The sequence below is a fragment of the Morchella importuna genome, assembly GCF_003444635.1.
Source record: "Morchella importuna strain M04M26 chromosome Unknown Morimp01GS008, whole genome shotgun sequence".
Taxonomy (NCBI): domain Eukaryota; kingdom Fungi; phylum Ascomycota; class Pezizomycetes; order Pezizales; family Morchellaceae; genus Morchella; species Morchella importuna.
In genome coordinates this window covers 102689-663637 of record NW_025763405.1, presented here as the reverse complement: position 1 = coordinate 663637, position 560949 = coordinate 102689, and the positions used below count along the sequence as shown (strand labels likewise).

The 560949-nt window shown below is 47.2% G+C and overlaps 133 protein-coding genes across 133 annotated transcripts; 69 read left to right on the top strand and 64 right to left on the bottom strand.

The window, feature by feature from the left end:
- Nucleotides 1-6038: 6038 nt before the first annotated feature.
- Nucleotides 6039-7726, bottom strand: LAJ45_03688 (uncharacterized protein; the record flags this gene model as incomplete). The annotated part of the gene is made up of 3 exons (XM_046113273.1): nucleotides 6039-7060; nucleotides 7119-7306; nucleotides 7380-7726. 3 exons carry the CDS (start codon nucleotides 7724-7726, stop codon nucleotides 6039-6041), a joined length of 1557 nt encoding a protein of 518 aa, XP_045973566.1.
- A 2877-nt stretch (nucleotides 7727-10603) lies between these two features.
- LAJ45_03687 (uncharacterized protein) lies at nucleotides 10604-10918 on the bottom strand (the record flags this gene model as incomplete). The annotated part of the gene is made up of 1 exon (XM_046113272.1): nucleotides 10604-10918. The coding sequence occupies one exon, from the start codon at nucleotides 10916-10918 to the stop codon at nucleotides 10604-10606; it is 315 nt and encodes a 104-aa protein (XP_045973565.1).
- A 1103-nt stretch (nucleotides 10919-12021) lies between these two features.
- Nucleotides 12022-13213, top strand: LAJ45_03686 (uncharacterized protein; the record flags this gene model as incomplete). Its single annotated transcript, XM_046113271.1, has 3 exons — nucleotides 12022-12076; nucleotides 12126-13035; nucleotides 13090-13213. The coding sequence occupies 3 exons, from the start codon at nucleotides 12022-12024 to the stop codon at nucleotides 13211-13213; spliced, it is 1089 nt and encodes a 362-aa protein (XP_045973564.1).
- A 3065-nt stretch (nucleotides 13214-16278) lies between these two features.
- Nucleotides 16279-17600, top strand: LAJ45_03685 (uncharacterized protein; the record flags this gene model as incomplete). Its single annotated transcript, XM_046113270.1, has 4 exons — nucleotides 16279-16500; nucleotides 16548-16788; nucleotides 16855-17485; nucleotides 17540-17600. The coding sequence occupies 4 exons, from the start codon at nucleotides 16279-16281 to the stop codon at nucleotides 17598-17600; spliced, it is 1155 nt and encodes a 384-aa protein (XP_045973563.1).
- A 2623-nt stretch (nucleotides 17601-20223) lies between these two features.
- LAJ45_03684 (uncharacterized protein) lies at nucleotides 20224-21105 on the bottom strand (the record flags this gene model as incomplete). The annotated part of the gene is made up of 1 exon (XM_046113269.1): nucleotides 20224-21105. The coding sequence occupies one exon, from the start codon at nucleotides 21103-21105 to the stop codon at nucleotides 20224-20226; it is 882 nt and encodes a 293-aa protein (XP_045973562.1).
- A 380-nt stretch (nucleotides 21106-21485) lies between these two features.
- LAJ45_03683 (uncharacterized protein) lies at nucleotides 21486-21899 on the bottom strand (the record flags this gene model as incomplete). Its single annotated transcript, XM_046113268.1, has 1 exon — nucleotides 21486-21899. One exon carries the CDS (start codon nucleotides 21897-21899, stop codon nucleotides 21486-21488), a length of 414 nt encoding a protein of 137 aa, XP_045973561.1.
- Nucleotides 21900-25378: 3479 nt separating this feature from the next.
- LAJ45_03682 (uncharacterized protein) lies at nucleotides 25379-25744 on the top strand (the record flags this gene model as incomplete). Its single annotated transcript, XM_046113267.1, has 1 exon — nucleotides 25379-25744. One exon carries the CDS (start codon nucleotides 25379-25381, stop codon nucleotides 25742-25744), a length of 366 nt encoding a protein of 121 aa, XP_045973560.1.
- Nucleotides 25745-27755: 2011 nt separating this feature from the next.
- Nucleotides 27756-28321, top strand: LAJ45_03681 (uncharacterized protein; the record flags this gene model as incomplete). Its single annotated transcript, XM_046113266.1, has 2 exons — nucleotides 27756-27785; nucleotides 27860-28321. 2 exons carry the CDS (start codon nucleotides 27756-27758, stop codon nucleotides 28319-28321), a joined length of 492 nt encoding a protein of 163 aa, XP_045973559.1.
- Nucleotides 28322-29145: 824 nt separating this feature from the next.
- Nucleotides 29146-29529, top strand: LAJ45_03680 (uncharacterized protein; the record flags this gene model as incomplete). Its single annotated transcript, XM_046113265.1, has 1 exon — nucleotides 29146-29529. The coding sequence occupies one exon, from the start codon at nucleotides 29146-29148 to the stop codon at nucleotides 29527-29529; it is 384 nt and encodes a 127-aa protein (XP_045973558.1).
- A 1498-nt stretch (nucleotides 29530-31027) lies between these two features.
- Nucleotides 31028-31345, top strand: LAJ45_03679 (uncharacterized protein; the record flags this gene model as incomplete). The annotated part of the gene is made up of 1 exon (XM_046113264.1): nucleotides 31028-31345. One exon carries the CDS (start codon nucleotides 31028-31030, stop codon nucleotides 31343-31345), a length of 318 nt encoding a protein of 105 aa, XP_045973557.1.
- A 1898-nt stretch (nucleotides 31346-33243) lies between these two features.
- LAJ45_03678 (uncharacterized protein) lies at nucleotides 33244-33549 on the top strand (the record flags this gene model as incomplete). The annotated part of the gene is made up of 1 exon (XM_046113263.1): nucleotides 33244-33549. The coding sequence occupies one exon, from the start codon at nucleotides 33244-33246 to the stop codon at nucleotides 33547-33549; it is 306 nt and encodes a 101-aa protein (XP_045973556.1).
- Nucleotides 33550-34736: 1187 nt separating this feature from the next.
- On the top strand, nucleotides 34737-35045 carry LAJ45_03677 (uncharacterized protein; the record flags this gene model as incomplete). The annotated part of the gene is made up of 1 exon (XM_046113262.1): nucleotides 34737-35045. One exon carries the CDS (start codon nucleotides 34737-34739, stop codon nucleotides 35043-35045), a length of 309 nt encoding a protein of 102 aa, XP_045973555.1.
- Nucleotides 35046-36160: 1115 nt separating this feature from the next.
- Nucleotides 36161-36493, top strand: LAJ45_03676 (uncharacterized protein; the record flags this gene model as incomplete). Its single annotated transcript, XM_046113261.1, has 1 exon — nucleotides 36161-36493. One exon carries the CDS (start codon nucleotides 36161-36163, stop codon nucleotides 36491-36493), a length of 333 nt encoding a protein of 110 aa, XP_045973554.1.
- Nucleotides 36494-37690: 1197 nt separating this feature from the next.
- Nucleotides 37691-38290, top strand: LAJ45_03675 (uncharacterized protein; the record flags this gene model as incomplete). The annotated part of the gene is made up of 1 exon (XM_046113260.1): nucleotides 37691-38290. One exon carries the CDS (start codon nucleotides 37691-37693, stop codon nucleotides 38288-38290), a length of 600 nt encoding a protein of 199 aa, XP_045973553.1.
- A 1226-nt stretch (nucleotides 38291-39516) lies between these two features.
- Nucleotides 39517-39951, bottom strand: LAJ45_03674 (uncharacterized protein; the record flags this gene model as incomplete). Its single annotated transcript, XM_046113259.1, has 1 exon — nucleotides 39517-39951. One exon carries the CDS (start codon nucleotides 39949-39951, stop codon nucleotides 39517-39519), a length of 435 nt encoding a protein of 144 aa, XP_045973552.1.
- A 2955-nt stretch (nucleotides 39952-42906) lies between these two features.
- Nucleotides 42907-43242, top strand: LAJ45_03673 (uncharacterized protein; the record flags this gene model as incomplete). The annotated part of the gene is made up of 1 exon (XM_046113258.1): nucleotides 42907-43242. One exon carries the CDS (start codon nucleotides 42907-42909, stop codon nucleotides 43240-43242), a length of 336 nt encoding a protein of 111 aa, XP_045973551.1.
- Nucleotides 43243-44089: 847 nt separating this feature from the next.
- On the top strand, nucleotides 44090-45968 carry LAJ45_03672 (uncharacterized protein; the record flags this gene model as incomplete). The annotated part of the gene is made up of 3 exons (XM_046113257.1): nucleotides 44090-45212; nucleotides 45277-45760; nucleotides 45863-45968. The coding sequence occupies 3 exons, from the start codon at nucleotides 44090-44092 to the stop codon at nucleotides 45966-45968; spliced, it is 1713 nt and encodes a 570-aa protein (XP_045973550.1).
- A 9885-nt stretch (nucleotides 45969-55853) lies between these two features.
- Nucleotides 55854-57061, top strand: LAJ45_03671 (uncharacterized protein; the record flags this gene model as incomplete). The annotated part of the gene is made up of 3 exons (XM_046113256.1): nucleotides 55854-55887; nucleotides 55964-56413; nucleotides 56493-57061. The coding sequence occupies 3 exons, from the start codon at nucleotides 55854-55856 to the stop codon at nucleotides 57059-57061; spliced, it is 1053 nt and encodes a 350-aa protein (XP_045973549.1).
- Nucleotides 57062-59880: 2819 nt separating this feature from the next.
- On the top strand, nucleotides 59881-60933 carry LAJ45_03670 (uncharacterized protein; the record flags this gene model as incomplete). Its single annotated transcript, XM_046113255.1, has 1 exon — nucleotides 59881-60933. The coding sequence occupies one exon, from the start codon at nucleotides 59881-59883 to the stop codon at nucleotides 60931-60933; it is 1053 nt and encodes a 350-aa protein (XP_045973548.1).
- A 1572-nt stretch (nucleotides 60934-62505) lies between these two features.
- On the bottom strand, nucleotides 62506-65373 carry LAJ45_03669 (uncharacterized protein; the record flags this gene model as incomplete). Its single annotated transcript, XM_046113254.1, has 10 exons — nucleotides 62506-62539; nucleotides 62611-62724; nucleotides 62791-63003; nucleotides 63069-63507; nucleotides 63569-63883; nucleotides 63949-64119; nucleotides 64185-64691; nucleotides 64760-64981; nucleotides 65046-65258; nucleotides 65316-65373. The coding sequence occupies 10 exons, from the start codon at nucleotides 65371-65373 to the stop codon at nucleotides 62506-62508; spliced, it is 2286 nt and encodes a 761-aa protein (XP_045973547.1).
- A 3017-nt stretch (nucleotides 65374-68390) lies between these two features.
- Nucleotides 68391-68921, top strand: LAJ45_03668 (uncharacterized protein; the record flags this gene model as incomplete). The annotated part of the gene is made up of 1 exon (XM_046113253.1): nucleotides 68391-68921. One exon carries the CDS (start codon nucleotides 68391-68393, stop codon nucleotides 68919-68921), a length of 531 nt encoding a protein of 176 aa, XP_045973546.1.
- Nucleotides 68922-79776: 10855 nt separating this feature from the next.
- Nucleotides 79777-80730, top strand: LAJ45_03667 (uncharacterized protein; the record flags this gene model as incomplete). The annotated part of the gene is made up of 1 exon (XM_046113252.1): nucleotides 79777-80730. The coding sequence occupies one exon, from the start codon at nucleotides 79777-79779 to the stop codon at nucleotides 80728-80730; it is 954 nt and encodes a 317-aa protein (XP_045973545.1).
- Nucleotides 80731-84185: 3455 nt separating this feature from the next.
- Nucleotides 84186-85724, top strand: LAJ45_03666 (uncharacterized protein; the record flags this gene model as incomplete). The annotated part of the gene is made up of 1 exon (XM_046113251.1): nucleotides 84186-85724. The coding sequence occupies one exon, from the start codon at nucleotides 84186-84188 to the stop codon at nucleotides 85722-85724; it is 1539 nt and encodes a 512-aa protein (XP_045973544.1).
- Nucleotides 85725-90756: 5032 nt separating this feature from the next.
- Nucleotides 90757-92286, bottom strand: LAJ45_03665 (uncharacterized protein; the record flags this gene model as incomplete). Its single annotated transcript, XM_046113250.1, has 6 exons — nucleotides 90757-91175; nucleotides 91248-91328; nucleotides 91399-91464; nucleotides 91525-91587; nucleotides 91649-91816; nucleotides 91869-92286. 6 exons carry the CDS (start codon nucleotides 92284-92286, stop codon nucleotides 90757-90759), a joined length of 1215 nt encoding a protein of 404 aa, XP_045973543.1.
- Nucleotides 92287-111420: 19134 nt separating this feature from the next.
- LAJ45_03664 (uncharacterized protein) lies at nucleotides 111421-112338 on the bottom strand (the record flags this gene model as incomplete). The annotated part of the gene is made up of 1 exon (XM_046113249.1): nucleotides 111421-112338. One exon carries the CDS (start codon nucleotides 112336-112338, stop codon nucleotides 111421-111423), a length of 918 nt encoding a protein of 305 aa, XP_045973542.1.
- Nucleotides 112339-113534: 1196 nt separating this feature from the next.
- LAJ45_03663 (uncharacterized protein) lies at nucleotides 113535-114118 on the bottom strand (the record flags this gene model as incomplete). Its single annotated transcript, XM_046113248.1, has 2 exons — nucleotides 113535-113718; nucleotides 113967-114118. 2 exons carry the CDS (start codon nucleotides 114116-114118, stop codon nucleotides 113535-113537), a joined length of 336 nt encoding a protein of 111 aa, XP_045973541.1.
- A 2468-nt stretch (nucleotides 114119-116586) lies between these two features.
- LAJ45_03662 (uncharacterized protein) lies at nucleotides 116587-117096 on the bottom strand (the record flags this gene model as incomplete). The annotated part of the gene is made up of 1 exon (XM_046113247.1): nucleotides 116587-117096. One exon carries the CDS (start codon nucleotides 117094-117096, stop codon nucleotides 116587-116589), a length of 510 nt encoding a protein of 169 aa, XP_045973540.1.
- Nucleotides 117097-121379: 4283 nt separating this feature from the next.
- Nucleotides 121380-121940, bottom strand: LAJ45_03661 (uncharacterized protein; the record flags this gene model as incomplete). Its single annotated transcript, XM_046113246.1, has 1 exon — nucleotides 121380-121940. The coding sequence occupies one exon, from the start codon at nucleotides 121938-121940 to the stop codon at nucleotides 121380-121382; it is 561 nt and encodes a 186-aa protein (XP_045973539.1).
- A 2161-nt stretch (nucleotides 121941-124101) lies between these two features.
- Nucleotides 124102-124416, top strand: LAJ45_03660 (uncharacterized protein; the record flags this gene model as incomplete). The annotated part of the gene is made up of 1 exon (XM_046113245.1): nucleotides 124102-124416. The coding sequence occupies one exon, from the start codon at nucleotides 124102-124104 to the stop codon at nucleotides 124414-124416; it is 315 nt and encodes a 104-aa protein (XP_045973538.1).
- Nucleotides 124417-127501: 3085 nt separating this feature from the next.
- LAJ45_03659 (uncharacterized protein) lies at nucleotides 127502-127973 on the top strand (the record flags this gene model as incomplete). The annotated part of the gene is made up of 3 exons (XM_046113244.1): nucleotides 127502-127597; nucleotides 127800-127902; nucleotides 127957-127973. 3 exons carry the CDS (start codon nucleotides 127502-127504, stop codon nucleotides 127971-127973), a joined length of 216 nt encoding a protein of 71 aa, XP_045973537.1.
- A 672-nt stretch (nucleotides 127974-128645) lies between these two features.
- LAJ45_03658 (uncharacterized protein) lies at nucleotides 128646-129540 on the bottom strand (the record flags this gene model as incomplete). Its single annotated transcript, XM_046113243.1, has 4 exons — nucleotides 128646-128714; nucleotides 128775-129263; nucleotides 129323-129390; nucleotides 129447-129540. The coding sequence occupies 4 exons, from the start codon at nucleotides 129538-129540 to the stop codon at nucleotides 128646-128648; spliced, it is 720 nt and encodes a 239-aa protein (XP_045973536.1).
- Nucleotides 129541-132128: 2588 nt separating this feature from the next.
- Nucleotides 132129-133772, bottom strand: LAJ45_03657 (uncharacterized protein; the record flags this gene model as incomplete). Its single annotated transcript, XM_046113242.1, has 2 exons — nucleotides 132129-132280; nucleotides 132335-133772. The coding sequence occupies 2 exons, from the start codon at nucleotides 133770-133772 to the stop codon at nucleotides 132129-132131; spliced, it is 1590 nt and encodes a 529-aa protein (XP_045973535.1).
- Nucleotides 133773-135631: 1859 nt separating this feature from the next.
- On the bottom strand, nucleotides 135632-136531 carry LAJ45_03656 (uncharacterized protein; the record flags this gene model as incomplete). Its single annotated transcript, XM_046113241.1, has 2 exons — nucleotides 135632-136291; nucleotides 136352-136531. The coding sequence occupies 2 exons, from the start codon at nucleotides 136529-136531 to the stop codon at nucleotides 135632-135634; spliced, it is 840 nt and encodes a 279-aa protein (XP_045973534.1).
- A 5813-nt stretch (nucleotides 136532-142344) lies between these two features.
- Nucleotides 142345-142587, top strand: LAJ45_03655 (uncharacterized protein; the record flags this gene model as incomplete). Its single annotated transcript, XM_046113240.1, has 1 exon — nucleotides 142345-142587. One exon carries the CDS (start codon nucleotides 142345-142347, stop codon nucleotides 142585-142587), a length of 243 nt encoding a protein of 80 aa, XP_045973533.1.
- A 3712-nt stretch (nucleotides 142588-146299) lies between these two features.
- On the top strand, nucleotides 146300-146932 carry LAJ45_03654 (uncharacterized protein; the record flags this gene model as incomplete). The annotated part of the gene is made up of 1 exon (XM_046113239.1): nucleotides 146300-146932. The coding sequence occupies one exon, from the start codon at nucleotides 146300-146302 to the stop codon at nucleotides 146930-146932; it is 633 nt and encodes a 210-aa protein (XP_045973532.1).
- A 9959-nt stretch (nucleotides 146933-156891) lies between these two features.
- LAJ45_03653 (uncharacterized protein) lies at nucleotides 156892-158533 on the bottom strand (the record flags this gene model as incomplete). The annotated part of the gene is made up of 5 exons (XM_046113238.1): nucleotides 156892-157211; nucleotides 157293-157423; nucleotides 157731-158207; nucleotides 158274-158323; nucleotides 158486-158533. The coding sequence occupies 5 exons, from the start codon at nucleotides 158531-158533 to the stop codon at nucleotides 156892-156894; spliced, it is 1026 nt and encodes a 341-aa protein (XP_045973531.1).
- A 4768-nt stretch (nucleotides 158534-163301) lies between these two features.
- Nucleotides 163302-163604, bottom strand: LAJ45_03652 (uncharacterized protein; the record flags this gene model as incomplete). The annotated part of the gene is made up of 1 exon (XM_046113237.1): nucleotides 163302-163604. One exon carries the CDS (start codon nucleotides 163602-163604, stop codon nucleotides 163302-163304), a length of 303 nt encoding a protein of 100 aa, XP_045973530.1.
- Nucleotides 163605-165297: 1693 nt separating this feature from the next.
- Nucleotides 165298-165894, top strand: LAJ45_03651 (uncharacterized protein; the record flags this gene model as incomplete). Its single annotated transcript, XM_046113236.1, has 4 exons — nucleotides 165298-165419; nucleotides 165499-165506; nucleotides 165735-165746; nucleotides 165806-165894. The coding sequence occupies 4 exons, from the start codon at nucleotides 165298-165300 to the stop codon at nucleotides 165892-165894; spliced, it is 231 nt and encodes a 76-aa protein (XP_045973529.1).
- A 2027-nt stretch (nucleotides 165895-167921) lies between these two features.
- On the top strand, nucleotides 167922-168345 carry LAJ45_03650 (uncharacterized protein; the record flags this gene model as incomplete). Its single annotated transcript, XM_046113235.1, has 4 exons — nucleotides 167922-167945; nucleotides 168012-168081; nucleotides 168153-168184; nucleotides 168244-168345. 4 exons carry the CDS (start codon nucleotides 167922-167924, stop codon nucleotides 168343-168345), a joined length of 228 nt encoding a protein of 75 aa, XP_045973528.1.
- A 3758-nt stretch (nucleotides 168346-172103) lies between these two features.
- LAJ45_03649 (uncharacterized protein) lies at nucleotides 172104-172697 on the bottom strand (the record flags this gene model as incomplete). Its single annotated transcript, XM_046113234.1, has 1 exon — nucleotides 172104-172697. The coding sequence occupies one exon, from the start codon at nucleotides 172695-172697 to the stop codon at nucleotides 172104-172106; it is 594 nt and encodes a 197-aa protein (XP_045973527.1).
- Nucleotides 172698-174728: 2031 nt separating this feature from the next.
- LAJ45_03648 (uncharacterized protein) lies at nucleotides 174729-175247 on the bottom strand (the record flags this gene model as incomplete). Its single annotated transcript, XM_046113233.1, has 1 exon — nucleotides 174729-175247. One exon carries the CDS (start codon nucleotides 175245-175247, stop codon nucleotides 174729-174731), a length of 519 nt encoding a protein of 172 aa, XP_045973526.1.
- A 2244-nt stretch (nucleotides 175248-177491) lies between these two features.
- Nucleotides 177492-177926, bottom strand: LAJ45_03647 (uncharacterized protein; the record flags this gene model as incomplete). Its single annotated transcript, XM_046113232.1, has 1 exon — nucleotides 177492-177926. The coding sequence occupies one exon, from the start codon at nucleotides 177924-177926 to the stop codon at nucleotides 177492-177494; it is 435 nt and encodes a 144-aa protein (XP_045973525.1).
- Nucleotides 177927-179070: 1144 nt separating this feature from the next.
- Nucleotides 179071-179538, bottom strand: LAJ45_03646 (uncharacterized protein; the record flags this gene model as incomplete). Its single annotated transcript, XM_046113231.1, has 1 exon — nucleotides 179071-179538. The coding sequence occupies one exon, from the start codon at nucleotides 179536-179538 to the stop codon at nucleotides 179071-179073; it is 468 nt and encodes a 155-aa protein (XP_045973524.1).
- Nucleotides 179539-181110: 1572 nt separating this feature from the next.
- On the bottom strand, nucleotides 181111-181425 carry LAJ45_03645 (uncharacterized protein; the record flags this gene model as incomplete). Its single annotated transcript, XM_046113230.1, has 1 exon — nucleotides 181111-181425. The coding sequence occupies one exon, from the start codon at nucleotides 181423-181425 to the stop codon at nucleotides 181111-181113; it is 315 nt and encodes a 104-aa protein (XP_045973523.1).
- Nucleotides 181426-185838: 4413 nt separating this feature from the next.
- LAJ45_03644 (uncharacterized protein) lies at nucleotides 185839-187222 on the bottom strand (the record flags this gene model as incomplete). The annotated part of the gene is made up of 3 exons (XM_046113229.1): nucleotides 185839-185860; nucleotides 185921-186938; nucleotides 187015-187222. 3 exons carry the CDS (start codon nucleotides 187220-187222, stop codon nucleotides 185839-185841), a joined length of 1248 nt encoding a protein of 415 aa, XP_045973522.1.
- A 1148-nt stretch (nucleotides 187223-188370) lies between these two features.
- Nucleotides 188371-188895, top strand: LAJ45_03643 (uncharacterized protein; the record flags this gene model as incomplete). Its single annotated transcript, XM_046113228.1, has 1 exon — nucleotides 188371-188895. The coding sequence occupies one exon, from the start codon at nucleotides 188371-188373 to the stop codon at nucleotides 188893-188895; it is 525 nt and encodes a 174-aa protein (XP_045973521.1).
- Nucleotides 188896-189883: 988 nt separating this feature from the next.
- LAJ45_03642 (uncharacterized protein) lies at nucleotides 189884-190132 on the top strand (the record flags this gene model as incomplete). Its single annotated transcript, XM_046113227.1, has 1 exon — nucleotides 189884-190132. The coding sequence occupies one exon, from the start codon at nucleotides 189884-189886 to the stop codon at nucleotides 190130-190132; it is 249 nt and encodes an 82-aa protein (XP_045973520.1).
- Nucleotides 190133-191437: 1305 nt separating this feature from the next.
- Nucleotides 191438-192574, bottom strand: LAJ45_03641 (uncharacterized protein; the record flags this gene model as incomplete). The annotated part of the gene is made up of 1 exon (XM_046113226.1): nucleotides 191438-192574. The coding sequence occupies one exon, from the start codon at nucleotides 192572-192574 to the stop codon at nucleotides 191438-191440; it is 1137 nt and encodes a 378-aa protein (XP_045973519.1).
- A 1035-nt stretch (nucleotides 192575-193609) lies between these two features.
- Nucleotides 193610-194755, bottom strand: LAJ45_03640 (uncharacterized protein; the record flags this gene model as incomplete). The annotated part of the gene is made up of 1 exon (XM_046113225.1): nucleotides 193610-194755. One exon carries the CDS (start codon nucleotides 194753-194755, stop codon nucleotides 193610-193612), a length of 1146 nt encoding a protein of 381 aa, XP_045973518.1.
- Nucleotides 194756-196067: 1312 nt separating this feature from the next.
- On the bottom strand, nucleotides 196068-196726 carry LAJ45_03639 (uncharacterized protein; the record flags this gene model as incomplete). The annotated part of the gene is made up of 2 exons (XM_046113224.1): nucleotides 196068-196622; nucleotides 196700-196726. 2 exons carry the CDS (start codon nucleotides 196724-196726, stop codon nucleotides 196068-196070), a joined length of 582 nt encoding a protein of 193 aa, XP_045973517.1.
- Nucleotides 196727-198596: 1870 nt separating this feature from the next.
- On the bottom strand, nucleotides 198597-199565 carry LAJ45_03638 (uncharacterized protein; the record flags this gene model as incomplete). The annotated part of the gene is made up of 1 exon (XM_046113223.1): nucleotides 198597-199565. One exon carries the CDS (start codon nucleotides 199563-199565, stop codon nucleotides 198597-198599), a length of 969 nt encoding a protein of 322 aa, XP_045973516.1.
- Nucleotides 199566-201064: 1499 nt separating this feature from the next.
- LAJ45_03637 (uncharacterized protein) lies at nucleotides 201065-202125 on the top strand (the record flags this gene model as incomplete). Its single annotated transcript, XM_046113222.1, has 2 exons — nucleotides 201065-201886; nucleotides 201961-202125. 2 exons carry the CDS (start codon nucleotides 201065-201067, stop codon nucleotides 202123-202125), a joined length of 987 nt encoding a protein of 328 aa, XP_045973515.1.
- A 3078-nt stretch (nucleotides 202126-205203) lies between these two features.
- On the top strand, nucleotides 205204-205929 carry LAJ45_03636 (uncharacterized protein; the record flags this gene model as incomplete). Its single annotated transcript, XM_046113221.1, has 1 exon — nucleotides 205204-205929. The coding sequence occupies one exon, from the start codon at nucleotides 205204-205206 to the stop codon at nucleotides 205927-205929; it is 726 nt and encodes a 241-aa protein (XP_045973514.1).
- Nucleotides 205930-208052: 2123 nt separating this feature from the next.
- Nucleotides 208053-209441, top strand: LAJ45_03635 (uncharacterized protein; the record flags this gene model as incomplete). The annotated part of the gene is made up of 1 exon (XM_046113220.1): nucleotides 208053-209441. The coding sequence occupies one exon, from the start codon at nucleotides 208053-208055 to the stop codon at nucleotides 209439-209441; it is 1389 nt and encodes a 462-aa protein (XP_045973513.1).
- Nucleotides 209442-211374: 1933 nt separating this feature from the next.
- On the top strand, nucleotides 211375-212308 carry LAJ45_03634 (uncharacterized protein; the record flags this gene model as incomplete). The annotated part of the gene is made up of 2 exons (XM_046113219.1): nucleotides 211375-211690; nucleotides 211794-212308. 2 exons carry the CDS (start codon nucleotides 211375-211377, stop codon nucleotides 212306-212308), a joined length of 831 nt encoding a protein of 276 aa, XP_045973512.1.
- A 1662-nt stretch (nucleotides 212309-213970) lies between these two features.
- Nucleotides 213971-215086, top strand: LAJ45_03633 (uncharacterized protein; the record flags this gene model as incomplete). Its single annotated transcript, XM_046113218.1, has 1 exon — nucleotides 213971-215086. One exon carries the CDS (start codon nucleotides 213971-213973, stop codon nucleotides 215084-215086), a length of 1116 nt encoding a protein of 371 aa, XP_045973511.1.
- Nucleotides 215087-220852: 5766 nt separating this feature from the next.
- Nucleotides 220853-221989, top strand: LAJ45_03632 (uncharacterized protein; the record flags this gene model as incomplete). Its single annotated transcript, XM_046113217.1, has 1 exon — nucleotides 220853-221989. One exon carries the CDS (start codon nucleotides 220853-220855, stop codon nucleotides 221987-221989), a length of 1137 nt encoding a protein of 378 aa, XP_045973510.1.
- Nucleotides 221990-222654: 665 nt separating this feature from the next.
- LAJ45_03631 (uncharacterized protein) lies at nucleotides 222655-224706 on the top strand (the record flags this gene model as incomplete). The annotated part of the gene is made up of 1 exon (XM_046113216.1): nucleotides 222655-224706. One exon carries the CDS (start codon nucleotides 222655-222657, stop codon nucleotides 224704-224706), a length of 2052 nt encoding a protein of 683 aa, XP_045973509.1.
- A 5581-nt stretch (nucleotides 224707-230287) lies between these two features.
- LAJ45_03630 (uncharacterized protein) lies at nucleotides 230288-231451 on the bottom strand (the record flags this gene model as incomplete). Its single annotated transcript, XM_046113215.1, has 3 exons — nucleotides 230288-230712; nucleotides 230799-230954; nucleotides 231025-231451. 3 exons carry the CDS (start codon nucleotides 231449-231451, stop codon nucleotides 230288-230290), a joined length of 1008 nt encoding a protein of 335 aa, XP_045973508.1.
- A 1433-nt stretch (nucleotides 231452-232884) lies between these two features.
- Nucleotides 232885-234127, top strand: LAJ45_03629 (uncharacterized protein; the record flags this gene model as incomplete). Its single annotated transcript, XM_046113214.1, has 2 exons — nucleotides 232885-233253; nucleotides 233324-234127. The coding sequence occupies 2 exons, from the start codon at nucleotides 232885-232887 to the stop codon at nucleotides 234125-234127; spliced, it is 1173 nt and encodes a 390-aa protein (XP_045973507.1).
- A 791-nt stretch (nucleotides 234128-234918) lies between these two features.
- On the top strand, nucleotides 234919-236022 carry LAJ45_03628 (uncharacterized protein; the record flags this gene model as incomplete). The annotated part of the gene is made up of 1 exon (XM_046113213.1): nucleotides 234919-236022. One exon carries the CDS (start codon nucleotides 234919-234921, stop codon nucleotides 236020-236022), a length of 1104 nt encoding a protein of 367 aa, XP_045973506.1.
- Nucleotides 236023-236593: 571 nt separating this feature from the next.
- Nucleotides 236594-237463, top strand: LAJ45_03627 (uncharacterized protein; the record flags this gene model as incomplete). The annotated part of the gene is made up of 2 exons (XM_046113212.1): nucleotides 236594-236788; nucleotides 236840-237463. The coding sequence occupies 2 exons, from the start codon at nucleotides 236594-236596 to the stop codon at nucleotides 237461-237463; spliced, it is 819 nt and encodes a 272-aa protein (XP_045973505.1).
- A 2087-nt stretch (nucleotides 237464-239550) lies between these two features.
- On the bottom strand, nucleotides 239551-240272 carry LAJ45_03626 (uncharacterized protein; the record flags this gene model as incomplete). Its single annotated transcript, XM_046113211.1, has 2 exons — nucleotides 239551-239930; nucleotides 240008-240272. The coding sequence occupies 2 exons, from the start codon at nucleotides 240270-240272 to the stop codon at nucleotides 239551-239553; spliced, it is 645 nt and encodes a 214-aa protein (XP_045973504.1).
- Nucleotides 240273-240886: 614 nt separating this feature from the next.
- Nucleotides 240887-242156, bottom strand: LAJ45_03625 (uncharacterized protein; the record flags this gene model as incomplete). The annotated part of the gene is made up of 3 exons (XM_046113210.1): nucleotides 240887-241156; nucleotides 241219-241534; nucleotides 241600-242156. 3 exons carry the CDS (start codon nucleotides 242154-242156, stop codon nucleotides 240887-240889), a joined length of 1143 nt encoding a protein of 380 aa, XP_045973503.1.
- Nucleotides 242157-244369: 2213 nt separating this feature from the next.
- On the top strand, nucleotides 244370-245083 carry LAJ45_03624 (uncharacterized protein; the record flags this gene model as incomplete). The annotated part of the gene is made up of 1 exon (XM_046113209.1): nucleotides 244370-245083. The coding sequence occupies one exon, from the start codon at nucleotides 244370-244372 to the stop codon at nucleotides 245081-245083; it is 714 nt and encodes a 237-aa protein (XP_045973502.1).
- Nucleotides 245084-246157: 1074 nt separating this feature from the next.
- On the bottom strand, nucleotides 246158-246499 carry LAJ45_03623 (uncharacterized protein; the record flags this gene model as incomplete). Its single annotated transcript, XM_046113208.1, has 1 exon — nucleotides 246158-246499. The coding sequence occupies one exon, from the start codon at nucleotides 246497-246499 to the stop codon at nucleotides 246158-246160; it is 342 nt and encodes a 113-aa protein (XP_045973501.1).
- Nucleotides 246500-247552: 1053 nt separating this feature from the next.
- Nucleotides 247553-247966, top strand: LAJ45_03622 (uncharacterized protein; the record flags this gene model as incomplete). Its single annotated transcript, XM_046113207.1, has 1 exon — nucleotides 247553-247966. One exon carries the CDS (start codon nucleotides 247553-247555, stop codon nucleotides 247964-247966), a length of 414 nt encoding a protein of 137 aa, XP_045973500.1.
- A 1771-nt stretch (nucleotides 247967-249737) lies between these two features.
- On the bottom strand, nucleotides 249738-250061 carry LAJ45_03621 (uncharacterized protein; the record flags this gene model as incomplete). Its single annotated transcript, XM_046113206.1, has 2 exons — nucleotides 249738-249902; nucleotides 249993-250061. 2 exons carry the CDS (start codon nucleotides 250059-250061, stop codon nucleotides 249738-249740), a joined length of 234 nt encoding a protein of 77 aa, XP_045973499.1.
- A 1950-nt stretch (nucleotides 250062-252011) lies between these two features.
- LAJ45_03620 (uncharacterized protein) lies at nucleotides 252012-252904 on the top strand (the record flags this gene model as incomplete). The annotated part of the gene is made up of 2 exons (XM_046113205.1): nucleotides 252012-252499; nucleotides 252562-252904. The coding sequence occupies 2 exons, from the start codon at nucleotides 252012-252014 to the stop codon at nucleotides 252902-252904; spliced, it is 831 nt and encodes a 276-aa protein (XP_045973498.1).
- A 4867-nt stretch (nucleotides 252905-257771) lies between these two features.
- LAJ45_03619 (uncharacterized protein) lies at nucleotides 257772-260040 on the bottom strand (the record flags this gene model as incomplete). The annotated part of the gene is made up of 12 exons (XM_046113204.1): nucleotides 257772-258007; nucleotides 258116-258193; nucleotides 258284-258367; nucleotides 258421-258546; nucleotides 258602-258652; nucleotides 258722-258820; nucleotides 258877-258927; nucleotides 258991-259077; nucleotides 259140-259358; nucleotides 259421-259591; nucleotides 259647-259784; nucleotides 259845-260040. The coding sequence occupies 12 exons, from the start codon at nucleotides 260038-260040 to the stop codon at nucleotides 257772-257774; spliced, it is 1536 nt and encodes a 511-aa protein (XP_045973497.1).
- A 2033-nt stretch (nucleotides 260041-262073) lies between these two features.
- On the bottom strand, nucleotides 262074-262472 carry LAJ45_03618 (uncharacterized protein; the record flags this gene model as incomplete). Its single annotated transcript, XM_046113203.1, has 1 exon — nucleotides 262074-262472. The coding sequence occupies one exon, from the start codon at nucleotides 262470-262472 to the stop codon at nucleotides 262074-262076; it is 399 nt and encodes a 132-aa protein (XP_045973496.1).
- Nucleotides 262473-264858: 2386 nt separating this feature from the next.
- Nucleotides 264859-265263, bottom strand: LAJ45_03617 (uncharacterized protein; the record flags this gene model as incomplete). Its single annotated transcript, XM_046113202.1, has 1 exon — nucleotides 264859-265263. One exon carries the CDS (start codon nucleotides 265261-265263, stop codon nucleotides 264859-264861), a length of 405 nt encoding a protein of 134 aa, XP_045973495.1.
- A 2044-nt stretch (nucleotides 265264-267307) lies between these two features.
- Nucleotides 267308-267841, top strand: LAJ45_03616 (uncharacterized protein; the record flags this gene model as incomplete). The annotated part of the gene is made up of 1 exon (XM_046113201.1): nucleotides 267308-267841. One exon carries the CDS (start codon nucleotides 267308-267310, stop codon nucleotides 267839-267841), a length of 534 nt encoding a protein of 177 aa, XP_045973494.1.
- A 290-nt stretch (nucleotides 267842-268131) lies between these two features.
- LAJ45_03615 (uncharacterized protein) lies at nucleotides 268132-268668 on the top strand (the record flags this gene model as incomplete). The annotated part of the gene is made up of 1 exon (XM_046113200.1): nucleotides 268132-268668. The coding sequence occupies one exon, from the start codon at nucleotides 268132-268134 to the stop codon at nucleotides 268666-268668; it is 537 nt and encodes a 178-aa protein (XP_045973493.1).
- Nucleotides 268669-269534: 866 nt separating this feature from the next.
- LAJ45_03614 (uncharacterized protein) lies at nucleotides 269535-269852 on the top strand (the record flags this gene model as incomplete). The annotated part of the gene is made up of 1 exon (XM_046113199.1): nucleotides 269535-269852. The coding sequence occupies one exon, from the start codon at nucleotides 269535-269537 to the stop codon at nucleotides 269850-269852; it is 318 nt and encodes a 105-aa protein (XP_045973492.1).
- Nucleotides 269853-270722: 870 nt separating this feature from the next.
- On the bottom strand, nucleotides 270723-271034 carry LAJ45_03613 (uncharacterized protein; the record flags this gene model as incomplete). The annotated part of the gene is made up of 1 exon (XM_046113198.1): nucleotides 270723-271034. The coding sequence occupies one exon, from the start codon at nucleotides 271032-271034 to the stop codon at nucleotides 270723-270725; it is 312 nt and encodes a 103-aa protein (XP_045973491.1).
- A 1807-nt stretch (nucleotides 271035-272841) lies between these two features.
- LAJ45_03612 (uncharacterized protein) lies at nucleotides 272842-273418 on the bottom strand (the record flags this gene model as incomplete). Its single annotated transcript, XM_046113197.1, has 2 exons — nucleotides 272842-273341; nucleotides 273400-273418. 2 exons carry the CDS (start codon nucleotides 273416-273418, stop codon nucleotides 272842-272844), a joined length of 519 nt encoding a protein of 172 aa, XP_045973490.1.
- A 1851-nt stretch (nucleotides 273419-275269) lies between these two features.
- LAJ45_03611 (uncharacterized protein) lies at nucleotides 275270-277127 on the top strand (the record flags this gene model as incomplete). The annotated part of the gene is made up of 5 exons (XM_046113196.1): nucleotides 275270-275374; nucleotides 275426-275719; nucleotides 275767-275874; nucleotides 275934-276182; nucleotides 276408-277127. The coding sequence occupies 5 exons, from the start codon at nucleotides 275270-275272 to the stop codon at nucleotides 277125-277127; spliced, it is 1476 nt and encodes a 491-aa protein (XP_045973489.1).
- Nucleotides 277128-292159: 15032 nt separating this feature from the next.
- On the bottom strand, nucleotides 292160-292570 carry LAJ45_03610 (uncharacterized protein; the record flags this gene model as incomplete). The annotated part of the gene is made up of 1 exon (XM_046113195.1): nucleotides 292160-292570. The coding sequence occupies one exon, from the start codon at nucleotides 292568-292570 to the stop codon at nucleotides 292160-292162; it is 411 nt and encodes a 136-aa protein (XP_045973488.1).
- A 5796-nt stretch (nucleotides 292571-298366) lies between these two features.
- Nucleotides 298367-298918, bottom strand: LAJ45_03609 (uncharacterized protein; the record flags this gene model as incomplete). The annotated part of the gene is made up of 3 exons (XM_046113194.1): nucleotides 298367-298621; nucleotides 298679-298788; nucleotides 298849-298918. The coding sequence occupies 3 exons, from the start codon at nucleotides 298916-298918 to the stop codon at nucleotides 298367-298369; spliced, it is 435 nt and encodes a 144-aa protein (XP_045973487.1).
- Nucleotides 298919-301363: 2445 nt separating this feature from the next.
- Nucleotides 301364-303641, bottom strand: LAJ45_03608 (uncharacterized protein; the record flags this gene model as incomplete). Its single annotated transcript, XM_046113193.1, has 4 exons — nucleotides 301364-301744; nucleotides 301814-301879; nucleotides 301929-303439; nucleotides 303497-303641. 4 exons carry the CDS (start codon nucleotides 303639-303641, stop codon nucleotides 301364-301366), a joined length of 2103 nt encoding a protein of 700 aa, XP_045973486.1.
- Nucleotides 303642-303863: 222 nt separating this feature from the next.
- On the bottom strand, nucleotides 303864-305495 carry LAJ45_03607 (uncharacterized protein; the record flags this gene model as incomplete). Its single annotated transcript, XM_046113192.1, has 1 exon — nucleotides 303864-305495. The coding sequence occupies one exon, from the start codon at nucleotides 305493-305495 to the stop codon at nucleotides 303864-303866; it is 1632 nt and encodes a 543-aa protein (XP_045973485.1).
- Nucleotides 305496-306015: 520 nt separating this feature from the next.
- On the bottom strand, nucleotides 306016-307515 carry LAJ45_03606 (uncharacterized protein; the record flags this gene model as incomplete). The annotated part of the gene is made up of 1 exon (XM_046113191.1): nucleotides 306016-307515. The coding sequence occupies one exon, from the start codon at nucleotides 307513-307515 to the stop codon at nucleotides 306016-306018; it is 1500 nt and encodes a 499-aa protein (XP_045973484.1).
- A 336-nt stretch (nucleotides 307516-307851) lies between these two features.
- Nucleotides 307852-308386, top strand: LAJ45_03605 (uncharacterized protein; the record flags this gene model as incomplete). Its single annotated transcript, XM_046113190.1, has 2 exons — nucleotides 307852-307933; nucleotides 308031-308386. 2 exons carry the CDS (start codon nucleotides 307852-307854, stop codon nucleotides 308384-308386), a joined length of 438 nt encoding a protein of 145 aa, XP_045973483.1.
- A 1895-nt stretch (nucleotides 308387-310281) lies between these two features.
- On the top strand, nucleotides 310282-310627 carry LAJ45_03604 (uncharacterized protein; the record flags this gene model as incomplete). The annotated part of the gene is made up of 2 exons (XM_046113189.1): nucleotides 310282-310398; nucleotides 310490-310627. 2 exons carry the CDS (start codon nucleotides 310282-310284, stop codon nucleotides 310625-310627), a joined length of 255 nt encoding a protein of 84 aa, XP_045973482.1.
- A 628-nt stretch (nucleotides 310628-311255) lies between these two features.
- On the top strand, nucleotides 311256-311800 carry LAJ45_03603 (uncharacterized protein; the record flags this gene model as incomplete). The annotated part of the gene is made up of 2 exons (XM_046113188.1): nucleotides 311256-311724; nucleotides 311790-311800. The coding sequence occupies 2 exons, from the start codon at nucleotides 311256-311258 to the stop codon at nucleotides 311798-311800; spliced, it is 480 nt and encodes a 159-aa protein (XP_045973481.1).
- Nucleotides 311801-312690: 890 nt separating this feature from the next.
- LAJ45_03602 (uncharacterized protein) lies at nucleotides 312691-313023 on the top strand (the record flags this gene model as incomplete). Its single annotated transcript, XM_046113187.1, has 1 exon — nucleotides 312691-313023. The coding sequence occupies one exon, from the start codon at nucleotides 312691-312693 to the stop codon at nucleotides 313021-313023; it is 333 nt and encodes a 110-aa protein (XP_045973480.1).
- Nucleotides 313024-316701: 3678 nt separating this feature from the next.
- On the top strand, nucleotides 316702-322207 carry LAJ45_03601 (uncharacterized protein; the record flags this gene model as incomplete). The annotated part of the gene is made up of 3 exons (XM_046113186.1): nucleotides 316702-317319; nucleotides 317372-322093; nucleotides 322169-322207. 3 exons carry the CDS (start codon nucleotides 316702-316704, stop codon nucleotides 322205-322207), a joined length of 5379 nt encoding a protein of 1792 aa, XP_045973479.1.
- A 7682-nt stretch (nucleotides 322208-329889) lies between these two features.
- Nucleotides 329890-330468, bottom strand: LAJ45_03600 (uncharacterized protein; the record flags this gene model as incomplete). Its single annotated transcript, XM_046113185.1, has 1 exon — nucleotides 329890-330468. One exon carries the CDS (start codon nucleotides 330466-330468, stop codon nucleotides 329890-329892), a length of 579 nt encoding a protein of 192 aa, XP_045973478.1.
- A 1353-nt stretch (nucleotides 330469-331821) lies between these two features.
- Nucleotides 331822-332325, bottom strand: LAJ45_03599 (uncharacterized protein; the record flags this gene model as incomplete). The annotated part of the gene is made up of 1 exon (XM_046113184.1): nucleotides 331822-332325. The coding sequence occupies one exon, from the start codon at nucleotides 332323-332325 to the stop codon at nucleotides 331822-331824; it is 504 nt and encodes a 167-aa protein (XP_045973477.1).
- A 1516-nt stretch (nucleotides 332326-333841) lies between these two features.
- Nucleotides 333842-335262, top strand: LAJ45_03598 (uncharacterized protein; the record flags this gene model as incomplete). The annotated part of the gene is made up of 3 exons (XM_046113183.1): nucleotides 333842-333872; nucleotides 334098-334184; nucleotides 334367-335262. The coding sequence occupies 3 exons, from the start codon at nucleotides 333842-333844 to the stop codon at nucleotides 335260-335262; spliced, it is 1014 nt and encodes a 337-aa protein (XP_045973476.1).
- Nucleotides 335263-343037: 7775 nt separating this feature from the next.
- Nucleotides 343038-344270, top strand: LAJ45_03597 (uncharacterized protein; the record flags this gene model as incomplete). Its single annotated transcript, XM_046113182.1, has 1 exon — nucleotides 343038-344270. One exon carries the CDS (start codon nucleotides 343038-343040, stop codon nucleotides 344268-344270), a length of 1233 nt encoding a protein of 410 aa, XP_045973475.1.
- Nucleotides 344271-347196: 2926 nt separating this feature from the next.
- Nucleotides 347197-347598, bottom strand: LAJ45_03596 (uncharacterized protein; the record flags this gene model as incomplete). Its single annotated transcript, XM_046113181.1, has 1 exon — nucleotides 347197-347598. The coding sequence occupies one exon, from the start codon at nucleotides 347596-347598 to the stop codon at nucleotides 347197-347199; it is 402 nt and encodes a 133-aa protein (XP_045973474.1).
- Nucleotides 347599-348085: 487 nt separating this feature from the next.
- On the bottom strand, nucleotides 348086-348448 carry LAJ45_03595 (uncharacterized protein; the record flags this gene model as incomplete). Its single annotated transcript, XM_046113180.1, has 1 exon — nucleotides 348086-348448. One exon carries the CDS (start codon nucleotides 348446-348448, stop codon nucleotides 348086-348088), a length of 363 nt encoding a protein of 120 aa, XP_045973473.1.
- A 1012-nt stretch (nucleotides 348449-349460) lies between these two features.
- Nucleotides 349461-349889, top strand: LAJ45_03594 (uncharacterized protein; the record flags this gene model as incomplete). The annotated part of the gene is made up of 1 exon (XM_046113179.1): nucleotides 349461-349889. The coding sequence occupies one exon, from the start codon at nucleotides 349461-349463 to the stop codon at nucleotides 349887-349889; it is 429 nt and encodes a 142-aa protein (XP_045973472.1).
- Nucleotides 349890-351002: 1113 nt separating this feature from the next.
- LAJ45_03593 (uncharacterized protein) lies at nucleotides 351003-352172 on the top strand (the record flags this gene model as incomplete). Its single annotated transcript, XM_046113178.1, has 2 exons — nucleotides 351003-351021; nucleotides 351115-352172. 2 exons carry the CDS (start codon nucleotides 351003-351005, stop codon nucleotides 352170-352172), a joined length of 1077 nt encoding a protein of 358 aa, XP_045973471.1.
- Nucleotides 352173-362843: 10671 nt separating this feature from the next.
- LAJ45_03592 (uncharacterized protein) lies at nucleotides 362844-364226 on the top strand (the record flags this gene model as incomplete). Its single annotated transcript, XM_046113177.1, has 4 exons — nucleotides 362844-362875; nucleotides 362941-363035; nucleotides 363103-363629; nucleotides 363813-364226. 4 exons carry the CDS (start codon nucleotides 362844-362846, stop codon nucleotides 364224-364226), a joined length of 1068 nt encoding a protein of 355 aa, XP_045973470.1.
- A 3326-nt stretch (nucleotides 364227-367552) lies between these two features.
- Nucleotides 367553-367978, top strand: LAJ45_03591 (uncharacterized protein; the record flags this gene model as incomplete). The annotated part of the gene is made up of 1 exon (XM_046113176.1): nucleotides 367553-367978. One exon carries the CDS (start codon nucleotides 367553-367555, stop codon nucleotides 367976-367978), a length of 426 nt encoding a protein of 141 aa, XP_045973469.1.
- A 1731-nt stretch (nucleotides 367979-369709) lies between these two features.
- LAJ45_03590 (uncharacterized protein) lies at nucleotides 369710-372485 on the top strand (the record flags this gene model as incomplete). The annotated part of the gene is made up of 4 exons (XM_046113175.1): nucleotides 369710-370016; nucleotides 370091-370355; nucleotides 370415-370491; nucleotides 371320-372485. The coding sequence occupies 4 exons, from the start codon at nucleotides 369710-369712 to the stop codon at nucleotides 372483-372485; spliced, it is 1815 nt and encodes a 604-aa protein (XP_045973468.1).
- Nucleotides 372486-378194: 5709 nt separating this feature from the next.
- Nucleotides 378195-378925, top strand: LAJ45_03589 (uncharacterized protein; the record flags this gene model as incomplete). The annotated part of the gene is made up of 3 exons (XM_046113174.1): nucleotides 378195-378242; nucleotides 378345-378630; nucleotides 378714-378925. 3 exons carry the CDS (start codon nucleotides 378195-378197, stop codon nucleotides 378923-378925), a joined length of 546 nt encoding a protein of 181 aa, XP_045973467.1.
- A 75-nt stretch (nucleotides 378926-379000) lies between these two features.
- LAJ45_03588 (uncharacterized protein) lies at nucleotides 379001-379504 on the top strand (the record flags this gene model as incomplete). Its single annotated transcript, XM_046113173.1, has 1 exon — nucleotides 379001-379504. One exon carries the CDS (start codon nucleotides 379001-379003, stop codon nucleotides 379502-379504), a length of 504 nt encoding a protein of 167 aa, XP_045973466.1.
- Nucleotides 379505-381796: 2292 nt separating this feature from the next.
- On the top strand, nucleotides 381797-383130 carry LAJ45_03587 (uncharacterized protein; the record flags this gene model as incomplete). The annotated part of the gene is made up of 2 exons (XM_046113172.1): nucleotides 381797-381848; nucleotides 381932-383130. The coding sequence occupies 2 exons, from the start codon at nucleotides 381797-381799 to the stop codon at nucleotides 383128-383130; spliced, it is 1251 nt and encodes a 416-aa protein (XP_045973465.1).
- A 1631-nt stretch (nucleotides 383131-384761) lies between these two features.
- Nucleotides 384762-385130, top strand: LAJ45_03586 (uncharacterized protein; the record flags this gene model as incomplete). Its single annotated transcript, XM_046113171.1, has 1 exon — nucleotides 384762-385130. The coding sequence occupies one exon, from the start codon at nucleotides 384762-384764 to the stop codon at nucleotides 385128-385130; it is 369 nt and encodes a 122-aa protein (XP_045973464.1).
- A 10-nt stretch (nucleotides 385131-385140) lies between these two features.
- LAJ45_03585 (uncharacterized protein) lies at nucleotides 385141-385878 on the top strand (the record flags this gene model as incomplete). The annotated part of the gene is made up of 1 exon (XM_046113170.1): nucleotides 385141-385878. The coding sequence occupies one exon, from the start codon at nucleotides 385141-385143 to the stop codon at nucleotides 385876-385878; it is 738 nt and encodes a 245-aa protein (XP_045973463.1).
- Nucleotides 385879-389033: 3155 nt separating this feature from the next.
- Nucleotides 389034-390155, top strand: LAJ45_03584 (uncharacterized protein; the record flags this gene model as incomplete). The annotated part of the gene is made up of 1 exon (XM_046113169.1): nucleotides 389034-390155. One exon carries the CDS (start codon nucleotides 389034-389036, stop codon nucleotides 390153-390155), a length of 1122 nt encoding a protein of 373 aa, XP_045973462.1.
- Nucleotides 390156-392440: 2285 nt separating this feature from the next.
- On the bottom strand, nucleotides 392441-392797 carry LAJ45_03583 (uncharacterized protein; the record flags this gene model as incomplete). The annotated part of the gene is made up of 1 exon (XM_046113168.1): nucleotides 392441-392797. The coding sequence occupies one exon, from the start codon at nucleotides 392795-392797 to the stop codon at nucleotides 392441-392443; it is 357 nt and encodes a 118-aa protein (XP_045973461.1).
- Nucleotides 392798-393711: 914 nt separating this feature from the next.
- LAJ45_03582 (uncharacterized protein) lies at nucleotides 393712-395427 on the bottom strand (the record flags this gene model as incomplete). Its single annotated transcript, XM_046113167.1, has 1 exon — nucleotides 393712-395427. One exon carries the CDS (start codon nucleotides 395425-395427, stop codon nucleotides 393712-393714), a length of 1716 nt encoding a protein of 571 aa, XP_045973460.1.
- Nucleotides 395428-405430: 10003 nt separating this feature from the next.
- Nucleotides 405431-406159, bottom strand: LAJ45_03581 (uncharacterized protein; the record flags this gene model as incomplete). The annotated part of the gene is made up of 1 exon (XM_046113166.1): nucleotides 405431-406159. One exon carries the CDS (start codon nucleotides 406157-406159, stop codon nucleotides 405431-405433), a length of 729 nt encoding a protein of 242 aa, XP_045973459.1.
- Nucleotides 406160-411327: 5168 nt separating this feature from the next.
- LAJ45_03580 (uncharacterized protein) lies at nucleotides 411328-411884 on the bottom strand (the record flags this gene model as incomplete). Its single annotated transcript, XM_046113165.1, has 2 exons — nucleotides 411328-411413; nucleotides 411476-411884. 2 exons carry the CDS (start codon nucleotides 411882-411884, stop codon nucleotides 411328-411330), a joined length of 495 nt encoding a protein of 164 aa, XP_045973458.1.
- Nucleotides 411885-414038: 2154 nt separating this feature from the next.
- Nucleotides 414039-415052, top strand: LAJ45_03579 (uncharacterized protein; the record flags this gene model as incomplete). The annotated part of the gene is made up of 1 exon (XM_046113164.1): nucleotides 414039-415052. One exon carries the CDS (start codon nucleotides 414039-414041, stop codon nucleotides 415050-415052), a length of 1014 nt encoding a protein of 337 aa, XP_045973457.1.
- Nucleotides 415053-419540: 4488 nt separating this feature from the next.
- On the bottom strand, nucleotides 419541-420259 carry LAJ45_03578 (uncharacterized protein; the record flags this gene model as incomplete). Its single annotated transcript, XM_046113163.1, has 2 exons — nucleotides 419541-419740; nucleotides 419797-420259. The coding sequence occupies 2 exons, from the start codon at nucleotides 420257-420259 to the stop codon at nucleotides 419541-419543; spliced, it is 663 nt and encodes a 220-aa protein (XP_045973456.1).
- Nucleotides 420260-428818: 8559 nt separating this feature from the next.
- Nucleotides 428819-429571, bottom strand: LAJ45_03577 (uncharacterized protein; the record flags this gene model as incomplete). Its single annotated transcript, XM_046113162.1, has 3 exons — nucleotides 428819-428910; nucleotides 429032-429441; nucleotides 429507-429571. The coding sequence occupies 3 exons, from the start codon at nucleotides 429569-429571 to the stop codon at nucleotides 428819-428821; spliced, it is 567 nt and encodes a 188-aa protein (XP_045973455.1).
- Nucleotides 429572-431162: 1591 nt separating this feature from the next.
- Nucleotides 431163-431717, bottom strand: LAJ45_03576 (uncharacterized protein; the record flags this gene model as incomplete). Its single annotated transcript, XM_046113161.1, has 2 exons — nucleotides 431163-431246; nucleotides 431298-431717. The coding sequence occupies 2 exons, from the start codon at nucleotides 431715-431717 to the stop codon at nucleotides 431163-431165; spliced, it is 504 nt and encodes a 167-aa protein (XP_045973454.1).
- Nucleotides 431718-434578: 2861 nt separating this feature from the next.
- LAJ45_03575 (uncharacterized protein) lies at nucleotides 434579-435287 on the bottom strand (the record flags this gene model as incomplete). Its single annotated transcript, XM_046113160.1, has 3 exons — nucleotides 434579-434703; nucleotides 434765-434806; nucleotides 434873-435287. The coding sequence occupies 3 exons, from the start codon at nucleotides 435285-435287 to the stop codon at nucleotides 434579-434581; spliced, it is 582 nt and encodes a 193-aa protein (XP_045973453.1).
- An 11119-nt stretch (nucleotides 435288-446406) lies between these two features.
- LAJ45_03574 (uncharacterized protein) lies at nucleotides 446407-446895 on the bottom strand (the record flags this gene model as incomplete). Its single annotated transcript, XM_046113159.1, has 3 exons — nucleotides 446407-446551; nucleotides 446645-446809; nucleotides 446873-446895. The coding sequence occupies 3 exons, from the start codon at nucleotides 446893-446895 to the stop codon at nucleotides 446407-446409; spliced, it is 333 nt and encodes a 110-aa protein (XP_045973452.1).
- A 3335-nt stretch (nucleotides 446896-450230) lies between these two features.
- Nucleotides 450231-450773, bottom strand: LAJ45_03573 (uncharacterized protein; the record flags this gene model as incomplete). Its single annotated transcript, XM_046113158.1, has 2 exons — nucleotides 450231-450295; nucleotides 450350-450773. 2 exons carry the CDS (start codon nucleotides 450771-450773, stop codon nucleotides 450231-450233), a joined length of 489 nt encoding a protein of 162 aa, XP_045973451.1.
- Nucleotides 450774-454342: 3569 nt separating this feature from the next.
- On the bottom strand, nucleotides 454343-454792 carry LAJ45_03572 (uncharacterized protein; the record flags this gene model as incomplete). The annotated part of the gene is made up of 1 exon (XM_046113157.1): nucleotides 454343-454792. One exon carries the CDS (start codon nucleotides 454790-454792, stop codon nucleotides 454343-454345), a length of 450 nt encoding a protein of 149 aa, XP_045973450.1.
- An 8929-nt stretch (nucleotides 454793-463721) lies between these two features.
- LAJ45_03571 (uncharacterized protein) lies at nucleotides 463722-464182 on the bottom strand (the record flags this gene model as incomplete). Its single annotated transcript, XM_046113156.1, has 2 exons — nucleotides 463722-463756; nucleotides 463813-464182. 2 exons carry the CDS (start codon nucleotides 464180-464182, stop codon nucleotides 463722-463724), a joined length of 405 nt encoding a protein of 134 aa, XP_045973449.1.
- Nucleotides 464183-465839: 1657 nt separating this feature from the next.
- LAJ45_03570 (uncharacterized protein) lies at nucleotides 465840-466226 on the bottom strand (the record flags this gene model as incomplete). The annotated part of the gene is made up of 1 exon (XM_046113155.1): nucleotides 465840-466226. One exon carries the CDS (start codon nucleotides 466224-466226, stop codon nucleotides 465840-465842), a length of 387 nt encoding a protein of 128 aa, XP_045973448.1.
- An 817-nt stretch (nucleotides 466227-467043) lies between these two features.
- Nucleotides 467044-467565, bottom strand: LAJ45_03569 (uncharacterized protein; the record flags this gene model as incomplete). The annotated part of the gene is made up of 1 exon (XM_046113154.1): nucleotides 467044-467565. One exon carries the CDS (start codon nucleotides 467563-467565, stop codon nucleotides 467044-467046), a length of 522 nt encoding a protein of 173 aa, XP_045973447.1.
- A 2013-nt stretch (nucleotides 467566-469578) lies between these two features.
- Nucleotides 469579-470145, bottom strand: LAJ45_03568 (uncharacterized protein; the record flags this gene model as incomplete). The annotated part of the gene is made up of 1 exon (XM_046113153.1): nucleotides 469579-470145. The coding sequence occupies one exon, from the start codon at nucleotides 470143-470145 to the stop codon at nucleotides 469579-469581; it is 567 nt and encodes a 188-aa protein (XP_045973446.1).
- A 4798-nt stretch (nucleotides 470146-474943) lies between these two features.
- LAJ45_03567 (uncharacterized protein) lies at nucleotides 474944-475306 on the top strand (the record flags this gene model as incomplete). Its single annotated transcript, XM_046113152.1, has 1 exon — nucleotides 474944-475306. The coding sequence occupies one exon, from the start codon at nucleotides 474944-474946 to the stop codon at nucleotides 475304-475306; it is 363 nt and encodes a 120-aa protein (XP_045973445.1).
- Nucleotides 475307-478584: 3278 nt separating this feature from the next.
- Nucleotides 478585-479538, top strand: LAJ45_03566 (uncharacterized protein; the record flags this gene model as incomplete). Its single annotated transcript, XM_046113151.1, has 1 exon — nucleotides 478585-479538. The coding sequence occupies one exon, from the start codon at nucleotides 478585-478587 to the stop codon at nucleotides 479536-479538; it is 954 nt and encodes a 317-aa protein (XP_045973444.1).
- Nucleotides 479539-482203: 2665 nt separating this feature from the next.
- Nucleotides 482204-483427, top strand: LAJ45_03565 (uncharacterized protein; the record flags this gene model as incomplete). The annotated part of the gene is made up of 1 exon (XM_046113150.1): nucleotides 482204-483427. One exon carries the CDS (start codon nucleotides 482204-482206, stop codon nucleotides 483425-483427), a length of 1224 nt encoding a protein of 407 aa, XP_045973443.1.
- Nucleotides 483428-491321: 7894 nt separating this feature from the next.
- Nucleotides 491322-491729, top strand: LAJ45_03564 (uncharacterized protein; the record flags this gene model as incomplete). Its single annotated transcript, XM_046113149.1, has 1 exon — nucleotides 491322-491729. The coding sequence occupies one exon, from the start codon at nucleotides 491322-491324 to the stop codon at nucleotides 491727-491729; it is 408 nt and encodes a 135-aa protein (XP_045973442.1).
- A 3430-nt stretch (nucleotides 491730-495159) lies between these two features.
- Nucleotides 495160-496512, top strand: LAJ45_03563 (uncharacterized protein; the record flags this gene model as incomplete). The annotated part of the gene is made up of 2 exons (XM_046113148.1): nucleotides 495160-495866; nucleotides 495960-496512. 2 exons carry the CDS (start codon nucleotides 495160-495162, stop codon nucleotides 496510-496512), a joined length of 1260 nt encoding a protein of 419 aa, XP_045973441.1.
- A 16426-nt stretch (nucleotides 496513-512938) lies between these two features.
- On the bottom strand, nucleotides 512939-514255 carry LAJ45_03562 (uncharacterized protein; the record flags this gene model as incomplete). Its single annotated transcript, XM_046113147.1, has 3 exons — nucleotides 512939-513684; nucleotides 513748-513819; nucleotides 513880-514255. The coding sequence occupies 3 exons, from the start codon at nucleotides 514253-514255 to the stop codon at nucleotides 512939-512941; spliced, it is 1194 nt and encodes a 397-aa protein (XP_045973440.1).
- Nucleotides 514256-517944: 3689 nt separating this feature from the next.
- Nucleotides 517945-518500, bottom strand: LAJ45_03561 (uncharacterized protein; the record flags this gene model as incomplete). Its single annotated transcript, XM_046113146.1, has 2 exons — nucleotides 517945-518113; nucleotides 518172-518500. 2 exons carry the CDS (start codon nucleotides 518498-518500, stop codon nucleotides 517945-517947), a joined length of 498 nt encoding a protein of 165 aa, XP_045973439.1.
- A 15681-nt stretch (nucleotides 518501-534181) lies between these two features.
- Nucleotides 534182-534583, bottom strand: LAJ45_03560 (uncharacterized protein; the record flags this gene model as incomplete). The annotated part of the gene is made up of 1 exon (XM_046113145.1): nucleotides 534182-534583. One exon carries the CDS (start codon nucleotides 534581-534583, stop codon nucleotides 534182-534184), a length of 402 nt encoding a protein of 133 aa, XP_045973438.1.
- A 415-nt stretch (nucleotides 534584-534998) lies between these two features.
- Nucleotides 534999-535520, top strand: LAJ45_03559 (uncharacterized protein; the record flags this gene model as incomplete). The annotated part of the gene is made up of 1 exon (XM_046113144.1): nucleotides 534999-535520. One exon carries the CDS (start codon nucleotides 534999-535001, stop codon nucleotides 535518-535520), a length of 522 nt encoding a protein of 173 aa, XP_045973437.1.
- Nucleotides 535521-539742: 4222 nt separating this feature from the next.
- Nucleotides 539743-540334, top strand: LAJ45_03558 (uncharacterized protein; the record flags this gene model as incomplete). Its single annotated transcript, XM_046113143.1, has 2 exons — nucleotides 539743-539987; nucleotides 540097-540334. 2 exons carry the CDS (start codon nucleotides 539743-539745, stop codon nucleotides 540332-540334), a joined length of 483 nt encoding a protein of 160 aa, XP_045973436.1.
- A 4639-nt stretch (nucleotides 540335-544973) lies between these two features.
- On the bottom strand, nucleotides 544974-546144 carry LAJ45_03557 (uncharacterized protein; the record flags this gene model as incomplete). The annotated part of the gene is made up of 3 exons (XM_046113142.1): nucleotides 544974-545014; nucleotides 545086-545388; nucleotides 545457-546144. The coding sequence occupies 3 exons, from the start codon at nucleotides 546142-546144 to the stop codon at nucleotides 544974-544976; spliced, it is 1032 nt and encodes a 343-aa protein (XP_045973435.1).
- Nucleotides 546145-549393: 3249 nt separating this feature from the next.
- LAJ45_03556 (uncharacterized protein) lies at nucleotides 549394-552411 on the top strand (the record flags this gene model as incomplete). Its single annotated transcript, XM_046113141.1, has 6 exons — nucleotides 549394-549715; nucleotides 549803-549898; nucleotides 549992-550039; nucleotides 550177-550599; nucleotides 550677-551021; nucleotides 551165-552411. 6 exons carry the CDS (start codon nucleotides 549394-549396, stop codon nucleotides 552409-552411), a joined length of 2481 nt encoding a protein of 826 aa, XP_045973434.1.
- Nucleotides 552412-560949: the final 8538 nt, after the last annotated feature.

Here is a 560949-nt window from a genome sequence, read left to right as displayed (position 1 = left end):
GCTGTTGTACCACGGGGGCTCCTTGTCGCTGGACTTCTTGCCCAATAAGGTCGCCAAAAGGGTTCTCTACCCGCCGTTCCTCCACGTCCATGTTGGTATCCTCGTCGTCGTCCATTACCCGAGGCACCGAGGGCCTCTGAGTAGAGGATCTCTCTCTGATGGGGGTGACGTATGGGGAGAACTCCCTGTGGTCTGCCTGCCGCCTCCTCGCCCGCCCATATGATTCTTCCTGCCTCGTCGATGCGAAGAGGGAGCCTATCGGCACATCTCTCTCTTTCCTGTGGCGCCTCTTCGCCTGGGTTTCTAATATACCTCGATCTCTCAAGGCGATTGAGCTCTCCATGTTGTAGTCTTCCTCCGACCGTTGCTGATGAGCCCTTGACATTGCTAAGTTGCTCGAGCTTGAGCTGTGGTTGCCTTCTGCACCAGGGTTGAGCGATGAACCAGGGGGCTGGGTGAGCAAGTCCGAAAGACCGTTGGGAGAGAGTGATCTTGATTGGGAAGAGTTCTGGGTAGTCGAGGATTTCGGGATCGTATTCCTCGAAGGTAGCGGTGGTTCCTGCTTCTGCGAAGAAACCTGAGTAGTGAAGGTATCCGCAGTATAGATGTTCGGCGCTTCCTCTTCGAACGATGAAGGATGTAGCGCAAAGATAGTCGTTGATGGCTGCTGTTGCCACTCGGGGGTGCATATAGTACCTTGGTCTTTTCTAATAGACTAAGCGCTTATTCTTCTACTGAGAGCACGGTGACTATCCGCCACTAAGCAAAATACTCAGAGTATTGGTTTAAGCGAGTAGTTGTCTTATCGAGACTTTGGTAGTGTATGCGATAGGTAAAGAGTAAAGTTAGGGATAAGGTACAATATAGTGTTAAGGAAAATGGCTAGTGCTAAGCGATAATTCTGTAGCGTTTAAACTGATGATATTGTAAACCGGATTCCCTTGACTTGATGGTTGATGATACCCTCAAGTCTTCGCAGAATCCTGCCCTATTTATACATGTGGGAACCTATGCCAAGGCCCGCTTTCTAATACTAACTGATACAACGATAAATAGAATAAGGTCAAGCTCCCGAAGATAACCCAGATAGAAAAGCGCCCCCGCATAGTTCCGTCCTCCATTCTAATTCCGACACGTAACCATGAACCTTGCAATTGCCAGTCATCGGGTCGCACCATACTATTGTCCTAGACCTACTTCCCTAAGTAGAACAGCCTGCAGCCGTAAGCCCCGCTTCCCATTCTATTCCGGGTGAGACACCCAATAGTAAACGTGCCGTCACAATAGTATGGTACTAGTGTGGTAACACCGCGTGCCCCCACACCACCCGATACCTTTCTATGCTTGTCCTTCCGTTACCCGACCGTCTTCGCATCACAACCCGTCACTCGTATTCCTCACTGTCCTTCGCCTCTAGGACAGTGCTCCGTAGTTCCTGTAACATTTATATAGAGAGTTCGAGTGTTTTGATGAAGATCATGGTACAACACTTACGCACCAGGCGTTTCGGGGTGTAACCCCATCCTCAGAGTGTGTAAAGAGAATTAAATTTCGCGCGTATAACGAGACAAATATAGAAAAGCCCATAGCCAACCGCTATAAAATAACCGTAATACATAAAAACCTTATTCCCATGACCCAAAATAGAAAGAAACCGTAACGCAACATGAGATACCGAAAAATAGGAATACCCAATCAATTTTGATCCTCCAAAGTTGTAATCCTTGCCCTAAATGCCTCATTCTGGGGGGCCAATTTCCGCTTCCTTTCACCCTCCCTTCCGTGGTCCTTTCCTCCGGAAGGATTTCGTTTTCTCTTCAGGTCGGTTAACCTGACCTTACTCGTCGCCACGCAATCTTTCGCAAAATGGTTATCCCTACCACAGCGGAAACATTTTCCTTCTTTTTGCCACTTCTCCTTCTCGTCCTTGGTGAGACCTAAGTCATCCGAGGGCTTGGAGTTGTGCGCTGGCGCGGAGAAAGTTTTCCGAGGTGCGGGGTTGCGCGATTTTCGCCGTTCCGATTTCTCCTCCCGAGGTTTCACGACATCCTTGCCACGTAAAATTTCTTTTCGTGCTTTTACCTCGTGATCCTCGCGTCCGACCTTCCTAACCCATGCTAGCCATTCCGCGAAGTCTTCTGGTTCCTCGATTGCATTCGAGAGGCGTTGTTCCAGCGAGGAGTTTATTCCTGTTAGGATCATGGATTTCATTACGATGGGTCCGACCTTCGCGTCCCATTCCAGATTCTGCATCTCGTTGATGTAGTCATCGATCATGCCAGTTTGACGGAGCTTATCCATCTTCTGCTTGGCTTGTTCTTGACTGGTCCGATTGCCATATTGAATCCGTAGTTCGTTTTTAAAATTCTCCCATGTCCCGATGCTGGGGTCCACCGATAGTCGTTCCACGAAGTTTCGCCAGAATTTTGCCGCACTTCCGGTAAGTTCCAAGGATGCCCACAGGATCTTGGTCTGGTCGTCCCACCGGACTTTCCTCTGAAGTTCAATTAAGACTTCCATTTGGTCTATCCAGTGTCGCACATCTTCATCGGCTTTTCCGGAGAAGGAGATCTTTGCCTGTTTTGGCGTGTCTCCTAGGGTGGCGTGAGGGGGGTGCACGAGGTCTACCTCTTGCTGCCTGTTACGGCGCCTTCGCTCTTCCCGTCTTCTCTGCCTTCGTTCACGTGCTCGACGATCGTCCTCTGAATCGGAGGAGCTGGATGAGTCGGAGGGGGGTGGGTCTCGAGGTCTTGCGCGGTTTCCGCCGTTGCCATTATTGCCGTTGCCTCCCCTGCCTCCCTGCTCACTTTGCTGGCTTCCCCTTGTCTCGGAGCGAGGGGGCACGGGGGGTTGGCTCCCAGATCCTTCCGGTCTCTCTCCGGAGTTACTAGGGGGGTTCTGTGGAGGTTGGGGGGGTATTACGCCTCCGCCTCCTGAGCCTTCGGGGGCTGCGGCCGTTCTATTGGCTGCTACCCGCATTTGCTCGATTATCTCCTCCAGGTTTTTCTTCGTACCTGCGAACTGGTATTCCATCGCGGCCTGTCTGTCCCGCTCCATTCTTTCCAGGGCAGCCGTGACTTCCGCGGGTAGCTGGACTGGGCCATCTTTTGGGAGTTGCTGGACAAAGTTGGTCAGCGCGTTTATGTGCTGGTCTTGCCGCTCCTGCCTCTCCTGATGTGCCCTAGTTGCTTTGACGATCTGCCCAAGGACTTGACCAAGATTGCTGGTAGCGGCGGTGGATTCCGCTCGTAGCTGAGCCATGACCTGGTTGAGCTGATTGTCTCGCTCGGCTCTGTCCCCAGCGAATTTGGCGTGGAGGTCCTCGACAATCTTGTTGGTGTACTCCTGCTGCTGACGGGTGAGTTCCCTGAGTATGGGAATGTCTCGCACGTGCATGCTGAGTTCCTCGATCCCGCGGCTGAGTTGCTGCACTACTGGAGCCCCTTGTCGCTGGACTTCTTGCCCGATGAGGTCGCCAAAAGGATTCTCCACTCGTCGCTCCTCTATGTCCATATTGGTATCCTCGTCGTCGTCCATTACCCGAGGTACCGAGGGCCTCTGAGTAGAGGATCTCTCTCTGATGGGGGTGACGTAGGGGGAGAACTCCCTGTGGTCTACCTGCCGCCTCCTCGCCTGCCCATACGATTCTTCCTGCCTCGTCGATGCGAAGAGGGAGCCTATCGGCACATCTCTCTCTTTCCTGTGGCGCCTCTTCGCCTGGGTTTCCAATATACCTCGATCTCTCAAGGCGATTGAACTCTCCATGTTGTAGTCTTCCTCCGACCGTTGCTGATGAGCCCTTGACATTGCTAAGCTGCTCGAGCTTGAGCTGTGGTTGCCTTCTGCACCAGGGTTGAGCAATGAACCAGGGGACTGGGTGTGCGAGTCCGAAAGACCATTGCGAGAGAGTGATCTTGATTGGGAAGAGTTCTGGGTAGTTGAGGATTTCGGGGTCGTGTTCCTCGAAGGTAGCTGTGGTTCCTGCTTCTGCGAAGAAACCTGTGTAGTGAAGGTATCCGCAGTATAGGTGTTCGGCGCTTCCTCTTCGTACGATGAAGGATGTAGCGCAAAGGTAGTTGTTGATGGCTGCTGTTGCCACTCGGGGGTGCATATAGTACCTTGGTCTTTCTAATAGACTAAGCGCTTATTCCTCTACTGAGAGCACGGTGACTATCCACCACTAAGCAAAATACTCAGAGTATTGGTTTAAGCGAGTAGTTGTCTTATTGAGACTTTGGTAGTTTATGCGATAAATAAAGAGTAAAAGTTAGGGATAAGGTACAATATAGTGTTTGGGGAAATAGCCAGTGCTAAGCAATAATTCTGTAGCGTTTATACTGATGATATTGTAAACCGGATTCCCTTGACTTGATGGTTTGATGATGCCCTCAAGTCTTCGGAGAATCCTGCCCTATTTATACATGTTGGAACCTATGCCAAGGCCCGCTTTCTAATACTAACTGATACAACGATAATAGAATAAGATGATGCTCCCGAAGATAACCCAGATAGAAAAGCGCCCCCGCATAGTTCCGTCCCCCATTCTAATTCCGACACGTAACCATGAACCTTGCAGTTGCCAGTCATCGGGCTGTACCATACTATTATCCTAGACCTACTTCCCTAAGTAGAACAGCCTACAGCCGTAAGCCCCGCTTCCTATTCTATTTCGGGTGAGACACCCAATAATAAGCGTGCCGTCATAATAGTATAATACTAGTGTGGTGACACCGCGTGCCCCCACACTACCCGATACCTTTCTATGCTTGTCCTTTCGTTACCCGACCGTCCTCGCATCACAGCCCGTCACTCGTATTCCAGCGCTGTCCTAAGTCTCTGGGACAGCGCTCCGTAGTTCCTGTAACAGGTACCGTTCTGTCCGATTCCACCCCCGAAAAGCTCTTGAAGTTAACTATTACTGCTGAGTTTCCTTCGCAGTTCCTCTTTCCGGTCCGAGGTCCTGCAGCATGGAGCACTAGGAGCGTAGTCAGACTCGTACCGCATCTTTTTTTCGTACACTCAAGAAGAATAAAAGCAGTAAAGGGTCAAAAGCGAAGGCTAAAAGCACCGTAGAGTAGCCTTTGGAGCGCAATCAGTTATGGATTATTATATTCGATAGGATAACCACCCCGCTTGACTCCGATAAAGTCCCGCTATTTCTGAAGAGATTTTGATAATTATATCGAGCGCACACTGTGTAATTGCCCTGGGGTACTATGGGTAGTAGTCATGTGGTATTATCGTTAAATAGGAAATGGGAACACCATGTCGGCACCTCGATCGCGAGAGATAGGTGTCTTTATAGACGTGTCCATTGAACTGAGTGGAAGAGGAGGACGATTTCTCTTGCCTTTCAGTTATGATGATTGAGAAACGTTTTCTCGCTAGATTTCTCGAGGTCGTCTTTGATTAGAAGTCTAAGATAGTCCCCAAATCTCTACCTTATCGTTATCGATATATCCTTCGCTCTGCTCGTAACCATCTAAAAACCTTTCGAAACCTCGGGACACAAGAAATGTCGTTCTTTTCTGCGTAGGAATAACAAACCTCCGACCATGATTGTTCTGTCTCTCTTCCTGGTGGTGTCTTTGAACGCTTCTCGAAGGGTAATCGTATTTCCGGACCTCTGAAGCTCCCTTGCTCTATATGCCACAATTACTGCTAGAAGAGGCAGCGTAAATGTCCCCCTAGGACCCTACCTATTGCCTTGTGAGTCATCCGATCGGCCATTTCACCGTTTTTACTTACCAATAGGTATCCAGACGGTACTACATTCAGAAAGAACTACTACTTTTATAAGGAAGACATGGCGAAGGGCCGGTTCGACCTTTGTTGTGCAGCGCCAAGTAACGCAAGCTACGTATCTTGGAATGAGCATGAAAAGAAAAAGAGGAGAATTTATTTGGTACAAAAGACACGAAGAGGGGTAGAAAGCCTATGCCGCGGGGATATCCTCCACAAATGTACAAATTTCCAACACCCAGACACCTCTGATGATTCCTGTCCCATCATCGCCCCCTTCTAGGATTCCTGGCGGCTTATTTACCTGGCTGGGAGTGTGGAATTTGCATGGACTCTATCCGGGCCCGATGCTGCTCACACTCGGTCTCATGGTTCTCCAAATAAATCAGCTTGAAGAACCTCCTTCCGCAGATGCAATGAAGAGCCCTTCTATCCTGATGAGACACGAGATGATTGGTGAGATGACTCTCCATGTGGTAAGATTTTGCACACATAGAGCACTGATATTGTTTTCTCCGATGCACCTGGGCATGACCGGTGAGCCCCTGTCTGGTGATAAAGACCTTGTCACAGGTAGTGCACTTCCACTCTGTTGGAGTGGGTGTTGGGATTGGTTTGAGGGTTTTAATCGAGTGCGATCTAAGATGATTGGCTAGCGCCGCCTTACGGGTGAAGGAGTGAGAACAATGCGAGCAGTGGTGGAGGTTTGGTGTCGACGGGGGAAAAGGATCCCCGCGAGGGTCTATTCGGATGGTGTCGCCACCACTTCCACGTGCTAGCACTATCGCCGCATCATCGTGTCTTGGAGTGTGATCCATGGAACACTCTTCTTCGGTGGTGTCGTGAGCTTCCCCGGCGTCAGGTTCCGTATCCTGTACTGCCGTGGGACTAGAACCACTCAGATCATGACCCACCCTAGAAACAAGGGCATTAACCGCTCCTTCATGATTCATTTGCTCATCCGACTCCACAACCGGTTCTCCGAGATCGAATTCCGAAGAAGTTTCCGAGTGGAGCGCGTCGTTATCAGCAAGAATTTCTGTGTCAGGAGTGTATTCCTGGACAGACAAAGATGGAACTGTACGAGATCGATTAGCGCCCTTCCAGACCACTTCCGAGTGCCTTCCCAGCCGGCTGGAGGGTACAGCGTGGTTTGCTATGTGCTTCGTTAATTTCGGCGCATTTGAAAATCTCTGGCCGCAGCTGGTACAGGGGAACCATCTGGTTTTGCCCATGGTATTTGTTTGAGTTTCTCTCAAAACACTAGGCCCATGCATCGCCGTAAGAGGATTACCATTGTGGTGATGGGCTTGGGTATCTGGAGTTCATATCAGCTTCCCGCATATGAAGAGTAAGAGATCATGTCCCAGACATACCTCCACTGGAGGGCGTATCCCGCAAGTTTGGATGTATTGTGTTTTCGAAGGAGGGGTTGAGGCGAGCTCCGAAAAACTCAGCAGACTCGAGCATTGATTGAAAGATAATGGTGAGTCTCATGTTTTGAATGACGGGAGAATGTGCGGTACTCGGAGTTAGTACATTAGGCCGGAGGTGTGGATCGCGGCTGCCAGAGGTGTTTAGGTTAGTACCCGTTCACCCGTGCAAAAACGAATTTTGAAGAACGATTGGACGCTTACACGTTGCCCTGACGAAGAACTACTTGTATCCGAGTGGCCAACCGATGTGACACGAGAGGTGGGGCATAGAGGTCGGAGTCTTGCCCCGTTATGTCTGTATAGTCCGGTGCCTGCGCAGGCTGACCAACTAAAACATCGAGAGGAGCGTAGCCCTTTTGATCCAGGCTGGATCTGCAAATCCCTGAGCGATATTCCTCTCTATTGGGCGGTGCAATGGACGGCGACACTGAGACAACCTCACTCTCTACCATGGGGTTGGAGGGGGCTATGGAGGGGGATTGAGTAGGTACGTCGAGGCCCGCACGGTCGAAGATGAAATCAAAGTTGCCTAGAAATGTAGACTCCATGGCTTCTTGGGGGTGAAACATACCGGCGGAGGCCGCGGGATTGTGGAATGAACCGTGTTTTTTGGAGGGAGAGCTATGGGTTCTGTGTGAAGACCTTTCGGTGGTGGATCAGGAATCGGCCAAAGGTTTTGCACTTTGGTGGCTGTGCGGTTTTCAATGTTGGGTTTAGCCATGAGAATGCTAACCGGCTTAGTCTAAAATTTAGCCAGCACTATGAGTAATTTCGAAGACTACGCGAGGCAACTCATAATCTGACTGGAGTGATCGAGAAAAGGAATTCAGCAGTGCCTTGAAGATATGTTACGTTTGTAGGTTTCCATCTCCTGCCTCGTAATTTGGGAGGTTATTTCTGGTGGGATGTCGTTTTCTTGTTTTTTTATTGACTATAACTAACTTATACACTTGTAAAGCAGAGTTGGAGTTTGCTATATGAAATCTCATATGGCGAGGCTTTCGAGTATTTAAGCTAGGTGTACGGAAAAAAACGCTGTTTTATACTCTCACAGTTCCGGCAATGACAAATTCACCAGGAACCTCGTCTTCCGCGTAGGACAGAGATATCGAAGAAGGAATGTTGGTTAGTTCTGCAGTTATATACATCCCTTCTCTATTTCTTTATAATTTCTCGCTGCTCTGGGGCTGTTAGGGGTTAATCTATGGGTTTCTACAGTCCTTATGTCTTTTCTTCCTGGTTCTGGTGGCTTACTTGATATCTGGTAAGATGGAGCAGATGCTATTCTTAGCTATCCCCAGATATCTTCCGTTACCACCCACAATACCTAACTACGACCAGGTATCTTTACCTCTCACCAGGCACATATTTATGTACGGTTGCCTTTTAACTGCAATTAGAACTAGCAGCTTCGCCGCTGCGCTACCGCTATCGCTAGCCTTGCGGCCGTCTTTTTTTCACTGCCCGTTCCGGAATCACTTTATATACTACTTTTGCTCTTTCTAAGTTAAAGTCTTTCCGCGGGACGTCGAATCTTGAAGTCATATGTCACGTGGGATGGTGTCTAGCTCTAATACCACACCAATAAAAATCTTTTGATCAACATCCAGAATGTACATGAGATATTTGCAAGACAATAATGAACCCCGCCACTACCGGGGAAAAGTCGGATCACTTGAATTGTAGGCGGAGGGGTCGTTGGGCATGATAGGGAATAATTCTCCCAATTTCCAGAACACCCCAGGCATAACTCGATCAAGTCTTGACAGCACAGGTCTTTGGAAGAAGAAAACTCTCAGCCGGTGTTCTTGGTTCGGAGGAGTGTACTGGAAAGTGCTAAGCAGCGGCTTGATTGGCGAGTTATTATCAAATACTGAACTGTTTGCATCATCGGGGGTTGTGCACGATTCTGTCGGCGAATATCTCCGGCTAGGGGTGAGTAGGCGCTTTGTAATTGTGCCGGGGAGCTCACCGGGGGAGACGGATGTTTTGAAGCTGGATTTTCTTAGAGGCATAAGAAGTGTATAGAGGGTTCAAAAGAAGCTACATTCCTCCTACAACCAAGCTGAATCAAAAATTCTGTGGGCAAGGAAATGAGGAGCCTAGTATATCAAGTCGGAAGGTGGGGGGAGGGGTTCGGCCGCGGTCCACCTACCGTAGTTTCTTACTTTCTGCCTCATTTATACGACTCATTCAATAGCTATCGTGTATGTTATTTGTGTATAGAGGATTTATATTATTGAAATAAAGGTTACACTTTGTATCTGTCGTTTGCCCTGTTCGAGGTGCCGAGGTTGCTCTCTCGGTGACGCTTCCAGGTTTTATAATAGTACTGTGCTCCCTCGACTAGTACAACGCTAGAAGTTCACACCTATAACTATTGAACTAACTACTCCAATGTGTTGAAACTAGTATTACTATAGTATATGTATTGATCGGTATGGCACGTGGGCTAGGGTTCTTGGCATTTGTTTCAGTTTGGAATGGTAAGGATCGACTGATGGAGTCGGAAAGATAATATTCCGGTGTCTGGTTGGAGCGGGGCGGGGGGTGAACCGCGGGTCCCCTACAGGGTCACTGATGGTTTGCTAGGGAATCTTTATGACGCGGGAGTTACATCTACATATTGTTATGTACTTTGTGGAGGCTATGCTGAACTTACGAAGCTAGATGTAAACCTTTACCCCCGGATGAAGCAGGAAAGCGATATGTTCATGTCAGCCTGGGGAATTTAGGGTCAAATTCATTATGCCAGCTGATGACCATAAACAGTGAGGTTTTTTTTTTTCAGTATGAAAGAAGATGTAGCGGTAGAATGTAACTGGAATGTACGGATATCACATTCAGAGACGATGAACGCGTACGTGCAGACCACTGGATGGTAGGGTCCAGATCATGAGAACTATGCGAGATGCGAGAGATGGTTTCAAGACATGATGGTCACTGAATTGAAATATCAAAAGTGATTTGACACATTTCGGTAGGCTAAGATGGATGGAAGTAGAGCTGTACGCAATAAAACGTTTGTTAATTACGGTATACTAGATACTTAGTGCTGCGGATGTCAAGAAAAGTTGGATTTATATCACACTGAGAAATGTTGATTTGAGCATTGGTGCTTCGAATGACATTTTAAGAGACAGAAGACAGAGACTGGGCAATAGGCACCTCCGGTAACTTATAGGAGTCCATATAGATCTAGAAATGAGCTTACTCATATTCAGAAGTGAGCTTTAATCCAATTGCAAGTAACGCATTTTATTTCATTTCAACTCATCTAACCTATTCGAACTCGACTCAACATGACTTCCCCGGATTTCTTCTCTTCCTAACCACTGCTACCGTTACCACCGCGTGCAGAGTCATCTGCAGATATTCTAGTAGTTCTCTTCCGGTATTGATAATCTCCTTAGGGGACCACCCACTCACCTTGAAGACCCACCGTGAGCCTCCAATTCCCTGATCTCTCGCTCGATAAGTGCCATATTCATCTCCGTATAACGTATCTGGGCCCTCACCCTGCCCATACATTCGAGGATCTGCTGCCAGACCCTACGGTCATTCCTGATTTCGCCGGGGAACATGTTTTGGGCGCAATCTCGTAAGTCGTTTTCAGAGAGGTGGATGGCGGAGACAAGGGCGCTATCGATGGCATTGTAAGCAGTATTATGTAGAGTGAGAATGTCACGGAGATAAGCGAGGTCAGTGCGAAGAGCGATGAGAATAGCGGAGGTAGACATGCTTGTGTACGTTGAGGGGTGTGGGTGTTTTAGTTGCTGGTTGTGTTCTTTTGTGTTTAGCTTTTTGATCCGGATGCGGGTGGAGGTGCTTTCCTGTTGTATGTTTGTGTGTGCGAGTCTGAGTGTGTGGTCTTCGCTTGGAAGGGCAACGGCACCATATATAGGCATTGAAAGAGATTCATGTGTGCCTGTATATGTATTTTGTCTTTCGAGTTCGGTCGAATTTCAGGTTCCAAGTGGTGAGGTGTTTCAAATCTTCCTAAAAATAATCATGAAAGTACGTCAAGGGAACCTATCGTTTTATTCTCATATATGTTCCGAGCTACGTATCACATCGGCTACTAACGGAGTGGAAGAGAATTGCATAGGTGCGTCGTCCAGGATGTGGGGGCTTTACTCCCAGATTCTTCCCGTGCTGTATTGCCGCCTTCCTATAAAACCCAAACCCAACTCTTTTCTCTCATCCATCCCCACTCTCTTCCTCTCATCAACACCATCTCTCTTCTAGTCATCAGCCCATTCAGCATCTTCTCATACTTCACGATCTCTCATTTCTCATCCACAAAAATCTTCGTCGACCAGGACCGTCCCGAAACTCATCCCAAAAGCATCAATTCGTCCAAATAAAACGCCTTATACATACTAAGTCCTCAAACGTTCAGTCAAGTCGTTCTGATTGTGCTATAGACGACAGAGAGTATTACTTCTCATTGTGATCGCCCTCAGTACCATCGTTCTATCTTGTACCCCGCGAACTTGTGGTAAGACCTCCTTTCTTTCCGATCCTCTGAAGACATCCATCTCTCTTGCCCAATATTTCCCCCTGGAGGCATTGTTGTCATCGAGAGAGTGTGCCATCTTGCTAAAACGTCTCTAGCTGTGGTCTCTGAGAGTCTTTGACAATCTCGTCACACCATCTGTTTTCTGACTTTCTCCTTACCCCTATCACATCCCTCCAATACTCATTTTCTACTTTCACCTATTTTAGTCTTCTTATCTCCGTACCCCCCTACTTCGTAATTTCGACTGTTTTATCCATCTCTTAACGTAGGGAAATCTAATGCCTCTTGTTTATAAAGCCTGTGTACGTTCACCGGAAAGCGATGACGAAGGGGTCGCCCTCGTTTTCACCGAGAATAGACATGTTCACCCTTGGAAGTATCTTCTTTCTCTCTAGACTTGTCAATAAACTAACATTACTCTACAGACTTCGCCGCTGCTCGTGCTGAGGCCAGCAACATCGAAACAGAACAGTCTGAAGGGGATGGTGCTCCAGGCCATGTGATCCAAACTACTCAGGGCCGTGGGTCCCGGGGCGAAGACATCAGTAGTGAAAGCAGTCGCTCTGACTCCAGCAGCGAGGACGAAGGAGAACAGGATGAAACAGATCAGGTATACGTCGGTTCGACCTCTGAGACCTTGATGGGACGCATCCTTCGTTGGGAGACCGACACCCAGGAATTGCAGGGTGCGGAACGGCTGATCACCCCCTTCCCGGAGGAGGGCGAGCAACTAAGGATGCCGCCAATCAACAGAGGGCTCAGTGATGCGCACATAGCAATCTATGGTTCACGTCCTCCAACCCCACACCCATTCTTTGAGGATCAATCCTACCCCACACACTCTTCCTCAAGCACAGCTCCTCGTACTGCTGAACTACAGGCAACCCCTCCTGCTGCTCAACTACAGGCAGCCCCTGGTAACGCGCCCCCGAGTCTTCCTAGCCAACACTCCACATGCCCCCATGGTGCCCACCGTACAGGTTCGCCCACTCCGTCCTCTGCACCCTCTGAGTCTGATCCAGATCCTGCATGCGGGGTCTGTTACAGGAGGTCCGTCGATGTGCAACTGGTTGGTTGCAATTACTCACTATGCAGTACATGCACCCGAAGAACTTACTTCGCGTCACCAAAACATTTCAACCATTGGCCATTGGGCATCGACTGCCCGTTTTGCCGTAGGGGTGTTCAATTTGTGAAGTCGGACAATGACTCTGGGAGGATCAGAAGATTACCACTCTGGGTGGTGAGGTGGAGTATCAAAGAAAGGACAAAAGTCATGAAAGCCCATAGAAGGACTGTTGAACCGGAGGAAATGAGGGGCTACGTTCGTTTCATGTGAGTTCTCAATCATCGTCGTAAATGTGCTTTTTCAATGCTCATGACTTTTAGGCAGGATGCGATTACCGTACGACGTTATCCTACGCTTCCAAACACAGAGGCTGCAAATACTGTCGTAGTTGGAGCTCCTGCTCCCCCCCCCCCCCGGTCCGGTCAAAAACGAAACTACGTCTGAAGGCGTAAACTAAAGCTCTCGATGATTGCTGTTAACACAGATGTATAACTGGGAGGAGGTTCATATGTTCTCTGTCTTTGCGGTTTTCCTCCGCTGTGCTTTCTACAGCTGAAATGCACTGAAGGTTTTTCTCCGGTATCCATTGAACATAGCCTTTTTTTCATGCCCTTAGATTCTTATTTCCTTTGGATAGTTGTTCCCTTGAATAGTTTTTTCGCTTGACTGGGTGCCTCTGTTGGATAGTTGTTCTCTTGAAATAGGCTTTTCTCTCCAAATGTTTTTCTTCATGCTGATTTCCCTTGAGTCATTTCGTTTCCCCCTGAGTACCTGTTTCTTTCCATCGTTAGACTCTCAGGTGGTTCCTCCATTTGCCGGCTTTCTTGCATGGATATAGATATTTCCCTTTGACATTTTTTTCCATTGAGTGGTCCAGGAAGAATGGATAGCACGGCTTATGAGAGAGTTATTATGTCGAAGTACTGTTTAGCTAGCTCAGATATCGATTTAACGCTTGTATTATTGATAGTGGTAGCTGATTTAAGATTCGCTGTATCATTCATAATAGAAATTAGCCGTATTATTAGCAAAGGTCACGTAGTACACTGGGGTTCTCACTTGGATTTCTTTGGTCGGCTCTACAATCCACTCTTTTCTGAGGAGCGACTGTCTATGGTCTGTGGCTCCGGATGGGGTGTATCGATAATTGCCGGTATAGTTTGGGAGGGAGTACGCCGACCTTTGCCTCTAGGTTACCACTGCTGAGAGGTTCATGAATGCTAGGCTCCTCGAGTTCCTTCTTCCCGTAGTCCAAAAGCTTCTAACTACTGACACTAGGTAACCGATCGTTTTCCTACTCCGTTCCTACCAATACCTGTTAGCACTACGTCTTCAGGCATTTGCTTGATCGTGCGGAATACCTCTTAGCGAACGGAGCTGCCTATTCCCTTTCCCTACTCACTCAAGGCTTCATCAGGAGATATGGTATCACACCACTGAGGGAATAATCTGGTGCCTTCACTCTGAATACTGCAGGACAGGGACAGAGGGTTGTGAGTTTTATCGAGAAATAAAGATATGCACATGTGGTCTTCCGTCAATAATTAACACGCATCCTTCAGGTAGTTGAACGATTCCCTGGCTTTATCTTCTCTCCACAGCTGATTGAGAGCTTAGGTGTTAAGATGGGAAGAACAGATCTCTGGAAATGCCATGGCCATGCTTTATTGTGGTATTGCCATTTTCTCCACAGATGAGACAGGGTGGTTCGGGGATGCTCGAATATCCAGAAACGAAGCTCACAAATGCGCCGATTAAACAGGGAACATCATCCTCTCACTCCCTCGAGCTTAATCCTGTATCTGAAGCGTTGAGCAGTTATTCCACTACTTCGGTGGACCGATAATACAGAGTGACAGCATCTCCAGAACCAGTAGAAGGATGAGACTCTTATTTCTTATTTCTTTTTCTTTCTGGGGATCTGCTGCTCATTCACAAATGCTATAAATATAGGCAAACATCACCACCAACCGGAAAAAAATCACAGCGATGAACATACCATCACAACCCATGCTAATTCCACAAGCAGCTAGAGCTTGGAACCCCCGAACATGCCAAGCCGGGCGGGATAAATCAAAAGCACGCAGCCTTTAGCATAAGCCATCAAAATTCGTTTGAGTCCGTGGATAGTGGGTAGATAATGCATGGGGAAAAAAACGGCCGATTATCAAGACTAGATTACAAGACTCCGAGTCGGACCAAAGTTCCCAGGATCCTGATTGACGACTGACGTTGGAATTTGAACCGCCGCTAAACATTTCAAGGTAGCGGCGGAAGTAACCGAGGCTTGGCGGACAGGGATAACTGTGAAGGTTCAGCCCGACACGCTAGATTTTTATATTCGGATATGGATTTTCGGAGGTAGTTCTGCATTTTTACAACTACTAAAACTAGAGTGGAGGAGTAATGTTAACAATCTACTGCTTTCTGTTGGGAGTAACGTTTCAGCCAGGTCTTACCATGTCTCAGGCAGTGATCATTTCTCATGTTGACAGTGCAAAGTCGAATACATATCGATTTGACAAATATCTAAAACGATCGGGAAAGACTCGGTCCTTCACAATGGTTCTGATTCCGGTACATATACCCTTCTTTACATACATGGAGGGATGGAAAACATTTGTGGTGAGTGAAGGAAAATAGAGGCCGATACCCAAGGACCTTTTACGTTTTGGATGGGGAAGCGCTGTAGTTTCTTTTCATACCTTCACCGAAACATGTTCCGCCAAAGGGGAAATATCAGGTCAGCTCATTGGCAATGAATAGTAGCCATACATTGACCTCCCCGGAGATAGCTGCAAAATCGGAATGGGTGAGCATATCAACCCCCGCACCCCCGAAACTACTATTTGAGAGCACTAATTGAAACAAGGTTACAGGACGTAGGTTTGTATGGCAACCACATAACTCCCTTTCATTGTGCTCAGAACTCGGTTCTGCTAAACACTTTGTGTCCGGTCAGCGATCTTTGTAACTACATACTTCAGGGCGTTGAAACGAGGTTTTGGGAGTAGGTTCCATCTATGTTTTAGCTCTGTTTCACTGTGGCAGTCCTCACAACCTCAGGCCCTGCCGAAAAAAGAAATCTAGCTCGAAAGCCAAAATTGGAGGTAGTGTTTGGTAGGTAAAAATAAAACCCAAACTCCGTTTCGAAAGAACTTAGTTTATACACCCTTAACTGAGCAGCCCCTAAACGGAGTTTCTATACCTCAACAACAGCCAGACTGGCCCTGAATCATCTGGTGATACCTCCTCCACCCACCCCTAGGCTATAAGAGAGATATATGCTCTCTTCTCGTAGCCACCACCCAGAATAGGACCTACGCAGGTGCTCAGCCATGATACCAAGAGCAAATCTTAGCCATAGCGTACCAAGAGAAAATCTTAGCCATACGCCGAACGGAAATCATTACCCCACCAAAGCACACACTACTTTTTCACCCACTCATCCACGCTCCTATTAACGCTCAATCCTCTTCCGGGGGTAGTCAGGTACCACCGAGAACATAATGGACCACCAACCTAGCATCCAGATTCACTCCTCATCATCCTTCTCTATTAACACCTACCTCCCGCCCCGTGAAACACAGCGGCAGTACCATGAACTCATGTCGTTATTTCACCACCAAGCTGTAGTATCGGCGATACGGAAGCAGCAGGCGAATATCGATCCCTCGCTATTGGGGAAGGGCGTGGGTGTAGAGACTGGGGAGTATTCTAGTGGAAGTGCTGTATGGATGCCGAGGGTGAGGGGTGGCAGAGGTGGGTATGGTGATAGGGTTACGGAGGTGGAGATGGGGGGATTGTTGATCCCCGGCTCTGTGGCCCCTTCACCTTGGAACCGGTGGCCGCGGCGGAGAGGCACTTCCTTCAGGATACCCATACCAATGTGGGGTGTATGGATGGAATCGCGATGGAGGGCAGGCCTGTAGGCGAGATGCGGCATTATCCCCGTCACGGACAAGAGTTCGTTAACCCCATTGAACACCACAAGAAGCCAAATTCGGGTGGTAATGCAGGTATGTGCCGGCCAGATACTAGGTATCTCTGGCGTATGTATGTGCGCAAGGCTAATGACATTTTAGACATCATTGCGGCAGCCGATACCCCATCAGGTGCAGCTGTTGCAACGGAGCCCGGCAGTGACGTTGCTGCCATTACAGACACAGCTCCGGATACCGTCAGCATCATTGGCGGCGCGGAAGAAGTTGCATTGGTAGTCCAGATACGCCGCTCGAAGCGCAAGAAGGCCGTGATTCCCGTCGTAGGGAGTGCAGCAGCGAGACAGACCAATGCAACCGGTTCCAAAACGGAGACTGCGGCGGCGGGGCAAAGTCAGAAAGTAGCTGTTTCCGTCGAGGGAGCTAGTCCCAGCGACAAAAGCGTTCGCCGAGATATTTCCCCGCAGGAACAGAGACCGAAAAGGCCTTATGCTAGACGCACCAAATCTCAGCCTATCTTGCCGTCCATCTCCGCAACCGTTCCCGTCCCCGCTGCTCCAGAGCCCACTCCCACCGTTCCCTTCCCCCATAAACCACGCGGCAAGCGCGACAAGACACCCGCGTGGTACCTCGACAGTCCCAGCTCGGCCAGCGTCGATGAAGCGGTGAGGACGGCAGCGGGAACGTTCCGATGCGAGGTGTGTGGGAAGGAGTGGCCGTGTCGTGCGGCACTGCTGAGGCACTCGTATAAGCATACGAAGCATTTGAAATATAGGTGTGTATGTGGGAAAAGGTTTACTCGTGGTGATACGTTGAGGGTGCATTGTAGGCGGGTGGGGTGTGTGCCTGCTGAGGGCGGTGGTGGGTTGGTGGATGAAGAGGAGGAATGATGGGTGCGGGGGTTAGGGAATGGTGTTCCCTTCTGGGTGGACGGGAGGTTGGGGGAGGCCTGATAAGAACATGTTGAAGTAATAGTAAACTTGCGTGGGAGGATTTGGGCTGTGGGGATTTGTTTTGCATGGCCCTTGAGGTAGTCTTAAAGCCTGCCCAGCGCCGGCTTAGTCGGTCGCGCTTTTCGCGTAAACTAATAATCAGAAGAAATAATACTTAATAGACATGGTCAGGGTTTCCAATGGTAGCTATAGGAGCTGGTTGTGATATAAGACAAAACCACACCGACGACTAAACCAAGTGGTTCAAACCGGTTTACCTTGACAGTTTGAACCAGTTTAACTGCTTTAACCGCGGTTTAATATCTTAGCATACTCAGCATGATAAAATAGCACTTCCCGTTCTCGAACAGGTGTTCGAGCTTTGGAATTGACGTTTTCGACCTCAGGAACTGGGGTGTTCGAGCTCATGAACATGAGATGTTTAAACCATTTAAACCACCGGTATAACTGGCTTTGCAAAATTTCTAAACCATTCAAACCATTTATTGAGGGCGATAAGAACTGCACCAACTGTTAAGTAAAAAGGTACAGTTAAACCAGTTTGAACCATATAACCGGTAAACCAGTGGAGACCCTGGACAGATTCAGTGTCGAGTGAAGCCCAAAACCATGGACGCAAAAAAAAAAAAAAAGGAAAACATGAAAAGGGATGAGCGAAAACCATCCTTAGGAAACTAATTTTAGAAACTAGAAGAAATCCCCAGCATTATAAATAAACATTCAACAATAAGATGTGTGGTTTTACACCGGGATCCTTTGGCCCATACGCCCCTATATCCTGCTAGGGGCCACACAATAAATGAATTATGAATCAATAAACCCCTATATCTCCATTTCCATCCAACTCTTCCGGCTCAGAAAAAATGCCATCATGTAGAGTTCCATCCTCTAAACCTTCCGTATTTAAACCTTTTTCAAACGTATTTAGCTTTTTCAAACGTTCTTCCACGTTACGACCACTTATCTTCCCACACAACTCCTTTGCATCACTTGCATACAGATGCGCCCACATTGCAGCCAGAGAGGTAGGTAGATGCGCTACTCTCCTCTCCCATTGAGGTCCCGGATATAGAAATATTATCACGATCGTACTGTATCCCAAGATCCCGACAATCGTTGCAAACATCGGGGTCGAGACAGCTACATTACCTCTCAGCACTCTTCCCTCCAGCTCAATTGTGTTTGCTGCGTCCTCATATTGTAAGAGGTCCTCTGCATATATCCGAAGCCAAATTGCATAGAGTCGGCTAATAGTGTCCTCAAATGCGTTTGGTAGAATATCGGGCCGTGGGATACGCGTTATATTCTGTCTCTTCTGCACAACATCCGGATGGAGGGATATCATATGCGAACTCTCCCAATGTATTCCGCCGCTCTCACGAGGCGCTTCAATACTCATATTAATAAAAGCGTTTGTAAGCAGATCAAAACCTCCCAGATAGATACAATCCGTATCCCCTGCGCGAGAGGTTCAATGTTGCTCACTTCGAGCACATAGCCCTCGAGGTCAACCGTTGCGGTGAGGCGCACGGTTTCATGATTGAGTGTACAGCCAAGCACGGAGCTATCGACGCGCGGGATATAACGATGAGTTGTGCTGTCGGGGTCCATAGGGGTCTCGCCCCAGGCAGCAAAAAAAATGTTCCTGGGCACTGTGGGCTCGTGACAAAGAAGTCTGAGGCGGGCAACCCGCCCAAGGCCGGCGCATACCCTAACCCCAAGTCTTTTGTGATCCCGTGTACGTCTGTTTGTTCATCTGTCGGCCAACAAGGCTCATGTGTAACGTAGAGACCAAAATTATCAAGAGAGAGGATGCGATCCGGCAGACCTAGCGACAATGTGGGGCACGGGTTTGTCAAGTAACGTTTGCCCTTGAAATCCAGCCTATGGCAGGAGATTATGATTTTCTCAATAGGAACATGCGAGCAGTGGGTGCGGGCTTGAAGCCCAAGGGTCGTGGCGGAGACTGCCTCAATTTCAGAAATATTAGGTAATCAGAAGTGGAGAAGGTAGAGATTGTCTGTAGTCCAGGTTAAGCGCTTGATAGTGCCTGATATCATACCCGCTAGCACATAGTGTACGTCCATAAAGTCTATCTTGCTGCCGAAATCACTCTTTAGTATAGGTTCTCCAAGACTTGTCAACGGGACTATGATGCTTGACGGAGTTGTCATTGGGTAGAAGACTCCGCTGAGGGCAACTGCAAGTACTTGGGACAGTAGTATCGCTAGTGCCAATGCAGCAAGGGTTAGGTCTCCTGACCGCAGAGCGTGAAAGACCTGAAAGTGTGGAGGGGATTTATCGTAGTCCACCGAAAGAGACCTTTCACTCTTTGCATGAGCATGACGAAGGGGCGTATAAGGCCTGAACATGGAGTAATAGCTTCCCAGCGTGGTAAGAAGTGGTCCGACAATAATCCCCAAGAGGGTTGGAAGGTATGAAAAAAGGGCGTTGTAGCCAAATGTGTTTTCTTTGGCAGGAAAGACCATTCCTAATTTCTAGTCAGAAACGCGCTTCAAGATTTAAGATTTGAATGATTCACTTAGCATTATTCACCTTACTACTGCCATACAGTGCCGAAGCCAGAGCTGTCATTGAGACGAAGAAAATCGCAAAAGAAAAGTCCAGAGTAGAAGGTAATAGGCCAGACCTCAGGACATCGAGGCTCGGGCTTGTCCAAAACCGGTAAGCTGACTAGTGGAGCACCCGTCGGGTACGTAACCTCGATTCGTGGTCCGATATTTGGCTCAAGCACCAACCGGTAACGTGCCATGCCGTGCTTGAGAATACTTCTAACTATCCTCATTCTTTGAAACTCCGATCTTTCCAAGTGGCTCGTGAGTTCGGAACCCCTATCCAATATACCTAGTGCGCTGGCAAGACTGTTGGGCTCTCCATCCAGGTAGCACCGGCGGTCCTTCCCTAGTAGTAGCATAAATATAGCTGGGATCGCGGCTGTGAAAAGCCCAGCTTGTGTACCCCTGCACCACCGTCTATTTGTTTTAAAAACCCGTACCGTAGACTGAGAGGTTATAATGCCTGATACATCGTCACTCGGCCTCCTAACCAGTGACGGCTCCAACCTACACATCGCTGCAAAATGGATTTTGAAAGCGGAGCGATAGATAGCTGCAAGTACGCCGGGGTCGAAAAGTGTCTCCAGTGTAGAGTTTGTTTGGGAATGGAGTGCAAAAGGGAGAACTCGCTCTTGTTCATACACAAAATGAGAGGTCTTTACACGCGGCTTATCGCTCGTGCCTCCGAAACGCTTCAAGGCCTTAATATCACTTCGACCGCTGGCGGCGAAGACGTACCCTAGGCCTACTAAATTAGCGATACTGTCTCTAAACCCACCTTTGCGCGCCGCTTCTGCGCTTTCTCTGCTAGATGTACCTGAGTGGTATGCACTGAAAAAGTCCCCCAGGTAGGATACCGTAGTCATGTCAATCGGGGATCGGTCGCATTTCTCGGAAATATTCTGGATCACTCCGGACGGCAGGAGCACTGTGGCATTAACGTGAGACTTATAATAGCGAGGGGAACAAATATTGCTGTCCAAGGGCGCGACATGGAACTTGTGGTTGTGGTATTTCCCTCGGGCCGTACCGATCCCCACACGTAGAGTACTGAGTTGTGCCTGGAGTAATCAAGGACTCGGTTTCCACTGAGTGCGGAGGAGATAGTTGCCTCTAAACTCCTTTCAGATTGGTTGGGTACAACTTGATAGCTATAGTACTCTGCCTGTGACGCGGACTCGGGGGTTTTGTATAGATACGTTGAAGATCGGACATACGCACAGCGCCAACCCCAGTGTCAACTAAGCTAGGTCGCTAGACGACCGAGGGAACCTTTGCTCTTTGGTGTGAGATTATAACGAACGATGCCGCTACCATCATCGGGTATAGGATTAGCATTTGCCTCCTTGCATTCTAGGTCAGCCTCGTATAGAATGGTGGGTCCAGTCCATGGATATTGACCAGAGATGTCATCTACTCTCTCCTCCGTATTGTTGCCGATATCGAGACTTGAATTAACAGGGTAAGGAGATAATTTATCAAGAGCATAATCTTCCGTCATAAATTCAGGCAGAGAGGAGTTAAGCCAGGCATGCGTATAAGGCGGGTGATAAAAGTTGTTGTTGAATATCCCAACATCCTCTAGACCAGGCTCCTCAACAGGGATGTTCCATCGAATAACAGGATACGTTATATTCTGGGACGCGAGCACGGGAATCATTGTACTCTCGGGAATACCGGTAGTCAAAGGTGTAATCATGAGGCAGGTGATAAAAAGTATAGATGATGACGCAAGCACAGTAAAATGACTGGGGAATTTGTTAGTTTAGGATATTATTACTAAGGAGTGATTGGAGGTAAACCGTTTCTTTGCCGCTTTGGGTGGCGGTCACTGGTGCGGGTACTATTAAAGGTATTTGAACTACTGTAGAATGTCCTGTTTCAGTTGCTTCAGTGGGTGCGGGTACTGTTTAGGCTGTAGTGGGTGTGAGTGGTGATCCAGCTGTAATAGAGACTTTTAGCCACCAGCAACAAACAAAATATTACTAATTCCTAAGACTATTCTGCATGCGTTAGTTCCTTGGCCCCCATAGTCTCAAAATTACTCCGATAGGGGAATTTTAGGCATTGGGATTGAAGATATCGCTAGGCGTAGCCTTGAGTCTTGCGGCCGAAAGTATTATATCGTATCCGACTTGCATGTCTTGGAAGTCTTGGGAAAATTTTTCTCTGTTCGCTGCTTTAAGGCGCTGGCTAAAAGTCTCTAATGTCAAAAAATAAAGGTGTGCAAATCTATCGCTTTCGGGCTATCCTTGGAAGGAGGAAAGTTGCCAAGTTTGCAACCTGGACCGTGCACGACTTAGTAATGGAATTATCTTGCTTTTTACGGTTGGCAACAACAGAGCCAATCAAGAATTTTGGAAACACGTACAATTGCCACAGTAGGCTAGTGAGAGCTGAAAGAATGTGGTCGCGAATTTGACAATTTCATCTGTCCAAGGGATAAACCAGGCAGCACTCTCCTCCCCGTCAAGGGAAACGAGTATGGAATGACAGCTTGGTAAGGGCGAGATAAACGACCCGGTATTTACACTCTTGCATCATATTGGTCTATGGGAATAGGTACAGTAAACCGACGGACCCCTTTTTCATTAAGCAGGCGATGGTATGGATTCAACTTACGGACACCTGTAAACGGAGGAAATTTGACTTCAACTTTTAGGGGTGATGACTTTCCAACCACCACATCTAAAATTATTTTTGCTCCGGTAAATGATGCTATCTCATCCGCTCTACATATCATGACAGAGTCCAATTAATTTCATCGATTATGGTTTGGAGTTATTGAAGTCCAAAAAGTTGGGTTTTGGGTAAGGGACCAAATGAATGTCGCCCAAAGTTGCCTATTTAGGAATTGGTTCTAGAGCGTTGCTGGCTGTTTCTGTATTCTCTAGAGTCCTGTTCCAACTAATCACAAAATAACGATCAATCAAAATCAACGCGGAGTAAAGACGTGATCTATGAGTACAAGAAGACTAATCTAGTGTGTGGTTCTCTCTTACGTCGCTTCTCGTCTAGACACATCTTTCTTAGCCACTTGTTTAGCCACGTATTACGCCTCATTATGCGCCACGTACTACAGCGTTAGGCATTCTAATTTCTTGATTAGCCAATTACCGTATCGCCTCTTAATATGATTAATGAATCTTGGCACGAAAGAGCATATATTGGCCAAGTTATCACTTGATTGGGAAAGTGATATCCAATACCTACTCCGGATACAGGTGTCCGAAACCATAAGAACCAAGGCTCGCACGCTATCTCTTACGAACACGGACATTTAAAGTTGGTTTGGTTAGCTGGTTTTCGCTGTTTGGGACACTGTTTGGACACTTTTCAAGACAGTATGCGAGTTAGGGATGCTGACTAAACACGACACATCCTTGGTAGCACAATGTAGGCTGTCCTTTCTGTGTTCTCCTTGGTCCTTCTCAACGGACAAAGTAGAATGATAAGATCCACAACGATGATGACATTCGATGATGACTGACGAACGGGATGACTTATGCTAAGAGAACAAGAAGAAACATGATGGGACTGCCCAGTTCTCGTGCTAAGCTACACTTGTCCTGTCTTCCATTGCCAACCCTTTTGCTAGTGTTGACACGTGACCTGCTCCACAACAACGAAAGGATACATTATTGAGTATATCACGAAAGGGTGAACTTACTGCTGGAAGGTGAATCCCCCGGCAACATGAGTTGAAGGTCTCCCGCTCCTAAACAACTGGGGTAGATTGAAGAACTACTGGAAAATTAAATATGAAGAAAGAGAGTGATTTATTCTACCACGGGGCCCGGGGGTAAATGCATCAGAAAATGCATCCTGCCATAGTAATGTTTTAAGAAAAGCATCACCTTAATGACTTTCCAGCAAGCGCCTCCTGGAAAGGCATCATTTCGATGCCTTTTTTGATGCCTTTTTTGATGCCTTTTGGGGATGCCTTTTGGGGATGCCTTTTTTGATGACTTTCCGATGTCAAAATAACCAAAATTATAGGTTTTCAAGACTTGATAATATGTTATTTATAGCAAAACCAAAACTTAGTGGTTACTAGGTGGTTAGAACCCTTCAAGACCTGAATTAAATCCCAATCCAAGTCGATATTTTCGAAAACTAATTTTTAGCCTAGTTTGCCAGTGGGCCCAGGATCCATTTCCTGATTCATTTCTGATTCATTTCTGATTCATTTCCTGATTCATTTCCTGATCCATTTCCCGACGAGTTAATTTACTTCATTTCCCAACAACCTTATTGATGCCTGTCAAACGACTTTCCCCATAGAAGATCTCGACGAGTTACCACATACTGTCGACTTGATGCATTTTCTTGATTCATCTCTTTGATTCATTTCCATGATGCATTAACTTCGGTGGTAGAGTGGCTGGGAGAAGTTGAATCCCTCCCAACGCTGTGGCAGTCGGAAATGTGTAGGGAAAGTCGTCACCAGATGCATTTAATATATTCGCCAATAAATATGTGTAGAACATAGTACTGTCCCTGAATAAAGATTAAGGCATAAGTGATAATATGTAGGTTGGATATTCTAAACCATAGGGGTATAATCCCGCCCAGTGGCACGGAATCTGTAGGGGTAGTGAAAGGCGACCTGGGAGGTTGTCCGGAACGTCATCTAGAAAGTCGTTTACTGGCAATTGCACTCGGGTTATATTTCCTGATTCATTACATTAAATAACCACTTTCTTGCTAGATTTAGGGGTTCATTTACTTTCATGATCGAGCCATATATGTAGCTGACGCGACCACTGCGACGCCTTATCGATTTATTATCGATTCATTATCGATGTATTATCGACTCACTTCAGAGACTCGTCTGGATACATCTACTGACGATTTTCACTAATAGATTTTCTAGCGTGGTAGAGGGGTTGTTGGGGTTGGAAGTGGACTTCGGCGGTTACAATATATATAGCAGAGCAGGTTGCGGAGCGGGCCTAGGTCAGTGGTTCGGGAATAGAGTACGTCACACAGAGAAGGGCCTGTTGATTTCCCTCTTGGCACTAGCTTCTCTACAGCTACCCTACAAAAACCATATTCCACCTCTCACACCCCACTACATACAACCACATCTCAAGCCCGCATCACCATAAATCCAAAATTATAAAAACAACCGCAACAATGACACCCTTCCCCTCCCCGCTCAAAACCTACCAAACCGACCTCGCCGCCCACATCACCCTCATCAACAACCTGCTCAAAGCGCACTCCTTCATGCACGACAAGGCCGCTGACGACCTCGCGACTATGTGTCGTGAGCACCCGCGCGGGAACTATGCCGCGCCGTCGGTGGCGGGCGGGATGGGGATCCGCTTGGACCAGACGGAGGAGAAGTTTTTGAGGGGCGTGCATGTGGCGTTCTTGAAGGGGTGCATCGACTGGCAGGTGGAGAGTTGTAGGGCGCTGGAGAGGAGGATGGCGGATGTGGGGGTGATGGAGGGGGCGAGGGTGTTGTTTGGGATGGTGGAGGGGGAGGAAGGGGGGTAGGAGGCGGGGGAGGCGGAGGAGGCGGAGGAGAAAGGGGAAGAGGAAGTGGAGGGGGAGGAGGGGCAAGAGGAGGGGGAGGGGTGGATTGAAGTTGGGTCGGGGGAGGATTAGGCGGCGAAGGAGAAGGGGAAGGGGAAGGGGCACCCCGAGGGGAAGGGAAAGGGAAGGAGAGGGCTGTGGAGGGGGATGAGTAGATATTCACTCGTTTGGTAGCAATAGAGAGAATATCGATGGCTTCAAGAAGGTTTAGCTAGGTCATAACCGTTAGAATAAGAGTTGATAACGTACAGTAGAAATCGCTCTTACTACAGAGTAAGATCTTGCTAAACATCGTGCGACCCAACTCGTTAGGTTCCTTATCTCGCACATGACATAAATACATGAACCTCGTTCAGAGGTATAGTCCCTTCTTCGTGCGCCGATCGGTTTCTGTCATCGTTTTTCACCGATGGTTGTATATTCTGCACGCGGAGAGAGGCTCCGGAAAGTGTTCTAGAAGGACATATACAAATATCGGTATCTCGTTTTTTTTTTCAACAGTAAGCTCGCGTGGAGGGGATCACACTCCGGAGCTCTGGCAAATGGGCCCGGCTACCCATCCCGCTGGGCCCGTTCGCCATCTCCGCAGAACGATCTGTGCATTCCTGATTCGTGTGGGATATATCTGCGGGCATAGCACGTTAGTATTAGAAGACAAAGTAGACTAGATACGATATTGCTATTGCAGGGCCGGGCACCGAGTGATATATCATGACGTGAACCCGCCTATGTCCATCCGCGCCTAACGGGTCACACTCTAGGAGCCAGGGACTTGATAATATCGTATGCAAGATGCTGAATGGTATATTGAGTTGCAGGACTTGGTTTAAAACTGTTGTGGCGGTGACGGTCGTAATAAAGACTCCGGACAAAGCTCGAGCGCGCACGCAGAGGCTCGAAAAGGATATGTACGTGGCGTTAATGTAGAATTCTGTTTCGTTAGGCTGAGGCAACTCTTGTAGTCGGGAAATGTGGAATTAGCTATTCAGTTCGTCCATTTGTTGTTTTTTTTATGTTATGAGATTTGTGTTGTGGGGTCCGGGGGTCCGCTGTCTCTCGCGGCCTGCGGTTTTGGGTCTCCCTCTCCCGGAGTTGGGAGTGAATTTGATGCAGTTGAGAGCTTAATAAAGAGAATTAAAGGAGAGGAAAGACACGTATATGGTCGTTGTTCAATAGGACAGCTATGAATGAATGGCCAATTCCCTCCTAAAGCCAGAGATCCAATGATGTTCTTTCCAGGCCACGCCGCCAGACCTACGTCAGGTAGCCCTCAAGGTTTATGGACAGCTAAACATGTATGCCAAATAACGACCAACTTGCCAGCTTGCAAGGCGGCATACTCGGCAACCTGGCCTCATCCAGTCAAAAGAGGTTTTGCACCACCACGCGTAAGCAGATACGCCATGTCCATTAGCGGTGCAAAACCTCGTTTGGCTGGATCGGAACCTTAGTAATTATAAAGTACGAATTCGGTTAGTAAGAAGGGCTCGAATATTGTATTTTGTCTCCGCCGTGGGCTTAGCTGTTGATGTTTAAATAACAAATAATTCACCCACCTCTTCCTGTTTATTCCTAACCAAGCAACCTTCTTCTACTTCTAGATTTCACAACCTAGATAGAAATTTGTAAATTTCTACAAAGTTCAATTACTCCTCAAGCACAAGCACATAATCAACAATCATGCTTCAGAAAACTTTCTTTGGTCCTGCGGACTTTCTCCCTTGCTCTGAGTCTGCTGTAGGTCTCTCCTTAGTTTGCTTCTTATACTTCCTCCACCTCATCCAACATATGCAGTCGCTTCTTATGGTGACTGTTTGAAACGCGCTCCACCGACATTCCTCCCCAATTTTATTTCACTGTTTTTTTCTTTAGCTAACTAGCTGGTTTCATTCATGTTCAGATCAAGCAAAAGCTCATGTCGAACAACCTCATGTCGAACACCCTCCCAAGTGGAGTGGCATTCTGTCACGACATGAACAGTCTCCCAGCTGCAGTCAAAGCCGTAAGTACCCTCCCCTCTCTCAACGACTCTCAATTGACTACCAACATAACTAAAACTAACTCCTCTCTCTAAAGAACACAATTAAACTCGCCAACAACGATGTCAAACTCTACAACGACTGGATCCGCGCACCCATCAAGCGCAACCACCGCCTCAAGAAGCCCCTCAAACCCATCCCCCCAACAGCCTTCCCCACAGTGTCAGAGCACATCAAACAGCTCACCTGCTTCGAAATGCCCATGTCCAACGACCGCCCCATGCGCAGCAGACACTTCTTCATCCGCATGCGCCTCCGGGGCATCATCGACATTGAAGAGGAGCTTCTCAACAGCATCGTACAGCATCTCAACGATCTTCAGGATCTCAAGGACGACAATCGCACTAGTGGTTTCACGATTGCCATGATGGAAGGTGATCTGCTCAGACAGCTGGGGGTGATTAGGGGGGCGAGGTGGATTAAGTTGAAGGTCATCTGTGAGTTGGCGATTATTCAGCAGGAGGTTGATCATTGGAGCTCGGAACAGCCTGATGATTGAGTGTGGAGAGAAGGAGGGGGGGGGGATAGCTGGGTGGTGGGAAATTAAATGGGCAGATCATGGTTTGGAATTAGTTCCTGGAGGGGGCCGTGAGAAGATCCTTGGAGCGTCTTCCCGAGTTGGAAGCTTTTGAACAGAACTGGATTGCATCTGTACTTAGTCTCTTGGAGGAGCTGGATGTCATGCGTGCGAGTTGATAGGTTTTGGGTAGATAAATCTAGTGCACGGTTTTTAAATTAGCTTTTCGTAGAGGCTAGTGACTGTAATCTGTTTCAGTGAATATTTCGCCCACATAATATTTTACAATTCTCATAGTTACTTGACATTGCCACCAATCTATTGCATTCGAACTATTCTAAAGTTCAGGCCGGGGGCGTGCTGGTTGGGTGCGTGCGGGTTAGGGGTGCGTCAGCTCGACGGCACAAGTGATACATTCGTGAGTTGCATACTAAGACTTAGTCGTGCTAAAGCATTTCCTGGTAGCAACGCCTAAGACATTGTCGTCAACATTCGCTGAATAACGCATTGAACTTGGCTTTTACCAAAGACCTCTGTGCATGACTCAACTTGTAATTGAGCACCCGTAGCCCCCCGCACAGAGGTCTAGATGAATAACCTGGTAGTCTTGTCTTACTTGCAACTCCCTCATCTTTCTGTCTGTTGTCCTTCATTTATCCAAACGAACATCCCCTCAAACATCGTCATCCTGATCCCTAAAGTCATCTATAAAACCCCCGACACCACCCCAAGACCCTCCAACCCACCCACCCAAACTAGCAAACCACCCTCAAACCCCCCCCCACACAACCCCCCCCCACCAAGAAATGCTCCAACCCTACTCCGCCCGCGGCCAAATCCGCACCCTCCAGCACCAATACCACACCTTCGGCCAGCAACGCCGCGACACCCTAAAGCGCCTCCGCCAGACACGCACAATGTACATGATCGCCTACGACCACGTCGGCAAGGGCGTCTGGGACAACGGGGCCTGGAAGAAAGACAAGGGCCTCCGCCTGCTGGCCAAGAATTTGAGGAGGCTGGAGGGGCAGGAGAGGGTCCTGAGGGAGAGGCTAGGGGTACTAGAGAGCGAGGCGTGGGAGTGTTTTGGGAGGATTGGGAGGATGGTGCCGGCGTTGGTGCAGAGGGGGGAGGGGACGAGGGAGGAAGTGGAGAGGGGGGGGAGGGAGGGGTTTAGTTTTGAAGTTTAGCACGGGTGGAGGGGAGTGGATCTGAAGGGGTGCAGAGGTTTTTACAACAAGTGGAGGAGGGTTTTGAGATAATCTGGTTGATGGTGGAGCTGTTTGGGTTTAAGTTGGGCAGAATGTGGCTTCTTTTGGGTATCTTTGTAAAGTACCAACATATCATTTTTCTTTACCTCCCTAGCAATATATTCGAACACATTAACTACAATTAGGTATAAGTGTTGCTGTGACTTCTGGACTACGTATAAATTAAAGCCTACTACCTACTAACAGGCCAGATATGCAAATTGAGATGTTACGTGTATGCTCGGAAGAGCCACAAAGCTATAAACGGGTAAAACAGGATTGGCAGCACAGCTCTGCAGCACAATTAGTACTACCTGGAGGAGATTACACCCGCTATCAAGGTAGATCACGCCAGAGATGGTAAATCCCTTCTTCACTCTACTAGCGTGAGAACCACATGAAGGAAACGTGCTTCCACACTGTATGGAGCCCAGGGACGCCGATGGGCCGTGGTTCGAGATGGGCCGCCCGGGCTATTTTTGGGCCAGGCGATGATTTGGATACCATGGGCCGGGCCAGACCAACCCTATTTTCCAGCCCGGGGTAGCCCATTGGCGTCCTTGATGGAGCCTGAGCTGGGTGTCTCGCCGATAGAGGTCCTGCAGTTTAAACTAACGCTGAATGATCTTAACCATCTGGCCCGGTATGCAAATCTCCAACCTTTTTTGGCATAGTGGTCAATGCACCATGTTTTAGGAAACTTATGACGACAGTAAGGATTCTTGGGTTCGAATCCCGAACGAAGCCAATTCAATATCTTTTTTCTTTCTGTGCCGGTTTTATTTTAAGATGGAAACGTGATGGGTAAACAGGAAAAACCGACCTGTGAATATTTTCGTTTTGTTAATCATACTAAGCTAGGGCGAGTTGATCTATTTAGTTGGATTCCGTAAATCCGGACCTTCCACATTTACGAGGAGCTCTATATATGCAGCCCTGTATGGTCCACAAATATTGCAGGGACAGAAACATGGATAAAGCGATACCACAGTCTTTGACATAGCTGTACAACTACCGTAACATCACCGGTACCTTTTCAGTATATATATGGAGATGGGCAGCAAATTCTGACAATACCGTACTGATGCTTTATCAGGGTTCCCCCGTTTTTGACAGTGTAGCTTTACCCTTCACACAAGGTACGTATCCTGATCCGTGCTCGATTGATCCATTAAGAGACGCCACTACTCCTTTTGCACCTAATTCAAGGACGGCACTATTGGCCTTGCACCTCATACAAATTGAGTGCACTTTGTTTAATCTGGGGTACCCTCAGAATCTATAATTAAGCACCTCCAGTCCCAAGTCATGACTCTCCCAGTTCCAACTATCTTCTCAAATCGGTAATTAGTAACAACAATATTCCACAACAACTATTTATATTTACTAATTATAATAACAATTCTTAATCTAGATACATAACAAATAATCTTCGATCATGACATCCACCACAGAATCCCTACGTCTTTCCCAGATCGATCTTCTGACGCAGAGTATCAAGTCTTTCAACCTGACTCTCGTTATCCAAAATCAAATCCGTAACCGTTACGTGAAGCAGCTCGCCGAACTTCATATCCATGATATTGACGACTACGCCACGGTTGTCGGTGATGATATCGATTGTCCGTATGAGGATATTGCGGTTGCTATGGCCAATGTTGGGAGCGAAATGGCTCGCACTGCACAGCTAATTAGGGTTTCGGAGGAGAAGCTGGCGGACATCTTGGAGGGGAATAGGAAGTTGTGGATTGTTTAGACCCTTGGGTTCACAAGAGAGGCTTTTTGTTATTTGATTTTGATATCTTTGCACTTTGGCTATCATGGTGAGAATGTTTAAAGAAAATAGTTCTGCGGAAACGATTCACAGGCTGACGGTTACAAGATTTAAATCATAATCACCCAATATCTTGAATACCACACATATATGCAACTTACTATATCGGCGCAGGCAGGAAACACGAAGGATGAAGCATTGGGAGCCGGGAATGAAGGAACTACCTGTTTACACTACCGTTAGATTCTTGCAGTACTTGTGTCGTTTACTCCAATCTGGAGCTTAAATAGGTTGAATAAATAAAGACAATTTCAAGCTTAAACTTTTCTCTACTCCCCATAGCAAGATCACTATTCTACCCATGAACGTGCCTATTATATAGCAATATATTTATTATAGTCATGAACCAGTCTATCGGATAGCCTTATCATGTTATTGTAGTGAAGGTTTAATTTGTTGAGGGCAGTTTGATACCGTAAATCCGTATACATCTTCTTATCCACCCTAGAATATCGGTGATGTGCATGTAATCTCAAAATATTAATACTCCCTCTACCATAAATTAAATAAAATAAAAATACTCCCTCTACCAAAACTTAAATGTATCGCCATTCCTGCTTTGTCCTTGTATCACATGACTTTGTGGGTGCCACATTCAGTTTTGCACCCTGCGTACCTACTATAAATATGGAACACTCCCGACCAGAATACTTTTCCCACCACTCACTCCTACACATACAAACAAACATTCTGTAATGTCTTCTCTAGAGCCTACCTCCAATACACAAGTGATCAACCTCCTAAGGGACGCGATCGATCTCCTCAGCATTACCCACTCTGTGGCCAGCCGGCTCCGCGAATGTTATGTCAACCAACTTGCGAGTATCCGAACCGCCCATGCGGCCCCAGTGGCCGGGGAAATTATTGATCCGATTCCCGAGAGGACTACTCTTCAAGCTATTACTGAACTCGATGGTATCATTTCCGATGAGACTAGGTTTTTTCAGGCATGTGAAGTGAGGTTGCAGCAGCTACACTGTGGCGCGGTCAGGGCAGTGTGACCTTCCGAGAACTGCGGTCGGCGGTGACAAGGTAGGAGAGTTTGAATACTATGGCGAATAAAGCTAAGATTGTTTCTAGATGAAATGCTCAACCGGGTTATGCAGTGGACAACGAAGGTAACAGGGCCCAGTGAGAAGGATTCGGAGAGATGACGTATCCGGATGCGGTAGTAGAATCTATCAGTTTTCATTATCAGCTTCTTCGATAGTACTCCTAGAACTGTTTTCTCAGATTAAATACCTTGAATAAATCAAATTTTGATATACTCCTAGTCTCCTATATCTGTCTCTTCTCACAAGTGTCGTGGATATTCTTCCGCTAGAAGGTAACTAAATTTCGTAGCGGTCTGTAGGCTGCGTTCAACCAACATTTGTACGGCAAGATAATTTCAAAAATGGCCGTCCTCAACGGCCACAAGTTGAGGAGAGAGGAGAATTGATTCATATGATTTCTATGTCTATTATCTCAGGTTTTAATATAAGCCTGGTTGAAGTGGTTTGAAATTTCGTTATTCTAGCCAATTTGTGTGCTTTCGACGGGAATGCCCGGATAATTTGATAACCTACATTATTAGCTCTCTGTCTTCCTATTAATGTGAAGAAATGTCAATGCTATGCGTATAGCTCCAGATATTAATAGATACCTCTTGTAAACCTTTTATGTATCACTATTTCCATCTTGTCCTTGCACCACGTGAGTTTACGGATGCCACATTCAGTTTTGCACTCACATAACTGACCTATAAATATGCAGCATCCCCCACCGGAACCTTTTTTCTACAACTCACTCCTACACATACCAATATCACACCTGCCACCATGTCTTCTTCTCAGCCTTTTTCTACGGTGGGGGTGATCAACATCCTAAGGGACAAGATCGACCTCTACAAGCTTTCCTTCGCTCACACAATCGGCTACAGCAAAGATTGTCACATTCAGCTTGCTAGGATACGTGCCGCCCAAGCCGCCCCAGTTGTCGGCGAGACTATCGACCCCGCCTCTGAGAGCATTGGACCTCAAGAAATTGCAGAGCTTGACTCCATCATTGCCGAAGACACGAAGAGGATTCGCGTGTGGGAAACGAGGTTGTGGAGGCTGATCGATGAGGCGATCAGATCGGCGTAGCTTCTTAGATTTGCGGGTTTGAGTAGGAGAGTCTGAATACTATGGAGGATTGGAGCTAGAGTGGTATCTAGATGACAGGTACAAGCAGAGCTTGGAATCAACAACTAGAACAACAACACTCGGGCAAGCAGGGAGGTTCTCGGGGGTGACGGATAGGGGTGGGAGTTGCCGGTTGTGACTATCTGTGTCTTTGTACCAATTAAGCTATTTTCTCAAATTAAATACCTTGAATAAATCAAGGGATTAAGTCTTTTTACTGTCTTTTTAGTATCCTGTTCCTGTTTTCTCCTATAATTGTCATGGTATTGTGATTCCAGAAAGCACTTCACTTGTTCGGTAGTGAGATGCAGTGAGCGTGCACGCATTTAGATGTATGATAGTACTGTAGAGGTCACACGGCCGGGTTGTGGCTGGTTGGTGGGTGAAGCAAAACTGAAGGTTGACTGCCAACTCCTTTTACCGCGGATGAGGGAACAAAGATTAGGTCCTCTTCCCTTGAGTAAGTACGAAGTCCTCTTCAATGCCAGTTAAGCTACGATATTCTCAGTACACGTATGACGTGCGATACTCTTCATGTTCTACATAACACTTAGGCTAGTTATGACGTGATTAGCACAGGGTGGCTTGAGGATAGACAAGGACACGCAACAGATGGACACTTGTAGCTAGTGGAGATACGGTGGCAACTACGAGAGGAAAGAAAAATTAGAGTAAGACTTCTTATTAGTATCATTATCAAGATTCATATCTATTTCGTTACTTATTCTAAGATCTTGCTTTATAATCTTGCTTGCAACTGTCGATGACGTGCATCTCATCCCTGCGCTTGGGCATTCTCAGCTGGTAGCTACTTCCGCAGGTTCGAACGGAAATTCTTCCTGTGATTGCGGCTCATGTGCAGGACATTAGGTGAGCAACTTTTAGTTTTGTACTTGACACAAATTACTGAAGTGCCAAGCCCGTGTCCAAGGAGATATAAATATGTAGAATCCCACCCCGGGGTGCGGACTCACTCAGCACATACCAATTATTCTCCACCGCTGGTAATTAGTAACATCTATATCAATCCAAGAATTAAACATCTACTTACTAAATAAGTATTTCGTACAGAACCCTCTCTGTACCCACCACCATCCACCCCACCTAATCAATCAATAAATCAGCCTACCTAGCCATTACTTTCCACCATGTCGCTAACATCCCCCGCCTTCAAGCTCCACGAGATGAACATTCTCGGTGGCCAGATCGAAGTCCTCAAAGCCGAGCTCACTCACTTGAACCTATTCCTTGGACGCTATATCAGACTACTTTCCCGGGTGCACGCCGAGAGCCTGGATGCAGTTGCCGGCGATGCCATCAGTCGCAGGAATGAGGGAATGGCTGCTCGGATTCTGGAACTTACACAGACACTTGTGAACAAAACTCAGTTGCTCTTGTCCTTGGATGACAGGCTAGTGGCGCTGTTGAATGAGAATCGATCGGTTAAACTTCATTAAAATTAACTCTCGGGGGTGTCACGAGTTTTTGATTCGAGGTAAGAAATCTTCAGTTACCTACTACCGGGGAAAAGAAAAGCTAACACCTGCATTCTCTAGATTAAACTACGACCGGATTTTATAGGAATACACGAGAAAAAGAGGCTCAGTTAGGGAAGCTCGAGCGGATGAGGGATGAGGGGGAGGGATCTACCTGTGTTCATTATCTTATTCTGAACGCAATTGAGCCGTTTACACAAATTAAATCTTCTAAAGAACTTCAAACCAGGAACTTGTAGGCTCCAAACTTCAAAACGTTCTCAAACCACATAAAGCTTTTTTCTCATATGCGTCTCGTGACCATTATATCCTCAGGCGTGACAAGAGCCCAACCCCGCAGACACATTCTCACATTGCGTTCAATACTAGTAAGGACCGTCAGTGACGCGCGCCAGATCTTCTGAGATTATTAAATGGTCGGTTCTGAAGGCCTTGTGGATGTGATGAGCCCGAGCCGAGCGGGCTCGAGCGTTGATATCGAGCTTGAGGCTCGAATAGGTCGAGCTCTCTTAGTCACGAGCTTAGGCCAGCTCGAGCCCATTATATCCGAAAAGCTTGAGTCTAGGGAAAAGTTAGTAATGGTTAGAGAAGCCCAGAGCTTGGTGATTTATGTGAGAACATATCCTTCATTATTCATCCTGGATATAAACTCCGCATATATACCGACTTACGGTAGGATCTATTTTTCAGTATGAACATGAGAGCTCGAGCCTGAGCTCGAGTACAGCTCCAGGGCTCGAACACCTCGAGTCTTTGTCTCCACAATCTGAGCCGGCTCGTGACCGTCACTACTTGTGGCTCTTGTGGCGGCTACTCTTAGTTTTGTACTTTACATAAATTACTCAAGTTTTAGGTACTCGCCGTGGATATAAATATGTAGAGCGCCGTACCGGAAGTGATGACTTACTCAGGACATCCCAACCATCCTCCACCACCGGTAATTATTAACAACTATATTAATCCCATCATAAAACAACTACTTACTAAAGAAGTATTTTTAATAGAACCATCCCTATACCCACCGACCATACTCTCGACTAATCCAGCAAGAATAATCAACCTAGCTACCTTCCACCATGTCATTCACCATCACCGCTTCCAGGCCCATCCGGGTCGGCCTCCTCAACAGCCAGATCAGCGTCCTCAAAGCTGATCTCTTTCACTCCCAAGCATTCCTTGAACGTTACGTCAGGCTGCATGCCCTAGTGCAGGTCCAGAGCATTAATGCAGTCAATCCCCCGGTTGCCGGCGATGCCATCAGTATCAGGAATGAGGGGATGGCTGCTCGAATCGTGGAAATTAGACACACAGTCATCTCCAAAACTAGGTCCCTTAACGCCTTGGAGGACAGGTTGGCAATGATATACATGTTGGAGGCGAATAGATGGGCTCCACTTCATATGCATTAAACCTGGCCCTCGGGGGTGTCACGAGTTTGTGATTACAGGTAGGGATATTTAGATACCTATTAAAAAGAAAAAACGTTAACATATTCTCTAGAGAAATTGTGACCCAAATTTATAGTATCTAAAAAAGAACGTGGGAATATGCACAACAACATACCCGGCCAGGGAAACTCGCAAAGATGATGGGAGGGGGGATGGGAGCTGTCACAGTGTGACTCGCCTGTTATTATGATTCTCCTGTACTTGTACTTCTTATACACAAGGGTTCTTTACGCAAATCAAATAGCTTGAATGAAAGAAATTAAATTAAGTTTAAATCTAAAATATTCTCCAATTGTGTGCTATAGCCCTATTTCTTTTGACTCTTCTCTTGATTGCCGTGAGTTACAAGTAAGTGGGACACGTAGCTTAGCTCTTTACCTTCGGCCTGGGCACGTTGGCATCGGAAACGGAAACTGTGGTCTTCGTGCTTGAGACGAATGCAGCACCACTCGACATACCAACGTACCTTATTCCGCGGTGGTAAGGTGGCCTCCTATGTTTCAATCAAGGGTACACAAATGGGACTGACCCGCCGACCCTCCCCCATCCTCTCTCATCATGCGCATGATATACGCTACAAAAATTCTGAAGGCATGGTACGGGGGCGTCTGGACTCCGCTTTGGTGTACGGGCGGGTTTAGTGCGTGACGCAGCTCATGCAATCAATGAATTAAACAAAAAAAAGAAAAGCGTGACGCAGCTCTCCGCATCATGAGATATCACTCGCATATCTCAAAGACCTCCTCCCCACAACCCAACTTGAACTGAACCTTACAGAACAGTTTTAGAGGTTCAGAGTACATACTCATACTCTATCGGTGATTTATGAAGTTCGAATGCCGATATTCTGACACCCCCGGAGTATGTAATTATCCAACTAGTCGGCCATGCTGAACCAGCCGTGAGTATTTAAAGGGGGCTCCTATTCCATTTCGAGCAAATGCGTCTACCCGGGGAAAGTCATACGGGTTTTTATTTCTCCTCTGCATCATCGACAAACTTAAGTCACGAATCATCCATCTCCAACGACCATCATTTTGAGAGTTTCATCGTACTATCTAGTAACTATTACCCAACTTGGTGTTCATGTTGAACATACTAACGTCTAAACCCGCAGCTCAAAAATCATCATCTTCCAAAAACCGACAACCACTCAAAATGCAGCGTCCAGGACCATTACCCCGCCCCTCCAGCACCAACTACCACCCCCATCCCCCATGCCTCATCCCAGGCCTCCGTCCACCTTCCACACCCCCACTCCCCACCGTCCCACCACTCTTCAGCACCCACACACCACCGGACACACCCCTATTCCCCACGGTCCCGCTACTCTTCAGCACCCACACACCACCGGACACACCCCTACATTCCATTCAGCCCCTCTTCACCCCACACCCACCGCAACCACACGCCGCCACCCATCACCCCTCACTCACCCGCGCCCAATACATCGACCACCTCCTCCACCGCCACAGCGCTCTACGCACTGACTACATCGCACTCAAAGCGCACCACCAGCGCCTTGTGCAGCAACATGCGAACGCGCTGAATCCGGGGCGGAACCCGACTGTGAAGGTGTATAAGGCGGCACCAGTGGTGGTGGGGCTGGTTGGGTGGTTGGAGGGCGTGGCAAGTGGATTGGAGAGCCTTCTGGATGAAGTGAATATGGCGGAGCGGAGAGCGGGGGAGGTGTTGGCGGAGCTGATGAAAGTGGATAGGGAGTTGCAGGAAATGGGGGTGCCGGTGGCGGAAGGGTAGGTGGGGGAATAGAGGTGTTGGGATAGGGAGCTGGGTGTGGTCCTAGGATCTTCTGGGGGACCCTGCGGTGGTATATTCTTACTTCTTTTGTCTCTAGTTTCCTTCTTCCTTTTTTTTTTTTTTTTTTTTGCGGGAGAGGTACCTAGCCATGGCATCGGAGAAACTTGGGACACCGAACCAGATCGATCAGCTATTTTGTCTATCAAAATCGAACTTTCATCTACACGAGCCGGAAACAAAGTGAAAAAGCCACTTCTTCTGGTGTTTCTCCCTAGATTATATCACCTACGCACTATAGTACTAGGGGGTGGATCTTGACGGAAAAAGCTATAAAATTCGAATTTCGGTCGTTCCAGCTGACGAAATAGTTTGCGTGGGACAGAATGGCAGCAGTGATATTTAAACTTCTCCACGCATCTTATACATGGTTTAGAGAGATATGCTGACACAGGAAGGATTAGAAAAAATGCTTCTCACCTCTAAAGAAACCCTAACCCACGATTGTGGTTCTTTGTGGGTCGAGTGGGGATCAAATACTGTAGTGCAAATTAGGCGTAACTGTGTTATGATAAGATTTAGCGGTGACGTGGCCTAGCCTCGTTGAGTAAATCTGTCCTGTTTTCAGACCTTTATAAAACCGGACTTCGTAACCTAGACTTCTCCACCATCACCCCACCCATTATCGGACTTTGGGATCGCTCATAGTGAGTGAGGCCTGGTCTCGTACGCAGCCCGTTACTTGCAGCAACCTCTAGAAGCACGGACGTAGACAAGTTGGGGACGAGCCAAAGTGAACCCTAATCATAAATACCCTGGAAAAGTCAATATGTATCGTATCAACCACGAAACCGGACGGCTTCTGGCATCAACCAGGGCAGACTGTTACCCTCTGATTCGCTGCTTAGTGCGAAAGGAGAGGAGAAAAAGCGAGCATATCCTGGTGGCGGCAGGACTGGAGGGGAAGCGCCCAGATCTGGACCATGAAGGTGCATCGAATGTTGGAAAGCCGTAGTGTTTTATATCTCGATCTAACATTAACTAATCGCTAATTAATTAAAAGGTCAGAAGTGACTACAAAGAAATCCCGACTAGGACCTCCGACCGTTTGATTAATGTCTATATTCTCACTACACCCTCAGCAAGTACTTCACCTAATCTCCATCCTGAAGCTATCCTAAATATTGCTCAATTCCCTCCTCTTGCTAACTCTAATACAGCAACCATCTCTACACCGAAAACTCCATGAACTCCCACATCGACGTCCAAAACCCTATGTCCTCGTCCTCCCTATTCGGCACACCCCTCATCATCCCCCACCCCTCCATAATAACCGGATCACTGAGTCTCTGTTGCTCCCTATAAAAATTATCTCCCATGCCCTCACTACCGATAATCGTCACCCCCGGGCTCAGCTTGTAGATCTCGTCAAGAACAGCCATCCGTTTATTTTCGGCGGCATCGAGCCTGGCGCGGACCTCCCGCTTCTCGCGTGTGAGAAAATGCAGGAAATGCCGAGCTTTGGCGGTTTGCTCGGGGTAGTGCGCAGCGAAGAGTTCGTTCAAATCTTCGATGCGTTGTTCGACGTAGAAGATTTCGCTAAGGTGCTCTTGAAGAAGGTCGACGAGTGCTTTGAGCTGTTCGGCGGGGATAAGGGCTTCCATGGTGAGTTGTGTTTTTGGGGTGGGGTTGGATAATATTATTTGAGTTAGTTGTTTGTGTTTGAGAAGGGCGTTGTTGGATAGTGTTGTGTGAGTTGCCTGTGTAATGAGGGATAGAGTAGGATACGCTGCAAGATATTTAAATATGTCGTTGCTAGCTTGGTCAGATTTCATCATATCCTATTTTAAGTGCCTGCGTTCATGTAGCACAGTGGCTCTTTCATGATAGCACTCACCTTGATAAGTTGTTCATTGAAATTTTCAAGATTCAATTTTCATATTAAGAGGCCTTTCATGGCCCATGGCCAATATTCACAGCTGGTGTGCACCTCACACTTGAAATACCATTGAGCCATGTTCGCCCATCCAAGATTAACGAGTCATGATGGTAGAGAAATTGGCTGAGAGAGCACTGAGGGTTCTTCGGCATCGGTATATTCTGCTCTAAAGAAGCGCAAGAGGGAGGGTGTGATAGGATGGCGTCCCTACTACTTTTGGAACCGAATCAATTATTCTTTTGCTACCGAACTGGTTGAATCATTTGGTTCATTTCCACACTCACTTGATGTATTCTCCCACCCATATCTTCTTTCCCGACACCTTTTCTGATAACCTTTTTGCTCTTCTTGCTGGCACCGGTGTTGACGTTCTCCAGAGGCCTTTCCAGACACGTTTCAGGACACGTTTCAGGATACATTTCCGATAGCGCCTTTCCCGACACGTTTTCCGACGCTTTCCCCGACGCCTCTCTTGATGCCATTCCCGATCCCTTTCCCCATCCCTTTCGTGGTGTCATTCAGTACTGAAAGTATTCATATATCAATTGATTTTCTGTGAAAGCATCAGGAAAGGGATTGGGAAAGGCATCGGGAAAGACACAATTGGAAGGTTGGAAAGACATCAAGGGAGATGTCTGGGAAAGACATTAACACCGGTGGAACTAAAGGGGCCAGCAAAGGTGTTGGGAAAGGTGTCGGAAAATGTAGTTTTATGTAAATGTAATTACCTTAATCAACACATTGACACGATTCATTTCCCAGGGTACATCTAAGATGGAATTTGGATGCATTTATTGATGTATTTCTGAAGCTAGTAGAGGAGCGAGGCCCATGTACATCTTTCTCCTGTCGGGAGGCCAATCATGTCAGAAGAGAACGAATATCGAGCCAAACGAGTGACGGTTCATGACGTAACTTTAACGCCAAGTAAAGCGAGTGACATCTCATGATAAGCTAGAATATACCAATTGAACGAGTAAAAGGTAACGATTGGCATTTACCGCTGGGATATTGGGGCTGATGCCTATGTTATCAAGTAGCCTTTTATTTGATATTTTTGCGAGATTTTTAATGAATCTAGCAAAGTTAGTTTGTTATTAATGAAAACGCCGTCTCCAACCAGTTTCGCTGGCGGGTCTCTCAAATTTTGGTCTGGAAAACTGGGATTTTTTCTTCTCTGTGTTACAACTATCTTGACCGCCGCCCCACTTGTGTCGGTTGAAGCCACATGTTATTTGCTCAATCAAGAGCTCAATCACACTGTACTGCAAGGTTGCTTTGGACACCGTTAGGCTTCGTCATTTGAACAACATAGGATATTATGGAGCTTGACACCTGAAAGTTGTCGTTTTAAACCATTTCCTTTTGACTGACATAGCTCCTGCACATCTAAGCAAACAACCTTCTAGCTACTCTTAACGCAGAAAAGCGTTTCCTCTACCTGAATCAACCCCAAAAATCCCCTTCCTCATCGCCAATGTTCTTAACCTCCCCCCCCCCCCCCAAATCAAGTCTCTCACTCCCATTGATCACTCCAACCCCACCCACTCCCCCTATCTACCACCACCAATACCACGGGCATGATCATAAAGTCAGCCTACACTGCTCACACTTCCAATGATCGCACACCTCACACTCGCGCACATACTTCCACGACCACCGACTGCCGCAGTTGCAGCACTCCCACAGCGCATCCGTTCCTGAACCCGCCTTTGGATATAGGTATACGTCTGGCAACTCAATGGGCGGGGCAAGTGCAGGGTATGGGCAAGATGTGGGGTCCATTATTTCCGGGGTGCGTATGGGGTTGGTGTGTCTGTAGATACAGGTTTTGTAGATATTTGGAGTAGAGGTGTAATGATAGATAATGGCCCCAATAATGACTCTAAGTGGTGATAGTGAGCGTGAGGATAGAGTGTGCGTTCGGATGAACTGAATCTGTGTGATGTTCTAAATGGACAGGAGTCCAAACGAGGTTATATAACGGGTGCGCCTGCGGCTGTGATTCTATGCTTGGGTGGGGGATAAAAGAATACGGCGGCCTCTGCTCGATACTAGGCCGTGGATCTGCCGAGATGTAGATGGGTTTCGGACGGCGGCTTGGAGCTGGCACATAGAAAGAGGGGTAGTTGGGTTGGGTTTACATATTTTTGGTTACGGCGGCGTCAGGATCTAGAGATTCCAAGTTGGGTGAGGAGATCATGAATTGTTCCTATCAAATGTCTGTAGGTGTTGTTGGTTGGGCAGTTCTAAGTCTCATCTTGAAAAACAGCCTGATATCATCTCTGTCATAGAAGCTTGGCGGAACCGAGTGAGAGTTCATGACGCGAGTGAGAGCACATGACGGTAAATTTAAATAAGTGTTAGTTTTTCAAGTTTTTTGTGAAGTGACAGTTGATAACCTACGACATGGAACACCCTCCCTGTGGATACTGGACTACTTGAAAATCGAAGCCTTGGTATCAAGATATCTATTCGAACCGGAGGATGATATCATACCATTCTCCCTCACTGATCTAGATCTTGAATCCTCCGACACCCTATAAGAGCCGCCCGCTCCCAGCCAGAGTAAATTCCCATCACCAATCCGATACGATAAACTCAAGCCATCAAATACTTAAGTCATCAAATATTCAAGCCTTCAAACACCCAAAGCAAACCCCCCAAATACACCACAACAATGCCTTCCCCAAACACAAACCTCGACATCAACCACCCAACCTCCTTCCCCATCCAGCACTTCACGCTCCAGACCCGCATCACTGCCATCGCCAAAGCCACCTCCACCCACAAGCTCATCCGCGAGCGCCTCCTAACCTTGAAGAATTATTTCAAAGATTGCCTGACTGACTTGTTTTTAGAGGCTCTGGAGCGGGAGCAGAACCGCGTCAACCGCGTGCTGGGAGATTTTGCTACCGAGCTTAAGAAGGTGGAGGGGGAGCTTGAGGCGTTGGAGAGGGAGGAGGCGACCAGGGTGGGTATGAAGGGGAAGGAGGCGCGGGGAAGATACGCTTAGAGGGTGCATGTTGGTGAGGACCGTTGAGGCATTGACATAGCTTTAGGGCTCTATCAATCAATCAATTCAACAACAAAAAACAAAAAACAGGACCGTTGAGGCTGTTGGGTGAGTTAGGTATTAGAACTTATAGAAGAGAAGAAATTAGACGCTTTAGCAGAAACATAAAGATCAGGACAGCTATGCGTGATGCAGTGGAGATACAGTGTCCATCTTAAGAATGGAATGGTGTGGAGAGAAAGAAATATTTGAAATTGGCTCTGTTTGGGATTCGAGCCAAAGTATCCCTGCTGTCGGCATAAGTTTCCTAACGCAGGGTGCATAGACCACTATGCTAACAGACGTTGAAGGACAGCTTGCCTTGGGAGATGTTCACGGTATATTCGATACCCCGGCCTACTGAATAGCTGCGTGGTGCGAATCACCTCTTCATCACGTTAGAAATGTTGCCCCACATCAGATCGAAATTCTAAACATCAATTGCGGATGAAGATAAAGTTACGAACAATATGCCACCCCAATTGTTCTGAAGAAGGTTCAGGATGAGCGCTGTCAGTCGCCTTTCCACCGTGAGTCACAATTACCACGCCCTTAGCTGCATGTATCTTTGCGCCCATCGCCATCTCACGTGACAGCTCAGCCCAAGTGCAAAACAAAATATGGGAACCCGTTCGTCTACATTTATAAACCCCACCTTTCCCACCAACTCTTCCTCTTCTTTCACACCGCAAACAAACCCCACTATCGCAACAACACGCACAAAAGGACACAAGAAATAACAACGTAAAATAACCACCACACTCCTCCTAAACAACCCCGAACATCCACTAATCTTAAAGCAGATAAAATGCCACACCGTCCTCGCCCCCCACCTGGCACCCCCCACGGCGACATCACCGACGACCTCCCCCACCGCTTCCGTTCGAGCTCCCCACCCCAGCAAACCCCCTTCAACGAGCTCCTCGGCCAATTCCACGCCGACACCACACACACCGCCGACGGCCTCACCGGGCCCATCATGATCCCGAGCGGTCCCAGCACCAGCACACCGAGAATGAACTTAGCGCCACATGCCCCATACGATGGCGAGTCGTGGACCCTAGGGGCAGGACATGGCACGCCCGCTGTTGCGTCGCAGCGCGGAGAGATTAGTAACCTGCTGCATGCAAATCGCGGTGGGGCGTGGATGGTGAGAAGTGGAGGCGCGCAGGGTTGGGGTGGACCTGGGACGATGGGAATGCAGAGACCGTATAGTCTGCCCTATCATCCTGGGTACAACGGCGAGTCTTCAAGCAGCACAGCTAGAGGCTATGCTACTCCAGGTCGGCATGCATACCACGGCATCCCCACGCGCGGCGAGTCCTCCAGAACCGGTGCATCTGCATCTTGCTCTACCAGGCCACCACCAACCACTGCACCGATCACTATCCCAGCGCCCCACGGCGAGTTCGGCATCCTCCACCCAGGGAGACTCATGCACCCCCGCCCTCAGCACGCATTCGCCACACCTCTCCCAGCGGCGGGCGAGTTCGGCATCCTCCTCCCTACCACGTTCCCCCCGCTCAACGAATCCAACCCACGTACCCATATCCGCTCCCTCGCCCGCGCCGACAACCATGCCTCCCCGCCCGTCTCTAGCGTCATCACCGCCAACGGCGACTGGGACGGGCCGAACAACACCCGCAGTCGTATCCGCATGAACGGCGTATCCATTACGCTTGTGCCGCGTGGTGAGGCGGTTGATGGAACCACGCGTATTCTGGCGCCGATGCCACGGTGGAGGGCGGTATTGGAGGAGCTCGATGCGCAGGATCAGTATGTCATTACGCACCGCTGGTGGCGGACTATGCGTGAGAGATTCCCGAGGGGGTGGGAGGTGAAGGGTCGTAGTGGTGAGCGCGGGTGGAGGGTGGAGGATAGAGTGGGGTTTGTGGGTGCTGATGGGGTGGGGAGGGAGATGTTGCTTGCTGGTGAGTGCCATAGAGCAGATATATGTAGTAGGTGTATGCATTAGTAAACTGATATATGTACTAGTGACTCGCGACCCCGACCACCGCATCGTAGCACTCGACTGGCACGCCCCCACTGGCCACGAAGACGCCGTCACTACCGCTATCTGGGGACTCACCTTCCCCGCCTACATTGTCACTGCACCGCCCAGCTATCACTCATTCGGCGACGCCTCGGACGCCACCGATATTGACGCTGCAAACCCTGAGCATGGGCGCGGGCCAGCATGCACGTGCTGCACGCGCCGGGAGGCGAAGCTGCTGTTTAGGTGTAAACACCGCATGTGCCGCTCTTGTGTGCTGGGCATGTGGTGGGGCGCGATCAACAGGCCACATCACTGGCCGACTTTTTTGAGGTGCGCGTTTTGCCGTGGTTGGGTGGGGAAGTTGGAGGGTGTGGGGATGGTGGGGTGGGTGTTGGCGCAGAGTAAGAGGGCGAGGGTAAAGTTGTGGATGGAGACGGTGGAGGAGGTGAGGCCGGAGGGGATGTGGCCGTTGTTGAGGGAGATGTGAGTTGGCCTTTTAGTGTTTTTTTTGTGTTGTTGGCCTTTTTATGTGGTCTTTTGTTTGGTGGTGTGGTGAGTCGTGCTGACTGGTGTGGTGTGGTGTAGGAAACAACGCTACTTGAAGAAGGAAGGCAAGGCAGCGGCGCCGCCGGGTAGTGAGACCGATGCGTTGGGTCGTGTTATTATTCACGACCCGTTCGCTCCGTCCTGAATTGGTGATGGTCTCTCATGCTGTCTGGAAGGATTACAGCCTGTTTCCGTGGTTACTCGGATATCAAGAGGAAATTTGTGAACAGTGGAAGGAAATTATTTCTCATGGTTGCTACGTTTTGTGAAGTTGTATTCTATCTCTAGGACCCATGAATAAGGTACTTAGTTAGCTAAGGTTGAATAAATGAACGCAATTTGCGTGCGGTCTTGTCATGGTTTCGATCTTAATTTAGTGAGGTTTTTTTCTTCGATGTCGTAAAGATCGGGATATCATATCCAAGTTCACTATAGCTAGATAGTGAACAGAGTAGACGTAAATAAAATCCCTACTGCAGTCCGAATACATGAGCCCCCATATCCGCCCTATGTGAAGTCAGAATATGTCCTCGGGCTCCGAATCTGATTATACCCCATGTGCTAAAGCAGACCCATCTGGCTAAGGTATTAATAATAATAAATACAGTGCTCCTCCTTCCACCCCACCGCTTGCCCTCTGTGCCCTCGACCACCCCTCTCCTTCCCACACGGGCTACCCACAACCCCATAAAACCCACTCGGGACCAAGACCCTTGCCCATTGACGTTGAGCACACTTACCCGGAACACTGCATGCTACACCTCCTATCTGGCCACATTGGCACAGCCATTCCTGTTTTGGTAAGGACTGAGTCTTGGCTTCTCACTCGCAGGCGATTAGTGGCGCGGCGAAAGTGGCTGGTGTCACTTCCGTAATTGAGGCAGCGTCTTTGTGGGGAGGTAGGAAGATTTTGTAATACGCCTAGGTCTATGAAGATGGGGTAGTACTATAAGGGGATCCGGTATACTGTGGTAAAGGTGGTAATTAAGTTGGGATTGGGGGGTGGGGGGCGGGGTTGAGTAGTGTGTAGTTTTGCTAGCTTAGTTTTTTCTATGCGGATATCGGTATAGAGACCGATATGTTATAACTCGCTGTGCTTTAAGGTAGGCAGGTTTGGAAGATGTTACGAATGAAAGTATGCCATATATAATGAGAGCACCGAGAAAGAAACTCAGTCGGTCAGACTTACCTATATATCTAGCATGGCAGAGTACATTTAAGAAGAAATAAACAACCTCCCTCAATTCTCTCGTTAGCCTTCTATCCCTACTCAACTCGTGTTAAGTACTCGTCGCCCGGCCCCACAAACAACATGAATGCCGAATAAAACCTTCCGTTGTTCTTCAAGACTGTCGACTGACGTTGAACATACTTACCCGGCACACTTTGCGCCTCGTCACTAGTGGTACGGCCACCAACTTCCCTAGTTAGGAAATCTATCACTGGGAAGGCTGGATCATGAGGTGTCACTCGCGCTTGCATCGTGGCGCAGTGGGACAGTGGTGTAACGTGAATAGGTTGATTACTCATGTTGAGGGCGGGACTTGATTTGATGCTTCGACGCTCACTGGTAGGGATGTGGACGATAAGGCGCTGGGAACCAAGTACACATAGAGCAGAATGAGCAGCAGTAGGGCCTCTATTGACTGCCGTCCTCAAGTCAGTACGACTTGAAGCAGACTAGGAGGTTGAGGTATCAAGGCGGCTTTATTCTGCTGTTCCTCCATAAAGCAATGACTTCCAAACAGCCTATAGGAATATGTGGACGGGTTCATTCAATGGTGGTGTTTCTTCAATGTGCGCTAGCCCAAAGCTGGTTTAGCGCGCTCCCTATGTGAAATTAATTCTCTTGAGTGATGATGGATAGTGTTTGGGGAAATAGCCAGTGCTAAGCGATAATTCTGTAGCGTTTAAACTGATGATATTGTAAACCGGATTCCCTTGACTTGATGGTTGATGATACCCTCAAGTCTTCGAAGAATCAAGCCCTATTTATACATGTTGGAACCTATGCCAAGGCCCGCTTTCTAATACTAACTGACACAACGATAATAGAATAAGATAATGCTCCCGAAGATAACCCAGATAGAAAAGCGCCCCCGCATAGTTCCGTCCTCCATTCTAATTCCGACACGTAACCATGAACCTTGCAATTACCAGTCATCGGGCTGTACCATACTATTATCCTAGACCTACTTCCCTAAGTAGAACAGCCTACAGCCGTAAGCCCCGCTTCCTACTCTATTCCGGGTGAGGCACCCAATAGTAAGCGTGCCGTCATAATAGTATAACACTAGTGTGGTAACACCGCGTGCTCCCACACTACCCGATACCTTTCTATGCTTGTCCTTTCGTTACCCGACCGTCCTTGCATCACAACCCGTCACTCGTATTCCTCATTGTCCTAAGCCTCTTAGAACAGTGCTCCGTAGTTCCTGTAACACTACTCCCCCTTCCTAGACGTCGCCCTCGACCGTTAAAACCCTTCTATGATAAAAACCCTGTGGGAAAAGTCATAGAGTAGGGAAAGGTATCGAGCTTAGTCTCGCCTGTTCCGTTGTCGTTTATGAGCCCGGTCATTATCGATCGCTGGGCCTCGACTTCGCGTATGGGGTCGTATGTTCGAGGTTGGCTGGAAATTCTCGTCTGCCAATGCCTCCTGTGGCTCGGGTGTTGCCAGTCGCTTTCGTGTATTTTGTTTTCTGGTGGGATCCGGGTCCTCACGATAGGGTCGCAGCAGCATCTCGTGAAAGACGTCGTGAACCTTCCATTCTACCGGAAGTTCGAGACGGTAAGCCCGATTGCCCACCACTGCTGAAACTGTAAATGGCCCTGTGAACTTGTCCGACCACTTGGAGTATCCTCCTAGGTTCCGAGTGTCCAGCAAGACTTTCTGATCGATAGTGAACCGCTGTACTGCCGGTCCTGGCTTTGACGCCATCCTGTCGAAGGTCTTCTGTAGCGTGTCTCTCGCTAACTCATGAGCCGTGATGATCTCATCCAAGTAGTTGTTCCCGTTGGCGTCTAATCGTTCGATCTCTGCATCCGTAGGCCAATCCGTTCGAGGGTGGAAGCCATAATTGCAGTAGAACGGCGATTGACCCGTCGACGTATGCTTCGCATTGTTGTAGGCGTATTCACAGATAGGTAACAGGTCCTTCCATTTCTTGCCTGTTCCTGCCGTATATGCCCGAATATAACCTTCCATGTGTTGGTTGGTCCGCTCTGTTTGGCCGTCGGTTTGGGGGTGGAATGAGGTGGAGAGTCTTCTACGAATCCCCAGTCTGTCCGTAATTGCCGCCCAGAATGCTGACACGAACTGCGTTCCTCTGTCTGAGACGATGCTCCTAGGAAGTCCGTGGAAACGCCAGATGTCTTTGACGAATGCGTTGGCGGTTTGTTCCGCGTTGATTCCCGTCATTGGAATGAAGTGAGCCATCTTCGTAAAACGGTCCACGACTACCAATACGTTGCGGAATCCTGATTTCTCCTTAGGCATTTCTACTACGAAATCCATCGAGATATCAGTCCAAGGTGTGGTGGCTAACTCTAGGGGTTGAGGGAGTGACAAGTGTCTCCGACGTTGCTTGGCTCTCTGGCATACATCGCAAGTCTTGACGAAGTTGGCTACATCCGTGGACATTCCTGGCCACCAGTAGTTCCTATCAATCAACTCGAGGGTTTTATCCCTTCCTAGATGCCCCGCTACGGGTCGATCATGATGTTCCTCAATGACCTGCTTGACTGCATAGCCCGGTACTACCCATCGACCATCGTGGGTGGGGTCATTTGAATCGGGACTCCATTCAGCGGCAGGCTCTACCTTTACGATAGCGGCCTCCGGTGGTCCGAAGATCTCAAGGTTTGAGTCAGGGAGGTGTTCATCCGGAACCATCCTCCGAACCCATCGTCTTTCCTGTTCATACCAACCCTGTAGTGGCTGAGGCAGCTCTACGCTCGGTATGTCGTACCACTGATCCAACTGATTCCATTCCTCTTCGGGGTTGCCAATCACTTCGGACCCAGTTTCTACGCTGGTCCGTGATTTTCTGACAAACTGTTCTGCGCTGAGTAGCTGTTTTACGGGCTGCTCACGCATTACTCCCCCTTCCATTGCGAACTCCGGACGCCTTGTAAGTGCATCTGGCTTGCCGTTCTTTTCGCCTGGTCGGTAATGGATCTTGAAGCGAAAAGGTGCTATCTTCTCGGCCCATCTGGCTTGTCTTCTCGACAACTTCTTGGTCGTTGTGAAATACTGCAGGTTTTGGTGATCCGAATGTATCTGGATAGGGATGTCCGTCCCTTCCAGCCAATGTCTCCAAGTCAAGAGAGCAGAAACTATTGCGAGCATCTCCTTGTTGTAGATCTCATAGTTAACCTCTGCCTCGTTGAACTTGCGAGAGTGGTAAGCTACCGGATGTAGGATACCGTCCTCGAACATCTGAGAGAGTACTGCGGCCTCAGCCCAGTCACTCGCATCAGTTTCCACGATTGCTTCGCGGTGTTCGTCATAGTGTCGGAGTATTGGAGCAGACGTAAATCTCCTCTTGAGCTCGTCGAACGCATCTTGCTGTTCCCTGCCCCATTTCCATACGGAGCCTTTCTTCAGGAGATCGGTCATGGGTCTGCAAACCTCAGAGTATCGGTGGATGAACCGTCTTAGGAAATTGGCGAATCCGAGGAAGCACTGAAGTTCCTTGACTTTGGTTGGGGCTAACCAGCCTTCGATCGCCTGAACCTTCTTGGGTGATACTCGGTTCCCTTTTCCTGATAGTATGAATCCCAGGAATTCTACCTCCTGTTGATACCATTCCGTTTTCTCGAGGTTTCCGTATAGATGGTGTCGTCGCAGTCGCTCCAAAACTTCTCGTACAAGAGTCGTATGCTCTTCTCTAGTCTTTGAATACATTAAGATGTCATCCAGGTAGACTACTACGCCTTGATCTAGAAGATCCTTGAATATGGTATTGACCATGACCTGAAACGACGCAGGAGCATTGGTCAAGCCAAAAGGCATTACCCTATATTCGAAAAGGCCGTATTTCGTTCGGAAAGCGGTTTTCCATTCTTCGCCCTTAGCAATCCTAATCAGATTATAGCCATTTTTCAGGTCTATCTTCGTGAAGTATAGTGCTCCTTTCGTTGCGTCGGCCAGCTCGTTCATGAGTGGCAGTGGATAACGGTTCTTGATTGTGATTCCATTCAAACCACGAAAGTCGACACATAACCGAAGCTTACCATTAGCTTTCGGAACGAACAGGACGGGTGCCGCTGCTGGGCTGGTGGAGGGGACTACTTTGCCGGAGGGCAAGTTCTCGTCCAAATACTCCCGGAGTGCCTTGTCTTCAGGTGGGGAGAGCGAATAGATCGGTCCCCACGGCGGCTGCTTTCCTTCCATAAGAGGAATGGTATGATCCCATTCAGAGTGGTCAGGTAGTCGAGCGGCTCCTTCCTTGGAGAACACGTCGGCGTATTCCTGAAACTCCACCGGTATAGCACTAACGAGAGCCTCGTTTACCGATGCTCTTGCCCAAAAGGGGTGTTGCTCGATCGTCATCTGCTTCTTGGGTGACGCCCTCAACAGCCTGATGACCAGCTCTTCTGGGTCTTGATCGTATATGTCCTCGACTGATACGAAGCACCCATTGATTATACAGTTGTTGCTATGGAAGCTAACACTGTTGCGTCCCCAATGGATGGTTGGTTGATGCTCCTTGAGCCATCGATGTGGTATGACGAGGTCCTCTCCTGCAAACGAGCCAACCTGACAGGTGATAGCCCTGTCTAGATGGTTGCCGATGCGGAGGGTGAGAGGTTGAGTGATGTGGGTGCCGGAGTTGGGCATAGGGGTACCATCGGCCTGTCTGATGATGAGGGGCTTTGGTCGAGGTTGAGTGGGTATTTTCGCACGGTGGATACAGTCCCAGGACATGATCCAGTCCTCTGTGCCACTGTCTAAGAGTGCATTGACTGTCGCGACATGTTTGGTGCTAGTTGCGGGGTGGTCCCACGAGATCTCGATCTCGAGACGAGTTTCTTGTGTGTTGGAAGACATGTTTGTTTGTTGGTTTGGTAAAGGTTGCTTATTGGTTTCTTGGATGTCGGTTTCGATGATTTTTTCTTCGTTGAGCGCGGGGTGAGGGGGTTTATATAGAGAGTTCGAGTGTTTGATGAAGATCATGGTACAACACTTACGCACCAGGCGTTTCGGGGTGTAACCCCATCCTCAGAGTGTGTGTAAAGAGAATTGAATTTTCGCGCGTATAACAAAACAAATATGGAAAATCTCGTGGTCAACCCATAAAAATAACCGTAATACATAAACCCTTGTTTCCATAACCCAAAGTAGAAAGAAACCCGTAACGCAACATGAGATACCGAAAAATAGAAATACCCAATCAATTTTGATCCTCCAAAGTTGTAATCCTTGCCCTAAATGCCTCATTCTGGGGGCCCAATTTCCGCTTCTTTTCACCCTCCCTTCCGTGGTCCTTTCCTCCGGAAGGATACCGTTTCCTCTTCAGGTCGGTTAACCTGACCTTACTCGTCGCCACGCAATCTTTCGCGAAGTGGTTATCTCTACCACAACGGAAACACTTTCCTTCCTTTTGCCACTTCTCCTTTTCGTCCTTGGTGACACCTAAGTCATCCGAGGCCTTGGAGTTGTGCGCTGGCGCGGAGAAAGTTTTCCGAGGTGCGGGGTTGCGCGATTTTCGCCGTTCCGACTTCTCCTCACGAGGTTTCACGACATCCTTGCCACGTAAGATCTCCTTCCGGGCCTTCACCTCGTGATCCTTACGTCCGACCTTCCTAACCCAGGCTAGCCATTCCGCGAAATCTTCTGGTTCCTCGATTGCATTCGAGAGGCGTTGTTCCAGCGAGGAGTTTATTCCTGTTAGGATCATGGATTTCATTACGATGGGTCCGACCTTCGCGTCCCATTCCAGATTCTGCATCTCGTTGATGTAGTCATCGATCATGCCAGTTTGACGGAGCTTATCCATCTTTTGCTTGGCCTGTTCCTGACTGGTCCGATTGCCGTATTGAATCCGTAATTCGTTTTTGAAATTCTCCCATGTCCCGATGCTGGGGTCAACTGATAGTCGTTCCACGAAGTTTCGCCAGAATTTGGCCGCACTTCCGGTAAGTTCCAGGGATGCCCACAGGATTTTGGTCTGGTCGTCCCACCGGACTTTCCTCTGAAGTTCAATTAAGACTTCCATTTGGTCGATCCAGTGCCGTACGTCTTCGTCGGCTTTTCCGGAGAAGGGGATTTTTGCCTGTTTTGGCGTATCACCCAGGGTGGCGCGAGAGGGGTGCATGAGGTCTACCTCTTGCTGCCTGTTACGGCGTCTTCGCTCCTCCCGTTTTCTCTGCCTTCGTTCGCGTGCTCGACGATCGTCCTCTGAATCGGAGGAGCTGGATGAGTCTGAGGGGGATGGGTCTCGTGGTCTTGCACGGTTTCCGCCGTTGCCGTTGTTGCCATTGCCTCCTCTGCCTCCCTGTTCACTTCGTTGGCTTTCTCTTGCCTCAGAGCGAGGGGGTATGGGGGGCTGGCTCCCTGGTCCTTCCGGTCTCTCTCCGGAATTGCTGGGGGGTTTGGTGGAGGTGGTGGGGGTACTATGCCTCCGCCTCCTGAGCCTTCGGGGGCTGCTGCCGTTCTATTGGCTGCTACCCGCATCTGCTCGATTATTTCCTCCAGGTTCTTCTTCGTTCCTGCGAACTGGTCTTCCATCGCAGCTTGTCTGTCCCGTTCCATCCTCTCGAGGGCAGCCATAACCTCCGCGGGTATCTGTACAGGGCCATCCTTCGGGAGTTGCTGAACGAAGTTGGTCAGCGCATTTATGTGCTGATCCTATCGCTCCTGCCTTTCCTGATGCGCCCTAGTAGCTTCCACGATCTGCCCAAGGACTTGGCCGAGGTTGCTGGTAGCGGCGGTGGATTCCGCTCGTAGCTGAGCCATGACCTGGGTGAGCTGATTGTCGCGTTCGGCTCTGTCCCCAGCGAACTTGGCGTGGAGGTCTTCGACGATCTTGTTGGTATACTCCTGCTGCTGCCGGGTGAGTTCCCTGAGTATGGGGATATCCCGCACGTGCATGCTGAGTTCCTCGATACCTCGGCTGAGCTGCTGCACCACTGGGGCCCCTTGCCGCTGGACTTCTTGCCCAATGAGGTCGCCGAAAGGATTCTCCACCCGCCGTTCCTCTACGTCCATGTTGGTATCCTCGTCGTCATCCATTACCCGAGGCACCGAGGGCCTCTGAGTAGAGGATCTCTCTCTGATGGGGGTGACGTATGGGGAGAACTCCCTGTGGTCTGCCTGCCGCCTCCTCGCCTGCCCATATGATTCTTCCTGCCTCGTCGATCCGAAGAGGGAGCCTATCGGCACATCTCTCTCTTTCCTGTGGCGCCTCTTGGCCTGGGTTTCCAATATACCTCGATCTCTCAAGGCGATTGAGCTCTCCATGTTGTAGTCTTCCTCCGACCGTTGCTGATGAGCCCTTGACATTGCTAAGCTGCTCGAGTTTGAGCTGTGGTTGTCTTCTGCACCAAGGTTGAGCAATGAACCAGGGGGCTGGGTGGGCAAGTCCGAAAGACCGCTGCGAGAGAGTGATCTTGATTGGGAAGAGTTCTGGATAGTTGAGGATTTCGGGGTCGTGTTCCTCGAAGGTAGCGGTGGTCCCTGCTTCTGCGAAGAAACCTGTGTAGTGGAGGTATCCGCAGTATAGATGTTCGGCGCTTCCTCTTCGAACGATGAAGGATGTAGCGCAAAGGTAGTTATCGATGGCTGCTGTTGCTACTCGGGGGTGCATATAGTACTTTGGTCCTTCTAATAGACTAAGCGCTTATTCTTCTACTGAGAGCACAGTGACTATCCGCCACTAAGCAAAATACTCAGAGTATTGGTTTAAGCGAGTAGCTGTCTTATCGAGACTTCTGGTAGTGTATGCGATAGTTTAAAGAGTAAAAGTTAGGGATAAGGTACAATATAGTGTTTGGGGAAATAGCCAGTGCTAAGCGATAATTCTGTAGCGTTTAAACTGATGATATTGTAAACCGGATTCCCTTGACTTGATGGTTGATGATACCCTCAAGTCTTCGAAGAATCAAGCCCTATTTATACATGTTGGAACCTATGCCAAGGCCCGCTTTCTAATACTAACTGACACAACGATAATAGAATAAGATAATGCTCCCGAAGATAACCCAGATAGAAAAGCGCCCCCGCATAGTTCCGTCCTCCATTCTAATTCCGACACGTAACCATGAACCTTGCAATTACCAGTCATCGGGCTGTACCATACTATTATCCTAGACCTACTTCCCTAAGTAGAACAGCCTACAGCCGTAAGCCCTGCTTCCTACTCTATTCCGGGTGAGGCACCCAATAGTAAGCGTGCCGTCATAATAGTATAACACTAGTGTGGTAACACCGCGTGCTCCCACACTACCCGATACCTTTCTATGCTTGTCCTTTCGTTACCCGACCGTCCTTGCATCACAACCCGTCACTCGTATTCCTCATTGTCCTAAGCCTCTTAGAACAGTGCTCCGTAGTTCCTGTAACAGATAGAATTAGAAAATATTACTGGCGCCACATTTGACATTCATGCTGCTTCTGACGGCGGATAATAGGTGTAATAGAAACCTAGTAGAACGTAAGAGGTGTTGAATTAGGTGTGATATGATGAATGTCCAGTGTCCAGCTACAAAGCTTAATTGAAAACATGACTTCTAGCAGCCATAGTGGACATAGGCAGCCAACCAAGCCCGCGTCCCACCTCCACCGCCAGCCTGCTATGGACAATCTTCAACCCAAGGGGTCTCGCTCGGCCGGGGAACCAATTGCCAGCCATTATTGGTTTTACACCCACCACAACTCACTTACCTTCGCCACAAATCCTCCTCTCCCAGTTCCTTCCTCTCTTCTCCATCACAAGCCTTTCTTCTCTGCTCTCAGAACCAACTTCGTAACAAATATCATCACAACGAAACTTGTTTCATCACCAACTACAAAGTAGAAACAGCTATGCCTTACTCGAACCGTGGACACCACTCTCGTGGTAAATAACTCTCACTCTCACTCTTCCTCTTCTCTTCTTTTATTAAATGTCCGCATACTAACATCCCCCTCCACAGCACACCGCCACCCCGCCCGCTCCATCTTCCGCAGCACCCCCAGCAGGGACACCCCCCCGGTCATCATGCCCGAGTTCCGCCGCATAAGCTCCATCACCCCCGCCCTCACCGCGCAGGGCACTGCCTCAGAGCACCCCCTCACCCGCCGCGCCCTCCACGAGCTACAGCAAGCTCTCACCGGTCCACGCCTCCTCCCGGGCGTGCAGCCGCGGTATATCCTGCCTAGTATGCACCGTGACATTGACTACCCCGACACCGACACGCAGCAGCAGCCATCGGGATCGGGCCTGATCTCTTCACGCACGGTCATCCACCCGTTCGCACCGTTCCAGAATGTTGAGACTGAATTCAATGTCCGCGATTTTGGCCAGGCCACGGTCCGCCACATTGCGCCGGATACGATGGTGCGTACTTATGAGCCTGGCCCAGGTACTAGCGCTGCTATGAACCGTATGTTCACCGCCTCCCTTTCTCCATCCTGCTGGCGTCGAATCGTGGAAAACAGACTGACTGACATGACACGAAACAGGCATCAACCCCAACCGCGCTATGTCTACAACACCAATGGACCCCACCGCCACCGCCAGCAACGAAGACGGCGACGGCGTGGGTAACCACGACGACGACAGAGACTCCCAAGCCGACACCGTCTCCAACCACTCCACCACCTCCACGCTCTCCACCATCCCCGACCCAGACCCCGTCTTCCCCACTCACACCGAAGCCTCCTTCTCCCCATCCGACGCCTCCGACTGCAGCGCCGAGGACCCAGAAGTGTGCCAGGTGTGCACAAGACGTAAGGCGATCGTGCGCTTCGTGGGCTGCACGCATGGGCTCTGTGTCAGCTGCATGAAGGGCACGTGGTGGGGGCGGATTAATCGCGAGAGACACTGGCCGACGATTGTGCCGTGTGGGCTGTGTAGAGCGGAGATTGGACGGGTGTGGGTGAGGGGGGAAGGAAGAGGGGGGCCGTGTCCGGTGTTGACGGTGTTGGAGTTTATGGTTCAGAGGAGTGTGAGTGTGAGGGGGAAGTTGAGGTGGGAGGAGATTGATAGGGTGAGGCCTGTGGAGATACAGCCGTGGTTGATCTACAAGTAAGTCTTTTCTTTGTGTCTTGGATTTGGGTGGTGGGAGTTGTGGGTGGTTGCTGATTGGTGGGGTTGGATAGGCATCGTGAGATCTTCTTGCAGCATCTATTTCCTAGGCAAGCTCCTACTACGTCAGATAGTGACAGTGTGAGAGCCGTTCGTAGGGTAAGATCTAATCCTTCTTTCTTTCCCTGTGATCACATAGAGTACATATATAGATTGAGTTATCCTAACGCATCCACTTCACTCTAGGCCTAAACACACATCACATACCAGCACACACACACATAAACACACGCATGGAACGCAGGCAATAACAACAAATATCATCATATCGAAAGATTTAGCTGGCGGCTTCACATTTGATCTTCTTCTGTTTGGGTTCTGCGATTACTATTGGGTTTTCGAGGCGTTGAGTCTGGTTTACGGTTTTAGAGGTTCAGGGTGTTAAGGGTCCTGTGTCTAGGGTTTTAAGCGTTTTAAGAGATTTCTTTTGTAGTGTTGGGGTTAGGGAATATCAAATACCAGTCTTTTCTTTTTTAAATAGTGAGGTGCTGTCTTACGTGTGAATATGTAAATTTATAAATGTCCTGCGTTTCTTGTAGTCATTCGACGTTTTTTCTTGGAATCTATGGGAGAGAGACCACCGCAGTCGTCGGATGGTGAGTTTGACGTTTAGATATGTGAGTCATAGGGCTACATCATAGAATCGTAGGCCCGAAGCAGATCGTTGATAGTATACATTGGTCTTGTGAGACGATTAAAAAAAAATTAGAAGCAAATGTTCGAGGCGGTAGTGTGTCAATAGAATAATCATCATTATCATCAGTGGTGCCTAGACTATTATATGCCGATTTCTATCACGGTGCCGGTGGTTATGTTGTTTCAATGAAGTCCACATCTGACAACCTTTCGATTTTGTTTCGTCTCACGCGAGATTTCCCACACCTCGGGCAGGACCGAGTCTTCGATTTTACAACCAACATCTGTGTATTCCTGGATAATAGCGAGGGGGTACAACTAAGTAAATAAACCCACCGAATCATCGCTCTTGCACAATGGTGCCCAGTGTCGTTAACACCATAAGGATTTAATATATGCGCATTAACATGGATTATGAAGAAAGAAGTGATAAACTATACAGAGGCACAGCCACATGCAACAATTATTTGGTTAATAATTCACTCTATTCAAGTTATAGGATTGAGGACACATTTCTGGTGGGGTCACGAGAACAAACGGCATCGTGTCTTTTCCAGAAGAACAGATGGGAAAGTTGAAGTTCAACTTGAGGTCAGCCCAACCTTAGTCAAAAGAAAACAAGTTACAACCGTTGGAAAAACTGGGATTATCACTGAGGGTGACAACAAATCCCGGGACAATGGCGAATAGTTACAAGGAGGTACCATATCGTCGTTCTTATATTTATACAACTGTTATCCAATGTCGTCCGTATCGTGAGGATTTATGGGCGTTGACAGGGATCACGAAGGAACGAGTGCTAAGCTGTGCAGAAGGGCGCCAACTTGCAGTGATAGGTCCGTTAATAATTCATTGATTGGACAATTGCATGAATGTCGTAGGGCTGAAGACACGTTTTCATTGTGCTCAAGAGGACAAATGGGATTATATCTTTGCCAAGAAGGATATATCTCTAAGGCTGAGGATGAGGCTGCTGCGGCACCGAGTGCCAAGGCTAAGGACGGGCTTACCGCCGGGTTCTTGGCATGGTCCCTTGGTGGCGGGGTGTCGTTTGCCGTCCGCGCGATTCCAGTGTCCCCCCCGCAGTCACCCGCTGAAAACGGCAGCCAATAGAAGTCGATGGCAATCAACGGAACTTAGCGGCGCTTAACCACGCCGAGCTGCCCAGCGCGAGGGTTCTACAGCCACCCATCAGCCACCCGTGACACGAAAGGACATGGAGCCTTGGCGAAGACCTCGGAGATTAAGGAACGTCCTCCATACACATCTATGTTGTCTACTTATTCCTAGGTGCGGGCATGAATAAACTTTGTAATACCACGTTTCTCTTGAGTGATTAGCCGATCTGAGCTGTATTCAAATTTGTAATTGATGATAGAGGTATATTCGCCTTTGGTTTAATTATACGTGTCATGCAGTAATTGAGAACACATCGCGCGTGGCATGCTGACTGCACAGAACGGACAGGGATTACGAGATACGAGTGAGATGTGGTGAGCGAGTGATAGGCTGTGAAGATTGACCACCGTTGATAATTCTCAACACAGAAAACTAAGTTAGGCGTTAGAGGGGGAGATATCGTGACCTTCCTTACACAGGGGACATGTTGATATACAGGCCACCACATCATCCACCGATCCCCTTTTTGATATATCTAATACTGGAATTACATATCTCTACCACGGATAGCAATAATATCACGTAAAGAGGAACGAGTGAAGGTTCTTCATTTTCCAAGTGAAATCGCGCATCTAGATTACAAAGCTATAATGGTGTGGGTTCGAGAGAGTCGTCTTGTATGTTTCCCCAAACTTCCATATCAAACACGCCCGCATCTAAATTACAAAGGTAGAGGCGAGGGTTTGAGGGAGTCGTCTTGGATGTCTCTGCGAGCTTCCATTAGTAGCCGGCGGCAGAATTAGCTATTGAGGTTTGGGGGGCTCAATAGCTAATTTGCCTTGCCCAGACCGAAACCCTAATTTCGCCGACAATATATATCATAATCGTTTCCACCAACTATGATCCACTCTTCCTTCTACTCATCATCATCATCATCAGTCTTCATCCTCCATACAAACAAAAACCACTTCTTTTTTAAAGAAACGAATAGACTTTATTCTTATCATCATGGATTATCGTTCTACTTCTCACTCCCTGCGTGAGCTTCCACTCGAAGAAAACACCCCCGAACTTGAGGCTCAGACCCTCAGTTCCCTCACCACGCATGGACAGGCCATCCAAGTCACAGTCGGATTGACAACAAATACCCCCACGACTGTCGACCAAGACATTGCGCACGCAACAAATACCCCCTCAGCGGATGCTCTTTATGGCCCCGAAATAACCACTTCCTATGGTCATTACATGACCATCGACGATGGTGCAGGTCACTCAATACCCGTCCCGTTCTCCAACCATTATCATTATGGCGGCGGAGACGATGAGAGTGACGACGACGACTACCTCCCAGATTACGATGACAATAGCGACTCCGCCGAGGACGACTCCGAGGAAGTCACACGTCAAACCCCCTCTTCGCAGCATTCTCACAATACCCAAATGACTGCACATGATGAACTCGAGTTCCAGAACAGAGTCTACGGATACAATCATTCCGAAGGATCAACCAATCTCAACTTGATCCAGATCTGCACCATCTGTGGTCAGATCAACACCAGCGACGGAACTCGAACCAATAACGATCACGCTCCCGGATCGTGTACGGCGCCTACCATGGCCGTCGTACAAGCTGAAGACCAATATGATGATGTCTTGATGGAGGACGCAGAATTCCTTACCCTCATTGACGATGACGACTACAACGAGTCGGGCGACAAATCCGAGAAGTCCGATGACGCAGACGAAGCAGACTTTATGTGCACCATATGCTCTCGCCGCATTGCAAACATCTGCTTCACCCCTTGCAGCCATTTCTTTTGCACCTCCTGTGCACTGGGCATTTGGTGGAGCACAGTTGGAAACCAACACCATTGGCCGACATCGATTCCGTGCCCCCTCTGCCGTGGTGACGTGGAGGACGTCATCGATGAGGGGGGAGTGGTGGTCGACCTTTTGTGGTGGGTTTTGCTCATCAGTCCGAGGGCGCAAGAGAGAGCTTTGGCGGAGGATGTGACTATGATCATCGGAGCGCATGCAGTTGCGTTGGTTACAAACCTGTAGGTTTTTATCCTTCCAAATGAGCTATTTGATATCGATTACGAGCATTGAACTAACTGATTTTTAAGCGTCCAATTCACGGCGCTTATGCAGATGTGATCGCATCCTCCTCCGGCTTGGTTAAGAGAGAGCCAGGTTTTATTATGAGGGGTAATCAACATTCCACTGGTTGTTTCAAAATGGTGAGACATTAATACTAATTGATATTATTATTCTAGGTTTATTGTAAGAGGGGACGAGAGCAGTTTTGTATGCTTTCTAGTTTTTGAAGGAAATTGGTGCTCAACGTGGCTCTTACTGTTCAGAAAGGTAAATATTCATCTAATCATTCCTAATCACAAATAACGATTAATACTAACTCATATATTATAGGCTGTCTTTGCCCGGACAAGAGCTTTTGGGACTTTGGAGTTGTGTGTACGTTTTGATGGAATACTGGATGGGAAGGAGTTTGGAAACAAAAAATCATTTGGGAAATGTATTACTTGCAAATATCATACCTTACGCTCTATGTGGCGGGAAAAACACCAGAGTGGTCAAGGTCTGGAATACTGCATTAAAACAATGAACAAAATGATTTGAGGAATGATTCTGTGCAGGCGCGTTTGCGCTCAACGTGACCAAAACAAAACAATACTAAACGCGAAATTATAACACTTTGCTCTCCACGTGCATGACCACAACAAAAAAAAAGTCCTAAGCTAATAGGGAAATTGTGGTACTTTGCGCTCTAAGTGATTACAAAAAAAACGGAAAACTAACAGGGAAATTGTGGTACCAGGCGCGATTTTCTTTTAGGATATGTCGAGCTGGGTGGTTGTTCGATGAAGGAGTGATGTTGTTGTTGAGTTCGGTAACTTCCATAACGGAGTCGCAAATATTAATGCAGCAAGGATTAGGGATTACATGGATTAGGTATCGGTAACTGAACGGAGGTATGGTGCGAGAAGGCATGGGGGTGGGTGTGTCAACTTCAGAGGAACCTTTTTTGTATGAGAAGTAGAGAAAATTCCACCGTTGGGCTAGGCGCTAGTACCATTATGGGAGCAGATCTCCCAATTTCTATAGATTGATTGGCTGCAAACGCCGAAGTTTACACACCTACCCTCCATAGCTTCTCGAGCCATAGTTGTTTATTAGATCATGTAATCTGACATCATAACAGATCTTTGAATAGAAAGGACATGGGTCAACACTGAGCGACGGCAGGCTAACTAGCAAAAGCACTTTGTTTACTTTTCACTGAGAATAAAGGAGCTCTTCGCCATCGGTTGAGTTTTTGATGAATAGGAGAGTAAAAGTAAAATTTGCGGGGTTTATTTTTATCGGTAATCATGATTTCCAAAGACTCATTCCTATTCTTAATTTGTAGTATTACAGTGATCTATGTCGCAAACTTGTACATGAATAGCTAGAACTCTGATAGAAATGATGAAACACTCCATTGTAAACTCCTACACTGCTCGCCAAAAATACCCACGCCATACCCCTAGACTAGTAGCTGATCCAAAGTAACAGTAACTCCATATCAAGACATGAAAACCAAGACATAGCATAGATATAAAAGTGGTGGCTTTAATGCTTCGCGTCATGGAGATTGTTCTCGTTGCTAATGCCATAATGAATTAAATGTTAGTAATAGATTTGACTTAGGTAAGATAGTTCAAGCGCAATAAATACCGTTCAAGGTCATACTCAAGACGATCTTCATCATCGTCCTCCGGGCTGTCATCAGCTTTCGAAGCACCCGAGGCAGAATGGGCGTTATGACCGGGTCCAGCCACTTGACGACGTCTAGGTATAAGGTAAACCGAATCAGTTTCCGCGCATGTAAATAACTCGTCCGACATTTGGACTTACTTTGTAGGAGATGTGACCATCCAACGACGGGTAGTAATGGCGCACGAGGGCCTCGCAGCTTCAAGGGCTGTTGAATCAAGACGGATAGTATCTACTCTACGGTCCCTTACGCGGTTGAAAGGCCGCGACCTGTTTGCAGTTCCTTTGCTACGACGTGTTCTGGTCGGTGAGGACTCGGTTCTAGAAACAACCGCAGCGCCCCGCTGAATGAGGCTATAGATTATCAATCTGTTAGTATCGATTAAGTAAATAGAGAAACTTAGGAACAAAGGGCATACATGTCGGTGCTAGAAATGTGGCTAAACCAGTGCGGAGTTGGAGTGTAGTCAGCAGGCTGGTGAGCAGTGTGGTGGATTAAGGTTTGAACACGATTCGCTAGAACAGGAGAGCTTCTAGGTTCCTCCTTGATGAATTTCCACGTAGGGCTTCTAGGTTCCCCCTTGATGGCTTTCGCAGCGGAGCTTCTAGCGTCTTTATTGTGTGAACGCATGTCGGCGCCAGTAAGGTGTCCTTGGATTCGTGGTTTAAAGTCCGAAGATCCAGCGCGGGAGTTGCGACGACCTCGAGTGATCGAGGGTGAAAGCTCGGCTGTGTCGACAGAGTCACAGTGATGATGTATGATGGTAGTGTGATTGTTGGTAATGGAACCAGTGGAAACAGCTGAAAGTTGAGCAGGACGAGGTGCCATCCAGGAACCAGGGCCAGGGGCTTCGAAGCCTGCATGCAAGGATTAGCGGTTTGATAGAGTTAGTGGCAGGCTACAGTTCCATCAACTTACGGAACAACTCTTCATCGGTCATACGACTTCGCTTCCGCTCTTCAGGTTCACAAGCGTGTGGAATATCTAAATCCATCCTGGCGCTATCTCTAAATGCTTCCGAAGTGCTTTCTACAGATGGTCCATCCTGAGAGCTTTCAGGTGCTTCCTGCACGTTTTTCTGCTCTTCGAAAGTGCAAGGCTCAACGGAGGTCAGACGATCATCATCACGCATGCTCATAGAATCATCTGTCAGCGTTGGCGACACATAAGCTTCACCCCCAGCAAGTAAGTCAGAGAAACAACCCTCAGGGCAGCACTGCAGAGCTTTCGACTCTTTGGATACGTTAACATTGAAGGGTTAGATCAAAGTGGATCAAGCATCTCGCAATGTGACCTACCGGAACTTTCAGCAACAGTAGTCGGCCCTTGACTTAAGCTTAGGGAGATTGCTCCAGGATGATCATCATCACGTATGCTCACAGGGTCGTCTCTCAGTGTTGGCAATACATCACCCTGAGTCTCCACAAGCCAGTCTGAGAAATAGCGTTGGACGCGCGGAGCCTCGGATACTTGGACACAATCAGTATGAAGCGCTTCCAGGAAAGAGTGATGGGGACGTCGAAATAAGGCTTACGAAGTATCTCTTGATCAGCAGTCAATTCCCGATTGAATCCTGAAGAAGCGGCCCCGGGAAAATGATCTTCAGAGTCATGGAGCGATCTTCCAGATGAAATCTGAACGGGATTATTGTCAGGGAACCATTCTCGCAAGGTCGGCGAGGTATCACCCTCCGCTGGAGTAAGCCAACGAGAGCGAACATGTCTATCAGGGGTACGTGGACCTGGTGCGACATCATCTGAATTTGTATCAATATACATAACTGTCAAGTATGGAAGAACATAAGAGGAAGGGGCCGACTGACTCAAGAAGGATTGCTCATTAGGACACTCGTCCTTTATTCCTTCGGGGGTTCGTGTGGCATTTGAAGTCTGCCTCTGGGGACCAACTGTATGGGTTGTATGCGGAACGAAATCGTTAACCCAGCGCAGTCGCCAAGTAGGCGATGTCTCTCCTTCGACTGAGGTGGACCAGGCCGAGGGGAGGGGCAGCGCTCTGTCGGGAGTACAAGAAACACCCAAATCTTCAACACGATTAGTATGCGAAAGGTTTGAGCTAATAATATTACTCCGAGAGTGTAGGGATTATTACCTAGAGACCAGTTGCCCTCAACAGATTCTGGTGTCCACACAGGGGAGTGCTCTCTGGTAGCTGGGGTCTTGGAATGGCGTAAACCAGGGACATAGGTCGTTCCTGGAGAGATGTAATCTCTAATAAAGCCATCCGACAAAGTGGGCGGAGCATCTACCTCAACCTGGGTGAGCCAGCGGGAGAGCTGCCTTGGGTCTCCGAGGGCACGAGACGCTTCATCTTCTTTTACATTGTTAGTACGACGAATGTTGACAAAACGATTGGCAAAGAAAATACATAAACCCACCATCAATCTGTAAAGCCCTCTGGGCGTGCTCCCTGAAGGTGGGAGAGTTCGTTCCCGAGCTTGGAGTTTGACTACGAGAACGAGGAACATAGACGGTACCAGGAGAAAGATAGTCTCTAATAAAGCCCTCCGACAAAGTGGGTGAGGCATTTGCTCCGACAGGAGTGAGACAGCGGAAAGGACGTCGGTGAGGTGTGAGAGGATTGCTATGACCTTGCGACAAAACCGGTGAGTAATCAAAATAATCTTGGAAATAGAAGAATTATTTACCTGCGACCTTCACCCCCGCAGTCACGTCACAAGCAGCGTCGTGATTGACAGAAAACATTTTGTGTGTACAAGGTATAGTAAAAGCGAATAAGAATCGAAGAGTTATGCTCCAATTACCACGCACCAGAGTGTTGTGAGCAAGATTTTGTTGACGAATTGTTGTTACAATCTTGTGGGGTTGTGTTGGTGGGGATATGTTTTCAACGAATGGTTGACTTTTGACATGAACTATAGGTAATCTTCGCAGGTACAATTTAGTACACTGCAACCGCAAACTGAGATTATACACTGGGCCTTGAAGCAATGTGACACCGGCCATTGACCTCCGTCACGTGTTCAGAAAGACTGACAGGTACTGCACAGGATACCATCTGGCGCGCGGGAAACCCACATAAAGTACCAGAGGTTCTGTCAAATAAGCCAATGTCTTTCACGCTGGGGTCTACGGAAAGCAGACGCTTCTCCACCATGAAGGCAAAAACATGCCGGTTTACGTGCCCGATCACGAAACGAAAACAACAGAACTACAAAACACACTCTGAATTTCAACGCAGCTAATCATCTACAATAATCTTTGTTTTAGCATAAGAAATTACTCGCCGCGAAAGCTACTCCGAGGACCATTTATCGGAGGAGCGCGTTGATGCGATCATCCTACTAACGATGAAGTGGGATACCTTGAGCTGGAATATGGCTCATTGGTTTATGAAGATCGAATACTTAGTCGTACAATAACTAACTTTAGTATCGGAAATGTTTTCCGATAGTCGACTGTCAAGAATGGCAATTTTAAACGTCAAATTCGTATTGCTGCCCACCAGGAAGCAACGCCACGACCGGTTTTCTTGCTCTCTCTTCCTTTTCCTTCTCCGACTACGTTTATACCCTCCCCGTCGATAACCTTAATTCTTTTGCTTTTTGTAAATGTTTGGTATCTACGAGCGAGGCATTCGAACACCCTCCGGTCCCAGGTTCGGTGCACACAACTACCTCAAAGTGCTGATATGTACCATACCTGTGAATCTTTGACCCCGTATGCCGAAACATACGCGGAGTAGCGGAATAAGCGTTCTCGGATACAACTACACTCGACTAGATAACCCAGTCCCAGACTATGCACATACAGGAAACGATATTCAGTACAGGCAATAAATCCACCACGCGATCAGATAGTTAGAGCAGCTTATCATGGCTCCCATGGGTGCAGGTGGCTGAGGAATACATTATCCCATCTCTATCAGGCTCTACAGGAAACGGATATATCGGGAACGGAAAGAAATGAAAATGAAAAGTGGAGGGAAAAATATCAACGCACGGGGGCCCGTTGTTTGTAACGCAGCGGAAGTGGGGTAAATGGACAAACTAAGGTATGATTGATGACATCTCCAGTGCTGGTGTGGGCGAGAAGCCGGCTCAAGACGAGTAAGATAGAGAGGTTGAATAACTCGGGATAACAGCCGTTCGCATTGATTTGATTTTTAATTGCTCGAGTGCAGCTCCAGCCACTCGCACCTTTCAGCGACTTCCGATTTTTTTGTTCATGCTAGATATATTAATCTCCATATTATACTGTTCCCAGGGTTAGGGTTTCCTACCCACACAACCCATAAAATCAATTACAAAGAATATTGTAAGTATTTTGACTATTGAAAACAACACCGAAGAGCTTGAGTTCGGGTGTTGAGCAGAGGAAAGTGATATGGGTGCATCAAAACAAGGGGAGCCTTCGAGAATAATAGGTAGGAGTAGCTTATACCGTACGCTCATTGCACGACACCGGAGTAGCAGAATATATTTCTAACTTGCGTTTCCTGGAAAAACTGCGCAGAAAACGAACCTCCTTCATATGTAAGTTTCTTTGACACGAGTGCTATGTTCAAGAAAGTACAGCCTATCAAACAGCGAGCTTTTGTTGCGAATCCGGAAAAGCAGGGCAAAGCTGATGAAAGCAGAATATTCGCACAAAAGAGAATGGTTATACTTAGAAAGCTAGAATTGATCAAAATAAGAATGAGATGTAAAGGCGGGGGGACGGCGTGAGAGGACAAATATCTAGAGATTGATAAAAGACAGGGTAAACCATAGGGTGGAGACCACGGTGGACGTTTGACCAGTAGACCACGTTACTATTCTAAGGCACTGGTAAAATGAATTAGTGCCACATATACCGGTACCTTCTGTCTCTGCAGCTTTCATTGAAACCCCTATGGCTGGGATTGCCTTGAATATGGTGCTTGGGAAACTGCAGGGGGACTGGGGGATTAAAGGTAGTGGAACTGTCGGCGTTCTCAAATAATGTTGCTCGAGACTCAAATGATAGGGCAAGCGAGACTAAGTACTTGAAACGTGGTGCACCTCATCGATTGACACACACTGCTGTGCCAGAGGGCGATGAAATATATTGTCGTACGGGACAAATTGCCACAACGGCCATCAAGATTCATAAAACCTATATCTCCAAACATTAGATGCATAATCAGAAGACGAGGAGACATACAAAGTATGCCACGAGATATTTTAACCTTGCCTGATCTCCATTTTGCTCCTGGATCATGACATATCACTCCACACAGCTTGGGATCATGCTAGCCTGTGGGGGCTGGGTCGGTAGGGTGTTTCGGGGTAGAGAAAGGAGCATTTCCACAGGTCGATAAGTAACAAATCCCGAATGATTTGAGAGATGTGAATAGACTCTATCATCCATTGAAAATATCATGCTTAGAATCCGCTGGAACGAGGACAATCCACTATGACCACCACCCTCTTAGGCTTATCCATAGATTACTATTTAAACCTTATTTCTCGGAATGAAATCTGTCCTCGGATCTCAAGTTAATAGGGCTAAGTAAATATTTGATTACGTTGTGCCAATATAGCTTAGACATGAACCTTATTTCGCCGCTGCCAGATCATCAGTCTGGGCATAATTCTCGAGCATATAAACTCCCTTTTTTCTCTCTTATTTCTTTTCCTTTTCTCACCACCAAGCTCATCACCACTGCAGCTCCAAAAACCCCAGTTTTCAACGTCTCCAAAACTCATCAGTGTTTCGTACCAACATCTCAATATCTCGGAATGTCTACCACTCCTACCACCCCTTCCTCCACCAGGTCTTTTGCCTCCACTACCACCTCCTTGGGCACGATGTCTCCCGCCACTACGGATACCAGTGTATCCTCATCATCTACAAGTTCTCCTACTTCCGATGGCGCCAAGCCACTCTCTCCAAGCTCTCATGATCTCATTTTGTCACTCCTCCGCTCCGCCCAATCCGCGCAGGCTGTTGGAATCTCCACTGCCCTCGCCACTGCCAATTCTGCCCGCGCACGCCCCCGTGCCCGCGAGACCAGGAGACCCGTCCGCGACGAGATTGCCTACGGCTACCTTGATGACCCAGTAGTCCTCGCTGCCCGCGCGAGGGCAAGGGCCCAGGGAGCGAGAGACAAGATGGAATTCGAAGAGAACTTGTACAGAACGCTGGCAAGGCCAGCGTCAATGGAGACCCTTGGGACCTTGAAGGACGTGTTGAGGAGGAGTGGATTGCATGAAGAAGGAACTGAGGAGAAGGAAGATGAGAAGGTGCTCGGAATGTTGAATGATTTTTAGGAGAGTTAGAGGCTAGGCTCGGTAATTATGGTGGAATAATGAGGCGGAAAAGTTGTTGTTTAGGTGAAATTTAATTCTTTTTCTGGCTGTAAATTGTCATCTCTGTGCTGTGTTCCACCTGATTATGCATGTGAATTTGAGCACCCTATTGTCCTTGGAGTCCTCGCCAGTATGACCCAGTCCAGATATCAGATTGACGTTTGATCATAGCTCTTTTTTGCTCAGCGGCACTCAGAGGAAACTGGGCGATATCTGTGGTGGTTCTTCCAGCCGTATCCGCAGAGCCTCAACCACTGACTCAATCTAACATGTACTGCCCTTAATTCTGCGAACCTACTCGCCCTCTGATTGGCCAAGAGCGGAACCTAACCTGACCTCCGCATGGCAACGGCTCACCCAAAATAAAAAAAGTCCCCAAACGGCATATAACACCAACGGAATATAGAAAGGTAAGTACATGTATATAGAAGTCCTATAAACTAGACGATATATCACAAACTACGGCATATAATGGGAGAAGCATCCGAAAGTGAGGTTGACTCACTGAAGGGGGAGGGGAGGGGGGAGGTACGATTTGGGTGGCACCAAAAAAGAACAAGAAGTACTGTGCATTTCCGGGACGAAAGGGCACTACTCCCACCCCTGGGTCGAACCCTGGCCTTCTGTGATCGAAAGCAGGGCTAAACCTCGCGGTGTTCTTTGGCGAGGGTTAACCGTTAGACCACTCGCCCATGTGTGTTGGGGGCTAGAAATGATATTTGTGCGCCAAGGATGGTTGGCTAGCACTACATGTAGTTACAAGTAGTCTAATATGTACTGCCCTTAGTTTTTCTAACCTACTCGCCCTCTGATTGGTCCAGGGCGGAAACCATGGCCCTCCATCGCAACCAGCCCCACCACCCAAAATGCCCAGGCTTAAAAGGTATATCAAATCGGCGAGGGACTTTCTTTCCTTTACCTGTGTAGACTGAATTATAAAATTTAAAAATATACTGGGTGGTATTGAGAGATACTTCAAATAAGGTATTTGCACCGGAATCTTCAACCGGCGGGGGAGGAGGACCTGGGGGGTGGCGCGGTCGATGTGGAAGGCCCCGAAAGGCACAACTAATTGGAGTAAAAGGAACTCGCGCTCGCGAGATCGGCCACTGCTGGTTCTCATGTACCTAGCACCTGACGTTCTGGACACATCGTCAGGAGTGTACTCCCAACTGTGTCTACCATTTCACTCATCGACCTTCGTTTGCCGCGATCGTCTGGCCGCACCCCCCCCCCCCCCCCGCGGGGCGCCGGCGGCGCCTACTCCCGAGTACCCAAGTCCTGTAGGTCGTCGCTGGTGGCAGACATAATGGGAAATGAGCCGGCGACATTTTCGCACCGGTCACTGCTAACACTAGTTTATTAAAGTCTATCATACGTCTCTCTTAGGCACCTGTTCTGCAATGATTGACCTTTCTTCATCAACTCTCTCAGTTAGTCCTTATCGCCGTCGTAACCCGCCCCTAGAAATGCCCCCAAACAACTTAGCCTCCACTTATCATATCCTATGCTATCTACCATCCTAGCCAACATCTAATTCCAAGGGCGAAACAACTCTCCAGTGGCAACCTTAGTAGTGTCGTTGGCCACCCAGTGGTCACCGCTGTTGAGGAGAAGAGGTTAGGAGCCTCTCCATTGGTATTGGTATCCAAAGCCGGCACTGGCTCTTCCTGCCAATCTGGGAAGGACACCATTGCTCTTGACAGTAGGTCATCTCCATTCGACACCGTGGCCTTGTTAACTTGAAGTACATTTTCTTAAGAAGTTCTAAACGATAACTTCTTTCCATTTCCGGACACCGTTCCTCGTCAGCTCATTCATAGAACCTAACCACCTGGAATCGGGTATAGGATCATAGAATTTGCTCAATGTCGTCCTAGATATCTTAACCTCGGCGAATATCCCCTCTATGAACCTCCCGGGCCTGCCGCATCCAAAATGTCATTCAACATACCCGTCTTAAAACACGTCCTACGCTACGTACTCAATAATCTGCCCACAATACATCTAATGGCGGGACATTGAACACCTCACCCACCGATGATTTCTAGGAACTCTCGCTATAAACGCGGCATCAACCACTTCCCCCTACTGAAAAACCGACATCATCACTCGCAGCTTCAAAGTACATTGCAGTTGATACTTGTCGAGTGTAGTTCTCGGATGATCCTTCGTCCCACTTGACCTAGGTTAGGAGCCGCTCTAGGGCAAAAGGAGCATATCCAAAGGGAGATGCAGAAGGGGAACGGCGGCGGACATGAGATTTGTTTTTTACGGGGAAGTGTTACAGGAACTACGGAGCACTGTCCTAGAGGCGAAGGACAGTGAGGAATACGAGTGACGGGTTGTGATGCGAAGACGGTCGGGTAACGGAAGGACAAGCATAGAAAGGTATCGGGTGGTGTGGGGGCACGCGGTGTTACCACACTAGTACCATACTATTGTGACGGCACGTTTACTATTGGGTGTCTCACCCGGAATAGAATGGGAAGCGGGGCTTACGGCTGCAGGCTGTTCTACTTAGGGAAGTAGGTCTAGGACAATAGTATGGTGCGACCCGATGACTGGCAATTGCAAGGTTCATGGTTACGTGTCGGAATTAGAATGGAGGACGGAACTATGCGGGGGCGCTTTTCTATCTGGGTTATCTTCGGGAGCTTGACCTTATTCTATTTATCGTTGTATCAGTTAGTATTAGAAAGCGGGCCTTGGCATAGGTTCCCACATGTATAAATAGGGCAGGATTCTGCGAAGACTTGAGGGTATCATCAACCATCAAGTCAAGGGAATCCGGTTTACAATATCATCAGTTTAAACGCTACAGAATTATCGCTTAGCACTGGCCATTTCCCCAAACACTATATTGTACCTTATCCCTAACTTTTACTCTTTACCTATCGCATAAACCACCAAAAGTCTCGATAAGACAACTACTCGCTTAAACCAATACTCTGAGTATTTTGCTTAGTGGCGGATAGTCACCGTGCTCTCAGTAGAAGAATAAGCGCTTCGTCTATTAGAAAGACCAAGGTACTATATGCACCCCCGAGTAGCAACAGCAGCCATCAACAACTACCTTTGCGCTACATCCTTCATCGTACGAAGAGGAAGCGCCGAACATCTATACTGCGGATACCTCCATTATACAGGTTTCTTTACAGAAGCAGGGACCACCGCTACCTTCGAGGAACACGACCCCGAAATCCTCAACTATCCAGAACTCTTCCCAATCAAGATCACTCTCTCGCAGCGGTCTTTCGGACTTGCCCACCCAGCCCCCTGGTTCATTGCTCAACCTTGGTGCAGAAGACAACCACAGCTCAAACTCGAGCAGCTTAGCAATGTCAAGGGCTCATCAGCAACGGTCGGAGGAAGACTACAACATGGAGAGCTCAATCGCCTTGAGAGATCGAGGTATATTGGAAACCCAGGCCAAGAGGCGCCACAGGAAAGAGAGAGATGTGCCGATAGGCTCCCTCTTCGGATCGACGAGGCAGGAAGAATCATATGGGCAGGCGAGGAGGCGGCAGGTAGACCACCGGGAGTTCTCTCCATACGTCACCCCAATCAGAGAGAGATCCTCTACTCAGAGGCCCTCGGTACCTCGGGTAATGGACGACGACGAGGATACCAACATGGACGTAGAGGAACGGCGGGTGGAGAACCCCTTTGGCGATCTTATCGGGCAAGAAGTCCAGCGACAAGGGGCTCCAGTAGTGCAACAACTCAGCCGCGGGATCGAGGAACTCAGCATGCACGTACGAGATATTCCCATACTCAGGGAACTCACCCGTCAGCAGCAGGAGTACACCAACAAGATCGTAGAAGATCTCCACGCCAAATTCGCTGGGGACAGGGCCGAGCGAGACAATCAGCTCAACCAGGTCATGGCTCAGCTACGAGCGGAATCCACCGCCGCTACCAGCAATCTCGGTCAAGTGCTTGGGCAGATCGTCGAAGCAACTAGGGCACATCAGGAGAGGCAGGAACGGCAGGATCAGCACATAAACGCGCTGACCAACTTTGTCCAGCAACTCCCAAAAGACGGCCCAGTCCAGCTACCCGCGGAGGTCACGGCTGCCCTGGAACGGATGGAGCAGGACAGACAAGCCGCAATGGAAGACCAGTTCGCAGGTACGAAGAAAAACCTGGAAGAGATTATCGAGCAAATGCGGGTAGCAGCCAGTAGAACGGCAGCAGCCCCTGAAGGCTCAGGAGGCGGGGGTGTAGTACCCCCCCAACCTCCCAGAACCCCCCTAGTAATTCCGGAGAAAGACCGGAAGGATCAGGAAGCCAACCCCCCGTGCCCCCCCGCTCCGAGGCAAGGGGAAGTCAGCAAAGTGAGCAGGGAGGCAGGGGAGGCAATGGTAATAATGGCAATGGGGGAAACCGCGCAAGACCTCGAGACCCTTCCCCCTCCGACTCATCCAGCTCTTCCGATTCAGAGAACGATCGTCGATCACGCGAACGAAGGCAGAGAATACGGGAGGAGCGAAGGCGCCGTAACAGGCAGCAAGAGGTAGACCTCATGCACCCTCCTCGCGCCACCCTGGGTGATACGCCAAAACAGGCAAAAATCCCCTTCTCCGGAAAAGCCGACGAGGATGTGCGGCACTGGATTGACCAAATGGAAGTCTTAATTGAACTTCAGAGGAAGGTCCGGTGGGACGACCAGACCAAAATCCTGTGGGCATCCCTGGAACTTACCGGGAGTGCGGCAAAATTCTGGCGAAACTTCGTGGAACGACTATCGGTGGACCCCAGCATCGGGACATGGGAGAATTTTAAAAACGAACTACGGATTCAATATGGCAATCGGACCAGTCAAGAACAAGCCAAGCAGAAGATGGATAAGCTCCGTCAAACTGGCATGATCGATGACTACATCAACGAGATGCAGAATCTGGAATGGGACGCGAAGGTCGGACCCATCGTGATGAAATCCATGATCCTAACAGGAATAAACTCCTCGCTGGAACAACGCCTCTCGAATGCAATCGAGGAACCAGAAGATTTCGCGGAATGGCTAGCATGGGTTAGGAAGGTCGGACGCAAGGATCACGAGGTAAAAGCACGAAAAGAAATTTTACGTGGCAAGGATGTCGTGAAAGTTCGGGAGGAAAAATCGGAACGGCGAAAATCACGCAACCCCGCACCTCGGAAAACTTTCTCCGCGCCAGCGCACAACTCCAAGCCCTCGGATGACTTAGGTGTCACCAAGGACGAGAAGGAGAAGTGGCAAAAAGAAGGGGAGTGTTTCCGTTGTGGTAGAGATAACCACTTCGCGAAAGATTGCGTGGCGACGAGTAAGGTCAGGTTAACCGACCTGAAGAGGAAACGGTATCCTTCCGGAGGAAAGGACCACGGAAGGGAGGGTGAAAAGAAGCGGAAATTGGGCCCCCAGAATGAGGCATTTAGGGCAAGGATTACAACTTTGGAGGATCAAAATTGATTGGGTATTTCTATTTTTCGGTATCTCATGTTGCGTTATGGTTTCTTTCTATTTTTGGGTCATGGAAAAACAAGGTTTTTATGTATTACGGTTATCGGTTGGCTATGGGATCTTCTATATTTGTTTCGTTATACGCGCGGAAATTCAATTCTCTTTACACACACTCTGAGGATGGGGTTACACCCCGAAACGCCTGGTACGTAAGTGTTGTACCATGATCTTCATCAAACACTCGAACTCTCTATATAAACCCCCTCACCCCGCGCTCAACAGAAAAAACCATCGAACCAACCCACACCTGAAACCAATACCAAAACTTTTTATCAAACCAATACACAAGCATGTCTTCCAACACACAAGAAACTCGTCTTGAGATCGAAATCTCTTGGGACCATCCCGCCACTAGTACCAAACATGTCGCAACAGTCAACGCACTCCTAGACAGTGGCACGGAGGACTGGATCATGTCCTGGGACTGTATCCACCGTGAAAAAATACCTACTCAACCTCGACCAAAGCCTCTCATCATCAGACAGGCCGATGGTACCCCTATGCCCAACTCCGGCACCCACATCACTCAACCTCTCACCCTCCGCATCGGCAACCATCTAGACAGGGCTATCACCTGTGAGGTTGGCTCGTTTGCAGGAGAGGACCTCGTCATACCACATCGATGGCTCAAGGAGCATCAACCAACCATCCATTGGGGACGCAACAGTGTTAGCTTCCATAGCAACAACTGTATAATCAATGGGTGCTTCGTATCAGTCGAGGACATATACGATCAAGACCCAGAAGAGCTGGTCATCAGGCTGTTGAGGGCGTCACCCAAGAAGCAGATGACGATCGAGCAACACCCCTTTTGGGCAAGAGCATCGGTAAACGAGGCTCTCGTTAGTGCTATACCGGTGGAGTTTCAGGAATATGCCGACGTGTTCTCCAAGGAAGGAGCCGCTCGACTACCTGACCACTCTGAATGGGATCATACCATTCCTCTTATGGAAGGAAAGCAGCCTCCATGGGGGCCGATTTATTCGCTCTCCCCACCTGAAGATAAGGCACTCCGGGAGTATTTGGATGAAAATCTGCCCTCCGGCAAAGTAGTCCCCTCCACTAGCCCAGCAGCGGCACCCGTCCTGTTCGTTCCGAAAGCTAATGGCAAGCTTCGGCTATGTGTCGACTTTCGTGGCTTGAATGGGATCACGATCAAGAACCGTTACCCACTGCCGCTCATGAATGAGCTAGCCGACGCAACGAAAGGAGCACTCTACTTCACGAAAAGAGACCTGAAAAATGGCTATAATCTGATTAGGATTGCCAAGGGCGAAGAATGGAAAACCGCTTTCCGAACAAAATACGGCCTCTTCGAATATAGGGTAATGCCTTTCGGCTTGACCAATGCGCCTGCGTCGTTTCAGGTCATGGTCAATACCATATTCAAGGATCTTCTAGATCAAGGCGTAGTAGTCTACCTGGATGACATCTTAATGTATTCAAAGACTAGAGAAGAGCATATGACTCTTGTACGGGAAGTTTTGGAGCGACTGCGACGACACCACCTATACGGAAACCTCGAAAAAACGGAATGGTATCAACAGGAGGTAGAGTTCCTGGGATTCATACTATCAGGAAAAGGGAACCGAGTATCACCAAAGAAAGTCCAGGCGATCGAAGGCTGGTTAGCCCCAACCAAGGTCAAGGAACTCCAGTGCTTCCTCGGATTCGCCAATTTCCTAAGACGGTTTATCCACCGATATTCTGAGGTTTGCAGACCCATGACCGATCTCCTGAAGAAAGGTTCTGTATGGGAATGGGGCAGGGAACAGCAAGACGCGTTCGACGAGCTCAAAAGGAGATTTACGTCTGCTCCAATACTCCGACACTATGACGAACACCGCGAAGCAATCGTGGAGACTGATGCGAGTGATTGGGCCGAGGCCGCAGTACTCTCTCAGGTGTTCGAGGACGGTATCCTACATCCGGTAGCTTACCACTCTCGCAAGTTCAACGAGGCAGAGGTCAACTACGAGATCTATGACAAGGAGATGCTCGCAATAGTCTCTGCTCTCTTGACTTGGAGACACTGGCTGGAAGGGACGGACATCCCTATCCAGATACATTCGGATCACCAAAACCTGCAGTATTTCACAACGACCAAGAAGTTGTCGAGAAGACAAGCCAGATGGGCCGAGAAGATAGCACCTTTTCGCTTCAAAATCCATTACCGACCAGGCGAAAAGAACGGCAAGCCAGATGCACTTACAAGGCGTCCGGAGTTCGCGATGGAAGGGGGAGTAATGCGTGAGCAGCCCGTAAAACAGCTACTCAATGCAGAACAGTTTGTCAGAAAATCACGGACTAGCGTAGAAACTGGGCCTGAAGTGATTGGCAACCCCGAAGAGGAATGGAATCAGTTGGATCAGTGGTACGACATACCGAGCGTAGAGCTGCCTCAGCCACTACAGGGTTGGTATGAACAGGAAAGACGATGGGTTCGGAGGATGGTTCCGGATGAACACCTCCCTGACTCAAACCTTGAGATCTTCGGACCACCGGAGGCTGCTATCGTAAAGGTAGAGCCTGCCGCTGAATGGAGTCCCGATTCGAATGACCCCACCCACGATGGTCGATGGGTAGTACCAGGCTACGCGGTCAAGCAGGTCATCGAAGAACATCATGATCGACCCGTAGCGGGGCATCTAGGAAGGGATAAAACCCTTGAGTTGATTGATAGGAACTACTGGTGGCCAGGAATGTCCACGGATGTAGCCAACTTTGTCAAGACCTGCGATGTATGCCAGAGAGCCAAGCAACGTCGGAGACACTTGTCACTCCCTCAACCCCTAGAGTTAGCCACCACACCTTGGACTGATATCTCGATGGATTTCGTAGTAGAAATGCCAAAGGAGAAATCAGGATTCCGTAACGTATTGGTAGTTGTGGATCGTTTTACGAAAATGGCTCACTTCATTCCAATGACGGGAATCAACGCGGAACAGACCGCTAACGCATTTGTCAAGGACATCTGGCGTTTTCACGGACTTCCTAGGAGCATCGTTTCTGATAGAGGAACCCAGTTCGTGTCAGCATTCTGGGCGGCCATCACGGAAAGATTGGGAATTCGTAGAAGACTCTCCACATCATTCCACCCGCAGACCGATGGCCAGACAGAACGGACCAACCAGCACATGGAAGGTTATATCCGGGCATATACGGCAGGAACAGGCAAGAAGTGGAAGGACCTGTTACCTATCTGCGAATACGCCTATAATAATGCGAAGCACACGTCGACGGGACAATCACCGTTCTACTGCAACTATGGCTTCCACCCTCGGACGGACTGGCCTACAGATGCGGAGATCGAACGTTTAGATGCCAACGGGAACAACTACTTGGACGAGATCATCACGGCTCATGAGTTAGCAAGAGATACGCTACAGAAGACCTTCGACAGGATGGCGTCAAAGCCAGGACCAGCAGTACAGCGGTTCACTATCGGTCAGAAGGTCTTGCTGGATACTCGGAACCTAGGCGGATACTCCAAGTGGTCAGATAAATTTACAGGACCATTCACGATCTCAGCGGTGATAGGCAATCGGGCTTACCGCCTTGAACTCCCGGTAGAATGGAGGGTTCATGACGTATTCCACGAGATGCTGCTACGGCCCTATCGCGAGGACCCGGATCCCACTAGGCAGCAAAACACACGAAAACGACTAGCAACACCCGAGCAACAGGAGGCATTGGCGGATGAGAACTTCCAGCCAACCTCCAACATACGACCCCATACGCGAAGTCGAGGCCCAGCGATCGATGACGAACGGGCTCATAAGCGACAACGGAACAGGCGGGACTAAGCTCGATACCTTTCCCTACTCTATGACTTTTCCCACAGGGTTTTTATCATAGAAGGGTTTTAACGGTCGAGGGCGACGTCTAGGAAGGGGAGTAGTGTTACAGGAACTACGGAGCACTGTCCTAGAGGCGAAGGACAGTGAGGAATACGAGTGACGGGTTGTGATGCGAAGACGGTCGGGTAACGGAAGGACAAGCATAGAAAGGTATCGGGTGGTGTGGGGGCACGCGGTGTTACCACACTAGTACCATACTATTGTGACGGCACGTTTACTATTGGGTGTCTCACCCGGAATAGAATGGGAAGCGGGGCTTACGGCTGCAGGCTGTTCTACTTAGGGAAGTAGGTCTAGGACAATAGTATGGTGCGACCCGATGACTGGCAATTGCAAGGTTCATGGTTACGTGTCGGAATTAGAATGGAGGACGGAACTATGCGGGGGCGCTTTTCTATCTGGGTTATCTTCGGGAGCTTGACCTTATTCTATTTATCGTTGTATCAGTTAGTATTAGAAAGCGGGCCTTGGCATAGGTTCCCACATGTATAAATAGGGCAGGATTCTGCGAAGACTTGAGGGTATCATCAACCATCAAGTCAAGGGAATCCGGTTTACAATATCATCAGTTTAAACGCTACAGAATTATCGCTTAGCACTGGCCATTTCCCCAAACAGGAAGCATTGGGATGTGTTGATGATAATACTTTTAAATAAAGCTTATATAAAAATACCCTTAATTAATTCACCTTAAGACAATACTTATTGAAGATTAGATGTAACTGGATTGATAGAATAGAGGAATCAATAGTCGTTTAACTGTGATCCGTCAGCTTAGTAGATGTAACTGTGCTTCATGAGGTATCACTCGTTCCCGGCTCCAGCAAGTTTACGCAACGACAGATCTTGAAGCGTCATGACCGATGTTTTTTATTGGTTCTGCCCTTCAAAGAAGACGATTGACTCACAGTAATGTATAAACATACACAGATGCAAATTTGTTGATCAGAGCAATTTAAACCATGGGGGAGGGGGTTGGCTAGGCAACATAGAAAGAAGATGGGAGGGACCAACACTTACGTCAGAGCATATTTAAGTTCAAGCTAAGAGTTTTGCTAAGGAATACACTTTGTCACATGACAGACGGCTGAGGTAACGTCCCGTAGCTCTGCATTGCTTCCTCTTAGCACATCCAAGCTACCAATGAGACGCGTAAGTGTTCACCCCAGAATTTAAGTCTGCTGGCCTTGGCCCCGAACAATAGGTTTTGCACTACCTTCCGACTAACCGCAATACAATATAGGTACCCTGTCGCCCGTCTCCAAAACCTTGGCTGTTCGACGCTTAAAAACATAGGTCTCACATCTCAGGTCCTGTCCCCCGACATCTTCTTCTTTCCTCATCACAACATCAACAACTTAATCACACATCTCTCTACATTCAGAACCACAAATTGAAAATGCCTCGTCCTCCTCCCTCTTACACAAACCCCCTCGGGCCACACCAACGCACCATGACCCCCGCCGAGGCCCGTCGTTTCGCCGCCAGGGCCGACGACGCCGTTGCCCTCTTCGACCAAGAAGTCTCTGCGCGTGCCCTCGCTGCCATCCACGACCCTCCGATCCCTGCCATTCCCCTCATGCCATCGCCCCCCGAACTCACCATCGCTCGCCCGGCCTTCACTTCCGCTTCTGAGAGGATCTTTACCTCCCGCCGTGGCCCCCGCGCAATCCGTATCTCTCCCTCTGTCTCTCCAACCTCCCATGCCAATGGCATCCTCAGAGCCCGCTCTACAAACTTCGGAGTAGAAATTGGGAACTACATCGATGACACTACGCTTGCCCGCCCCCGCCGGCGCAATGTCAACCGCGAGACCTCCGATGCTCCTCTCAATCAGTATTCTGACATGCCTAATGATGAGGACGAGGATGTCGATATGGACGAGGACGACGACGATGACAGTGAAGATGAAGACGATCACGAAGGACCACAGTATACCGAGGCTGGAAATAACGACGATAACGATAGCGAAGATAATACCATTGACCCCGCAGCGGGATGGCGTCTTCAGGACCAGGAGGTGGTGCTGGAGCGGATTGGTGCCGGACTGCGGCCCGGAACATTTGAGGAGGAGCTTGTTCGTGATGAGGGACTTAGGGCTATAGAGACGCGCATGGACAGTCGGAGGAGGGAGAGGGAGGCTACAGGGCGAGTGACGAGGTTGGCTCGCAATGTGGGGGTGGGTGGTGGCGGAGTGAGCCTCGGAGGTGCTAGGAGCATCAGTCCGATAATGCGGCAGCCACAGGTGCCAAAGATGGAGTGGCCAGATGCGAGGAAGATGACGAAGGAGGAGCTGGCGGCATATAACAAGAAGGCAATTGCAGAGGATAGGGAGGCAGAGGCGAAGTGGAGAGAGGAGAAGGATAGGAAGGATAAGGAGGAGGAGGGGAAGCAGAAGGCGGTGTGAGAGCAGTATGGTGGAGTAGCTGTGCTTCAATATGGTGAGCGATGATATGGGGTAAGACTGTTGTCGTCTTGAGTACCATTTCTACAAGTTTTTCTGTAAGTTGGTCTACAAATTTCTGGCGTCTTTTTTACTCCGCTATCTTTTATTGTATAAGATATGGCTTTAGGGAGTGTGAAAAGGAGTTAAATAAACAATTTGTTCTTAGATTTACTTTCATGTTTCTAAACCATGAAATATTACTTTGTTGTCCGAATACGTGTCCTTTAGTCCTACCTTTTCCAGTTGTTTGTACTATTAGAGGCAAAGAATGTTCTTCAAAGCATTCTATCACACATACAGCTGACCAATCGGCTCTTTGCATTTTCTCCACTCCGTAATATTAAAGAAGCCAAAGAAATGGCGTCTTCGAACTCCAGTCCAGTGAAAAATCAACTGGCCAGTAATATACTGTGACTCATTGCCTCTCGTAGTAATTCAACTCAACCTCAAATGGTTTCTGTTTTCTTGTGCACAAATCACCCTCCCTCATTCTGGTGTAACGGATAGTTTTGACATAATTACGATCCCTCGATCCTCCCTCATCCCCCGGACAGAAACAAACGGACAGGTAACCCTTCCAACCTAACAGATATATCTAACACACATCAGAGAAGTTTTGACGTTTGTATAGTGCGGTCAGCAACAAAATATCAAAAAAAGACATTCCACCTAAATACATCCGCATCCGCCATTGTCAAAGAAACATGAAGAGCTTCCAAATTCCCTACCATCGGAACGCCCTGTCCGATGCCCATGGACATAGGTCTCACACCATAGAATTTACAAGTCCAATTCATCCCATGGAAATCTCTTCTCACGACCCGGCGTTCCCCCGTACCCTACCCCATAAGTACCACAGCCCCGGCCGAGTTTCAACCCACACTGCAACGCTGTCACAAAAAAGTCAAATGTTACTCAGAAATAAAGAACACGGGCTACAACTACAAACGCGAACTATTCCAACCCCACAGGCGGACATAATGAACCGCCCAATGATTATACTCGGTGTCGGCGATCAGCCCCCCACTGCCACCAGTGGAACCTCCGGTACCCTTGACCTAATGTACCTCCCTCGAGTCCCATTGAGGCCACCGCTACCAGTACTCATCCCACCTCTACCAAAGCTACCATTCCTGTCGCCGAGGCCACATTTCCTGTCACCTGGGCTACCGTGTCCACTAACATCGTTTCCACTAACACCATATCCACTAACACCGAGGCCACCCTAGCCTCAACCACCGACGCAGGACCCACGGATACCTGGACCCTCTCTACATCCCCAAGCCTCTAGCGCGCGTAGTGCATGCATAGCCTTACAAAACCCCCTCAACGCACACTCACGCCTGCGCAAGTCGTATCCAAGCAGAAGTACCTTCGGAAGATGGCCTTTCTCGGAGAATCGCGCTTGCGTTGGCTGCAGGTGCTGGGGAGGCTCCGTATGGGCGGAAGAGGAGGAGGAGGGTGGTAAAGCAGGCGAGAAAGGAGGTGTAGAGGATGGAGATGAAGGAGCAGGGGGAGCAAGAAGTGAGGAAAGAGGTAAAACAGGAGTACATGGAACAGGTAGAGCTGAAGGAGGTGAAGGAGGGGGTGAGGGTGATCGGGATTCAGTGAGTCTAGAGAGCTTCTAGACGTGTCTGATAGGGCTTATAGCAATGGGACATCGAGAAAAGAATCTGGGGGGTTTCATTTGCTTTTTTTCTTTTTTTTTTTTGGCTTTCTGCTTATCCTCCGGGCGTTATCATGGGGTATAGGTGGCTGTTAGATGTTATATAGGGAGATAGAAGAATGAAACACAATCGATAAAGCGCCGGCATGAGGTTCAACTCGAGCTTTGTCGATGGAGCTCTCAAAGAAGAACCACTAACCTACGACAGTCTTCTCACTGCCACTCTCCTAGCTATGTCATTGAATCAGTAAATGAATCAAAAATTTACCATACTTCCTTATCGTAAAATCCATCGGAAATAGTGCTTGGGAAGAAAGAAAATCTATCCATAAAACGAATTATTTTTAACGTCGAAATGAATCTGGAAATGGGACTTAGGTGCAACTTAATACTTTCAAAAATACAATATTTGGTCCAATACCATAAACACTGCCTTGAGTGGGATGGCGACTCTACCACCTATTTAAATAAATCAGGGAATGAATCGATGATTTTCCCCACGTCTCCGGCGTAAAATGCATCAGAAAGGGGCTCTAAGATGAAACACGTTTTCCCGTGTAAATGAATCCTTTTTGTACTGGGAAATGAATCAGGAAATTGGACTCAAGTGAAACTTAATCCCTTAATAAATATATTCTATGTCCCAATACCATATCCGATGCATTGAGTGGGAGGACCTTCCTCGATGAATGTTATACAAAACTCTACCAGTTATGTAAATAGATCAGGAGGCGGGTAGGGGGCTGACCCTCCTTCGCCACTGAAACATTCACCGGAAAAGTGCCCTTAAATTGAACACAATTTCCCCGGTAAATAAACTTTATCTATGTGTGGAGATCAGGAAACGGGAGTGAGGTGCAGGAATCTACCAGCTATGTACATGAATCAGGAAATGAATTAGATATCTTTTCTACTTCGCTCTTGTAAAATGAATCGGAAAAGTGTTCTCAAATGAAACAAAATATCGCTTGTAAATGCGTCTTTTTTATACTGGGAAATGAATCCAGGAATAGGACTTAAGTGCAACTTAATGCTTAAACTAACACATGATTTTACCCTTTACAAAATGCGTTCCCTGCGGTAGGAGGGCCACGGGATACCCCTACAGCTCCCTTGAAATCACACTCATGGAGACTACATGTACCTATATTTGATTCAAGTTTCTAGCGGTGGTGATCGACGCTGCAACACGCCATTCCTTCTGGTTCAGCTAGCTGCTTATTCATCCAATCGGTGTCAATGATAAACTTGATAGTAAACCCAGCCAAGATTGGTAAGAAGGACAACGCCCATAGCGGTTTGAGTGCTGTATCAAAACCAGAAAACCCTCCTATATCACGAGGAGGGCGAAAAGCTCAAATACCAGCAATACCGGTTGTTTAACAAACCATAAACACCCAATATAAAATCTAAAAACAATGTTAGAGAATGATAAACACCAAAATGTACTCGAGATACATCAAGTACTAGAATACTACTACTACTTGGGTGTACACAACATCTGGGAGTAAATCAGCTAATCCAGAGTGACAATTGGGGTGATGATCCTCGGTGCACTCACGTGACAAGCCCAAACATTCACTGAAATCTCCTCGCCCAGCTGGCAGCCCCCACCGGCCTTGTACCCAACTCCAACTGCCCAACCTCCCTCAACGCCTTCACCCCTCCTTTCTCCAACACACAACCACAACAACCAACATTTCTCTCCTCCTCACTTCAATCCCAACTATCAACAAGCACAAAGATTAGGATGTTTCGCGGGAACGCTCCCACCCCTCCTCCAGGAACTCCTCCACCGAGTCTCCCAACTGGAATAAGATTACCAGTGCCAGGAGTAACACCAACAAGATCCACAGCACCCAGTTCCAGCACACCAACACCATCCAGAAGTGGAACCAGTCTGAGCAGACCAGACACCCCCCAACTACCCATTGCCTTCGGTCCCGACCCTTTTTACTTCCATCTCCCAGACCTTGACAATAGTGACACCAATAGGGCAGACTCGGACAACATGGAGTGGGCAGGAGGAACACCTCGCCCCTCTTCTCTCCCCGCCCAAGCCCCCTCAACCCCCCTCCCCCCCTCCGCCGCTTCCAACCAAATTGACTCCATGTCAGCTACCCAATCCAACCCCATCACACCCATCCTCCACCTCATGCCCTCTCGCCCCTGGACACGCAACGAGATCCGCGAGGATCTCATCCACCGCCTAACCAGCCTTATCAACTACCCAACCCCACCCACCTACGCCCTCCTACAGTGCAGAATATCAGAAATCCGAACCGTGGCCATCACTCTCACACTCCTCGCCAATAGAACGCCGCCCGAGGAGCTCACCCCCGATAATACACCACCTACCTCACTTGATAACCTCGTCCTAGAAGAATATCGGACATACCTGGCCAATGAAGCGGCGACCCAGCAACAAGTGCGCGAGTCAACCCCTGACTCTGGGCTCACCGCCAGCAACGACGAGGCCGTGGGCCGTGCCATGGCACACTTTAATACACTCCTGCGCTCCATGCGCAGCGAGGGCGGCGGCATATCCTTCACAGCCTCTGTTCTTGCGGCGCGGGAGGCGGTTTCAAGTATGCTCCCTGGCGGGCCCGCGTGGGCTCGGGATGAAGCCGGATCTACAGTTGGCTGGAACCCGAGCCAGGACGCCGCTGCTGCTGCTAGGTCCAGAGAGAGGCAGGAGGCGGCAAGGGGACGTTTTGAGGAACTCAGGAATGCGGGGCCATCCTACTGGGGTGATGGAGTACCACAGGGCGCACAGTCATCACCTGGGAGTGGATTCATGAGGAGGGAGAGGTTGGATGATTCAGATAGCTCGACAGCCTCAGGCCCGTCGCAGAGAGCAGCTGAGAGCGAGGCGGGCGATGGGCCTGACCTCGGCATCCTCGGCCTCCTGGGCGGCCGGCCGACAGCGGAGTACTATCGTAGCAGGTTCCCGATGGCTACGGATGAGGAAATCGCTGAAGCCTTGATCCGTAGGGAAGTGTTCCGCCCGCGTCGTGTGGCGAGGCAGACTAGGAATCGTGATCCTAGGAGTGCGGGGGTGTCGACTAGGGTGTGGCCGGATGCGAGGAGCATGACCGCGGAGCAGATCGCGGAGTTTAATAGAGTGGCGAGGATGGAGGATAGGGAGGAGGATGAGAGGATAGAGAGACAAAGAGCGGAGGAGAGAAGAAGGGTAGAGGAGGAGGAGGGTAGGATAGCTGCAGTGAGGGAGCAGGTGACAAGAAGGTTGAGGGATGCGATGGAGGAGGAGATGAGAGGTGCCAGTTAGATAGTTTGAAAAGAGTAAAAGAATAGCTGGGCTCTTGCTGTTTGTGGCCAGTGGTAGGCTTGTAAAGGTTTACCTTGTGAGAGTAAAGATGAATGAAAGTTCCTTATTGGTTTGAGCGTTTGTAATGTGCGGTTCTTTTTCTACATTTCTACCATCATGTGCTCGCGACATGTAGATAGCGAGCGATGGTATCCCTGGTCTTTTGGAATATCTGTAGCTAGAGACTATAAGCCTCCCGCCAGATATATCGATCTAACATAGTACAAGCAGAACCTGCTTTTAAACAAGGCGAGTTGTCTGAATGGGCTATATAACCTGCTTGTTAAGTAAGCTCGTGGCTGTTCCCCTGCGTCTTTGTGCAGTCATGTATCAAGATGTCAACGCCGAGAGATTCCAGAACCTTCTGCTTCTATACTGATCTGCTTGATGCATTGGCACGTTTTCTCCCCAAAGAGACGGACTGGGCAGTGATTCCAACGGTTGAACCCGGTTGTATTGAGAGGTCATACCATACCGAACTGAACTGAATTACATGTCCAACTGAACTGAACTAAACTGAACTGGATCGTAGTTCTCTTAACTGGTTTAAGAACTAGAACCGTTCTTTTGTTTGGTTTGCAGGTTCATAAACTAGATCTTTTTTCAGAGTCCGTTTCTTGGTTTATTAGGCGCAATTGAGCCCGCCCAAAACCAGTCAAGGTCAGGAAATACGTCCTCTATGTGACGGGTACCTGCATGATAGAACCGTTTAGTAAACCGGTCTGAACCGGTTTTTGATTGTGATGAACCGTTCAAACCGAATTAGCTCAAAGACAAGAACTGAACCGAAATATTAACTAAACCGGTTTACCAAAACCGGTTTGTTTGGTAGAACGGGTGAACCGTTCGAAACACTGGTACTGGCATCCTATATTACATTACTTGTACCCCCCCAAATGTCTGTTGTGATGGGTTCTCTAAATATCGCTGTCTTCAAATACGCGGAAATGTATTAGACATTTATATGAGATACAACCCTTCCTTCCTCGGGGAAAACAACACTCGACCAGCCACCAACGTTACACAGGCCTTCTTGGCAAGGAGCTCGAGTGATAATCCATGGAGACATAACATTCCTGTGAATTCTTGGCAGGAGGCGAGTGATAGCTCGTGTATACCCGCCCCTCTAAACACCTTGTTTAGGATCATGAAACCGGCTGATGCTAATTCGCTACCTAGCATATTTCGAGATTATTTCATTGCGGAAGGTGTAGTTATATCATAGCATACAGTAAAAGAAAGTGGTTAGGACTTTGTGGGCGACGTGTCATTAACGCCGGGGTAATACAACGTCGGCTCGGGGGGTAGCTCTTGTTCGTTCTTAAGCCTTGTAGAATGTGGGGCTTTGGGCGCCACCGCGGTCTTTCTTTCTCTGAGTCAGATAGCGAAGGAATACAAGAGCATTGCAGGTACCCTTGGTGCTCTCTACTAAAAAGCGGTAAAGTTAGAATATGGCACTCTAACATGACAGGTCACTTCTCAAAACATGTATATGCATAGTTAACCTCCCAAATTTGATGGCAGCTTTTCCCCCATTGATCATACCCTATCCCTCCTGGATAAAATAATTTTTAGTCATATCCCATTAACTGTATAATGAACCCGGTATCCAACGCCAGTCCTGTGTCAATTTTACCTTCTTCGTCATTCTCACCTTCTTCTTGAACCCCCCCATCTTCTCCAAGCTAGCTTAGTTAAAAGCAACTTTGTCACAAATAGAGGCTAGAACTCATCACCACCTCTTATCTCCCCCACGGGACTAGCTTATGTGTGGTGTGCGCTAAGTATAGTCTGCTGACCCATAATAATGATGCTTAGTTGTTATTATTGTTCCGTACTACCGGAAGTCATGTGAGACTGCCATACCCTCGTGAGGCAAAGCGGCTTGGTGTTAAGAGGGAACCCGAGTGATGGGATTTTCTCAGAGGTTGGCGTTTTAAAAATATATGTTAGTAAGAGGAGAGACATGCACCCAGTCCCGTTATTCCTGCGGAAAGGTTAACACAATTTCTGTGAGGTCTGTTTAGCGGCCTGGGCTGGCGGATATAGATGTATTTTGCGTTTGAGAGAGAATATATTTGCTTTGCCAATGTTTCCTGCTGTTGGGTGGTTTCCGTCGTATGAACTGGGGATCGGGATATATGGGTGTCTGTTCCCTAATTCAAATCGTCTCTTGCGCCTGATCAAGCTGAATTAACTGAGCTGAGCTGAACTAGGTGAATATGGTTGTGCCTTGAACCTGAGAACGAAAGATGGTTTATAGCACCTAGCAAGAGCTCTGTACCTAATAATGAGTTTAACCCAAAAAAAAAACCTTTTATATACATACTAATTGTTTTAGGGTTAGGGTTTATACACTGCAGGGTGTTTGTTATTTCTATTGAGAGTTCCACGCGATGGAATACCGGTCGAGCTCAATTTTTAACCTTGACAGACTTGATAGGCAGAATTGAAGCTTAATTGAACTATTTGAGTAATGGTTATGAAAAACCGGCTAAGACCGAGAAATCAGCGAACCGTTGGAAATACTGGACCAAGGTAGTGACTTAGACAGGCAATGAACTCAGCTCCTGAGCCGGAAGGCCTATATTATAAACGCTGGGTGCGTTCACCCTTCCTGTATGTCTTGTCTTAGATATATCTGCGCACCTGGCTATCCCCCGGTGCTCGGTCCAGAGGCTACTGGCCAATTGTAATGCCTTTAAAGTTGCCTGAACTGCAACAAATAGACCTTCAAAAGCGGCGGCACGTTAATATGGGATATCTAATGGCTTTGTATGGACGATGATAGCGTGTGATAACCGGGTAAACCAAGATAGACCGAACTACATCCTATGCATGTTTAGCCTATTTTACCCTCATTGATATGCGGGATGGGGTAGGTAGAATTCTCGATGTCAGACGTCTTCATTCCTAGGTCTAGCTTTAGGAAACGAGCCACGTCCGACAACATATGTCCCATGGCAGTGCCGCAGTAAAGACACCGAGGAAGGAAAACGTACATCAAGCTTTATCTGCAATTACAGACAGCCTAAGAGGCCACATATATCAAAGCGGAAAAAACACGTTGCAATGAAAATCCTGCAGCATACTGCACAGTCCTAGTTGCAGGTTACCATCATCATTGAGCTCTTAGACTAATTAAACTCCCTTTAATATGTAAAGTACGATGCTAGTCGTGAGCGTCAGGCGCGGCGTCGCAACGCCCCCCGAACCATCACGGGTACCAGCACAGCAACCACAATTGATCTTTTGGAGAGCTGAATTTTTGTATAGTTGTGAAATAGCAGATAAATAACAATAATTTGACATTTCATATCTTGTGTATCAACCCGCCGTGAAAAGGTTGTGGAAATCTGGTCGCGCCTGACGCTCACGACTGGCATCGTACTGTACCTATATCCACGGTGATACGGGATGAAGTCATTGGGTTAGGGAATCGCCTGTGGCTCTGTATGAAGGCGAGAACCAAGACGTTGACGTGCAAACAGCCGAATCCGAAGCATCCCAGATACATAGTTCTTAGCACCACCACCTTGGTGGAACAACAACCTTCTTGAGATATGCTGAGATACGTAGGAGGATCGATAAATCTTCTTCATATATGTTTGATTGGGGCTCCAGAGCCTGGCCTATGTTTCATGTGTTTTTCCAGTGATGGCAACGTTTTCGAGCATACTCTGGGGGGAGCTATATGGTTAGGCTAGGCTTGGCAGTGTAACCTGTTAGGTGATGCGTGACATGCTTTTTTTTCGCATTTTTGGCCACATATTTCCACATTCTGTCCATTCTCCCTCCTCTTATGGTGGACTAGAAGTGTGATAAAAATATAGAAGTTTGTTTAACCTTATTAAAAGCCTCAAACAAAGTACCACGCACAAACCTTCACATAGGGTCCATGATACCCGTATAAAATTGACTTTTTCATTATCAGGGAGACCCCATGTGGAGGGGATATCATTCCCTGACCTCTTATGACCCCTGTCAGTGATTGTAGAGGTAGCGTGCAGGCGTGGTACGCGAGCAAGCCCCAGTTTCTTCCTGGTCCTTAGCGGCTAGGGCGATATACATCTTACAATGGCGTTTTTCCACAACCTCTTCCTCCAGATTCCCGAATCTAATAGACATTTGATCGTCCAATTTCATCCTCGTTCTTATCATGACTTCCCAATCTATGATGATTCATGGAATGTAGTCGATGCATCATCGGAGCTTTCTGCGCCCGTAATGTCCATCCCCACACGACTAACCAAGCTGCTCGATCCATAGACTCGTATCGTCAAAATCCATCTTATTTCACCTCAATCTGTCCAGAGACGCCTCGAAAACGTAATATCGATGCCCCACTGATATATCAGCTGTTCCTGCCTAACACTACCTCCGGAGGTCAAAGGCCTACGCCGAAACTGACTCCTCTAGGCTTCTGGGGTCATATACCTGACATTATAGCAGGTGGTAGCTCCTAGAGATCCCCAAGATGCAACACCGCAGATACGACCTGTTCATCCTCACTATCGAAGTCAAACAACCTGAGGAGAACATGCGACGGTAATGTGACTTCGTTTCCTTTTCCTTCTCTGTTGAACACCCAGGATCCTAAACCTTCTCACATCAGCAGATAGATGCGCTGACCACCCCTACTATCCACCTCTTTGTTCTCCCCGAGCTGAGCTGTGAGGTATCGACTCTCCTAGGGGGGGCTTCAGAACAAGTACAGGAGACCTCGTTAATACCCCTGGATATCATGTCAGCATCGTTCCTTGCTAGCCTCAAGCATCAGAACTGTTAGCCAATATAAACAAAACAAGGTGATCCTGAATCACTTCTGCGATCACATAACGCAATGGAACATAATTGAAAAAAACTATGACATTAGAAACAAACAGCTCAACCAGCCTATTAGAAAATCACTTTTATGCTATCGAAATGCCGCAGAGGGAACATAGTGTATCAGATGCTCCTTATGGAGGAACCCTAACCAAACTTGGAAAGCTTACTGATCCCTCAAATCTGGACTTATTAGGCCTTCGCAGCCCTTTTTTGCCCCAAGCTTCCCACCACTGCGTTCAAGCCTCCGTCTCGCAGCCTTAGCCTTAGCAGTCTTACTCATAGAGGCGCCAGTACCAGAGTCGCCGTCAGACCCACGGGGACCACGACGCGGGCCAGGGGCATTGTCGGGAGGCCCCATGCGTGTGTCGTTAGAGCTGCATTTTCTGGAATGGATACGCATAAGGTCCTGGCGGACGAAGCGTTTCCCGCAATGGGGGCAGCTGAACCTGACGTTGTCTGTACGGGTACCGATATGGCGCTGAAGGGCTTGAAGACGTCCGCTAGTATAAACGCAGACCCGGCAACGGAATCTGCCATCTGGGCAGCGAGCCTCTAGGGTCGGGATGTTGTGTCCGTAGTAAGCTACCTCATATGTTAGCGTGGGAAGACAGGAGAGACTGCGGAGGAGGGGCAGTGTTCTATTGGGTATATTACCGGTGTGGGCAGCAGTCGACTCATCACTGTGTTCTTCAAGCATGGCCGCGTTGGGCCCGAGTACAAAGGGCTGATCCAGATCTATATATGTGTGAGCAAGGAACTTTTACAACAATAGAGAGGACCATTCTGGCCCAACTGTGCAGCGTACCGCTCTGACGCCTCGGCACCTGGCTGTCAGGGCCAATAGTACCTGGTCTACTGAATTCAGGGCCAACTGTGGATCACACAGAATCATTAGTAATGGAAGATAATGGAAAAAGAGAGGATAGTATACCAATAAGGCCTGGACGTAGGCTAATCTGGGCAGAATCACGGTACACGCACCCATCATTATGGACTGCAACATATATTAGGAGATAGTCATGAATATTAAGATATCAGCGGGAGGATTGGCTTACCAGAGCTGGATACATGTGCGTGGTCGCTAGCCTGACTCTTCTTTACTTGTCGACCAGCATCTAGTTCTATGTTAATGGTCACATTTAGTGGAATATGAAGATACAAAGATATCCCAAACTGTGCCTGGTCATGGGAGTGCAGCTGCAGAGCGTTCAGGGCAACATTAGCTGTGCGTATGTTAGTTCCAGAACGCCATGAAACGACCAGTGGATCACATACCTGTGGCGAGAGATGGCCTAGCAGAGTCATATTGTCCCTCTTGACCAGGGTTGTGGCTGCCAGCTTCACAGGCTCCACCCTGAGGAGAACATTCCTGCTCGTGGCCATACTCACTGTCGTCTGAGTCCTCGGATGTCAAGTCTCGTAATAGGGAAACGTCGGTGTTTGTTTCAACACCTAGGAACCTGAAGTAGGTCGTATCGAGTTCTGGGATGGTTGGGGGACCGTAGTCCGTGGGCTGATTAAGGACACACGAAACCGGAAAGCCTCGTCCTGAGGCGTCCCATACACGGCTCCTACTACCATTGGCCTGAGATTGGAGATCAGTATAGTCATCGATGATGTGGGGGAAGTACTGTGCTAGTACCTTCTCAAGTGCAGGGCTTGGGCTACGCTTGTTGCCGTTCTGGTCTAGCATTTTGTCGTATTGTGAGGACAACTCCCTTTTATTCGGAAACGACTGGAAGGGGGGTGAACGAGTGTATGAATCCTGGAAGTTACAAGACGTTGGTGAAGAAATAAGCGCGGGGAGAGGATTTTGCGCAGCCCCAACGCCACAGCAATCTGGCCGATGCCCGGGCAGCTTGCTGATCTCTGCCAAGCCTGATACCCACTCTGCATGGCCTGATAACCATAGATTGTGGCGGGAATTGCATGGGAGTGACAGATAACAGCGTGCCATATACGTATAGTGGCTAAGCCTACTGCCAGCGGGGCCTCCTCACGTCGTGGCATACCAAAATGAGCAAGACACGTACATAATACTCTAGGACACTTCAGGCTATTCGAGACCTAGGACAGTATACACCGTGAGTACCCACGTACGCGAAGATGGAAATCATTTTTACCCACAGAACGAGCTAGACCCTTTTTAACGTTAAAACTCTGCATCATTCAACAGACTAGATCTGCGATCAATATTTCAACTCTCTCCTAGCCACCGGGAGACCTTAGAAAATTGCCCATCCATATATGTTTCAGGAGAAGGCGGAAACCATGTCAGCGGCCTACAGTGGGCCAGAATGTTCGAGCTGGCCCCAAATGATCATGAGAATTCGGTGTGAGCGCACTGCTGGACCCCTAGAAAGCCCTCTACACACCCCGTATCCTTACGTAGCACATTTACTTGAAACTTCTACAATCAAAATTCATCCTCTAGCAAGAGTAAGAGTGCGCAGTTTTCATGCGCAGATAGCGATTGACGTCCAAGTCCCATTCACCTGAAGGGCCGCGACAGCGCTTGAATGAAGACAGATAGAGTTTCAACTTAAGGTCCGATTCCCTAGCCTAGGGTAAAGATGATTAAATGTGAACGGAAGAAGGGGTCCCATTCCCGGCACTCACGCATATGCGATCAATTGCGCGAAATTCGAACACGGTGAGGGATGCATTCAATCGCACAGACCGGTATCAACGCGGTGACGAGTATTTACTGCGTGCCTATAACGATTATACGGATGTGTATGTAAACTGGGTTGAGTCGTGGCTAAGTTTTTTTTTCAGTTCTAATTTTCACCTGTCCCGCGGGATGTTGCACTAGTGGTTGGAATGCCATAGTGGCTACTTTGTTACAATATGGGTTCATATTGCTGCTTAGATTAGGTTAAGGGTTCAAATTTGAAACCACAGGTTAACCACAAGTTAAAGTGCTACACGCCTACAGTAGCCAATGTTGACAAGGTGAGTTGAAATAAGTACATAATCGTGTTAAAAAACTTGGTGCCGAGATTTCCCTCGTATACCGTGACACACACCAACAGCGAAGAGGACAGGATTCGAACCCAAGGACACCACGTAAACCTGCGCACGTCTTTGTACCATTAGATCGTTTGAAAACATGGTCTCCGATCGATATTCCTTTACCCTTCTCCTAGTCAACCCAAGAACGAACTTTCTCACCAAAGCTTTACAATTGGTACCGAAAATCGGGTATTCGTGGTTTGAGCAACAAAGAAGGGTCTTTCTAAATTTTGGAAGTTTTTTCTAACACCCACCTATCTGATCTTATGGACCAAAGGCACTACAAATAGGCTAGGAACAGTCGTGGATGGCAGCAAGGTGCCTTCCCGGAGTTCTGTTCTCGGGCGGGGGGGAACGCATAATTCCACAGATGAATATCCTATTTTCAATATTGCTATTCTGCTCGCAGTTGCCCAGACGCTCAACGCTGACAGAACTACAGAATCGTGTGGGGATCAGACCGCTCGTCTGTTCCCCTTAGGGTGCAGCTGTTCGCAGATTCATTTCATCCGCGATTTTTCCACACTCGCCACCCGATTTTGTTCCAAAGCGCATTCTATCCACTGGCCTCTCTCCTCTCTTCTCGGTAATACCCCCCCTCACATATATACCACCGGATTGTAACTCTCGGGGTGCCTCAGCCGGCAGTCCCGACCCCGATGTTGCGCACAGCAGAGGCCGATCGATATATCTACCCATCAGGCACTTCTCTGCTATCAGGCTTTCCGCTTTATTACATCGCGGCGTACTAAGGTTTTTCTCCACATACATCATAGCTAGACGGCAACATAATCCCATCAATAAATACCACTCATTATTTATGTAAGAAGGATGGGTGGCGAACGCTTGCCATACCGGCGGTTATGACGGCACTGTGGGGGGGTGATTAGTGGCTTAATCAAGTGTACGAATGGTAGAAGCTGTAATTCGTCGCACTTACCAAGAGTTAAAGCAAGAAAATAAGAAACAGTGACGAAACCATACCTCCTACTCGGCCTGGTGAGTTGATGCAACCTTAAACGAGAAAAAGATACAAGTAAAAAGTCGCTAATGCTCCGATCTCCATTTCCATTGGCCTTAGTCATCTTCTCCGCGAAAGCAGCCGGGTAAATTGGATAATCTAAACTTAGAACTGCCACAAAAGGGATTTCAATTCACTTGCTTCCTCCTGCTGCTCAAAAACATGAGACTTTATTCGTCTTTGTTGATAGGCTTGCTGATGGACGCCCCGTTCAGGGTTGAAAAAGTCAGAGCCATTGCAGTATTTTCCGGTCCATGTTGTGGTGAGTGGTTTGGCCCATCGATCCGAGGCATACTATCATATCTCCAACATCCCTCACTTGAGTTCGAGCGCAGTCTTCGATCCATAGAACCATGTAATCTCTGTTAGGGATTTGTATATGTCAAGATGAGGCCCTCAAGACTGGTGGTATGCTCCCCTGCGGAGCCGGGGTGAACATATCTGGATTACTAGCTGTTTGTAGCATTGTATTTGAATGCAGATCAACAGAGACGACTAGCATCTCATACCGAGTCTCACAAGACTATATACCGTGGGTGAGAAGTAAAATGGTGACAAATACGATATATCATACTTGATTGAGTTCTGTTCTGTCAGATCCGTAAGTCATCCTATCCAGCAGAACATACGAATTGGGCGCCCTATCGCCAAGGAGACTATTATATCGGATAGAGCCCAAATAGCACCCGACTCATAAGGTGACACTCCACCCATAAGCTAGTGAGTACGCCCTCTCCCAGCTGCGCACACTAAGATTGACAATGCACTAACCTCAGCCCAGGCAAAATCTATGCATGCGGAGAGATTCCAAAAGACATTGTATGAATGTTTGTATGTTTTTTTTTTGTTTAATTCATTATGAATGTTTGTAGAGAATACAGTATTTCTTTATATCTCCATGGCCTTGCCAGCGCTGGCCTAATATGACATCTGCCGTGGACCTGATTAAAAATAATAATAAGATTTAAGTGCTCCCTACGGTCCCGGCCTCTGATTTGGGTTAGGGAATGGAGGACCGGAAATGATGGTTTGGGAACGCGGCATCCTGGAACTGGATAGCTTGGCGCGGTGACTGTCATTGACTGGTCTTGACTGCTGCTGATTGTATGGAACTGCAGCAGACTGCGGTGTACGGTACGGGATGGCCGAGCACGGTAGATAACTACCGGGTTATCTTAGATCTCCATATATGGCTCGGAATTATATTTTCCCAGGTCCTTATCTATGTCTGTATCTGGAACCTGGGCAGAACTCTGCTCCTAAACAGTAATGCCAAAACCACGGCGGTCATGACGGCGGTCTTTGGCCCCTTGTCTCAGTGGCGTACTCCGTCCTGATTCAGGCCTTGAGGACCGTTCACGCCGTCCGTTCAGTCAAGTACTGCTATCGAACAAACTGACTGCCCCGTTCCGAGCACTGGGGCGCTGCCGCCGTTGCCACAGAGACACCCTTGCGTGCGTTGTGGTTCACTGGTGGATGGGATCCGAATCCTCTGATGAACGGGGCGAACTTTTGAGTGCAATCCGATGAAACAGGTACCTGGTGGATAGGGCGCCCGAATCAGACTTGCTGGTGGATAGGACGCTCTTACCACTCGGACAGAATAGTGCTAACTTAAAGGAGCGATGTATTGTCCATGTTCTAAAACGACACTAACAACACCTACTGTGTTCCTGGGTCTACATTCTCCGCCTCTAACATAACTATTAAGTTCATCAGTTCATACGAACTGGCCCTTTTATTGGGATTGTGTTCGGAATCTCTAACCTTCTTTGCAAGTCAATGCGCTGATCGACGATATATGTGTAGGTTTAACACTCCTCCAAATAACACCTATCCATTTGCGCTCGAGCTTCGCCCTGGGATGTGTTCTGATTAAGTACCCAAATCTGACTTGGCAGAGATTCTCTGGTTTCAAGCTTCTCACGATATGGTTGGACTGTTGTATTTCACAAAAACTCCACTCCCTCCATCGCTAACCATCGGCTTTGATTCAGCAGCCACGCGGCACGCACCGCCGAACAAATCACAACGCTTCAGGCTTGAGGTAGCTTGTAGTATCAATCTGTACAACCGTCCGTCCAGAAACGAATCTGTGTTCTCAGCCACTGCTACAAGCGCCTTGGATTGATATCAAAGATATTGTATTTCATTTTCAATTCTCCTCGGATCGGTATGCGGGCTACTCAAACTCGTCAACCAAGGCCAGATAACTATAGAGTTTTTAGGCTTTGCATATGACGCACTCTCTACCACGACAGAAAATGCATCATTTGATGCATTGCCCATAGATAAATAATCCGTTAAATACACTGATTGATGCATAACACGTCGAGGCCTCTATTTAATCATCAGTTGAAAGATTTTACTGACGGAATCCTAGCTAAATAGTCAGTAAAATTGTAGGGAGATTCGTATGGTGCCAGCTAGGCTACCCGTAAAGTCAATATATCAAGAAACTCGTCGTTCAAGGCAATTTAATGTATCAGGTAATGTATCAAGGAATACCTGGGGAAAGTCGTATGCGCTATCTCCTAATAATAATGCATCAGTCAAGGAATCAGGAAATGGATCCCTAGTGCAATCGCAAGCGAACGAGTTCCCAGACAAATTTCCTGTTTTGGGATATCAAAGATGAGGCAATGCTAAGCAATAGTTCTGTAGCTTTGAAACTGAGATAATATTGTAGACTGGATTCCGCTCACTGATGATAAGAGCAGACTCCATCAACTGGTGGGAATCCACCGTTCTATTTATACATGTGAGGAACCCACACCAGGGTCCACTTTCTATCTAATTCCATTCTGGTAGGTAATCCCTTTGACTCACAATTGCCAGCTATTGGGCTGTATCATACAACTATGTTTGACCTACTTCTAAAAGTATAACAGTCTGCAGCTGTAAGCTCCACTTTCACAAAGGTGTCACCTAATAGTCATTTACCGGTGTAGTCAGACATGGACTGCACCACACCACCTCAATACGTTCCTATTCTACATAATGGTTACCTGTCCATCGTAGAATCATACACTCTCACTCATCTTCACTCCTAACTCCAACCCAATAGAGTTCCTCGTTACCTTCCTTAACACTACACCCCCTTCCTATACCTCCCCTTGATCATTAAAAACCTTCCTATAGTGAAAACTGTTACAGGAAGTACGGAACACTGCTCTAAAAGGCTTAGAACAGTAAGGAATACGAGTGACGGGTTGTTGATACGAGGACGGTCGGGTAACGGAAGGACAAGCATAGAAAGGTATTGGGTAGTGTAGGGGCACGCGGTGTTACCACACTAGTCCCATACTATTATGACGGCACACTTACTATGGGGTGTCTCACCCGAAATAGAATAGGAAGCGGGGCTTACAGCTGTAGGCTGTTCTACTTAGGGAAGTAGGTCTGGGATAATAGTATGGCACAGCCCGATGACTGGCAATTGCAAGATTCATGGTTACATGCCGGAATTAGAATGGAGGACGGAACTATGCGGGGCCACTTTTCTATATGGGTTATCTTCGGGAGCATTATCTCATTCTATTATTGTGGTATCAGTTAGTATTAGAAAGCGGGCCTTGGCATAGGTTCGAACATGTATAAATAGGGCTGGGTTCTGTGAAGACTTGAGGGGATCATCATCCATCAAGTTAAGGGAATCCAGTTTACAATATCATCAGTTTAAACGCTGCAGAATTACCGCTTAGCACTAGCCATTTCCCTAAACAAAAACCATGTGGGAAAAAGGCTATAGATAAGGGAAAGGTATCGAGGCTAGTCCCTCTTGATCCACCGTTGTTTGTGAAATAGCTAGGTTGATAATATGGGTGCTTCACTTCGAGTATGGTGATGAGTATTGGGAGTTTGTTTTATATTTTCATCAGATAAGACTTCTTGTGGTTCAAGTATAGCTATCCAACTCCTGTTATTCTGCTGCTTTATTGGGTCTATGTCTTCTCAGTAGGGGCGAAGTAGTATCTCGTGTAATACATCATGTACCTTCCATTCCCCTGGTAGATACAGTCGATATGCTATACTTCCGATGGCTGGTGAGATGGTGAACGGTCCTATGGACTTGTTTGACCATTTTCAATATCCGTACAGGTACTGAGTATCAAGTAATGCCTTCTTCCCACTACTGAAATCCTGTACCGCTGGCTCTTTCCTTCAAGTAATTCTATCGAAAGTCTTCTATAAAGTTTCCCTTGCCAACTAATATGCCAACTGGAAGTCATCAAGGTAAGCATTACCTTGCCCATCGAGATTCTCCAACTCTGTCACTGAGAGCCAATCCATACGAGTGTGGAAACTTTAGTTGCAATAAAATGTTGATTGCCCTATGGATGAATTCTGAGAGTTGCTGTAGGAAAACGCGCAAATCGGTAACATACCCTTCCATTTCTTGCCAGTCCCTGCCATGAAGGCTCATTAGTATGAGTTTAGTTATTGGTTCGTTCATTCAGTTTGCCCACCGGTTTGGGGGTGGAAGGAGGTGGATATACATATCCTGATCGCCAACCTTTCTGTAATTGTAATCCAGAATGCCGAGACAAACTGGGTAGTCCTATCAGAAACTATACTTTAAGGCAGTACATCAAAGTGTCAGATGCCTTTGACGAACGCATTGGCAGTCTGTTAAACTATGATTTCCGTCATTAGTATGAAGTGTGCCATTTTGCTGAAGCAATACACTACTACCAGCACGTTCCTGAATCCTGACTTCTCCTTTGGTAACTCCACTATAAATTCTATCAAGATATTGGTCCAAAGTGTGGCAGCTAACTTGAGAGGACTTGGAAGAGACAGGTGTCATAATCGCTGCTTGAATCTTTAACAAATATTACAAGTCCTGATTTAGCTGGCGTCCTTGGTAATAGCTGGCCACCAGTAGTTCCTATGAATCAATTCCAAGATTTTCTCCCACACTATATACTCTGCGGCTTTTCTATCATGGTAATCTCCAATCACCTGCTTGACCACATGGATTGGAATGACAGAGTGACCTTATGGATTGCCGTATTCGTATCCTGGTACCATATTGTCAAAGGCTCTTCAGTAGATGTGAGTACTTATGGGTCCACCTGTCATCTGGATCTTGATCAGGGAGTCAGTCTTCTGTAACCGGCCTCCAAACCCATTGACCTTCTATGTCATACCAGTCTTGCAACTACAGTGTGTGTCACAACCCTGATATCTCACCCCATCGATCCAATTATGTCCAATGTTCAAAGGGTTCGCCAATTGTCTCAAGCCCTGATTCTGTTCTTGTACTTTATACGAGATTACCGTCCGTGAATAACGGGTTAACTATTTGCTCTCAGATTACTCCCTCTTCCATGTCGAATTCTGTGTAACAGGTAAGTGAGTCAGGGCTCTGATTCATTTTAACAAAACGGCAATTCATTTTAAAGACAAAGGATTCAATCTTTTCAGCTCATTGTACTTGCCTTCTAGATATCTTCTCGGTTGTGGTGAAATATTGTAAGTTTTGATGATCAGAGTGTATCTCTATTGGTATACTAGTGCCTTCGAGCCAATGTCCCAAAGACATGAGCGCGAATAGAATAGCGAGTATATCATTATCGTTGATACCGTAGTACACTTCAGCTTCGTTCAACTTGTGACTGTGATAAGCTACCGGATGCAGTAGACCAGACTCGAATACTGTTGAAAGCATTGCAGCTTCAGCGCAGTCACTGGAATCTGTTTCAAGTTGCGTCTGTCGAAGTTCATCATCATGTCAGAGTATTGTGGCTGTCGTGAATCTCCCCTTAAGCTCACCGAAAGTGTCCTGCTGCTCTTTGACCCATCTCGATTTGGTAACCAACTTCAGCAACTCTTTTATAGTTTTGCAGACCCCTAAGTATTGGTAAACAAATTTTTATAAGAAGCTGGCAAGGCATAGGAAGATCTGAAGCTCCCTGAGCTTTTTTGGTGCTTGCTATTCAAGGATCGCCTTCACCTTCATGGGGAATACTCTAGTCCCTTTACCTGAAAGTAGGAAACTGATGAATTCTACCTCCTTAGTAAATCATATTGTCTTATCTCTGCTGCCACAATTATGATTCTGGTGCAGCCCACCCAATATACTCTGAACTAGACCTATATGCTCTTTCTTTGTTTTTGAATAGAAAAGGATATTAGCTACGTATGATACTACGTCTTGATCTAGTAGATTCTTCAAGATGCTATTTATCATTGCCTAGAATGTAGCCGGGGCATTGGTAAATACAAAAGGCATCACCTTGTATTCGTAGTGACTGTACTTGGTTCGGAAAGCCATTTTCCATGCTTCTTCTTCCTTAATCTTACAAGTTTGTACCTGTTTTCATGTGGATTTTGGTGAAGAAGGCTGTACCTTTGGTCGTATCTACTAGATTATCCATTAGTAGTAAAGGGTAGCTGTTTTCGACAGCTTGAGTGAATAGATTCAGGCCTCGATAGTTTACGCGTATTCTCAATTTCTCATTGACATTTTGAACGAGTAGGGTAAATGCTGCTGTAGGGCTTGAGGAAGGACTAATTTTGAGGGATGCTATCATTTCATTGAGGTATTGTCTCAACACTGTCTCCTCGAGTACGCAGAGGGGATAGATCAGGCCCCAGAGAGGTTGTTTCCTTCCATTGGTGGTCTCGTATAATCCTACTCCGAGAATCCTGGTCGACTTTGTGATACATCTGTTGAGCATATATCATCATAATGCTGATATTCATAGGATATGGCAAGAGACTGAAGCCCAATACTTCTCATCCAAAAAGATTACTTCACAAACAAGAAGGGTAGTGTGGGATTGTAGTGTAGTAGTTTTATTACTAGCTCATCCTCGTCTTCCACTTTTATTCCTTGCTCGAGGATAAGTCACTTTTTTGTCCAGCAATAGATACTGTTGAAGGTGATATTATCCTGCCGGCAATATATTGTAGGTTGATAAATTTGGAGCCATCAATGAGGGATGTGTAGATCCTCTGCTGTGAAGTTGCCAACGCTGCAGGTGATGGAACTGCCTAGATGTGGCCCTATTCGAAGCGATAATGGGATGGCGATATGGGTGCATGAGTTAGACATGGAGGTTCCATCGGCTTTTTGGACATTTAGGGTTGGTAATCGGAGTTGAATTGGAACCTGGTTTTTTTTTACATAGTTCCTGTACATGATACAACCCTGTGTTCCACTGTTAACTAAGGCTTATATCCTGTATGGGCAGTAGGCGAGTGTGTGAGGGTATGTCCAAAAGATAACAATTTCTATTTGTATCTCTCTGGTAGAGTTAATCATTGTTGGTGGGTATATTAGTTCTAATATTAGTTGGGTCTTGATAGTGAGGATCTTGTTGTTGATTTTTCTTAGGTGTGGGAGATGAAGAGTTTATATATTCCAGTACGGGGCAATTCAATACCTGTCTTTCTATAATTTCCATATAGTGTATATGTCTTCAGTAGTACTGTCAGGTACTAGCTACCACTGCGCCTTATTCTCTTCTGGTTCATTTTTGATACATTCTCATTGTCTGAATTACTTATACTTTATTATATCTTTTGGTCTTGATTACTTGTTCCTTTTGCCATTTCATAAATATATTTTATTGTCTGATAACTCCGGTGCTAGTATACACAAATGAAAATGTGATAAACGTAATGAAAATCTATTCTTCCAAATTCGTAATTTTTGACCTAAAAGCCTAACCCTGTGCCCCTGATTTCTTCCTTTTTTCACTACCACCTTCCTGATCTTTCTCCCCAGGGGGATCACTCTCTCTCTTTCTATCTGGCTGTTCCTAATTGATGGCTCAGACGAGGCTTGTAGGAAAGCAGTTTCTCGCAATTGAGTAGTATATATTACAGTGATAAAACTTGCTCTTCTTCTGCCACTTGGCTTTCTGAGCTTGCTTGCTCCCAAATTTGTTTAGGCTTCCCCCCATAAGTATTTTGTTGTTTTACAGATTGTCTATCTTTATTACGTCAAAGGGGTCAGACTGCAGATTTCCGTGGTGTTTGCGAGGTATTTCTTCCATTCAGGATCTCATGCCGTACACTCCCATCCGGCTCCTTCTTCCTTACGCGTTATACATATATCCGATAATACAGTAAGTACCTATTTTATTCGATTGCTGCCGATAGCCTATATTCTGAGGAGGAGTTTATTCCTGTCAGAATCATGGACTTCATGACCATTGGCCCTACTTGAGATTCTCATTTCAAGTTCAGCATTTCGCTCATATAGTCATCAATGGGTCCTGTTTGCCGAATTTGTCCATTTTTTGTTTGGCTTGTTCCTGTTATGTTCAAGCCCGGTTCCTATATTGGATTTGAAGTTCACGCTTTAAGCTCTTCCAGGTTCTCAACTCAGATTCTCCAATGTATTTTTCATTGAAGTTTTTCTAAAAGCTGATGGCACTGCCTGTGAACTCGAGAGATGCCCAAAGGATTTTGACCTTGTCTGTCCACTGGACTTTTGGTTGAAACTCTATTAATTTCTCAATTTGGTTGGTACAATATCGTACATGTTACTTGAGTTTACCAGTGCAAGAGATTTTGGCATGCTTTATACTGTTGTTGTAAGAAAGAATTGAGTGATGAGTGATTTGGGTATTGTTTTGGGGTTCCTTTCTAATATGCTTCATAACTCTGACCTTGTATCCCTTCCATCTTGGTCAGATAATGAGCAATCAGATGGGTTTCGATTACAATGCATATACCCTCTGTTGCTCCCCCCATTTTCCCTATTACCCCTATCTTTTCCTCCTGCGTTGCTGCCAGAACTGATGGTATTGAGAATCATTCTGTTACAGGAACTACGGAACACTGTTCAAGAGACTTAGGACAATGAGGAATACGAGTGACGGGTTGTGATGCGAGGACGGTCAGGTAACAAGGACAAGCATAGAAACGTATCGGGTAGTGTAGGGGCACGCGGTGTTACCACACTAGTCCCATACTATTATGACGGCACGCTTACTATTGGGTGTCTCACCCGGAATAGAATGGGGAGCGGGGCTTACGGCTGCAGGCTGTTCTACTTAGGGAAGTAGGTCTAGGATGATAGTATGGTACAGCCCGATGACTGGCAATTGCAAGGTTCATGGTTACGTGTCGGAATTAGAATGGAGGACGGAACTATGCGGGGGCGCTTTTCTATATGGGTTATCTTCGGGAGCATTATCTTATTCTATTATCGTTGTATCAGTTAGTATTAGAAAGCGGGCCTTGGCATAGGTTCCCACATGTATAAATAGGGCTGGATTCTGCGAAGACTTGAGGGTATCATCAACTACCAAGTCAAGGGAATCCGGTTTACAATATCATCAGTTTAAACGCTACAGAATTATCGCTTAGCACTAGCTATTTCCCTTAACACATTCATTTGGTGCTGCAGAGACGTGGCTACATATGTTTACATGGCTCAGTTCTGATCCCTCCTCTGCCTGTGGCTGCTTTCCCGTGTCTTTCTTTCTCGTGCCTTTCTGTATTCCCATTATTAACTTCTGCATGGTTTCCCTGTACAACTATATTTATCTTCTCACCTCTTCGGTCTCTTCGTACAGTTACCTCCTGTCCTGAATTTGGGTATTTCTGGTTGGATTTATAGCAGTAGTGATTGACTCTGGATTTTCTGTGAGGGCAACAAGGTCTTGCTAAAATTGGGCAATCAGAAAGTCAATTCTACTTAACTGCTGTTCCTACTGAGTGGTATCGATGGTAGTGCGATGACGGAAGAGGTTATAGATTTGGGTTGCCTATCTCTTAGCTTCTTCTGCTACTGTCGCCTCCATTCGAGTAAAGACTTGTATCAGGCCTTCATTTCTGGCAACGTCTTCTTGGAACTTTAGCTGTAGTATAAACAGTAGGGTGGAATTGGAGTTGTTGATATATACCAAGTGATATTCATTCCAGGTGATAGGTTGTTCGATGAGAGATATATGTTGGGTTTGAGTAGCAACCTCGCTCACTCGCTGTTGTAGCCTTGTACCACTTGCCCTCCCTGCTTCAGGATTTCTCTGTTTACTGTTTCGAAGATGAGATTGCTCACTTCTTCGGACCCTCCTCAAGTAGCACCAAAATGATGTTCTAATCCCGCAATTAAATGTCATCTTCCATGTTGGAGTCTTCTTCGTATTGTAGTTGCTACCAGCGAAACATTTTAGAGAGATAATAGTTTGAGGTTGGGAGTTCATTTGAACCAACGTTGTGGGATGAACGAATGTGTCAAGTATGTGAGTTAGTAGCAGTGCCAGTGTTTGGTAAATGTAATCTTGAGCGGAGTTAGTTCTGTAGGTTGGACGACTTGGGGGTTAAATTCCTCAAAGTGACAAGTAGTTTGAGCTTCTTGGAAGCAATGTTGGTAGTCAAAGTATCCTCACTAGAAGTGGAACAGATGTGGTGCAGGAATACCTACATACTCCTAATAGACTCAGCACTTGTTCTTCTACTGAGAGTACGGTAACTATCCGTCACTAAGCAAAATACTCACAGTATTGGTTTAAGCGAATAGTTGTGTTATCGTTATGTTGGTAGCATGCAATGGGTAAATATATAAACCATCAGATAAAAAACAATATAGTGTTTTGGGAGATCAAAAATAAGAGAATGTTAAGCTATACTTCTGTAGTTTTTAAACTGAGGTAATATTGTATACCAAATTCAACTCGCTGATAATAAGAAGAGACTCCATGAACTGCTGGGAATTTGTTCCTCTATTTATACATTTGAGGAATCTACACCAGGACCCATTTTTTATCTAATCCTATTCTGACACATAACCTCTTTGACTCACAATTGCCAGCTATCGGGCTGTGCCATACTATCGCATTCGACTTACTTTTCAAAGTAGAACACCCTGCAACCCTAAGCCCCACTTTCCCATCCATGCCACCTAATTGTATCCTACAGGTGTAGTCGCACACGGACTGCCCCACACCACTACGATACCTTCCTATACCATGCAATGGTGACCAGCCCATTCTAGTATCATACCCTCTCACTCGACTTCACCTGAATTCCAAGCTAATGAAGTACCTCGTGAGCTCCGGTAACACATAGAGCGTAGTATGTACTGTCCTTTAAATATATATTGTAGTGTATGTGGTAGTCTCTAGGTTAAGCGTTCAAATTTAGAGGGGTTTGAACCCGCCCATTAGCACAAGCCCTACTGGAGAGATTTTTTTTTGCTTAGACAATTGCTTAGAAAATCGTTTAGAAGGTCGTCTGGGATTTCATCCGAAAAGTCACCCACCTGCACTCAGGATGACTTTCTAAGCCCATTTACTTTACAAGCAGGGATGACTTCCCCTACAACTTTGCTGATACACTACCTGATACATTACCTGACCGATTATTGGATACATTTTATTTGCTGCTCGAGCCATAGTTGATGGATTACGTAGGACTGGGGATGATTATCGATCCATCATACATGCATTATCGATGAATTTCCCAAACTCAACTCAATGCATTACCCAACAATTTTCAGTGTTGCATCTTCTACTGTGGTAGAGACTGTCAGCTGTTTAGTTCTAAGCGTTTAAAAACCCCGAGTGAATGCTACAGAGACCACAAGGCCAGCCAAACGTTTAAAGTCACAAGGGATCACTTGATTTCACAACTCTTGTCGCAGCTTGTACAACAAATGGTTGCGCGTTGAAATGTTTCATTTTATAAACAATATCATTACTGGTAACAGTTGAGTAGCTAAGTACGAAGCCTATTCATTTATATAGATATATCCAAGGTGGGAGCTTGTTACAAGAACTACGGAGCACTGTTCTAGAGGCTTAGGACAGTGTGGAATACGAGTGACGCATTGTAATGCGAGGATGGTCGGGTAACGAAAGGACAAGCATAGAAAGATATCGGGTAGTGTGGGGGCACGCGGTGTTACCACGCTAGTCCCATACTATTATGACGGCACGCTTACTATTGGGTGTCTTACCCGGAATAGAATAGGAAGCGGGGCTTACGGCCCCAGGTTGTTCTACTTAGGGAAGTAGGTATAGGATAATAGTATGGTACAGCCCGATGACTGGCAATTGGAAGGTTCATGGTTACGTGTCGGAATTAGAATGGAGGACGGAACTATGCGGGGGCGCTTTTCTATCTGGGTTATCTTCGGGAGCATTATCTTATTCTATTATCGTTGTATCCGTTAGTATTAGAAAGCGGGCCTTGGCATAGGTTCCAACATCTATAAATAGGGCAGGATTCTGCGAAGACTTGAGGGTATAAAAGAAAACCATCAAGTCAAGGGAATCCGGTTTACAATATCATCAGTTTAAACGCTACAGAATTATCGCTTAGCACTGGCTATTTCCCCAAACAGAGCTATGAGCAAACCTTAGTTCAATTGCGCGCCCCTGATCACTAAATACGAACTATGGGGCGTCCGCACTTTCCGAAGCTCTCGGAATATCTATGCACATTTATGCACAGGGAAAAACAATATCCATATTTAGATCGCGATGTGAAGTCTGATCTATGTGTTCTTGGGGCTTCATAATCTATCACACTGTTGCTGCACATTCTTCGCCGTTATACAATTCAAATGACTTCACACATTCTTCGCCGTTATCTTTCATGGGAAGTTAGGATACTAATAAGAGAGGCGCTAAGCTCTATACACAGCAGCCACATCGACAACATGTTGCTAAATTGTGATTCGGCCACATAGTACATCCCAATAGTTAATAATCCTATTGCATTGGTGCCGCACAGACCTACTGACCAATAAACATATATATCAGGTGATAAATCCTGCTTGTTCTTAACTTTCTTTACCCCTGAAAGATAAAATTAGTCTCCATGTTCCTAACCATGTCAACAGTTGGTGTTGAACCTAGTCTGGTACCCGCCCGTTATTTGCAGCAACCCTGGAAGCATGGAAATGGACGTGTTCGGGACCAGCCTAGGTTGCACCTATGATGTTGGTGCCTGGATCCGCCGGTGTTCCGATGATAGGCAGCGATCAGTTAATAATTATATAATTTGGCAATCAGGATATAGAATAAAGGCCCCAACCAAATACTATTTGCATCTTCATATATGCCGACGTGTGTGTCCGTCCCATACTTCTACTCGGAATACTATCCCAGGGGGCTCACGCCGCCGCAAATGACAATTCATTCAATCAAATCAGGAGCTGAATCACCGGAAATCATTCAGAAAGTGCCCCAACCGCACTTACCTGAACTATATTGATAAAGGACCAGCGTGGTGTACGTTTCAGGACACGTACCCAATGCTCTAGGTCGAGAACACATCGGCTCGTATCTCATAGCTGAACATGTTCGATCATATCCGCTCACTCAAATCTCACGGTTCATTTCTACTATCAATAAACGTAATATATTCCCAACCCCAATGATCAAGGTGTTCTAGAATATCAGAAATATATATGTGAGAATTAAGCAATTTATTTTCCACCTCGAAATATTGATAGACAGAAAAATCACATAAAAGCATTGGTTTGCGCTCTCACCCTTGCTAAACTGCCTGCTAATGTGTCAAGATATTGTTTGCCTGGAGTTATCGTATGCTTCAACTGTACTATACAGGGTGAGTCTCAGAGAAAGGATCGAGAGCTTTGATCCGAACGTATCTCCAGTCTACAGTAACGAGCTACATATGTCCGTATCTTATGAAAAGCCGTTACCCCCAAAATATAGTGTCCGTGCCGACCGTCTAGTTAATTGTGTAGTGCTATGTTTTCTTGGATCACAATAAAGACAAATCGTAGAACGAAGGGAACGATGATTGAGTAGTGGTCGAGGAGGTCAGGTCTAATTACTTATATAGTCCTAGACTTAGAATTGCAACGTGGTCTATTTGTATTTCATGGCGGAGTGTCCGATGGGCCTAATTCATATCAGCACGTTCACTTAATTAAGCCGCTAGCCCAACGAGGCATACGGTTAGGTGTTCAATATTGGGGGTTAGGTGTTATATTAGCTCAGCTTTTAGCATATTTTAAGAATGCGATAGGAGAAAACGATATATCGATACCCTCCCCCACACCCTTCCAATAGAGTGTATAACTAAAACTACCCTTGCTGAATATGAACGTCTCAGTGAAGGCATTTTACCCCCTCATTAATTCAGTCTTTTAAACACAAACCCGGGAAAGCCTCTTAGCTTGCGAGTGAGCTTCTGTGATTGAAATATTCGTTTCAAGGTCAGGTTCAATAAGGACTTCACGTGGGTCTTGGGGCGATCTAATTGTTACTACTTACTACTGTATCCTGTTGTATACTTCTTTTCTTTTTCATTTTCATTTTCAATTTTCAATTCTTTTTTTTGGGGGGTGGGGCGGGTGGGCGGGGATGAGTCGAGGCTAACCTCTTTTCTTTTCATGAAGTGCTGGGTGAAGCGAGGAGAGTGTTTAACACCTCAATTGCTTGGTGTAAAAGGGACGCTTCTTTCCTACGTCACCTGTCTTCCCCTCGATATCGGCCTTTCTCTTAATCACCGCCGCTGAACACCCGGAGACAGTGCGTCTCATAGCTCTTCGGTTCCTCAGTTCAAACCGCTTTTCTAAAGCAGTTTAAGGAAGCAGTTCATACCTTCTTCCTATTTAGTCAAGTTTCTACCGTCCGCAAAACCGGTTTCTTATGCAGTTGGAACTCTTCATACACAGTACGAACACCCTATGAGAAACCCTAACCTTGGACACCTTTTGTCACGTAGAGTGCCTGGTAGACTCCGCACCAAAACCCTACAATGGTTCCGCAATATAAACCGGTTCTTATTTAGTCGGTTCAGTTGTCGGCCATTTTATTCAGTTCACTTTATTTTTACTGGGAACAACAACCGGTTACAACTGTTGGAAATCCTGCCCGGAGAAGAAACCTATGGTTGCAGGTACGCAGTGCTGGGACGATCCTACTAAGCCTAAAGCACAATTAGCATTGAAATGATAGGTCATCAGACATCTATCCTCTTGTCCCCCGCCGTCGGCTCTCATAGAATGCAGGCCCAATGAGCCAAGTCCTACCTACCAGTAGCGCTTATATATGCCCTCTGCCCCCCCTCCTTCCCTATTTTATGCTTGCTAAATTCTCTTATCCGCGCACCTCTCCCTGAGCTGAGCACCGCACAATACTCTGCACTTTGTATACTCGCCTCCAGTTACTCCTAGAAACACGCAACAATTTTCACAACTCAACAAACAAATCCTCCATCATGTGCGAATACGTTCTCAAATGGTACACCGTGTGCGGCTGCGAGTTTGACATCTTGATCAAGCGCTGCTCCGCCAGCCACCTCTGCACTGTTAAGATTTTCAAGGGCGATACTATTAGGAGGCACAAACGGTGTGCCGACTGCTATGAAATCTATCGGACTGCCTGAGGCAGATATACCGAATTACGTTACCATGTAGGAAACATGGGGTAGGAAACGCTATTTCCGTTATTCTTAGGCGTTCTTTAGTTAGGATTGAGGGTTCAGTTTAGTTGAGCGGTCCGCGGCGTATGGACGGTGGTGTTTGGATGCCTTCTGAAATTATCCTTGTTTTTGCGTCTTAATAATATACAAGATTTATAAAATGGATTTATAAATTCAACTACTTCATCACGTTCTATGACAGATCTTGTTCCAGTGACTAATAGTGCGCGGGTTATTGTGCTTCAATCTGCTGCAAAACACATATGAACTCTGCATTTCGATCGGTGTCCGAGGAAACAAACTTGAAATCACGTTTTGAGAGCTATTTGTCAGACAATTGAGGGTCTCTAACTGTCTCGTACCCAGCCAAACCCCTTGGCACCAATGTTCGTACCTCTCGCAGCTTCTTCTTAGTTAGTCTGGAACTAAACTACCCCCATATGACAATGCCAACAGTAAATTATTGAACCCCTCTCCAGCCTATGTCTTAAAAAATGTAGGCATTTCAGTGATCAGAAAGTGTGTATCAAAATATGTTTCTGGAATACCATGCCCTTTCTCACTTCTCATGTCAGAGTTGAAATTGTCTGCCCGGATGCCTTTTGGTGCCTTTTCTCGAATTCAGATCTCAATCGCATATTTACCAAAAATACAAAATAATTCACCGGGAAAAGACAGAAACTCCATCTAAATACTCTCTTACTACTAATTTCAACCCGGAAAATATTATCTTAGTCCAAACTATGTGTTTTTAAATTGTGGTTTTTAAAGAACCCCCGGAATTACATTTATGTATTCACATGTTGACACAGCGGAACCGCAACAAACAACCCAAATCACCCATATCCCTACCCAAATCTCACCCACATAATTAGTATCCCTTATAAACCAGACTATCTATGATGGAAGTGCATACCCGATGATTGACCAATGAGCACACCTGATTATTGGCCAATCAGAGTCATAGAAAGTCTAGGCACGAGACAGGGTCCCTATAAAACTCACCCAATCCAATAACCATCACCCAAAATAAAATGGCCTTGTTATCCCTGTTGCGTTTCCTTGGGGTTGCCTCATGAGGTAATTAGGTTTTTGTCGTTCAAGTGGTCGGGAGTTCGAATCGCCATAGATGCTCACTTAACGTTATTGGTACTGTGTTACCAGGGTTAGGGTTAGGGCTATGTATTCGCTTCCAAACAACGTCAAATAGGAAAAGCGCCCGTCACTGATACCAGCAAAGCCGAATCCACCGACGATAAACGTAATGTTTTAGTAAGTTTCACTAACAAAATCTAGATACGCAAGGCTACGAACAATGTCTCTCGCCTCCTCCGCCGACCATACATACCACTTCCACCAAACACCATGATCCCCAGACACAAGCTGTCCTAAATCTCTTCGGTAACCGTTCCCCCATACTAGCTAATCTCTCATACTTTTAGTTTTAGATATCTGCTCCCCTCGATATTGCTCGCCTCCACACGCCTGCAGTGCAACGGCCAGCATCAGAATCGCCTCCGCCACAGAGATCTCCTCCGCCGTATGGCGACCATCGACGAGTAGTTCAGCCTCAGCTGCCCGAGCACCAGGTGAGTGCGCGCCTCCCGCACGCTTAATATCGATATCTTCCTTCTTGACTTCGGGTTCCCCCCGCGGCGTACCCCGGGTGCTAGGCGGGGCGGGCGGCATGGACTCTGTCATTTCCGCGTAATTCTCACGTTTTCTTCGGACAGGTTCCTCTTGGACCTTCACACTGTTCTTCGGTGTGGTTGATGGGGCGGGCAACATACCCTGGAGTGATTCCATACTCAACTCTCGTTCAATACTGAGACGTTCCTCCTTTACAGCCCTAGCTTCCACATTCTCGTCCGTTGCGGCTGAATTGGTGGGCGTGGAGAACGGCATCGGTTTCCGCCTCTCTGCAAGCCAGAGGATTGGAGTCGCAGCGCGTGGTGTAGAGTTTGTTCTCATCTGCGGGGAGTCTTGTATACTGGGGGTGGGCCTACCTGCGTTTTCGAGAGCTTGGTCTCCTACTCGGAGGTCACCTATCGCGGTGTTTCTATTAATCCGCGAGCTTGCCCAAAGAGGTCTGCATTCCTGAGTTTCATTCGGTGGTGTACAAGAATTGGCGTCCCTGTATGTTCCTCTCACTCTCTTCCGCGGCGGATGGTAAGTCGCGTCTTTGCTCTCTTCATCTTCTCTACTGCTTGACCGTGTTGGGGATGATTTTGGTGCTGGTACGCCAGTATTGTCCGCATTGTTATCGGTGGACGAACAGAAGCAGGCGCCTTGAGCCCAGTTACAGGCAGGCGGGCGTACCGTGATTGAGTCGTATTCCATTATTCGAGATTTCACTGTTGTCTTCGCAGTGGTTGGGCACAGGGTACAGGTTCCTCTATACTATAGGTTAGCTATGAAAGTCTTAGAATACCAACGAATCGGAATATTTTGCTTGGTAGATCAATGCCTACTGAGTCCTGCAGAGATAAAGTTTTCGGGTGGGTAAGCATCTTTTCTATAGTTAATTCCAGTCACCCACTGACCTTGCTAATTCAAATCAACAGGCATGCAAAACCCCGTTATTTCATAAGCTATGGTTGTTTCAACACCAATGTGGTCGGGCCCATTGCCTCATTTGATGCACCTCTGGCGGTCCCGACTCCCCCAGCTCTTACCTAACGACCTAGATTTTACCGAACCAATCAAACCTTGCTACAGAAATTCCTGTCTCATATCGCCGGAGTTAATGTAAGTAATGATAACTACCGTCCCCAACGAGCCCGCATTAAAATAATTGGCGTCCTATCCTTCACCAAAGACATGGGTGCCGCAGTGTAATTTTATATGCTCTACGGAATTAACACCTATACCGAACCGAATCCCGCCACGTAACTAATACAATGTGTTCTAACACCTATTCAAAAATCTATGCTAGAACATGTGGCTCGACTGATCACACGGAAGTTGTTAATGCCAAGCTGTCAAGTAGTAAACGAGTGATAGATCATGGTCGCGCAGCAGGATTAAGCAGCCAGGTGGTAAGATCAAAAACGCAGTCGCTCTACGATTTTTAGCCTATGTCCCACTGCTAATTACGTCTTGCCCACGAATATGGATCAAATCCTCATTTAGGAAAATACACAACCCAAACACCGGCACCCCCGCATTTGTCCCCTGGCGCGAATAGGAGCATTGATTTACTTCTTTTCAATTCCGTTGTTATTATTAATATTCTAAATTGAGGTAATCATATCACATGTTTATAGTATAGTAGCCACCAAAGTCAATGATCATATATAATAGATTCTAGAGACAAATTTAAGAACACCTATATTTGTTATCATTTTAAGCTCAGCCTTTTGGGTAAAACTATTCTATCAACCTTCTACAACAATTCTTTATGCTCTTCTCCATCTCTATGTATTCCTATCCATCAATATTGTCATTATATATTTTTCATCGGACCCAGAGACCGGTCATCTCACCATGGCACTGATAATTAACCTCACATTCAGCTCCCGCTGTCTTCCAACCAACTATTCGTCAATCGGTGTCATAGGGCGTATCCTACGTGGCACTCCGCGTCCCAGCCGGGAGTAAGGTCTATAGACGACAGGTTGATTCTCCTCCGACTCAGGAACGCTCTGAGGCCACCGCTCAGGCTCCGTGATATCTCCGCTCCCCTCCCAATCAGCTTCATCCTCCTCAGCCTCACTCCCACTATCCCCAGATCAATTATCTTAGGACGTGCATCCATAAGCGGCCTTCCCTCCCTATCCCAATTAATATTATACTGATCCCTCAGCTGACGCCACCTCTTCACTGCATAGTAATGCTCCTCATTCAAATCCCAGGACGTCAGTACATCGATAATGTCGATTGCATCACAATATTATGCTTCTTCGGCGACGATGTAGTACTCCCGGTGGCTGTGGATTTTCTATTTCTCGATATCGAGGAGCTGGCACCAGGGGATTGAGCGGGCCTGCGGGCTTTTGAGGAGGGTTTTGTGCGCTTTGATGGTGGCGCGGACTTGTTTGTTGGAGGTGACGTTTTGGGAGAGGGCGGCGCCGGTGATGGTGTGGGACACCACGGGGTCCGGGGGAGGAGGGGCTGCCATGGCTTATCTTTACAGGGGGTTCTTTAAGGAACAGAGTAGGGATTGATTGGAATATGATAGCACATAGAGGCTAGTTTTGCGGACTTTTATAGGGTGATTTTGGTTTTTTGGTCGAGCACGCTCTCTTCAATAATCATTTCTGTGATTCCTACGAAACAGTTTTGTTATCTTCTTTACCTCTACCAGCTATGGAAATGAATCACAGGGACGTTTATGGAAAAGGGATACCGTGATGCATTTCCATGGATGCATTTCCAAAGACTTGCGTCGCTTATGTCTCCTGTGATGCGCGTTAAGGTATATGTTAACGTGCTGCGCCCGTGAATCTCTTTTTTTGTCACTCTATTTTACACTGTTCCTCACCCATTTGCGCTGAATCCCGTTTCCTAACACATTTCGGTTTAGGTGATGCGACGTCTGATAGGCGTCAATGCATATGTTAAAGGGATCCACCGGTGGATTCCTTTTCCGAACATCTTTTACTACACAATACCTCACGTATTTACTTCGGATTACATTTCCTAGCACATTTCCATTCATGAATCCCTTTTCTTGACATTATATAGTGCACATTTTTTATGTCTTTACTTCGAAGTGCATTTCCTAACACATTTCCGTTTGTGATATGGGGTGTTAGACATGCGTTAACGTGTATGTTAAAGTGCTTCCCAGTGAATCCCTTTGCTTAACACCTTGTGTTACACATTTCTTTACCCGTATACCATCTGCGAACCTGTCCATCGTGCCGTCCAGTTTCTTCACCATTATATTTATTCTTTTGCTCTTTTGCCGTATTTACCCGAGGTGCAACACGACACACATAATTCGGCTCAAACCGCGAATACCAATATTTTACACATTTCCTAACGCGTTTATCTAAACATTTCGACACCAGTTGCTCGCTTAAATCGTGAGTGCCATTAATATATACATACCTTTGTACTAGCGGTTGTCCTCGTTCTGTAATCCATTGTCCTAATACAAAAACATGTACCATACAAATGCACTTTCCCCACCCATACGACAATCTCTATTACCAGACATGTTAACATACTCATAATCCCGCCGCCCGCCCACTGGTTTGTGGTGCAGGTTGCGTCATCCATTACAATACGCAATTCCACATACATTTGCGATGACCTTTCCTGTTATCTTTCACTAACGCATTTAGTGTTCCTTTCATTCATACCTTTCTCTGCACATTCCAGCTCTTGACCCTGAGCATGCATTTCCTGAAACTTTACTCAACGCATTACCATAAGCAGTGGTGTGATGCTTCCCAACACTATGTCCACGCCTCCCGAGTAGCATTTATTAACGGAGTGTGTGTATTACATTTACAAATCCTTTACCTCACGCAATACACAACACATTAATATATCCATTTCCGATATCACCATCACCTAAAATGATAGCAGTCAGTTTTTCACTTAACAGACACTTATTAGTAGTACGTGAGAACAGACATACAGTGTAATTAGAATCCCATAACCGGACACAATTCATTACACATTGCTCTGTCCATTATAATACACTTATACTTACCTATGCACAGAGACGGGGCACACCGCGGAAAGCACAATACCTAACACAAATTTTTTAAACTTTTATACATGATTTATAATTACACTTTAATTTATCCCGGAACCAGCAAATGGGATACCACCGAGAGCACAATACCTAACACAAATCTTTTGAACGTTTATATACAATTTACAACATACTTTAATTTATCCTGGCACCAGAAAATGGGATACCACCGAAAGCACAACCAAACACAAAAGATTATGCTTTGCTATATCACTTAGGATGCACTTTAACTTATCCCCTCACCAGTGATTATCGCCTCCTGATAATCTGTGTAATGAATGATAAGGTATTGCAATATTTAATTCGTGTCGAATCTGGTATTCTGGTCAGCCCTGCACTCATAAGCCACAAGCACAGGCGAGTTCGTAATAGCAGGATAATTGCATATAAAGAGTATGTATCATTAAGTATCTAGAAAAGTGTATTCCATAGTATCCCACGTTTCCAGCTATAAATCTATATACTGACAAGTGCACGAGAAATGGGTTAAATAATGGAAGTCGATAAAAGTGTGAGATAAATGCACTATGTATGTATAAATAAATGTGCTTCATCGCCGGCGAGCACTACACCGGCGCAGATAGATGCTATGTACAAAAGGATTGACTTAATAAAAGTGTATAGAAAAAGGACAATCCGGTGTGTTAGCATTTCCAGTATAGTACGAGAGTAAAGAGGTGAGGTTAAGTGTGTCCCGGCTGTTGCCGGTGTCATGTTCCAAACTCGGTTAGGCCGAAAAGTCATGACAAGACTACTAGTACAACTACACCACCACACTTCTGGAAACTACATAAGAACCCAACGTCGCCTCTTCACTACGTACAACTCACGACCATCATCAAACCATTTCTATTTATCTATCTATCTATCTATCTCTCTCAGTCCTCCTTCTCGGGGAGAAACTCTCCATTATCAATAACTTCATTCCAGGCAAAGTTCTTCTTCGGCCAGAAGCAAGACGTCTTTGAGACATAGAACAGCCGACCGTGCGACTGTATGAACCCTACCAACTCTTGTATATCGCTAACCTCAATAAACTCCTTGATGGAATCCTTCACCTTGTGCGCCAGCTTGCGTTTACGGATTCTGCCGACGATATGCCACTGGACGTACGCCAACATCTGCACCGAGTCACCCTGTGTGCCGCGTTCCGAGTCCTCCAACTTGTCCTCCTCCGGACTCATACTCTTATCCTGTGCCTGCGCCGGAACCAGATGGTGCATGTAGAACAATACCCGACCAAAGTAGGACACATCCCCACCGGTATCCTCTTCCTTAACCGTGTAGCGTACGTGGGAGTCATCGCGTTTAATGAAAATGGCGGCGCAGTCCGGCCCATCCCACGCGCTGTTTGACATCTGCGAGCCCGTTATTTCATATCCATCCATGTTGTTAAAGCCAATGGCAGTAACAGCTCTGCCGCCATTCCCGATGCCTTCCCTAGCCTATTTCCGGATACCTTTCCCAGTGCCTTTCTTGGCACCTTTCCTTCGATGCTTTCCTGAAACCTTTGCCGGCGCGTTCCCCGACACCTTTCACGACGCATTTCTAGATGCCTTTCTCGACAACATTCCCAATACATTTACCTGCACTTAATTGATATATTAATCGTTGCAAAGGGAAGAGGCGTCGGCAAAGGCACTTGTGAGCATGCATCAAGTATGGTGCCAGAAAGTAAATCAGGCAAAGCATCAGGAAAGTAATCAGCAAAAGTATCGGGAAAGCTATCGGGAAAGATATCGGGAAAGCTCTCGGTAAAGACAGTGGGAAAGACATCGGGAAATTAAAGGCATTGGTAAAGGCATTCACTGAGTGTAAATTCATAAAGCAGCCACGCACATGTAAACCCATCCAATTTCGGTTTCAATTACTGTTTATGATTGAGTAACAAACTTATAGAATTATTGACTTCCAGAGCTTGTAGAGCGAGCAGATGCTCTTCCTGGCGCCTTTCCCCGCAGCTTCCCCGATGTCCTTCCCAGAGCACCTTACTCGATTTCTTTTATATTGCAATGGATGATGTAGCAACTAAGGTTAAATGCTCGGAAAATCCATCGGGAAAGGTGTGCGAAATGAATCAGGTAAGGTGTTCTAGGGCAACGGCTTGGTATGACAAACAGAGCTTGATTCACAGGCTATCACTCGATCACAGGCCCTGTGGGACTCGGGATTTTCAGGCTACACATAACGGTAAAGGCGTGTGGTGGAACACTTGTGGAATTGTGTGAGCTGTCACTGTGCTCGCCTCTCACGACGGATAGAAGACCAGCGGGAGTTGGGCTTCAATTCCTATTCTATACTCAGCTTCGTTTCGTGGGGGAAGATAGCAGACAGCAAGCTAATTTAATGAACACGCATCGACCTGGATTTCAATTGGAGAAGTAAGCCTTTCAGAGTCGAGGTGGTCAATAAACACACCTCTACCCACATCCCCACAGCTGCAAACACCTGAACTCCCTAACACCCTAGATCCAATCCGCCACAATCGCATAAACACCCCAAAACATTCCCCTACCAGCACTACAGCGCTAACAATCGGAAGAACCACCGCAGATACACCCATCACCCCACCACCACCAGCAACAATGCGCACCTCCGCCGTCAGCGACAACGTCCTCTTCATCGCCCTCACCACACACATCCTCCACTCCTACCGGCGCTCCCTCACCATGCGCGACCCCACCCTCTACGCCCCCTACACCCCCACCTCGCCCTACACCCCCGGCGACCACGCCGCCGCCGCCGCCCTCCTACGCACCTGCCACATCCAAGACGTCCTCGCCGACGACTTCGACATTCTCGCCCGCGACATCCTCCCACCCGACTACGCCTCCCGCCTACGCGGCGCCGCGCGTGGGTCCGGTGCTGGCTACGTTCCCTTGAGCGGCGAGGACGCCATGAGTGTACAGGTGTATGGCGCGTATCGGCGGGCGAAGAAGGAGTTGCTTGAGTGTGTGGCGGGGGCGGTGGATGGGCAGCGGGACGTGATGCAGGGGGAGATGGACGCGATGGTGGTGGCGTACCGGGGGGTGGGAAGGTTGGGGTGGGATGAGAGGAGGGGGAGGGTGGTGTTTTTGGAGGCGACGGGGGGGAGGTGGGTGGAGATGTTTGCGTAGGAGGGGGGGTTGGGGTTATGGGGGACTTTTTTGTTTGTGATGTTTTCTTGATGCTGATGGTGTAGGAGTTCTTCGATTCTCGCCTTATGTTTTAATACTAACGTTGTAAGAGCTTTTCTTATTTGTTGTTTAACGCTAATTTTATAGGAGTTAATTAATGAATTAAACAAAGAAAATAAAATTGTCATATCAGGTTTCCTCTGACTTTTTTTCGGGAGAGGGTCGATCACAGCCAGCTAATTCAAGGAACGCACATAGACTTGGATTTCAGGTGAACAAGTAGGGCGTTTTGGAGTTGAGGTTGTCAATACGAACATACTCCCAAAGCCAAGCCCGCTCAGCTAGCTGCAAAATCCATAAAAAACTCTACCACAACCCCAAAAAATCTTCCAATCCCGCGCAAACCCAAACCCACTACCAAAACACACCCCACAACCATCCACAACCGAAGAAAAAAACCAAATAAAAAAACACCACCCCCCACCCCCCCCCCCCCACCCCCCGCCACAGCAAAAATGCACACCTCCCCCGTGACCCCCGCCGTCCTCTCCCTCGCGCTCACAACCCACATCCTTTACACCTACCGCCGCTCCCTCCTCACACTCGACCCCGCCCTCTACGCCGCTTACACCCCCACCCGCACCTCCCGCCACACCTCCACGCACCACACCCCCGCCTCCCACGCCGCCGCCGCCGCCATCCTCCGCACCTGCCACCTGCACGATGCTCCCACCACCACCACCGACATCCTCGCCGCGTCCATCCTACCATCTCAATACACCGCCGGTGGCGGCGGATCTACCCCCCTCAGCAACGAAGACGCCATGGCCGTACAGGTGTATGCGTCGTATCATAAGGCAAAGCGGGAGTTATTTGAGGCTGTGGATGGGATTGTTGAGGCTGTTGTAGGCGCGTGCAAGGGCGGGTATGAGGAGCAGGGGGTGTTGGCGGGAAGGTTGCGGGAGAGGGCGGGGGTGGAGGAGCAGAGGGCGGTGATGCAAAGGGAGATGGAGAAGGTGCGGGTGGCGTATAGACAGGTGGTGAGGCTGGGGTGGGATCGGGAGAGGGGGAGGGTGGTGTTTTTGAAGGCGTGGGTGGGGGATGGATGGTTATGGGTGGGAGGAGGGGCGCTTAGGGGGTTGGTGGGTTTGCGGAGGGGTTTTTGTGATAGAGTAGTTAGGGTTCAATTGATGATTATGGTTTTAAGAGGGGCGTTTCGTGGTGCTTGTGTTGTAGGGGCTCTTCTTATTGATGCTCTTGATACCTAACACTATAGGAGGTTTTACTATTCTCGTTTCCTAATGCTAGTGCTACAGATCTTTTCCTCCTTTCTCATTCTTGAACATCTCCTGACTTTACGCATTTTATGCCCAACTTTGGAGTTATAGCGTGGCTACTTTATCTCCTATTATCTCCTATTATATAAAAACTCAAGACGAATAAGATTTCGCAAATGCCGGTTGCTGGTTGGTTTGGCCAGCTGGATAGGAACAATGCTGAGTAGCAACAATGGTTAATTCGGCTTGGTGAAGACATACTGGATTGTTCGTATGGGTTTGTGACTATCGCCGACAATTGTGAACAAAGGCAGTTCTGAAAGACGCAGTGCTAGCTGCAAAATTACTATACCCTATAGGAGCGGTGGATCGGGTCTTATTTTGAAGTACCCGGTCATACCTCGAATATTATAATAATAAAAAAAAAAAGCCCTCTCGACATCAATAATTTACAAAACAAAATGTTCACAACACCGCTCTAGGCCTCGGTTGCTACGTCTTTTTCTACGTCCGGAAGGGGGGTTGAACGCTCACGAGTTCGGTACAGAGTGTGAGCTCTATACCGCTGGGCCACGCCCAACCCCCATGTTAACCTTCTTTCCTTTGCTGCTGTTAACTACATGGGGGCTCGTTAATAATGATAACGTAGTTTTGATGTTCTCCCTCTCATGCCTTTGACTAGCTCGATGTGACACATTTCTTGAAATAGGACGCTCAGCACGTTTCATAGTTCTGGAAGATTCTCATTATAGTATTTGTCATCGGCGCATGACTCACTTTGCTATTAGTCATTCTATTACTCATACGTCTATGACTCATTGTATTTCCTTTTGTCCTACCTTTCATTAGTATAAATACGGGGCATTCCCCCTTAGCTAGAACAATCAACATGATCAATTACTTTACTTCTCCTACATACTTTCTCTAACATTGAATAATGAATATGAGAGACAGAGGCGCCGAAAATGAAAAGGGAGTAACGCTCGAAAAGGCGCGTTTTAGCCTTTGTAGGAAAACATATATATGCTCCGAAAATACATGTAGAAGTCATCCTCTCGCTCCTCACTTCCTCCTCTTGCCCTGGACAGCATGCATCGAAAACCGATATAGCAAGGGAAAAACTGGATATGACTTTACCAGGGCGCCTTGATAAATCCATGTCACAAAGCGGACCAAACATAGTTTTCTTTGACCAGGAGAATAAAATAAGCATGCAAACTAGATAGCCCACCGCCCAGAAAACGCCCCCCAACCCACCACCGCTCCCCACTCACCCTCCTACCTCCCCCACCCCTCCCTCCTCACACTCCCCACCCCCCAATCCACCCACCCCTCCCCCCTCATTCCCTCCAACGCCCTCACCCCCACCGTCGCCACCGCCGCCCCCGCCCTCGGTTTCAACACCTCGCACAAGTCCCCATACCCCTGCAGCGCCGCCAAATACAGGCTCCACACCCCCTTATACGCCTCCTCCTCCTCCGCCGTGCGGTCGGCCTTGTCGTCGAGGGTAGCTTTGACAGCCTTAAGTGACGCGTTGTGTTGTACTAGCTGTGTATACTTCACGTCCATGAGCGGCGCCCAGTTGACGGTGCGCGCGCCGGGCTTGGAGAACAGCTCCCGGTAGATGGACACCGTGGAGTGGAACTTTGTGAGTTGGGTGTGGAGGGTGTCGCATTGGAGGAGGGGGAGCGGGGGGGAGGCGGAGGGGGAGGGGGGTGGGGGGTGGGGGGATGGACATTGAGATTGGGGTTCTTTATGGTTGGGTATGTTTGGTAGGTGTCGGTGGCGGATACTGTGCGGGGTGTAGTTGGAGGAGGAGGCCTCATGGCACTTGTACATATACTTGCCTATATGTACCGCCGTACCTGGAAATGACCTTTCAACGGGTCTTGCTGGAGTGTTAGAAAGACCATAGTATTGCGTGGGGGGTTGCGTGGTACATGTGTAGAATGGCCTATTCCACCCACAACTGGTACATAGAATGCTGTCCTATGTAGGCATTGAGATGACCGACTATCTCGAGGTGCAATAGACTTTGGTGTTTTCATATCATCCGGCGCTGCTGTATTTGTAGGACGTTTCGTCTACTTCGATGTCAACCTTAAGGATCAGAAAGCGTACGAACCAGGTGCAGTGATGTGGGGGTATATATGCGTTCCGCGGAGTCAATTCAGAACCTGAGGAAGAGTGCGGAGGGAGGGGTAGCTAACAAGGGGCGGTATTCATGTTTCACTAGCTGTCGTAAGGACAGGTGGCTATTAGGTTGGTTTCCAGATGCGCATAGCCGCCGGGACATTGCGCATATGGTGCGTGCTCCGAGTGGTAGCACAGGAAAGAGTGTTGTCTTGATCATACGTGCGTGTTCCGCATGGAGAGGTGCAAGTATATCTAGTTACATGGTACGCAGTGGGCGTAGAGGTGGCAGGGACTCGACCGCGAATTCCGCAAGTAGTGTATTTGCAGGGGATGACCTGAGAGAGCTGATAGTATATGTGTTCTGTCCTCCTCTTTACACATTTACAATGGCCATCGATATATCACCAAGCTATGGATGGACCAATTCAGCCTGTCATAATCAAAACCAGCGGAAGATGATTGACAACGCGAGTGATACTCCATGACCAGAAGACACACCCAAAGCACACGAGGACAGGAGACCTGTGCTACAGACAGTAAGTTGCACTAGCGATATAAACGACTAATACTACTTCACGGGACATATTATGAGCTCACGTTCCTCATCATCTTCGTGGTTGAACTAGTGACAGGTCAGATGGCGTACCAGACAACATGTCTTCCCCGAGACCTCTCATCTCGGTGTGGCCAGCTGTACTTATAACTTCCGGATTACACGTAAACCACATATAATAGATCAGAAGCACGTAGCATTACACCCACACGGACCTTTGCCACGCGCACCGGCGCAGCTCGACGGATACCCGCATGTCAAGCGTGACTACACCCCCGTTCATCCGCTGTCAGCATATTACCCACACTGGGACATCGCAATGTGCACGGTTGGCTACATGTAAGTACACTGTTAATACGAAGACAAAGTATTAGTTACAACGAGGGTAATCCCAACCCCTATGGGGTCCCCACGCAAGACTCCAGTAGCGACCTTTTAAAAACTAGTCGCAAGCCCTAGGGAGCGGACTGACTTCACTCTTGAACATGCGGTCAACTAATATACTTTTCTCCATCTGCATACAAATCTATTAAACCCCCTGTATTCCTTCAAAAAATTAAAAATCATACTACACCTAATCATATCACATCATGGATTCTCACTCGTAGCCCTAACACAAAATAATAGCGTTGACTTACCGCTTCCGCTCTCACCTAGCAAATTGTAGATTCTACTTGTGTTGTGTACATATCTTGAGCTATATTAGCCGATAGTATAGGAAGAGCTACTGTGCCGAGGATTAATCGGTAAAGAGCATAACGTACTCAGCCCCGAAGGCACTCCGCTCGGTGGATGCTGGTAGTAGTTGTGGGAAACTTGAATGAAGATTCAAGTCAAAAGTGTTAGTGTTTTAATAATTCTGTGTTCAAACGAATTAGGTTGTATGCCCAAGGATATAAACCTATCCGATAGCAAAGAAGATGCAGATCGAATAATGTTTCCAGCGCTTTGAAAATGTGCAGAAAATAATTCTAAACGTGGGATACAGCGTGCTAGATTTATATTCTATACCCGGTATTAGTTCCTATTTATAAAGCGCTCGACCCCCTTCTACCATACCATAGATTCCACACTCAGAATTTCCAAGCCACAGACAACTAGATAAACCACCACTCAGCCACACACAATGTCCACCACCTCCAGCAGCGCCTCCAGCAGTGCCCCCAGCGATGCCTCCACCTTCGACCTCACCACAACCACCCCCTCACCACCGGCCTCCACCGCTTCCACATCTCCCTCCCCATCCTGCACTCCCTCGTCACCAACCCCGGCTCCGAAACCGTTACCTGGACCCCCATCCTCGAAGTCCGCATGGCCAAGCTCCACGCCTTCCGTGACTCCTGCGACGAGCTCACAGTCCTATACAACGCAAAGCCCAACAAGACCATCGAGGACGGCGAGCTCATCGATAGCATCTGGCAGAAATATGCCCTCTGCGTGAAAGGCCTTCTGGAGGTCGTAGCGGCGCAGAAAGATGCGCGGCCGGTGAATGTGCGATTGGCGGAGGAGGCGGCGGCGCTGCAGGCGGGGAAGAGGGGGAGGTTGGTGATGGCGATAGAGAGCTCGCAGCTGGGGAGTCAGATAGGTGAGGGTGATAATGAAGCTCTTGGAAGTGTAATTGAATGAATGGATTGTGATTGATTGGTGGTGGGGGTAGGCTGGCGGCGGTGCCTGCGGGCGGGTCTGTGGTTGTTTATTTATTTCTTTGTAGGTTATCCAGTGATATTGGCTGTATTTAGTTATGCTTGAGGAAGGTTAAATGATAAATTGAATTGTAGTGGCTGAGCAGTATTTTTCAACCGGTGTACCGGGTCACACAAGAAACGTGGCGAGGAAGATATTAGAAGTCTAGCCGAACGGGTTAAACAGCGCTGTGACACTACGTTCCAGTTAAGCCCTATCGCTGCGTGGCGGACATGTGGTTTTAAGCCGTTGTTTGACCGTGGGTTAGGGTTTCTACATCCACCTAATAAGGTATTTATTAATTGAGTCGCTGAACCTAAATATCTAGACAAGAAGGCTCGACACAATCCGCGCCTCTACTGCGTCAGTGGAGTCTGAGGATATCGAAGTAACCTCACACACTTATACTAGAAATACAGTATCAATATCAGAACCGCAGTCGGATCGCACGCAGATAAATCCTGTAGCATTTCAAGACTTTTGCTAAATGAAAGATGTATGTAACGACTCCCGCGGCACAGCTGCGGCAAGTGGTAGATGACGGGGAACTCAAAGAGAATGGATCGTTACTTGGTATTATACGTAAATCATAGAATATATGCTAGCTACTATCACACCATATCTTTTCATACTAGAGAGGGTTCTTAAAAGTGAAGTTATGATGCCCTTGTTTATACTGCGTGTAGTGATGTCCACCACCCGGCTCGAGTGGTGGGAGGGGGGCTCGACCTGTTCGAGCCTTGATGTTAGGCTCGAGCCTGGGCTCGAGCTCTTACGATCCTGCCTAAAAATAGACCTCACAGTACGTCGGTATATAAATATATACCTATTAGGATGAGCGATGGAGGATATACTTTTATATATGTCACCAAGCTATAATCTTCTACTACCACTAGTAATACTTTCCAAGGCTCGACCCTAGGCTCGGGCTCGTTGGTAACAGAGCTCGTGTTGTTCGAGCCCGCTCGCCTCCTGGCCATCACTAACTGCGTAAAAGGAAATTAAAATCGCCAGAAGAAATGAAAAATGAAATGCATAAAGGATTTTCTAGATGGCATGAAGAAATGACAAAAGGAAATGAGGAATTTCCCGAAAGAAAATGAATCAAAGGAAATTTTCGTTGGCGGGAGAAAAGACTTATTAATCAGCTTTCTGTATTATCGAGCCTTGTTCCCGCAGGAACCACGGGTTCTTCAGGGCCGGGGTTTAGTGGATCACTAATGGGTGCGATCACAAACCATCACCCACCCATCCACAGTTCCTACCGTTGTTTCGCAACAACCAGCCAGCACAGGCAAATTCTTACCTATTTTCAACTTAAAAAATTGAGAAAGATTTGAATGGGGATACATATTATTAGCCATATGCTCAGGGCTCTCGTAAGCTTTTGTGAACTTATTACATACACGTAGTTCTTGCATCAATTTTGTTGGCCTGTGGCACTTATCTACCTCCTTCAACCCTAACAACCTTAACAATCAACCAAAATACCATCGATAACCTCAAAGGAGCAACATGATCAAACATGATTGGGGGCCGGTATAATTTTAGAATCTTCTTTTAAATTCATAAAATTTGGAGTCCTGGTAGCAACTAAAGTATCGAACGAGTTGTTACCAATTTGTTGTAGACATTTATGTCTTTTACCGTTTATTTTAATCTTGACTAAGGTTCAATGAGATAAAATGTTCGTAAGTTATCGGTTAGCCAGGTCAGGGTATAGAACACAATCAACAAATCATGATATGAGCACCTGTAGCTCCTCACAAGAATTGACCTCAAATCCGGTCTTATAGTTTGTGATTGCTGTGCCAAGACCCTCCTCAGCCACTATCACATCTTATCTAATCGGCAAGATCTAATCTATGAGCGCTATGGCTAACCAGACCTCCTTGTCTGGCTGGGTAAGGCACACTGGTGGGGTATTCTTTTAGGATCAGGATTGTTTTATCTGGTCAATAGAAAGCGAACTTGGCCATATGGATGCATTTTTTCCAAGCTGTTTTTGTAATGGGCTGCTCACACACTGTGTTGTGAGGCATTGCTTCAAGCTTTGCGGCTCAACAATCTTTTACCAGGGTCCCATGGAGCTCGCCAAATAACGATGAATCAGATCACCAACGGCACCCCCTCAAACCAGAGGATCAAGCTAGATTCTGACCTGAAAGGTCCTATCGAGTGGAGCTTGTCTTTCATTATGGTCGCGACTCCCCCGCCCTGCGCGGCAAACGACCTTGTTGAGCGAGTTTGCACATCCCCTGCCCCCAGGACGGAGAAGCGCTAACCTTACTACTAGGGGCTCCCTCCGTGGACTCTGTGTAGTACTTGACCACTCTCAGTCACGCCGCAACCCCGGTTCCATACCGCCGGTGATCCTTCCTCCTGGGAGCTTCAACCGATATCTGTCACTCCATTCCTGTTCAGTCGTAGCTACGGTAGCACTGATCCTAGGCCTGTGATAGACGGCATGGTTACACTCGGCGCTCATGAGAGGTGGTCATGGCCTGGACATCTGGTTGCGCGCCTCCTGGAATAGGTGGTGGAACGCGCAGCTCGGCCCTCGGTGACGGAGAATGCTAAATTTTGCAGGGTATCTTGACCCCGTTCCATGCAGCGTTTACACCCACCGTCCCTAACCACCAACGACCTTCGGCATTTCAAACCATGGAAGGACATCCTTGATCTCTATACTGTATGGTGTTTTCCGGTCTGTATATAACACCTGCAGCCAAATACCGTGGCTAAAAGCTAAGCCATAAAACCCCGACCTTGAGCAAATCTCGCTCTTAATTCCTAACCATTCCCATTGATAAACTCAATACGGAGAATGAACCCCAGCACAGAAACCAAAGGCCAGCGACAATCGTATCTTTACCCCAAGGAACCCGAGCCCGCACGACTATTCCGAGGAACATTATCCGGGAAGTGGTCACGGCGGAGGATTTCAGGTAGCGCCTACGCAATTGGAGAGCACGCATAAGATATACCGCGACAAGATCTTGTCAGGGTCCATGCCGAACCTCTCACCATGCCGCAGATCTGCGCAGGTGCTGCGGCGAGCTGTGTGTGTGGTAGTTACCTTCAGTTCTATACTGATGTCGTATCGATTTTACGCCCCATTCCGGTTTGTCGAGTTGGGCCCCCCAGTTCTGGTTTAGCCATCGGTGGCACGGCTTGATCTCTTTTTATATCTGTGCACTTCAGTATATGTACACTTATTCTCCAAGACTCTGCAGTTGACATCCGGTCACCACCCCTGACCAAAACCGTCGGAGGGTTGTGACTGTTAAGCTGTGGAATCAGCTGTATCGTTTCTGTGATAAGAGGCGGCAGTGCTCTTGACCTGGAGTCTCCTGGTCCCCGGCCTCACGCGCAAGAGTCAGATCCGGAATGCAAGGGCCAGCCGAGTACCCATTTTGCTGAAGAGAAGTAAGGTTGTACATCGGGTGAGCCCGTTGGAGGTAAACTGACATAGGAGTGTAGGGGTATCCTACTGGTAGGTGCAAGGCGTTCGGGCCGCTTGGGAATCGTTCTATGTTCAGCGGCTTACAAGGCTTTAAACACGCTGGTCTTAGAATTGTTGGCACCAGAGAGAAGGGCATCAATGTATATATAATAAGCCAAGATTCTTATTAATGGTCCTATCCCATCAACCGTAGCAACCGAGTTGAGGACCCGATTGGGTCCCACTTGAAATAAAGTGACCTTTCTTAAATTCACAGCAACACCAGCTTCGTGAGTACTATATTAGGAGCTCTTATTGGGATCGGTTGATAAACTTTCCCGCTTCTTTGTTATTAGTGAACAGGGCTGGATTATATCGTTTTTGTGTTTTTATCTAGGTTAGAGTTGCAAAGTACCCAATTGGGACCTCAGGCTTCTACGGTTCATGGGATATGAACTTCGTGACATCTGGAATGTGTAGAGATTGAATAATCTACAAATATACAAACTCTTAAGGTGACACGGCCTATTTAGAAGTGGAAGATTCATGGCTGCGGTATGGCCCACCGAGCCAATCAGGGGGCCTATGCCTCCCCTAAACCTAATCACTTTTTCGCATTCCGACGGTTCTCGTGCGTATGAACTCTTCTCGATTTTATGTACAAAAACCCAATCTTCCAATTCCCTAAGGCTTTGGAACTATAACAAAAATAGATATTGAAAACTTCTCAAGACATTTGTTTGAACTGCGTCGCGGCCTTCACCAAAGCTGTGCGGAAAGACCCCCGACTCATCTCCTGGCGGCAAAGTTATAAGCGACTGAATTTCCGTCACCTTTAAGATTGGGGGCACTGTACGTCTTTGAAATCTCTCGCCGCCCTGAAAGGTCGAATCTCCGCCTCGAGAACTTCCACCTTCTCCTCGAGAGCTCTCACTATCTCCTTGAGCTCGGCATTCATCCCTTCAACGTTCTCCAGTGTTTTCACCTTTTCCTCGAGCTCGGCATTAGTCCTTTCAACGTTCTCCAGTGCTTCCACCTTTTCCTTGAGCGCAGTATTACTTCTTTCAAGTTCCTTAAACTCGGTGAGCTGAGTCGCACATTGCTTTTCTTGTCGTGTGGTAATCGTCTCGAGATTTGCCACATTTTCTTTGAGTGCAGTATTCGTTTTTCCAAGTTCCTGAAGCTCCGCAAGCCGCCCCGCATGCTGGTCCTTTTCTCGCAAGGTAATCGCCTCGAAACCCGCCACCCTTGCCTTGAGTGCCTCATTACTTTTTTCCAGTTCCCGGCGTTCCGCGAGCTGAGCTGCGCGTTGTTTGCTAAGTCGCGAGAGGATAGTCTCGTTTATCTTTAGATTTTTTGATTAGAAGTAGCTCTCCTGTACCTAGGCCGACGATAGACACCTACATTTCCAATCAGCCGCTCAAAAACCACCTCTGGCGCCCGTGAAACATAGTGAAGCGACTGTTTGAAAGCTATTATGCATCAGCCCTCCACGCGTCAAACACTGCATATATCAGGGGTAGAGTACATTCAAATTCGGAGATAAGCTGCTCGCGGTCAAGCACGGAGCGGCTGACAATGTATTGCGGAGGTGAGTATGGAACATCGGTATTATCAGCCATGGTGGGTCGTTAAGGGATTGAGCGTAGTGTGGTCCTTGGAAAGTAGCTAAATAAGCTGTAATGTGGTAGTAATAAACTACACTTGGGATAGCTCGAAAGCGGGGAGAGTTGCCTAATGCATCACGTGGCAGCGAAGGTCGGGGTTTCATACACCAAAACGTCAATATGGACAGATTCCTCTGAGGACCTAGGGATTCAAGTTCAACTTCGTATAGGACAACCCAAGCAATTTTTCCAATAGACACATCCATTTGTAGTGGGTTTGTTTGACATTGATATTATTCTCACAGGGCTAGGGTTAAACCATGTGGTCAACGAAGAACGATATATCGTCCTCTTTTGCCCGTCCTGTGCCAAAAGACTGCAGATGTCAGAATCTGATCATTATCAGGTTGTTCAAGATTGAATATCAAGTCTTAATGTGCTCTAGCAAAAGCGTACACCGCAAATGTACGCTAAAAGAAATACCCCAGCAGTGTGGCGCCATATACATGTGGCGCACCATCCCAGGAGGACAACTCGAACTTGGTGGCTGGGGTTATCGACAGTCAGCCACTTCTGTTGAGTAAATCCCGTAGGTTCTCGGACACCGGTAATCTAAGTTTCATTAAAGAGCAAATATTGCAATATGGTATGTCTTGGCAGTAAAGACCGCCCAGGAGCACACATTATCACTCGTGGCATTCAGATCCATGACAATCCTGGTGGCTTGCCAAACTGTTTTGTACCACGTAGTGACAAACGATCAGGACGTTGCGGCCCCGGGCCCGCGGCAGTCAGCTATTATTGGAGGGGCGCGCATGTAGTTCTGTAGGTCCTTGAACGAGAACATTCGTTCATAATTTTTGTTAACAATCTACCAATGATAACCCTTCTGAAATCAGTTACTGGAGATTGTAGACGTAAATTGGAACCCCAAAGCCTCTGGAAACCATCAATTGAACCTGGTATGGCATGCTTTGAGGAACGCTTCCCGCGAAAAACCCAAAAACCGAAAAACACAAACCCCCGACACCCGGAGGCACAACCCGAGCGCCGCCAAGTCGGGCCCGTCGGGGTTTTCGAGGTACCGTCCTTATGAGTGCTGTGATTCGAGAGATTGCCGGCGACTAGAACACCATTATATGGGGGTTTTTATTATCGCGCGGGAAGAAGGCATGTATCCATTAAATACCTGCCATTCCCGGATACGGGCGGTAACGGAGCAGTTGATGACTTGAAAAATGATTTGTGTCAGCAAACCTCTTCCGTGTTAGAGAGACGGAAAGGATACATATCATATGAAGTTTCCCCACTGCTTTACCGTAGGCTGCCTCCCTGGTACACGTATGCACCCCGCTTCATCCCTAAATACATGTAGTACTAAGCCGGACGCATGTGCGTTATATACCACAAAGCGGAACGTAGCTGTAAGACCCGCGCGGGTCCCAGTGGTGTCACCGCCAAGTACAAGTGTCCATATATCAATGCGTATTCATGGACTTGGCGGATGACAAATATCGTGTGATATAATGCCCATTAAGCCGTCCCACCTCGTGTCTCTTCACCCATATCTCTATCACGCGATATGTCGGGATTCCCACCTTTGAAGCTGTCAAAATCTATGTCTTTGCACCCCGCTCCCGGTCGCGGACGGATGCGTTGAGTTTTCTAGTCGATCCAGAGTCTGCAGGTTGGAGCCCGCACGGCGCCGCGTCCTCGGGATTGTGATGCTCATCAAACAGTGTACGGGTAGTTTGCCGGAAGTGGTGGATTAGTGTGTGGACATAATGCCAGATGAAACCTCTTTCCGAGTATAATATGGGTAGTTTGAATTCCCTTTTTTACCACCGCCCGTCCTGAATTATGGTTGATTAGCGCAGGGACCTTTGTTTAGTTAGCTAAATTAATCTCAACTGCAGTGGATGGCAGCCCGCTCCCCCGATAATCCGCGTCATAAAGCCACACGTCATATTTATTTCAAGGTTCATGTGTCTCAACTCAGCCGGGTGATTTCTGGAATGTATCATGGCCGAGAAACGTCAAGACATTGAGATTCCTATCCGATGCGGGGGGTTTTATCAAGGATAAGGACCAGACCATAGGCGCCTGCTCTACGTACATCTAACATCAAATCATCGACCCGGGAGGAGCTCTAGGAAAAATCTTCAGCGATGTCAATATAAGGTGAATATCCACCTATCTCAATCATCTATAAAATACTATTGTATGACAGGAATATTTGGTATAAAAATGTTGGTAACCTCCATACCCCAAATGCTAAGTTGAAAATCGATATCATAAAGAACGTAAATTTATTCCACTCCCTGCTGATTCTAGGCTCGACAAACACATATAGCTGAACCCGGAACACATAGAGTTTCAGAAACAAAATGAGAGCCAAGTTATTTTACCCACAGTCTTTCTGTGGGCTCCCGATCAAGAGGAACATTGGAAGAGAGTATAACCTATTCTCATATCGATTGTAGGCAAGGTTGCAGTTAAAGGAAGGACCTGGTATCGGGGATCTAGCACCACGGCCTGGCTTGCTCTCGACGATTTCTGGTCTGTGTGGACATGGTGGGACCGGTCTCCTGGTACATATGAAGCTAGGAGTAATCAGCATCTCTGCCATAGGGCCGTCGCAGGAATGTTTCAAGACTCACCATATCAAGTGGATACGGACCTCCCTCATTAGTCACAAGGTTGTGCTTGATCCTTAATGACTCTGCCAACTCGTCAAAGTCAGGAGTAGGGCCGGCTACGTAGAGTTAGTGCTCTTGAAGTTCGACATTGAACCAAAGGTAATGCATACTCTTCTCTAGGTCGACCCAGTAGTACTTGAGCTTAGTAACAATATTAGCAGTAGAGATACGCCTCCTATCACGATGCCTGCGCCACCAATTCCATGTTCGTATCTCAATGTCATGGTGGTCAGAAATGACCTGGTCATGTTTTGGTGGTGGAGTAACCTTCACGCGCTTCGCCTGCGCCCTTGCCCGTGGCTTAAAACGCTGCAGCATGTATGTACCGGGATACATATGCCCTGTCTCCTTTTGCCTTTGGAGAAGTTGTTCAAGCGCTTCCTCGGCTTCCTTTCCAGGCTTACACCATGGACCAACAAGATCTTCGTTGTCTTCCCAATCCTCCGGGGCTAGTCTCTTCAAGCTATTGGTGGCTTGCCAGGTGTCGCGAGCTGCTGACTTAATCTCTTCACCGCAGCTCGATCCTGGCTCATTTGTATTGTCTTCTTCCTTCGCTGCTTTTCCGACCTGCTCAGCTGCGTCTTGTCTTTGTCTCATTATCGTCAAAATTCCCGAGAGTGTCGATATCCCCAACATTCTCCCTCCGTCTGCCCCCTCCCACCAAGACGTAATCCTACTCATGCCTGGCTTCTTGCCCTCAAGCCCCCGTGTCTTGGTATACCATCTCCAGACCAGAACACGCTCACGTTCCCTTGCCTCTTCGTAGTTGAGCTCCCCCCTCGGGATGTCTCTACGGTGTGAGGAGCGAGGTTGTGGAACTCCGCCGCAAGTATGGATGATACTGTTCACCTGTGACGTCGAGATTTGGCGCTGGTATGTCTGCAAAAACCACTCTTGGATCATTTGACGACTCAGGCGCGGATGATGGCTTAGATAGTACGCGTAGGTTTCACTGCGCTCTGAGGCTGATGGTTCGGGGGTTATAGGGTTGATGGTGGATTGGTCGGGAAGGATAAGATGTGTTGGGAGGTTCGATGTGCTAACGCATATTTCGTGATTGGCGACGGTGTCCTCAAGAGAAGAAACGGATGATGAGGAGTTGTCTATTGCAACATAAGAGGTACCAATGGATCCTGTAGGGTTATTTATGCTAACATAAGGAATGCTGTCGGACCTTGCGGAGTTTTTTATGCTAACATAAGAGGTGGTGACGGGTGCAGGATTGTGTATGCTTTCATCAGAGGTGGTAGCTGATGCTGGGTAGTTGTTGGCCCAAGCATAGGAGGTGGGAGAGGATGATGGGGGCCTGTTGGTGATGTGATCATAAGTGATAATCGGATAAACATCGGGAACAAGGAGTTCCTCTAGATCCTTATGCTCACGGCGGATTGACAACATATGCATCGGATTCAGCATGCTCGGATGATAGGCCTTTTCATTAAGTGAGTTGATATAGGACAATGATGGTCGTGGTAGGCTCGGGTCAATGAGGTGTGGATAACGGTCGCCAGGAGCAATAGAATATCCTTCGAAAGGGGGGTTACGCATAGTGATAGGTTTCCGCTTTTATGCGGTGCACAGACCCTTTGTGAGTTCTTTGAGTTATGGCAGACGCAGGGAGAAATTGATGGGTGTTGGTGGTTAAGGTTATGTCGTTGTTCTCGGCGTGCAACGGGAGGTAACGTCGAAAATTGGTAGCTTGGGTGTTTTTTGCTCCTAATCCCAGACAATCCGAAATGAATCACGTGTGAGGATAAGATCTTGGATTTGTCCAACACCAGATAGTTACTGCTCAACAACTGTGAATAGGTCGGGTTCCTGGGGTCAATTGTCTTCTGAATTTCAAGGTAAATAACACTCTTTTGTATGATCCACTTGATTTAAGACACGCCAGACATAGGAACATTATTTACCAAATTGGATAAGATTCGGAAGGCCACAGTGATACAAGTTAGGGAGACTAAATAGTCAAGATATTCTTCACCGATTCGAAAACTTCTTAACGTACCACCAGTCCTGCACTTCCCGAGTACATGTCCAACCTCCCCAGCCCACCTACCACTACCCAAGAAGGTCTCGAGCCTTCCGCGGCTAAGGATCACGCTGCTCCCAGAGAGTCAAACGCGTTTAAAGAAGCCGTAGCCCCAGAACCCTTGGTACCCAATGTTGTAGTGCTGAATACAAGCACTGCCCGTGAGTTCTCAACAACCCGTGGCCCAAGGTATGTCTTCCAAGTTTATATTTCAATTCACGTGCTCACTACATAAACTAACCTCAAGCTCTGATAGACATGGCAGACCCGTTTGGCGCGAAGCTATGGACTGGCATAGAATCAGCTGGCATATTGCCAGGTGCATGTACATCAATGGGCAAATCAGCGTTGGTGGAAAGGGGGCCTGCAGCACCTTGAGGAATCCACCTTGCCAGCGTTGCCAAAGAAGCGGCCGTGTTCATCATACTTCTTTGGTCATTACACCTTTGAGATATCTGGTCATGCTATCACCTGTAAATTTGATTCGTTTCTAGGTATATTTCTCCGGCGGAATCCTTCCACCAGGTTTTTCCTAACCAACTACTGTCCATGCCACTCGATCCTGCTTCAGCCAGTCTCTCGTACCATATGAAAGATCTCCTATTTTGTTGGTTTTTATTGATATAATTATGTTTTATTTATGTTTTCCTTTTTCCGGAGTGTTCACGACATGATATTAGAGCTCCGGAGCATTACCCCTTTCCCCAGCAGCGATATAAGTTAAAACAAAGTAAAATCTATCACCGTCTGTTAAAAAATATACTTAATCGATTAAACTTTCCCAGATTAATGTTCTCCTAATCCTACTGTTATCAAGGACTATCAAAAATTTTATGTAGTCAAAATTCAAACAAAATAGATGGCAGATCAAGGTCTTCTATACTAACACCCTCTAGATTATAAAGAGAAAAAGATATTCATTTCGAGCAATCTTCTCAGAAATCCGGACATGTAATAGCAAGTAATTTTTGAAGACTTATCCCTGGCGGTATTTGAGTTTATGTAAGGGCAGAGGTGCTCAAGATGTAAATTATTCATGTCATTATAAAACGTTCATAAAGGTATCGGATAAAAGGGAGACTACTGCTAGAAGATACACCCATATCCTTTTTTTGCGGCCGAGTAAGAAACGCGCCCGGGAATAACGGACAGAGGTCAATTCCTTTTAAGCAAGAACAATAAAGTAGGATACACAAAAGGGAAAAGTGTTACTTGGGCTCAATGGGATATGATTTTAGGGTATATAGTCCATCCACTATGACTAGGACCTTCGTCTTCCAGAGGCTCGGGACAGTTGATAGGGGACACAAAGGGAAAGTAAAAAGAGAGAAAAAAGCCAATGGAATACCCCAGTGCCCGCCAGGACCCATTACCATTAGATACCATCTTCAATCCAGTTCACCCCAATCTCGAATACGCAGACGCACAGGGACCAGCCAGTCCATTCTCCAACTTTGCCAGTTTCCGGCAGCATAACTGGCTCCGCCCTGGCACGCCTTGCATCAATACTAACTCTCCCCATCCCATTCTGAGCCATGGAAGACTGTGCCAGCATCTCATAGGTCACTCCCTCAACCCGCATACCTCTCGCCGGAGACGATTCAGCTCTTTTCCTTCCCATAGGAAGATGCGTCGGTCGCTTCTGCACCATATGCAAAGCCAGCGTCTGTTCATTCAACCTAAGATCCTTCTGCAACGCCTCCTTGACCTCCAGTTCGATCCATCTTCCAAGTAGTGCACGTAATGCCTCTAGAGTGGAGGCGGGTAGGATCTGCAGTTGGAGAGGAGGAAAGGTAACGCCGGGAAACGGGCTTGAAATAATAGTGACATTGACCTCAAACGCCGCGTTGACAAGGACTCTAGTGTCGAGCGACTGGTAGGGCGTACGCTCGTCGAAGTAGGCAAAGGCAACATTCCCAGCCATTTTTGGCTTTTTTACTGTCCAATGATGCGGGGTGATGCGCTTGTTCTGATAGAGGACATAGGTAGGAGGGGCGTCGCGGAGGAATGTTTTTTGGATCTGGCTCGCTGCTTGCTGTAGAGTTCGTGAGTACTGTCTGGATAACTGGGGTGCGGAAACGAGGTAAGCTCTTACCAGCCAGCTGGAAGACAGTTCCTTGAAAGGAATACCGCAGACAGGAACGGGCTCTGCCGAATTCGCGCTGCTGCCGTCGTCGCGGAGGGTAATTGCGAGGAAGGCAATGACTTCTGGATTGTTCACCAGGTGGGGGGGAAGATTCTGTTCCTGCCAGCGTCTTGATTGTGAATTCCCCATCTTGACAGCGTGTCCGTAGAGATCGCAGTACAGAAGTACTATAGATAGGTGCCTTGTTGGGAGATATGACGGGAGTGGCTGGTGGGGTTGTTGTTCCCCTTGCTGGGTGTTGATGTTTGTGTGTCGTTGAGATGAGGGAAAGTCGGTAGGAGGTTAGCGTTAGCGCACGGTTGTTGCTTGACAGACGTTCATGTGCTTTTCGTAGACGATTGGGAGGGGCAAGAAAAGCATGCAACTGTTTCATCCAAAATCATCCACATAGCGATAGTGATACATTCACCGTGGGTTATGCTACAAAGAGAAGTGAACTTTGCGGTCGTTGAATCTTGACTAGATTTATACCTGCTGACGTCGGAGTCCTTACTCCGTTTGAGGCTGTGAGGTTGCATCAACGAATATCACTCGGTTTCTTCAAAACTCGTACCTTGGAGTTCCACTTCTCATCAAGGTTTCCGCCACTCACTGTCAAAGATTGTCCTCGATAAAGTGATCTTCCACTAGTTCCTTCCATCCGAATTGAAAGTTCGCCCGGATGGAGTGGACTGATAAGCTTCAATGCCGGCCATGCCTCGAAGTAAAGAAAAGGGGCGCGATTTATCGTATATCCAGAAGAGCTTTCAATAAGACCGTTGGCCCCTATTATTCATGCGATAGACCCCCACGAAGCTCAGCTATTTACATGTATTGTCCAAGTTATCATGCGACTGACGAGATGATAAAGCTTCACTTGTTTCCCAAGCCCGAACACTGTCAGCAATAACCAGTCCGCACCAGGACTTCTCTCTAGCTCTTCCGGAGTGCCACTACTTCCTTGATATCACCCCCGCCTTATATAAAGATGCCTTCTTTACCCGATGTTCTTCCTTTAAGATCTTTGTTACGGCCACCGACTTCCCGGTTTTCCTTGGGGTTGTAGGGAGCAATCCAGATCATCAAGAGTTAACGGAGGACGCTAAGGGGTGGCTTTGCTTAGCAATCTCAGATGTTTTCTCATCCATAATTGTACGTAAGAATGGACTAGACGGAGGTCCGAATATTCGGTAGTAGCCCTGCTTCTGGACAGATCACGCGTTGGGTAAAAGGTAATTGGGTGACAAGTTTGCTACATTATTTGATGAAGAACGACGTGAATTTTAGATAGGTCTGGACCCGGCGATTTTTATCAGCATTCTGGACAAATCTCTACTATAAATGACAAAACCTTCCAAAAGATGAGGTATGAGTGATATTTGGGAATACTGAATTTTTCTATTATTTTACATTTTATTCTTACTTCCGTCTTCCTCTAAATATCGATCTTACTAACCTCAAATTTCCTTTGCTCGCCTTTAGGATCTCCATCGTTTGCCACGACTTGATTCAATCAACCCTTGATTTGACGCGTTCCTGATTTAGTTCATAGATATGATTCCTGATAATGCCGGCAATAAACCTATCTTCAGGCAAATTCTTTGTGTACTACTCACGCAGAAGCAGATGTTCCCGGCACCTTGAGACCTCTACAGGGAGGTCCTGGTACCTCGAATCAATGCCCCTGCGTTCCTTTTCGAGGACCCTGATATTAGCCTTAAGATCATCGACTTTCGTTGTTTATGGTGCAGTTTTGCTCGCAACATCGGGCTCGGGATACTTTCGCTTTTCAATGGTGGGTTCGTTCTAACAATGGGCGCTCCGCAAAACTTAGCCATCACGGAGGAAAGGCTTGGTATATCGGGGGTGTAGTGAGGGCGGCTATGCTGAGTTAAGGGAGTTATCTCTCTCCGCTATTTGAAAGATATCAAGAATTGAGATATAATCAACAATGTGGAGGGATTCTATAACCTTCCTATACTTCAAGGGGGCGTGTAATCCGTCGATGTGGCATGATTGTCTTCTGATGTTTGTATTCTAGGGAGTGAAAACCTCTGCTGTGCTGAGAAGATTCTGCTCGCCGTATCGGAATTTTCAAATATCAATATCTTCCAGTATATCCTAGAATATGCCTATCCCCGGTGTTGGTAGTTACATTGGGAAGTAAAACCGGTGAAAAGCGCTATCGCCGGCGCGAAGCCAACCGTAGTTTTTCCCACATCGAATGCGCCAGAGTGCGAGATTTATAATATTTGATCGATAGTAAATCATACAATAGATGTATTAATTAGACAGTGTGCCAATATAATGGTTGAGTTGATAGCTACAGAATTTGTTCAGCCCCCACAAACCTCTTCTAGTGAAAACTGGAGACCTCCTACCCCTAACCGATGATCGCGGTTCCTACAACTAGTCTCTCCTTTATCTCCACCTCTCCACGTGCCTGTATAGTTCGTGAATTCCCGGCGATTGCGCTGTTATTCGTGGTGTTTACGGTTGTCCTGGTTCCCCAGCTTACACACCCACGCTATGCTAGATAGTTCTCCTTCACTTCATCCGCCGTAATACATGCTACCTTCGACCCCAAGGTAAATTCTCTCCATCGCGGCGAGTTTGCCTAGAAAGGCAGCAGGTGAAAGGGAGGAGATTGTATAAGGCTGGCAGGGAAGGATTCACGGGATTGGGTCATGCAACAACTTCTGTCGGTCGCTGGAAGGATTGGAGCAGGTGAACGAATGTTTCAAGGCAACAAGCGCATGCGGCTCCGCGGAAGTTGCTGGTGCGCCCGTTAAAGGATGTCCGACAACAAAAGGTTGAATCATCAGCGCTCACCTGTTGTACATTTTTATTAACTTGTGGATTTAGAAGTTTCTTTCTATCCCTTGTGAACAAATATTTCGCTTCATGAGATTCGCTATGGTTTCGTTGTGGATAAAATATCCTAGGTAAGGCATATAGATTGCGAAATCATTTTGGAGCTATCATAGACTTTTCAATGAAGAATCTATGTGATATTTGAATGTCTTACTTTGATTGGCAGTATGTAGAGGATTCATGAGGTTGTGATCTTGATTTCGCCCGGAAGGACAGATATCGACGGACCCCCCGAAATACAGACAACATCCGAGCATCCAGGATCTTCGAAACAACCCCCAAGGCTCGTGAAGTAGTTCAAGTTTCCCTACCGAAATCTTCAACTTCATAGTAGCTTTTTCCCGTAAAGCAGTGTCTACAGTTTGAAACTGAAGTTTCCTCCAACCCCTGAGGTCATGCTAATGTAAGCGCCACTTCCTTCCACTTCCGGCGACCCTTACATCGTACTGACCACGACTCTAGAACAGGCAGAACGAATATCCACCCAGGAAACGGTGGTTATCTCGCGATAGAACACCGATTGGCAAAGTCAGGGCGGGGAAGCGGTGCTGAAGTCATCCTCGCACCCAGCCGCGATTTTGGCCTCGTAGCGGTGGAGCGGTCTCTCTCCAGCTTCCTGAGTCGTGTCTTACGTGATAGCCGACTTTGATACCATTACTCAGCATGCGTTAAGGAAAAAAGATTTATGAGCAATAACAACGAGTTTCGCGGAGAGCGTTCATAGCAGTCTGGTTGTATTCTTGAAAGTGTACTGGATTTATCTTTACAATTGGGGAAGCGTTTGGGCCGGTGGCTTTGGGAATACACAATGGTTTGATATTCGTCACATAGAGTCCTTCATCCTGTTTCGAACACACTCTCTAAACGGTATCATATGGTCGAAATACCGCAAATTTGCGAAGAGCAATTACCACAGAAATCTATCATATTTGACCTTTGAAGAGTTCATGTGACATGACTTTCATGGTAGTAGGCGTGCACTCTTAAACTATTTTCTCAAGGCTAATCTAGTACTAGGTCAAGCCTCACATAACTTTGCGCGCGCATGTTGAAAGTTCTACCAACCCTATATGTTGCCTGTATTTTAGTCTACACCTCCATATCACCAGGAATAATAAAACGCACAACTATATCAAAAATCCACATACAACCTATCAACAATCCAACATTATGCTCTTCACCGCAGCAATCGAAAGGATGAGTGAGGAGATTACCAACAAACGAGCCATCTACAGGGGTCTCCTTGTCATGAGCTCTGATATCAGCAAAATCCTATATGGCGGTAGATGGACCCGTGAATAAGTGGGACTGCGAGAGGAGAAAAGGAAGATTTGTAGGGATATGAACTATATCAGGATCGAGATCGATGAAATGGAGATATGGATCATCAGTTTGGAAATGGTGATTGAGAGGGAGGGGTATTAGAAGATTTGTTTGCGATGCTCAAGAGAAGGATACATGCGGTATAGTCCTAAGATTGTAGTCGGTCGGATTTGACGAGAATGCGGGATCATAGGATATAATAAATGAGAATTGGTTTGACCTTTCGCTGTGGAAGGAGAATCTTATGCTCCTATAGGCTTATGCATTTGGCGAGATTGACTACCAGGCGCCTACCTCCGTGTATATTGGAATGAATTCCGCTTCGAGCTACTTCCAAGTTTGACCATTTAGTTAAACGCCTGAATTTATCAACAGAGTGATCGTAAAAAAATGATCGAGTGTTCTAAGATACGGTCGGGTGATATACTCTGAAATGGGTCGAAAAGATACGTATCCATTGTCAAAATCGAGCAAACTTTCTATATGACCAAACGGTCGAACATTCCGAGCCGGGAACGAGGCGGTCCATGAACCGATAATGGAGGGAGTGAGAGGCTGCGGTAGCGGAACGGGTTCCGACGCGCAAACCGCCGCCCGGGAAAGACCAGCAGGGGGTGATTCGCTGACGCTATTGTTCAGAGTTCTTTCCTGGATTTTTTGTTTTCTTCGGTTGTATCCTTAGTTAAACTCAAACCTCAAATGTCCGTTCTGTGATTTAGTGAGAAATCTCCCTCCCTTGAAACCGTCGACCGATTTTCATCCAGAATTTTGCGAGATATTCTAGATCTCCCACCGACCTCGAATTGCCTGTGAAGATATCTCTGCCGGCGCACCTTCTAACCGAGAAACAATGGCCCTCCGTCTGGGCTAAGGGGAACATATAGAGTTTTTAAACATATACCTAAACCACGAAATCATAAATTATGCGTGTAAAAACCGGTGATCCACCCCCGAAAACCTCTCTGGGTCTGGGTCTATACATTCCATTACCAGCCCGGGATTGCCCAACCCCGTTACCCGCCACCGCGAAGCCACATAGAGCCAAACGCAACACGTTCTGCTACCTCGCTGTCTACTTCCTTAAAACCCTGTTCCGTTCACAAACAACCTCCACCATCCCTCACCATCCCCCGTGGGCGCGAATAACCCCATTCTTGTAGACGGCCCGAAAATGCCGAGGGATGCAGGCTTGGCTAGCTTACCCCACAATTTGTTAGCGTGGTAACAGGGGTACATGTCAGAATTTTTCCCCTCCCGAGTCTCGATGTTTCCCCTCGGTATGCCGAAACAGAGGCAAGACGTTTATGTCCACGCTGCGCAGCCACCAACCCGACCCGTAGGCTTGTATATAGTAAGCTTGGATGGTTTTCGATTTAGACCACCGTATCCCGGCTATTTTAACGCACAGGCGGCGAGACTAGGTATATGCTGTTCTATCCCCCAACCTGATCGCTGATAGGTCGATGTGAAACAGTTATGATCTCACAGCTAGGCTTTGCTAACTGGATGTTACGCAGCGCAATAGGTACCTTGTGGATTCTATGATTGGACAGTGCCTATATAGAGTTCTGTCAACAATATCGGAGGTCCTGCATCGAACTTAATACCGTAATTTTTATTAACCGTATAACCTGTACTTCAACTATCAATATCAGTAAGTAGCTACCGAATCTACCCTAACATATACGAGCGGTCATTTCCATAAATCATTCAAACTCCCAAGTCCAATCCATTAAATATTGAAATATTGACTGTCGCTCTAGCCCATGTCCCCCGCCGCGGAGATCAAGTATCTGCGGGCCAAGATCTCGAAACTCGAGCAAAAATACGAGCGGTACTGCGCGACCCTGGACCGGCTCGAAGGCAGGCAACCCGCGGAATGCTTCGTCGAACAAAAGGCGAGGATAACGTATAAGATAAAGGACATCCTGGCAGATATCAATATTCTTGAGAGTAAGATTCTTACCTGGAGGGCGGAGGGAGAGAAGAAGATTTATGGCCTTTGTTAGTCGGGGGCAATGGATCGGTGAATAGGGCGATGTAGTGTATTCTAAGTAGAATAACACCATAGCGGGGGTACAGTAGGATTTCATGAGATGACAGAACTAATAGTTTAAGTACTGGTAAAAACTGTCCGTAGAAACCGTCATTTCACGATAGGCTGTCGACATTGTCCAGCCGTTCGTAGTGATAAAATCTTACAATCATTTTCTCGCTATAGGATATGTAAAATCCTCGCAGTAAACAATCAGATGTGGTGGAAAAAAAAAAGATGAAATAAACAGAGGCAAAGTGCAATAATGCTTGTCTTTGTTAGGAAAGTGACAAACCGTAAAAAAGAGATTGTGAGAGTGCTGGTGACTCATGCTATTGGTTGGATAACGTGCTCTAGCAGAAATGTGATTCCTATCCCTGTCCCACGAACAGAGGAGAGAAACATCACCCACTATTACCCGCAACTTACAAACAGGACTGGGCTAAAATGGCTCAAGGACCCAATAGAATTGGCGCCTGAGATATCATGATCAACGAATACTTTATTTCCGGAAATAGACCAGTTCGATTGGAGAATGCATAGAATACACAGCTCTCATAGACGTCGACTGTGAGGAAAATCCCGCCCGTGCTGACGCAAAAAGAAGTTTACGAAACATATTATGCTTGCCCCCTCTGTGATAGGTCAATAACGGGGCTAACATAATGCGCGGGTATAGGATGGTTTGTATGGATCTAGCTTCATGATTGTTTGTACGATCCTGTGAATACATACCGATAACAATATTAGACCTTATCCCTTAAACCGTCAGGCCGAATTACAATGGGAGACACTTAAACCCTTTCCGGAAACATGATAGGGTCAACGCCTAGAGACTTCAAGTTGTAGTCTTCATCATACGTGACAGGTTGCAAGATCCAGCGCTTATACCTATATCACAATTACCATAAAGAGTTTGAATGTCTCATTACAATTCAGCCTAACGGTTTAAGGGATATCAGACATTAATTGGCTAATAGTACGCGATTCTCCTGCCTATATTAAATATATTCGGGCTTTGGCGAATGATAACGTCTTACGCTACATGAGTACTGGAGCTTCGACGTTTGAGGTATGTCAGTGTTTCCAACGGGTGAAACCGGTTTCCATAAGGGGTCGTACCATACCAAACTGAACTGAATTACGCCCACAACTGAACTGAACTGAACTTAACTGTATTTTCAATATGCAAACCGGTTTGGTACCTGCAACCGTTCTATCATTTAGTTCAATGTTTCAGACGTTAGTTTCACATTTCCGAAATTCGTAACCCTTGGTGCATCCAATAGGTTGATCTAAAATGAGTCTTTGTATCGCGGGTAGTAGCATGATAAAACCGTTTAAAAACCGGTTTAAACCGGTTTGGAAAAATTGATAACCGTTTAAACCGAATAGCGGGAAAGGTAAAAACTGAACCGAAATTCTGCTACAACCGTTCTAGAAAACCGGTTTGGTTCGAAGAACGGGTGAACCACTGGAAACACTGAGGTATGTTGAGATGCAAATGAAATTACTTTAGCCCACGATCTACACGGTAAGACATCGAATTCTCTTTAATTATATGTACCTGTCCTCCCTTTCGCATCATTCAAAGTCGAGCAAGGAAGACCGGGAAGGTAGGAATACCATTCCATTTTTTGCCACCGCCCTTCCATAGGATCGTCTGCATATAACCCCCTCTGAGATCCGTCAATATCCGTAAACCACATCTCTTCTCCCACACCAATACCTAAATCTATCAATCATATATAATATCTTAGAATTAATAGTACGTACTGCATGTATGTCGATTAGAGGAAATGGAGGGCTAACAGTTATCTCCCATAGCCCAGCTTCACATACCAAGAATACTCCGTGCTATCCCACCAATGGAAAACGAAAAAGAAATTAAAGAACTCTCCTCGAAACTCGTCCGCTTAGGGAAAAAGCTTAACATGTTATACGAGCGATTCGATTCCGGGATAGCATTATCGGAAGAGCTCAGCCGCCGCTATAAGGAGTCTACAAATGCCGATGAGAAAAAGCAGCTCCTCAAAGAGCAGAGCCGATCCAGGGAAGAAAACGCCAATACATTAAGGATGCTTGAGTGGGCACGGGAGGATATCGGGAAGGTAGAGGCCGCAATAGCTAGGATAAAAAAGGGAGGAAGAATATGGAGTAGTGATAGATGACGAAGTCGTTTAGTAGAGTCGTTTAGCATAAACGACTTCGTCGTTTAGATATATTTTTTATTTAATTTAATTGATTGATCACATGCAGCCTTAAAACTGTGACAATGTTTAGATATATAGATATAAATCAATTTGTTTTATTATTCCTAATGCTAATACCACTGCTGCTGCCCCGCTGCTGCTGCCAATTAGTAATGGCGATATCAATCAATGGGCTGGATATGACATACCTTGACACTGGTGATAGTGATAGTGATGGTGATCCCAAGCACTGAAATACGTTACCAAAAGAACAGAAAATAGGGGAACGGGTGTGGAACATAGAGGATCAGGAGGGGAATAGATGGGGCACTGATCCAACATGATAAGCCTGATGTAAATGGCGGCGAAGGAATGATGGTGACGACATTGGTGATTATTCCTGTGGAGGTGTTAATGGTGTTGAGGTATTGGTGGTGGAAAAGAGGAAGGCCACCTGTGGTGCTGCGTTTATAGCTGGCTGCGGGCAGGAGTCATTTAGCTGAGCTCTATCTTATTATCTTCAAATTCTTGGCAGTCTAAACGACGGATTTATGTAGATAAACGACGTAGTCTTTTAGCTAAACGACGTAGTTATTTACAGTTGTCCTCTAGAGCGTACTTGGCCTAAAGCTGAGGCAATGATTAAGCAGCTGGAAGGGCAAATAAGCTGGGATACGTACGGACAACAGAAAAACTCATGTGACAATGATTTAAGCGGTGTGAAGTTCGTTTCTGCTATTTTCCTTCCTTATGAACTATCTCTATGAATTTTCATCCCTTTCCTCTTAGACCAGCTTTCATTTTCACTGTAGGAGAGAACCATATGGGTAAATCAAGATTGACTAGAAGTTACATACTAATGAATTTTAGCTTTTACATCTAGGTTTCGCTTTTTACTCTGGTGCGCAGGGGATCGCAGTTATCATGCATTTCTATGTAGCTTTTGGGGTATCAATGTGTGTGATATTATTAAAAACCGTTGACAGACGGTGGTCCAAAGATTTCCGGAGTGCATCATAACCAATCACTCGCTTCATGGTATCTCACTCGGGGTCAAGTCTAGTTATCCACCGTAAGCATGAGTAGCTCCCTTTGAAAGATATCTAGCTAGCATAAACGAGGTGTTTGATAAGAAGAGGAAAAGTCGGGTTATCTTAAACTCCAATGGTCGCTGGGATCCTTAATATTTCTACGATGCGCGCATGAACATGCAGAGTCGTTGCCACCCTTGTGCTAGCTTCGTACCCCGGGTAGTTGTGTGCGACTATCTTAATGATGTTCAGCGTGGTCAACCCCCTCCAGTGCCGAGGCACCCAAAGTTTATTTACGCTAGCCTTATGTCATGCTGAGCACCAAATCACCCATAACTTACCACCGTTCTCCCTTTTTCTTCTTTCCTTCTTCACCCATCATCGGCCTGATAGCACTCCAAACTGCACATATTTCCATCACCCCAATCCTTCAAACTATTTCAAATCCAACCCGTTGTCAAAGATGTCTGGATCCGCTATTCCCCTTCCTGGCCCTGTCAAGATCATCCTGCCACTTCAGCTTTTCTTATTATCCGGTCCCGATATTCCATCTCCCCTCTCTCCAGAGGAAGCCTCCAAACACCCCCTCTCCCAGTCTGCTAGGACTCCTAGGTCCAGCCCTAGCCCTAGCACCGGCTCCGCCCACCTCGACCTCAGCTCTCAGCCCGTCAAGTCTGAGGTCTTTATTAAGTACCGTATTCAACTTATCTCCCTACACTATCAATACCGCAAGGCATTGATCGAGCATGAGGTTACTACTCGTCGTGTTGCCGATGAACTTGCAGATCATCCTGCGGAACGGTCTGCGGCGTTATCGGAGCTAGAAAGGAAGCATCAGAAGTGTCTCTTGATCATGCAGAAGTTTGAGAACGACATTGCAGGGCTTACAGAAGCCATTCAGGAAGAGAAGACAAAGGAGGAGAAGGCAAAGGAGGAGAAGGCAAAGCAGGGAAAGAAAAAGGCGGATGATGCCATCAACACCAAGAATGAACTCGAAGTCGAGTTGAAGCTTAAGCTGCAGGCGATGGCTCTTGTAGACGATGATAAGGATGAAGAAGAAGGGGGAGTTCCTCTTCAAGCTGGATATGAATACTAGTGGGACGAAGGGCTCGGAAAGTTGGAAGGTTGGTTCCCTTTAGTGCCGAGAGACCCTACATATATTTGCTTTAACCCTGTGTCTCTGACATGGATGATAGCCCGGGCTTCATTTCCGGCGGTCCCGATCCGCTACATCCAGGTACCGAATGATATACCTAGTCGAAAATTAAATGAGCTAGGAGCAGACAAATTGCGGGATACTTTAATGGGTTCCGTGTGATCTCAGATTGCTGGCAATAGTCCAAGCTTTCATTTTTGCTTTTTCTCTTCCTCTAATTTTCTATCTACTCTGTGGGATAGTTTCATGACTTCAGACGGATTTCCTTGACTGTATCTCACATCAATATTATGCTAGTCATTTCTTTCCACTGTACTTACACTTGAAAAAGACCCATGAGGACACTTTCTTGCTTGACATTTTCGGCCCCATTGTCTTCTTAGTAACTACTGGAAGATACTTTGCATTGCTTGATTGTTTTCTGAAGTGAGGGATATCGATTTGGCAAACTACGTTCTGTTTCACCATAGTGATGCCTATGCAATAGGTCAGCATACCCCCAAATAACGCAGAGATATATATCCCCGCCTTATACACCAACGAGTACCTGAAGCACACATCGAGTCTCTGATACCCACAGTTTCCCTTCTATACGATCTATAACCCTCCATAGTCACCGCCAACCAAAACCTTATTATCCACGATCCCTTTATGGGTACATCTCCAGATGACCGGGTACATCCCATTGGCACCTGACCAGACAGTTGGTAGGATTTAACAGCTCCTTATATACACACACCTGATCACACCGTATGGCATCGTGAGTTTAATACATGGGTTGTCCCCCTCTCCCACGGATATTTCTACAGAGTGTCTATGAACACACAGTATGATATACAAAAATCATCCCCCCCCCCCCCCCCCCGCCACACGCAGCGGCCCGACTCCGCCCAAACGGAGATCGATCTAGTGCTTACCCGGGTATATATTTGATTCTTCAAAGGAGGTATTTTTCATCTTTGGTAACATGAATAAGATATCCCATACGTAAAACGAGCGCTTCTAACTCTAGAAATTTCTTCCAACAGCACCCCGGGTTTTGCTCCTTATATACGAGCAAGAATATGAACCACCAGGCCCATGTATTGAGGACGTAGCTCTCATCACAGCAGATTCTAAAGAGCTTAAAACGACTATATTTCACATCTTTTCTCTATACCGCCTCTCGAGGGGAAGGCAAAGCGCACATGGTACGGGGCGTCCCTTCCTAGGGCTCCAAGCGTCACTCTGCAACGTATTCGATCACAAGATCCTACTAATACCATTCCCTCCTTGGTTGAAAAGGCTAGAGCACCGTCTGTTGCGTATCGGGCTGCCTTGGCGTCCTTTTCCTGTTTCGGGAAATAAAATTAGCTCTCGCGCCTCGCCGGACTCATACCGGCATTCATGCCTCCCAAAGGTATCGAGGTTGCAAAACAACATTATTATTAAGACCGACGCAATCTTCACCTATAATAGTTACAAGTGCTTCGTCTGAAGTGTGGCGAATCGTTCGCCTTACGCCCTGGAATTCCGGACTATATAGCCGGGAGTCGTTTCTCCGGGTAGAAGGAACTCCAAGAATTAGACAAAGCGTGATATAGAAAGTGAGTATTGGAGGCGTACACAAGGACGGATACGTTTATGTGCATTTTAGAGCCGTACACGCAGTGGTAAAGCTCAATTAAAACTCAGAAGTGGTCTCTACTATACCCGATACACAAGTGGACGGGCATATTTTATCTCTTCCGCGCGCAGTCTTGATCCCGAATCCTTGATCAATAATGTGCCAGATATCGTTCATCAAAAATGGAACTCCAGAACAAGAGGAGCTGATATATATTCATTAGCCAATGCGGTATGAGATCATTGCCATGTAATTCCCCTAACCCTGGTGCCAAGCCTTTGTCCGTCACACCCAACGCCGCGAACGGACCAGTCCTGGACCGAATTCGCTTGACTGGAAGGACTGGCGTAGTCCGCCGTCCTATGCAGTCAAGCAAAGTTGGACTGCAGTCGACTATGGGTCGGGGTTCTCAGGGTTAGGGTGACAGGCTGCCAGTGGAGGATGCGGGTGGGAGTGGGAATGGAACGGAAAGGGAGGACGGGGTCTTTAGGGGTGTCCCCTAAATCGCCCCCGCTTAGGCTGAAACGCGGGTGGATGCGGGGCCACTCCCCCCGAGCGGTTTCAGGCATTTTGGAGCAGTTTTCACGGGTTTTCTTCATGATCAACGGTTCAGAATTGGTTCTATGTATATAATTGAACTAGACTAGCTTAGTGTAGTCCCATATATTCTGATGATTGAAGAACACAATACTAGTTCTGTAACCTTCAAAGTCACTTAAGAAGTGTTCCAGCAATTCAGCTTTAAACATGATGATATCACCAGGCTTAAAGTCAGCCTTGATTCCTAATTGAGGCAGTACCAAGTATCCACCTGTAAAATTTCCAGCACACATCATCATAGTATAGCCATCCTTTCTATCACCTCCATCTCTATGAGGTCTCACTCTGAGATTGCGCAGAATCGCGACACCATGGAACGGAAAGCGGCGGCTTGTAGTAAATTGACCCCATGTACCGCCTCGAGTAACGCGAGCACGCGACAGCGCACTCCAATTGTCTTGTGGATCTACTATTTGGTATAGCAAGCTAATTATTTGTAGCATAGGGGCGATTTTTTTGAAGAAGTTAAGGCATGGTTGACGTCTATTTGGTTAGCAACAGTATATAGGCAAAGCCACAGAGCGGTACCTACTTGTATGCGCTATTAATTAGATGAGCTGAAATTACCGGAGGTTTTGACCAGCTTTGACCTTTAGCGAACCACCAAGCGAAATGCCAGAGCCCACAAACGCCAGGCTTATTCACTATGGTAGGGTTAGAAGCGGATTTTTTCGAGTTCATTCCTTCATTGTGTCTTTTGTCCGTAACAGGCGGTTTGGGAGGCTTATAAACAGATTGTAGTTCAGTGATAGCGGAATTGAGTGTGTTGACTAATGCATCTCCAAGTGTGGGTCCGAATGGAACAGCAAATGTGTTTTTCCAAAATATAAGTAAATTTTCATCACCATCAGATGATTTTATCGCTATGCTTTTGGTAATGGGTGTATATGATGCAGCAGAGAGAAGAATATCTTGATCACTGGCATTAAAAAGCGGACTTGTGGTAGAGAGTGAATGCCTGGAGTTTTGAAATAGAAATGGGTAGCTGAGCCTGGAAAGTTGAGTAGGTATTGTTTGGAGTGACTTCCAACAGTCCCTTAAAATTCTCCTCTGTTCCGGAATCTCATTGGAATTAGGTTGTTCTAGCTGAACAAGAGCTTCGGCTGAGTGAAATAATAAGTGATAAGACTGTTCCTCCATATTCCACTACAAGAAAATAAAATAGAGGTGGCTTCATACACTAAATTATTTTGTACAGGATAATATATTGGTAACCTTACACAATATATGTCCCCTGGTGTAGTTGACGGTTATGGTTGTAGCTGTTTGGAGCAGGAAAGAGGAAGGAATAGAAGAGAGGCGAAGGGAGTGGATGTAATGGCAATATTGTATTTCGGCCAAGCCGATAGATTGGATTGTGAAGAGGAGGTATTGCGCAGTTGAACTATGATTTGTAATGGTGTTTCTGTTATGTTCTTTCGGTTTCCATTATGCGGGGTATTAGTCATCAACAGACTAGGAGTTGGATATATAGGGGGTGTTGTCTCGTTCCTTTTGATGTTTCCCTTCCTTTCCTCTTCTCTTCACGGAACCTTTGTATTTACTCCACGAATACTACTTTTGTTCTACGCCTCGTCATAGGGTTCAACTAGTTGTCATACTAGGTAGAGCCACTCCATAGCCCATAGTCTTGAATACCTATTGCCACGTACTTGCCTCGGTTGTATTCCTTGGCACCATAGTCCCTACGTCCATAGACCCCCGTTACAGTGGAAGAGAAGGGAAGAGCAGGGAGCGGAAGAGAAGAGAAGAGAGGGGAAGAGAAGAGAAGAGAATCGGAAGTGAGTAGAGAAAGGGGTAAAGAGTTTTTACTAGCTTATGGTAACAAGATTAATTATGTATAATGAAACGCACGACATTTTCAAAAATGTATTCTATTGTTGGTGGATGTGTTTTTCTTTACAACAATATATTTTTGTTAATGAAATCTTCAAGGAAGCGGTTTTCAATGAACGCGTATTCTGTTTGAACGCGTACTCTGTGATGCGTACTCTGTGACGCGTACTCCGTGACGCGATACTCAACGATAAGTCGTCTGGCAACTTGATACTGAACTGCACTATACTCAATGATATTACGATTAACGACGTTATATTTAATTACACGATTCCTACATTACTATATTACTACTCAACAACGTGATTTTCATGATACTCAACAACTCGATTATTATGATAAGCAATTATGTAATTCTCACGATTCTCAACGACAGGATTCTTTTCATACGCAACTACGCAATTCTCATGATGCTTAATGATATAATCATCAACAATTCAATTTTCAATTTCGAGACACATAACTACTCCAATATGCTGACAATGCTATTCTATATATATAAAACAAGTAGGCAGTACTCAACAGGATCCCATTTGTTTAAATCGTACTCAGAATCAAGGGAATACTAAATCAATGCAAATAATGAAAAACAATCAGTCTAGTAATTCTGTCCCCATCCTCGAGAGGGTCAAAGTATCTCTTTCAGTAATCGTGAGATATTCGGACGTATCTCCAGCCCCGTCAAAAGAAATCAAACCCGCTCGTGCCCAAGATTTTTGGCACTCTCCAGCTTCAATTATACCTACGTCCAATTTATTCCGACGATCTGTGATACTTTGTTTTGCACTAGAAAAACTTATTTATTAGTAAATTATAGAGCAATCAGGCATGATATAGAGAACAAATTAGAGAAATAGGAACCTGCTAAAAACACGTTCACACTCAGCAGACATTGCCGGTGTGGAAAATGCGTCCAAAGTAAGAATTGAAAGCTTTGGATATAGAGGACGAGCTTTGATCCACCAAGCTATCGGCTGTCCAACTTCATGTCGATTTTGTGATACCCAATGCATGTAACGAGAAAGCTCGTCTTCTATTGATTCTGAACTGATTCGGGGCTTTTTAAAGCTGCGAAATCTTTCGAATGAGTTAGAATTAAAACTCAGATCAGTGATAGAACTATGACTCTGGTCCAATGTTCGCTTGGGGGATTCAGCCGTAACCGTGCACTCCGTATGTAATTTGATGCCTTTATAGGATGTTTCCCACAAATTCTTCACCAGATCTCGAGCTTTGTTTCCCCATTCTGGCCGGTTCCACCATCCAGATTTGTTGTCAAAGAAATTGTCCATATCAGGGTGCAGTACGATCTATGCACAAATAATCGGCGAAAGCTCATTTAGCGAATAATATTTATGGAGTTTTTGTGATGCGAGTTGTAAAGGGAGGGACAAAGCTTCTGCGGCCAAAGGAATTTGTAATGTTTCCAAAGATAAACTTTGTTGAGTACGGGATATATGACGGCTTAGAGCTTCTAATGATGGATATATTTTGTACAAAGATCCTTGTGTTCGGTGACTCTCTAAGATAAGAGTTTCATCTCTGAATGGTTTGAGAAAATCAAACACCTGTTGGAGTGTAACCCAATCCATTGAATTCAGTTGATCTTTCTCAATTGCGATCGGTTTCCCAATAGGTGCTTCACGTATGATTTGGTGGACATGGAAATCAATAGCATGACGAAGCTTCAATGCTCTTTCCAATCCATCATAGTCGCCTGTCCAACGGGTTACATTTCTCAAAATCAATGTCCGTGCTTGTGTTGCATTGCCGAGTATAGTATTTACTGACTGGCAAAAGGCTTCTCTCCTTTATGGGCTAGCATGAATCCAGACAGTAATATTACGGAGTTTTCCCAAAGAGCCCACTTTCCGCCATCTTTCCATATCCAAATTTTCTTTCTCAACGTTCTTTTTTTCTTCTGAGGAAAGCAGTTGAACAGATTTTTTCCCATAGAGAAATACCTTTACGACGAGGTTTAGTACATGTCCAAAACATCATACATAGCGGTATTTATTAACCAAAGTTGTATCCGGAACTTGTTTGGGAATATTTTGGTAGAGATTGTTGATATGCTTTTGTATAAATCGAAGTGCTGTTACGTTATTGCTTGCATTGTCCAATGTAAAGTACCCGATTGATTTTTCAAGTTGAAAATCTTTGATAATCGACAACACAATACTACCTTGATTTTCTCCACTATGAGCGCCTAAAAGTCGACGGAGACCCAATAGCCCATGACACAAAATTTCTTTCCTCGTTAGACCAATATCCAACAATTGCAAGGAGGGACATATTATTAGGTGATGTCCAAAGATCAAAACTCAAGTGAATCGAAGAAACAGCATTATTTAACACCGTCTTAATACTGATTTTATTTTTCAAAAATGAGTCTTGTACCCAGCTACTGACTGTGCTTGACGCTTTAGGCATTGCTTTTCCTAATTCCGTATATGACGCTTGCTATTTTACTATCAACTAACTTATTTATAACACGAGACTCGCGAATGGAATATTTTTACCACTGGACAGAGATACATTAATAAGAACCATAAACTGGGAGATACCGCCTGCTGAAAGGGAATATTGTTTGTGACAATCCAACGTATATACAATTGCTTGAACGTGTCGTTGTTGAACAAAATTTTTGTTGGAGGATTTGACAATATGCTTAGTCTAGGTACAAAAGAACTGGAACCTAAGCTGGCTAGATCTGATTGCTGTTCACCATTTTGTGGAAATGATGTACTTTCACCAAATGATTTATTGCACTTTTGATTGTTGTACCCGAATAGTGTGCTGCTGATTCGGGATTAGGACCTGGTAAATATTTTTGTTTTAGTAATCTCGTTTACTTATGGGGGGCAAAGAGTGTGGTTCCTATGTGAGTCATACATAACTTGCATCGCCAACGGTCTCTAAGAAACCCATTTTTGTCAGGTCCCTGAAATAGTAAACCATGTTTCCAAACCCAGCTAGTTCGTTCTTTGACTTTAGGTAGAAACATTGCTGGGACGCGTCCCTCATTAGAGACGCGTCCCTCATTGGGATGGACAAATTCATCATGGGCGGATTGTGCTGTATCAGCTATGGATGGTTCGTAGATTAAACTAGCTCCCGTTTGCGAGTTGTTTTCCGTGAAAGACATTTTGTAACAAAAAAATCGACTTATATGATGGATGTTTTCTAGTCCAGAGTGATTGTTGTTAACACCCCTCGGAGTCTATAGTTCTACATTTATTATACTGATAAGTTTTTAAGCTAAACCTATTTTGGCTGTTATGCAGTCCACAGTCCTTGCAGTCCGTCCTCACTTTAGACGGACTGGCTTGGCTGGAAAACCGCAGTCGACTGCAGTCCATGCAGTCCATGCAGTCCGTCGCAACAGCGGACTGTCCTTGGCTTGGCACAGTCGACTACCACCGGACTGCAGTCTAATCGGACTACTGGCGGCGCTGGTCACACCCGAACGTTTGCGCGGGTACTTCGACCTTGCAAACGCCCAATCACGTCCTTCATAGGTATAAAAACCTTCTCCCTTTCAGCAACTTAACTCTCAGGCCGAGGTTGCGAGCGCTCGCGGGGGGGAAATCACCGAAGCATAGTTCGACCTCAAATCGGATGGAAAAGAAACAAAATGCCCGGATCTTGAGCTTCGTGGATGACCATTACTTTACGAACAGAAAGCCAAGATAGATATCGAGTTCGCCTCTGTGCACTAGAGCACTTAGTCCTCTAATAAATCTATATCAGGCTATTTGTACTCGGTGGTACGCCCTTTACCGACCGCTCCTCCGCCACTGGTGCACAACCTTTTCGCAGGCGGGTATTCGTCGGGACCGGCCCAGGAGGAGCAGGCGTACAGTGTGAGGTAAGCAGTAGCTGGCGTTAATTCAAAAGAATGACCTTGCACTGGAATCAGGGTGCAGAGGTGTGATGATTACATCCTACGGAGGGGTTGTTCGCCACCAGGCGATCCAGTAACACAGCAAGGCATTTCTTGTAAAGCTTAAGATAGAGGGAAAACTCCTATCAACTATATCTCCTGTGGAATCTATATTGAGGTTGTATGATTAGCATATGGCGTCGGTACCTAGAGTACGGTGAATTCGATTGCAAGGGTCTAAGATAAGCGTACATAGTTCCAGATGCTCAATTAGACTTCCCAGGTCTATACGGTTCCGATGTTGATACCAAAATCTGCGATACGTCTCTCTCTCTTCTTATCGGCCAGGGAAGGGCATAGCCAAGAGAGAAAAATGACATTGAATGATTGAGCAGTCATGGTGGAATATACCACCAGTCATAGTCCCACGGAGAAGCTGGTGCGGGTGGCTTCTGGGGTTGCGATAGTCTAGAACACTCCAGGCAGAAAACCGGGTATCTCCACGGACACAGACCTAAAAGCTGGATCAAGGGGGGGAATCAATTCGATAAACCCCTAGCAACACAATGTCACTTCTACAGGGGTTTTCTGCAGAAATCGTTGTTTTAGCTCCCCGATATTCCTTTCCGTGGCATCATCGAGGTGGGGACTATCTCTGCTTAGGAGCCACGTGCATTCCCCATCCAGCAGACCAACTATATCTCCCCACATATATGTTTAGGAGTCTACCTCAAGCGGAAATACATCCGGTATCTAATGCCACCTGAGCCTCCTCTGAAAGACCATTATTTTTTTTATCTTATCTTTCTTTCATTGCCAAATATTGTTCTCATCGTATGCATCGTGATCTGTCCTATTCAGGTCATGTGGCGGAGAGAGCTTAAGAGGTACATATCAACCGCTATGGTAATTGCAATGGTTACTCGACAGCGGAAAATTCTGTATCTATAGATACAGGTATCATTATAGAGACAAGAGCTCAGCTGATGGCTGGTATTTGTCTCGTCCTTTCCCGGGAATATAACCGCACATCTAGCTGCAGTGGTGTCTCGAGAACCGTAGTTTCCTGGTCTAAACTATTTTTTTCCTAGAGAGTTAGCGCGCGGCCATGGGAAATTTAAAACGACGAACAGGCGCAGCCTTCACTATTCTCAGCAAATAACACGCCTTCACCTCCAGCAAGAACCACCACGATCTACCGACCTCCAGCCCAACAAGATCTGGAAGCCATCTTTTTAAAGATTATGTTCCCCGGGAATAATTTCCCTCATTCACTCACATGATACCCCCGACCGCTCACTCGATGTACCATTTTCTCTAGCCGTCTTGATGAATCTAAGCTAATAGTTAATATAGGGTTAGGGTTTCTTTGACTACAATGATTATGAAAGAATCGGCGCACAAGTGGTGAGGGAGTTATTCTAGAGAGTTTATACCACTTATTTATTGGCTTGCTTGTTTATCGACTTCACAGTACTTGCTCTATCTTTTTCTCTCTCTCTCTCTTGAATATATATAACACGAAACTGCCGGTGTTTTCCCTCAAACCCTGATACACGGCACCCCGCGTTTGATAAAACCGCTCTCCCCTTGGGTTTGTATTTTTAAGATCTTCAGAATTCAATCCAAAATCCCTATGATCTAAGGGATTATCGCAATCGATACAAACGTAAACCCCAAATCACACAATACACTCCAAGAAAATTAAAACCACATATGTACAGCGACAGGTAATAAGTGATGGAACGCCCTGAGAGTACAAACAGCAAATGTTGGTGGCGTTTTACCAAAACAGGTATCGCTGTGTTCCATCACTTATTACCTACCGCTATATATGAAGCTCATCAATCGTGCAATTGCTAGCACAAAAAAAGAAAGAAAAGACTATATACCCCAATCACACCCATCCCAGTATGTATTCATCCCACTCTCATGTCCCCCACTCCCCCTTTCCAACTTCCCCCAGCACATTTAATCCTCCTCCGGCTTCCTCCCACACATAAAATGCTGTACAATATACGAATGGACCTTCCCACTCCTGACCTCCTCCACACAGTCATCGATAATCTTCCTACACTCCTCCTCGCTCATCCCCAGCACCCTCGTAAATATCGCGATCCCCAGCGCCTCAAAGCCGCTCTCGCTCAGCATCTGCGAGTAGGCGCCGAGCTTCTTCTGGAACGGGTCTTTGGGCCATGTGCCGATGGGCTGCTTTTCGAGCTTGATGCGCAGGTCAGTGAAGCCGGTGGTGGCCATTATTGTTGGGAGGGCGGAGGGGGTGAAACGTTGATCTAATATAACGGGGTTAGGATTTGTGCGCCACATTTTTTTTTGATGTGTGTGTGTGGGGGGGAGTGTGGAAGGTGCGGTACCGGTCTTTTCGGTGCCCTTTTGGACGAGCTTGTACCAGCGGTCCATTTCGCTGCCCTCGAGAGTCTTGTCGTCACTGTAGAATTCCATAGGGAATTCGCAGAGGTCGAGCCAGCCGCCGGGTTTCAGTGCCCTGTATGTAGTGTCAATGACCGTCCAGACATAAACCTCCGCATCCGCCTCCGGCATGGTAGATAGAGAGCGAGAAGGCTCCAGGGGTGGACATCAATTCCCGAGAATTCCTACAGAGTCTCAATATAAAACTCTATGCCCAAAGTGATCATAGTCCAAGATTGATATCCCCCCCCAAAAAAAACACTTCTCACCCCTAGCCAGCCCTCGGAGCGATATTCCACTTTAACACGTAAACCCGCCCCCCGCCCCACCTCCTTCCCCACCTTACTTCCAACTACCGGGCGACATTCCGAGAATTAGCATACCTATAGCACTGCTGTATCAAGCCATCCCAGTCTCTAATCGAACCACTTAAATGCCTGATATGTATAATATCGAACACCTCCTCCCCCCATGTCCACTCACTCTCTGCATCATCCACCTGAAACATCACATTCGGCGGGACCCATCTCGGCTGTATCGGGCTTAAATCGGTTCCAATCACCTCCGCGCTCGGCCACTTCTCCCCCGCATCGATCGCCCAGATGCCCGTCCCGGTGCCGAGATCCAAAATCTTCTGCGGGTTCTCCGTTACGGGGCAGAAGAGCAGTAGATTCGAGTCTGTGGACTTGTTGTGCCTAGCGTGGAACATGCATATGATGTGGTGGTAGATGTCGAGGCGGTCTTGCTCCGTCTCGTCGTTGGGCAGGTTGTAGACACCATCGCGGAAGGCATGGTAGCGGCGGCCGTTCTCGTAGCGATAGGCGTAGACAGATGAAGTGAGGGATGCGGTGGAGTATTGTCTATGCGGCGGGGGGTTAGCAAATCTGGATCAAGGGATTGGTTATCTGTTTTGGGGTAAGGCGTACGAAGCGGTGTCTTCGGTGTCAGTCGCGGAGTAGTCAGGACGTTGGTAATTCTGCAAACCATGTGTTAACCGAGTCCAAGGGGTGAGGAAAGCCCCACAGGATATCCTCAGTAGCATTGGGTTTGTGAGACCAGAAACGTTTCGATAGGAAATCATTCCTGAAAATAACCAATCCAACCGCACTCCGGACAGAAAGGAGGCAGGAAGACGTACATTATCAACTTCAATCTCTGCACCGGCGGTGGGCTTCCTGTCGGTCATTGCGGGCGTTCTTTGTCGATTGGTGTTCAAGGTGGTGGTGGTGCAGAAAATCGATGTGATGGTAAAAGGAGAGAGAGGCATATTGCGGGGATGGGGGCTAAAGTATGTCCGCCCGAGGACAGCTTGAGACAGATACCACCACCCCAGCCAAATCCCTTGCCTCACTCCCTCCGCAGCCGGACCCACCTCAGGGATGTCTGGTTCCCACTACTCGTATTTTCGTGACGTTGGTAAAAGGAACCACTATTGCATACCATACAAATACGCGCCAAGTCCACAATTTAGTATGGTATGCAATAGCGGTTCCTTTTACAAACGTCACGAAAGTAGAGCAGCACGGGCCCCCTTAGAGGGGATGCAGGACGTCCAGATAGGCAGTCGCTTTGAGAGGGGGTAACGCCGACAAGCGGGGGAGAATCTTGATATCGACCTCCTCCCACCGCACCCGCGAGAGTCTGAGCGAGGGGGGTATCAAGAGTTCGAAATGAAAAACCTGCCCACAAGGAAAGTATGATTACCAATAACGAGTCAGAAAAATGCACTTCCTGTGAGCTACTTCTCTACATGGGCTCTTCCCCGACACCAGCGACATTAATAAACGCCACCGTCACCACGTATACCACACTCGGGCAACGTCGCTCCGCGAACCCCTGTGCTGCTGCAATTAAGGCGCCACCATTATTCTTCAGCGGACGCGCTTCTGTCCTCCTGCGAGCGGTAGCGACCTAAGACACACGCGCAAAACAGGTTCCAGCCGGCGGAAGATTGAACACGCAAACGCTCACCGACAAGACGTCTAGCTGATGCAGCTAATCAGTCCAAGGCTTCCTACGAAATGCGCGACTTGCGCAGCCAAAAGTTTAGGGATTTTAGATCCGGATCTTCCGGCTTGGTAAATTTCTTGTCAATGATCGATTTAATGAGCATCCAAGATTGGTTCATCCGGCCTTCCTCTGTCTCTTCATATTCCGATGCATATCGCTCGAATACTTCCGGGCGCATTAGTATTTCAACGATATCGATACGGCGCTCTCTTTACTCTGCCGTCTTTGCCTCGGAAAACCCAGAAAAACCCCGGCCAATATATAGCCCACAAAGTCCTCCATGCGACACTGCTCAAGTGCTATACTCCACTCCCTTACCGCGCTCGACTCCATCTCTCCACTCCCGCGCTCCACCGCGCCATCCCACAACCGCCAAAATCCCGGACACCACCATCTCCTCCGACTCCTTGATCCCAGCAACATCTACCCTGACGCTTTTAAATGGCCAATGCCATCCTTGTACCAAGACATCGTGGCCGAGTGGTTAAGGCGACAGATTAGAAATCTGTTTCGTTCGCGAGCGTAGGTTCAAATCCTGCCGATGTCGTTTCTTCTTATCATTTTTCAGATGCATCTCTTTTTGTCAAGGTAGGTCGGTGCTGGTTGTTGATACTTTTGTTTTTTGTTGTGGTTGAGTCATACCGCCAAATCGATTCTGCAGCAGGAAAAAAATAGGATCTCCTGCGAGTTAGGAGAAACAGCTTGTACCCGCCTATTCCTTATCGATAATAGCTCAATAGGCCCCTGCATGTCTCACCCCACTTCTCGCGTGGCGAGGATCTTAGCGACGGCAACCCCCGAGCCGCTACTAAAAAGAGTCACAGCATTGACAACCACCCGCACAAATGTATGTTCACAAAAGAAAGAGCAAAAGAGAAAAAAGAACAAGGCCCTAATCCGGGATTGAACCGGAGACCTCCTGCATTCAAGAGAACCCAAAGCAGGAATCATACCACTAGACCATCAGGGCTTGTGATCAGTTGTTGTCGGAGGGGCTTATGGACATTTAGCAGTGGGTGAGATGTGGGGCGGCGCAAACAGTTTTAGGTGTCTCGTGTGGGTCTGGTGTGTGGTGAGCGGGGTTTTGTGAAGTTTGGTTGTTGAGAGCCGGGCCGATGGATGTTCGCTTCGACGGTCCCCCGCTCGGCCCGAAATAGTGTGGAGATGCGCATAAGCTTCTGGTCAAGTATTCAGCGATATTGAATTTTGAGGACATTGGTATTTCGCTAGGTGAATGCAAATAATTAACGGGTTTAAATGAAAGTGTGCTGAAACTCACGTGGGTTGCCGTTCACATCCCGCAGTCTGGACGGTTGTTCATGAAGTTAGTAGCGTTCGGATTGCCAACGCCATTTGGTTTTGCGCCGATAACCTCCGAATTGGCATTCACTCGAGTCGTTTAAGTTGATCTGGTCGTTGAAAGTCTAGGGCACTTGAGGAGATTGGCTGCGGTTGTTGTGATAAGTTACTACATCATCTTCTTAAATAAAGAAGTAAAGAAGTACTAAACGCGCTGGATCTTGCCTAACTATTGTATCCAAACCCTTCTCTTGCGAACTGCCGCTATTATTCCTCGGTGTTATAAGGATCACCTCTGAGAAGTTCGCCCTCTAGTCATCTAACAAGCCTCACCACCGCTCGTAAGAATATCTACGTTCTACTCGTTTGTCGTTTATGAGACGGGTGTACTTGAGGCTTAAACCGAGTGATATTCTATGTTTGGTTGCCACGCAAATCTCCCACCACCCACTCCGAACAGAAAATGCTGACTCGGGTATCGACATCCTGAAGAGAAAATTTGAAGGCTTTCATTCTGTCAGAATGAGTTCTTCTGATAGTCCGCGTGCGACTTGTAAATCAATTAAAGAAGGCAGAAGTCTTGTGATGTACAGAAAGGCTGATAAAGTACCTATGAAACTTCTATATCAGTCTTTGGTAGTATAGTGGCTAGTATACTCGCTTGTCATTGACAAACCGCGAGTGACCGGGGTTCAATTCCCCGCCAGAGAGTTGCCCATAACCCACCTATCGGCTGTGAGAAATCACGATTGATGTGGGGTGAAAGCTTTTTGTTTCTGAGTGATAGTTCTGACTGCTAGGGCCGCTGTTTACTTGCCCAGGATTTGATTTTGTGATAAGCTCCCTGTTCGCCAAATTCGAATTTTACGAAGGGTTGGCTTTCTGGTTCCGGAAAGCCTCTTGATCAGGCTCATACATATCATGTTTAACAAATTTACAGCCCCAGACTGGAGGTTTTGGAGAGACTTAAGGAATCTCGCACAAAGATGATAAAGAACCTTAAGCGGCGCCTTTCCCGCGGATTGAACTTTTATAAGCTTTTTTTTTTAAAGACAGAGCACGCTTCATAAGGGTTTGAAGAGCGGTAATGTCCTTGAAACATCCCGTCGCGGCATGTAAGTCCAGCGAAAGTCATTTTCTTCTTCTTCTTCTTCTTCTTTTAACAACATCACCGAATGCGTATCGGTTTTGGGATACAAGTACTTCTTACAAGTTTAGCCCAGTAGAATCCTTGGATTTGATTCGATAACAAAATCTGCTACTGGGTCTGATTCTGGTTTGAAGGTTGACGGTCAGAAGATGCAAGTCGCTGCGACTTCGTCGAGAGATAGATACATTACCAGGATTAAATTGTGTAAGAAGGTTATCCACCCAATCCGTTGTGGTGGTTAGCATCCATCCCTCTCCCGGACTAGATCAAATTCAACTCCCCGCAACGGAATGACTTCGTCTCGCTGTCGTTGCCGGCCTCTACTCAAACTTTGGCTGATGATATTTAACGCAGATTGTCTTTTTTTTGTATTTTTGCTCCGTGTTTGTATTTGGTCTGGCCCTTGGAATTTGGACTTTGACTGCGGGATGTCTTCCGACGGTGTGTGGTAATGATATATATCCCCAAGAAACCACCCTGTAACCACCGCTGTCGAAAATAAGAATGGGGAGAAGTAGAAATACTGCGTCTATTGGTGCGGATTATGATTACTGCAGGTAACAAATTTGAATTTGAGACTGCTATTCCGAAAAATCGAAATATCGGTAAACTAATCATTAGCGAGTTAGTAGGGAGTCCGGAGAAGCCAATCATTATTACCACACGAACGAGCATGAAACTTTGAATCCAGTTATGTACATGGTAGTAAGAAATTGAAATTGCGATTGAAAGAAACCTAACCCAATGAATCGAGGTTTTCCTCGAAGAGGGTACAAGGCGGTTATGAGCTGATGGGCCTGCTATCAGTTTGGGGGGATGACATCTCGAGAATTGTGGGGGAGGTATCACTATATTTCGGGTGGTTACTAGGGATTGCAAGTGGGTAGGTTGGTATTGATAACGTTTGGATACCGATAGAGGGGGAGGGGGAGGAAGGCGGTGGCCATGTGAAGGACAACCACCGGAAACATGCTTGTAGTAGTAGAATATATCTACTAGTAATTTCACTGGCATTGTAAGTTGGTAAAGTATTCTGGCCACCGTTATAATATATACATGTGCCCACCTCATTCAGCTAGCACGTAGTCATCTAGCCTCACGAGAAACTTGAGTTAAACCTCTTCTTCCCCGGCGGAACGAACCTTTTCCGGTGGTGTCGGTGTACGGCATTGATATGCGAACCCATAATAAATCCAAGTAAGACGGAGGAGGAGGATGAGGTGTGTCGTATTAGTCCCTCAAAGCCCTCAACTTCATCCTCTTGTTCCGTATTGCAGGTCTGCCCGGGTTGGTTCGCGGGGGGGGGGGGGGGGCGGTATGTCTTTGGTCGTATATTTTAGTCCTTCGAAGAAATGGAGACATAGACATCATCCATAAGAACCGAAAGGAAAACGGAGACTTCAAAGAGCCGCTATCCTGGCGTGTGTCCTGTTCTACGTATCACCTCAACATACCGCCAGGCAAGCCGGGGGATAATGATAGCGTCAACCTGATATCAGGTTTCTCTCCACTCTACACCGATGAGCAGGACCGAAACCGAGAAAAAGACGCGACGCCGGAGACGAGCAAGTTGTTCGTCGCCGGGCTGTGGGAATGGGTAGAATCGACCGGTTGAATGCTGAACAGAGATAGCCTTGGGGGGTTCGCGTTGTAGCTTGTCCTTTCCGGGGTCAGACGCAACGCCAGGCATAGTCCGTAGCTGCGATGTCGTTCTGACCACAAAAGGTGATAGGAACACCCAGAGTTCACTGTAGTCCGTTTTATCTCGACCGGACTGCTTTTTGCCAGACCCTGCCATTTGACGGTGCGCCCTAGAGGGATTCGGACCTTTAGCATAAAACCTGCTAGGCCCTTTGATTGAGGATGCTTATGGGCGGAATGCGGCCATTAATTCTATTTATCGATATATCCCTCCCTACTAGGCGCGGGAATGTTTATTCCCAGCTTGGAGAATAACATCGTCCTCCTCAATTCTGACGCGGGAGTGAATTGTCCAGAAATATCGCGGATGCCAGTCAAAAAAACTTCCGCTTGTGTAGCTCCGGAACGTCGGGCAGATATCGGGTGATCGGATCTCTTTAAATTTCCGCTGCGAAGCTGCTACTGGATCAGTTTCGTTTCATCACCGAGTATGTATGGGGGCTGCTGGGGCATATCCCAATGTCTCCAAATGAGACTGGTATACTATGTCATACGAGTATATATCCCGCCATATCGCTTTCTCTAAACTCCAGTTCCCCAGATTGGTCCATAAGACGATGAGTAGAATCCCTTCATATCACCATAATGGATGGAGGTGGAGTTTTCGGGATTCACCCCGTGGGGGAGGGCTCATCCGAGAGTGGACAGCCTGATTAGGTGACAATTCATAGTACACAGTTGCCCGATGGGCTTGGAGCTGATAATTGGAATGCTGTAAAATAGGGCGGAGCTTTGATATGCGCCGGACCGGGGGATGGGGAAGGCCCCGGTATGGTATAGAAGCTGCGGAGAGGGGTGCAGGAGGGGGGGGGGGGGGGGTGTGGCCTCCCCGGGTGGGTGGGGAGGAGGAGGGGATATGGAGCGGATTTCGGTGTATTACGGACGACCGACTGCGTAGGGAGGGTAGCTTGGTTTGGGGGGGGGGGGGGGAGGGTGTCGGTAGGGAGAGGTACAAAGCTGATGGAGAGCGAAGGAGTTGTAACTTAAATCTGAGGGTAATAAGACCGCGATGTTCGAAAGGGTCGAAACTGGGGGTAGGGGAGGTTGTTCTGGTTAGCGGTCTGTCTGGTGGTGGGGTGATCTGTGGAGTTGGTGGTTGCGTTGACTGAAATTGGAAAAGGGTGAACGAGGAGAAAAACACAAATCTGCTTGATGAAGCAAGCGGGTGACAAAAGGAGAACGTACCTGGGGGATCCAGGGAGTAAAAGAAGATGAAAATAAAAAGATTCGGAACTTGGCCCAACCCTAACCCTGGCTTTCTCGCAGGACATAAAACTGAGCAATAGTTCAATCGCCTTGTTCAACATCGCCGGAAGAGAGACCAATCAAGTAGAATTAAAGACCAAATGGGTATACACAACTTAGATTTGGGACTAGTAGAAAGCCGACCCCCAGGATTTGGGGGTGGGAGCATACTGAGCTGGGACCCCAAAACAGAGCGCAATAGCGGCGATCGAAGTTCTCATGTTATACTGTTCTCAAAGCGAGATAAGAGGAAATTATGTGTTCTCTTATGATGGAGGATGTTGAATTATGGCCTCATAGTTGTCCGGCCAAACACATGAATTAGGCCAAAAAAAAAAACGTCCGGCCAAACAAACACTCACTCGCCGAGTGAGATTCTATGACGTTAAGCGACACGGATGCCCCACCTTAACCTCACCCCACAAACCTCGCAACCAACAAACCACCAACCAATCACCAACACAAACAACGACCGCGCCCCCCCCGCCGTCTACACCCCGTCCCCCTCATCGCCAGCATCAGCGCGCGCCTAAACCCTCTGCCAAATGCGCGCATCACTGTCGCTCCATCTTGACGCACACCGCACACCGGAAGGTCGCAATGTCACACAGCCAAACAAGCCGCCAGAAGCACAGGAGAGAGAATCAGAGCGCAAGGTGGAAAACCGGTATGCACGGCGCACCGAAAGATAAGAGAAACGGAAACACCACCGGAGGATGGAGGACTAGAGCTAACGTCGTGGTTAGGTCTAGCGGTTAGTGGTAAAGTCGGCAGACTGGTCGTCCCTAAGCGGGCGGAGAACGAGCGGTGTCATCATCAACACAAACCGCCGACCGCTTTCTGTCGGAATACATTCGATGCAGCACCTACTTGGTGTGTAGTTGTGGGAAGAAGGGCCCCGGGGGGGGGGGGAGGTAGCTACGGGGCATCGGGTATCCAATGTAGAATTTGGGGGGGGGGGGGGGGAGGAGTGGCATTGAAGTCGCAAGCGATGGTGAGTAGGCAAGAATCTCGTCGTGGCATGCGAGGCGTAACTAATAGGGTGACGAACAGATCTAAAAAACGCTCCACCGGTTTCCAGGAAAATCGGGGTGGGCGAAGATGAGAGTATGGCTCCAACAGTGCTAGCGAACGTGTTGTAGTCAGTTTACTGCTCGTCTGGCCTACCATGGATGGGGTAGGAATACTTCCGACTTAACCGGGAAGATAAAGGATAGGCCGGGAGGCAAGGGGTAAACGGGATGGCAAAATTAGGCGGAGGACACACAGGTCGTGAAGTTGATAAGTAGAAGCTGGTGGGGGGGTTAGATATGCAGGACGCTCATTGGCTGAAAAAAGGTACCAGCCACCGGCCGTACAGTAAATGAAGACAGTTCCCCGCTGCTTCATCAGCGGCGTTTATACCATTTCTACGCACAAGCGTGGTCTACCGCCGGGAAAGCTCAGACAGGGCAAAATAATGATGGGGGTGGAGAAGGAGGCGTGCGAATTGGGAGACTATGGGGATCGTTTCTGACTGGCTGTCGATCTATAGACCAGTGATAAGCGGCTGCTTTGTTTTCCACGACCAATGAGATGGAAGACTCACCCCCCCCCCCCAATACGCGAAGTGGGCAGAATGGGCTTCTGTGAAAAACGGGGGGACGAGATGGAGTAGGAGACATGAACGGCGCGTTCGATAGTCCTGGGACTTGAAGATTGCAGGCATCTCTCTCGTGGGAATGCAGAAGTTTTAGAATGGTTCGGAGGTGCCAATCGGTAGATGAACAGAAGGTTCAGGGCGCATATAGAAGGTGGAGGAAATATAAGACTGAGGAGGTATATAAATGCAGGCTGCAGGAACAGAAGGTAATTAATGATCGAGCACGAATCTGCAATGAGATCTCTAACCTTTTCACAGACTAAAGAACGGGAGGAAGATTCTTGTCGGAATTCTCAAATAAATGCATCTTCATCCTAGAAAAGAGATATGCAAAAGGGAGCGTTACTCTTACTGTAGAGCGAATTGGGAGTGCCATCATGGATCGTACTTAGTTCTGTATGTGTAGTGTTCGACGAATAAATCGTAAGGTAAAGAAATTGCTCAAAAGGGGTGTTTGGGAAGGTCTGAAGTTTGACTTGGAGGAGCGGGAGTATTTAATGATGGCGATGGTATGGCTCCTTCGAATATGGAAGCCAACAATGAGGATGCAAATGGGTCATGGGGCATTGGAGACTATTGAATGAATACCGTCACCGTGGTTGAAACACATAAAGACTGACAAGTCGTCTAGAATCATCGTCAAATGCCCCCCACCAGCAAAAGGAATAAAGGAGTACGAGGGCGCAAAACGGAATGATTATTTTTATGGGAGGGATTACTTCTATTCTGAGATTTACTTTACTTATACGAGTCATCTTTCTCTTGGGTAGCGCCATTTCCAGAGTTCTTTTGCGTGATTGAGGGGTATTTTCAGCCAGAGTTAATATATCGGTTCTGGGCTGCAGCACCTCCGGCTTATGAAACATAAGGGTTGTGTTCCCACAAACTCCTGATCTCTCTAGCCCATCTAGGCCGGCACCATAGCAGAAAGAGTCCAATGATAAATCTTTCTATCAATCAAAAAAAGATATCTCTACGACCGGCTATAGAATTGGGGCGTGATTCCCGAGGGCCGGTATTAGTTTTATTGGTAATCACGAGAACAAAAATCATTGATAGGATAAGGCGGACCATCCGAGTGTGCCAGGCGCAAAGTAATATGAGGATAACAACGGACAAGAAACTCCAATGGAACACCGATAGCATTTAGAAATTCTGTTCAGGCTAATTTGCTGCATGTTTCGTGACCTCAGCGATACATGTGATTATCAGCTAGGCACCAGGGTGTGTTCAGGCATCCAAACTTGAGTTTGTGGGGAAGGCTGATTATGTAATAATAGTAAAGAGCCTCTGAAGAGGGTGTATTGATAGGTGAGGAACGTGTTCAATAGCTACGTAACTCAGATAGACGTCAATAACAGATAAGCTTATAACCGAGGCAGACCTATAAATTGAGGCCTTGCCCCGCACTCTTTCCCTCCGTCATTCAGTCCATCAACCTATCGATAAATCTACATCCGTCTACTCAACAACTTTTTCGCCTCATTTACATCAAGATGCCTAAGGATAACTTCGGAAAGCAGTACGATGTCACCTCATCGGGAACAAACAGTCAAGAACGCCATCCCAGTGCTCTTTGTATATACCTAAGTCAGATAATACTAACATCACATGCAGGGCAATCGTTACGACAGCCGTGACTATGGCAGTAGTGCTCCTAACCAAAACTCGTATCACTATAGCAACAGTAAGTTCCTTTCTACATGTATTTATCGCTGATCTTGGTTGTTGCGTACTGACTGTTCTCGTTTTGTATAGAGGACGGTTCTTATTATTATAGCAATTCAAATGTAGGTGTCTATACTATTTATATAGCCCTTTCGGCTTCAGCTTACATACCTTACTTTAGGGCTCCTCCTATTATAATGATGGGAAGGGGAATGCTACTTATTCTACCCCAAGCTCTGGGTCCAGCAGGTCCAGCGGGTCTAGCGGAACGGCAAAGAAGTAAGGTGTGCTTCGGAGGTGGAATAAAGGATATAAGAGCTGGTCTATTATAGCACGACAACGCTCTTTCTCGTTGCAGTTCAAATAAATTATCAATTACCATTACATTTCTTGAATTGAGACCAAGCTTTGAGATAGTGTTATGAGTCTAGAAAAGATTTTGCTCGGAAGTGTTTCGTGATTTGCCCCTTGCCGCCCGCGCCTGTCCCATGCGCTTCTATGACTTGTAGCTTTCTAAAGTTAGAATAGCCCGGATGTAAGCCTCCGAGATGTTTATTACCCTTTCTCCGATATTTAGGCACATATTGCTTACTTTACTTACAGTTTTGTTATATTTCAGTCCTGTTACACAGGTAAAATAATCAGTATATTGAAACATTAAAACCTCAAATTCCCGCCTCGCCTGACGTATGTTATTAGTTTCTTCCTTTGGTAATATGCTTTTAAAGCATATGCCTGATTCGGAATCAAAGACCAGGTTTCGCATAGCTGTTCCCGCACACTCTCTAATCTATTGGCTAAGGAGGCTGCCGTAGATAGGTGTCAATGATCGGAAGCGCATCATAGCGGAAACCGCCGGACAGGCGTTGAAATTCGAATTGGCCAATCCTGTTAGGGATAATATTCACCAACAGTCATCCAGTGAAGGTAATGAATTAAACAAAAAAAAGGGAAGGGAAGGAGAAATCCGGTGAAGGTATCTGCGTCTCGGCTGGTCCGGATTTATTTGTATCAAAAGAGGTCCTCGCAGCTATGATATGGCGTCCTGCGGTCTTATTGTTTAGTGGGTGACGATGCACTAGAATACATTAAAGGGTCATGGTCTATGCGCCGCGCCGAGCCGAATACCGATAACGCAGACCTTGTTTCTCGCCAAGCTCGCTTAACGGCGCTGTTGCCCGGCACTGGAATTTGAAACGCCCAAACAACCAAACGGCCCTAAATAATAAGAGCCATGCCGATAAAATAAATCAGTAGAAGCGTTACAAGAAGCAACAAAAGTTCCGTTGAACCCCGATCTAGTCGGTGAGAGCGACTGATTCTAACCATTACACCACAACGGATTGTGACGGGCGGCGTTGTGGGCTAATTTGACAGGGATACATGGTATGATGTTACTAGACCACAGGATTCGAATAAGGTTGATCAAGACCAATCGTCGCCGACAACTTGTGGAAGGTACATCGGAGATGGACGCAGAGGGGTTACAAAGCCATATATCCTAGGAGGAGCAAGCGTGTTTCCTGCGGAGAGCAATCATATTTACGTCTGCTCCCGCGGCTTTTCTGGTTTATGACAAAGTTCAACCCACCTAGTGACAATATATCATCCCTTTGTGGTGTTAGTAGTTCGTATCACACCCGGCCGCAATAGCTTGCTTACCGGTTGGTCACCAGTTTGACTCTGGTCGGAGGGGGTTCTAGGTAGTTCATGTTCATTCGGGGTGGATGTGTGTTACATCTTCTTCTGTCACCCCCCGGGCCGAGTATAGTAGTTTCAGATTCTTTGAGATAGACGGGAACGGGTGAAAGGCGTTTTACTTTCGTGGTAGGAAAGGCCTTTTTTGTGATATTCTTGCCGGAGAGAAAAGACGGCGTAGTAGACCTCACATAAGGCATCAATCGGTCGTTTTCATGTGTCTGCGCCCCGTCCATGTCGCGTTATTTATATAAGCTATCCAGGGGGATGCGTTTATAGTTTAATCCCCTATATGCTGCTATCCCGGGAGCTTCTATGGCAGGATTACGGCATGCGGATGACCTTCCGAGTATCTGGATATGTTATATGACACCGGACATCCCGTGTGTTAGCTATTCCCGAGTTAGGAACCCCTTAGTAAACGAGATATTCATCGATCAATCGTCTGTATCGTTCGGACATGTATAGATAGGATAACCGTTGAGCTCGTGTGGAATGATAGATTGGCTTAAAGAAGGTATAGAGTATGTGGAGAATAGCTCCCTACATATTAGAAATGAGACGGGGGTCCGGACATGTGTCGAAATTTGTCTCTATTGTTTAGTAGACACAACCACTCCTTATTCCAGGTTTGTAGGAACTCTTTTAAACGATAAATGAGGTTATTCTTTTCCGGTATCGGTCCTAACTTTGTCAGTCCTATTACCGGGAAGGATTAAGGTGCTCATATACTTGCTATATATTCCTCCTGCTGGAGTATCGATAGAAAAATGGATAGGAAGCTGCTTCCTCTCCTCGATAATGTTGTAGTTAATCGCTAATCTCTGTCAAGAACGGAGTACAGTCGTTGTATCGATCAATGGTATTCAACGCCACGAGCAACGTCACAATCCCACCGATTGAGCCGAGTTTCTATTCCGCTATTTGGAGTATTTAGTCAGTTAGAATATAAAGCCTAAGAGGTTTATTCATAAACTTACAGTTTCTATTGGTACCCTGTTGATCATGGTTCTGGCCCACGAACTGCAGGTTCTGACTGATCGAGACTGTAGCTGCCTTGATTTCGCGAGAGTAAAAGGCCGCCTTGGAATGATGAGTACATTCCGTAGATGAATAAACCCAGTCAGTGTGTCTCGGCGATTAATTAGGGCAAGAAAAGAGCGGGGACTTGTGTCTTTTGCGTCAGTGGAATTCCGAGTGATGGTTTATGAAGTTGGGATCAACCCAGCAGTAGCTTGTTATAGTGGAGATAACTCATCGGTCTGTTACTCAATTAATCGGTGATATCTATCGCCAGAAAGATATAGAATACTCCGAATTCTCACGATCATGATGCTTTGAGAGTTGGGCTTGATGTAGTTCGCTAGCACCGCCACTGACAGGGATGCCCGTCCTCACCGAACAGCTGATATAGTACTAGCGGCCACATGAAAGTTACGTCATCGGGAATGCGATGTATCAAGCGATCTCGCCTCCGACCTCTGGAACTTTTCCTCGACTCTGCCTCACAAACCGCGACAACAAAATCAAGCGAGTGTAATGAGAACTGGCTGAATTCTAATTAACGGGAAAGAGCGATAATAATGGATGGATTGAAGAATCTCGAAAGTCAATGTGAGAGAAGTGGAGTATACTTGGTAATTTCAGCACCAATGTCACCTCGCTAACAAGATTGACTGCAGAACGTTTGGCTTTTCTTCGCATCGGTGGGTCGAAGGTACTCAAACCTTATCTTGGATATCTTCACCCAACGAAACGATTTTTATTTCGTGGCTGAGTACACGCTTCGGGACTGATAGCGACTTCCTGATTTCCCTTAATAGCCTATTTGTGCTTCAAAGCTTCAAAGGAAAATAGGACCGGAATAGGATATTTTCGATTTTCATTTACTCCGGGAGCTGAACGAGGTCTGCGGGTCAAGGGAATCGTAAAAGGGACACCTCGTTCTCTTGAGTACAGATATGCATTTATCTACTGTCGCTCATGTCCGACACCTCCGCGACAAACTCTTATAATCTAGGGACACGAACTCGGATTATGGTACGATCCAGATGCTTTAAGGAGATACCGTACAGGATTAAACATCCAACGCTTAGTTTGCCACGGTTTAGGACAACCTGATATTCTCGGAAGAAATTCTCTAATGAGATGGCGTATCTGCCCACCAGCTTCTTGAATATGTTATGTCAGGAATGGCACGTGCCAGGTGCTAGTCTCCTGGGGATCACCTTGATATGGATAGAGGAGAAGAACAGAGTCGTACAGGGGTATTCCAAAGAAAGATTTTATTGTAAGCCAATAGCTCTGCTCAGTGTCACTTAATGACGACTTGTACAAAGAAGTTTACGAGCGCTTAAAAACGATACGACTCTGCTTCTTTCCGATACCCTCTCCGTCATCTCCAATCATCCTCTTTATCTTGGCGAAATGGTCCTCCATTTCCTTGTCGTGCTCAAGCTCTGCAGCCCGGTCCATCTCCTCTGAGAGCTCGGTATCGAGGTTCTCTAAGATCTCAGCGTCAACTCGAATTTGCTGTTCATTTTCGTGCCCGAAAGTATCGAGGGCCACAATGTACTTCTTGTCAAACTCCGTGGGAAGCTGATTACCCAAGGTGTTCCTCTGCTCATTGGAGATCTGACGCATCAAGGAGTCTCCATACGCCTCCCGGATGCGTTGACGCCGCTCGAGTTGAATCATTCGTGATCCCAACCATCGAATACGACGCTTCGCAGTGTCCGCGGCCTTAGCGCGAGAGGTGTTGCGAGGGAGTATGGAACTATTGGGGGGACCGCCGGCAACGATGGTGGGAGGGGCGCTGCCACGGCGGCGAGTAAAAGGATTTGCGGGAGGAGGGCCGTTGCTGGAAGTGGCAACATTGGCAGCACTGGTCAAGATGCCGGAGATCGCCGCATTAGTGTTTAGCGGGAGTGAAGACATGGCAGTACTGGACGGGAAACGGTTAATATCTACTCCTGGGGACCTGAGGTGAATGGGGGGAGGGGGGTTTCTTACCGATTCGGACTCAGAGGAAACCAGAATTGCTTAGCCGGTAGGGTCCGTGTAGGGCTGATTAAGAGCGGGATCCGAGGCCGGAGACAGTAGACAATGGGGCACGGTCGGAGTGACTGATGACCGATCAAAGATGATCGAGTAGGAGGAAAAGCTCCGTGGATGAGCGGTTTGATGACAATGGTGGTGGAAGTGTTTTTTTAGTGGTAAGTGTTGCCTTAGGTTAAGCACATGTAATTCGGCCGTCGTTTTGACAAGTCCTCCCCGCTAACTGCATACAGCTATCGATAAGAAATAACGTCGACCCCGGGACAATCAGAGATCTGTCACAGTGGCGAATGACGGCTATTCGACTTTATAATCAGTGAAGTGTAAGGCTTACGGATTCTCTCTCTCGGTTCTTCTTTTCTTTATTTTTTCTTTTCTCTTTTTAATTTTTTAGCCGAACTACATGCAGGTACGAATTTGATATCGGCGAAACGCAACAGGGGATTCCGATATCTCGAGAACTACATGTATGTATCTATGTACTCCCCACTCAAAAGTTTCATTGTTTAATACATAAAGATAGAGTTATCTATTTACTGTGAATCTTACTTAGCACATTCTGGTAACGATTTAGAAATCCATGGCTTTATATGCTAAACCCCCTAAGGAAGCCAAATCATTCTCTAGGATCACTCTATATATGTTCAAAAACTGACCTCATCACCTACTTTATAATAGAACCTAAAGGTGGCTGATGCCTTGCAAGGTATCTATAGGAGAGGAAAGCAGGGACATATCTCTACATCACTGATTGATATCATAAATTGTAATGCTCCTAATTCTATCAACCAATAATCATACAGATATTATCCTAGGCATAGAAATCACTTGCCAAAAACACCTTCCGCACGAGAGGGTCAGTGGCCGTGAAGACTCAGTCGTCGTTTCCCTTGGTACTGTTCAATACCAAGAGAGCATGAACTAGTCAGGCGAATGCCTCCTAGTTTTGAAAAATAGCCTTGTTTCTTGATTGCTAGGGGAAAGGCGACTGAGGGGCGGTCATGACCACTGCGCGGTACTGAGTGGAGCTACTAATATCAGATGGTGCGAACTAACTCGCCTCCTACGAGAAGCCACATTTATGCCGCAAAAAAACGTTGAATTGAGAACTCTAGTATCACTTATGATCTGTGATATCTTCCGTGGGTGGCGTTGTACCTGGTGTAGGATGAGGCGATCCTAAACTGATTCTCCTATATCAGGGATGGGGAGGAGCATTATCCACTATTCCAGAATGGGGGGGCCAAAGAACAGGGTAGAGTTCGAGGGGTGGGAATTGAGTCCCCTGCGGAAGCAGCGCGGAGGCAGGATGAATTCATACCAATGATAGCCTTGTGGCTAGTCGTTTATGTGGCCAGAGGAGGAACAGCTCACCCAGGATCTGGAAAAAGTGGCTATCCGTTGGACGAATGGAACTCTCGAGATTTCAGCCTCCCTCTTGCGGCTAATTCACCTCTGTTTTGGTAATTCGCTCTGGTCTTTGGCTGGCCGTGTCACTATTACCACACACAAAGGGCTATCAAGCTACCTAATTACAGTGGAGTCCCGATAGTAGCAACCTCGATAATAGCATATCCCCAATAGTAGCATATAGTTGGGCAATCCCAAACGGGTCGGTACGGGCAAAGCTGTTCCCGATATAGGCATATCCCCGATAGTAGCACACGAAAATCCGTTCCCGATCATATGCTATTATCGAGACTCCACTGTAAATAGGTGTACAGTCAAGGGTTACGGGCTTGAGAGTTTCGTTCGCTCAAGGGATAGGCATTTATTCATAAAAGGAACCGCCTAATCACTGGAACGATGGACGAAATTTAAAAGCAGTTTTATTTTCTCGGTCATGAACATAGAGTATTTCCTTCAACTATGTTCCTCACAGACACCTCCGAAATCCTTCGACCAAATTCATTAATTCTGTTGAACACCTGTCTCAATCTCCGTCGCAGCCTCGTTCTGCATGGCATCAATGATCTCAACCGCATCGATGACGCCAGCCGCATGAGCAAGCCGACCCTCATCAACCTCATCCCCACCAATCCTCGCCTCCATCTCCCTCAACTCCTCCAACATCATGATCAACCGCCCCCTGATCACGCCAAGATCGTTAATCTGGTTTTCCACCTGGCTCCTAATGACCTCGCGGCGCTCGACCAAACCTCTCAGGTTGAGCAAGGCCTGTAGCATCACGATCTGCTCTGGCCTTAGGTCTTCATTGAGAATCATGCTGGCATCTAGCGGGGTACTTGAGACATCGAAGCCGCTGCGGATGAGGGCGCGGCGGCCCACGGTGTAGTCGTAGCGCATCTTGTTGGTGTCCTCGAAGAGCTTCTGCGCGCGGTGGGAGGCGAGGTGGATCTTTTGGGTTGTGTGGGTGATCCAGTAGGTGAAGGTGGAGATGAGCTCGGGAAGAGTGGTTGGGTCGTCCATTTTGACGGGGTAGTGAGGTGGTGTGGGTATGAGGAACAGCGGGGGAATAGCTGCAGTGTGGAGTGTTCGTTGTGGGGTGGTGGGGTGGTGGGGTGGGGGTTGATGGAGCGCGGTCAGGGTTGGGTGTGTGCGGAAAAGTGTGGTGAAGGATTTTTTTGGGAAGGAAGGTCTTTGACTATCCGGCAGGGTATCTTACTTTTGGCCAGACCAGCCAAGGACAGAATCTGGGAGCTTAAAATGCCAAAATGTGCTTAGCATCGCACCCATCCCCCACATCTTAGAAGAAAACTGTTCACACCACGGGATGTAGAAAGGGGGGCTGGGGACGAGCCAAGAGTGTGCTTTACACGTGCCCTGGCCACTTTCTTTTCTTATCGGCCACCACCTAGTGTTTGCAATGATACAAACCAGTATGAAAACGTCCCCGTATTGTACTAACTGTACCATCAGTACCTGAAACCCGTACTAACTATTTAACCACCTCTTGCAACATGTTAAACTGGTAATACCATTTATCCAAGTGGTGGGTGGGTTAGGGTTCTTCTAGGGTGTTTCAAGGGGGAATGTTGCTCTGGGGGGGAATGACGCTTTACAACCGCCCAACAGACGAATTCCCTCCTCAGATCTAGTCTTCTGCTGGGCTTTCTTATAAAGTTTGATTTGCTAATATAAAAGACAAAAATTCTACGCCAGGAGATAGATACCTAACCACAAACACAGAGGTGTAGTGTTCGTAGTGGCCCTGTACCAAGGCTTCAAAACTACTTTCCAGCTTGGAAATGTCTTTGCTTGGCCAGGTCACTTGTTAGTTATTATAATTACAGTACCAAAAAACGGGGTGTAATCCCTACCGTAGGAATGCTACAGAAATGCTGGGTCTATGCGCATTTTGAGAAATACCGACTTATAGCCGCACTTTTGATAATCGATAATTGTCAGGAGTAACGTAGAAATACGGCATGACTGGCTCTGTCACACCCAGGTGTGGCAGTAACTCTTGATGACAAGGGGAATAAGATTGTTCGGCCAACACCATGGCTAACCCATCGTGAGCATCAACACAAACCACTCGAATTATCAGCATCATCCTGTGCACATAGTAGAATAACTGTTTCATCATGTAGTGAATATCGGATGGACAAAAATTTTTTAAAAGTATTCCCCAACTCTCTTTAGCCCTTTGGTGAGTGACCAAAAATGACGGAGATATCGATGAATTACATGTAACTGATGTGTTGATAATTATCATGAACAAAATAACAGATGTACCTTTTTGTTGCAGGTACAGGCCGGAAAGGCCCGGAAACCCCGGAAATGCATAGCATATAGTAGCATTACTAGCAATTCCTACAAGTGTTGTAGTAAATATTGGATTTCTCTCAATACCATAGTACTTAGGGTGCCGCAGGACTCTGTTTCTGCGGCACGGATTACACCCCCTTTTCTGGTACTGTATTTATGAAGCGGTCGAGGACGCAACCAGATAGCCCGTCATAGCACCACTCAACGAATTCTTGGGTGGCCGATCAATCGGTAAATTCCGTTCCGACGGGATGAACTCCGAGTGATATCCTGTGGTTTAGTGGTGATGACTCAGGCGCTTGACAAGGAATTGGATGCCAAGGGCTACTACATACGCCAAGCTTGGGTATCTCAACTACAGGACCCGAGCGACGGCGACACCCGCCAAACTCCTCCGGGAAGGATCACCCTGAGTTATGAGTGGGATGCCCTGGGATGCCCTGGGGGGTGTACTTCATATATGTTATAAGAGTTATGTGGTATGTTATGTAGTCATGATTCGTTAAGCATACATGAAAGTTTCGAGACCAATAACCTCAGCTCCTTAGCTTCAGTAGCCTGTTTGATATTAAGAATAACTCTTTTTATCTATCAAAAGGGTAAGAGGTTTGCTTATATCAGTTGGGTAACATCGTCATTGACACTGTGAATACGTGGAATAACTTATTCTTATTCCGAGCAAGGGAAAATATGGTTGATAAACGATAGGGATGTAAGTACAGGGTGTGGCTTATGTGGCCAAGGATTCATTAATCTCAAACCATGTTCCTTGTCTTAGAATACAGAAGACTCGTGCTATTCTATCTTACAAAAAGCTATTCCATCTATCAAACAGAGGCTGGAAGCAAGGCTCATAATTCAATAACCAGATACTCTGTCACCGTCACCGACCCACTCTACTTTCTCACGCTCTCACTTCCTAGAAGCTTGATTCCCACTTTTCTAAGCCCCACCGGGCCCAGCCTCTTCCGGCCCCACCCCATCAGTATAGCCATAAATTCCATTATCGACGGTCCTCCTTTTAATCTCGTTCAGAATGTCCTCCCTCTCCTGTTTCGCTTCAATGCACCACACATGCAAACTCCTCTGCTCCTTCTTCAGTTCAGCAGTCCTGGACCTCAGCCTCTTCAGTAGGTATACCCTAGACCACATTTTGAAGGATTCAGGCGTAAATACAGGTACGATCCTGAACGGGTCGCCGCCACCAAGGATTATGCCGTTCCGCTCAACGTTGTAGTTGTGTCGGTACCTTTCCATGCGCCTGTAGTTGTCGTGGCATCGAGTGTATGCCTCGTCTAAGTCTGCATCGATCTGGGCGAGCCTTTGTTGGAGTGGGTCTGTCGAGGTAGGCGCTGGTGTAGCGGCAGTTCCAGACATTATGGTAGACGATTTGTGCTGTTTGTTTCTTTCAAGCCGTCGGGAGGTTAGTTTGTGTTGTTGGCCCGCGGGGGGGGGGGGGGGGGTAGAGGGGAGGTTTGGACATATTGTTCTTAAATTTCTTAAGAACACCTGTGTCCCGGAACCTAAGGCTCCAGGGCCAGACTGTATTAACTGGTCCTAGGGCAAGGTGTCTCTTAATCTAGCTACACTTATGGGTTGTGACCGTGTTGTCTGTTCAATTCATAACGGTGCTCTACAATACACATGATGCAAGATGACACAGTTCTGTATGATCGAAAATGCATACATATACGGATGGCTGAGCAATGACAGCTGGGTTAAACAAAAAAACAAAAAAACAGAGCAATGATACCGAAGGGTAGAAGGGTTAGGGTTCTGCTGCATCTTGGCACGCTGCCAAGCTCAATTACCACTTCCAGCACAGCATCCACTATAGGCGGGTGGTCTAGTGAATAGACTGCTCGTCAACACCGAGCGTACCCAGGATACAACCACACACACATAAGGTCCTGGGTTCAAACCAGGGGTGGGGGTAGCATTCGCAAATGTCTTAATAAGTCGGGGCAGTACCTTTTGTAGTTTTGTACCTTTTGTAGTTTTATAGAACGCTTTGTTCTTTTTTTCTTCTCTTTTTTTACTTGTAGTGATAGCGAACTGTGTCTTTTTGCATCATGTGTTATTTCAGAGCACGTATACCGAACACTGTGCCATTTTAGGCCTTTTCCGTGAAATCGGAGAAATGGTTTTTGAGAAGTAAACGGGTATTCTTGTATAAAAAATTTAGGAAAAATTAGTATCAGGATATAAAAACCTCATATCTCTTATAAGCAGTAGTGAGTAAACGCACAGGACTAAATACACGAGGGCAATCACAGGACTGTGATTTATATTCACAGGAGTGCCTAATTTCTGAGCACTTTGATCTTAGACCACAGATGGCGTTTAAAATTCAATTTGAGAAAGAATACCGCAATGGAGCACATAAACGTAAAGGGACATGTTATTTCGTACTCTTCTCACTCCCCATCTCTACTGTAGTTATCCGTGGGCTCGTGAACCTGCTACCTACTAGGTCCCCAGCCTATTAAGTTCCAGTAAGCCCAGCCCCCTCCAGTTCCACCTACTCAATCAACTCCTCAGTCCCATCACCTCCAACCTCAAGAGCCATTTTCTGTAGAATGATATTCCTCCTCGTATTCGCACTCAACCATCCGTGATGTAGATCCACCTGGCCCTTAGTTACGAACGCAATCGTAGCCTTCATCCGCCTCACACGGGCGAGCCTTCCATGGATTTGTGGGTATATTTCGGGATCCGCACGGGCGTTCGGGTTGATGCCATCTAGGATGAGTCGGTTCCGCTGAACGGTGTAGAGAAAGCGGTAGTGCTCCAAGCGTCTGTAGTAGCCGCGGCGAAGGTCATCCATGGGGCTGATGTCCATATTGATCCGCTCGAGTTCCTCTTCAAGTGTAGGTAGATCTTGGAGAAAATGCGTCTTCAAGAGATGGGTGTAGCCAGCTACCATTTCTGAGGGAGCGGTCAAAACTGAAGCGTATGCGAAGAGTCCTCGTTCGAATCTGCTCGACATTGTTTATGACCTTCTCAGGGTTGTGAGGGTCGTGGACTTCGAGGTTTGTTTTTCAAGTCCGTGAGGAGGCGAGGGGGAGTTGATTGGAAATCGCTGTGGTTTTGGTTGTAAGCGTTCCTGTGTTTCGGAGTTGGAGGTAGTGGTGTCAGACTCTCTCCAATTTAGTTCAAGTGCAGTATGTCTTCTGGCCGCCTCTCTCCACTTTTAAATGCCTGGGGACAGTGCAGATATTACCACCACGTGGACATGGGGAGTAATTGATGACCTAGATTAGTATTCTTGTATCAATATCATTGATATCTATAGCGTCTAGAGAGGAAATTACTCCCGGTTTATGGATAGAAACTTAGGCTCGTCCCATCTACATGCGGTCGCCACTGTTGAGAGCTGACCTCTTCTGTTGAAAGTGTGTTGAAGGTTGTATATTGGGGGTATAATGAGTTCATTTAGTAGTCTCGTTACCTAGACGACCCTACGTTCACGTGACCACGCTTAGTCATCGCAGGCTCTCCTAGGCGGTAACGTCAGGCAGCTGACTAAGGAGTCTTGGCACAAGTCTATTCATTTAGTACTACGTACTAAGAAGCTTACTGCGATTTTTTATATTATAGGGTACCAGCCCCGCATGGGGCTAAAATCAGCAAAGGAATGAAGGTGAACATGGGGTTGGAGGCAGCCCAGCGGTATAGAGCTCACACTCTGTCCCGAACTTGTGAGCATTCAACCCCCACTCCGGACGTTGAAAAGACGTAGCAATCGAGGCCTAGGCGGTGTTGTGAACTTTTTTTCTCTTTTTTGTTTTGTTTTCTAAATTATTGATGCCGAGCGGGTTATTTTTTTTTATTATGTATATATACTAGAGGTTGTCCAGTTTGTTGCCAACCGGAATCATTTCTTAATTTATGCTATCAATTTAAATTATGTTGGTGAATGAACTAAAGCTTTATGTTTCTCTTTTTCCCACTACTCTGGCTTGGGACCTTTTTGCCGTTGAGGGCACTTTCCGAGCTGGCTGGGTAGAGTATTACACAGAACAATCATTTCATTGAAGGGTTGTTCCGACATATTCCAGTACACCCTTAACGTTCTATGTCGGACGCCTAGGTGCAAGGCCAATCATTACTCGCCATTTGCTAAATTTCTTTTCATCCTAATCTTTTATATATCAGGGCTTTCTGGTTTAAGAACAGCGATATTACGATATCTATTGTAGCTAATAGGAAATGATTGGTTGTGTAGGTAATTATAAATGGAATAGGTATGGGAGATATTAGATAAGGAATAAATAGGATATTAAGATATTGGGGCTTCACGACCGCAAGGTCACACACCGAACATGTTTTCCCCACGTTCCTGCACACCTCTTTTTCCTGCTACGTTTTCCCTGGAGAGCCATACACTTTTTCCCGCCACTCACGCTGTTTCTTTCGACACCGTTTCTCCCGCCACCCACTCTGTTTCTCACGCCACTCACACCTTCCAGAAATCTTGCCACCTTTACCCCGCCACGTTTTCATCAGGCGTGCACCCTTCCACCACGCCTTTTTTTCACACCTCCCAATAAACCGCCAACTACCACCCCACTCTACTCCTTTCAACCCCTCTATCCGCTGGGCTTGCCACCATTGCCTTGACTATCTCCCTCTCATTCTCTTTCAGCGCTCTATACGTGCGGGCATACCACTCGCCCTTCTCCCTCAACTCCTTCCGCTCCACAATATCGCCCTTAGCCACAGTACGCAGCCGCCGCTGGATACCCCTCAGTACGGACTCATAGACGGTGATACTCTGGCGCAGCACGCGCAGCTGCTCGGTAAGTGTGACGGTGGGGGCTGCACGCTCGAGGAGGGGCTGGTAGAAGTGTAGGGCGCTGAGGGCTGTATCCATTTCGGTTGATATAGGAGGTTAGGCAGGGTGGTTTGTCTATATTGTGAAGGTTGTAGGTGAGGTGGGACGAGAGCCTATTTATACTCAGAGCCAAGCCCAACAAATTATTCCCTGCCAGGGTCTAATTAGTCTGACCAGATTGGGAGGGGTGGAAGCCCTAGCCAAGCCATTCACGGACCCCCGCGGGTGGATGTGGGATGGTGTGGGTGAGGTGCATGATGCAGTGTTATTAGAAAGTGTTATGAGTCTTTTATGGCTGGTTTGGGTGTTATGGGTGCTGTGGCACATGACCGAGTTTGACACGTAGTGAGATCGTATTTTGTGTAGATAGTGGATACGTTACAGAAGATGTGGCCAGTAGTGTAGGGCAGGGATATATTGACGTATTTGTATGCGTACAGGTATCTGTCACCGATTTAGTGGATTAGTCATAGGTGCCTTTGTTATCTTTTAATAATGTCTTAGCGTGGGATATGTTAGGGAGTAGGACTCCTGGATTAGTACCTCAATAAGAGAAGGGTTGTATTATAGTATTTGGTACCTGTTAGTTGCGGTTGGGCTGTGAAATCAATCTGGAACTTGCCACCCTATCCCTGAAAATGCTGCCCACCCAAGAAAAAGCAAATCCAGTGTGACTTTATGTACTAGCAGATCTGGTTCTCTCTCTTATCAAATAGTAGATCTCCCATATATATATTTAATTGTCTTATTAGAGGGTGGGCAGCATTGACAGACGGAGAGATAGTTTTTCTTTGACACCTAAAGCCGTAGCGGTTTCAGATTTCGTGGGAAATGCTTGAAGTAGATGTAAGGAGATGGAAAATTAGTATGTCAGGTGGGTGACTTGAGTGGACAGATTTCTCATTCCTTGGTCTGGCTGACCTTTCAAGCGGGGGTCAATGGGTATGGCATTACTAACAGGTTTTTGATGAATTATCAATCATTAGCTTTGAGTCAAACGCCCTAACAGCCACGTACAGTTGTTCTGGTGTCAATGGCGAGCCGGGTTGATAAAGAATAACGACGTTCCGAGCTGATCATCAGGCTAAATAAGTGGGCCGGTGCACCTTGATCAGTTTTTGTTAACCCCCGCTGGCACATTCAGGACCGAACCAAGTTCGCCGTTGTCCCGGGAATGACTGTGCGGGTGATGTCATGTCGCATGCATGGCGATGCTCAAACCGGCCCCGCATCACTCTATTGCTTTTTGTAATGCATCATTGGTTCTCCTATCACATTATTGGTTCCATCCATGTTCTGCCTTGAGTGTGCCTCCCCAGCCCCTAAAAAGTAAGCACTCCAATCAGCGTTGCTATCGAGTGATGACCCATGCTGCGGAATCCGCCGTGTTGTCTGTGCGCCTGAAGAGACCAACTGCATGGGTCGAACTTAGTCCCGGGAACAATACCTGACCGTTGACACGTTGACACGTGCACTTTGTTGAGGGATCGTACCAATCATCGTTTTATGCACTTTCAACGGTCAATATATGCACGCGATCGCATACATGCCAGCGATTGCGAACCCGTATGTCTTTTGGTGGGGGCAGCGATGCCACAGCAGATGCAGGAGAAGACATGCATGTAATTAGCAACTAATTATGCCCACTGCGGTAGCCCCAACCGATCGGTTGTTACACTAGAGGTTGGGACTCCGGATTTGGTTATTTGAAGACGGTTTTTATGTATATGTGTTCAACTGTACGCTGTGCATAGTAGTGAGTTTCGTGACCTATAAGATGATTGAGACATTCAACCTCTGCTCCCTGGTATATTTACTCTACCACGTCTCTTCAAAGTCTCAAGTGATGCTGATCGTGTCTGGCCATATTCTAAGAGGGGTATGAATCCCAAGGGTTCCTCTGAGGACAGAAACGAATTCATGCTCGCTCTTCTAGTTTCATCCAGGCATCGAGTATAGTATATCGTATTTCACCTGTCAAGAGGACGCCACAAGAGCTTTATACAGGGAACAGGGACAGTGAGCACATCTATTGAAACTTTATTGTCTCAATAAAGTACACATTCATTGAATAACAGATTTAAAAACCGTACAGAACGAAGTAATATTTCTCTCTTTACTCCATCCTCCCGTATCCTAATTTTTATGCAAGGTCAGCAGCTTCAAACAGCAATTGGCGTAACGGCAGTTACCTTTAACGCACCCTAGTGCTTGATTAGGGAGCGTTTTCGCTCCTAATGCCAACACGGATCTTTCCCCTTCTTCGGCGGCGGAATGGTGACATTCTTTATCTTGTTTCTATTATCCTTCTTCCACCAGGGCGGCTTCTGCTGCATGAAGACCCCTGTCCGCTGGCCTACGGTCCACCTCAAACCCGCAATGAAGATGAGAGAGTCATTGGTTTGCAGGCAGTTTTCACCGGTGGCGAGGAAGCGTGTGTTGCATCGAGTATATCTCGACATAGTCTTGGTGGGGGGTTTGGGAAGGTGGGGTCTGATAGTGAGGGGTGAGTGTTTGATGTGTGTTCTGACGGTTGGTTTCGGGGATGGGGTTGCTGTTGGTGGTAGGAATTGATCTTCCCTTCAATCCTCCAAGAGAAAACCCCGGCCCTAAGCGTGGATAGAATTAGAATACTAAGAAACGAGGAGTAGCTATTCATCTCCCCGCGCTAATTCTCTGGGACGTACGAGCCGTAATCCGCCCTTTTGGTGGAAGCTGAGACATGAGATATCACTCGGTACCGTTTCCCGCCATCCCGCACGATATGACGAAATCACAGGATATACTACAGTCAAGTTTAAACTCGGGACATTGGGTGAGGTCACCTGGTGGCAAGTGACAAGCTTCAAGTGAATTAAACTAATAGTGGTATGTTCTAGGTGTTTGTTCCCCGCTTGAAATCGTTGTTGCATTTCCATAATTCGCCCCTCAACGAAATACCCACCCTGGTTCGTACTTAGATGGACGGAATTCGAACGAGTTATACGTTAAGCTTAACGTATTGTTTATCCACCACAAAACACCGTGTGTGGACGAGGTACACTCTACGACGCACCTACTGCACATACAGGATAGGACTGGAAACAAGAAGCGGAGTTTTCTGAATGAAGTAACCAACACCACAGAAGTACGAGTTGGTCAAAAAGGAAGGTTCTTTAGAAACGTATGTTCAACACTCTTTCATTCCGATCCGACTTATGCTACTGTTTCTACTACCATAACTAAACTAAAGAAATGATTATAGGTACAACCATACGAGTCAGCAAAGTCTTCAAATACAATTATGTCCAAAACGCCTTCACCCCGCAACTCGCCATCACTTACCCCACCTCCGCGGAACCCGTCGCCCGTTCAGAACCTTCTTCCCATGAACACCCACCCTTTCCCGCATCTCAGATACCAAATGACAGTTCTCAGCAAAGATCAATACGCGGGCATCCTCAACGGCACCCAACTCCATCCCGAAATTGTTAAACTCAACTCCTCTCTACGCCGCCTTGCAATCGCCGACTGTAAATATTCCGCCCCCTTACTATCTCCTTTCAACTGTAAACTACAATACTAATAACCTCGAAGCACCCCACCCAGACATCCCGGAACCATGCCACACGGTACCTCCGCCACCAGGAACCCATCGGACCTATACATGCACAGTCTGTGCCTATGTCGTTGGAGGTTACACGAAGACGTTTGGCCACGGTCGAGGAGAGGATGTGGTGCTCTATGACTGCTCCTGCGGAATTAGCCATAGCAACTTTCTGAAAGTAATTGCTCATCATCAGGAGGTATGTGCTGGGGTGCTGGAGCTTTATCTGTATACAGAGAGGGTCAGATTGGGGTGCGGGGTGGTCTGTAGGGAGCTGGTTCTGTGGGTTCCGCCGCGGGAGTGGGGGATGTAGAAGGTGTGGGAAGACAGCGCAAACACATCGGTTTTGGCGTCATCGTCGGGTCGGGAAGTGGGGGGTCGGAGAGCTAGGGTGAGGCGTTGGAGGTACATGCTTGGGTGCTCGTACCATGGCTGATGGGAAATTGGAGTTGTTTCTGGGAGGGGTAATGGTAGGAAGGGTAATTTTGGGGAAATTGATAGGAGTCTACTGTAATAGTAGGGTACAATAAGATATGGAAGTCCTCTGTAAATATAGAGTCACTCTGCTTGAAGAATTGAGACAAAATCTGAAAACAGGGTATATTTCTAAAGGACGGGTTCATAGTGCAGGACAGAATCGCTAAGGAATATAATACTAGAAGGCCAATAGTAGATGTAAAGAATCCATCTTCAAGAAGTGACTACATTAATAGTAGAGACAAATTTACGAAAGTAGAAGACAGGAATGGTATCGAGAATACTCTGTGCTCAAGCAGAGTTCGACAGAAGTGACATTTACGTAAACCACCCCTGTTAATGACAAATGGCCTTCCCTGTGCCACGTATGCTATCTCCTCTGCAGCGGTTTACTTCTTCCCAATCTTTCTCCTAAATCATCAACGTTAACACAACCTTTCCACAAGATTCCGTAATAAACCCAGTACTCACCTCTTATTCTTCTTCACCAGACGACAGAGTGATCCATGAGCCTCCAGGCCTTCCTTTGTCCTAAAGACAGACCCACACTCACACGTCGTATTGCTCCTCTCCATCTCGCTCTCTTCGTCCTGATGCTCCCTCCTATGCGTCGCCGCTTTGTCCGCATCCGCGGACTCCACCCCACAAACCTCACAGATGAGCTTGCTGCTCTTACGTCGCATGCCCCGCCCGTACGCGTATTCCTTCCACTTATCACTCATCTCAGCCCTCGACAAGTACGTCGGCTTCTCCTTACTCCCTTGCCCCTCCTCCTCCCCCTCACTCTCAACACCCTTAGCAAGCACCCATTTCCCCCCTTTTGACCTAACCCTCTTCCTCACCGTCAAAGCCCCAACACTCTCAAACTCCTTCCTCACACGCTCCCTCGCAAGCTCGATATCCGTCTCGAGCGCCTGGTGCTCCTCCTGCTTGATGTCGATGCGCACCCGCATGTTGGGATACTCGCGGCTGAAGCGCTCGCCGCACCCGCAGCGGTACAGCATGAAAGGGGTGTGCATGCGCCCGTTCTTGAAGACATGGACGCGGGTGGTGAAGGGCTGCGTGCAGGTTATGCAGACGCGCGGCGAGGTGCGCTGCTGCGAGGCGTAGTTGGCGCAGTCGGGGCCGTCGATGGTGGGTTGGAGGTCAACAGCAGTTGGGTGAGGGAGAGCTGGGGGGTTCTCGCCCGGGGCACGGCGGCGTCGGCGACGTGGGGCTGGCAAGGCGTCTTCTTCGAAAGTTTGGGCTGATGGCGGCGCGGTAGTGAGGGAGGACGTGTTGTCGGGTCGGGCTTTGCCGGGGCAGGAGGAGAGGTGATGCGCGAGGACCTTTGCGGCATGAGCGTGCTCTTGACCGCAGGGGCACGGGTGGAGCATGATGTTGAAGCCTTCGAATTCAATGGAGTTGCTGGTGACGGTGAAAGGGCAGTAGGGGCAGTTTGTAGGCGGGGAGTCAAGATTGTTGAATGGAGGCCTGAAGGAGGTGGGGTCTGCGGAGAGTGGCATTAGTATGATTGATTTCAAAAGACGAAGTGGGGGAAGGGAGTGAAGGTGAATGGGGAATACCTGGGCTGGTAGGCTCGGTGGTGGATGAAGAAGATTGCACCTCAGCACCCGCAGAGGACGACGAATGTAGCTGTGAGTTTGCCTGGAGTGCAGCGGCAGCCGTGGTACGCAGCTGGGAAGCTGAAGTGCTTGCAGTGCCGCCAGTGCTGCAGCTGCGAGTCTTTGCAACACGCATGGAGGCCCTCGTGGCGTAGGTTGCGCGGGGCATTGTGCAATGTTGGTAGTGAGAAATGTCGAGGGATGTGTGGTTGTTGGTTGTTGGGAGACTTGTGGGAGAAAACGGTTTTGATTTTAGTGTTGCTGTTGGTGCACGAGAGAAGGTGGAAGGGTGGAAGGTTGGAATTGGGCCTGGTGTGGTAGGGTCTCGGCTGGAGTGGTGGTTTGTGTTTGGAGGTGGGTTGTGGGTGAGCCGACTTGTTGGGGGAAGAGGTTTGGGGAGAAGGGTGTGTGGGAGTGGTGGGAGAAAGTCGCATTATAGGAAGTGTATGGAAGGAGTAATACCTTTTTTTATTTTTGCTTACGGATGTGGTAATTTCTGAGGACTGAAGATTGTCGATATGGAGAAAAGATACATTGAGTAAAGCAATTGCTCTTATCCCGCGGTGGAAGAGCTAGGGGTTAGAGTATGAACATTAACATTGAAGCCTATGCGATAAGAACCCCAGATTTATTTCCTGCCGATGAAGGGAGACCATTGGGTCGAAAGTCATCGTATCGAAAAAAATAAAAACAGGCCGGGGATACCGCAGAACATCAAAGTCGAGCAGTGATAATAATTACGTTTTGGACACTTTTGTAAAAATAGGGTCACTTGAATTGATCGATTACTACTTGCGGTGCACTTACGCTTTCACATCTCCTCACTCCAGGCTCCCAGTCGTGCGAGTGGGTTACAGCGCCTTCCCGAGTGATATTCCATGATGCGGAGGTGCCAACGTCCCAACGCAACTCAGATTATCTAATAGCTGGAAGCGCTCGGAACAAAAATATAGAGCGTACAGAACAGAAAGAAAAAAAAAAACGAAGAGAACCACTATCGCTCCTAAAAATAGTAAAAATGAGGAACCTAGCCCATACCCTTTTTTACCCAGTCACACAGTCTTTCAACCAAGCCTGGGAGGTGGCTCGAACGAATAACCCCGGCCCCTCCCGGCGACACCATAGCCACTATGCTACGGCGGTAGACGGTGGGTTCCATTTTAGTAGGCTTTAATCCTGGCGCGTGGAGGTTTCCATGATAGTGCAGAAAATGTAAAACACTTTCAGAGAACAAGGTCCAGTGCATGGAGGGATTTGGAACATACTTAGGACACAGTAAATTTCAATTTGGGTGTGGAGCGTTTTAGTTGGGGAGTAATGGAGTGGGATTGCGGAACAATTCAAGAAATTCCCGAACGTGGTCTGGGCGTTTTTGTTCCAAGATCTCAACCTCACCCCTTTACCACGCTCACAAACCTCACAAATCTCATAAGCCTCGTCACGCTTACCACACATACTACGCTTACTACGCACAACAAGATCACTACGGTCACTATCTTTAACACTCTCACCACCCTGTATTCTGGCCGCAACAGCCCCGCAAACCACCCTACCACAAACATGTCCGCCCGCACCCTCTGCACCACCCACTTCCTTGCTACCGGCGAGGGCTGCCCCGTCTGCGACCTCACCCCCGTCGAGATCATCGTCTTTTTCGGTCGCTGGATGTGGTCAAACCGCCCCCCCGTTACCGGCTCGGAGTCACCGCACAATATCAAGCTTTGGGCCGACGATGATCGTTTGAAACATAAGACGCCGTGGTGGAAGGGGTGGGGGAAGAAGGCGAAGAAGGGGGAAGTTAGGGTGCCAGAGGGGGTGGATCCGGCATGGCATTGGGGTTAGGTTGCCGGGCGAAGGGGATGGGGGGGGAGGGAGTGGAAGTAAAGCGGGAAAGGGAATCGCCGATGGTTCGGCATTGGGTGGGTGTTTTGGGAAAATTGGTTTGGGCGGAGGGGGTAACGGAAGTTATTGATGATCATTCGCTCATTTTAATAAACACGCTCACTTTAATAAATACGCACCATTTAATAAATTTTTCTTGGTCGTTATGTTAGTTGTTTCACCCCATCTGTATGTCTGTGAATGTGCCTATTGCATTCTGGAACTTCTTGACGCCGTATCTTGCGAATTTAATCAAAGTCTGTTTTACAAATCCGTCACTATCAAGTTTCGATAGAGTTTCCGGCGGTGGAAATCTGTTGTGCCATAAGACAAAACCGCACCGACCACTAAATAGGGGATCTCAAACTGTACCAACTGTACCAACTGTTTCTCTTGATAGTTTTAACCAGTTTAATTTGTTCAACCGCCGTTTTAACTCTTGGCATACTCACCATGATAATAGTCCTAGGAGTAGCTCTTCCTGTTCTTGAATAGGGTGTTCAACCTTTGGAACTGGCATGTTCGACATGAGGAACTGGGGTATTCTAGCTCATCAACATGAGTTGTATAAACCGCCTAAACCATCGATATTACCGGTTTAGCATATTTCTAAACCGTTTAAGCTATGTATTAAGGGCGGTAAGGACCGTAGTAACTGGTAGACTAAACGGTTCAGTTTATCACGGGAAACTCTGGGCTCGGAACAATTGAAAATGATCTCTGGACGGCGAAAACCATGTCTTATCCGTATGAGATTAAAGTGCAGTATAGTAGTTCTGACAGCCTTAGGCCAAGGTGGCCGCGCAGTATCAACGAGTTAGCAAACATGCCCATCCTTATATACATATCGTCCCCCTCATCCTCCACCTGCAGCTCTCACCTTTCCACAAGCATATCAAACCAACCTTCATAACTCACAACCCTCCAACTCAATCAGACTCCCACAACCATGTCTGCCCACGCTCATTGCACCTTCCACTTTCTCGCCACCGGTCAAAACTGCGTTATCTGCACTTTCCAGAACATTGATACTTTCCTCTTCTTCGCGACCTGGGGTTGTGATCTGCGGGCGAATATTAAGCTCTTCAAGCACGAGGCGAAGACGCCGTGGTGGAAGTGGGAGAAGAAGAATAAATTGAAGAATGTCACCATCAAGGGGCGAAAGGCGGGCATGGATCCGTGGTGGAATCAGAGATAGAGTAACACGAGGAGGGAATAGTCTTGGGGCGCGCATTGGATGCGGTGAAGGTAACAACCACAACCGTTCTACTAGCTCCTTGCTGGTTGACTGCTAACATCGTGGCCAGGTTTTGATAACTTGGAAGAGTTGGAGGTGCATTGGGGTGGAAGGCGTACTGGTTTCCGTCTGGCTGTTATCATTATCACTGAATAAATGATTATAAATCTCAACTTTTTTCTGTACCTCTTGTGTTCTTCAGTTCCGAACTCATTGTAGTCAGGCTAGGGTGGCGCCAGAATCCTGTATACTCTCTGCCTAGGACACGAAGTGTACTCCCAAATTAAATACCATTAGCTTGATATCTTGATATAGTGGACATTTAAGTTGGGCACAGGGGTTACTATCCTCATAGGGTTAGGGTTAGGGTTACTTGCTACTTCGACGCATTTCCGGTTACTTGTTTGCCGCAGCTCCGAGGACTTCTAGTAACTGCATGCAGTGTTTGCCCTTTTCTCATTTCACACTGTCATCCTTGATATATTCTTCCAAAATAAAGAGAGACCATTATGTCTGTCACGATGTAACTCGATGTTCACTTCGCGCCGCCGCCCGATTTCTCTGCCCAAGCAATCCGTGCATAGCGGCTGAACCTTTGGACGCTGGTGTCTTGACGTTCTCGGTCGAGGCGGTGCGGGGTAAATTCCCAACGGACAAAAGGACAGTTCACAACGACTACTGTGTCCTCACTGGCTGGATTATATTCGGCTATTTCTTTCGCTGATTTATGTCTTTTCTTCCTCATATCCGAGCAACACCGTCGTACCTGCTATCATTCAACCTGGTTAAAATTTTATCAAGTGAGCTTTAGACCGGTTTGCGTCATACATACAGGTATGTATGGGACTGAAGTCTATATTGAGCTCCTGGTTCACCCTACAGACCTCTAGCTCTAAAGCAACGAACTGTGTGGGGAAATAGTGTGCTAAAATCTCGTTCATCCATTAAAACTTGGTCACCTATTGGTCTTGACTTTTCGGCCCGTAACCTACCCAATCCTCCGACGGCTCTAGTGCTACCTCTTCTGGACAGGCAAGTCGTGCTCTAAATATCTGACGGTGCCGATATGGGCGTCACGGGGGAGTAAAGGGTGTCAGAAACCGAACATGTTAAACAGTGCACTAATAACTTTTATTTCTTACAGGGCTAGCATATCGCCAGACTCTTATCAATATTCCACTGAGGCATATGTAGTCTCGTATATGTCCCGTACTTGCAGCAAGCCCCCCACCAGCAAGCACGAGAGTAGACAAGCTGTGAACAAGCCTAAGGCATATGGCATCCCACCGATCTCACCAAACAGAGTCCGCACCTCGTGCTATTCAACCACTGATCCTTCCCACCCAGCACCCTACACACCGGATCATCTTTGGAGTTTCTGCATTGCCGACACCTACTTGTGCCCACCTCCTCCTTCGTGATTGCGTACTTCCCGCCAAGTGATATAAGCCCGTCAACATACTTCCCCTTGACCCATGCAGCTCTCTTACCCAAGTCACGCTGGGCATGGGCGAAGTCGGTATAGTCGCCAAGGAAGGCGCCTACCAGGTAGAAGCGTGCACGGGGGAGAGGGGTGGTAGTAGAGGCGGTGTTAGTAGTTGCCAAGTCGATGGTAGGCTCAAGTATAGTGTGTGCTGAGTTACGGCGGACACTAGCGCTGGGCCTATAGTCTTGGTCGTCTTCGTCATCCACCTCATAGACCTCAGTACCGACATCGTCCGCTGGGGGAGGTGATTCAGTGTTGCGCATAGGAGCAGAGTCTTGCGAATCTGGTACTTCATGATCTTCTTCAAGGTCGGCGTGTTCTTCAACAGCCAGTGTAGCAGTCCCAGAGATAAATGCCATATCCCTCTGGTCAGGAGTCCCCGATTCGCGATTTCCCCCAGCCGCGACAGGTGCAATCCTCTTGTAAGCTGCAAGCGTCATCTGACGGGTAGCCTGAAAAGCCCCCACCGGATCAGCTGGGATGTTGAAGATGTGTCCGTCGATAGTGAGTATTCTCTGTTCTTTGCTTGGGGTGGGATCCATCGATGCGCGGGTTGGGGTAACGGAGATGAACACGATATCCCTTGCCCCGGCCGTACCATCAAAGATATCAACGAAGGACGAGATTATCTGAGAACGTATGGCGTGGAACGCCTTAAGCGGATCCTTCGGGATGTTGAAAATATGTCCGCCGATTGACAATACGCGTAGCGCTGACTCTGTTGTTGGGCCGTCAGCATCGAGCTGGGGGGACACAGAGTGCTGGCCCTGGATTTGGCCGCGGGCTGGCTCAGGTGAGACGGAGCAATTTGTTTCGGTCCGGGCGGGGCGATGTGAGAGCGTGGGGTAACGACTTCTGGTGTACGGGCGAAGGCGAGCGTCGGAAGGGACAGGGGGGCACTTAGCACGACGGGCCATGGTGAGAAGGAATCGTGGAGCCGTGATGGTTGTGACTGGTGGAAGGGAAGGATGGTCGTTAGGTCGTGGTGTTACAGACGTGGGACATGGATTCGCACTCGGATATTACCTGGATGCGCTGGGAACCAGTTCCCCGCATATTCCGGTGTTGGATCAGTGTCACAAGTACTGTACCAATTGTAACTGGATACGGAGTTCGTTTATTGCATCAAGGTTCTATGGGAGAATAATATAAGGTTTCAATAGGCTTTAATCAAGTACTTAGCAACGTCAATAGAAACGTTTTCTTGGCTTTCTTGTGTAGCGCCGGCTGCCAGCCATGTTGGCCTGGACCTCACATAGTGGAATAAAGATACGAGATACTACACTTCAGGAGCTTCCATTCCAACATCGAACCATTATCATCTCCATGCTGTTTTCATTATTAATGCGAGCTCTAGGGGAATTTTGAAAGTTTGATATTCCGGTTTCAATTACGAGCCAGTCGCCAATAATTTATAACGAACCCAGAGAGACTGCAATCTAGAATTGGGCTGATTAGCAACAGACCTCGAGCTCAAATCTAGAGAAAGCTCTCGTCATGCTTGATTTTAACTGGGGTGCGTGGCAAGGGTGGGAAGCGAAACCACACAGTAGTAAATAGTAGCGGACGAGGGATATACTCGACGACGGGCACATTAACAGCAGAAAGAACGAAGAGAAATGGATTCCAGATTGAGAACTACTAGTGAGTCTATTTAGACCATTTCACCTCCTATGCCCTCATTACAAGAGCTTTCTACCCCTCCAAATTCTCCTCGACATTACAGCTCTGGGCCTGCTGCACGCAAAGCCCGCACTTGTTCCCCATCATCCTGACCCACGGATCCTCTCCAACCAACACCCTGCACACGGGAGATACTCCATATCGGTCCTTGGTCGAGGTGCACCGCCTACATTTTCCCTTCCCCACTACCTCTCTGGTCTCGGCGAATACTCCGCCGATTGACAGCAGCCCCTCAATATACTTCCCTTTACACCATCCATGAGACACGCCTAACTCCCGCTGTGCTTGCGCGAAGCCACTGAAATCACCGAGGGGCATGTCCTTGGGATAGTAGCCCTTCCTGCCAGGGGCTGTTGGTGTTCGGACACTGGTAGACTTTGGGGTTGGGGCGGTCTTAGAAGCCGCGGCTGTGGCATTGTGCTGTTGCGGGGTGCGAGTGGTAGGGATGGTCGGTGCGCTGCACGCTGGCGGGGAGTAGCCTTTCTCTTCGTCTTTCTCTTCTTCTTTAACTCCCTCTTCATCTTCCTTATCTTTCTCTTCTTCTTCTTCTTCTTGTTCTTCTTCTTGTTCTTCGTCTTCCCCCCCTCATTTCCGCCTCCTTCTTCGCCTTGATCGTATTCTTCTTCCTCGTCCCTGTCGTCATCCTTATCCAGACCCTGTGACCTCTGGTGGGCAGGAGGACGTTCACCCTTCGTACCCATCCTGTCGGCAGTAGCTCTCTTTTTGTCCGCCGGCCTTCCCCCGGACATGCTTTCCTCACTAAGGCGTACGGTAGCAGTGCCAGACACCAATGCTATGTCCCGTGCCTCCGCACCCCCCTCTGCCACGCGCCGAAACGACTCCATGGTCATCTCGCGGGTGGCGAGAAACGCAGCCACCTCATCGGTGGGAATGATGAAAACGTGGTTATGAATAGAGATCTCTCTAACATTTCCAGTGTGGTGGGTGACGATGGGCTGACGTATGCTCAAGCCGCCGCAGACGCCGGGCTGTGCAGCCGCAGGAGCCAGGGCAGTACCGAAGACGAAGCCTGTGTCTTGAGCACCTGGGGCCCCTGCCCATACGGCGCGGAAAGAGGCGATGGTCTGCGACCTGGTGGTGTGGAACGCTTGGAGGGGATCCTTTGGCATAAGAAACTCGTGGCCATCGATCAAGAGTGTGGTGGTGGTGGGAGCTGACCCCACTTCAGCGGCTGGGATGACAGCGGCTGGGATTACGGCGGAAATGGTAGTGGGCATGGGCGCAGGTTCTGCCGCGGGGCTTTTGAGTGACAGAGCTTGACTTCTAGGGTGGTGTAGGTTATTGTTAGGGCGTTTGGACGGAGGGCAGGACAATGGGGTAGGCTTGTGGACAAGAGCGTTCGGTGAGTTGACGTCTGATAGGCGGTGCTTGCGGGCACTGTGAGAGGGTTCCATTATGATGGTATTGGTTGGGGGTGGGGTCATGATGGTGGTGGTGGTGGTGTTGGTGGAGATCAGGGGAGAAAAGAAGAGGTAAGGATAGGTGATGCACTAGCGGGTGATGTGTGCTTGGGCGAGTACCTCGAACGATTGGGGCCTGATCAAAGATTAAAACCACAATGAAGTGAACCGGGGGAATAACTACTGGTGTCAATTCTTGGGCCGTGGCAACTGATTATCACAGTTTGTCCACTAAAGCTGATCAGGGTCCAGTTGGAAGTAAGGATAGGGTGTTCGTTGTGGGTTAGGGTTCGGGAACCCTAGCTGGTGAGAATACCGCTGTATGAAGTCCTGAACGTGAACTTACTAAAAAAAAACAAGAAATTAAAGCGGAGCTGGACTGACTGCTTCGTGGGGTGTTGTACAAAGGCACTTTGAGCGGGCACACGAAATGTTTAAAAAGGAACACGAATGGTTTAAAACACCACAAGGCGGTCACGGGAACTGCGCTATACGCCCAGGGCCCAGGCATGAAAGGGTGGCTACAAACCGATTCCAATAACCTAGCCAGTTTCCCAGCGTTGGGAGGTACGTTTCTTGAGGTATTTCGAGTTTTTCAAATATCTCAGAATGATGCGTATCGCAGCTAATCATCCGGTAGGGAACCTAGGTTCTGAAATTGGCGGATCTTTGTCCTTTCATGTATAAGATCCTTGACAGGTTCTGGTGACAAGCAATGAGGAAGGACAGCCTACCAACGCCGTAGAAACACCGAGACTGGAGGATGTCTCAAGATGTGGCTCATTCCCGGCCGCAGTGAACGCGTTTGACGTAGCGGTATGCATTGAGACCGTTTAGTAGTGATTTATGGATTAAAAATGCTCAAACATATGGATTAAGATGCTCAAATATATGGCTAAATAAACTATGGAAATAGCTTTTAGATGCCTTGTTATATTCTAGAGGATGGACCAACATCTAGAATCTCACTCGGTTCTGCTGCTCCGCCCATGAAGGAACATTCTCAACATTTTTGAGATAGGTTAATATAGCCTCTTCTAACTATAGAAAGTCCCTATCAGCTTACCCTCAATTATGCAACACTTCAACCCGCCCAAACCCTCCCACACCATATCTCACATCATTCCCGCAATTAGAAAACCCCTAACCCTGCGAATCCTCCTCCACATTACACGGCACCGACCTCTGCCCGCAAAACCCACACCGCTGAGTCGTCCACTTGGCACATAGATCCGCCCAGCCGCCCTCCAAGAGCACCCTACACGCCACAGGCACGCCATGTCGCTGCCCTGACTGAATGTACCGCCTACACTACCCCTCCCCCACCACCTCCCTCGTCTCCGCGAAGACCCCACCGAGCGAGTGTAACCCCTGGATGTACTTCCCCACCCATACGCAGCTTTCCCCGCACATGCGCGATGTCGCGGAAATCGCCAAGTGGAAGGTTTTGGCGGTAGCGGGTTTGGAGGGCCAGGCTCGTAAGGCTATCGTTGGTGGCGGCGGGAGCGGTGCTACGGACGGGGGGAGTAGCATCGACGGCCACTCGCCGATCAGGCCCAGTACTAGGTTGCGTGTGGGCGGGGGAAGCAGTGCGGGCAACGGCCGTCCCAGTGCGGCGGCGGCGGGGGCGTGCAGCTGGTACAGGCGAGGCGTAGGCCTCGTCTTCGTCATCCTCATCTTCACTGTATGTATCGTAGATGACCCTCTCATGGACCTGCGGCGGCGGTGTGTCCTCCTCCATCGCCATCGCACTCTGTATCGTTGCGCCTGCCTCCGCCTCAACACTTGTCGCCGCCGCCGTCGCGGTGCGGAACACAAACACCATATCCCTTATCCCCACCACGCCTTCCGTCACGCGCAGCTACGACGCAATGGTCATCTCACGGGTCGCAAGGAATGCGGCCACGGTGTCAGTGGGGATGGTGAATGTGTGCTTACCGATGGCAATCTCCCTGGTACTGCCATTGTCGTGCGGGACCGTAGGCTAGACTATACTCAGGCTTAGTGTACCGCCCACCACCGGCCCCGCAGCAGCAGCCGGAGGCAGCGCAGCGCCAAACACAAAGCCCGTATCCCGCCACGCTACAGCTCTGAAAGAAGCTATTGTCTGCGCTCTTGTGGCGTGGAATGCCTGCAAGGGGTTGTGTGGGATGGGGAATGGGTGATCGTCGGTCATGAGTATCGTGTGGGTGGCTGTGTCGGCGCCGCTATAGTGGTGACGGCCTGGTCTTGATAGCTGGGGCAGCGGCTTGGACTGGTGGTGTGCGGCGGCTGGGGCGGTGGAGATTGCGGTAGCAGGTTCGTGCGGAGGGGCGGAACGGGGGTGGGGAGTGGGTGAGAGGGAGGGTAATGAGGGAGGGGGTGATGAGGACTGAATAGACAGGGCGGCGTGCGCGTACCGCGGGGGTGTCTCATTGTGGCGGTGAGGAGGTGTGTGCGAAGTTGGGGTGTGGTGATGTTGGTGGGGACGGTGGAAGTAGAGGGAGGAGGGGAGGGTGGGTGGGGATCTGCTGTGTTTGACCCAGTGAGCCTAACAGGAGTATTCAACCTGGGTCTTGGTGGGAGGTTTCAGTGGGGTAAGAGTTCAAACTGGAGAAACATTCTCGGGTCTTGGCGTTCCCAATGAGGGGTTTCTCTAAACCCAAACAAAATGACTCCAGGATGGAACGCAAAACGAGGCAGAATCACTTGCCGAGATGTCCCCAGATAACGGGCTCGAACGTGCACCGCAACGCCTAGAAAACCCATGCCGGTAGGGCAGCAGAGCGCTTCACGAACTATCACTCGGTGCTCCCCAAATAAATGCATCGACTTACGCCGTCGAACACATTTCAAGGGTAGCCCCGGATAAACGGCTGGAGTCTCACGCCCTTAGATCCAGAGGAATAAATTCATTATAGAACCCTCCTCCTCTGTTTGGTAAGGCTGGCCTCTATCCATTCTGAGTTGACAATATGACGCACCTATATATGAGGCCCTTGATTATATATTGTAGTCCATAGTTGGGGGGACGTTGCGGGCCGGGACTGGGCCCCAGACAGTGCGGCGTGTGTCAAAGGTTTATATCGCTACGCTCAGTGGTAGTAGCTACCGCTTTGCCCAATAGTCGTTGAGAAATGGTGGCAGAAACCTTCCCGGTGCAAGGCGTGTGGACTACTGCAACGAGTAACTAAGGACCGCTTCTAGAAGTCCTAGTTGCTCAACATTGACGAGTGGGTGGTTGTGCTAAGTCCTCACTAGAATAATCCTTCCAGCGACTATCGCCTAGCACTTGACGAAATATGTTTCGCGATGGTAGATACCTCTCCTCCCGGGTTTCAAAATGATCCACAGACCCCAATGAAAACGGGTAGGGGAAGCGAGTCTTTGCTCTCCGGTCGAACAACATTGACGCTAGGAGCTTAGGAGCTCCGGCGCATTTTTGGCGGCAGTCCCTGACGCACCAGTGGGTATTGTGGTACTTTGGTATGATTAATAACCAAAATAAGGTCGAGTATAGGGTTGATTAAATAAGACTCTAGCAAGATATCTTACATGCTATAGTATAGTAGCATAATTCAGTGACGATTGGTGAACTTCATTAAATATCACTCGGTTCAACAGGTTCAGCGGGGAACAAACATTCACATATATTTAGGATGGTAAAATATAGGATTACCCTCGGTACGTACATAGTGTTATTTCTTAGGGAGCGGGACTAGCAGCGCCGTGATTCTAAATCACCGTGTGGTATTTTTTACTGACGGATTCGAGTACGGGATTGAGTGATAGCTCATGAGTATTATTCAGCTACGTATTTCATATACCACAGTGTTAGGCACCAACGTAAACCTCGCTAAGGCTTCCTACGAGAACACCTTTGAGCGCTACTTCTTTGAGATATAACTAACCCCAGCCAAATCAGCACCACCACCGGCACCACCTCCACCCCCGCAACATTGCCCCCATCGCCCCCATATCCCACCTGCACCTTCCATCTCTTCACCTGACACCCCTCCTCACCCTCAGGTCCCTCCGATGCCCTCTTCATCTTCCCAGCAACACAAACCTCGCCTCCTCCGCCTGCCGCACCAGTCCCCATCGCAACAGCCAAATCCCTCTCTGTTCCGTTCCGTGCCGCGATCGCACGATACGACGCAATAACCTGCTGTCTGACCGCATGGAAGCACGCCACCGGATCTGCGGGAACCTCGAAGGCGTGCCCATCGATTACAATCACGGTGATGCCCGCGGGGGGCAACAAGGGCAACGTGTTGGTAGCGGCGTCGACAGTGCTTGGATTAGCAATGGTGGGAGTCTGCTGATCCGCAGGAGCAGTAGGAACTAGTTGTACCTCGGGGGATGCGCCGGGCTCGGTCTTGATGCGCCTTTCGGGGCCGGAGGTGTGGGTGCCCTTGGCGCTCGTCTTCAGTGGTGCCTTCTTTGGTGCTTTTTTTGTGGGAGCCTTTTTGGTTTTCTGAGGCGCCGCTTTCTTGCTCTTGGTGGCGGCAGCACGAGGAGCGGCTTTGCGAGTTCTCTTGCCGGCGGCAGCGGGAGACTCACTTCCATCATCCTTTTCATCTTCGGGAGCTTCGTCGTCGACGAGTTCTTCATCATCGTCGACGGCTTCACCATCTTCGAGGGCCTCGTCCTCCTCTTCGAGGTCTTCCTCGTCACTGTGGACAGAGGGCTCGGATGGGGATGGATCTGGTACTGCCGCTCTTCCATTACGCGTGGAGTTGGAGGTGGATTGCATACCATCACGTAGGGTGCCGCTTCTGGTTCCTGTACCCCGGCGGATTGTTGGGCGGTAGCCGATGCACATCTTTATGTTCTGGAGGATACAGAGACTGCTGATTGATTCTTTAGGCGTTAGAAATAATGGAGTTAACGAGACGTGATGGGGGGGGGGGGGGGCAATAGAATGTGGTGATGGATGATGAAGAGTGAACCGCAGGAGAACGTGATGATGATGGATGTTGCACCGCAGGGGAACCTGCGATGACGGAGATTGATGGAGACAGATGGGGATGGAGAAGAAAAGGTGGAGAGGGGAGAGTGAGAAAGGGGAGTGGGGAAAGTGTAGTAGGTGTCGACGTGTTCCGGCGGCTTCTGCCGTCGTGATGGGCTGTACACGTATGCGTTATTTTTAGCGTGACTCTGGAATCCGGACAAGGTAAGACAAGTGATGATCAGGCTCGAGAACATCTTGGGCTTTTTCCTCTTCCTCAGTTTGCCCAAAGGACCTTGCAGCTTTTTCCAGCTCATAATTGAGGTCAGTAGGAAGGTCAAACAAGTCGACTCCTAATCATAGAATATCACTCGGTTATGTGCTCCAGCTCGGATGCGAGACTACAACCACCTGTTTCACCGCGCCGGAGGTTTTGAGTCGTCTTCCTGTACTAACGGTATCGGACAGAGAATGTAGTATTATTGAATAATTTTGAAGGGGCTACAGACATGGGGAGTGTTCGGCGCCTGGATAGGAGAGACAGGAGCGAGTGATAGTCTGTGAACTAATGAGCGCAAATCCGTCAGGTACATTCCTCTGTTTATCGGTTATTCGATTCATAAGTTAAAAAATGTTTTCCAGAATTATTTAAAGAAGCAGTTCAATTCACCTTTTGCTTTTCTTATTTGGTTCAGTTAGGTTGCGACTCAGGTCAAACCGGTTTGAGACCTTGTTCGAAGTACACCTCAATTAAAAACAAAAGAACCCTAACCCTGAACAGCTTTGATGTAGGTACATATATGATTTCTGCTGCAATACTGCTAAGACCTCAAAACAACTCGGCAGTGTTTGCGGTTCCTATATTATTGGGTTACTTGTTGGCTATTTTTAGCTAGTTTGGTTTAGTTTGGTTGAAAAGAAGAAGGGATTATAAATGTTGGAAACACTTTGAATCATAGTACTTCGGTAGATAAAGCTTCAATTAGAATGAATAATTGACAATATATTCTTTTTTATGTTGGTCGCCCAGCAATGAAGTTCCATTACCGGCAGCGATACCTCCCCGAAATGGGGCTTTCGGATTGTGCTCAAGCTTGCTCGGAGTTCAAGAAGACTCGGCCTGTATGAGCCCGCTGGGATCCTGTCAAACAGTAGAGGCGGGATAGAAAAAACGCTGTAGACTTACTAACTTGTAGCACACCTTCGTAGGAGATAGTCCACACTCCATCCACACTCTCTCCCCTCTCCCTCTCCCCCCTCTCTCTATCTATCTCACAACCTTCACCCCTCCATCATCCATCCGTACATCTTTCATCTCTCTATCATTGAATTTCACTATCCCACATCAATTCCATTGTCTCCTATCATCCACGATGACCTTCACTCCTATGGTTCGCCACGGCACTGGTCCCAGATACCGACTTTTCCCTGCCCCCATGTTCAGTGCGGAGGCCAACTCCCCAATGGTGCCCTCGGTTGAGCTCATCAAGGCGAGTCACAAAAAGGAGGACGAACACCCAGGGCTACAGGACGAATACCTCGGCACCGAAGACGAATATACCGGCACTGAAAGCTCTTCTAGTGGTTCGGCTGCCTCTGAAGGTGATAAAGAGAGTGTCAACTCCAAGGACCGCTACGGTACCCCGGGGGAGTACCTCGAGACCGAGGATGAACACTCCGCGACTGAGGATAACCACTTCGGCAGCGAAAGCCATATCAGCGAGACCGGTATCTCCGAAGATGACGACGACCACAATAACGACCCCGACAGAGACGTTCCTGATCGTATTCCTGCTACTAAGAGAGCTCGGAAAGTAGCCGCTCGTACTGCCACCCCTGCTGCTGCCAACGGCGGGAAGATCGCCAAGAGAGGTGCAAAAGACAACAAGAGCACACGCACTCAAAAGCGCATCAAGGCCGAGCCTTCCACCTCCGACGAGGAGCGCGAGGATATCGACGACTCTGCCCAGGAGGTTGACGCGGCTGAGTACAATGCGAAAAGGAAACGCAGCAGGATTGATAACGACGATTCCGAGCCCTACAGCTCCGATAATGCTCTCGCGATCTTTATTGACGGGTATGGCTTTGATGTTCCAGTGGATCCGGTTGAGTGCTTCCATAAGGTGCGGAAGCACGTTCTTAAAGCTTACCGCAGGGTTGCGGCAAGAAGAGGGACTAAGAAAGATCTGGCTGTGGTTCTGGGGAGTGGCAAAACGGAGGGAGCAGGTGGTGTAAATGGGGGGCTTCTGACGGTGATTGCGGTGGTAAGAGAGCGGCTGAGGAGAGTACCGGCGGGGATCTGGAGGAGGGTAGGAAGGTGAAGAAGTACCGCGCGGCAGCTGCGAATAACGGGAAGCAGGGTGATACTGTTAAGGGTGGTGCCATTGCGAGTGATGGAGAGCGTAGGGCTATGGGGTTGAGCATTATGCTCTGAAAAAATGGTGTTCAGACTTTCTTGTTGGTTAGGTTCATACGCATGATTTTCACATTTTTAAATGGTTAGCTAGATAGGGTACAAACAAAAATAAAGACATTTTGTGCTCTTTTCTTTTGGACTGGTTGATAGTTCATGGCCTTTGATATCCCGGCGTGGGTTAGGATTCTTGGAATTGTTTCTGGCTCTGAAGGGGGAAAGGATAATCAATCCATACATCTAGCCAGTTAGCTTATACCAGCTTACAGCGCACAGGGCTTTGTGGTGACCACTATAGTCTTAGGGATAAGCTCAACAAACTGGGTGTTTAGAATTTAATTCATACCTGGCTATACCGCGTTGTCGGCGTCTCGTTCCGGGAACTGGCCCACCCTCGATGCCGCCTTGGTAATACAATTTCGATATGCTCAACAGTATTTTGAAAAGGAGGTGCGGCGGATTCCGACTCGCTCTTGTGATCAGTAGGCGAATTTCACGAAGTTCGTGGGAGTAGTCATAGGATATCGCTCGGTCACGTGTCCAACACCCACTCCACTTCACCGGTATCAATCATGACACCACGAGAAGCTGTTCTATCACTCCGGCTGTATCCACATACCCGGAGAACAGACCAACGCCTGACTATGCTAACCTAATATACAGATGGCGGTGATACTTGGTCCCGCTATAGGGGGGTGGAGATTCGGCACGAGTGATAAACTGTGAATCTGGTGTATGTTGACTACGGAGCTACACCGAGTTATGAAGGGTGTCTAATGCCCGTGGATCAGGATGAACTCAGCCTAACGAGGAAGAGGTTCGGGTATATACTTGCTGGTGCTAATGGAGGTGATGCATCACTCCCTGCTCCCGGGAGTGAGGCACTAGGGGGATGAACAATCAAAAGACTCATGCTGTGGGGAAATTAAGAAAAACACGTCTAAGGACTACGTTACCGGACTCAAATACATATATCTATTCTTTTCAAGACCGATATCATGAGCTACAGCAACCTGACTTCGTCCGGAGGTGGCCCTCATCTCCCTGCGTCCAAACATTCAGAGACACAGTTACATATGGATCTAGGTAGAGAGATCCCGATCACCAGCAGCTTGGAAAGAGGAGGGTCTTTTGGCGAAATATTGAAGAGAGCTTGAAGTTTGTTTTACCCCTTCTTGTATGAGACGTAGATTAATCGATGTCAATTCTAGGTAAATAAATGTTATGCCCCTTTCGCAGACGCTGCCTAGAACGTAAACAACCTCCTGATAAATTTTTGATTAGTGGGTTCCCATCAAAAAGACCCTTACCAAGAGAAACGCAAGTCGCCGCCACCCGGAGCTCTTGGTACACACATACTTGTGAGGACCAGCCAATATCTGGCACCAGGTTTAATTCTGAGTAACAGTAGTTTCTTTTACCGCTTTTCAAATCTCTGTTGTTTCCTAATATATAAAACGTCAGCACGAAAAAGGTTTCGTAAATGGCCGGTGGTGGTTGGACCTACACCCAGGTTCCCGACATACAACGTGAAGGGTGTCCTAGAATACTAATGCCGGAACAGCCCTTCAACAAAATGATGGTTAAGTTTACTCCGCCCGGGAAAGGGTTCCAGGCCAGACCAGCAGGGAAAAGAGAAATGCCAAGCTTTATTTTGTTGATGATTTCAATTGATAGTATAAATTGAGATGGCCAATCAAGAAATGATTCCGGTCAGTAACAACAGAGGAATGTAGGATGCTGCGGCACACAGCACCTATGCGTATACAGGGCCCCGCCCTACCAATGGGGCTCGAGAAGATGGCTCAAACATAATTAAACCACTAAAAATGACATGCCCTGGTAGTGTAGTGGTTAACACACCAGAAACTCAGCACGTAGGTTTAGAGCTGTGAGGAGATCTTGGGTTCGAATCCCAATCGGGGCAATATCAATTATTTTTTTTGTCCCTGACTTCTAATCCTAGGGTGCTGTTTTTCTTGATTTTGGGCCGATATCAACAATTAGTCGTATTTATTATTCCTACTTCGATGGCGTAGTTCCTAAGAGGGCCCATGTACCTAGAGCATCTCATCCAATGCGCTTGCATCGTGATTTGGCAAGGATCAACGCATCCACCAATCTCCTCAACTTCACAGAAAACATTCGCTACGGATGATGTATTATTTATTTCCCTGTAAAAATTGCACATTACTGCACATTAAAGAGCCGAGATTAATTGAAACTGTGTGCTGAAACAACCTAGATTCGGGAAATCTCTGATGGCTAATTTTGCTTGAAATGCCGCGATCGAGTGAGAATGAACCACTGCTATTTCGAAACCCCTTGTTTTTCATTTTTGAATCGGTTGGTTTACTAGTATTTCTCTATAATCATTTACTGAAGTATCTACTCTCCTTAGTTTAGAAGATCCGATAATCTTTGTTTTGTTAAACTAGAACTCACCGCGCCCCGCGGGGGAGAAACATGAGTGGGCAAAACAGCGTTTCTAACGGTTGCGATCGGTTGTTATGTAGTACAAAGCAACTGGCTGGCGCCCGGACCGGCGGAATAAGAACTCGTTTATATCGCAGAACCGTTCTGAGGTCTTGACATTAGTCTAATAGGACCTCCATACGAAAGGTGTTCAGGGTTAGGATTCTCTTTCAATAGGGCGTTCATGCTTTGTATGAGAGTTCTAGTTGCATACGAAACCCGTCTTCCTCAAGCCGGAAATTGAAGTGAACCAAATACCGAGAAGGCAGAACGGAAAGGAGCTGTCTTTTAAAACTGTTCTAGAACTCTGGTTTGAACTGATAAACAACTGTTGGAAACACAGCGGCAAAAGCCTCATGTTGTGAGTGGGATAGCATACGTGTTAAGACACATTATTAACACTACGTGGCCGAATCCAACCCAACATATATGTTTGTTTCAGGACCTATAAGGTCAACTGCGGCACGCTTCCTAGTCCAACCATCACTCTCATCCTTCTCATCCACACATTAGAGCTACAGTTAGCACACACATACCCTCCTTTCCAATCTAGATCTTTATCCTCCCCATCCAGAGGATCACTACGCTCGCCTCTCAGACACTTTATCACGCCCCTCAACACCAATGGCCCGCAATCGTTTTCACCGTAACCGCCGCTGCGGCCAGGTTCCCGTACCCAGCACCCCTACAGTACAAGCACGCAATCTTAATCTCCACCACGAGACAGCTCGCACACCAAATGTTGGACAAATGGACAATACCCATGCCTCCACCCCGACTTCTCAATCAGCCCGCAATCATCGCGCGGCCGCCAGCGTCACCCCAAGGCCCAAAGCCACAACGCCTCCTGCCACCATCACCCTTGCAATCGAGAACAGCCCATTTAGTCTACCCCACAATCCCATTGAAGACTTCCTCGCTACACGCGCCCAGAGAATCGCCTCATACCGGACAGTTGCAGCTGGGACGGCGAGGCTCAGCGATATGAATTATATCTTCGGCACTGTTATAGCTCCAGGCCCCATTTTTTCTGCTCCATATTTCTATGCTATCTCGTTACAACCTAGTGTACTTGAGTGGGCACCAACCACGGCCCAATTTGTTCCCCCCCGCTACAGCGGCCCCACTAGAGACATCAAAATCGACGGACACACATTCCCTCTCCCTACGGATGCGGTGGATGCCTTCCTGGTAACTCGTGAAGCGACAATCGCGGCATTTCTGGGGATCCCAGCGGGTAAGACGGCGGGTGAGTGGGCGGGATATATGCCATTTGTTTTAGGCACTCCTACCATTCCTACCCCCGAGTCGACCAGCGTTGTGGGAAGCGAGAGCGGCCCAGCACCCTAGCCTCATATTATGTACGCGTGGGGAGGCACGGTTATTTCCGGGGACTCAGATGAGGCAGAGGATGATGAAGATGATGAAGATGACGAGGATGAAGACGAGCACTACTTCACATCTGGTACTTGCAGAGGAGGACCCGGTTCATAGTGTCTTTGCGGAGGAGGATTAGTGGTGGAGGGTCGGTGTGGGTTTTGTTTGGTATGGGGACGAGGTGTTTAGTGGAGCTATAAGAAGAAATCGTGGCAGGATAGAGGGTGGTGGCAGGCGGCGGAATGTGGTGGAAGACCTTTGATTTCTGGGATTAGCTACGTGGTGTGCTTCACGGGAAGAATCATAACGATGATCACTCTCTAGCTGGATATCTGTTTCTAGTCCTTTTATGTTTCTACCACTATTTGCTGTGAATAAACACATTCTCAATTGATATTTACCCTGACAACTGCGAACGTGTACAAGTACTGATCGCTAAGTCCTGTTCTACATTCGTTTTTTCTTCTTTTTATTTAATTCATCAATTGCATGCAACCCTACGGGTATGCCAATTGTTGTACATTGGTGATCCAATCTCGGAAATAAGAACACCGGAATACCTATGACCTAGCCGCTCTCATGGTAGCTACTATGCCCGCTGTTCGCCACTACACCTACACCAAGACCTACGTCTCCTTATAACAACTGCCATACTCACAGGGTGAAGATTAAACATGGACTATCACTCGAACACGTGCAAGCAAATGGACCACGGACGAGTGATAGCCTATAAATCTTCCAAAACTCGTGGATTCTTATCCTGCCAATAGATTAGAGGTCCTTGGAGCTCAAATAGAATTTGAACACTTGCTTATGAGCGACGTATATCATGCTTGGTTTAATCTATCGAAGCCTCGTGTCGAGAGATGTAACACGCAGTATAGATGTATTTCTGCCTGTTGCTCCACCTTCTAGCTGCGGGGAGACCTATCATCACTCCACCCTCTCGAGGTTCCATCCCTATTAAATCTTTATCTTTTGGAAGTAGCGATACCTGTAGTTTGCCGGCGGATACCTCTTTCGAAATTCCATTATTACAATAACTCCGGCAAGAATCGGCCACGACGGGGTGGAATTCAACACTAGTGTTTCAGACGCTTTTTGATTTTCTTTCATTCTTTACTTTTCAAAGAGTGTGTTGGTTAATCAGTATCAGTGTTTCCAACGGTTGTAACCGGTTCTTACTTTCAGCAGAACTGAAACTGAACTTAATAAAAATAGCCGACAACTGAACCGACCCAATAAGAACCGGTTTATATTGCAGAACGGTTCTGAAGTCTTGGCACTAGTCTGGCAGGAACTCTTCACCCAAAGTGTTCTGGGTTAGGGTTGTTCCTGATAAGGTGTGCGTACTTTGTATGAGGAGTTCCACCTGCATGGAAAACCGGTTTCCCACAAGCGACAAACTGAACTGAACCAAATAGTGAATAGGCAAAACTGAACTGAACTGTTTTCTTAAAAGGTTCTAGAAAAACCGGTTTCAACTGATAAACTGAAGAACCGTTGGAAACACTGTACTAAGTTGTTAGTCGCTTCCGTTTAGTAGCTTTGGTGATCCGTTTATTGTTAAACTAGAACTGACCGCGGCCGGAGGAGAAGCATGAGGCGACAAAAAAGTATCATGAGGTGGGAAGGTAGTCTCGCTAGCCAGACGACCTATATTTCACGCTACACTTCGTCATCGCAGGCCACCTTGGCGGTAGCGTTCTAGGAGGCTTGGCTAACCGTAAATTACAGGTAGCTGACTAAGGGGTCTTGGTATGAGACTGGTGTTAGAACACGATGTCGCCGGATCGAACTACATATTTGTTCGTTTCAAGACATTTAATGTAATACAAAGATCAGTAAAGGATCAACTGATGTATTAACTTGACCAAATTGTATTGGATGTTTTACGACGAAAAGCATAATCAGTGCCAAGGCTGATTATGTTACTGAGACATGCATTATTTGGATTTAACTTTAGCTGCGGAACTTCCCAGTCCAAATACTTCAACACGCACTTACCCACCCTCTTCCCTCCCCATCTTCTCCATCAACACCATCACTACGGTACACCACCTCTCACAGACGGTTGATCGCGCACATCAACACCAATGGCACGCGATCGCCTTCGCGGTGACGGCCATCGCAGCCAGACCCCCGTAGCTGGGCCCTCCGTACGAGCCCGCTATCAACGTCTCCGCCCGGACACCACAAGCACACCAAAAGTTCGCAAAGGAAACCATACCAACGCTGCCACCCCTACTCCGCAAGAAGACCACCCACATCCTATCGCCGTCACCCCCACTTCGATGTCCAAAGCACCATCGCTACCTACCTCCATAACCCTTTTAATTGATAACAAGCCATTTAGTATCCCCCACAATCCCATCGAAGCATTCCATGCTACACGCACCCAGACAATTGCCTCATTCCGAGCAATGTTAGCGGGGGCGGCGACGGCCAGTGACATGAATTTCGTCTTCGGCGCGGTTCTAGCTCCGTCTTCCACTACGTACACTTCTGCTCCATCCCTCTACGCTACGTCGTCAGATTCTGCTACAGCTAAGTCAACATCGAGTATTGGCCAACTTGTTTCCCCGCTCTACACTGGTAGCACTAGAGATATCAAAATAGACAGCCACACCTTCACTCTCCCTACGGACGCGGTGGATGCCTTCCTGGCAACTCGTGAACTGACGATTGCCGCATTTCGGAAGGTTTCAGCGGGCGAGGCGGTGGCGGGGGGCGGGGGAGATGTGGCATTTGTTTTTGGCACTGCTTTTATTGCTACCCCCGACGGGAGCAGCATCGTGGGAGACGAGAGTGTTCAAGCGCCCCAGGCTTGCATAGCTAGTGGAGAAATCACGACAGCACCTACTTCTGAGCACACAGGTGAGGTCAGGGCACTGGATAAGGTAGGGGATCAGGAGGATTACGATAAAGCAGAGGATAACGCCACAACGGCGTCTAATGGCGGTCGCAGTCCTCACTCATGGAGGGAACTTTCTCCGGCGGTCCCGATGCTTGGCGAACGCCTTCGTCGTCGGGCACTTCGTGATACGGCACAGGATGAAACTGCCTATGTCGCCTCGACCTCAACCCCTATTCCGACACCGGCCGTTCCGGCCCTTACTTCCAGTACCGCAGCCCCACCTCTTCTCGCCAATCAGCTGCCAAAAACATTCCTCGGTAACTTTCGCAACATCACTCACGCGTGTCGGGCCCTGAACGAGAGCGACACCTGGTGGGAAGCGATATATGTCGAGGGCTTGATATCGATCAATGGACGCTTTGCCACAATAAAGGAGCTGGTTGGAGAGGAGAGGTGCCCGGTGTGTATTTCCCGGTGCGGCCTGAATGGGGAGGTTGGGCAGGAGGTGTGTAGGGTACTTGCGGAGGAGGACCCGTATCGTAGTATCACTAGGAAGGATTTTCCGGGGATGGAGCGTAGATGTAGCTATTGTTTGATGGCGGGGAAGAAGTGCATGGATCGAGAGTAAGCGGAGGGGCTGCCAGGATAGAGGGCGGTAGTGAGGTGGAGGACCTTTGCTTGCGGAGAGTGGCCAGGCGGTGTGCTGTACCAGAAGGGTACATAACAAGGATGGTCACTCGTTATATATTTATTTTTAGTGTTTATTTATTTCTACCACTATTTGCTCTTAAATTAAACATTCTCCATTGATATTTACCCCGCTTTGTGACAATGTGTACTGATCACCAAGTCCTGTCTCACCTCGGTGATCAAGTCTCGGAAAGAGGAACACCGTCATCGATATGACTTTGCCTCCCTCGCAGTAGCTACTATACCCGCTGGTCGCCACTACACCTACACCAGAACCCCCGCCTCCTCAGGGCAACTGCCATACCCACAGGGTTCGGATTACTCATGAAATATCACTCTATCACGTGCAAGCAAATCGACCCACTGATGGGTGATAGTCTATGAAGCTTACGAAAGCTCGTGCAGTCTTATCCTGCCAGTAGATTATAAGTCTTTGGAGCTCAAATAGGATTCTAACACTTGTAATTATGAGCGACGTATATTATGCTGGCTTAATCCATCGGAGCCTCGTGTCGAGCGATAGATGGTAATGAAATTGGTAGTCACGTAACCTAACTTGCAGCTGGCTTAATTAGGGCACGAATTAAACGGGGAATATCATCCGATGCGGGGGCGAGCCTGTGGGTGAGTTGTTGTTACCCGGTGCCGAACACAACACCTCCACCCCCCCCCCCCACCCACTTCGGGGAGGGGCCCAAGCCTGAGATTAGGGTAACTGTAAGGCTGCATGCAATTAATGTATTAAACGAAAAAAAAGCAGGATCGATGTATTTCTTCCTGTTACTCCACCTTCTAGCTGCAGGGAAACCTATCATCATTTCACCCTCTCGAAATTCCATCCCTACTAAATCTTTAGCGTTTGGCGGGAGCGATACCTATAGTTTGCCAACAGGTTTAACTACCTCTCTCTAAATTCCATCCCTACGATGATTCCAGGAAGAGTTGGCTACTACGGGGGTGCTATTCATACAACAATCTTTTATATTCCTTTTTTTTCTTTAATTTTCAAACAGTGTGTTGGTTTACTAGTATCTAAAAAATTACTAAAGTATTTAGTCACTGTAGTTTAGTAACTTTACTAATCCCTTTATTGTTAAATGTTAACTAGACTTCACTGCGCGCTGCCTGGGGTGAAGCATCAGTCGGCAAAAGCCTCACGTTGGGAGAGGATTCAAGAAGGATTTTCATGAGTATGTGGCCTGATTTAATTAGGGTATCTGTTGGTTTCACGAGTTATAAGTTTACCTGTGGAAAGCTAATTCTTAATCCAACCATCACTGCAATTTTTCCGGTTCCGCAGGTTCAGAGACACTGTCAACACGGACTTACCCTCCATTCCCCTCCTCATCTACCCCACAACACCACCACTGTGGTACATCACCTCCTACAGACACTTGATCACGTCCGGCCATCAACACCAATGGTATACAACCGCTTGAACGGTGGCCGCCACCGCCACCAAGCTTCTGTGCCCAGCTCCGTCCTACCAGCCCGCTATCTCAATCGCCCCCGTCAAATCGCTCCCGATAGGACACCAAACGTTCAACAAGGAGATACCCAGCCCGCCAACCCCACCCGGGAAGAAGAGCATACACACCACGCCACTCTCACAGTCACCCCCCCCGCCCAACGCCGCGCCATCAATCACCAATATCACCCTGATAATCGATAATCACACATTCAGCACCCCGCATAATCCCGTCAAAGCATTCCACCTTACACGCACCCAGACAATCGCCTCGTTCCGTGCAGTTGAAGCCGGGATCGCAACAGCCGGTGATATGCGCTTCATCTTCGGTGCTGTTCTTTTCACTACTGCTACCGTCGATGCTGCCTCGTCGGATTCTGATGTAGATGAGTGGACATGAAATATGGGCAAACTTATTCCCGAAGAGTACAGCGGCAGCACTACAGATATCAAAATCGACAGCTACACGTTCACCCTCCCCACCGACGTAGCGGATGCCTTCCTGGCAACTCGTGAAATGACAATTGCCGCATATCGGAAGGTTACAGCGGGTGAGGTTGTGGCGGGGGGAGGCAGAGATATGGCATTTGTTTTTGGCACTGCTATCATTGCCACCTCTGAGGGGAACAGTGTTGTGGAAGCCGGGAGCGTTGCAGAACTCCAGGCTCATATAGCTGGTGGGGAGGTGGCAGCATTACCTCCTTCTGATGACCTAGATGGTAGATGGTCCCGGGGGTGAATATGATGAGGCAGAGGATTACTCCACACCTATGTCTAATGGCGGTCGTTGTTCTCCTTCATGGAACGAGCTTACTCCGGCAGTTCCGATGCTTGGCGAAGGGCTTCGCCGTTTGGCACTTGGTGATACTGTAACTGCCTCTATTGCCTCGAGTTCCACCCCTATTATGACACCGGTCCCAGGCCCTACGGGGTCCGTAGCTCTGACGCGAAGCATACCCTCGGCCCTTACACCGACCGCCGCACCGCCAGCCCACGACGCCAACCATCGGGCCAGGGCCTTCCTCGGTGACTTCAGCGACTTCTATCATGCGTCTCTCAAGCTCAAAGTGCCCGCCACCTGGCTTGTAGGGATGTACGTTGATGGTGTGCTATCAATCAGTGGGCGGTTTGCGGCAACTAGGACCGGGATTGGAGAAGAGATGTATCTGATGTGTGCTTCACGAACTGTCTTGGATCACGCAGTTAGGCAAGCGGTGTGTAGGGTGCTTGCAGAGGAGGACCCGGCTCGTAGTGCCCTTGCGAAGGAGTATCAGGGGATAGAGGCTCGGTGTGGGTTTTGTTTGCTGGCGGGGACAGGGTGTATACTAGGGCGGTAAGAGAGAATCGCGGTGGGGGTAGAGCGCGGTGGTAAGGTCGGGTGCGGTGGAGTACCTTTGCTTTCCGGGATTGGCCATGTGGTATGCTTCACCAGCAGGATCACAACGCTGAACAGTCTAGATATCTGTTTCTAGTGCTGTCTGTTTCCAATATGATTTGCCCTTAAATAAATACATTCTCTATTGGGATTTACCCCGACTGCTGGTCCTGTTCTATATCGGTGATCCCGCCTCGTAAATAAGAAGACTGTAATCGCTATTACCTGACCCCTCTAATAACAGTTACTATGCTTACCGGCCGTAGCTACATCCGCGCCAAAACCTGTGCCTCCCCACAGTAGCTGCAATACCAACATGGTTAGCGCAAATCATGGTTTATCACTCGATTACGTGCAAGCGAATGGATAACTAACTAGTGATAGTCCATGATTAATACGATAACTTGGGGATCCTTATCCTATGTCAATGGTTAGAGACTCTACTACTACAGAAAATGCATCAATGAAAATCGTCAGTAAATGCATCGAATCGAGTCTGGAAAATGCATCGATAATACATTTCTGGTCTTACGTAATGCATCTGCTATGGCTTGACTAGCAAAGTAAATCTATCGGGAAATGAATCAGGTAATATATGAGGTAATGTATCAGGAAAGTCGTTGCCTGCTGTAGCACTCGGTAATATTAATATTTCAGGGCAATGGATCAGGAAATGTGTGCATCCCGGGTGCAGTTGTGATTGAACGGCTTTCCAAATAACTTTCCAAACGACTCCCCAACCGCTCTCCACTATATGAATCTCGTGCTGATGGGCGGCATCGAACTCCTACGGTTCTCAATATCCAACCCAGAGGGTACCATCTGCGCCATAATATTTATACAAAGGATAGTACTCATGTACTAGTGAAGTATAGGCATCTAGTGACGACTTTCCCTACACATTTCCTGATCCATTGCCTGATACATTTTATTACTGGGTAGCACATTAAACGACGACTTTCCCGATACATTTCCTGATTCATTTCCGGATACATTACCTGATACATTATTATTACCGGATACATGTAGTACATTGAACAACGACTTTCCCGATACATGTCCTGATACATTTACTTTGCACAACTTTCCCTACAATTTTACTGACAACCTTCCCTACAATATCGTCCATACGATCGTTCAACCGACGATTAAACAGAGGCCTCAATGTGTAATGCATTAATGAGTGTATTTAACTGACGATTTATCTATGGGTAATGCATCAAACGATGCATTTTTTGTGGTGGTAGAGAGATCATTCGAGCTTGAATACAATTTTAACACATGAGTACATAATCTATACCAAGTTTTGATTACCATATGGGAGCTCTCGTGTCGAGCGATCATTCAAGCAGCATCAATTTATTTCTGCGGCGCCCGGCTTATCTCTCAGTAACTGGAATTGTTCCCACCTATTTACAATCGCCCATTATGGTATTTATCATGCTTTCTCTGATTTTGTAGTCCCAGACAGGACCCATGCATGCAGAGCACCCCGTTCAATTCGCCATGCATCATGACCTTACAAGGATAACCGCACTAGTGAATTAGATTCACTTCCGTCCTCTATCTTAAGTTCATCTCCAGAACCTCACCACAAACACTTCATCATATCAGCACCAGCGGAATGGCACCCCTCCGCGGTGCCCGTCGCCCCACCCATCACCGGTGGGGAGCAGATCGTATCTCGCTCAATATATCCCCCCAGCAATCCCACCCACCTCGTCCCTCGGTAAGTACCCAGAACCATACTCCTCACCGCCACGAGGGCCGAGAGCAAACTCTTCAACCCCTTCCTATGCAAGCCAACAGGTCACACACCACCGCCACCACTACTACCGATGCCCCCCCCAGTATGGCGTCTGAAGCAAGACTTCAGCCCACTAGTATAACCATCATTATAGACGGCCACATATTCACCATCCCAAACGACCCCCTCGAAGCATTTCACCCCACACGCACACAGACCATCGCCTCATTCCGGGCAGTCGCAGCGGGGACGGCGACGGCCACTGATATAAGCTTCATCTTTAGCGCTGCTATAGCTCCAGATACCACTGCCTCTACCTCATATTTCTGTCCTGCCTTGCCAGGTTCTGGTTCAGCTGAGCGGACACCGATCATGACCCAACTTGTTCCTGCACGCTACAGCGGTGGCACCAGAGAGATCAAAATTGACAACCATACGTTTATCCTACCTACCGACGCGGTGTATGCCTTCCTGGCAACACGTGAAATGACAATTACTGCATTTCGGAAGGTTCTGGCGGGGCCAGCGGCGGCGGGGTCCGGGAGTGATATGGCGTTCGTTTTTGGCACTGCTATCATTGCTACCCGTGATAAAACCAGGAACGTGGATACCGAGAGCGTTACAAAACGTCAGGCTCGTTTAGCTGTAGGGGAAGACACCACAATACCTATTGCTAATGATACAGAGGAGATAGAGGATGACCAGGATGACTGCGATGAAGGGGATAATTATGCAACGTTGACAGCTGCATCTAAAGGTGGCTTTAGTCCTCGCTCATCGAAAGATCTTACTCTCGCGGTTCCGTTTCCTAGCCAATGCCTTCGTCGTCGGGTAGTTCATGATACTAGAGAGGCGGCGACTGACTCTACCCCCTCCACTCCAACCCCTATCATAACACCGGTCCCGACTCTCGCTACGAACACAGCGGATTCCAGCCAAAAATATCCCACCGGCCCCCACTCCTACTACTTCAGCGCCACGCTACATTGCTGACCACGAGCTAAAGACCTTCCTCGGTAGCTGCCGTGATCTCGAGCACGCCGGCGACGAGCTAAGCAGGTCAGCGAGCTGGCTTGAAGGGATACATGTGGGGGGCTTGCTCCGGCCCTGAAAGGAACACGGGGGAGGAGAGAATGTTCCTAAAGAGCCATGGCAAGGGTGGAATAAGCCGAGAAATCTTTGACATATTGTATCTTCCTCCTAGGCTGAGTGCAGAAGGAACAGAGCAGATGACCAGGGTTCTCGGTGGTACGTATCGGTATTCTTTTTATGCCATATGCTTAGAGAAAGTATGTAGGAGAAGTAAAGTAATTGATCGTGTTGATTGTGCTAGCTAAGGGGGAATGCCCCGTATTTATACTAAAGAAAGGTAGTACAAAAGAGATACAATGAGTCATGGACGTGTGAGTAATAGAATGACTAATAGGAAAGTGAGTCATACGCCGATGACGAATACTATAATGAAATGATGAGAATCTTCTAGAACTATGAAACGTGTCGAGCGCCCTATTTCAAGACTTCCCCTCGTGAGCCACAGTGAATAGTAGAAGAAAATAAAACATGTTTGCCTTTGTCCAATCCTTTTGTAAGTAAATCCGCCACGTTCTCGTTCGTAGAAATATATTCCAGTTCAAATAATTCATCCTCAAACCGTTCCCGAACAAAATGAAAATGTACGTCAATATGTTTAGATCTTTTATGAAAGACAGGATTTTTAACCAAAGAGAGAGAGCCGTTGTTGTCGCCTCGAAGAATGAAAGAGAGATTCGGTTTTCGTTCCAGCTCGTGGATTGTATTCCTTAACCAGATCAGTTGTCGACTGGTGTCCGAAAGGGCCATGTATTCCGCTTCAGTTGTAGAAGTGGCGACTGATCGTTGCTTATAAGAGCGCCAGGAGATGAGAGCTTCCCCTAGCATGAAGCAATGGCCGGTGAATGAGCGGCGATCGTCGATGTCGGAGGCATAGCTTGCGTCGCTGTAGCCGATGAGTGCAGTTGGTCGCGTTTTGGCGTAAAAGAGTGACCAATCGAGGGTATCTTTGAGATAACGGAGGACGCGATGGACTGCAGCTAGATGAGCCTTAGTGGGACAGGAAGGAAATTGCGAGAGCATGGTGACGGTGTAGGCGAGGTCGGGTCTAGTGCCAATGACTGCGTACATGAGTGAACCGATTATTGACTGATAGGTTGTTGGATCGTCGATTTTTTCAGCTTCCGTTCCTTATTGGAGGTGGACGTTGTTGTCGATAGGTGTTGTCACAGGTCTGGATTCGTTGAAGCCATATTTGATAAGTACACGCTTGAGATAAGCTTCCTGTGATAGGATGATGCCAGTCTTAGTGCGGATCAAGTGGATTCCGAGTGCCCAGTTGGCTGTGCCAGTTTCCGTCATTCCGAATTCAGAATGGAGCAGGAGGCTGACGCGGCCCTTGCGTTCAACGGACCAGTAGAAGATGAGGATATCGTCTACGTATATTGCGATGACAACTTCCCCTGTTTTGTGTATGAAGACACAAGGGTCGAAGTCTGCTTTTCTGAATCCTATTTTGATTAGCGCTTTTGAGAGGCGGGCATACCATTCCCTTGAGGATTGTTTGAGACCGTAGATGCATTTAATTAGTTTGCATGCTTTGCCGGGAGTAGGGTATCCTGGAGGAGATTTCATGTAGATTTCTTCCTTAAGTTCGCCGTATAGGAATGCGCTAGTGACGTCCATTTGATCGCATTGGCCACCGGTTTGAAGGCAGCGAGCGAGGAGTAGTCTGATGGATTCGTATCGGGTGACGGGGGCATAGGTTTGATCGAAATCTTGACCAGGGACCTGTGAAAAACCTTTTGCGACTAGTCGGGCTTTGTACCGTATGGGGTTGCCATCGGGCCCAAGTTTGATTTTGTATACCCATTTGCAGTCGACCAGTTTGCGGTGATCCGGTGTGTTGATCAGATTCCATGTGTTATTCCTTGCGAGTGAGTCGAGTTCAACCTTCATAGCATTCTGCCATTTTTCGGAGTCAGGACTGTTTATCGCTTGGTGGTAGTTTGTTGGTTCTGTTAGGGTAGTGTCATGCTGAATGTTGTGTCCGTATCTAACCGGAGCTTTCCGTTCCCGTGCTGAGTTACGTCTCGGTTGATTAGTATCTGTTTCATTATCATCATGCGGGGTATGTTCAGTGGCGGGCCTCGTATAGCCGGCCCCCACTATACTTGCGTGGTCTTCCGAATCGGTGTCGGAGAAATATTCCATGGTTTCGCGCATTATCTGTTGGTTGATCATGTCGTCGTCGCTTGGGTCGTCGTCGTATGTCCTACGTTGTTTTGGTGTCGACGGACGTGAGGGTGGTTCTTGTTTGATCTCGATTTGTTTTGGTTTAGGGGGTGTATCGGTTTTTGTTTTGACTTCGATTTCTTCCCCTACGGATGTACCTTTAAACCTAAAATGACGAGAGAGAACTACTTTCCTTTGTGATGGTATGTAGACGCGACAGATTTTTTCAGAGTCTCCGTATCCGCAGAATTGTCCCGTTATGGCCCTAGCATCCAGTTTTGTTCCTGCTGGTCGTGCTTCGACGGGTATGTGTATGAACATGGTTTCACCGAAGGATCGGAGGTGCCCAATAAAGGGTTTCTTTCCGGTAAGTTCTTCGTATGGTGTCATATTCGGGAGTGATTTGTGCGGGAGGCGATTTTTGACGTGTACCATGGTGTTGATCGCTTCTGCCCATAGATTTTTTGGGAGATTGTGGTTGAGCAAGGCGGATCGTGCCATTGTTGCTATAGTTCTATTAAAGCGTTCTGCTGTTCCATTTGACTCATGGGAGTAAGGTACAGTGAATTCATGCTTTATGCCTTTAGAGGCGAAAGATTGTTGAAGGTCATTGGAGATGTACTCGCCACCGTTGTCGCTTCGAAACCGTTTAACCGTTTTGTCCAATTGATTTTCCATGTATGCGATGTATCGTTCTGTGGCAGCTGCTGCATCTGACTTCTTTTTGAGGAAGTAGAGGTGAGCGTACCTGGAGTAATCGTCGATGAAAGTGATATAGTAACTGAAACCGCCCAGAGAAGGAGTCGAGAACTTGCCGTTCAGATCTGAGTGTATTAGTTCCAGTGGTTGTTTGGATTGTGGTTCGGTGAGAGGAGCGAGGTGAGATTTGGTTGACTTAGCGAGTTCACATGTCTTGCATGTTTCCATGTGACCAGATGTAGGGAGAGACTTGGGGTCGGCGACCATGGTGCGAAGCCGTGGGAGCGAGGAAGCGGGGAGATGTCCGAGCCGTTGGTGCCAGTCATAGAAGCTGCTGGCGGCAGAGAGGTGTGCGCATGGTTCCTTGGTTTCAAAAATATAAAGACCAGTACTATTTGCGTTAGCGATCCCGATGATTTCCTTGCTGTTCGGTTTGTAGATGGTAAAGCCGTCTTCCGTCCCAGTTGTTGTAAATCCCTTTTTAGCGATGCAAGACCAAGACATCAGGTTGGTATTGCCTAGTTCGGGGATCAAGAATACGTTCTGCAGAGTGATCAGGCCATGTGATCCGTTGATGGTGACGTTGCCAATTCCGGTTATCTGGAGTTTGCGACCTCCTCCAACAGTGACTGTTCCAGTGTGGGGAGTGGGGTCGGTAACTAGCGTTCCGGTCATGTGGTTGGTTGCACCAGGGTCAAAGATCCATGCCTTGTTGTCGGTGGTGGAAGGTCCTACAATGAAGCCAAAGTAGTCTTCCATGGTAATATCCGAGGTGTCATCTGAGAAGTTGGTGAGGTCGAAGTCAACCGGCATTGTGAATACATCGGTTTCTTCGAGTGCGGGAAGGCCAGAAAGATCGGGGATCCAAGAGAGGTCGAGTTTTGTGTGAAATGCAGTACCAGATGCGACGTTGAGGTTGCCAGATGCAGCGGACTTCTCCTTGTCTCTGAAAGCTTTGAGTTTCCGGCAATTTTTGTGCGTGTGGCCTTTTGCATATTCTCCATTCTTGGTGCACCAGGTGCATGTGACGTCCCGATTTCCTGTTTCGTTGTTACGTGGCCTCCTGACTCTGTTGTTGTTTCCGTGTCCTGGGTTTCCTTGCCTGATTGTGTAGGCTTCTCCAGCCGCCTGTCCATCGTTGTTGCGCCGTGAGTCCAGATCCAACAGCTTTTCGTAGACGTCATCGAAGGTGACGTTGGGCTTGGTTTGCAGGTTGTCAACGACTGATTCGAGGGATTCGTGCCGGAGTGAGAGGAGTAGGAAGGATGCCTTCGCTTCTGAGACAGATGCGAGTTGGTGAAGGTGGTAACCGAGTGGGTCTTTGGTCTTGTCCGTAGAGTTACTAGTTCTAGTGAGGAGAGATGACCAAAGAGTGTTGAACTGGGTTAGATGTTCCTTGATACCCTTGTCGGGTGTGTACTGTAGTGTGACGACATTGGCGAGGAGCGAGTGGAGGGAGGCGACAGTTTTCCGATCGAATCTATCCTCGAGTTGAGTCCAGAGGTGATGAGCGGTGTGGGCCGGTGTCAGCGTGAGAATAACTTCGAATTCGATGTTAGATTGAAGGAATACAACTGCAAGGTTGTCCTTTTTGTCCCAGTCGCTGATTTCTTCAGCGTTGTCGGAGGCTTCTTCTTCGTCTGCTTCAGGCTCAGCTACGCTTCCTGATGCTTGTGGTGCCGTGGTAGGTACAGTAGTGGTGGTGGTTGTCAACACGGGACGCTTGCTCGAACCATTGACCAAGTTCCACAGATCGTGAACTTTCAACATGCGGGTAGCAAGGTCCCTCCATACAGTGTAATGGCCTTGACCATCCAGCTTGCATGGGAGTGCGGGAATTTTGATGCTCCTCTCAGACATGATTGAAAGTGAAACGAGAAAGTGTACTTTGTGGTAAAAATGGTGAAGAGTGTGTAAGCGTGAGTGGTCTCCGGGCTCATAACCTAGAGAAAGTATGTAGGAGAAGTAAAGTAATTGATCGTGTTGATTGTGCTAGCTAAGGGGGAATGCCCCGTATTTATACTAAAGAAAGGTAGTACAAAAGAGATACAATGAGTCATGGACGTGTGAGTAATAGAATGACTAATAGGAAAGTGAGTCATACGCCGATGACGAATACTATAATGAAATGATGAGAATCTTCTAGAACTATGAAACGTGTCGAGCGCCCTATTTCAAGAATGGTAACCACTGCAATACTTTGATGTCATTATGGAACTGCATGATATTTTGCAAACTTCTAATTGTACTAAGTGCAATATATCATAGTTGTTGCGGAAAGCGTACCGGAGGCTTAGATCCCGCTCGTAGATCCAGCCTAAAAAATGCAAAAAAGGTTGGTTTGCGAGCCAAGACTCTTAATAATATTGATCTTATTCTTCATACAGATAAGATACCATATCATACCTACTATTACCTAAAGATCGTCATATTGTACTTTCCACTCTGTATGGCCGGATAATCTTATCGATACCTATCCCCGACACTAGATTATCACCGAGAACACCGCAGGTTACAAAGGAAGATTTTGATAGCACAACTCACCCGTATACATAACTGCTGCTACAAGGATACGATTGTTTTAATAATGAATAACGGAGTTGTGTAACATCCTAGATTATACTATGTATTCTTACCAAATTTATCGTTCAAGTTCGTGGGCACCCTAACCCTGACTACTACTGCCGTAAAGTTCGTGTGCCCCGGATCCCAAGACTTGGGGGGGGTTTCGCGTCCCGTTACAACCCACCTCGCCAGTGCAGCTCACCAACACCATCACAACAACCAACGCCCACAATGGGACGCAAAAACCGCATTCATACTCGCTATGCCACGAGAACTGTTGTCAAAGGGGTCATACCCCTAGTGACGGTATTACGCTCCAACGGCGGTAGGCCAGATATCCGATATGAGCGGATATGTGAAATTAGGGATTGTACTACTGGGGAGGTACTCGCTGGTCCCTACTCTCGCGCCGATGTGATCAATGGGGTTCCCGAACGCGATGAAGTTGTCAATGGGGCTTCCGGACAACTTCGAGGAGAGGGTGTCGCCGAAAACACTGCACCCGCAACTACAGCTACTGCCGTGGGACGTAGGAAGAAACCTGGCCGTGGACGCCGTGCAGCGAGTAAGGCTGCTGAGCAGCCCGTGTGTGAACAAGGGGACGGTGATGTTCCACGGCCCACCGCCGGACGCAGCACGATGGCCGTGGTGACCATCATCTCTTCCTCCCCTGTGCGGGAGGCTTGCAGGGTGGTCGGGGTTGGGGGCCATATCGCCGCCCCCGCTGCTATAGCTCTCGCTTCAGCGCCCAAGAAGAGACGTGGCCGCGGACGCTGTCTCAGTGGCAAGGCTGCTGAGCAGCTTGTGGGCGAGAGCGGGGACGGGGATACTCTGATGCCCGCCGGACGGAGCATGGTAGATGGGGTGCTCATAATATCTTCGTCCCCCGTGCCGGAGGAAAATACCGCCGAGAACGAGAATAACAAAAGGAACGATATGGCTGATGCGGTGACCAACACAAATACCTCCCTGCTAAGTAGGGGCTCCGCACGGCTTGAGATCCATGGACATAGCTTCGATGTTCTTGCGGATCGAGTGGAGGGTTTTGAGGCAGTGCCGCAGCAAGTGGTGTGCTCGTATTGTCCGGTGATGGAGAATTGTGGGACTGCGAGGGATGTGGCTGTTGTTATGGGTGCAAGGAAGAGAGGTGGCGGGGGTGGTGTTGGTGGTGGGGAGGAGACGGCGGCTGGGGAGGGTGGAGAAGGGGCTACGGAGGGGGAGGGGAGGGGGAGGAAGAGGTTGTGTAGGGAATCAGAAGATTGGGATGAAGGCAGAGGAGAGGTTAGTGATAAAGAGGAAGGCGGGGTAATGCGGGGCGGTTGTGAGCGTGGTGGGGGTGGTGAGGATAGGTGTGGGGGTGGGGGATGAGGGTTTGGGGGCATTTCTTGTCGGAGGTTTGTTAGATGTTTCGAGCCGGGGCGTGGGATATGAGAGTGGTGTCCATAAATACGTCGCCAGAGAGTGTGGCAGGGGACCGAAATAGATTGATGCTGCCTGCTTCATTATTCGGTACAAGTGTTCTAACCGCAGACCCAGAGGTAACAGTTATCAAGAATACATATATACTTGTACTTAACTGTCAGCATTGTATTGAAGCTACAGAGATATTTAACGAAATGACCAAACATTAGCACCTACCGGTTTCCATCACATTCTTCAATTCTCACTTGGCACTCCATTTAGGTGAACGAGTGAGAACTCCCGATGGATGCCCGGTGTTGAGATTTTTTTTTCGAGTTGACGAGATCGATATTTAAGTGCTGGTTTGTTACAAAACGTATGTCTAAAGTATAGCTAGAGTGCTGACGAATGATGGGCAACTACCCTCATACGGAAAATACACACGCCGGCGTATACAACAAAATGTGGGTAACGAGCCATGGTAAGCTGTTGGGGGTGAAATGGACGCAGTACTATAGCTATTCAACACCGCTACAACTTCACAACTCATCACCGCATTCGTCCACAACCACCATCCATCAATCCCCTCCCCCGCCGTCATCTCTTGTCAGCACACTCCCCGAAACCACATCATGTCAGACCCCGTATATTCGATGTTCCTCAAGATGGCCTCATCTGACATAATGTTTGAAGCATACAGCATCATGCCAGGTCCTCCACATAACCCTGGCACTCCACAGCTTGCTCCAAATGCTGCCATAACCAGTCACCTGCCTCACAAGCGCTCCGATGATAGCGGCCAGCCGCCGGCCAAGAGGCCTTGTATCCCCTTCACGGTTGGGTCAGCTACGGGAGTCCCTATCGGTATTGGTGTGGCGGCTACGACTCCTGCTATGATGGACCAGAATCATCACATAGCTACTCCGACTGTGTCAAGAGGGCAGGTTCCCAATTATAGTAGCACAACAGTTACAGCTCCTGCTATGAGGGAAGAGAATTATCAAATCACATCCCCGGCTGTGTCAGCAGGGCACGTTCCCAATGGTAGTGGCAAAATATCCACGGCTCCTGCTACGACGGAACGGAGTCATTGCATAGTCTACACAGCTGTCTCAGCAGGGCGAGTACCCAGTAGTTGTGGCAGGTTAGCTGTGGCTCCTACTGCTAAGAACCAGAGTCCTCCAATGGCCCCCACGGCGGCTGTGCCAGCAGGACGAGCCCCCAACGGCGGTGACAGTTCAGTCGCGGCCGTTGCTATGAAGAAGATTGTAGTTTACACCACGGAGTCAGTAGGGAACTTCATCAACGGCAGTGCCAACTCAGCCATAACCCCTGTGACGCAGAAAGAAAACACAGCACCTACTATTCGATGTGCCCCTGTGGAAAGCCCTGCCCCTAACAGTCTTTCCGCCGCTCTAAGTGCCAGCGGCAAAGCGCCTACTCCCCGGGGGGTGGCCCCACCTAGGAACGCTGCTCCGACGCTGAAGACGTTCCCCCCCTCTGGCACAGCCGGTGGTAAAGCACTTGTTGAAACGCCCATCAAACGAGAGAGTGTTGTGCACACCTCTGGTATGCGGCCGGAGATGAATGTAGGCAGTAATAAGGCTGCCATATCTATAAACCGAGGTCTGCAATACAATTACACGCCTTGCACCTCGGAGGAGATGGAGAAGGCAATGGAACCTCTTCGGCCTGTCGTTACTGTCAGCGACGCTTGGATGCTGGAAGCCTTTCCATCAATGCAATCTCGTCCCCCTGCTCATTTTCGCGGGGAGCGATCCGACACCATACGCAGTGCGGCAAGAGCTACGAATAATATCGCACCGTTTAGTGCACCTGATCCCGGCTTTTATAGTTCCACAAGCCAGATAGCGAACGGCCCCATTAACAGTGCCCCCTCACTGCCTGAGGGAGTGAATACCGCCCCCTATGATTCCATATGTCAGGCAGTGAACGGCACCACTAACACTACCCCCTCACCGCCTGTGGCAATCGATACCGCCTTTATTGGCTCTATATCCCGAATAGCAAAGGCCGCAAGTAACAGTGCACCCTTCATACCTCCGGCGCAGACTGCAGCCACTACCCTCAGGCACCAGCAAGCAGACGCGGCGAGTCAGACACCCCACTCTCTAGAGACTGGCTCCACACCTATTGTCACCAGACCTCATACAGCAAACGCCGCGAACAACACTTCTCCGCCGCCCCCTGATCCAGCAGCAAGCGCTATCACAACATCTTTGACGGTAGATGCCGCCGCAAACACCACCTCTCCGCCTACATGCACTAGTGCAACCATTAGTACCCAGACCCCTACACTTCAGACATCAAACGCCGCCACCAATACCGCCGCCGTCACAATAATTGAGATCGAAGGACATGTATACAATGTACCCGCCGACCCAGTGCAGTTCTTCCATGTCATGCGGCGGGAGATTCTGGCCTCGTATAGGGCCTTGATGGATAAGTCGGGGACGCTGCGGGATTTTCATATGGTTTGGAGTAGCGCGAAGAAGAGAGCACCGGAGGAGATAGAGGGGGGGGAGTTGGAAGAGGTGATAGTGATGGGTGAGAGAAAGGTGAGCAAGAGACGGAGGGTGGAGGTTGGCACTGGGAATGAGAAGTGTGGGGGTGGGGTTAGTGGAAGTGGTCGGGATGAGGACTTTTGTGCGCCGAAGGATTAGTTGGTGCTACGCAGACTTATGTGGAAGGTTATTACGTGTGCAAAAGGAATAGAAAATAATTGCATAGGACGTATACTAGAATAAGCTCGTGAATGTATCAGGTGCTCGCTCTCCACGTGGGAATAAAAATTTGAACCTTTAGTCATGAGCAAATATAAATCTCATTTTACCCATATATACACCGGGGGCGTCAAAAACACCAACATACGCTATTATTGCGGATGTTGACAGCAGAGGAGGGTGTTCTCCGTATGCAATTAATGAATCAAACAAAAAAAAAAAAAAAAAGGGAGGTTTCCGTCATATGCAACCAATTCGTCACACAAAAAATGTTGTTCACGTCATGGAATATCACTGGGCTGTCATGTTTATGGAGAATTCTAGTCATAGGAACAAGCATTGAACCTCTCACCCCTGGGTATAAGGTAGCTAGAAACGCGTCACGTTCATCACAACTCAGCATTAAACTATGTGCAGTAGTTACATGCTCTTCATCACAACTCAGCATTAAACTATGTGCAGTAGTTCTTGAAATAGGACGCTCGGCACGTTTCATAGTTCTGGAAGATTCTCATCATTTCATTATAGTATTTGTCATCGGCGTATGACTCACTTTCCTATTAGTCATTCTATTACTCACACGTCTATGACTCATTGTATTTCTTTTGTACTACCTCTTTTTAGTATAAATACGGGGCATCCCCCTTTAGCTAGCACAATCAACACGATCAATTACTTTACTTCTCCTACATACTTTCTCTAGGTTATGAGCCCGGAGACCACTCACGCTTATACACTCTTCACCATTTTTACCACAAAGTACACTTTCTCGTTTCACTTTCAATCATGTCTGAGAGGAGCATCAAAATTCCCGCACTCCCATGCAAGCTGGATGGTCAAGGCCATTACACTGTATGGAGGGACCTTGCTACCCGCATGTTGAAAGTTCACGATCTGTGGAACTTGGTCAATGGTTCGAGCAAGCGTCCCGTGTTGACAACTACCACCACTACTGTACCTACCACGGCACCACAAGCATCAGGAAGTGCAGCTGAGGCTGAAGAAGACGAAGAAGAAAACTCCGACAATGCCGAAGAAATCAGCGACTGGGACAAAAAGGATAACCTTGCAGTTGTATTCCTTCAATCTAACATCGAATTCGAAGTTATTCTCACGCTGACACCGGCCGACACCGCTCACCACCTCTGGACTCAACTCGAGGACAGATTCGATCGGAAAACCGTCGCCTCCCTCCACTCGCTCCTCGCCAATGTCGTCACACTACAGTACACACCCGACAAGGGTATCAAGGAACATCTAACCCAGTTCAACACTCTTTGGTCATCTCTCCTCACTAGAACTAGTAACTCTACGGACAAGACCAAAGACCCACTCGGTTACCACCTTCACCAACTCGCATCTGTCTCAGAAGCGAAAGCATCCTTCCTACTCCTCTCACTCCGGCACGAATCCCTCGAATCAGTCGTTGACAACCTGCAAACCAAGCCCAACGTCACCTTCGATGACGTCTACGAAAAGCTGTTGGATCTGGACTCACGGCGCAACAACGATGGACAGGCGGCTGGAGAAGCCTACACAATCAGGCGAGGAAACCCAGGACACGGAAACAAAAACAGAGTCAGGAGGCCACGTAACAACGAAACAGGAAATCGGGACGTCACATGCACCTGGTGCACCAAGAATGGAGAATATGCAAAAGGCCACACGCACAAAAATTGCCGGAAACTCAAAGCTTTCAGAGACAAGGAGAAGTCCGCTGCATCTGGCAACCTCAACGTCGCATCTGGTACTGCATTTCACACAAAACTCGACCTCTCTTGGATCCCCGATCTTTCTGGCCTTCCCGCACTCGAAGAAACCGATGTATTCACAATGCCGGTTGACTTCGACCTCACCAACTTCTCAGATGACACCTCGGATATTACCATGGAAGACTACTTTGGCTTCATTGCAGGACCTTCCACCACCGACAACAAGGCATGGATCTTCGACCCTGGTGCAACCAACCACATGACCGGAACGCTGGTTATCGACCCGACTCCCTATACTGGAACAGTTACTGTTGGAGGAGGTCGCAAACTCCAGATAACGGGAATTGGCAACGTCACCATCAACGGATCACATGGCCTGATCACTCTGCAGAATGTATTCTTGATCCCCGAATTAGGCAATACCAACCTGATGTCTTGGTCTTGCATCGCTAAAAAGGGATTCACAACAATTGGGACGGAAGACGGCTTCACCATCTACAAACCGAATAGCAAGGAAATCATCGGGATCGCTAACGCAAATAGTACTGGTCTTTACATTTTTGAAACCAAGGAACCCTGCGCACACCTCTCTGCCGCCACCAGCTTCTATGACTGGCACCAACGGCTCGGACATCTCCCCGCTTCCTCGCTCTCACGGCTTCGCAACATGGTCGCCGACCCCAAGTCTCTCCCCACATCTGGTCACATGGAAACATGCAACACATGTGAACTCGCTAAATCAACCAAGTCTTACCTCGCTCCCCTCACCGAACCACAATCCAAACAACCACTGGAACTAATACACTCAGATCTGAGCGGCAAGTTCTCGACTCCTTCTCTGGGCGGTTTCAGTTACTATATCACTTTCATCGACGATTACTCCAGGTACGCTCACCTCTACTTCCTCAAAAAGAAGTCAGATGCAGCAGCTGCCACAGAACGATACATCGCATACATGGAAAATCAATTGGACAAAACGGTTAAACGGTTTCGAAGCGACAACGGTGGCGAGTACATCTCCAATGACCTTCAACAATTTTTCGCCTCTAAAGGCATAAAGCATGAATTCACTGTACCTTACTCCCATGAGTCAAATGGAACAGCAGAACGCTTTAATAGAACTATAGCAACAATGGCACGATCCGCCTTGCTCGACCACAATCTCCCAAAAAATCTATGGGCAGAAGCGATCAACACCATGGTACACGTCAAAAATCGCCTCCCGCACAAATCACTCCCGAATATGACACCATACGAAGCACTTACCGGAAAGAAACCCTTTATTGGGCATCTCCGATCCTTAGGTGAAACCATGTTCATACACATACCCGTCGAAGCACGACCAGCTGGAACAAAACTGGATGCAAGGGCCATAACGGGACAATTCTGCGGATACGGAGACTCTGAAAAAATCTGTCGCGTCTACATACCATCACAAAGGAAAGTAGTTCTCTCTCGTCATTTTAGGTTTAAAGGTACATCCGTAGGGGAAGAAATCGAAGTCAAAACAAAAACCGACACACCCCCTAAACCAAAACAAATCGAGATCAAACAAGAACCACCCTCACGTCCGTCAACACCAAAACAACGTAGGACATACGACGACGACCCAAGCGACGACGACATGATCAACCAACAGATAATGCGCGAAACCATGGAACATTACTCCGACACTGATTCGGAAGACCACGCAAGTATAGTGGGGGCCGGCTATACGAGGCCCGCCACTGAACGTACCCCGCATGATGATAATGAAACAGATACTGATCAACCGAGACGTAACCCAGCACGGGAACGAAAACCTCCGGTCAGATACGGACACAACATTCAGCATGACACTACCCTAACAGAACCAACAAACTACCACCAAGCAATCAACAGTCCCGACTCCGAAAAATGGCAGAATGCCATGAAAGTTGAACTCGACTCACTCGCAAGGAATAACACATGGAATCTGGTCAACACACCGGATCACCGCAAACTGGTCGACTTCAAATGGGTATACAAAATCAAACTCGGGCCCGATGGCAACCCCATACGGTACAAAGCCCGACTAGTCGCAAAAGGTTTCTCACAGGTCCCTGGTCAAGATTTCGATCAAACCTATGCCCCCGTCACCCGATACGAATCCATCAGACTACTCCTCGCTCGCTGCCTTCAAACCGGCGGTCAATGCGATCAGATGGACGTCACAAGCGCATTTCTATATGGCGAACTCAAGGAAGAAATCTACATGAAATCTCCTCCAGGATATCCTACTCCCGGCAAAGCATGCAAACTAATCAAATGCATCTACGGCCTCAAACAATCATCAAGGGAATGGTATGCCCGCCTCTCAAAAGCGCTAATCAAAATAGGATTCAGAAAAGCAGACTTCGACCCTTGTGTCTTCATACACAAAACAGGGGAAGTTGTCATCGCAATATACGTAGACGATATCCTTATCTTCTACTGGTCCGTTGAACGCAAAAACCGCGTCAGCCTCCTCCTCCACTCTGAATTCGAAATGACGGAAACTGGCACAGCCAACTGGGCACTCGGAATCCACTTGATCCACACTAAGACAGGCATCATCCTATCACAGGAAGCCTATCTCAAGCGTGTACTTATCAAATACGGCTTCGACGAATCAAGACCTGTGGCAACACCTATCGACAACAACGTCCACCTCCAAAAAGGAACGGAAGCTGAGAAAATCGACGATCCAACAATTTACCAGTCAATAATCGGTTCACTCATGTACGCAGTAATCGGCACTAGACCCGACCTTGCCTACACCGTCACCATGCTCTCGCAATTTTTCTCCTGTCCTACTAAGGCCCATCTAGCTGCAGTCCATCGCGTCCTCCGCTACCTCAAGGGTACCCTCGATTGGTCACTCTTTTACGCCAAAACGCGACCAACTGCACTCATCGGCTACAGCGACGCAAGCTATGCCTCCGACATCGACGATCGCCGCTCATTCACCGGCCACTGCTTCATGCTAGGGGAAGCTCTCATCTCCTGGCGATCTTATAAGCAACGATCTGTCGCCACTTCTACAACTGAAGCGGAATACATGGCCCTCTCTGACACCAGTCGACAACTGATCTGGTTAAGGAATGCAATTCACGAGCTGGAACGAAAACCGAATCTCTCTTTCATTCTTCGAGGCGACAACAACGGCTCTCTCTCTTTGGTTAAAAATCCTGTCTTTCATAAAAGGTCTAAACATATTGACGTACATTTTCATTTTGTTCGGGAACGGTTTGAGGATGAATTATTTGAACTGGAATATATTTCTACGAACGAGAACGTGGCGGATTTACTTACAAAGGGATTGGATAAAGGCAAACATGTTTTATTTTCCTCTACTATTCACTGTGGCTCACGAGGGGAAGTCTTGAAATAGGACGCTCGGCACGTTTCATAGTTCTGGAAGATTCTCATCATTTCATTATAGTATTTGTCATCGGCGTATGACTCACTTTCCTATTAGTCATTCTATTACTCACACGTCTATGACTCATTGTATTTCTTTTGTACTACCTCTCTTTAGTATAAATACGGGGCATCCCCCTTTAGCTAGCACAATCAACACGATCAATTACTTTACTTCTCCTACATACTTTCTCTAGTAGTTACATGCTCTTCATCACAACTCAGCATTAAACTATGTGCAGTAGTTACATGCTCTCGATCCCGCTCGCCGGAACATGTCGCGACTGTAGACCCCTCTATCGAGCCAACTAGTATATATCATACAATAGAAAGATATAGTAAAATCCTCCCACCAGCTCCCGCAATCAAATGATACCCCCGAGACCTTGCTAGTCCTTCGGAGCTGGGTAATCCTCCTCCTTCCCATTGACCTCCTTAGAACCCCCACCACTACCCCTACCTCCACGAGCCCCAGCCCCCCTTCCGGCCCCATCGCCAAAAACCCACACCAACCTCGGCACCTCCGCCTCGGAATCACTCCCAATGCGATGCCAAAACTCACTCACGTCGCAAACCGGAGAAGCTAGCGCACGGTCCCGCTTTTTATAGAGCTTGCGAACATAAACCGCGTGGTACGACCTCCTGACCTCCTGTCTCACCGCAAGAAAACACTCGACCGTGTCAGTGGGCATGATGAAGGGGTGTCCATCGACGTGGATGACCGTGGAGGGTGCTGGACCTGTCGCTGCGTCAGCGGTGGGCCGTGGGGCGATCACGTTTCGTGTGTGGTCTGGGAAGAGCGGCGTCTGTGTCGCTGCGGCATCGGTGGCGCTGTGGGTGGGGAGGGGATGCTCCCCTGGGTAGGCGGCTCCCGCCCTGGGTGGAGAAGGCGGTGTTCACCGGATTTGGTGCGCGGTATGAGAGCTCTCTGTGATGGTCCGTCGCCGGTGACACTGGTGACGGCGTCAGAGGTTTTCTTCACCCCTTCCTTCTGTGTAGTAGCCGTCTTTGGGGGTTGCTTGGTCTGCGTGGTCTGCTTAAAGTCTTGATCCACTGCTGTACCAGGTTTGTTAGACTTCGTGAAGATGATATATCTCTGTGACTCTACATCATATTTCCCGTGCACTATCAGGGGCCGGTCTCTTGGGAGAGGATGACTTGCCTTTTTCACCACCGAGGTTTTTGGTCTTCCTGGTGTATTTCCGGACACTTGTTTTCTTCACTTCCTTGATGGTAGTAACTGTGGGTGATTCATCACCGCTGTCAAGCACCCTTCTTACTCCCACAGTCGTGGGTGTTTGGTTTGCGTCCTTGCTGGCAGGAGTTGTCCATGATTCATCACTGCTGTCGACCAATCTTCTTAGTCCATGAGTCGCGACGGATTGGCGGAAACGCCTCGTGAAGAGTCGCTCGTCGCTCATGTCGCTCGAGGCACCGAGGAGGGCGGGTTCTTCTTTCTTGACCTCGGTGTGGGCTTTGTGTTTTAGCCTCGTACTATTCTTGGCTAGGCCTAGGGAGGAGATCAGTGGCTTGGGCTTTATCCCAGAGACCATGATGAAGTGCTGAGGATTATGGACGTGATCTGGCACACTGTTTGCTATGGGTTGCAGTGGTGGGGGGGGATGGTGGGGTGTTTGGAGTTGGACCAGTCATGGGGAGGAAGCAAAAGAAGGCGAGGTCTGAGCACTGACAAAGCAAGATGAGATAATACTGGACACGAAGTCTCAAGTCAAGTCTTGACTTTTTTTACCCACTCTAATAAACCTTCCAGCCCCAGCTCAGAAACCAAAATGAAACATGACACACAAGGGGATAAAAAATGGAAGCACATTGTACCTTTCTATATATTTCTACACTCCAACCTCTCACATCGCTCGTGTTACTAAATGAGCCTTATCCCCGTGCCTGTAAAGCCCTAGGCTACATAATTTCACTCACATCTTTCAGATAGGGATCAAAGTTTAGAGTTCATAGCTGAATGATCCATTTAATTATTGCTTATCCACAATATCATAACCTTCCGGATTCATAGTGTTCAGTACCAGCCTGCTCGGGCTGTGGAAGGGAAGGCTCAAGGTAAGCTTCCTAAATAAAGGTGCATAGAGCACTGAGCTAACAGAGCTAGAAGGCCTCCCTGCTGGCGGGATAATAACTCCAGGACCAAAAAGACATGAGTCGGGCTCGAGCTCTGATTCTTACAAGTAAGAGTATATACGTATGGGGGGTCTTGGTGTAATGTTTCTTCTCCGGGGGTCGATTGAGAGAATCTCTTGTTGATATATGATCCAGCTTTGCGATCATCAACTAATTCTTTATAGTCCTTAACCCAGGGTTTCCAACAGTCTAACCGGTTCTTCATTTCAGTAAAACTGAACTGATCTGAATAAAAATGGCCGATAACTAAACCGACCAAAGAAAAACTGGTTTATATCGCAAAACCATTCTGATGTCTTGGCGCTGAGTCTAGCACAAACTTTACACCAAAGGTGTCCTTGGTTAGGGTCTCTCCTCATAGGGTGTTCGTACTTTGTATGAAGAGTTCCAACTGCGTACAAAAGCGGTTTTGCCTATGGCAGAAAACTGAAATAAACCAAATAGGAAGAAGATAGAACTGAACTGAACTGTTTCCGTAAATTGTTTTAAAAAACCGCTCTGGGCTGACAAACCGAACAATTGTTGGGAACACTGTAGGCTTAAGCTCGAGTTTCCAATATTAGCTCGAGTGTACTTTAAAAAGGAGAGATGGAGCCGAATCCGCGAGCCAGCTTGCCTCGTGCCAAGCATTGCCTGAGAGCTCCAATATAACCGTATTTTCTTATCTTCTCTTGCCAGCGTTCAGGCCAGGTGTTGTTTTACTAAATATTTCAAGACACCTTGTCTCGTGTTCATCACCACTACTACCACTCAACTTTGTTTTGCTCTCCCTTCATTACTGCACTTCTACCCTACGGTCTAGCATATCCGATAAACATCCCACTACGACAAGATGGTCTCCTCAAAGATAAAGCACGAGCCCCAGAGCCCCCCTCTAGACATATTACGAGACACCACTCATCTCAAACGCAAAGCCCAGACAGAGCTTCACCCAACAAATCCCGTCCCCTTCGACTCTTCCAGCGACAGCGATGAGCCACTCACCAAGAAGTACCTCCGAAAATTGTCCACGACAGAACAGAGTCTCAGCGGCAGCGAGAAAGGAGCCACAGCCTCTACCACAAAGAAGATAGAAAATGACTCTATAACACCGAGGGTTAGACGTTCTGTGGCCAGAAGACAACGCAAGCCTTCCCCCTCCAGTGAATCTGGCGATAAACTGAGAGTGGCTCGTGATGGTGCAGGGTCGATTTGGCATAAGGTTGCAGAGATACGTGATATTTTGGAATACTAACACACCTGCTACAGCACATTCTTACTCCCTTTTACAGCCCGCAAAGGCTACCAATAGCCCTGGGGCAGGGGGCTACACTCCCCCAGTCTCCAGCGCCAGTAACAACGGCGTCGGTGAAGAACTGCCGAAGAGAACTCTCAGACCCCGCACTAAATCAGTTGAATACCGGTTTCTCTATCCCGGGGACAAACCTCCCGCGCCACGAAACCCCATTTCAGGTGCTAGAGCAAGTAGTCGCAAAACGGACGGACCAACGCAGACAATGCCCTCCCCGGATAGAGGGTCCACCGGCTCTACATCGACTGTGGTTGTGAGACGCTGCGTAGCGGATGCGGTGACAAAACCTTCTCCTTCTCCCCCGCCAGAGCCCGCGGCAGCTGCTACCACAGCTGACGCCGGGACTAACATTTCTCCCCCGCCACCAGGGCCCGCGGCAGTTGCTGTCACGGCTGACGCCGGGACTAACACTTCTTCGCCGCCACCAGAGCCCGCTGTAGCCGCTATCCCCGGACGCACTATGGTTGACACCGCTATGAATACTGGACTCTTCACGGTTATCTATGTGGACGGCTACCCCTTTATCGTCCCTGCGGACCCAGTAGAGTGTTTTTCTAAAATACAGAGCCAAGTGATTTCGTCGTATAATGCGGTTATCGCAGGAGAAGGTACTTCATGGGAGAAGTCGGTGGGATCAACAGGGTGTGTTGTGAGTGAGTTTGCCAGTGGTGGTGAAGCGGACGTTGTTAGGAAGATGGAAGGGGGCTGGGGAGCTGGTAGCGCTGATGGGAATGGTGGGGAAAGTACAGAGGAGGACGAGGATTACGAGACTCCGAAGGACTAGTGGTGGGAGGAATCTTGTTGATGTGGACGCTCTGGGGGCTTGTTTCTATAGTGTAAAGAGTTTGTTTGATGTGTGTAGCGTCGTGGAGGATGAGACTTGGCGAGATATGCAGCCTGGCGAGAGAGGGCAGAGTTTACTGCTGAGTTGTTAGGGTATAAAACTATTTTAGTTACATTACGCCCATCGATGAGGAATTGAATAATCATTCCCAGGACCACATTTTTGGTAAACAGGGTCATAGCCTCCGGACTATCCATCAATCAACCTTTTTCATAAAAAATAATGGTCGAGTGATATTACATGACGCGAAAAGTTTGCCCTTTTTTTAACGTTTAACTCATGACGCGAAAACTCCCCTGCGAGATGTTGAGAGTAGTGGATGCTACTGACACGCACCCCCTGTGTGTATATGGGGATAATGGGATGTCTCACTCGACGTATGGACTTGATCCACCTGCCTTTTTGATTTTGTGCCCAGATTCCTTAGAGCAAGTATACATACATGTATGTGCGTTCCAAATCCCCTGAGAACGCGATAGCACAGATGGCATATATTATGGCAAGCCTTAGACTGCCGCATGTGCGTTTTGCGCCGTTAGCTCTGGTGTCCGGAGATGCGCGTGGAGACTTAGCTTGTGTAACTTAACGCATCGATAATGCAATGACAAGATCTATAGCTCCCCCGCGTACATTAGAGGCAACGAACTAATTCAAAACCCATACATGTAGTTTTAATATGGCCGTCCAAATCTCATCATCACACACACCACACGACCAAAACCCCATCCAATATGCCCCCACTCGTAACCCCCCCGGGTACCTTCTTCTCCTCCCCCCCTCGTGATCCCCCCTCTCGATCTACCAACACCGATGCAAATCACATCAAGCAGGCCAGACAGGCCACAACCCCGTCGCTGCCTTCACGTTCAGCTTCCGCACGCGGAATCAATGCTCCCCAGCATAGCGACCCTCCCCCTGTTCCACCGCAGCACATCAAAACCACCAAACTCACCGATGCTAGTGTAATCACAATTGTGACCGACGGCCATGTCTTTGACATTCCCGCGGATCTGGTAGAGAGATACCGCTGGGTCCGTGAACAGACCATCACGTCTTACCGCGCTGTTACTTCTGGTAGCGTGACGCCGAGGGATCTGGCGTTTATTTTTGGCGACCCATCTATACCGCATCTTGGGGCACCTCCTGGTGTACGGGATGGTGGAGTGGAGGCTGTGGGGTCGAGCCAGAACAAAGGGGTCAAACAAACACAGACTGTACACCACCACAATAGGGGTGATATTGCAGAGGACCGCGGCGGCAGTTTGGCGGGTAGGATGCGTGTTGCAGACAAAACATCTAGGGCACCTCCGGCTCCGGCAAAAAGGGGCAGAGAGGTAGTTGAGATCTCAGACAGAGAAGACGAAGAGGAGGATCCCATCCGGCGTTCCAGCCGCCGCATCAAACACCTCCCCACCGCCCACTCCGCACTTCCCAACCCCCCGCGCGTGCGTCACCAACCCAGCACCAGCATAAATCCCCCGCAACCGCAACCCGCCCCCCACCCCCCCGGTTTTGTCCGCTTTGACCGGCGCCAATACCCCATGCCGAACCTCGTGGGGCACTTCACCGACTACGCGGATGCGGAGGCAACCACCGGGATGGCGCGCGTTTGGATCATGGGCAAGTATATTGACGGGGCACTTTCGCTGGGTGGGAAGTATGCGGAGGCGGTGGCGATGGGTAGTAAGTGTACGAAGTGTGTGAAGGGGGGGGCTAATACGGTGTGTATGGTGATGGTGAGTGGGGACGATGAGTGGGCGGAGAGTAGGAAGTGTGGGGCGTGTGTGAGGACGGGGGGTGCGTGTAGCTTGGTGGCTAGGATGAGGGCGCCGTGAGGAGTGGTGGATTGGGAAGGGTTAGAGATATATTGGTACTGGAAGGAATGGACATTTTTAGGGGTGTAATTAGTGCAAAAAACTAACCAAGGAATGAAATACATTCTTTGGGAATTTATACTACGACTGTATACCACAGATTCGTCTGTAGAGTAAGAGGAGGCCACTCTAGTATGGAACCGTACATATGCCCCGATAATTGAGGGCAACCAGGGATGTCCCGCTACCATTAGTTGTCAGAATAATTTTAATTTTACGGGAAAAGGTGAAAATGGCAGAGAGTACCGCATATGCGCCCCACAAAAACACCAAGACATATTATCAGGTTTATTCCAGACTGAAATTACGTTCCCCATGGGGCATCTCCTAGACAAATTAAATTGATAAGAGGTGAATATGATGCATGTCACCATAGCCTAAAGCGTCCCTGGATCTGCTGTGAGACATGGTAGATAAAGCACGCCCAATTTGATAATCTGGGTGAGGAGGCTGTCGAACTACATTCGTCGGTTTATCCCTTCCCCCTGCCACTGTCGCAACTTCCAACCCATGCATCACCCCAAAAGTCAAGATGTGCCCACCATCGCTTTCATCAAGGGGGAGCTGGTCATCACCACCTCCGGCTGCGCCATCTTCATCTAAGGTTGCCCCAGAGGGTAGAGTAAAATTCGAAAAGAGTTCCTCCTTTCAATCCTCCGACCACACACGCATGCCTATTTCGGAGAGTCTCCTCAATACCAAGCATCTCCTGATCGATGGCCATGTAGTAAAGATTCCCGCTGATCCTGTCGAAAGCTTGCGATTTATGCGGATATAGACACTCGCCTCGTATCGTTCAATCATCACCGGGACCTCAAATAAACGGGATCAAGCTCTCATCTTCGGCGGTGTTATTTCCGAGACCATGGATAAACGCAGGGGCACTAGAGATGATCCATCCGTCGACAAAGGCGGTGGACATAGAACCAGTCGTCGTCCCGGCTCCAAGGCAGATAATTACCTCCCTGCCCAACCAGGCACAGACGCAGGCCTCCCCAGCACAGTCGTCGTTTCTGGGCGCCACCTTGCTTCACAACCTCCTTCCATAGATCGGGTCCCTGATACTTCCGATATCTGGGAAAGACGCAAATACTGGCAAGACAAGCAAGGGTTCATAGGTGACTTTGAGGACCCCTTGGATGTGAGAGGGAAGACGCAAATGTCTGAGAAATGGGCCAAGGGGAAATATATGGACGGGGCTATCTCGTTCCGCGGGGTGTTTGCGAGCACAATGATGATGGAGAAGAAGTGTGAGAACTGTGAGCAAGCGGGTGCGGGGAGTGTTTGTAGGGTGCTGGTGGGTGGCGGGAAGGAAGATCTGGATCGCTTTGTGGGGCGTATGAGGAAGTGTGCGCGGTGTGTTGTGAGGAGGAGAGGTTGTAGCTTGAAGGGGGTGGAGTGAAGGGGTAATGTTATTACTATTGCTATATGTGCTGTGTCCGCCGGTAGTAAGGAGAAAAGAATGTACCTGATATCATATACCTTCACCAATGACAATCTACATCGCACAGAACGACTAGGTCAGGGTTTCCAATGTTTCACCCGTTCTACCAAACAAACCGGTTTTGGTAAACCGGTTTAGTTAACGCCCCGGTTGAGATTTTGTCTTTGAGATAATTCGGTTTGAACCGTTCCCCACAGCCCAAAATCCAGATCAAACCGGTTTACTAAACGGTTCTATCCATGCAAGTACCCGTCGCGTAGAGGACGTATTTAAACACCCGACCTTCACCGGTTTTCCAGCAGGCTCAACTACACCAAACAATTTAACCCAAGCAATAGACTCCGAAAACAGGTTTCGTTTATGAACCTGGAAACCAGAAAGAATGAATGGTTCTAGTTACTAAACCGGTTTAGACAACTATCACTTAGTTTAGTTTAGTTTAGTTCAGATGGGGATGTAATTTAGCTCCGTTCGGTATCGTATGACCTCCGAATACAACTGGTTTCGACCGTTGGAATCACTGGACCCATATGACGTCTGTGTTTCGTTATATACTGCCCCTGCCGACGTAAAGGAATTTGTAATTCGGCAGTATTGAGCAATACGTCCTTCCACTAACTACACTAAGCCGTGGACCTCTTTCCATCAATCCCACTCTCTCCCCTTCCCTCCAACTCACCCCCCCCCCCCCCCAAATCATCACGCACGCCTCCCCTATTCGCCCCCCTACATCTCCCCCCCACCCTCACACACTACCCACACCTCCCACCCACAGCCCACCCATCCCGGCCCACCACCAGCACCTTACACAAGGATTCCCAGTGGTTTACCGGTTATCCGGCCCAAATCGGTTTCACTTTACCATTTAACTTGACAGTTGGTGCAGTTCTTATCGCCCCCCCAACAAATGGTTTGAATGGTTTGGGAATCTGCAAAACCGACAGTCCTGTTCTGTCCAGTCCAGAAGCCGTCCTGTCCAGCAGAACATACGAATCGGGCGCCCTATCCACCAGGAAATCGTTGTATTGTAGTAACTTCAGAGTGGCGCCCCGCTCATCAGGAAATGCTCCAACCATAAGAGACAGGTGGAAGACAAGCAGGCCATTCGCAGCAGTTCATCGGCAGCAAATTAGCCCTAGCGCAGCACGGATCAAGTGGCAGCCGCAGATTTATTTTTATTCATTGATGTTATTCGGTCCATGCTCGGGATAGGTGAAAAATACCGGAAAATTTAAGTTTTGACTCTGTTGGTGAACCAAATTGCAAGAACCTGCATTTTCTGGTACTTTATTCCTACCCCGACTATGCAAGCTAATTGCCAGTGGCCATCGGCAGAGGGTTCAAGACAGAGCAAATGCTTGGTAGAACTATTGCAGTCAGGCAAACTTTCGCACATTTTATTGAATGTCTGACTACCTTCACATGTGCGGTCGCTGTGTTGAGCGGGGTGAGAGTCTTCTGCTGAGCGGGGCGTCTCTTTCTGTGTAATCCGATAAAACAGGTACCTAGTGGATAGGGAATCCGAATCATACTTTCTAGTAGTTAGGTCGCCCTTACGACTTGGAGAGAAAACCCCGAACACCCTGTTCGAGAACGTGAAGAGGTTTTTTTATCATGGTGAGTAGTTCTGCCAAGACATAATACCGCGGGTCAAGCAGTTGAACCAGTTCAAACTAGTGTCAAGATAAACCAGTGGGTAGTTACAGTTGGTTCAGTTTGAGCTCCCCCTTGATTTAGGGGGTCGGTGCGGTGTTGACTTATATCACAAGTACTGGTTTCTACCGTTGGGAATACTGTAACTGGCGCAGCAATACTGCGGAACACATTTAGCTTAGAGAATCAAATGGGGAGCTGGGGGGGGCGGGAAGGTTTTGTAGGGGCTTGCATGTCTTTCAGGGAAGCGCAGACTTCATTTCATCTTGACGAAGGGTGATTCTATTGGATTTACATGGTTATTGATGTAGGTATAAGACACCAGGTACAGTCCCTGTTCTCCTTCCAGGCTCACACAGCATATACCGACAACAGCAACACACACCACCCCATCACTCCGCCAACCCCCACTTACAACCCCTATCCCTCGCCACACAGCGCCCACACCTCCTCGTTGGCACCACATACGCATCCTCCTTCCCGCCATCCACAAGAACCGTACAGTCCCCCGCCCTCTCTCCCTCCTGCTCGCAGGCACCACACTTCCTCTCCATCACCTGCGTCTTCGCAAACACCCCGCGGAAGGAGATGGCCCCATCGATGTAGCGCCCCTTGGCCCAGTTCGCGGACATGTGGGTCTTGGTGCGCACATCGAGGGGGTTTTGGAAGTCGCCGATGAAGCCGTCGCCGGTTTGCCAGGTTCTGCGGCGGATCCATTTACCGAGGGTGGCAGGGCCGCGGTGGGGGGAGGGGGTTGTGGGGCGGGGTGGCGCTGGGAAGGGGTGGCTGTGCTGGAGGGGTCTGCGGCTGTGATGGGCTGGGAGGGGGGGTGATGAGCTGCTTTGGTACCGTGGTTACTGCCATGGCTAGTTGTAAATGCACCGCCTTCATGGACGGGTGGGCCAACTGTAGCTTCTCTGCGTCCATCCGTGCTCTCAGAAATAGCAGCGCCAAACACGAGAGCTTGATCACGCGCGGTTGAGGCACCAGCGACGACCGAACGATACGAGGCGAGTGTCTTGGCCCGGATGAAGCGAACGCTTTCGACGGGGTCTGTTGGGATCGTTAATACATGGCCATCGATTGTGAGCTGGTTGGTATTCGGGGAGTGCATGGCGGTGATGTCGGAGGAAGGGGAAGAGGTGTTTTTTTTTGGCCTTTGCTGCAGCTTGTGGGGAAAGTTTCGATGGAGGTGGGGCGGCGGGAGATGGTGGGCACAGCTTGATGATGGGCGGGGTTGTTCTAGTGGTTGCGTGGAGCTTGCGGGAACAGGGAGGGCAAAGCTAGGCCGGGATACACAGATGCATATAGTTCGACAGACCCTTCACTGGGAATATGCGGATTCAGGTGTCCTTTATTTACTCCGTCTCACAGTACATCGGGGAACGATTTGGCCTGCCGTGACATGATATTCTCCCGTTATCAGTACGTGTGGTAAATATTACGCGGTCGATATGGGTTATGCCTCAGGAACGAGTGTGGGAACCTACATAAGGAATTCTGTGTGTGCGTCAACACTGATCATTGAGTCATATGACTTCTCTCTTTCTTTATATTCTGCCTCTACCAACGCAAAGGTACATGTAATCCGATACATAGTATTGAGGGATACCTCCTTCCACTAACTACACTAAGCCGTCGACTCCTTCCCATCGATCCCGGCTTCTCCCCCCCTCCAACTTCACCCCCATCATCACGCCCCCCTCCCCCTACACCTCCCCCCCACCCTCACACACCACCCACACCGACCACCGACCACCCACCGATCCCGCCGCCAACGAGCCGCTTACAAGCCCTCCCGTGCCCATCCCACCTATACCTCCCACACCTCCTCCCCACCGTGCCCGTCTCTGCAAGATGCCCTGTAAAGGAAAGTAGTCCTTCGATGTACATTCCCTCGACCCACGTGCGCCGCCTACCGGTGATGATCTGTGCCTCGACGACGTTGGTGAAGTCGCCGATGAAGCCGGGTGTGGGCTGGGGGAGCTGGGACCACGGCTGAAAGACGGGGGGTGGGTGGTTGGGGGAGCGGGGGGGTCTGGCGGGGGGGCGTTGGAGACTGGTGGTGCGGCGTTGGAGAGTGGCCGGTGGGCGTCTTGGACTGGTAGGGGCCCCCTCTCGAGTGGAGGGGGCACCTTCTTGACTCGCAGATTCCTCTTGCCGACTAGTAGGGGCCCGTGCTCGACTGGAAGATGCCTGATGCGGCGGCTCGAACGGCGGATAGGATCATCATCATCATCATCATCATCATCGTCATCATCATCATCGTCGTCGTCCTCCTCGTCGTCTTCATCGTCGGAGATTTCAATCACTTCGACGGGCCTTTTTTTGGCCAAACGTGACGTTGGCGTTTTGTCCCTGCTCGCCCTACCGCTGCTGCGGTCCCCTTCTGTGCGCTCTCAATCCGTCTCCGCTTACTGGCCCCATCATTCCTATTCTACATCGGCTCCTCGGCGGCCTTCCTCTCCCCACGAACTTCAACACCAGAAACACCCCCAAGGCCAGCTGCAGGCAGAGGCAGCGAGGGGACGCTGAAAATAAACGCCATCTCCCGCGCCGACGCAGTACCCGTGGTGACAGAGCGATAGCACGCGATGGTCTGTTCGCGCACCCAGTGGTAGCGCTCTAGTGGGTCTGTGGGGAGGTTGAAGGTGTGGTTGTCGGTTAGGAGTGGGATGGAGCGGGGTTTGCTTGTGTGTGCATTGTTGGCGGGTTGGTTGGGGTGGGGAGGAGGAGGAGGATTGGTTTGGCTGCGTGCTGGAGCTGGATGAGTGGTGTTGGTGTGTTGCGGTGGAGCGGCCGGACGAGTATTGGTGTTGTGCTGGGGAGGGTTGGGTTTGCGTGCACGTGCAGCAGCTGAACGGGATGCTGTCTGTGTGGTCTGCTTGTTGGTGCGGGTCGCGTTTGTTGTGAAGGACCGAGAAGGGACAGCGGGAGGGGGAGCTGCGAGGTGAGAGGAGGAGGAGAGGTGGCCGTGTTGGGTGATGCCTGGGGGCATCTCGGGGATGTATGGGTGGTGCGTGTGATGCGTGGGGCTGTCGATGAGATGAGATGTGGACGACCAGGTTGAAGCTATCGATAGGTCCTGAATATATATGTAGTTCTTTGCCTGTAATGTACGCGGAGGGAGCATAGATCTTGTCCTTATCGTCTGATATCCATATATATCTTGTGTTACACAGCCTAACCATCCCCGCCCGCACCTCTGGAGGCTGGCTTGCGGTGAAGATGCGAAAATGCCCATTCTGGTACATGTACGTATGGCTTGGCATGATATATGCCATCACTACGTGGATTGCTGCGTTTGCAGGGGATTTGGAAAGCGCGTATGTACATGTATCTAAGGAATCCGGGATAAAGTACCAAAAAGCAGCGGCGAATCAAGTGGATACATGTATGTATTTGTACTTCCTCGGGAGGAGGTCTTGGCACCGATCGAGTGATTATCCGTGATTGACCTTCCGACAGGGTTGGTTATGAATATTTTCCTGATCCCATGTAGGGAACGTGGTTCGGCGGGGACACCCTAGCGATAGGCACCGTGGTGTAACTAATGCTCATCTCTGAGATAGTGGCGAACTAGAATCAAAAATTACATGATAAAATAAAAAAAGTAAAAAAGGGCCGGTGGCGGGGGGGGCGTTTTTGTCACGGGTTGGACTAATGCTCATATATACTGCGAGATGCACGGTGTAGGTAAAGGACGGCTGGCTTGGTTAGTGTCGTCGTCATCCGGGTAAGCTATGGGACTATTGAACCTCATACATCACATCTGGAAATCTTGACGCTCGACCCACACTTCTATTCCTCACTCCAGCCATCCTTCTAGCGACCACCACTTCCATCAGCTTCAAGCCACACATTACCCTTACCAACCTCTAACCCCCCCCCCCCCCCAAGCCACCCCAGCGCCGCAAAACAACCCCCACAAACGTGCGAAGGGGTTCATCGGCGACTTCACAGATATCTACGACGTCCGGCGCAAGACGGGCATGTCGGTGTGCTGGGCGGAGGGGAAGTACATCGACGGGAAGATCTTGCTCGGGGGTGTGTTTGCGGAGACGGAGGTGCGGGAGAGGCGGTGTGGGGTGTGTGTGCAGGCGGGGGAGGGGAGGGTGTGTAGGTTGCTGGTGGGTGGCGGGGGGGGTGATGCGGTGGTGGGGGTGAATGGGCGGTGTGGGGGGTGTGGGGTTGTACGTCGGGGTGGAGGAGCTGTGTGGATGTTGGGGGGGAGGGGGGGAGGGGGAGGTTGTGTTAGTTGGGGAGAGCTTAGTTAGGGTTTCATCTACCTCTACTAAATGGATATACCCAAGTTTTAACCAGTCTAGTCTATTTGCCCCGAAACCGTTTAGATAGCGGATCTGACAGAGCAGATATCTGTCCCAAAACTACTTCCCCACGGATCTCAACCCCCCTTTCGTGGATATAAAGAAACCTGTTCTAATGACGAAACATTTTCCACAGAGCTCATGAGGCTCTTGGAACCGAGTGATGACCATGATATACCCCCCGTGGATAGAACGAGGGTAGCTGTATTTCGTGTTGAACTCCTCCTAGGAGGGATGCTTCGGCAGGGGTAGCCTTCAGTATAGCCCTCATGGTTGAATGAGAAGTAGAATCCAATATATGTTCAGTACGGATTCAATGGAAGTAACTATCTGCGGCCTCGAGTGCCTCCAGCTGCAGGTCAGCGTAGATTGAGAGTATGAGGCAGTGGTATACGCGCACCAGGCCACGTATCTCTACGTGCCCCGAGCATCTTCGAGGACTACAGCATGATTGATATTCGGAGGGAATCACCTTATCTTCCCTGGTGACAACGAACACCCTACACATGATATAGGTAGCCCTGCCTTGAGGTAACAAAGAATGATAATGTTGTGTCCTGAAAACCCTTTTGCATACTATCAAATAATATACTTCCACTACAAAGTCAGAAATAGTATAACACAATCCAGCTGCTCACAAGTACAGGCACCACCGGGTACCATCGGAGCCTCCCAAACCACACCACCTGTATCACCAACTGTATGCTGTCCTTCACTCGGAATAAACGTGGTTTCAAAATTAGAGTTCACTGTCCTTCTATACCAAGCCACCGTTTCCTATATAAAAGGCCCCACCTCCCCCTCCTTCATACCCGCTCACTCAGGTATACATATACACCACTTGCATTACAAAAAGGAAAATAACTATAAATCTCACACCAATATGTCAGGAAACAACATAGTAGAAATCTACAACGGCGCACCAGCCGACTTCCCCATCACACCTCCCAAAACCAGCGACTACACCGCCCGCCAACTCATCACCGTCTACGGCACCGACAAGCCCAACCTCGCCCTGCTCATCAGCGAGGCCTGGAAAGAGCTGCGAACATACTTCACCACCGACCCCGTGGTGCGAGAGCTGGCCCTATTCCTCTACTGGAGCAGCCAGTCCGGCGTCGGCTCATCCCCCTCCGGCCAGCTAGACCTGTTCGACAACGATGAAGACGCCGCCTGGGATGCGCCGTCGGGCAATACCTCTGGTGCTGCTGTTTGTCTGGGTGAGAGGGGCCCGACGGAGGAGCAGAGAGTGTGGGGACATCGGCTGCTGGAGAGGGCGAGGGAGAGGTTTCGCATCATGCAGATTCACCGCGCGGTGCTGATCCACTTTGTTGATGTTGAGGGCCCGTGGGCAGGTGATCCGGAGATGCAGGCGGATATCTTTGAGCTGACGTGGAAGATGCTGAAGGCGGCGATATTGAGGTTTAGGGAGATGGTGCTGTTGGAGGAGGCGATGGGTATCTTGGATGGGAGGTGTATTAACGAGGACGAAGACGAGTACTATGATGCGTCTGAGATGGCGGCGAGTGTGGATGGGAGGGAGTACTGCACGTTTGAGGATTTTGTAAGGCCGCAGAGGAGGACGAGGACTGTTTGAGGGGTTTCTGGATGCCGCTGGATACGTGGTTTTCTTTAGTTATAGTTTTAATTTAGGGTTGTTTCTCGTTTTACTTATGACGATTGGGCGAGTGAAGCTGTCCAAAAGGTGCTTTCTGGCCCTCCAGCTTTACATGTGCCTTTGCCTGGGGCCTTATATTAAGGCTCGATTCTTCCTGCTATCTTTTCTCAGTTTACTTTGTTAATTCATTGATTTCAAACAATACGAACTTTCTGTTTGATAGCATTTTACAAAGTGTGAACAGCATCTTGATATTTATATCCAAAAGCCCTATAAAATTATATCATAACTGTACTACATGTAGCCTTCATTCACACTTGATCATATCACTCCACGTAGAATAAATGTTAAAACACGATTAAAGGAAAAAGTCCAAAACCGATATACTGTACGTACGTACGAGAGCCAATCATAATCCGAGTTGAGCTTTGTTCCTGGCTGCAGTTCACTTGCTAATCATATTCCAACCCTCCGGTGAGATCTATCATTCCTCTCTCCAGATATCGGCGGTTTCCGCATCATGGCGTATCACTCGGGACCAACTATTGTGTTGTAATAATGCTTATGTTATCCGAGACATCGCTCAAGTCCAGGCCCACCTCAATACAACACAAGTGTTCGGCCTCAGTGTCGTCTATAATTACAAACTGGGAAGACATAAAACGGCGGTAAACGAAACGTCGGAAATGAGGGCACGCGCAATTCCGAAGAAGGTCCGTAGAGGTTGGCAAGTGTAGTTTTTGGAGGCCAGAATTGGCGAAACGGAAGCAAAGAGTAACATCACATAGATAGCTCCCGAAACCCGTTTCTTGGGTTGTTTTTATTATGCGAAATATTTTGGACAGCTTTGGGATAGAAAAACCACCGAGAAGGAGTGTACTTCACATTAACAAATCGAACTCAAATCTTTCATATCCAACCAATACTATAACCCCACCCGCGCCAAAAACAAGCCAACCCCAACCCCGTTCCCAAACCAGCCCAACAAAAGTAAAACAACCCAGAAAAAAAAGTAAAAAAAGTAAACAAAAAACACAACCCCATATTCCACAATTAGACCTCCTCCGTCGCCGCCCTATACGTCTCCATAATCCTTTCCATCCTCTCCTTGACCCTCTCCTCCTGTGCCCCCAAAGCCTCCTCCACCAACTTCCTGACCTCCGCAATCCTGTCTTGGCACTCAGCCGGGGATGCCTTCGCCCAAGCTTCGCACCCATCAAGGTACTCCTTCGCGATGTTGGGGTGGCCTTTGATGGCTCGCTCGTACATCTTGAAGTGCGCGTCGCTCCCGCCGACGCCGTTGAAGCTGCCGTAGGTCTCGGTGTTCATGCTGGCGATGATGTCGAGCCAGTGGGCTTCTTGGGATTTGAATTCGGGGGTGTTGAGGGCTGACATTTTTTGCTTTGTGTGGTTTGGAGTTGGGGTTTTAGCGGTGGTGGTTTGGGTTATGTAGTTTAGGTTGTGGAGCGGTGCTTATGTGGGAGTGTGGAAGGTATGTTGTGTGGAGGGGGAAGGAAGAGCGGGAGTTGACGCTTTTATAGTCGGCGGAGGTGCACCCCCACATTGTAAATTTAGGCGTCTCAGGTATTTCAATTTGCTGTTAATAAAAGCTCCAAACATACCCCACACAGAGTTTGTTGACATTAGCCTTCAGGGGTGCAAAGAAGAATGTGTATACAATAACATTACTCAAACCCCGTGTACCCCGTCATACAAATTCCGGGCTACTAGTGTTTTCCAAGTATGCTTAAGCCTTCCAGACCGGGGTTCGGCTTCAATGGTGGTGCGGGGTGTGGTGATATAGTATCACGAAGGTACCTGTGCACTGTACTATGTCACATCTCTGGCTATTTTAATTTTGTTCTCTGGGGAGTGCACAGGGTGCCCCAATGTGATACAGAATGGCTATTGGCCGGAGAATGGTTGTTGAGTGCTAAATGAAAGAATATACCCTTGCTTGGTTATTCGGATTGATGCCCTGCTAACATTCCTGAGGTCTATGTAGCTCGGAAGTGGAAAACTGGTTCTTCTCTACCGGTCTATTGAGACTTTCCGATGGGTTCATAGATCTATCATTGAATCAGAGTTCAGTTTTAAATTTTAAGTTTATATAGAGGATGAATCATCAAGAGCACCTAGAAATGGTGCGAACCTACCCAAGGGACATCGAGAATGATTCCAATTGCTAATTTCGCACACATATCGGATTCTACAACTCTAGAACCTGGTCATCCCCCGTTTTACTCATAATTTAATACCCACTGGTTTATTGCAAATAGACCATGTTGGTGAACGGCCCTCAGTACTATCAGGGAAGTACCCACCTGTACCAGGTATAAAGGGTACCTTTTTGGCAGTAGGCTCTTCCCTAAAATACTCAGCAATCATTCCGGAACTAAGTTATCAACAACACTGCCAAACTTGAAACTCTCAAAACACTCACCCACCATGTCATACACCGCAGACCAACAAGAACGTTCGCACCATGTCGTGCCCTTACCCAAGCTGACAGTGCTGCAGTACGGCTTCAGCATCGGCAAGGACGTCCGCACGATGGACTACTGCCATGACAACTACACCGCATACATCGAAGGTGTGCAGGAAGACTTAGCAGCAGGAGATGCGCCACTGCCTGCAGAAGAGTCTATTGGCTTCCTGGAGACAATCCTGGAAGCTGGGCTTCAGGTTAAGAAGAATCTTCTTTTTGATAAAGAAATCTTGCCTGTGATGCGAAGCGTTTACCGGGAGGTCGATGACCAGGTCGGGGTGTCTACCCAGTCTACGGAGATTGAGAGGGGGTTAACTTGTATGCACCTGATTGAGATGGGCGTCAGGCAGGAGATTGCAAGGCTGTGTAGTTAGGTGCGGTAGGTGTAGTAGGTGCTCGTTATTATTACCTGTAAAGTTGTTCGTGCTATTTGTTTTCTCTATCATTGCAAAATGATTTTGTTGTGAGGTGTAAGTAAAGTCCTATACGGTGTAACTTTGTGTTAATACAAGTGTGTCAAGGTCCTTCTAAATTTTGCCCTATATGAAAATAAATCTTTACTATTTACGAAATAGAACGATCAATATCAAAAATGAGATTAGCCTTTGAAGGTACGTCCCTAAACGATGTTGCGTACTATAATTCTCATGTCCGGAGATAGCTCCGGATATAGACATCCAGAGTATGTAGATTCCATGTATATTTAAACGGATGTGCCGACACCACGGTGAACTAAGGCAACTTGCTTCCCATGTAGGGACAGTAGAGTAGACTCCTCCTAGGCGACGTAGAGCCATGTATTTCAACAATAAAAAGCCCACGCAGCTTATGAAGATACATCACTCAAGACGGCATAATGTTCAAGCTGCTGGAGAACAAAAATACTCCCCATGCGGGGATAGCAAAACCACCGGAAATAAAAAGACTTTTGGATAACGCATGCTCAAGAATATCAAGAGCTGTGGAAGGTGTCGGAGACCGATGGATAGAGCAGAGGCTAGGTGAAAGTATTATCCATTGTCTCCTTTCCTCCGGGTGTTTTCAACCCCCCCTCCCCCAAGTTGTAGCATTCGCCCCAGATCGATTTTTGTGAATTGTCAAAGAGCTGGCGATGGAGCTAAATAGACAGGTTCAAGGTGTATTCCACTGGTAGAAGCCTTACATGCGGGTTGGAGTACCATGTGTATTTAAGTGGTGGGTGTGAGGGGTGAGGGGTGAGGGGTGACGTGGGTGATGAAGGACAGCAACAGAAAATAAGGGCGCTAGGTGTTCTTGTGCAGCAAGCCTAAATGTTCCCATGTACTGTAGCAGAGTCGGAAAAAAAACCGCGGTGGCCTTTACCACAAAGAAGACGTGATGTTGCCGAACACCCCGGTCAGTGTGACTGAATCACAACTTATCACTCGTATTCTATACCCAACTGAACACATTTCCCGAGCTGAGTCGCTGCAGACTCTGCTACCTAGTCAGAGTTTGTTCTCTAACAAAGTCCGATGTTCCATACATGTACATCGGGGATGGACTCAAGCAGTCCTTTCTAGCCTGGGGACTACCGAAGTCTGGTAAAGCTTAGGAAGCAAAGGTGCCCAGCGCGTTGTTTGAACAACACGTCTCGTCGCATGGTATTCCACGACCACCCGTCAGTAGCACAGAGTAATGAAGCAGGTTATTCATTATATTAGTGCTGCGATCCACTTTACATGCCAACGTCAACAGTTCCGGGAGAGAGCGACGAAGCCAGGCGGAGGTCTAATTCTGCTGAGTTGCTATTTGTCGATAACAGCGACAGTTATTTTTGCTCTATAGTCCTACGTCCTCCACTGCCGCTTCTACGCCCAAATCATAGACCCTAGGCTATGAGAAGCTAAGTCGTCCTTCGGATAAAATAGGAGCTGGGGGGGTTATTTGCCAAGAATATGGCGCCTGCCCTAGGTGCAGGAGAACGGTGAGATAGCGGTGAATGCTGCGAGTCGGGAAGGAAGAAGCCCAAGACGCCCCGAAGGAAAAACGGATAACGAGCGTGGGAAGTCCGTGGATGAGAGGGTTACTGGAGGTGTGTGAAGGCCTCGACACCGCGACGGAAATGGCCCCGCCCAAATCCCAGAGGTTGGTAGACACTCTTCTCCATTTCCTACCTTGCGTCTTTCAAAGTAGCTGAAATTTCTTTGTAGCATTTTGCCTGGCTAATACCCTCCCAGTACCGGTATTTAGAGTCGACATACCACCTCCGAACGATCTCGGAAGCGCTGGGGAATAGTTTAGGTTACGATATTGACCTGACGGTTGAGTAACACTATCTCCAGTCGGTATCTAGAGTTTGATTTCATCCGGGGATCAGTGAAGGTAAGTCTTGCGTCTCCAACGGGTGCCTCGTTGGGAGGAAATTGTAGTTAAACCTACCGTGTTACTGTAGGTCGGGATAGAAAAGAGGTAGTCTTGCACCATTCCGTGGTCAGTAACTTCCGCCATATGTGGCATAAACTGTGGTTCTGGCAGGGAGCGCAGGAAGGACACAAATGGATGTGGCCAATCGGAAGCGGCCGGCGGTAAAGGTGAAACGATGCAGGTATTGCCAGATGTCTAGGTCGTGATTCCAGAGATCCGAGAAATGGGAGGTGGGGACATACAGTTGTTTATAATGCTACCCCAAACACCCCATCCAGGTGCAAGGCAGCAATTGTGGATTCTCCGTCCCGTTATACATGGACCATGTGTTTGGTCGACTGGTATCTATTATCTATATGTCTTGACATGGGGTGTGCAGGATGCGGCCTTGCCGTCTCCGTTTGTTACTCCACTCCCGCGCTAGGCTAGTGGGGTGGAACGTAATGCAGTGTTCCCCGAGGATTCCGCGGTTGCGCGATGTACTGTAACAGACATCGCTATCAGACATCGATAAAAGTAGAGCCGCGAGGACGCGATTTTTGGGCCACTGTTTTCCCTTTTTCGGGCAAGTTAGCCGACTACTAAATAGGTGTCAAACACATTGCAAAGGTTACGTGGTTGCAATAAGTGAAGGATATGTGTTGGTTTCGGGAGCTATAGGTACAGCGGAGGAAGCCTGTTCAAGCCTGCTCCTCTCACCATTCCTCATCTGAGTGATAGAGTGCAGCGACAGAGTCAGAACATTGTTCGGGAGACCTATCCAGAAAATAAGGGCCAACGACCCGGGGCGCTCGAAGGTTTGGCGCTGGATCATTGAGGTGACAGACCTCTCTCCTAGGGTTTGAGTTTGAGACCAGAAGAAATAGCTGTTCAAGTTGTTGGATCTGAGCAAGGATCCGACCGGGGGTTGTGGTAAGCTTATTTCAGCCTCATCCCTTGGCGCCCACTTGATCCCGCGCTTGGCTCTGATCGTTGCGGTTTTCAAGATACCGCCAAAACTAGAAAAATTGGCTATCCGGCCAGGGATTATCGCTCGAGTGATTGGTTGAATGGCATCGGTCTGCATCAGAAGTTTCCCACACAAGTAATTTTGATCTCTGGAAGCTAGCCAATTTTTCTAGTTATGGCGGTATTGATCGTTACCACGCTTTGGGGACCCGAATCTACTTTGTGGAGCAGATAATTTCCAGCAGCGCAAGAAAACGCTTCAAAATGAACAGAGAGTGTTGGCGCTGTCAACCGGCGTCTTCCGGTGCCCAGATTCTAAGCGAGAGCGGGATGCAGGGGGACGGGTTCATGGGAATTAAAACCTTGCTGTCGGCTATGGAAACCTTCTCTCGACGACTTGTCTCTCACACGCGACGTGTGGAGATTTGATACAGAACACCTGATGAATATGGAAAGCCATGCTGTCGATCGATGGCTGGTAATCGTCGGTCAGAGTCGGGTTATTTCTGTTATTTTATTTTTTTATCTTCGAAAAGTTGTTTAATCGGTTATGAGCATGAGCTGAAGAATTTGAAGCACTGCATTCCACTATCAAGATGTCAACAATGATATAACCGATAACTATTTATTTACAACGTCACTCCTACTCAGGAAATTACATCATTCATCCCGAAGCCTGCGGAATCGATCTCAAAGAAAGCGCCTCCGACTGCCTGCCTTCCTCACCTGACAAATACGGGGAGCACTGCGAGCAAGACATCCCATACCCTATATTTCAGTCAACTGTCCCACATCGGCATGCGGCGCAGCCCTTCATTCGGTCTCAGTCGCTTATCCGAACCGGTTACGTCGCCTAGGCATGGTTGTGCTTTTACTCTGTGTTGGTAATGGCAGCTATTCGCTAGATATTGGCGATGTTGTGGCTCTTGGGTGCAGACGCAGGCGCAAGCCACGCTGCATTGGGAGTTTTTTTGTTTGAATTTTGAAAACTCACAAATGTGGTTTCCTGGAAAAGTTTGGTTTTCTTCTGGAGTTGGTTAGTTCACGGTGAAAAACATCTTGCTCCAGGGCAGCAGAGAAATCAAAATGGCTGTCCCCGACTTCCGGATGAAAAAAGTGCACTTTAGGGCCTTGATAGATAGGGCTCATTCCGATCTTTGTCTCTCGGAAATTCCAGCCACGTCTTCAGCACTTCAAAGGCGCAATGAGCGCATTCTCAAACCTGGTCCCAATGTCTCAACGTGCGATTCCACCAAGAATAACCAAACACGAGCCACCCGAACTGCACGTACCCGTCCCTCATCAACCCCAGCCTCCTCCCACCACACCACCGGCATCATCTGCCTCATTGTCGCTCAGCCGCATATGCCAAGACCCTCCCTCGCACCACGGCTGGTTATAAACACCCTCCACACCCCAACACACTCATCTCCTTTTTCTTCTCTCCTGCTTCCGCAACATCTACACCAGGCTCTTCCGCACACATACACAATGCAGCTCCTCAACACACTCCCTCTCGCTCTCCTTACACTCGCTACCACCTTCTCTGGCGTCTCCGCCAACTGGTTCTATGCGTAAGCCCACTCCCACCATCATCTCTTCCCCCTCAGCCGCAGCTAACACCGACGAAAAACAGCCGCCAGGAAGCCAACACGACAATATCCGGCACAAATACCACAATCACTACAAATGGCACTCTCACAAACAGCACCCTCGGCTACAACAGCACCACCGCCATCTGCGACGACCCAGACAGGCGTGCCGAGTGCTGCGATGTGTACCCCGATGCCATGAACTGTCCTGTTGGCCCGACCCTCGAGAATACGAGCACATATGATGCCGGCGGTGGCGTGGTGGATGACCATAGTGGTAACACTATTCCGGAGGAGAAGGGGGCGGCGGCTGGGAGGGGGGTTGATGTGACTGTGGTGGCAGGGGTGGTTATGGTTGTGGGTGTGGGGATTGGGGCGTGGTTGTAGGGTAGATGGCAGATTGGAATGGGAAATGTAGTGATGTCGGAAGAGGCTTTTATGGTGCTTTTTCTTGTAGGGTCCCTTTTATGGTGTAATGATAGGGGTGTTTTATCTTCTTGTAGTTCATAATACCATTGGCCGTTCTCTTCTGGGGTTAAAGTATTCATGTGGCCGTGCATAATGCTCCAGTTCGTGATCGCTGGTGTGAGATGCCCACAGGATACAATATACCTAGGGATACCCGTATTCACCCATATCAAAAGGCCATTGGAGCTCTCGCGTTTACTAATGCGATGTTTACATATTAAGTACTGTAAACACCCATTAAGCTTTGTTCACCGGAATTACTGCACAAGAACCACATGTCCATCCTAACACATATGCCGGAGCGATATGGCGGGTTATGTAAACTATCCGGGCGAGACTGCTGGGTAACACTCGTGCTCCCCCCTCGGGGGGGGGGGGGGGGAAGTGCCGCTTCGCTTTCCACAACCGAGTATCGTGAGAACGTACCTTGAGACAGTGATAACACACAACACAATGTCAAGTATCTATCGACAGCACCAGTATTACGAGCAGTGAAGAGTCTATCGAGATCTGAATATATATCTCAGCCAGACCGCATGACTGCGCAAGGACCACGCCTCTCCCGAGTTCCGAATCCCAACCGGCGGAAGTGACGTCGAAATAAACATGGACAATGTGTCCATGCACGCCGCCGCCATCACTGTACATGGTAGGAAGTAAGGGTCGATGATGAAATGAAACGTGGGTCTGATATCAACGCAGGGTTAGGGTTCTGGAATGTGGTGTGTATTTTTAGATTACATGAAAGCGCGTGCAGCTTCGTGCTCCGGGTGATGGAGGGGGGGTGTTGGAAGGGTATAAAGGGATATGTATAATAGGGCATTGGAAGAAAAAGCTGCTAGATTAGATCGACATTTCATCGCCTTGTGAAGTTCGCTTTAGAGGTTTCCGAAGCGGGTAGAAAGGGTGGGATTCAGAGACTGGGGCATGGGACTCGGTTCCGTAGGCTTGCACGCGCTCATAAATTAACAGAACCTTCCTCCCAAAACTTAGTACTTGAAGATTACACTGCTGGTAATAAGGCGGATGGAGGAGAAGGCGCGGTGCCGTAATATTCATTTACCCCCCCACCCCTTGTTTTCGCCTCCGGTTTCTGAGTTGTCAGAAACAAACAGTGAGCCGGAGAGGGCTGATAGTCCTTAAGTTCTGAGCAGACCTAGGCCAAGGTAGAAACGAAAGAATCTCAATACGTACTCACGAGACCTCACAACCCACCACCACCACACTAGCGCGGATTCACCGAACTTAGTGCGGGTGTTTTGCTGAATACTCAGTGTTTAGCGCTATCCCATGAACCGTAGCAACGGAGTTGAGGACCCAATCGGGTGATGATATCAACGGCCCTATCCTCACTCGCACTTTGTCAACCAACACCCAAAGAAAGTTATGTCATTATACTGTATGTATGATGAAGTAGGTAGCAATTATAATATTAATAATAAGAGTTCGAAATTAGAGGGGTTCTTGAGTGTATAAATTGAACAGTTGGGAAGGGTGATTTTCCATACAAAATAATTGAACAGCAGCGATATCATTCAATTTGCCCACCATGGCCTCTAGAGCTCTACACCCCCGTAATCTTAATCTTTCCCACTCGATAGACACACCTGAGAAAGACCCAGAAGTACCTGCCTCCGAAGGGAAAAGATATAAGCCTACAAAGATACCCAAAATCCCGGTCACCAGATCTCACTCACCACCCCCATTGAAGAATACACTCCCTAAATCAACCCCTTTCTCACCTATTAGACACTCAAAACCTCCTAGAGTGGCACAGAATCTTCTCCCATGCCAGTTGCAACAGTCAAAAGTTATTGAGCCCAGTACAATTGTCAATCTTTTCCTCACCGAAACTTTGATGTCAGAAATTGCATTCAATACCAATTGCTATTCTACAACAAAGGATCCTGTACTAGAGGGATGTGGGTGGAGGCCAGTGTTTTTAGAAAAAATGAAGACATGGTTCGGAATCATTATTTACATGTGAGTTTGCCATATGCGAGCCGTGGAAGACTACTGGAAAAATAATGGTCTTTATCCGTTGCATCATATTAGAGATTACATGTCTCTTAGGCGCTTCGAACAAATCCGGAGATATTTTCATGTTTCACATCCCAAGGCACCAAAGGAAACTCCATCAGGACGAGGTCTTTGGCACTCAAAAGTTGACCCCCTCCTGGATCAATTACGGACTGCATCACGAAAGTACCGATGTCCACCAACAAAGGTGTCAATTGATGAAACTATGATACAATGCACTGGTCATTCTGAGGACACGCACAAAATGCCTAGTAAGCCAATTGATCAAGGTTATAAGTTCCATTGCTATGCAGCTGCCGGTTATGTTTTTGATTTTTTCCCGACATCGAACCATTCTGGCACTGACCCAATACCGTCCTCTGAGTTTCCCGAAGTGGATGAGATGAGCACTACTAGCCGATTAGTTTTTCACCTCATGTAACGCAATTGTGACGAGTATGGCCTGGATCAATCTTTTGATGTTTTTATGGATAATTTTTATACAAATTTACCCCTCTTTTCCGCACTCAGAATACGCTTTGTAGTTGGAGCATGTGGAACGGCCTGCTCCAACTCTAAAGACTTCCCTACCGAACTGTCAATACCTAAAAATTCGAAATTACCATATCACTGGAGGATGTCACTTGTTGTCAATGGCGTTGCTGTCATGCTTTGGATGGATTCAGCGCCTATACTAGTCATGACTACTATGCATCCTACTACTGGCCTCTCCTCTGAAATATTTGCAGATCGAAAAACACCGGGTCCGAAAATCATCAATGCGGTAGGTGTAGAAACATCGGATTTCTGGCCGGAAGAGGCGCAGTGGAAAGCAAATCTTCCAATTCCATTATGCATATATGATTATAATTTCAATATGAATGGTGTTGATATTCCAGACCAACTCCGGTCCTATTATGCTACACATATGATATCAAGAAGAACTTGATATCCAATTTTCTTCTAGGTATTAGATACAATACTTATTAATTCCTATATCATATACGGAGATCATGCAAGTGCGGAAAAGGACTTATCTCATAAGGAATTTAGGATGCCCGTGCGGGTTGGTTGGGATTTGATATTGAAAGACGTTGTGCAGAAGAGAAAGAAACCACCCACAACTCAAAAGCAAAACCAGAAAAAGACTCGGCACATAAGCGAACACTCTACTGATGCACCCCGTCCCTTTCAGCATGGTAAACACCTTCCTGTTCATGTTGATGAGCGGAGAGACTGCGTTCAATGCAGGTCGTCCAGTAGACTAGAAAAGGACTCAAAGAAAAGGGTTGTTGGTAGAACTAGGTATAAATGCTTAACATGTGATCAGCCTCTTTGTCTTAGTAGTGATCGCAATTGTTTTATTCCCTTTCATTCCTCTGTAACTATGTAATTCGTTGAATAAAACTCTATATAATTCGAACCCGTGGTTGTGATACGCGCGTGGGCACCTGTTGTAAAGGACCCGATTGTGACCTCAACGGGCTACGGTTTATGGGATAAGATTCTCTTCTCGGATCTCTCTTCTTTTGATATACATCGTAGATCTCATTATCGTTGAGGGACTCATTTTCGAAAGATATTCACAGGATATCACTCGTTTTACATTGATGAAGGTCATTCCCAAGAACCAAGGTTTTTTGTTTTTTTTGTTTAATTCATTGATTGCATTTGCGAAGCAAGGTTTTCCTATGGGCTGGAGGAAAAGCTGACTCATAACTGAATGGGTTTTGATTAAAAAGTGAAGAAGTCTCAGTGAAGCTATGGAACGTTTATGGGATCCTGACGTAAGGTATAATCGTGGCATTGTCATTTCCGTGACGGTGTCTGGGACATATAGGCCGCTGGTGCGGACAGGCCACATGCAATGCCGACAGGTATAACATGTGGCAAGACAAGTATCTCTGAGCGTAAGCTCCAGAAGATCACTCTGCGCACCAACTGAGGTCCTTTTTCCTCCGCCCCCCTCGCCTAATCCATTGAAACTGAGGTCCTTAAGTTCCCTTGGTGGTGTGTACCTCTTGATTGGTCAACACCTCGACGTCCTGCTATCTTGAGTTGCGACAAGACTTTAGGTATTATTCATATCTGAGTCATGCTCTTGCTCTCCCTACACATACATTTTCCGAAACTGAAATTGGGAGTCTGGAGAGGAAAAATCACTTGGGCAAATATGTATACAGTTTGTGACATCATTTCGCACAACGGCCGCCCCGGTGGTGGAGCCATAAAGTCCCGGAGATGTTTACCTCGACTAGGCTCTACCTATCAACCACTTCCGCTACCAAACTACCACGGAAGAACTGTCGTAGTACAGGTTTCGGATCCATCTGTCTTTGTGAAGTATATCTTCAGCCCATCCCTTGAAATCCTATATGTTGGGAGATATATTTCTCGGAGGGGGGCAGGGCTAAGACCTCGCCTAGCATGATAAAGCAGGTCGCGAGATTTAGGACTATAAAGCGGACGATCATAGACTGGGTGCGATTCTTAACGGTTCTAGGATCGGGAACTATAGCTAGAAAGAATACGGTATCAATGTGGGTTAGGGTTAGAGCGCCAAGATCGGCCTGCGTCTTTACCTCCGCAAGTCAACAACTCTATGCAAAGCCAGCAGTCGCGAGAAGGAAAAGAGTAAAACTCCGAATTTCTCTCTCGCAATCAACTTTCGTTGTTTTTTTTGGCCACTCTTAACAAAGGTCACACCCCATCTACATTCAACTTCCCCGCCATCAAGTACACATAACACCAAAAGCTAGCTGCAGGGCTAACCAGACCTACCCTGGTTCCTATTCTCCTCAGCGATCCTCTCGATGTGCATCTCCATCTGCCTCCTGCGCGTTCTGGCCGCGAGCCGCCCCTCCAATGAATAATCCCTCGTAGTGGTGGCGACATACTGCGGCAGGGTATCAGACGGAATCCGAGGAGGACCTCCGTAGGGTGAGCGCTGGGCGGTCCAGGAGTGGGGAAGGCTAGTAGCGCGGCCGCGTGGGACTGTCACAGCTGAGGGATATTAGTATGGATGGATTATTGAGAAGGAGGAGGGGAGGGAAGAAGGGGGGGGGGGTGTGAATGTAGTTGGCGGCTGGGGATGAAGGAAGGGTGACTTACAGCGGCCGTTGATACTCATTTGTTGTGTGTATGGTCCGCCACGACGGGTAGCGGGAGAAGCTTGAAGACGGTTGTTCGCTACGCTCTACCCGTTAATATTTGCTGGAATTTCGAAAGACCCAGAGAATGGGGAGGTGCATTGCAGAAGAGAGGGATAAAAGGGCTTACCTGGTTGGTGGTCATCGAGATCAAGAACGATAGGGTCACGAGCCGTATTTCCGGGAGCCTGAAGATTGGGAATCGGTTCCGGAGCTGCTGATGTATTTCAGCCACCTGAATCACGTTTTTGATGGACGGCCACTTACTCTTCTGGACGGCATTACCAGAAAAACCAAGGGTACTACGATTGAACCCAGTGTTCATAAAAGGGCTGTTCTTGGTAATTATTTTGCCGTCATCCAACCTATTGTGCTGTGTGTAACCTTTGGGTGCTGTAGCATGGGAAGTAAGTGTGGGTGAAAATATTCACAATCGAGAGGAGCATACAATGGGTCTGGACCGATCCGGGAGCGAAAGGGTCACTAGCAGGTACGGAACCTATAAATTCTGCGTGTCAGCGACACCCTCGGAGCACATGAAAAGAAACTACGGTGAACGGAAACTCACCACTGCCAGCAAGGGGGCCAAGCACCTGATTGGAAAATGCGATAGCCTCGTCCAGCATGGCTTCAATCTCACCCTTCGTAAGGTCAAGATTGACACTTCCTATGCATTCGTCGGATTAGTTCCGGAGATAGTTCATCATGGGACGAAGCATATACCATACAGGCCCACATCCTCGGTATTATCAGGATCGAAAGCAAGATTTAGTGCTATATTATTTTTTAGTCCTTGTGTTATCGGATCACGCTATGTATATACTACTAGATGCATACCGTCGTTGTTCCAGCCGTTATCAAGGCCGCCGAGATCTTCAGTGGCATTCCCGCCGGGATTGTCAACAAAATCGAAAGAAAGATTGGCTGGTTCCTCACAGCACCAGTTTAGATTTTTATCTATCTGGAATCGGGGCGGAAGACCCTACCAAATCCCTCGGCACTGGAATCACCTCCTAGAAATTGATCATTTTCTTGTTCAGCCGAGGGCGGAGGAGCAACAGGATAAGCAGGCTCGATGGCTGAAACTGTGTTAGAGACATGGTTAACTATTGCGGTAGGGCATTCATGTCGAGCTCCAGAGGGCCCCATTCCCAGTGTGCAGTGTGATCGGTCTCCAATAGAGAATAAGGACACACTGTCCGAATCTGGGGGTAGCCTGTGTTAGATGAGATAATGCTAATACAGATACGGCGCGGGGGAGGCTCACCGTCTGCACCAGGATGTTGTTCATCAAGATAACCCAGTAGAATCTCAAGCCCTTCGTCGGGTTCGGAGGTGGGTGCGTGCTCACCTTGGATTAGATCGAGGAATGACCAGCTCAAACCTACTAGGGCTGGGTGCACCGGCTCATCTTCAGTGGAACCGGCTGGCAGAGTGTCTTGATGGGGTTAAGAAAGTAAGATAAAACCGAGATGCGGGATGCTGAAACTAACCATCGAATACTGTAGCCTGGTGCTCCTGACTATCTGCAGCACTCCCACCAGGGATAATGGCTGGCGGAGATGCGGCTGTCTCCACCGCAGACCTCATATCTATCAGAGCACCCGGAGAGACCATCATAGAAAGCAGTGCTACAATAAACGGGTTGATTAGTAGCCTGGAAAACGAAGGAAAGAATGCTGGATACCCACCATCACGGGCTGCACGAATTCCTTCTTTGGCGGCTTCATTTTGAATATCCAGATTGTCAAGGTCGACAAGAATACGGGAAAGAATGGAGATCTTCTCAAAGAGCTTTTTGCGCGCATCTGGGTCCTCCATACTGAGATGAAAGCAGAACTCTGTGATGGATGATGGCGGGAGAGTGGAGCTGCTGATGGAAGACATGGAGAGCCTGCGAGAGAAAGCCCCCTTTGCTTGTGAGCATTTCGGCCGCGAAGATTTGCGGATGTGTGCTCAATGGTGATTGCAAAGGCTGTCGTATGGGGGGCATGGCTACATGTATATTCTCCCATAGAATGGATGAGCAGGGATGTTGATGGCCTGGGGTATGCAGGCAACGTTCCCTTGACTAGCCATATATTATTGTTGGCCGTATTCCTCCTTTTTTTCCAATCAATTGTGATTCATTGAGACCTGAAGACGTAATCCCAAACCGATCAGGCTCGCAGCGCGTGGGCTGATGTGACAAGTACATTCTCCTGAGAGCTAGTGATAAGAGGCTCGAATATCAAATGATATGTGATGTCGATTTTGAGATACGTCTTTTGTCTTTTGATTACTGAAGGATTCGGTTCGGCTCACCCTTAAGCCCAGGTTGTCCCTCCTCTGTTATGTACTTGTGCAATAATACATGTAGTATGGAGCTCTAACTCTGAAACGTAGAGAGATATGCTGTTATGTAATTTATATTCTCTCCTCTTTTATAAATCCTGGCGAAGACTGTACATATGCTTCCCTCTGTCCTGTTTACTTCCTGCTCCCCACCGGGTTATATGAGACGAACCTGTTCTGATCCGTTGACCAAGACGTATATTTGGTCAAGTGTGCGCCCTATCGAGCAAGATGATGGACGGGGCGACCCCTTGGCCAAATGGGCGTCTTGATGGATTATTGACCCAATGATCAAGTGGCAATTTCCGGCGTATACTTTACGCTAGATAATATTTCCCTCCAGCGAGTTTGTCAATTAGTTCAGATACCTCGAAGTGCCTCTCCCTCGTGTGATCCATGCCTTTGCTTGCTCGTAAAAAGATATTCTAGGTGATGCCTCGAGGTGCTTCAGCTCATGGCTCCGGGCTGATAGTGCCCATATTTGGATTCGCCAAAACAATATTTTCTTGGAATAAATGATTAACTAAACCTCGAGCATGCTTACCTCGTTGACCCCCATGCCTTGGGCTCCTCGAGGCAGTGCTCTCGTCCCTACGCCCTGGGTGCCAATACGTACTTTTCGAATATGGGTGTACTTGATCCTTGGGGTAGAGATATTACGCAAGCTTGTTTAATGGGGCGCCCTATTCATCATAACATGGGCATTTTGAAGGGATCACCCTATCCATCAATCCTGAGGAATTGTGCGCGCACTTGACCAAATCGACGTCTTGGTCAACGGATCGGAACAAACCCTTTCAAGAACGAGGCACCCTCATCCCGCGCTTCATTTCAAAGGTCAGTACGACAGGCTTGGATGAAATTTGCTTTTCCGAATATATTCCCTTCGAAAGTAAGATGTGTATTCCTCCAGGATTACATCAAAGGTAAACCCTAGCACTGGAGGCCTTGATATCAGTGTCTAATATTGATGGATCCATATTTTCAATTCTGTGTGCACGAGGTCATTGAGATCCTCGAAGCATATATCCTAGAATGTCGTGTAATGGGTGCTAGCTCCTTGGAAGGCTAGAATATGTAAACGCCTGAGATAGGGAGAATTTGTGTTAGGGGCCACCACCACTCCATATAAATGACCCCTGCACTGAGTAGCTGAATTTCCTGGTTTTTTTAGTTGGTAAACGAGTAAATCCACCGTCTAGCCCTGTCCGCGACATCTAGCCCTGTCCACGATGGTCTCCCGAGTATGAATCTATCATTAGTTATAAGGAGGGGAGACATGGTATTGAGATATCTTGCTGTTTGGTCGCTGATGAATTCTCAATTTGTGGAGGTGATTTTGACACAGACGGGAAATGAAGGATGAAAGCATTTAAGACATGACGTTCAAACAAGCTTTCGTCCCCTGGCTTCTGTCTACGTATCGGTAAATCCCGCTGGTGGCACCGAGCGATAATACATTCAGTTAGATCAAGATGGCCCGTGCATGAAAACAACGCTAGAGTTACATGGAGACTATAACTCAAGACAACTACATGTACTCCCCAACCACTACTCCATTGTTTCTTTATTGACCACACAACAGGCTACAGATCATTTTTCCTCTCTTCCCCAACCCAACACCCCTTCGCGATGCGATACCTCCCCTCGACCTTTCCTCCCTCCACACCGCCTTCCACAGCTCTCCGCTGACGCAGCGCCCTCCTCTTCCCCCATCCGCTCTCCATATCCCCCAACGCCGCCCTCGCCTTCACAACCTTGTCCCACGCCGTCTCAACCTTCAACCACTGCGCTTCCTTCGCCTTTGCCACTCCCGCGAGCATCGTAGACAATAATGCACGCCTAGTTTCGTCCTCGAGGTTCGCCAGGTCGGCGGTGAGCTTAGTTTGGAGCTTGTCGAGGGCGGTCCAGAGAATGAGGAGGGGGTCGCACGCCTTGAGGGCATCGAGGAGATGGGCGGTCATTGCGCTGTAGGTTGGTGGCATTGCCGTGGGGGAAGTTTCTACGGAGGTGGGTTAGAGGGAGGTCGAGGGGGAGGGGGGGAAGGCTTACAGTATTGTTTTTTGACAGCCGTTGTCGTATGGGTTGTATGTGGTGGGTGAAGGGAAGGAGGAATTGTGTGGGATTAGACGAGGCATACTGTTGCGGCAAACATGTTACTGGAAATGGCTAATGGGAAAATCGGTATGAGTGGAGCCTAGGTTGATAGATCTCCACATAGAATTGCCTCCTCACCTTTGCATTTCGCAACGCTAGCAAGACATATCCAGTGGGGGTTGGACGCTCATGTACAAAGGAAATACCCTATCGACGATGGTTTTTAAAGGCATAAGTCTACGGGGGCACTGGAGATTAGAGCTCTGAAGGGAGAAACCATGAGGATGAGGATTCAACTCGGGCCCCGTGGTTCTTCCGTCGATACCTGGTGTCAGTCATATCGAGGAAGCTCAAGGGTATAGCTCTTAGATAACACCTACATCAGTTTCCAGGTATCTGAAACGAGGCAAGCATCTTTTGAGGATAACAATAATTCACTGGCGCAGGCTTCAAAGGAACCAGCGGGACCCCTAACCCTATCGAGGCAATCTCCATTGAAAGCAGATTGATATAGCACTAGCTGCCGGGAATTGAAACCACGGAATCCCAGAATCATTGTCTTTCAATAGACATTATACTATATACTCCATGCAATCTCACTCACTACACATAGTTGTAAACGTGAGGTAGTCGGTGGCCCGCCCGGCGGTCATTCCAGGCTCCGCAGAAATGTTAAGAGGCGAAGAGGAGGGTAAAGAGTGACAGATAACGATTTTCCAACTGACCTCATGAGTAAGAGGGTGGAGAAGTTGCACTTATTTACCTGTTATAGCTAAATGAAATTTGCGGCATCATAATAAGCCAGCATTGGGGTCGTAGAGAGAATGATGACAATAGAGGAAGAAACTTAAGTTGTAATCATATCATCTGAGCGCAAATGATCAAGAGAGACCTGCCAAAATTTCATTGAGATTTCCAGTAGACCCACATGTCGCAGCCTTGACCCTACCTGCTTCACTGCCACAATCTGAGCATGGACCATCATGCAGCTGGAGTGAGGGGTTTCTGATCATGGAATAATGCCCCTCGAGACGGCTGTGATCATGATCTGTGTTAGTGAAGGTAGGATCGGTAATATGAGGTTATGGGGTGTTTTATTATACGGGATGGTGTCTTGTAGCGATCGAGTGCTGATCTTTCTCCTGTGAAGGGGTTAATTTCTGGAGACGGTGAGACCTCGAGAGCATTAAGAGAACGTCGAAGACCACTCCTTCAAGCAAATATTTTTGTCACTCGTGTAAAGACACGTTGCGTAATTTCCATACAGGAATTTGGGTGTTTGATTAGCGTGCCTCGCGTCGCGAAAACGAGTGATAGTCTATGATGCTCTCCCGCCAGGCGGACTTTCATAAAATCCGTAATAATACATGGCGCAAGATGACACGCAGAGGGCGCAAATTAAATGCGTGCGGGAAAAGAACAAAAGAACAAAGCGTTCTGTAAAACTACAAAAGGTACAAAACTACAAAAGGTACTGCCCCGACTTATCAAGACATTTGCGAATGCTACCCCCACCCCTAGTTTGCACCCAGGACGTTATGTGTGTGTGGTTGTATCCTGGGTACGCTCGGTGTTGACGAGCAGTCTATCCACTAGACCACCCGCCTATAGTGCTAGAACTGATAATGAGCTTGGCAGCGTGCCAAGATGCAGCAGAACCCTAACCCTCCCTTTGACCCTTCGATGTTATTGCTCTTTGTTTTTTTGTTTTTTTGTTTAACCCAGTTATGATTGCTCAGCCATCCATATACTTGTATGTATGCATGTTGAATCATACAGAACAGTGTCATCTTGCATCATGCGTGCTGTAGAGCACGTATACCGAAAACAGTGTCACCTCAGACCCCTCCGCAAAATCAATTATCGCTATCGTAGGGGGGTGTGCGTGCTGAACGAGATAGCAGCCCAAGGGAATCGCCGTCATAACCAATTTATTTATTCCTAACGCGACACTGCAATGGTTGGGAATGGTCTGATTACCTTTCGCTGAATTGGGCTCCTCTTTCGATGACTCCTTCACTACATACTCTGCTAGGGTTAATAATCGGTCCACAGCGATTGAAGGTTTGTTTATATTTTATCTCTTGATTTGTATAGTCACACAAAGGGAAAAGCCTAGAGTAAGAATAACTAGTAACCCCAACGCTAATAGCTCTATTTAAACCATCGAACCCGCAGTTGCGCAAACCACTCGAGTAAGTTGGTATCCTACTCGAACATTTCACCCCTGCACCACCGCTGTTAACCTCAGTCGCTGCCAGCCTTCCCCGTCCACTATTCACCCTCAAACCTCCCCCCCAGCGCCACCCACTCGGCTTTCGCCTTATCCGACGCCGCTAGGATCTCCAAGCAGCGGTCGTTGACGTCGTTCGCTGCCTCCGCGGTCGCGACAACCCTATCGAGGAGGTTCTCCGCCTTGGACGCGTAATCCTCCAACAGAAAGGGGAGATTTTGCGGGTTGAGGTTCGCCGACGGATCATCGATGGAGACGGCCAGGCTCGGGTCCAGACGGAAATCGTATTCTTTGTGGAGACGCAGGTGGATGAGGCGGAGGTCCGTCCAGTGGGCATGGAGGTCGCTGTATTCTTTGTGCAGGAAGAGGTACTTCTTGAGAGCGGCTTCGAGGCTGGACCCTGGCGGGGCGGTGCATGGCCTTTTCGGGGCCGCGGGAGTTGTCATTTAGGAACTGTGGAGATTTGTGAGTTACTGTATGATAGTCGGGCTTGGTGGTTGAGATATGAGATGGAGGGGTATTCATGGATATACTGTACCTTATTTGCTGTTTTGGAAGATTTGTTGGGTTTGAGCTGTTCGAGATTTTCCAGCGCTGGCGGTAATGCTCTCGGCAGAATTGTTGTAGATGTCCTTTTATTCCAAAAGGCCAAGCCCGGCTACCTCAGTTTAAAGATGTCGACCAAAGTGCCCGGAGATCGATAGTTTCTGGTGTTTAATATTCAAAACCGACTAAGTACTTGCACCAGAATCTCCCAAAGATTGTAAGAACTCTCCGAAATAAAATGATTCCTAACACGGAACCAATGATGTTTGATTTAAATTATATATCTGAATTGAGTAAAATCCTAAAGAGATAGAATTATTTCAGAGTTGTGATTGAGAGAGCAAGGACCCCCACTCCATGAAATAGGTATTACAATGGCTTTACATTTTGGCTGCTCATGAATGTCCCAATCCCAGAGCCTGTGTGTCTGCTCTACTGCCTCTTACAGTTCACCGCATCTCCCCATTCCCGTTTCATTGCAGGAAGGATGTTTCTCCCCCGGAACATCCGGGAGACAGGCACACCAGCCCCCGGGAACAAATCTCACCTTGAATGGGCCTCGTGTGTTAATATACGGATGCCGATCTGGGAGTCCTTGGCTTAGAGGTTCGAGTATTTTCACTCTTAATCATCCCTCAGCCAATCGTTCGATTGTTTTGCGACCCGAGAAGATGCTCTCCCAAAGCCCTAATAGCCAAATGTCTGTCTCGTGGCTATCACCTCGAGATTCTCATTGTCGGCATCGGCGTTTTGGTAGCGAAAATTGCACCTGTTGCCTTGCAAGTCAAGCTTTTCAGATTGTCACCCATATAGAGTTACCAGAATACAGAAACTCCCACGTTTTCAGTTAAGTATCTTCTATATCTGCTCTATCTCATCCCAGAGAAAGCGGTTTGGCTGCTGGCCTGAGCTGACTTTCATAGCCGATGGGACGGACTCTAAATAAATGTAGTGACCGGTTGTGCAAGCGATGTGAGACGTGTATCCAGGCATAAAATGGGCGGCAATGAAGATGTGAGGAACCAAAACTGCAGGGTTAGCAACGATGTTGAGTGCGTATCTTCACAAAGTAGGGAATGGATAATGATTGCTAACAGGTAGGCCAGCTGGGTCCGAGAAAAACAAGAGGAATATCGATGAATTAATTGACTGATCGATACCTCGTACGAAATGCGCTGCTTCTGCGTGTCTTTGCCGGCTCTTCAATTTTCCATCGGCGTGTACGTGTTGGTGCGTGGGGCGTGGGGTGGATGTGCCCGCAATCTCCTCATTGAAAAATGAACATGGATACTCTCTTCTTTTTCTATTTTTCTGATAGAATTTTGTCTTCGGTCGGTGTTTGCTGTTTGTCAATTAACCTCGTCCCACGAGGGGAAGGTTTTCACAGCCGCCTTTAACTTGTTTATTGATCAATTCTGGTATATGAGCATTGATTCAGGAGACTACAGGGGGAGGGAGGTACCCATAGAATAAATCTTGTAAGATGTGAATGTTTTCTAATGTGTTTGCCATCGATTCGTCACACCGCCATATGATATTTGAGTGATGTGGGTAAGGGTTACGGATACAGACTATTGCGCTCTTTGAACTATTGATGTGGCTTTGGAGGGGATGAAGCACCATAAGGGATCATGATATATACAGAAAGTTTCCCGATAATCATCCCCAGGTGCGGCTATTGTATAGTCAGCTCCTAGAAAGAGAAAATTAAGCACAAACTAGAGGCAGAGGATTGTAAACCTTGGCGCATTTTCACCCAGAATACACAGGTACCAGTGACCTAAGGGAGAGGTTAGGGTGCAAAACCCGGTGATGTCTCCCATCACTCAAGCAGCCGTAGGACTATAAAGTAAACCATTAACCGACCCAGCATCAGTTCAGAAACCACTGAAAACAATAACCCCCTGTAACAACCAAAATTCTCCATCAACAACCATTTCCAAAATGGATTCCAACTCCGGTCGTGTCTTCAACCTTCCACAGAATAGCATCCCCATGGTCACTACTTTGTCTGTCCCCCGGAGTCAACAAATTACCGCACGCCTTCACGAGCTTCGACTGATGATCGACATCCACCAAGATGACCAGCCGACACGGAAGAAAACCTACAAGAAGCAACTGGAGCGCTATCGGGAAGTGCGGTTCGAGCTTTGCAGAGCGGCCAACACATCTACCGAACACAGTAGCCTCACACCATTCCAATTATCCTTAAAGGTTAAGGCCCTGGCGGAGAAGGAGTTGACCCTGAGGGAACTGGTCGTAATGGTCTCCGAAAACTACCAATGGATGGCTGAAAAGATTGGCGTTCTTAAGAAAGAAGAGCACAGGTTGACCAAAGAGTTGGAGGCGATCAACAAAAAGAAGGAAGAGTTGAGAAAGCCAAACATGGTGATAAAGCTGAGAGCTGAGCTGTTAAAGAGAAGGTCGGAGGAACTTGTTCTGGCTGCCGGCGCTGCCGAGATGGAGGGGATCTTGTGAAGAGTATCTCTGTGCTTAAGGGGAAGATAATTTGGAGAAATGGTCTTATATTACCTAGGTTTTTATCAATAAATTAAATCTCAACTCTATTTCACTAGGTATAATATAATGGGAGTGTAAACATACCTTGGAAATTGCAAATCCCTGCTCGTGCCCAGCCCATATATCCATCCAGGCCACAACAGCTAGAAATAAGTAACCATCAATATCGGGCAGTGGGAAAATCCTTCGGATCACCCACATCAATATCCACCAGCAGACTGTACCAAAGACATAACATACCCCTCAAAATGAATTCCCAGACCAGCTCATTTCTCGTCCCCACCCCCGAGACCCAGTATTCAGGTCCCTCCTCAACTGCTTCCCGCATCCCGTATATCACCGGACGTCTCATGGAGGTTCGAAAATTGATGGGCATCCACCAAGAGGATATATCAACCCAGTGGTCAACCTACGAAGAGCATCTCAAGAACTACCACAGGGCCCGCTTGAACAGGTTCATCGCCTCACGCGAAAACCAAGAAGACCCCAGCTCCACGGCAGATCGCCCCGCATCAAGTCTCGGCACCCTCACCACGAATGAGATGGCTCTTAAAGACCTCGTTCAGATGTTACATGACAACTACAAGTGGATGATGGAGAAGGTTAGCGTGCTACAGAAGGAGGAAAAAAGGTTGAAAGAAGAGCTCGATATACTGAAAACCAAGAGCGGATGGGATCGATTCTTCACCGCCGGGAGAAGATGGAACGCTGAGGTGTTCGTCAGGGAAGCGGACGGGCCGAAGATGATGATGGATGGCTTCGATGCATCGGAGAACTTCTTTTAGCTGGAACAGTGAGATGAAGGCTTATTAAGAAGTTAGAGTCGATTGTAAATATAGATTCTTCACGTCTGGTCTTCCATTGTTTGAGCGACGTTTAGGAAAGATGCCAGCTTTATGAATCTGTGTTTTCCACAAGATAACAGCAATTCCTAGCATCAGGAGCAGAGTACATCTGGCTGCAGGATAATGCATCATGGCCTCTGAAAAACATGAACTCATAGATACTAAGACCGCAGCGCATGCGAGAATGTGAAGCATAGCACCCGTCCGTCTAGAACGATGACGTACCACCAGCCTATCGATCCAGGTATGATATCTCAACTAACATCAGACCCAGAAGGAAACCTCAGTCAACCAAGAAATCGATTGAGAACTCAAGGGTACATGGATTTCAGCTTGGCATGCGAGAAACTTTAAATTGCCACTGGCCTATAAATATCTAGCCAGCATTTATTCCCACTGTGGATCTCTACCTTACATTCAACCGTGAGGGCAACAGCCAACAGCCAACTGCCAAAGTTTCTTCACCGAATTCAAACAACAAACAATCAAGAAAGTAAGTTATCATCTACCATCCAGGTGTCTGCTCATTTTTTCCATTCTATGATTATTCTCCTTTCTATGAAGAACGCATCGGAAATGGGTGACTCATATAAATAGCCCTCGTTACATTAAAAGGTCCAACGTTCCTGATCACCACTGAAAAAAGCAAGCTTCCGCTGAAGGTGTATCCTAAGAACAACTTCTATTATCCGTATTCATCCTATTTTTTTCACCATAGATTTCTATCTGCTAACAGCCATTAAGCCACAGCCTATTCATCCTTTCCATCAATAATCGATAACCCGTCCGTCTATCCATCCACCAAAATGATGTACCCCGAGCTTCGTCTTATCGTCATTGCTGGCTTGAGACGTCGAATCCCGCTCATGATCAAGGAAGGAGACCGTCTTGACAAGAAGTACGAGGATATTTGCAAAGTCTTGGACTCGGGCTACTTCAACTTCGGTGATGAGGTGTTCCGCTGGGACGAGGAAGAAGAGCGTGTCCTGGAGGAAATCGACATCTATGCCGAGAAGAAGAAGATCAGCCAGGCGAGGTTGGACCTCTTGGAGGATCTTAGAGATGCCCGTCAGCAGTTGAGAGAGCTCCTGAGCAAGCCAGCGAAGAGGCTCTGGGGGTGTTAGAAAGCGATTTTTTTTTTTCTTTTTACTTTCTTTTTTTTCTATATTGAAAGGTTCATAAAATCAGAGTATAAAAAGGGGAATGGCTAGATGGGTAGCAATGGTTGCATGTTATTATGGGGAATCATACTTTCTGGAATATACCTCGGGAATAAGTACGGATGAGGTGTTCAGAGGAGCTGCTGGTTAGGTAGTAATCAAAAGCTCTTTTCGCAATAATAATTCTGTGGTCATAATCTTCCTAATAATTACTGTGAGGTATTGAGCGGTCTTCCTCTCTCCGCCTCGCCATCGCTGCAGGATTACACATATTTCCTTTTAGCTATTTTATATAATTTTCGGACCAACCATCGTACAATGTCTGATACTATCCGTGAATAAAGAAAGGGAGCTGCCTGGTTATTCTCCTCTCGATGTCTTGCTTTCATTATCTTGTTGATTCGCAGATGCAACTGAAATTAGAACTCTATTTTACCAGGCTCTAGCCTCTAGGAACCCTTAATGTCGGCCGAAGCTTGAGTTGTAAGTCATGATCTTAGAGATTCATTTAACTATTGACCTTTCGTTTCTTATCATTACTATTAAACATTTATTAAAATTCTCCACGCTAAAACCCGCCGAATACAGTGTTTATTCATTTTTTGTCTCGAAGAGTTATATGTGTCTCGCAGCTCGAAGGAGTGACAGAGGTAATATGCAGGAAGCTGAAATAACGGACACAAGTGCCACTTCAAAACCTAGCGTTATCACCAACAAGACCGGACCACATTACCCCAACCCTTAAAATCAACGTCAGCAGAAAGAATTATAAAAACGTTTTGTTAGAGATTTCGAGCCTAATCACCTAACTGCACAACGACAGCATTGAAACCATCAACACCTCCTACCCCTGGCCTCCCCCTCATCCAATTCTTCTTTTTCCTCCTCAACGATAGTCGGGAGGCCCCCACCTCCGATGTACAGTTCCTGCCTACGGAGGTGGCGACGATGCTGGTCAAGGGTCGCACAGGCATCCAAGGAGTTCCCAGAACTGAACGCGTTTTGAAGGTGGCAAGAATCCTCCTCGTCCGGGTGTATGAGAGCAAGGTCGGGAAGGTATTCGTCGTCAATATCGTGCTCGTAACTGCTGATGTCGCAGGTACCTTCCTGTTTGTCGTACTCTTGGATTAGGCGTGCGACCTCCATCTCGTCGGAGGTGCCGATGTTGGCTTCCTGGGCAGTGTTTTCCTGGGCAGCCTTTTAGCACAGAATTCTGACAGTCTAGTGTTAGGGAATTGTACAGTAGGGCTGCTGCTCAAAGCCTTTTCGGTCACAGTGTTGGCAGCGGATCCGGCCGCTGCCTCAGTGCCCGCGGGCGTGGAGGAAGACACTTTAAAAGGAAAGAAATAAAAATATTTTTTGGTTTAGATGTAAAGACCGTGGATTATGAATTCGAAGCAATCAACACTGAAGCGTGGTTGAACGAATGTGGAGAAAGGCTGCAGGGTAGCCCTTTCGTTGTCTTCCTGTGCTGTACACGGGATTTAGGATGAGATCGAGACAGAGCGGGAATGGAAGGAATTCTCATATGTATATCATGGTGCCCTGTTTGAGTTTGTCCATTCTCTGGCTTTCACGCCCGCCGGGAAATTTGAGGTTACAGGTAGTGGTGGTGTCATAGGTTTGCATGTTTCAGATGCAGGTGGATACTATTAGGCTTGGCTTTCGTCGGATGATTGACATGAGAATTCCCGGCCGGAAGAAGTTTCTGTTGACAGTTGTAAAGTGACAAGTAAGTCCATTGGTGTTGGTTTTCGATCTATTTGGTTTTCTTTGGCGGCATTGATGCATGGCTCTAAGGCTGGATAGGGAGGTTGAGTCTTAATCGTGTCCCCTCCTCGGAACCCGCCGGCTAAAGGACAAGAAACATTTTTCGTCCCACATGCATGCGCCTACGTCATACCCGAAACTTCGGCCTTCGTATATAAAGAAAAGTATTTCCGAATAAGTGGTGTTATCGGGATGATAAATACAACCTTTCATTAACTTTGTTTCCTTCTTTTGTGGTTCACATTCTTTGCTACGATGCTGTGCTCACTTAGAGAACGTTGGTGGATGTAATTTGGAGTAATATTCTGATTCTCCGGAACAAGTGCTAGCTAGTCCCAAGCCAAAAGCGAAATTTTGTTTTATCTAGACCCTTGAGCTTTATCTGTGGAAACAAATTCGGGGCTAACACGATGCTCCATGTAAAAATAGGTTCGTATTCAGGTTCGAATCATGTTGCCAACACCCCGGATACCATCTTGCCGGTCGGCGTGGTCCCCGAAGGGTTTCACCCGTCAGTCACTTCTAGAAGCTTACAATTGCATCTGTGTACCTATATATGAGAGGTTATTATATTAAAAGGTTCTTCACAATCTACACTTAGCTGCGAGTGAGAATACATGACTCCCGTGCTGTGTTGAGAGGGAGAGAACCGAAGTGTGGATCGCCTTCGCTCTTAGCAAGGGTCAAAGAAATATTGACAAGGTGAATAAAGTAACGGACTTCTCAGTGAGAGTGGTGGGAAGATTTCTGCCAAGACTCACTAAGGTTGACCACCTTCTTCATGAACGATCACTCGGTCCGGAGCCTCGGCGCAGCGCTTGGACCGCTATCCTCGTCGACTGAACAAGCTGTATATGTGCTTAGTTACGCAATATTCTAGAAACATGAACACGCCTACGGTGGTGTATGTGATGCAAAAGGGTGAACTACAAGCGCGCTAGAATGAAAAAAAAACGAGGAATTGTTTTTTACTAGTTATTTAAATTGGAAAGTGGTTATCACATATTTCTTGCTCTCATCTACAGAAACTACAGGAACCTGGCAGCCTGTGGAGACGCTAATGAATTGCGGCTCGGGTTGTTCCATGACATGGTAGGTAAAAGAAGGGAAGCATGGCTATAACCGTTAAATCTCCTTACTTCTGTGAGCGGGCTTCTAGCCCCTAACTTATACTAGATTTTTACTAATAGTGACGCTGATAATGATTATAGTTCGGAGTGATCACATAAAACCTCCCCTCCTCCTCGGGATCAGGAATCAACTTCGGGCATCCAAAAGGCTGCATCAACCTTGCCGCGTCGGGATGAATCCATCTGGTGAAAAGAGGGCGGGTCCTAACCCATCTCTGAATCCTCCAGATGATGTCCTCGAGTTCGTCCACCGCGCTCGACAAGCAGGCGAAATAGTCCCAATCCACCACCTTGCGATCCTCGTGGCAGCCGTCGACGTAGGCTGCAAGATCCGCAACAGCTCTGGCGTGATCGTTGGCATAATGGTTGAGGGTGGGGATCAAGTCGCCGAGTTCGACCCCAAGATCGCCTTGCGCGAATAGGCGGGGGTTGTTGATTCGATGGTGACGGGCGAGCGGGCTGACTGGAGGGGAGGAGGTCGGAGGAGTCACGAGGGTCTCGGAGTGGAATTCGCACCTGCTTGGGGAGATGTTTGGTGAGGGACGCACGTTGGCTTGAGTATGGTTAGTTACTTACTTCAAGGTATTAGTTAATGTTGTTGATGGAAATACCTCGGGAAGTCCTACTCATGCTGGGTAGTGAGATAGTTGTTATTGCTTGTGTGTTTACTGGGTGGGAGTGTGTGGGGGAGAGAAACAGATGTGGAACAGGAAAGGTAAGAGCATTTAAATACTCTGGCGGTGGAGTGGCGGCCACTTGAGACTTTGCACTGTGTGTATCCCTGTAAAAGTAAACATAGAAGTATTCTACTATGGACGGGTGTATTATCAGGTACTACTAGAAGATAGGTTAGGTAACATCAATTAGAATAAGTTGAGCAGGGGTTGTTGTAGTGGTGGTGGTGGTGGTGGTGGTTCTACACCCTACTTACACATGTTCTTCTTGGATGCTGTGTCAGTCAATTGATCGATTGATCAAATTACAAGATATATCATCAAACAGCAGATCTCGTCCCTTGAAAGAATGAACGGAAAGAAGTTTCTTATTATACTTGATTGTTGAAATAAAGATGCGGGCACCGCCGGTGACCGGAGATCTTCACCGTCCTTTGCTTTGGGTCTCTTCTGCGTAATTTCCGAACACCTTTCCATATTTCTAACTTAACTGCTACCGCTCTTCTCCAATTCCAGACTTGCAATCTGCACGATCTCAGCACTAACAGGTAAACCTATTTGATCGTGGTTCCAGGTCACTTGCTCATGAGATTGCATTGTCCAGATATGTGGTCATCTTGAGACTTTCCGGGGGTTAAATTTATGAACAAGCATATTAAACGTCCGATTTCATCACATACCAGCGGCCTATTTACCTCCGCAACTTTCATGAGAGGTTTAGAAGATTTAATCATCAAGCCTACAATCTCCAAGTCTTTCTTCATAGGAAAAAGAAAGCTATATATCGATTTTTAATTCTGTTATTGGTGTTGTGTTCTAACGATGAGCCAGATGTCGAGTAACAGGAGGAGCATGTAATGTACATAAATTCTAAAATACCTATAAAAATAGGTGTGTATAGGTATGTGGTAAGGGCTCGGGGGTCAGGAATGGCCTGGAGTATATATACTCTCGATATGCATTTATTCCAGTAATAGGAAGGGAGCTAGGGTACTAGTCTTTAGGGATTTGGTTAAGAAATACCGGGAATAAAATATCACATAACTCAAGCTCATATATCCGCGCCCTCGAATCTTTCAAGTAGTTCAATCACTAAAATTATTTAGGGGAGAGGTCGGGGGAGGTAGAATTGCCATGCATGCAAAGGACGCTGGTTGTTGTCAGTCTGGCTAGAGAAAAATATCACAGGGGTACCCCCGCGCGGTGGTTCTGATCTGTGAGAAATAATGACTGTAATGGGAGAGATAGGCTTCCATAGGCCACCCTCTTGCGGTGGTGGTGCTCTGTGATGCTGAAGTGGTGCGCTGGACGTGTAACAGTGGAACTGATGGAAGTCACACGTTCTTTCCGGATGATTCAAACATCTGAATTTGAGGCTTTGAATGACAGTGCATGATGGATACACATGGTATTCATTATGAAGGATTAAAGACTGCGCTTCTTGAGGAGAACAAATACGATAATCCAGGAATTCAACCAGGTTACCTTCTATGCCCAAAGATACCGTCATATAGGGTACATTTTCAAATTCTGTTGCCTAGATACACATATGTGTCCGAAGTGTTTATACATGACGACACGTATGGCCATACTGATATATATGTGTGTAATGGGAAATTTCAATCATAGATGGCCGTTGTTTTCTGTCCATATCTACCCCTCCTTTCTTTCTTCGTTTCCTTCCTTTTCTTTCCCCCACCACTATCCTCTTTCATCCATCGACCAAAAGCTTTGATTCTATTTCCATCAGAAGGCTTTATCAAATTAATTCCTGTTAATTTAAAATAGCCAGTATCTGATTCTCGAGATGTCGGATTCTACCAATACTGGTCAAGATACCGCTGATGTTGCCCTTACTGAGCAGATGGCAGCAGGAACATCTATTGTGAATTCATCTGGATCTATCAATACTGTAAGTCTATCTCTTCAGCATATGCTCAGACGAGAAATGCTAACCTGGTAGATTCAAACTACTTCTATTGATGCCCCCCAATCTGGAAATGATGCACTTCAATTCTCCGGGTCCGGGAATGATGGCCGTCATAGGATCCGTAGGGTTGCTCCTACTAACAGTATTGGGCCTATGCTTATCGGCAGTCATCTTGGTCTCGGAGCATTTGGTGACCTGCTCATTCCGTTGGCTGATCCTCGGCAACCTATCCAACAATCAAACACCGCCATCGACACTCCGAGCAGTGATGTCCACACTTTGCAGCGTCGCATGGCCACCCTGCGTAGGATCCAACACGCGGCACGGGTATATATCTCCTTTTCACTGCAAGAAAATAATTGCTAACTGTCTAGACGTTCGTTAACACGGCACCTCAGCTTCAACATCGCGGTACCTCCGACGTGTTATCAGGGCTCCATGAAAGCGTGCAAAGATGGAATCACTTTGATACCGCTACTATGGTAATAACAATCGATTCCATTCTTTGTTCAGTAAGTTGCTAACAGGGCATATCATGAAGGTTGGCGAGATTATGCGTGCTACTGCAGATATCGAGGCACTTAACTCGGCACTACTGGCCATGAGAATGACCGGTGCTACGGAGTCCGTGAGTACTATGGCGTTTGATGTTAGACATGGAGCTCTGCTGATATATATGTTAAAGATGCCCACTCCTACCCAGATTAACAATGGTGTAACCGCTGCGGCATTCCTGGACGCAATTGCGTCAATGGCCACTGAGATCGGTGTGTTTCACGAACCAGAATCTGTATGTTTCCAATTTACTTTTCAATGTTCCCCGCAGTCATGTCAACCCCACGTCTCACACATCCCACTGTTTTTCTCCACCGTTCAATCTCTCCTCTGCACATGTGCTGCTTCTGCATCTCTCTAAACCCTTATTCCATATATCATGTCTGTTTATATCTGCCCTTTTTATTTATAAGTTGTCATTTTTTTCTCGGTATTTTCAGCATATACTAATGTTCACTAGCATGCTTATCATACGGTCGTTCGGTCAGGTGGTGTCGTTCGTGTTATTCCAGCCCACCCCCTGAACGTTATCCAGCCTGTCGCCGCGATGGGCCTTGCTGATGGGTCGGCTTCCGCTATCTCCGCAACCCGCTCAGGCCTTACTACAACCAGCGAACCAGAGATTATGGGTCTCTCGGACACACAGCTCACTGAACTCGAGCGGCTTCGCGTAGCGATGGTAGCCGTGTTGTCTCTGTCTGTTGGGCGCTTCCATATTGTTCCTCCGACCCCAGCAAACTCCTTGTCGAACCTTTCCCCACCCCCGTCCCCACCGCCTTCAGATTCATCAAGCGGTTCCTCTTCGTCAATTCCTTCTGGATCTCGCCCAAGTACCCCGGTGAACTCCATTATAGATACTGACGCGGAGCTGATGGGAAGCCTTGAAGGCCTTCCCCAGATGGTCGGCGTACTTATTCTTGAGTTGGTCGTCGAGCATAACTGGTGCTCACAGGTGAGTGCTGAGATTGCTTGTACTCGAGCAGGATACGTCGAGTTGGGAGAATTGGAGGGGGAGAATAGTACTGAAGCAAGGGCGAGAGAGGCTATCTGGGCCCAACAAGAGGAGACTTTGAACATTGCTCGGGATGCCGTCCGCGCGGCCCAAGAGGACCTTTTGAACGAGGAGGGTCAAGACCAATGGGTTGGGTGGCAGCGCGAGTATTATCTGAGGGCTATCTAAATACCCCGCCCTAGATGGGAATTCTTTTCGTTTTTCAATGGCTGACTATGGGGTTTTTGTTTTTAAAACGGAATGGGTGGAACACATGCTCTCGGATCTGGGACTTATTAGCTAGTTAAAAGTGATTTTAAATTCAAATACATTGCTGTAATACGGAAGAGCATCCCCTAGAGGTAGTAGTGATCTAGCTTATATTCAGAACTAGGGTCTCCCATGTTTCAGTCAGCACCTCAAACATCTGTCATACCTCTTTCTCCGCCAACCGTTTAATATATACCAGTAAAACACCACTAGCCTCTGTCCCAGTTACCTATACCCCACCCCACTCTCTTACATCGGGTTGGTGCCCGTGTCGCTGCGGGGTACAGTTCTAATCAAGCAATAAGTGTGCTGCTCGACCAGTTATAATCATTCTCTGAATGACATAAATTTATCCATGGTGGTCAGATACCAGTACCGTAAATTTAGCTCCAGGCACACCGGAGTCATCATGGTGGTATAGAGAATAAAGCGTAAAATATTATTCCCACTGAAGATCCCAACGGGAGGTACGACTTCCGGAACATATTTAAGGACAGCTATGGGCTGCGTTGAGTTGTGAGGTGCCGGTCGTGATGTAAGTCCGGCTTATCCTATTTTATCTTATCTTATCTTATCTTATCTAGCTTATCATATCGTATCTTATTGAATCTTCTGGCTTTTGGCGACGTCACGTCAGCCAGTGAAGCTGGCAGGACAAGCTTTACTGTGATTATCTCCAATAAACCTAAATCACTCAATCATTGAGTTGCTCCCCATCAATATGCTTGTTTTTCTACCGATGGTGCGATGATACGTTAATCGCCGAATGTGTCGGTATAGAAAGGACGTACCCGCCCAGACAACACTAGCCCGGGTGTAATCCATCGAGTCTTAGCAATATCAACTGGATCAGAGGTGATAAAATTGACTCAGTTGTGACGAGCCGCGGGAATCCATCCGCGGTATCTTTTAAGATTGCCGGTCTACGCCTCACCTGCTTCGCTAGAGTGGAATGAGCAGTCTAGAACAGCCATAGTCAATCAGTAGACTCCAGCAAGCGCTGAAACTGGCGAGTTATAAACACCGATTCCTATTCTCGTGGTAAGGACATCTGGCTCTGTCGATCTTCACGTCCTGATCATCCCTCCGGAAGAACCTCGTTCTAGGACCTCTCATCTAACAGGCATTCCCGAGAAATGTCCAGCTATCTCAGTATTGGTTGTCTTGAAATGGTGATCAGCCCTCATAGAAGCATAATCTCATTGAAGGAACGTTCAGAACCTTAGCTATTACGGACAGGACGCGGATCCCAGGGCTCATACACTCCTCAGCTTTGTGGCCCCAGCGCGTGCCAGAGGTGAAACCCACCTTCTCCTCCCGATTGCCTCAGATAGTAGCAGGCTCCGTGGGGTCTCCGCGATTACCCCATTCCTTCAACTCAGGCACCCAAAGAGATATTCGGCGTGGTGCGTTGCGGATTCGGAGGACTGATGTTTAGGCCAACGATGAGGTGCTACTGGGAGCGATGTTGAGGGCCGTAGAGGAGACGGTGGCGGATCAAAGGCGCGTTCCTCGTACCTAAGCTGAACAGGACGAAGTCATAAGACTCAATAGGAAGTGTGGACAAAGGAGATAAAGGAAATGTCCTATCAAACATCAACCATGACAAGTTCACTGCATAAAAAGAGCGGACAAGAGTTTCTCTACAACACCCAATCAGAAGATGGAGATCTTGATCACCTATTACTATCTTCCTCTAGATAAGGATGAGCTTCCGACTTTCCCTTATTTAACTATTGGGTAGTAATGCTCTTATTTGCTGTTTTCAGGAATAGATCACTTACTCGCTCGAGGTACTCCTCCCCCCCCCCCTCATGGGTATCTTAATATCCCACAAAGCATATACTGACTTACGAACGTCGACACCATGTAGGATATAGGTCTGAATAAACTTGGCTGCAGTGGGTGGGCCGCTCAGGCAATCTGATCCTCTAAGACTTGGGATACCTGAGTTCAATCTTTACGGGAAGAAATGAGCCACGGTCAACGATCCATATTGTCGTTTGCGGAGAGGTTGTTTTGGTTATGGCTAAGCTAAGCGGGTATAGAAGTTTTGTTTCATCTCAGTATAGGCTAGGAGGCCTCGGGAGAGATGTATCCAACCCGCCGTGAGTGTCCTTTTTTGCTCTCCAATGGTTTGATAGAGTAACCTAACTCAAAAGTTTAGTTTTCTCTCTTCTAAGTGTATTGGTCATGACATCCTGTTCAGTTATTTCCCATGCCCGGGTATTCCCCGTCTAATTCATGTTTCCGGGGACTTGGATGGTGATGTGATGGGGGATGGATCGTAACATGATATATTGGAAGAGAAGTATGCCTAAAACCATAATATGATCTCGAGAAATGTTTGATAATCTCATCTAATCCTATCCTACTATCAGATTGCGATTCCGCATTAAAATACCTTTTGATGCCCCCCCCCCCCCCCCTTTTTTTCCTTACCTCCGTGCGGATAGGCATCAGAAGGTGGAGATAAGACGGATTCAAACAAAAGGGAATCAAAGTGTCTATAAAAAATAGGGACCTTCGAACCTAGAATCTTGCTGGGCTCGGGTTTTACGAGTATCTGGTAGGTACGAACTGGAATTTCGGCAGGGTTAGGGTTCCGGCCACCTTTATATTTTCAATTACTTTCAGGAGCTTACTTGGCTAAAAGGGTAAACAGGGAGTAGAAGTGACTACCTGCGAAGTAGTTGTGGTAACTATTTTGGGCCGTTGAAACGCGGAAGTATACAATACCTTGCTACGACCAAGATAAGAGGGTGGGATACCCTGATACCTTACAGCAATATACTCTATTATCAAACACTAATAGAAGCGTTAAAAGTTTGTTCGTTCCCCGAGGTTGGGCCTTTATGATATAAACCGAGGTTGTATATGGAAAACGAGAGTATAATTGGAGAGGAAGGTTTCACAATAGAATGGGAGACCGGGGTTTATGACAGTTTTGGATACCACGCCCTGCAGAAGAAGAGTTACTAAGTTAGGATACGCGTCCTTAATCCGGACTCAGAAAGAAATGTTCGGTATATTGTGGGGTACAACTCACACAGGCATACTTACGCAAAGCGTTCACCACCACCCTCCCCCTCTCCCTCTCCCTCCCGCAGAGAGAGCACAGGAGGGACAGAGACTCCCGATCTCTCAAGGGAGGCGCAGCTTGCCACCTGAGAAAATACACGAAATATAACAGGCACTTACGGAATTTACTTCCAAGATGATTAAGGTCCACCGTTGCAGGTGCCTGCACAGCCTGTAAGGACCCTGATCTACAGAAGAAACACACTTTACTATTTTTGTCACCGCACAGCAGTAATGCGAACAAACATCTTTATTCCTGAATACCCCAAGTGCCTCCATGATCTGGAGGACGCATCTCTTAACTACCCCTCCCAAATGCACAAGGGACCACAATAGCATACTTCATACTTCCAATCATCTCCAGTGGGGCCCTGCGACCGATCATCATCTAATTTTGTGGTTTGGCTATATTTTTACAATCAAAGCCCAACCGCGTCCGAAGTTCCCACAACCTATAAACCCGCGCTCTCTTCAGGACTTTCGCCGCGCCGACCTCCCTGGATGCGGAGAGGAAAACAGCCGGAACCCTCTCTCCCGTCGCATTCGCAAAACGGGATTATATATACGTCAATTTAACGGGTTTTATCGCTTTCCAGGCACTGTGGGTTTCAATTTTGAGATCACAGACTGTGCGAGCGATTGTAGCGAACTTCCTACGCCTTCATTCCATGCACACAGGGTGATAGAGTATATTATTTTCCGGAGGTATCCATCAGTATGTTCTCTCCACCGCGAGGTAAATGTTATTGAATATCGATTGAGATGTTCAAATGTAACTTCGGGGATGTCGGGGGCGATGGGATTCAATTTACCATCTCTCCGGGGGAGGAGGGAATTGATGCCTAAATACCTAGGCTTTCCTTCAGATATTGATTGCCGTGAGGTAAAAAGAAGCTGCGGACTTGATGAAGAATTAGAAGTGCGGAATAACAGGATTTTCAAGGGATGCCGTTGGAGTGGCAGCCATTTCTCGTGTAGACTAGGAGCTTATTTGCCTCTCAAGTCATTCATACCCTCTTAGATTCGAAATGATTCCTTAGCACACAAGAATTATAGGGCTTGCAAGACAGTTGCCACTCTGGAGCTGTTGGTGCTACTAGTACTGCCACCGCTGTTCGGTTTCGGTGCACTTCTCTAGCCACGTTGTCGTCGGAGTCGGGGAAGCGGTGGGAGTCGCGCAATCGCGTCGTGTACGTGTCCTATCAATAGCATCACACCAGGGGTGACAGTACCGGGAGAGAGATACGTGTACTGTTAAGGATATACACATCTATCCTATCCCGACTTCACTATATTATTACATCATTAAGCATAACGTCCTCCTGGTCCTGTATTTTGCTGGACTGTTTCTGCGCCCCGACATCCTCGGCCATCTCACCATCTTGCCATGGTTTAAAAGGTGATCAGCGGAAATATTGAATTCAGCTTAATAGTGTTCTCATATTCTCCCACTTGGGGCATATAGATATGATCTAGCGAACCTTTAAACTCAAGGACTTGGCCTTAGATTGCTTTCAGACGCCAGGTTGTGTGGCCACCTTGCGTCGCCGATCCGGCGGACCTGGTGGCAGACTGGGCAGACGATGTTGTGCTCTGTTTACCCTTGGGTTCAGAGGCTGTGCTGGAGTGAAACTGATTTATACAGGTTGTGGGGTGCATGGAAATATGAAATGTATCTAAAACAAACGCTTGGGCGGCGGGGTAACCTCACAAGGACTACAGTGGCATCGGAACAAAGACCCCCGATGTCATTTGCGAATGGGGTTACGGATGAGATGTGTCTTTACCTCTCTCTTTTTACTGTCCACTCAATGCTTCTATCCGCATCCGGTGCTGAAAGGTGGCAGCCACTTCCACACAGCGCATTGTCTTCCCCCATCTATTCAATTCCCGGAAAACCAAAACCCATAGCATTGGTGTACCTTTGAACGCTTGGATCGACGCGAACAGCGAGGGCAGACCCCTGATCTAGTTTTAGAAATATTTGGGGAGAATTTTAACAACGGGCTGAACCCGGCTTACATAAATGGTTTTTCATGTCCAGGTTATTGATTTATTCATTGACAAAAGAAAGGAGTTATGGCGCAGTCATTTTATACCACTACCATAGACTGTTTTTTTGGGTATACAGCTCAGATATTCATCGAGCCAGTCTTATACTAGGCGTCTTCTGAAAACCTCTGCCTGCTTTGCTTACTTACCCAATGTAGCTTATATGTACTACTAGTACCTTCTCCTATGTGCCTCTGAGATACAAACTATTTCATCTTATACTTCCTGGAGGCGTAGGTACAGTTGCTTCATGCTAATTGCATAAATTTTAGATACTGGATTCTATGTGTGTAGGTGGATTTAAATCTCGCCGGGTTATAACGCCGACAGTCAGTACAAATATATAAGAGGTGGATCAATGTACCGGGGGTTATGGGTTAGTCTGAAGAACCTTTTTTTGGCATATGATTGGTTGAAGCTGCAGAAAATGATTCTTGGCGCCAGAAAAAGTACTTGAATAGGCTGCCCCCCCATATTTTGCAACGCAACCTCCGAGACCGCAATTTGACTGTCATTTGCACCCAACTTCATCAGAAAACACTCTCCACAAGGTCTTATGAGCTCAGAATATCATCGGGAAACTGGGAGCCAGCGCTATTCTGCAGTTATTTTTTTTTATTTTAGCAAAATATTTAGATTTTTGAGTGGAAATATATGAAAGTTCTTCAGACTTTTTTCCCCCATACAAGTTTGGTGCACTAAGGCCTGTGTGATTGATGGTAATTGGTTGTGTTCTATAAAACCCCTGCATTTTCTGTTACAGGAACTACGGAGCGCTGTCCTAGAAGCGAAGGACAGTAAGGAATACGAGTGACGGGTTGTGATGCGAGGACGGTCGGGTAACGAAAGGACAAGCATAGAAAGGTATCGGGTAGTGTGGGGGCACACGGTGTTACCACACTAGTACTATACTATTATGACGGCACGCTTACTATTGGGTGTCTCACCCGGAATAGAATAGAAAGCGGGGCTTACGGCTGTAGGCTGTTCTACTTAGGGAAGTAGGTCTAGGATAATAGTATGGTACAGCCCGATGACTGGCAATTGCAAGGTTCATGGTTACGTGTCGGAATTAGAATGGAGTACGGAACTATGCGGGGGCGCTTTTCTATCTGGGTTATCTTCGGGAACGTTATCTTATTCTATTATCGTTGTATCAGTTAGTATTAGGAAGCGGGCCTTGGCATAGGTTCCAACATGTATAAATAGGGCTAGATTCTGCGAAGACTTGAGGGTATCATCAACCATCAAAGTCAAGGGAATCCGGTTTACAATATCATCAGTTTAAACGCTACAGAATTATCGCTTAGCACTGGCCATTTCCCCAAACACTATATTGTACCTTATCCCTAGCTTTTACTCTTTACCTATCGCATACACTACCAGAAGTCTCGATAAGACAGCTACTCGCTTAAACCACTACTCTGAGTATTTTGCTTAGTGGCGGATAGTCACCGTGCTCTCAGTAGAAGAATAAGCGCTTAGTCTATTAGAAAGACCAAAGTACTATATGCACCCCCGAGCAGCAACCGCAGCCATCAATAACTACCTTTGCGCTACATCCTTCATCGTTCGAAGAGGAAGCGCCGAACATCTATACTGCGGATACCTTCACTACTCAGGTTTCTTCGCGGAAGCAGGAACTACCACTACTTTCGAAGAACACGACCCCGAAATCCTCAACTACCCAGAACTCTTCCCGATCAAGATCACTCTCTCCCAACGATCTTTCGGACTTGCCCACCCGGCCCCCTGGTTCATTGCTCAACCCTGGTGCATAAGGCAACCACAGCTCAAACTCGAGCAACTTAGCAATGTCAAAGGCTCATCAGCAACGGTCGGAGGAAGACTACAACATGGAGAGTTCAATCGCCTTGAGAGATCGAGGTATATTAGAAACCCAGGCGAAGAGGCGCCACAGGAAAGAGAGAGATGTGCCGATAGGCTCCCTCTTCACATCGACGAGGCAGGAAGAATCCTATGGGCAGGCGAGGAGGCGGCAGGTAGACCACCGGGAGTTCTCCCCATACGTCACCCCAATCAGAGAGAGATCCTCTACTCAGAGGCCCTCGGTGCCTCGGGTAATGGACGACGACGAGGATACCAACATGGACGTAGAGGAACGGCGGGTGGAGAATCCTTTTGGCGAGATTATTGGGCAAGAAGTCCAGCGACAAGGGGCCCCCGTGGTACAACAGCTCAGCCGCGGGATCGAGGAACTCAGCATGCACGTGCGGGATATCCCCATACTCAGGGAACTCACCCGGCAACAGCAGGAGTATACCAACAAGATCGTCGAGGACCTCCACGCCAAGTTCGCTGGGGACAGAGCCGAGCGCGACAATCAGCTCAACCAGGTCATGGCTCAACTGCGGGCGGAATCCACCGCCGCTACCAGCAACCTCGGTCAGGTTCTTGGGCAGATCGTCGAAGCAACTAGGGCGCATCAGGAAAGGCAGGAACGACAGGATCAGCACATAAACGCGTTGACCAACTTCGTCCAGCAACTCCCAAAGGATGGCCCAGTGCAGATACCCGCGGAGGTTATGGCTGCCCTCGAGAGGATGGAACAGGACAGACAAGCAGCGATGGAAGACCAGTTCGCAGGTACGAAAAAGAACCTGGAAGAGATAATTGAGCAGATGCGGGTAGCAGCCAATAGAACGGCAACAGCCCCCGAAGGCTCAGGAGGCGGAGGCGGAGTACCCCCCAACCCCCTCAGAACCCCCTAGCAATTCCGGAGAGAGACCGGAAGGATCAGGGAACCAACCCCCCGTACCCCCTCGCTCCGAAGCAAGAAGCCAGCAAAGTGAGCAAGGAGGCAGGGGAGGCGATGGCAATAACGGCAACGGCGGAAACCGCGCAAAACCACGAGACCCATCCCCCTCAGACTCATCCAGCTCCTCCGATTCAGAGGACGATCGCCGAGCACGCGAACGAAGACGGAGAAAACGGGAGGAGCGAAGACGCCGTAACAGGCAGCAAGAGGTAGACCTCATGCACCCCCCTCGCGCCACCCTGGGAGATACGCCAAAACAGGCAAAAATCCCCTTCTCCGGAAAAGCCGACGAAGACGTACGACACTGGATCGACCAAATGGAAGTCTTAATTGAACTTCAGAGGAAAGTCCGGTGGGACGACCAAACTAAAATCCTGTGGGCATCCCTCGAACTTACCGGGAGTGCGGCAAAATTCTGGCGAAACTTCGTGGAGCGACTATCGGTAGACCCCAGCATCGGAACATGGGAGAATTTCAAAAACGAATTACGGATTCAGTACGGCAATCGAACAAGTCAAGAACAAGCCAAACAGAAGATGGATAAGCTCCGTCAAACTGGCATGATCGATGACTACATCAATGAGATGCAGAATCTGGAATGGGACGCGAAGGTCGGACCCATCGTAATGAAATCCATGATCCTAACAGGAATAAACTCCTCGCTGGAGCAACGCCTCTCGAATGCGATCGAGGAACCAGAAGATTTCGCGGAATGGCTAGCCTGGGTTAGGAAGGTCGGACGTAAGGATCACGAGGTGAAGGCCCGGAAAGAGATCTTACGTGGCAAGGATGTCGTGAAACCTCGCGAGGAAAAATCGGAACGGCGAAAATCGCGCAACCCCGCACCTCGGAAAACTTTTTCCGCGCCAGCACACAACTCCAAGGCCTCGGATGACTTAGGTGTCACCAAGGACGAAAAGGAGAAGTGGCAAAAGGAAGGAAAGTGTTTCCGTTGTGGTAGAGATAACCACTTCGCGAAAGATTGCGTGGCGACGAGTAAGGTCAGGTTAACCGACCTGAAGAGGAAACGGTATCCTTCCGGAGGAAAGGACCACGGAAGGGAGGGTGAAAAGAAGCGGAAATTGGGCCCCCAGAATGAGGCATTTAGGGCAAGGATTACAACTTTGGAGGATCAAAATTGATTGGGTATTTCTATTTTTCGGTATCTCATGTTGCGATTACAGGTTTCTTTCTACTTTGGGTTATGGAAACAAGGGTTTTATGTATTACGGTTATTTTTATGGGTTGGCCACGAGATTTTCTATATTTGTTTCGTTATACGCGCGGAAATTCAATTCTCTTTACACACACTCTGAGGATGGGGTTACACCCCGAAACGCCTGGTGCGTAAGTGTTGTACCATGATCTTCATCAAACACTCGAACTCTCTATATAAACCCCCTCACCCTGCGCTCAACAAGGAAAACCATCGAAAACCACACCCAGAACCAATACAAAACCTTTATCAAACCAATATACAAACATGTCTTCCAACACGCAAGAAACCCGCCTCGAGATCGAGATCTCTTGGGATCACCCCGCAACTAGTACCAAACATGTCGCAACAGTCAACGCACTCTTGGACAGTGGCACAGAGGACTGGATCATGTCCTGGGACTGTATCCACCGCGCGAAAATACCCACTCAACCTCGACCAAAACCTCTCATCATCAGACAGGCCGACGGTACCCCTATGCCCAATTCCGGTACTCACATCACTCAACCCCTTATCCTCCGCATCGGCAACCATCTAGACAGGGCTATCACCTGTGAGGTTGGCTCGTTTGCAGGAGAGGACCTCGTCATACCACATCGATGGCTCAAAAAGCATCAACCAACCATCCATTGGGGACGCAACAGTGTCAGCTTCCATAGCAACAACTGTATAGTCCATGAATGCTTCGTATCAATCGAAGACATATACGATCAAGACCCAGAAGAGCTGGTCATTAGGCTGTTGAGGGCGTCACCCAAGAAGCAGATGACGATTGAGCAACACCCCTTTTGGGCAAGAGCATCGGTAAACGAGGCTCTCGTTAGTGCTATACCGGTGGAGTTTCAGGAATATGCCGACGTGTTCTCCAAGGAAGGAGCCACTCGACTACCTGATCACTCTGAATGGGATCATACCATTCCTCTTGTGGAAGGAAAGCAGCCGCCGTGGGGACCAATCTATTCGCTCTCCCCACCTGAGGATAAGGCACTCCGGGAGTATTTGGACGAGAACTTGCCCTCCGGCAAAGTAGTTCCCTCCACTAGCCCAGCAGCGGCACCCGTCCTGTTCGTTCCGAAAGCTAATGGTAAACTTCGGTTATGTGTCGATTTTCGCGGCCTGAATGGAATCACAATCAAGAACCGTTATCCACTGCCGCTCATGAACGAGCTGGCCGGCGCAACGAAAGGAGCACTCTACTTCACGAAAATAGACCTGAAAAATGGCTATAATCTGATTAGGATTGCTAAGGGCGAGGAATGGAAAACCGCTTTCCGAACGAAATACGGCCTCTTCGAATATAGGGTAATGCCTTTTGGCTTGACCAACGCTCCTGCGTCGTTTCAGGTCATGGTCAATACCATATTCAAGGATCTTCTAGATCAAGGCGTAGTAGTCTACTTGGATGACATCTTAATGTATTCGAAGACTAGAGAAGAGCATACGACTCTTGTACGGGAAGTTTTGGAGCGACTGCGACGACACCATCTATACGGAAACCTCGAGAAAACGGAATGGTATCAACAGGAGGTAGAATTCCTGGGATTTATACTATCAGGAAAAGGGAACCGAGTATCACCAAAGAAAGTCCAGGCGATCGAAGGTTGGTTAGCCCCAACCAAGGTCAAGGAACTTCAATGCTTCCTCGGCTTCGCCAATTTCCTAAGACGGTTCATCCACCGATACTCCGAGGTTTGCAGACCTATGACCGACCTCCTGAAGAAAGGTTCCGTATGGAAATGGGGCAGGGAACAGCAAGATGCGTTCGACGAGCTCAAAAGGAGATTTACGTCTGCTCCAATACTCCGACACTATGACGAACACCGCGAAGCAATCGTGGAAACTGATGCGAGTGACTGGGCTGAGGCCGCAGTACTCTCTCAGGTGTTCGAGGACGGTATCCTACATCCGGTAGCCTACCACTCTCGCAAGTTCAACGAGGCAGAAGTCAACTATGAGATCTATGACAAGGAGATGCTCGCAATAGTTTCTGCTCTTCTGACTTGGAGACATTGGCTGGAAGGGACGGACATCCCTATCCAGATACATTCGGATCACCAAAACCTGCAGTATTTCACAACGACCAAGAAGTTGTCGAGAAGACAAGCCAGATGGGCCGAAAAGATAGCACCTTTTCGCTTCAAGATCCATTACCGACCAGGCGAAAAGAACGGCAAGCCAGATGCACTCACAAGGCGTCCGGAGTTCGCGATGGAAGGGGGAGTAATGCGTGAGCAGCCCGTAAAACAGCTACTCAACGCAGAGCAATTTGTCAGAAAATCACGGACCAGCATAGAAACTGGGTCTGAGGTGATTGGCAACCCCGAAGAGGAATGGAATCAGTTGGATCAGTGGTACGACATACCAAGCGTAGGGCTGCCTCAGCCACTACAGGGTTGGTATGAACAGGAAAGACGATGGGTTCGGAGGATGGTTCCGGATGAACACCTCCCTGACTCAAACCTTGAGATCTTCGGACCACCGGAGGCTGCTATCGTAAAGGTAGAGCCTGCCGCTGAATGGAGTCCCGATTCGAATGACCCCACCCACGAGGGTCGATGGGTAGTACCGGGCTACGCGGTCAAGCAGGTCATCGAGGAACATCATGATCGACCCGTAGCGGGGCATCTAGGAAGGGATAAAACCCTTGAGTTGATCGATAGGAACTACTGGTGGCCAGGAATGTCCACGGATGTAGCCAACTTCGTCAAGACTTGCGATGTATGCCAGAGAGCCAAGCAACGTCGGAGACACTTGTCACTCCCTCAACCCCTAGAGTTAGCCACCACACCTTGGACTGATATCTCAATGGATTTCGTAGTAGAGATGCCAAAGGAGAAGTCAGGATTCCGTAACGTATTGGTAGTTGTGGACCGTTTTACGAAAATGGCTCATTTCATTCCAATGACGGGAATCAACGCGGAACAGACCGCTAACGCATTTGTCAAAGACATCTGGCGTTTCCACGGACTTCCTAGGAGCATCGTCTCTGATAGAGGAACACAGTTCGTGTCAGCATTCTGGACGACGATTACGGAAAGATTGGGAATTCGTAGAAGACTCTCAACATCATTCCACCCGCAGACCGATGGCCAGACAGAACGGACCAACCAGCACATGGAAGGTTATATCCGGGCATATACGGCAGGCACCGGCAAGAAGTGGAAGGACCTGTTACCTATCTGCGAATACGCCTACAATAATGCGAAGCACACGTCAACGGGACAATCGCCGTTCTACTGCAACTATGGTTTCCACCCTCGAACGGACTGGCCTACAGATGCAGAGATCGAACGCCTAGATGCCAATGGGAACAACTACTTGGACGAGATCATAACAGCTCATGAGTTAGCGAGAGATACGCTACAGAGGACGTTCGACAGGATGGCATCAAAGCCAGGACCAGCAGTACAGCGGTTCACTATCGGTCAGAAAGTCTTGCTGGATACTCGGAACCTAGGAGGATACTCCAAGTGGTCAGATAAATTTACAGGACCGTTCACAATCTCAGCGGTGATAGGCAATCGGGCTTACCGCCTTGAACTTCCGGTAGAATGGAAGGTTCATGACGTATTCCACGAAATGCTGCTGCGGCCCTATCGCGAGGACCCGGATCCCACTAGGCAGCAAAACACACGAAAACGACTAGCAACACCTGAGCCACAGGAGGCATTGGCGGATGAGAACTTCCAGCCAACCTCGAACATACGACCCCATACGCGAAGTCGAGGCCCAGCGATTGATGACGAACGGGCTCACAAACGACAACGGAATAGGCGGGACTAAGCTCGATACCTTTCCCCACTCTATGACTTTTTCCCACAGGGTTTTTTTATCATAGAAGGGTTTTAACGGTCGAGGGCGACGTCTAGGAAGGGGGAGTAGTGTTACAGGAACTACGGAGCGCTGTCCTAGAAGCGAAGGACAGTAAGGAATACGAGTGACGGGTTGTGATGCGAGGACGGTCGGGTAACGAAAGGACAAGCATAGAAAGGTATCGGGTAGTGTGGGGGCACACGGTGTTACCACACTAGTACTATACTATTATGACGGCACGCTTACTATTGGGTGTCTCACCCGGAATAGAATAGAAAGCGGGGCTTACGGCTGTAGGCTGTTCTACTTAGGGAAGTAGGTCTAGGATAATAGTATGGTACAGCCCGATGACTGGCAATTGCAAGGTTCATGGTTACGTGTCGGAATTAGAATGGAGTACGGAACTATGCGGGGGCGCTTTTCTATCTGGGTTATCTTCGGGAACGTTATCTTATTCTATTATCGTTGTATCAGTTAGTATTAGGAAGCGGGCCTTGGCATAGGTTCCAACATGTATAAATAGGGCTAGATTCTGCGAAGACTTGAGGGTATCATCAACCATCAAAGTCAAGGGAATCCGGTTTACAATATCATCAGTTTAAACGCTACAGAATTATCGCTTAGCACTGGCCATTTCCCCAAACATTTTCAACCAGTGAAGCAGAGTTCTTCAGATTAATGGTGAACACCCGGTACATCTTACAATTTAGCGGCGAGAAACACACCAACCCTTTTGATATCAAAGTAGGATAGGAGTAAGGTTACCTAATAGAGTGAACTTAAGGATTGATTTACTCGTTTATTTCCCCACATTAATTTGATTTTTACTGGCGGGAGATGATTACTTTGTAATTTAATCAACGCATTTGCAGCTGGGTTCGTTTGCTGAGGTGGGAACTGGATACATTTACTGATGCAGTTATAAAGCGGGTAGGGACTACTGCCGTGAAGAACTGGAATTGGGAATCCGAACAATCATGGCAACAGGATACTCGAGTTATAATAAACTACTTTTACAATTTTCAGGATATTTGGGTTACAGTAGATTGTTTTTACAATTTTTACCATACCCTACCCTATGGGGCAAAACTCGGGCCCGTAAGTTGAACATGTACTCGATTCCGTGTATCATATATAAACATTCAACTGTAGTTCCAGAAACTATACAATCTACTTCTTTAAAAAGTAGAGATATTATTAAATTATGAAGAGTTTAAGGTAAGCTTCACAATGGTTACTTTTTGTTTATAGAAACACTATAAAAGGTAAAGTAAATTGTACGGTGCTTTATTTAAAAGGATTGTAACGTCATTGGTGAAGTTCAACTTAAACAGTACGGGATTTTCATTAACACAAATCAAACTTTGTGAGGTTTGTGTAACGCACCATATCTATGATCTAGGATAAAATAAATGCCATACCTCATACGCCCTTGGTATTGTGCACTACCTAGTAGACCTTGTATTCTCCCGGCGCTTCTAACACACTCTATCTAAACTTCGTGCCAAAATCTAAACTATTTCGCGATTCGAACCGCGGACCTAGCACCTCCGAAGTCTCCCAAAATGGTAAAATGTTCAGATTGTAAAATTAAGGTTTTCACAGTTATGTTACCCCCTTTTGATAAACTCGAATAATTATCGGGTTTCGATGAAAGGTCCCCATACAGGTTTTGTACCAGCCATACAGCCAAGGGACGCAGTGCGGTAGGTGCTATTCAATGAGATATATAATTATTCACGTTCTCAAACATTTTATCCTTTTTCTGTGGAGTTTCACATGTAGACCTTTAGCTTTGTTATCAGCAGCGGTCATTGCCTTGTCACCCAATACTTTCTGCATTGTTGATGTTCGGTTTCATTACAGGCAATTCTTTCTTCACATCTACAAAGAAACAAGATCAGTCTCCCGAACACACATTTCGCAGCGTAAACCACCAAAAAGGTAATTTTTATTCCTTTCACTTTTACAGTTTCCCATTGCATTTACTACTTTCCATCTCTCCCCCAACTATCCCCTGGCACTTCCCCCCGCCGAGACTCTCAGGCGCTCCTCCTCCGCAACTTCCACCACTTTCCTGTCCTGCACGCCCTCCAAATATCCGAGATAAGTGCAATTGAGGTCAAGGACCTTGTCGAGATACTCCTTCGTGAGCAGCAAGTTCTGGATATCAATCGTCCACGCAACCTCGAACGGCAGCGTGTTGGTGGTAACGTCGTACCCGTGCTGGATGAGCTCGCCCATGACAGTGTTCTTCTCGGAAAGCGTGGCAAGGAGCTTGGCGTTGGTTTTGTGGATCCATTGGACGATATCCTGGAGTGTGACGGCATAATCGGTGGTGGGGAGGGATTGAGAGGCTGAGGACATGTTAGACTGGTCCTCCGGGGCGGTGTCAGCGGGTGATTGCATGTTTTGAGACATGGTGGATAATTTGCAGTTGTGTCTTTTTTTGGGTGCGAAGGGTTTTGACGACGTTTGTGAAAAGAATGTTGCACTTGGTTTTTTCGACGAGTGTGGTGATATAAAAGAAATGCCAAGCCCGCATATATCGCCAGTTTCTTTGCAATACGGGATGAACCGGGCGTCACTAAGTCACATTTAGCGCTTGTGCAATAGCTTATTGTTCATTGAAATGGGGAGGAGCTTTACACTGAATGGGGTACACTCACGAGGGAGAAAAAAAGAATTCAATAACCCCAGTTTGGTAATTGCCAGTGGACCAGTAGGCTTATTACTACTATGTCATGTCATTACTCCGAAAGCTGGAGAGAACTGTGAAAATTTAAAATCTGATCTAATTCATGAAGCCATGCACTGACCTCAGCTACGTTGTCAATGGGCTGTGAGACATGGTGCTGCTATAGAGCTATATTTGTGCGTGTTTAACGTTTTCACTGTTCATGTTCATGATCTCGCCTTCATACGGGACTGTCTGGTTCATGATCATGGGTACGCTCGGAGATTGAAAAGATATTTGAGTGGTGGGATGAAGTGATAAGTCTTGAAATAAGGGCGCTCGGCACGTTTCATAGTTCTGGAAGATTCTCATCATTTCATTATAGTATTTGTCATCGGCGTATGACTCACTTTCCTATTAGTCATTCTATTACTCACACGTCTATGACTCATTGTATTTCTTTTGTACTACATTTCTTTAGTATAAATACGGGGCATCCCCCTTCAGCTAGCACAATCAATACGATCAATTACTTTGCTTCTCCTACATACTTTCTCTAGGTTATGAGCCCGGAGACCACTCACGTTTACACACTCTTCACCATTTTTACCACAAAGTACACTTTCTCGTTTCACTTTCAACCATGTCTGAGAGGAGCATCAAAATTCCCGCACTCCCATGCAAGCTGGATGGTCAAGGCCATTACACTGTATGGAGGGACCTTGCTACCCGCATGTTGAAAGTTCACGATCTGTGGAACTTGGTCAATGGTTCGAGCAAGCGTCCCGTGTTGACAACCACCACCACTACTGTACCTACCACGGCACCACAAGCATCAGGAAGCGTAGCTGAGGCTGAAGAAGACGAAGAAGAAACCTCCGACAACGCCGAAGAAATCAGCGACTGGGACAAAAAGGACAACCTTGCAGTTGTATTCCTTCAATCTAACATCGAATTCGAAGTTATTCTCACGCTGACACCGGCCGACACCGCTCATCACCTCTGGACTCAACTTGAGGACAGATTCGATCGGAAAACCGTCGCCTCCCTCCACTCGCTCCTCGCCAATGTCGTCACACTACAGTACACACCCGACAAGGGTATCAAGGAACATCTAACCCAGTTCAACACTCTTTGGTCATCTCTCCTCACTAGAACTAGTAACTCTACGGACAAGACCAAAGATCCACTCGGTTACCACCTTCACCAACTCGGATCTGTCTCAGAAGCGAAGGTATCCTTCCTACTCCTCTCACTCCGGCACGAATCCCTCGAATCAGTCGTTGACAACCTGCAAACCAAGCCCAACGTCACCTTCGATGACGTCTACGAAAAGCTGTTGGATCTGGACTCACGGCGCAACAACGATGGACAGGCGGCTGGAGAAGCCTACACAATCAGGCGAGGAAACCCAGGACATGGAAACAGCAACAGAGTCAGGAGGCCACGTAACAACGAAACAGGAAATCGGGACGTCACATGCACCTGGTGCACCAAGAATGGAGAATATGCAAAAGGCCACACGCACAAAAATTGCCGGAAACTCAAAGCTTTCAGAGACAAGGAGAAGTCCGCTGCATCTGGCAATCTCAACGTCGCGTCCGGTACTGCATTTCACACAAAACTTGACCTCTGTTGGATCCCCGATCTTTCTGGCCTTCCCGCACTCGAAGAAACCGATGTATTCACAATGCCGGTTGACTTCGACCTCACCAACTTCTCAGATGACACCTCGGATATTACCATGGAAGACTACTTTGGCTTCATTGCAGGACCTTCCACCACCGACAACAAGGCATGGATCTTCGACCCTGGTGCAACCAACCACATGACCGGAACGCTGGTTACCGACCCTACTCCCCACACTGGAACAGTTACTGTTGGAGGAGGTCGCAAACTCCAGATAACCGGAATTGGCAACGTCACCATCAACGGATCACATGGCCTGATCACTCTGCAGAACGTATTCTTGATCCCCGAACTAGGCAATACCAACCTGATGTCTTGGGCTTGCATCGCTAAAAAGGGATTCACAACAATTGGGACAGAAAACGGCTTTACCATCTACAAACCGAATAGCAAGGAAATCATCGGGATCGCTAACGCAAATAGTACTGGTCTCTACATTTTTGAAACCAAGGAACCCTGCGCACACCTCTCTGCCGCCACCAGCTTCTATGACTGGCACCAACGGCTCGGACATCTCCCCGCTTCCTCGCTCTCACGGCTTCGCACCATGGTCGCCGACCCCAAGACTCTCCCCACATCTGGTCACATGGAAACATGCAACACATGTGAACTCGCTAAATCAACCAAGTCTCACCTCGCTCCTCTCACCGAACCACAATCCAAACAACCACTGGAACTAATACACTCAGATCTGAGCGGCAAGTTCTCGACTCCTTCTCTGGGCGGTTTCAGTTACTATATCACTTTCATCAACGATTACTCCAGGTACGCTCACCTCTACTTCCTCAAAAAGAAGTCAGATGCAGCAGCTGCCACAGAACGATACATCGCATACATGGAAAATCAATTGGACAAAACGGTTAAACGGTTTCGAAGCGACAACGGTGGTGAGTACATCTCCAATGACCTTCAACAATTTTTGGCCTCTAAAGGCATAAAGCATGAATTCACTGTACCTTACTCTCATGAGTCAAATGGAACAGCAGAATGCTTTAACAGGACTATAGCAACAATGGCACGATCCGCCTTGCTCGACCACAACCTCCCAAAAAATCTATGGGCAGAAGCGATCAACACCATGGTACACGTCAAAAATCGACTCCCGCACAAATCACTCCCGAATATGACACCATACGAAGCACTCACCAGCAAGAAACCCTTTATTGGGCACCTCCGATCCTTCGGTGAAAGCATGTTCATACACATACCCGTCGAAGCACGACCAGCTGGAACAAAACTGGATGCTAGGGCTATAACGGGACAATTCTGCGGATACGGAGATTCTGAGAAAATCTGTCGCGTCTACATACCATCACAAAGGAAAGTAGTTCTCTCTCGTCATTTTAGGTTTAAAGGTACATCCGTAGGGGAAGAAATCGAAGTCAAAACAAAAACCGACACACCCCCTAAACCAAAACAAATCGAGATCAAACAAGAACCATCCTCACGTCCGTCAACACCAAAACAACGTAGGACATACGACGACGACCCAAGCGACGACGACATGATCAACCAACAGATAATGCGTGAAACCATGGAACATTTCTCCGACACCGATTCGGAAGACCACGCAAGTATAGTGGGGGCCGGCTATACGAGGCCCGCCACTGAACGTACCCCGCATGATGATAATGAAACAGATACTGATCAACCGAGACGTAACCCAGCACGGGAACGGAAACCTCCGGTCAGATACGGACACAACATTCAGCATGACACTACCCTAACAGAACCAACAAACTACCACCAAGCGATCAACAGTCCCAACTCCGAAAAATGGCAGAATGCTATGAAAGTTGAACTCGACTCACTCGCAAGGAATAACACATGGAATCTGGTCAACACACCGGATCACCGCAAACTGGTCGACTGCAAATGGGTATACAAAATCAAACTCGGGCCCGATGGCAACCCCATACGGTACAAAGCCCGACTAGTCGCAAAAGGTTTCTCACAGGTCCCTGGTCAAGATTTGATCAAACCTATGCCCCTGTCACCCGATACGAATCCATCAGACTACTCCTCGCTCGCTGCCTTCAAACCGGCGGTCAATGCGATCAGATGGACGTCACAAGCGCATTTCTATACGGCGAACTTAAGGAAGAAATCTACATGAAATCTCCTCCAGGCTACCCCACTCCCGGCAAAGCATGCAAACTAATCAAATGCATCTACGGACTCAAACAATCATCAAGGGAATGGTATGCCTGCCTCTCAAAAGCGCTAATCAAAATAGGATTCAGAAAAGCAGACTTCGACCCTTGTGTCTTCATACACAAAACAGGGGAAGTTGTCATCGCAATATATGTAGACGATATCCTCATCTTCTACTGCTCCGTTGAACGCAAAAACCGCGTCAGCCTCCTCCTCCACTCTGAATTCGAAATGACGGAAACTGGCACGGCCAACTGGGCACTCGGAATCCACTTGATCCACACTAAGACTGGCATCATCCTATCACAGGAAGCCTATCTCAAGCGTGTACTTATCAAATACGGCTTCGACGAATCCAGACCAGTGACAACACCTATCGACAATAATGTCCACCTCCAAAAAGGAACGGAAGCTGAGAAAATCGACGATCCAACAATTTATCAGTCGATAATCGGTTCACTCATGTACGCAGTAATCGGCACTAGACCCGACCTCGCCTACACCGTCACCATGCGTTCGCAATTTTCCTCCTGTTCCACCAAGGCTCATCTAGCTGCAGTCCATCGCGTCCTCCGTTATCTCAAGGGCACCCTCGATTGGTCACTCCATTACACCAAAACGCGACCAACTGCACTCATTGGCTACAGCGACGCAAGCTATGCCTCCGACATCGACGATCGCCGTTCATTCACCGGCCACTGCTTCATGCTAGGGGAAGCTCTCATCTCCTGGCGTTCTTATAAGCAACGATCTGTCGCCACTTCCACAACAGAAGCGGAATACATGGCCCTCTCGGACACCAGTCGACAACTGATCTGGTTAATGAATGCAATCCACGAGCTGGAACAAAAACCGAATCTCTCTTTTATTCTTCGAGGCGACAACAACGGCTCTCTCTCTTTGGTTAAAAATCCTGTCTTTCATAAAAGGTCTAAACATATTGACGTACACTTTCACTTTGTTCGGGAACGATTTGAGGATGAATTATTTGAACTGGAATATATTTCTACGAACGAGAACGTGGCGGATTTACTTACAAAGGGATTGGATAAAGGCAAACATGTTTTATTTTCTTCTACTATTCACTGTGGCTCACGAGGGGAAGTCTTGAAATAAGGGCGCTCGGCACGTTTCATAGTTCTGGAAGATTCTCATCATTTCATTATAGTATTTGTCATCGGCGTATGACTCACTTTCCTATTAGTCATTCTATTACTCACACGTCTATGACTCATTGTATTTCTTTTGTACTACATTTCTTTAGTATAAATACGGGGCATCCCCCTTCAGCTAGCACAATCAACACGATCAATTACTTTGCTTCTCCTACATACTTTCTCTAATAAGTGGTTGATGTTTATACAAGTACAATTTGGGCAAGCTGTCTGAACGTGGCGTCACACGTGGACACTGGATAATACTATGTGGCAATGATATAGTATACTTATACATGTGTAAAAAGGGTGTAAAGGACAAATCACGCAAAGAACAAAGTGGGCATAAGTAACTGGAAGCTGTCCGTGTTTATTTATTCTCCTTTCCCTGTCATTGTCTTCTAACTTCCTGCCACCCTGGAGTACGTTTACATGCTCGAACTGGTATTCTTTCAGTAAGAGATGGCCAACAACAGCTAGCAGAACCACCTCCAAGTACCCCAGAAGAAACTCCGAACAACACGCTACAAGTCACACACGGAATTAGTCATCCAAGTAAAGCGGCAAGTCGCGATCACCCGGAATCGGTGGCTTCTTCTCTTTCCTGTGCTCCTCGGGGATGAGGTCGAGATAGACTCTATAGCTCTCGTCAACATCACTGTGGAGGTCGGGAGCATTGGCGAAGCTTAGTGCCAATGGGGTGGCTGGAGCTGCCCTCGAAGACGCAGCGGCGGTAGCGGGACTGGCGTGAGTCTCGGAAGCGGCGGCGGTAACCGTGGAAACATCAGGGGTTGAGGGCTGAATTATGTCAGTATGGTGGAAATCATAGTTTGGGCAATGATGGATTCTACATACAGTGGCTGCAGAACGGTGAACTACTGGAGGCGGCATGGAAATGTCGTCGGTGGTGCGGATGCCGTGTTTTTGGCGCCACTGACGGATCCATCCTGGTGGAAACACCACATCTACAAACACTTTATTAATGTGTTCTTCACTGAAACTGGCGAAAGATTATTCAAACTCACCTTTATCGAGCTCCGCCAACAGCACCCTCGCTTTTAAGTTTAGTGCTCTCTCCGTCACGCTCAACCCCATCCCGGCCGCCCCCCTACACCACACCTCCAATCCCCCTGCCACCTTCGCCAACACGCCCTCTTCTCGCACCCTCCTCCTCTCCTCTATCAACGCCCTCATCTCGTCCTCCATCGGCACCTCCACCACCCCCACCCCAGTAACCAACACCTCCTCCCCCTCCCCCTCACTATCACTCAACACCTCCATCGCACTCATCACCCCCTTCTCCCACCCTCCCACCGCCCTCTGCACCACTACAGCCCTCCTCCTCCTGCCCTCTCGCGCAGCCAGCCACCCCACAACCTCCCCCAGCCCTGGCCGCCGTCCGGTGCGGAGAACGCAGTCAACGATGAACCCCCAGGCGAGCGACTTGAGCTCCGCGCTGATGAGCCTGCGTGGCTTGGTCTGTGTGAGGCGGGTGATGGTGGCCGTGCTGGGGAGACGGCCAGAGTGGTGTTGTGCGAACCAGGTGGCGATGGAAGCGGGGGTGGGGCGTATCCCGGTGCGGAAGCGTAGGGTACGTGCGTGGGTGGTGATGAGGTTTCGTTCGTGGGTTGTGAGGGAGATGTACGGGATTGTGTGGAAGCTGGATAGGTGGGCGAGGGTGATGCCGGGGCTGGGGCTCAGGCTGGGAGTCGGGGTCGGGGTGGGGGACGAGGTAGGGGTTGGGGTTGGGGTTGGTGAGGAGGAGGTGGTGTTGAGAGCGGGAGCGGGAGAAGAGGGAGATTGAGACACGGCAGAGGAGGTGGAAGCGGGAGAGGGGGGTGGGGGGGAGAGGGTGGGTGATCTGGTGTTGGAGCTGGAGGTCGCGGTGGTGGTGGCTGAGGAGGAGGAGGCCATTTTGTCGTAGTTGTAGATTTGGACTTTGGTGAGGTAGTTTAGCCAGGATAAAGGTCTTTTGAGCTATGTAGTTTCTCTATGAAAGAGGTAACTAAGAAAGAGGCAGAAGATAGTTTGCGAAATGTTGGTGTTGATCCTGTTTCGTCTCGAGGTAGTTGACAATTGAGAAACAGCCTTAATACTACTGGGTGAATGTGTTCAATGGCCTTTTTCCTTTGATTGCTGATAGACAAAAATGTTGTGTTGAGGAAGTAAAGTAGAAGAGTGGGTGTTACAGACCCGTTGGCTTTTATAGCTAGCTAGCGCTCCGGGGCAACGCCCAATTATTCTTTGGACTCTGAGCCGACGGCTGCAAGGGGGGACTCGATTTATCCATTTAACCGTAGGTCCATACAATGTGCATGCTTCCTCTCTTGATGAAAAATAGATGGGAAAGCAACAGTGAGGGGGGAATTGGACCCTAGAATGTCTGTTTGATAGGAAACAACCTGTTATTTATTAAGCTAATTAATCTTATCATTATCGTAATTCGATAAATCCTAGTCATGAAATCACAATCAACCATTCACACATTCCCGCGCTATCCTCTGAACTACACGAAGTATGGTCACAAACATTCGCTTCTCTATCTCTACCGCACATCACCAGTTCCACTTTTAAGAAATCACGGCTTCATCCTCAAGCACTGAGCACGTCTCACATGAACATAACACTGCTGTTGCTAGTTTCCGACAGCCTGATCGTTGACATGTCGTTGCTGCCAAGAAACTGGTTGTGTTACAGACATGCAGATGCGGCTAGATTACCGTTGCCAAGAAAGCTTGTTCCAACATCAAGACTGTGCACTCACTGTGGTACATAAATGCGTTGTGTAGTTACACCATGTCCAGTTGTGTAATTACACCATCGTGTGGTGTAGGTAAACAACTGGCGTTGGGTGTGGTATTTTTCGCTGGTGGTGTAGTTACACTAACGCGTTGTGTAGTTACACTACCCAGTTGTGTACTTTACCCTACCCAGTTGTGTCATTACACCACCCAGTTGTGTACTTTACCCCACCCAGTTGTGTCTTTACACCACCCAGTTGTGTACTTTACCCCACGCAGTTGTGTCTTTACACCACCCAGTTGTGTACTTTACCCTACCCAGTTGTGTAAATGCACCCAGCTTGACCCCCCTTTTTTTTACACGCGGACGCTTAAAAGTCTATAGCTACATCCGCGATCGGTGCTTACATAATACGCGATTGATTATTATATTTATTAATATTATAGGCATCTATTGCTATTTGCCACTATTCATGTTCCTTTTCCTCCACCACGGCCTAAACCTCAAAAACCATACTCCCAACCCAACCAACCATGTAGAAATACAAACCTCCGAACCTGTAACGCCTAATGATACCGCCGGTAAAATAGATATGGATCTAATTTGAAAAAGAAAAATGCGTAAACCTAATGGAAGACACTGCTTGTTAGCTGTCGGATTCTGATATTCGCAGTCACGCGCATTTGAATGGGGTGTTACGATTTGTAAATTTTCCAATGTCGCCCCACTAGCTCTGAGTGCTTCATCCGGATAGCTGTAATGTTAATATATGCTGTGGATATTAATAGTCCCATTCACTCAAGGTGCGAAGTTCCCTTTTCTTCGCTTTATGTCCATTCTGGCAGCCGTGTAGTGGTTAGTTGCTTCCTTCTCGGCCTTTTCATCCAGGGATTGGGCGGCCTTCATACTCCTTTTAATCTCCCTCCCGCTTGAACTTCTAGCGACGTTCGCACTGGATTGTGTATTGATTTTAGAGGCCATTCCTTTGTCCTGGATAGGGGGTTTCTTACTCCTGGAACGAGCCGGGGCCAAAGACAGCTGCTCATCATGCCGGATTTGAGATTCCGGTAACTGGGATTCCGGTAACTGGGAAACCCTGGCCTGCGATTTACCAACCGCCGATTTCTTCGTCACCTTTTTAGGTTTGGGTGCAACGGCGACCGGTATACGCGGAATTTCCTATACCCAGACGGGCCACACCAGGTTAGTTTAGTAATAATCATTGCTATACATGACTGGAATCTTTACACTGCGCCTGTTTTCCTCCAAGAGAACTGGATCAACGTAACCCGTACCGCAGACCCCCTCGCCATCCTATGAATTAATGTCAGCATCTCCCCCGTGAATAAATCGAAATACGTACCGAGTCTGGCGCGTCCTCATCAAGATATGATTCCCCAACCACTTTCACCTCTGCTCCAGCCTCTCCACATGTCGCTACAAGCTTTTTCCAAGCCTCTTCGTATCCTACGCTCAACCATTTCCCACCGGTTTTCGGACGATATTGTAGAAACCTATCATCAGGTATTACAATGCGCTGGGCAACAAGTCGTTCGAACTCATTATAAGACATGTTTGTTGCAACATACACCGGAGGATGCCCGGCGATATGGATAGGGATGTAAGTTGGCGGGGGTATCTGTGTTTCTGGCACTGAGTGGATGGGGGGATAAGGGATTTGGCTGTGGAACACGCTTCTGTGAACCACAGGCTCCAAATTCGCACATAACTGAGAGTCCCCGGGTTGGGAGTTGTATCGTATGGCCGCCATATTAGGCCCTTTATATGCGAGGGGGGAAACCACCGATGAAGCCGGACTATTGGGGTCTGTCGGTGGTATAGGAATGGGAAACTTGTTAGTATACTGAGCAATTGGGGTAGGCGGGGGATTGCTCTGTTCGGTAATACCTCGGGGGTGCATAGGGGTGGAGGGATAACTCCTGTTTCCATTGAGAAGGGGAGGGAGCATTGGTGCGGCGTCATCATCATCACCATCCTCCTCCTCCTCCTCCTCCTCCTCCTCATCTCCATCCTCTTCTTCCTCCTCCTCCTCCTCCTCCTCCTCGCCCTCTTGTTCCTCCACCGGTGGCTCCTTGGCTTTTCCTGCCCTCGCGGCCCGATGGGCGGCAACTAACTTAAACTTTGATGTACTCACAACTGGTGTTGATACATTACCTATATCACCCGTTCCATTCGCAGCCGCAAGCAAAGCCTCTTTTTCTAACCGAAGTCGCTCTAACCGAAGTCGCTCTAACCGAAGTCGCTCCGCTTTCTTATCGTTGCGCACTTTATCAAGACAAATGGCATGTAATAAATCCCGGGTTAGTTCTTGAGTCCACCACTGGCCATACCTTCGTTGCATCTCCGGCGTAACATTCCGAATGAGTCTAAACATGTCAGTGTCCGAATATGTAGAGAATGGCTTGTCTAGAACTATTTCGCGTCGCAAGCAAATCATCCGCAAATACTCCCGACGCTCCCGCACCAACCGGTTAACATTATTCTTGTCCGAGGCAGTCAACTTCATACGTGAAGCTAAATTCTTCCTGTCACTATACGCCGATTTCTTCTTTTCTCCCGCGGTGGAGGACGACTGAAGTTGGACAGTTTCATCGCTTTCATCCCGCGGCTGCTGCTGCTCGACCTGCGTGTTTTTTTTTTTTTGTCTTGGACGTTGAGGGGTTTCTTGGTCGATATCATCCCCCGAAGACATGTCGATGTGTCCATTGCGATCTCTTGAACTTGATGGGTCCTGCGGCACACGGTTGTGCTTCGCGGATCTGTTGCCGGTCGTGGATGGTGGCGAGGAGAGAGGCTGAGATTGGCTATGGGAAACGTCCTGGGTGTTACTGACGGGGGTTTTTTTTTTGGAAACTGGATGTTAATTTATTAGGGAAGGAAAAAGAAAACCCGTCTATTCATATCACTTACCTCTATTGGCGGTTCCTGCGCTGATAGCGGTACTATCGGTGGCAGGCGGAGCCTCTTGATTCTTCGACATCCATATAGCAGTGAGCAACTTGACTTGTTCCTGCATAAACTGCTGAAATGCAGGGTTCTCCGCGAAGTTGTCCATTTGCGGTGATGGTGCGCGAACGAGGATGCAATGGCGGAGATCTGGAAGTTTAATTGTGGGGCGTTAATTGTTGATGGGGATAAGGTTGATGAGGTAGAGAAAAGGGGGGGTGACGTTGAAAATTCGGTGAGGTAGCGCGTTGCCATAACCAAGCTAAACCGGATATGGTAGGTACTAAGCTATATAGAGTTAGTAATGGGGCGCAGAGATATAAGAATTGCCTTAAAATAAACAAGTGAAACGCGAAACGATATATTCTCGGCCCTCGTTTATCATCAATCCAATAAGATCAACGATTTGGTCAACCTGAATCACCTCTTTTCTCCCAAGCCCTGTTTTTAACAAGAGCCTATCTTCAAGCTCTACATTAAATGTTTGGATATAGGCAAAGTTGCGGGAAGCGTGCTCCCTTTCGTCGTCGCCCACGTGTACACGTGGTTCATATTGACGCAGCAGGTTCATGTCTTCATCGGCGACAGAAAAGAAAAATATAACCTCCCCATATCCGCTGTATCTCATGCCTACGTCTGTCTCGAACTCATAACGAATCATGGAAGAACTCCTTGTTGAATTAGTTCTCCTCATGTGTGTCGAAACAATAGTGAACGTTTTTTTGGCTAGACCACGAACTCCAGAAGAGAAGGAAGCCCAACGAACGCAATTCTTGGGTGTTGAATCCAACGGAACAACGTTATTGAATCTATTTGACAAAAATGTCTGGAGGGCACGTCGATGCCATGCGCCCAAAGCTCCTTGCTTTTTTGGTAAACCCATAGTTCCAGAAGATTTATTCATTGTAAGCAATGATTTCGAAGGAATATCTTTGTGTGCTAATCTTCGACCGAACAGTCGGTGAAGAAGTACAGCTCCATCATCGTCCTCTATTTCATCGTTGAGATCGCCGTCAGGATGAGCAGGAATCACGTAAGGTAGGTGGTTGCGCTGCTCTTGAAGAACAATTGTGATACCCATGTTGCGGTTCGCCGAAACCCTGGACTTCGCCGACGCCGCAATGATGCCGCATACCCGCTCCATTGGCCATTGTGAATACACATACATTGGGCCAGCCCATCGGATAGCTTGTGCGACGTGCAAAACCTGGTGGATGACAGGAAGACAGGAGGAAAGCTTATCCCACAACCGACAATAATAACGACGTTCATAATAAATGACAAACCTCTTCAAGCGCTCCTCAACCACAAGTATCTCGGCTTCTGTGATGGTGTAGTTGCAGGCCAGATGTAAAGCGTCGATTAGGTTCGCAAACTCTGTATAATCCTCTTCTGGTAATCTGTTTTTCATATAGATAGGGGCCATTAATAGGGAAAAGTTTCTCCATTCCGCCGCTTTGAGATGTTGACAGTGTTCTGCGAAGTCACGTATAGGCTCCCCAAAAGAAGACGGGAAAGTGATGCTGCTTTTAGCCATGTCCTTACCTATCTGTAGCCATTGATCTGGGGGAATATTATATTCGTCATTTGTTTTGACGAACTTTTTACCATCCGTGTTTGTTTTTGCGGGAGTTGTCTTGCATCTGCGCGAATTCGAAGGTAAGCGCTGGCTGGGTTGATTGTCTGGTCCGTCGTTGGTATCGATATCGTCCGCGATTAGTGACTCTACGGTCTCCACCTGTGCAGAAGTTGTAAATTTTCCCCGCCAATGTCGAACCAGGTCTGGTATTACGTTCTCCCACCATAGATGCATGGCATCTGGGGGGAAACTCCGAGGAATATCGATCGTCGAAAGCTCTGATAAAGAGCATGGGCCTTTTATTCCGTACTTTTTTGCTGCATGGTCGTCACCAGTTTCTATTACGTGGTCCGCAATCCTGCGACACTGTTCATCGTTACGCATCGGTAAATCAGAAGGATCCCACGAGCGCCAAGTGGACGTGACTTCGGGCTTTATACCCGGTGGGGGGTTGGTTGGAGGGTTTAGTGGACAGTAGACACCTCTATTGTGAACTCCGTGGATGTAGCAATAAGGGCAGTAACTAGTTCCTCTATTGCCTATATATATTATAGGGTAATGGGCCGGGGGTGTTAGCTAAAATAGAAAAATTCGAGTTGTAGTTTTGCGGGGATTCTAGAAAATTAAAGCACACCTTTGAAGTTCATTAATTTTTCTCGACCAGGCATGTCAGCACCGACAATGCAGACGTGAGCTCTAAGAGTAAAGCGTGTCTGCCGAGCGCTATTCCATACATTAGGAACCCCAGCTTCGAGCTCCTTCAACTCTTCAATAAGAGGAAACAGAAAAGAGTCGAGGTCCTTGGGATTGTTCGGGCCTGGGATAAAACCCACCATTAACATGTGTCGTTTTTTGAACCTCTCGACTGGCGGTAGGTTTAAGTTTAACTAACTCATTTGAGTATTTAGCAACGAAGAAACTCAACTTTGAGGCAGAACACGTTAACATTGTTACTCACCAATAGGATTGGCCAAATGCTGAAGTTTCTTCTACTCTTAAAGACACGCACTCCATCTGTGCTTAATAAGAACGCAATATCGGTGTCATTTGGAAAGAATTCCTTTTTCTCTTCGAATAAATCACTTGACCAAAAGTCTGTTCGAACTCGTCTTGCGCGTTGCTGCTCTGCGCCGTAACGATATGCCACCATCAAGGCAGCCATACTTGGGTTCGAGTATAAAAGCTTCAGTCTATGTTTGATTGGGATATACCCATGGGTCGCGTAGGGCTTGCGCGCTTGTGCAGCTGAAGGATCATCGTCGGGGTTCTTGCTTGGCTTCCATCGAGGGTGCTCGCAGGTAAGACACCGATCTAGGTCGGGATACATTGCATAAGACATGTGGCTTAACGGACAACAGTCATACAACACTTCTTTGATCCCTGTCATTTTCTGTATCCTGGCCCGCACTGTACGGTAGTCAAGAGGCTTCTCTTCCGGCGGTAGAACTGCTGAAAAAAGCTCAGATGTATCTCGTGCTGCCTCTCTTGCTATCTTGTGTTTCAGAGCAATGTCGTGTATCGAAAAGGACAGCATCTCCTGCTTCGTGGGTAGTCGACTAATCGGATCCTGGAAATCAAAGAACTCTTCATCGTGCTCACTGATGACAGACAAATCAACGTCCTCTTGAGTTCCTAGTTCCTCCCCCGAATCGGAATCTGAGCTAAACTCGTCCAAATCACCAGCAGGTTCGTCGGAATAATCGGCAATCCCACGATTCATCTGACCTATAGGCCCTGATGTATCACTCCCACCAAATGACTCTAATGAATCAATGTCATCGTCAGCTTCAGAACCCAACTCTGAATAGACGTCTTCGGGGTCCCAATGGTTCTGGAAGGGTGAGTCTCCCGGGGAAACAGTGGAGTGAGGTAGGTCTCTTAAGTCGGTAAATGTTGTAGAGGGGTTCGGGGGTTCCTGTGGCTCCGAATGTGACATATATAAAGAAACCTCCTCATCATCCGCTTCGGGGCTTGAATTGTCACGGGTATGTTCTGCGTCGGAGCCAGAAGCGGAGTCAAAACTAGTTTGACCAGGCGGAGAAGGATGGTCCTCGTCGTCTACACCGGAACCAGAGGCAGAGGAGGCAGTTTGATCAGGCGGAGAAGGATGGTCCTCGTCGTCTACGTCGGAACCAGAGGCGGAGTCAAGACTAGTTTGACGAGGCGGAGAAGGATGGTCCTCGTCGTCTACGTCGGAACCAGAGGCGGAGGAGAAGGCAGTTTGGCCAGGTGGGGAAGGGGGGTCTTCTTGTCCTCGGTGCTCATGAGGACGTCGAGCTCGAGATCTCAATGCTGCCCGTTGATTATCTCGTCGAAGTAAGGCTGAATGCCGCTCCCATTCGCGCTGGGTTCTGACCGTGTGGGTCGCCCCCCCATACATAGAGCATGTACACTCTCGTCTCATGATGTCGGATTTTGACGGAAATGATATGGTTTTGCAATTGGTGGGTTGGAGGTTGATGTTCGAGATATTCTAAAATATTTCGCGTTGTAGACGTCGTCGTCGACGACGTCTAGTCTAGTACTAGCTCAGGGTCGAATATCCGGGTGATTTTTGGTGCTGTAGCTGGTGCAGGGCGCATGCAGCTTGACCCTGCAGGAGGCTCTTATCAACCCTAACCCACCAAACTTAGACGCGACTAAGTGCTCTCAGCTACAACTCTCAACCACCCACGGACGTACCCCCACCACCACATACAAGAATTAATTATCATCAACTACAGCAGCACAATCATCAAAAATGCCATCCATCAACGAGTCTGTTAAGAATCCCTCCGAAGCTGCCAACGAACTAGCCGATCGTGGGTCTGTTCGAATCGTCTGTACGTGCAAGGCAGCTAACTATAATATATCCGGATCCATCATGATCAGATCTAGATCAATCAACATTATAATTATGTAACTAACAATTATCATCAGATATCGATCAAAGCCTCTATCCCGGACTCGCTCCCCGTATCAACGAAACGTATGGAATCGTAAGGGACTGGTCTGCTCAAACTGTCCCAGAGATTGGAGCTCAGTTGCGCATACGTCACGGCGAACGTGTGTTCTTGAGTGGCTGGGTGAAGAAAAAGGACAATTCCATCATCTTGAAGCACCTGGAAAACAACAGACACGTCCGCGGCACCGTTACTGACCTGGAACCATTCTGGTGGCAAAATGTTCAGTGCTACTGGGGCAATATGGATTGGTGGGTGATCGCTGAGAAGGTGCCTGCCAATACTACTACTGGCGGTAGTACTTCGGGCACTGGTGAAGGGCAGATCAATTAAATAAAACTACGACTGTACGGCATGTGACAAGAAAAACGTGTGTGAATGATACCCGTACTAATACTGATTAAATACATGTATAACTAAAGGGAAGAATGAATGGAAGAATGGCTGAATAGTGCTTCAAAATATTGCCGCGTCATAATTAATATTAATATTCATGATAAATATATATAATAAATTTAAATGTTGTAATTATATAATTATAAGCGCGAGCTCGAGTGCGCCTGCAGAGCTAGAAAGAGTGTTAGTGGGGTAGATCATGGTGTAATTACACAATGCGCTAAACGTGGTGTGATTACACAACGTTGTGTAATCACACCACGAGCAAGAGTTTTTGTATGGTGTGATTACACAACGTTGTGTAATCACACCACGAGCAAGAGTTTTTGTATGGTGTGATTACACAACGTAGTGTAATCACACCACGAGCAAGAATTTTTGTGTGGTGTAATTACACACCTTACACAACCCAGTGGTGTAATTACACTATGAAAAATATCCCGGCGAAAAAATTGTTTAACTACACAACATGAGAGTGTAACTACACCACCCGGTTGTTTGACTTACACCACACCCGTGTGCTCGCTTGTACCACAGGGACTCTGTGTAACAGTAGTAAGACTTGGATATCGTCGCTGGGTCTCTCGGTGTGTGATTTCGAGTTTTTGTTTGGGGTTTATTTTGGCACGGTGATGGTGGGGAGGGGATAGGTGGGTGCGGTGTGATTTTATCCTTGCTCACCTCTCAGCTGCTCGGGAGTTATGGGATTGTAGACGAGTTGGGGAGTGATACATACACGTAGTGGAAGTAAATTATAAATTATCTCACTCTCCTTTTTTGTCTAGTCTTTTACGCCTCATACGCGCCGGCCTTTACCATCATGATATACTAGCGCAATGGATACAGTTTTGATGCGCTGGCTTCTGATAATCCTACGTGCAGATTGCCAGCCCTTCTGCCAGCTGCCCCGCGCAACATATGCTATCATAAATCGAGCTTTAACGTACATAGTGTTATCTTTACAGTCTTTGCTATCTGTTGTTAATGTTGCGTCAAGACACCGAGTTTAGTCCTGTTGATGATATGTATTTGTTATGACTTTGTGGGATATAAAAGGAGCCCGGTACTTCTTGTCTCATACCTCTTGAGTTTGTTCATGGAATTGGATTCTCTTCTGTCTCTTCTTAATCCGTGACCAGGTAACACATACCAGGAGCTCGAGCAAGGCGGCCCGTTAATTAAGGTAATCGAGCTTCTGATGGAATTTTAGCACATACACATCAACTGGAATACATACATAGACCTAGCCCAGCACCAATGCAGGTACCTACAGCGACGTCTACTACTCCGCGTAGACGTTTACGCTGTATATGTGCATCTATTAGTTGCCTCACTGCGCGCATGATATTTGCCAAGGATTGTAAATTATCCGCACCAAGTGAACGACATCATCTTTCGACACTTCCTTCCCTGAAACGACGACCTCATGTTGCGAATTGAGGATATTCACGATACCCAAACGTGCCAAGAAGCTATTAAATTTCGAATTTTTCAAAGCGCCTTTTCACGATATAAATACCACCAATGTCCCCATCACTACGTCACCAACACATAAAACCCACCAATACCAACCTTCTTAATTCTCCTTTCAAACTTTTGACAAAACCAACCCATTGACACACTATCATGTCTATCCCCAACGCTCCACCTGCAATCATTCAACCTGCGCCGGTTCATCCTGCCGCTGCTAATCCCGCTGCTACCCACCCCGCTACGCCCCAGCCAGTCGCCGCCCACTACGCCGCCGCTCAGTGCAACGTGGCCCACCATCTCGCTACTCACCCCCCGCTGTCCCCGGCCGCACTACCCCCGCCGACCACTGCCCCCTCATCATGACCGCCGCCGCCTACCGCACCCTCCTTACCTCCGCGTACACAACCAAGCTCGTCCAGTACGCTGCCTCCACCGCAAAGTGCAATGAAGGCCTCGCCTGTGCGCAGAGAACCCTTGTCGGGCTGGGTTACAACTGAAGGAGGGAGCGCCCCGGGGGGGGGCGTCAATATGTCGCAGGGTATCATCGATGAGGTTAATATTATGTAGCGTGAGCAGTTTTACCTCAAGAGGGATAAGCTGATGGTGAAGCTGTGGAAGAAGGAGTTGGCGGGAGTGGAGGCGAGGGTCGAGAGAGAGTTTAAGCGTCGGGCTGCGGCGGCAGAGGGGCAGCCGGGGAGGGCCTAGCCCTGGTGACGTGAATTGAGGTATGTTATGTGTTGTGTGCTGTGCTGTCCTGACGTGTATAATTGTCAACTTATTAACTTGGGTTTTCGGGTGATTAGTGACGAAAAGATATGGCCTCACTCGATACGAATAAAAACATCTCGCCGTCGTGTTTAAAGGTTTCTTCAGCAATGAAAGTGGGGGGAAATAGGAAATTGTCAAGTAGCTGGGTTGGAGGTTATAGATAGGAAGTAAAGATTAAAGATCACTTTGTCTAGACCAATTGTGTTTCCAACGGTTGTATTTATTTTCAACAAAACTCAATTGTAAGCAATAAAACAGACCAATAACTCATGATACCAGGGGGAAGAAGAAAACTCAACGACATCATCCTTCCCGCCCTGGCACAACGAAATCATGTTGTGAATTGAGGGTATTCACAAGAGCCAAGATATGCAAACACGCCAAGAAGTGAATCTTCAAAGGGCTTGTTTTCTATATAAATACCATTAATCCACCACCACTACATCACCAACACACCAAACCCACCAAGATAAACCTCTTTCTCTTTGCAAACTTGAAATAACGAACTTACTCACCGCCACCCGTCTACCGCGCCCAACGCCCCTCCGCAACACTCCAGCCCACCATGGCTCAGCCTGTTTCTGCCCTTCTCCGGTTTGCCCAGCGCAACGCGGTGCACCGTCTCGCCGCGCACTTCCACAGCATCCACTACCTCCCCAACATGTACCCCTCCACTTACACCGCCGCCCTTGCCTCGATGTACACAACCACAATCACCAAATCCATGGCCTCCACCACCCGTTACAAGGAAGCACTTGCGCGCGCGCAGGGCTCCCTTGTCGAGCTCGGCTATAACTGGGAGGAGGAGAGCCTCGAGGAGGGAGTCCGAATGTCGCAGGATATCGTTAACAGGATTGGTGATATGTGCGATGCGGAGTACTGCATCAAGAAGAATAAGATAATCTTGAAGTTGTGGAAGAGGGAGTTTGCGGGCGCGGGGGAGGAGCTCAAGATGGAAATGGGCCGTCAGACTGCGGCGGCGGTGGCGGAAGGCGGAGAGGGCTTAACTCTAGATCTGCTGGGGGTAAAGTCAGGTATGCTATGTGTTCTGTGCTGTCCTGACGTCTATATTTGTAAATTTATTAACTGGGTTCTGCAGATGATGAGTGACGACCAGATATGCCTGAGTCGACATGAATAAAAACATCTCGCCGTAGTGTTTAAAGGTTTTCCCAGCAGTGAAAGTGGGGGGAAATAGGAAATTGTCAAGTAGCTAGCGTGGAGGTTCTAGATAGAAAGTAAAAAATACAAAGTCGCCTTGTCTAGAACAATCGTGTTTCGAACGGTTTTCATTTTCAACCAATACTAAGGTTAAAGCAATAAAACAGACATATAACTGCGGTGATTCCAACGGTTGAAACCGGTTGTATTTGGAGGCCATACCTTACCGAACTGAACTTAATTATATCTCCAACTTAACTGAACTGAACTGAGCTGAATATTGGTTTTCGAAACTAGTTTTAGAACCAGAACCGTTCTTTGTTTGGTTTGAAGATTCATAAACTAAAATGTGTTTTCAGAGTCCGTTGCTTTGTTTACTAGGTGCATTTGAGACCGCCCAAAACCGGTCAAGGTCAAGAAATGTGTCATCTATGTGACGGGTACCTACATTTCGACCAGCTTTTGATTGTGATCATCCAAACAAAATTAGCTCAAAGACAAAAACTAAGCCAGAATGTTAACTAAACCGGTTTGTTTCGTAGAGCGGGTGACCGTTGGAAACCCTCCATACCGGGAGGTCGAACACCTCAACGACATGATCCTTCGAGACTTTCCTGCCCTGACACAACGACACCACAATGCGAATTGAGTGTATTCAGACAGCCAAGGTACGCAAACGCGCCAAGAAGTGATCCTGTTTCGAAATGTGAAAGCCACTTTTTTCGATATAAATACCGCTAAACTCTCCCACCTCCTTGTAACCAACACACAAAACCCACCAAGGCAAACCGTCTTTCCTGTTGCAAGGTTTACACAAACAAAACCCACCAACTCCCACCATGTCGACCCATCGATACGCCCACATTGCAATCATCGAACCTGCCGCAACTGATGCTCCCGTTACCCACCTACCTGCCACAGCGCCTGTTACGGCCCACCTCGCCGCCGGCGCTGTCAACGCCGCGCAGGTCATTGCCATGCCTTCCCCTACCGCCCTCGGCCGCGCCACCCCCTCCGACGCCCCCACCCTCCTCATGACCCCCTCCGGCTACGCTACCTTCCTCACCTCCTTGTATAGTTGCAATCTAACCGCCCTCGCTAGCACCACCGCCTTGATGAAGTTCAGACTTGAGCGCTCCCAGCGTAAGCTAGTCGGGCTCAGATATAACTAGAGGACGGAGAGCCTCGGGGAGGGATTCGAGCTAACGGGGGCTATTATCGACGAGATTGGTAGTATGCTTGGAATTAAGTATTGGTTGGGGTGATGGGTAAGTTGTGGAGAAGGGAGCTTGCCCGTGTGCCCGAGGATGTGAAGAGGGACATTAGGGAAGCGCGTGAGGATCGGGTGGGGAGGGCTTAGGGGTGGCGGGAGTGAAGGTGGGCTGTCCTGTGCTATGCTATCCTAATACTCAGTTTTGTCAATTTACTAACCTAGCTTTGGCGATGGTCAGTGACGACAGATATGCCTCAGTCGACAAGAAAGAAAAGATCTCGTCGTCGTGTTCATAGGTTTCCTCTGCAGTGAAAGTGGGAGGAAATGGCGGACGGCCAATTATCTACCTAGCTTTGGAGGTTCTAGATACAAGCTAAACAATAAAGATTATTTTGCAATTGTCTAGATTCACAATTTCAAACAGTTGTAACGGTTTTTTATTTTCAACAAAATTGGGAAAGTTGATCAACCGTGTGAATAAGATCCGGTTTATATTGCACAACGTTTCTGACGTCATTACACTAGTCTAACACAGGGTTCTCAATGATACGAATCGGTGTGATTTTCGTGCCATACTGCACCGCCTGCGATGTGTTCAGATCATGATCGAACTGCATAATATTTGGCGAACTTCTTATTGTACTAACTGTGGTATATCACATTTGAAACACGTGATGGATCATGATGCGAAAATAGTTTTTTTTCTTCTATTTTTTGGTTGAATTTATTAATACGAAAATTGGACGGAAGGTTATATTCCAGCAAGGAAAGGTGCATAGGCTGTTGATTTGTGCGCCAGGACTCTATCATGATATTATCGATAGAGGAAGGATCCCATATCGTACTCACTATTATCAAAGATGATCATATCGTATTTTACCCACTGTACCGCCAGATAATTTTATCGGTACATATCACCGCACCGCATTATCGTTGAGAACCCTGGTCTCACAGAACTATACACCAAGAGTGATTGGGGTGAGTATCTACTCTTGATACAGTGTTCGTACTTTGTATGAGGTGTTCCTACTGCTCCGGCATTATGGGATCAGGGGACTGTGGAGAAGCTTGGCATCAGGCGCGGGAATCGGAGTCGATTCATTGTAAGTTACATACCTGATTGTTCTGTGTTCATTTCGTTACCTCCAGTAGATATGCTTTATTATCATTATGTGTACTTCTTATCCAGCGCAGCTACATAAATCTTACAGTTCCAATGCATACACGACTCCAGATATTCCCACATCCAGAGTATATGCCATTCTGCCACCTGTCATGTGCATGTGTGACGTATCGGCTCATAAACTCGACCATATATAAAGTACGTACGCACTCTGGTTTTTACAGTCTTTGCTACCTGTTATCAGTACGGTGAAAGCCGACAAGCACTTTTGTTTGTCTTGATGATACGTGGTTGTCACCATTTTTTGTGGGTTGTAAAAGAGTTTCTACTACATTTTCCTACTTGTCTTGTTACGTCTTGATGTTATTGAATCATGTGCTTTGATTCTACTCCAGTACATCCAGACCTACGGCCTGGCCAATAGAAGATTGTCCCTGATGTTCACCAACGTACGCGCAATGAAACGACAGTGAGACCTGGTTTTCTGAATGCAGACAACCTTATCCTTTTTTTGTATTCCCTACTTTTTAACCTAGCACTTAAGAAGCTGGGTAGTTCCTCAAACCTTCACGACAAGAAGAATATGGTGAGATCTGTTGAGTCGTGTTTGCGGTGTATTCGCTACCACCCCTAGTCATCTGTAACACTCGGTTAGAAAATTGAGAGCAAACGCTTGGACAGCTCTATACACGTACGTACAGCACAGGGGAAGCACACCTCAACCCACGCAAACCCCACCCCACCATACCTAATCCCCCCCACATCCCCCGCCAACTCCCTCCTCAACTTCCTCAGCATCAAGGTATAACTCGGCAACTGATACCTATCGTGAACAATTCCGCGTGATTCGGGTTGTGAAGATGCATGGGAGGTAGGCAGTGTAGGCGGTGGGGGGGGGGGGGGGAGGTGAGCGGCAGGCATGGTGGAGGTAACTAGCGTCGCCAACAGCTTGGAGGTCGGGGGGCTTTGAGAGTGGTTGTGGGAGTAAGGCTTATCACCTGGTGGTGTGGTTGTGAGGGGGAGGTTAGTGGGTGTTTGTATCGCGCTTGCTGTGGACACTTGGCCGATTGTTGGTGTGGGTGCGTATCTTGGCTCTGGTGAATCCACTTGATTCGCAATATAAAACTACCTAGGTTTTTGTAATCTTGTAATGAAGGCCGGCTGAGACGTGGACAAGAGCACGTATAATATTGCCCCACGGGGTCAACAATAATAGAAAATTGAAGTAGGAACGCTAAACTACACACTGATAACAACGAGCCTGGAGGGATTGTTAAATATTACTGCCTTGGTTTCCTTGCGCCGTTGGGTTGTAAACCACGATGCCGCCCGTACCTCTAGCTAGCTCTATTGTGACCTACATGCCTATTATATATCACCGCCCGAGTCGTATCACGACCTGTTGGTGAGCTACTCTTTCTTGACCTAGGCCAACGTAGGCTCTGTACACCCCAAAACCGCAACAGAGCTTATAACATTTGTCATCCTTGAATGGTTTTATACTCCATCCCTCCAAGAGACTGATCCGACAGCACGATGTACCCCTAATAAATATTACCATTAAATTAATAAACGTGTCTAGACACATCCCATCGGTTCCGTGGCTAAAACCACGTCAACCATATCTATCTCGCTCTCCAAGGCGTATAAAAACTACGTTACGTGAGCGCTATTACCATCACGCCTATACCGTTGCATCAAAGCAGCCTAGCGTAGACATTGATTATCACTCGATTCGCGAGTGATCGGCTGTGGCGGAGTGATAGGTGGTGATGGGCCACTACACTACAGTTCGTTGTTTTAGACTATTTGTTTTGATTGGAGCAGGTGTGAACAGAGACATACTGTATGTGGTGGGGGTTGAAGGAGGTGTTGTTTCTTCTGGTTGTGTGAACGCTTCGAAGTGAATTGTGGGGGTGATAGGGGATAACGTTCTGAGTGGATGTTTTATGTTTAAGCCTGAGTTGTGGGATTCATGTATGCAAAAACGTAGATGAAAAAAGTTCTAAGCAGGGTGTCTCTCCTCCCTTCAATCCTATTTGAGGACGGGGTTGAAGACACAACAAAACCCCTCCCAAAGTGTTTCTGTTTCCGTACATCGGTGACAGCAAAACGCCCGGAGTTGCCAAATTAAAAGAGTTCTGTTGGCCAGGTTCATGGTCCTTTATTTAAACGAAAAACACTATTTCTTCTTCTGCCACCACGGGTTGAATCCTTTCACGTCGGGACGTGTCCTCCGCGTTCGAAATTCAAAACGCCGAGATTGACCACCGTCACCAACCCCACTTCACCAACACTTCTTCCCACCAACCTCATCACCCCCACTAATCTCTACAACGACACATCTGAATTCTCTCTACCAAAGGTTTCATCACAGATAACAAGTACTTATAAAACCTATCGGCGATCTAGAAATATCTTGGTAACTTTACCTTCCCAATCTCTTATATTTATAACCACTAATAAAAACCCAGTTACCCAAAACAACCGCTGTTACACACACACACACTCTACATGAAGCGCCACCCCCCCTCTCCCCTGGACCCCCCTCGGCGGTCCACCCGCATCAAACGCCCGCCCCCCCCTGTCCTCATCTCTGTCGCCGTCCCCGCGCCTCCCCGGCCCCCTCCCATCCCACGCGTTATCATAACCAACGACCCCACTGCCCTCACCTCTACCACCCCCAACACCCTCGACCCAAACGCCCCTCTCTCCACCACCGTCCTAGCCACCCAAATCTACTACCTCCCCGCCACCGAAAAGTCCGACCTCTACACGTTCTTCCGCGCCGACTACGCACGCACGGGCTACCGCCCCACGAACCAGCAGCTCCGCGCATGGTTCGCATACACGCACGGTGGGCGGCAGTTACCGCTCGAGGTGATTGCAGCGGTGATAGGCGGCGGTGAGGTTGTAGGCAGGAGTGCGAATACAAAGGTGGGGTATAATATGGCGGCGAGGATTAGGGACTGGGCGTTGGCGAGGAAAGGGGCGACCGGGGCGGTGCCAGGAGTCGCGGAGTGTATGGTGTGGATGCAGAGGGTGGGGATGGAGATGAGGGGGGATGTGAATGTGGGGGAGGTGCTGGGGGGATGGTGGATGAGGAGGAGGGGGGGATGGGGGTGGGGAGGGGTGGGAGGTGCTGGATGGGTTGAACTTGAATGGGGGGGTGGATGGTGGGAAGATGAGGAAGGAGAGGACGAGGAGGAGGTGGGAGGAGATTGTGGCGAGGGAGGAGGTTTATGAGGAGGTCGAGTGGAGGAGTTGTTTGACAATCCCTGCGGCCAAGTGTGCGAGACATGAGGCGAAGATGAAGGTCCTGGGATTGGAGAATACGACAGGTGTGACGGGCGGATGGACAGTTAGTGAGAAAGGCGAGAGCTGGGATGAGAGTGAGGAGACCACTGAATCCAGCGAAGCCAACACCGAAGCGAATGGTGGTGGGGAGAGCTGTGCAGAGAGCGAACAAATCCGTTCCTCAAGAAGGAACACACGCTTCTCGGCCAAGCAGACCACCGCCCCAAGTGAGCACAGTCCTGCCTCTACCCCACCTGGCACACCCAGCAGCAGCACAAGAACCAGATCTAACACCCCCTCCAGCCCCGCAAGAAAGCCCATCAGCGTCAACGCAGAGCTGAAACGCAAACACACGCCCACCCCACGCCCCGGATCCACGACTTCGGGATTTCGCACCCCAAACCCTCTTAGGAGGGCCACCACAAGATCACAATCGGAAGGCAAGCAACACGCTAACACAACCGGTTGGACAGCAAAGTCCAAGCGTCTAGAACCAACTGGGAGATATAATATGCGGAGTAGGCGCTCGACAACATTTGAGACTAAGTCCGATGATGAGAGTGGTGATGAGGATTCGGAGGGTGATGCGGATAATGAGGAAGAGAGTGAGAGTGAGAGTGAAGAAGAGGAAAAGGAGGAGAAAAAGGAAAAGAAAGTGAAGGTACAGGGTGAACATGGGGGATCGGAGGATTGGATGGAGGATACGATAGTCTGTGTATTCCGGGATGCGGGGTCTAGTGTGGTTGCTACTGGTGGTGGTGATGGAGGCGGTGGTAGAGATAGAGGTAGGCGGGTGGTGAAGGATGATACCTCCTCATATTCCGACGATGCTTCTGAAGATAAGGACGCCACCTGTGAAGACGGGGACGAAGAAATGGTGGACCATAAACCTATCTCCACACCGGAAAAAAAACAAGATGTCGATCATGACATCACCATGGGCGAAGACCCCAACCCACTCGCTGAACCTACACTCTCAGATGAAGATCATGACATCCCCACACATGGTGTGCTCGTTACTAGCGTTGAGAGAATCCATGAGATTGTAGATGCGGCGTCGAACCAGCTTTTGCAGGAGCTTTTGAGGGTTAGTAGGGTGGGGGGAAGCAGTAATACCAGCGAAGCTACGACGGCTATATCAAGCCCGCTCTCTCAGCCTGTTGGTAGAGGGGAAAGTCCTGTCGTTGTTACTCCGGAGAGTGTCGGTACTGTTGAAGGTTATGGAGGTAGTGCGGTGGAGTCGAGCACGCTTTCGGAGTTTTCTACGATCACGGAGAGTCCAACTCCTACATCACTCCGTACTACTCTTACTCCTATTCTTACTACTACCAGTAATTTAAGCCCAACGCGTCGATCAAGCAAAGGAAACGGTACACAAAGCAACACACCGCAACCTTTAGAGGCCCAGTCTCTCGTCGTCGAAAAGGAGTGCAGTTCTACGGTGCTAGATGGCGAGGGTGATATACCCATCCTAGATTCTCAGGTTGAGTATAGTACCCCGGGGCGGTGGGGTCCGGATGAGAGAGTGGTGCCGCACTCGGAGGGGGATACGTCGGATGTTGAGATGGATATGGATCTTGACACAGACTTGGATGATGAGGTTCTCCTTGCTCATGGGTCGCCATCAATTGCTGCAGATGCCATGCCCGATACTACCTTGCCCCGTGGTCTCACACCAGCCATCCCACCGCACAGTATTGCGCAGAATGTTAGTCACCGCCTTCGTTCTCCTCCTGTTTCTATTTCTGTTGTAGACAGGCAAAACGAACCAGTATACCAGATACTACGCCAGCAGCAGAGTCTACAAGAGGAGGCACAGGAAATGGAGAGGCAGAGGGAGGTACAGGAAAGACAGAGGCAGACGGAGATGCAGAGGATGAGTGAGGAGCCGAGACGTAAACCGGTGGAGAATAGAGCCATCGATGAGAGGGTTGGTGTGGTGGAGGGCGAAATAATGAGGGAGAGTCAGGCTGCATTGATGATTGCACACTATGGGGTCGACCACACACCTGGTAGGCACTTCAGGAACGCCGAGGAGGTTCAGCACGCCAGAAGTACGGGCCTGCGTTCTGTGTCCCAATCCCACGCGACCCTCAACAGCAGTGGCGATATTCCGCAAACTGAGGTCAATGCACAAACACCTGCAGCACTGCAGGAGGAAAATACGCAAGTTGTAAGAAACACCATCCGTGGCGTACTGGACCAGATCAGACTTCAGCCCACCATCAACGCCGAAGACCACGCATCCCAGGATGCAGCAGTATCCCGGGACTATGACGGTGATGACGACTGGAGCAGCCTTGGCGATACGACGGTGTCGGAGGGGGGATGGTCTTTGCCTGATAACGCTCACGCTGCTCGCAACACAGCTTTGGAACAGATCAGACCAGGCCAAGCCAACGACGACGATGCTGGTGAGGAGAGGGAGATTGATTGGGATATGCAGGGCGATACGACAGTGTCGGAGAGCGGATGGTCCGTGCCTGATAACGCTCGCTCCGCTCTCAACCCAGCCTTGGGACCGGCTATACAAAGCCAAGCCAACGAGGACGATGATGGTGAGGAGATAGAGATAGATTGGGATATGCAGGGTGATACAACTGTCTCCGAGGGCGGTTGGTCAGTTCCTGATGCGGTACCGGAGATGGAGGGAGTTGGGGAGGAAGGGACTGCCGTTGCTGGTGGTTTTATGGCAGAAGATGAAAGACAGGCACCAGCACTGTTTACATATGGCCCACCTGTAGCCGTTGAGGATGATGAGAATCATGACACCATCCTTAGACATGCCAGCCAGCCCCTCGTTCACAACCAAGACGACAAGATCCCCATCACTCCCTGTGGAGACACCCCCGCAGACAATGGTAACGACGGAAACAGCGTTAGTTCGGACATACTGGAGCTCTTTGGGACTGCGACTGTGACTGGGATGCCGACGTTGGTGGGCATGGAGAACTATCTTCCTTCGGGTGAGGTTACGAGTGAGGAGGAAGATGCGCCGGAGGGTGTCTATGTTTCAGTTGCAGAGGAAAAAGCAAGTCCGCCAGCCGAAGCCCCGATGAGAGATGGAAGTGTTAGTGCTGAAATTAAACACGGCACTACTCCTGCTGAAGAGCCTCCAGATGGGGGGCGCGGTTACATTATTCTTTCAGGAGGCCAGGGTATAATGTTCCGACAAGTCGACGATATTTCGGGTCATAGCAGACACCCCATGGGAGCTCTGGGCAGCGGTTACAAACAGATGGACGAGGAACGAAAGGATTTTGCTACCGAACCCCCCATTCTGATAAAGGTCACCGCCACCGAGCACCGTCACACCTCTACCGAGCATGGAGTGAACCAAGACAACAATGAGACCACTATCCCACGCAGACGTCGTGCAATGGAGGCATATGTTGAGGATCTCTCGGACGATGAGAGTGGATCTCTGGTTGTAGACCTGAACGACTACCTACCCTCCCAGGTGGCCGAAGTCCGTTCGCCAGTTTTGTCCGGCATCGATCATAATCCTCGAAAGGGCAAACTGGATGAAGTGGATGACGCCCGCCCAGTGAGAGCAGCGGCGGTGGAGAGAAGGCCACAAGGACTGGAGAGCTCGATTCATGCGGATGTGTCGAGATACCTTGACGGCTTTGATCCGACGGTGGAGGTTGAGTTGGAGAGGGTTGTGGTGGACCGGACGGGGGGAGATAGTTCTCCGGAGGATGAGAGTGAAGTTCAGAAGTCGGAAAGCGATGATGACGAGGAAGACGATGAGGAGGATGAAGACGAGGAAGACGAGGAGGGCGAGATTTTGGAGAGAGGGGGAAAAAGGAAGAGGGCTGCTCTAAGCTCCAGTAGTTCAGAAAACAGCGGGCCCGCCAGGAAAACTAAACCTGCCTTCGCTTCAGAGCTTAACTCAAACTCTGCCACCCTGCGTTACATTGCGTGGGGTAAGCCGACTACAAAAAAGATCAATGTGGCCCCGCAGGAGGAACAGCCGGACACCGTCTTCCTTCCCAAACCGAACACCGAAACCGCCACCTTTCCAGATTTCACCTGGAACCGTCCTTCGAACAGCCAACCTAGCCCCTTCCAGTCCCGCCTTATCAACACGCTCACGCTCCGCCAGCACGCCCGCTCACTCCAGCCTTCCCCCCTTACACCAGCAAGAACTCGCACCCCCACTACCGCGTCAGTAACACACGCTGCAACGCTTCTGGCGTTCTCACCGCTGCACACAGACTTCCGCGATACGCCGGCACAGGCGGGAACGCATGCCGTCGTTGGTGAGTGGGAGAGATGGAGGCAGACGAGGGCGCCGGAGGAGGTGGTGGCGAGTGTAGGATATCGGACGAGTGATGGGAGGTATGAGAATGAGAGTGGTTCGAGGATTCGGGGGACACCGGCGTATGTTAGAGAGCCGGCAGCGGGTACAGTGTTGCTGGAGAGGAGATTAAAGGGGTGGTATGATAGTGTTGTGGGTGCGGGAGCACGGGGAGTGACACAGAGAGCGTTGGAGGTAAAGGTGGAGGAGTTGGCGGAGGGGAGCGCGTTGTCGGAGGGGTGGTTGGAGGGGTGGAAGATGATGCAGGGAGTGGTGATTGTAGTGGCGGGGAGGGGGTGTGTTAAGGTATGTATTTTCTTTTAAGGTGGAATTTGTGTAAGGAGGGGTTTATGGGGGTGCTAATGTCTTCTGGTGTTGTAGGAGGATCCGATCTGCCTGGATGACGATGACGATGAGTAGCATCTCCGGACGCGCAACTTACCTATTGGTCTCCAAATTTGGTGCGAGTGATAGTTCTTTGGAAATAGTCTTGGAAATTGGCCTTTTGGGCTGGAAGAAGAGGTGGTACATAGTTTCTGCATTTGAATGGTTTCTAGGGAGTCGGGTCTTGGATCTCGTGCATGGCGTTTCTGCTCTGGGTGTTTTCTATGTCGGTTTTAGAAATTCGGTTGATATAGAAGTATACTGCGGCTGTAATAAGATACCATCTCCCCAGGAATTTCGATGGTCTTTAAATTTCTCTTCTCGTTTTCCCCCCCTTATTTTGCAGCATGTTGACGTTGTTTCATTTGGTATTGGGTTTGGTGGTGCAGTGCGGGGATTTTGTGGGGGGGTCCTGGCCGGGGAAGTAGGCTATGGGGTTTTTGGGTTTTTCTTTTGGCTGGTGATATAGGTTGAGTTATTAAAAGTTTAGTTCTAGGTATTGCGTGAAATTAGCTCTAGCTAGAGTCCTGCTACTTAATTGAGAACTCGAATTAGCTTCATAGATTATCACTCGGGAGTCGGGACTTCACCCGCCCAAATTATCTCCCAAAACAATACAAACCTGTTTTCTCAAACCTTCTTGGGTTTATACCGATTACAACTCGTGCCGCATGGTACCTTTGAGGTTTATGATCTCATGCAAGTAGTCTCGGTCATATATTATAACCCGTGTTTCCGGAACCCATCCATGGTGCGCTAGTTAATAACCACTGGGACATAATACGATATTTTGTGACAATAACTGTAGCGGGGGAAATATAGGGATCTTAAAATTGATAAAAGATAGGATAGGCTAAATTAGCTATAATTAAACTAGCTTCATGGGTTATCACTCGAGTTCTGGCGTTCTTAAATTTCCTACGTATATTTACACTTCAGCGTGCATTAAGTTCAGAAAGCTTTGTTAAATGTTTATTACTTGTATTTAATGAAAATCTATGCCGTATAGCAGCTCTTGAAGTGAATACCCACTTCGCTAGCAGCGGACCCGGGCACAAGATATCACTCGGAATCTTGACGGAGTGGGATGGGGGGGACTAGTGGTGGGCCAGACCTAGCCGAACATTTTGTCCTTCAATGTATGCAGGGACATGTTTGGGTCTCGTTATCCTGTCCGTCCCCAGATGTCTAAACCAACTTGCATGTTCTCTCGAGGCCACCTGTCTCGTGACCATTCCTATTACAAAGCAAAGAAACACGTAACAAAAAACCAAAGAACACGACAATATAAATTGAAACCCTCCGGCGACTACAAAGTGTATACTAGCCTATCCCTCCGCCCTTAACTGACCGCACCTATCTCCAGCTCCCTTTGTTCAAGCTGCTTCCTATTTCCTTGTTCATCACCTCAGAGACCCCAGTTGAAGAATTAGCTCTAGAAAGCGATCTACCTCGCTGAGAAGATCGGTACTCGCGCCGGTGATCCCCGCATGCTCCTATGCCGCACTCCGCCTGTGTTCGGATACCGTATCCTTTTCCGTATCGTCTAATTATTTTTATTCTGTTTTAGTCTCATATATAACTTGAATACTGAGCCTGCGCGGAGAGCGATTATGAGGAATGACCCTTCTTAGATTGGCTGCATGCTAACAGGTCCAGTACAGAAACCTCGACTCGCTGTACCAGGCGGTAGGACCCCCGGGGGCGATTGCCTTCTTCGCGGAACTCTTAGGCTTTGGGGATCCAGTTGGCAGAAAGAATTAGTGCCGGTAAGACGACGAGTGCCACGTCATGCGATGTGTGGTTGTGATGCTAATGAGCGAGGTGTTCATGAGCTATAGTACAAGATATATGTGTGAGTGACCAACCGAACCCCCAAAAGAGGGTATAATAAACCTAAATGTGTAATTTCTCAAACATAGAGGTATTGTCGGGTATCAAAAATAGCCGATCACTGGCACCCTCGTGAGACTCGTAGCAACTAAAACCGTCCTGCGAAGAAACCTCACATGGAGACTTTCGATGTCAGAAGGGTAATTCCATTCTTTTCAAGCATCTAACTCCGTTTAGCATACTTTAAGTTGCTCGGTTGCTCTCCTGATTATTGAGGTATTCTGGCCTGAAGTGGATTTCGACGTTGTCTTGAGGTGATCTGTTATTTTTGATACCCGACAATATCTTACGCAGCAACGAGCGAAGTTTGTTGTTTTGGGGAGTTGGATTCGCTCACGGAAGTCCCTACCTACTCCGGCAGCCGCAGAAGCAAGGCGGAAGAGGTTGTACACTTACCTGGGTGGGGTACGCTAGATCTGGGATTGAGATATATATTTAGTGCTAATTAGATCTAGTATCTCGTCAGGTCCTTCTCGGAGCCATACTTAATCTCCTTCTCGGGCCCCTACCCAGCCTATGCAAACACCCCGCCATTTCCTTCCGGAAAGATCTCAAGATCTTTCCTTATCCTTCCAGATCTCCTTGCCAGGCACTACCACATACCACGTCCTGGTGCCACAGATACCACCAGAAACATTGCATTGTTGGGTAAACTACAGAGCTAAGCTCTTCAACGCATATACCCATTTGGCTACTGTGTAGGACACGATACAAGTACTTGCGCGATCGAAGCCCCGATTGAGTTCCACAGGGGTCTGCAGATATCCGCAAGGAGGTGTTGAATTAACGTTATATTTCGCTTCTGGTGTTGTAATTGTGCGGGGTAAGAAGAAACGTAAAACCGCATTTAAATCTAAAAGGCTTGAAACATAGTCTCAGCACCTATTGTTCCGCTATCCATATACCCTTGCATCGGATATGGTGTGGATATCCAAGTTTAGAGTGTGTGGTGTTTGGGTTAAGTATGACAACAAAGGAGTAATGTTACGGGAGAGGGGATGAAATGTAGTTCGTATCAAACAAGGTTTAGATTAACCTTAGATGTCTGACAAAAATTGAATGAGCATGGTGAGGAGTGATAAGACCAGAGGTTGGTGGTGTATAAGCATAGATCACCAAAGCTTCTTCGATTCAGGGATGGCCCCATGCTTCTATTCTATAATCACAGTCACTTTTCATATAAGCAATGCACGAAGGCCAGGTATCGATCAGGAGTACCGGAAGTTGGAGCTTAACCAACCGGTAAGGGTTCCTAGACCATGACTTGCATATCAATCATTACACATTTTAGGTATGCATGGGGTTATACTAAAATCTATCGGACAAAAGAGTCTTTCGCCAAGATCTCTTGCGGTTCAATGTCTGATATTTGTATTTGGTCCCGCAGCACTTAATCGGAAAGAGATCAGGGCTCCCCGAGAATCTTTCCCGAGTCAATTTGAGTCTAGAAGTAGGAATGAATCATATCGCTCATGCCCCCAGCCTTCGTATGACAAGTTCAGGCACAAGTGAACTCTCCTCTTTCCAAGGCCAGCATAACAACTCACCTAGAGGAGATTCATATAGAGATCTAGAGATCCTGTACTATTACGTACAGATTGGCCTTAAGAAATTGAGATATGGTGAGAGCCCTAAGTCAGATACTGCGATCGAAGGTTTCGGAGTGCGCTAATACCGTCATATGCAGATCGACCACGTCAGGAGGTGATAGTTAGAACTGTCGAGAAACTCTTGAGATTCTTGCATAGGAAAGGAATGATGGAAATTGTTTTTCTTTAGATTAGTATGTCTCCACATATTTCGTCGAGTATAAGTACTCGATTATAACCCCACCGCTTTCCTCATCTCCTCATCTCCTCATCACCAGCTCTCACCCAGCCTTCACATCCAAACCCATCAGACCCAACAAGATCCCACCCCAACCTCAAAAAGAAGCTTCTCTCCGTCCTTTCCGTTCTTTTCCTCACTGGGTTTGTAGCCGCGCGAATCGACATCAGCATCACCGAGCATAGCGATCAAGACGATATCGAGGTCAATTACAACGACTACCGTGAGCAACAGGGACAAGAGCTCGACGGCTGGGGCAACAAAGATAAAGAACCGAGGTGCGGGCACTGAACGGAGCCGCGCCAAACCCACAGTGATTGCTGTGGGCCTTCCAGTGCTTCCGGGCGGTTCCAGGACACCCGTGGGATCTACTTCCGTTCAGGTTTTACTGCCAGTAGAGGTGGGTGTATGTGGACATTAATTCTGTGGAGCTCCAATAGCTGACAAATAGTATACCCGAAGCCATGAGAAACAGCAGAAAAGGTTTGGTGGCTGCTTTGTTGGAAAATGGGGTGTCGGAGATGCGCGCGGCAAGAACTGGATTTTTGGCTATTAGAAGGGGGTTTGCAGTACACGAGTAGCAGACTTTTAATTACAAATTGATTTTAAAAGACACTATGTGATATCAGCCATTTGCAGCTTGTGATTTTTTTAATGAGCTTTGACGAACGAAAATCAATTCAGGTTTCCTTTTAAATTTATTGTCATCGCCATCGCCATCGTCATCATCAAAGCAACGTAGCATTTCTAGAACTCTGTAATATATATATATATATTGAGGAGAGTTCTGTCCCCTCTCCGCCGAAGGCCTTTATAAGGGGCTGGTTATCCAAGATAAAAAAAAGGCCTTTAATAGGTCCAGAATATCTGATGACTCCACACACACCCCACCTTCTTGACTCCATAGGATTGGAAATCCTTGTACAGGAATAGAAGTGATAAAGAACAAGCGAGGCTCTTTCAGCGGGCGTTAGCTTTTGCTGCCATGAGGTAGGTATATCTGTACTCCACTACAGCCTCCGTCGCTTATACACCCGTCCCTATAACGATTAGAAAGGATTAGCGAAACCATCGGTAAGCAAGACTTCCGAGATTAAATCTCCATAAGAGACCCGAGCATCCGAGGGACTCACCGAAATATGTGCCCAAACACATACAAAATTACTAAGGTTAAAGTATGGAGTGCAGTCGGGGTGCATTATTGTGGCTGACGATTCTCCATTTATTTCCATCCTTCGCTCTGTTTTTATAACTGTGAAATTCTTTCAGCAGACCTTCAGGGAGAGTTCTAGAAACCGAAATATGCCGGAAATACTGTGGAGTTGTGTACCCTGCATAATATGACCAGAAGAAATGAAAGAAAATGGGCAAAGAAATAACGGAAAAATAGACCGGTGTCATTTTATGACGTTGGTGTTTTTAGGAATCGTCGGCAGTTTGCGCAGAGCCTCATTGCTTGCAGGCGCTGCAGGAACACAACAGAGTTGAACAAAACAACAAACAGGCACATAACCTTTCGCTCTTGAAAGTTCGCCCCAGCGGATCAGGCTCGCTTATCCGCCCCATAAATGCCACCCTCGGTATCTGGCGCGTGACACCCGACCGACGGGCCGCCGTGGGTAGCAGCGAAACCAAAGACCGAACCAATCTAGGCTCTCACCGTTCTGACCTCCGATTTGAGAAGACACCTTTAAGCGAGGTCTTCCTCCCGCGGTAAGATCGAAGATTTCTTTCAATCGCTTTTAGAGTACATGCAAATCTAGTATATAAATAAGGCCGGGACCACCAGAAATGATGAGTTACTTCGGCATAGGCTTGGGAAGAGAAATAGAAGAATTTAGTGAAGAAAAAAAGGTCAGGGGAAAAATATCGGATCAAGGCACCAACTGTTTACCACAGCAGCCTCTGGCACTCATACTGGCCGTCACGCAGCCTTCTGCTCTCCACTTTACGAATTATCCAACCCTGTGCAAGGTTAACCGTGAGCAAGGTATAGAATAAACGCCTTCATAGAAAACATTTTTACAAGCGAAACCTTCTCGAATACGTTACCTTTCGGCAATCAGGGTACACCTTAAAGGGAATTTGTTCTTCTGCGCTTCAAACTTTAGAATGATAACGACAGGGAATGTTTGCTATTCTTTGTTGACTGCAGCACTGGGTTTGTTCATCTTTCTCGGAGGCCGAAACTGTTTCGGTCAAGACATCCAGTGTCATTTTTCTTTGTGAAAGAAACCGGGTACTATCGGAACGATCCGTTGTGGTGTAATGGTTAGCATCAGTCGCTCTCACCGACTAGATCGGGGTTCAATTCACAACTAAAACGAAACCATCATCGTTGATTTGTTTTTTCACCTCTTTTGTTTTAAATGCGGAGAGTGAGGCCGTGGGTCAAAATTCAGCACGCGGGCATCGGAAACGAGCTCGGCTGGTCTAGTGGTATGATTCTCGCTTAGGGTCACACTCTGAGTTGTATGCGAGAGGTCCCCGGTTCAAACCCGGGGCCGAGCCTTATTATCCTTTTGCTTTTATCAGGATGATAGTTGTGTCTGGCTCTGATAGGATGACGGCGGGGGGCGTTGTCGAATGGGCTTCGGGAGTGCTCTCCTCGGTAACTAGGTAGCATTTTGTAGGAAACGAACCGAAGGTCAAACGATGCGAGTGTTTCATCTCTTGTTGAGTATGGGTTTCTCCAGAAGGAACTATTGCCAGCTAGATGACATTCTAGTTAGATGTGAAGGTTGAGTGAGACGCCATGAAGCAAGATGGCAAAGTATTACGGGTTTCCAAAATTAACCGAACGCTCTGTTGCAACCACCCAAACCAAATAGGCCACAATAATTAACTTTCAAATACCTACGATTGAGCCCATATTAAAATCTGAGATAATACAAGCATAGAGAATCACAGATATAACAACTCTTGGCTTTTCCAGCTGTGGTTGTGTTGCAAGGCGATGTTGAATCGCATTCCCATACAATATTTGGTTGTAACGCAGTGTCCGGTTAATTTTGGAAACCCATAATACATACATGTAGGTGTTACCCAAGTTAGACCCGTTTAATCCAACCACCACCACCCGCACCCCCGCACCCAAACCCTCAAACCGCGACCGCACCCCCCACACACCTGGCAACGAGACCACGACCAGCAACAACCTGAAGGTGTTCATTGGCGATGTCTTTTTTTCTTGTCGCACGGATTGGCAGATCTTTTTTAGGGTGTCAATTCTGTTGGCTTGGCAGTACAGTCTCGGCAACAATGAATAGATAGCTAGAGTAGAAACGTGGTTGCAGATAATATCCCTCCGATTATTGGTCAAGTGCAGGTTTCTATAGGAGGAAATAATACCTACAAGTGGTTGATCTGAAGCCCTGGCTTTGGGAGTTTACCGTCATGGATCATCACTCGGAATCCTCAACTTGTCCATACACCCACTATTTCATTTTGTAACCTACTGGTAGTTATGGAGTCTTCAGGTTGATTAAATTTATCTTCCAGCAAATAGAGCTGTTTAACTGCGGAGTCTGGTTCTGTTTCTAACAACTCGCCCCAAGACATCCTGGGGGTGCCGGTGGTGTAGATTCCTGGCTTCCGCGCTAGGGGTTTTCCGGCCAGCTAACTCTCTCTTGCGAGTATATATATATAAATGATGGGAACCAAGTTCAATCATTAGAGGAAAGCATCTTAGTAAACAAGCAGATGATTTGAATTCATTGTAATTATTATTTCGACGGAATACATTAACACAAATACTGCGTTCGGACCCCGACACACAAAAAAGATGACATGCACCTGAACATAAATCAGAGCATGAAAAGAACAATCAATGGGAATCAGAATTGAAAACAAAATAAGGATAAAAAAGTGGCAACTCCATCTCAACCAGCACATAACAGCTCTTCCCGCAGCACTTCTTGATCCCCCTTCCCCGCACCCATGTCAATTCACCATACAACGTATTAGAACCCCCTTACCTCCATCAAGTCTGGAACTGGCTAATATCCTGGCGGTATGAATCCCTCTGGCATAGTCTCCACCTTCACCAGCCTCACGTGCGGCGTGTCGCCTTGATATCCCTGTACCCGTGTCCACCCATTGTCAGCCCAATTCCCACTACTGCCTTCTCCCTGCCCCTCATGACCACGGTGGTTATACCTATTCCGCATGTTCCGCCTTTCATGAGACTGATTCCTCAACAACTCATTCATCTGAAGGAGATGTTTCGACCACATCATCGCCTTTTGCGTATCCTCCTTCTTCAGCTCCTCCCTACAGTCGTCGGCGGAGAGCTTTAAAGCGTAGTATGTTACCCTCTCCACAACGCTATTGTACCGTTGCGCATCTGGCCAGACTCCCTCCTTTTGCACGCGGTCGAGGACGTCCTTGAAGCGGGCGCAGGCACGGAGAAGGGCATTGCGGAAGGCGAGGCTGTCGACGGGATCCACTTGATTGGGCCGGTGCCTCGGATGTTGGTGCTGGGCGAAGACAACTCGGGGAGGGGTGCGGTGGCGGCTGGAACTGCGACGGTGAGAGTCGTGTCTGTCCTCCGTGTGGTGATGGCGGCGGTTGCTCATGGTGGGTGGTTCTGCTAGAAGTATGATCTGGGTATTATAAAACTGGTTGTGGTTGTTACAGGCTGGGATTTGGAAGGAGGAGAGTGTGGTCGAAGTTGGAGATGCTGTATGCTCTGGGGATCGGGGAGTATTTAAGGAACATAGCAAGCCTGCTTGCCAAATATTGATGGCCGATTGAAGTCCCACAGTGCACGCCAATCAAGATCTCCCATATGAAAATCAGGTGCTCTCTTCTACGGAGGGTAGTACAGAAACCGGCGGTCTAGTTGGCCAATTGGAAGCTAAAGGCTGTCTTCGTGTCGCACATAGCTTCGTGAGACATCACGAGGTAGAAGAAGTTTGTCAGTTGCGCAAACGTTTAAAAGCTTATTTCCTCCCGGAAGTGCGAGCTCTCATGCTGGGATGACTGACAGGTAGACTGGGAATAGCATACTTAATTCTATAGGTGAGAGCTTTGCAAAGATTGGGTCTGGAGACATGAGGGGTTGCCAATTGGGATGTCACAGGGCCAATAGCTATAGTTGTAAGGAATTATGAAAAACCAGAATAGAATTGACAGGTTTCTGCAGGTTACTCAGCTATTGACATACACCTTATGATATTCAATCAAGGCATAAATGTAGAGATATGTCATGAGGTATGCAGGAAGTGAACTCACTCTGTCTTCCCGCATGTATGAGGATACATGGATGTCAGCTAACACAACCATATGCATAAAGAGCCGTTTTATCTCTCTCGTCGAATTTATTGGCGACCTCCGAGGTGTTAGTGCATTGATAGACGGTGCAATTGTGATGAGGTGGAGGACCTCCCTGTCATATGGTATCCCGGGCTTCATAAACTCGCATGATGTTTATCCCGCCCAGGACTAATTATTTAAATCATCATGAAATTGCTATTATAATTAGGTATTGTCTTTGCGTGTATATTGAGTTAAAATTAATATCCTACCATTTTGGCCTGCTGCAGCCTCCTTTCCCTCGCCTCTCGTTAGTTGGCAGGATTGAAACCTACAGCCCTGGAGCAGCAATAGATCGTGATAGATTTTGTACATAACACATGGCAAAGGTGAGTCCAGAAATTCACATCCATCTCGTAATTTCAATCAGCGTGATATTTATGTAATAAAGTAAAGTAACTACAATTTCACTTGCGTGTGATAGTGGTAAAAGCTTATTCGCGACTATCAGCACACCACCATTTGAAGAGGCAATAACCGTTGCTATCTTCCGATTCCCATGTCCCAGATATGAAGACAGAAAAGTTATCAAAGCCACCAATGAAAGCTCTTCTCCTCCGTTATCAATCCACGAACCTCCCCCTTCAAGCCTCACCCTGGCACACCCACACCCACTACTCTTCACCCTCACTCCACTCGCCTTTACACATCACACACCCACATTTCCCGCCCTTCCCATTCCCCTTCGCGTACTCGAAATCCATAAACTCGACCACCGTCACCGCACAGCAATACACTCCCCCCCACCTCCCGCCCTTACAAGTCATACAGAAGCACCTCGCCTCCTCCCTCTCCCTCTTGATCCTTGCCAGCTCCTTCTCCTTCTTGAAACTATTCTTCACCATTTTATCCGCCGAGAACATCCCAAACAACTTTCTAGTCGGCGTCTTGGTCTCGGGGGAGAGCACGAGGCGTGCAAGGACGGGGGTGATTTTGGTGGCGACGGGAGTGTCCAGCTCCATTGGTGTTGGTGGACGGGGAGTGCCCACAGTGAGGGTGAAGAGGCGGTTGAGAAGCGTCTTCATCGGTGTTTCAGCCGGTGGGGGAGCATCAGCAGGCTTAGGGCGAATGGAGGGTGTCTCGGTTGCGACATGGTTGTAGAGGTCGAGGGGGGCCATTGTTGCTGTAGAGACCTGAAGAAAAAAAAGAAGGCTGTGGGGATTTGAAGAGGAGCTGGTTGTGAAGGATTTGCAAGGTATTTGGTTGTTGAGATAAATCGCTGTTGTGTTACATGAGAGTGAAGAGGGAGGTGTAGTGTGGTGTGGTATTTATAGTGATCGGGAATGCAGGGGTTAAGGGGTGTGGTTGCTGGTGGCACATTATATTATTATCTACCCAAGGCAAGTGCAATTCCAAGAGTAGTATCCAATTTACTAACAGCTAAAAGCTATCAAGAAAAACAATTTCTCTAAAATCAAAACTAGATCTAATTTAGGATTGGCGGAAGTGTGGGAGCGAGTTGAAAAAGTTCCTAGACTCCGTCGACTGCAGCTACCAATATATGGTATCCTCCCCGTGTTAGTCCATTTAGGAAAATCCTTGAGAGGCTTTTTTCTAACCACCAATTCTCAAAAAACGGTATTAGACACTACACTGTCGGAGTCCGTGAGGCAGATTCATTTATAGTTGTGGCCCTCCGGCCAGATCATCATACCACATAGCTCAGCTTATACCGTGACTTCGGGCCAGATAATCATCTCATCTAACTCATAACCTTCTCCTATCTGTTCATAAATATATTTAGTACAGGTGGTCTATATCTACCAATATATTCAAATGGAACACATAGTAGCATGTATTATTGATAATGAGTCCAAAGAAGAATCCCATGAAGTTGCCTAGACTCATGAGCCTACGCAGAAGTCTCCAAATATGACATTTTAGCAACCGCCCCCCAGTCCTCGCGCCGGACGAGGTCCGCTGCCTACAAAACTCCGAGAAAAAAACAATTCCGGTGGTCTCATTAACCACCATTCTTAACGGCCGGGGGTGGCGAGAGGGATCACATTTGTTGGACAGTGCCTAAGTAATCAAGATCTAGATACCATACTACCGAATATGTTGCAACCAAACACTATGTCTTTTTTTGAGAAATATCTTCTCCTCGCCCCTGTCCTGTACGCAATTCTCTTTCGTAAGGTAAGAGGTCCTGAGATGCAAAATGTACGTATTATCGCCCGTAATGGCCATATATGCATAGCTACCGATAAACATACAATCGCAAACCTCACCGGATCCTTTGGAATAGCAAGTGCTGATGTTGTTATAACCTCCAATTCAATTCCCAAGCCATCTATAACCGAGTTCGCTTGTCACCGGCCCGCAATTAATCACAATATATCACTCGCTATCTCCTGAAGCTAAGCTGGCCCGCACAAACAATGCATTCCCTGAGCAGGGCATCTAAGCACAAGTGCGTACGCTTCTTGTAGTCACTCAGAAATGGGATGTTATCTGATCGTCTCGGTGTGGCCGCCAGTAGAGCTTTCGCCCTCCTCGGGCTGGGCGACCGGCTTTTTTCTCTCACTCAATTCCCACACCCCTCTTCTCAGGATTGCCTTTCGTCACAGAACATCTCTTATTCATCACTAAATATTCTCATTCACCACCAAATATTTATTCTTCCCATGCAAAATGAATTCGGCCGCGAAGATCTGCCGCACCGGTAACTCGATCGAGCACCCCCTCCTTAGTACATAATTCTACTTCCCTATTTCCATGAACTAATAGCAATAAATACGCAGCTCCCATGCTTCCAAGCCAGCCCCTGAAGATTACTCAGCGTCCCTACAAGTCCAGTATCGATTCTTCTCTCACCGCCGAACTAGGATTAATGAAAAGTCTAAGAACCGATTCCCCCACTCGCAGAGATAACTAACACCGAAGCTAGAACGCTCCCGTCAGGTCAAGGGCGGCAGCGGAACATCTAGCTATAGTTTTAAAGAACCGGATAAGATTATGTCCGGAAGTCAGCTCTGTTTGTTCTTCCCCGTTCCACTTATGCTTCCCATTTCATCCCATAACCCAAGCTCCGAGTCTCGTGACCAGGCCTTTCTCGGCTTCACTCGTCCCTGCCCTGTACAATTATATCACACACCAGGCTAGGCTACACAAAAGACTAAAAAACACCCAAGCTAACATCTTTTGCCCCACCACTAGCCGTACTCCCTCCCAAAGCCAACAACGCCCAAACCACCCAAAGGCCCTCCAGTGTCTCCGAAACAGAGCTTGCAAACCGCCTCCTGCACGAAATCGCAGAAATAGACCGCCGTCCCTCGGGCCCTCTTATCCTTTACAATCTCCTCTCACAGCCAATCCTCCCTCCCACTACCACTACAGCCAACATCATCGCCGCAGCCCACATGACCCCAGCCCAGAGCTCTCCGATAACGACTCTCACAGTCACAGCGCCAGCACACCCAGTCCCCCACCCACATCTCTACAAGGTTCTGGACTACGCAATCTACCCATTCTGCCCCCCGCCTCGCCGCAAACAACTTGCGGTAAATCTGGCCGCACAGAAACAGCAAGCCATTGCGCTTGCGGCGGCGACGGCGTGGGTGCGCGGCGGTGTGGCAGTTGCTCAGGAAAACAACGCTATAGTTGTTGGATCTGTTTTGGTCGGTGCAGAGGTGAATGCCGCTGCTATCAACGGCGCTACCGAGCCTACTCCTAGTGCTACGGTGATGGCTGCTCCGCTAGCGACAAAAAAGAAACCAAACCGCAACCCGCGGGGGCCGTACAAGAAGCACCGGCGTGTGGAATTTATTGCCACAATTGCCTCTAGTTCGACCACCGCTACTGCCACAACTGATGGTGGCGAAAATGAGGGCGAGGGCGAGCCCGCGGCGAAGAAGCGCAAGCATGGGGGCGGACGCAGTAAGGGAGTGGTGGTGTGTAATCTGTGTGGAATCTTGTTTACGAGGCCGTTTACGCTGAGGAGGCATGTGGCGAATATGCATAAGGAAAGTGTGGAGTGCGTTTGTGGTGTTAGATTTGAAGGGGAGGAGGAGAAGGGTGTGCATCTTGATGGGGGTGGATGTGCTGGGGTTTGATGCAATGGTGGATTGCGGGATTAAGATTTGTTTAAGTGGGTTTGAGGGGGTCTGTCAAGTTTGCTGGAGGTCATTTGAGGGGGTTGGGTGGATGAGTTTGATTTGATTTGATTTGATTGAAATTGGTTTGATTAAAATTAATTTAATTGAAACTAATTTAATTGAAATTGATAAGATTAAAATTGATTGGGTTAAAGTTGGTTGGGTTGGAATCGATTCTGTTGAAATTGATTTGATGGTGGGATACCTATTGGGTGGTTATGGGTGTCGAAATCATGAGAATTAAGAATAAGGAAATAAACATGAATTGGCCTTTGGAACAATGTTTCGTTGGATCAGTCTACAGGAATAAGCCTATATTTTGTCGTTTCTCGGTGGGTCGCGCTTGTATCTCGCTGAGTGTCTAATATGTAGCTAGTTCAATGAAAGCTCCGTGGAGTTGGAATTGAGATTTCCACAGAATATCCGAGTATCATAATCATAAATGATGAACTGGGTGAAGAACTTGCGGTTTACACTGTGGGCTTTGGAGCCTCACTGGAAATATTTCTCTACATTTTCCCACCCGCGCACCGCCAACTACTTCCGGCCTCATACACTATATAAAAATATCGAATCCACAAAATCAACTTGCCAATATTGTTCCAGTGTAAGCCTATACAAGAAGCAGCAATTTAGTTAATCCCTAAAACACCTGAAGATCATCATCTCTTCCTCAATTCATTGATACTGGTACATCCACTTGTCCATTTTAGATAGTCCAGAAATTACCCAATATGTATATCTATGAACCCCAAATATAATTCCACCTGGATTTCGCGGTGTTTGTAGGTCTAGCTTCTCCGAGCTGCGGAAAGATCCTGGCCACATCTGCACACACCCATACCCGCCGTTCCATGCATAAGTGGGGTCACCGCTCCAGAACCGTCCGCAGTTCCTCCAAACGACTAGATTTGAACTAGAAGCAGCCTAAAACTAAAAGTTTCTTCTCGAGCTTCGATCGTACTTGACGTGTTGCAGTTGACGTTGCTTGTGTAACATAGGGTATGCCAAGAGCCTTGGCGATACGTTGTCCTTCCAAGACGATTATGGTAGGCCAAAGAGAAGTGGGCGCGCCTCACGATCTTATTTGTAGTTTAAATCATTCAACCACTGCTTAACAGCATGCCCGTTATAAGAATGAAAATGCTAACTACCGATTTTCTCTCATGGCGCGGGAATCCAAGTCCCCTACCTACGCTAGTAACCCTACGCACATCATCTTCTCCACGAGGAAGCCACAGCACGCCACAGGAATATGGGTCCCAGAAGCGACGCTAAAGCAATTCAAGGCTCTTTTTTTGTAGCTTGATAGGCCACAGCAAAAACACGCGCCTGGAGGTTGATAAGTATAGGGGACTCCGACTCTCGAGCCATACCTGTGCGGTGAAATCGAAGTTGTTGTCGTTGCTACAAGACCGGAGGCCACGTTGTACCTGGATGTGGAATTTGCAAGTGCTTCTCGAGTTTCCTGGAACACTATGCTCGCGCAACAAAAAATCATACAACGCCGTACATCGATTTCTATCCTGAAGCTATAGGCTTCTGTAGATATTAGCCGGTGGTTGGAAGAGATGAAACGTAAGAGGCTGGGTGTGGCCCGAGTGTCTTCACTCCGGGTCTCTCTAGCTAGAAACACCTAGAGTGAGAGAAAATGGTGAAAAACGATGGATCCACGAGCTCCTCTGGTAATCTGACGACGTAGAAGGAAGCTATTGATGACTAGGGGTGATTAGTAATACGTCGTGGTAGGTACATAGTTATCATTGGCTAGGAATTTACCCGGCGGTTATGACAACGAGGCTGAAAATGCCATCGAGTCCAAATAAAGCAGTTACGCAACCTGTGAAAATATCAACAGATATTTATCAGGGACACTAAAGTCTGTAGTCTCCCAGTTGAGATGGTTGGCTTGATCATACAGGGCCTCTTCGATTTGCTATTGTGGGCGGGCTGACGGGCCTCGTGCTGGTTGGAATTGTTTCCTTTTCGATGCAGTGCCAATTAACTCAACACCACAGCATAATCTGAGTTCGCAGGGCACGAGTGTGCATAAGTCCTCAAGAGCAACGATTGAACTCATGCATATCGAGTCTTCCCTCTGGATACCCGGCCGAGTAATAATGAGATGACATAGGCATTAAATTTAGTCGTACCTTCCTCTGCCTGCCGTCAAATTGTGGAAGAAGCTAAAGCGTAGTACGTATATATATAGGCTTCAAGATGATATTTATTTCATTTCTTGTTTTGGTGAGCACCTCCCTTCTTGGACTATTTTTCTAGCTTAAGGCTGGTGTAGCCCACGATATGTTGACGCTCGGGGTGTCCGCCTCGAGAGGGCGCAAGACATGAGAGTATGCGAGTTGAATGTTGTCGAGGTAATCCATCCAGAACCCTCCTATACTGCCGGAGCTGATTGGTGGTTGTATGATCATAGGGCTAGTGGGGGCAGTTCATCCCGCGGGATTGGTGTTTCCGCTGTCGGTGTGAATATCCGAAATGTTCCCAGATTGAGGTGGAGTGAGCAATTATCCGCCTCGACCAGTCCGCCTACCAGTCATAATCCTGCTCTGCATGAGCATCCAAAGTCATGGACCGCACGAAGTAAGGCATCTCGAGACACTTCCCTCCACCCTCTGTAAAAGCCTGTCGCGCAGATAGAGTGGCCGTGTTGTTTAGTAATGTCATTCTTCGTCTATAACTAAATCGAAAACAATGTCTGGACAGAATCCAAGTGGCTAAAGTGAAGCGTTAAAATAGGTTGGTAGGTGAATCTAATTTTATTTTCCCACATGTATTTATAGTCAGTAAACCGAGCCTTTACACCGACTTTGTCAATGCTGGAGAGACTTACATGACACCCGGAAGCCTTTGCGTACGACCGTATAGTTAACTTCAATAGCTTGAAAGTTTCTATTCCCTACCCACTGTCCCCCCCATTCGGTGATTGAGATCCGAGAAAAGGAAAACGACTGCCTAGGCGGATTGAGATTTAAGTTCCGTTTCTGTCCGTCGGTATGGTGTCACTTTACATTACGTCGGAAGGGTGTCCAAACTTTCGCGAAGGTACACCACCCAGAAGTGGGGCTTTTTACGGTGGTCGATGGTCTGACTAGTAGCTGTGTTGTTGTTCGGAGCCCGAAGACACGTATGGTGGCGGTCGATTTATGCTCAACACCCGGCAGGTGGGTTGTCTCTGGATGTGACGGGGTCGGGCCCGGCCTAGCCCGACCTTCAAAAACCACAGTGGCACTATTTGACAGCTGCAACGCGTCAAAAACTCAGTTCTCTCTGACGACAGAGCTCCGACCATCGGATTTCTTGTGCCTCCAATTGCAGGTATGCGCACCATGCTGCAAACGGGCCCTTGCTCTCGCTCTTCTCTGAAGGTAGTTGCTTACTGTCCTTCCAGGCCATGAATGAGTTTCTTGTGTTTGAAATGTCCAACACGAACTCAACCAGGAACTGCCCTCATCATAAGCGCGACACGTGGCTCCCGGCTTACGTATCAGAGAAGAGGAAGTTCCTCTTCAGCTCCCTATAAACGGACTAAGGCAATCCAATCTGTGGGCTGGAGATTTCGCAACGTTTTGGCGCGAGGGTGTAGGCGATGGGCGGAGGGAGTTGATCATCGGTTGTGGCAAGAGCGAGCCTCAGCGAGCCATCTCCCCCCACCACGAAATTCGTCGAAAACTCCATGGCGGAAACACCGCACACCATCCTGTGGAAAAGCAATTTTCGAACCCGCAATGACTCAGTAATCAGCTATCCACCATGGTGTTCAACCCAGCCCTATTAGCCTCCATCTCCGTTGATAATTTGATCGTTGTACGACGGGCGGCCTTCCACTACGAGAGAAATATAGAAGCTCATCACGACCACACAAACTATTCTTACGCTCCCAGCTATTCATATTCAACACCTATCCGAGTCAACGCGCCGCGGCTAAGATAGATAGCCTTGCGCCCATCCCATCGCCAGTCCTCCTATCAAATTGCTCCTACCTCCCGTGGCTGGGATTGACATGTCATTTACACCAAGTGAGAATTTGGAGGGCGGACGGAAATCGTACACATATATTTGGCTCATTGAGCAACACAAAGGAGACTCCCGCCACTCCAGGCTGCCATCCATGCATGGGTCGCCTTGCATGAATCGCAGTAGGATGCTGTACCTGCAGTATGGATAAAGTTCTCGGGGAAAGCAAACCCAGTTTTAACAGCTGGCGGGGTAAAGACCAGCGGACGGTTGACACCCAACCAAAGCCTAGCAATACAGTGACGACTTGCCCGTCCTAGCTTGTAGACCTCCGAACGCCCAGTGTCGATATTATTTTAGCGAGTTGCATTTGAAGATGCAATAGGGGCAGATACAGGTGGAGTGATTCAGGAGGAAGAAGGTCATCTATTCAAAGGTCCAATATCTCTTTCGTACTGGTGGGAGGTGTGTCTGTCGGTTAACATCCGAACACCTCTGTTGCGCTTATCATGTGCTGCTCGCCAACGAATGAAGGAATCCAAACAGAGGATCAAGTCTCGACACCCAACACAAAACAGAAAGGAGGAATAAGAAGGCACCTCCTTGTCAAGGGGGAATTTTTTTTTGTATGCCTCTCTGCTGAGCCTCCTTTGGATGACAGGAATCAACGCATACCATAGCCGAGCTCACTACCGAAGGACTTTAATTGACACCGCGCCCAGCATACGAAGTACGCATCCTAATTGCGAAACTCCGGTGATATTCTGATATGATGATGCGCTGCGATTCCGAAGGAACCGCGGGGTAACAGAGTGCATGCGCAAAGGCTGCGCTCACGCCGCTAACCGATAGCGAGGAAGAGCAGAAAAGTAGGATGCCATTCAAAATCCCATGGATGGGACTTTTTTCTGTTTTTTGTCCTACTTGCATGATGGCCGGAGGGTACTGAGACACATAGGGCAGGCAACGAATGGAGAAGACATGAATAGCAAGCTAGGAGAAAAAGAGTATGCACAAAATACCGCAGTTGCGGTCATTGACGTGCGGTTGTTGCCGCCAAGCGTTTCTGGCTTGAGCCTCATTGTTTTAGGATCGGTTATGTGAGCCACAACAAGGGTTTGTTGAGCCGCACTCCTTAATTAAGCCACATCGGAAGGTCAAGTCAATGACTGGTTGACTTGAAAAACAACTGATGGCCACATCTCACTTTTTGCAATTGATTGTGCTTGGAGCATTACACTGGAATACACAATTTCGTCATTTTGCCAAAATACGGAGTATCTGGTGTCATGGTGGGTATCTGGAGGGTAGTTAAGTCTAAGAATAGGCCGGCTAATTCATTGAACGACAGTTTAGAGCCAAAGAGGAATAGAAGATCAAGCGCTGAATTTCCTTATAGTCGAACAGTGGAAGAATGATACGGAACAAAAGGCGACTCTCCTCAGGCTGAGTATCGTTGAAACTCAAGGAATCTCTACTGGATCAACGTGAGACTACGCACACGTAAACTGGGTACTAAAATTGCAGCCTCCCTTGTGTGAGGGGAGGAAATCAACCTTTTCTTTTTCTCTTGCGGTGATATGTTCTTGTATTTTCCCCCGCTCGGCGTACGCCGGGGCAGTGGTGGTCTTAATATTGTCGCCCCAAATTCATGTTAAATTGTAGAACTTCAAGATTTTATTTTTATGCGCATGATTATCGTGTTCCTTGCCGTCCTGGCCGGCACCTGTACAGGTTCAAACGAACCCCACGCAGCGTATATTTGTGGATATTGGTTGGTTACAGAAGACGCTTTCTTTATTAGAAGATTTTTTCCTTCGTCCATTTATATCTTTTAGATCTTCTTTATTTCTTTCTTATTCTTCTTAATTCACGTATTGCACTCTGTATTTCACTGTATTTCCTTGTCATCTGATTCACCATGGTTCTAGTATGAATAAATGTTCCTTGTGAAGCCATGGGTCACAAATCCATCTCACCACCATAAATAGGAGGCTATGAGAAATCACTAGGGGAATTGTAATTTAGTCTCCAAGATATAAGCGTGTGGTGTTCGCTATACTTATACCCCATTTGACAGCCACTACCCGGCCTGAGACATAAAATGTCACATATATCTGATCATGAGAGAGATCGGTCCTCGATAGAACCAACACATCAATTCACAACATCTACACCTTAGTATGGGGCAAAGATTCTCCACCATCTTGTAAGTGATTATCTCAGTGGTCTTCAGATTATATTTTACCAGCCGATGAAAGAGAGACACTAGTGCTGACCCATACACTCCAAAAGTGGTCACAACGATCACTGAGCCTACCGTGTACTAGTAAAAAGTAATTATTAGTTACAGGCGATAAAAACTATTCCGGATCGGCTCGGCTAACCGATTTTTGAATAAATTAGTAATGCAGGTATTCGAGCTAGTAACCAGTCTAACAACCGAACTAACCTTATTAACAACTATAATAATACCTTAGTATCGTTGAAGTACGTAGCGCATGATGAGGCGTAATATGTGGCTAAGGAAAATGTGTCTGACGAGAAGCGACGTAAGAGAGAACCACACACTAGATTAGTCTTCTTGTACTCATAGATCAAAGTCGCCAATACACAGTCTGTCTCGTCTTTACTCTACGTTGATTTTGATTGATCGTCATTTTGTGACCAGTTGGAACAAGACTCTAGAGAATACAGAAAACAGCCAGCATCGTCTAAAGATAAGTCGTTAATAATTAAATGACAGTGTGGCGTGCATCTATAGGGGTGAGCTACATTGAGCGAGCGCAATACTCCAGAGCCTTCCAGATGCCTGTATTCTATCAAAACAAAACCTCTACGGCATTTTAGTTGATCTGATCCAGGGTTAGGGTTCTCGGCGCACTGTAGCAGACTACAAACACTTTTGTAATAATTAGGCCGTCTGCATTCAGCTGTCAAGAGATTTGGTTTTCAAGCATTTGGTTTGCTAGGTACCTGGGTCATTAAAAATATGGCCTTCTTTCCATGCACTTTCCCTCTAATTTTCTTCATTTCTTCCAAACAAAAACCAATCTTTCGATCATACCTCGGACCAGCATGATGCAATATTTATCAAAGGAATTATAAAATCGTAGAGACACCTAAGCATTTTTTTATCCATTCCAAAGTACGGTGATCTTTGTATTTTCAAATAGGATTAGTGCTTCTCTACATTACCTCGCTTGCAATATATGATGGTGATCCATCCACAACCCCGAACCGATTTATCAACCCGACTCGGAGTGAGCTGTCGTCAGAAGAAGTAATCGTGCCTTCTGTTGTAGATCTCGACGTTGTGCTCGATATTTTCAAATCTAATGCTAACGGTGTCTTTAGCGAACTCACGATGACGTCCACTAGCGGGGTGAGAATATCCGACTGTGACGAAATATTTACTATGTCAATCTCCAGCAAGAAAGTATATAACGAGGAATGTCGAGTGCAACACTGCCAATCTTCTACCAGAATACTTAACACTCGAGATCCAGATATCCACAACTTCTCCTCCCAACCCCCCCAATATCCCACCTATTGACTAAAGTAATCTCACCGCGCCGCACAATGACGACACACCGACTTTCCCCATTACGTTTACCCCCACCAATCATCCCGACTAGTATAACTATTACTCGCTGGTGCGTCATGTCCGACCAGCTTCGTGTAAGTCATCAATATACCAGCCGGCAATACCTCGTGTTCCATATCCTATTACTAACCAAGTATTTTAGTTCAACACAATGGCAAGCAAAATAAGGGGCGACGTGAGCCTCTCAGACTTACTCACAACTCAAATACGCCTCACCTCGCTCCCGAACGAGCTTCTGATCGCGATTGCGAACAACCTCGATCGCAGAAGCCTATCCCGATTGATACAGGCCAACCACCGCACTTGTCATGCACTCACCCATATTTTGTATGACGACGTTGTCCGCGAGCCAACTGGATATAAGCCCCATCTCGAAACCACATACAAAATATTCAACCACTGCGTATGTACGGGTTTGCTCGGGCCAATGGCGAACCTCCTCGTCCGGAAAGTCGATCCTCCGCCGCCGATCATCAAAGAAGCAATCCGGTGCGGCCGCACAAAAGTTCTGTTGACCATGATACGCCATAATGAGGCTGCCTTCCGAAAGACGGTAAGGGAAAGATATGAAATAAATTCCGACGACGAGTACCCTCTCACCGGCGCGGTCAGTACTAGACAAATTGATGTTATCCGCTTGGTTTTACTTTATCTCAGTCCCAGGCACCGCAGCATCCTACAAGCGACCAAAGAAGCGATATCCGGAGACCAAATCTCTGTGGTTACATTTTTCATGCGTCGGGGCATGCTCTCGAATAGACAGATCTGCCTTGCCTTCCTCCACGCCTGTGAGCTCAACAAGCCCCGTATCGCAGGTGTTCTCATCTCTCACATACCGACCGCCAAACGACCAGCAATCGCAACGAGGGGTGTATCAACAGCCATCGCGAACGGGCAGCCACACATCCTGAGACAACTGATCGCCCTCGGCGGTGATCTCCACGTTTCTGCCGGCCTCGGCTCGGGATGGGGCGAGTATGTGGAGGAGATTGGGAACCACCTCCATGGGCTCGCCAGTCAGGGTGTTCTGGACTGGCGGAAGAGGCCCGATGAGCTGCTGGAGATCTATCAGATCCTCCTTACCTCCGGACTCGACGTTAATCAAACAAACTCCTACGGCGATACGATTCTGATGACGCTGGCGAAAAATGGACCGAAGAGTATCGACAGATCCCACAGGCCTTCGATTGGGCAGATGAGGAAAGCGTGCGTGCTATTCCGCAGGTTGTTTAGCCTGATTCTCTCGATGCCTGGTGTGGATGTGAACGTGAGGGATGTTACTGGAGAAACCGTGCTCGGGATCGCGATTCGTAAGCGGGACTATAGGATGCAGCGCTTTTTGATCCAGCATGGGGTAGACACTGGCATTGAGGTGCAATCGTAGTTGAGTAATTCTTGGTGGGATTCTGTCCTAGATATATATGATGGAGTTTGGGTGTTGTTTTTAAAATTAAATAAGAATTGTCGAGTCCTACAAGGAGAATATGCACTTTGTATATAGTTCATAGAGTTTAATAAAAAACCTCTAGCCCCGCAAGAATCATGTGCTCCACTAGCAGTGATGTTAACATCCCCTGTTTCTTTAGTGGTACATTCTGATCCCTGTGCATCCGAAACTGGTCAGCGCAAGAGATGCAGCCCCCGGAAGGGCCAACAGGGACACCCCAAAGCCCATACTTCTGAAGACTGTATCTGTCGCATTCAGTAGTTCACGAATTCTGAATTTATCAGAAAGGAGAAGGCAGCAGCCACATAACCACTCATGGATGGATTGCCGAAACACTCGGCTTTCGGTCCACCAACATTCCCTAAATTTTGTTTCTCCAGGTTTGGGGATAACGAATCTCGCCACGACGATGTTTCTGATTGTATTGAGGTATAATAAGGCAAGCAGAGCTCTCTCGCGCTCGTCTTATATGCCTCTCTGCATCTCCACGCCACGCAAGATATTCTGATACCTGAGACTTGACCGGTTGCCAGGCAGCGAGTAAGCTAGGCCAATTCGTATTGTGATCGATGACGCAAGCACAAGCGAAGCTAGTGTAGCCGAATCAAACGGTATAACATTTAACTCCAAGTCCGTAGTTCCCAGTATTACGCAACGATGTTGTTATTTGCACCGTATGATGCAACTATTAAGCCGTTGTGCAGCCCGCGATAACCCGCGATACTAGTAATCATCGGAGATGGGCGAGTAGCTTTGGGCATGAGAGACTACTCCATCCTGGTCTGGACCGTTACAGCTTCACTAAGGTCATCGAGCATGGAAACTGGCTCTTCCGGAGCTCTACGATACCCCACCAACCTATGGTATTCTTACGTACCGTTGTAGTTATAAATAGATAAGAGGCGGCTTTGGACAAAGCCAGTTCAACAACGGTCCTGGATCTGTGCGTATCAGATAACCGCAACGGCGCGCAAGGCTGACAGCGATTGGCCCAATTGGCGAATCCGCGTCTTGCTCATCCATCCAGCTTCATTTTTGCTCTTCCGCCCCGCGGGAGCTATCGTGGGTATACTATCCCATTAGGGGTAGTCTTTCTTCCTAATGGTCGGAGGTTTTTTAGGGATAGAGGACAGGGTTAGGGTTATATTGCGGTAGATTTGGGAAGTTGGCATTATTCAACTTCGGCAACCAGTGCGGCTCATCAAATTGCAAGCCTGCAAGCATGGAAGACCTCCGAATAAAGAAGAAATTCAGCGGTATAGTGAAAACGAAACAAAGCAACTAAAAAGGTGTAAAATAAAAGAGAAAAAAATAAAGGAGGTAAGGGGAGCGTTTGTTGGTGGTCATCGTTGGCATTGTCAACAGTGCCCGGGCTAACCTCGCATAGCAACCAGACATCAGAACTCACTCGATTTTGTAACATCTCATAACCACACACAGCTCGCTTAACTCACTCCCTAAACTTAAGGGAATAAATGTTATTGTTCACAGAGTGTATATTGAAGGCCATTAATTACCGTCTTTTTGTATTTCAATGTTCTTTTTGGCATAGTGGACGTTGTTGGCTGCTTTCTGTATTCACTAGAGTCTTGTTCAAAACTATGATAAACCACGACCGAGCAAAACATTGTAGACTGAAGCCGAGGACAGACGATGTATTGATGATGCTATGCGAAGTACAAAAGCGTTACTCTGATTGTTCCTGAAACCACACTCGATCAGCTATTTGCTCCGCCACATCATGCGCCACGCGCCACAACGTAAAGGTTACTATTTTCGATCTTTTACTGAAAAGTGGTTCGCAACCACAAATTTTTGCACTAGTTTAAAGAGATATTTTTCTTTGATCATATAGTAGGCTTATATGCTTAGAACACAGCGTTTAAGATGGAGTTCCGTTGCTCGAAGGGCGTTGTGTTGTTGCCAAAGACGTTGAAGGGTTAGCCGGTGATGGGGAAACGAACTAACCAAGTTTGTCTTCGTTTCAAGTACCGGGTGTTGAGGGTAAGTGATCAGAATCTGATAAGTGAATACTGTGGTGAATACTTGAGTTTTGTCTTATCAGATTCTGATCACTTTTTGCTACACCCTAGTACAACAGTGGTGGAGTTACAATAATATTTTCCGATACTTAAATATCGGCCTTCTGGTCGCGTCGCCTATTGAATGATGCCGGAGCGTCTGACAGTGGCCATTTTTACCTATCCTGCGAAGAATGATGGACATAGGAATATATATATTCATGTGAGAATTAATTGGTAAAGAATTCAGAACACCGGAAAATCGACCATATATCTTATCATTGTTTTTCGTTAGCTTATCAGATATTACTCGATCAAGGACCTCTATTCCTTCATTGGGAAGTGGGCTCGCAGAGTCGGCCGGCGATAGCGGCGGCAATGTGAAAGAGGGTAATGTTGCTGGGCGCGGGCGGGGGAAATGGGAATCGTTTTTAGAATATTGACTGTAGGTATGGTAGTCTTAGTTTGATCGTGAGATGTTTTTTGTTATTCGATCTGGTGTGTAGTGCGCACGTGTGGCTTCTTAGCTCTTCCTGCTTAGGGGGCTTGGCACCAGTAGTCTTTCCGTTTCTTTCTTTAATTTATTAATTGCATGCATACTTACGGTTAGGGTAAAGTAATCTCCGTGTTCCTAGTTCGAGAAAATTGTCTTTGAATTCTCTCTAATTCACGGTTTCAGCAACGAGAAAACATATTTCTCACATGTCGGTCCACCTGGACCGTGACGCATTCGACATTTGTTGACTGGGGCGTACGGTGTGCAAAATCTATAACTTTGTATTGCGTCTATATTAAAATCTATTTATATGTAGTGCTCGGTTCTCACTCTATATCCGAGTACATCACAAGTTCCCACCCGCGCTTCCCTGGTGGATACTATCCTTACAAGCCTTTAGAGCATGATCAAGAAGCGACTTCACCTCTCGAACGGCGGCGGCCGCCTCATCTACATGATTAAACAAACTTTCGGTAAGCTGTATCCACTTATAAATACCGCTCTGTGCTTCAGGGCCAAGGTCGGTGCTGACATCTGCCTTAGAAGCCCGGTCGAGCGAAGTTTTGAGATCACAGTTTTTAACAGCCGCCGTGATCTCCCGCAACCCGGTGTTGATTTCAAGATCTAGCCCGTTCAACACCCGTACATGTCTGAAGAAATCCTTTTTCATTGTGCGGAAATCTTGTTTCATTTCAACGACATCTCCTTGGACAGATGTGTAATAAGAAAGGAGATCGGGCTCGGTCATTTTTAAAGAAAGATTGATTTTGGATCGCCCGGTCTGTAGTCTTGTATCTTTCGGGAGTATCAGCGTTACTGGGAGGTGTATATGCCTGGGGAAGGACTATTGATTTTATGTATCTTCTCTAACATCTATGATTATCGTTATATATAACGAAGGCCCATCGGCGACAGACGACGAAGAATCTGGCCTCTTCCAGGATCTTGGGGCCATGCAATCGAGGCGCTTCCGCCCCACTCTGTTAATTTCTATGATTTTCTCGGGAATTCATGAACACGTTCTTACCAGTTTTGAAAGGAATATGACTAAGATAAAGAACACGCTGTCACTGGTATTCAGAAGAAATTCTATTCGCATCTCTTACACCCTTTCCTGGTATCATAATAAAATGGTCATCAATACCACTACCATCTAGTCACGAAGTCCCCTTACTGCGCACAGGTGCCCGCTCATTCTCCCAGCTTCTCCTGAGATGAAAAGCGCCATACCATCGTTACTCTAACCACCACCCCGACATCCCCGGTGTCACCTCCATCCCTCTGACCTCATCCTCAAGCTCCTCCACCAGATCATCAACACGCTTAATCTCTACCCACAAATCCTCCATAACAGACCTCAACAATGTTATCTCCCATACCAGTTCCAGCTCGGAACCGCCAAACTCAAGCGTAGCCCTCATGTCAAAGTGGTCGACATTGGCAATGGGATTATTGTGGAGAACCGCTTCGAGCTGGAGCTGCAACTGCTCGAGATCCTCATGGGCCTTGAAGTAGGCGTTGAATAGTACTTGTAGCTCGCCTTTGAGGCGGAGGAGCTCACTTTGGAGGGAGGTCTGGGGAGTTCGAGTGTCGGACATCTTGTGTGATGGTATATTTCTTCGGTGCTTGTGACTTGTGTATAATCGGTTATGGTGTATTTGCAGTGTACTGGTTGAGAAGAGCGGCTATGTTGCGGGATTGATGTAGGTACAATATGAGATGTGATTTATATATCACCAGCTGATTTCATGTATACAGAACTGGTTTCTTGATAATCTTTGGAGGGTGAAGCAATGGGCTGAAGAATTACTTCCATGCCTATTGCAAACACAGTAAATCAACAGCTTGAAATAATGTTGAATTTCTCGGAAGTCGCTGTTGTGTTGATACGCTTTCAAAATCACAGCTATGTGGAACATCCAATCCCGTATCAATTATTCTATGTTTTTTTCTGTTTTTTTTTTTTTTTTGACAGGTGGTTTAACAATTGGTAGTAACATCACCAGCACAACTGGCTTAAAGGTAAGGAAATCCTATACAGGTGAGCTTGGTGACTCAAACTCTGCACATTCTATGCCATCTTCACAGAACACAATAGCGAGAACTGGGGATCAATGTATTCACTGCCTGGTTTCAAGATACGCGACCCGCTCATGACGCATTCAAAGTACTTGCAAGTACCTCGCTGCTTATGATGCCGCACTCAAGAGTATTCCATACAGCTATTGAAACCTTCTCTCTTCCCTGGTACAAAAAGAAACCGGTATCACCATCTTACCACCCCATAATACCAGTATTCCCCAGATTCTATACACAAACGAACGAGCTACTCCTACAATATCCAACATTTCAAAGACCACATACACAAGCACCACATAAAATGAAGCTCCCCCTCAGCACTACGCCAGCCATATCAGCCGCAACCTTCACACCATCTCCACCACCCTCTACCGCCTCAACACCGGCTTTGAAACCATCCGCGACCGCATTAACCTCCTCCGCCAGAACACACTCCACCCCCATCTCTGCAGCGGCCGCGCACCCGAAAAGTTACGTATCACTCCCAAGAACGCACAGGAGGTGTGCGACGGCCTCCGTGGGACTCAAGACATGCTCGCAATAGCCAGCATCGACCTCCATGCCTGTGGCGAGAGTTTAAATGGCGTTCGCGGAATGCTGGACACACTTGTTGAGCCTCGGCGGAACCGTAGTGGTCTGGCGGAGGGTGAAGAGGAGGGGTTTATCGCTTGGCCGGGGTTGGATGACTCGCTTGCGGACCATGAGAGGATTCTCTGGAATCAGGGGATGAAGTATGAGGAGCACTTGAGGATCATGGTAGTCAGGCAGGAGGTGATGGGCCCTGGTGTAGCGACTGAGGTTGAACTGAAGGTGGCTAGGGAGTTGTGTGTGGAGTTTATGGGCCTGGCGGAGAAGTATCTGTGGTCTTTGAAAGACTTTCGGGCGTGCTGCGATGTGGTTACGGATGTGAAGGTGTGGATGGAGGATCGTGGAAAGTGTGGGAGAGATGGAGGAGAGTGAGAGCTAGGAAGGTGGTGGTGACAGTGACTAGGATGTTTTAAGCGTTAATTCAACGCTGGGGGTGTTTTGAACTTGGGTTTTTGATGTTTGTTTTTCGATCGCTAAGCCGTCGTGTTTTTCGGGCTCAGAGGAAGAGAAAAGGAATGGAATTAGTTTAGAAACTAGCTATAGCACAAGCGGAGATTAAATCCAAGAGCTAGAGAGTAGTGAGAATTACGAAACCCACTGAAATAGAGACATGCAGGCGATATCATAGAAATCGAAAATTCAGAGAAACGAAATGCAAGAGTACACATGTATGGGTGGTGGAAATGATAGATAGAGAGCTTTCTGAGTTTACAGGTCAGGTTTGGTTAGTCTCCTTCCCCGTGCGCAACTAATTGACCCAAACGTGTTTGGCGTGAAAAAAAAAATTTATTTTGTTGCACAAATTGGTTATCGAGCTAGTTCTAAAAATAGGCTGGTTAGCTGCTCCGCCCAACGCTACGCGTCCTGGGGTGGGTGTATGCGAGATCGGTGAGGACCTGTACACCGATAGGGTACACCTGGTACCAATGCACGTGACACGCTACAAGTTTTCGTATGGAATTCGTCTAGGTAAACTTGCTTCTTCTTCTAAATACAAAATAGACCCTTTTCATAGGCGGGGACCACAGGCGGGCAGGACAAAAGGAAAGGAAGGGGTTGTGGGTGCGTGCGGGTGACGGTTTGTGACCGCACCCGCTAGTAGGAACCCTTAGTATGACCTAGTTCCAGCGCGCACCCTAAGCCCTACCACATTCGCAGTAGATCTCAACCCACAACTCTGGCGCGGCCCGGAGCGCCAAGACCCACAACAACGCCTACCCGATACACAACTATAGGCTGTCAAAAGTATTCCTGCACTTGTAGACAAGTCATATCACAACAAGACCTCATACGAGCTCAATCCCACCCCCGCCAAACAACGAGTGAACTCACTTGGACCACGTAGGTAGACCCCCCCCCGAGGTCATATCACTATATGTTATTACATCGGGTGATCTCGTGACTCCCGCGGAAGGGGTTTTGATGCTAATGGATAATCACAATAGAGCATTTCAGGTATAAAAATAGCACATGGGACCACCAGACATGCCAAGCCTCAGTGAAGGTAAGTGAATGAAGACAGTCCATACTTCCCGACTCTCTGGACCATGAAGCTTTCTCAAAGCATGTATAATGTACTGGGGCTCACAGTATATAGAACTTGCGAATCGAATGAATCCTTCTCAGGACATCATGACGGCACTCAGAAGATTTAGCGAGCGGGCGTTGGACATGGGCTTGATGTCCAAGGACGACGAAGCCTATGCAATTTTTGCGGTGGTTTACAACGGTCTTCCCATTCTCCTTAGTCACTTGAGGCCTTTTACCGAAATCGGCCCTCTCAGCTTGGTCACCGCATTCCGGTCAGCTATCGTACTTCAGGACGAGGCCCTCATTCGCGAATTGATCCCTCATATCGAGGAAATCCACCTTCTCGATGCTTTCAGGCGCTCTTGTGCGTCTAAGAACGTCGACATGGTTGCCGCCCTCCTAACGAACCTTCCCGCACGTCTTCGGGCTACCGCCGCAACATCATATCTCGAACCTTCGGTTATCGCCGGAAAGCTTGATCTCATTCAACTACTGATTACCGGAGGAGCGGATTTGAATAAAAACATCACGGTGCATGGATATGGTCACAAAACGGGAACTTGCTTGCATTGGCTAGCATCGTGCGCACTACGGACCAGTTTTCCCGACAACGCTGTGCTCTCAATAGTCAAGATGTTCTGTGACGCCGGCGCGGATCTCAACGCAAGGGGCGAGAAACGGCAGACACCTTTACATTTCTTGGCAATCAATGGTGTTCGGAAGGTCAAGCCACTCCTAAGCTGTGCAGACTTCGCCACTGGTGGGATCGCTTGGTTATACGAATCTGTCATTCAGACACTCATCGACGCGGGCGCGGATGTCAATGCGCAGGACGCAGAAGGGAGGACGCCTCTTCATCATGCTGTGGTTCAGGGTGAGGGAGTCATGTTCAATCTCCTCTTCAAAGCGTCTGCCAACGCGTTAATTGAGGACAACGACGGGAACACCGCGAGCGAACTCGCAAACCGGTTCATGGAGCACGTGATTCGCAAGTACGAGGCAGGTCAAGTAAAAGAGCTCGAGGCTGTGAGGGAGTTGGAGGCAGCAAGGCAGCTCGAGGAAGTGAAGGAGAGAGAGGCAGCTGAGCGGAGGAGGTTTATCAAGGAATGGGAGGATGCGTTTTGAAGGGAGGAACGATGTCTTCCACGCTACATCAAAATACTGAGGTCCTTCGAGGGATCAAGTGATGCATTCTGGCTTCCCCAGTTACCCACCTGTATATTAAAAATGAATCTCAAATGGTCCAGGAATTATGACAGTTCTTCAATGAAATCAAGAGCACGGTTACCATAGTTTGTGTCTATATACGTAGGTTAACCAAACTGGTAGCCATCATGTTGTATAGCGAAGGAAAGTTCTAGCGTATCATGGAATGCCACTCGCGTTCAACAGAGGGAAGCAGTGATAACATCCAGGTCCTTAGACGATAAACGAGCACAAATAGAACGCCTCGTATATACAGGTCATTGCCGGCCTTCGGCCGGAGGGGATAATACATCATATATTATATTTTAGTACAATTCTGTATGAGAATATAACCCCATGAAGTCGGATATACACAAAACTTTATATTAATGTAAAAGGATCCAATGAAAAATTACCAAAAATAACCATTTAATTTTTGATTCCAAGTTTACCTGGACTCATGTTGGTCTATTAATACTTCACCAGCAAAAAATCTCTTGGGAATTCTAACAGCTCATGCCTGTATTCAGGAATAATTTTGAATATGGGAGAGTTGGGATACGTTTGAGGATGGAATGGTAAGAGGAGGATTTTGGAGTGGAAAATAATACCAAAATCCCCTAATTATAGGAAGAAATAAAAATCAATTTTATCATGCTTATATCATACAAAGAAAAGCAAATATTGATAATGTGATATCGTATCAATTAGAGAAAAAATCCATACGCTGATATCGTATAAAGAAAAACTTGAACAACTTAATATAATTATAACTATATTGTTCTAAAAGGGGGGGGGGGTCAGTTCAATCGTAATTATATTCTACCAAGAAAATCAAAAATCAATATGATAATATCATCTCACCAAAAGCAAAAATCAATATATCAATCAAAAAAAGCAATATTAATCACCAACTTCTCAAACCTTGCTAATCAAAACCTTTAAATAATACATTGCATATCGGTATATCTATATACTTATACAAATGGTTTCCAGCCCTCAGTCGGTTAGGACAATGAAATCAACTAGTCTCCTAACAATGTGACAGGTTGTTTTGGGAATGTGATATAATGACAGAAAGTGATATATTATATATGTTCTAGACTCATTCAGACCTTGTGTGCAATATTGTTTTATGAGGATCCCAGGTCGCCTACACGTCTGTCTCTACCTCTACCTCTATCTCTGCCTCTACTTCTACCTGTACCTCTACCTCTACTCCTAAATGCCTCTATATTCAAGTTAAGACATATGCCAGCGTCTATATAGACTTCTAATTCAAAACCTAAATCGACACCTAGAAGGCATTTATTCGACATCTATTTAGACTCTAAATCGACACCTGGTCGAGCACTGCAGCTAGTGCGGCACCTAGCAGGATTTCGAGCACTGTCTCAAGGACTATTTCAAGCACTGTTTTGAGAACCGTTCCGAGTACCATTTTAACCATTGGTGCAGGCGTAAGTAGAGGTTCAGGCACCGATAAGAATAAGGCATTGCGAGATGATAGACGTGGGTATGGGCGCGAGTGCAAAAATATTTAAGTAGAATTATATTACAGTATTATCAGTCTGCATGATTCTTATTCCGTGCTGTAATTGATAATTTCTGGGTGAGAATCCTAGGATAACGATTGACATTGGAGTTTTCAGGGTATATGTATTCGGAACGCTGGTGATGTTAGCAGGTATTGGTACTGGTCCTGCTGCTGGAAGCGGACGCTGATAGCGGGTGCTGGAGCGGGTTCTGAGGGCACGCGGATGCTTGTTCAGGTATGGTAAAGCTGGCAATATCAAGCATATCGCTGTCGTTGAGTCTCCCCTCTTCTCGTTTTTCCTTTCACAACACCATTCGCTTTTGAGTTCAAACACACAACACATGAGAGAGAGTTCAGATAAGATAGAAAATCAGATATTTGAATGCTTTGCACTTGACATCCTTTTATACCTAAGAGGACAATCACTTGTTGTTGTTGTTCTTGTCTGTTCCCCTAAAATTCTGATTACCTGCCTCAACTGTACCTTCTACACACCTAATCCACAAAAATACCTGCTGTCCGATACAAAAGAATACCACCCCTCCAAACATATACAAAGGCCATCAAAGAAATTGCTATAAATATAGCTACCAAAACCTCGCTGCTGCAAGAAATAAGAGATAAAAGTTTTGATTCTCTTGTTTCTTCTACGAACACTCGAAGAGAGTTCAGTAAAGTTATCGATGAAGTTAACGATGACATTTTCAACGAGTCTGATGTCTTTCTGAATCATCCTAAACAAATAAACGAGCCAGGTAGACATGCAAAACTGAGAGCAGTGCTGAAGCATAATAGGAAGTAAAAGAGGAGAATTCTAAAAATTAAGGGTTTATTTGTAGAGGAGTGTAATTTAAAGAAGGAAGATTCAAGGAGAGACAAATATTTGGAACAGTTTATGATTATGGATATCAATAAATATCAAACTCCTTATCCTCCACTCAGTGATTGCGTGTATGAGTACGAGCAAATTCATGACATTTGGCATCACTACCCTCAGCTTGGTAAGCCAAAGAACAAAAGGCTTAAAGTATTACTGACACTACTTTTGGAACCACAATATCTCCAACTAGATGTTGCCGAGGACCAAAATTACACTTTTGTCGATTCCAAAACCAAAGATGTTGTTATGTTGATTGTTAGGAATTGGACTAGTAGTATTTTTGTTTTTTTTTCGATTGAGTTGCAGGGGATGGAGTTGGGTTTTTATCCTTCCGAGTCGGTGTTGGTGTTATATTGGCGCTATTAACCTCTTTGCCACTAATCTGAACACCTCTTTTCTGAGCACAAGCACTACAAGAACTAGGTGAATTAAAATTATTTCCCCCAACTCCATAACCACTTGCCAGAATACCAGCCCCCGATACCATATTAGAAATATAATTCAACGTTTTCACCATAAATACCAAAAGAGAATATTTTGTATCCTCGACAAAAATTTTACCTAATAATTGTCATGATACCTATATAACATTATTATATTTTGGTATTTTTTGTTGTATACCATCGTTTGCTATCAGGAAGGAAACATCTGACCACAAAGCATCTTTTGTCTTGAGCTTTTATAGTACATTCGATGTTGTAATAGGAGGTTCAGATATCAAAACATCTACAACCAGTTGGGATAGTTTTTATGGTACCTTTCAATTGTTCTACTACAGTTCCAATTGAGAAAATAGTAGCATATGCTGGTAGAGGTTCAATACGATCATACCCAATATCGGTTGGGTCTCCTTTGAACTTAGTGATATATTAGAACTCAATTCATTTTATAGAATATATATCAGAACTTACTCATTGTTTTCGACTACAGTAATTTGTAAAAGCTTCTGTAAATCAATATAGTACAATCCAATAGAACATACACCAATGACATTCTCCATTGGTTTCTTTAGATAATTGCGAATAGAGCAAATAATCTTGAAAGTGAGAACCTAATTACCAACCATTGTTTTTGGGAAACATCTATTTGAACAATAGATAAAATTCTCGAAGATAATTAATCAGGATGTTTCATTAACTCTGTTTGTAAAGTCGAGAATGCAGTTAATATCGGTCGTCGAATTTTCATTAAATGTTTGGGGAATTGTTTGGAAGATTTCTGAATATAAGTTTTTCATTAAGGCTCATTGTATTCGATTGCTTTGAGAGAGAGTCTTTCTTCAGTTGTAGGCTATTTATATTAACGATTTCAGATAAATAAGAAAAATAATAAAAAATAATAATTGCTTGCAATAGCCAACAAAAGTATCATAATTTGAATAATGACATCATACAGTCATCAATCAGCAAACTTGACCGATAGCAACTTGAACAACATTTCCGAATACCAAAAACACCTCTTAACCCGCTATTCATTAAATTTTTGAAATTAACCACCAAGAACTGTGTTGCAACCACGTTACACGAACCCAAAAGTCTTTACCACTCAGACTTCAACCATTACCACAATGCCAAGCCCACCCACTGACATGGTCAAATCCCTCTCCCACCTGAGGTTAGGAGAACTAGATGAAGACATCACAGGCCTAACCAACACCAAAGTCCTGTCCACCCAAGCCTACAAGATGCTCAATGTCGAAGCTACCACACATACCGAGCGCCTTTTTCTTACCCTCATGCTAGGCATTGTCAACCAAAACGCCATCCTCCAAAAACAGGTCGAAGGACTCAAAGACGATGTCGAAGAGTCCATGACCATGCACGCCAACCTGACCACGGCAATTGCAAACCGCCTCGAACGAATCGACAGCCGCCACGCCACCCCCCTTCCCAACACAAACCCCCCTCCAAAAACACCCACCAACCCATTCCCCACATAAATGTCGCCCCCAACCAGAACCCGAGAAACACCCCCCGCAACCCCCCAAACACCCAGGCCCCCAAATCTTACCTACAAGTAGCACAAGAAAACCTACAACAGTGGAAAACCGTACCCAAGCAAAGACGCAACAAAAACTCAAACCCCCCCCAAACGCCAAAAAGCCCTGCGACATTCCCTGCAGCCCAACGCCGCTTCTTCGCCACCAGGACATCACCCACTCCCATCGATGCAGCTGAGCAGATGGCAGCGGAACTGTCCGTCGAATTCGGCCAACTCCTCGCCCGAAGCAAACAAGTTGCCCCCGTAACAGCACTCACAGTCTCAATCAGCGCTAAAGGTACCGTGAACGTCGTCCCCCCACCCACCGTCCCGTCCTCAACCTACACCCGCTGGTTCGAAACCATGACAGCCGTACTTAATAACAAGCTAGCCACCCCCGAGAACCCCTTCACAACTTTCCGCCCGGCCCCAACCGATGTCGACATCGCCATTCACAGCGTACCGCTCTTTGCGATACCTAACAAAGAAACCCTGGACAACACCTTCCCAGAAGTGTTCAACCTCGCCTCCGGTATCACCCCGATCGTCACACGCTTCCTCGACAAGAATGACGCCTCCCGGAATTCTAAAGCCACATCCACCATCGTCGTCACTGTCTCACCCACCGACGCCGCCTCAATCGGCGACACAATCCGACTATACTCCAGACCACGCCGATGCCTAACCATGTGGTCAGCCTCCCCCACCACCCAATGCAAAAAATGCTGGAAATTCGGCTACGCTACCCAAGGGTGTCGCGAGATCTTCGAAACCTGCCCGATCTGCACCAAAGAAAACGATAGACGGGGACACCGTTGCGTAATCTACACATGCCCAGGATTCCTTGAACACACCCCCTCATGCTGTGCAGTCTCAACAGCGAAGTGTGCAAACTGCGCAGGAAACCACGCCGCAGACTCCAAAATATGCCCCACCTACCTAGCCATCGTGAACAGGAACAAGTCAAACACCAACCCCAACACCAACCCTCCTGCCCCCCCGCCACTACCCCCGTTGCCATGGAAATTACCCTAGAAGACACCCCCCCCCACCGCACCCCCTCAGCAACCTCAGGCCCCTCAGCAGACCTCCCCGCCCCTTCCACAACCCAAGCATAAAATATGACGAGTACAACAACAGACATATCCTTCCTACGCATCATACAACACAACTGCGCAAACAGCAACCAAGTGCTCCTCACGTTCTTCTCAATCCCAATGACCAACCAAGCCTATATAGTCACAATCCAGGAACCCCCCCTGCATTCCGGAAAACCCCCCTCAGTACCGTCCTTCACCCTGTTATGCCCCTCGCCAACAAGACCAGAAGACAAAATCTCAACATGCATATACCTCAACATCAATACCCTAGACAAAAACTCCTTTGCCATCCTCCCATCCCACAGAGGTGACATCATCTCCGCCAACTTGTTCTGCAAAACAAGCGCCAACACCCACACAACCTTCACAATAACCAACATTTATAACAGACCACTGGGCAACACCACCCGCTCACTCAGCCCCACTACCATCTTCAACTCATCCGACAACCCCCACCTAATCCTCGGGGATTTCAATATCCACTCCCCCTCCGCCGACCCCCTCCGCTCCCTCTCTCAAAGAGAACTCCGCCTCTCACAACCATACCTAGAAGCTGCAACCCAATACGGCTTCCTCCTCCTAAACACCCCGGGCACATACACCAGACTATCACCTGACCCCAATAAAAGACACAGCGTTATAGACCTGTCCTTCGCCAACGCACAAGTCTCCCACCTGGTCAGGAAATGGACCTCCCTATCAAACGCTTCAGGATCAGACCACAGAATCATCGCCATCGCATTATCGCTCCCCTCCACAGACTTCACCCATTCCAAACCCCCGACTGGAAGCGAACAGACTGGGCCTTCCTCAACAACCACCTCAAACAAACCACAATCCCACCATGCCCCATGCCAGCCATGATAGATGATTGGTTCGACAAGTCCCTCAACACCATCACAGACATCATAAAACGACACACCCCAATAAAAACGATCTCCAAATGGACAAAACCGTGGTGGGCAGGCAACCTCACCCAACTCCGAACCATCTTCCACTCAGTCCACAGAGCATAGAGAAAAGTCAGAGCCCCCCCATTCGAAATGAAGGCCGCCAAAAATGCCTACTTCAACGCAATCAAAAGCGCCAAGCAAAACCACTGGAACTCATTTGTCTCCAACGCTAGCTCCCAAGATCTCTGGAGGCTAAAGAAAATGGCCTTCAGAAAGGAAGACCGTGTCCCCTCACTCCCCAACTCCCCCACACCCACCCTCCTCAACAAGAACCTTATCAACACATTCTTCCCCCCTAGAATGGAAGCTGCTCCCCCCCTCCCATAAGTTACCAAAACGTAACAACAATAACCCCAGACGAGGTCCAATCTGTCTTGAAGATAACATCCAGCCTCTCAGCACCAAGCCCTGACACAATCCCATATAGTGTCTGGAAGGGCGTCCAGAAAGCAAACCCACTCATCATAGCCTCCCTCCTCAACCCACTCCTCACACATGGCTACCACCCCCTCTCCCTCAAAAGAGCCAACGGTGTCATACTCGCAAAACCAGGGAAAACCGACTACTCCTCCCCTGCAGCTTACAGAATCATCGTCCTCCTGCAAACCTTCTCCAAAATACTGGAGAAAATGGTAACACTCCGCCTGGCAAAAATAGCAACTGCCACAGGCCTCATCCACCCGCATCAGTGTGGGTCAGTCGCTGGTATATCTACCACCGATGCAGTCACCACCCTAATGCACGAGACAAAGGCGATGCAATTGGCCAAGCTAAAAGTCTCCACATTCTTCCTCGATATTAAGGGAGGATTCGACCACGTCCTCAAGCAAACCCTCGCCCCCCTACTCGCAGCCAAATCAGTCCCTCCCTACATAATCAACTGGACCCTCTCCTTCCTCTCTGACAGGCACATCACCCTACTCTTCAAAGGCTCCCCAAAGATAGCCACCCCAGTGCAAGTAGGAATACGCCAAGGCCCCCCCATCTCTCCCCTCCTCTTCGTTATATACGTCAACTTCCTGCATTACCTCGACCCATCTCCCGGACTCACCCTCTCATACGTAGACGACTTCGCGATCACAGTCGGCTCCCCATCATACCACCGAAACATTACCATTCTCCAAAACCACTACAGCAGGCTACCAACCCTGGCCACCCCACAAAATGTCACCTTCTCAGTAGTAAAAACGGAACTAATACACTGGCGAATACCAAGAGACAAATCCCCAATCTGCCTCACATCAATCACCCTAGACGGACAGGAATTCCAACTCGGACATCAAGTCAGGTGGGTGGGCTTCTGGCTCTCACCCTCATTCAACCCCAACACCCACTTCCTAAGAAGACTAGCTTCGGCAAGGTCAGCCTTCGGCCTCATACAATGCTTCTCCACAGCAGGCAAAGGCCTCTCCTCCCGTAATTGCCACAAAGCTGCCATACTAGCAATAAGACCCATGCTCACCTACGGCGCAAACTTTCTCACCCCAACCTCCGCCCTCAAATCCATGATAACCTTCTGGAACTCGGTCCTGTGGTGGACCACAGGATGTTTCAGAGCCACCAACTGCAAAGTTTTATGGGCAGAGGCTAACACACCCCCCCTTGACCTCTACCTCCACTACTTCAAATGCAAATACGCGATACGAATTCTCCGCGCATCCACTCTCGGAAACCCTGTGACAGGCAGGACCAGCCCCTCCTTCCCAACCATCACCACCCACAGAACATACTCACACACCCAACTCCTCAAAGGTCTCCTCAATCCCCCCAAGAAAAGGAACTCGACTGCCATTAAAGGCGTCGCCCACCTACCCATCGAACTCCTCGCATCTCTCCTCCTCCCCCTTATAGAAGGAGGCATCGCCCCAGCCCGAATGAACTTCCATGAAAAACAAAACTCCTCACCAACTGGCAGCACTTCTACCCACCCCTGAATACTACCCCCACCCACTCTCCAGCACCCCACTACCCTTCAACGACCTCCACAAATTCATCGCAACCCGCATCCACCAGTTCAGGTCAGGAAAGTGCTACCTTCGAGCCCAAAAAACCTGGATGACCGCTCACCTCTCCTCAAAATGCGAACGCTGCAATACAGCGGAAGAAACACCAGAACATGCCATCTTCCACCGCCCGGCGCTCGCCCCAAACAGACACGGCCCGCTACAGACTATCTTATCACTAAACAACATCTGGAATGACCAGAACCTCACCATAGCCCTAGTTGGCTTCATAGCAGTCACGGAAGTCGGCTACCCCAGAAGCGCCCCCCCCTCACCACTAGCCACAGGCTCAACGACCATGTCGACCCTCACATCGATCCCCACCACATCCTCCTCATACTCGCTAGCGGGGCCAATCCCGCAATCTACGCCTCATAAGAAAGACCCACATTGGGCACACGGGCCCGGCCAACAAAACCTTTCCTTTGTCCCGCGCTGCTTCGCTTGTCTTTCTCTGTATATTTTTCAGTTTGCTTTGCGTTATTTTCCTTAGGGGTACGTGTTCAAGTAAAGATAGGGGTTAGGTCTCTTTATGCCATAGTTTATACTGCATGCGACCATTCTGTACCTAGAAACTAGAAATGAAATGACTACACACACACACACACAATTCCCGAATACCAAAATCAACAATTATAACTTACTAACTCACAATTCTGCCAGTGATAATCAATAATTGGAACATTTACCAACAACAGTACTTATAAACCAATCGTAATTGTTCATGATTGTAAATCACAATTCAGTATTATTCTCGACTACAATTGTAACCACATCTTGGTATCCCTCTCTTCCTTAATTGAAAAGTCTTCTCCAACTGTCGTAACTCTGACCCAATAATTGCAAACCCTCAATCAGTATTATTCTCTACCCAATCCAAGTCGTAACATTACTTCTAAATTTATCGCAAAACACTACTCGTGATGATTTTTAAGTTAATTCTGACTTCTATTTAGATTTTTACAGTGTTCCATAAGCTAGATGACTAATCTAGTGAAACGTCGACGAATCGGTTCCAACCAATCGAAACACTATAAAACCGCCTGCATATGCAGGTTATAATTATATACTTATTAGATGATATAGTTAGGGAACATTATGAGCGAATAATACTAGACGACGAGACTATGACATTATTGAACGGGATTGTTAAGTTTTTAACCTATGTAGTATGCAGGCGGGAAGACAGCATTTTGAGTTTTGAGGAGAGGGAAGCTCCGGCGGGCGAAAAACAATCATAAAAATAGCACATTTTATACTTTGCTTTACTCAAGATTAAAATATGGCGGAGCTTCCGTTATGGGTATCATGGGCGCTGTGGTAGGCGGTGGTTTTAAAGATGATTTTGTCTGAGTGCCGGGGAACTATTCTGGCGGTATAAACTCTGAAAGGTTATCCTAAAATCTCAAGAGAAGGCCATGGGGACGCTGACATGGAAAAGCACTTTGTTTCGAATGAGTTGTGCTTTGTTCAAGAAGGATAAGAGGGTTGTTGAAGGATAAACTGCCCCTCCCCAGCAGACGTGCCCTTTTGTTTCTGTCTTAATGCCTAGCTTAAGGTAGCTGCCCCAAACGGACAAACATTGTTTTTTCTCCACTATAGATGAGATTGGTTAGTTGCAGGTTGTCAGTGGAGAATGTAGCAAATGAAATGAAGAGCATCCCTCTTCTCTCAGGATAAGTATTATAAAGTGTCCTACTATATGCCTATTGGTGCTTTCCTTGCATATCTTGCAATAAGATATACTACTAAACTATATTTCAACTATGGAACGCATATTTGTAGGGTTAAGAAACACAAAACCTATGGAAATTGGTATTTCGGAATACGAGTGGACCTAACTCGTAAGGATGGTTCAGGAAATGATTGAAGATCACCTGGCACTCTCCCTCTTGTGTACAATACTCTGGCTATGTCGGCGGCGGCATTCGAGCTTGATCTTTGGCATGTGCTGTGAGAAACGTCCTTCTTAGCTCCGGTGCATTTCGCTGAGTGGGGGACAAAAGATGAGTATAAGTGTACCTCACTTCAGCAACCCATGAACCCTCTTTCGTCTCTAGCCCCAATTAACAAAAAAACCTCAAAGGAGCTTGTGAAACATACTGTCTTTGCCAACCCAACGTCTTATAATTATCTCCACCAATTACGATAAGTAATAATGAGTTACTCCGTGAATAGTTCTATCAGCAGGTTTGTATATTTAAAGTATTCCGTGCTAACATAGCATGAGTGCTAATCGTATATCTAATAAATAGTTATGTGCACTGGTTTACACCAGGGCTTCGTTCGACTCTCGACATTATTCCGCCGGCCGCTAGACCCGTGGAGGAGGAAAAGACTGGGTTTCGACGTTTGTCCCTCCCAGTTTCCAGTGCTTAAGCATCCTTCGGAAGCTAATTGGGCTGATCTCCTACTAGGCAAAACCTTGTCGTACAATATCTTCACAATTCTCCCCGTAGAGATCATCCGCGAGATTGGGAATATTCCTGGCTATCCCGATGCAGTCGCCGCGCTCGCACTATGCAACAAAGATCTCGAATATATTTTGGAAGGCTTCTGTGACCCCGTACACACTGCATACGTCGCCATGTGTAGCCTAGGGATCATTCTGATTCGGCGCACACTTCGGAAGAGCGGAGGGAGAGCCCTGAGAGATGACTTAACTAGGTCCATGAACGATATGTACGCTCTAAATTCGATTGTGCAGAACAACTGCCGGGATATCTTCGCAATTATCGAGCCGTACATTACCTACGGGGATCCGAGTATGCGAGCTGCCGCCATCTCCGCCGTGGGAGACAAATATTACACAATGGTGCACCGCCTCATCCCTTACCTCTCAGATGCGGTTATCGTCGAAGTCTTCGGAATGACTTGCACCACCGGCAATTCATCCGTCGTCGACATCCTTATCTACCACTTACCGACTCGCCTTTGGGAAAGGGTTTGTAGGCTAAACCTCGAGTTCTCGGTTACGAGTGGCAGAAAAAATATTGTCCGTGTCCTAACCCATGGAGGCGCCAACCTTAACACTATTATGGTCTCCGAACAGCACCCTATCGACCAATGTACCTCTCCCCATTGGTTGGGGCTTTACGGGCTCATCACTGACCTGGTCCCTCACTAGGTTGGGGCTATGGTCCGTATGTTTTGTGACGGTGGGGCTGATGTCAACGCCCTCGATTCGCAAGGCCGCACGGCGCTCCACCACCTCGCATCGTACGACTCGAGAGTTGTTACCCCCACGATGGAAGTTCAAAACAACTTCAACAAGGGCAGACTCGTATGGCTCTACGAATGTACGCTATGGACTATTATCAATGCCGGGGCGGATATCAACCTTCAAGACGAATGGGGGAAAACCCCGCTCCACATTGCCGTGGAGCGTAAGGAGTCTATCATGATCAAGGTCCTTATGGAGGCCGGTGTGAACGCTTTAATTGCTGACAACGAAGGAGTCAGAGCCAGTAAAGCGAATAGGACTGCTCACTTCGCACCACATACTATCGAATTCAAGGTTCTCATGTTGGAGATGCAATAGGAAAGGATGGCTGGGATGCAGACGGCGGTCGTTCACTGAGGTGGTCTAAGGGAGTGTGGTTTCGGTGGCAAGAATAACTATTTGTTACTTTTTTCCTTCTTTGTCGAGAATCATTATTGTAGCTTATTCTGTAAGGGCTATCGAATAACAGCAAGGAATTATCCTTCATATAGTTAAATGAAATAACAACGTCCGTATTACTTTATCTTGCTGTTTAACTCACTAAGATTTCATCCTGATTTGTGAATATGTTGAATTTGTGCTTTTCATCTGTTAAGTGATTATAGTGGCATATGAACCTGGGCTATTCCAGTTTGTGTAAATAAGCCTCTGATCATATCCCGTGAAGCTCTGCGTCATAGAACTCGAGCTGCACACAATCAATGAATTATCAAAAAATAAATAAACGTGCGGGTCTCTTGGTAACAACGGGCTAAGCCTGAAGGACATCTATATAGCTCTCTTATCACAAGATAAAACCATGAATGAATCTTGTAGCCTAAATTTGATAATATGAACTTTATTTCGGAAAGCCTTTCGTGCCCCCCCCCCCCCCACCGAGTCTACCGTTATGAAAATAGAAATGTAACAAAGCTTGGCGTCAGGGTTAGGGGCCTAGGAGGTGGACGTAGTAAATTCAAGTAGCTGCATGGTGTTATAGATTATTCCAACCTACTCCTTGTACTCAGATCACTGCCTACTCGCACGTCGTGAAAGTTATCGTACGTCAATGTTGTTAACTCAATGGCTTTGGCGTGCGGCTGCCGTTTTGGGGAAGGCGGTGAGAAAAAGGACATGCGCCACATCGCCACAAGTGATTTACAGACATAGTTAGACACCTTGCATCTGTAACGAAAGTATACGTATGTCGCTTCATCGGATATGGGTATTATAACCGTAGTCACAACCTATCACTCGACCCAAGGAAGAGTTGACAAAGTCGCCCCCTGTTTACGGGGTTCCAACCTGTCTTTCGTCAGTCCCAGAAGGTGCTACCTTCAATTTTCACAGGTCTTGGATACTCTAGAAGATGCGTTTTTTGTGTGGTATCGCTTTTAAAGGTTCTCGATCCGTGTCTTTCGGCACCCTTGACATTGAAAGGTTCGCTTCTGTTTGTTAGGATTCTTTTAATTTTATAGCGCCAAAATCTGGGGTTCTAATTTTCAGAATATGTGAGTTAATACAAATCTCACGCTATCTAATAGCGATACCCCTTAGCTCAAAGTTTGCTTCACGGTTTGTGGCCCAAAGTGAGTCATGGTCTGTCACTTGGATTTACCTATTTAGCCCGAATGTCAAATAGATGATAGCAAACAACCGCCGGCATTTAACAATGAAGACATCGGGCCTCATACGATTATTTCGGAAGTGAGCGCGGGAAATACATTATTCCGCGGAGAGCTTTGTTGTGGCCATTGATCGGCACCGGATGGGTATATAGGCCCGGCCGACTCTACTGCGGTGTGGGCTAATTCTAGAACCGTTGGGTATTCTTTCCGCTTAGTGTCTTCAAGTATTAATTTCTCTGAATACACTCCCTTTAATGCTGCTCGGAAGACCTGCGTAAACAATCTCCTTGTGTTTCTCTTCTCCACCTTTTCTGGAATCTGTCTTTTTTCTAATGGTGGTCCCCCCGGCCTTCTTCATCTGGCAAAAGGAATACTACAAAAACTTGAAAACTTTGTTTCTGGATAGACTACTTTCGCGAACTCCCGGCTCATACTGCTGCTTGTTCTCCGAAAATATTAATAATCACTCTGTAGATGTCTGTGACGCGGTCGCAATGTCACAAACATATCTTTATCTCTTTTATTATTAAACAGATCATTATCAGGACATAGGAAGGCCCAACGCAAGATCTGCTTTCTTCCTCCAACATTTTCCTGCGTTCTAAGTGCTACAAGCGCTGCAAAGTCTGATGATTCGTGAAAATACTCATCGTAGACTCATGGAAAAGCAACTGAGGGATATCTTCTTTGCTATCTAAATATCCCAAAAAATGACTCTTAGTAGCTCTCCCTTCGATCCCCCGGTGGTGCAGACCAGGGATATTCTAACTATATACCCCAACCCAATGACTATATAAGCAGGGGATGGCATTTAGAAAGCATATAAGAGCTAAATACCTCCTTGCATGAAGTTAAAAATTTAGAATAATATAATTAGCTATATAATTATTTGAAAGACAGCGTAATTCGGGGTTCGGTGTATACGGGAGTGACGTAGCATTTGTCTACTGATATTCAAGTGTGGATGTTTGAAAAAATAAGTGGAAGGTGCAACATATTTTTACGCTACCGCACTAAAAATTAATGGAATAACTCCAGCGCTTTAATCACGTCGTTACGCATCTTCACACAAATCTTACCATTTATCAGATTCATTGACGCTAAATTAACAGGTATACCGAGCCGGGAACATAGCTGTATAATTTCACCACCCAATACTAACATAACTTGTATTAGGATATTTAAGCAAATCTTTAAATCCTTTACTGAATTGAACATGTCAGCATCGAACACCCGTCTGATGGTTGACTAGGTCAACGATCTAGGTAAGTTCTTCCCTACCCAATCCTATCTTCGAATCTTTCATAACCTTATTCCTAGTTTCAAGCTCGATTGGGGGGCCTTTCTCCTCCATTCCGGTCGAGATCGTTCATGACATCCGTCGATCAATCTGCAACCCCGATGAGCTCGCATCGCTTTCCTTCTGCTGCCAGGACCTCGAGTTCCTTCTCGAAGAATTTATCGACCCCGAGCCCCTCGCCTATACCGCGATTTGCAGTTTTGAAAAGACATTAGTTCTGTGCACTCTACGGAAAGAGGTCCTGACGGAATGATACTTGTATTACTCCGTGAGACCGAAGATGGGAATGCGCTTGACACCGTAGTACGGGAAAGACGCATGGATATTTTCAATATCATTCAACCGTATATCACCCATGGAACGAGTCCACCGTTGCAGCGTTCAAGTCAGCAGTCCGAATCAACCACGAACACCTGATGCAAGGCCTATTACCTCATCTCTCCAAGGCCGGCCTCCTCGAGGTCTTTGTGGAAGCCTGCATTTATACGAAACCGGGAGTCATCAAGAGGCTTATCCCTCATATTCCTATTAAGATTCGCCGCCAGGCCTGCTCGCTAGCACTTGAGACCGCTGTCACAGGTGGCAAAATCGGTCTGTTGAGAGTTCAAATCGAGGGTGGTGTTGACGTCGACAGGCGTCTAATTCATGAGGACCGGGAGCGGGATCAACGCAGCTGTCTACATTAGTTAGGGACGTGGGGCCTCTGGAATAACGATATCCACCGATCTGTGAGGCCCATGGTAAAGCTTTTGTGTGCTGCTGGTGCAAACACTAATGCTCTTGACTTTAATGGACAAACCCCACTGCATGACTTCGCCCTTGCTGGGCCGAATACTGTCACTCCCGGTCTCCGCCATGAATTCAGTGGCCATGTTGCCGACACCTCAATCAACCACCTCTATAGGTCTGTCTTGCGCGCTTTGATCAAAGCAGGGGCAGATATCAACGTCAAAGATAATACCGGGAAAACGCCTCTTCACCTCGCGGCGAGGCATGGTGAACCGGTTTTGTGTAATCTACTCCTCAAGCTCGGTGTCAATGTCCTGAATGACAATGGCATGAGAGCGAGTCAAGTGAACGGAAAAGCTGCAGTCCCGGGCACCATCGATTTTAAGGTCTGGGAATATGAACAGCGACAGTCAAAGAGAGTGGAGTACAAATGAACAGGTGAAGTCGGCTCGGAGAATAGTGGTAGGACGAAGGCTTCCAATTTTGAATATTCACATTGTTAAAATATCTCATGCTATTTTAGATAGAGTGTGGAAACTTGTCATGGTATTTTCTCGAGTATAATTAAATCAAATTGGTATTATGAAGTAGAATTCGATGTCAAGAAATGAACGGTTTTTCATCAACCACTTGATGACATTATTTTATGCCCTCCTTTAGTTGGCGGTGGACTTCAGTATATATGTCGAAATCTATGCACCTACACGCCTCATGGGAAAGTAAGTTAGTAAGTGAATCCAGACGCCTAGTGAATATATAATAGCACCAAACCACATGCATCCATAGCTCTTACGTATTGAGCTGGGGTGGTGATTAAGGTTTGAACTCATATATTCCTGCTTTAGGAGACGTGTCCCTAAATACGTGTATGCCAATTTAGTACCTATAAAATCCTGTAGCAAACAAGGCTTAAGGTCATATATGTAGATATATATGTGCGCAATCACATGTTTAAAAAACTGTGCACATATTGAGGACAGACACTTAGCTCTCTCGCATTCTTGTAACATGATTAAACGAGCGCCGGGAGTGCAAAGTTCTATAAGTCTCGATTCAGTTGTTTTAATTTGCACTTCAAGCACTATTTTCATTTTGATTTTATTTATCATTTGCTTCTATTACGCATACTCTTAGAATATCCAGCGTGTTCAGGTCCAGTATAAGGAATGAGTTATCAATCATTGACACAAACGAATCATGTAATATCACTCGATGTCTTCCACACTGTTCCGGGAGTAATCGTTTCTTTGATGCTAATTTTAAATACGAGAAACGTCTCTAGACACGGGAAATAGCTCTCTCAGAGACTATAATCCCGGCCAAGCGGGTTCCAGCTCGGATGAGCGCAAACTACAACGCTCCCCGAAATTGGATAAGCGCGTTGGTATATAGGGTTTCGCCGGTTCCCGACTGGAAGTGTTTCTTTGTATGTCATACGGACAACTTCTTGTCAGTCCGCTATATAGGACCAAACGCTGCTGTGACTTTTTTAGATAAACTGCGTTCCTTGTTACGGCAATTGCACGGATATGTGTAGTTGGCGGTATATTTGAGATGTTGCTGCCGTATCCCTTGTGGTTTCCGTGCCGGAGTTTGAAGGGAGTGTGCAGATTGATGGTGGGAACGACGGGATATATGGGCGGCTATCTTGCATCTATCAGTGCTTACCGAATGTAGAACATCACTATATAGAGCGTCCCTGAGAGTACCACACTCTGACGGATTTCTAATTGTATTATACATTAGATTCATGAACTTCACTACATATATATATATAACGCGGGGGCACAGATTGGATTTCATAGGGCGGTGCTAAAGAGACGTGCCCAACCAATTCTTATGATTTGGTGTTCCAACTAAAACACACATGAGGGTGCGCTTTGGAGAAATTCGTGTGAACACCCGGTAAATCACTCCAACATTTGAATCCACAAAACCAAACCTTTCTTGATCTTTTATGGTATTCACAACCAAGATATTCAAAGACATTTACCAACCTCAGCACGCATAATTGGGTGTGCTTTTAGATTCTTGTTCGGTATGTCAATAATTGCCCTCCTACGAGAGACCGAAAATGGGTACGCCTTAGAGCTAGTAGCTCAAGCTAGTCGCCTAGACCTCCTGGATATTCTTCGACCTTTATAACCTCTGGAAAAAAATACGTCATGGTTGCCTTCCAAACGACAGTTGGAAACGGTTTCTACGGGCTCATCTTGGTCGAACACCTATCGGATGAAGACACCCTAAGTGTCTTCAAGCTTGCTTGTACTTTCAGCAACCGAGACGATATCGCCTCTCTCATCACTCACATTCCTCGTACCCTTCGTAGGAAAGCCTGCACCTCCCCATTAGAGTCTGCAATCTCTTCTGTCAAAACGGGAATCACCGAGGTATTAATTTTAAACAGTGCGAATGTTAACCAAAAGTTTAAGGAGGACGCCTTGGAAAGCAACGACACACCTGCCTTCACTGGTTGGCGATGTGGTGCTTGAGAAGAAACACAGTTCGCCATTCCCTTGGTCCGATACTCGCGAGAGTATGTGCAGCTGGTCTGAATGTCAATGTGGTAGATTCCCAAGGACGAACCGCTCTCCATGAGTTTCCTTTGGCTGGAGTTAACGCCGTCAAACCTTACATCGAGAACGACGACCCAGACAAAGATTCTATTGACACCCTTTATCACTCAGTCTTGAGTACGATCATCAACTCGGGAGCTGATATTCACGTTAAGGATACCTCCGGGAGAACGCCACTCCACCTCGTTGTGATCGCTCGCGAGGTGGTGATGGTTGAATTGCTTATGGAGCATGGGTTAATGCTATTCTCGTCGATCGTAAAGGCATTCGGGCAAGCGGGATTAACGGCTATAGGCGAATCCCACACAGCATTGAGTTTCGCGTGTGGGAGTACGAACAGGCACAGAAGAAACGGATCGCAATGGGTCATGGTATGGTCTACTGAATAGCTCAACAGTACGTTTTTTGACCACTCTGTTAAAATATCTTCGGTATTTTCAGCGTGGTTATTGGAACTTATTTTATTCTATCAAATTAAATCAATTAAATAACTTGAATAATGAAGTCTTCGTCATACTCTTAATTCCTCTCACTCGCTCAAACTACTTGATTCTACATATGTGCATGGGATGATGATATTAATTAATGTCTTCTATATTACATCAGTTATTTAAACCTGCCGCTCTGGTGTTCCCAGTGCATATCATTGATTGATGCTTCTTAAATAGCAGTGTTTCGTTGTATTTTATATCTATGAATTAGGTTATTCTCCTTGCCTACCCCGTGACTTGCATGTTAGGGGGGAAGTAGGGGTCCAGTTTGTAAACCTGTTGGCGGGGCCCCAGAAATTAGAAAGATGGGGATGATTCTGAACTCACCTTAAATAGCAGCGATTGCGAACGACCCAGATCCAATGTACCAATAAAAATAAATGTTCTTTCGATCCAAATACTAAACCTCACGTTCTATCTTACGGAAACACTCGGCGAAGATAAGGTACAGTTACGACACACCCCTGTCCCTCCAAGATATAGGTCGTTCCTTGCACTCATCGCTAATGAACTATTTGCCGTTCAAACAGTGAAAGAGCACAGGTTAGGTTCTGTGATATGTCTTCAACAAATTTCACCGCTGGTCCACTAGACAAGTGCGAAAGCAAAGGTAGATTATTCCCTCTCAAAATCTATGGCACGGATAATATATACATATAGATGGTCCTGTATTTCTTTTCGGTGTACAAACACTAATATAGTACTTAGAAGTTTCAAGTAACCCGTTCCGAACACTGCCTGTCGAGTTAATCCTCGATATTCACGACTCTTGTGAGACGGATGCCTCTGCGGCATTGTCCCTCTGCAATGAGGACCTGCAGTCGATCCTCGGAAAAAGGACAGATCCTGGGTCAGCGGGATACGTTGCCATTACCAGCCTGGAGAAGACATTGGTGTTGCTCACCCTTCGAGAAAAAGGCAACGACTCCATGACTCTTGCCCTTCTCCAAGAGTACGAAGAGCAATATGCCTTGGAAAGGGTCGCAGAGGCCGGCCGCATGGATATCTTCCGAATCATCAAACCCTTCATCACCGCCGGCAAACATTGTGCGCTTGCTGCCTTCAAAAGCGCAGTCAATATTGGTCATGGACCCCTCACACATGGATTGATGGCATTCATCTCCGAGAGAGACTCGAATGAGGCTTTCCACTTCGCCTGCGAATCCCCCCACGCTCCATCCAACCTAATTCAATCACTCATAGAGGAGATGCCTGCTGGTCTCCGTACCCAAGCGTGCACTGATGCACTCGAGTCCGTCATTACAAGTGGAAAGGCCGGGCTTCTCAGAGTCTTGATCGCTGGAGGTGCCAATATCGAGAAGTATTTCGGTAACGAAATGTGGGAAACAGACGAACGCACTTGCCTGCACTGGCTAGGGATGTGGGGATTATCCAGCAATGCGATCCACGACGCTGTCCTACCAATGGTCAACATGATCTGCGCAGCTGGCGCCAATGTCAACGCCGTCGACTACGAAGGGCGTACTCCTCTACACCTTTTTGCGTTGTCCGGATACATCTCAGTCAAGTCTTCAATTCTTCTCGGAGAAGAGAGCGAGGACGATTTCAAAAGAGTCAAGGCACTTTACCGTTGTTCTGTGCTCACCATGATTCATGCCGGTGCTGATATTGATGCAAAGGACATGTTCGGGAAGACTCCGCTACATCTGGCCGTGGAGAAGGGCGAAGTTGGAATGATCAAGCTCCTCATGGAGCTTGGTGTCAATGCTCTCATCACCGATGATGAGGGTATTAGGGCCAGCAGGGTGAATGGTACCAAGGGATGCGCTCCGCACACGATCGACTTTCAAGTCTGGAAGTACGAGCAAGTGCAGGAAGAACAGGTTGGCGAGAAATGGGCCAACGTCTTGTAGAGGAGGTGCCCCCGATAGCTTCGTTTGTTTAAATAACTTTTGTTATTTCCAAGATTATTTGCACATGTAATCCAACACTACAAGCTTCAAGTCAATAAATATTATTGAATACAGGTATAGAGGATAGCTTGTCAAGATACATTTCCTCTGTGCCTAATTTGGGAAAGCAGTTCTGTCTTCGTTTGCGCATCCCTGTGAGTCTAGCACCTGCGCCAGAATCCGCAAGCGAGCTTCGCAGCTCCGGATTCTTAGAACACGAATGCGCATTGCTCTTTCGGTATACGTAAGTCAGCGAGGCACATCACCGTCCGGTACGCGTGTTTTCTTTACGTACTAGCTTCCTATATATATATATCCTCTACCATACGGATAAAGTATGATAATTTATATTGATTCCTTCACCATAGTTTCCTTCTAGGTGTAGGGTGATTCCATAGCCCGGGCTTGCTGGGCTGGCAGGTCTTTCCTAGGTTGGGCGACTTAAGGTTTGCTCACGGCCTGGGTAGGTGTGGGGTTCAATTTTCATAACTAAGAAGTCAACATTTGCTATCTAGTGTAGATACTATGCTTCAATTTATGGACGTACGAAACATCTCGTTATAGTCATGTAATGTTAAACAAGCACTCTTTTTTTACACCCCCGCCCCCCACCGTTCCGACTACTCCATCTGTGCGCTATTAACCCAGGCCTAGGGCATAAGCGCTCTTTACGTTAAAGAAACTTCAAGTTGATAGGACGCAAAAGGAGAAGGAGCGTCTGGGTTTTGATTTGACCTTATCCCAGGGGATCCTGGAATAGGGAAAATACGGTAAACCTTTTTGAAAGATTCCAGTCATTTCAATTCGTCCTCGTGAGGAGGTTTCGAAGTGATTTGTGTTTGTTCAGGAAACACTTATATGCAGGTTCCAGAAGTATTGCTGAGCGACAAAAGTGACCGTGATTTTGCGTAACGACCAGCAAAAATTGCCCAAATCGACCAACTTCCAAAATCGGTTCTCGGGGTTATACCCAAGAGATAGGTTCTATCAATCTAAGGCTTTCTACTTATTCAATCCTTTATTTGATATCTATTATGGTTGTGAAGTTATACTTGTTTCAAGACGCATTCCCATACAAAATCTGGTTGCAATGTAAAATCATGGTTACTTTGTCACCCAGCTATCCCTTACACGGTCAGTTCCAATTAAAATATAAAACCAACCGTAATTGGTATCTGTTCCGTGATGAACGCCGTTCATGGTTATCCTCGCATTAAGGCCGTGAACATGACAGCACGTCTCCAGCGTGTGGTAAGTTACCGAATACTAGAATAAACACTCTGTGCGTTCAACACAGCACATATGCACAGATACAGTTAGTTTTATATTTCAATCCGGACTGACCGCCTAAGGGATAGCATTGCTCACCCCAGTACCTTCCGGATTGGGTTGCGGTTGCCACGCGGTACCAGAAGTACCACACAGAGATATTCGGTCACGGGTTTCACCAACTCTAGAGCCAACACACCTGCTGTAGCGACATCTTAATATGAATATGGCGAGGTTGCAACCTGAAAAGATTGGAACCAAATGTTAGATTTTTGTGATCTAGTATATTTGTGAATATCGTGGTTACAATTGGCGTGTTCGGCTGCAACCACAAGTTGGGACGTTGGGGTGTATTTGCTGGGTTGAGCCACTAATTCTAGTAGTGCTATTTCAAATATTTAGGTTAGAGCAGAATATGGTTTATCGGGATATTGGGTAGATACCAGAATGAGAATGTTGAAATTTTTTGTTGCCCGAATACTATCACTAGAAAAAATATTGTTTATTTACTTAATATCACGATATTGGGCTAAATATCATGATATTAAGGTATTGCCGAATAGGGTGTAAGAGACCTCTACCGAGGTATAAATTTTTTTTTCGATTCGCGAGCAAGAAGAATGTGAAATAAAGGAGAAATTACTGAAGTGATACCGAAAAGGTACTTCAAGGATTACTTCTATCGATTATCTCGAGTGGGTCAAGTAGACTTCCTCTCTATCCTACTCTACCACTGACATTCGTGGCCTAACGCGTTGTAGACATTTGCCAAAACCTTGCTAACTCCTTACCGTAAGCACACTCTCAACGGCCTCGCCTACAATACGGGAAAGCCGGGTGTGATTAGAGCCGTACATGTTTTGCAGGTTTAAAAGTAACAGTAAAACCATATCAATAAAGACACCGACTTTTCAAAGAAATGTATTTTTATAGAAGCACCTTTTTTAACATATAACGTTTGGTATGGGGTAAAGGGACAAGACAGGGTTATAGTGCCATACTTATATACGAATCATACGGCTGATAGCAATGTCATGAACCCAGAAACAATAAAAGGCCCAAGTATAAACGAAGGGATATCATCAACCGCAAGGAGGAGAATATCCAGGCCGCGATTAGAGACTTTAATTTGTACAGGTTCAGCACTATGAGAGCTGCTGCAGCGGAACATAATGTCCCTATCAATATTTGATCCGTAGACTCAATAGGGCACAACCGCGATCTCAATCTCACTCTGAGAGCTCTCTACTCAGGTCAGAGCAGGAGGAGGCGATTGTGCAACTTTGTCTAAAGTTGAATTGATGGGGCAACCCGTTGAAGCTGCCCTATGTAAAGGCTTTAGCTGTTCGGATTCAACCCGTTGGAAACAGAAGAGAATTGGGAAAGCATTGGATATCCAGATTTGTCAACCGCCACCCCATACTCGATAGAGAGATAGCTACTAGAATAGATAGGCACAGAGCGATTGCGGAAAACCGGAGCGTTCTCAAATATTTCTTTCAGCTTGTATGTGTCTACCCCAACTTGAACTCGTGATTGAAAAAATACTCAAAGTTGGACAGCTTGAAAAGATTGTTAGAAAGCACAATATCTGGCCGCAAAATACATGAAATATTGACGAGAAAGGGTTTATCATTGGACAGAAATATAAATGTCGAGTTATATGCTGTAGGGGAAGGAAGAACACGAGATTGGAGCAGGGTCTTCGTCACAGTGATTGAGTGGGTATCGGCTGCCAGTGAAGTGATTGAGCCAATGATTATACGCCAGGGAAAGTCCCACGTTGCTGGTTGTTATGCTGATGTTGACCCAACTGGGCGGGCAACATTTTTAGTATCGAGTAAGGAATGGATAGATAATGAGTTTGGTGTGGAATATATCAAAGAGGTATTTGACAAATATAGCAGAACAAGGTTAGTACACTCGTATACTATACTAAGAAACTGTAGTGCGGGCAGAGAAACTCGGCTCTTGATCCTTGATGGTTATAATTCTCGTATGAATCCTGGGTTCCTAATATATACAGTTGAACATGATATCATTGTCCTGTGTCCTCCTTCAAGTACAAGTCTGTTACAGGAACTACGGAACACTGTTCTAGAGGCTTAGGACAGTGAGGAATACGAGTGACGAGTTGTGATGCGAAGGACGGTCGGGTAACGGAAGGACAAGCATAGAAAGGTATCGGGTAGTGTGGGGGCACGCGGTGTTACCACACTAGTATTATACTATTATGACGGCACGCTTACTATTGGGTGTCTCACCCGAAATAGAATAGGAAGCGGGGCTTATGGCTGTAGGCTGTTCTACTTAGGGAAGTAGGTCTAGGATAATAGTATGGTACAGCCCGATGACTGACAATTGCAAGGTTCATGGTTACGTGTCGGAATTAGAATGGAGGACGGAACTATGCGGGGGTGCTTTTCTATCTGGGTTATCTTCGGGAGCATTATCTTATTCTATTATCGTTGTATCAGTTAGTATTAGAAAGCGGGCCTTGGCATAGGTTCCCACATGTATAAATAGGGCTGGATTCTGCGAAGACTTGAGTGTATCATCAACCACCAAGTCAAGGGAATCCGGTTTACAATATCATCAGTTTAAACGCTACAGAATTATCGCTTAGCACTGGCTATTTCCCCAAACAAAGTCATGTAATACGGCTACTTGACGTTGAGTCGTTCTCTCAGCTACAGCGGTAGTACTCAGCGAAGTTGGATAAATGGACTAGTCATGGTCTTAGAACCATTAGCAAAGCCCAATTCATTAATTAGGTATAGAGAAATATATTGTTTTTAGTATAGTTGCTAAGTCAAGTCAGGCTAGTGATCGAGGCTTGAAAGCAGGCATATAGTGCAAAGGCAATGAAAACTGCATTTGAAGCTACCGGAATATACCCACCAAATTCAAGGAAGGTTCTGCCGTTACAAATCAGGATTGCTGTTCAAGGTGCGCTTCCACCGTTAGAGCACGCACTGCCTAGTCTGAGCACACCAGAGACTAGTAGGCAGGCGAACAGGTCAGGACGTGAACTATTAGAACCTGTCTCCTAAACTTCACCACGTTCTCAAAAGCTTATAGCTGGTATAAGAAGGATAGTGAAGTTTGGTTAAAGAATGAATGCAGATCATGATTTCTTTTTTTTTTTTTGTTTAATTCATTAATTGCATGCAACTTTACAGTTATGGCAATACCCTCTACCATGGTACGAAATGCATCAGTAAATGCATCATAAATGCATCAGTGAAAGTCGTCAGTCAATTTATCAAGCCTTGTTCCTAAAACGTGTAGATAATGCATCAACTAATGCATCAACTAATGCATCCTTAATGCATCACAGTCTCGTTTTGCCAAGAGTTCGGGAAATACTCAGGCTTATATCAGGAAAATAGAAATGCAAACAGTGCCGGATTTCTGAATCATGCCCGGGCCAGTGGGTTGAAATGCATTAATAAAGGAATTAGTAAAGACATCAGTAAAGGCATCAGTAAAGGGATCGGTAAAGAGACTAGTAAATGCATCATACCGAAGAACACTCCTGCCCCGATGCAAAACAAACGAATGTGGAGGGATCGAACCTGAATCCTTCCGATTATCTAGCTTAGACTTGGAGTTTACCACCTGTACCATTATATCTGTTCAATATATAGTACTTACTAGTACAAGCAATACGTATAAGCTGACTCAATAGGTATATGTAGCCGAACTGGAGATCCATGAATATCTAAGTCAATAATCAGTAGAGACAAGAAATACCAAGAACAGTACTAGTACTAGTAGTATTCGCGGTCCGACGATTTTCCCTACTACACCTTTACCTACTGTCGACGATTTTACCTACACCTTTCCCTACTAAGTACATACTGTCGATGATTTTACCAGCACCTTTCCCTACTACTTTGAAGTACTGTCGACGATTTTACCTACACCTTTCCCTACTATTGACGATTTTACCTATACCTTTCTCTACTGAGTAAATACTGTCGACGATCTTACCTACACCTTTCCCTACTGATTAACAATGTTCCCCAGGAAAGTCGTAGGGAAAGGTGTAGGTAAAATCGTCGACAGTAGGTAAAGGTGTAGGTAAAATCGTTAGCAAATGTGTGGCCTGATGCATTTATTGAGGCCTCGACAAGCTTATGCATCAACTGATGCATTTGCAAGCCGCTTTCGTATGGGAAATGCATCAATTGATGCATTTCCTGCCGTGGTAGAGCAGGTCTATTACCTACTACGCTCTCCTACCCTTTCAGACAATGTACCTAAAAAGATAACAACCACTAAGACCAACCTTTATACCACTTAAGGTTGTTACTTGTAAGCTTCCAGGACATGATTCGCATTACATTCCGGCTGCTAATAATATATACCGAATTAATTAGTTAACGCCAACTGAGTATGTCTACTCAAGGCGAGATTACTGGATCGGATCCTGCATGGACGGAGGTATGTGCTTTCCCTCATTGCCTTTTTCTCCCTTATTTTCGAGCCAGCGGTACTGGTTTGAAACGAGTAGTACTAATCTTCCCGGATTCCAAACGCCTCCAGAACCCATTTGATAATATCCCAGTCGAGATTATCAAATTGGTTGCTGATTCGGCCGAGGGACCCGAGCACAATGCGGCCCTAGGTTTGTGTAGCCAAGATCTGGAATCAATTCTTTCAACAAAGTTTACGAAGCCAGAGGCAACTGTCTATGTTGCGGTCTGCAGCTTCGAAAGGAATCTCATACTGAGAGTCATCTGGAAGAACGGACGTGGATCGATGATTCGTGGACTCACCCATGAGGCCTACGACTGTCAATACGCACTCGACATCGTCGCCGACGCGAATCGTACGGATCTGTTCCAGCTCCTTGCAATGAACAGTTTTTAATACCTGGCTACGCTAGTATTCTGGCTGCTTATAAAGGAACAGTTGCCTTCAGGAACCAAAATGTAACGGAGATGTTACTACCCATCCTCAATGGAATGGCAGTCGACGCCTTGCCGTACACCTGTCTATATGCGAATACGAATCCGGAAATCTCCGCTGCACTGCTTCCCTACATCCCGGACCATCTCCGCGCCGACGCCTGCACATCCGAAGTCGAGAATGCAGTCACCTCCGGAAAGGTCGGCGTTCTATAAGTGTTAATATACGGTGGTGCAAATGTCAACGTTGTGTTCGCTGAAGAAGAGAATGACTCCGACGAGCGCACCGCGATGCATTGGGTTGCAACGAATGGGCTTTGGCAAAACGAATCAAGAGGTTGCTTTAATGCCATGGTCAGGTTGCTCGCCACCGCCGGGGCCAACTTGGACGCTATTGACTACAAGGGTCGCACTACTCTTCGCGAATTCGCCTTGAATGGCTCTAGGGCGGTCACGCCAACGCTCGAATATGAAGACGTCATTACTAACAAGTGCCCCGCTTGGGTTTATGCACTTTTCCTCAGGTTTATCATTGACGCCGGTGCGGATCCTAATGTCCAGGACAATGACGGCATGACACCTTTGCAACTTGCTGTCTCCAGGAGGGAGTCGGTTATGATCGAGATTCTCCTGCGCTATGGAGTGAATGCGATGATCACGAACAACGACGGAATTCGTGCTAGTATGGTGGTAAACGGGGAGGGGGTGGTGGTTGATACGATTAACTTAGAGGTCCGGCAGTATGAGGCGGCTCAGTTGGAAAGGACTGATCTGAGATGGATCGCTGTCCTTTGAAATGGGTCAATAAGGAAATAAGTGAACAAGGTAGTACCTCTAGGCTAGAATATCTGGAAGGAGTTGTTTTACGAATCATATAGTCATCATATGTTGTAACTTATAAATCGTTGAGTAAACAAATTTCTGTATATACCTAACTACTCAACTTTAACAATAAAACCAAATAAAGAGTTGCTATATAAACGAGGAAGCCCTCCATTGATATCCGCTCTCTAGTTAGCAGTTGAGTTAGCTTTGTGATAAAATATTTATTTAATCATGTTTCCTATACCCCCTAGCTTTGCGTCCTTCTAGAAACATTGTACGCCCATCTACCGAGTCCCATTGTCTTTCCGACTTCGTTATAGTACACTTCCCTATGTTCATCATTGTAGACTCAACCTATTTTTGGGATCCGTTCAAGACTATTAACCTTGAATTGTTTGATTCTTCAATTCGGGATCAATGCTCATGGATCTTGACCGCATCAGAGACCCCGACAACCCCCTCTTATTTCCTTACCTTTTTTACACTATATATATATATAGACGGCATGACAAAATAATTACACAGCTACAAGAAGTTCATCACATCATTGGCTGAGAATGGGACCTCGTTGAGATCCTCAAGATGTCGTATCGCGGCCGATCATGGCCTCTATATGCCTATACGCCAAGTGAGCTTGAACACCACCGCTTACGCTACGCGAACCGAGAATAAAAATTAACCCCCATCTGATAAATTTTCAAGCCCTTGCTCAACAACCCCGCATACATGGAGGTAGTGAATATGTAAACCTACGCTACGCAGCTTGCTAGCTAGATCGATTGAGGTTTGGCCCCTACGCACGTGACAGACGATAATATTAGCGCTATTAGCTCCGGATTTATACATGCATTTGGGTCAGTCTAGCTAGGTTTACTACTCCTAGTACACCTATGTTAGTTATTATATGACAACGTAATCCGGCAACGTGGTCTACACTCTTTTATAACCTGGGAACACTGACATGTTATGATCCATGCGCCTATCCTTAGCGCCAGTTGGCGTGATTCCATTAATTCCCACCTCCGTCCATGATATATACCACTCAATAAAAGTTTTCTACACCTGCTACTATCTCTCTTGACCTTTCGCTTCTGGAGTTTGATATCTTATGGTGGTCTGCTCCTTGAACTCGGGTTTCATACGTATTTGAGTCATGAGATATCACTCAGGTATATTCTTCCTGAAGGCAAGAGCATAATAATAATAACAACCTCTCATACTTGCTGGAAGACGGTTGGGGAACACAGAAAGCTCACTAATAAGTTTTGTTTCTCGTTTGTTCGTTTTCTTTCGGAAATTCGTCTTTCTCTCCGGAAATTCTTAATTCATTTTATATTTCTTTATTCTTTTTCTTCACTTTTTTCCTTTCATTTGCAAATCTCCTTCCATGCAGTACTAACCTCTTCTGAGCTTCCGGATATTTCACACAACGGCTGCATAATTTTATTTTCTGGAATTCTCCATGTAGTCTTTGGAAGGAAAGGTTTCCCTACTATAAATAGAGAGCCAAAGTGTAAAATAAAATAAGATCATCTGCCATGATAAATAAAAGTGCGCTAGCATACTATCTATTGGTACCCACCTTGACAAGATCCGAATGCAACCTCACAGTTATGGCGGCGTTCAAGGGATTACCGCTGCGCTCATGCAATTTGAGCAAATGACTCGGGAAAACTCCCAAAGCCCAGCCCGACCAGCAAGATGGGTATACCGGAGAGGGGGGAACAGGGTTCGGACCTGTATGCTGCTCTCGGATTGAAGCAAGAATCAACCAGACAGCCATACCCTTTAGGCAAGAGCTTTGAATAATGCGGTGTCCTAATGGAAGTCTATACATACACATATTCCCAGTTCCACCACTGTCAAGACCCGACATGTAAAGTATGGAATAATAAAAGCCTTTTCTGCATCCAGCGTTCCAATATATACGCAGAGGCCGAGGGAGATCAGCTTAACCTAACATCCTGCCCTGAAATAAGATGGGTGCCAAATGGAAGGCTTTCGTGTGCAGAGGGAAGGTCACATGATCCTTTGAGATGTGGCAGTCAAAAAAGATTTAGCACCGGCTCCAGAGTTTTGTACCTACCTTTAGTTCTGCCATTACCTGCCTCGCTTCCTTGTAATCCTCTATACCTGACCGAAAATCACAGACAACTCTTAACCACCAATTTATCTTTATACTTGTAACTTTGTATGAAATAATCGAGCTCCCTTTGCATGCACCTGCTAATAATATGATTTAAAAGTTACCTACATTCAAATATGACTACCGCAGATGATATGTCGTCCACAATGGGATCCTCCATGGTCCAAGGTATATTCCCTGCCCTCATTTAGCTCCTTTCCCCAATGTTAGAAGTAGTTTGAGACAATCGACACTAATCACCATCACCCTAGCTGCACGCTCTGCGAGAAACCTCTTTTATACTGTGCCGGTTGAGATCATCAGGTTGATCGCAGCCTCTGCTGATGAGCCAGAAGAAAATGCCGCCCTTTCTCTTTGCAATAAAGACCTGGAGATAATCCTCTCCGCCGGCTTTACATCCCCTGAGGTCACCGCCTACGTGGCAGTGTGCAGCCTTGAAAGAACCCTTATTCTAAGGACAATCCGCATCCATGGAGGGAACTCAATGGTTAATGGACTCACCCGCAACGTCACCAATGACCGCAGCAACCCAAGATATCTCTACGCTCCAGACGACCTATGCGCTCTCGATATCCTTGCGGACAGTAACCGCACGGACCTCTTCATGGTATTGCAGCCTTTCCTTACACCTGGCGACTCCAGCATTTTGGCGGCCTTCAAAGGGGCGGTTGCGTACAAGAATCAGCAGCTGATCAACATACTTCTACCGCTTCTGCACGACATGGCGGAGGAGGCTTTCGCTCATACCTGCTTATTCTCCACTGGGACAATCTCTGCCGCTGTCCTTGCGCAGATCCCGGTCGACCGCCGCGCGGATGCTTGCTCCGCCGCCTTCGAGTTGGCCATCACTTCAGGCAATGTCGCCATCGTAGAGATGTTGACAGCCGGGGGCGCCGATATTAACATGGTATTTACCAATGAGGAGGACGAGATGGACGAACGTACGGCGCTCCATTGGCTTGGAACTTATGGTCTCTGGCAAAATGAGCATAGGGGTTCTATCCTACCAATGGTCCGAATGCTTATCACCGCCGGCGCAGACGTCAACCGAGTCGACTATCAAGGACGCACCATTTTGCATGAGCTTGCAATGAACGGTTCCAGAGCAGTCACTCCACGTCTCGAATTCGAGGATGATATTACTGATCAACGCCCGGATTCGGTTTATCGCCGCGTTTTAACCATGCTGCTCATCGGGAATGCAGACATCGACGCCCAAGACGACACCGGAGCAACCCCTTTGCACCTTGCTGTCTCCAGAGGGGAGACAGTGATGATTCAGATGCTCCTTCAAAACAGGGTCAACGCGGTCATTACCAACGACGACGGATTGAGGGCGAGTAACATGAATGGTGACAGGACGGCTCCTGCCACCATCGACCTCGATGTGTATAAATACGAGGTGGAACAGGTGGAACGGTTTGGTCCGAAATGGGTCGAGGTGCTTTGAAGTATTGGGTATATCAAAGGAGATTGCAAGTTTAGTTATAGATTCCCTTTTCAAGATATTCCAGATCAATTCCTGTTGAGCTTTATGATTGTACTCTATTACCAGTTGATTTATAAGTTCTGTATTACGATAACTAGCCATGAGTTCTAGTAGTAAATGAAATCAACAGTTGTTATAGATCAATTAAGAGTTGAACAGTTTCTAGTAGATAGCAGAGGAGGCCACCTAGTTTTTCATTTTCCCGTAATATCCTGGAAATAACGTTCCCGTCCCGCTCCTTTGGCTTACGTCATAACGCGAGGGGGTTGGGAGGTGTCGAAACCGATTGCTACGCCGCGCCTTCCGATGATTTACGGCCTAGAACTATACAATTCGAAACTGGAAATGGGTCGCTTTGACAACCTCTTACTACGTGACTATGGCAGAGTGCGGGTATTCTGCTTTGAGATTTATGAAATCCTTTGTGCAGCCATATGTCCGTCTCAATAAGTAAAGTGTCTAAGATAACCGAGGTTTCAATGTGCCCCTGCCTACTTACTAACCCCATCGATTTTGGGTTAAAAAAATAGACACACGCAGATAACGCATAATAAAACTTGCGCAGCTCGGTATATATGTATCTGATTGGATTCTAGTCTCTTATGGGTAGATCTATGCATATGACCCAAGTTTAATTAAGGCTTGGGGTCAGCCCAGCTTTATGAGCGCGCTCTGGTACACTTATTTTAGTTGTTCGTGAGCCATGTAATCCTGAAAACTGGACTACATTTTCTTTATCACGTCGTCAAACTGACACGTTGCAGCCCGTTCAACGCGCCTATCACAAATGCCAGCCAGCTACTAGTATAACTGTGTCTTTGGTTTTCTTCCCTCCTTTTCTATACTGCCCAATGAGAGCCCCTACAGCTGCTACTATCGAAAGTTGGTTTCTACTATTGGGCTCTTTCTACTGCGATGCTCTAGGCATGGTGTCTGGAATTCTTGACGGGTGATGATCTTGAAATATCACTCGGGAAAATTATTCGTGCGGTCAAGTAAATCTCTTATTGGATCTGTTACAATTAGACAAACTTCTAGCTACGTTAAGATCAAAGAAAACACCCCCGGAAATTACACGTGTACCTCCGTGCATAAGTCCCTACTACCTCTTGATGTAAACCGTCGTTCGTGCGGCGTGCGGGCACATGTGGTCCTGATCGAACATTTGTAAGTTAATATAAATAGGGGACTGATAGCTCTCCCATCGTGAGAATATCTAGGATATTTATAAAGAAACTTCTTATATATCCTACTATACATATATTCGATGATGCGCGGTCCTACCAGACCGCTTTGCAGCTGGCGGAATCTTTTCGCACACAAGTGCAATTCCTAATTTATATGGCCATCCTGCCCCTAATCCTACCTCTATCCCGCCCAGGCCCGCATCTCGGCACATGTTCCAGTATTCAAGACAGGAGGGAGAATCCAGGTAAGCGACAGTCCCAATACATTACAACACACATAAACTTCCCGCATAAATTCGTAACCTTCACACCCGTTTTCCGCTGCCTTCCTGATTCCTTTTACAATAGGTAAAGAACAGCTTCCTCCCAACTCTGATCACACTCACTGACACCTTCCCAGAAATCATGGCAAAAAACATGTTCCAAAGCATACCTGTCGAGGTCCTCTGGGCCATCGCCGACGCCTGTGAAGGCCCCGAAAATGTGGCCTCTCTCGCCATGACGGACCGATCCCTCCGCTTCCTCCTCTCCGACAGCGTCCCCGAGGCTGTCGCGGGCTATGTCGCCGTGATGTCTTTCAGTGTGCAAACAATTAGGCTCACCTTGAACGCAAGAGGACCAAATAGCCTCCTCTGTGGCCTCAGACACCAGCACACCGTCACAGGGAACTACGCCCTGGAGCCGGTTCTTCGTTCCAATTCCTTGGAAATATTCGGCCTAATCGATCGATACATCACTCGCCACCATAAGAGCATAGAGAATACTCGAAAATAACTTGCCCTCCATGGCCCACTTGCTCACGTGCTATCTCAGCCCGTACCCGCTGTACATTTGCTTCTCCCGCGCGGTCCACAAGGCCAACTTTCAATTCGCCCACATCTTCCACACCCCGATGCCGCGCAGCAACGGAATCATGTCCTGCCATAAACTCTTCCACAAAGCCGTCCACCTGAACATGCGCCAGGCCCGGCGTTTCCTCGGTGAGCGCTGTGCCCCACTCTGCTGCCGCCCCAACAGATTTCTGCACTTTGTCATCTCGACAGAGACCCACCCGCGTACATACGAGCCGCGCGACGTGCTTGAGACGGTGGAGCTCTTGTGCCAGATCGGCGCTATGGTGGATGAGGCCGATCGAGATTCGTACACGCCGCTGCATCTGCTGGCACTGAATGGGCCGCGCAGCATGCCGGCGCAGGAAAGCGCAAAATGGGAGGTGACTCATATGGGGTGTGTGACGGCGTTGTTGAGTGCAGGGGCAACGGTCGATAAGGCTGGAGTAAATGGGAGGACGGCATTTTGGTATGCGGTGAGGGCGGGGGAGGCACACATTGTGGAGATGCTGCTGTATGCCGGATCAAACTTTAATAATATCCACCGCGACGGGAAGAGGGACGATCAAATTCCGAAGGGTAGTAATAGGGATGTGAGGTGGTGGGCACAGTTGGTCATCGAGATGAGGCAGCAGTCCGATACGTACGTTGAGGAAAGAAGGATGCTTGAGGAGGGTTCAGTGCCTGCCTGATAGCAAGGCTTGAGGCGTGGACCTGTCTAAATTATAAGGTCTCGCGAGGGCATGGTGATTTCGTGTTGGAGTTTAACGGGGCAAAAGGGTGAAGAAATTCAAATATTCAATATTGTCGAAACTACTGTACGTTTAGAAGAGAGGACATATCATCCTTTGTCTCGTAATCGTATCGCACTACGAAAAGAACTAGGACCAGAATAAATAAAAAATCTCTACTTTCTTTAAACGCTTCACTCTTGGAATTGTGACTGCCACCTTTCCTGCGTCGCCGGAATGGTTTACCTCCAACACTGTGATTTTAAGATTCTACTTAGGATCTCGAACCGGAAAGGGTTCTTTAATATGTCCTCGCTCCATTATACTTGATACAGGTGAGACCAAATGTAACAGAATGAGAGAAACAGAGACCAAGATGACTACACACATATTAATCCCAGAGTTAAAAAACGATGTTTATTTTCGGTAGCCTGCGCTCCATTCTCTCCTGATGGATCAGGTTGCACATCCACCGCACTGAGGCTCAATAATTATATAAACAAAAACATCTAGAATAGTTACTTGGAAACTTATAGCTAGATCTAAGCTACTTTGATTAACCCCATTCGCTAAGCAAATCATTACTCACACACGTATCCAGAATCAAGGATATTCCCACAATTATTAGATTTGTCTCCTAGACGTTGGATTAACCTTCACTGCATCCCTGGCGATGCAGGGCCGCTCCCCTTGCATGACACATGGGCTGGCTTTGCCATAGCAACCCGTCATAGGCTCTCACTCGGATCCATTCTACTACCGTTCCGGTTAGCGGCTCCCACTAAGAATCAAGAACCGACATGTCAACCGCAGGCCGTGCAGGGTGCGCAAGATTGACCGATGTTCTACCAAAATGAATTTCATCAACAATAATGCGCGTTGTTCGCTAAGAGAATGGATGTGATATAGTTCGATGCTGGCCATCGCAATGTGGAAATCTCCCCAGCCTAGTTTGTTAGTAACGGGACAAGCGTGAAATCACACCGAAATGCAACGTAAAATAATTCCCAGTAGTCATGGAAGATGCATAGATATCATAAGAGCTTCAAAAATCATTGTGGAATTTTTTTTCTCTTTTCACCTTTTCTTTTTTGATGATCTCCTTACTGGGGAAGGGAGTACGAAGAAACCACCTCATGCACTTCGGCGTTTTGAAGTTGAATTGTTGTAATATGATAACCAATGGCCATGAGAAATCATTTCTAGAATTATTTCTAGAATAATTTCATCATCATATCTAACATCTTATAAAAGCTCATAATCTTTCCTTAATGCTGGGAATTCCGGGAGATACCGCAAAACCCCGAACTAGAGCGATAACGGGCTGCTAAACGACCATCGATTTAATTTTTGCGCCGAGACGCTATTATAGATCATTAGCAGAAATTATACACAATTATAGCTAGACCTGACTTCCGTTTCGTAGCCTTATTTCATAAAAATCAATTCACGTATCTGCAGTAAAAAAATTCCCACAATCATTAAATTTCCTCCTTAAGCGGCAGGTTATCCTCAGCCTTATCTCTGTCGATGCATCTCCCTGCTGAGCTTTCCCTGCAGGGCAAGATTCATACACTTTGCCACAGCAATGCGCCACAGCTCCTCACCCTGATAGCAATGCGGTGCATGCTTCTGTGAGTGGCTGCCTTCAATTAAAACTACCAAAGATATCAAACCCAGGCATCTTTCCCATTAAAAGCGCTTATAAACGATGGGTTACGATCGGTACAGAAAACCAGAGAGAAGTAATTAAATCACATTAAATGCCGGTGATCAAGCACAGTGTGATCTTCCAATTGAGTTGTTTAGGATTCGGGATTTATCTGCGCTCGGGTGCATGCAGAGAGGGTCGGCCCTCAGCAGTATTCTTTCCTGTGTTCTAGTCCTTTCTCAAAGATATTATTAATTCCTTTACCGCGGTATTTGAATATGTGGGAGTGGAAAAAGTGTGCCCATGATTTTGATAACCAAGGAAGTCGGTACTATAGGAGCGAGACGCGGGGGTTACTAAGAGGTTTTGGGGTTTCAATGTCAGTAAGAAAGTAATAAATATCCAGGATGGTAACATCCTTGCGTAGTTAGGTCTCGAGGTCCTCTCTGTGCCTGTCATCATATGATTTCCAGCAGAATGCGGTGATGCTGGACCGTATGGTGATCAACAGCCAGTATATAGCCAAATACTAATGAAAGCAACCTAGAAGACTGCATTTAATCTCTGTTGCATCAACCAAGCGACTATGGAGTATTTCACAAATGTAGAGGTGCTGGTTGGGGTTTGCTTGAACTAAATTGAGTTGAGTGGAGTGTGTCGGAGATGCTGTACCCCGGTGTGTCGGGATGAGCTCAGCATCTAGGAGTGGGGGGGGGGGGGGGAGTGACATCAGGCGTGGTTTCGCCTTCATTGATGATATCTTTCTCTGGTTATGGCCAATTGAGGATTCGGCGCTGAGAAGCTGAGTCTTCAGGTAAGATCCTGGCACCTTCGTTTCTGCACATTATTGTCACAACGGTTCCGACGTGATTGGGCAAGTTCTGCCCCATGTGACCTTAAAATGTGGTAAGGAAAATAAGTTTTGCGCTGAGCTAAATAGGGCATGTGTCGTTGGTTGTAATGCCTACCTTGAGAAGTACCGTTGCCACCACACATCATCCTTCCATCTTACAACACACGCTTTTACACCAAACCGCATAGTAACAAGTATTTTCTTCTTCCTTTTCCTCAACTGTATGTCTTTAACTGTCTTCATCCTCGACATATCCTTTCCTTATTGGTGATATGATATTAATGTGATATGATATAGGATTTGAGGGTTTCGGCAATTTTTTTTTGTTGCAGTAGAGCCCTTGTGGTTCCTTGTGTAAATCGAACGTGTGAGCATTTTTTACTCCTTTAAAGATCATTTAAGAGGACCGTCGCTATTATCTCCTATTGTTGGCGTGTGACGGGAGAGATTCACTCTGTTAAAGAGGGTTTGGCTAATACTCCCTCTGTGGACCAGTGGTTCCCATAAACAGGATCTGACCAGTTTCTTCTAAACTCTTCATACAAAAGCCTTCTCATTTGTTCGTAGACCTGACGATATTTCCTTAAAGAAAGTAACTAATCTCTTCCAGTCATGATGAGTAACACCGACATTATTAGTGACTTGCCCAATGAGTTACTCTTAATGTTTGCCAAGGCGTGTCAGGGCCCTGAGGATATTGCGAGTCTTTCTCTCACCAACCAATTCTTTTATGACTTGCTTTTTGAGCAAGTCGACCCTGCTATTGCTGGTTACGCGGCCATCAAAAGTGTCGACACCGAGTGTATTTTACGTACGATGAGGATTCATGGACCAGCTGCCATTGATCTCGGACTTCAGCATTCTCATAGCGTGACGCAGGAGTACGCACTCCAGGCCGTCGTCTTAGCTCAAAACCCGGTTGTTTTCGGTCTTGTTTCCGGTTTCCTCACTTTCGGGCACGTATGCCTTGAGGAAGTCGTCGACATGATGTGCTCGGAGAGGAGACCCCAGATGTTACACCTCCTGACCCCATACTTGACCCAGGACCAGCTCCTCTATTGCTTCCTCTGCGCCGTCCAGGACAACATCCTTTCCATTGCTGATCCAATATACCGCTTAATCGAACCCGAGTACCGTGTCGATATCTGTAACCAAGGGCTTCTCACTGTAGTGACCTCAAACCTCTCCGAGGTTCGTCGTTTGGTCATCGAGGGGTGCTCGGTCGTCAACCGTAATAGGCACAGACTCCTCCACTTTGCTGTCAGCGTGGGACCTCAAAGCACTTTCAAGTTCACTGCTGTCGACATGTATGAGACTGTCCAACTCCTCTGTGCCGGGGGCATCGATGTCAACGAGGAAAACGAAAGTGGTCTTACACCGTTACACCTTCTCGCTCGCTTCGGGCCAGAGAGGGTTGGTGGATTAGGTGATCGTGGGATCGCGGACTTCAAAGATGCTCATATCGGCTGTGTTCGAACGATTATTCAATCCGGTGCAAAGATTAATCTGATCGATATGAGGGGTTGCACTGCGCTTTGGCATGCTGTGAGGTCCGGAGAGACTGCGATGGTGCCTGAGTTGTTAAAGGCTGGTGCTGATATGGAGGTTCTTGATGTGAACGGCGAGAGGGCTGACCAGATCCCGATGGGGAGCACTAGAAATGTGGTTGTGGCTGCTGCTATGGTTGTCGATCATTTGAAGAAGGTTAAGGAGGCGATCAGAATGAGGGGATAGGAAGGAGAGAAGCGCCAGAGGAGGGCGACTTAAGTGATTATGGGGCAAACTTTAGGTGGGTGGTTATACTAGGTATATCGTGCATTGCATGAGTTATTGCAGTGTTATTTGTTTCATTTTTTCGATTCAGTATCGAAATATCTTCGCTCTGTAGAGAGATGCGGCTCTCGTCATGCTTTGTCTTTTACTTCAAAGATTAAATATAAGCATTTTCGTTTCAAATCAAATCATTTTCTCTTGTACTATGTGGCGCCAATAGCTATGTTTCAAACTGCTACGAGTATGATCTCATAGTGCTCCCTTCCCAGACCTTGTGAAAGAACAAAGTACTAGATGCCCGGCGGCACTTTTCTTTTACCTTTTGCATTGGCAATTGTTTTTAATCTCAGAACGACTTGTATTAGAAAAGGAAAAGGATCGATAATTTAAGCCGGAAGGTACTGATAGCCTTATCCTAAATTAATATCCCATTATATTGCGATACATGATCCGCATATACATACGACGTATATCTGGATTATATCAATTTCTGTAGTTTTTAAATAGGCATATCAGTTTAGGTCAACAATTAAACCCCCCCCCAAAAAAAAAACTGCCAGTTTCGGACCCGCGGCCACCCACTTGCTTGGAGTTTACCCTGCAGAACAGAAATGTTGTTTTATCTCACAGCTAGCTACCAAATTATAATTTATGGATTTACTACTGGCCTCCAAAGCCCAAACTAAACGTACACATAATAACCTTTTCTTCCCAGATGTATCATTTGATCAGGATCAAGATATCGTTGGGCTGTATACTACTTACATAGGCTTAGATAAAGCTCGAGTGGGTAGATCTTCGCAGATCAACTCAATCGCCTAAATTTGATTGACCTCCAGTGGCTTTAAATATAATCTACGTATTCCCAAACTGTATTGATATTATTTGCACACATACATGTCTATATAACCAACGAATTGCATGCACCGAGTGGATTATTCAGATCGTACTCATCTACTCTACACCTCAGGTCCGTTTGCTCACTTTCCGATATACGTTTCCATGAATTGGTGTACTGTATGCATGCAACTTCGATCGCAAAGACTATTTCTTCACTATGATTTTACCTTTTCAATCAGCTTCTATGTAAGAGTATCCCTTGGACGGATGCAAGTGGTCAAATTCGCGGCCTGGACCGTGCACCACTTAATAAGGGAATTGCCTTGCTTTTTACGGTTTATAACAACAACAGAGCCAATAAACAATTAGCAATAGTTACCACAGAAGGTTAGTGATAGCTGAAAGAGGTAGGTCGCGAATTTGACCACTTTCATCCGTCCAAGGGATAGAGCTGATGATCTTGCACTAAAAATAGGCCACAGGAAATATATACGCCATCCGTTAGAAAGGATCGATCGACCCGGTGTAAGGAAGGCATCAAATATCATTTCCGCTTGTATCGGAGGACTAGGCATATATATCTATATCCCGATGATAGTGGTAGGATATTCTGGACTTAGACATTCAGTAATGACCCTAGCCCCCCTCACGCAACGACGGAGCCAGTCCAGTCTTCAATCCCGGGAACGGTATATGGGAAAGTTAAAATCCTGACTACGGAGGTTATTTATCTATAAAATGTGATTTTTGAGTGTGAAAGCAGAATATATCATAGAAATAGCCTAGAGTTTAGGCAACGGTTATAAGAAGTGGTATTAGGGAGATCTATGCGGATAGACATGCACGCACAAGCCCCACGCTTGGTGTTACGTTTTATTCCTTGCTGTATTTTTAAGTTTTTCTCTTGTAACGGTTGTTTGCTACACGTGGAAAGAAACTATGGACAGAAAGAGAACATGAAAATTTAGACTCGAGTTTTTTTTGTTTACAAGGTTGAGTTACTAGGGAAACCGCAAGATCGACCTCTTCTAAATTTAAACAGAATCCCTATCGTTGAACTTATATACCGTAAAATTGAGATCCACCGTAAATCCTGTATAGCGCGTAATATTGTTAGACCTCTATCGGAGATGAATGAGTGCGGAAGATGGAGAAGAAGAGGTCTTACAAAGACATCAGGATGTCAAGGCTGTAAAGAGGAAAAGAGTATGGAATGAAATAACTCGAACTGAGCACTTAAAGGGTGGCGGAGGCGACAATTCGGGCGTATTGAAGGTAGGAATGTGTCGTGAGGAACAGGTACTAAAGTTTGTTTAGCCGTTGATATAGCGAATCGGAATGAGGAACTAAAACATACGACAGCCGGTTGAGATATAACCAACCACCCTCCCTATTCCAAACTCTGTTTAATTAGCAGTGCCGGTGGCATCCCCCGTAGCCCTAGCAGCAGCTTCGGTGGTGATGGCACTGCGCAGATATCCTTCAAGGACCTCAATGTCGTCGTTAATTTGATCCAACAGGGCTCTAATACGCCATTTCTTCTCGAGGAGCTCCCCAATGTTGTCACACAAGGCGGCACATGGGTAGAGGCGATTGTGCCTGATGTCGGATTGGACATCACGAGAGATGCATCCGTAGGTGGACTCGTAATTGGCTCTACTCTCGTATAAGAGTCTGAGGTGAGCGGTAAGAATGAGAGACCTCGGTGGGGGGGTTGTATTCCCAGGGTGGATAATTGGAGAAGATGATCTTTGTTCGTCCATTTGGTGTTGTGAATGGATGTGAAAATAAAGGGATTATGGGTTTTTCTGGTTTAGTGGGAAGCAGGAGAAAATGGGAAAGGTACTTGCTATTTATACAGTGCGCGAGAGCTAGCGTAACAAATAATCCCAAGCATGCACCTTTCTTTTGGGGGGGTGCAATATCATTTTTGGAGACCCGCGCAATTTCAAATAGTTTCGCACAGTAAAACGAACACGATAGCTGTATACAACCTCGGGATTTAAATTTCTATCCAGAGGGAATTTTAACAGGACGGCGGTTCATTAACCCCGCACTAGCTATTGCCTGGCGCGATTGTGATTATAGTAAACGAAATGGTGACTAAACGTGTCCCCCGAACGAATCATGCGCCACCTCTGTCACTGGGACATTGAACATGCATTCCAACGTAACTAACGTACATACACCTTTGAAGAAAGCTTAGTTTAGGAAACTTCAAGCTCTGACATGAGAATGTAGACCAAGGTTTCCAGTGGTTTACCGTTATATGGTTCAAACCGGTTTGACTGAACCGTTGAACTTAACAGTTGGTGCAGTTCTTATCGCCCTCAATAAATAGTTTGAACGGTTTAGAAATCTGCAAAACCAGTTATACCTGTTGAGAAAGATGATAGATTTTATTGATTTATTCGTTCTTTTTGATACAGAGGTAGTAGAGAGAAGAGAAGAAAGAAAGTTCGTTGCCTGTGACTGCTACCATCCTTGTATGCATCACCCTTGCTCACTCGTCCTAACCCGGCCTTCAAGTTCCTCCTCACTGCCATCTGTACCTCACACTAATAAGGTGCATAGGACGCTCGAATTCAACACTTCCCCTCTTCCTATGCTCCCTCTTCCTATTCTCCCTCCAACACTTCCCCTCTTCCTATACTTCTTCCGAGTGAGAGACCTTCATTTAGAAGATGTTGATCATTCTTGTTAGCTGTTGATGACGAGGAGCTGGAAGAGCCTTTGTCAAGAGATCTGCTGTATTCTCATTTGAAGGTATGTATCTGAATATGATATTGCCGGCTTTCTGCTCATGATGGGAGTGATGGAACTTGACATCAATGTGCTTAGTCTTTTGCTTCACTACGCCGGTTTCAATCAATTTGAGTGCTCCCTGATTGTCACACATTATCGGTATTGGTTCATTATTCGGAGTCACTTGGGAGTTTATTGAACTGATTATGTCTTGATGAAGACGTCGAAGCCAGAGTCCTTCTCTGGTGGCGTCCGAACATGCAATATACTCGGCTTCCAGTGTGGATAGAGCCACCACAGTTTGAGATTTTGCCTGCCATAGAATTGGCCCGCCAGTAATACCGTTGCCAGTAAAGATACAGCCACCTACTGACTTTCTGTCCAAGGTGTTGCCTGCCCAGTCAGAGTCCGTATAGCCACAAATCCCCAAACTGTTTTCGATTTCTGAAGATGCCTGCTGACCAATGAAGTGAATTTTGTAGTGTGCTGTACTTTTGAGGTATCGGAGTACTCTTTTTGCCGCTGTCAAGTGCATTTGCAGTGGTTGAATATTATAACGGCTTAGAACAGTAACAGCAAACGATATATCCGGCCGGGTTCCCAGAGCTGCATACATGAGGGATCCGACAATTGAAAGATAGAGATTTCTGTCCGCAACAAATTTGTCGTGGCAATTTAGATTGTTGAGATCGATATTTGGATCCATAGGGCTTGAAACAGAATGGGAAGACTGCATTTGATAGCGGTTGAGAATACTTTTGATGTATTCGCTCTGTGATAGTGTGATTGACCTTTGTTTAACGTCCCTCTCAATTTCCAGGCCAAGAAATCGTTTCACTGGTCCTAGGTCCATTGTTTGATATCGGTTTTGGATTTTCTCTTTGATATCACTGCTGCTGTCATTGTTGCCAGTAGATACGAGTAGTATATCATCCACATAGAGTAGTAGTAGTACGCTATGTTGAATATATAGATTTGGATCGGTCGTGGATTGCTCAAAACCGATTGATAGTAGAAATTGGTTAATATCTTCGTACCAGAGTCTGGGTGCTTGTTTAAGACCGTATAGGGCTTTCAGTAGTCGAACACAATGTATTGAGCTCTGATACAAATCAGGGTCCAGCCAGTCGATACCAGGTGGCAATGACATATAGACATTATCTCTGTCTATCTTCGGATTAAGGAAGGCGGTGACGACGTCAAGGTGGTCCACTCGCCAGTCATATTTTGCCGCTAGGTTTAAGAGCATGCGTACTGTTGTAAGTTTCGAAACGGGTGCATAAGTCTCTTTGAAATCGATTCCTTCAACCTGCTCATAGCCTTTGACTACCAATCTCACTTTGTATCGTGTCGTACCATCTGGATTCAGCTTCCTTTTGTATACCCATTTGCTCCCTATTGCATGGATTCCGAATGGTATACCTGATTGATTGTTTTGAGATTCGCCTTCCTTTGCGTGCTGGGGCTGATAGCCTGAAAGTTCAAATGTATTATTCAACAGAAGCGATTCCCATTCATTTCTTGTTGCCTGCTTCCACAATTCCGAGTCTGGTCTACTCATAGCTTCAGTGTAACTGATTGGATCATTACTTAGTACTGATTCGGGGTTTTCTGTTTGGTTTGTATTTGTCAACGAGACAGATAACATGGCTATGAGTAATTCCTCGGAATTACTTATTTGATCAGCGTTATTGTTGGCTTCCGTTACTACAGCTCTATTTCTCACAATCCGTGAATTGTCTTTCAGATTTATCTGTTGATTGTGGGACGATGCTGATGTTCAATATTAGTACAAGACAGTAAGGGTTATCACGCATGTGGCCCATTGGTATTCAGTCTGTTACAGGAACTACGGAACACTGTTCTAGAGGCTTAGGACAACGAGGAATACGAGTGACGGGTTGTGATGCGAGGACGGTCGGGTAACGAAAGGACAAGTATAGAAAGGTATCGGGTAGTGTTGGGGCACACGGTGTTACCACACTAGTACTATACTATTATGACGGCACGCTTACTATTGGGTGTCTCACCCGGGATAGAATAGAAAGCGGGGCTTACGGCTGTAGGCTGTTCTACTTAGGGAAGTAGGTCTAGGATAATAGTATGGTACAGCCCGATGACTGGCAATTGCAAGGTTCATGGTTACGTGTCGGAATTAGAATGGAGGACGGGACTATGCGGGGGCGCTTTTCTATCTGGGTTATCTTCGGGAACGTTATCTTATTCTATTATCGTTGTATCAGTTAGTATTAGAAAGCGGGCCTTGGCATAGGTTCCAACATGTATAAATAGGGCTTGATTCTGCGAAGACTTGAGGGTATCATCAACCATCAAGTCAAGAATCCGAAAGGAATAGGGGACTACAGAACAGCGACTCGCTAAGACCTGTAGAGACCGCCGATTTCTGAGTAATATCTGTTTGATGAGTTGCAAGTTGGACCTGGCGGGTTTCTTAGCGAGGTATTTACTACCTACTCTACGCTATTGGAAACACTAGAGATCCTTGAAATACTTGAAGAGCAAAGCCAGATTTTATTTCTTAAGTACGCTTTACATAGTTACTGTTGTAATCGGCGGTAATTTTTTCAAATGTATGGCTTATAGGAATGAAACACTATATTGTTCCTTATCCCTAACTTTTACTCTTTACCTATCGCATACACTACCAAAGTCTCGATAAGACAACTACTCGCTTAAACCAATACTCTGAGTATTTTGCTTAGTGGCGGATAGTCACCGTGCTCTCAGTAGAGGAATAAGCGCTTAGTCTATTAGAAAAGACCAAGGTACTATATGCACCCCCGAGTGGCAACAGCAGCCATCAACGACTACCTTTGCGCTACATCCTTCATCGTTCGAAGAGGAAGCGCCGAACATCTATACTGCGGATACCTTCACTACTCAGGTTTCTTCGCAGAAGCAGGAACCACCGCTACCTTCGAGGAATACGATCCCGAAATCCTCAACTACCCAGAACTCTTCCCAATCAAGATCACTCTCTCCCAACGGTCTTTCGGACTTGCTCATCCAGCCCCCTGGTTCATTGCCCAACCCTGGTGCAGAAGGCATCCACAGCTCAAACTCGAGCAACTTAGCAATGTCAAGGGCTCATCAGCAACGGTCGGAGGAAGACTACAATATGAAGAGTTCAATCGCCTTGAGAGATCGAGGTATATTAGAAACCCAGGCGAAGAGGCGCCACAGGAAAGAGAGAGATGTGCCGATAGGCTCCCTCTTCGCATCGACGAGGCAGGAAGAATCCTATGGGCAGGCGAGGAGGCGGCAGGTAGACCACCGGGAGTTCTCCCCATACGTCACCCCAATCAGAGAGAGATCCTCTACTCAGAGGCCCTCGGTACCTCGGGTAATGGACGACGACGAGGATACCAACATGGACGTAGAGGAACGACGGGTGGAGAACCCTTTTGGCGATCTCATCGGGCAAGAAGTCCAGCGACAAGGGGCTCCAGTAGTACAGCAACTCAGCCGCGGGATCGAGGAACTCAGCATGCACGTGCGGGATATCCCCATACTCAGGGAACTCACCCGGCAGCAGCAGGAGTATACCAACAAGATCGTCGAGGACCTCCACGCCAAGTTCGCTGGGGACAGAGCCGAACGCGACAGTCAGCTCAACCAGGTCATGGCTCAGCTACGAGCGGAATCCACCGCCGCTACCAGCAACCTCGGCCAAGTCCTTGGGCAGATCGTGGAAGCTACTAGGGCGCATCAGGAAAGGCAGGAGCGACAGGATCAGCACATAAATGCGCTGACCAACTTCGTTCAGCAACTCCCGAAAGATGGCCCTGTGCAGATACCCGCGGAGGTTATGGCTGCCCTCGAGAGGATGGAACGGGACAGACAAGCTGCGATAGAAGACCAGTTCGCAGGAACGAAGAAGAACCTGGAGGAGATTATTGAGCAGATGCGGTTAGCAGCCAATAGAACGGCAGCAGCCCCCGAAGGCTCAGGAGGTGGAGGCGTAGTACCCCCCCAACCCCCTCAGAACCCCCCTAGCAATTCCGGAGAGAGACCGGAAGGATCAGGGAGCCAACCCCCCGTACCCCCTCGCTCCGAGGCAAGGAGCCAGCAAAGTGAACAAGGAGGCAGGGGAGGCAATGGCAATAACGGCAACGGCGGAAACCACGCAAAACCACGAGGCCCATCCCCCTCAGATTCATCCAGCTCCTCCGATTCAGAGGACGATCGTCGAGCACGCGAACGAAGACAGAGAAGACGGGAGGAGCGAAGACGCCGTAACAGGCAGCAAGAGGTAGATCTCATGTACCCCCTCGCACCACCCTGGGAGATACGCCAAAACAGGCAAAAATCCCCTTCTCCGGAAAAGCCGACGAAGACGTACGACACTGGATCGACCAAATGGAAGTCTTAATTGAACTTCAGAGGAAAGTCCGGTGGGACGACCAAACTAAGATCCTGTGGGCATCCCTCGAACTTACCGGGAGTGCGGCAAAATTCTGGCGAAACTTCGTGGAGCGACTATCGGTAGACCCCAGCATCGGAACATGGGAAAATTTCAAAAACGAATTACGGATTCAGTACGGCAATCGAACAAGTCAAGAACAAGCCAAACAGAAGATGGATAAGCTCCGTCAAACTGGCATGATCGATGACTACATCAATGAGATGCAGAATCTGGAATGGGACGCGAAGGTCGGACCCATCGTAATGAAATCCATGATCCTAACAGGAATAAACTCCTCGCTGGAACAACGCCTCTCAAACGCGATCGAGGAACCAGAAGATTTCGCGGAATGGCTAGCCTGGGTTAGGAAGGTCGGACGTAAGGATCACGAGGTAAAGGCCCGGAAAGAAATCTTACGTGGCAAAGATGTCGTGAAACCTCGTGAGGAGAAGTCGGAACGGCGAAAATCGCGCAACCCCGCACCTCGGAAAACTTTCTCCGTGCCAGCGCACAACTCCAAGGCCTCGGATGACCTAGGTGTCACCAAGGACGAAAAGGAGAAGTGGCAAAAGGAAGGAAAGTGTTTTCGTTGTGGTAGAGATAACCACTTCGCGAAAGATTGCGTGGCGACGAGTAAGGTCAGGTTAACCGACCTGAAGAGGAAACGGTATCCTTCCGGAGGAAAGGACCACGGAAGGGAGGGTGAAAAGAAGCGGAAATTGGGCCCCCAGAATGAGGCGTTTAGGGCAAGGATTACAACTTTGGAGGATCAAAATTGATTGGGTATTTCTATTTTTCGGTATCTCATGTTACGTTACGGGTTTCTTTCTACTTTGGGCTATGGAAACAAGGGTTTTATGTATTACGGGTATTTTTATGGGTTGGCCACGAGATTTTCTATATTTGTTTTATACGCGCGGAAATTCAATTCTCTTTACACACACTCTGAGGATGGGGTTACACCCCGAAACGCCTGGTGCATAAGTGTTGTACCATGATCTTCATCGAACACTCGAACTCTCTATATAAACCCTCTCACCCCACGCTCAACGAAGAAAAATCATCGAAACCCACACCCAAAACCAATACAAACCTTTTACCAAACCAACATACAAACATGTCTTCCAACACACAAGAAACTCGTCTCGAGATCGAGATCTCTTGGGACCACCCCGCAACTAGCACCAAACATGTCGCAACAGTCAATGCACTCTTAGACAGTGGCACAGAGGACTGGATCATGTCCTGGGATTGTATCCACCGTGCGAAAATACCTACTCAACCTCGACCAAAGCCTCTCATTATCAGACAGGCCGATGGTACCCCTATGCCCAACTCCGGCGCTCACACCACCCAACCTCTTTCCCTCCGCATCGGCAACCATCTGGACAGGGCTATCACCTGTGAGGTTGGCTCGTTTGCAGGAGAGGACCTCGTCATACCACATCGATGGCTCAAGGAGCATCAACCAACCATCCATTGGGGACGCAACAGTGTTAGCTTCCATAGCAACAACTGTATAGTCAATGGATGCTTCGTATCAGTCGAAGACATCTACGATCAAGACCCAGAAGAGTTGGTCATCAGGCTGCTGAGGGCGTCACCCAAGAAGCAGATGACGATCGAGCAACACCCCTTTTGGGCAAGAGCATTGGTAAACGAGGCTCTCGTTAGTGCTATACCGGTGGAGTTTCAGGAATACGCCGACGTGTTCTCCAAGGAAGGAGCCGCTCGACTACCTGACCACTCTGAATGGGATCATACCATTCCTCTTATGGAAGGAAAGCAGCCTCCGTGGGGACCGATCTACTCGCTCTCCCCACCTGAAGACAAGGCACTCCGAGAATATTTGGACGAAAACTTGCCCTCCGGCAAAGTAGTCCCCTCCACTAGCCCAGCAGCGGCACCCGTCCTGTTCGTTCCGAAAGCTAATGGTAAGCTTCGGTTATGTGTCGATTTTCGCGGTTTGAATGGAATCACAATCAAGAACCGTTATCCACTGCCGCTCATGAACGAGCTGGCCGACGCAACGAAAGGAGCACTCTACTTCACGAAAATAGACCTGAAAAATGGCTATAATCTGATTAGGATTGCTAAGGGCGAAGAATGGAAAACCGCTTTCCGAACGAAATACGGCCTCTTCGAATATAGGGTAATGCCTTTTGGCTTGACCAACGCTCCTGCGTCGTTTCAGGTCATGGTCAATACCATATTCAAGGATCTTCTAGATCAAGGCGTAGTAGTCTACTTGGATGACATCTTAATGTATTCGAAGACTAGAGAAGAGCATACGACTCTTGTACGGGAAGTTTTGGAGCGACTGCGACGACACCATCTATACGGAAACCTCGAGAAAACGGAGTGGTATCAACAGGAGGTAGAATTCCTGGGATTTATGCTATCAGGAAAAGGGAACCGAGTATCACCAAAGAAAGTCCAGGCGATCGAAGGTTGGTTAGCCCCAACCAAGGTCAAGGAACTTCAATGCTTCCTCGGCTTCGCCAATTTCCTAAGACGGTTCATCCACCGATACTCCGAGGTTTGCAGACCTATGACCGATCTCCTGAAGAAAGGTTCCGTATGGAAATGGGGCAGGGAACAGCAAGAGGCGTTCGACGAGCTCAAAGGGAGATTTACGTCTGCTCCAATACTCCGACACTATGACGAACACCGCGAAGCAATCGTGGAAACTGATGCGAGTGACTGGGCTGAGGCCGCAATACTCTCTCAGGTGTTCGAGGACGGTATTCTACATCTGGTAGCTTACCACTCTCGCAAGTTCAACGAGGCAGAGGTTAACTATGAGATCTACGACAAGGAGATGCTCGCAATAGTTTCTGCCCTCTTGACTTGGAGACATTGGCTGGAAGGGACGGACATCCCTATCCAGATACATTCGGATCACCAAAACCTGCAGTATTTCACAACGACCAAGAAGTTGTCGAGAAGACAAGCCAGATGGGCCGAGAAGATAGCACCTTTTCGCTTCAAGATCCATTACCGACCAGGCGAAAAGAATGGCAAGCCAGATGCACTTACAAGGCGTCCGGAGTTCGCAATGGAAGGGGGAGTAATGCGTGAGCAGCCCGTAAAACAGCTACTCAACGCAGAGCAATTTGTCAGAAAATCACGGACCAGCATAGAAACTGGGTCTGAGGTGATTGGCAACCCCGAAGAGGAATGGAATCAGTTGGATCAGTGGTACGACACACCAAGCGTAGGGCTGCCTCAGCCACTACAGGGTTGGTATGAACAGGAAAGACGATGGGTTCGGAGGATGGTTCCGGATGAACACCTCCCTGACTCAAACCTTGAGATCTTTGGGCCACCGGAGGCTGCTATCGTAAAGGTAGAGCCTGCCGCTGAATGGAATCCCGATTCGAATGACCCCACCCACGATGGTCGATGGGTAGTACCGGGCTACGCGGTCAAGCAAGTCATTGAAGAACATCATGATCGACCCGTAGCGGGGCATCTAGGGAGGGATAAAACCCTTGAGTTGATCGATAGGAACTACTGGTGGCCAGGAATGTCCACGGATGTAGCCAACTTCGTCAAGACTTGCGATGTATGCCAGAGAGCCAAGCAACGTCGGAGACACTTGTCACTCCCTCAACCCCTAGAGTTAGCCACCACACCTTGGACTGATATCTCAATGGATTTCGTAGTAGAAATGCCCAAGGAGAAATCAGGATTCCGTAACGTATTGGTAGTCGTGGACCGTTTTACGAAGATGGCTCACTTCATTCCAATGACGGGGATCAACGCGGAACAGACCGCTAACGCATTTGTCAAAGACATCTGGCGTTTCCACGGGCTTCCTAGGAGCATCGTCTCTGATAGAGGAACACAGTTCGTGTCAGCATTTTGGACGGCAATTACGGAAAGATTGGGGGTTCGTAGGAGACTCTCTACTTCATTCCACCCGCAAACCGACGGCCAGACGGAACGAACCAACCAACACATGGAAGGTTATATTCGGGCATATACGGCAGGAACAGGGAAGAAATGGAAGGACCTGTTACCTATCTGCGAATACGCCTACAATAATGCGAAGCATACGTCGACCGGACAATCACCGTTCTACTGCAACTATGGCTTCCACCCCCGAACGGATTGGCCTACGGATGCAGAGATCGAACGATTAGATGCCAACGGGAACAACTACTTGGATGAGATCATCACGGCTCATGAGTTAGCGAGAGACACGCTACAGAAGATCTTCGACAGGATGGCGTCAAAGCCAGGACCGGCAGTACAGCGGTTCACTATCGGTCAGAAAGTCTTGCTGGACACTCGGAACCTGGGAGGATACTCCAAGTGGTCAGACAAGTTCACCGGGCCATTTACAGTTTCAGCAGTGGTGGGCAATCGGGCTTACCGTCTCGAACTTCCGGTAGAATGGAAGGTTCACGACGTCTTTCACGAGATGCTGCTGCGACCCTATCGTGAGGACCCGGATCCCACTAGAAAACAAAATACACGAAAGCGACTGGCAACACCCGAGCCACAGGAGGCATTGGCAGACGAGAATTTCCAGCCAACCTCGAACATACGACCCCATACGCGAAGTCGAGGCCCAGCGATCGATAATGACCGGGCTCATAAGCGACAACGGAACAGGCGGGACTAAGCTCGATACCTTTCCCTACTCTATGACTTTTCCCACAGGGTTTTATTATAGAAGGGTTTTAACGGTCGAGGGCGACGTCTAGGAAGGGGGAGTAGTGTTACAGGAACTACGGAACACTGTTCTAGAGGCTTAGGACAACGAGGAATACGAGTGACGGGTTGTGATGCGAGGACGGTCGGGTAACGAAAGGACAAGTATAGAAAGGTATCGGGTAGTGTGGGGGCACACGGTGTTACCACACTAGTACTATACTATTATGACGGCACGCTTACTATTGGGTGTCTCACCCGGGATAGAATAGAAAGCGGGGCTTACGGCTGTAGGCTGTTCTACTTAGGGAAGTAGGTCTAGGATAATAGTATGGTACAGCCCGATGACTGGCAATTGCAAGGTTCATGGTTACGTGTCGGAATTAGAATGGAGGACGGGACTATGCGGGGGCGCTTTTCTATCTGGGTTATCTTCGGGAACGTTATCTTATTCTATTATCGTTGTATCAGTTAGTATTAGAAAGCGGGCCTTGGCATAGGTTCCAACATGTATAAATAGGGCTTGATTCTGCGAAGACTTGAGGGTATCATCAACCATCAAAGTCAAGGGAATCCGGTTTACAATATCATCAGTTTAAACGCTACAGAATTATCACTTAGCACTGGCCATTTCCCCAAACACAGTCAACCTACTTTCATCACTCTCAGGTGGATATTCGTAATCGGTTTCATGACCGGCTTCGGAATTCATTCTTTCCGGAAAAACTGTGTCCTCATTCGCTTTACTCATAAAACGAATGGCGTCTTCATCCAATACTGCTTGACAAGCATTCTCATCTTCCCTGAAGATGACATTTGAGCACTCAATTGCCCGCCTGCGATTGATATCCCATAACCGCCATATCTTTGTCGTATCATGAACGTATCCAAGAAACATACATATTTGTGATCTCATTCCGAATTTCTTGTCAATTCGTTGTTCCTTTGGTATGAACTTGTAAACGGTACAGCCAAATCTTCGCAAGTGTTCTAATTTTGGTTTTATCTTGAATAGCTCTTCATATGGTGATTTGAAGCCGGTTAGGCTTGAAGTAGGTGTACGACGGTGTAGGTAAGTAGCGGTCTTGATTGCCTCCGCCCAGAATTTCATATCCAACCCGGCATTCAATAAAATGCATCTAGCTTTTGTGTTAAGGGTTCTGATCATACGTTCTGAAACCCCGTTCTTATGTTGAGTATATGGAGGTGATGGTTCATAACTAATACCAGCTTCCCCGAGTATTTGCTGGAACAGCTGGTTGTTATATTCTCCTGTACCATTGTCACATCTGAATCACTGTATTCGAAATCCTTGTGCCTCAATCCACGCTTTAAAATGCTTGAATTTCTCACATATCTCTATAGCGGATTTTGTAATAAGGAAATAGGTTGACGTATAACGTGTAAAGTCATCGATGTATAAAATGTAATAGGAAGCTCCACCGATGCTGGTTTTTATAGGTCCACACAGGTCTGAATGAATCAGTTCGAATGGTTTCACCGTTTTAGATACTGGAATTCGTTGATACGCTTGTTGATGTTTGGCTTGCGTACAGACTAAACATTTCGTAATTATATCGGTGTCATAATTGGAACTTGAACATGGTACTATACCCAGCAGTTGAAGCTTTTTCATAGTAAGATAGTTGACATGTGCTAAACGCTGATGCCAGAGATATAAGGGACTTGATTTCATTCCCTCTGGTTCTGACGGGGATATTTGTTTCACTGACGCTTCAGTGGGAGCCTGAGTAGGATTGACCTCGAAATTTAAATTTCCAGCCTGGGTGCTGGATGGAGCTATATCTAAAATATTTGACCGCGGTTTTGTAATAATATTACGAGCATTTCGGGTCATTGAACGAGTTGTCGCAAGTGCTTCGGGTATAATAGTATTGAATTTATAGAGACCGTTATTGATAGGTGCCTCTAGTAGAATTTGATCATCCCGACTGATAATGCATGTAGAGTTTGCGAACTGGGTGTTGAATCCGCATTGATCCAATTGAGAAACCGAAAGTAATGAGATTCGAAACTCTGGAATGAAGAGAGCACAAAGCTGTGTAGAATGTATAACGGCAATGCCTTGTTGAGTAACTTTAATGCGTGTTGTATCCCCTAACCTAACGTTTATTTCCGTATTCCATAATTGTAAAAATAGTCTCCTATCATTGCACATGTGATGTGTAGCTCCCGAGTCCACCGCCCATACTGTGAGATCATCTGACGTATTTCCGTTATCTGTTGCCAACATAATCTCACCTGTATATGAAGTGTATCCATGGAGTCAGCAACCAGACCCGGCGTCCCTCTCAACAACATTAGCACTGTAACTGCCCCCTTCCCCGCTGGCTCTGTATCTTTTTGGTGCTCGTAGTCTGGCTTCTTCTCCTCTCTTTTTGATCAAACAATTTACACTTGTATGTCCGCTCTCTCCACAGTGCCAGCATACCGTATCGTGAGTATGATTTTCCACCGTCATACTATGAGATTTCCTTTTTGCACCGAATCGTTTTGACCGGCAGTGTTCAGTGTAATGAGTTGATGTATTGCAGAAGTTGCATCACCTAGCGTTGAATGACTGTCCGAGTCCTCTCATGTTTCCTTTATTTCGAGGATTGACACCACTATAAAATGCTTCTGTCATCGAATCCGGTTGGGTACGCATTGAGCGAATGCTTTCATCTTCTTTCAATGCGTCGATGATGTTCTCAATTGTGGCATCGGCACGGTTCTGCTGTATCTTTGATGTCACTTCGAAACTGGTTGGTAAGGTGCTGAAAATGTGGGTTTTGAATGCGATGTCTGAAATGGCCTCTTCAGTACCCGCAATTTGATTTCGAAGCTCAAGCAGGCGTGAAAAGTAATCCCCAATAGGTGCACCTGGTACAGGTCGAAGAGCCATGAAGTTTCGATAAATGGTTTGCCGACCAACTGCTGAGCACGCTGTGTCAAGTCTTTCTGCGAGAATCGTCCACATCTCTTCTGGGTCATCAACTTCATCAATGTAAATCCGGACAGGTGAACTGCAGGAGTTGTAGATGACTGCAGCTGCATCCTCCCGGCGCTGCTCAAAGTCTTGACGCCTCTTGCGGCATCTCTCAATTTCCTCCTCCTCATCATTTGGTCCGGCAACTGGAGGTATCTCTTCATCTCCTGAGACTATCTTCCAAGCTAACAGGGCTCTCAAGAGACGACGCATGCTGTTCTTCCATGAAGAGTAATTGGATGGTGTCAGACGGTCAAAGGATCCTTTAGGATGTTTGAATATATCCTTCGTTGATGAAGTCATATTGTGGAAGGTAGAAGGAGGAGCGGGTAGGGGATGGAGCAGAGTACTATTGATCTGAGATGGAAGTGATGCAACCGGGCTCATAACCTGTTGAGAAAGATGATAGATTTTATTGATTTATTCGTTCTTTTTGATACAGAGGTAGTAGAGAGAAGAGAAGAAAGAAAGTTCGTTGCCTGTGACTGCTACCATCCTTGTATGCATCACCCTTGCTCACTCGTCCTAACCCGGCCTTCAAGTTCCTCCTCACTGCCATCTGTACCTCACACTAATAAGGTGCATAGGACGCTCGAATTCAACAATACCAACGGTTTAAACGGTTTATACACCTCATGTTCGTGAGCTCTAACACCCTAGTTCTGAGCTCTAACACGTCACTCCGAAGCTCGAACACCCTGTTTGAGAATGTGATTAGTTGTTTTTAGCACAGTTATCATAGTGAGTATGCCAGACATAGAACCGCGATTTAAGCGGTTAAACTGGTTCAAACTGTCAAGATAAATAATTGGTACAGTTGGTACAGATTTAGTCCCTTGATCTAGTAATCGGTGCGGTTTTGTGTTCTATCACAACCGGTTTCTACCACTAGAAACCTTGAAGTAGACATATGTGGCTATTGACAAATGATACACAGTACGTAAACCTCCGGCTGCGTAGCATACCTGGTATGATCAGAATGATAAGAACTAGATGTTCAATCTTTAATGGAAATGTGCGTACTGTTGTGGTGGACAACCAGAAAGAACACAGATGAAAAAATCGTTAAGAGGGAAAAAATATGTATTGGGGTCCTTGTACTCTTATTTTTATCTTTTATACAAATGGGGAAATGTTGAACATTTCCTAACTGAGACCCTACAAATTATCATAGTTTCAGGTGCCAAATTTATTGCGTAAAGGTAATAAGCGTTTTATCCCTCATATCGGGTAAGGAGTTTATGAGCTAGGGGTCCATATGATTATTCACAGTACTCACATATGCAGCTAATTCGTGTGGTACCTCCCGGCCCGTTTCAACAACTAAGTACCATCAACTCGTGACGTGTACCGAAATCCTTCAAAATAGATTACGAGTTGAACCCTTGGCAGTTGGGCATGGGGCAGCGGTGTTCTGCTTTGATGTGGGAGAGGGTGCAGAGGGGGCAGGCCGGGAGTTCTTGTTTGCATCCCTTGATAACATGGCCAAGTTTATAGCAGTGCGAGCATTGAGTTTCTGCTGAGGCTGACCACATGATGGCGCAGCGACGTGGTGGGAAAAGAGATGCATGGTGGTACCGATGTCAGCTGCTTCGGAGCGGGAGACCGTGATGACAATGGTGAAGGAGGTTTTGGCGTTGCGGATTGTGTCATTTGCAACAAGGAATCCGCATGATCATGGGGTGATACCTGTAGCTAGGCTGACAGCCTCTGGGAAGATACTTTGCAGTGTGGATTTGTTGCAGATGTTGTATAGGGGGACACCATGTATGGCGACGTGGATAGTATCAGGCACGGAGTGGAAGGAGGTGTAGGGATTGTTAGGGGTGGGGATCTTTTGGTTGAGGATGGTGGTGAGAATGTCGTTGGAGGGGGCGAAGGTGGTGTTTGGGACGGTTGAAGCGGCAAGGACTGTTACTGTTCCTTTGGCATTGACGGTGACTGAGAGGGCGGTGGCTGGGGCGACAAGGCCCTGTTTTGCCCGAAATTGGCCAAAGAAGACAGGGAGTCCAGTTGTGAGACGATCAGAGTCGGGGACGAGGGTGGGGGTGGTTTTAGTAGCGAAGAAGCGGCGCTTGTAGGTCGGGAGAGGCATGTTCTTTGGGGGATCCTACAGTCTTTCCGTCCATTTTTCCGTGTTTTCTTTGCGGCTTGGGGTGTTGTGTGGGAGGGGTTGCAGCAGTTCTGACAGCGTTGGCGTAGGAGATGGGCCCGGAGTTTGGGGGAGCACAGCGGGGAATGTTGGTTGCCACGTAAGGTTTCGGAGGTTATTTTCAAAAAATAAATAAATAGCGGAAGAGAAGGAAGGTGTACGCGCGTGTCATAAAGTTGATAGTTAGGTGCAATTCCGAGTGATAGATCATGACGAAGAAATATCAACCCTTCGACTCCTGGTACTTCCATACCTCTGGATGAGACTAGACCACTTGATTTATGTATATAAATCCAAAAGAAAGTTCTTAGGCTGAGTTAAACCTAAATGTATAAATAACCCAGCAATTCCACCGATATTGAAAGATCCACTGTCCGCCAAACGTGCGCTTCTAAATAATCTTGTGCCATAGATACAGACACTTAAAGGCGTTAGAAATTGTGCGAAGTTTGCATTCTTGCTCGAGTAGAAAGGTAGAGTCAATCGTAAAGTCAAAGGAGATAATAGTAGTTTCCAGTGATATTTCATAACTAGAAGGATGTAATTTCTTGTCTCATGGTGCCTTAACCCCCAGTCTACCAAGAAATACGCACTACGATGTATTATGTTATTCGGTTTTATTTAGCAGTATGGCTTCTGGCAAGATCACGAATCAATAGGTTTTTCCTCCGCTTCAAACTCAGCACCGAAGACCCGCGCATAACGAACTATAAAGACGACATATATAGCTAGCGTATAATAAGAGTTACTCTCTAAACCAACTCTGGCTAGTCACCACATTGGTAGTCCGACGCATTTATATGGAGATAATAGTTTATACGACGACACTTATGGGAGTTCTCGCCACTTTCTGCTCGGTGTGGGGTTGTTCTATATATATGTTACATGTTCAATACAGCTTGAATAATACTCAGAATGCCTGAGCTGCCGCGGGTCCCTCACATTATGACAGCTTAAAAGGGTCGCGAAGAATGGGGGTCCAGCAACATTACTTAGATCATCGACCCTTGCACCCCCCGCCCACCACTCTCTTCTAGGTAAATCATAACTTTAGTGGAATCGGTAACAGCGGCCGAGTTATGATCACATCAGGCAGATAGGGGGATATTCGACAGGCGGCAGTAGACATGCCGCAATAAACTCCGCCTTCCTTGCACTAATATAAGCTTTTCCGCCGGGTTGAAATGACATCGAGCACGACGACGATCCGGGATTTATATCAACGGATTCAGGCCGGAGCTGATACTACATTCTTTTCTTAACCAGGATGAAGGCCGTTTACCTTTAGCGGAGGCTCCGTACTATTGGGGGGAGGTAAATAAGCTCCCGTGCGCAGTGAAACGTCTGAAACACAACCAGATCCCCGCCAAAAACAGAGCCAACCACCTATGATAATGATAACGACAGACGATACCGGACGATATAACGGCAGGGATCGATCAGAAGCGGAGGAGCCACGGCCCCGGCCCCGCTGCGCACGAGTCAGTAACTAGTTCCCCCGCCGATGTCCGTGAAAACCTCACCACAACGCAAGATACATCATTGCTCGTTGATTATGAATGGCAGAACCTCGCCACAACTTGCAGATGGTTTGTGTCGCCGTGATATTTATGCGCGAGATCGGAAAGTAAAATGAAAACAGAAAGAGCGACGCAAAGATGGCTTCACACCCATGTGAAGCACACTCCCAGATCTAGTCGGGTGGGAACAAGGCGGCGAGGCGAGATTGTGTGTTCGTGAAGGTTTACCCAAAACTGTCAGGTATTTTTTTCATGTTCATAATTTGGTGAGGGGCCAGGCTAGGCCTTCGGTGGACGGCATCCAAGGTTGCGAGAAAAGGCCGCAGGTAATACACTTGACGCGGTTGAGTGTTACCCAAACCAAGTGTTAGATATGCTGTGTTGGAGTACATAACTAACCGGAGGGCTGCTTATGGACGGGAGAGTTAATACCAGAATACACCGTAACTAAAAGCCGAACTAAAAAACCAACTCACCCAACAGGGTACATAGTGGTGAAGTGTGACCCCGACGTGATTTGAACACGCAGCCTTTCGATCTGGAGTCGAACGCGCTACCGTTGCGCCACGGAGTCACCAGGGTTGTGAGTTGTGCAAATCCTTTGAACAGTCTTGGAGCCTACAGCTATCGGAAATGACTCTCCCCAAAGCTGGTGATGGTACGGTAGTTCCGAAGATAAACCTATAGCAGGGGAGTATTAATACCAAGAAATGCCAAGAAATGGGTCGGGACTTGTGTTTTCGCAGACGAAGATATGAATAAAAATGTGTTGCTCGTGGTCATTGTTAATTATGCGCTGCCGAGGGGAAAGGGTGGGGACATTGAACCTATGGTGTGAGATGTAATTTCAGTCTTGCTTTGGTACGCGTACATGGAGGGGAAAACGTTAGTATATGTGAAGGAGAGTGGATAGAGAAGAGGCTGTTCCACTGATCACAATCACAACAATTACATCGTTACAGGAATTACAGAGCACTGTTCTAAAGCAAAGGAAAGTGGAGGAAAACGAGTAATGGGTTATCATGCGAGGACGGTCGGGTAATGGAAGGACAAGTATAGAAAGGTATCGGGCAGTATTGGGGCACGCGGTGCTACCACGTTAGTATTACGCTATTGTGATGGTAGGCTTACTATTCGGTGTCTCACCTGAATAGAACAGGAAGTAGTGCTTATGGCTACGGGCTACTCAGGCTCTACTTAGTAAAGTAGCTTCAGGACAAAGTATGATACAACCTGATGACTGGCGATTGTAATGTTCAAGGTTACGTGTCGAAATTAGAATGGAGGATGGAACTATGCGGGGGCACTTTTCTATCTGTGTTATCTTCGGATCATTATGTTATTCTATTATCGTAGTATCAGTTAGTATTAGAAAATGGGCCTTGGCATAGGTTCCAACATGTATAAATATGGCAGGGTTCTGCGACAACTTGAGGAGATCATCAACCATCAAGCCAAGGGAATCCGGTTTACAATATCACAAGTTTAAACGCTACAGAATTACAGCTTAGCACTGGCCATTTCCCCAAACATACATCCAGAGGATCAGAACAATGAAGAGAGTAAAATAGCCGAATAGTGTAATCTTTATCAAGTAATTGCAATTCATGTTATAATAACCATGCATTCATATAACTACTTATAAAACGAACCTTTTTTTCCTGGAAACAATGTAAGACCTATCCAAACCTCCAAATTCCTGCCCAATAGGATCATTGACATAAGATTGCCCGATAAAACCGGAGGGAGTATATCTTCGAATTATACGAAGTGTTTAGACCGCATAATCTCAAACCTAATCATACTCGGGTAATCTTGTTCAGCAAATCCCATTCCTCCTCCTCCTCCTCATTGTCTCGGGCCTTTTCACGCTCCATTTCCACCTCTAGAGGCGAGTAGTTAGTAACTGAAAACTCTTAAAAAAATGACAAAGAATGAAGATCCCACCGTGCTCACAAGCGGCCACTTCTTGTGCTTGGAGAATATTCTCGCCGGTCCCAATGGCTTTCAACACTTGAATCTCCTCCCATTTGAGCTCATGAAAGGAATTCCCCGCCACCATCCTAATACGGTCAATCCATCGAAGGTGATTGTCAGAGAGCTCAATCAGTTCGAGGATCTCCCTGATTGGCGCTGTCTCCTGGTCGCCGAGAGGGGTACGACCCGTTTCCCTGTTGTAACCGGTGCGGAATAGGCGGACGCAAAGACGAGCCAGAGTGTGAGCACAGTCCAGGCGATTGGCGAATGTGGTGACGAGGTAGGTGCTATTTACGCCGATCATGATGCGGATTTCATCGAGGTCTGCGCGAAGCTCTTCCATAGACCCGAGCGCGTCGGGGGTGCCATTGGTTGTCATCTTGGTTGTTATAGATTTTGATTTATGTTGTTGTGAGGATAATTAGAGATATGTATTGCTGATGGGAAAGTGATCTTACGAAGTTGGTGGGGAGGGCCGGTGTTTATATAGCCGGGTGCATCTAGTAATGGGTACGGGCCAACTCGAGTGCATTTCGAGAACCTCGAGCCTAGCATAGATTTTGGTAGCACATTACAGACGGTGAGTAGTACAATATTATTTCTGGGGGACCGAAATAAAATAAATATTTATCCTCCATGCATGATTTCCATTAATATATATTTTATAAGGACTTTCTGGGAACTTTATCCATGTCTCTAGGTATAACTATGAGAGCACATGATCGAGCCCAACTCCAAGGCTCATATAGCTCGAGCCTCTACCTCCGGAATTAGAGCTCACTCGAGTTCTATAGTAGAAAGGTCTAGAGCTGGGGTGATCTCAGTGTCGTCGGATATGCGTGCATATATCTTGTGATAAAACAACAGAATCGTCCTATAATTAATACGTGATACGTGATGCTTTAGACACATTTTTATGTTGGAGATTTAATTGTCATCCAATGTGTTTACCATGACGTCCTATTTATAGCAACGAAACTCATTCCACGATATACATATGGCGTCACTAGGGTAATTTACGCATAGCAGAATGTATCAGATGAGAATGAAACGTAGCAAAACAAAGAATTCAATAAGTAAAATAAAAGACGGACGGAGTTTGCTAAGAGCAATAAGTATATGGAAGAACTCATTGACTGGATAAAGTGGCTTTCCGTCAGGGGTGGTTTTGTCATCAAGTAATCGTTGGGGAGAGTAAGGCCACGCGCCGTTAAGGCTAGTGAAAAGGGAGAGGGCTCTCTTATATATATTAGGACACGGGCTCGCCCACCTCTCAAAACAATAACAACACGTTCAACAAGTTATGAGCCCTTGTGCTTAAGAAGCGCAATTGGAACAGCAGAATCGGGTTTTCATCACGACATCTGTATGCTTCATCACGGGCTAAAGCAAAATCTGATTTTCATCTCGACATCTCTATATTTCCATCACGAGGCACCTCTAGCTGAAGCAGAATCGATTTTTGAACATGACATCTGCAGCCTTCATCAGCTAAAGAAGAATTCGGTGTTCATCATCTCATCTCCACGCTTCATCACCAGCTCTAGCGGATTCAACCGTCCCTGAGCTCTTTACCCTCTATCTCTCTCACACGCCCTGTACTCTCGCAGCAAGCTAACGATCATGTCCAACAATGCCGAGATCTCCCCCCATTCACATTCCCGAATCCACAAGTTCGATTGATCAAACTACAAGAAGTGGCCCTTCGAAATACCACTGATTCTCAAACAACGGCTCTGCTGGGGAATTATTTCCGGAACGGACATTCAACCAGATTCGGTTTCAGACAACGACATACCTGATCCGATATCGAGGGACAGTATCCTATGGCACCAAGGACAAAATATCATTCTGTCTACGATCCTACTCGCAATGGAAAGCTGAATGCTAGATAAGTACATGGATTATGACAATCCTAAGGGGCTCCGGGAGCGGGTGAAAACAGACTATGTCACTCAAATCCGGTAAAGCACATTTACTATACGGAAGGAACTGTATGGCATCCGCTTGCTTGAGTCCAGGGGTGTAGAGGCATATGGGTACCGTATTCAGCAAGGAGTAGATCAGTTCAATCTTGCTGTTGAGGACGTGTCAATGAAAATGTTCCGCGAGGAACACTCCTTCTTCCTGGTGAATGGACTGCCGGGGGAGGTTGAACATTGGAACGTTTGTATCCAGCTGATACAGGACAAAATTGATACAGAATTGTTGGATAAAAAGCCCGACGAGATTATCAACAAGCTGTTGAGCAGGGAAGCGGAGTTGAGGAAGAAAAAAGGAATCACCTCGGACACACTCCTCTACATTGGACCCCCTAACAATCATGGTAGGAATAGTTCTCGGTCGAATGAATGATAGAGCCATGAAGCAATGCAGCCATTGCGGATACAATGGACATACTATCAACGAGTGCTTCAAGGAACAGAGAGGAGAACCACCGAGTCAGCCTAAACAGAAGAAAGGAAAGGAAAAGAATAAACCAAACAGAGCGTAAAATCTTGAGCGGGCGAACACAACATCCGTTCCTGAGTCAATGTGGATGGCAGCCTCTCAGAAGGAGGCTCATGCACCCCGGGATAATGATTTTTATCTTGATTCCGCGTGCAGTACGCATGTGACAAATCGCCGGGATCTGTTCATATCCTACCACGAATTAGAGAAAGGAAAACGTCCAGTGGAGGAATTTGAAGGTTCGATCCGGCATGCACAAGGATATGGTCACATCAAGCTCAAGGTGTCGGTTCCTAATAAGGATGGTTATATCAACGTTACTATTCGCGGAGTTCTGTACATTCCTGATGGAGTCAACTTGATATCACAAGGTATCTTTATGGAGAATGGTTTGAGAATTGTTGCCGTAAATGGGTATGGAATGAATATCTATTCCAATCGGACCCTGGTGACAAGAGCGCTACAAATAGGCCGAATGTTTCCTTTTGATATCAAGTGGGACACCCCAGCGGGGGAGGATCTAAACTTGTCCTTGATCTCAGCCTTCAAATTGAGTAGTCAGCCGTCGGGGGGAGCATCCAAGTCGGGCCTATGGCATCGCCGTCTAGGTCATTTTGGAATTGAATCTTTACGTTCCCTGTCATCACACGTCGATGGAGTTCCCGATTCATTGAAGGGCAGTTGTGAACGCACTGCTTGTGTCAAAGGGAAACATTCTCGTAGGCCGTCCAAGCCAGTAACAGATCGGGCAAAAGCCGTTCTCGAGCTTATTCATTCAGATTTTTGTGGACGTTTCCGAACACCATCATTTGGCGGAGGGAGATACATGTTACTCTTCATTGACGATGCAACACGTTTCACTAAGGTTTACATACTTAAGTACAAATCTGAAGCTTTTACTCGCTTTAAGGAGTTTAAAGCCGCGGCAGAAAAGCAAATGGGATACTGTATTAAACGGTTTCGTATAGATGGTGGTGGTGAATATACTTCCAACGAATTTGCCAAGTGTCTCCGAGGCGAAGGAATCATAAAGAAACAACGACGCCATACTCTCCTCAGTCAAATGGCGTTGTGGAGCGTGCATATCGAACGGTAGTTGAGCGCGCACGGTGCATGCTAGACGATGCTAAACTAGACAATAATTACTAGGCGGAAGCAGTAAATACAGCTGTTTATATCAAGAATCTGTCACCCACCAAAGCTCTTGATAAGATGACACCGCACGAGGCCTGGCATCGACAGAGACCAACAGTTCAGCATTTGCGCGTATTCGAATGTTTAGCATTTGTACACATCCCAGATCAACGCCGGAATAAGTTGCGCTACAAATCAGTACCGCATTTGGAATCAATCGATCAAGTCCCTATATGTTTCTCATGATGTCATATTCAGAGAAAATCAGCGATCTCAGGACTTTGAAGTTGGAAATCAGGACCATGTGGATCAATTCTTGAGCCTACCTACACATACGTCTGAAGAGACTCAGTTACCAATCACTCTCAATTCTGGACAGCGTTCTGGTACCACTCAACATTCCGACGAGTCAGAAACTTCAGAAACAAGTTCTCAAGTCTCACCGGAGATCATTGAGGGGGAGAATGTTGAGAGGGAAAGCAGTCGGCCAAACGGACATGGTTCAAAAATGATCAATGAACTTCAGTCAGACCTTATCGGAAGCTGAAATGAACCAAGCATCAGCTCCGGACGCGTAACCCGAAATTCGAATAAGGCTAGCCTGAAACAGGAAAGCAACAATGATATTGGAATTCACTATGTTAATCAAGTCTTTAGAACAATTGCTATTGACTATCAAGATGGGATATTGTTTGGGGAAATGGCCAGTGCTAAGCGATAATTCTGTAGCGTTTAAACTGATGATATTGTAAACCGGATTCCCTTGACTTGATGGTTGATGATACCCTCAAGTCTTCGCAGAATCAAGCCCTATTTATACATGTTGGAACCTATGCCAAGGCGCGCTTTCTAATACTAACTGAAACAACGATAATAGAATAAGATAATGCTCCCGAAGATAACCCAGATAGAAAAGCGCCCCCGCCTAGTTCCGTTCTCCATTCTAATTCCGACACGTAACCATGAACCTTTGCAATTGCCAGTCATCGGGTTGTACCATACTATTATCCTAGACCTACTTCTCTAAGTAGAACAGCCTACAGCCGTAAGCCCCGCTTCCTATTCTATTCCGGGTGAGAAACCCAATAGTAAGCGTGCCGTCATAACAGTATAGTACTAGTGTGGTAACACCGCATGCCCCCACACTACCCGATACTTTTCTATGCTTGTCCTTCCGTTACCCGACCGTCCTCGCATCACAACCCGTCACTCGTGTTCCCCACTTTCTTGAGTATTTAGAATAGTGTTCCGTAGTTCCTGTAACAGATATCCGAACTTAGCAGCTATAAAGAGGCAATCAATTCTGCGCAAAGTGAACAATGGAAACAAAGTATGTTAGAAGAATTTGCCGCTATCAATAAGCATAAGGTTTATAAGGAATACAACAAACCGGCGGAACCTCAACAGGTCATTGGTTCCCACTGGGTATTCAAAATTAAACGGGGTTCAAACGGATCTATAATAAGATATAAGGCAAGAGTAGTTGCGCGTGGTGATCACCAGCGTGAAGGTATTGATTTTCCCAATACCTATGCACCCATAGCAAGAATGAGCCATGTCAGACTTGTGCTGGTTGTAGTAGCCAGCCGTGGATGGGATACCTAGCAAATGGATGTATGTACCGCATTCCTGGGAAGCCCGCTTCATCATGAAATATACATTCATCCGCCTCCTGGATTCTAGGATCCTATAGGACAGCCAAACAAGAAACCAATTTGGAAACTTCTGCGATCACCCTATGGCCTCAAACAATCCCCATACGAATGGTACCATACTTTGCGAGATTTTTTGGTCAACCTTGGCTTCACTATTAGTGGCCTGGATTGTGGGATCCTTATCCTACCGCAAAACAAATCCCAAGTCATCCTAGTCATCTACGTTGACGATATGTTATTACTGGGTCAGGCTGAAATTGTTCACCAAATCAAAAAACAGCTACAGAATCGATTCGAAATGCATGACCTAGGGAATGTGTGACTACATGGGCATGACAATCACACGAGTCCAGAACTATATCGAACTCAGTCAAGAGCAATATATTCTTACTATACTCGAACGCTTTGGAATGGAGAATTCGCACTCAGTCAATACCCCAATGGACCCGAATATCAAAATGGTCAAGAAAACTGCGGACGACAGTTCTTATGATAAATAACTCTATTAGCGCATACTAGATAGTGTCATATATGCTATGACCGGATCCAGGCCGGATATATGCTTTACTGTTGGTGTACTCACTCGTTATAGTCATGACCCATCCGAAGTGCATTTCACAGCTATGAGGAGGCTACTACGCTATCTTAAAGGCACCTAGGACTGGGGTCTTAGAATTGGAGGAACCAATAGTATCACTGCATACGGCGACTCTGATTATGCTGGCTCCCGTGATGATTTCAAATCAACTTCAGGTGTTGTCATCATGATGGGAGGAGCAGTTGATTGGAGATAACGGGAAGAGAGGTCGGTTACCCAATCCACTGCGGATGCAGAGTACTATGCGTTTGGTCTGGCGGGTATAAGACTTCTGAAAATACAGCCACTTCTAACAGAAATGGATTGTAACGACAACAACATACCTCAACTGTACTGCGATAACAACGCCACTATTGCATCAGTTAAGGGCCATATCTATCGTAGCACAGAGGGAGCAGTTCACATTGGAACAAAGTTCTCTCTAGCGGCGGACCTTGTGTATAACAGGGAGATTAAGCTCGACTATATACCTACAAAAGATACAAGTAGTTTCCGGCCTTCGGCCGGTACTATATGCATACCAACCTGTCTAGTATACAGGCAAGCCGCTTTGCGGCTTATTTGTCTATTTGCCTGTCAGTCGGGGCTCTCAGGCCGCTGCGCGGCCCTCGACCCCTCCTGGCAGGCAAAGCCCATCACTATATCTAGATCTGATCTGGTCAATATGTGACTTTTCTGATATATTATCCCCATATATCAACAGATAAGTCAGACTATTTCTCCAGTTAAAGCTACAGGTATATCCCTTTAACAGCTACCAAACCGTTAGAACCAAAGCACCATCAATTCCCAGAACCAGTAGCAACTATATTAACACTCTAACACCACTCAGCACAATACCCTATGTTAATATCCATCACAACATGTTTCAAGTGAAACAAAAACATCTCTCAATGAATCGATCGGAAGACTATGAAAGCACATTGCATATGCAGGTTATAAGTATACTTATTAGATGTTAGCGGATGCTTTCGCTAAATGACTTCCAAAGCCAGCACACCATCACTTTTGTCAGTAAATTGGAATGGTTGGTACCTCGCTGTCTGAGGCAGCATGAGGGTAGGATAAAGGATTGAAAACTTAAACAGTTATGGCCTGGGGGAGTGCTGGGGAGAGGAGGGTCATGCGCTGTTTAAGGCTAGTGAAAATGAAGAGGGCTCTCTTATCTATATTAGAACACGGGCTCGCCCACCTCTCAAAACAATAACAACACGTTCAACAGTAATTACATGTAGACATTCTGACAATGAACGCCATGACGTTTAGATCTAGCAACACGCACGCCTACTAGTTACGCGTTAAGGCTTTGAATACTTTCACAATTCATGCGCACCTAAATTTAGGGGGAATGGACATCGCATTCAGAGAGGAGCGGAAGGTTCATAGCGTGGATAAAGGGTAGTATCTTCAGGCGTATTCTTTTAATATTAGTAGACAGAGGCGTGTCGACTACGCACCACGGTCACCCAACATCCGGGAGAACAGAAGGATACTGAAGGAAAGAATGGGAAAAGGTCCCGGCGATGGATCTCGCCTTTGTAGATGTTCTCTACATTCACGCTTATAGAACGTTTCACAGGTAGGAGGTTCATGTGAATAGACCTTTGTGAAGACCTCGATCTTCTTTCAATGCGAATAATTCACTTTAAAGGTCTATTACCATAGGCAAGACACCTTTACAAAGAGGTAAATAAGAGAGAAGAACGAGCGGCATCTAGTACGGATATAGGAATTCATCGTTTGAAAGCATCGTCTCTTACAATATCTACATCTCAAAGTCTACATGTTCACGTTCATCTACAACACATTCGGCGAGTAAGGAAATCGCAAAGATACCTGGAAAGGGCGGTATAAGATATTAAGGAGAGACTACATGTACATTTTATGCACATTATTCGAGTGCCAGCGAGCCAAGGTTTGCTTTGGCAGTTGCGGAGCGAGCCACAAGAAAAATAATAACTGAGAGCAGAGCAGTAATTTATGTAAAAAAAAATTTATTTTTAAATCTTCTAACGTTATTTGACTATTATTGACTGAGAGTCTGTGGTATACCTCTGATTCAAAACACACGAATCCCATTTCCCAATACTCCATCCTTCCTTGACTTATTGGCAACGCGGTTTTTGACTTGATCCGCAGGATGCAGCCGAATTTAAACCTTTTCGGTGGAGAGGTCGGCAGAGGTTCCTGTAGGCGCCTAATTGGAGAATTCGGTTGTATTTCCAGTAGACTGATTCTCCTCCTTCTCCTTCTCCTCCTCCCCCTTCTCCTCCTTCTGTGTCGCCTCCTCCTCGTCCATCTCATCATCGGTGGACCAAAGATCCCATAAGGTGAACTCACCAGGGTCAACGCACCTCGCGCTAGCCTCAGCAGCTGCACGCATCATTCTCTCGTGCGCTAATAACCGTTAACCATCATCGCAACAACCACTCTCAAGCTCAGCCAGTACTCACCTTCAGCTATCTCCCTGGCAATCCTAGCCTCCTCCATCAGCTCCCACTCTGTCATCCCCTTGACCGTCTCAATCCTCTCCTCCGCCTCCTTGATATCCCTGAGGATATACGGCAGCTCGAACTTCAACCTTTGCCAGTCTGCCCCCTTCTCCGCACGCTCTGTATCGACCTCGTTGAAATACAAAGCAATACCGTTGAGCCAGGAGACGTGTCTCTGAATTGTGGCGGCGTCGACGTCGCCGCGCGCAGTGGTTCCGGTGATGGGGTCGTATCCGGCATCGCTCAAGCGCTTGCGGTGGAAAGCCAACTTGTAGACATGGTGCAAGCGGTCCCTGAAGGAGTTTTTGAGATATGTCTCCACCTCGTCTTGCTCCTCGAGGTGGTTGGTGAGCTCATCTTGATAGAGAGCGAGCTGCTCTTCACCGACGGCGAGCGCATCGGATCGGACAAGTGACATAACCATTGCTGGTTGGGGGTATTAGTCTTGTATTTTATTCACTATCTCGAGGGTGATGGGTTTGTATGCACCTTGTGATGTTATGCTTTAAAATAAGTTGTGGATGGTTTGTTGAGGAGGGTGGGGGGGTGGATGATTGTGGTAGACAGGAACCTTGAACAACATGCTTTCCATCGTGTCTGACGTCGGTGCAATGTCTGGAATGGCGGTAGAGGGAGGGTAATCGTTAGCTAGTGTGATAGTGAAGCTGACGTACACAACTAACACACTGAGAATTTCAACATCCTCCTCGCTTCGCCAAAGAGTTTGAACAACACGGGTTTCGACCTGCTCGGTGCTGTAATAAATTATCATAATGAGCTACCAGAATGCTCCTTCAGGGCGTAAAGTTAACTCTCTTTATACCGATACTACAATCTGCGGAATCCCGGTGCAACAGGGTCGTACAGCTATAGCGAGCTTCGAGCACGCCCACCTCTTGCAAAAGATTAGTTGCTCGCTTCACAAAACTCACAACCACAGCCGGTGAGGTGGCCGAGCTAGCTATTAGATAGGACCAGCGCCTCCCTAGGTACCTAGGTTACACCGCATCCCATAATAGGCTGGTGCGATGATACTTGTATCTATGTACGGAGTACCATGAACAACTATATAGGTTGGGATGATGGATGTATGCTGGGGTTGGATATAGTTATCGCGGTTCGCTTCCTTATGCCCCGTATGTCCCTTTGTCGAATACTGATTGCTTTCCGACGCAGAGCACATGCTCTTGTCCAAACCGGACGACATATGGCCGTGGAAAGTCAACAGACACAGGAATCTCCGCTGAAGGTTCATCCATATTTACTACATGTCCACGTGTCCTTTTACTGGCGAAGGCAGTCCGTCGGTCATCATCATCATGGTCAATGTCTTCGATAACTGGGCACTGAGGGGTGATACCGTATTTTCGATAGAGCTGTTTAGCAAGAAACTATCACATAAAGTACATCTTTCAATATTGTTGGTTGGGTTTTTCAGCTGTTACTGATTGGTTCTTTCCTTCGCCCGCTCCGGTGTAGGCAGATCCCACAATACCAAGGGCACAGTTTTTCAGCCTCACTCCTGAGCGACGAACTTTTCACCAAACCTATTATTAACGTTTCGCCTTTTAAACGTCTTGGGAGAGTTTCCCACCGCGCCCCAACGATCTGACCTATACTATTTCCTCCGGGTTCGGAATACCACGACCGCTTCCACTCGGGCCATCGGGTCACTTCGGCGGGGCTCGTCACCGTCAATCCTTATTGCGCAATGGTTTTTAGGGGATACATATAACGCACAGAGATAAGACACTCGTCGAGATCAGAAAATAATAACCCTCTTGCTCGTCAGAGAGTGGTCGGAGCTAACCTCCTCCGGGATTGGTTGGAGACATCAGTATTGCTATTGATAACCTATTCATTTGAAAAGGGTTTACTGTGCTTAATTGATAAGCCCAATGGATTTAAGCGAATCGTGGATTAATTTGTGAATCAATTGATTAGATCGGTCAAATGATAACAGCTTAAGCAACCGATAACAACCAATTAGCCAACCCCGGAAGGTTACACACACTACTATTCAATTGATAAGCGATCAATTAATTGCCTCCTAATTGGGAATAGTCCAGCTTGCTAGGTGGCCAATGATCGAGGTAACGGGATAACTGAATACCGGTATAGACATCTCTCTTGAAATAGGGCGCTCGACACGTTTCATAGTTCTGGAAGGTTCTCATCATTTCATTATAGTATTCGTCATCGGCGTATGACTCACTTTCCTATTAGTCATTCTATTACTCACACGTCCATGACTCATTGTATCTCTTTTGTACTACCTTTCATTAAGTATAAATACGGGGCATTCCCCCTTAGCTAGCACAATCAACACGATCAATTACAACACTTCTCCTACATACTTTCTCTAGGTTATGAGCCCGGAGACCACTCACGCTTATACACTCTTCACCATTTTTACCACAAAGTACACTTTCTCGTTTCACTTTCAATCATGTCTGAGAGGAGCATCAAAATTCCCGCACTCCCATGCAAGCTGGATGGTCAAGGCCATTACACTGTATGGAGGGACCTTGCTACCCGCATGGTGAAAGTTCACGATCTGTGGAACTTGGTCAATGGTTCGAGCAAGCGTCCCGTGTGGACAACCACCACTACTGTACCTACCACGGCACCACAAGCATCAGGAAGCACTGCTGAGGCTGAAGAAGACGAAGAAGAAACCTCCAACAATGCCGAAGAAATCAGAGACTGGGACAAAAAGGACAACCTTGCAGTTGTATTCCTTCAATCTAACATCGAATTCGAAGTTATTCTCACGCTGACACTGGCCGACACCGCTCATCACCTCTGGACTCAACTCGAGGACAGATTCGATCGGAAAACCGTCGCCTCCCTCCACTCGCTCCTTGCCAATGTCGTCACACTACAGTACACACCCGACAAGGGTATCAAGGAACATCTAACCCAGTTCAACACTCTTTGGTCATCTCTCCTCACTAGAACTAGTAACTCTACGGACAAAACCAAAGACCCACTCGGTTACCACCTTCACCAACTCGCATCTGTCTCAGAAGCGAAGGCATCCTTCCTACTCCTCTCACTCCGGCACGAATCTCTCGAATCAGTCGTTGACAACCTGCAAACCAAGCCCAACGTCACCTTCGATGACGTCTACGAAAAGCTGTTGGATCTGGACTCACGGCGCAACAACGATGGACAGGCGGCTGGAGAAGCCTACACAATCAGGCGAGGAAACCCAGGACACGGAAACAACAACAGAGTCAGGAGGCCACGTAACAACGAAACAGGAAATCGGGACGTCACATGCACCTGGTGCACCAAGAATGGAGAATATGCAAAAGGCCACACGCACAAAAATTGCCGGAAACTCAAAGCTTTCAGAGACAAGGAGAAGCCCGCTGCATCTGGCAACCTCAACGTCGTATCTGGAACTGCATTTCACACAAAACTCGACCTCTCTTGGATCCCCGATCTTTCTGGCCTTCCCGCACTCGAAGAAACCGATGTATTCACAATGCCGGTGGACTTCGACCTCACCAACTTCTCAGATAACACCTCGGATATTACCATGCAAGACTACTTTGGCTTCATTGCAGGACCTTCCACCACCGACAACAAGGCATGGATCTTCGACCCTGGAGCAACCAACCACATGACCGGAACGCTGGTTACCGACCCAACTCCCCACACTGGAACAGTTACTGTTGGAGGAGGTCGCAAACTCCAGATAACCGGAATTGGCAACGTCACCATCAACGGATCACATGGCCTGATCACTCTGCAGAACGTATTCTTGATCCCCGAACTAGGCAATGCCAACCTGATGTCTTGGTCTTGCATCGCTAAAAAGGCATTTACAACAACTGGGACGGAAGACGGCTTTACCATCTACAAACCGAACAGCAAGGAAATTATCGGGATCGCTAACGCAAATAGTACTGGTCTTTACACTTTTGAAACCAAGGAACCATGCGCACACCTCTCTGCCGCCAGCAGCTTCTATGACTGGCACCAACGACTCGGACATCTCCCTGCTTCCTCGCTCCCACGGCTTCGCACCATGGTCGCCGACCCCAAGTCTCTCCCCACATCTGGTCACATGGAAACATGCAACACATGTGAACTCGCTAAGTCAACCAAATCTCACCTCGCTCCTCTCACCGAACCACAATCCAAACAACCACTGGAACTAATACACTCAGATCTGAGCGGCAAGTTCTCGACTCCTTCTCTGGCCGGTTTCAGTTACTATATCACTTTCATCGACGATTACTCCAGGTACGCTCACCTCTACTTCCTCAAAAAGAAGTCAGATGCAGAAGCTGCCACAGAACGATACATCGCATACATGGAAAATCAATTGGACAAAACGGTTAAACGATTTCGAAGCGACAACGGTGGCGAGTACATCTCCAATGACCTTCAACAATTTTTCGCCTCTAAAGGCATAAAGCATGAATTCACTGTACCTTACTCCCATGAGTCAAATGGAACAGCAGAACGCTTTAATAGAACTATAGCAACAATGGCACGATCCGCCTTGCTCGACCACAATCTCCCAAAAAATCTATGGGCAGAAGCGATCAACACCATGGTACACGACAAAAACCGCCTCCCGCACAAATCACTCCCGAACATGACACCATACGAAGCACTTACCGGAAAGAAACCCTTTATTGGGCACCTCCGATCCTTCGGTGAAACCATGTTCATACACATACCCGTCGAAGCACGACCAGCTGGAACAAAACTGGATGCAAGGGCCATAACAGGACAATTCTGCGGATACGGAGACTCTGAAAAAATCTGTCGCGTCTATATACCATCACAAAGGAAAGTAGTTCTCTCTCGTCATTTTAGGTTTAAAGGTACATCCGTAGGGGAAGAAATCGAAGTCAAAACAAAAACCGATACACCCCCTAAACCAAAACAAATCGAGATCAAACAAGAACCACCCTCACGTCCGTCAACACCAAAACAACGTAGGACATACGACGACGACCCAAGCGACGACGACATGATCAACCAACAGATAATGCGCGAAACCATGGAACATTTCTCCGACACTGATTCGGAAGACCACGCAAGTATAGTGGGGGCCGGCTATACGAGGCCCGCCACTGAACGTACCCCGCATGATGATAAGGAAACAGATACTGATCAACCGAGACGTAACCCAGCACGGGAACGGAAACCTCCGGTCAGATACGGACACAACATTCAGCATGACACTACCCTAACAGAACCAACAAACTACCACCAAGCGATCAACAGTCCCGACTCCGAAAAATGGCAGAATGCTATGAAAGTTGAACTCGACTCACTCGCAAGGAATAACACATAAAATCTGGTCAACACACCGGATCACCGCAAAGTGGTCGACTGCAAATGGGTATACAAAATCAAACTCGGGCCCGATGGCAACCCCATACGGTACAAAGCCCGACTAGTCGCAAAAGGTTTCTCACAGGTCCCTGGTCAAGATTTCGATCAAACCTATGCCCCCGTCACCCAATACGAATCCATCAGACTACTCCTCGCTCGCTGCCTTCAAACCGGCGGTCAATGCAATCAGATGGACGTCACAAGCGCATTTCTATACGGCGAACTTAAGGAAGAAATCTACATGAAACCTCCTCCAGGCTACCCCACTCCCGGCAAAGCATGCAAACTAATCAAATGCATCTACGGACTCAAACAATCATCAAGGGAATGGTATGTTCGCCTCTCAAAAGCGCTAATCAATATAGGATTCAGAAAAGCAGACTTCGACCATTGTGTCTTCATACACAAGACAGGGGAAGTTGTCATCGCAATATATGTAGACGATATCCTCATCTTCTACTGGTCCGTTGAACGCAAAAACCGCGTCAGCCTCCTCCTCCACTCTGAATTCGAAATGATGGAAACTGGCACAGCCAACTGGGCACTCGGAATCCACTTGATCCACACTAAGACTGGCATCATCCTATCACAGGAAGCTTATCTCAAGCGTGTACTTATCAAATATGGCTTCAACGAATCCAGACCTGTGACAACACCCATCGACAACAACGTCCACCTCCAAAAAAGAACGGAAGCTGAAAAAATCGACGATCCAACAACTTATCAGTCGATAATCGGTTCACTCATGTACGCAGTCATCGGCACTAGACCCGACCTCGCCTACACTGTCACCATGCTCTCGCAATTTTCTTCCTGTCCCACTAAGGCTCATCTAGCTGCAGTCCATCGCGTCCTCCGTTACCTCAAAGGTACCCTTGATTGGTCACTCTTTTACGCCAAAACGCGACCAACTGCACTCATCGGTTACAGCGATGCAAGCTATGCCTCCGACATCGACGATCGCCGCTCATTCACCGGCCACTGCTTCATGCTAGGGGAAGCTCTCATCTCCTGGCGCTCTTATAAGCAACGATCTGTCGCCACTTCTACAACTGAAGCGGAATACATGGCCCTTTCGGACACCAGTCGACAACTGATCTGGTTAAGGAATGCAATTCACGAGCTGGAACGAAAACCGAATCTCTCTTTCATTCTTCGAGGCGACAACAACGGCTCTCTCTCTTTGGTTAAAAATCCTGTCTTTCATAAAAGGTCTAAACATATTGACGTACATTTTCATTTTGTTCGGGAACGATTTGAGGATGAATTATTTGAACTGGAATACATTTCTACGAACGAGAACGTGGCGGATTTACTTACAAAAGGATTGGACAAAGGCAAACATGTTTTATTTTCTTCTACTATTCACTGTGGCTCACGAGGGGAAGTCTTGAAATAGGGCGCTCGACACGTTTCATAGTTCTGGAAGGTTCTCATCATTTCATTATAGTATTCGTCATCGGCTTATGACTCACTTTCCTATTAGTCATTCTATTACTCACACGTCCATGACTCATTGTATCTCTTTTGTACTACCTTTCATTAAGTATAAATACGGGGCATTCCCCCTTAGCTAGCACAATCAACACGATCAATTACAACACTTCTCCTACATACTTTCTCTAATCTCGAATCCCAGCAATGAAGGCTTAGTAGCTGACTGATAGCCGAATTAGAGATAATATTAGCAAAGGATACGATGCCGTACGGTGACCATAACGTGGACATTCTTGTCACGTCAAACAATAATGGGGTGTTGATGTCTCATATTCTCACGGCGGCGTTTACCCGAAGATACGCTTCTGGTATCACCTACCACCTCCACCACTGAGCAGTTGAAAACGCCCCAAGACTAAGGGAATATACCGCCAGGAGACACCTCCCCACGTCTGAGTACTTCACCCTCGCCTGATTCGGCTAGCTGCTGGAACTTTAGCGTCGGTGAAGTAACTTAGGAGGAAGACATCTCTCAGAGGAAATAGAACACCACCATTGAGTTCGGTCATCTAAATATGCTATTTGGGATTCTGGCCCTGATGCTCACCCCGGGCGCCCCTGGGCACACGGCTCATGGGCCTGGTCTCATGGCATCGCCGGCAGGCGGCATTGCTCAGTATTGCATTAATTAACCTTTATGTTTTCATATTGAGAGTTAGAGTCCCAGGATCTCCAAAGGCTGTGTGATGATCCTGGGCGATTGGTTGTTCTTTCTCGCTCACCAGGGTTTTAAAAGATCATCTTGCTTGCAGGTCACAAGCGCTTTGTCCATTCCAGAGACAGGAAATAAACCGCCATTGGCTTCGACAGCAACTAAGTTCCTCAAGATGTTTTCTGCACCTTTAAAGAATGTGAGGTGCAGAGAATCGGAGCTGATACAGTTGCTCGCTGGCAACAGACAACTCCCAAACCTTGGTCCACATCCCACCAGGGTGATAAGCGGGGCCGGAGATATGCATTTACGACAGCATAGGCTAGTAGAATAAGGTTGGGCATCATTCCAACGCATTTGTTGAGTGTTTCCCTTTAACCGTGTCCCCTCTCACTCAAATTCAGCGTGAGGATATTTGCGGGGGCTAGCTGCTATTGGGGCTCTCTTGCTCCGAAAAGACTAAGAATCTTCCCCCAAGCGGAAATGATCTGTTGGTACACGGTGACAGGCGCGATTTTTAATATATTTGCAGGGAAACCTTATTAGTTTTCCCACGCCGCAGGGGTTGAAAACTGAGGAGGGGAGGAAGTACAGCTCAATTGGAACACCATGGCAGAAGACAATTGGAATTGTTTTATTCTGGCAGACATGTACGCGGTGAGGCTAGATCGTTTCCTGGTGCTTGTGTGAATAGTTGACTAAGGCCTTCCTTTTATGGAGTGTTAATGGGGTGTATGTTAATTAATGGCCTGTGGTGTCCGTGGATGCAAGACAGGAGGGTGTGGGGGGATGTTATGTACACTTCACATGATTGCTGTTTCCCCTTGTCTAGATCTCGTACGATCCATAGCTTGTATATCATTAGGACATAGTCCACCGCTGCTAGCTCGCAAGTACATTTAATGTTGGGGGGGTTGGTTCTTGAAGGAGGTGTTCTCCTAGTTTCAGAGGAAAATACATCAGTCCACAGAGCAGGGAGACTTATTTTTCGTCTGCCGGGTTATAGCAAGTACAACGCATAGCAATACATCATTGACAGAAATGAACCCTTGTGCATCAGGAAGACCATAGAGAAGTGAGGCGTCAGTTTCACTGAACAATCTTTGAAGACCAGGGGGGGGGTGTGTTTACAATAATGCCTAGGAAAACTTTCCGGTAGTTCAACTGGTCTACAGTAAATCAAGGAACAACCTCTTGTACTCCTGGCCACGAGGAAAATGATGTACAGCATATGAAGAAAGAGGAGATCAAAGCACAAAATCTTGATTCTTGAAGTAATTTCATTTCAAACTAATATTTCTGGCTGCGAGAAATTGTGGCGAATCAAAGAAACGCACTCTTGTCAACATGATGACTGTCAGGAAACTGTAAACTCAACCCGATTCAACAAAAGGAAATTCCCACTTCTAACACAGTGCCGCAATTAAATCCTGAGTTCATCCCTTGTCGTGTTTCCTCATAGCGATCTTCCTAGGCTTGGGCGTTCGAAGGGCCCGCGTTATTCGCATTGTCGCCCTTGGTGGCGGGATGGAACGAGTCATTGATTGCATCCTTTTGCTCCTCTTGAGATAAAGTAACATATTAGTAACTACGACAAAGAGGGGGAGTTGAGGGCCGGGGGGTGTGAAAAACATAGAGAAGGAAACGGAGAAGGCAAAAGAAATGAGAAAGGAGACTACATACCAATCAATCCGGAGTACCTGAGCTTCCATGCCTTGTCCAAGTCGGCCTCGATCTCGATCTGCCTCAGAAAAGTCACCACGTCGGCCCTTCGATCCTCAATGCTGCTACGAAGCAATCTACGATTTTCATCGTTTATGACTAGGTTGCTCCTTTCCCTTCTGATCTGGGTGAGAATCCACGGGATGAGGACTGGCACTCCGCTATTGGGCCCAGCTCTGGTGCTGCGGGTTATCGGGTTGTATTGTAGCCTACGAAGCATAGCACGATAGAAGGCGAGCTTGCAGGCCGTCGCACGTCTAAGCCTGAATGACACAGTGAGGTCATTCTGGCTGGTGAGAAGCTCCTGGCGAGCGTTGTGAAGAAAGGTTTGGAAGAGAGGAATGACGGAAAAAAGAGACTTGGAACGCGCCCTATAGTGGATTGTCAGGACAGATGAAATATAGTGAATGAATATGGGGAATAACGGCAGGTTTACCTGTTGCCCATTGGGCGGGGGGGATATTCAACCATTGCTTGAGGCATCTGTTCCTCTTGAGACATTGTTTGGTTGTTATATTTGAAGTTCGGTAGAGTGTGAAGGTTGGTGAAGACTTAGTGTGAGAGGGATGTTTACGAATGTCGATCTGCCTTTTATCGGCGTGGTTGATCGAGAGTGGCAACCACAGTAGGTTTTGCGCTCCTCCTGAAAATTGGGGAGACCAGGCAGGCTTTTGCACCTCGCGGGATCAGGTGTGATGCCTGTCTGGCCAGAGGTGGAAACAGTCCGCCCCCTATTCAGTCCAGACCGGTCCGCTAAATGGTCGAACCAGACTGGAATGACAACTTTCTCTAAATGGTCGGTTTAGTCAGGCCTTCCAATGGGCTCGCCGGGGCCGGACAACGCCCAGCCCGACCAAGCCCAGCCCATTTAACAAACGCCCGGGCTAGGCCCAAGTAGCCCATAAATCGGGGATATAAATCTAAAGTGCATTAAATGATTAAAATAGATGCAGTTCATCTTTTCTCAGCACATTTAATCTTTCTTCCATCTACGAAATACATTTTGGTGTTCGAACAATGCCAGTTTTCCTGCCCAAGTCCAGGGATAATAGCCCGGGCCCGAAAGGACACCGGCCCGGCCCAACCCAGCCTATTAACAGTCCGGGCAAGCCCATATAAGACAGGGCCCATTGGAAGCCCTGGGTCCAGTCCATACCAGAAAATGGACAGGTCCATCTAGTAATATCTGGCCCACTCGGAAAACGCTCTTCCACCTACTATATCAATTGGTTTTGGAGAAAATAAACTGAATGTCCTGAGAAAGCTTGCAAGAGAGCAGGGCTTGAACCATCAATAAATGGTTTTTGTATCAATATTTGGAATAAAATACTGTTATGCGGTCTAGACTCGTCCATCGTGGTTTCGTCCAGTCCGGTCCGGTCCATGATTTTTCAAAATGGTCTATTCCAGTCCGATGCCATTTTCTGGGCTAGTCTTGGCCATATCACCCTCCGCCCTGGCTCGTGCCTGGGACATTGTGCCTCGCTTTGAAAACATAGGCTTAGTCAGTTTCCAAATTAACGGTTCCACCCAGATCTATCTGTAAATACACGGCCTTTCTTACTGCGTAAGATTCTTCTGCCTAATTACCGTATTAAGGCATTCGCTAGGGATGGAAACCTTCCGGTACACACTTAAGTACTTATCTCTCATGTTTTTCAATCTATATGGGGCGATTCTTTCTTATCAATAATTGCCTTTTCCTACGCTACCTGAATAGATCAGAAAGATAAAGAGAACCGATTCACGAATGGCTAGGGCATGGGAGAGTGGGAGGAATTAGTTCTGCATTCCTCATGTTACGAGTGTCACCTGTGTTCAGGCAGTCAGAACGAAGAGAGAGAAATATTAGATGAAACAATTTCAAGTTTTTATAAGGATTTAATTGACGACTTGTTGTTACAGGTAAATAGTTCATTTAAAAAAAAAGGGAATACCTTTATTTCTAATAGGTAGCGAAGAGCGAAACTAATGAAAGCTAGATCCCGATATTTCCGTTCTATAAAGACCCTACTCCCTGCCATTGTTTTCTTCAAAATCTTCCCATCATGGACGATCCAGTACTAGTATTCGCGGGTAGGTTACGAATGGGTTACTCACTAGCGGATGAGCCAGTATTCACCGAGTGGCCAAACAAAACGGTAGTCGAGAGATATTCCGTGGATGAAATCCCTGTCTATAATATGTTAGGAAAACCCATCACTGTAGGGGATGAAATAGAACACACCAGGATCCCACCAGCATCCAACTTCACGAAGGCACTGTTCCTCTCGAGCAAGTCGTTATCCGCTTTGATATCCACCATGAGGTTTAATTCTGCCGCCTTCATCTCGTACATCTGCCGTGCAATGTATTCACGCCAGTTTTCTAGAAATCTCAGATCCTGCACCATATTTTCGATTGCTGCTCGTGTCACCTGGATTTCCATTGGCTCATTACAAGCAACATCGGCAGACGGTGGCGTTGTAGCGTAACCGTCTTGATGGAGCTGAATCCGTTCGAAGGTAAGCATAGCAGCTGTGCAATGTCGCCGCTTGTAGGTCGAAACGAGCTCCTCAGTAAAGCGAGCTATTTTGTTGCGGCATGAGGCTAACATGTTCGCTAGGTACTGAGAATACTGAGGGTCAGGGGAATGAGTGGGAGGCATGACTGCTAAGGTTGTTAGGCTTTGATACTTGAGTAGGATAACTAGAAGCCTACCTAGTTACTTTTGACCTGATACTTTGTTCCTTTACTGTTTTGGTAGGTTGTTGGTTTGTGAGGAGATGTGTGTGGGAAGGAGAGTATGTGGTGTGAAGGAGGTAGGAGAAGAGTTTGGTTGTAAGGTGTTAAGTAGGTGACCTTAAGTACCACCTATACCAAAATCAGCCAAACGTGCACGGTGCAAAACTGTTACAGGAACTACGGAACACTGTCCTAGAGGCTTGGGACATTGAGGAATACGAGTGACGGGTTATGATGCGAGGACGGTCGGGTAACGGAAGGACAAGCATAGGAAAGGTATCGGGTAGTGTGGGGGGCACGCGGTGTCACCACGCTAGGCCCATACTATTATGACGGCACGCTTACTATTGGGTGTCTCACCCGGAATAAAATAGGAAGCGGGGTTTACGGCTGAAGGCTGTTCTACTTAAGGAAGTAGGTCTAGGATAATAGTATGGTACAGCCCGATGACTGGCAATTGCAAGGTTCATGGTTACGTGTCAGGATTAGAATGGAGAGCGGAACTATGCGGGGACGCTTTTCTATCTGGGTTATCTTCGGGAGTCTTATCTTATTCTATTATCGTTGTATCAGTAGTATTAGAAAGCGGGCCTTGGCATAGGTTCCAACATGTATAAATAGGGCTGGGTTCTGCGAAGACTTGAGGGTATCATCAACCATCAAGTCAAGGGAATCCGGTTTACAATATCATCAGTTTAAACGCTACAGAATTATTGCTTAGCACTGGCCATTTCCCCAAACAAAAACCTACGCGAACATCCCCTCAGTAGGTACAAAACCTATATGTCCGTCCCCTCAATACATGTACGCCTCGAATTCCACTGGAATGTTTTGGAAGGTGAGAGAGAGTCTTCACATATTGGCAGAAGGAAGAGAACTCTCTCTTAATCTATCTTAGTCGATAATTCTGAGAGCGCTACAAACTGAATTCGTAGGGTTTTTTGTTAGGCACGCGATGGAAATCACTTAGCAAGCTGGCAGAACATTTCAAGAAAAACCTTCGGCGTCGTTATAAGTATTATCCCCTAACTGAAACGCTTTTTGTCCATGTGGTTGAAAAGTGAAATAGCTTGCAGGTCAGGTCGAATATATTTTTTAAATGATACGTGGCGATGTCTGCAGGTTGGTTACATGGTCTTGAATTCCGCAACGCGAGAATAAGAATCTACCCTATAGCACTAAATATAGATCGTCTAACATGCTAGAAATGCTCACCCCAACATTGGCCGCGAGCAACTAAGCACGAGACTAATATATCGTGTCGCCTTGGCCAAAGTTCTCTATTCGTGGCTGGTATTTACTATTTAGCAGAATCTCGAGAGACATCTCAAGACTCTATAAGTGCTATCTACAGTCATGAATATCACGAGTTCCCAATAAAGAGGAACCGCAATATAAGAATAACCTATCAATATTTGAATTTTCAAGTCTTATCCTGCAGCCTCCACTAGTATACCCGTATCGATGGAATGAAAGTTTCCGAAGAATTACAACACTGGTCCAAGTTAATGAATGATGAGCAAAACCTAGCCCCGGCGTCCAAACACGGTTACCTCTGGAGAAAGCTGACTAGAATTGAAGAAACCTTAACCAACTTTTATTTATTATTCCTTTACCATTCCTAGAGTTTGTTTGCTACCTGAAGTTTCTCGATCCCGGATGTAGGACTGGAATTCCCATAGGTTTAGAAAACCTTTCCGTCGAGGTTCCTTCAAGTTAGCATGCCCTCATACAGAAACAGACTCTGACACAAGTAACCCCTGGCCGAATGCCGAATGGGAAACAACTACATTGTTTCTACACCCCCCCCCCCCGTCGCGCGAATCCTAGTTCCAAATCCCTTTTTCTGTTTTCATTATTCGGATTCTTAATTCAGAAATAGGTGGTAGGCACATTTAGAGCAGATGGGCTGTCGGGAAGGTTCTTGATATATAATATAAAAGGTCCAGGGGGAAATTTGGAAAGATGGCGTGCTCATCACTCCCGAGTATTTCTCACTACATGTAAATTGCTATGTTCAATGTGTATCCCGCACTACTAATTCTTCTTTATAGTGAACGGGGGGGCGGTGATCTCAACTCTAGAGGATAAAACTCTGGATATGTAGGGGATGGTATGAAAGACCAATAGATACCGTCATATATATAGTTTCCCCAGACTAGGTTCGTGTATTTTGTCGGGGTATTATTATAACGGAAGAATTAATTTTCCTTTCAGTAACAAGATATTTTCTACCGTTGCAGAAAAAAAGAGAAGAAAAAAGAGAATTAAAGCAAGATCATCAGCTTTGTACAGACGTTGCTAGGCGCGCTAGGGGCAAACGGCTAGTAATACGATAGTCTGTGTGGCTGTTTGCTGGGTTTTAGTTACTAGTAGCTAAAGAAAAGGCTGGCAGAGACATAGGGTTTGGAGGGGCGACACACAGGCACCACCGACCGACACACCCACAACCCCCAGACGCGTGTAGTTTTCCTGTTTAATCTTTGCCATCATCAAAATATACATGCTCCTAGGCTTGGCCGTTGTCTCGCTCATTATTGCATCGTCGACGAAGCCACACAGTAAGCACAATTAACAACCGGCGAGCAAAACCAGCGACGGGTTAAAAGGTTAGAAGAACTAGCTTAGCCCCCGTTTAATCACATCAAAATCTAACGCTCCTGGAGCTACTCAAGACACCGAGCAAGATCGACGATAATTCATTCATTTATCTTTCCACTTTGCCTACCTATCTATCATGGATACTTGTACCCCCCAAATTGTGTACTCTCACGGGCAAGAAAATTAGAACGCCCCCATCTCGGCAGAATTCGCAAACTCCGCGTACATCAGCTGGTTCAGGATATTCGCCGCCCAACTATAGCGATCCGCTGGCATGTACTCGGTGACGGGCCTCGGCTCATCCTCCGCTAGGCAGTGTTAGCAAGCGCTACCTCGATAGCTGTCAAGAATTAGAAATCTCGGGCTTACACTCTGCAGAGCTGCATGTCGACCAGTCGCTCTCATCATCCACTATGTATTGTTAGGAAGCTGTAGCTTGATATGATGTATGTCAAGTATTGAAAGTGTTGTATTTACATTCTTCAGAGATGCACAACGGCTCCCCACCGGACACCCTGACACGGGTTCTAGGAGGTTCGTCGCTACTGTCGCTGTCGACGAGGGGGTGCTTCTGACCAGCAGCGTTCCTGGACGGAGAGGCGGCTTGGATTGCGGCATTAGCTACAACGAGAGTTGCGGCAGGGGTTGCGGCAGGCAGTGCGGCAGCAGTGGCGACTAGAACCTTTGGAGGAATTGCAGCTGGAATTGGCGCTCGGTAAAATTCTCCAAAGCCCGGAGCATGAAAGTTCCAAACCCGGACCGGCAACATGTCGGAAGGGATCAGTCTTGTGGATCCGGCTCGGGCATTTCTGTGAATGGTACCCGAGGGGAGAGCACCGGTTGTACTAGACTCTGCTCCATTCATTGCGTTCTCATCGGCGGGGTTGGTCATCGTGGTGTTTTGCGCAGCGGTGGGGTAAAACCAGGTTGCGGTATGTGGAGGGTTGCTGTGGTGTTGCAAGCTGCAAGGCCTTGCTTGTGCAGAGGATGTGTTAGGAATGACTCTGACTTTTGCGATGGACGCGTTAGAAGGTCACGAGACCTAAGGATGCCACAAATGAAAATGCACCATGGATTATGACGAGACATGACACCCGTGTATAGCGAAAAGCCGTGAATGGAGGAACTACGTTCAGGCAGTCACAGGGACTATACCCACACTCTCCACTACCCAAAGAGACTCAAGCTATCGTGAAGGACACAAATAAGAGGAGTTAAAATATATTATCCATGGCTCAAAAAGACTTTACAAAAGCGCATTACGCAAGACGGCCACATTTGCCCTACCGCTCTGCGGGCCACCAGCATCACATTGTTGGTTGTGACAAGTCCCGAAGTTGAAATCAAAAGAATTGTGGAACAGGACGAGGTATACCAAACACTTCCACAAGTCTGTCAGTGCTCTAACAATTACCTCGTTGAAGTTACCTCAATGCACAGCCGAAGTCATAACAGTTCCAAAGGATTGACCCTTCCCAGGAAACCGTACACATCAACTTGTACAACTAAGAATATATAAATATCCGATATCTACAACTCAGACACTAGGAATTAGCAGTCCAGATATCCTCCAATTTACCCAACTTACATACGTTGCTAGGCGTAAGATTCCGACTAGGGAAAAATGTTGGAGTTAATTTGGTGCTGGTTTCCCGAGAATTGAAACTGGAAGATGGGATTCTGGACATCATCATGAAGTTTGGAAAGCTGCACATTTTGGCGTCACTGCGGTCTAGTACATATCGCTAGCAGCCTACCTCCGCACACAATAAACTTCTTGGTTGAGAATTGGGTAAGGGTCTGGGGATCCTTCTTGCTGATGCTGGGAAATAGTGGAGTAGGTGACTAATACGGAGACCCAATTCAAGACAAAAAGGTCACTGTGAGAAAGGATGAACCTTGGTAATGTTAAGGAAAATGGCTAGTGCTAAGCGATAATTCTGTAGCGTTTAAACTGATGATATTGTAAACCGGATTCCCTTGACTTGATGGTTTTATGATACCCTCAAGTCTTCGCAGAATCAAGCCCTATTTATACATGTTGGAACCTATGCCAAGGCCCGCTTTCTAATACTAACTGACACAACGACAATAGAATAAGATAATGCTCCTGAAGATAACCCAGATAGAAAAGCGCCCCCGCATAGTTCCGTCCTCCATTCTAATTCCGACACGTAACCATGAAGCTTGCAATTGCCAGTCATCGGGCTGTACCATACTATCATCCTAGACCTACTTCCCTAAGTAGAACAGCCTACAGCCGTAAGCCCCGCTCCCCATTCTATTCCGGGTGAGACACCCAATGGTAAGCGTGCCGTCATAATAGTATAACACTAGTGTGGTAACACCGTGTGCCCCCACACTACCCGATACCTTTCTATGCTTGTCCTTGTTACCCGACCGTCCTCGCATCACAACCCGTCACTCGTATTCCTCATTGTCCTCAGCCTCTAGAACAGTGTTCCATAGTTCCTGTAACACTACTCCCTCTTCCTAGACGTCGCCCTCGACCGTTAAAACCCTTCTATGATAAAAACCCTGTGGGAAAAGTCATAGAGTAGGGAAAGGTATCGAGCTTAGTCTCGCCTGTTCCGTTGTCGTTTATGAGCCCGGTCATTATCGATCGCTGGGCCTTGACTTCGCGTATGGGGTCGTATGTTCAAGGTTGGCTGGAAGTTCTCGTCTGCCAATGCCTCCTGTCGCTCGGGTGTTGCCAGTCGCTTTCGTGCATTCTGTTTTCTGGTAGAATCCGGATCCTCACGGTAGGGTCGCAGCAGCATCTCGTGAAAGACGTCATGAACCTTCTATTCTACCGGAAGCTCAAGGCGGTAAGCCCGACTGCCCACCACTGCTGATACTGTAAATGGCCCTGTGAATTTATCCGACCACTTGGAGTATCCTCCTAGGTTCCGAGTATCCAGCAAGACTTTCTGACCAATAGTGAACCGCTGTACTGCTGGTCCTGGCTTTGACGCCATCCTGTCGAAAGTTTTCTGTAGCGTGTCTCTCGCTAACTCATGAGCCGTGATGATCTCATCCAAGTAGTTATTCCCAGTAGCATCTAGTCGTTCGATCTCTGCGTCCGTAGGCCAGTCCGTTCGGGGGTGGAAGCCATAGTTGCAGTAGAACGGCGATTGTCCTGTCGACGTGTGCTTCGCATTATTGTAGGCGGATTCGCAGATGGGTAACAGGTCCTTCCATTTCTTGCCTGTCCCTGCCGTATATGCCCGAATATAACCTTCCATATGTTGGTTGGTCCGTTCTGTTTGGCCGTCGGTTTGCGGGTGGAATGAAGTAGAGAGTCTCCTACGAATCCCCAATCTTTCCGTGATTGCCGTCCAAAATGCTGATACGAACTGTGTTCCTCTGTCAGAGACGATGCTTCTAGGAAGTCCGTGGAAACGGCAGACATCTTTGACAAATGCGTTAGTGGTCTTTTCCGCGTTAATTCCCGTCATTGGAATGAAGTGAGCCATTTTCGTAAAACGGTCCACGACTACCAATATGTTGCGGAATCCTGATTTCTCCTTAGGCATTTCTACTACGAAATCCATTGAGATATCAGTCCAAGGTGTGGTGGCTAACTCTAGGGGTTGAGGGAGTGACAAGTGTCTCCGACGTTGCTTGGCTCTCTGACATACATCGCAAGTCTTGACGAAGTTGGCTACATCGGTGGACATTCCTGGCCACCAGTAGTTCCTATCAATCAACTCAAGGGTTTTATCCCTTCCTAGGTGCCCCGCTACGGGTCGATCATGATGTTCCTCAATGACCTGCTTGACCTCATAGCCCGGTACTACCCATCGACCATCGTGGGTGGGCCATTCGAATCGGGACTCCATTCAGCGGCAGGCTCTACCTTTACGATAGCAGCCTCCGGTGGTCCAAAGATCTCCAGGTTTGAGTCAGGGAGGTGTTCATCCGGAACCATCCTCCGAACCCAACGTCTTTCCTGTTCATACCAACCCTGTAGTGGCTGAGGCAGCTCTACGCTCGGTATCTCGTACCACTGATCCAACTGATTCCATTCCTCTTCGGGTTGCCAATCACTTCAGGCCCAGTTTCTACGCTGGTCCGTGATTTTCTGACAAACTGTTCTGCACCGAGTAGCTGTTTTACGGGCTGCTCACGCATTACTCCCCCTTCCATTGCGAACTCCGGACGCCTGGTGAGTGCATCTGGCTTGCCGTTCTTTTCGCCTGGTCGGTAATGGATCTTGAAGCGGAAAGGTGCTCTCTTTTCGGCCCATCTGGCTTGTCTCCTCGACAACTTCTTGGTCGTTGTGAAATACTGCAGGTTTTGGTGATCCGAATGTATCTGGATACGGATGTCCGTCCCTTCCAGCCAATGTCTCCAAGTCAAGAGAGCAGAAACTATTGCGAGCATCTCCTTGTCGTAGATCTCATAGTTAACCTCTGCCTCGTTGAACTTGCGAGAGTGGTAAGCTACCGGATGTAGGATACCGTCCTCGAATACCTGGGAGAGTACTGCGGCCTCGGCCCAGTCACTCGCATCAGTCTCCACGATTGCTTCGCGGTGTTCGTCATAGTGTCGGAGTATTGGAGCAGACGTAAATCTCCTCTTGAGCTCATCGAACGCATCTTGCTGTTCCCTGCCCCATTTCCATACGGCACCTTTCTTCAGGTGATCGGTCATAGGTCTGCAAACCTCAGAGTATCGGTGGATGAACCGTCTTAGGAAATTGGCGAAACCGAGGAAGCATTGAAGTTCCTTGACCTTGGTTGGGACTAACCAACCTTCGATCGCCTGGACTTTTTTTGGTGATACTCGGTTCCCTTTTCCTGATAGTATAAATCGCAGGAATTCTACCTCCTGTTGATACCATTCCGTTTTCTCGAGGTTTCCGTATAGATGGTGTCGTCGCAGTCGCTCCAAAACTTCCCGTACAAGAGTCGTATGCTCTTCTCTAGTCTTCGAATACATTAAGATGTCATCCAAGTAGACTACTACGCCTTGATCTAGAAGATCCTTGAATATGGTATTGACCATGACCTGAAACGACGCAGGAGCGTTGGTCAAGCCAAAAGGCATTACCCTATATTCGAAAAGGCCGTATTTCGTTCGGAAAGCGGTTTCCCATTCTTCGCCCTTAGCAATCCTAATCAGATTATAGTCATTTTTCAGGTCTATCTTCGTGAAGTAGAGTGCTCCTTTCGTTGCGTCGGCCAGCTCGTTCATGAGTGGCAGTGGATAACGGTTCTTGATTGTGATTCCATTCAAACCACGAAAGTCGACACATAACCGAAGCTTACCATTAGCTTTCGGAACGAACAGGACGGGTGCCGCTGCTGGGCTAGTGGAGGGGACTACTTTGCCGGAGGGCAAGTTCTCGTCCAAATACTCCCGGAGTGCCTTATCTTCAGGTGGGGAGAGCGAATAGATCGGTCCCCACGGCGGCTGCTTTCCCTCCCATAAGAGGAATGGTATGATCCCATTCAGAGTGATCAGGTAGTCGAGCGGCTCCTTCCTTGGAGAATACGTCGGCAAATTCCTGAAACTCCACCGGTATAGCACTAACGAGAGCCTCGTTTACCGATGCTCTTGCCCAAAAGGGGTGTTGCTCGATCGTCATCTGCTTCTTGGGTGACGCCCTCAACAGCCTGATGACCAGCTCTTCTGGGTCTTGATCGTATATGTCTTCGACTGATACGAAGCATCCATGGACTATACAGTTGTTGCTATGGAAGCTGACACTGTTGCGTCCCCAATGGATGGTTGGTTGATGCTCCTTGAGCCATCGATGTGGTATGACGAGGTCTTCACCTGCAAACGAGCCAACCTCACAGGTAATAGCCCTATCTAGATGGTTGCCGATGCGGAGGGTAAGAGGTTGAGTGATGTGGGTGCCGGAGTTGGGCATAGGGTACCATCGGCCTGTCTGATGATGAGAGGCTTTGGTCGAGGTTGAGTGGGTATTTTCGCACGGTGGATACAGTCCCAGGACATGATCCAGTCCTCTGTGCCACTGTCTAAGAGTGCATTGACTGTTGCAACATGTTTGGTGCTAGTTGCGGGGTGGTCCCAAGAAATCTCGATCGCGAGACGGGTTTCTCGTGTGTTGGAAGACATGTTTGTATGTTGGTTTGGAAAAAGGTTGCTTATTGGTTTCTTGGATGTGGTTTTTCGTTGAGCGCGGGGTGAGGGGTTTATATAGAGAGTTCGAGTATTTGTTGATGAAAATCATGGGACAACACTTACGCGCCAGGCGTTTCGGGGTGTAACCCCATCCTCAGAGTGTGTGTAAAGAGAATTGAATTTCCGCGCGTGTAGCAAAACAAATGTAGAAAAATCCCATAGCCAACTGATAAGAATAACCATAATACATAAAAACCTTGTTTCAAATAATCAAAAGAAAGAAACCGTAACGCAGTATAAAAAACCCCGAAAAATAGAAATACCCAATCAATTTTGATCCTCCAAAGTTGTAATCCTTGCCCTAAATGTCTCATTCTGGGGGCCAATTTCCACTTCTTTTCACCCTCCCTTCCGTGGTTCTTTCCTCCGGAAGGATACCGTTTCCTCTTTAGGTCGGTTAACCTGACCCTACTCGTCGCCACGCAATCTTTCGCGAAGTGGTTATCTCTACCACAACGGAAACACTTTCCTTCCTTTTGCCACTTCGCTTTTTCGTCCTTGGTGACACCTAAGTCATCCGAGGCCTTGGAGTTGTGTGCTGGCGCGGAGAAAGTTTTCCGAGGTGCGGGGTTGCGCGATTTTCGCCGTTCCGACTTCTCCTCACGAGGTTTCACGACATCCTTGCCGCGTAAGATTTCTTTCCGGGCCTTCACCTCGTGATCCTTACGTCCGGCCTTCCTAACCCAGGCTAGCCATTCCGCGAAATCTTCTGGTTCCACGATCGCGTTCGAGAGGCGTTGTTCCAGCGAGGAGTTTATTCCTGTTAGGATCATGGATTTCATCACGATGGGTCCGACCTTCGCGTCCCATTCCAGATTCTGCATCTCGTTGATGTAGTCATCGATCATGCCATTTTGACGGAGCCTATCCATCTTCTGCTTGGCTTGTTCTTGACTTGTTCGATTGCCGTACTGAATCCGTAATTCGTTTTTGAAATTCTCCCATGTTCCGATGCTGGGGTCTACCGATAGTCGCTCCACGAAGTTTCGCCAGAATTTTGCCGCACTCCCGGTAAGTTCCAGGGATGCCCACAGGATCTTGGTTTGGTCGTCCCACCGGACTTTCCTCTGAAGTTCAATTAAGACTTCCATTTGGTCGATCCAGTGTCGTACGTCTTCGTCGGCTTTTCCGGAGAAGGGGATTTTTGCCTGTTTTGGCGTATCTCCCAGGGTGGCGCGAGGGGGTGCATGAGGTCTACCCCTTGCTGCCTGTTACGGCGTCTTCGCTCCTCCCGTCTTCTCTGCCTTCGTTCGCGTGCTCGACGATCGTCCTCTGAATCAGAGAAGCTGGATGAGTCTGAGGGGGATGGTTCTCGTGGTCTTGCGCGGTTTCCGCCATTGCCATTACTGCCATTGCCTCCCCTGCCTTCTTGTTCACTTTGCTGGCTCCTTGCCTCAGAGCGAGGGGGTACGGGAGGTTGGCTCCCTGATCCTTCCGGTCTCTCTCCGGAATTGCTGGGGGGATTCTGTGGAGGTTGGGGGGGTACTACGCCACCGCCTCCTGAGCCTTCGGGGGCCGCTGCCATTCTATTGGCTGCTACCCGCATCTGCTCAATGATCTCCTCCAGGTTCTTCTTTGTGCCTGCGAACTGGTCTTCCATCGCAGCTTGTTTGTCCCGCTCCATCCTTTCGAGGGTAGCTATAACCTCCGCGGGTATCTGCACAGGGCCATCTTTCGGGAGTTGTTGAACGAAGTTGGTCAGCGCATTTATGTGCTGATCCTGTCGCTCCTGCCTTTCCTGATGAGCCCTAGTAGCTTCCACGATCTGCCCAAGGACTTGGCCGAGGTTGCTGGTAGCGGCGGTGGATTCCGCTCGTAGCTGAGCCATGACCTGGTTGAGCTGATTGTCGCGTTCGGCTCTGTCCCCAGCGAAATTGGCGTGGAGGTCCTCGACGATCTTGTTGGTATACCCCTGCTGCTGCCGGGTGAGTTCCCTGAGTATGGGGATATCCCGCACGTGCATGCTGAGTTCCTCGATCCCGCGGCTGAGCTGTTGCACCACGGGGGCCCCTTGTCGCTGGACTTCTTGCCCAATAAGGTCGCCAAAAGGGTTCTCCACCCGCCGTTCCTCTACGTACATGTTGGTATCCTCGTCGTCGTCCATTACCCGAGACACCGAGGGCCTCTGAGTAGAGGATCTCTCTCTGATTGGGTGACGTATGGGGAGAACTCCCGGTGGTCTACCTGCCGCCTCCTCGCCTGCCCATAGGATTCTTCCTGCCTCGTCGATGCGAAGAGGGAGCCTATCGGCACATCTCTCTCTTTCCTGTGGCGCCTCTTCGCTTGGGTCTCCAAGATACCTCGATCTCTCAAGGCGATTGAACTCTCCATGTTGTAGTCTTCCTCCGACCGTTGCTGATGAGCCCTTGACATTGCTAAGTTGCTCGAGTTTGAGCTGTGGATGCCTTCTGCACCAGGGTTGAGCAATGAACCATGGGGCTGGATGAGCGAGTCCGAAAGACTGTTGGGAGAGAGTGATCTTGATTGGGAAGAGTTCTGGGTAGTTGAGGATTTCGGGATCGTGTTCCTCGAAGGTAGCGGTGGTTCCTGCTTCTGCGAAGAAACCTGAGTAGTGAAGGTATCCGCAGTATAGATGTTCGGCGCTTCCTCTTCGAACGATGAAGGATGTAGCGCAAAGGTAGTTGTTGATGGCTGCTGTTGCCACTCGGGGGTGCATATAGTACCTTGGTCTTTTCTAATAGACTAAGCGCTTATTCTTCTACTGAGAGCACGGTGACTATCCGCCACTAAGCAAAATACTCAGAGTATTGGTTTAAGCGAGTAGTTGTCTTATCAAGACTTTTTGGTAGTGTATGCGATAGGTAAAGAGTAAAGTTAGGGATAAGGTACAATATAGTGTTAAGGAAAATGGCTAGTGCTAAGCGATAATTCTGTAGCGTTTAAACTGATGATATTGTAAACCGGATTCCCTTGACTTGATGGTTTTATGATACCCTCAAGTCTTCGCAGAATCCTGCCCTATTTATACATGTTGGAACCTATGCCAAGGCCCGCTTTCTAATACTAACTGACACAACGACAATAGAATAAGATAATGCTCCCGAAGATAACCCAGATAGAAAAGCGCCCCCGCATAGTTCCGTCCTCCATTCTAATTCCGACACGTAACCATGAACCTTGCAATTGCCAGTCATCGGGCTGTACCATACTATCATCCTAGACCTACTTCCCTAAGTAGAACAGCCTACAGCCGTAAGCCCCGCTCCCCATTCTATTCCGGGTGAGACACCCAATGGTAAGCGTGCCGTCATAATAGTATAGTACTAGTGTGGTAACACCGCGTGCCCCCACACTACCTGATACCTTCCTATGCTTGTCCTTTCGTTACCCGACCGTCCTCGCATCACAACCCGTCACTCGTATTCCTCACTGTCTTAAGTCTTTAGAACAGTATTCCGTAGTTCCTATAACAGGTAAAGAACTAGGAAGTGTACTTAGGACTGGCATTTTCCTTTACCTCTTTCTTATGAAAAAGTATCGGTCACTCAGGCTGACCTCGGCCAGTGTGGACTGATATCGTGCTTATAATTGCGTGAGTTATTACACAACGTGTACTGTCTTCCAACACACAGGCTACAATATAACCAACAAACCGATTCGAATTGACCGGAAAGACAACCTGCCAATTCTTAATTTATTCTTGTACTGAGGGAGAGCGTGTGGGAACATTCCCCCCGTTTCGTCCAATGAAGGTACGGTACAGGGCATCAAGATATCAACGTAAAATTATTTCACCCCTTTCGTGGTATATTCATCACCTACAAACAGAGTGGGCTTTCTACGCTAACTATCATTTCCAGCCCCTCTACCACATCGATGCCACCTATCTCCAAGTAGCCCCTAAAGGCTGCTTGTTCTCAGCCGTCGCACCAAACCCGATGACCAAATCAGATGCCTTGCTGTTCTTTGCCATCACGTCCTACCGCACGCTGGCTCTCGCGCACCATATTATACACGCAATGGAGGCCGGCTATATACAGACATGTCGTAACACGGCACCTCATATACTTGGCCCCTGAAGTTGAACGCTCTGGTGCGGTCTGCAGCTGTTACATGTTGGATAGAGTTAGCCTGAATAAGCTATGGAGGGGGCTGAGATTGGTTTTACGTTGAGGAGTGTAGAGCTGCAGCTCGCTCTTTCAGTTCGCTTCTTGTGTGGTAGGACACATCTGTCGTAGTTGCACTCTTCGTACTCCTCATACTCCCCTAGTCCTCCTCGGGCCTCGCCCTCAGTGATGCTTGTATCCGCGGTTGCAGCGTAGTCAAATTCATCACCAGAGTGAGAGGAATTAAGTGGATTCTAAGCGTTGTCTCTTCTTGGAAGCAGCGCCGTCAGCAGGCACTACGGCAGTGTCGAATGTAGAGGGATCCAGAGCAGTGTCGACATCGACGACAGGGCAGCGACAGTGTGTCAATGTTTTGGTGGAGGGAAAGGCGTTTTAAGGGAAATTGGGCAACTTTATAGACGACTTTGCCAAGGAGTCAGGCCCCTGTCACACATGATTTTGAGTGTATATACATGGGGGGGATAGGTTTTGCCACTCGTGAGGGTTCACATCATTAACCAAGGCCATCGCTAATGAAATGAATCAACAGAGAGTATTCTACTATTATACCAGGAGCGTTAACCCAGGGTTGTCCGCACGTATATGCCAAACAATAGAGCCACCAAAAGTAAATTGTATTCCCCAACAGTTACAAGCCCGCTCTGATGCCATATACCGTTTGATTATATACCCCACCGAAATGTCTTGTTTGAGTACTCAACTATCTTGAGATCTAGATGAGGAACTCCAACGGCTACCAGGAAACACCGGAGACACTCATCCTTGTTGCGTTTAACATGCCTTTAACTGGTAAAGTCGTCAGTGGAGGTTTGGTAAAGTGTTGTTAATGGGACACGAATGGCTCTAACCCTCAGCCGTTCAGTTAATAGATCAAACAATGTGCTTCTCGAAACCTTTTGTATGGGAAACGTCAGATCCAATGCATTTCTATAGCTACTAGAAGAAATCAAATTGAAATTTTAACGTTCGGTGTGGGAATATGTTTATTATATAACCCCTCTTCAAATACCATCGTGTCGAGTGGGGAGTGGTAGACAGGGTTCCTGGATACAAATCAACTTCGATTCACAAGTCTGATAGGTTGGGAGCATGAGTTATAGGGAGTGACAGAAAGCTATTATATAATGCCATGTGAACAGTCTTCGTTATTACTTGAGAGAGGTCCTTGTGTCGTTATCATTTAAGTGAACTTGAATTAATTTCATTTTCTAACTGCATACCTTGTCTGATAAATAATCCAGGCAAATAGTTATCCAAAGTAACATGGCAACTGTAAAGAACCTCGTGACAGATCACAAGGATAATCCATAAAGAGATATTCCCTACAGGTTTCCTGAACACGTTTCGGCATCGCAATCTGTCTCAAACTACCCAAGAGAGTTGCTTCAGCGTTCCGAAACTTCCTTCCCTACGCAGTGACTTGCTGGTTGTACTGGTACTCTTCGCCTATCATGCGCACATGGTTAGCCAAACCTGTCTCAGTCGTTCATCAGTAAACTTACCTTCCATCTTAATGATATGGGGTTCCTCTATTAGGTATAGTCAGCTCACTTCCACAAGACAACCCATTCGGGGATTTAACCTTCTCTATTGATCATGACGATCTCGGCTCCTCGGGGTTTCCATCATATCCGATTCGGACGAGTAGTCGGGAGTCATGTCCATCCTATTTCTCACATTGACCTCCTCTACAAAATACTGTTATTTCAACTATATACATAAATTCTGTTCACAGCACCTTCTCACCTTCATACTCCTCCATTTGCGCTACTCGGCTTCGTTAACCAATTTCTCATTATATTCGACTTCCACCTCGTGCTCCGCGATCTCCACTTCAAGATTGTTGATGCGATACTCAACCGCGTCGGTTATACTGTCAAGATCAATCCTTACTCCTTTGAGCTCTTCAAGCCTGTGGAGTATGATCTTGAATAGTCCAGTCACTTGCATGGCTCCGTGGAACTGCAGAGTATCAATGTTTTCAATCTGGGCATTGATGGCCTACGCAACTTTCCCAATGGCTATGAAGCACTTCGTGAGCTGAGCCTGGTGATCGATGAGCTTGTATTGAATATGCGCCTTTCTCAGGGTATTGTACTCTAGGTACGTAGGGTCGGCCGTATTCTCATCCATCAGGTCGTAACTAACATAATGCTTGTGTTTGGCATTTCTAGAGGAAGGTTGGTAGCTATCAGTAGCTGATTCCATATAGTTATTGAATTTTGAAACCTACTTGGAGCTACTTGTATGGAGCATTTTGCTGATAAAGGTGGATTGGGTGAGTTTTAGATTCCGAAGGTTTGTGTGTAGGAATTATGATTTGGAGGAGTGCGGAGAGAAGAGGTTCTAGGTGGGTTACTATCGGCTCAGATGGAACTGAGAATCCTGGTTGCAGTCTTGACCGTGGCAGCCCAAATACATTTTGCACCAAACCCCAATACGGTGCTAGTGTCTGTTCTAGACGAAATCTCCGCCAACATTGCCAACACCCACCAGCGATATTTCCAGGTCGCCACCTGGCCATTAAGGAGTCCAATCACCCGACCTCTGGAGATATCCATTCTTGTATAGATGTGCGATATAGTGATATATACATTCAAAGGCACATTCATCCTCATCAACCTATATTTATATAATAACCACACACAATTCCATACCTCTCTCGTGATCAGCTTCCACTATATATATACGGGTTTCCTCCTTAGAGGAAGTCTCCTTAAGCGGCCGTACACTGTGCGCCAGCTCTTCCATATCCTTGTAACCGTTTTAATTCTTCTTCCTTACCCCATAGAACCCCTGGTCGAATGGGTACGCACCGACCATTATAAGTACCAAGGAAAGCAATAGGATGCACCTTCACTGACTCCCGTCTGCACAGTAGAGAGATGGTTAGCCGGATTCTTCTGGTTCGACCACGAAGTGGTTCAGTCAATACGTTTTACCGGAAGGTACATTCATTCCCGTATCTCCTACATCTTATTTGGTCCATTTTACTGATTCCAGTCAGTGGATTATAATTCACAATATTTATGGACCATTGCTAACTACGTGAACACAATATCGAAGAGAAGCCCTATAGGTCTAAGAACAGGATGCCAAAATCAAATCTTTCTACATACAGTTGACCTGTAGTCGCAGCTAAACTTGGTGTGTTTCATTCTAATATCTTGAGACTTGCCAGATTCCACGGACTCCAGTCAGAGAAGACCTACAATCAAGGGGGTATTTCTGAATTCCCTGATGAGGGGGTCACTCAGTAAGCTCCATAACTAAACTTGTTCCAGTGTAAGTGGGAATAAGAGCAGCTTGCATCACAAGTGTGGATTCACTATCTTTGAATTTCTGGGTTCAACTTTGACTTATGGAGGTTAGAAGTTACAGGTTTGGCATCCCGGGGCTTTAAAGCACTAACGACCACAAATGCGTTGGCAACAATATTTACATCTGGAAGGTGTTAGGATCCGGAGCTGTGGTGTTGTCTTGTAATTGTTATTATGATGATGTATTTAAGAAACTTTGTGACAAGCGAAAAAGAGATGTGCGTTTTAGATTTTCACAATTGGTGGAGGAAAAGCTATCGAGACTTTAATTCCTCTACACTATGGTACAAAATATGTGTACTAGCGTTTAACCCAAACATCTCAATTGCGCAACTTAATCAAACAGGGGGCACGGTAAACCTCGGAGCTTTTTTAAACTTGAAGGTGTTTATCATTTTCACATTTATTTAACATAAACCTGGATCTGGGCTGCTTAATTAACTTAAACATGCCTGAGTTGGCATCTCTAAAATCAAACTTCCATGAGTTTAGTTTACACTGAACCTTAGTATCTTTTACATATATTAATCCTATCAAACCTAAATACCTTTACCTCAAACACCCTAGTGTTTCGTTTACTTTAAACCCCTATAGTACCTGCCTCCCTACCTAGACCCCTACCTCCTAACTTACCATAAATTAGCACCAAATTGATGCCTAAATTGATGCCCAAATCCTTAGGTAATTGCACCAAGTCGACGCTCAAACCTTAGCCCAAATATACGCCCAAAGCGACGACTGACAGTGCATCGAATCAATGTCAAATAAACTCCTGATTGGTGTGTGGGCAGGTAGGTAGGGAGTCAGGTACGGAGGTAAGCAGGCAGCAGCTGGTCGGAGGGAGATATAAGCGGGGTACTGAGTATGTAGCCGGGTAGGTGGTAAATGAAGCAGCTAGGTACATTTAGGTGGAGTGTGGGTTACTCTGTACATTTGATGCTAGTGCAGTGGCATCAAGGTGGACATTGGAGAGAAAAGGTCAGAGGTTTGACTGCTAGCACCGTCGAACTTCCACTAGTAAGTATGGAATAAGAGTGCTTCTAGCAAGGGGAAGACTGGGTATGGTATGAATATCGTCAGCGGAGGCTACAAGCCAGGCACAATGTACTAGACGCAGTCACCATTTTATTTTTTACTCTAGATTTCTGCTTGCTGCATTAGCTGAACCCAGATGAGTTCAACTCCCTAGCATATACGTTTAAAAATTGTTTTCTATAAACTAGTTTAAACTCTGTAGGTTAAATTTAAACAATTCGTAAACGTATATGGTACAAGTTGAATTCACCTCGCTTGGACTGGAACTGTTAGAAGCTTACCTATAGCTATGGAGAGTACACAGTTTATCATTGCTAGCCCTTGAGTTTACCCTAAATTGGAGATGGCTGTTTAACTCAAATCCCACTGTTTTGTACCACAGGGGATGGGGAGGTTCTGGAGCGCAGAGAGGAGGGGAGAGGTATCTTTATACGTAGAGAAATAAGGTTAATTTTTAACTAAAATCTACCATCAATTAGTAGAAATGACGAAATAACCCCGGTAAATGACGATATCATCGATTATTATACGCTAGGGCCGGGGAGAAAAAGCTATGAGGGTTTCAATATTCTTTCAGCGAATATATACGCAAATTCCTTCCCGAGGACCGCCGTACAGAACAGGCAGATTTCGACATGATTTCAGGGAGTCAAATAGACTGTGATGCTGCTGCAGGATTTGGGAATTATATTATCATTACACTACACATAGCAGTATCAACATCTCCGATCAACCGCTCTGTGCACCAGGGAATACAAACTGTGAAAGCTGAGAAAACAAAGGAAAGAAAGAAAAACTATACTTAGTTGGGCGGATAGATAATGAAAGGTAGTAGGGAAGTATGGTATAGTTTAATTTCAAAGGTTCTAGTTACTGCTCACCAGAAGAGAATATGTTTTTTATTGGAGACATAACTTCGTATTCCATTCGTGATTAATGATAAACATAAGAAGCACCCAATGAAAATACATGCTATTAGAAGGATGACTCCTATACCGCTTCCCGAACTGGTTTGAAGTTTATAGCGCCTCTCAAGGTACGTGGCGGCAAGGATTAGAATTCTCCTCAGCCTGCGATTCCGACCACTACTATCCCTCCTAGTCGACCTCCTCCACCTTCACGCCATGGTCGTACTGATAGTCTTCGTCTAGCACAAATTCTCAGGTCGATTTCCCCAAGGCGATTATGAGCCGATCTTACCTTCTTCCTTGATCATCTGGTTGTCCCTGGGAATCTCTATCTCCTCTGATTTGATCGAGGGGGAGGCGTCCGTGTGATCGCTTGCTCTTCGTTGATTTGGTCTATAACATGTTATGAGCCCGATTCTCTCAGGACTACGCATAGGACATTCTTACCATCATATTCCTTCATCTGGTCGGCCTCAGCCTCATCAACTAGTCTCTCGTTATAGTCTACTTCAAGCTCGATCTCCGCGAGCGCAGCCTTGAGACTCTTCACAAGTAAGGCCGTCTCATTCATGATGGGGGCAGAGTTTGATTTCACTCGTTTGAGCTCCTCGAGCCTATAGAGCATCGTCTTGAAAGGTGCAGTCCCCTCAGTGTCCCCGTTGTACTGGACCTTATCGATGGTTGCGATCTGGGTGCGGATGGCGTCTTCCGCCTTGTGGTTATTTGTGATACAGACCGCGAGCTCATCTTCGCGACTGATGACAGCGTAGTGGAGCTGGTACTTGCGGCACGTGAGGTACTCGAGGTACATCGGATCGGCAGTATGTTCATCCATAAGGTCATAGTTTACGACAATGCTAGTGTTCGGCATCCCTGGTGAAGAAAGTGGGTTGGTAAGTATATCTACACATTGAATAGTATAAGGCAGAAACCTACTGAGAATGAAGGAAACTGCGAATCTAAAGGTGAGTTATTGTGGTGATTTTGTTTGGATATCGAGGATGTGAGAGCATCTGTTGAAGGGATTAAGAAGCACGAGGTTCTAGTTAGGGTTGCTACGGGCTCAAATGGAATTGGGAGCCGTGGCGGCAGTTGTTACCGTGGCAGCGCAAATACATTTTGCACTAGACCCCGATACGGTACTAGCGTCTGTTATGGCCGACCTTTTTTTGGCCATTGTTCATTAGATATCTTTGCTGCTCTCCATGTGGGCGTGGAGGGAGACAGCTCGACGTACTATGATTTCCATTTCTCTATTGCTATTATGGAGGTAATATATAAGCACATACGTCCAAATCGCAGTTCAGCTCACTCAAAGTATACGAGAGCAGCTCAAAATCTTAAGCCTCCTTTGTTATGATCAGCGTCCACGACATATATACAGATTTCTTCCTAGAGGAAACCTCCCCGCACAGCCGCAAGATGCAAACAACATCTTTCAAATCCTTGCCCATCCTTCTTACATACTGCATAGAACCCTTTGGTGCGATGGCAAATTCACAGACTGCTAATATATAACTAGTTTAACTGCTAAGGTAAGCAACAGGATGCACCTTCATGAAACGCCTCACTCCAGTCAGTGCAGTGCAAGAGAGATTGTGAGGATTGTTCTACCTTGATTATGAAGTGGTTTACTTTACTCAATAGCTTTTACCGGAAAGTGTGATTATTCCTCTACGTCTTTTAATCCCCGATCGATGAAGGGGTTGCTCAGCACCCATGACTGGACTTGTTTCAGTGTCAACTGAACAAGGCCAGCTTCTGCCACATGCCCAAACCCTCTATCTTCGCATTTCTGGGATTGACTTTGCCATTATGAAACATTTCTCCTTTAGCCTTCCAGTCCGTTTCCTAAGCTCCCGCTGTCTTTACCGGCTTTGATTCTCGCAGGAAAGGTCAGTCCTCCGGTTAGCTCCCGATCACTCACGCGCAGCCCACCACGGGGACATGGATAATCGCGTACTAAATAGATGGTTTTAATGCTTAGTTACCTCGCGAATTCGAAGCACGCTCAAGGAGGTTTGGCATCATGGGATATCACTCGCTTTGTGGCAGGTGCTGGAATGTTTTTGAAAGCCACGCTGTGGTGCTTAGCGTTCGGGATGTGGGCATTGCAGTTACTAAAATGACAACATTCATCCTAAGGGCAATTAATGTACCCAGGTATTGATTTGTATCTATATGCTGGACTCATCACTCCTACGCAAGTTGGCTATATCACCATCCATGCCCCTTTCGGGTAAAGCGACCCGAAAGATCTGCAGTAAGGTTTGAAAGCACAAGTTACATGGTAGACCTATAGTGTACTTCTCTTTAGTAGAGCTCATGTCATAAATAGATCTCATATCATAAATAGATCTCATATATATATACATAATTTAAGGTATTGCTGAAAATACCTAATCCGGAAATGAAATCTATTCAGTTTGTGGTCAGAATTCACGACTCTTGAAGGCCACGGGAGCACAAGGGACCCCCCACGAGCCAGAACACAAGTTTCGGGGTAATTATATAGTTCTAAATTCATGCTCTACAGGCCGGCTCTTACACGGCATGCTCTTATATATATTCATCTTCGCGGGTTTACGTAATGAGTTATTAATGAATACTAGTCCATTCTTTCAGAACTCAAATGTTCGCAGCTGCTAAAAAACAGCACCGCAATACATAAGGCCCCTAAGTCCAGATACAGGATATCAGGGTGCATAGTAGCTCGACTATATTTTCTCTCTCTTTATTTAGTCTCTAAAACTATTAATTACTTAAAATATCTCCATTGTGTACTCAAAAACTCAAATATCTCCGCACCAGCGCTTCTTTTACCCGGGGGAGCGGCTAACTCCGTATTCTTTCTCCGCCTGGTCCTCAGGGTTGAAATATATCTATTGTTCGCGTCCTCCCTTAGTGAGCCCGAGCTAGACATACGTTCGATCCCACCACTTGTAATTGAACATGTAGGACTATACTGTAGGTACCACAGGTCACAAGGATCGGGATGAGGATAAGGAGGTGCTTCATCCTCCCAAACCAGAGGTTTCTCTTTCTGTACTTGTGGTGTTTGTGTACTCGATTCTGGGGGTAGCCCGTGAAACGAAGAAGAGAATCCCCTCCAAAGCGTGGGAGAGCCCTGTGAGGAGTTGTCTCATAGGGATAGTCAGATGTCGTTCACAATTCACAATTTTACCTCATGCCGAGGTATTGGAGTATTTTTTGCAATTCTCTGTGTCCTACTATAATATTCTAATCCCTTCAGACACCACCACCCACCCCTCGCCCCCGCGGATGAGCAGGAACCCTCCATATCCCTAGACCACCCATATCCAGGTCTTTAGGAAATGGATAGAAGGTCAGGGAAGGCTTGCTTTTAGTCCAGGGGCTAGTAACGTTGAGTCTGGCTATTTAGATTCATAGACGTGATGGGTTGAAGGTCTGGGGAGGTGGGCTGGAGTTAATAGCTGCAAAGTGGATGCACCGAAGGTCATAATAACCAACTATAAAATAAGGATTGGGGATCTAGTTGATGTATTGGTGGTTATTGGTCCTCACATTACTTGTAAGAAAGAAATTATTGAAGAGAAAGAGGATCTCAGAAGAACCATTGCTATTGAGCATGCTGCTGGTATCATATTGGGTTGGGCTGGGAGCCATGTGGTACATCGACTCTGGTACGATTAGGATAAGTTATCCTTTTTTTTATGTGTAGTAAATAACAATTTCTGCATGATTGGGGTGGAAATGATAACTTGTAGGACAGACAGGATATCGTGAGGAACTAAACCCAGGCACTCAGCCCAGGAGGGATAAGCTATCCAGGCTGTCACGGTATCTCAGCTAGAAGGATATACTAGCGATTATCACGAACCTTTACAGCTTCATTATACAAATATCTTCGGATTAAGAAATCATCAATCAGCTATATCAGCATCACCTTCAAACCATCTCCTTCAGAGCTAGGGTCTCAAAAGTTGGGAAATACTATTGTTTAAAGGTTGAGATGCACATCATTCTGGCGAGACCGGGTCTCATGCGTAGTGCAGTACGACATCACTGACAGCTTCATGATAGCGGTGCCGGTGATGGCGGTGATGACCTCCGCCTGCCAGCTGCTGTGAGTGTTCCCAGTCACTCTAAACGTCACAGTTCTCGACCCCTCCAGACCCTGCCCCCCCCCCTTTTCTCCAGCCGCGTAGCATCCACAGACAGAGGATAACTCACCAGATTTGTAGGATAGCATTACCGTAATAGTGTAATAAGTACCTCTGTTACCCTAAATAAAGGTAAAATATACCCTTTTCTACCAATTCGTCACCACCAAACGGTTATCCTGACTACTTATCTATTCCGTTTTTGTACCACAGGGGAGGCACTCGAAGAATGGCTCAGCGAATCCTTTATAATTTACAAAAGCAGATTTACCACTCCCGATACCAGGTGTTCTGTTTATCCATCATAATCCTCCCCCCTTTTCCGTTTTGGTTTACCGGTTCTTGCCACGAGGTTCACGCAGATCCAGGGCAGACTTGAAGAAACGTGCGAGTAGACCCAGCTCGCCTCATCTCCCTCCATGAGCCTCTTGAGCGCGTCTATCTCCCATAAGATCATAGGTTGAGTCCTCCGCAGTTCGTGAACCGTATCCGCGGCCCCAAGTTCTATGACTGTGAGATCGATGGTTTTACTGATATGCATTTTCGTCTGAATCGTGCGTAGCTGGTATACCTCCGGGGCGGTCTCTGTATCGATGAGGCATTCGAAGTCTTCTGGAGCTTTGGGGTGGGCGCGGAGATCCTCGCTGGCACGGCATGTGAGCACCGCCTTGTTGTTCCGAGGCTTGCGCTCGAGGGTGCCTAGGTGGTAGGCAGCGTTGACGATGTAGGCGGGGGTCGGATACATAGTTACTACGCAAGTCTCGGTAAGTAATCTAGTTGTTGTATAATAGAGGTGGGCATTTGATACTTACCTCTTCGCTTGATAATTGAAGAGGGAAAATGTGATAGGTTGTTGTGTTTTTTTGTTTTTGAAGGTGTGAATGGTGGAGATTTTGGAAGAGAAGATCGGGTGGAACTCAACCTCGCACAGGGTAGACGGTGGTAACGTCACATGACCATGCACGGCACAATTATCATACGCGCGGTTTGCACCACCCCTCAACTCAATTAATTCAGCGGTCCTGGGCTTCAAAAAAGTCAGGAAAGGTCAGTCCTCGTGACTCTTAGGGTTAGCCAGGCGAGGATATCCCATATACGGGAATTTTGGCCGGACTACCTCCGACTTCTGGGGCCATCAATTTTAGGTTCGTAGAATATGGGTCCAGCACACATAACAAACGACATCATTTGACGAAAGGAAAAAATACAATTAACATAGTACATCACTGACCCACCAGCTTTCCTCACGCCATTTGGATTCATAGGCGGTTTTCAGCCGTTGCAAAGCATGAGGGTATTGTCCACTATCCCACGATAAGCGATATGCATGTCTTTCACGATGCTACTGCAAGAAATCATTATTCATAGATTTTACTGTAGGAAATTACTATCAATTAGTCCCGCACCCGGCCGGAACAAGCGAGACTGGGTATATATATCACGTCCGGGCTAAGGCCACGCGGCAACGAGCTTCAACTATATTCTCTGAGGATACATCAAGATTGATGTAGAGAGTAGGCTTCAGAAACCACGACAAATGTGTAACTTCCAAATATTACATAGTTCAGAAATCATACTCAGTTGTCAAGGCAATCATGACAAAATGTGAAAATTCAGAGAGTTGAATTGCTTGTCTAATATTATAGTATACCTGTTACAGGAACTACGGAACACTGTCCTAGGGGCTTAGGACAATGAGGAATACGAGTGACGGGTTGTGATGCGAGGACGGTCGGGTAACAAGGACAAGCATAGAAAGGTATCGGGTAATGTGGGGGCACGCGGTGTTACCACACTAGTACTATACTAGCATGACGGCACGCTTACTATTGGGTGTCTCACCCGGAATAGAATAGGGAGCGGGGCTTACGGCTGCAGGCTGTTCTACTTAGGGAAGTAGGTCCAGTATTAGTATGATACAGCCTGATGACTGGCAATTGCAAGGTTCGGGGTTACGTGTCGGAATTAGAATGGAGGACGGGACTATGCGGGGGCGCTTTTCTATCTGGGTTATCTTCGGGAGCGTTATCTTATTCTATTATCGTTGTATCAGTTAGTATTAGAAAGCGGGCCTTGGCATAGGTTCCAACATGTATAAATAGGGCTTGATTCTGCGAAGACTTGAGGGTATCATCAACCATCAAGTCAGGAATCCGAAAGGAATAGGGGACTACAGAACAGCGACTCGCTAAGACCTGTAGAGACCGCCGATTTCTGAGTAACATCCGTTTGATGAGTTGCAAGTTGGACCTGGCGGGTTTCTTAGCGAGGTATTTACTACCTACTCTACGCTATTGGAAACACTAGAGATCCTTGAAATACTTGAAGAGCAAAGCCAGATTTTATTTCTTAAGTACGCTTTACATAGTTACTGTTGTAATCGGCGGTAATTTTTTCAAATGTATGGCTTATAGGAATGAAACACTATATTGTACCTTATCCCTAACTTTACTCTTTACCTATCGCATACCCTACCAAAGTCTCGATAAGACAACTACTCGCTTAAACCCATACTCTGAGTATTTTGCTTAGTGGCGGATAGTCACCGTGCTCTCAGTAGAAGAATAAGCGCTTAGTCTATTAGAAAGACCAAGGTACTATATGCACCCACGAGTGGCAACAGCAGCCATTGATAACTACCTTTGCGCTACATCCTTCATTGTACGAAGAGGAAGCGCCGAACATCTGTACTGCGGATACCTCCACTACACAGGTTTCTTCGCAGAAGCAGGAACTACCGCTACTTTCGAGGAACACGACCCCAAAATCCTCAACTACCCAGAACTCTTCCCGATCAAGATCATTCTCTCCCAACGATCTTTCGGACTTACTCATCCAGCCCCCTGGTTCATTGCTCAACCCTGGTGCAGAAGGCATCCACAGCTCAAACTCGAGCAACTTAGCAATGTCAAGGGCTCATCAGCAACGGTCGGAGGAAGACTACAACATGGAGAGTTCAATCGCCTTGAGAGATCGAGGTATATTGGAAACCCAGGCGAAGAGACGCCACAGGAAAGAGAGAGATGTGCCGATAGGCTCCCTCTTCGCATCGACGAGGCAGGAAGAATCATATGGGCAGGTGAGGAGGCGGCAGGCAGACCACAGGGAGTTCTCCCCATACGTCACCCCCATCAGAGAGAGATCCTCTACTCAGAGGCCCTCGGTGCCTCGGGTAATGGACGACGACGAGGATACCAACATGGACGTAGAGGAACCGCGGGTGGAGAATCCCCTCGGCGACCTCATTGGGCAAGAAGTCCAGCGGCAAGGGGCCCCAGTGGTGCAGCAACTCAGCCGTGGGATCGAGGAACTGAGCATGCACGTGCGGGATATCTCCATACTCAGGGAACTCACCCGGCAGCAGCAGGAGTATACCAACAAGGTCGTCGAGGACCTCCACACCAAGTTCGCTGGAGACAGAGCCGAGCGAGACAATCAGCTCAACCAAGTCATGGCTCAGCTACGAGCGGAATCCACCGCCGCTACCAGCACCCTCGGTCAAGTCCTCGGGCAGATCGTCGAAGCAACTAGGGCGCATCAGGAAAGGCAGGAGCGACAGGATCAGCACATAAATGCGCTGACCAACTTCGTTCAACAACTCCCGAAAGATGGCCCTGTGCAGATACCCGCGGAGGTTATGGCTGCCCTCGAAAGGATGGAACGGGACAGACAAGCTGCGATAGAAGACCAGTTCGCAGGTACAAAGAAAAACCTAGAGGAGATTATTGAGCAGATGCTGGTAGCAGCCAATAGAACGGCAGCAGCCCCCGAAGGCTCAGGAGGCGGAGGCGTAGTACCCCCCCAACCTCCACAGAACCCCCCTAGCAATTCCGGAGAAAGACCGGAAGGATCAGGGAGCCAACCTCCCGTACCCCCTCGCTCTGAGGTAAGGAGCCAACGAAGCGAGCAAGGAGGCAACGGAGGTAACGGCAACAACGGCAATGTCGGAAATCGCGCAAGACCACGAGATCCATCCCCCTCAGACTCATCCAGCTCCTCTGATTCAGAGGACGATCGTCGAGCACGCAAACGAAGGCAGAGAAGACGGGAGGAGAGAAACCGCCGTAATAGGCAGCAAGAGGTAGACCTCATGCACCCCCCTCGCGCCACCCTGGGAGATACGCCAAAACAGGCAAAAATCCCCTTCTCCGGAAAAGCCGACGAAGACGTACGACACTGGATCGACCAAATGGAAGTCTTAATTGAACTTCAGAGGAAAGTCCGGTGGGACGACCAAACCAAGATCCTGTGGGCATCCCTGGAACTTACTGGGAGTGCGGCAAAATTCTGGCGAAACTTCGTGGAGCGACTATCAGTAGACCCCAGCATCGGGACATGGGAAAATTTCAAAAACGAATTACGGATTCAATACGGCAATCGGACCAGTCAGGAACAGGCCAAGCAGAAGATGGATAAGCTCCGTCAAACTGGCATGATCGATGACTACATCAACGAGATGCAGAATCTGGAATGGGACGCGAAGGTCGGACCCATCGTAATGAAATCCATGATCCTAACAGGAATAAACTCCTCGCTGGAACAACGCCTCTCAAACGCGATCGAGGAACCAGAAGATTTCGCGGAATGGCTAGCCTGGGTTAGGAAGGTCGGACGAAAGTATCACGAGGTGAAGGCCCGAAAGGAAATCTTACGTGGCAAGGATGTCGTGAAACCTCGTGAAGAAAAGTCGGAACGGCGAAAATCGCGCAACTCCGCACCTCGGAAAACTTTCTCCATGCCAACACACAACTCCAAGGCATCGGATGACTTAGCTGTCACCAAGGACGAAAAAGAGAAGTGGCAAAAGGGAGGAAAGTGTTTCCGTTGTGGTAGAGATAACCACTTCGCGAAAGATTGCGTGGCGACGAGTAAGGTCAGGTTAACCGACCTGAAGAGGAAACGGTATCCTTCCGGAGGAAAGGACCACGGAAGGGAGGGTGAGAAGAAGCGGAAATTAGGCCCCCAGAATGAGGCATTTAGGGCAAGGATTACAACTTTGGAGGATCAAAATTGATTGGTTATTTCTAATTTTTCCGTATCTCATGTTGCGTTACGGGTTCTTTCTATTTTGGGTTATGGAAACCAGGATTTTATGTATTATGGTTATTCTTATCGGTTGGCTACGGGATCTTTTATATTTGTTTTCTACACGCGCGGAAATTCAATTCTCTTTACACACACTCTGAGGACGGGGTTACACCCCGAAAAACGCCGGGTGCGTAAGTGTTATACCATGACTTTCATCAAACACTCGAACTCTCTATATAAACCCCCTCACCCCGCGCTCAACGACGAAAAAATCATCGAAAACCACACCTAAGAAACCAATACAAACCCTTTATCAGACCAACATACAAACATGTCTTCCAACACACAAGAAACTCGTCTCGAGATCGAGATCTCTTGGGACCACCCCGCAACTAGCACCAAACATGTCGCAACAGTCAACGCACTCTTAGACAGTGGTACAGAGGACTGGATAATGTCCTGGGACTGCATCCACCGTGCAAAAATACCCACTCAAACTCGACCAAAGCCTCTCATCATCAGACAGGCCGACGGTACCCCTATGCCCAATTCCGGCACCCACATCACTCAACCCCTTACCCTCCGCATCGGCAACCATCTAGACAGGGCTATCACCTGTGAGGTTGGCTCGTTTGCAGGAGAAGACCTCGTTGTACCACATCGATGGCTCAAGGAGCATCAACCAACCATCCAGTGGGGACGCAACAGTGTCAGCTTCCATAGCAACAACTGCATAGTCAATGGATGCTTCGTATCAGTCGAGGACATATACGACCAAGACCCAGAAGAGCTGGTCATCAGGCTGTTGAGGGCGTCACCCAAGAAGCAGATGAGGATCGAGCAACACCCCTTTTGGGCAAGAGCATCGGTAAACGAGGCTCTCGTTAGTCCTATACCGGTGGAGGTTCAGGAATACGCCGACGTGTTCTCCAAGGAAGGAGCCGCTCGACTACCTGACCACTCTGAATGGGATCATACCATTCCTCTTATGGAAGGAAAGCAGCCGCCGTGGGGACCGATCTATTCGCTCTCCCCACCTGAAGACAAGGCACTCCGGGAATATTTGGACGAACATCTGCCCTCCGGCAAAGTAGTCCCCTCCACCAGCCCAGCAGCGGCACCCGTCCTGTTCGTTCCGAAAGCAAATGGTAAGCTTCGGTTATGTGTCGACTTTCGCGGCTTGAATGGAATCACGATCAAGAACCGCTAATCACTGCCGCTTATGAATGAGCTGGCCGACGCAACGAAAGGAGCACTCTACTTCACGAAAATAGACCTGAAAAATGGCTATAATCTGATTAGGATTGCTAAGGGCGAAGAATGGAAAACCGCTTTCCGAACGAAATACGGCCTCTTCGAATATAGGGTAATGCCTTTTGGCTTGACCAACGCTCCTGCGTCGTTTCAGGCCGCGGTCAATACCATATTCAAGGATCTTCTAGATCAAGGCGTAGTAGTCTACTTGGATGGCATTTTAATGTATTCGAAGACTAGAGAAGAGCATACGACTCTTGTACGAGAAGTTTAGGAGCGACTGCGACGACACCATCTATACGGAAACCTCGAGAAAACGGAATGGTATCAACAGGAGGTAGAATTCCTGGGATTTATACTATCAGGAAAAGGGAACCGAGTATCACCTAAAAAGGTTCAGGCAATCGAAGGTTGGTTAGCCCCAACCAAAGTCAAGGAACTTCAGTGTTTCCTCGGATTCGCCAATTTCCTGAGACGGTTTATCCACCGATACTCTGAGGTTTGCAGACCTATGACAGATCTCCTGAAGAAAGGTTCCGTATGGAAATGGGGCAGGGAACAGCAGGATGCATTCAACGAGCTCAAGAGGAGATTTACGTCTGCTCCAATACTCCGACACTATGACGAACACCGCGAAGCAATCGTGGAGACTGATGCGAGTGACTGGGCCGAGGCCGCAGTACTCTCCCAGGTGTTCGAGGACGGTATCCTACATCCGGTAGCTTACCACTCTCGCAAGTTCAACGAGGCAAAGGTCAACTATGAGATCTACGACAAGGAGATGCTCGCAATAGTTTCTGCCCTCTTAACTTGGAGACATTGGCTGGAAGGGACGGACATCCCTATCCAGATACATTCGGATCACCAAAACCTGCAGTATTTCACAACGACCAAGTAGTTGTCGAGAAGACAAGCCAGATGGGCCGAGAAGATAGCACCTTTTCGCTTCAAGATCCATTACCGACCAGGCGAAAAGAACGGCAAGCCAGATGCACTCACAAGGCGTCCGGAGTTCGCCATGGAAGGGGGAGTAATGCGTGAGCAGCCCGTAAAACAGCTACTCAGCGCAGAACAGTTTGTCAGAAAATCACGGACCAGTGTAGAAACTGGGTCTGAAGTGATTGGGAACCCCGAAGAGGAATGGAATCAGTTGAATCAGTGGTAAGACATACCGAGTGTAGAGCTGCCTCAGCCACTACAGGGTTGGTATGAACAGGAAGGACAATGGGTTCGGAGGATGGTTCCGGATGAACACCTCCCTGATTCAAACCTTGAGATCTTCGGACCACCGGAGGCCGCTATCGTAAAGGTAGAGCCTGCCACTGAATGGAGTCCTGATTCGAATGACCCCACCCACGATGGTCGATGGGTAGTACCGGGCTACGCGGTCAAGCAGGTCATTGAGGAACATCATGATCGACCCGTAGCGGGGCATCTAGGAAGGGATAAAACCCTCGAGTTGATTGATAGGAACTACTGGTGGCCAGGAATGTCCACGGATGTAGCCAACTTCGTCAAGACTTGCGATGTATGCCAGAGAGCCAAGCAACGTCGGAGACACTTGTCACTCCCTCAACCCCTAGAGTTAGCCACCACACCTTGGACTGATATCTCAATGGATTTCGTAGTAGAATTGCCTAAGGAGAAATCAGGATTCCGCAACGTATTGGTAGTCGTGGACCGTTTTACGAAGATGGCTCACTTCATTCCAATGACGGGAATCAACGCGGAACAAACCGCTAACGCATTCGTCAAAGACATCTGGCGTTTCCACGGACTTCCTAGGAGCATCGTCTCAGACAGAGGAACGCAGTTCGTGTCAGCATTCTGGGCGGCAATTACGGACAGACTGGGGATTCGTAGAAGACTCTCCACCTCATTCCACCCCCAAACCGACGGCCAAACAGAGCGGACCAACCAACACATGGAAGGTTATATTCGGGCATATACGGCAGGAACAGGCAAGAAATGGAAGGACCTGTTACCTATCTGTGAATACGCCTACAACAATGCGAAGCATACGTCGACGGGGCAATCGCCGTTCTACTGCAATTATGGCTTCCACCCTCGAACGGATTGGCCTACGGATGCAGAGATCGAACGATTAGACGCCAACGGGAACAAGTACTTGGATGAGATCATTACGGCTCATGAGTTAGCGAGAGATACACTACAGAAGACCTTCGACAGGATGGCGTCAAAGCCAGGACCGGCAGTACAGCGGTTCACTATCGGTCAAAAAGTCTTGTTGGATACTCGAAACCTAGGAGGATACTCCAAATGGTCAGACAAGTTTACAGGACCATTCGTAGTTTCAGCAGTGGTCGGCAATCGGGCGTACCGCCTGGAACTTCCGGTAGAATGGAAGGTTCATGACGTCTTTCACGAGATGCTGCTGCGACCCTATCGCGAGGACCCGGACCCCACCAGGAAACAAAATACACGAAAGCGACTGGCAACACCCGAGCCACAGGAGGCATTGGCAGACGAGAATTTCCAGCCAACCTCGAACATACGACCTCATACGCGAAGTCGAGCCCCAGCGATCAATAATGACTGGGCTCATAAACGACAACGGAACAGGCGAGACTAAGCTCGATACCTTTCCCTACTCTATGACTTTTCCCACAGGGTTTTTATCATAGAAAGGTTTTAACGGTCGAGGGCGACGTCTAGGAAGGGGGAGTAGTGTTACAGGAATTACGGAACACTGTCCTAGGGGCTTAGGACAATGAGGAATACGAGTGACGGGTTGTGATGCGAGTACGGTCGGGTAACAAGGACAAGCATAGAAAGGTATCGGGTAATGTGGGGGCACGCGGTGTTACCACACTAGTACTATACTAGCATGACGGCACGCTTACTATTGGGTGTCTCACCCGGAATAGAATAGGGAGCGGGGCTTACGGCTGCAGGCTGTTCTACTTAGGGAAGTAGGTCCAGGATTAGTATGGTACAGCCCGATGACTGGCAATTGCAAGGTTCGGGGTTACGTGTCGGAATTAGAATGGAGGACGGGACTATGCGGGGGCGCTTTTCTATCTGGGTTATCTTCGGAAGCGTTATCTTATTCTATTATCGTTGTATCAGTTAGTATTAGAAAGCGGGCCTTGGCATAGGTTCCAACATGTATAAATAGGGCTTGATTCTCCGAAGACTTGAGGGTATCATCAACCATCAAGTCAAGGGAATCCGGTTTACAATATCATCAGTTTAAACGCTACAGAATTATCGCTTAGCACTGGTCATTTCCCCAAACAATACCCACGAGAATAACCTTTTATGCATATAATAGAACTAAAGAACCCCATCCAATCCAACCATTCGATGTGTTGTATTTCGGCCCCCTGCTATGATGACTGGCGCGCATTACGTCAAGACAAGCCTTAATTTCATTGTTCGGAAGGAGAGCTTTCCTCGGCGGCGGCTGTCATTCATGAGTACAGCTCTGTAAAAAGAAGAGTGAGGACCTGCTAATCTTACCTTCCTCGTTGTTCCTCCGCTCCTTTTCAGCCTCCTCGATCATTCCCTTGTAATCGAGAATCATCTCCCGAAGCTTCATGATGTCCCAACTGATGTCCTTGTTGATTCTGCCGAGATTGTGCAGACTGTAGAGATGACCCCTTTTCGCGTATGCCAAATCACCCAATGTTCTCACTAATTCTTCGATCGGGAACGTCTCTCTATCACCAAGTGGAGTGGTTCCTGTCTGGAAGTTATACCCATGGTGGCAAAGTTTCGCACGGTAGACGGTATGATGCATGTTTACACAGGCAAAGTCACGACGGCATGTCACAAGTTTTGCCTCGTTATCTGCGAGATCGAGCTCATGCAAGGCCATGCGCTCTTCCATAGCAGCAATTAGGGCGGCGTTGGCAGTGATTGGTGGCACTATAGAGATACATATTAGCAAGGATGATTATACTTTGGGACACGACATGAAATACTTACTTGTGAAATTTGTGCTTGATTATGAATGTGGTGAAAATTCTGATTTTTTATGGGGAGAGAGGAGTGGGTTGGGACATGTTCCAAGGAGGCTTATATATACATATATATATGTGAATCACATGATCAGGGCCATCAATCAATTACCCCGCTAAAAACACAGGTACAAAACCCATTGCCATAGCCACAACGCTGCATGCATACTATGAATGAATTAGATGAAAAAACGGCAGAAGATAGTTGCCAGATCCTTCATCTTAACGGATATCGGTAATCGATTATTTTGTGCACTCTACCCTAGAATATGGATTTATCTTTTATAATCTTTAGAAAGGAATAGTGACACTACTGCCCAGTTTGGTATCCCAATATATAACTCTTGGTACTGCTCGCTCCCTTACATTCCGTTCCTCCCGCATCTGGCAGTATCTACCACCTCTGCAGATCTGGAGTGGTCTCTTTATGTCAAAGCTTTAAATCAACAAAAGCTAACTTTATAACCGCCCCAAACAACAACTCAAGGTCATCCCACAAAGAGTGCTATGATATTCGGGAGAATTTACCAGGAGATCTATCTCTCCATACAGTGATGCTATCGTGCATTTGCTTTTCATTCTCACGCTTTCCGGGCCCAGCCCCAACATCAAAATCTGGAGACATGACGAATACATTTTGAATCCTTGCATAATTTCACGAGATAGTCTACTACGTTTTGGCAAACTTTGGTACACCTGGTGGAGATGACTAAACACCTCCGAATACCGAAACACAGCCAATTGCAAATGATCCACCCCGGGACTCATCCACACCCATTGCCGGTCTCAATCCAAAGCTGGCCGCTCAACCCCAGGGTATTACTGACTGATTAGCCCTTCCCCCGTTGGTAAATACAAACTACCAAAATCTGAAAAAAAAAAGTTTTCTTATATCCTCTGGCCACCATTCCTATATATAAGTACGGTTTTCCAATGATGAGGCGACTACAATGAGCGGGTGTTCCAAATGATCACAGACTCAGATTTGGTGCCCCTCTTATTCTTTGTATATAAAATACACGGGAACATTTTACATATATTCACGTTTTTCACAATAATATGGGAGTAAAAACACCTTGGCCGGTTGATTGCCCATGGGGATGCATGCGAGCGACATGTCCACCCGCACCCTGTTCATTTCCGGATCCATAACTAAGACTGTGATTTTGCTCACAGTTCCAATAGCACTGGGGAAGTCATTAAAGGGCATAGGGGAGTGATTCTATTCATATCTAGATCTACAGAGATGGTTAACCATCACCTAAGTAATCATTGACGGACCCGCTAGAATCTTATTCCTCCAACACAGCGTCACCCGGGCAGGCTTCAGCGAAATGAATTTCCACTGCCTAGAAGGTCAGTAACGGAAACCAGCGGGGTACACTAGCTGAAGAGGACTAACAACTCGCCTTACTCTTCTCAAGCTCGTTTACTCCCCCTTCCGAGCCCATTTTCCTTGTCGTGCTTCTCTTGCTCATTTCCGATCATACTCCCGAGCTCGAAAATCTTATATTGAAGTAAAGTAATCTAAAGTTTGACCTTCTTTAACTCGCTCTCCGCCCAAGACTGAAGAGACCTCGGATCTTCTAGTAGGCTCTCTGCCCATTGTTTCCGCCCCATTGCGTTCTGGATAAGCCGCTCGCCTCGGGCAGAGTCATCGAACACATGAGATTCATGAAACTCCTCGAGGGTGTCCACAATAGTCTCCGCGCGCTTCTTCCAAATGTCAAACCGCTTGGACTGCTCAACGACAGGGGGAAGCCCGCGCGTGAACATGTCCATGGCCACGCATTGCGCGTACAGGGCAGCCTCGCAGGCGTCCCTTTGCGCGATCAATTCGGAGATGTATGCCAGCCGGGCGGCCGGGCTTCTCGGGTCACTGGGGCCGCCGGCGGAGGACGAGGGATGAGACATCTGTGACTGTGAGCGTTGTTCTCTTATTCTATCAGGGTCTGTATACTTTTTCCTATCGATTTCACCTGCTTTCCGTGGTTGGGTAGACTTTAAAGGTGTGTGATTGGGGGGACGGCCGTACTGGTTATTGTCTGTTGCGCATACTTTATGGAATAGATATGATTCTGTAGAGAACGAGGGCCGATGGTTGGATGCCAAGAGAAGAAATTGGCCAGCTCAAATCAAGAATACACGTGATTTGTGTATACCGGTATATATAGCAAAATTCTTGACTTATTTCGTATATCATCTGTTTTCACTTTTCCTGCTCGCTGTTTATTTGCCTCTTATATTTGGAACATTCCGGCCCCAAGTAATATTGAGTGAAATGAAGATACGCCCAATTGATCGTGTTCGACATACACTGATCTGAGTACTGTCTTCGGCTTTTTTTTATCTTTTTTTTCTTTTGTTTAATTCATATTAACTGCATGCAAGTTTACAGTTATGGCAATATCCCCAGAACTACCCTGCTGCCTCCACCGCTACTTATAAAGAGATAGGAAAAGTAACTAATAAATAATCCGGTCTACCTCTACTAACTCTATATGCGTCCTCTTTCTCTCTCCACCTGTTCGGTGGCCAAACTGTCTTCGGCTTCATAATTAAGAAATTTAAAGCAAGTGTGAGATGTAAATGATAAGAAAGCTATTTTAATTGTAACGATAATTCTTTTGCTAGTTTCAAATCAACAATTTCTTTAGACACTGCGTCCTGCCTGTGCGGTTTCGTCAATCCTCTGACACTGCATCATTTCCGTTTGGCTTTGTGATCGGCCCTAATTATAAGACTTCATCATTTCATCTGCATAAATGTCAGTACGAAGAACCTCGACAAAAATAAAGGAGACGGAACACCTACGGCAATCCCGTTTCCTATGCTTCTTTTCCTCCTTCGAGTTGTAAATCAGGCCCTTCTGATAGTTGATATTTTCGCTAAGCTCCAAGATCTCCTTCTCAAGCGCCATTACCTTGCGGCTGGCAGTATCCTTGCGGTCTTCGATATCATCCCTCAGATTCTGTAGCTCGATAAGGTCCTCTAGTATGAGAACAACTAGCTCATCCCCTTCCTCCACGGTGGCAGCCGCTGTAGGCCCATCGTTTCCCAATTGCCTGAGTTGACCCTTGATGAAGTCGATTTCGTGAAGACAGCCAACGAGATTGCGAGTGGATGTAAGCTGCTCTCGGCGGTTTGAAACGAGGGCGGCTTTGAGGGATATGTTCTGGGCGATGAGCTCGGCCAGGAACGCAGGGTCAGGCACCCGGTCCCTTGATTGGTCTGTGGTAGTTAATAGTGACATATCTGTGGCAGAGTATCATTTATATTAGCAAATAATAGTGATAAGGCACGGTTGTTCGATTAGTTTACCTTTTCCTTGGAGTATTAAATTGAGGTGAGAATGGTTCGGAGAGTGGAAAATGTTCTCTAAAATGAGGCGTGGGATGTCAGGTGTAGAAAACCATTAGAAGCGCCAGCCTTTAGCCGGGGGGTAGCCATTTCCAGAATTGCACCCACCAGGCATATAACTCACCTTACAGTTATCAAACAGAAGTCAATAACACCGTAGAGAATTAAAAACACGATCGAGTACAAACCAAGCGTCTTCCCCATGGGAGAGCGCACTCAGATTTTACTTTCATCTCTTCTCCCTCTAGTCCTCCCCATAAGCTGATTCACGACCAAGAGAAATCTCCTACATGCCGATTGAGACCTTTATGCTGCGTCCAGTTGTCTTTCCCGCTCTCTATGTTGAACCCTTCCAGTAAGGGAAGCAGTGAAGGTGAATACTGAACATTATCGCACAACCAAACCCAGCGCTTCACCTATGTCTTCATAGTCGTAAGGTCGAAGCTGCGAGGGAGTAGCAGTTCCCCCTAGCACTAGCATCTTGTATACGGCCGGTGGTTCCTTGGTTCCTCGGATCTTTTTTTTATTTTTTACTTTTTACCTCTTTTTTTTTGGGCGTAATTCATAAATTGCATAGTCGTTCCTTGGTTTATTTAGTTCGAAAATATAGTACTAGTTCTAGCCGGGCAGAGTCGTGACCGCATGATTTCGAGGCCGTTTATGGGGCTAAAGGAATAACTCCTTTCTACTGGGTTTAGACGCGCATAAAGCGACTTATACTCATTTCATTGGAACCACGAATTGCAGTGGACGAACGAACACCGTATATATTATAGCGATAGTAAGTATACTTAACAATCTATAATCTATCCAGCAATCAACTTTAACCAACTATTTATTATCAAGGGATTTTATAAGATCTTGGCAGATTTCATGTAATACTTGACGTATTTCACCGGGAAAGCGATCATCACCGGGAAAGCAACCGAACCTCACAAAAAGAGGTTGTGGGCATCAAAACACAATATATGAAGGCAGGCACACATAAGAGGGTTCAGTGTGACTTTTCCGAACCCTGGAGTTATATAATGAAAATAAACCAAAATTTGGTAAAGTCGATAAAGCTTACACTCCCTAACCCAGTCAACGACGTCTCTGAAACAATACTCTCGCCAGATAGGGGTAAATCATGTCATAAATAGTTGGGAGACATCTAAATAACACTTCTGGCTACTTGGTTCTGTAGTTGTATATATATTCAACTTTCTTCAGCAACTTTGGATCAACCCGTTGTCACACTTTATTGCTTTCCCGGTGACGATCGCTTTCCCGAGGAAACGCGTTATATGCACAGTGAAGTAGAAAGTCCGGATATACAAGAAAACTTCCTATACAACCAGGCTACAAGCAAATATAACTACAAAGAGATGCATAGAGACAAACAGAAAGGAAAAGATTCTTTCAGGCGAAGGCCTGTTAGTCATGTTATCAAGAGCAGAGCATGCATGCCTAGCTAGCACAAATGAAGGTGAGGATGACCTGTGGGAAAGGTAAATGCTCATTTTCTGCTACTACCCCAAATAAGACAAAGGACTGCCAGTAGCAACTGTCATAGCTTAATTAGTCACCCAGCTTGAAGTATAAATTAAAAATAGTGCGAGCTACTTGAACCTGGTCAACCAATATTTTCCTTAAATTGTTTCCTTTTGTCTCATACCCTACATTTTTAATATTTGTTAAGCTACGTAATATTGATGACCGTTTCTGCTCAGATGTCAAGTGGAATAAGTAAACACCTGATTAAAACCTAAACGTGAATATTTGACCAATTAAGACTAAGCCATTTTGTTCAGCCCCACACACAATCAGAAGAGTAAAAAAGTGTAAAAATATAAAAACAGAACTGAAGACTCTTCTATTTCTAACTAGATTTTGCTTTGCTAGTTTAATCTCCCCATACCTATCCTCACACAGAGCTTGCTCCGTGTTTCCTAATATCCTCCATCACTGCCATATAGGCTTCCATAATCTCCTCTACACTAAAGATCAGTAAGAGCGGTCTCGATCTCGGTATATATAGAAGAGGTGGAATGCCTACCTCGCTCCATCCCCTCTGCCTCTTTTGTTCCTTAGCTTGCTCGATCAACCCTTGCTCGTAGGTAATCTTTAGGCCCAGTTCGAAGATCTCCCTCGGGAGCTCAAAGACATTGCGGCCCGCTGTATTCTTGCGGCGCTCAATTTCGTGTTTTAAATTCCTAAGCCCCTTGATATTCTGAAGGAGATCTGCCACCGGCTTGTCACCAGCTGCCCTGGTAGTGATTCCGGTCGCCCCGAAATAGCCCCGCTTCTTGAGATCAGCCTTGATGAATTCGATTTCATAAGCGCACATGTAGAAAAAGCGGGTAGCCTGACGGCGCTCGGAACGGTTAAAAGTGAGCGCGACTTCCAGGGCGGTCTGCTCCGCTATGAGCTCGGAAAGGAGACTGGGATTAAGGGCTGGGGCCCTCGACTGGTTGGTGGTGCTCAAAGACATGTCGTTGGGGCAGCTTTGCTATTTTTGTTAGGACGTGATCGATGAGGATATGTCGCGGTTATTACGTCTTTTTACCTCCTGGTTGAGTGATTGGGTTTTGGTGAACGTTTTGTAGGACCTGCGTCGTTGGACAGTTTATAGAGCGGTGGAGGTTATCGTAGGTGCACACAATAAGGAGGGTCGTTTGTGGGGCGCCAAGACGGCAGTCAGCGGAGGATTTTCACTGTACAACAATCTAACATAACACCTACCAACCTTGGCTCTCACCTTCTAGTTGTACATATAAGGTCGATAGCTAAGGAGGGAAACAACCAGACCACCATACCCGTCTATGAAGGATAAATGTGAATCGAGTGGCTTCCTAGTATTAGCGAAATGCTTTTCATCTTTCTTGTTCTCCACATCCAGCTGTTCTGCAATTCACAGAGGCCCTTCATATATATATATATATACTACTTTCTATGTATGAATATATATGCATATACCCGGCGGCTCCCCATTATCTATATTAAAGCTAACTTCTAATATTGAAACGAAAACAGGTGTATTAATCAACATTATTGTATACCAGAATCTACTACCGTATTTTCTTCTCGGTAAAGATATATACTCGAAACCCCGGGGGATCGAGTGGTGTATTCGATTCGCGGACTATGGGCCTAGTTGGATAAAATCGCGGTCTTCTACGCTTTCGAGGCTCTTTTACATAAACACAAGCGAATAGGTTTCATCTATTCAATTTTAAATATTATAATAACCGTTATTCCGTTGAAAATATCAATGATACCCTCTTAAAGTAAGGACTTGAAAGGTTGATAACATTTTAATCTTTGGACCTTGGCGAACTATTTATGGTAGCGAAATCTAATAAGAATTTAATTGATTTAATAGGGTATTTCCGTGCTGAATCAAGAAATCCAGAGATGCAATGAAAGAATCTGAGTCCAGGTTCAAATACTGAAACCCGTAAGGAACTGAATAAATCTAATGGGTGAGCGTCCACCACCCACGCTACCAACCAACGAACATGCATGTTCTAGCCAGCGGAGAAAGACGTTAATAGTGATCGGGGAGAAAGACGTGTACTGATAATCTCTTCTGCTAGTATTCTACGTTATGGGTTGACGAAACAAAGAACACCAAGCTTTCCTGCTCGCTTATTGGTGCCAGCTTGTTTCGTGAGTAAGTAATAATCTGGATGCAACTGCGGCTTCCAGCCTTGCACCCATAATTAATGAAGTAAACAAAAAAAAAAAAAAAAAAAGCCTTGCACCCACCCCGGAGAAAGGGTCGAGTGATCGTTCATGAAGGAGTGGACCTTCCCCGCAACAATGTTAAAACCACGATTAGGTTTACCGCAGTATCCAAGGATCGATGAACTTCCTCAGGCTTAGCCGCCATAGCTCGAGCAAAATTTTTGACTTCGCTTCATCCCTGAGAGGCTTGTGCCCCTGCTCGTGGGGACGACGTCAAGCACTGTACGTGAGGACGAGAAGATGAGTCTTTCTTTTTTACTTACCCCCAGCCTCCCGCTTTTTCCCACGCTCGGAGAAGTTATTCTTATTTCATTATAGAGAACATATAAATATCAGACAAGAACTGGAAGTAAAATATACGTAAGGCCTGATAGAAATCCAATTAAAGAACGCTATACTAGCTCTATATAAAACTACCCCACCAAGCCCGAACAGCTAATACACATTTTCTAGTAGCTCAACCTCTCACAATATGAGCTCTCAATAAAGCCATCTGCATGGTCCATCGCTACAGCCTAAGCCTATGTTCAACACCAACACCTCCGGCGAAAAATTGGAGCCATAGCCTGTAAGGTAAAACCTCCCGGAGATCGGATTGATGTCAGAGCCAGATTCAGGATATCACATCAGCACAAGCCCTGCCCTATCACCCGGGTGACAGATTGTCAAAGGCATCACGTTACCTCGACAACCAACGCTTGCGTAAGTCGTCTACAATAGGTTGCTCCATCCATAAGCGGCACTGGAGCGTTAGTCCCAAAACGGGAGTCATCGTTTAGGGCCGGTGCCGGGCTGGGACGAACCCTTAACACCATTGAGACCACGAAGGCCCTACGATGCCCCGGACACCGGTACAGGCAACACTCCCACCAGCGGTCTTACGAAGGCTATGGGTGCTGTTCTGGGAGCCTGCTAAGCTGGGACGAACCCTTAACAACATGTCGACCACGAAGGTCACATGAGGCCTAGATGTAGGTAGAAGAGTAAAGCCGACCGCCCTGGTATCAAGTGTCGCGTGCAAGGTACAAAGATGCACTCGCCCTGTAGATTCGCAGCAAGTATTTCTCTTTTTCTTTCCTATCATCAGAACACTTACCTGCAGCAGCCGTCCGCGTCAAAACTTCCTTCTCCGTTGATCCAGCTGAAGTGGGTGTCGGTGGGAATAAATTATTTTCCTAATCATATGGTCAGCTATCGAAACTGAAAGAACAGAAGTAGACCAAATCGGGGTAGAGCGGAGTCAATCTCTGGGGTAACGCGTATGACTTCCCGTTGGTTCCACAGAGCGAACCGACGAACCCTAACCCTGACCGACACAGCAAACTGGCTGATTTAACACCTAGCATCAATCTCCGTACTAAGCGCGTTGTAGAACCAAAAAATCAATTTAGAAACTGTCACCACCATTCCAAGAGGTATGCGATACCTCTCATCGGCCCACCTTTCCTTCCGCTGCACGCGACTACTTGGACAGTCATCCCGGATGAAGAGGAACCCGGAATGTATGTTTTCTTCCATCTTTTGTACTTTGCACTACTATGTAGCAACTTTCAAGGTCGCGCGAGCAATATATCGCCGCACTAGTAACGATCCGGGCGATTGCCTCAGGCGTGTAGTGATCTCCGCCTTCGTCGTCTGGCCGATGGGCAAGGACCTTTCTCCTGCCGATGCCCTTTGCCAGAAACATTTTGACCCCAACAGTGTTGTCCAGAAGGACATTCGAGTCGACTGGAGGTGTTCGAGACATATAACAGCGGTTTTCCTCTGACAACATGGAAGATGGTAGAGTGTTCCGGGAGAGCAAAACGAGTGTTTTGCCGGACGGAGAGCGTATTCCCTTCTTGGCTTTATTCCCATCGTAGCACGTCTGTGCTTATTATGCTCCGGAGCTGAGCTCGGAAGTCTCTGGTATGCTTGAGGCGTCTTGTCTTTTCAGACAACTGCGTGGATTTCATCGAGGCAACGGCTCAAGTCCCTCGCTCTTGTAAATCCTCCATGCCCCGTGTGTACGTTACTCCTAGTGCGAATCTCCGACCATAGCCCTGCAGTGCTTTCCGGCTCTGGCATCGAAAGTAGTATTGTGTGGTGACAAAAGTTCTCGTGATTTTTTCCGTGGATGTATCATGAAACGACTATAACTCCACGACTACATAAGATATTCAGGAGACAGCTACGTGGTTCGAGAGCTTAAGATTGATAGGAACATACCACTTAGGTATAATTCCAATTACCGACTTTGTGGATTGGTCGTTTGGAAATTCCACTGCTGGTTGCTATGCAAAAATCACAAGAACTTTTGTCACCCCACAATACCATCGGGCAAGGAGGTGGGCTTCTTCCTTACCCACGGCTGGTAGGAACAGGATGTTGCGATACTCATGAGTGAAAAGATGTTAATCCGGTTGTCGACCTCTGCAGCGAGTTATCTCTCATCTGTCAATATAGTGTAGTTAGCATCACCGACTAATCAGTATCAACTGGTATATATTGAGAGCAAACAGACCTTCAGCAACAAGACACCACCTTTGCCACTCCTCCGCCCTATTTCCTCTCCTTTGATCGTCTCGGTGTAGTTTGTCCTTTGTGGAGCATACTTTCCATACTACCCGTAGTAGTACGCATTTATTCGTTAACTCCGGGGCTAGGTAGCCACTTCATTCTCTCCCCCACGGGTGGTTATGACATAGACCATCCGACAGCCCATGGGTAGCTTCCCGGCCTACTACGCAGCACCGCACCCATATCCTCAGCAGCTTGTGGCACCCTGTGTTCAACAGTCCGCCCCTCTTTTACCCCCCTCCCTTTCCTGTATTCCGCCATCCACCCGCCCCACCTTCTTTCACGCATAAAGACACTCTCATTACAACGCCCCACGTCTAAGGCCGCTACCTGTACCCATCCCATCCGCTGCGTGCGGCGCCTCCGCTTTGCCTCATACCACACGCGAGTGAAGTGAGTGGCCCTTGACATGGCGTAGGACAAACCCGACAGGGGGGGATATTGGGTTCGCAAGTAGTGGCAGTGGAACACACATGGGTTGGTGTGGGATGGGCTGACCTTGGGGTGTCTGAGGTTGTCTGGGTGGTAACGCGATGGCGGTGGTTGTGGTGAGCATCATCAGCTATCACTCAATCTTGGCAACAGTTCTTAGTTGGTTAATGACATGGAGTATCACCCAGACTTGGCACTTTCACAACCTCACAAAATCGGTGATGTTCTGTAATGTTCGCCCCAGCACCACAAAGCTTAAGTTTCAAACACGAGGCATCAACGAAACATCTTCATCTTTATCTTTTGACTATAACTGAATTAGTGTTACTTTCCGCCACCATCGCAGACCAGCCATCATTGCCTATCGGCACTGTTCCATTCATATTGTTGCGAGATATGTACCGACTACTTCTGGCGCTTTTAGGTACTGTCTCCTAGGTACCGATTTCAACCACCAAGGTATCTTCGGCAAGACTGACTTGCATTACGTGGTCGAATATAACGAGCCAATCCTGGTAGAGACCCTCCTCGAGAAGAATTCGGACTGCAATATGATGGACAACAATGGCAACTTGGCCTGGGACTTCGACAACTGGCACCGAGAGGAAACGTACAAGGTTCTCGCATGCATTGTCTACGAGAAGGCGAAGGAGCAGTTAAGGTCTCCTCAGCCGAGAGAGAGGGGTTGGATGGATACAGTCCGTATCACCAAGGACAGGAACGATGTCAAGGTCAAGGAGCATTTAGCTGCGTTCGCGAAGGAGTTGGAAGAATCGAAGGAATTGGAGCAATTGAAGGAATCGGAAGAATCGGTGGAATCGGAGGACGTCGATGAAGTTGAGGAACTAGAAACAGTTGAGGACTTTGGGAAAATGGGGAAGTCGGAAGAGCCGGAAGTGGTGGTTGAGGCATAAATAAGGCCTACTACCCTCTGACTAGCTATGGCAATATCTCTCTCATGTCACGTAGTTAGTTAGTCACTAGTTCATGAATAAAAATACTACTGTTATTGATATCCGCTCTTTTTTAACTACTGTCCCCATTGTAATCTCTCCTGTGCCTGAACATGTCCCAGTGAGAGACGCTCTCAACTCTTATACCTTTATTTGATTTGACATTATACATTGTAACGCGAAAAAATATCTATATTAACCACCCCTTTTTTTTTGGGGGGGGGCCGTGCTGCGTCTCGGCACCCGCGAGCTCCAAAGACGTACCTCCTAGGGCTACAACGATATTTTAACTATCTGGATGACATACTAATAACCGTAGATTAACTGTAACCAGCTGTGTACCTCCCTTGCTGGAACAGGGCTCTGTTTGCATGAAAGCTGACTCATCTGTCTCTTCCCGTTATTTTCTTTCCTGTTTTCGTTCCTTTATTTCTCTTCATTTCTTATCAGGCAAATTTTCCTTTAGAATATTGCTTTATATTCTTTATATCGTTTGAATTTTCTTTGTCATTTGTTCCAGTCAAGATATATATATGCCGGTTACATTCTCCTTGTATTTTCGGAAAATTTAATTAAAGGCTGGCTATATATAATATTTCACTTTCAAGAACCGTCTCTACTGTTTTGATAAAATGGTTTCACGGCTATAAATAGAGAGCCAAGGTGGAAAATCATATAATATCATCCGCCATAATAATAAATGCGTCTTAAATTATCATGGCTACTCGGAGGTCTTGGCAAATCTTGGCAAGCAAGATCAAAAGCAAAAATACTCTATACAACCTTTTTTTACACAACCCTTGGTCAACTCACGATATTGCCTCAAGATATTAGACCTTACAGAGCCCCCCTATCCCCCCTGTCTGCCCTAAATCTAAACCACCAAATCAAAAAATGAAGCCCCCAACCTCCAATCGCAACATCATTAACACCCTCCCCACGGAGGTTATCCAGCTCCTTGCCGGGAGGTATGACGAATCTGAGGAGCGTGCAACTCTGGCCTGGACTTCCCCAGAGATGCGGATACCCCCCTGATCGACCCGATGGTCCTTGTGTAGGTCGCCATCCGATCCCTGGACATGAAGCAGATACTTCTCGCGAAGAGATGTTCGGGGTTGATGGCCTCACCTTGGGTCTCCAATACGCAGGGTACCACGATCCCAAGGCTTGGACGACGCCAGTGTTTAGTGAAATGTCCAATGCTAAGCTGTAATTCTGTAACGTTTAAACTTGTGATATTGTAAACCGGATTCCCTTTACTTGATGGTTGATGATCTCCTCAACGCATCATGGAACCCTGCCCTATTTATACATGTTGGAACCTATACTAAGGCCCGCTATCTAATATCAACTGAGGCTAAGATAATAAAATAAGATAACGACCCTAAAATAACCCAGATAGAAAAGTGAAACAGGAATCACGGAACAGTATCCTAAGTCGAAGGATGGCGAGGAAAACGTATGATGCGTCATGATGCGAGGACGGTCGGGTAACGGAAGGATAAGGATAGAAAGGTATCGGGAAGTGTGGCAGCACGTGATGTTACCACACTAGTATTAGGCTATTGTGATTGCACGCTTACTATTGGCTATCTGACCCAGAACAGAATAGAAATGTGGCTTACAGCTGTAGGCTGTTCACTTGAAGGAAGTAGGTATAGGACAATAATATGATACAGCCTGATGGCTGGCAATTGCAAGATTCATGGTTGCGTATCGGAATCAGAATGCAGGATCGAACTATTCTGCGGCAGTTCGCTATCTAGATTATATTCGAGTCGTTATATTATTCTTGTAAGTGGGCCAAGGTTTCCTAATATTGCTAAAATCCGTTAGGACCATATGGCTGTGCAAAATAGAAATCAGTTTTAGATTATTCAAAGATTTATCGCTAGAACTCAATAATCCTTAAGGGTTCTGCTAGTGAATAAAATACTCGATATCTTCTAAAGACTGGAGAGAATCGGATGTTAGTGCAGGAAGGGTCCTGAGTACTTATACTCTGAAGGAGTCCATTTCACTGCTTCTACTTCCTTACTAAGTTTGGTGGAGCTTTCTGGCGAAAATGGAGCAATATTACCGCTACCCCGCTTCTCTCTAAACGTTAGCGGGTGCTTCCAGTTTCCGAAGGCAACAACCCTTAGTCAAAGCTTTTGTAACACCTCCAGCCTATGTTGCCATGCCACCGAGGGCCTGCATGAATGAATGACTGCTCAGGTGTATGCTTAATCGTTGCTGTAGAGCTCTTTTACTTATTGTAGACTTCTCAGGCATGGCCCCTGCCAATACCGGCGGACTCACGATGCTCAGATGATATAGCATATCGCCATCCACTCAGAGCTTCACTCTGGTTGGCCTTCTAACATTGGCGAGGCTTGGATTCGTCAGTCATTACTCCCATGAATAGATCCTGTTCCTAGCGCTCAGAATGTAGTTACTCTGACAGCTGGTAGCTAGCCACACTGCCGGTACTTGCATGTCATTGGGCAACTGGCTTCTAACAATAACTCACAGCATATAACCAGGCCCTATGTGTACTCATACGCCAGACAGTTGAAATGGATCCATTACAATTCTATTATCATAGTACTGGATAGTATGAGAAAGTGGGCCGTGACATAGGTTCCAATATGTATAAATAGGGTAGGATACTCCGTAGACTTGGAGGCATCATCAGCCAACAAGCAATGGGCATACAGTTTACAATATCACAAGTTTAAACGCTACAGGATTATCGCTTAGCACTGGCCATTTCCCCAAACAAAAAGTGCCCCTGCATAGTTCCGTTCTCCATTCTAATCCTGACACGTAACCTTGAACCTTGCAAATGCCAATCATCGAGCTGTACCATATTATTGTCCTAGCCCTACCTCCCTAATTAGAATAACCTGTAGCCATGAGCCCACTTCTTATTCTATTCCAGGTGAGAAACCCTATAGGAAGCATGCCATCACAATAGCCTATTACTAGTGTGGTAGCACTGCATGCCCCCACACTACCCGATGCCTTTCTATGCTTGTCCTTCCATTACCCGACTGTCCTCGCATCACAGCCCATCACTCATTTTCCTTCACTGCCCTATGCTCTTGAACAGTGTTCCGTGATTCCTGTAACAGCCACGCGCACGCTACACTGATACATTCATCTGGTCACCGCATCCAAAAGCGTACGCAATTGTGGAGGTGATCTTCCGGGAGCATTTCACACCTGGGGATGATAGTATCCTCGCGGCATTGAAAATGGCAATCGCCTTCGAGTGGTCCGAGATGGTGGAGCTTCTCATTGGGTTTGTTACGCAGAATCAGCTCGAGGAGGCGTTTCTCGAGGCTTGCTTATTCAAGTGCCTGGGCATCGGAAATATTCTTCTCACGCATATGAACCACGAGCAAGCTACCTACCTTTGCTGGAATATCACCAAGCGTGCGATTCGTGGTCTTGGTTGGGAGATGTTGAATAATATCTTCCGCCTTGACGCATGGGCTTACGACAGGTTCCCACTTCCTGACAGACTTCTCAATGCATTCTTCCCGATGCTACACCTCTCAGGGCTACGCTTTGGCTGCACCAGTGATCGCAGGGACCAGCTCAAGGTATGGCGGAAATTGATCAATGAGTTCGCCGACCTGAACCAGGTGGATGCAGAGCGCGCAGGGGTCCTCCCTCATCTCGCAAAGAATGGGGCGGCCAAATTCGGACGGTCGACAGCCGGGATGCTGTTTGCTGCTCGCCGGGCAGGCTATTTGATATCCTCCAAGGACGGTACAGCGGAGTCCCCGATTCAAGCTAATGAGGACCATCTAGACCAGACACGCCCAGGGAGCATGGGGGACGACACAAGCGTATCTCCTTCAGCTGAATACAGCGACGAAGAAGACACAAGCGTATCGACTTCGGAGGAGTCCAACGACGACGAAGGATCAGAGGACGGGGACAGGCCGATCTTTGAGACTGCCTACAAAGAGATGATCCGTGCTCTCCTTGAACCAGACGTCGATTCTCCCTATCACCAGCTTCGCGGGCCCCTCACCATATCCGAACAACAGCTCAATATCCAGGACATCCATGGGAAGACTGCGTTACATTACGCCATCGAAAACAAGGAGTCGTCCTTGGTGGGTGTTCTTCTAGAGAAAGGTGTCAATTGTGTCATCGAGGACAAGGGTGGCCTCTTTCCCTGGGAGCTCCCTGGCTAGGCCGCTTGCGAGGGGAGGACGCGCCTCGTATATGCGACACATAGTAATGCCGCCAAGCAGCTTAAACCCCTCATCCGGACTAGGAATAAATTGAATGGCCTTGAGGCACAGGACGAAATAGGCGTCGTCAAGATCGCTCAACGTTTGGCTAAGGTTGCAAAGTAATTGGAGTGGCAATGGGTGGAGCAGCTGGACTGACGTTCTAGGGCTAGAAATGAGTTCTGTAGGAAAAAAGAATCCTGTAACTTAGTCATCCCGGAATAGAAAAACCTCTGTTTTAATTTTGTGATCTTCTTATGATCTTCGTCTTTCATTATTTACTCTCTACAATGGTTAGACGTGCACAGACGAGCTATGGCTATTGCAATACACCCAGCACCGTCAAGGGGCGCTGTGGCGGTTGTGGCTCTCATTAGTGGTTGGTTGAGTGTTTTTTGTGTGGTCACAACCAGTAGAATCTGGTGCAATAGATTGCCGGCGCAAGAGGTCGGGTTTTAAAATATATTCCACCGTCTTCAGGTAACTTCTCGATATAGGAGTATTACTATAAAAACGCTTCGGGCGCCTTGCATCACCATACCTATGCATATATCCATATGCATGTGACCGAGTGATCTATGGTGAATTTGAACGGTTGACTGCTGCACCACCAACGAAAAACAGACAACTGAAGGATCCTAAGCCTGTTCAGGCTTTGCTATGACGGCTATCATGCGTGACCTCAAACACCCGGTGGTTGTGTCACAGAAACAACAGAACACTATTCTAGAGGTTCAGGATAGTGAGAAACACGAGTGATGGGTTCTGATGCGGGCCGGTCGGGTAACAAAAGGACAAGCATAGAAAGGTATCGGTAGTGTGGGGGCACGCGGTGTTACCACACTAGTATTATACTATTGTGACGGCACACTTACTATTGGGTGTCTCACCGAAAATAGAATAGGAAGCGGAGCTTATGGCTGTAGGCTGTTCTACTTAGAGAAGTAGGTCTAGGATAAGAGTATGGTACAGCCCGATGACTGGCAATTGCAAGGTTCATGGTTACGTGTCGGAATTAGAATGGAGGACGGAACTATGCGGGGACGCTTTTCTATCTGGGTTATCTTCGGGAGCATTATCTTATTCTATTATCGTTGTATCAGTTAGTATTAGAAAGCGGGCCTTGGCATAGGTTCCAACATGTATAAATAGGGCTGGATTCTGCGAAGACTTGAGGGTATCATCAACCACCAAGTCAAGGGAATCCAGTTTACAATATCATCAGTTTAAACGCTACAGAATTATCGCTTAGCACTGGCATTTCCCCAAACAGGTTGTCAACTGATTTGGGCGTACGGTAGCACTGCGTCACAGAACGTCACTCGTTCCGCATATGTTCCAGCGTGATCGCTGACAATCTCATTTCTTTGTCAGGAGAACAGCCCGTTATTCTAGCTCCTCATGACTACTGTATTCTTTTTCAAACCTATTTAAAGGGTGAGCTACTCCTGATCCAACCAGATAATGATATCGATAAGTAGATCATACAGGAGGTAGGTTGGGTCTCATGCCTTCACCTATAAAACTCCTATATATATATATATCTGAAAGTATACGTTCACTCACATCATACTTTGACGTAAAGGTTGTCGAAAAGGTGACTCTAGTAGCAAACTATAAATGACGTAGTCGTTTAGTAGAGTCGTTTAGGCTAAATGACTTCGTGGTTTGTATGACCACCGTTAATAAACGACGAAGTCGTTTAGATATATATATAAAATAAATTTATTTTATTATTCCTAATGCTACTGCTACTACTGCTACTGCTGCTGCCCCGCTGCTGCTGTCAATTAGTAACTTGAACTTTAATGGCTATACCAATCAACTTGAATGGGCTCGATATGACCTACCTTGACACCGTCACTGGTGATGGTGATGGTGATTCTAAGCATTGAACTACGCTAGCAAAGGGAAGAATGTAGTGGAACAGGTGGGGAACGTAGAGGGACAGGAGGGGAAAGGGGGGGGGGGGGGGGGAGCATAGGGGACAAGGAAAGGAACAGATGGGACAAGGAAAGGAACAGATGGGAAAAGTTGGGGAACGGAGGGGAACAGGTGGGGCATTGATCTAATAGGATGAACCTGATGGAATTAGGGGCGAAGGGATGATGCTGAAGACATTGGTGATAATTCTTGTGGAGGTATTTGTGTTGAGGAAGAGGAAGGCCACCCATGGTTGTGCGCCTTTTATAGCTGGCTGCTGGTTAAATTGTCATTTGGCTGAACAGTGGAAAATTCTGGTGTTAAACTGAGCTCAATTATCTTATCTGCAACCTCTTGGCAGTCCAAACGACGAAGTGATTTAGCTAAAGGACGAAGTCATTTACAGTTGTCCTCTAGAGTGAGTTCAAAACATCCAACCATCATTTGGTCTCTACCTTTCTAATATGCGTGGGATTTCAATATATTTCAGAACAAGCTGCCTTAGTCTGTTTCGAATCAGGTCTGTTTTGAGTGTCCGGAATTAATTGTGGTGGCTAACCCCAGCCTTGGCAGGTTAATCAACGGGGGGCCCACTGTTTTCTTTGCGGGTTATTCTTTGGAAGTATATCATCTCATCACCCAACACCGTGCAGCCCAAAGAATCCTCTCTCGATATACAACATTTATGTCTCAGACACGCGAAATGAGTATGCACCGCTTAGTCCATATTCCCCGCCGGAATATTATAATCACACTTCCAAATGAGGTCATTCAACTCCTCGCTGGCAAGGACGATGAGGCCGAAGAAAGGGCCACCCTCGCCTGGACGTGCGCTGAGCTCCGGGCTATTCTCCTACCTAGAACACCCCCCGCAGTTATGGTTTACGTCGCAATTCGATCGTTTGAAATGAAGAATAAACTCCTTTCTTACAGAATCTTTGGTGTTCGTGGCATCCGCATGGGACTTAGGTATGCGGGTCATGTCGACGACAACATCTGGGTGTCACCGGTGTGGGATTACACGGCGGAATTCGAATGGTCACCCCATCCAAAGTTGTACGCTATTGTGGAGATGGTTAAATATTACCACTTCCACCTACCAATCATCACATTCCTCCATCAGCACCTCACGTACGCACACGACAGCATCCTTGCCGGCCTAAAGATGGCGATTCAGGTAGATTGTTGGAAGGCCGCAGAGACCCTATTGGAGTATGGCACACAGGAGCAGCTGGGGGAGGCCGTCCTCGAGGCCTTGCGGTTCGGAACAATCAAAACAGCGGAGAATATCCTCCAGTATATGCATCCCGAAGGCGCTACCAACCTTGCGTGGGATATCACCACACGCGCTGTACGGTATATCGATCAGCAGATGCTGAGAAACATCCTCGCATGTAATGGAGAGGTTTACGGGAGGTTCCAGATCGACCAAGTCTTGATTGAGGCCTTTAAACCCCTGTTGTACCTCGCAAAATGCGTCTGCGACTCCGATATCTCCCGTATCGGTCTTCTTAGCGTCTGGAAACAGATGATCGACTTCTCTGACGTCCAGGAAGAAGATGATGAGGAATCTAACGTGCTTCACATCCTCGCCCAATACGGAGGTGATCGATACCACCGCCGGGCATCCCTCAACGGCAATCCGGACGAGCAGCTAGTCGAGCCAACACAATCGCCAGCCTTCAACACTGACGAGCGGACCATGGAATCCTCCAATCAGGCTTTGAATGGGGAGGCCTGGACAGTTGACAATAAAGTCCCAGGACAGCCTTCGCCGCAGTCAAACGAGGATGATTCGGAAGACGTGGAGGAGCTTGCGGGGGACACCGATGATGCGGAGGGTGCGGAGGGTACGGTTTTGAAAGCCTCGGAGTACGAACTCGAGCCATCCATCGAAGACACATATAGAAGCTGTTTGGGGAAATAGCCAGTGCTAAGCGATAATTCTGTAGCGTTTAAACTGATGATATTGTAAACCGGATTCCCTTGACTTGATGGTTGATGATACCTTCAAGTCTTCGGAGAATCAAGCCTTATTTATACATGTTGGAACCTATGCCAAGGCCCGCTTTCTAATACTAACTGACACAACGATAATAGAATAAGATAATGCTCCCGAAGATAACCCAGATAGAAAAGCGCCCCCGCATAGTTCCGTCCTCCATTCTAATTCCGACACGTAACCATGAACCTTGCAATTGCCAGTCATCGGGCTGTACCATACTATTATCCTAGACCTACTTCTCTGAGTAGAACAGCCTACAGCCGTAAGCCCCGCTTCCTATTCTATTCCGGGTGAGACACCCAATAGTAAGCGTGCCGTCATAACAGTATAGTACTAGTGTGGTAACACCGCATGCCCCCACACTACCCGATACCTTTCTATGCTTGTCCTTTCGTTACCCGACCGTCCTCGCATCACAACCCGTCACTCGTATTCCTCATTGTTCTAAGTCTCTAGAACAGTGTTCCGTAGTTCCTGTAACACTACTCCCCCTTCCTAGACGTCGCCCTCGACCGTTAAAACCCTTCTATGATAAAAACCCTGTGGGAAAAGTCATAGAGTATGGAAAGGTATCGAGCTTAGTCTCGCCTGTTCCGCTGTCGTTTATGAGCCCGGTCATTATCGATCGCTGGGTCTTGACTTCGCGTATGGGGTCGTATGTTCGAGGTTGGCTGGAAGTTCCCGTCTGCCAATGCCCCCTGTGGCTCGGGTGTTGCCAGTCGCTTTCGTGTATTCTGCTTTCTGGTGGGATCCGGGTCCTCACGACAGGGTCGCAGCAACATCTCGTGAAAGACGTCATGAACCTTCCATTCTACCGGAAGCTCAAGGCGGTAAGCCCGATTGCCCACCACTGCCGACACTGTGAATGGCCCTGTAAACTTGTCTGACCACTTGGAGTACCCTCCAAGGTTCCGAGTATCCAGCAAGACTTTCTGACCGATAGTGAACCGCTGTGCTGCTGGTTCTGGCTTTGACGCCATTCTGTCGAAAGTCTTCTGTAGCGTGTCTCTCGCTAACTCATGAGCCGTGATGATCTCGTCCAAGTAGTTGTTCCCATTGGCATCCAATCGTTCGATCTCTGCATCCGTAGGCCAATCCATTCGAGGGTGGAAACCGTAATTGCAGTAGAACGGCGATTGCCCAGTTGACGTATGCTTCGCATTGTTGTAGGCGTATTCGCAGATAGGTAACAGGTCCTTCCATTTCTTGCCTGTTCCTGCCGTATATGCCCGAATATACCCTTCCATGTGCTGGTTGGTTCGTTCTGTTTGGCCGTCGGTTTGCGGGTGGAATGAAGTAGAGAGTCTCCTACGAATCCCCAATCTTTCCGTGATTGCCGTCCAGAATGCTGACACGAACTGTGTTCCTCCATCAGAGACGATGCTCCTAGGAAGTCCATGAAAACGCCAGATGTCTTTGACAAATGCGTTAGCGGTCTGCTCCGCGTTGATCCCCGTCATTGGAATGAAATGAGCCATCTTCGTAAAACGGTCCACAACTACCAATACGTTACGGAATCCTGATTTCTCCTTAGGCATTTCTACTACGAAATCCATCGAGATATCAGTCCAAGGTGTGGTGGCTAATTCTAGGGGTTGAGGGAGTGACAAGTGTCTCCGACGTTGCTTGGCTCTCTGGCATACATCGCAAGTCTTGACGAAGTTGGCTACATCCGTGAACATTCCTGGCCACCAGTAGTTCCTATCGATCAACTCAAGGGTTTTATCCCTTCCTAGATGCCCCGCCACGGGTCGATCATGATGTTCCTCAATGACCTGCTTGACCGCGTAGCCCGGTACTACCCATCGACAATCGTGGGTGGGGTCATTCGAATCGGGACTCCATTCAGCGGCAGGCTCTAACTTTACGATAGCAGCCTCCGGTGGTCCAAAGATCTCCAGGTTTGAGTCAGGGAGACGTTCATCCGGAACCGTCCTCCGAACCCAGCGTCTTTCCTGTTCATACCAACCCTGTAGTGGCTGAGGCAGCTCTACGCTTGGTATGTCGTACCACTGATCCAACTGATTCCATTCCTCTTCGGGGTTACCAATCACTTCGGACCCAGTTTCTACGCTGGTCCGTGATTTTCTGACAAACTGTTCTGCGTTGAGTAGCTGTTTTACGGGCTGCTCACGCATTACTCCCCCTTCCATTGCGAACTCCGGACGCCTTGTAAGTGCATCTGGCTTGCCGTTCTTTTTCGCCTGGTCGGTAATGGATCTTGAAGCGAAAAGGTGCTATCTTCTCGGCCCATCTGGCTTGTCTTCTCGACAACTACTTGGTCGTTGTGAAATACTGCAGGTTTTGGTGATCCGAATGTATCTGGATAGGGATGTCCGTCCCTTCCAGCCAATGTCTCCAAGTCAAGAGAGCAGAAACTATTGCGAGCATCTCCTTGTCGTAGATCTCATAGTTAACCTCTGCCTCGTTGAACTTGCGAGAGTGGTAAGCTACCGGATGTAGAATACCGTCCTCGAACACCTGAGAGAGTACTGCGGCCTCAGCCCAGTCACTCGCATCAGTCTCCACAATTGCTTCGCGGTGCTTGTCATAGTGTCGGAGTATTGGAGCAGACGTAAATCTCCTCTTGAGCTCGTCGAACGCGTCTTGCTGTTCCCTGCCCCATTTCCATACGGAACCTTTCTTCAGGAGATCGGTCATAGGTCTGCAAACCTCAGAGTATCGGTGGATGAACCGTTTTAGGAAATTGGCGAAACCGAGGAAGCATTGAAGTTCCTTGACCTTGGTTGGGGCTAACCAACCTTCGATCACCTGGACTTTCTTTGGTGATACTCGGTTCCCTTTTCCTGATAGTATAAATCCCAGGAATTCTAACTCCTGTTGATACCATTCCGTTTTCTCGAGGTTTCCGTATAGCTGGTGTCGTCGCAGTCGCTCCAAAACTTCTCGTACAAGAGTCGTATGCTCTTTTCTAGTCTTCGAATACATTAAAATGTCATCCAAGTAGACTACTACGCCTTGATCTAGAAGATCCTTGAATATGGTATTGACCATGACCTGAAACGACGCAGGAGCGTTGGTCAAGCCAAAAGGCATTACCCTATATTCGAAGAGGCAGTATTTCGTTCGGAAAGCGGTTTTCCATTCTTCGCCCTTAGCAATCCTAATCAGATTATAGCCATTTTTCAGGTCTATTTTCGTGAAGTAGAGTGCTCCTTTCGTTGCGTCGGCCAGCTCATTCATAAGCGGCAGTGGATAGCGGTTCTTGATCGTGATCCCATTCAAACCACGGAAGTCGACACATAACCGAAGCTTACCATTTGCTTTCGGAACGAACAGGACGGGTGCCGCTGCTGGGCTGGTGGAGGGGACTACTTTGCCGGAGGGCAGATTTTCGTCCAAATATTCCCGGAGTGCCTTGTCTTCAGGTGGGGAGAGCGAATAGATCGGTCCCCACGGCGGCTGCTTTCCTTCCATAAGAGGAATGGTATGATCCCATTCAGAGTGGTCAGGTAGTCGAGCGGCTCCTTCCTTGGAGAACACGTCGGCGTATTCCTGAAACTCCACCGGTATAGCACTAACGAGAGCCTCGTTTACCGATGCTCTTGCCCAAAAGGGGTGTTGCTCGATCGTCGTCTGCTTCTTGGGTGACGCCCTCAACAGCCTGATGACCAGCTCTTCTGGGTCTTGATCGTATATGTCCTCGACTGATACGAAACATCCATTGACTATACAGTTGTTACTATGGAAGCTAACACTGTTGCGTCCCCAATGGATGGTTGGTTGATGCTCCTTGAGCCATCGATGTGGTATGACGAGGTCCTCTCCTGCGAACGAGCCAACCTCACAGGTGATAGCCCTATCTAGGTGGTTGCCGATGCGGAGGGAAAGAGGTTGGGTGGTGTGAGTGCCGGAGTTGGGCATAGGGGTACCATCGGCCTGTCTGATGATGAGAGGCTTTGGTCGAGGTTGAGTAGGTATTTTCGCACGGTAGATGCAGTTCCAGGACATGATCCAGTCCTCTGTGCCACTGTCCAAGAGTGCGTTGACTGTTGCGACATGTTTGGTACTAGTTGCTGGGTGGTTCCAAGAGATCTCGATCTCGAGACGAGTTTCTTGTGTGTTGGAAGACATGTTTGTATGTTGGTCTAATAAAGGGTTTGTATTGGTTCTGTGTGTGGTTTTCGATGGTTTTCTCTTCGTTGAGCGCGGGGTGAGGGGGTTTATATAGAGAGTTCGAGTGTTTTGATGAAGATCATGGTACAACACTTACGCACCAGGCGTTTCGGGGTGTAACCCCATCCTCAGAGTGTGTGTAAAGAGAATTGAATTTCCGCGCGTATAACAAAACAAATATAGAAAATCTCGTGGCCAACCCATAAAAATAACCGTAATACATAAAACCCTTGTTTCCATAGCCCAAAGTAGAAGGAAACCCGTAACGTAACATGAGATACCGAAAAAATAGAAATACCCAATCAATTTTGATCCTCCAAAGTTGTAATCCTTGCCCTAAACGCCTCATTCTGGGGGCCCAATTTCCGCTTCTTTTCACCCTCCCTTCCGTGGTCCTTTCCTCCGGAAGGATACCGTTTCCTCTTCAGGTCGGTTAACCTGACCTTACTCGTCGCCACGCAATCTTTCGCGAAGTGGTTATCTCTACCACAACGGAAACACTTTCCTTCCTTTTGCCACTTCTCCTTTTCGTCCTTGGTGACACCTAAGTCATCCGAGGCCTTGGAGTTGTGCGCTGGCACGGAGAAAGTTTTCCGAGGTGCGGGGTTGCGCGATTTTCGCCGTTCCGACTTCTCCTCATGAGATTTCACGACATCTTTGCCACGTAAGATTTCTTTCCGGGCCTTAACCTCGTGATCCTTTCGTCCGACCTTCCTAACCCAGGCTAGCCATTCCGCGAAATCCTCTGGTTCCTCGATCGCGTTCGAGAGGCGTTGTTCCAGCGAGGAGTTTATTCCTGTTAGGATCATGGATTTCATTACGATGGGTCCGACCTTCGCGTCCCATTCCAGATTCTGCATCTCGTTGATGTAGTCATCGATCATGCCAGTTTGACGGAGCCTATCCATCTTCTGCTTGGCTTGTTCTTGACTTGTTCGATTGCCGTACTGAATCCGTAATTCGTTTTTAAAATTTTCCCATGTTCCGATGCTGGGGTCTACCGATAGTCGCTCCACGAAGTTTCGCCAGAATTTTGCCGCACTCCCGGTAAGTTCCAGGGATGCCCACAGGATCTTGGTTTGGTCGTCCCACCGGACTTTCCTCTGAAGTTCAATTAAGACTTCCATTTGGTCGATCCAGTGTCGCACGTCTTCGTCGGCTTTACCGGAGAAGGGGATTTTTGCCTGTTTTAGCGTATCTCCCAGGGTGGCGCCAGGGGGGTGCATGAGATCTACCTCTTGCTGCCTGTTACGGCGTCTTCGCTCCTCCCGTCTTCTCTGTCTTCGTTCGCGTGCTCGACGATCGTCCTCTGAATCGGAGGAGCTGGATGAATCTGAGGGGATGGGCCTCGTGGTCTTGCGTGGTTTCCGCCGTTGCCGTTATTGCCATTGCCTCCCCTGCCTCCTTGTCCACTTTGCTGGCTCCTTGCCTCGGAGCGAGGGGGTACGGGGGGTTGGCTCCCTGATCCTTCCGGTCTCTCTCCGGAATTGCTAGGGGGTTCTGAGGGGGTTGGAGGGGTACTACGCCTCCGCCTCCTGAGCCTTCGGGGGCTGCTGCCGTTCTATTGGCTGCTACCCGCATCTGCTCAATAATCTCCTCCAGGTTCTTCTTAGTACCTGCGAACTGGTCTTCCATCGCAGCTTGTCTGTCCCGTTCCATCCTCTCGAGGGCAGCCATAACCTCCGCGGGTATCTGCACAGGGCCATCTTTCGGGAGTTGCTGAACGAAGTTGGTCAGCGCATTTATGCGCTGATCCTGTCGCTCCTGCCTTTCCTGATGCGCCCTAGTAGCTTCCACGATCTGCCCAAGGACTTGGCCGAGGTTGTTGGTAGCGGCGGTGGATTCCGCTCGTAGCTGAGCCATGACCTGGTTGAGCTGATTGTCGCGTTCGGCTCTGTCCCCAGCGAACTTGGCGTGGAGGTCCTCGACGATCTTGTTGGTATACTCCTGCTGCTGCCGGGTGAGTTCCCTGAATATGGAGATATCCCGCACGTGCATGCTGAGTTCCTCGATTCCGCGGCTGAGCTGTTGTACCACGGGGGCTCCTTGTCGCTGGACTTCTTGCCCAATAAGGTCGCCAAAAGGGTTCTCCACCCGCCGTTCCTCTACGTCCATGTTGGTATCCTCGTCGTCGTCCATTACCCGAGGCACCGAGGGCCTCTGAGTAGAGGATCTCTCTCTGATTGGGGTGACGTATGGGGAGAACTCCCGGTGGTCTACCTGCCGCCTCCTCGCCTGCACATAGGATTCTTCCTGCCTCGTCGATGTGAAGAGGGAGCCTATCGGCACATCTCTCTCTTTCCTGTGGCGCCTCTTCGCTTGGGTCTCTAATATACCTCGATCTCTCAAGGCGATTGAACTCTCCATGTTGTAGTCTTCCTCCGACCGTTGCTGATGAGCCCTTGACATTGCTAAGTTGCTCGAGTTTGAGCTGTGGATGCCTTCTGCACCAGGGTTGAGTAATGAACCAGGGGGCTGGATGAGCACGTCCGAAAGACCGTTGGGAGAGAGTGATCTTGATTGGGAAGAGTTCTGGGTAGTTGAGGATTTCGGGATCGTATTCCTCGAAGGTAGCGGTGGTTCCTGCTTCTGCGAAGAAACCTGAGTAGTGAAGGTATCCGCAGTATAGATGTTCGGCGCTTCCTCTTCGAACGATGAAGGATGTAGCGCAAAGGTAGTCGTTGATGGCTGCTGTTGCCACTCGGGGGTGCATATAGTACCTTGGTCTTTTCTAATAGACTAAGCGCTTATTCTTCTACTGAGAGCACGGTGACTATCCGCCACTAAGCAAAATACTCAGAGTATTGGTTTAAGCGAGTAGTTGTCTTATCGAGACTTTGGTAGTGTATGCGATAGGTAAAGAGTAAAAGTTAGGGATAAGGTACAATATAGTGTTTGATTATTATGCTTTTTACAGTGAGACTATTTGATGCCGCTACCCACATCAAAAAAGTGCAAAAGCGTTTAACAAAATAACTCCTGATCTTTGTTCTTAAAGTTCTCTTAGGTCCTCGGTGATTCCAATAGTGTATGATGATAGCAGCAAATCTGCATCGCACTATGAATACCCCCGTGCTGACTTTTCATCATCTTCGGCTACCTCGTTACAATACCCTTACTCGGTTGGCCATTCAGGCTTGTTCCTTTCACGTGATATTGTCGACCGGATTGCACCCGACTGATGGTTGATGATACCTTCAAGTCTTCGGAGAATCAAGCCTTATTTATACATGTTGGAACCTATGCCAAGGCCCGCTTTCTAATACTAACTGACACAACGATAATAGAATAAGATAATGCTCCCGAAGATAACCCAGATAGAAAAGCGCCCCCGCATAGTTCCGTCCTCCATTCTAATTCCGACACGTAACCATGAACCTTGCAATTGCCAGTCATCGGGCTGTACCATACTATTATCCTAGACCTACTTCTCTGAGTAGAACAGCCTACAGCCGTAAGCCCCGCTTCCTATTCTATTCCGGGTGAGACACCCAATAGTAAGCGTGCCGTCATAACAGTATAGTACTAGTGTGGTAACACCGCATGCCCCCACACTACCCGATACCTTTCTATGCTTGTCCTTTCGTTACCCGACCGTCCTCGCATCACAACCCGTCACTCGTATTCCTCATTGTTCTAAGTCTCTAGAACAGTGTTCCGTAGTTCCTGTAACAGAAGCATGATCCGCAGTGTCCTCGAATGCGCACAAGACGGATACGGTAACCTCACTGGCGCGCACTTTAATCATCAGGATATGTTCGGCAAGACAGCTCTCCATTGGGCCGTCAAACATCACGAACCGATCATGGTCGAGATCCTCTTGGAAAAGGGTGCCGATTGCAGCATCGAGGACCAGGGCGGAAACTTTGCCTGGGAGCTTAAGAACTGGAATGGCGACAAATTATACGTCGACCTCGCACGCACTGTGTCGGAGAAGGCGTTCGAGCAGCTTCAGACACCGTTCAAGGCTGAGGAAGAGTGGGGCAACTCGGGGTGGTTCACTAGAGAGCGGGATGACGCAAATATCATGGAGCGTTTAGGTGTGTTTGCGCAAGAACTGCAAGAATTCGGGACTGCGGCAGCTTAGCTTTGCTTCGGTGGCCGGAAATTGGGGTGTAATTGGGACAAGCAATAATCCGGTCAGATGAGTTTAGTTAGCTAGGTTTCCAATAAAGAAATGTCTTTGTGATATTATTCTTTCCTTGCCGTGCTCTGTGACTTTTGTAGTTAAAAAGTGTGTTCAAGTAGGTAGATAGAGGCGTGAGTAAGGTGTGACAAGATATTATTGAAGGAGTATCAATAAAACTATCCGGGCAACAACCAGTGTGTAGATTGCGTGCACCAACGAAATATTGAAAGTACACCAATTTTTCTCATATCAACCAACAATAACAGAGACATAGAGAAACAAAGATGGAGACTTTTATCTTCTCTCTCGTGGTTGTGAAAAAGGTTAGTGTCGAGATCTTTGTTTTCACGTCACAAGGTGTTGTTGCAACAGGTGCCAGCGTCCGGGTGGCTTTAGTGACACTCAATACCTTCTACATGAACAAGTGTCCCTCCAAACATCGACATCTACAACTACATATATCGTTCCGGAATAGCAGGGCCTTCACCGGATCTTGATAGGCGAAGTATTGCTCTCAAACACGATTTATGGTTTATTATGGCCAGAGACAAAAGAAAAAGACACCAAAATAAGCGTATGGAGTAAGTAACTCCCATGCAATCGCACCCAAAAATGGTGGAGATTACACTGAGAGCGCTTGTTCTAGGGCGTGTTTTCCGGAATCCCACATCGTTTCAGACGCGAGGAAGACCTCCGGATATACTTGGGCCCCACGGGTAAAATTTGAATTCACAGGATGCCCAAGCCACCGCCGCTTGACCCCCCGACGATATCTCAAGTGATTGCATGTCCCCGTCTGCGGCCAAAATACCACGAATTCCACAGCCCCACTTCCCCATATCATGAAAAAACAGTCCCACTAACCTAGTCTCTTGATCGGAACTGAAGTATAGGGTCTTCACCTAGTGTTTAACGCCCTCTCCGTCGCCCCCCCTCTTTCACTCTTAGGCTGTAGTGTTTATAATGGTGTTAGGATTGAAACGTGCTGATATTGTACATACTCTAGAACAACTACGTCGGAATTGTACTCTGCTCATACTTTTAAGCACCTCTTGCAGCATGGTAAAACCGGGAGTAACACTTTTGTAACTGTTGTATGGGTTAGGGTTCAGGGAAACTGTTTAGCGCCAAGTGCTGCTCTGAAGGGGAGGGAAAACAACCTTCTATGTCGCTTGTTCGGTTAGTTTAGATTGGCTTAGGGCCTATATATTATCTCTGGATCTAAACACCGTTGCCCGACCCCTGGGGTTGGTGATCCCCGGCCCTCCGGTGAGAACAACTTTGCAAGCCCGCCTCCGGCCACATAGCAACAAGGTAAAAGCATCGCGCCATCATGTTTGGGGAAATAGCCAGTGCTAAGCGATAATTCTGTAGCGTTTAAACTGATGATATTGTAAACCGGATTCCCTTGACTTGGTGGTTGATGATACCCTCAAGTCTTCGCAGAATCCAGCCCTATTTATACATGTGGGAACCTATGCCAAGGCCCGCTTTCTAATACTAACTGATACAACGATAATAGAATAAGATAATGCTCCCGAAGATAACCCAGATAGAAAAGCGCCCCCGCATAGTTCCGTCCTCCATTCTAATTCCGACATGTAACCATGAACCTTGCAATTGCCAGTCATCGGGCTGTACCATACTATTATCCTAGACCTACTTCCCTAAGTAGAACAGCCTACAGCCATAAGCCCCGCTTCCTATTCTATTTCGGGTGAGACACCCAATAGTAAGCGTGCCGTCATAGTAGTATAGTACTACTGTGGTAACACCGCGTGCCCCCAAACTACCCGATACCTTTCTATGCTTGTCCTTCCGTTACCCGACCGTCCTTCACATCACAACCCGTCACTCGTATTCCTCACTGTCCTAAGCCTCTAGAACAGTGTTCCGTAGTTCCTGTAACACATCACGCCATCGCTTCGTACTAGCAAGACTATATTTTTGCCTTCTACCATTTCGATGTCCCCGTAGCGCTCCGTCCCTGCACCTGCCCGCCGTGATTGGATCCTCTCGAGGCGAGGTTTCTTCATCAATCGGGCTGTGGGGTGTGGCCCATCGAGTTTAGCTCCTGACGCATTCCGCGTGACTTTTGCGTTAGCCGGTGGATCCTTCAGCTCGGGTACAGTGTCCAAGGACACGGGAGTCATCTGTAAAACAACGTATACAAACACTTTAGGGTTAGGGCCGATTGATCTCCCCGCCGATTATATACCTGCAGCGAGTGGCTCTGAGGAACAAATATACTGATATACTCAGAGAAAGGAAGATGTCTGCACGACGCGACGACCCCTGACCACCTTATCTGAAACGTTGTGTTGGGACCACGGAATCAAAAGCCAAAAGGCACTCTGCAAATAAACCAAGGAGCCTTGCGGAGATAGGAAATACCCTTAAACACAGAAATAAACAACCTGTGTTGGTTGCGAGACAGACAAAACATAGATACTGTGTGAAATTACACTGGAAACCAATGGAAATACCTCACAGGCAGCGAATGTTCTAGAACGGCTTGGAATAGGGCGATTTCTAGCAAACAAAGGAATATTCTACCGTATTCTGCATGATTCTGCACACTACCAACGGTCGGGTTCATTTACTTCAGATCCGAACTTCGGTATGGTTTCGGGTAGCAATAGGGCTGCACTGCGGTCATGGATTCTCACTTGACTAAAAGGTATCTGATTACAAGAATAATGGATTTGTTGCTTGATGACTCATTCTTCGATAGCACTGAACTGATACTCTGTGACCTTTATCAAGGGATTTAGTGACTAGCGCTCGAAGTGTAGCGATTCTCGTGGTGCCTTCACTCCTTTTCTTCGATTTTCGATCTCACGCTTCGGAGTTGATAATGGCACCCCTGGCTAGATCGAAAAATCATCCATCAATGGCTTGTTTGTTAGCTAGATCCGTTTCTAGCTGTTTCCTTCGATGCTGCCGATAGGAAGTTTGCCGATAGGAAGTTTGCCGATAGGAAGTTTGCCGATAGGAAGTTTGCCGATAGGAAGTTGGCTAGATTTAGCCGACTCTAGGCCCGATATTTCGCCGCCCCCAGGGTTAGGGTTTAGTGCCCAGGACTAGGTTTCCCCGCCCGCGGGGTTAACACTCTGTCCCCCCCCCCGCGGCTGATGCGGTGATTTGGCCGCCATACCCTAACCCTATGCGTCGGGCAGTGATGCCAAGACGCGTAAGGCCAATGATGGCTAGTATATATATCCCCTTCCTCCCCCTCTCCTCCCTTTCCTCTACACATCACTCCTCTAAGCACCAAGCGTACTCTGACTTCGATATCCTTCAAAGTCATTGTCTTAATTCTTCATCGGCTCTTGCTCGTCTTTGCCTTTGTCAACTGCTTAATCAACGCCTGATCGGACTCCTCGCTATGCAGTCCTCAGTTCAGATGTCCCCTAGGAACATCATCATCACACTCCCCACGGAGGTGATTCAACAACTCGCTGGGCACGATGACGAAGTGGAGGAACAGGCCACTCTGGCCTACACCTCCGCGTCCTTGCGTTCGATCCTCATCCCGCGGACGAACAGCATCGTCTCCGCCTATGTGACGATTCGGTCGTTCGAGCTCAAGAACATCTTCCTGGTTCTCAACCAGTTCGGCGGTGAGAACTTCAGGAATGGACTTAAGTATGCTGGCCACGCCGAGATGTCCTGCTGGTTCCCTCCACCGCCGACCTATGCCAGGACACTCCCCTGGGAGTTCCCCACCGAGACCTACGCGATTGTCAAGCTCATCGTCGAGAACGAGCGCGTGGTCTATAACCTTGCACGTAAGTATCTAACTCCCGGTCACGAAAGTATTCTTGCTGCTCTCAAGGCCACTGTCAACATTGACAGCTGGAATGCCGCCAATGATCTCCTAGAGTACGCCACTGAGGGGCAGTTCATGCAGGCATTCACTTACTCTTGCCTGTTCCTGAACACGAACATGGCGATTGAGTTCCTCGATCTTGTCGATAGCGACCACTGGGAGGATCTGACCACACCCTTGATCGAGTGCGCAATCACTACATTCAACGGGCCCATGGTTGATCTCCTCATCGATGGAGATGCAGATATTCAGGATAAGTTCCAGTATAGTATCGATGAGGCGAACTCAACATTCCCTCTGTCTTGGCTTTCGAAATGGGGTTTTGCTAACTATTATGGGCATGCTGACTTTGTTAGGATCTGGAACAGATTGATCTCGCGCCGCGCGGATGTTCATACGACTGATCTTGATGGGCGCACTGTTCTTCACCACCTCGCGAGACATGGACCTCATCGCAGCCGCAACCGCAGGAACACCGCGACTTTCAATCCCCAGATGACCCCGATCGGCGAAGCCTATAGGTCGATGATCCTCAGTGTCACCGAGTGCGAACGCAATGCGAATAATGAATGGGTTGGAACTGATCTTAATGCGCAAGATTGCTACGCCAGAACTGCCTTGCACTATGCGATCGAGTTTCACGAACACATCATGGTCCAGATTCTGCTGGAAAAAAATGCCGACTGCAACATTTTAGATGAGGACAACTTCAAGGCTTGGCAGGTCGAGAGCTGGAACGGTGATGAGAAGTGCCGATTTTTGGCGAAGGATACTTATGTGAAGGCTTTGGAGCAGCAGGGATTAGGATCCAATTCGGCGGAAATGGAGAGCAACATGCAGAGGGCTACGGCCGAGATGTGGGCGAGATTTTCGATGGAATTGCAGGGACTTGAGATTCAAGAAGATTGAGATCAGTGATTTTTCATTGGCTAGAACTCTCTTCGCTGGAAATGATTATGGAACTGTTTTACTATTGACTGACATTTCTTTGGCAATGATTTTATTACGAAACGAATTTACTTCCTCTTTTATCATAGAATAGTTTTCTTTGGCAATACATGGTCGACGAGATGAAAGCAGCGAGTTCTTTTTGAAAGATAACCCTTGGGTTGTCCAGTAGGTCCGAATGGGATGCCCTTCTCGTCGAACATTTTCTTCCTCTTTTATTATATATAGAATAGTTTTCTTTGGCACTGACGACGAGATGAAAGCAGCGAGTTCTTTTTGAAAGATAGCCTTTGGGCTGTCCAGTAGATCCGAATGGGATGCCCTTCTCGCCATTACAATGCGCTTCCCTATTTTCTTGTAGTCATTCTAATTTAATAGCGAAACTTTTATCGAGACTGGGGATCCGCTGTTCCCCAGCCTCCTAGCTAGGTGTTCCGCGCGAGCTGGGTTTTGGAAGTTTTCCCCAGTTACAAGCCTAAATGGGGCGCGGATAAGATATGAAATGAAGAGAAAATGGGCATTTTAGCCTCAAAAACAACCGTCCACTGTGCTCTCCATCTCGCGTGAAATGAAGTGAACTAACAAATGAAACAGGTGGAGATAGGTGGAACAGGTGGAACTAATAAGAATGGACAGCTGCAGTAGAAAGTCGGTATAGCATTTAGTCTGAGAATTTATTGTAACTCGGTAAAGTATACTGGGGGTAGTCCTTTTCCTGCCCGCGAGTTGCTGAATTAGTAGATTTTTCCTGTCCAAATTAATAACCTTGCGACGTTTTTTTGATAAATCACATGTATGTAGAAGTAGCTATCCCTTTCTATAGACAATTCTCCTAAATATGTTAACAGGAACTCTCCTTTCATTACCACACTCATTTCTTCGAAATTTCTACCTATCGACTCCGTTTAGTAAAACCTCTCGTTCCTAGATGATTTGAGATTCTACCCCTCTCTGAGTCAAATGTTCAACAGTAAGATTACAATTTAAATTCTATAATATATCGGCACCTGGTAACTAGATACATAATTCAGTCAATAAAAGAGAACTCTTTGTCTCCCTACCTTCCCAAAAGTGAAGTAATGTCCCCCTTAGATTAATCCACGGTGAGGTCATCACAACAACTAACACCTCACTCTCGTGTAAACGCCCAAGGAGTCACACACCAACCCTACCTCTCTAATACCATTGCTTCTTCAACCTAGCTCGTTGTTCCTTCCGTTTTCATGTGTTTTATTTCGTTCTCTCGTGCTGTTATTACTAGTGCTGTTCTCAGGTACTGTCAATGGTTCGAGTGTAAATAAGGGTTATATCGTAAACAAATGAACGGTTCCGTGGGCGGTTGCGTTTCGATCGATCAAGGGAGCGATCTCATTAGGATGGGTTTACTACATATGTCTTAATGTTAATGTTAATAGGAAAATAGTCCGACTCTAAGGCATCATTCTTCAAATCTTCAATCTTCAATCTTCACCGCGATAATTAGACAGGGGGAGGAAAGGGGTCATTCGTGACAATAATAGGTTGATACGAGGGGTTAACCCCATGTTAAAGAATTGACATTTTAATCTCCTGTCCACCGTCTCAACCCAGGGAACCATGTCTAGGACCTTCAGAACCATCAGATAGATATTACCAAACTACGTGTGACATCTGGTTCCGCCCAAACACTGGGTGCCATAGTGGGATGTATAGGACATGAAGGGTTGCCCCCGCACACAAGATAACATGGTGGAATGAGGTAGCTGTCGAGATATGAAACTGTGCTGGAAGGTCCTCGCATCCCACATCTTCTCAAGGTAACGCAGAATACTTGCTATGTGTGAGCATGATTATCGTGAACTAACACAACTTCTCTGATTTCAATCCATGCCAAAGGCATAAGCGGGTAATATATTAGCCACCTGTTTCACTTGTTCACAAGCAGAAGAAATATGCCGATTTCGAGCTCCGCCATAACAGAGGTCAGTGCCATTGTAAGCCCGTGCAATTGTTAAAGTACCGTATCATGTAGCTATTAACCTCAGTTACTGTAGAATCCGCTATTTAGTGTTGGGCGCGGGCCGGGCTTTGGGCTCGAACACCTCAAGCTCTCCTCCTTACGAGCGCAAGCCAGCTCGAACTAGTATTAGAAAGACTCGAGCTTAGGCTCGACCTTTTTGGACAATCAGTAATGGCAAAATTTGAAAATATAACGAAGATAAACCCCTTGAGTTCGTTCTTAAAAGTGAAACTTATCTCGAGATGACCATTTGTAGCTCTTTAATTGGAGCTCGAGCCTAGGCTCGAGCCATACTCATGAGCTCGAACATCCCAAGCCTTCGTTTGCACAATCCGAGCCAACTCGAGCTCTAACTCAAGCTCGTCTCGAACAGGCTCGTGCCCAACACTATCCGCTATTTCAACAAAACCACTCTTTGAAACTTCTAAGTGCGGCTAACTCGTCACCACATATATACTCTCCCGCCTAGTGAGATCAACGTGCTTAGTTTGGACAAGGTGCCAGGTAGGTACTTGCTATACGTCAGTGTCTCGCAACTACGCTGAGGGTCAGGAAGTTGAAAAAGGTTCGTTGGTGCAATCCATGGCTTTGGGGAACGTGAGATCGTGTCGTGTTACCTAGCGTTATGTGCCGTTATCAAGGAGTTATCTAGGGTTACCTAGGGCTACTTAGGTTTAGTTGTCCTCCCAGCGTTGGGTGACGAGCGCGCTAATCAAATGATGGTCGTGAGTCAGTGACCAAGCTTCGAGCGAGTGTAAGAGAATGCGGTAAGAGATTCAGGTAGACAACGGAAAGAGATGCATTCAGAAAGAGAAAGGGTTGCAACACCCTTCGAGAATCGTTGACAGCGGGATTAAGGCGGTGTAATTGGTAGGATTCGTGAGAGGTACTACATGACGGTGCCCATTCGTTGCAACAGAGTCGGTGCCTCATTCATAGGTGACTTCGCAAATGACATTAGGGTTAGTTTAGCATGTCAACACGGGAGCGCGGCGAGGTCAGACCGTAAGGTGAGCTAGCGGGGGCGGATCAGGGTTGGTATACGTGTGTTACACATCGGATGGAAGAGGCTTCCTGACCCTCGGAACCCAATTCGTAACAACGCTGCTCGACTCCAAACCCTCTGAGCCCTAGCTCCATCCCCTATTGTTTCAAAAAGGTATGCTTGCGCCAACATAGAAAACGGGTGGCGGGGAAAATTCGCACTATAAAAGACTAACTTTCTCCCTTTCTTCACAGTCTTCCTCACCATGCACAACACCACTCAGTCACAGCGACATGTTCGCCACTCATTCTTGAAAATGAAGACTAGAAAATGGTCCAGTACTTTTTTTGTGACCAAAACAAAAGCAAAACTTAAACAACAGGCTGAAGAGTCAGACCAGTGAGCTGAGATAGCACTTTGGGGGATGTTATCCTAAAAGGATTGCCTCCATAGTTGCAACCCCCATTTCTCAGAGGGCAAAAGACTAGGTTCAAAATTTCATCAGGGTTAAGTTAGGACTGTTTGGTCAAAAAACCCTTAAATTCAAAGGAAAACTAGTTTCCCTATTAAGCATGGATACACCTACATGGTTGAATAACCAAAAACAGGAAAGATCATTTTCCCAAAAATGTCAACAAAACTCCCAAACTATATAAACCTTTGTTCAAATAACAATATTCTTCAAATAGAAACAAATAAGCCTATCAAAAGATTTGCCAGTGTTTATTTATCGATGGTAATATATGAGGTTTATCTTTGACAAATATTTTCTAAATCAGATTATCACAATAGGTTTTGAAGAAACTTTGGTATATTTATTGAGAACATTCAAGACTATATACAAAAGGTTTTCCTATCTCTTTTCGGTATTCAAAACAGGATTCAATCAGATTATTACCTGTTAGCCGTATATATAATTATTCAAGTTGAAAAGAATAAGAGATGAGATTTTAATAAAGTATGTATAGGTTCATCTCAACAGGATCATAGTTAGATAGTGTGCTGCAGGGTACAGAAGGTAGTTTTAAAGACTGGTAGATTAATCTGTAGTAGGGGACTGTAACGGAGACAGTCTTTCCACATACCACTAGAATCCGATAGAAAGATGTGGCCGTGCAAAATAGAAATCAGGTACAGATTTATTCAAAAATACTATCGCTGGAACTCAATAATCTTTAAAGGCTTTGCTACCGATTGATGAAGATGAGGATCAGGAGAGTCGGGCAGGAATGATCCTGAGTACTTATAGTCCAAAGGACTCTATTCTCTGCTCCTACTTCCTTACTAAGTTCCGGTGCTGCCGTCTAGCGGAAGGGAAGCAATACCATCGTTACCCCGCTTCTCTCTAAGTGTCAGCGAGTGCTTCCGTTTCCGAAGTCAACCACCCTTAGTCAAAGCCTTTGTAATACCTGTAGCCTTAGTTGCCACACAACTGGAGCCCGCATGAAAGAGCTGCCGCTCAAGTGTAAGCTTAATCGTTGCTGTAGAGCTTTCACTTATTGTAGACTTCCCAGGCATAGTTTCATGGATCGGTTGACGGAGTCGTTAGGTTACGCTGAGTTGGATTAGTCAGGAGGTTTCCATCGTGTTCTATGTATTTCTGTTCGGTTGCGCGGTGTGAGTCACTTTGGATTAGTCATCGTAGGATTTCCTTGGGTATATTAGAGGGCTCTCCCTCGCCTCGTTCCTGTTTTCCTTTCTCTTCTTCTTTCCTTACGCAACGTCTTCTGTACTCCTCGCAAAACCAAAACTTTCGAACAACAAACTTTTGGCCTGCTATTCCGATAAAACTTTTACTCGAACACGATCCTGTATGTCAATAGACCGCGTAATCTATTGGTATCTCATCGCACATCTGTTCGTACGCGAAGTTATTCACGCTCTAGTCCCTGAGTTGTGATCTCCTCACCCCTCAACCCTCGCTTAACCCTCGCGACCGTAGCGAAAAACAACAACCTGGCCTCACCAAGCCCACCCAACCCACCAAACATTGCGGGCAGAAAGAGGACTCTATCAGAAGTCTTTCCTAACCCAATCCGATCCGGAACATCAGTGATGTCCCAGCAAGCCTCGTTGAGCTCCTGGTTCGCAGGGGCCCCCCCTCCAGGAACCCCGGCACCCCCCCGCTTCCCCGACACCCAATCGACCCAGCAAACACAATCCACTACAGTAGAACAGACCCAACTCGGTAACGAACCTTTCTCCATCTTCGCCGAACACACTCAATATAACGAACCATACGCCCCAAAATACGACTACATCCACCCCAGCATCGTTCCCGAAGAAACCCACGCCAGAATGGACTTGAACTACATTTCTTGGGTGGTTAGAAACGCCCTCACCGTAGCACTTGAACCCCTCAACCAAACGACCGAACAAATCAACAGGGACCTAAAAGCCACCATTGGAGTCCTATCCACCCAAAACGATTCGCTCAAACACACCGTCGACGTCCTGGCCAAACAAATGTTTGAAATGACAAAAAACCAGGACAAAACATCGGAAAAACTCCACCGCCTTCAACAACAGCTCACCAATCTCTCTGTCAACAGGCCCAGCAACCAAGCAATCACTGAAGGAAGAACTGGTGCAATCGCCGCCGTCGCTGCTGCCACCATCACCGCCCATACCACACCCGCCCACACCACACCCGCCAACAACCCCAACCACCCCAACCACTCTAACCATGCCCAACAGCCAAAAGGGAAGGCTAAGGAAACACTGGCTCCACCGGCACCAAAATCCTACGCGTCCGCTGCGGCAGGAAACACAAACCCCGAATTCACGACTGTCACGAACAAGAGGAAAACCAAACCCAAAGCAGACCCCCTGTTCAAACCGGAAATCACCAAACTCAACCGGGAAATCGTGATCGAAACCAATAAGGAACTCCTAGTCACCCCATCGGACATCAGAGCCAAGATCAATGCAAAAATCCAGGACCCCGATTGCCAACTAATCGCCGCCCGGAAAACAACCAAGAATAACATAATCCTGGAATCAAAGTTCGCAACCCCAGCAACAAAGGTCCTTGAATACAAAAAGGAAATCGAAACTGCCTTGAACGAACTAAAGGTACCCTTCGTCGACATCCGAATTAACTCCAGATGGTCAAAATTCATTCTCCATGGCATCCCCACCTCTATAGGCGAAGCTTTCGACGCAGGACAATGTCTAGCATCGGAAATTAGAAACAACTACGGCAACACCTTTGAACTGGCACAAATCCCGAGATGGCTATCAAAACCAGAAGCCCGAATCGGAAAGTCACACTCTTCCATGATCATTGCCCTCCCTGGACAATTCACCAAAGAAAACCTCGGCCTCCGATACCTTACCCTCTTCGACAGGAACTGCAAAATCGACAGTTACCTCCCAGCAAATCCAGAGACCCAGTGCGCCAAATGCCTTGAATACGGCCATAGACAGGAACGCTGCTCCAACAGCGGAAGATGAGGACACTGTGCCGAGGAACACCAAACTAAAGACCACCCATGCACAGAATTCGCCGGAGGTCTCAGATGCTCACACACACCTATCCGATGCTATCACTGCAAGTCCCCCACAAAGCAACAGACGCCAACTGCCCAGAACGAACCAAAGTCCGAATCACAAACAGACTCGGACCAGACACTAACCCAAGCCCGCTACCAATTCCCATAGTCATCCCGGCACAAGACCACCCACAAGAAGATGCAGCCATGGACAACTCCCAATGAGTTACAACAAAAGGACAACGGCTATCGCACAGCAACTGAACTGCGCGAAAAATGAGCTCACAACAAAGTCAGTAGTGGAGGAAGCAGAACAGGACCACAACATACTCTTCCTTTTGTTACAAGAACCATGGAACAATAAAGACGGCCACCCACCGGAATCCCCTCTCTTTTATCTATTCACAGCCAGCAACAAAGGCACGAAAGCCGCTACATACATCAGAAAACACGCCAATCTAAAACCAAAACACCATTACACCCATAATAACTTCATCGTCTCCGTCACGGTGGAAATCCAAAACAAAAAACACAAATCCTCAACATATACTCACCAGGGCGGAGCGGACCCTTCGCAGAAATCTCCCGACAAATAACCACCATCCAAAACTGCCTCGTCATGGGAGACTTCAACAGCCACCACCAATTATGGTATGGGCATAGATCCCATGACTACACCAACACAATCAGAGCAGATAAACCCGGATCCAAGAAACTAAAAAGATGGATTGACCGACAGAAGCTATCCCTACTCAATGAACCAGGCGAATTCACCCACTTCCCCAGAAATAACAATAGACCGACCATCATCGATCTGACACTAGTTAAAGGACCAATCCTGGACCACGACGTCCGCTGGAACATGGACCGACATGGAGCAGGATCCGACCACGGGAAAACCATCCTACAACTACGAATAAAGAAGCCCCCTCACATCCACAGGAGACTATGGCACCGAACGAATTGGGAAAAATTGGAAGAAAACATCTCAAGCCTCCACTTTCCCCCCGAAGCGTGGGAAAGCCAGAATCACACAAAGCAATCGGTCGACTTCATACTCGAACACATAGATAACTTGATAGACCAAATAACCCCATGGAGCCAAGGACACTTTAAATCTAAGAAATGGTGGACCCCAGAGCTGAAGGAAATTAAATCAACCCTCCACATACTAGAAAGGAAAGCCAGAAACACCCAAAAGGACGAAGACAGGGAATCTTTCAGGAAGACCAGCAGGAAATGGACGGCAGCAATCCGAAAAGCCAAGGCAGAACAAAGGGAAAAAGAACTCATGAAAGCCAAGGGGAGCGCCATTTGGAAACTAATCAACACGGGGAAAAGAAGGGACTCTACAATCCCAACTATACAAGGTGAAGAAACGTTTGCGGGGAAGTGCCAAGCTCTAAGAGCCCAACTCTTCCCCACAAATTGGACGTCCCCCGACAACCCCCCACTCCAAATCAGACCCCCCTCTTTTGACCTTAGTGACGATTTCCAGGAAGTAACAACAGAAGAAATTACATCCGCAATCAGATCATGCCCGACACACTCGGCCACCGGACCCGATAACATCCCATACCCGTTTATACAGGCAACAATCAAGGCAAATACCCAACTCTTCCAAGACATGTTCTCGGCCATGCTCCGACATGGAGTCCAGCCGGATCGATGGAAAGCGGCAAAATGCATACCGATCCCGAAACAAGGAAAATCCGACTACTCGTCAGCCAAAGCCTACCGACCCATCTCCCTATTACAATGCTTCAGCAAAGTACTGGAAAAGATAGTGGCAACAAGACTATGCACCGCCGGATCCATCCTGGAGACCCTCAGCAAAGACCAGTTTGGAGGAAGACCAACAATCTCAGCGATCGACACTCTGCTACGGACCCTCACGCCCATACAACAAAACCTCCTAATCAAACGAACCACAGGAACCACCCCAGACAGACCAGCCCTTCTCACAAACGATATACAGGGAGCCTTCAACTGCGTCAACCACCTCCTACTCGCAGAAATCATGACCCAACAAAAATTCCCAACATACCTAACCAACTGGTGCAAGGAATTCAACACCAACCGAACACTCCAATTCCAATTTAACCACGAACTGGAACCACCACAACCATACGCCTCAGGACTACCCCAAGGCTCCCCCTCTCCCCAGTATTATTTATGATATACGCCGGGGTGATAACAGACCCCACCAACTCCCCCAAAGAAACCAACACCACCTATATCGACGACGATGCACTTGTACAACTCGCAAAGTCCCCCCTCTACATCACCAAAAGACTCAACGAAAGAATGGCGGAAAGGGTCAAGAGAGCAGCACCCCTCAATATCAAATACGAACCTCAGAAATCCGACCTGGTCTTCTTCAAACCCACATGGTCGAACACTCCAACTCCCAGAAACTCGGTAACAATCGCAAAAGAAGAAATCCAACCTAAAGATAGACTCAAATACGTTGGAGTCTGGCTGGACTCAAACCTCTCCTTCCGACCCCATATCGAAGAAACCATCGCCAAAGGCCTTAAAGCCCTAAGCAGAATCAGGAACATCGGACACCTCCCCGGGACAACAGTAAAATCCATCCACCACCTCATCGTCCAAGGTTTCCTCCCCACCATCCTATGGGGATCAGAGGCATGGTGGACGGGAGCCGACCACATCCTCCGATCACTATCCCCACTCTATAACGAAGCTGCCAGGATAGTAACAGGCCTACCCCGCTGGACAAAAACTGAAAGACTGCTGAAAGAGGCAGCACTCCCCCCACTCGAACACCTCCTCAACCACAAATCACGAAAATACGGGACGCGCATCCTTTGCCACCCTGCCGACCACCCACTCAACGAAGGACTTATACAGCTCCTCCCCACCAGAATAAAAAACATAAAAGGCACAGGCCTACACCGGATAGCATCACTCATGCTACCCTTCCAAGAACCAGGCAACCGCAGAGAGCGATGGATACAAAACGACACCCTCACCAAACGCATGCTGGAAGAATGGAACTCCATCCCATGCACCAATTACCACGAGCCAGGAACCCTTAAGATTCACCCCAAACGAGCAAAACTCCCCCGATCCAAAGCGAAACTCATACATCGCATACGATGCCAAGTCACCAGAATAGACAGACACGCAGCATTCACGGAACCCGAACCCTGCCAATGTGGCTCGGAACAATCCTCCAAACACACCATGATCGACTGCCCGCGATGGGCTCAAATACGAAGACCACTTATGGACAAAATCCCAGGACCGCACACCTGGGAAAACTGGCTATTCACCAACCTCAACGTAGACCTGATTCTACAATTCGCATCAAAAACCAACCTACTCGACTGGTACGAAATGGACGAGGAGGACCCGGAGGAATGATGATAGGTTTCTTTGTTCTCTCTTTCCTTTTCTGTACCTTCCTTTGATCTTCGTTGCTTTCCGTCTTCTTTTTCCTTTTCTGTTCTGTTCGGTCTCCTTTGTTTTTCTATGTTTATGGCGGTGGATCCGGCGTGCGATAAGTCTTGTACTTCAAAGCAATATAAAAACTATCTATCTATCTTCTGTATTCTCTCTAATACAACGCTTGTCCGCACCTGGCATATCATACCGGGTAGCACCATTACTATATCTACGCTGGTTCTCCATCTACACGCTGCTACTTCTCTCCCTTACAAGGACCTTCGCGCCTTGCTTGACTAACTCGACAGCTACTACTGTCGCACATCGTACCCTGCAGAACACCTGCCATCACCGCCCCTTGAGACATAGTCCCTTCCACTAGCGGCGGACTTCCAATGCTCAGAGGATGTAGAGGATCACCGAGCACTCAGAGCTTCACGCTGGCTGGCATTCTAGTCATTGGCGAGGCATAGACTTGTCAGGTATTGCTCCCATGAGTAAATCCCTTCCTAGTGCCCAGAATGTAGTTACTCTGACAGCTGGTAGCTAAACACACTGCCGGTACTTGCATGTCACTGTGCGACTGGCTTCTAACAATAACTCTCAGCATGTAATCGGGCCCTGTGTGTACTCATACACCAGACAGTTCAAATGGTTCCATTACAGATAAAGTACTTAATAACAAATTTAGTTCTGCTTCAAGGTTTTCCATTTTCAATAAGACTTGAGTCTGGGGTAATTTTCTTTCATCTATCTCGTCAGGGAGATATCCTGATATTCTCAGGCTTGTCAGTGTATATGGTTTTCCACCTTGTTGTCCTGTTGGAAATTTAATAACAAAATTTTAGCGTGAAATTAATTTGGCCATCGTGCTTGTCTCATTTTAAGTTGTTTGCTGTTCAAGAAATACTCAGGATTAATATGTTTAAGTATGATCACGCTTGGGTACGCAGCCTTCTCCTGTTCCAGACGCGAATTTTGAAAGCATCGGCTTATCACCAGCAATTCTTTGTCTTAAATATTGTAGTTGCATTCTACGGGAGGGTACTTCTTTGAAAAGTGTACGATAGCTCAAAGGGTACCATTGTCATCATATTGAGAAAATATACTCACAGAGATTTTCATGGATCGGTTGGTGGAAACACTAAGCTACAAAGAGTTTGATTAGTCAGGAAGGTTTTCTTGTTTTCTATTGGTTTTTGTGGGTTGCAAGGGTATGAGTCGCATCGGATGTGTCAATGCTAGGGTCTCCTTGGGTATATCAGTCGGCATTGTCCTCGCTTCTGTTTTCTTTTTCTTTCTTTCTTCTTTCACGCAATATCTTCTGTATCTATGCTGTCTATTACTTTAAATCTCTGAATCTCGCTACTCCTCCGATAAGACCCTTGTACCGATGTTTCATTAACCTCTTGACTCAGATTTAACTAGAGATCCAATCCGGATCTCCATTGTTATAATGAATCTCCAGCTTCTGCCTTCACGTACCATACACTGCGGAACACACGATATATGAGGCCCCTTGAGAGAAATGTAGTTGCAGGCCTTGGTTTCGACTGTACTTTTCTTCTCTATGTTCAAATGCGTTTATATAAGTGTGGTTGTGCAGGCTTGTTTGAGAGTATTCAAGGTGGCTAGGGACTTGAGCCACTACTACCCAAACACAAAGTTCTTGTTCATTAGTCTGTTGAGAAGGTAGGTCGGTTTCAAGAACTCAAGTATAAATCATAAATAAAATTTAACGTACGCTAGAAATACTTCCAAATCTTTGACTGTTTTGAGGATGGCCCAATTCCTCAACATATTCACTTTCTTATTGTCCATTCTGCTTTTGTTGTTTTCAATAATGAGGTCGAAGCAGGTGGTATTCTGCTTACGGAACTGGCCTTTTTTCAGTTTCAACAATATTCTATTTTTTTGTAGGGCTTCGAGAACCTTCTTGACTTGTACTTGATCTTCCTCAAGGGTTGTGCTATAGATAAGGATATCATTGATTTAGGCAGTACAGAGCATATCAAAGTAGTCGCAGACGCAATTGTAGATGAAGTGTTTGAATGAAGCTGGTACAATCGTGGGAACCAAAGGCATTACCTTATATTCAAAATGAGAATAATACCTATAAAGTCTGATTTCCATTCTTAACTCTTAGCCATCCGAGTTTGGTTGTATTTTTGCCAATGGCTGGTGTTTGATATACCACTTCGTGTTGGAGAGCGGGTCGATGGTTTTCTGAAAGGGTAATCATGGTGCCAGTGACGGGTAGTGATTTTTGAAGGGGAGTTCATTGAGGCTATGGTGGGCAATGCCAAAGTGGAGTGTCCCATTATCTGTTTTAACAAAAACATTGGAGCACTAGTAGGTGAAGAGCTGGCCTGAATGAATCTCTTCTCAAAATTATCCTGTGGGTACTTTTTAATCACAATGAGCTTTTCATGCGACATACGATAGAGTGGGCCCAATGGGGGCTGCGTTCTTCCTTGAACAGTGTTTTATGGTCATGGTGGCAGCATGGGGGAATCTCATTAGCAAGCTTTCCAAACATCATTGTTTGGAATTTTTCAAGTTCGTATTGGGCTGGAACTCGATTCCCATAGTTTTCCTTCATCAGCAAAAAATGACATATCGTCTTGGGGCACATGGATACACGAAATGCCCCAGATGCCCCAGATTCCCCAAGAGCCTTGCCTACCCGTAGACCTATGCCGGCGCGTACCCAAATGGAGCCAGTTCGCCTCCTTCCCAAAGGACGTCATCGTGATAGGTCTAAACGCAAATTCATCTTTTGGAGTCTAATGCCGTTTCAACAATAGTATTTCTGTCCCGGTTAACGGGTTTCGCTAGCAGTTTTTGCTGGCAGAATGAGATCACTCGACAAAAGGTAGATCGGCTAAGAAATTGTTTCGGCGCGTCAGTAACATATATTCGTTCATCTGGCGATCTAATTCTCTATGTACATGTCTGCTAGGGCCCGACCTAACTTCGCGTCTGACTGCCTGCCTACCTACCCCTATGCCCGACTCTCTAACCACACACCTGCCTGCTTACCTGCCTACATCTGCAACTGTTTACATAAGTACCTACCTATTAGAAGCTTAATTGACGTTTATTTCGTGCACCGTCAGTCAATAATTGGGTGTAGACTTCGGTGTAGATTAATGAATAAATTAATTTGGAGATTAAGGCGTAGATTAGATGTGATTAATAGTCAGTTTAGGGTTGATTTGGGGGTCGATTCGCTGCTATTGAGCAGTCTGCAGTGGTGTCAGTACAGGCGCTAAAATACAGGTAGTGAAATATGTATACAGGCATCGCTGCAGGTAGGAGGTATGTGTCGAGATAGGTGTTGAAGTAGGTGTCGGTGCTGGTAGGGGGTAAGCATCGTTGCAAGTAGGAGGTATGTGTCGATTCTAGTAGTAGGTAGGTGTCGATGCTGGTAGGAAGTAGGAGTTGAGGTAGGTATCGAGAGGAAGGTAGGCAAATAGGCAGGAAGGCAGCAGCTAGGCAGCTAGACAGGTAGGCAAGCAGGTGGAGAGCCTTGAGATTTCAAACGTGACGTCATTTGCTAGCGATCTCAGAGCCAGCGCCATGACTAATACTTGTGCAGATTCAACGCGGTGGGTCACGTTTTGAGAGGCGGTGGGGCATCAAGGGTCGAAGTGTCATATTTGGGATGCCTACTGGATATTAAAAGGTGAGAAGTTATATTCCGGACACCGAATAGGCGTTAAAAGACGATCTATTATATTTTTTCATTTATCGATTTCTCACGACGTTGGGGTAGGGAGAGTTGTATTAGTCAGGAATGTTCTACGGGTTTCTATAAGGTTCTGTTGATTGTAGGGGTATGAGTCAATTTGGATTTATCGTCTTCAAAGATTTCTTATGTAAATTAGGAGGCTTTGCCCTCGCCTGTTCTCTCCTTTCCTCTCTTCCTATTTCACGCAATATCTTCTGCATCTATACTGTTCATTGCTATACAAACAATACTAGCTCTCCCCTTACAAAGAAGACAATCGCACTGTCACTTTCCTCCCCCCATTAACACTCGCTTGTGCAATAGCCCCTTGGACACTACTCGAGACTAATCTGTCAGCTTCCACCCCTCTACTACGTACACTGCGAAATATTCCCTACCCACCCCTTGAGACATTTTGTATGCTTACTAGTCGTCAAATGACGACATGTCAAATTTTGGTGGCAGTGGGATGAGGTTTTGTGAGCAATAGATGATGTTTCAGGCTCGGAAGACGAATTTAGACATTTGGGGGTTCAGATTTGACGTAGCAAAACCTATTTTTTGCTGATGTTAAATTACACATCCTTTTTTACCTTTCATTTCTTCTCTATTCAAAATGCAGTTTATGCTGTGGGTTATTACTTTGTGGAATTCTCTTCATTTCAATACATATTTTATCCAAAGCCAAAGTACATATTCGGTTCCTAATAACTATCCCGATCATCATTGTTATTATCATAGTACTCTTCAACATCGTTGTCCCTCTCATAATTGTAATCTCTATTACCATACTACCCTCTGATGCCAATACCCTTACTGTCATCATTGCCATCCTCAGTCTCATACGAGCTATTGCCTGCGATGTCAGATGCTTCATTGCCTTCCCTCCTACGTGAATGCTTTTGATGTCTCCTAATTCCTATCTCTCTGCCTTGTCCCTGCTTTTTTTCAAGCTGAATACTCAACTCGCTCGCTTCGTTTATCATTAAAACAGCCTCTGAATTGTATTTTCAATGAAATATTGATATTACTTGCTTACTTTTAGGTACTGGTTCTCTACGATAGTATCACTGCTCAATTACCTCATGTTACTTGACATATGAGGAATAGTAAATATCCTGTTGAAAGCTCACTTGTTGGACTCATAATACGTAAAGAATCTAGTAACTTCAACACATTTATTCTGTGGTTTTGAATTTTACTCTCTCTGTTGATTCTTTACCCAAGCAAGCTGCCTGCTGTATTTTATATTTCGGATACTCTTGTACAAAAGAAAATGGCAATGGTTTCTTGAATTTTTTTTTTTCTTCTTTATTTCTCTGAACCTATTTCTCCCTCAAGATTTTATAGTAATCAACAATTTTTTGATTCACAAAAAAACAAAGAATACTGCCAATGCTTAAGAATCTTCTTTCAATCATTCTTCATTTGAAACTTTGTCTGTACTTACTCCCAGATTGAGCCCAGGATTTTCTTGTACTACACTGTTAGAGACATTATACAATCCTTTTCTAAATGCAGAGGACAGTGAAAGAAAACAAGTGACGGACTATGATTTGATAATGATCGGGTAACATAAGGACAACCTGAAGTATAGAAATGTATCGAGTGGTGTGGGGGCATAAAGTGCTACTATCACACTACTATTAGGCTATGATTGGGAAAGCACGCTTACTGTTGGGTGATTTACTCGAAAGTGCATATAAGTGGAGCTTATGGCTGCAGGCTATTCTACTTAGGGAAGTAGGTATAGGTAAAAATGGGATAGTACAGCCCGATGACTGGCAATTGCATGATTCAGGCCTAGGGTCACAGTTACACGTCAGAATTGGAATGTAGGATGGGACTATACCGGAGTGCTTTTCCATTTGGGCTATTTTCGGCTCATTATCGTCTTCTATTATCGTTGTATCAGTTAGTATTAGAAAGCGGCCCTTGGCATAGATTCCATCATGTATAGATAGGGTTGGGTTCTCCTTAGACTTGGAGGCATCATCAGCATCCAAGGCAAGGGAATCTAGTCTATAATATCACAAGTTTAAACACTATAGAATTATAGCTTAGTACTGGCCATTTCCCCAAATATATACAGTGTTGGAGAGTATCCTATACCACTGTACTACCGGCTTTATTTCACAATGCATCATGCTTTTTTCCTTCCCCTGGAGCCGACCTTGGAACGCCATGCACTTATCCAGTACAGGTACAAAGCGTCCCGACGCAAACAGCAAGAGAAGGTGGGCGTGTTCTAAAGTGGGGGAAATGTTTATGACTGTGTCGAAGGCGTTCTCTGGACACCAATACTGGCCGTCTCCCTCTCTCCCGTTGATTAGAGGCTAAGGTCTGTACATGCGTTTAAATCACTAATCCCCCTCCCCCGGCCTCTATTCTTTTTTTTTCCCTTTTTTTTTTTCTGCTTGTGAGATTCTTTTTATAGCAGACAATGGCGACGTCGATTAGGAAAGAAACAGGACTGGTATTTTTCACAATCATAGGTGACATCAAGTTGGGAAATACCTTCTTGTTCAACTACGTCCAGCTATTTATCTCTTTCTCCGATACTTAACCTGCAGGTTTTCTAGCTAACATTAAGTGCTCTAGATACAGATATTACCGATCCCAAACCGGAAACAACCAGTCATCTCCTCTGCACGTTCCTGATCGACTAACAACCTTGAAGATTTCCTACGCATCGCCGAAGCATCCCATCCCGACGACCTTCCAGCAATCTAATCATACTTACGGGTAGCCTCCGCACAACGCAGTTACCTTTCCCCCCGCGCCGCAACAACACCCCCGAGATCGAACCTGTCTTCCTTGGGCTCCTTAAACCTCCTCGCGAGCTTGCCACCGAAGGCCTTGAGCTTTCCGAACGCACCCCGAGAAGTGGGCTGCTGAACAGCTAGCACGCCGCACGGTCCTTCGACTAGATCAGTGAGCCACTCACCGGCTACTACATCACAGTAGACATGAGTGTTGTTCCTATCCTTGAAGGCCGCAAGCCCGCGGGGCTGATTGTGGTCCATTTGCTGAGAATTTTCGGCAGGGACGAAGTCACTGCGGGTCCGACGGTGGCAGGAGGGAAGAGGGGCACTGTGCCTACTGTGGGCGTCGAAACCACTATGTCTAGCAGGCCTTCTCCCAGTGATGTTTTGATGTTCGGCAACCTCATTGTTCGAGGAAGTGGATGGCCTTCCAAGCTCCCTCGAGTGTCTATTCCTTCTGGGATCCAGGCTTTTATGCCTTCCGTGGTGGCCTTTCTGTCTTTCATCCTTGCCAACTTGGTGTCCATCGGCGCCGCCTGATTGTGCCCGCGAGCGCTCAAGGCGGGCCCAGGAGGTCTCTGTCACAGCCTGGAACATAGGGGAAATGGGGGCACTGTTCCTATGCTTCGCGATGTGCGCACGGTGTTGGGGGTGACCACCAGCGCAATATGCAGTACTCTGCTCGAGCTCGGGATACATGTTCGGCAACCTTCTGGCCGCAGAGCTAGACCCGATACCATAAACGGCTGAATTAGTAGAACGAGAGTTAATATTAGGCGACCTAGAACGGATTAGGAAAGGTTATTTACCAGTCGCGCCAGGGTCCATCTTCTGCAAGATTGTTTCCGTAATAGGAAACGCGATAACCGACGTAACTAGAGCTGAGGCAGCTCTAGCGTCAGCATTACACGAGCTGGGGGGAACCAAAAAATGCAACATACCAGCAACAATGCCCAAAGGCCGGCCATATTCACCTTCACTAACTCCGGAAGACGAGGATCTTACCGAAACGACATCGGAGGTCTCTTCAGCGACTGGAACCGGGGGGTCGATGTCCTGGAACCGGACAGCGGCCATGGAGCGCTCTGCCTCCATCGCCAGATCCTCCCAATACTCAATCGGTCTCGGTGGAGGGGAGGCTGATCGATAGGTACGCTCCTTCCCTTTGCGATATGCGCCATAAGGTGTGATGTTGATTTCTTCGTTTTCGCTGTCGCTGTCGCCGTGGCTGTGCAGATCCCTGACGAATTCGGAGATGGTAGGAGGCGCTGGGAGCTCCCGAACGAGGCTGGGGGCGATTGGATTGCTGCACTCCATTGTTCTGGCGGTTTCCGCGGCGATATTTAAGCGAGAATTTGGGTTGGAGGACACCCTTGTGGAATTTGGTTTCGCAGCGGAATGGTGAATCTGGTTTTCTTCGGGGGTTTCTTTTTGGAATTTCGGATGGACAGGTGAGTATGTGGATTGGCGAGAGCTGGTGGGAGTTATAATTCATGTGTGGAAAAATCTCTGCCCTCTGCACTACCGACATGTCTGAGCACACATTGACGAAACAACAACACCAACTACGTCATCGTGATCAGACGAGTAATTTTGGAAAAGGAAATTGCGCCTGTTAAAGTTTGAGTTTTGGTATATAACAATGATGTATTGTTACTCTCGATTTTATTTAGTTTTATTCTGCCTAGGAAAATTAGTAAAGCTATTGTTATGCGGATGAGAAAAAATGTCAGTTTCGCACCCCTTATTCGGGTCAATGGCGGAAAAAAGAGAATATTGTGATTTTAATTTTGTAATGCCATGAAAGCTCGAGTTTTCGTAGGCTCATCCTTTCTTTCTTTCTCGTTCGGTTATTACCTGGGGTGCTGGTTTATCCTCTCCGGAGGTGAATATGCGAGGCGCTGGGCATTACCGCCAAAACCAAAATATAAGCAGGGCATGTGTCTCTTGTTATAAACAATATATAAAAAGGTTATATATCTAGAATTAACTCCTAATCATTTTGTGGTTGGGTATATGACTTCATTTTATGACGTATTTTTGGTGAGAGGGGGGGGGGGACGAACACTCTCGTGTGATCGAGATCTTTGTCACCCATATATCTCAAGCTGATAGCGAAACAGCCCACATGAGAAGAAAGTATTTTCTTGGAGGTGTTCGTAAATAAATACAAAGTTGATTTTACTGCCATCACCCGAGACGCCAGCCAAGTGTAGATCCAACTTTCACTTATTTTCAGATCAAGAGTTCAAAGGACTAGCAAATGCTAGCAGCAACTAATAAAGAAACGCAGATCGTGCAAAACCCATGCTCATCATGATACCTGTAACCGCAGTGGTTCGCTGGAAACCCATGCAGCGCCAAGCATGAGTGATTATCCATGACCCGGGTGACGAACCATGACGCAACCATTTATGGCATACTAGCGATGCCGGAAACATTATTGATCATGTGACCCTCGTATTGGTGGGAAGCTTTGGATTTGTGAAGGCAACCGATCACATGATCAATATTCTTTCCAGCACCGCTAGTATGGTGCGCACACTCTTAAAGGTGAAATAGTAGCACACGGAATTGTGGCTTCAATAGGGCCTCATGGGCCAATAAGAGGACCCATTTCTAGGTATTTTGCTGCTTCACTGCCACGGATCAGTCAGGTTTACTTTTTGGGGGGTATAAATGGGTATAATACGGTTCCACTTTGTTCAGTCTCGGCGCATTTTACATACAAAAATACACAATTTCAACCTCTGATAACTTTCCAACCCAGACAAATATCAACATTCTGCTAAAATAGAACTAAGATTCATCACTTGAACTAGTGTTCTATTTTACCGCTTTTCTTCGTTGCAAAGTTATCAGCCATTGACATTTCGTCGCGATCCGACAACTTTAGGCGTGGGCGCACCATACACTTATGCAAGTGCAAAATCTGTTCCCGCTACCACTATCCGATTTCTGCTTCTTACGCTATTGGCAAGAGTGCCACGTGCAGCTAATTATCACGAGTCATCTGACTTCCTCCCTTCAAACTAATCGTTCTAAGCGAACTTTCCAGGTTTCTGGCCGACCACACAAAAAAATGTTCCCACCACAAGGAATCCGACGCGCATGCACGGCGGATAACCCCCCACCAAAGAAAAAATTTTTCATTAATCTGTCCACTCTGTCACAACACTCACATCCACCAAAAAGACAGCCGGTGGCCAGGATCTTCCAACGGCCACCCGAGTCGCAAGAGTAGATGGGCATGATGCTCTTACAGGAGAAGGAGGGCGAATGACTGGGAGACCATGGATGGATCCCCGTCCATGGGAGTTAAATGTGGGTGGTGCGCCAAGTAGGTAATGGGATATTTTACCATCGTAGCGCACGGTGCCGGTGGTCAAAATCATTTCCTGGTAGATGTGTATCGTATGTATACTTCCGCAAAATTGAACACCATATCCTTTGTCAAGGGCACTGTACACCTTGCCAAGCTTCTATTCTGTACCGCCGGCGGTGGGTAAGCTGTCCAGCGTTTTTCAACGCAACCTCAATCACCTCAATTAGAGTCCCGCTTCCACACCCATTCATCGAACAATAAGTTTTAACTCGGGCTGGCAACTTAAATTATTGTTCCGGTGAAGCGCTCTTTGAATACATATTACAAATTTCATTCAATTTATTTCGACTCCTAAGAGTAATTCCTCTCCCAAGCAAAAAATGGTCCCGTATCATCAGTCAGTTGGTTTGATTGCCACAGATGGTGCGAGAAACCCTAACCCTGCATTGTAACCAGCGCATTGTAACCAGCCCCCCCACTAAAATCCCGGAACAGGACACTGGTATGTCCGATATTAACCTAGAAGATCTATGGAAGTTGGACAATTAAATATACCAGGAATAAGAAGTATTGGAGCTGGAAAGTAACAGGGAAGATGTACCGAAGGCGGTAAGTATTATTTACAACGATGGCTTGAATTGACTAATATTCCCAGTTTAAAATATGACATACTATCGGAGGCTGTGGGCAGCTGCGAGATCCCGTCAATTTTGAGTTTGACTTGGAGTAACAACTCAAGATGCTCGAGGTTCAAACCCCCAGAAATTTGTTTTTTATTTATTGTGCTAACATTCATTGATACTCTATCAATCCATGGGCAGGTTACTTACCGCCTATTCAGGGCAGAAAGTTCTCCTACTTTGTTGTATAAGCAGGTTACTCTCCATTGATCTCCCTTCTCCTTAAACGCTACCGGCCATTACAGGTAAACTATCTTTTGGAGGTTCTTTCCTAGGGTATGGTTATGTATTTTATGGAATATCATTGAATAGGCTACCCATCTGTAAGCCACTTCCTGTCTGTGAACGGGGCAGGGCATATGGGGATATCATGTTGGTGGGTACCGTCCTCAATTGGGTCAGAACATGGTCCATCGAGTAATAAACCATTCCTCCCAGGAAACCTCCTCGGTAAACCAGTTCATTCAGGAGACTTCATGGATAATCGATCTTCCCGCCTCCGAGTGTGACTCGAAGTAGAGCTTCCAGTTACCACGGCAACCTTCATTAGTCTCACGATGGATTAGTCTATTTCTACACTCAGTTAGGTTCATTGGGCTGCTAACCCGTAGGATTAGGTTGTTACTATGGCAACCCCACTTGTTAATATTAATGGCATGGTCACGATCACCACATGGGCACTTAACTCATATATATGTAGAGCATAAAAAGGTTTTCTTTTCACAGAATGATCTTCAAAAGATTTTATTACCCTCACTCTTTACTTTGATAGTGCATGTCATAATAATATAACCTTTACCCAAATCAAACCTTTACCGTCTCATAATTTCTTCCTTGAAATTACAAAACAATTTCTATCAGCTCCTGAAAATTCAATGTGTATCCAACCTTTCCCTGAATCATATCTTTACAGAGGTCAGGGAAGATGCATGCAGTTGTAGGATAGGGAGACAATTGTACCGTTTCAGGCGATGAGAACAATGAGAAGAAACTATCTGGGATCAATAGGCGTGGAACACAACCGGATCGAGAGGATTGTTCATGTCGACTATGAAATCCACGATGAACAAAAGAATGAACACAAAAATGATACCAGAAATGAGCTTCAACAAAAGTTTCTTAGTCCAGCCTTTGTTCTTGGGTGCTTCTATCTTGTAGTTCTCTTTGGTCCTAAACCATGTTAATTAGTACCTCTTAGATTAGGCAAAACGACGAAAGGATAAAATACTCTTCATCAGACTCTTCATCATCCCCGGAGGAACTATCGTCAGGGAAGATACCCGCCAAAATAGCCTTGATTTCAGCACCCTTCTGATCGCTGATGAGCTCTACCTGGGACACCGAACACCCGCGGCGGACAGTGATGTTTCCCTGTTCGATAGCGCGGAGAAAGCGTTGCTCAGGGGTGTGAAGCTCAACAGCGGGAGGCGTCAATATTGCTGTGAGACGCCACTCAGGCGGGTTATCGTTAATGAGGGTTACGTCGCCGTTGAGACGGGCATAGAGCCAGGCAATAATCGCGTCCTGCACGGGATAGTCCTTGCCCACCTGTGACATCTTTAGTGACAGTGATCATGTATGGTGGTACCATATCATAGTAAATGAGGAAGAAGGGGAATGTGTGGGTAGGACAAAATGCGGAACGCAACATGAAACCCCATAGTATAGGAGAAATAATGTGTGGAAAACTATTGAAAGATGAACGAGCCCAATACGGAGGCCATTGACCATCACTTATGGAGTAGGAGAAAAGATAAGCATTATGTCTTTCTCCGATAACCCCGTTTAATCGAACGGTTCTGATACCCGGTGTGGACCTGGCATCGTAGGTCGTAGCCATCTGTTGACCACGCCGGGAGACATGATGGCGCTGGAGCTGTCGGGTATTAGGTATATGAGTCTATAAAGTGTTTTCAATAATGGTTGTGGGCAATTAAAAGAGAATATAGAAGATAAAAAAGCTTGTTATTCACTCTGGGCGAGTTTTGTTTTCGTGTTGTTTTCGTGGAGAAGAGGTGACTGTGGATGGAATATTAGCTACTTATAGGACATCCAAAGGTACTTCTATTGGGAGATAGATGCAACACTGGAGGTTGGGATAGGTCAGGTGAGAGAATGCGTTAGGTGGTTGGGGTGAAAACATTCACACACAGGGTTGGGAAAGACGGAAAGCGCCTCCTAGAAAGGAGAAGAAGTAAAATGAATGAAAATTTAAAATAGAGAAGAGTTCATGTTGGTCGATGTCGAGATGATCGAAAAGTAATGCTCGCTTAATATCACTTGCTTCTTCGAGAAATTTCATTGTATTTCGATTGGCCTTCGAAGATTCACCTCAGTTTTTATCTTACAAAATGTATTCCCTCGCTATATTCAACCTCCAAACGATGGTAGTTCAACCCATCCCAGGACAGAGTCTGTATTTTTTTCCAACCATGGCCTACCTCCCTGGAGACACAGTTCATCTGCCGGTTGCGCCCAAGTACGGATAAAAGGTCAAATTATGTAGTGATCTCGAGAACTGGAAGAGTATCTGCTGAGCCTGATAACTTCTGCCCCAAGTTGAAAGACAAAATTCCTATCACGAATTAGGAAGATGCAACGACAGATGCAATTAATGAATTAAACAAAAAAAAAAAGATGCAACGACAGGGTTGAAGGCTTGGTGAAAAGAAGCAACAGGCCTTATGACCACCTTCCATTATTCAATACGATAAACCACCCTTATCCGTCGACCTTGATGAATAGTAAGCACTATCCGTTGACCTTTTCATGTAGGGGAGGTTGACGAGGGGCACTCCATCTAGCATACCACGCTAGCCAAATGATGGACAAGCAGTTGCCCGGTTCGTGGGTGAGGAGTTCCAGTGATGATCCTTTGGCTCTAGTTAAGGATTTCAATTCTCATGCTTCTGATAGGATGCCAACAGCATTGGGTTTACATCCCCACTTACGCCTTTACTATATATATTATATTACACTTGAAGTACATTTGCATCACCTTGTCGGATAATTTTCAGGGACAAAGTCCTAATTATTAGTACTGTTCTGACTCAAATAAAGAGGGTACCCACCCGAGGGATATAATAGTATGCCCCACCCTATTCACAAACAGGTAGTGACAGATGGATAGGTAACCCGTTTACTAATACTGGATGAAATACCTGACCGGTTCGCAGATGCCACATCAACCACTAAGTCTTAGTCATATTGAACAAGATGAGACCTACTGATGTTTTGAGATAATTGCCATCACTATAAGGTTCCATATATTTAATTAATTACACAAGGAATAAAAATAAAAAACTCCAGTGATAAACCTCAAACCTTTCTTATACTCTGGGGGTGTCTCTACTAGCAATGGGGGTGAATCAATTGATGCATTACTCACCAAAGCGAATAAGGTAAATGAATCCATTGATTCGTTTACCGGGGACGTCGTTGATAAATGACACAAGCGATCCATTTACAACCCCAAGTGATGCATTTACAGAGTGACTTTTGGGAATGCATTAAATTAGTATTTTCTTTGCACATTTCCACTATGTTTCGGTTATTTATGCATGAACCTCTAATTGTTCTGTATTATGTGGCATAAGTGGTAATGTCGTTTACGGTGAAACCGATCATGACAGTAATACCGATCATGTGATTTCTCGGCGTTTTTTGCTTTGATTCGTTGTACTAGTACTGTACCACGGCTACCAATAGGGGTTATAAAAGGGTTTAACGGCTTCAACATGACTCGCCTGAAGGGAAACCAAAAAGAGGAACGGGAGGAGAACATCCAGCTAGCGATAAAACATTAAAAGAAGCCCGCAGAGCCTTCAATTCGCATGCCAGCGGAGACCTACTCTGTTCCTTATACCACATTACGGGATAGACTGGCTGGTGCTCAGAGTTATAGGGAGAGCCATCGGCATCAACAGCTTTTAACAAATCAAGAGGAGAATTCAATTGTGCGATGGATTCAGCGAATGGACGACTAGGGATTCCCGCCTAGATTGGCAATTGTCAAGGAGATTGCAGCTCATTTAGTTACACTTCGGGCTAGTAACAGGAAGCTAGGCGCGCACTGGTTGTCAAGATTCCTAGATCGGAATCCTGAACTGGCTAGTAAACTAGCAGTCCGTCTAGAGAGGCAAAGAACTTGTGCAGACAATCCAGTCATTATTAAAGATCACTTTATTAAAGGTTTGAGCCTATTATGGCCGGGTATTGTTTTGGATCAGGGCTAGTTGGCTATATGTTTCTCAACAGCTACGAATGGTGACCAGACAGTATCACATTATTCCAGATGACGAGTATAACATGGACGAGAAGGGCTTTATAATGGGATCAGCCAGTAGATGTAAAGTTATTTGTAGGAGAGGAAGACGGACACCACGCCTCACACACAATGGTAAGCGAACATGGGTTACTGTTATTGAGGCGGTTTCGGCAGCAGGCATACCCCTACCACCTATGATTATAAATGAAGGCGCCGGTCATTATCAAGGCTGGTACTCTCAATTGGGCGAAGACAATATCGCAACATTTGTTTACTCACCTAAAGGGTGGACCGATCATGAGTTGGGAATGGAATGGTTGAGCAAGGATTTTCAACGTTACACAGCAGAGAGGTGAGTCCATACAGCTTTTAGTGTTCCCGACCGATTCTAATTACTACGACTATCAAATACTACGGCTGCAGGACATTGGAGGCTTTTAATAATGGATGGTAATACGTCGCATATCACTTGGCAGTTCTTCGATTACGGTCTCAAAAACAAAATTGTTCCCTTTTGTTTACCGCCTCACTCCACCCATTTATTGCAACCATTGAATGTAGGGCTATTTGGTCCTTCCATGCACTATTATAGCGAGGCACTAGATGGAATATCAGACGAGAATAGGGGTTTAAACAAAGCTATCTTTCTAAAATACGTTGAATTTAGTTATATATTGACTATTGAGAACAACTACTAACCAAAACAGACTTCTGTTCTCCGTCAGAAAACTAGCATACACTCCGAAAAATATAGCTAGTGCATGGAGGCAAGCCGGCATTGTCCCATATAACCCAAGACATGTCCTGAACCCTACCGATTATGACTCAAAAAAAGGAACTCAAAAAAAGCGCCAGACCCTGTTGGTTATTCCTAAGATGGTGGACAGATTGCAGATGCCGAGAAGGAGGAGAGAAGACTTGCCAGAGAACAGCGGAAAACTTCAAAAAATACTCTTGTAGAATTGTTGATAGGAGCGCAACCCCCTCCTAGTAACTCCATATCACTCCCCAACTCCAAAAGACGGGCAAGGTCTCGGTGGTGTGGGGGTAGGTTACGGCGGCGTGGGGGTACTCCTAGATGAGGAGGAAGCCAAATGGGAACATATAAATGACTATGATAATAGTGATAGTGCGGGCGATGTACCTCCTATTAGTGGTAGAAAGTTGAAGGCGGCTGATCCACCAAACCCTAGAGGTAGAAGGTTATTAAGGTCGGGTAGAGCTATAATAGGACATATAATGAGACATAATTGTGTGATCGGTTTCCCTGTCATGATCGGTTGCGCCGTAAACGACGTTATACTGTAGCAAGTGTTAATTAATTGTTTGAGTTCGATCCCAACTGCCAGCAGCGTTTTTATCGCTTTTTGGCAATGTGTTTAATCATTATTGAATGTGTCAAATAAAGGGGCATATTGAACTAAGGGATTCAGTAAAAACGTGATATTTCCTGATGTCATTAACCACCCAATCTAGATGATTTATTTTCCACCAAAGTCCTAACGTGGCGAAATGATTCATTTACTGATTCATTTACTTACGCTGTAGAGTTTCCTGACCCATACATCCGTCACGCCTTATGCACTAATATCAACATATAGGCCGAACCAAGTGACCGCTATCATTGGATGGCACTACCGGTTCATCAATGTGTAGAATCGACTGAATCGGATACCCAATCATGGCACCATGAGTGGTTGGGTTACCCAAGTATTAAATAGTCGGCGGATAAGTGAATACCCATCTCGAAATATCTCCATTACGAAGTTCATATATATTAAGGTAAATACAAACATCGTGTCAGAACATTTAATGCCGGGAGATCAAATCTCCAACCACGAGCTTTTAATTAACAACTGAATAAATTCATTTAGTTAGCACGCGAGTACATTGCGGAAAATCAGATACATATCAAAATAGAATACATGTAGTCAGGTAGCTCTGTCATCACGAAAGGTTTCAATTAGATGCTTAGCTGCCACTGCTTTTTGTGCATATGGTATGGTGGATATTTTTTCGAATCTATTTCAAGTTAGTTATATCGGCGGTTCTTCGGACTGATGATTACCCCTATATGCAGCTGGAGGCCGCTCCTCACTCGTACATATCTATGAGGGCACCGAATTAACCTTCCGTGTTCTATATCAGTTGCGTTATGGGCAGGTATTTATGCGATATCGCTGAATAGGCTACCCACCTGTAAGCCACTACCTGTCTGTGAGCGGGGCAGGCAAATATGACGATATCATCTCGGCGGGTAGCATCCTCAATTGAGTCGAACATGTTCAAAAGGAGACAAATCTTGTTATTTCCGCATCTCGAATACAACGAATGGGTTACCCATCCACTCACTATCTAATGATTGGGTTGCCCATCCTCTAGCTAGTACCCATCGGTAAATAGGTAACGCCAGCCAATGATCCCTATGGTACAATTCCAAAAAGATAACTTACCACGAGAGAAAGATATCGTCTGCCATAGTACCGTATCCTCCAGTGGAGGAGGTTTTATCCCTGAGGAAGCTCAAACTCAGACCATATCTCTCAGAGAAGATATATTCTAATGGGGAAGGGGGACGGCACACCTGTGTGACAGCAGCATTTGAAGGAGTAGCACTGGCGTGACAACAGCACTAGCACTAGCACTAGTAGGCGCAGCTGCGTGACCGACGGCAGATTGTCTGAAAACCCCTAAGTCCCGAACACCTATCACCTAGGCCTATATGTATTACGGGTTGACAAAATTATCCGAACATTGTTGAAACAAATCTTCAATTCCACCGTCGCCTTTTTCCACAACCATAAGGAAAGAGTACAAGAGATTTGATTTCTGTGATTTCTTACACCTCTATTATCTTAAGCTTCAATATGAAGTCAATTGAAGTGGTTTCAAAAATCGGTCATTCTAGCTAATCTGTGTGGTTGCGACGCGAACGTCCGGATAATTTTGGAAACCCATAATACCTACATGTATCACTCTACCATCACTATCAGCATCATGAATTCATCAAAATCATATATATGGGGTGATAATGGGCGTCGTATAGGTCACATGCATGCCGCTTTCGCCAGACTCATGTGCATGTTATTGTTTGAACAAATGTATTTCCTAACTGTTACAAGCCCATCACTGGAGGAGATGATCTGAAGATGCTGTTGATGGAATTAGATGCTGCTTCATGAGTTTAGCGATAATTCGGTGGGCAGGAGAAACCTCACAATGAAATTTAATATCATGATCTGACTTTATCCTGCTAGTGAGGATATATATATAATTTAGCATTGAGCTAGATCACTTTGAGCCTGAGATGTCACCCATATGGCGTACGATATCCTGATATGGCTGTATCTTATCTTTTGAGTCCCAAAGAGGAAATACTGATCCCTGTTTATCCTCCCCATAGGTGTTACAGAAACTACGGAACACTGTTCTAGAGGCTTAGGACAATGAGAAATACGAGTGACGGGTTGTGATGCGAGGACGGTCGGGTAACGAAAGGACAAGCATAGAAAGGTATCGGGTAGTGTGGGGGCACGCGGTGTTACCACACTAGTGTTATACTATTATGACGGCACGCTTACTATTGGGTGTCTCACCCGGAATAGAATAGGAAGCGGGGCTTACGGCTGTAGGCTGTTCTACTTAGGGAAGTAGGTCTAGGATAATAGTATGGTACAGCCCGATGACTGGCAATTGCAAGGTTCATGGTTACGTGTCGGAATTAGAATGGAGGACGGAACTATGCGGGGGCGCTTTTCTATCTGGGTTATCTTCGGGAGCATTATCTTATTCTATTATCGTTGTGTCAGTTAGTATTAGAAAGCGGGCCTTGGCATAGGTTCCAACATGTATAAATAGGGCTTGATTCTGCGAAGACTTGAGGGTATCATCAACCATCAAGTCAAGGGAATCCGGTTTACAATATCATCAGTTTAAACGCTACAGAATTATCGCTTAGCACTAGCCATTTTCCTTAACACTATATTGTACCTTATCCCTAACTTTACTCTTTACCTATCGCATACCCTACCAAAGTCTCGATAAGACAACTACTCGCTTAAACCAATACTCTGAGTATTTTGCTTAGTGGCGGATAGTCACCGTGCTCTCAGTAGAAGAATAAGCGCTTAGTCTATTAGAAAGACCAAGGTACTATATGCACCCCCGAGTGGCAACAGCAGCCATCAACAACCTTTGCGCTACATCCTTCATCGTTCGAAGAGGAAGCGCCGAACATCTATACTGCGGATACCTCCACTACTCAGGTTTCCTCGCAGAAGCAGGAACCACCGCTACCTTTGAGGAACACGATCCCGAAATCCTCAACTACCCAGAACTCTTCCCAATCAAGATCACTCTCTCCCAACGGTCTTTCGGACTTGCTCATCCAGCCCCCTGGTTCATTGCTCAACCCTGGTGCAGAAGGCATCCACGGCTCAAACTCGAGCAACTTAGCAATGTCAAGGGCTCATCAGCAACGGTCGGAGGAAGATTACAACATGGAGAGCTCAATCGCCTTGAGAGATCGAGGTATATTGGAAACCCAGGCGAAGAGGCGCCACAGGAAAGAGAGAGATGTGCCGATAGGCTCCCTCTTCGCATCGACGAGGCAGGAAGAATCATATGGGCAGACGAAGAGGCGGCAGGTAGACCACCGGGAGTTCTCCCCATACGTCACCCCAATCAGAGAGAGATCCTCTACTCAGAGGCCCTCGGTGCCTCGGGTAATGGACGACGACGAGGATACCAACATGGACGTAGAGGAACGGCGGGTGGAGAACCCTTTTGGCGACCTTATCGGGCAAGAAGTCCAGCGACAAGGGGCTCCAGTGGTGCAGCAGCTCAGCCGAGGGATCGAGGAACTCAGCGTGCACGTACGGGATATTCCCATCCTCAGGGAACTCACCCGTCAGCAGCAAGAGTATACCAACAAGATCGTCGAGGACCTCCACGCCAAGTTCGCTGGGGACAGAGCCGAACGCGACAATCAGCTCAACCAGGTCATGGCTCAGCTACGAGCGGAATCTACCGCCGCTACCAGCAACCTCGGCCAAGTCCTTGGGCAGATCGTGGAAGCTACTAGGGCGCATCAGGAAAGGCAGGAGCGACAGGATCAGCACATAAATGCGCTGACCAACTTCGTTCAGCAACTCCCGAAAGATGGCCTTGTGCAAATACCCGCGGAGGTTATGGCTGCCCTCGAAAGGATGGAACGGGACAGACAAGCTGCGATGGAAGACCAGTTCGCAGGTACGAAGAAAAACCTGGAGGAGATAATCGAGCAGATGCGGGTAGCAGCCAATAGAACGGCAGCAGCCCCCGAAGGCTCAGGAGGCGGAGGCATAGTACCCCCACCACCTCCACCGAACCCCCCTAGCAATTCCGGAGAGAGACCGGAAGGATCAGGGAGGCAGCCCCCCATACCCCCTAACTCTGAGGCAAGAGAAAGCCAACGGAGTGAACAGGGAGGCAGGGGAGGGAATGGCAATAATGGCAATGGCGGGAACCGCGCAAGACCACGAGACCCATCCCCCTCAGATTCATCTAGCTCTTCCGATTCAGAGGACGACCGTCGAGCACGCGAGCGAAGGCAGAAAAGACGGGAGGAGCGAAGACGCCGTAACAGGCAGCAAGAGGTAGACCTCATGCACCCCCCTCGCATCACCCTGGGGGATACGCCAAAACAGGCAAAAATCCCCTTCTCCGGAAAAGCCGACGAAGACGTACGACACTGGATCGACCAAATGGAAGTCTTAATTGAACTTCAGAGGAAAGTCCGGTGGGACGACCAAACCAAGATCCTGTGGGCATCCCTGGAACTTACCGGGAGTGCGGCAAAATTCTGGCGAAACTTCGTGGAACGACTATCAGTTGACCCCAGCATTGGGACATGGGAGAATTTCAAAAACAAATTACGGATTCAATATGGCAATCGGACGAGTCAGGAACAAGCCAAGCAGAAGATGGATAGACTCCGTCAAACTGGCATGATCGATGACTACATCAATGAAATGCAGAATCTGGAATGGGACGCGAAGGTCGGACCCATCGTAATGAAATCCATGATCCTAACAGGAATAAACTCCTCCAGGAACAACGCCTCTCGAACGCGATCGAGGAACCAGAAGATTTCGCGGAATGGCTAGCCTGGGTTAGGAAGGTCGGACGCAAGGATCACGAGGTGAAAGCCCGGAAAGAAATCTTACGTGGCAAGGATGTCGTGAAACCTCGTGAGGAGAATTCCGAACGGCGAAAATCGCGCAACCCCGCACCTCGGAAAACTTTTTCCGCGCCAGCACACAACTCCAAGGCCTCGGATGACTTAGGTGTCACCAAGGACGAAAAAGAGAAGTGGCAAAAGGAAGGAAAGTGTTTCCGTTGTGGTAGAGATAACCACTTCGCGAAAGATTGCGTGGCGACGAGTAAGGTCAGGTTAACCGACCTAAAGAGGAAACGGTATCCTTCCGGAGGAAAGGACCACGGAAGGGAGGGTGAAAAGAAGCGGAAATTGGGCCCCCAGAATGAGGCATTTAGGGCAAGGATTACAACTTTGGAGGATCAAAATTGATTGGGTATTTCTATTTTTCGGTGTTTTATACTGCGTTACGGTTTCTTTCTTTTGATTATTGGAACAAGGTTTTTATGTATTACGGTTATTCTTATCGGTTGGCTACGGGATTTTTCTATATTTGTTTTGCTACACGCGCAGAAATTCAATTCTCTTTACACACACTCTGAGGATGGGGTTACACCCCGAAACGCCTGGTGCGTAAGTGTTGTACCATGATCTTCATCAAACACTCGAACTCTCTATATAAACCCCCTCACCCCGCGCTCAACGAAGAAAAAATCATCGAAACCCACACCCAAAACCAATACAAACCTTTTACCAAACCAACATAAAAACATGTCTTCCAACACACAAGAAACTCGTCTCGAGATCGAGATCTCTTGGGACCACCCCGCAACTAGCACCAAACATGTCGCAACAGTCAATGCACTCTTAGACAGTGGCACAGAGGACTGGATCATGTCCTGGGACTGTATCCACCGTGCGAAAATACCCACTCAACCTCGACCAAAGCCTCTCATCATCAGGCAGGCCGATGGTACCCCTATGCCCAACTCCGGCACCCACATCACTCAACCCCTTACCCTCCGCATCGGCAACCATCTAGACAGAGCTATCACCTGTGAGGTTGGCTCGTTTGCAGGAGAAGACCTCGTCATACCACACCGATGGCTCAAGGAGCATCAACCAACCATCCATTGGGGACGCAACAGTGTCAGCTTCCATAGCAACAACTGTATAGTCAATGGATGCTTCGTATCAGTCGAAGACATATACGATCAAGACCCAGAAGAGCTGGTCATCAGGCTGCTGAGGGCGTCACCCAAGAAGCAGATGACGATCGAGCAACACCCCTTTTGGGCAAGAGCATCGGTAAACGAGGCTCTCGTTAGTGCTATACCGGTGGAGTTTCAGGAATATGGCGACGTGTTCTCCAAGGAATGAGCCGCTCGACTACCTGATCACTCTGAATGGGATCATACCATTCCTCTTATGGAAGGAAAGCAGCCGCCGTGGGGACCGATCTATTCGCTCTCCCCACCTGAAGATAAGGCACTCCGGGAGTATTTGGACGAGAACTTGCCCTCAGGCAAAGTAGTCCCCTCCACTAGCCCAGCAGCGGCACCCGTCCTGTTCGTTCCGAAAGCTAATGGTAAGCTTCGGTTATGTGTCGACTTTCGTGTTTTGAATGGAATCACCATCAAGAACCGTTATCCACTGCCACTCATGAACCAGCTGGCCGACGCAATGAAAGGAGCACTCTACTTTACGAAGATAGACCTGAAAAATGGCTATAATCTGATTAGGATTGCTAAGGGCGAAGAATGGAAAACCGCTTTCCGAACGAAATACGGCATTTTCGAATATAGGGTAATGCCTTTCGGCTTTAGCAATGCTCCTGCATCGTTTCAGGTCATGGTCAATACCATATTCAAGGATCTTTAGATCAAGGCGTAGTAGTCTACCTGGATGACATCTTAATGTATTCAAAGACTAGAGAAGAGCATACGACTCTTGTACGAGATGTTTTGGAGCGACTGCGACGACACCATCTATACCGAAACCTCGAGAAAACGGAATGGTATCAACAGGAGGTAGAATTCCTGGGATTTATACTATCAGGAAAAGGGAACCGAGTATCACCAAAGAAAGTCCAGGCGATCGAAGGTTGGTTAGCCCCAACCAAGGTCAAGGAACTTCAATGCTTCCTCGGTTTCGCCAATTTCCTAAGACGGTTCATCCACCGATACTCTGAGGTTTGCAGACCCATGACCGATCTCCTGAAGAAAGGTTCCGTATGGAAATGGGGCAGGGAACAGCAGGATGCGTTCGACGAGCTCAAGAGGAGATTTACGTCTGCTCCAATACTCCGACACTATGACGAACACCGCGAAGCAATTGTGGAGACTGATGCGAGTGACTGGGCCGAGGCCGCAGTACTCTCTCAGGTGTTCGAGGACGGTATTCTACATCCGGTAGCTTACCACTCTCGCAAGTTCAACGAGGCAGAGGTTAACTATGAGATCTACGACAAGGAGATGCTCGCAATAGTTTCTGCTCTCTTGACTTGGAGACATTGGCTGGAAGGGACGGACATCCCTATCCAGATACATTCGGATCACCAAAACCTGCAGTATTTCACAACGACCAAGAAGTTGTCGAGAAGACAAGCCAGATGGGCCGAGAAAATAGCACCTTTTCGCTTCAAGATCCATTACCGACCAGGCGAAAAGAACGGCAAGCCAGATGCACTTACAAGGCGTCCGGAGTTCGCAATGGAAGGGGGAGTAATGCGTGAGCAGCCCGTAAAACAGCTACTCAGCGCAGAACAGTTTGTCAGAAAATCACGGACCAGCGTAGAAACTGGGTCCGAAGTGATTGGTAACCCCGAAGAGGAATGGAATCAGTTGGATCAGTGGTACGACACACCAAGCGTAGGGCTGCCTCAGCCACTACAGGGTTGGTTTGAACAGCAAAGACGATGGGTTCGGAGGATGGTTCCGGATGAACACCTCCCTGATTCAAACCTTGAGATCTTCGGACCACCGGAGGCCGCTATCGTAAAGGTAGAGCCTGCCGCTGAATGGAGTCCCGATTCGAATGACCCCACCCACGATGGTCGATGGGTAGTACCAGGCTACGCGGTGAAGCAGGTCATTGAGGAACATCATGATCGACCCGTAGCGGGGCATCTAGGAAGGGATAAAACCCTTGAGTTGATTGATAGAAACTACTGGTGGCCAGGAATGTCCACGGATGTAGCCAACTTCGTCAAGACTTGCGATGTATGCCAGAGAGCCAAGCAACGTCGGAGACACTTGTCACTCCCTCAACCCCTAGGGTTAGACACCACACCTTGGACTGATATCTCGATGGATTTCGTAGTAGAAATGCCTAAGGAGAAATCAGGATTCCGCAACGTATTGGTAGTCGTAGACCGTTTTACGAAGATGGCTCACTTCATTCCAATGACGGGAATCAACGCGGAACAAACCGCTAACGCATTCGTCAAAGATATCTGGCGTTTCCACGGACTTCCTAGGAGCATCATCTCGGACAGAGGAACGCAGTTCGTGTCAGCATTCTGGGCGGCAATTACGGACAGACTGGGAATTCGTAGAAGACTCTCCACCTCATTCCACCCCCAAACCGACGGCCAAACAGAGCGGACCAACCACCACATGGAAGGCTATATTCGGGTATATACGGCAGAAACAGGCAAGAAATGGAAGGACCTATTACCTATCTGTGAATACGCCTACAACAATGCGAAGCATACGTCGACGGGGCAATCGCCGTTCTAATGCAATTATGGCTTCCACCCTCGAACGGATTGGCCTACGGATGCAGAGATCGAACGATTAGACGCCAACGGGAACAAGTACTTGGATGAGATCATCACGGCTCATGAGTTAGCGAGAGATACGCTACAGAAGACCTTCGACAGGATGGCGTCAAAGCCAGGACCGGCAGTACAGCGGTTCACTATCGGTCAGAAAGTCTTGCTGGACACTCGGAACCTAGGGGGATAGTCCAAGTGGTCAGACAAGTTCACAGGCCCATTTACAGTTTCAGCAGTGGTGGGCAATCGGGCTTACCGTCTCGAACTTCCGGTAGAATGGAAGGTTCACGACGTCTTTCACGAGATGCTGCTGCGACCCTATCGTGAGGACCCGGATCCCACCAGAAAACAAAACACACGAAAGCGACTGGCAACACCCGAGCCACAGGAGGCATTGGCAGACGAGAATTTCCAGCCAACCTCGAGCATACGACCCCATACGGGAAGTCGAGGCCCAGCGATCGATAACGACCGGGCTCAGAAGCGACAACGGAACAGGCGGGACTAAGCTCGATACCTTTCCCTACTCTATGACTTTTCCCACAGGGTTTTCATCATAGAAGGGTTTTAACGGTCGAGGGCGACGTCTAGGAAGGGGGAGTAGTGTTACAGGAACTAAGGAACACTGTTCTAGAGGCTTAGGACAATGAGAAATACGAGTGACGGGTTGTGATGCGAGGACGGTCGGGTAACGAAAGGACAAGCATAGAAAGGTATCGGGTAGTGTGGGGGCACGCGGTGTTACCACACTAGTGTTATACTATTATGACGGCACGCTTACTATTGGCTGTCTCACCCGGAATAGAATAGGAAGCGGGGGTTACGGCTGTAGGCTGTTCTACTTAGGGAAGTAGGTCTAGGATAATAGTATGGTACAGCCCGATGACTGGCAATTGCAAGGTTCATGGTTACGTGTCGGAATTAGAATGGAGGACGGAACTATGCGGGGGCGCTTTTCTATCTGGGTTATCTTCGGGAGCATTATCTTATTCTATTATCGTTGTGTCAGTTAGTATTAGAAAGCGGGCCTTGGCATAGGTTCTAACATGTATAAATAGGGCTTGATTCTGCGAAGACTTGAGGGTATCATCAACCATCAAGTCAAGGGAATCCGGTTTACAATATCATCAGTTTAAACGCTACAGAATTATCGCTTAGCACTAGCCATTTTCCTTAACAATAGGGTGATAAATTACACTGTTTACACCGCATGCATTGTACCTTAGGATGATTAGAGTAAATTGGGTCGGCCTATATCTCGATATCAGTGGATGGGGAGCGACGGATGAATGGGTCAAAACATCGCTGGCCCCCATCAGTTCACGGGCTATGTACGTGGGCATGTAAGAAGAAAAGTCCACACTGGTACCGGAAACTGATTCTGCATTCGATCAACCACGTCACAACCAATCACTCGGAGATCCATCATCCATCACTCGTTTCATGCATTGTCACTCGCGTCATCGGCTATCACTCGTTTCGATTTTTGTCTGCTGCTTTTACACTTTCCCACTAGGGTTGGCTCTCCGAACTCCGTCCTCTCAATAGCTGACTTCTCGCTGGGTTAGGTCTTATCACTATTTTCTTTTCTGGCTTTGGCGGGCCTAGGACGAGTTCTCGGGGAATTTTCGCGACAAGGTTTTCATGGTATACTTTCATAGAGGGAAAAAAATAAGATAACACTTCCAGCACACCTTCCTATGAATAACTTAGATAACAATAACAATAATAGTGGTACTATTAATACCTTGTTCGCACGGAACTCAAATGTTATGTGGCCTGCGTTTATGCATACCGCATTAAGGCATTCTGGCTAGGGAAAACCTCCGAACTCAACTCGTGCGAGATTGAGACACGCTAGAGAGACGTTTCTCCTATGCCATCGCTCATTGTTACATGTCAGATGCGCCCCGTCAGAGGGAGATAGCTGCCGCATCCAGATCATATCCGGAACGTATGTACCGTTCAGATAGCTAGCCTCCGCTATTAAGAATTAATCTAAACGGAATATTCCATTCAGGTGCCTGATCCCCTCCACCAGGGTTGTCCAGTTATCGTTTAGGCTATCGCAAGCATGTGGACCCCCCAAAAACCCAAATTTGTGTGGGTTTACAAACAGATCCCTTTAACTCCCTTCAGTGATAAATCTCTCATACAAATCTAATTCGGCTGTTATAGCAGGGTCGATATTAACAGTTTAAGGGGATACAAAATTCCCACCTTAATTAGCAAGGTGAGAGTAATTTCGGTGAATACGTTTGCTATGTCCAGTGATTTTCTTTTGACACAACAATATCCTCCATGGTAGAGGTAGCCATAACGTTTGGTATGGGGTAACATGACAAGACAGGGTAATAGGGCCGCACTTATATACGAATTATAGGGCTGATAACAACGTCACAAACTCAGAAACAACAAAATGCCCAAGTACAAACGAAGGGATAACATCATCAACCGCAACCTGCAACTGGCTCAAGAGAAAGATATCGAAACACATGGCCAAGTAAGTATATTTATAAGCCTTGGGATTTGATCTTAATTGAGGTAGCAGTTGGCACTCCGAAGGTAACCCCAGACACCACGAATGGTCTTGAGATGGTCTGGGCGAAGTAGCGAGAGGATCAGCGGCCCTGTTCGGTGTTTGCAGAGAGAAGGACAGTTCAGTCACCATATGGGTGGGAAATAATACGGAATAGAAGTGATGAAGGGGAAGAAAGAAGTCCAACAAAGATTAACTTAGTTGAAACAAATAGAGAATGTAGACAGGACTCTCGCGGCACATAATTCAAGTGACATAACAAATGGAGATGAACAAAGAGGCACGAGGTAATTCCTCTGTAGATAAAACAACTCTATTTGCTATTAGAGGTAGGTTAAGGCACATCAGAGACAGCGGAGACCATACGAAATTAAGATAAATTAGACCCAAGGTGTTAAATGTATTGATCCAGATATGAGGGAAACTACCTATATATAGACCATTTGTCAGACATTACCATCAACTTGTGCCTCAACACCTATGAGAAAGATTACGATGTCTTTATTCGAGCCATTTTTCTACAGGTTCCTCCTAGTATCGGTCATCTGGAGGTTCAGAAGCTCTAAGACCCTCTCACGGATTTCCTCGATCTTGTCGGCCGCCCCATGGATACACTTGTCATAGACCTGGACCATTCTCTCAATCTTTGGAAGAACACGCAATAAGTCGTCGGTGGTGTTCAACTCCATCTCTTCAGTACGATTTGGAAACAGACGGTCAATGAGATTGGACAAGCGCGGTGCTGAGGTAACTTGACCCTGATCTATGGATCCGCAGAGTTCCTTGAAGATATAGTTTCTTTCGGCGGCGTTGGAATTCTTTCTGTGGCGGAGGTGGTTGATTTGGTTTCCGAGCTCAATGATTTCAGCAATTCTGTAGGTGATAGAAGGCTCTGTAGTGGGTGGAGCTTTGGAAGACATCGTTCCTTTCTTGGGTGATCCTAATTTTAATCAGGAATGGATGTTATTGGGGATGTGTAGGCGGGAGATATTAGGATAGGTAGGAGAAGGGAACTTCGGACCATGTGGTCCCTTGATGGAAATTGGAATTTGAGGTGTATGCTCTATAGTATGTAACGTATCGGACTGCGAAGTCGGACGTGATCGTGAAGTCGGATGACTAATCAACCTCGTCAAAATGGGTTTGAATTCTTTGAACCCCGCTTCTAGATGATTGTTCAGCTTCGAGCTAGACAGGCCGTGAGGTGAGAGTGTATACTTCAACGAGAACTTTGCGCAAAAGGTATCAAGGACTCAGTGTGCCGCTCCTATTTGAATGCCAGTAGGCTAATTATTATTAGTATTGCGAGCGGGCCTGCAGGTGATCTAGTGCACAATGGGAAGGGTGAGATCACGTTCTACTGCTGCGGCACCGTCCCAATCAGAAAGGGAGGACCGCATCCACCGAGCATTAGCCAAAAAAGCGGAGACCAATAGTATTCCATGGACTACGCTCGCACTTGAGTTTGGTGTTCCGGCGTCGACACTGAACGATAGATACAACGGTCGCCGAAATCACCGTGAAGCGCATGTGGGCCAGCAAAAACTGCCGCCAATTGTAGAAAAGGCTTTGAAAAGATGGTGTCAAGACATGGATGACAATGGATTTCCCCCAAGACTGGATTTGCTGCGGGGAATGGTGACTGCATTAGCGCAGAAACAGGCTAAAGAGGAGGGGCTACCCACTACCGATGAGTCTACCTACATTGGCAAAAAATGGATATCCCGATTCCTAGATCGAAACCCAGACCTCGCAGCTAAATTTAGCAACCAGCTAGATAATCGGCGTCAAAATGCAAGCAATTTGATTACCCTTCAAGCTACTTTGATAAGCTTACGCGACTCATACGTAAGCTGATTTCAAAAGGGTTTATTCCATCAAAAGATACCTATAATTTTGATGAGAAGGGTTTCATTTTGGGGTATTCATCAAAAGCAAAAGTGATTTGTAGATCTGGGAGGAGGAATCCAAACGTTGCTCAAGATGGTTCCAGAGAGCTTATTACCGTAGTTGAGACAGTATCAGCTGCAGGAAATGCACTTCCATCTTGGGTAATATATAAGGGTAAAGGTCATTATATGGGTTGGCATACAGCAGTCGACCATCCCATTGCGGTGTTTGCATACAGCGAAAACGGTTGGACAGACAATGTGTTAGGGCTGAGAGGGTTGAAGTAACATTTTGATCCGCATACAGCAAAACTAAGTAATGGCAGACCAAGATTACTTATTATGGATGGACATGGCTCTCATCTAACATATGAATTCTGTTCTTACGATCTCTCTCATGAAATCTATTTGATTTGCTTCCCTGCTCACTCGACACATCTCTTACAACCTCTTGATGTCGGTCTCTTCAGCCCCTTGCAACACTATTACGGCAAAGCAGCAGATACACATATTAGGGAAACCAGGACAGGCATTACGAATGGGATGTTTTCGAAGTTCTTTACCGAAGCAAAATCAAAAGCGTACAGCAAAGAAACAATAGAAGAATCATTTCTAACTACAGGTATTCATCCGCTCAATCCTGATAAAGTACTGAACAAAGCCCGTCCTACCAAAGCCGTCAAAACAGTTTGCCCTATCGATCTACACATGAAAACGCCGAGAACACGCTGAGACCTACGTCAACAGACTCAATTCGCATTAATGAACCCACAAAAACATTCAACAATTGTCCTAAAACTGTCTCATGCCGTTGAAGAAGCAATGGATGAAGCTGAAATTGCAAAATTACAATTGCGAGACTTGTGAGTGAAGTACGTAGGCAAGCGGGCTCTCAAATCAGATGGAAGAGTCTTGTCTAAAGCGCAGGTAATTACTGGCGCTGAGGTTATTGCCCTACGAGAGACTATAGAGAACAAGGAGATAGCAAAGTTATTAAAGGCGGAATCATCAAAAGCCAAATCCTCGGGCACAACCATCAACTCTAGGAAGCAGAAGTGTAGGAACTGGAATTCAAAAACCATTTCTACCCGTTCCACTACCCCTCAACTCATCAAGAAGCGGATGAACTTGAAAAGGACCAAAATTCCGATTTCAATAACAGATTCTGATCCGGATCCTCCAACTCTACAACAAGAGATTGATGACCAGAGCTCTTTAGAGTACGAAGACATTCAAGACTTGAAAACTCTGGCTTCCAAAGCTCATCCTCAGTACATACTGCCTTCCAAAAGACAGGTGCCATCTCGCATATCTCTCCAGTCCAGAAAGTAGAATTAGTATATAGGTAGGCACTCCATCGGTCAAGGAGATATCAAAATACCGGTGCTAACACTTCTAGGAGGCCATACTACCCACTACCTTAAAAAACTATCATACAATTACTAGTAGATTATCCTGTAGAAGAATAATATTTGAGACCGTACCTTTGTATTTGTCGTAACTATTCATTTATGCGAAGGCCAAGGCATCCAAGTGAGACTGTCTCAGGGTCTGGGGCATCCGACTTCCTGGTCATATCCGACTTCCCCGTCCGATACGTTAGTAGGCTCAGGGCGATACTTTAGAGTAAGGAGAAGTCATTTCAAAAGGCACGCAGAGCTATAATAATGATCGCTCGGTGCAAGAAATTAACAGCTGTAGTTATATGATTTTGACTATTGTAGGAAGATGGTTGAATATTCTTGCCAATAAATTGACTAAACCTACTCATTTCTCCGTCTCACATCAAATTCTAACTTAAAATCCTATTGCTTGCTACGCAGTGATTAGGCCTTTGACCGTCACATCGCAGGGGTTCCTGTTCTACCGTATATGGACCAACCAATTATACTACTATTTCCCTCATCACACAGTGAAATAATCTATTTCAAACACTAATATCTCGATCCCCGTAAAGCTCCAACAGAGGTCATCGGTACACCTAGCAGGTATCCGGATAAAACAAAATATTCCAGGAAAACGTAATGTACACTGCAGGAAAGATTTCACTCAACATCCCTGATCATTTAGTTATCTACGCAATGAAACGGTCTGACTACTGAGTGAGAAGATGAGAATAGTTGTTTGATCCCCGCCCGGTTACACCCCCGACGCGATGATAATACTGTTGACGCCGAGGAGGGCATCACCGATCGCAATAGCGTCACCGCGATATAGCGAATATATGAAATTTTGAATCTCTGGGCCTTTCACGTATATCGGGATGCACGCTCTGGTATGGAACATGTGGCCACAATCCTAAAGCTCTTTTGACGTTAGGGAGGAGAATTGACTTAGTCAGGGGTTTGAAGCGCAGAGCGCTGTCTTGTTGGGATGGCTGCGTTAGTAGATTGAGTAAGAAACCATTCAGCAGAATACGGGGAATCAGAGACAAGGTGGCTTGAATGCTTCAAGTCGAAGGGGGATAAGGAGGGTCAGGAGGGAGAATGGAGATTCATTCTTGAGGACGGGCAGTCAATGGGTTATGAAGACAGATTTGTCAAACACAGAGGTGGTGAAGAGCATATGATCGGGCGCGATTATGGCAGTGCTCCGAGTGTAGATTTCTGATTCTCGCAGGTAGATTACCAACTCAACCGTCTTGATGAAAACGTTTGGCTGCTTCGTTCTGGGCTATTGTAGGGTCATGGTTGGTATAGTTCAATACTTCAGAACCTCTTATGGAGGATATGTTGGCGTCTATGATATAGTCCTTGGTCATAAATCATGAGAAGGCACTCATTTCACTCCGCAAATGCCGTTTTTCAAAACATGGTCCTAGACCACCAATTGTCATGAATCATTTTCGAGAACCGGACGATTTTGTTTGCGTGTGAAAAATAGCTCTATCAAATGAAAATGACAATATTACACCCGTAGCATGAGTTGTGTTGGTTTTGCTACACTGAGTTGCAAAAAATGCGCCTAGACCCAAATCTCCAAGCCTCTCTACTTCTAGCTCATGTTACATTTCCCACACCCCACCCTAGAGAGTGCCCTCTGAATTTTATTACACTTGATAGCCAATATCCCACGCCTCAAAGCCTTCTTTACCACCTATGGTAATTGTGATGTGGGTGGTGGTTGCACCTAGGCCAATTTTTGGCGAGTTTATAAGAGTGTGGTTTGGTTGCCTTCCCATGATTTACGGCCCCCCGCTATACATATCAAAGGATACAAACTCCCTATTCCCGAGGAGGTTTGCAGCTTGGTTACCTCGGACCTGACAGGTCAGATATGTTTCTCATGATTTTTTTGCCCTTCTTGTCCATCCCCAGATCTATATATATATAGAGATGTGAAGCTCAATACACATTCAATGCCCAAAGCTTTCGGGTTACACGGCTCCAATGTGATTATATCCACGAATAGCTACGTCCAGGCCAAACGATATGGACCCGCCGGTCGGATAAAAGAGGGACAAGCTTGAGGATCTTTTTCTTGTTTGCCTCATGAATGCAACCAAAAAGCGCTGCGCCCTAAACTGAAAAGGGGTGCATAATATTTGTGCGAGCGGGTAGAAAGGTAGATGAGCGGCTATTTTACTGGCCAATATTAGCGGGGGCAGAAATCCATCGTTTATATACAGTCTAGGAGCAATCAGGAAAGATTAGGTTTTAGAGCCCCGACAGTATACTTCTACCTTCTCTTTAGCGTTCTTTGCAGTTCTACCAGCTGAGCTCAAGAGAGCCGATTGTGCTCCACGTGATCGTCCTTAGCCATTGTCTTCGAGAATTTTCTCCTTGCACAATGGTTATTTTGTGGGCCGTGGTGCTAATTATAAACTAAATGGCACAGTCATATAAATTTGAATCTTCCCAAACTCCGGTTGGCAGAACCATCATCGCATATCATCGTTCACTCAGTCTTCACAACACATAAACAGCGAACCCTGAGTGTATTTAAAAGCTTGAATAACCAAAGGGCTCTCCACAGCTTGATCCTTTCCCATCTTTCTCAAACACACAGGTTAAACACAAGCTCGAAACCTTCATACTCTCCGAAACTATGAACGACCAAAGCCTTTCTTTTTACAAAAAAAGAAACGTACCCACAGAATGGCTTTCCTCCTGATGGGTTATGTTTTTCACCATCCTTACATTTTCTACCAATGGATTCGTCATCGGACCTTTCCACGCTTCATGGCAGGCATGCCCCGTACCCGTAGTAATCCCTGGATTGCCGATAACTGTGCCCTCGTCATCATTCACCTCGACGCACTCATGATCGACCTCAAAGCCCAGATCGGTTGCTGCAAGCAAGAACTTCAGTCTGGTAGGTGTGAACCTCCGTATGGCTTCCAGCACGGGTTTGATCTTCAAGAAGCCATCCGCTATTTGAAATTGGAACTTGATGTGTACCGCCACTTGAAATACCATCTCTTCCATTGCAACTCGTAAGTCAAGCTCTTGCCCTCTCTTTCCTTTAACCTCGAATCCAGTTGCTCACACACACCTGCATTCAGCCTAGCGTGGAATATATGGCTCTTTCAGAATACCCCTTAGCGAGGACTCGGAGAGCGACAACGAGGAGGTGTATCACGAGGAGGTGGAGGATGACGAAATGGTCGAGGCGGAAGGGGACGAAGAAAAAGGGGACAACGAAGAGGAAAGCGATGAGGAGATGCATGATGCTAAAATGGACGAGGAGATCCACAACGATACGAGTGGTAATTACAAACCGACGGACGAGGAAGAAAGTGACGAGGAGGAAAGTGACGAGGAGGAAAGTGACGAGGAGTAGTAGCCATACTACTCTCACTACTAGTTATTATATTAACGTCACTCAATAAAAAAATCAAACATATCACGTACCGTCATCAGGTTTGATTGAGGCTTTTGAATCCTGGGACCTCCGGGGGCCGGGCCATGGGGTTATTGCTGGTAGATCCAGATTTATGGAGTAACATCGTAGAGAGAATTCCTATCGCTTTTTGTATATTCCTGTGGAAGCTACTCTTGCGATCCTCTTTGGTCTTCGGTTGTTTAATGTCTAAAGGCACTTTCTTTCAATTACCAGGTTTATGAGAGCTTCTGCTGCTATAGTGAATTCAAGTGCATAATAAAAAATGCTATCTTAATATTCTCTTTTCCAATATCATGCCGCATGCTATTGATCAACGATCTAAGTGAATCGTATCGATCTCGGAAAATCATATTGGATCGCATGATTATGTCTCTGGGAACCACCATTTCATTCTGATTTTAGTAACCACGAATACGAGAGATTTTTCAAGTCTATACGGATAGCATTCTAGTAGTTTTTATTGTCGCACGCTAAACGGGATGGTCAGAAAATATGCAGATAAAATAAAAAATAAAAAAGTAGAATCGAAGTAACATAACATTGAGAATGACAGGGGAAGGGAAAGTAAGGCGGTGAGAAAAGTTCAAAATAACTATACAGAAAACAGAAAGTATTTTTTTTAATAAGGGATGAGTCACAAGGCCCAGAACACAGGATGAGGGGAAGCGCAAAATGAAGTCAAAAAAACAAGGTACAAAAGTAAGTGAGTATGAGCATCAAACAATGAAATAACAGACAGCTCCGAGGCGAGCTTTCGATTTTGGCCTAGTGATTGACCATGTGTAAGAGCGTGATTGGCGTAGTGTCAGTGACGCAGAGGAGTTGAAATGCTCATCAGGGTATACCGTCTGATGTACATGGACAATCTCTACTACCTCATGCTGCCCAATCTAATTGTAACTAATCCAGATGCCTCAAGTCATTAAGTCCCACGAGAGGGTGTTTCTCATTGGGTTGGAAGTTATCCAAACGTGTTGTAGGCAGTTCGTGAACACGGGCAATTGACGAACAAAACCAAATTGTTCGCCAAATACCTAGGCAAGCGATGAACAAATCATCTATCGTACTCTGATATTATCCCTAGGCAGTTCGCGAAAATTTCTCCAAATAGAAGAAAACCAAGAAAAACCACCACCCCGAGAACGCAAGGTCCGCACGAAATCTTCTCCGAGTAATAATGCCTGGAACCTGACAAAGCATCGGGCAGTTTACAGCTTATAAAACACTGGATCTGGTGGTAAAGTGTCTCAGTCGTTCTCATGTAGTCATTTTCACCCATGACCGGCTTGGTGTTTGCGAACTGCCTGCAGTATTCAGCTATATCTACTTGTTCGTCACTTGCTTGGGTATTTGGGGAACAATTTAGTGTTGTTCGTCGATTGCCGGTGTTCGTGAGATGTCTACAACAGTTGCTTGTCATGAGTTTTGAAAACGTCAAAAGGGTTCGGTGTTTCCCCGTGGCTGTACCTCTCTCCTTGTGGCCAAAGCGGCAACGGCAGCAGCGATGGCGACGACGTTGTATTGTTACACGAGGGGCTTAACCACACAAGGATTAGCTTGTGTGTTCTGTAAATAAGGTTTTAACGGTCCGCTGGAGACTTGGCGGTGGCTTGCATATGCAAGGTCGATCCTTTCCTTCCGAAACAGCATCTTGGAGCAAGCGGTCGTCGCTTGGGCGGGTTTTTGTCTCTGTGTTTGTTAGTTCAGTTTGTGGCCGGTCCCGAAAGGTTGGCAATGTTAAGGTGACATTGGATGCGTCCTGTAGAGCAGCAAACATCACTCAAAACAAGTGTTTTCCTCCTGATGCTTATCTCACGGGGCGGAAGGGTGTCCGAATAGATCGACCGCTCCCAGGAGAGAGCAGCGTAGCCTCTGGACATTGCTTCGGATTACCGGAAAGGTTTCTCCCTGTAGACGTTGTCTGCGATAATTGAGAGTATTAGTATATGAGATGTGTTTGTGAGCGCGAGTTACTGCCCACGGAGCAAAATTAGAAGCTTTGACAAAAGCTTGTGCCATGAAGTCGCATTTAGCCTGACTTCCAGCAGAAATAGAAGTAGTGGTTCTGGAATTTAATTATCTCGCGTGGGATATATGTGTATCATCATGCCATTATAGCACTCCGCCGATCGAAGTCTATTCTGTTTGAGTGAGATAGGTGCCCTATGTAGGGAATATCTAGATAGCAGATACCATACGAACATCCTCCACTATTATCAACTAATCTGAACAGTATATTCATTCGGTGAGAAATACAATCCACCAGTGTTATTTGGTTATATAGTGTTTTGTGAGAGATGTGATATTGCCGCCTTAATCAATATAGTTGGAGCAAGTTCGACGGACATGTTTGCAAAGACCGCTTTTTTTGACTCAACAATATCCTCATTAATAGAGGTATCCGTCAAAGTACTATCAAATATTGCCTGGTCAGCACGGCAACGCCAATGGGACAGACCCAGTTTTTGGACAGGTTGCGCCCTCTACACTACTCCCGTCCTATCAGCCCGCTGAATCGTCTACAGCACTGGTATATATCGCGTAAATCACCCCACAGTGCAGTTAGTTTTTAGGAATAAACTAATTTTCTCGTTAGGGCTTTCATGATTCTATACGTATTGAACGGGGATGACCGATGCGAACTTAGTCGTTCGTGTGTGAAGAATGCTGTCTAACGCGTTGTGAGAAAAGTAGTTACTGGTCTCAAGATTTGACGACACGGCAAGACAACAAAAACCAGCGAAAACAAATCTACCGGGCCCCGAGTCTAGATTCCTAATTTAATTTCGCCTGGCATCTATTCGTCAGCCTCTGCTCTATCTCTGCTTTTGGATAAACGTGTGTGAAGCTTTTGTCGTCGGGGAAATAGGTAAAACACTTGACATAGGACCGATGGGTGCCGTTCACGCGCGATAACCAAGCTTATCTCTATACCTTGATCACCTCCTTCGTTTGGGCTCATTGATGGGAAAGCGTGCTAGTCGAAGACATTCTTGTCGCAGATGTGTTAATATCACTTGGCATGGGTGTCATGGGTGATGACCCTAACCTGCCACATATGCGCGAAAAAGATTTTACAAACCAAGCCCATTTCACGTAGGGGAGGTTCATCACATGAGAGAGGTTGTTGGCGCCTTGATTTCCATGTGCCACAGGGCTTGAGATCATCACTATCCTGCGTAGTCATTACCCGGCTTACTCATGTAAGCTCAAAATAACTGTAGGCCGCATGGAATTGCGATAGGTAAACCTTTCTATATATGAAATGGGCTGATGCGCCATGCAAGCAGGGTGCAGAACCATTTTTGACTCCACGATAGCTTTTTTCCTTTTCCTTTTTTTTTTTTTGCACAGCGAAACTCGAAGCGGGGGGGCGATACAGATACAGCGACTCTTCGGTTCGAACACGTCTGCTGTGCGACCTCTTTACCTAATCGCTTCCCAAGCTAAGAAGCTCTTTGCGCCTCATTGCTCTGACATAGCTTAGAGGCGAATAATCATACTCCCACCGCAACGAATCATATGTAAATTAGTGAGCCGTTAATATGTAGCAACGGCCAACGAGACATTGTAGGACAGTACTGAAGGAACCAAAGCTTAGAAAGAGTAACACTGAGAGAGATATTGCAAGGAGAGTTCACGGGGTGCTACGCAGGGGCATAGTGGAAAATTTGGTGATTTGAACAAGTGAGGAGAGGTTTTAGCCATCGTGAGAGTGGGAAAGCGGGTGTCTAGGATCATTAAAAGAACGACCCTCTGTGTTTCAGGTCGCTCCGTATTCTTTCGAGAAGAGATGAAATTCGATCTAGAAAGCTTTCTGATCCTTGTGATCTCTTCGGTGAGCGATCTAAGGATTGCTTCATGGCCTTTACCTTTTTACACACACAGACAGCACGAATTACTTTTTAAAATATAATTCTATACCTATAGAACCAATCTGACGATAACATGAAATGTTAGCGAGCATGACCGTCTAAAAAGTGTAGTTTGACCACATAAGCTATTTCACTTTATCCACTCCAATTCCTGTGACTCCACGTCTTAAATCTTAAAACAGTCCAGTCTATCACAAGTTTTTACCGATCGAGAAATGACCAAAGCAAATATTCGAGCGTTATGAGAAACTCTGTGAAACGCGCAGATCAGAACGATGTTCCTCTTGGAAGTATACCTAGGAGTAGGTGTGACGGAGACCTACATGCTTAAAGAAACTGTATGAAAGTGAAGAGTCCCATGGTGTTTTAGGCTACGAGTAGCAAATGAAATGAGAACACTAGCACAACGAAAACGTTAGAAGGAGGAGGAGGATAGAAGAAAGGTAACCCACAAGAAAATCTCAAAGAATGATCGCGACCAATCTATGAGAGAGACTTCTGACACAGAAATAACAAATATAAAGCCTATATACACGGGAAGGATTAGTATGCAATTTGATAGCGAAATGCAGTGGGTTAGTAGTGGAAGAAGAGGGACGAAGGCAAGGTGGACGAAGAAGGAGAAAGACCTACAAGAAAAGAGATCTTAACGAGTGGTCGCAGCCAGTCTATGGTTGCAAGATCTAAATCTAAAGCATAGACTAAAGCTCAAGGACCTCAGGCCCGTCATCATGGACGTTTCCTAAAGATGAAACAGGAATTAGCAAAGAAATTCACAAACATAGAGGAAGGCCGCAAGGTAGATGGACTAACCGTAAGATACCTCAGAAGAAACCCTGCGATGATCTCCGAGCATATGAACTGGAGCCAACGGCGCCAAATCAACAACCCTGTATCTGAGATCCCTGTTTGACTGGTTCTCAAGCGTGAGCGAGTCGACTACCGCATCCATCATGCTCGAAGGATCCGCATTGAATACCTCTTGGGCTGCTTGTCTCGCTGGACCAGCAAGCCACCGAGGACGGACAGTGTTTAGGGCCTCGATAGATGTTGTCGGCGTAGTTGTTTGGATAGTGGTAATGCACGTGTCGGTGGCCACAAACTCATTCAAATTCCCTAAAACAGACGATCGAATTAGTAACACCATCAAGATATATCATAGTCAGGAAGGGGGGAGTACGAACCATGAGCAACAGAAGTTAAAGTTCTGACACCTTGACCAGGCACATGAACTGGAGCCGGGGGAGCCAAATTGATTGCTCGACATCCTTGATCAGAAACCATGAAGTTCTCAAGTCTCAACGAGTCGACGAGGGCATTCGCGATGTCCACCCTGGTAAACTCTGCCCTGTGGACGGAGGCTGGGAGCACAGTATCCAACACTTCCCCAACTGTTGGTCCTGATGTGGCAGCAAGAGGCCGAAGACGCATGTTGTCGTAAACTGTGATAGCAGCAGCGGTTTCAACATCGGTAATGCGACAATCAATAGTGATCATTGTGGAAATAGGAGTTTGATGAGAGTTACGGCGAGTTTTAGTTGAGAGCTTGCAAACAACCTTAACAATGACATTGTGGCAATGACGCTTGACGTAGCGAATGAATCGTTGGAAGAAAGAAATGTCGGGCTGATTTCCGTAGGGGTTGTGCCAGTAGTATTCAGGGGATATGATGGGATCAGGGCTGGCCGAGACCTCGGGATATTCAAGGTGGTCTGAATCAGTCTCGCCCGAGATGTAGACCCAGAGGCCTTCGGCAAGGTTGGAGGAGGGAGATGTCTGTTGGGGGTAGTGAGCGACCTCGAGTTCATCGTTAGTGGGGAGCCCAGTGAGGCCCATTACCTCAAGGTCCCCGGCCTGGGAGGAAGCATTCATTCTCAGGGTTCCGTGGGAAGAAGGAGATATCCTCTGGGCTGGGTTAGCTTGAGAAAACATAAATGTCGAGCTTACAAAGAAATTATCGAACAAGTTAAAGATTTTGTTTCTCGTTTCAGTTGTGAATTCTTTGATTTTTGTCTGGTGTGTGGGTCCGGGTGTGTGGGTTGAAACGATTCAAAGATGTAGGATAGGAATATAAGTTGTGGGTGCATTTCCTTTCGTGGAAACCCCGGCGCCTACGCCCAGCGGGTAATATCATGTACAGCTGCGTGGACCAGGCTTGGGTGTAGAAGCCGCGGTTATTCCTCGTTCTGGCCCGGGGTATACACCGCGAGAGAAAGACCTTCGCACCACAGTTCGTCAGAAAGCCCTAGTCCTACCTATACATTTACCACTAATATTTAGTCTCACATCCTCTAGAGGACAACTGTAGGTTACTATATCATTTAGCTAAATCACTTCGCTGTTTAAAATAAAAAGACAACTGTTCAGCTAAATGACCATTTAGGTAAATGCCTTCTGCCAGCAGCCAGCGATAAAAGCACCACCACGGGTGGCCTTCCTCTTCTTCAACGCCAACAATTCAACACTATCAACAGTTCCACGGTAGTCATCACCAACGCACTCAGCATCATCCCCTTCAGCCCAATTTCTATCAAGTTCATCTTATTAGATCAGTGTCCCATCTATTCCCCTCCATTGCCCAACTGTTTCCATCCGTTCGTTGCATGTTCCACTCCCCCCCCCCCCTATTCACTTACGTTCCCCCCTTGTTCCCTACGTTTCCCACCTGTTCCCCTATGTTTCACTTCTGCTAAGGTAGTTCGGTGCTTAGAGTCACCATCACCATCACCGGTATCAAGGTAGGTCATATCCAGCCCACTGATTGGCATAGCCATTACTAATTGGCAGATGCAGAGGCAGAAGCAGAGTCAGGGCAGCGGCGAGGTAGCGGGGCAGCATCAGAACCAAAAGCAGAAGCAGAAGCAGCAGTGGGTGTAGTAGTAGCAGTAGCAGCAGCAGTAGCATTAAAAATAATAAAATAAATTGATTTTCTTTTTTTAATTCATTAATTGCATGAATAAATTAAATTGATCAATATATATCTCTAAACGACAAGTCATTTATTAACGGTGGTGATACATTCGACCTTGTGATTTAGTTTAGTTGAGTAGTAAAGAACGAAGTCACTTATACTATACAACTCTACTAAACGACAAAGTCATTGATAGTTTGCTACAAGAGATCACGCTATTGATCAGGGCTTACAGAAGCCAGACGATGTTCATTAGCTGCTTTGCTGAAAAACCACCGACCAGAACAATAAAGTCATCCATCCTATCCTCCCATAGGCCATGCGTATCCGTCTCTAGGCGCTATCTCGTCTCTAATCATGTTTCCCCATTGTAATCATCCTTACTCTCAAACAAGTACCCCCCGCTGTCTCTCCCTGTCCGGAGAAAGATCGTGAGGAAAAAGGTTTTGGAACTTATACCCCTCCTAGCTACACCTTCGCAGGTACATTCCCACCGATCGTGCAACTACAATCTATCTGTCTCTCCTTTGACGACTGATCCAACCCATAATTTCTTCCTCCCTGCATTAACTGTCTTGAGTTCTCAAGCACCCTTGCTCAAGATCTATGGCTAGCCGTAAGCCCCTTGGGAGTAGAGAATGATGAATTGTTTCTCCGTAGGATTTACACACCCGGATTCCACTTCGGCAACTGGTGGAACAGAACCCGACCAAATCGCCTCATTTATGTTCCTCGGATCCCCAAACCTGAATCTCAAAAGATGCTTTGTCAGCTAGGCACAATCATGATTCATCACTCACAATGAAGGTTAGGGTTAAGGATCCCTCGGCATGCAAGATGCCCGCTGGCTCACTTTTGTTCAAGGGCAGGGTCGGAAAGCATAACAAGAACCCAGGCAAGACGCGAAACGGGCGAAACGAAATTATATTCTCCACCATCATGTCACTCTCAATGAGCGAAAGCACAAATACACTGGTCCAGGTCTACGCTCAAAAATCCCGTAAAGGACCAATAACAGCCAACCAAGCGGTGACCACGAGATCGACTTTCCTTTAATATCAAAACAGGCTCTTTAACAGGGTTTAACGTGGCCTAAGTACTGATTCGTGGTTTACCATTTTGGTGCTTATCGGGCGGTTAGGAAATCCACGATACAAAATTCGCCGGATCACTTTTTCGAGAGCAGAAATAAATCGAGATTAAAACAAATGGTTTTTACGTATCTAAACCCTGAACTACGATCTTAATTATCTTTCTAGTACTCAAGTTGCGCTCCATCCTGCCTGTGATGCTTCGCACTGTACATTCTCACGATCTGCTCATTTTTCTGTATTTCCCTTTCCCAAGTTTAACAGTGCAAGTACGCCCGCAATTGACATTATCTTCTCTCCTCTATCGCTCCTTAGAGCGCCATTCTGTCTTGAACGCCACCTTCTGTTCACCGCCATTTCCTCCGTCCCTCTCATACCGTACCCTGCTCTCCCGTCCTCATCAATGACCTCTTTCTCAGTCAGTCGCCTATGGAATGTCATGGCAGGTTCCCTCTTATCTTTCAACCAATCAGGGCGGTATAGACTCTCAATTGAGTGCCCATGACGGCTGTCCTAGCGCGATTAACTTGTAGAAACGGAGCTTGCCTCTCAATTCTCTGTAAACAGTGACATTCGCAGTAGCCAGTAAAACGCCAGGGAAATAGTCCTCCCGCCTAACGAGGGATTCTTATTGGCAGAGACCTTTTAGCCAGCCGCTTTAGAAGCGCATGGATCGTAAAAGGCTTTGTGCTGGAAACTTTCGAACATCTCCAACACGAAGAGCAAAATGCCAAGGCCCGCTCAGCACACAGCGTATGTGAAATACCTACCTTCCCAAACCAAATTAATCCACTTCGTATTCAAGTTCTTCCTCTCCTAAATTATTGTTCACTACCCCCTCCGGTACGTTTCAAAACTTCATTTAAAAAGAGTTGGTTAAACAACTATCGTGTGTCTGTTCCTTGACAGAGCATCAACCAGCCTCCAGTTTAGTTTGATAAACGTCTTATCTCTTCTCTCTCTGCTGTTCTAATAGCAGATTATTCCTCCTTCTGCTGTCGATCAAGATTATCTTCACCTTTCTTTTTACACTTTCAGCCACAACCACCTTTTCTCTCCATTCCCTCTATCGTAGTCTCTTATTCAGAGTTATCTTAGTCTTGTGTCACCATACCAAAAATGGCTCAAACTAAATCCAAAGTCAGCCCTATCCCCCGTCTCACCCGTGCTGGTGCCCGCAAAGCGAGCCAAGAAGCCAAAGCTGCTTCCCAAAACGAAGAGTTCAAACAACAGTCCGAACAAGAGTCTGATGATAAACAATCATCAATTTCAGCCTCCGATTCAGGTGAAGAAGAAGGGGGGTCTGTGGACGAAGATGGCATGTATGATGTCATCTATGTGGGAAGCCGGTCTTCAAGCCCGGTCAATGTTTCCTCAAATGTTGAAGATGAAACCGAGATTGGGTTGAGTGTTGAGAATAATGTTGGGGATTTGTCTATAAGTATGTTGCATTTGTCCATCTGCTGCTATTGCTCCTCGTGTGTCTTCTTCCACATCCACGATACTAATTATACTCCTTTCTAAATAGTTCAAGAACAAGCCCATGTCTGGTCAGAACTTGGAGAGGAAATCGAGAGCCTGCAGGGGGCAATGCCAGAGCTTGAAGAATTTGACAGTTTCGAATGTTAGTTACAATCTTCCATCCGCTGCGATCTTTCCCCCCTCGTTTTTTGTGTTCCTCCTCCACGATACTAACCATGTTCCTTCTTCTGTAAAGTTCAAGAAATCTCTCCTACATGGACATATGGTCAGGAAGAGACCCAGGGTATGTCTAGGGGTGGAGGAGACACTGATGGTCCGAATATTTCTCAATGTAAATTACACCCTTCCATTTTCTGCTCCTTTTTCTCCTACTTTCTTTTGTACCACGTCCATGATACTAATTACGATTCCTCTACACAGGCCAAGAGCGATTTCGTTGTGAGACCCCAGAGATGCAGTTGTTTTCTACACTTGTCGCTCTTCAGCCCCAGTCACTTCGTCAGGTCACTCCACAGGCAGACGATGATATAATCTTCTCCAACTTTGTCCAAGATGGAGACTATGTCCATGGCGAAGTAGACAAGACCTCTGTTGGTTCCATCCATGCGGGAACGAACAATGTTGGGAATCCTGTAGAAGTTCAGACTTTGGGGGTGGAGTCAGACCCGAAAGATATTTGCTCTGCACCCGTTTTTCACGGGGTTTCTGACGCGGCTCATCCTACAGCTGACGAGTCTACCAACCAGACCTTCGGCTCTATGGCTGCGGAGGGATGTGTTAGTGCTGAGCATGCTCCACCTACAGCGGTCTCCCAAGCTTTCCTTACCCCTATCCATGAAGAAGGTGAGAACCCCCTTCACTTCCCTATATCTGTTTCATTTCGTGCCTCAATTATTTCTAACTTTTCCTATCTGAAACAGTTACCCAACAATCTACTTCTGTCTGGGATGACTTCGATGAACCTTATAAAGCACTTTCTCCTGTCTGGAAGGGCCCCAATGGGCCTCGACAGGCGTTTGGCACCCTTCTACCGCCCCGTCAGGCTACCATTGGTTCCACCTCAGGTTTTATTGACCCAGGGCTTTTCGAGCTTGGGTACAACTCAGTGACGACCGAAACACAATTAACGGAGCTGTCTCGTTTCGCTCCGGCCGGTGTCATTGGCAATGAACCCCAGCCCCCACCCACTGCATTTTTGGACAACCCAGTGACGACCGAAACACAATTAACGGAGCTGTCTCAGAACACTCTGGCCGATGTCACTGGTAATAAAATGCATCCTGCACTCGGACCATCCCGTAGGACTATCACCCCCCTACTCGCAAGGCCGGTATGCGCAAGCCCAGTGAGCGCAAGCCACGCTCCAAAAAGGCCATCGCAGCCTCAAAGCAAATACGTGTGGAATCAGTTGTGGAACCAGTTGCCGGATCAGTGGTCGATTCAGTTCCCGAATCAGCTCACCAATCAGTACCAGTGGCCCCGGAGTCTTATCCCTCACATGCTGATCACGAAACTTGGTATGCGTTAACAGACTTTATACAAATGGAGAACGCAAAGGGGTCGACTGACGTTCAGACGTCGGGTCCTTTGTCGTCGTTGACCATCCCCGTTTCGAGCAACATATCTTCAATCATTTTCCCTGCACTCTCAACAGTCATGGCTAATGCTTCATCGTCGTCAATCATCCCCGTTTCCAATACCAAACCTTCAATCATTGTCCCCGCACTCCCAGCTATCGTGGCTGATGCTTCATCGTCGTCGACCGTCCCTGCAGTTGTTACTGAGAAGAAACGAGGTAGTAACAACAAGGCTTACGTCCGTCCTCCCAGAACCAAGGCGAGATTGGAGCAGACAAGAATTGAAAAGGCTGCCAATCTCGCAGAGCTGGACGAGCTCATTGCGGATGCTCACAGACGTGCATTGATTGAAGCTGCTACTGGATCGACCTGTGGTCCCGTCGAGTTCAAACAGGGCCCGAATATCAACAAACATCCAAAGAGCTTAACTCACGGCATCATGCATGTCACATTTGCCAATAAGGGTGAGATGCCAGCGTATATCGAAGCCGCCTACCTCGAAAAGGTGAGGAGATTCACCGCTAGTCCGACTGGATCAATGCGCGGCCGTAGAGCTCGCGACGAAGGAACCGACGTGGAGATTTTAAACCTCCCAGAGATCCCGCGATGGCAATGCAAGATTTGCAATGAAATCCTTCCTACAAGCTGGGCATTAAAGCTTCACAGGAAGATTCACCCAGTACACTCAATTTGCGAGGTCTGCAACAAGACCTTCACAAGAGGACCTTCTCACCGAAGGCATATGGGTAAAGCCCATCCCGGTTTCGCCTCGTGCACCTGTTATTGTGGAAGAGTTTTCAGCAATGGAAAGTTCTTGGAGAAACACCAGAGAACCTGCGACACCTACATCAGAGAAAACGATTCTGAATTTAGCGATCCAGAGGAGGAGCAAACCGGAGAGAGCAGCGCGAGTCAACAACGTACGAGCAATGAGGATGACATAGTGATGGGCAATACTAGCGATGGCGAAGATGAGAAGGTGGATGAAGATGAGGAAATGGTGGATATTCATGACAATATGGGAGAGGAGGAGGAGCAGGGAATGACTAGAAAGGGGAAGGAGGTTTACCGTTATTAGGAGGGAAATATTAGGGGATTGTGAATGGCCGAAAACTCATGAGATATCAGTTGTGTAACGGTTCCGATGGCATCTGTCATTATACTTATGAGAGAACAGAGCAAAGTGAAGTGTTCAAATATAAGAATAACCACTTACTTCTAACTTTAGCGATGCTGTACCTGTGAACTGAACCTTGAAATGAATGGTAGTGAATCCTAGACCTCGAAATATACCATTGATTTACCCTGGCAGTATATTCTGTGGAGTCTTAGTAATCGTAAGTTTGTCGAAAAAACGTGCAAACCCGTAGGCTAAACATAGTGAAATATTCACCCATGTTCTAAGTACATCCTTGAAAGAATGGTCGATTGTAAGCCGCAGCTGCATATAATTTGGCAACCTATTCTTCCTATGTAATAATCGGTTATATTGTGATTGGCTGTGCTGGAATATTTGATCATTAATCACAAACCAATATACAAGTAGCGCGCGTTATACAAATATCCTGTACTACATACATCCGATCATGGATCATATGATAACGGTCGCACAAAGGATTCTATCATACCAAATGTGAGTAAAGGCATCATTATCCAGATATATGCGACGGGAAATATCGATTCTCAAAGATCTTCAATTGAGCGATCAATGTCATCCAGGATCCAAACAATTGAAGTTCGAAACTTTTCGATTTTTTCTGCCTCTCTAAAGTGGGATATAGTTCATTGATTATCAACTCGATCGCGGTTCTTTCGTTCGAGATTATTATTCCTATATTCTTTTTCGTACTGGTTTGGCTAATTGCCCGAGTACAGAATTGTCGTTCCTATTGGCTGTTTGCTGTCTTCGCACCATCTTTCCAAATAAAATGGATAATTTTCAGAGTATATGTGGAGTTAGATTCTAAATGTAGAATTATATCTCGGACAATGGCGAACCTGCCTATAACGGTTACCGACCTAAGACTTCACCCTATCCTGACGGTTGTCGTCGAGTTTAGGGTCCATAAACGCTAAATGTGACCTAGCGATGCAACCAAGTTTTTCCCTCGCGGGCAAGCCACAGCACGCGTCGGCCCAGATACAAACTGGTTTTCACTTTGTCACCCACCCTTGTTGACGTATGCCCGCGTATCACGCGTCCTAACATCTTAGCTACGTCGCAGCGCCGTTACCAGAGGGATGGGTATGATCGCCCATCCACCAATAATCCTGCGTGATTAGTCCATCTGTTCCGGGCTATTCGCGAATATGACAGATTCGTGAATGGACTTGACAAATTCGCGAACGGGCTTGAGGTATTCGTGAATGGACTCCTAGGCTCATATATCTGTGGCAGGACCAGTCTATTCATGAACAGCATGGGGAAACTGTTGTTTTAGTATCAACACCTGATAACTAATAATGATTTATATTAACCCTGATGACTACTACAATCACCAGAGACCTCTGAAAAAGACTAGCGACCCTAAATATCGAGTCGGGAATAATAATTGGCACCTTCAAGATTTTTAGCGGGCTTCAGTGACATACTGTAGCCTCTATCAGCCTCAGGCACCTTTGCAAGCTCTTATTTGGATCCTATGACCTCTAGTAAAGCCATATGACCTCTGATAGAACCCAGGCAATTCGGGTGTTGGTTCCAAGAGCCAATCTTACTAGCTTTTGCCCAGTCCATTTGCCAACCCACCGCTCAGGTCCCGGGTGTACAGAGAAAGGGGTCCATTCGCAAATTCGAGGTATCCCCAATGGGCAAGAACACATCCCGAACATTTTGCATCAACAATCTATGGAATCAAATGCACGCCAAGTTCACACAGTCAGTATGAAGCTAATGAGTGGGAAATATCTGGACTATTTCATGGCAGGGCTGCGAAGGCTCGCTCGTCTAGATTTACTATCCAGGCACCGGCCACTGTGTACGTCCGAAAATGACCAAATATTTAAATGCAATCATCGATTACAGCCCTATACCATGAAGCCCATCAAGATTGATACGATGGATGAGAACTGCTTGTAATTTCATCCACAGAGGGAGCTTCTGCCAGCCCATCATATATCCATTGAGTACCTAGACTCGGAGAAGGTGTGTAGGAGAAGTAAAGTAATTGATCGTATTGATTGTTCTAGCTAACGGGGAATACCCCGTATTTATACTAAATAGAAGTAGTACAAATGAAATACAATGATTCATGGACGTGTGAGTAATAGAATGACGAATAGGAAAGAGAGTCATACGCCGATGACAAATACTATAATGAAATGATGAGAATCATCCAATACAATGAAATGTACTGAGTGCCTTAATACAAGACTTCCCCTCGTGAGCCACAGTGAATAGTAGAAGAAAATAAAACATGTTTGCCCTTATTCAATCCCTTTGTAAGTAAATCCACCACATTCTCGTTCGTAGAAATATATTCCAGTTCAAATAATTCATCCTCAAACCGCTCCTGAACATAATGGAAATGTACGTCAATATGTTTAGAGTTTTTATAAAAACAGAATTCTTCACCAAGGAGAGAGAGCCATTGTTGTCGCTTCGAAGAATAAAAGAGAGGTTCGGCTTTCATTTCAGCTCGTAGATCGCATTTCTTAACCAAATCAATTGTCGACTAGTATCTAAAAGGGTCATGTATTCCGCTTGAGTCTTAGAAGTGGCGACGGATCGTTGCTTGTAAGAGTGATAGGTGATAAGAGCTTCCCCTAGCATAAAGCAGTGGCCGGTAAATGACAGGCGGTCATCTATGCTGGAGGAATAGCTTGCAGCACTATAGCCGATGAGTGGAGTTGGTGACATTTTGGCTTAAGAGAGTAACCAATCGAGAGTGCCCTCGAGGTAACGAAGTACGCGCTGGACTGCAGCTAGATAGGTCTTGGTAGGACAGGAGGAAAACTGTGAGACTATGGTCACGATGTAAGTTAGTTCAGGTCTAGTGCCAATTACTGCGTACATGAGTGAACCGATAATCGACTAATAAACTATTGCATCATCCATTTTCTCAGTTTCTGTTCACTTTTGGAGATAGACATTGTTGTCGATAAGTATTTTCACGGGTCTGGATTAGTTGAAACCGTACTTGATAAGTAAATGCTTGAGATAGGCTTCCTGTTATACTGAGACAGCGAGGTGCGGAGGTAGAGGTAGGCAGCGACGTGTGGAGACAGGAAGGTGTGTGGGTAGGCACGCAAGCAGGTGCAGGGGTAGGCAAGCAGGCAGGTAGGCGGCGCAGAGGTAGGCGGCGCGGAGGTAGGTAGGGCGCTAGCAAATATCATGATGTACATAGAACTAGATAGACAAATACACGAATATATGTGACAGTCACGCGGCAACCATGTCCTAGTCGTTGTATCTTTTGCCGTTCTGCCAGCAAAAACTGCTAGTGAAAGCCGTTAACCGGGCCTGATATACTAGTGTGGAGATGCCAGGAGGTGACTTTGCCTCTGGACCTGTCGCGACAATGTCCCTTGACAAAGGGATGCAAAGCTCTCATCGCGGGGCACTTAGGTGTCAGGATACAGGTAAGAAATCGCATTGTATTGCCTGGAGCATCTGGGGCGTCTGGAGCGCCCAGGTGTTTCAAGATGAGGCTTCATTTTTTGCTGATGCAAGACAGAACTACTTTTGTTTGTAATGGTATATAGATGTGGCAGATTTTTTCAGAGTCTCCGGATCTGCAGAATTGTCTCTTTATAGCCATTCAATCCAGTTTTGTTCCAGATGGTCGTGTTTCGACAGAGATATAAATCAATATTGTTTCACCCAAGGATTGGAGGTGCCCAATGAAGGGTTTCTTGCCGGTAAGTGCTTCATATGGCGTCATTTTTAGGAGTGATTTATGCGGGAGTTGGTTTTTTAAATGTACCATGGTAGTGATCGCTTCTGCCCATGAGTCCTTGGGTAGGTTGTGTCGAGCAAGAGGGATCGTGCCATTGTTGCTATCGTTCTATTAAAGGGTTCTGCTTGTCCATTTGACTCGTGAGAGTAAGGTATAGTGAATTCATGCTTTATGCCTTTGGACTCAAAAAATTGTAGGAGGTCGTTGAACATGTACTCGCCACCATTATCGTTTCGAAACCCTTTAATCGTTTTATCCAGTTGAGTTTCCATGTATCCAATATACCGTTGCGTCGCAGCTGCTGCATCTGACTTCTTTTTAAAAAAGTAGAGGTGAGCATACCTGGATTTCTTGTTGATGAAAGTGATATAACTGAAACCGCCCAGAGAATGAGTCAAAAACTTACCGCTCAGATTTGAGTTTATTAGTTCCAGTTATCGTTTGGATTGTGGTTCTGTGAGGGAAGCGAGGTGAGACTTGATTGACTTAGCGAGTTCACATGTGTTGCATGTTTCCATGTGACCAGATGTGGGAAGAGACTTGGGGTCGGCGACCATGGTGCGAAGGCATGAGAGTGAGGAAGCGAGAAGGTGTCCAAGGCGTTCGTGCCAGTCATAAAGTCTAGTGGCAGCAGAGAGGTGTGCGCAGGGTTCCTTGGTTTCAAAAGTGTAGAGATCAGTACTGTTTGCGTTAGCAAACCCGATGATATCCGTACTATTCCATTTGTAGATGTTAAAGCCGACTTCCATCCCAATTGTTGTCAATCCCTTTCTGGCGATCCAAGACCAATACATCAGGTTGGTGTTGCCAAGTTCGGGAATCAAGAATACATTCTGCAGAGTGATCAGGCCATGTGATCTCTTGATGGTAACGTTGCCTATTCCGGTCATCTGTAGTTGGCCACCTCTTCCGACGGTAACTGTACCAGTATGGGGAGTGTGCTCCGTAACCAGTGTTCCGGTCATGTAGTTGGTTGCAACAGGGTCGAATATCGATGGCTTATTATGGGAGGTGGAAGATCCTGCAACGAAGCCAAAGTCGTCTTCCATAGTCATGTCCGAGGTATCAACTGAGAAGTTGGTGAGGTCGCAGTCCACTGGTATTGTGAATACATCTGTTTCTTCGAGTCCGGAAAGGCCAGAAAGATTGGGGATCCAAGAGAGGTCGAGTTTTGTGTGAAATGCAGTGCTGGACGCAACGTTGAGATTGACAGATGCAGCAGACTTCTCCTTCTCACTGAAAGCTTTGAGTTTCTGACAGTTTTTGTACGTGTGGCTTTTTGCATGTTCCCCATTCTTGGTGCACCAAGTGCATGTGATATTCCGATTACCTATTTCGTTGTTAAGTGGCTTCCTGATTTTGTTTCCGTGTCCTGGTTTTCCTCGCCTGATTGTGTAGGCTTCTCCAGCTGCCTGTCCATTATTGTCGTACCGTGAGTCCAGATCCAAGATCTTTTTGTAAACAGCATCGAAGGTGATGTTAGGCTTGGTTTGCAGGTTGTCTACAACTGATTCGAGGGATTCGTGCCGGAGTGAGAGGAGTAGGAAGGATGCCTTCACTTCTGAGACAAATGCGAGTTGGTAAAGGTGGTAACCGAATGGATTCTTGGCCTCATCTGTAGAGTTACTAGTTCTATTGAGGAGAGATAACCAATGAGTGTTAAACTGGGTTAGATGTTCCTTGATACCCTTATCGGGTGTATATTGTAGAGTGACGACTTTAATGAGGAGTTAGTGGAGGGAGGCGATAGTTTTAGATCAATTCTGTCCTCTAGCTGAGTCCAGAGGTGGTGAGCAGTATTGGCCAATGTGAGCGAGGGAATACGTTCGAATTCGAAGTTAGATCGAAGGAATACAAGTGCATGGTTTTCCTTTTTATCCTAGTAGCTGATTTCTTCGGCATTGTCGGAGGTTTCTTCTCCATCTTCCTCAGCCTCAACAGTGCTTTTTGATACTTGTGGTGCTATGGTAGTTACAGTAGTGGGGGTGGTTGTCCGTAAGGGATGCCTGCTCGAACCATTTACCAAGTTCCACAGATCGTGAACTTTCAACATGCAGGGAGCGAGGTTCCTTCACACGGTGTAATGGCCTTGACCATTCAGCTTGCATAGGAGGGCGGGAATTTTGATACTCCTTTCAGACATGATTGAAAGTGAAATGGGGAAGTGTACTTTGTGGTAAAAATGGTGAAGAGTGTTTAAGCGTGAGTGGTCTCCAGGCTCATAACCTAAAGAAGATATGTAGGAGAAGTAGTAAAGTAATTGATCGTATTGATTGTTCTAGCTAAGGAGGAATGCCTCGTATTTATACTAAAAAGAGGTAGTACGAAAGAAATACAATGAATCATGGATATGTGAATAATAGAATAACTAATAGGAATGTGAGTTATTTGCCAATGACAAATACTATAATAAAATGATGAGAATCATCCAATACTATGAAACGTGCCGGGCGCCTTATTTCAAGAGTACCCAGCCCGGGAAGGCGTGTTTGACAAGACGAAAATTGATGGTCCATCTCCCACCATCACCAGTGCCCCCGGCGGTACATCAAGAAAGAATACCCAGAGTCCAGAGTCTATATCCTTCTCTACAGGAGGATCAAGACTCAAAGGATCTTTTATTGCTACCTACACAGAGCATCTTAAAATGAAAAACCCTTTTACTACATATCAACCAAGGACATCCCTGGATAAGAGCCGTCCGTGGTTGGGGCATAACAGTTCACTCATAGTGTCTGATCAGTGTCAATCATTGTTGCTCATTTCAACTCAACTCAACTTACAAACAGTGAAAGCTGGATTTTGACAGGCTGTTAGCTCTTCCACAAAAGCAAGTAACATATGGAGTGCTTTAGAATCAGCAGTAGGTAGTCCCCAAGAGAGCACAGCCTGTTACTTGGGAATTCTATGTGTAATTACCTAATGTGTCTGCCTATCGTCCATCCATTATGGTACTTATTCCACCTTATCGAGAGTAATTACTGGAAACTAACCACCTGTCAGCTTACGCAGAGGTGCCTGATCCTCACAGTGCTATGACATTAGCTATAGATCTCTTCCAAGGGAGTACCGCTGTTCTGGGTGTCTGTCGGCGGCCCGCCCACAGTGTTTGTTCATAAACCACCAGCATACTACAGGTACCACTTGTATTGAAAGCGAGACCTTCACAACAGGTTGACTAACCCATCGGAATACATATCTAATACGGTCCCATATGATCACTTGTAAAGTTCCTGATAGAAAGGGGCCGTCAGATGGGAGACTGATAACCCTTCATCATGCTAGTCCCAACAGGATGTGGCTGAATATACTCATTTCGAAACCTTGCTAACAGATGTGTCTTAGGTTCCCGCTCAGAGCGAAACAACCTGTGCAAGGCATGTTCCATATCGCATGGTCTGTTGTTTCAAGGTCCATAGCAGTACTTCCTGTCTAGGAATAAACTCGAAAAACAACATGTCTTATGCCTGACCTACGTGGTGGGTCATCTTTAGCAGTGGATGTTATTGTCTTTGTCACAAGTCTTGTGTACGGAAATACCAATTAATCGAAAGAGCTGTTGATTATTCACTCCTGATGCATATGTCGGCCTATCACCCAGCCACGTGCACTGACTCTCTCCAGCTCTGGGCAACCACCTCGAGAATTTCCTGATGTATAACTACTGAGAGCCATTGACGAATGACGTAATGCGCCGGAACTATCTATCAGTAATCGACAATAACTCCGAACCCAGCTTTCTGCGCTTGCTTGTGAGACCAACCTAGACTTATCTCCTCGCCCACTACCCCACCGATTGTCAATCCTCGACTGCAATCTGTCCCCAACCATCCATTGTTCGTCGGTTGAATAACAGAAGAGCCTTCGGGAACATTGACAACATTGGAACCAGCTCCTCAATATCTTTCCTTGACACCTATATCGAAAGGAAAACCTTCCACCACACATACAACACCAGCCTCCAAGCTCGAGTTGGCCGACTGATCACTGTCTTTGCAATGACTATATGTGAAATGACGGACAGTGTCTATCTGCACCGCTCCATCGCAGAATAATCTTATCGAGAAGCGTTTCATGGCTAGAAACTAAGAATGCGACTATTTGTATAGAAAACTAGAGTTCTGACCTTTGTTAATACCTACCGCCCCCCGAAAGTGTCTCTGAGGTTGGTGCTCCCCCTCAAAACATCATGTCCAAAATACTGACGTATAGCAGAGGTGATTGCGCCCATACATCGAGTATTTCAAAGCCTCCGTGTGAGTGTGAAATGGGAGAGCTCTTTATGGTCTATGCACGCCGTTCTGATTCAATTCTGTTGGTATCTATGCCGAAATATGTGTTTGAACATCCATGACCGCTCTCAGGCTTCGCAGCAGCAAAAGCCACATCTGGATGGAAAGGATTACAGAAGATCATACCTCCGATATATTCAATGTTTGGCGAATAAGGATTCAGATAGAGATTAGAGATAGAGTATAGTAATCAATAAGTCCCTTCTGATTGGAAGACCTATTCATCTGAACTATCAGCTGACAATATTTTGCAAGTAAGGATAGATAGAAAGGTCATGTTAGCAAATTTTTCTCGTATAGCTGTGGATGACCGGACGAAAATAAGTCGCATCAAGTAAGGCTAGCCACACTAAACCAGCGCCCCACCTGACTTCTTCCTTGCCTACGTACACATGCCCAAAACCTATTCATCAACTGCTGGAGAAT